At 41.0% G+C, this 576716-nt stretch overlaps 9 protein-coding genes, 1 long non-coding RNA gene, 3 other non-coding genes and 1 pseudogene across 57 annotated transcripts; 8 read left to right on the forward strand and 6 right to left on the reverse strand.

Moving 5' to 3' along the window:
• Window positions 1-299: 299 nt before the first annotated feature.
• On the reverse strand, window positions 300-255638 carry LOC118208925 (protein CEPU-1-like). Of its 7 annotated transcripts, none has more exons than XM_035383914.1 (11): window positions 69150-69223; window positions 68452-68542; window positions 29570-29802; window positions 14749-14874; window positions 9054-9185; window positions 8497-8617; window positions 7961-8112; window positions 6682-6717; window positions 2644-2691; window positions 2200-2253; window positions 1731-1957 (listed from the first exon to the last, which is right to left on the reverse strand). In XM_035383914.1, exons 2-11 carry the CDS (start codon window positions 68496-68498, stop codon window positions 1806-1808), a joined length of 1101 nt encoding a protein of 366 aa, XP_035239805.1. In that variant the 5' UTR covers window positions 68499-68542; window positions 69150-69223; the 3' UTR covers window positions 1731-1805. The 7 variants fall into 7 exon arrangements, with proteins under 7 accessions (XP_035239804.1, XP_035239809.1, XP_035239807.1 ...); XM_035383912.1 differs by lacking the exon at window positions 69150-69223 and adding an exon at window positions 255409-255638 and having other exon boundaries at window positions 1735-1957; XM_035383915.1 differs by lacking the exon at window positions 69150-69223 and adding an exon at window positions 255409-255632 and having other exon boundaries at window positions 1863-2035.
• A 22873-nt stretch (window positions 255639-278511) lies between these two features.
• LOC118208951 (heat shock cognate 70 kDa protein) lies at window positions 278512-282229 on the reverse strand. Its single transcript, XM_035383964.1, has 8 exons — window positions 282020-282229; window positions 281518-281723; window positions 281187-281339; window positions 280514-281069; window positions 280149-280351; window positions 279726-279924; window positions 279387-279619; window positions 278512-279084 (listed from the first exon to the last, which is right to left on the reverse strand). Exons 1-8 carry the CDS (start codon window positions 282222-282224, stop codon window positions 278887-278889), a joined length of 1953 nt encoding a protein of 650 aa, XP_035239855.1. The 5' UTR covers window positions 282225-282229; the 3' UTR covers window positions 278512-278886.
• Window positions 282230-284696: 2467 nt separating this feature from the next.
• On the forward strand, window positions 284697-289807 carry LOC118208953 (annotated as a pseudogene).
• On the forward strand, window positions 286253-286349 carry LOC118210462. The gene has a single exon (XR_004761859.1). It is a non-coding gene; the product is annotated as a small nucleolar RNA SNORD14 (small nucleolar RNA).
• LOC118210463 lies at window positions 286716-286812 on the forward strand. The gene has a single exon (XR_004761860.1). It is a non-coding gene; the product is annotated as a small nucleolar RNA SNORD14 (small nucleolar RNA).
• Window positions 288400-288496, forward strand: LOC118210464. The gene has a single exon (XR_004761861.1). It is a non-coding gene; the product is annotated as a small nucleolar RNA SNORD14 (small nucleolar RNA).
• A 1202-nt stretch (window positions 289808-291009) lies between the features above and the next one.
• zpr1 (ZPR1 zinc finger) lies at window positions 291010-299150 on the forward strand. Its single transcript, XM_035383744.1, has 14 exons — window positions 291010-291264; window positions 291714-291875; window positions 293614-293704; window positions 293905-293975; window positions 294076-294162; window positions 294760-294882; window positions 296128-296196; window positions 296328-296394; window positions 296588-296658; window positions 296778-296867; window positions 297411-297521; window positions 297909-297998; window positions 298129-298194; window positions 298597-299150. Exons 1-14 carry the CDS (start codon window positions 291142-291144, stop codon window positions 298708-298710), a joined length of 1335 nt encoding a protein of 444 aa, XP_035239635.1. The 5' UTR covers window positions 291010-291141; the 3' UTR covers window positions 298711-299150.
• An 8433-nt stretch (window positions 299151-307583) lies between these two features.
• LOC118209931 (zona pellucida-like domain-containing protein 1) lies at window positions 307584-313029 on the forward strand. Its single transcript, XM_035385660.1, has 10 exons — window positions 307584-307677; window positions 308165-308391; window positions 308766-308950; window positions 309317-309389; window positions 309909-310006; window positions 310211-310291; window positions 310499-310670; window positions 311769-311883; window positions 312108-312134; window positions 312809-313029. The coding sequence occupies exons 1-10, from the start codon at window positions 307584-307586 to the stop codon at window positions 313027-313029; spliced, it is 1293 nt and encodes a 430-aa protein (XP_035241551.1).
• Window positions 313030-317413: 4384 nt separating this feature from the next.
• Window positions 317414-446374, reverse strand: LOC118210279 (disks large homolog 2-like). 14 transcript variants are annotated; one of them, XM_035386317.1, is made up of 26 exons: window positions 445868-446374; window positions 417560-417655; window positions 414562-414720; window positions 411374-411430; window positions 366878-366931; window positions 363184-363234; window positions 361246-361370; window positions 358203-358372; window positions 356290-356426; window positions 355757-355901; window positions 355348-355510; window positions 353604-353663; window positions 351575-351730; window positions 342137-342293; window positions 340250-340352; window positions 339409-339453; window positions 328674-328785; window positions 326538-326714; window positions 326002-326077; window positions 322885-322930; window positions 321024-321074; window positions 320729-320830; window positions 320395-320567; window positions 319630-319739; window positions 319392-319483; window positions 317414-319291 (listed from the first exon to the last, which is right to left on the reverse strand). In XM_035386317.1, the coding sequence occupies exons 1-26, from the start codon at window positions 445895-445897 to the stop codon at window positions 319185-319187; spliced, it is 2754 nt and encodes a 917-aa protein (XP_035242208.1). In that variant the 5' UTR covers window positions 445898-446374; the 3' UTR covers window positions 317414-319184. The 14 variants fall into 14 exon arrangements, with proteins under 14 accessions (XP_035242208.1, XP_035242209.1, XP_035242206.1 ...); XM_035386318.1 differs by lacking the exon at window positions 445868-446374 and adding an exon at window positions 431522-431591; XM_035386315.1 differs by lacking the exon at window positions 445868-446374 and adding an exon at window positions 430668-431203.
• Window positions 446375-459360: 12986 nt separating this feature from the next.
• LOC118210242 lies at window positions 459361-463562 on the reverse strand. Its single transcript, XR_004761821.1, has 3 exons — window positions 463478-463562; window positions 461133-461215; window positions 459361-460144 (listed from the first exon to the last, which is right to left on the reverse strand). It is a non-coding gene; the product is annotated as an uncharacterized LOC118210242 (long non-coding RNA).
• On the forward strand, window positions 462214-464805 carry LOC118210241 (transmembrane protein 126A-like). The gene is made up of 5 exons (XM_035386265.1): window positions 462214-462455; window positions 462882-462993; window positions 463244-463437; window positions 463527-463641; window positions 464156-464805. The coding sequence occupies exons 2-5, from the start codon at window positions 462887-462889 to the stop codon at window positions 464358-464360; spliced, it is 621 nt and encodes a 206-aa protein (XP_035242156.1). The 5' UTR covers window positions 462214-462455; window positions 462882-462886; the 3' UTR covers window positions 464361-464805.
• A 2103-nt stretch (window positions 464806-466908) lies between these two features.
• sytl2b (synaptotagmin-like 2b) lies at window positions 466909-494854 on the reverse strand. Of its 4 annotated transcripts, XM_035386260.1 has the most exons (19): window positions 494706-494845; window positions 487001-487345; window positions 485170-485321; window positions 483692-483815; window positions 480957-481026; window positions 480098-480206; window positions 478074-478919; window positions 474787-477510; window positions 474118-474222; window positions 473382-473444; window positions 472618-472703; window positions 472019-472129; window positions 470914-471083; window positions 470191-470293; window positions 469791-469952; window positions 469324-469402; window positions 469063-469162; window positions 468101-468306; window positions 466909-467800 (listed from the first exon to the last, which is right to left on the reverse strand). In XM_035386260.1, the coding sequence occupies exons 2-19, from the start codon at window positions 487099-487101 to the stop codon at window positions 467652-467654; spliced, it is 5460 nt and encodes a 1819-aa protein (XP_035242151.1). In that variant the 5' UTR covers window positions 487102-487345; window positions 494706-494845; the 3' UTR covers window positions 466909-467651. The 4 variants fall into 4 exon arrangements, with proteins under 4 accessions (XP_035242151.1, XP_035242152.1, XP_035242154.1 ...); XM_035386261.1 differs by lacking the exon at window positions 472019-472129 and having other exon boundaries at window positions 494706-494846; XM_035386263.1 differs by lacking the exons at window positions 466909-467800; window positions 468101-468306; window positions 469063-469162; window positions 469324-469402 and having other exon boundaries at window positions 469795-469947; window positions 494706-494853.
• Window positions 494855-499916: 5062 nt separating this feature from the next.
• picalmb (phosphatidylinositol binding clathrin assembly protein b) lies at window positions 499917-538565 on the reverse strand. Of its 22 annotated transcripts, none has more exons than XM_035384923.1 (24): window positions 537899-538555; window positions 524351-524493; window positions 523318-523393; window positions 522304-522406; window positions 521910-522003; window positions 520841-520952; window positions 519382-519488; window positions 518951-518992; window positions 517758-517769; window positions 517465-517550; window positions 516489-516612; window positions 515466-515593; window positions 514990-515075; window positions 511968-512120; window positions 510106-510189; window positions 509672-509752; window positions 508172-508282; window positions 507043-507159; window positions 506682-506712; window positions 506475-506574; window positions 503986-504045; window positions 503519-503617; window positions 501716-501823; window positions 499917-500498 (listed from the first exon to the last, which is right to left on the reverse strand). In XM_035384923.1, the coding sequence occupies exons 1-23, from the start codon at window positions 538026-538028 to the stop codon at window positions 501731-501733; spliced, it is 2172 nt and encodes a 723-aa protein (XP_035240814.1). In that variant the 5' UTR covers window positions 538029-538555; the 3' UTR covers window positions 499917-500498; window positions 501716-501730. The 22 variants fall into 22 exon arrangements, with proteins under 22 accessions (XP_035240814.1, XP_035240812.1, XP_035240816.1 ...); XM_035384921.1 differs by having other exon boundaries at window positions 507043-507168; XM_035384925.1 differs by having other exon boundaries at window positions 507043-507138; window positions 537899-538552.
• A 7396-nt stretch (window positions 538566-545961) lies between these two features.
• On the forward strand, window positions 545962-554671 carry LOC118210088 (zona pellucida-like domain-containing protein 1). 2 transcript variants are annotated; one of them, XM_035385954.1, is made up of 11 exons: window positions 545962-546164; window positions 546682-546795; window positions 546974-547194; window positions 547693-547874; window positions 548605-548677; window positions 549466-549563; window positions 550184-550264; window positions 550664-550835; window positions 551463-551568; window positions 552373-552402; window positions 553549-554671. In XM_035385954.1, exons 2-11 carry the CDS (start codon window positions 546690-546692, stop codon window positions 553722-553724), a joined length of 1245 nt encoding a protein of 414 aa, XP_035241845.1. In that variant the 5' UTR covers window positions 545962-546164; window positions 546682-546689; the 3' UTR covers window positions 553725-554671. The 2 variants fall into 2 exon arrangements, with proteins under 2 accessions (XP_035241845.1, XP_035241844.1); XM_035385953.1 differs by having other exon boundaries at window positions 546729-546795.
• Window positions 554672-576716: the final 22045 nt, after the last annotated feature.

Below are 576716 nucleotides of genomic sequence, written 5' to 3' on the forward strand. Positions count from 1 at the left end.
CATTATCCAGCAAAAGAATGATGCCTAAAATCCTTTAAAATAAGATATGCATAAGTTAGCCAACAGAAAGAGCCACTCACAAAGTGAGCTGGTGAAATATACCCAGTAATCCATATGGTTAACTTATTATTTATTTCTCAAAAGTAGCAATCCAAACATTGTCTGCAATAGGCCGCAGCAACACAGCGGGCAGCTTAGCTTAAAGTTTAAGCTTTCAAATTTCAACCACACTTACACATCCCCACTGCTCACCCACCCCCCCCATCCTCCTTTCAAAATGAAAGAAATAAACATTAAAAAATAATTAAAAACATTAAGTTTGAGAACATTTAGAGATTGGAAATGACATGTACTGTAATGGTTGCCCCCATGCACATAATGTACAACAGTCTGTTGTGCCAGGAGAGAGACGTGAGAGGGAGAAAGCCAGAGAGAAAAAAATTATAAAAGCATGTGGATGTCCAGCTGCCCTCCAGATCGCCATTTTGTATCAAAACCTGAGCAGGAGCTGAAGACACATCACAAGGAGTAGACAGGCTGAGGTGTACGTTCCCACGGCACTGCTATTCCCATCCTGCACTGCTCCGGGCCCTGTCAAGGAGAGCAAATAACCACGTCAGGGCTACAGAAACAGTGCAGCTCCTTCTCCTGCTTGGCCTTATGTAAATAGGTAATGTGCTCCATTATAGAACTCTTCACCTTAGCAATAATCTCCAAAAAATCTTTAAAATTATGTATACAGATGGGTAACAAATTAAAGGAAAACCAGCATAGTGTTTTAGTAAAATGTTGGGCCACCACGAGCCGCAAGAACAGCTTCAATGCACCTTGGCATAGATTCTACAAGTCTCCGGAACTCTACTGGAGGGATGGAACACCATTCTTCCAAAAGATATTCCCTCATTTGGTGTTTTGGTATATATATATATATATATATATATACAATGCAATGTTTAAGGTACATTCACATCTAGCACTATAACTATAAGCGATACGAACAACTATAATGATACAAATTTTCCCAAGCCTACACACTGTAACACTATTGCTCCACAATGTTCCACTGTATCATTTTTTTTTGAAGATGGAGCATGACAATTTCACCCATTTCATACGACTGTACTCACTTTCTAAAATTAACAAAAGGCACAATCAGAATTTGGGTACATGAGCTGCTGCAAAAGACAGAGGCTGGGTGAGTCAAACACCCTTCTCAGAACTGTCCTCCTGTGTGTCACACGCCAACGTGACACCCCTGGGAGGGAGATGCGGCAGTGCCGGGGAGCCCCGTTGGTTGCCGCATGGAGAGAGGGAGAACGTACCCACACCAGCATGAAATGAAATAAACAAACACCATCATCCTTCCCCCTCATGGGTTCCAGGTGAAAACAATAAACTAAAATAAACTAAAATAATAAAATAATAAGCTTATCCTTGCTAATGAGCACTTGGCAGTATGTTTGAGGTAAGTCAATCATTTGTTTAATTTTATACACAATGCGTCATGGTTGCGTGTAAGGGCTGTGTGTGGTACATGCTCTATCTGGATGCTCTAGCTCTTCTATTCTGATTTGTTTTTTACTGCCACTAACTAGGTCACCACTAAGAAGATAAAGTCGTGATATCTCATTTGAAGATTTCAGTTTCCAAGTTAGACAATAGTGGATGCCCCAGGCACTAGCCTAGCTTTGTACATTCTTGTCAGACAAAAGACATCAAACAGCGAGACGGCTAATATAACTATAGCCTACTCAAAAGATTTAAGAGAGTATTGAAACTAACTAATGTCAAAATGTGATCACCTTTTAAACGAGATCACCCTTGCCAAACAAGGTGGGGCTCTCGTGATCTTCCTCAAGAAGTCTTCTCAATAAATTCCTCAATAAATTCAAACTAGATGCCATACGGTAGTTAAGGATTGTATGCGGGATGGTGGGATGTATGTCATGGAATGAAACTGTCAGTGAAAGATGAGACAAGGATTTTTCACTTTAGAACTCCTGTTTGATTGGCTGAAGGTGATTTATTGTTGTGCCTGCATGAGGAAAAAATGCTTAGGGAGCAATCAAAATTCATAATTATAGTTATCATGTTGGCTGCATTAATAGCCACCTTTATTGCGACATTGCTCATTATTGCTTATATGGTTATCCTTATAGATGGTTATAATTATAGTTATTATTCTAGGTGTGAAGGTACCTTCACTTTTTTCGTCACAATGGTTGGTGAGTTCCAGAGTAAATGTGCCAAACTCTGTTGATGAAAAAACAACTAAGTGGAATGATTAGAAAAAAGGATAGCACAGACATGAATCAATACACATTCTGTATGAACATATAAAAACATATTGCTATAAATGAATTCTGGAATAGATTCATTCTTCATTGACAGTGGATGGGTAGTACAGAGAAACTGTCAAAGTGACATAAATCTTGGAGTTATTGAAACCTTAAAGATAAAACCCCAAAAGTTGTAATGGGTCAGTGTTCTTACGCAACTAATTTTATTGTCTTCAGCTTGTCCGCATGACATGTCAGATTTGTATTGTTAGTATTGTTAATTACTGTTGGTTAGGTTTTTTTTTCTTTTCTAATTCCATTATTTGATTAGAGCATTAGATGTAATACCATAATCACAACAAACCTTTCAGTATTGGATAATATGTTGATGCCATGAGAAATGTTGTCTTTTCTAAAAGAGAGATGGTATTAAGGAAAGAATACACCAAATGCAACAGACTAGCAGGGAATCACTGTAAGCTGAATCACTCTATACACTTAATGAAAATGGCCTAGAACAGTAAGCCTGCCTAAGTAGTATTTACATGGCTGTGGTTATTCAAATGGGGCGACCCTGGCTCTGTTCTAATTCCTGAGTTATTACCTAAGACATGTCCAAGTGCTTCACAAGTGAAAGAGTAAAGAGTAGGGCCATTTGTTTCCAATACTAATAGAGCATCTTCTCCATGCTGAATGGTTTAGTACTGGCTCTTTAATGGTCATGTTTGGCAATTCAAACCAGCTGTTTTTTTATTCTTTCGAATGCACCTTGTTGAACCATTTCACATCATCATCATCCTCATCCTCATCATAATTATCATCATCATCTTTCCATAGGATGAAACCTTGCACACGATATGGAAAATCAGTCTTATTTGCAGAGTGTTGCATAGAAGCTAACCAGCACTGCACAGGGGATCAGCGACTGCAGTGCTGTGATTTGGTTGGAGACAAGACATTGGTATAATACAGCTAAGGCTTGCTGTGACATACAGGAGGAGACCTAAACTGAATCATGCATTAAACCTATAGCCAAAAAAGATCCTAAGGGCCGATTCATTTTGCTTGATCATTCCAATCTTGAAAACAGATGTTTAATGTTTTACTGAAACTAGTGGACTATAACTGAAGCTAGGGTTTTAGTTTTAATGGCATAAACGGACATGTAAATATTTTAATTTGACAAGCCGCTTATGACCACCACCCGCCTCGCTAACCAACGCCTGCTTATCAACAGTTAGACTGCGTATTGTGGTGTGTGTGAGAGAGTATGATGGTGTGCGTGAGAGAGTATGATGGTGTGCGTGAGAGAGTATAATGGTGTGTGTGAGAGGGTATGATGGTGTGCGTGAGAGAGTATGATGGTGTGCGTGAGAGAGTATAATGGTGTGTGTGAGAGAGTATGATGGTGTGCGTGAGAGAGTATAATGGTGTGTGTGAGAGAGTATAATGGTGTGCGTGAGAGAGTATAATGGTGTGTGTGAGAGAGTATAATGGTGTGCGTGAGAGAGTATGATGGTGTGCGTGAGAGAGTATGATAGTGTGCGTGAGAGAGTATGATGGTGTGTGTGAGAGAAAATATGACATATGGCCTAAATGGCCTCTCATACATATGTGCTGCATGTGTACATTTTTATTTTATTTTATTTTATTTTATTTTATTTTATTTTATTAATCATGGTTCAACCAAGTGAATGTACAGGTTTGGGAATGGGGTTAGCTGTAGTATCCAAGTAACAGGAGTAAATTAATCATTAGGATTACATATTTTTTTAAATGGAGCTGGCTGCATATGTTCAGTAGAATGGAGTATGCAGTACTGGAGACCTGAAAGGCATGCTTGGCTGAGGATGGAGCTGAGTGCTGTAGTACTCTCTATGGCCCATATGAAATCCAGGATTGACCATGTTAGTGCCAAGTGTCTGAATATAAATATTACCTTACTTTTTTTATCAGAAAGAACACCTGTCTGGTGAAGCACTATATGAAAATGTAACAGTACTGGGGATTATCACAGATCTTGTGCATCGCTGCTTTACACAATCTCTCAGAATCCCTGATAGACAGATTAATAAAGATCTGCTGAGCTTTCTCAAATCATTAGTAATACTACATACACATTTATAGCACACATACATCTTATTTTACCTTAATGGATGAATAGCAAGACTTGCTAATAATTAATTTTTTATTAACATAGACCCTGTTCTGAGATCAATACAAATCAGTCCATGTCCCTTTTGAATTAATACAATGTGAAAATTTTCATAATCTGACCTGGGGTTTACAAGGGGACTACAATTAATTGGCATTGATGGATTAGCAATAGGTATTTATCATGATCCGTAGAACTTCAGCATGCTGTTTCATTCCAATTTTGGGTATGTGTGGTAAAAAATGAGATACACACTGCCATGCAAAACTTAATTAACTAATCTACAGAACCCCCAACATTTTTAGCATGACATGCGACATAGCTCAGGAGGCTCAGGAGGTAAGACCGATTGTCTGGCAGTCGGAGGGTTGCCGGTTCAAACCCCGCCCTGGGCGTGTCGAAGTGTCCTTGAGCAAGACACCAAACCCCTAACTGCTCTGGCGAATGAGAGGCATCAATTGTAAAGCGCTTTGGATAAAAGCGCTATATAAATGCAGTCCATTTAATAATTAGTCACACACCCTCTGCTTAGTCTCTTCTTTAATTTTGGTTGTTAAAATTGTATTTTACTATCACTGTCATGAGCTGTATGAATGTCAACCCAGGCTAATTCAACTCACATTGTATTCATTTTACAGTGAAAGCTAGTTTTAATGTATCTTGTAATGTTGTATATATCATGAAATAAACATCAGAGAAATATATTTTCCTTCAGAATGACCTGGATTCAACGAGCATTTGTTGGCAGCTTCATAGACTTCATAAACACATCCATTCTTCTTTTATATACAGGTATATATGAGTCAGGAAATTATTTAGAACTTAGTTTGAATTAATATAGGCCAATGTCCCACGCAATTCTTGGAAATGGCTACTTTAATGAAACACACCTTACAATGTGAGGGCCATAGCATTATGCCATTGCTAAGGGTTTTAGTTTATTTTCCGGGCCAAGTGGTGTCACAATGAAAATGCAAACTGTACATCAAGGAGCCATCTGAAACATTTACACTGATGTTAGCAATACAAAGACATTTAACGTGCCCTGGATTTCTCCCACTACTCTCTGTGTTCCTTTTGGGACAGTTATGTAATTATTAGGAAGATGCTTCTCAACCCTGAAAATGGAAGTAATCACAGTTTCTCACAATCAAATCTGAGGCAATTAACCTCAAGAGAAGATGTTTAATGCCTTAACATGTTTAATGCTTTATGTTTTGTTTAATTTTAGATAAATAAATAAAAAACTTTCTATATATACAAACTTCTTTTAATTCCCTCAGAACAATTTGTCCTATTACATCAGGCCGGGTTAAATTCAGGATTTAAAGAAAATCTACACCACTTGCAGACACATACAGCTAAAAAGTGCATAGAGAAATGAAATAAAACTATCTACAAATTCTACGCATAAACACAGAACAAGACACATGACATGGTGTAACATGTATAAGATTTAAGAAAGTTTTAGAATGATTACTTATGTGCAGATTACAAAAACACACACAAGAAAATAATGTAGCGAGATGATGTCCCATGATGATAAAATTATGAAGAAATAAATAAGTAAAAGTCGCATTTGCCAGTATTAACCATTTTCACAAAGAACCACCATTTCAATTACTGATAATAGTGAAACATGATGTAGTGCAACAATTTGGCAAGATGACTACAGAAAGTTAATATTTGCATTCCTGATTATATGATTAACATGTTTCATGAATTTTAAATTCAACTAATTTGCTATGGTCAATATTAAAATTGTCATTTTAAGTTGATTATGCTTTAATTCTCAGTCCCAGACCTCATTATCATCGGAAAATCTCATTGTCACTTGCATTTACACCATTTATTTCCTTAGCACAAAACATGATTGAGGGTGACTTTTTAAATACATTACCCATTTGTGCTCGTCTGAATATTTGAGGGAGCAATTATATTAGTTAATGGTTCCCCCACTGAGATATGAACCAGAAACCTTTTTGGTTAACCGCTACACACAACTGAAGCCTGGGTATTTACTGGAAATCTTCAGAGGACTACTTATTTTATCTTTTTTTTCCAGAGATGTAAAGATGTTTATGTCTGGAACCAATTATATATAATTTAAATATTTTCACAGCCGGTGAGATCGTTTTTGACATTGGCAGCTGACGAGCTCTCTGTGAAAATGGCAACACGTCCCATGCATGCGGGTCACACAGGTGAGTACAGTAATTGAGAAGCGTATGCATGCACGGTACTGACCTTGCAACAGTGTCGAGCTAGTGGGCTCAATTACTTCTACACCAGAAGGATAAAGAAGAACAAAGCAGAGTGAAATGAAAATCAGAACGCGGGCGAAATCGCTGCGACCACCGCCATTCCGCACAGCATTAAGAATGAAGGCAAGCCATTGGGGAATTTAGCCATCGTGTTTCGTAGCGTGTCCTTCATTTCATTCCACCCTAGATGCATCACTTCATTCCATCTTATATGCATCAAAAATGGCAGTCAACGGCAGCCAAAAGCTTCATACTGTATGGAATAGCTCGCGATAATAACTTATGCGTGATAATAATAATATGATAACTTGTACGTATGACATAACTCCTATGTATGAGATAGTACCTCATATGTACAAGATAATAACTTGTACGCAGAAGATAACTCGTACATACAAGGAAGATTTTTAAAACAATCTAGCCTTTCAGAGCCTTCGCCAGTTAAGTTATGCATAGGCCCACAACTCAGCGCTGGCATTGGAGCAAGAACACACTTGTTTTTTTCTTGGAAAATCAGTCAAAACAGACTGTTATTGGCATATGTCAGGAGCATTATTAGCATATGCTAAAAGCCCCAGAGGCTTTAAGGTAAGCTTGTCAAAGCACTTGATTTACACCTATAGGCGATGTGCTGGTATCTGTTGCTACGTGTTTGTTCATTTTAGGAAATATGTTAATATATCATTTATGGGAAAGAAAGGCAAGTGGACCATTATAAAACTTCTGCTACTATAAGTGTTTTTTAGTAAATGATGCCAATATGGGTTGCTTTCATTAATTTGTTTTAGGCTCAAAAATCAATGCTGAGCTGTATGTATGACAAAACTGATGGAGACCCTGAAAGACAGGTAAAAAAAAAGCACAGTTAATTTTGTACATACAAGTAATTATCCCATACGTACCAGATATCTCATACTTACAATCTTATACGTATGAGATATGTTTTAGTATACGTAAGAGTTACTTTGGCATTCACCTTGCTTCTCAGGGCTTCTGTAGGATCAGCTCTGCATATTTCAGTTTCTCATTCATTTTTTAAAACAATTTTCCCCCTATTCACTCAATTTGAAACACCCAATCATTTTCATCATCAATGCTCATTTTGCTGCAATGAACTCTGCTATTGATAAGCTATTGAATATGGTAAATGAACTGTTGGTAAATTAATTAAATTAGCATTTATTTCAGTTTAGCCTACGGGGAAAATATCAGTGTTTCATTCAAAGTATATTCATGTTGAAAAAAAAATAGAAATAACTCACCATACACAACAATGCTTGTATTTGCACTGCCAAGTTTGTTGATGGAGACACAAGTGTAGTTTCCATAACCATCTTCTGAGATGTTGAAAAGGATCAACTTTGAATATTCTGCAGTGTTCTCGATCTCAATACCTTCAACCTCATCGGTGATCCTATGAAAACGATGTAATAAAGCAACAATGTGACTTGTCAATGTAGCATCTTATTCTCAACCTGGTGGTCAAGCATGTAAATGTAAATATCCTAAACATTACAAAAACGTTAAATGAAGCATTCAGTTCATATAATTACTGGCACACCTTTTGAATTCAATATGTTGATTCATTTTTTTTTTTTTAAACTTTATAATTTAACTCATATTTAATTAACGTTGTTACAAGCAACACACTTTTTCCATTAAAAATACACAGGGGTTATTTCATTATGATGGAATAAAAATAACCATTTAACTAGCTATAACTTTATTTATTAATTTATTTTTGGTTGAGGTATATATAGATCTACATAAATTTAGTAACATGGAACATTTCTGTAACCTTTTCTCCTCTTTGTACCACTCAAACTCGGCGGCAGGCTGAGAATCTGCCTCACACAGGAGGATGGCTCTCTGACCCAGAGCAACGCCGATGTCTTTACCTTCTGAAACAGCTGGTGGGTCTACACAAATACATCACCAGTACAGAACAACAACAAGTCAGAAATCTAACCAAAAACATAGGTTCAAAATGGCTGATTAAGAATAGAATTTCCATATGAAACACGTGATATGGAAAGAACTGATACTTCCGCCCAGTGATATGACTAATCCCAAGTGTTTTCATCCTATGGAATGCGCCAGGGTTCAAATGAAAATTTAAATAACCGAATGTGAATCAACATCGATAATCACATCGGTTTACATTCTAAGTACAAGGAGTTTACAAGGGTTTAAACCTGCTTCTGAAGAGGGTTTATGTACAATATTATCAGCAATAACGGTACAACTATCATTCCCTAAAATTCTGTTAAACAAAGTGAGACTAATTTAACCCAGGGCACCAGCATCATATATTAAGTGATATGTAAGTGATATTAAGGCTGAAGATTAGCTTACAGTTGACGATTAGTTCTGTGGTCTGCACATCTGTGGACACCTCATTGGACGCGGTGCACTCGTAACTTCCTGCTTTCTGCCGAGTGATCGCCGGGATTTCCAGATACTCGTCCTCTGAGACGGCAACCTGGTCTGAGGAGGAAAGGCAAGACGAGCGCGCACGTTGCTTCAGGCGGAACTCACGAAGAGATACAAACAAACACCATTTTTAACCTTTTCCCAACTCATGTTCACATCACCTTACTTCTTTTTGACAGTTGCCATAGAACAGTCAGAAAGCGCTTTCCAGTGAAGCTTAAGGTATCTTTATTTAGCTTTCCATCATTTTTTTCCCCCACAGGATGTGTCAGGAGTTAACACTAAAGTGTTGACAGGTGCTGCAGTCTGCAGTTAATAAAATGCTGAAAAAAGCCAGCTACATTTCCATAACTGGACTTCTACTTTATACTTGAAGCATGAAAAAGTAAGCCTTTTCAGGTGCTCAAAATATGCTAAAATGTATTAAGCCCATATTCTTTGTAGGTTGGGCAAAGTTTAGTTTTTCAGTAACCCCTAGCCAGTTGAATACCTTCAGTAAAGAAAACCCATTAGTCGTAACATAATACCTTATGTACAGTTTCCTTTGGATTACAAGTAATGGCAGATGAATTATTTACTTGCATGTAAATAATTCCAAAAAAATGAATGTTGGCATTGATACTTAATCACTTAAAATTGGTCTGGAACTTGTCTGCATTTGTGCTTAACTTGTTCTGCACAAGCAAACATTGCCAAGTGTAGCATTCATCAAAATGTAAGAAAATAATTTCCATTTTCATTCACTTCTTAGTAAAGGTAAAGGGCAAGTGATGTCCAGATCAGTATACTCATTGAAAAAACTGAACTAAATAAATAAATACAAAGGACCAGCATGACAAAGTATTATTTATTTCCAGAATTTATTTATTTTATTTTATAAATAAATAAATCCATAATTTGTCCCATGGCAGTATCAGAAGCAGAACTGATGCATAAAGCTCCCATGGTCTCCATGACGACAAGTCCAGTTTTGAGAAATGAAAATAAACTGAGTGTTCATGCAGATGGACTATGCTTCATAGCAGAAGAAGAAAAGAACATCTTGTCTTTCCTAATTGCTGTAATTGTTCTAAGGTATAATTAATTTCAGCTACACAACGCACCGTGCTCTGAATTACAGTGTTGGATGTGTATAATGTGGAGAAAGTACTCACAGAATACTATTTTAAAAAAGACCCTTTATGTGAGACACAAACAAGAACACAGTTCATTGACTAAGGTTCGACATACGATATATGAAAACAATGACTGGTGTTTGCTCAAAAAGGGTACCACTGGTGGTTGACAGATACATGGCTATTAATTGGGGAAATCTTAACCCCCACACTCCCCCCCCCCCCCCCCCCACAAAAAAAATAAAAATAAAAAAATAAATTTGAATAATATCCTATGCTCTGTCGTCAGTGTCGGAAATTCTATTATCGCCAATTTGTCTGAAGCCACAGCCAATTAGCAGGTGTTTTTATTTTATTTAATTCATTTATTATGCCCTGTATCCTACCCACCCCCATGCACCACAATTTAATTAACACATCTTCTAATTATAAAGTTATGCATATGATTTCACATAATTTTCAGTTCGGCCTCTGTAGAAATAAAAAAATATATAATGAATAAATCATGGGCTCGTTAATTAACGTCAATTAAGGCTTGTTAAGTGTTTCTGTGTCTGCGTGTCTCAGTTATTTGGGTAGAAATAATGAGATAACAATAAAACAACGGAATTATGACCAAATGACAGCTCATAAACAAAACTTCCAGAGATGAAACATTGGCTGCGTGGTTTATATTCCAGGTGTACCATCACTCAACACTCCTCAGATGGTTTCAAAAAGCCATAATGTACTTAGACCCCGTTCTACGCCTCCAGCCTCCGGAGACCTCATTAGTAGCAAAATGCCACACCGCTGTCATGGCCTTTTATTACTTTGGGCCCAATTAAAGTAATTTCGACGACTGCACAATGATGCCACGGCGTCCGCATAACCATCTGTTGCTTGGATCTCTTCTCTGACATGACAGAGCAGCGTTTTCCTACATTATACAGAATTTGCGCTTTAATGTCAAAAAAATAAAAAAAGGATTCAGTTAGGATTAGGATTCAGTTAAAATGGAGCATAGCCTTTTTGTTTTTACAGGAAACTGGAATAATTTAGTATTACCTCCATGTCCTCTAAAAACCCTCTTTTTTAATGTAGCCATGAGGACCACCATCCACCACCGGATTAAATACACACACCTCTTAATTTCCAGACAGAAGGTGGTGCTGCCGCTGATAGCATAGGTCTCCTCGAATTTTCAATTTTCATTACTTGAAAATGAGCAATTATCATTTGGCTCCAGCAGAACGGTATCAGCAGACTGCAGATAGACCCGGAAAAAACCTCTCTCGCCTCCTGACCGAGAGACGCCCCGAGCAGCTCGTGTACAACTTCTGTAGACGTTAAAATCAAAATCAAATAATTTTCCCACAATATGGCGAGGGAATTTTAGAGGTGAAATGTGGTTGAACAATTCAAGAGTGTTTGCTGTTTATGCAGCTACATCACATGCATGTCTTTTCTGTGGCAAACTCAGGTCCTTGGAATAAATAATGTAATAATATGAAACATTGAAATGAGATTAAATAATGTTAGGATAATTCTGTTTATCTAGGATCACCTACAGACCAACAGATACCATCCAGCTCTGCCCCAAGCCTGGACCAGAACATCCCAAGAGAACAGGAATGGACAAGATGTGTATGCAGGTTTTTGTTTGCACCAATCACCTTGACTAAATGAGCTGTATGCACCAACACTGGTTCATCACAGATTAGATCACAGTAAAACGTTTCATATCTCCACAGTTATAAACCTTTATATAATTTATATAACTGCAACACCTACAATTTTTGATCCCCACGCTGAAGTCAATAATCAAAGTATATCATCTTCATCAAATAATTGCAGTGAACACATTTTTTGTGATTATATGTGCAAATTAGTTTTTTATAAAGCTTGACCCAGCATTTTGTATCAAAGCATTAGTCATTCTACGATGATTATGTATGTGTACATTTGATAAACATTAAGGTAATTATTTAAGGTAAATTATTTATATTTGATAAGAACTAAGGTAAATATTTAAGTTGTATATGATGAACTTGAAGGTAATTATTTATGTGTATATATGATAAACATGAAGTTCACCATTTAAGTTATAGAAAAGGGGTAGGACCATATAAGTGTATACTTCTTCCTACTCCTTTACGGTTATGTAATATTTATTTATTTTGTTTATGGAGAATTTGCTTTACATGTTTACTGTTCATTTTATTGGTTATTCTTTTTTTGTGTGTGTTTGTTTTCTTACTTATTATTTGTTACATGTTCAAAAGAAAATCTATTCAATTCAATTCAATTCAGCTGCTGTACAGCGTGCCAGAGTAGAAAGAAACCCATTCACACCTGGGTATCAGCACCTGTTACGTATTGTCTGGCAGGGAAGAAAATGTCACAAAATGCCTGTATTTCTTTTATGAATCAATTTTTTTTTAATCCTAACAATGCCGTTATTTTAAGCCCAGCTATTTAGGAAAAGTCAAGGAAGGAGAAGGGCAATGGATTTGTGGTGTTGGAGAAATCTGCATTTTAAAGTGTAAATGCTTGATGGCGTCGGCTCTGGCCTTTCCAGTGTTGGTAAGCAGCAATGGTTCCTTATTTTGTGATGTGTGGGGAGACAAAACAGGCTTTGGGGGTCCTCACCTTCTATGCATTTTGGAAATCCACAAAAGACATGAATGACAGTAAAGTCAGTATTCTTATCATGGCAAGGGTTCAGCAAGAAAAGTCTCCAACTGTTTATGTAGTTTTTTTACACCTCTATAGAGCCATAATATCATTTAGTTACTAGTGTCATTTTGGAGTCTCCAAATGGCCAATTTCGAAACCCGCCTAGACACAGCTTAGAAAAAACAATAGAGAATACTCATTTTTTTGTGGTATTGTCATTTGAACCAGGATTTGTTCCAAAGGTTATGGCTGTGGTCCCATTGTTTTGCCAAGCCCACCAGGCACACCCACAATCATCAAAAAATAGGTGAGAAAAAATCCACTTTCACTGTGCTTGAGTTTCTGTTACTTTGTTTCAGCAATAGAGTAATTCTGGAGATTCATAGAGAAATTCTTGGAAGACGTACTCCGAAGGGCTACCTTTTAGAAGAGACCAGGATTATGCCTGTAGTCTAAAGGATTCAAGAATAGTCACCATTTTATTTTGGGTATGTCATTTTCCAGCTTGTGCTAAAAAATGGGGCGATACATCAACTGTTCTTAACTTTAACTTTCTCAAGTGCAGTGATTATTGGAATTCTGGTGGACATTCGACTTGCCAAACTTGTTCGACTTGCCCAAAGAAAAAAAAAAAAAAACTTACTTATGAGTCAGAATTAAGGGCAAATGTTGACTGAATCCAACATCAGTCTGAAATTGGCTGCTCTTGTACATTTTTAGGACTGCCTAGCTTTTACCTGAGTAATCACAGACAGAAGTAGTCTCTGTCTTATTAGATCCACCCGCAAACCATGAACTGCCCACTCTCCTTTTGCAAAAATGGGCAGAAGAAAATATTTCAAATTTGTACAAAGTGAAAATATGTGGATGGGACTTTGGTTCAAGGAGCAATCAAGGTTGAAAGAAAAAAATACCACCAAAGGCATTTTGAAATCTTCAGAAGTTTCAGAAGTTTTTGTGACTTGTGTTGAACCACACATACGTATGCTTCAGTCTCTCAATTACTTTGTTTTGTGTATGCTTTGTTCTGCAAGTTTGAGGATCTGAATTCCACCTGGAAGTTGTGCGGGGGGGGGGGGGGGGGGGGGGGGAGTGATGGAGGCTCATTACTGAAGGGGGAGTGCAAGCTGTGTCTCAGGGTGGCCTCTGCCGTATGCGCATGCAAAAACACAAGACCCATTAAAGCCTCTTTCACTTATCTTCTCAAAACAAGGTGGTCACATCCTTGTCAAATTAACATTTCAATCCCAGGATCCGTGTAACAATCAAAAGGGAAGTCAAAAAGGCCTCAGCGCAGAGACAAGCCGGGCCCTGTTTCGAAAAACAGCTTTCCATTGTTAGCTTCTTGCCAGCCAAGTGAAGCATTCATAAACAGACACAGTGACTAAAAGCAACACAAAGGAAGAAAAAAAGTGGAATGAAATCATGGACAGAAAACTGGCAGGTCCCCTTTCGTTTTGTGAGCAGAAACCACATGCTCTGGCAGATATGACAGCGCAGGAAAACATGACAATCTCTGGGAGCATTAATAACCGACAGCAGTGACATGCATGGTGTGCATCTAATTTAAATTGAAATATTGAGCTTGTAATTTATTGAAAAAATAATCACAATGGTTTGAATTAGTACAGCACATCTTATCACCTTTCTAGGTTGTCAAAGCTTAAGATCAAGGATCTCGGGGGGTGGACCAGGACTGTGCTTTTTTTTGGGGGGGGGGGGGGGGGCGGTGAGAAGAATTTCTTTTACATCAATATAAGACTGAACATGTATTTATGTCTATGTGTAATCAATGCAGAGGAATTACAAAAAAAGGACACAAGTAGAAAATATTTCTTGCTTACCGGCTGGTGACAGAAATCTCCAAGTGACCGTGGGTTCTGGCTTTCCATTTGCAGAGCACAAGAGAGTGACATTCGAACCTTCATTCACAGTTATGTTCTTTGCCAAATTTATGATTTTCGGTGACACTAAAAAAAAAACACACACACACACACAAAAGAGGCACATAGATTAGTCCCATTAGTTCCTCACTCATACATACCAAATACTAACTTTCCATGTATATCCCTAGCCTGGTTAACTGCCTGATCAAGACTACGATTATGGTTGTCCACGGCTATTTACAAGGCTAAATTTAAATGTATGCTGTTTTTTACAAGTCTTAAGTGAACGCTTACCTAATATTTGTGGACATACATTTCATTATAAATCAATGATACTTTAAAATGATATAGATTTACATGCAAACTTAACATTTAATTAGATAAAAACCAACTATTAATTTACATTATGAGAATTAATTTTATATGACAGTTCAGTCCTGTAACATGTGTATTGGCACTGGCTACACTGATTTGTCCACACAATGTCCTTTTTATAAATTATCCTCCCATTTAAGATTTCCCAGATTTATTCACACGCAGTTGACTATATATACTTGTACCACACACTCTTATCCTGAGTGGCTTAGACAGATTTTATTTCATTTTTTTTTTTTTTTCATACAATCCATTTATACAGCAGGATATTTACTGAAGCAGTGCAGGTTAAGTACGATTCTCAAAAGCACAATGGCAGTGCCTCAGCTGGGAATCAAGCCCTCGGCTGCAAATTGAACCTGCAACCTTTGCTTTACAAGCCCAGTTCCCAGGACCATTATGATGAAATTCTATCAGCGATGATATAAAACCATCATGAGCCATCCCTAAAGGGAAGGGAAAGGTATGTGTGAAGCATTTTAGTTTCAGCCTTGGAAATTCACTGTATTTTCACGTTTTTGGTGCTTTAGTAGTGAACGAGGTTTGGATGACCCAAAATTTCCTCATGTTGAATTATGATAATATTGAGATCCTGGTAGTAGCTCCCAAAACTCTTAGAGATAAATTCATCAATCAATCCATAATCTAAAAATGATTAGATTATAGATGGATGTAATGATTCATTTTCTCACTTGAGTCGTTCAATTTAGTCATTCGATTGACCAAGCGGCTCCTCCTACATCACATTCAGCTTCCAACCAACATGTGTTTAAACATGATAATTTGTCACATTGTGCAAAAGCATTTAAATTATGCAATGGCACAAGACATTGTAAAACAAAAAGTAAGCCCATTAGCTGCAGACTGCAAAAACTTGTGTTTCATGAGTAAACGAATGGGCATTACCCAAGGCTACTGAACAAAATGAACAATAATCACAACTCTTTCATTGCTCAAGAATAACAACTCTGAGTTCTTCTAATCGGGTACATTATCTAGTTGTTTGCCATCAGAACGATGGATTGCAATGGTTTAGCACTTGAGGGCCAAGTTAATCTATCACCCCAAAAACGGCTATCTCCACCTCATTGAACGAACGAGACGTGTCTGAATGAATCATTTGTGAATGTAAAGCCGGCTTTGAATGAGAATCACAACATTTTCAAGTCTTTGTTCACCGGTAGGGGGGGTTCCTATGTGCTCTGGGGAAGTTAGGATTCCTGAATCAAGTGAACGAATCAAAAGATTTGTTCTTTTCGCTGAACGAATTGTTCGCGAATGTCCAGCCTCTATTTCGCCCTGAGTTCAAAGACCACTCCAGGTCTGTTTCCTCACCCTGAGTCCACGGGATCACTCCAGCCCTGTCCCTCATTCTGTGGTCATGGACCACGTCAGCCCTGTTCCTCCCCTGCCCTTGCCTTGACACAGCCTGGAGCTGCAGATATATTACCTGGCTCCTCTAAACTGCACTATTCTGAACTATGCAATTTGGACTTTTATTATTCCTGTTAGCTATCACCTCAACAATAACCTGCTTAACCCATTTTATTTTCTGTGATAGATCCCTTATTGCATTTTTGCTGCATTCCATTCCACTGCTACTTTGCACCAGGCCAACCAGTGGAGGATGGGCTTCTCCTCTATAGCCGGGTTCCTCTTGATATTTCTTCCCATCAGGAAGTTATTTCTCAACACCGTTTAAGGGTTTTCTCCCCACTGGTGTTTTCTCTGTTTGCTCTTTTTGCTCTCTCTCTTGTCTTGCTACTCTGTAAAGCATCTTTGTGACAGTTAAAAAGCTGTAAAAAAAAAAACACTATACAAATAAAAATTGAATCGAACGACCGTCCTTTATCCTTTATTCACACTACACTGAAAATATAATGTTCAGTGATCATCAAACCTGCAAAATGAACACTTCTGTTAAATTGCAAGTCAAATTTATGAGCATATGTTGATTAGAATTAATCTCTCAGAAAATATATTTGTGATGGTCTGTACATGGCAGGGAAAAAACGTACTGGCTTAAACAAAAAACATGTGGCTTAGTGTCGCTTGCACAAAATGACTTAATTAAACTTGTCCACGTGCAGACTCCATGGAGAGCTAAGGGCAAAGGACCCTTTACATGTTCTTGCACATTCATGTATCATAAAAAAATATAAATCAGAGAGACAAATCTGCAGAGATTAACCTGCTGTGAAGACTGGAGATCACTTAATTATTTTTTCATGCTCTTTTACCAGCAGGATCTAACCCTAATGAACTGACAAAAAAACCACCCTAGTTTTCACTTGAAGTGGTTTATAGTTTATAGCCATGGTATATATGTATTGTGTTTTAAATATTTGAGATGTATATGTACATTTATTTACATTATTTATATTTTTAAATTCTTCAGGTGTATTCTTGCCTTACTTGACATTTGCGCATGTTATATCTGCTATGTCTGTCAAACGATTTTCTTCATATATTTCTACGTCAGGAATTCTTTTTTCGCTAAATTGACAAGATTGTGTTTTTTTTCTCTCACTAGACAGTTTGATAAAGGCCAGCTTTTAAAAAACAATATGGGAAATTGCCCTGGTGAGCTGGAGGAACACGTGTAGACAAAAGAAAAACAAAACATGCAGTTTTAAGACAGCACTGTTTACCCTTCCAGGCAGCCACAACTCTAGAAAGAGAACTGAGGGTAGGGAGAAATAATTCCTGTTCCCCAAAAATTCAAGCATAACACCTCTAATGAAAAAGCATTTCTTTCTGCATGTCAGCTACAAGGGGAGCGAGTATTTCTTCAGGTTCTTTCTCTTTGGCTGAGGTTTTCATTTTTGCAGCGATAGCCACAGCAAAGCTGAAAGACCATGAGGACTGTTACCCAGAACCTCAAACCTGCCACTGCCATCGCTGGCTAACGAGAGTTAGCAGAACCAGCTGGCGAAAATCCCCGTCCCTTCCACTGTCAACAGAAATGACTTTACCGCGTGCCCTGAAGACGGATAAAAGGGGAATGCGAAGCGGCTTTGTTCACTCAGTCAAGTGCTGAATCAACTGAGCTATTAAAAAAAAAACCTCATTAAAGCTTTGCATTTTCGCTATACATGCATTCGCTATCTCCAGGATTCACTTTCAGGTTTAATTTGTGTATCTTATTACTCTTTGGTGGATACTTTATTTCCAGCAATGTTCTGTTATTCAGAGTACAGGTACAGTAGCAGTAGCGATGCCAGGATTTTAATTTTGGATGGGCCCAAGTAATTTTTGGCTGAGCCCTTTAATTTCAGAAATTAGGCTAACTGTTTGCACACCGCGTGTCCTTTATTTCATTAATTTACAGTAGGTTTGCTGGCTCTATCATTCTAAATATGCACCTGTTTGCCATTATCGGTGCTGCTTATGTCATATACAGCTGACCAGCGTTCTAAACACCTGCATTCCACACAGCTGGGAGCTGACTTGTTATAGCAATATACAATGGCATGAAAAAGCATTTTCCCCCTTCCTGATTTCCTCTATTATTGCATATTTTCACAACGAATGCAGATGCTTCCATATAGGTGTACTGCATGATACAATTAAACAATTAACATCCTATCAAATTCTGCGACGTATAAAACTGCTAAGCAGGCCCAGTTGACCTTGATTTTGGATCAAGATAGCAAGAGGAAAAGATCTAAGTGACTTTGAAAGAGGGTTCATTACTAGGGCACGGATGGCTGGAGCTTCCATCAGAAAGACTGCTAAACTGGCTAGTGTTTCAATAGGAACAGTAGCTAAAGTGACATCTGCATTTAGATCTATGGGAAAGACATCAGTAAATTGAAAATGCTATGAAAAAGACATCAGCGTCGGAAATTGTGGTCGAAGGTGCACATTTGATGACCGTGATGCTTGTGCATTAATGCGATATGTAAGGAAAAATAGAAGAACTCTTCCTCAGGTACCTGAGAATGTCAACGCAGGATGTGATCAGACTGTCTCAGGAAGTACAGTCAACATCGACATCTACACAGAGAGGGATATTATAGTAGAGTTGCACTGCATAAATCCCTCACTACAAAGACGAGTTCAGTGGAGAAAAAACCATTGGCACTGGTTTACAGAGGTGTTGAAGATGAGTCACATGATCAGATGAGTCATCCTTTGTTGAAATATTTATATCATGCGTACATTGGCAGTGGCACTTTCAGATTATGAAAAGGGATACTGTCACCAACAGCAAGAATCCAAATCTTGTCATGCTGAGGTCACCAACTGTAAATAAAAAATAAAAAAACTCTCTGGAAACCAAACAGCAGAAGTACGTGAGTGTTGAAGGAATGCGTGTAGTCTTACCTGATGCTGCTGGAATGGGATTCATTTAATGTTATCTTGGTTATCTGACTCTAAATCGTGATCCAATTGGATGTTTTGCAGCTGAGTGCTGTCTCTTGCTGACTCCCTTGCTGACTCCCTCTGTCAGCACAATAAACAGTCTGTTTTCTTTTGAGGGCCAGATAAGAGGCAGACTTCTGTGAACTGCCCTACTATTCATAAATGCATTCCATTATGATTATGATGATTGTTGTTATAATAATAATAATAATAATTATTATTATTATTATTATTACACATTTTTCTTCGTGGCTTTCTCTTTCCACTTTCCATCCACAACTATGACATGTTATTTGTCACAGAATGCACACTGAAATCAGTCCATTAGACTCAGGCCCTCCTGGATCAATGCAAATTGAGAAGAAAAAAAGAAAAGAAGACTGGCACAGGAGTGTCCAAACAGCTTATCACTGGCACATGGTGACAGACGTCTGGCCCAATGAGGCTTCACCATGAAGCTTCACATGTTATGATGCTGCAGTGCTTTATATGAGGAGGCCAAATTGCAGAAGGGTCTAGCTTTGGAGAAACTGGGTCACTGGATACTAGCTATCTGTCTCTCTTTAGCCACTCTGAACACACTCACTGGAAATTGATTGCTTTGAAAACTCTTTGTCTTTCTCTCTTTCTCGCTCTGTGTGTGTGAGTGTCTGTGTTCATGTGCGTGTGTGTGCACGTGTCTGTTAACTATGTAGATAGAATTTCTGGTTGCCTTTTCATAGCAAATCTGCATATCATCCGTCTGTTGACTCCAGGTGCCAGAGTCAACAGTAGCGTCTGTTTCCTAGTAGACCTCTCTCCCAGCCAACCAATATTACCCCACAGATCAGTACTAAAGGCAAATTTAATTTATTTACTTACTGACTGACACATCAGATCCCCACAGCAACACCGCCACCACCAGATCCAACATGTGTATTTTTTTTCCCCCACCAAGCATTTTAATGGTATACAGTTCTATGGGGTGGTGCATCAGATTCGTCTCAAAATTATCACAGAAAACATGACGCATATTTGTGTCAGAATTATGAAGCAATCTGTTTTGTTTGATACTTGATATGATGGTACGTTTGACTCTTTTGACACAAATTCTATTGCAGAGCATCAGTAAACAACATAGACAAGACATCTTATCAATGGGAAAACTACCTCCAGGTTAGTTACGTGGTGACTACCTTCCACAGACAGGAAATGACAGAGCACCTACAATGGCCCAATGCCACATTTCTCTGCTGTGAAATTAAAAGTTTGTAAACTGCTCCAGAAAAAAAAACCTCAGTTCATTATATGTATATACACAGTATACTGCACAACAGTAGTTTACAAAATATTGATAAAAATGTAACCTATTATGGCACTACCAGGTGTAGTGTTAATATCTGAGGTGTGGCCTACACAATTATTAAAATATACATAACACAATATTTAGCCACCTGTTAATGTTTTAGTTATTCGTTGTACCCAAAACTGACTGCAGAAGCTTTGAGGTTTCAGCTTAATTCCAATTAGGTTTCCATTGCGTGGGTTTGGAGTTGGCAGCAGTGTAAAACTTTCAGTGAGCAAACACAGTAAGCAAGAAGTTAAAAAAAAAACAGCATAAGAACCAAAACAAATAAAAATATACGAACAATAATACAAACAATTACAATACAGACAAACAGTGATTTAGTCATTTCTTTGTTGTTCATTATTTTTAAGCAGATTAGAGAAGCAAATGCTTTTGACCTCCCCCGCAAAAAAAAAAGGGAAAAACGAACTAATTGTGTACTACTGTACTGGACTGAAACTACTGGGATGTTCAGAATTCAATAGAAGACTGTGGAGAAAATCAGTATACTGAAGACAAGCCACTCAACAGCCCTCATGTATTTGTGGTGGTGTAATAATTATTTCTCTTTCATTGCAAAACTGGGTGAGCACATCATGTTTTTTTCCATATTTTCTTCCCTCTCTTTTGTAATACAGTTTAATTGCACTGCCCATGGTGCAATGCACAATGTGCAGTTTGCACACTAATTAACTGCTGTCTTCAATGACCAGTTCTTCCTGTTGAGTTGCACCTGGACACAAGGAACACTGCTGCTGCAGCATGTCACCTCTACCAATGCACTAACCCAGGGACTGCTATCAACATAACAATCCATGTAGTACAAAAGACGGAGAGGCATACTGCTCACTGATACGCCCAGGGAGCCCTGGCAGTACACCCTCTCCCAAATAACCATTGACTTGTTGATTGTGCAGCTTGCCAATATTATCTGGAATACATTGTTTAGTATTCATACGTTCAAAACATTCTCTGTAATAATGGTGTATCTTTGCACAGACAATGCTCTTTTCATGAACACATCCGATTCCACAGCACACTGTACACACGTGCCTTCAATGCAAATACAATAGAGATTAGTTATTCCAGTCATCAAACTTTCTAAAACATCACCACACGGTAGATTATGTTAAATTGAATTTTAGCAGATTGTTTTCAGCACTTTCCCTCACTGTTGAATTTGAATTTTGGCAGCACAAAGGATTTCTATGTCAACAGGCCATATTGAATTTTAATAATTAGCACTGTTTGTTTCCTCTCTCTGGAAATGGTATTTTCATAAGAACTGAATTTGGTTTTGTTCATCCAGCGATAATTGAAAATGAGGTCATTCCTTTCATTTTTAGAGCAATCTGCTTTTGCTGCAGCAGACTGATCTAAAAACGGAAATAGCTCTATCTCATATATCTTATATATATATTTTTTTTTTTTCAAAAGTATGTGTACACCCGTTCTAATTAGTGGTTTCATGCTTTGTTGTTCACAGGAGCATAAAATCAAGAAAACACAGCCATGCAATCTCCATTGACAAACATTGGCAGTAGAATGGGTCGTACTGAAGAGCTCAGTGACATTCCTGAGTGACCATTGTTATAGGATGCCACCTTTCCAACAAGTCCGTTTGTCAAATTTCTACTCTGCTGGAGCTGCCCCTGTTAACTGTAAGTGCTGTTATTGTGAAGTGGAAACATATAGGAGAAACAACAGCTCAGCCGCAAAGCGGTAGGCCACACAGGCTCACAGATAGGGACTGGTGAGTGCTGAAGCGTGTAGCTTGTAAACATCATTTGCCAACTGAAGACTCACTGAAGACTCACCTCTTCAGGCTGCACCTCTCCCCATCCCTCCATACCTCCCTGTAATCTCTAAATTAACTATAAGCTTAGGGTTGTAACTAGGTAGCTGTTTCGTAGGTAACTTAGTTAATGCACGCGTCTTATCTACTGCTTGTATTTTTGCGTAGACTGCGTTGTTGCTGTTCTCGTTTGTGTTAGTATTAATCAGTTTATCCTTCAGGGTCCAAGTTGAACTATGCGGTTGTTCCCTGCACTTGGAACAGTACTTCTCTCTAGGGTTTTCGACACACTTGTTCCTGGTTATGGTTATACACGTTGTTGTACGTCGCTCTGGATAAGAGCGTCTGCCAAATGCCTGTAATGTAATGTAATGTAATGCCCTCGGTTGCAACACTCACTACAGAGTTCCAAACCACCTCTGGAAACAACGCCAGCAAAACTGTTTGTCAAGAGCTTCATAAAATGGGTTTCCATGGCTGAGGATCCGTACGCAAGCCTAAGATCACCATGCGCAATGGCAAGCGTCGGGTGGAGTGGTTTAAATCAAGCGCCCATTGGACTCTGGAGCAGCGGAAATGCGTTTTCTGGAGTGGGGAATCACACTTCACTATCTGGCAGTCTGACAGACGAACCTGGGTTTGGCAGCATGCACAGTGCCAACTGTACAGTACCGGATAGTGCCAACTGTAATGTTTGGCAGAGGAGGAATTATACTCTGGGGCAGTTTTCCATGGTTTGGGCTAGGCCCCTTAGTCCCACTGAAGGGAAATCTTAATGCTACAGCATACAATGACATTCTATAGAATTGTGCGCTTCCAATATATACAGAATGTGTATATATACAGATGGGTGATTAAAGGAAAAACCAACTTAAACTGTCTTAATAAGGTGTTGGGCCACCACAAGCAGCCAGAACAGCTTAGGTGTGCCTTGTCATAGATTATACCCCTCAGAACCCCTCAGGTCACCAAGTAATATAACTTATATTTCAAGGCTTATCGCTTGAACAGAAAAACAAGGACTGAAGGGAGGAGAGTTTTTTTCTAGCATAACTAGAAGAAGGTTGGCCTTTTCCTTTATCCTCCCCCCTGTCATCCTGCCACGGAGGAACCGGCTATGACGCCATGCTGCCCAGGACTCTGAAAGCAACTGATAGATAAAAATATAACAATTATTTCTGAGTTAAAGCTAGTTTAAGACTAAGAGGTCACTGTATGTTTTTTCAGTATTCATGCTATATGACTAGATACAGCCAATCATTTACTTTGTTCATTTTTATGTATTAAACATGTACCAGTTAGATAAGATATAGAATTAGGTAAAACACTTTTTGCTTATAAAAAAGCAGGGACAGCCTCTGTTTTCTTCAGTTCAGGCTTGTCCACCTTGTTGTTTGTAAGTGCCTATTTTGTATATGGATATACCTTGTCATGTCTTGTTATTCTAAGGGGAGAATTTTCTCTGCTCAATAAGAACAAGGTGAAGAATGACTCATCTCACCATATCACTTTTTTTCCACACCTCTATAGACCAGTGCCAGTGGTTTTTGCTCCACTCAAATGTGCATTTGTCTTTTTATTGAGGGGTTTATGCACTGCAGCCCTACTATAATATCCCTCTCTATGTAGTTGTCGACGAACTGTTCTTGTTGACACAGTCTGATCACGCCCTGCATTGACATTCTCAGTCACCTGAGGAAGAGTTGCTCTTCTGTTTTTCCATACATATCACACTAATGCACGAGCATCACGGTCATTGAATGTGGTTGTATCAGATGCCCTATCAAAAAAGAAGGGAGTGGGTTTATTATTCAGTATGCCTGGACAGCAGCCTTGCATGCAAAAGTGGTGGCCTTCGTAGTCCACGGGTTTAGTGTAGTGGTTAGTGTGACAGTCCCTCCTGCTGGAGAACTCAGTTAGCGAATCACCAGATCCATTCCAGTACTCTTTATTCCACTCACTTAAAAGAAAATGATGAAACAACACATCAAAATGCTTTGTATTATTCAATTCAATGCAAGAGATGGGGATTTGTGGAAAGGCGATCATAATTTATCTTGTTTTGTAAGTTCTGTTTGATCATTTTAATTTCAGCGATGTCTGACAAAACGTAAAAATGGGTCGTTTCCTAAACGTAACATATTTACATCTTGATGGGAGATCAGGCTCTGCCCTCAGAAGTCACTTCAATAAATAAAAGTCCTATATGCAGATTCCAGTGCCTTATTTCAGATGCCACACGTCTCCACAAGCTAACATTAAGTTTGTTCTGTCGACCTAGCCAGTGACAGCAGGCACCGTTAGCAAGCTAGCTAACGTTAAACTCGGTGAAAATGTCAAAAACAAAACTGTATAAATTATAAGTATAATGTATAATTTAAACAATTCAATTGTTCAGTTTCTTTGCCTTTGTGCTTCACTGTTGTTGTTTGCTCTTTATTTTAAGAAAAGTATTAGCAAAATCGTTAACTGCAATGCACGTCTTACCTGGCATGGAACAAGATTGCAATACATATCAGATTGTTATGCTATAATACTACTAACTATAAAAAATTAAGTAAACAGAAATGTGCATCGAGGAAAAAAAAATCCTTTACCTTAAACAGGGTAAACATTAAAATACTCTTTTCTGATATTTTAGCTGACATTTAAAAGCCGTTTGCAGATAATCTCAGCAAACTAAAAGCAGTTCAACTTTCAAGTGTTAATTTAATCTGAAAACCTACCATACTCAACGCTTGATTGGCACCCTTTGAAATAGGGGGCCGGTTGCACTGAATTAAATTAGGCTTTCAGATGAGATCTCTCCAAGATTAGAAGTACTTTACAGAATTAATTAGCACAAAAAACTTAAACAAAACGGATGAGTGAATGCTTTTCCATTTTGATTGCATTTCCCCCATAGGAAACTCATCTGGGAGCAGCAAGATACATTATAATCTTTCTTTATAAATTGTTAGTGGAATTATTAAATGCAAACATTGCTCAATGGTGGCATTAAAGCTATTTTAATCTTGTGTGATCCATGCCGGCATTTTCAATAAAACACAAGAAATGAATGCCTTGTGCTATGAAATGCAAGCTGTGGTAGTCGTTAAGCATCGCTTCTTAATTAGACCATTAGTTCAGTACATCACTGCAATTTGTTATTGTCTGGTGCCCATACTCTCCTATGCTAATTTGTGAGCCAAACCAGGTTACACAACCATGAAGAAATATTTTAGCAGAGACCAAACCCAACTGAATTCCTTAAGATCCCTTTTTTATCAGTGGCTATAATTCCATAATATCATTGAATAAAAACAAATATCACAACATTTTGTGAAGGATTCTCAATATGTTTAGAGGACCTAAAAAAACTGCTGTCAAATGAATTTTTAATACACTAGTAAAAACCTTTGCTTGTTCATCATATAACCAATATTATTTAGTTTAAAAAGCATATTAACACAAAATGATATCATATGTAGTGTGTTGCTCCAACATTTTATTTTCAAAATTGTTATTTATTTATTTTTGCCCTCCAATGTGAATTCTGGGAAAAAGACCACAGCTAAAACACATGAAATGGATCATGGGCATATTAATCATAAGAAAAAAATGTCAAATGCTGAAATGGTAATAGCAGAAAATGCCCACGTGTTGCTTGTTTGTTCATTTGTCAGAAGTTCAAGATTTAACAATATTGGCTGTGCTGTATCATAGTTAAAGTTAGTGGCAGAGCATACAGCACTCTAACTGTACGGTGAAGCCGGGGATGGGTGGGGGGATAGTTTAGGGGTTTGCCATTAGTATTGCTGGAAAGGAACAGTCATTTGACCTCATGAGTGTTGTGCCACTCCGCACCATGCTGAAACAGCCCTTCGTGTGAGTGCTTTTTAACGGCAAAAAAAAATGTGCTCGCATTTGATTAAAACCAACCAAAAAAGGTTTTAAATACATTTGCATGCATTTGAAGACATTAGGACCGAAATTGAACGGTCACTTAAATAGCCCGTGGCTAAAACGCACAAGGCCAGCAGAGAGAATGATTAGAATATGTCAACAGCGCGTTATTACCGGCTGGAATTTAATGCCCCGAGACTCCGGCACGGCGCTTAAGGAAAGCCAATGGACTGGAGATTCGGCGCCGCCGTCTCGCAGCCCCGCCCGACCCGAACCGTTAATTATCCTCTCTCTCCTCCGTCAGGGCGTTGGCTTTCCGCGCCAGCGCGTCGTCCGTTAAACCGCTCCGGGCACACCCCTGGCCCTCTCTCACGGAACGCGTGAAATCCGAAATCGTTTAAATGCAATAAGGCTAACTAACTTTTTTTTTCTTCTTAAAAGTAAGCTTCGATGGTCCGAGGCAAAAACGGACCGCGTCGGTGAAAGGGGTGCACCGTTTCGGAAAAATATTTTTTATTGTTAGGGTGTCAAAGAAAATGTTTGAACAATGCCCCAGGGCTTAATTATAATAACGATGAAATGGGATTACAGTCATTATTAGAAGACTATTGATGTTTTATAGCATATGCACAACACTAAATTAATACAGATTTAGTCGAGCCCTACAAATCAAGTCAGACAGGACCACGGCTTTCATTAAGTAAGTAGGTGGTACTGCACACACGTGACTACAGATCTCATTTGTGAAATGTTCATGTGATCATTCATGGGAAGAGGAACGCTTTTCATTTATTCTGAGACTGACCTTTATGTTAAGCATATCGGAGCTCTCTTGATCAACCCTTCTTTCTGAATATTTGTTGCCTAGGTAACAGGGCAGCCTTTGTCGGTGTTTGCGGAAGACCTGACCTGCTCTCCGCCAGCATTGCGGGGAGGTGTCGAAGGATAAAAAATCCAGGTGGAAAATATGTGTTGTGAGAGAAGATGCTGGGTGGCCTTGCAGCTCACAAACTGGTCTGCTAAGTGAAAACTTGTCAGTTGAAATCCAGAATGCGGAACTGCGGTTGTAAAATAAGAGCGTTAATCCAGTCGAATTTCAGGGAACACTTGTTCATTACACTTACAAACATATCCAGTCTGTGGTCCATTATTGCCAATTATCAAATCAAATTGCTTGCTTAATTAAATCATGTATGCAGTACAGTGGGTGGCAAAATTGATAATGTAGTGACATGATGCAGGGCTTGAATTACACAAGGCCATATGGCCACTGCTGTGGTGCCCTGAATTTCAGGCCTTAGCGCTCCTTTAAAAATAATTACCTGCACTGCCCTTTGTGACTTGCCTTAATATTTATATACCTGAGGTTTTATGGGGCCTTCTCTGCTTCTCTAGGGCGGTGTCTCACTGTTACCAATCGTTTTTAATTAGCTAACTTAATACGGCTGTACCCGAACCCAAATCCTGCATTTGGAAATGCGCAGGTAAAGTATGGTGCATGTCTTTTCTTCCCAAAGTAGACCAAATGAAATGAGATTGGCAGAGAAAGTGAGCATTAAGCAGGAAATGCACCAGAAGTAATTTGCTGATGGTAAAACATTTGCTCCTTTCACCTCTTTTTTGTGACTTTCGCTCATATGGATGGAATAAGTGCTTTTACAATGTGCTGTCTGGCCTTGACGTCTTCACTTGGAATTTGATTTAGGCCTCAATGCCTTCTGCTTTGGTATGTTGCCCTACAAATGACAAAATTCAAAGCCTGTTGACAGGCACTTAATGTTCAACCAAATATACAGCTCCCCCAGGGTAACTTCTAAGGGGCCGATTGGACATTTATTTATTTATTTAATTATTCATTTCCTCTAACAGTCATTGTAAACTTCCCAAGTGATCAAAAGTTTAACTCCCCCATGTAATGGTGCTCCACATCAAAAATTGAGTCCAAGTGTCATCTGGGAGGGATAGTAATTAACACTCCGGTGAAATCACTGAACAGGACAAAATGAATATATAGACAACTCCATCTAGAACAGTATGGGAAAATGATAGAATCTTAGGAGAACGAGAGTCATTTAAAACATCCGATCTCTTGACAAATGCATTATGCATATGATGTGCATTTAGGTGTTGTGCAATTAAATCTTTCTGAGGTCTAATTTAATCTCAGATCTCTCCCTCAGGCGTTCTCAGTGCACAATATGCCTGCATCCTGTGCGGTTCCCACTCAACACACCTGTGCTCAGTACCCGCACCCTCACCCCTCATCACTCACTTTCAAAAAATTACACTCATTAAAACTGTAACTTTTCTCCAGTAAACTTAAGCGTTAGACCAGCTTTCAATGCAAAAACCCAGACATAAAGCATATGGCGCTGACGGTAGTCTTTACCATTTTGGCTGTCAATATATGGTTGAGTCATATTCAATTCAAATGAGTTGCAGCAAAAAAAGGGAATTGAACCAGTCACAGTCTGTTTTCCAGAATGATAACATATGGCTCAATACAGCCTAAGTATACTAACTTGCATTGTATAAATACAAATTTCATGCAAATGAACCTATAAAATTTCAATTGAGAAAATGTAACTTATATTCCTAAGTTTCTGTAAGTTTGCCAAGACTAAGAAAAGAAACATTGTATGTTCCTGAATAAATGAATAAGCAATATAAGAAAAATGAGTGAAATAGCATTGCAATCACATAAATATGAATGAGTTAAGGGTAAACGAGGAGACCTTCTAATTGTCCTAGAGCAATTCTCAACCTTTTTTCTTACACAATACCCCTTTCCAAATGTGTCAACAGAAGACCTAAATGTACTTTGAGGGTTTGAATGAAGGTATTTGCATTTTAATGGCATTTATTTTGGATTTTGTGTTTAGGATTAGCAAAATCAGATTTAAATTCATTTGAACTTTTACATTTTTATGAAAAGGATTTCTTTTTCCCACACAGCACACCTGACCTGTGGCACGCCGGTTAGGGAACACTGTTCCAGAGAAGCAAAGGTGAAAGAAAGACTACGTTACCCAGGACAATAATGTGCACCGCTGTGGTTCTGGGCCTGGTTCGCGTCTGCACTGCGCACGTGTACAGGCCCTCATCAGACGTATCCATGTCCTCGATCTGTATGGTGAATTCCTCCTGGTTCAGTGCCAGCAGACTCACTCTGGGGTCGACTGACCACTTCTCTTCTCCGGCGTACAGGATGCTGGAGCGGTTCAGCCAGGCTGTGTGCGTCACAGAGTTGCCCTGCAAACACCTGGAATGAACACAGAAAACACACAAAAAAAGTCTCGTCTTTTTTCTTACACGGTAAATGAATGGTAAACGTTAGGATGTTGTAAATTCAATGGGAGCCCTTGCTATAACACAGAACACTTCTCAGCACTGGGTAAGGGTAACTGATAAGCATTCTGTCATTAAGATATGTGTTCACAGATGATTCTCATTTTGGCTGCTGTAGAACACAATCTGTTACTGAAACTGAATGGATGAGGAGCAGCAAAAGACAAATATATTTCACCTTCTTAACTGTTTCCTTATCTATCAAAGTAAAACAAAAATACACTACATGGCCAAAAGTGTGTGAACGCCTGTCATCCAACATCTCATCCCAAATTATGGGCATTAATATGGAGTTGGTCCACCCGTTGCTGCTATAACAACCTCCACTCTTCTTTATACTAGATGTTGGAGCATTGCTGCAGGGCTTTGCTTCCATTCAGCCAGAAGAGCATTTGTGTGTTTGGGCACTAATTGAGCAATTAGGCCTGGCTCACCAATAGATATGCTGGAAAGTAGGCTTTCTAATAGATTTCCAAAGGTGTTGGATGGGGTTGAGTTTAAGGCTCTGTGCAGGCAAGTCAAGTTCTTCCACACCGTTCTCACCAAAACCATTTCTATATGGACCTTGCTGTTTTCCCAGGGGCGCGAGGTTAGGTCTGAATAGTGTTCACTGTGTGAACTAAACTGTGTTCTTGGCTAGAAATAGCTGTACAAAATAAGCATTGTACCTTACTGAACCTGTGTTTAGCAGTTGTCTATGACCATGAAATTCACTTTTTGTACGTCGTTTGGATAAAAGCATCTGCCAAATAAATGTAATGTAATGGCGCTGTTATGCTGAAACAGGAAAGGGCCTTCCCCAAACTGTTGTGGAAGCACAGAATTGTCTAAAATGTGATTGAATGCTGTAACATTAAGATTTGCCATCACTGAAACTAAGGGGCCTAGTTCAAACTATGAAAAACAGCCCCAGACCACGGGCTGTCCAGATACTTTTTGTCATAGTGTGGTGTAAGCAAGCATATTTGAGTGATTAAAATGATCTGATATAATTACAAAGTTTGCTAAACTCTTAAACAACAATGCATAATGCTTGGAATTCCCCCATGATGTAATGATGAGCATTAATAGTGTGTTTGCTTCATCATTATAGAAGCTCTCCAAGACTGACTGCATAGCATGCGGTTCACAGCAAACAGGCCCACCCTCCCCTCCATCCAGACAAAGTGAACACAGTTCTTTTACATTAGCCACAGTAACATGCAGGACACACTGAATAGACTATATTTAATATCAGAATATTTAATGAACAACAATTCATAGCATCCTGAATACTGGATGCACAGCAATAGGAATATTGTAGCACAACTCTTACAGTAGGATTTTATTGTGATCTTTCAGAACAATATTTCAGGGAAGCTTTACAATTTTTACAGAAGCTTTAGTAATTTATAATTCAGCACCAGACAATATCGCAAGAAATTGTAGAGTATCTCTGAGATTTGTGATTAGTTTTAAAAACTGAATGGCTTTATGAACTGGGACCATTAAGCAAGATAAAATATATAGGCTTACATGCTGAAAATTCCGTTTCTCCTCCATAAATTCCCGTCCTCTCACAAGGGGGAAACAATTCTGCCCTTTCATTTGGGCTTTTATTGCAATGACGGTCGTGCCACTTTTTTTATCTTTCCCCACTGATGTCGCAGGAGCAAGACACCAAATATGGCAGCTGAGATTGATTGAAGGAGACACTGGGAATGCACCAACAAATTGCAAGAAGAGATATAAAGATATAACTTGGCTTTGTGAGGGCCAAAAAGAGATTTTCTGGATGCACAGGCAGTTTTATAGTGCTGTGCATTGTTGGAAAATTTAAAATGCATAAAAGGTGGACTGGGTGAAGGTTACATTTGGAGGTTAGTTTGGATTTAACTGTAATTTAAGAATTAGATTGACTGTAAGTAGAGCCCAGAGTCACTCTTACAAGTGTGCAAACACACAATCTGACTAGTGGTCAAAGGGGTCAGTTTCACATTTTCCACCAGTAAAGACAGTGGAAAGTTCCAAACTGTGTTGATTGGCAGCTTTACAATACTGACATTGTGAATACTAGAACAATCAGGCTAATATTTATATCAGCGGACAAAATACGTTAGAAAGAGGGACAGGCATAAATCTAAATAATTTTCCTTGTGCCCTCCTGCACCCATGTTGCACAGTGTTCTTGATGAAAAAAAGGTCCCAATTTCCATAGATACTCACAATAGTCTGAATTTAAAACATTACATTATATTCTGTAATGTCTATTTATTTACTGCTTACTAAGTAAGTAGTAAAGCTGAAGGTAAATTGAAGGTAAATTTAAGCAAATCATTTTTATAATGATCAACTAATAAATCAAATCATTGAAAAATATTAAAGGGGGGGGGGTCATTGTCTCTCCCACATTTCCAAAAAGTTAGACACCAAATAACTTGTCTATGATACTAATACTCAACTGTGCATAGGCTAGTGTTGCGGTACACCTAGCTATCAGTAAACTGCTGGTGAGATGTAAATGTTCGGAGCTTACTATTTTGGTGGGAGAAATAACATGACAGTACGACAGTCAGTGTAGCTTTAGCTAGAGAGCATGGGAAATGTGAAATATGTGCAGAACATATACAGTATGCCACAAATTTCACTTTGGCAGTAAAAGCATTCCAAACCAAATTTAGTAAGTAATATTGTATATACTTGAACAGTTTTTCTTTCACCGCATACTTTTTAAAACTCATACTTGAGTAATTTTAGGATTTTGTTTTTATTTAAATACATTTTTTTAATGGAACAATACTTATACCTGAATGCAGTCTTTTAAATACTCTACCCACCTCTGTTTCAAAGGAGAAGTGATTTGTTTTTAATTATAGCAGTGCATATATAAGCTCTAGTTAAACTATGCAACAGTAAGAGTCTGGAAGCCTAAAATGTGCAGGGAGTTAAATCTCTGCAAAACCAATGCTTTGATTGCATGATTTTTGTTGAAGCTCTTATTGCCTTACTATTTTTTTCTTTGATTCATTGTTAGGTCTTCAATGCTGATATGACAACAATACTGTATGTTTCTATTTTTATATTTGGATGACTTCTACAATAGATCCTGTCAAACACAGATTATTATAATTCTTTTCCAAAGCATTCCAATGAATCTAAGTACAAATCAGACAAACCATTTCCTCTGTTCCTCTTTTAGCAGCTACACAACCCTATCTCCCAATGGAGGGCACTAAGATTTATCTAGCCCTCTTTCCACCTAGTCTACTGTAAGCATATTAATAGCTCACATCTATTTCTCCACATTGTAAAGTGGCCATTTAAAAAAAAAAGGTATGTTCCACATGATATGGTTGCATTTGTTTCTCCCAAGGCAGAAACCCACAGTAATTACTTGGAAAATACCATCTAAGGTTCAGGAACATTCTAGGTTCACAGGCTTATAGTTCTCTTTCTGTTTGTATGGTGAGAAAAAAAATTATTATCAGATTTGACTCTTTTTTTCAGATAAAGATGAGGACTCATGCGGGCTTTTGCAATGTTCCAGGAAAAGTGCACTAAAATCAGATAAGATGAAGAAATTATTTCTATTTATGTTCACTGTGGTTTGGTCCTTCCTGGAGCACATCAATCATTAACAGCAATAGATTTTTTTTTTTAATGTACTGAATGTACTTTTGGGGAATAGGAAGAGCCACAGAGCACAACTGGATTACTATTGAAAACACATCTCTGGTATTGTTGTTGTTGTTGTTCCTGTACAGCACTGCATTATCAGTATATCTGTGGATTACAGAAAAAATTATAACTGTACACAACATGTTATTAAACTCGGCAATACCATTATATGTCCAAAATGATTATAACTATATTATAAGTATTACAGTATTATATACATGTACACTACATGGCCAAATGTATGTGGAATCCTGACGTCCAACATCACATCCAAAATTATTGGCATTAATATGGAGTTGGTCCAACCGTTGCTGCTATAACAACCTCCGCTATTCTGGGAAGGCTTTATACTAGAAGTTGGAGCATTGCTGCAGAGATTTCCATTCAGCCAGAAGAGAATTCGTGTGGCCGGGCACTGATTGGGCAATTAGGCCTGGCTCGCAGTTGGCTTTCCAATTGATCCCAAAGGTGTTGGATGGGGTTGAGGTCAGGGCTCTGTGCAGGCCAGTCAAGTTCTTCCACTTGTATGCTGTACAATTAAAATTTGCCTTCACTGGAACTAAGGGGCCGAGCTCAAACCATGAAAAACAGCCCCAAGGATTGTCCAGATACATTTGGTCATATAGTGTATATTATATATGTGCGGCAACACATCATCCTAATACATGTACAGCTGGTTAGATGTCAAAACATGATTAAGAATGTTTCATTTTTATAAATGGAAGGGAATTGGAATAGGAGGTACCACAGTCAATCATTGCTCCATCCGCCCTTAAGATACTGCTAATACTGAAGCTTTTGGACTATTAATCCAGCTAACAAGAAAACTGCAGCAGAGATTTACAGACTAGCTGTGTTCTCAGATGTATTGGGAGTGACTGACTGTGCTCAGAAGCCTATTCCCATGGCTGGTGGAAAGAATATAAAACTATTTTGCGACAAAAAGGATTCTGTTCTGCCAATGTGCAAATGTCTGTGGGATTTGTTGTGCCTTGCCAAATAAAATATACTTTTAATTATTAATTTGTGCAACACAGCGTATATCTAGTTTAGTGTAACTGCCAGCTTGTAATTTTGAAGCAAGCAATGAGTTCCACAAATTTTAAGTTAATAAAAATTTACAGTATATATTTTTAAAAGCTTTGTAATATAAAAAGGGTATAAATACCATAACTTAAAATGCATGCAATGCAACTGGAGTATAGTTCATGGTAGCTTGATGAATCCAGCAGGAGAGGTCTGAAATAAACTTACATAATAAGAAAAAAAAAATGAAGTAAAGATTCTCTATAAAAACAGTAGCTTGCAAGATGCCGGCTTCCCACTACAAAGCCCATGTGGAACTCCTTTGTAGAGAACGGGTGACTGGCAGACTCGCATTCAGCCAGGAGATACAGTATACTATGAATCTGCCTGTGTCATTCTAGAGAATGATGCCCCATATAAATACACTGCGTGGATTCTGTTTCAGTGAAAGGCTTTGGATTCCCTGTTTCAGCAGGTGGCCAGAACTGTGCAAGGGCTTCCTGTTTAAATTTGATTTCTGAAGTGTTCACAGGAACAGGAAAGAAGCTTCGACGTTACTTTTCCACACGGGGCTTCGGAGGCACGATGGCATCTCGGCAGAAGTTAATGATTAATGAACCCAGTCATACTGGCCTGAATTGATATCCCTAAAGTAAAAGTTGACATCTTTGATAAATTAATAAAAGTAAGCCTGTGTCCTGTCCTCACACAGTCAACAGAAAAGCTATTAGTGTTCAAAAACTGTATCCATGTTCTCCAAATATCCACATATTTCTTTAGAAGACTGCATAGCCTATATCTCAACAGTAGTCCTAAGAAATGTAAGTATAACATCTTCGAAATGGCAAAAATTAATTCAACAAGTTGAATATGTTAGCAAAACAAGTTTGGTATTATATCTGGGCTTTCCAAAACCCTTTCAAGCAGTTTTCCGAAGTACATCAAGGGAATTTAAAGTTTATCATACCCTGCACCCTGTTGCATAGGTAAAGTACTGTGCTTATGGCAGTGACACTGCATGTCCACATCCCCTAAAGGTTGGATTCTTGAGTAAGGCACATCATCTAATTTATCGTAAAATAGGACAGGGGTGGGCTATGTATAAAAATGGCTGTATTTCCTATGTGTATCACTGGATACAGATGCAAATATCCATAAATTAAAGCTGACAGTCTGCGCATTAACCACACATTCATTGCTTCATTTCAAATACAATGCACTGGAGTGCAGAGCCAATACAACGCAAAATTGTGTCACAGTCCAAATACTGATGGACTTCACTGTACACAGTGATGTGAAAAAAGCAGGCCCTCTTTCATTTGTATGGGTAATCCATCTACAGCTTTTCAAGCTTTGCAACTTTTTTTTAGACAGCAAGCAGACAAGGGACACAATGAAAGACTTGCCCGTGAACAGCACACCGTAGCTTCAAAACGAAGAGGCAGAGCAGGTGCAATCTTTGAAACGGGAACGCCTGGAGCAACGCACAACCTGCTCGGGAGCGTGCCTCTTCAGTCTCGGCGACCTGCACAAACATCTGCACGGGGGTATTCTATATGCACCACGGGGAAACGCCGAATGAAGGCAATTATGTCAGCCGCATCTTCCTAAATATATTCGCCTGAAACATATTGCTCCGCTCCTGCTTGTGTCATGGTTCACACGGAGTTCACTCCCATCTGTCGAAAACAGATGTTGCTACCCTTTATTTTATGCCTTCTTTTTTTTTGCGGAGGTATTCCGAGAGAAGGCGGTTATTAATTATTTGCAGAATCTCATGGAACGTTTTTTGCACAGCGGGGAACTCACACGATATTCCGCTGAATACGAGCATGAATATGTATGGGGGGAGTCCGGTGCCGCTAAAGGGACACGGGTGAGCGGGGGGAAAAAAAGAAAAGAAAAGAAAAGAAAAAAAACTTCCGCGAGATGTTGCAAACTTTCGCGTTCTCCTGAGAAAATATTACCTGTAAATAACAGCGCATATGTACTTCCGGGTCATTGTCACAGTGTCATAATTTCCTAGGGAACTGTAAACACGGAACAGCAGCTGTATTTTCATACAAATTCACAAGAATAACAATAATAAAATAAATAATGCATTCAATTTCATGCAATACTAGCTGAAATCCAAATGAACCTAACTAAAGAGAAAATACTTCAAACTATATACAGTAAGTTAACTTAAACAAGAACATCTGCTAAGAACTTAATTCATTAATCGCAATGAGGGTATATTATGGATACATGCAACAACAACAAAAAAACAAAAAACAATACGAAATAAATAATATCAATTTTGTGGGGGATATTACATGTTCAAGTAATGCTTTTAGTGAACAAACATGAAGCACAAATAAACATCCATTCAGAGAGAATGTTGACAGGTTCTTGATCCATTCAAGTACAGCACATACCCCACGGGTACAAAATCATATCTCTCTGAATTTCATTAGCACATTACTAAAATGTTGGAATGTGACCTTCAAATGTCTTAGGTTTAAGCAGTTCTGAATCCATACCACTGTCTAGCCTGTCGTGCTGTCAGACTACATTACCCACTCATCTGTAACCCAGATAAATGCTCCAAAGTGGTTTCTGAATATGTTACTATGGTGATATCCCAGGACTTGATCAGTGAGTCGGGCCAGGCAGCCTACACGCTGGTCCGTACATCTGAAAGACCTCCTGTGTTTCTACCAAATGAATGAAACCATAGAAGAAAGGCCTATTTCGTATAATCAGTGCTTTTCATGCTGTGCTTGTTATGATCTTTTTTTATTTATTTTTATTTTTACTTTTTTCCTGACATAGCTGTAATCTCATTCAATGGTCTCAACTCAGTTTCCAAGCAAGCATAGGCATTGACAATTATGCTGAAGCCATTTTCCTCAATGTGAACATATTCAAAAACAACTCAATAAAAACAAATCCAGAGGTATTTAGTATGGGGATGCAGAGAATCTAAAACTTTCGGGAAAGAAAAGGAATGTGAACACATTATGGATGGTTCATACTGTAGGCACGAAATTAATGTTGATGACAATTAACACAAAACCACATTCATTTTTATCAATTGATTTATTTTTTGTGGGTTAAACAAGCATGTCAATACTCTAAAAAACCATCGTAAATTTATGGTGGGACATTCTAGTAACAGAAAACTTGGCCAGGGGGTGCAAGCTGTATTTCAACGTGACATTTTGTACAAGTCTTATTGCAATTTTTTTGACTTCGATGTCCATATTTCCCACTTAAGGGAAAGTTATAAGACTTATATTACATTAAATTACAGAAATTTAGCAGATGCTCTTATCCAAAACATCTGCTAAATGCCTATCATGTAATACAGCTGGATATATACAGGAGCAGTGCGGGTTAATTACCTTGCTCAAGGGTACAATGGTATCGAATCTATGACCTTTAGCTCACAAGACCAGCTTTTTTGTAGTTGTCCATGACCATGAAATGCACTTTTGTATGTCGCTTTGGATAAAAGCCTCTTCCAAATAAATGTAATGTAAATGTAACGTAATGTCCCCATTATACTACACTGCTGCCCCAGTAAGCATATCTTAACGCATAAACATACAAAAATGATGGTCGGAAATACCCACAAACTCTTGCAGGAACACTGCGAATGAAGTCTGACATCCTGGCTGCAGCACAGTATTATTGGGGCAATGCAGAAGAGAACTGCACAGGGGTTAATTATGGAGCCAAAGAGGAAACACGGATCACACCGGCTCTTTTGGTGTAAATGAACAGAGTGCTCCCTTAAGCCTTTGTGCAAAGGGTGAATATGTTAGATGTGAGATCTGCGGGTGTCGGGTCTATAATATGCACAAGGGCAAATCAAAAATAAATTAGTTGGGTGTGTGTGGGGGGGGGGTGCCAAAGTTAAACATTCAGTCCTTGAACACAGGAATTGCTGAATTGGTAACTCTAGTGTGTGTCCTTTTTATTATCTGTCCCGCACTTCTATTACATCACAAGGGTGTCAGTGCTATGAAATAATGTCCCTGCTGTACTAAACTGCCAGCTTTGAGTTTCATTTTTGAAGTTAATGGAATCAATTTAATCTGAATGTACACACAAGAGTATCATAAAAATTAGTAACAACTCTAAATACATTTAAGGTGTAATTAAACTATGTGTAGTTAAATAAATTAATTAACAAGTAATGAATAAATGAAGAAGACAATTAAGAAAAGTCTATTAAAATAGTTTAACTATATAGTTTAAAGTAAGGTTTCCCAGAAAACTGCTCCAGAAAAAAACTTTTTTATGAGGACACATATCACTTGTTATGATACAGTTTAACAACTTTCCACTCAAATATGGTCCATTCCTACTTTCACAGAGAGCAACAATGTATTAATCAGCAACATTAAAAACACAAAAACATCTGTTTACACAGGGCCAACATGTAATTGTGTGTTAATTATGTATAATGATAGCATGAAAGTCACCTTGTTAAGACCAAAACAGAACATAGCGGAGGATATGGAAAGTAGGGTGGAAAAAGTCATAATTCAGCAATAAATCAACAATTCAGTGATCACTTGGATCCGCTCAGTTAAAAATAAATAAATAAATGAATAAAAAGATGAAGTGTGACCAATTTCATCTGCAGTGCAGTGGCTCTGATTAAAATCCGAGCTCTGAGGGCAAACAGGGCTAGTGCTTTGTGTAAATTAACTTGTGTTTCAGGGAGATGGTGGAAAGTAATGAAGCTATCCTTTTGGAAATTGTGCCATCAGGAGGTTTGTTGACCGAACCAAGAGACTACTGGGCCATGGTTCAATTGCTGAATGGAGGAGCTTAAAATTGAAAAACTTAAAAAGGGGTTGCACCCTATTAAAGCACGCTGGGTTCCTTCCGTTTCTGTTTAAAAAGTTTCCTCAGCTTTGCCGCAACTTGGTCCGACAGCAACATCAAACAAAAAACAAAAGAAAGCGAAGCAAATCTAAAGGGCGAAGCCAACGGGTGTGAGGTTCTGAATGCACCCCGGTCTGCTTCTACAGCCGCTGACCGAAGTCCCCATCATACTCCGGCCCGCGAAGGGTAAACGAGTCGAAAGCGAAGGATAAGCTGGCAGCTGGGTCTGGTGACCCCTGCATCCCGGTAAGTAACAGGCGCCGTTTCCTCTCCATCGATCAGAGACCAGCTGTGTGCGCGCGTGAGCTCTGACCCGAGTCACAGCTGACTGCCTCTCTCTCTCCCTCTCTCTCTCTCTCTCTCTCTCTTTTATGCTGTACGGTCTGCTGCAGTCTTTTAGCCCTCTTTCACCCTGCCAGCAGCCTCCTGGGGCTATTCAACTGGCTTCAGAAGTCAAATCAAAATACAGGGTAGAGATAATAACTGATGTCATCGCCAGGGTTGCTTAACTAGCGCCTGTACCTGGGGGGTGGCGGGGGGGGGGGGGGGATGGTTGTCATATGCAAGCCTATACAATGCTTGCATTTTATCATGTAATACCCAATAGTAATATGATCACTTACCCATATTCATGTTTACATTGTAGAGTTAACTGTGTTACGTGGAATTTATGAGTTGATGGGTCGCAAGGCAGGTATTTATTAATATTTCAATTCAGTACTGCAAAATGCTGAGTATTCCTCTGTATTTTAAATTTGATTATATATCCATGCACATTATTGGTTACGCAGTAGGCACATCTATTGCTCTTTAAAAAATATCTTTGTGCACCTGTTCCTCTGCTGATGAGATTGCAGTGAAAGTTTTAGCTTGAAGGAGGGTTTCTCGCTCTTGCTCTCACTCTCAATTTCCCAGAGCAGCTGTTATTGCTTAAACTGGAAAGAAGGCGCATGAAATGAGTCAATTATGTAAGCTGTGACTTAAGATACTTCAGAACATGCCAGATTTAACTGCAAGTCACTGAGAGGAAATTAAGAGCAGTCACACAATAATGGCACAAAACTCTCTCTCTTCATAGTTCAATCATAGATGGGTTACTAATTAGAGAGCCCAATCACCAGCCTTGCGTTCTTGCCTCAGTCACAAAAACGGTCCTGGACGATGGCTTGAACTGTTATCAGCTGGAACTGAAATCACTTAAAGCAGGCATTAATGTCTCAAAAATCAGCATCCTCCCGCTCACAGTGCGTTTAAAAGTGAAAATTATTCTCCTGCTTTTGGAAAAAAAGAAAGATTAGGTAAAAACGCTTTCTGGATTAATTAACCAGACACATTCATGGTGGGTCGGCAACTGCTACGGTGTACAGGGATTACATGGGCATTTTTACACTGACATTTTTGTGATAATATTGCTAACTGATGGGCAAAGCTAAAGCCTATCGTTCAACACTTGTTGATTTCCCAGAAGGATATATTTTGTTTATAATATATACTGTATTTGTTTAAGCATTGTGGGAAAAAAAACCCCACAATTTTCTTAATCAAAATACTGAACACCTGTCCCCACAGAAGCACTAAAAAAGTTCTGAGGCTGTGGAAAAGGTAAGTAAAAATAAGAACAGACCATTCAGCTAACAAGCTCATCTTCACCCTACAGCGTAGAAGAGTGGTAACCAACTCTTTTCTTGCATATCTACCGTCACATAGGTTTTTCATTTCTACCTTAATTTGGCACACTTGATTCTACTAATAAGCAGCTCAAAAGGATCTTTAACTGTTGAATGAGGTGTGCTTTGTTACGGTTGGTGTGAAAATCTACAAGATGGTAGATCTCCAGGAATAAGATAATTAACCAGAACTACTTAAATCCTGGACTTGAACTCCCCAAAAGACTCTGCCTTACTACTTGACCAGGCTAGCAGTTGCATGCATTGACAACTGTCTATAATAATAATAAAAAACAAAATAAATAATAGAAATCCTGATTTCAGTGTGGAATTGTAGTTTTCAGTTCCTTTTATGAATTTTACAGCCTCAACTAGCTCCTATCTCAGTCGCCTTTGAATGGAGTCTGAATAGAAAAAGCATTGGAAATCTATCCTCATAACTTAATAATAAATTAATGATGGAACAAATTTAGTGGTCCTTATTTGTATTTTTTTTTCAAGAGCTTCTAAATCCTTCATACAGTATGGTACCTGAACAATACTCCAAAGATGGTCTGACAAAACCATTTCAGGACATAATATAACCTCTTTTGATTTATCCAATACTTTTTTCTTTATATCCTGGCATACTATTGGCCTTTTAATTGCTACAGAACAATGCCTAGATCCTGACAGACTTTGGTAATCTATTATTACAAAGGCTACTTTAAACTGAATGCATTCTAATTATGCTAAAAATACATAAATAAATAAAAAATAAAAAAACACTTTTCCATATCAAGGGAACCTACGTTTGGCCTTTAAATTTTGACTATGCCAGTGATGACCACAAGATGGTGCATAATTGGCTGTAGCATCCCCAGAAAGCATGTCCCTGTCTTACTGTAATTCACCACAGCGATTCATGAGGTCAGTTGTGCTCGAACTGGCCACATGCATTCATTCTGGGAGGACGAATAACATGTTTAACGATATCTATTGTCTTCACATATCAGTTCCACTGTTTCTGACTGCTTACTTAAAATGAGTAAATGAGCGTCTAATATTTTAAAGTTAGATGTTTGTCTTGTCCTTGCATGTACTGCTGAATACCATTTTGTCTTTAAAACTGACTGTGCTAAATAAAAAAGTGATAGTGTTTCCATCCTTGAAAATATCCTGGGATATAAATCTCTTCACATATTTCCTTGTCTCTCTTTATTTTATACAGCCAGAGTGTGACTATCACTGCTTCTCTTTGATAGTGCATTCTCAACTTTTCTATCTAGAGGTGTGAGTGTGTGCGCGCGTGTGTGTGTGTGTGTGTGTGTGTGTGTGTGTGTGTGTGTGCGTGTGTGTATGCATGCATGCGTGTATCAAGGAGAGCCAAGAATAACACTGTATTTATTTTGGAGTATCATAAATTATGTTCAGAGCTAATCAACAATTTAATACAACAAATATATATGATTTTATATTACACATCACAGATTATTTATTATTTTAAATAGTTGTTAAATAATACATACATTTTGATTGCAAAGTTAAAAGAATGAAAGAAATGTGACTTGTTTTGGAGGGTATAGGGATTTTGCTATGCTGTACAACACCACTGCCATTGACACTTATTGAGAAATGCATGAAATTTAGGGTTATCCACTTTTTCCCCAGTATTTATTGGTGAAATTGTGGATGAAGCACTCTTGTGCTCCGCTAAAAGAGTATTCTCCCACGCTAGACCATCGTTTAGGCTTTTTATTATAACTGTCAATCTACTATTGTTTTGTGTACGTGCAGATAAATTGCTAACTGTGGAGAATACATTGAATCCATCTGTGTGCAGTCTACCTGATGGATACAGGGACAAGCTGCCGCTAAGATAATTTTTTGGTTGACACTGTTGCCTGTGTTTGCTTTCCTTCCCCCCCATGTTTTAGGAAAATGAATTGCTTTAATGAGGGACATTACTAACCACTAATTATGTGATTAGCCAGGTGATTGAGCTAATCCAGTGTCTATGGGGGCCCCCGTGAGGATATCGATTGCAATGTAAGTTTAAATCTCATTTGCGGGTCACAAGCTTTAGAAAAAATGGCGACCTTACTCATAATTAAAGAAAGGAGAGGTAATCAATTGAAAATTGATTGGCAGCAATGACAAACATTACTCCCACTTTCGAGAAGCTGTTTTTGTTTCCTCTTAAAGGTATCCCATTTATAAATGTATAATCAATACAAATTAACCAAAAGAAAATTATAAAGATATATGTGTATATAAGTTGACAAGCATGGTTCATTTCTGAGTTCCAGTGCTTAATTCTACAATCTCCTTCTCTCTGAACACTGGAAATGATGCCCAGGGCTCCACACAGCCGTCTAAGAGCTCGGGTTCGATCGTGCACTTCAGCACGGGGTCAAACAGCAGAGCCAAGGTGTGGACACTTCACTGAAAAAAAACAGGATAAAAAGATCTCAGCAACCTCTCTGAGGAATGCCTACGCACAGGGAGCAATCTGACAGTCGGAAGAGAAAGAAAGACTAAAACGGCAAGCGGAGTGACTTTGAGCGACATTGGGAAGAGTGTCTCCCCCCCTCCCACCACTCCCCCCCCCCCCCCCCCACCCCGCACCAGCCATTTCCATTTTCAATTATTACCGGCGCCCTTTAGCTACTGTAATTACGACAGCATCTCCGGCCATTAATTTCAATTAACCGATACATTTATTTATAACCGGATTGAAAAAAAAAAATAAACAGCGATATCACCCCCTGTCTCTGATCCTGGACGTAAACGGTGTGGAATCGCTCAGCGACGAGGAAAGCTTTTGTTTTAATTACCGCGCAGTTAGGACCGCCTGATACGCGGGTGACGGCGGGTCGGAGTGTCCCGGAGACAAGCTGGCACCTCGGCGCTGATAACGGTCGAACGGCGCTCGCGAGAGACAGTCTCCCAGGATCGATGCGGCGGGATAATTCGCCCATACGGTGGCACCTGACCTGCGCTGATGAGTTTCGATTTACATCCGTCTGCCCGAGGAGAGGCTGGGGACCGCTGCGGCTCGCGCGGCCTGTGCGTCTCGTGAAGGCGCTACGGCGCGGATAGCACGGACCGGGCGCCTCAGCGCGAGGGCTATAATTTAAACACGGGGAGAGTGGAGGAGGCCGAAGACTACTCCACTCCGGTGATCTATGCGCAGTTCAAAAGGGCATAGATTCATCAAACGGCAGTCACTGCAGGATGTCCTCGGGTTGCTTTCATTGCTCGTTGCTTGATGGCTCTTGATGATTAGATCTTTGCAGAACCAACTACAATTTCAAGCCCTAACAATTACATATCAAGGTCATACACCCGGGTTATGTCTCAACTTTTGTTGGAGAAAAAGGCCAACCATACCCATATAATTACGCAGTATGCATCGATTCAATTACTGCTACTGCTACTGCTACTACCGGGCACTGTCTCAAGCTTGCGTATTTGAATAATGAATGATTACAGACCGACATCAAAACAAAAAAACAAAAAAAAGTGCATTGGAGTTTTAATACATTGTGAACTTATAGAAAATTCACCAGGAATCATGTGACGGGTATCTGACGCGATCTGCTAAAAGGAGAACGAGGCATGTTCAAAGCTCGTCAAGCGAATGCAAAGCACCTTGTAATCCCTTAAACCTCTTACCTCCGTTCAACATTCATCTTTAATCCAACATTTGTACTCACACCAGAACATATTGATTGCGCTCTAATTTAATGTTGAAAGAATGTTATTGGAACATGTTTTTACTTTGCATACAATATAATCCAATGTGAGGTGCATGGCTTACAATTTAAATATGATATATTTTGTAAAGCTGGATATTTACTGAATCTTTAGCAGAGAACATAACTTGCTCAAAGGTACAACGGTAATGTTTCACAGAGAACGTGCGCTTGCAAGCCTCTGATTTAAGTCCATATCTTAAAACATTAGACCATTAAATAAAGACCGCTAAAAGGATTTGTAATCCTAAAGTGAACTAAAAAAATAAAATAAAATAAAAAAAGCCCTGGGCACAAGGAACGTTCCCAGAGATTAGCTGTGAAACATTTTTCCAACGATAAAAAAAAAATACTCCTACAGTACATGAAAATTGTACCCACAATGATACCCTGTATTTGACCCCAATTAAATGTTATTAAAACATTTTTGAATGAATCCAGTACTTGGAAGAACCGTGGAAGAATTTACCAAACATGCTACCTTATATTAACTAAAATGAAAAGTTACAGAAACATTTTGGGTGAATCCAGTACTTAACACACAGAGCTTTTGTCAGAAGTACTGTTTCCTTGGCAGGCGGAGACCTTGGTCAGCGGAGGCTCCGTCCTTGCTCCTCCTCCCCAGGGAAGATGGGGATTCAGGAGGTGCTAAACTTGCTTGGTCACTCATTTTCACACCACTGCGTAGCACGTCCCCACGTATTCCTCCTCCTTGAGCTTTGACACCAATAGACTGCCATAGTCTCTGAATGAAAAGAATGAATCTCAATCCTCATTCCGAATTCAGAAATGGAAAGGAAGTCGTCTAATCCTTCGTTGCATTATTGAGTCCATAATTGATGAAAAGCAACGATTTGAGACTGAAGTTCAACACACTGGTTAAGTGCATGAAAGATCATTTATCAAACACAGAAGCGGTGTCATTATTCCTTCTATGTCCAAGAAAGGAGTAAAAGCAGAAAAAGTCAGAAGAGACAGCCTTGCATTATGTGCCTCTAACCTCAGGAAGACACGCCGCTTTTCTTCCTTTTCAGAAATGAATCCCTTTCACTGTCTGAGGTGAAAAAGGCTTTATATATACACATGACTAATGCAGTACTACAGACTCCAAGGTTAAGGCTCATTCATAACTGATTATTCATATTTCTAACTCTCGTAATTACTTTCAGTGCTTCCATGAAAACGCAAGGGGACTGGGTGTTGTTGGCATGTTTGTGTGTGTGTGCGTGTGTGTGTGTGCGTATCTGGGTAACTCTAAGACACTGCTGTCATTCAAAGCGTGTCTGTAATAATATTATATCAAACGAGCTCACTGCAGTGGAGGCTAGCACTATCCAGGCTAGCAGCCATCTCGAGACCCCAAGTGCTCCCAGGTTCACAGCGGCTAGCCGGTTTTGTGTCAACAAATTCATTAAAATCATATATCCACAATGTTTCCCCGTGGCTAGGATTTATCTGCTCTACAATGAGCATATTTTGAGTGTAACTGGATTAAAAAGCGTAAATATTGTGCTTGTGCTATGTGAACTGAACCACAAAATACCTCACCACTAGTCATACTAATGCCTTGTTTATTAGTTTTCTTGTTTTTGCACTTTATAAATGGTGCATCCCATCAATGCGATATCCATTGTCAATTTGGAAGGTCCTTGCCTTTAAGAATGGCATACGACCAAAAATAATTGCATATGTGGTGAAGTAATACTGTATTACTTTGGATGGAATTGAATTCCTTCATAAAATGCCTCACTTGGAGAATGTACAGGGACAAACAACATCAATGAAAACTCTGTAGTACCATCTCCATATGGCAAAAGCTATGCTTTATCGCCCCAAAATAAAGCAGTTAAAGACAAAGGTACTGCCGCCATGGCAGATTCCTCATTCTGCTCCATAAAAAATTACAAACAGCCTACTAGCTAAGCAAACATGTTTTAATTAATGTATTGAAAATGTGCATTCAAACTGTATTTAAGTCCTCATCCCCAAGGCATCACTGTAGGCCATCTAATTGCAGTAATAAGCGGTAAGGATTGAAAAACCAATTCTGCAATTAAAGACCAACTGAAGAGTTTGTTCCCAAACTGAAAAGGGCCAGTGTGTGTGTGTGTGTGTGGCCAGTGCTCTGGTCTAGCACTAAAATACTTTATTTAACTAACCGGGTGTTGTAGTTCTGGTTTTCCAAGAATCAAATATATATGGGTTATGAGATTAGGTTGCAATGGGTTTCAATGTTTGGGAACTAAAATAAAATTTTTAAAAAAATTTAGCAATGAGAGTCCATTGTCTTAATATTACCCCAAAAAAAGTTATGCGAGGTTTGGAAATTGCATTGTTCACTTTATCCTAAAGCAATGACATTTCATCCTCTGAGCTTTGAGAGCTTCACATCATGAACAGACTGCAGCCAAAAAAAGAAAATTATCCAAGGCTTTCTTGTAATCAAATCTGAATTATACTGAAAATCAAACACTGGAAGACATGGTGGAGTGTTGTGTAAGAAACTAATGCATAATAGACACGATATATGCTTTTACATAATAGCATGTAGCATAATTTAGATCTAACTACCTTTGACTTCAATTTGTCTCCTCAATGGTAGCAGAGCAAATCAGTCATTCTGTGTAGCCTAGTGTTTGGGTGAATGTTTGAGTAACTTCCTGAAACAGGTCATATCAAATATTTTCTGCTATATTTTGTTGTTCACAGCGAATTTTCCATACTGTTGGATATAAACATTTACTTTTTTATTTTCTGTTTTTGTCAATACGTTTAGCTGTATGTAGAATAGGCATACAAATATGTATTTATATGCTGTACTATTTAATATTCTTCAGGATGTTGTCATTATTGATAAAAACTCATCTCAAATGTATTACTTAGCCATTCTGAAGGCAATTCAGAATGATTAAATAACTTAGTCATATCAGGACATCGTAAGATCGGCCTTGTAATTTCATAAAGGGTCCATAGCTTCGAAGTATCTATTGCAGTCTTGAGACTTGTCCCTGTGTTATATTAACTCACTCATTAGAATGGAAATTGTTATTCAATACAATTGGAATTGCCCGAGGATGGCTTTCTCTTTTACGGGAGAGGTAATCAAATAGACATTATACTGTATTATTCAACATACCTGTAGAAATCTCCCGGGCATGCTCAGACAGAATTATATACCATCTGCAAAGTGACTGTAAATAACTCAACTTCGAAGATACAAATCACTTTTTTTTTCATGCTACGTCCCTAAAGCACAGTCTGAGTATGTGTAAGTTTCAGTAATATTATTTCACCATAAAATTGCAATCATTCTGGAGCTGTAATTTATTGCAGGTTGGCACACATATGGTAGGCTAAAAAGTAAGACGGTGCTGCTGAAGGAAAATGACCCCCTAAATGCAAATGACAGAGATGATAAAACTGATGTGAATGGGCAATGAACTTCAGGCTAACAGTCTGGAGACCATTGCCACAGCATACTATGAACTGAGATTTCAGGCATTTATTTTTGTAGTATGTTATAAATTATTAAGACATTTAGAAGATTTCCAGAAATGGCATTCCCATCCCCAATGGGGCAACCAATCAGCTCATAGCCCTCCACAGCACGTTAAATAGTATTAAAATGTGAGTCCAATAACTGGTGTGTGTGTGTGTGTGTGTGTGTGTGTGCGTTGTGTGTGTTGTGTGCATGTGTGTGTGTGTTACAACTTGAAATGCACAGCTTGGACTGTTTTATTCCACTTATACCAAAATGTATGAAACTGCAAATGTATAATAATAATAATAGTACGATATTTTGGTATGTGTACATCTGCCAATAATAACAATAAATGCAGTTCATAATTTCTCAAAATTAAAAAAAAGAGATGTAGCCTCACCTGCGTGGGAGATGACAGATCAGTATCACAAAGAAAAAATACTGTACTCAACCCGCTAATGATTATGTCTCAACGCTGGCGTGACACCCCTGGACAGGAGATGTGGCAGTTCTGGAAAACACCGTTGGGTGCCACATAGAGAGAGAGAGTGCACCCACACAAACGCGAATGAAATAAACAGACAAACACTCAAACAAAAACGAAATAACGAAACGCACTCTCGGTGTGAGCTCCCGGTCTTGGCCTCGAACTGTGAAGAGCAGCACACCTTTAAGCACCTGGGCTGATTATCTAACGCAACCCAGGTGCGAGTGCTCTCCTCACGAGCTGGTGCAGCCAAAACCAATCCGCTTCTCCAGTGGACAGAATGCCACAGTTTATGTCTGTGAAAACATGGCAGCGCCCGGTGAAATTACTGAGAAATAGGGCAGAAAATTTTTTTATATCTACATTAGTTTTTTTTTTAAAGACGTGAACGGAAAAAAATAAGGTAGTCCGTCATTCGGATAAACCAAAAATAAAGTACCCATGATAATGAATTTTGGTGTTCCATTTTGCTGTCCAATCAACACTGCATGACAAAGTATCAAGTTCTGCGACATAAAATTCTAGAGGTGTGCAACATTGAAAAAAAGTGTCCGGCCGCACTTTTTCAGTTGAAAACACGTCTACTTTGTCATATGACACTTGTCAAAAGAGTTGGGGTGATGAATTATAAATCAGGCTTTACAAAGCGAGCTACTCAGCAGCTCTGTGAGATCACCTAAAAGCAAACTGAAGTTTCAGGTAACGTGAAGAACAGAAAACCTATCATAAAGCTCGCTCTCTACATAACCAACTTGAGAAGGACTAGAAAGATGCTTTTGTTCCTAAGAGGTAGTGTTTGGGATATTTGCTGGATTACCTAAGTAATTTTTCCCCTGCAATGAAATAGCATATTTTGAATTTTATGTTTTGATTACAAAGCCTTTTGTTGGTAAGTCCTTGCGTAAGTGCATAATGAACTTGGGGCCAGGAATTATACAGTTTGAATGCCCTTTATGGAGGGAAATTTACTAACTCTGTGTCAGGCATTCAAACTGCATAACGCCCAGCCCCTCGGTCATTATCCCCAGCAAATGAGTTTGCAAACAAGCCAGGTATTATGGTACTTAACATTACCTAACTTTAGCTGCCTACCATATGTAAAATGTATAGGACTTGCTGCAGCTGAGGAGGCAAATTTTAGAAGAATAGTGATAGCTAGCTGCTGTCTTTTAGTAAGTGGGACACCTACTAGCCCAAAATGAATAAGTCCGCATTATGGGTTACTCAAGGTAAACACAGTCTTTTCATTGTTCCATAAACATGATAAGTTCATCTTGACTTTCCCTTCCCCATGTTTTGCAGGCCTGCTTTTTTTCTGAAGAGATGATGTTGCTACATTCTCATTAACTTTAAAACTATTCATAAGCAATCTCCTCACATGAACAGCAACCACAATTAAGTGCAAGACACTATGGGGGCTTTCACATCAGGGACCCGGGCCCGGATCTGGGCACACTTGACCCCAAAGTCCAGTTCACTGTGTACCGTACCCGGGCACGGATCACTGAACCGCGCCCGGGTCCACTTGAAAAGGTGGTCTCGAGTACGGTTCATGTGTACTCGGGTACAGTTCCTATCAGGTGTGAAAACTACTGTACCAAAACACGGAAGTGGACTGCTATTTAGAATGTGACATCATAACTATTCCGGTCAACAACTGGTCTGCTTCTCACCTTATTGACGAACGCGAGTAGCAGTCGGCGAGTAGAGCTACAAAGGCATTTCTCAACGCCGCCTCTCTCCTCCGAAATCTGCACATGCGCGCAGCATGCGCCGATCCCATCCTCTGACCTGCAGGGCCATAGCTGATAAAGTAGGAAGGCAGGCGAGAGGGTCGTTCTTGACATTGTCTCCAAAATAGCAATAACGGCAGGCACAGTGCGAAGGTCGACTCCATTGTATGGGCTTGGGATCTTGCGATTGGCGTGCTTTTCTACACTGGAGCGACAACATAAACAAATGTTGCATAGTTGATGCCGCAGGTGTACTCGGGTACGGAACAACATCACTAATGTGAAAGCTGAGTGGTGGGGGAATGGAGGGGGGGGGCAATCGTACTCAGGCACGGTACGAAGCAATCGTACATAATATGAAAATGCCCTATGTCATGTCCTTGATATTTACAATGCCACCCACAATGTTTACCTTCATTGTGGAAAACAGTCCAGCAAATACATTGTGAAAAGTCCATCTTCTGGTCTTTTTAACGATAGTTTACTAACTTATTTCTATTTAATTAGAGCTTTCCTCTAAAATATTTATCAAAACTTGACTTTGGCACTGGAATTGTTTGTTCTCTAAGTAACAAAAAAAAGCTATATTTTCCTTCTTCTTGAATAGTTAGGCTAATTTTAGTACCTTTACTAAGTTAACTTGTCAATGTGTTTGTGGAGAAAAAGCTGGCATTTAACTGAGATGCAATGTTCAGGACAGATATGGAGTGAATCTAGGGCATCTGATAAATTATCTCCTATATAACTGCATTGACAATATTGTGCACTCTTGTCAAGGTCCACCATAAGACTTAATAAAAATAATACCATTGAGTTGTGATTCTGTTCAGCTAATTTTGTGTTGCTGGTTCCTGTCCAGTGTAAATCCTAACAAATAAGGTTTAATGTAGTCTCTTTATGTCTGTCCAGATCTAGCAAGTGTCAGGCCAATATGTGTGAGTGGGATTGATCTTACGCCCACAGGCACCCCCAGCTGAGCTGGCACATTGTGAATCCGAGAGTGAATGGTAAAGCAATCTGCCAGAAATTCCAACAGAAGCCAATGTGACAACCCCATCAAACCAGAGAAGTTTGCTTTTGCTGTAGAGAATTCTAACCCTATCTAAAAATCACAACGACAGCTAAACATACTCAGCTAAAGAGACTCACTTTATATGACTTTTGGGCCATCGGTGAGAGACTTAAAATGGGGGAAATTCCATTTTACGCATACACACACATGCACACACACACACTCACATGCACTCTCTCACACACACACACATAAATCTACATATTGTGGGGTGGAACAGTATGCCTTTCTACCAGCAGTCTAAACCCTGGTCCTGTAGAGCCACAGGGCCTCCTAGTTTTGTAGAATCAACAGCTTTAACTGATATTTTAAGTGCTGAGTAACAACAAAAAACAGCATACCCTGTGTCCCTACAGGACAAAGGATGTGTAGCCCAGCTTTATGCCTATGGGTGCTGCTAACCAGCACAAGAAGAATAAACTGCAATCAATGAACTGACTACATGCAATTACATCACTGTGGTGTCTAATTTCATTAATGCTTTGGAATAAAGATAGCAGCTAAAGGTACATAGCTTTTTTTTTACATTTTAATATTCTATTGCTCTGTCATTGAATTCTCTCACTTAAAAGACTTAAAAAAAACCTAAGTTTGCACCACTTACAGTATGACAAAAAAAGAGAAAAAAGAGTGAGATACAGACAGGAATCATACTGGGTACCTGTATAGCTAATAGAACAGCTTTCTTTTGTTTCTGTGATCCGGCACCATGGATTCGGTCGCTCCTTGGGGGCGCGTTCTCTCAAGGCAAGAGCCATTCAATTACAGGGGTCATAAACAGCACCCAATATCCCCACGCTGCAAGTAGGCATTACAAACACAAAAAGCTGAGAACAAACCCAAGGGCAAATGGGCTGCCCGAAGTGCGATGGATTCCACTGAAGCTTAAAAACTGTATCTTTGCACTGAGAAGTTTCAGGAAAAGAGAAAGAGAGGCAGCGCCTGGAGACATACTGTACACGCTCAGGCGCGCTACAGCCATTAACCATGGCTCGGAAATGATGCAACGGAGGATCAACAGAGAAAACGTCCTGGCTGATACTCATCACTGTAGGTCTTGCACCATTGTGATCAGATCTAATGGAGATCTCAGTCAAGCAACAAATGTAGACATATCAGCTGTGTGCTTTGCCCCTGCAGAGAATGTGCAACTCTTCATGAATGTTCAGTGAAAACCAGATGTAGGTTTAAAGCTTACTGTCTGACTTACTGTCTGTCTGAGAGGCTGCTTATTGTGAGAACCCCAGCACAGGAAGGTAAGGATAATAAAACACACACACACACACACACACACACACAAACACACAACACAAGCACGCCCACACACACACCTACCCATGGAACACATGCACACCCACACACGCAACACACACAGCCACACACACACACGCACATCCACACACACACATGCACCTCCACACACACAACACACACACGCCCACACACAGGCACAGATTTTGTGATCCCACCTGTGATCTCGACAGCATTTCCCAGGCATCAGGCCAGGGGAAAAAGATCCAGGACTGCTCTGCACACCCTCTAACACCTGCAGCCGGCATGTACAACACTGAAATCTAGGCACAAAGGCAACTGCAGTGTGGTCTAATGAGAAGAGCCACACTGTCCAAACCCTGCCGCAAAATCAGGGGAAGTAATAAATATTTCAGTGCGCCGAGGACAAGTGGTGAAATGGAGAATCCTCAAGTGGAGCAAACAAGTAACGGAAGTTTTGCCCTGGCCCACATTCGCAGCGTGAAACATGCAAAGGGTGGCTGGCAGCAGGCACGGATGATGCAGAGTAACCAATTGATTACTGTGTCTGTCTAACTGGTGGGTGGGTGGGTGGGGGGGTGGAGGGGTCCCAGGAGCCCTGCAAACATCCAGCACAGCCCCTTCACTGCAAAGTCTCTGCTGCAGGATGTTCTCTCTCTGGATCATTAACTCTGGACAGACACAACTCCTGCATATTAGAGGAATGCCACTGTTTATACATCAGCTCACGCCTCTGTCAAATCTGTGAGCGAATGGTCTGTATAGCGACTCATGCATTTTAATAACTACTATATACACAATTATAACTGACATATTAAAAACCATCAAATTAATGGCACTAGCTGACAGCGATAGATTTAAATGACCGCAGTGACAAATGTTTTAAAAAATCTATTAAATGCCCTGCGCTGAACCCATAGCAACGCTTTCAAAAAGCAAATAAACAAATAAATAAATAAATGACGAATCAACAGGAATAATTCAAAATAAATGAAGATTAATGATGTTAGAACACTGCCATCCACAGTATTAAGGATCGAATGTATTTATAAAAAAAGCTCTTCATTTTAAATGTGTGGATCTACAGCACACTGTAGAAAACCTTTCTATTGCTGAAATTCTGTAATATTCATCCTAGAGATGTAAAGGTGCACTTTGTAGTCTATTCTATCCCCCACAATGGAATAGACTACAAAGTACACCTTTATCAAAGGCTAACACATAGAAGCAACAGAAACATTTCTCACAGAGACCTTCCCAATTAAAAGAACACTGCTCGAGTGCATCTTCAGAAAACCTGTTTTCTTCCTGCCATGTGGGTATCTGTGAAGTGGTAATCCTTGATTGATTTATAGCTTGTCAAATCTCATTTTCCCAGAGACTTCAAAAGATGTCAGTACATGGAAAGCAAAAGGGCCCAATTTGCCCTGGAACACTACAAGGGTTCAGTTAAGCAAGCGCACGTGTAATCTGCAGTCGGGAGTAAATCTCCATAAGCCCAGCCCTGGGTTGACTGAGCAGAGGTTTCATGTGAAACATAATTGGTATAGTAATGTTGTCTCAAACGCCAAAACTAGATTGATTACTGCATGGCATACACATAAGGGGCGATATAGCTCAGGAGGTAAGACCGATTGTCTGGCAGTCGGAGGGTTGCCGGTTCAAACCCCGCCCTGGGCATGTCGAAGTGTCCTTGAGCAAGACACCTAACCCCTAACCTCTAACTGCTCTGGCGAATGAGAGGCATCAATTGTAAAGCGCTTTGGATAAAAGCGCTATATAAATGCAGTCCATTTACCATTTACCATTTACCCAAATGACTAAATTAAAATAAGAAATATACTGGCAGTATTGCCATCAAACAATAGCAAACTGCAATTTATACAATCAGAACTGGCCCTGGATGAAGGTACAGCACATCATATGCCTAAGGCCCTGTATTGATGAGAACGGTAGTCCATATTTTATTTCTCACAAATTGAATATTTCTTACACCAGTTCATTTTGTGGTCTGCAATAAAGATGTTTAACACACACACACACACACACACACACACACACACACACACACATATACATATACACACACACACATATATATATACATATCCATTATCTGTACCTGCTTATTTCTCTCAGGGTTGCGGGAGGTGATGGAGCCTATCCCAGGTTGCACTGGGTGAGAGGCAGGAACACACCTTTGCCAGTACATCATGGGGCACACACAGCATTTACTCACACACTCATACCAAGGGGCAATTTAGACTCTCCAATTAACCTAACCCATGCAGACACAGGATTAAAAATAAAATTAATTATTGGAAGTCTATCAAACCATTTTGAAAATGTGGGGTAGGAAGGAGGTGGAGGGGTATAGTAAATTGACTGAAATCATTTTTTTTTACAAGTTTCTTTTAAAACCACAGGTAGACAAACACCATTGGCCTGTACTGTAAGTAAAATAGGCACTAAAGCTGCAAGAAATATAGCAAATAAGAAGGCAACGCTCTGAATCCAGATCAGACAATTGGTATCCAGTGTGTTAATACATTGGTATTATAGGGGGAAATAAGGTTAATACCTTTTGCCATAATGAAACCAAACCCCCAGGGCGCCCACAGGCAATTTATTCTTAAATCAACCTCTATTGAAACTGCATTGCAGGTTGCCAGTTGTGAAAGAACTCAAATTTAAGTGGACATGCCTTAATTAGCCACCATACTGAATTAGTGCTAGTTTTTTTTACAACTGTGTCTTGACTGTGATGTTGAACTTTTAACTGATCAATGATTTCTCTAAATGAAGGTGTGGTATATTACATCTGTGCTTAGTCAAACATAATCTGGTAATATATCTAATCTCAAAATGGTTATCCATCTACACACAGGGAACTGCACAAGAGACCTCCATGAAGAAGAAAATAAAAAAAATTCTGTAATTACTGAGGACTCTCTTTGAATTGCAATTGTCACATATTAAGTCAAACTTGTGAGGTCAGGAAACATGGGTTTCTCTGCTTCTTTGAAGTGTAGATTTTTTTTACCATATTTATGAAGTGGAAATGGGTATAGTCTTTGTAAACATATCACCATGAGGTATTTTTTTTTTTTTTAATCTCTCTTTTTTTAAAGAGAGAAACTTAATCTGCATAATTATCTAAAAACTGTGCCTGCACAGCACTTAATGTTGTACAGGCACGGTTCTAATATGTTTTGAATAAAATAATTGACGTTTTTTGAAATTTTTTTTCAAACATTGCTTTGTAATCTATGCAGGCATGTTGCTTCATCTGTTCAAATCACTGACATGATGAAGCTACGATGTTTATTAAAGTATAAATGCTCAAAAAATTACCAGACCCTGTTAGGGCAAGTAGTGGCAGCAGAGACTTGGGATTCAAGATACTCTCTAGAAAGGTGATATAATTTGTATGTTCTTAAGTAAAGAATTCCATAATTAAAATGAAATCATTATTAAACATGAGTCCTCCAGACGATTTGTGTTCCAAAGATGATATCCATGAATGTTAAAGGAATTGCCTGGAGGGAATAAAGTGAGATACTTCCTGTTAACAGTTTCCTCCATTCTCAACATGGTATGCCTCTGTCCTTCCTGAAATGACTACTCTGTGTTCTGTAAGAACAGGTTTTAGGTCAGAGCTGGCATCCCAACAATTTTCAAGTAAAATTTCCAGGTGAGAGCCTGCTATCATCATTTAGCAGGTATTTTATATTACTGTCATTTGGCACAAGCTCTAATGCAGAGCAACTGTATGCACAAAGTGCATAGAACAGGAATTGAAGTGCAGTCGACCCCCAGAGGGGGAAGTATTGTCCTTAGAGAAGAGCATTAAAATGCAAAAATGACTCAGCTGAGAACTTATTAACTTCTCTGACAAGCATTAGCTGAAACGTTATACAAACAAAATTAAACATATTAAATATGACAAAAATATTAAATATGGTCAAATAGGCTCAGTATATAAAATGGGTTCAGAGCTGGATATTTTCACAGAGAAGCTACATTTCTTTAATAAAAAATGTAGCTGTATAATTATGTAATGCATAAAATATTAATTTGTCCTGAACAAATCATCTGCTAATAAGAAAATAATGGCTTTGTATAATGCTATAGAGAAAGCAAACATTTTTTTAGGTAGGGCACCCAAGTGTACACTGTGAAAACATTGCAGTGTTATGCCTTTAATTCACCTTATTAGGAATACCTCACAAAACCCTGGTATTTTCAAATAGTAAAATGAACCCTCGGCACTTGAGTAAGAACACAAGGAACAACGGCAACTCAAAAAATAGCTTTCAGAACCCCTTGACTGACAAAAAAGCACGGCTCGAGATTAGAGGAGAAACCACAGAAAATCCCTAACACCTGAACTGGCAAGCGAATCCCTCTCTAGTTGCTCTGAGAAGAGAGGAAATTATTCCAGCAAACAAAAAGCTCCCAATAAGCACAGGCCAAATGGCTTAATCACACATGAAAGTAAGCCATGTCACAAGGTAATGGTCTATATCTATATGTTTTACTATCTTTCTTTAGATGCAGTCAGTCAGCTGGGATGGCCCCAATTAGCTGCGTAATGACCTCAACTAAAACAGTCCTTTTCACTTAATGTCGAGCTTGGAATTACCTCTGTGACAACACAGGGCAGGCAACGTTTTAAATTTCATTCATGTTACACATGTTTTATTTCGGTCTGCTGATTTGTTTGACAACAACAGCAATATTTTATGGTAATAAAGTTTAACACCGTCATTTGGTGTTAAAATAAAGCCTTCCGATGATAGACAATGATTTCTATTTATTCATGGGTGTTGTCAGAAACATTCCTGTCAAACGGCTATAACCAAAGTGCAATCTTCCCTTCCCAGGTTTTCAACCAATCCTCCCCCCGCCCCCACTTCCAACCGCACCCCCCATGTCTACATTGCCCGCAGGAGGACCGGCAAAACTCAGCCACCTCCGCAAATACACGCCAAAGCTAATTAAGCACACGCAGCAGCTCGGACCATCCATTTGTATAATGGAGTCTTAACGCCCGTTTTTATAGCTCATAGAATGCAGTTGTAATTCTCTCACGCAGTATGCAGGCATGGCGCCTAACACCCCCCCACAGTCATTGATTACAACAGGCTCCTCGCCATATTTGCTCTCAGCGGGCGACATTAGCATGCTGTAAAAACTGCTAATGCCAGTGGCTCGTCACGCCGGGGGAATACAGATGAGCACTGCGGCTTCAGGTGCGTCGCTGTGGAATCAGTACAAACACATGCAAAAAAGATGTCATAGTTTTCTGTTTGAAAAATGCTACTTACATTTCCTCTGTCGTTCATTCGTTCATTCATTGTAAAACTACTTTATCATTCTTCCACTGTTTTTATGCACAGAGAATTCAGCTTGGTGTTACATTTGAATCAGATAGCTCTCTGTAATCTCTTCAATATTACAACTAGAGAATAGCATCCTTAAAAACTAGCACTCTGTCGAATTGGCCTGAGAGATAAGGAGTAATATGGGAGACTACAATTTTTAAGTAATTCCTCACCCTGACAGAACAGCAGGATACACCTGAACACTTCCCTTTGCTAAATTGGCCAATTCTCCCACAAAACTGACCTGCAGATACAAAGTGAAGATAAAGGTTACTTTAAAAACAAAAAAGTGAAGCTTAGACAAGATGTAGCACGCCTATTGCTTTGGGTAGCAAGCAGGACCATGTTCAGTACGATTTTTCAGTTTTATTGTCAATTTACAGTTATTCTCATCTTAAAAGCATTACTTTGACTACTGCCCCAGTCACTGCATCACTGTGCGTAGTCTTACAATACACCCACCAATTGCAGAGTGCATGCATTATAGTAAAACTAGACAAATCTATGCCCTCTGAGTATATATTAAAAGGACAAAAACATTTTTATTTTTATTTTTTTGCTGGGGGGTTAGGTGGGGGGTTAATATTCCGTCACTGTAAGCAGAAACATCCAATGTCCACAGACCAATATGCAAAGAAGAGGTGAACGTCTGAGAGGAATGACTGCGGGCGAGGTGAAGTTCAACTAATGACTTCTGGATCAGACATTCACAGAGTTCACGGAATACAGCAATTTCAGACCACAGCTTCTTCAACAGCAGGTCAGGGTGATATGATCTCTTCACTCTGTCTGATTATGTAAATGCCTTTCTTGATCTTTTGATAGAAAATTAATGAAAAATGGCTCTTTGTGGCAGAATATGCATCATTTTGAATATGCTTCATGTTTTCTGAGTTTGACCATATCCTACATGCCCGCAGTGTTATTCTTGATTGCGATTTTGAATTTGATATAAAGAGAGGCACAAGGGAAATAAATGGATATGTACAAAAGATAATATTCTCTGTGATGATAGAAAACCTGTATCAGACGTTTCATTTCATTTGTTTTTAAGTACCACTGGAGTAGACTCCATATAATGCAGACATTTCTACAAATACTTAGTGATCTTGTTATTTGCCTGCCATTCTGAATGGCAGATATTGTTTTTTGTTCTCTGCAAAAGCACCATCTGATCATCATTGGTTTGTTCGCTGCTGTTACTGTCCCTGTTTTGCCAGTATGTCAGGAATTCACTTTTCAACTTCACAGACAGGACAGCTTTTGCTTTCAAATTCAAAAACCATTCATTTTCCTTCATATCATTCAGTACATTAGCTACAGCAACAAAACCCACTTTTTATTTACAAGGACCTTGCTACTGCCACTCAAGCCATACTTTACAAAGAAACAAGCCATTATACAGAGACGGCATCATACCCAAGTTGACAGGTCCTTTTTAGCAGTTGGCGGGTCCAATTGTCTATTTGTCTGTCTTTTATAGCTTGTTTACTTTCAAGCTCAATGTAAGTAGCACACAACTGAAAGCTATGCCGCAGTCCTGATAACTACTTATGCCATTGTCCTAGTAGCCTACATGCTATTGGTGTATCATGAAGCTGTTAAATGAGAGTTTACTGTGAGCATATTCCTGAAGCAGACACGTGCATGTACGTGCAAGCACACACAGCCTTTTTAAGTGGCATGAGGCAGTAAGATGCCAACTTTATGCAAAATGTCATTATATCGTAAAATAGAAATGTGACTTAAAGACAAATAATCACACAACATGTCAGTTCTGAATGTGTTTTCCAAAAATGGTGATTGAATTATAGTTTTTAAAGAAAATTACCTCTATTTATTGTGTGCTAACCAAACGCAAAGCTTAGGCTATTACTATTGGTATACTGCACCTCTCTTTTGTTAAGAGAAATGCTATTTATTTATTTATTTTATTCAGAAGCTAAAGACAGGTATAATTAGAACACAGGCTTGAAACTCATCAAGCAACACAGTATTGCACCAATTTCCATTCATCTGTTTTCAGTTAGAATGCATGTGAGCTGTGCTTTCACTCAGTAGGGTCACTCGAACCCTCAAGCCAGAATGTGCATACATTCATACATCTCTCTCTCATTTTTTTTTTTTTGGGGGGGGGCGGGGGGCTTTGGAAAGCCACTAGCCACAGTGGCTGGTAAGCCAAAAAGTTAATCTGCATACGGGTAATAGCCCCAGGTTCCTTTGAATATAAGTTATATTTTCTTAATCCCCGTGTGGTCATTTGTCCTCTGCATTTGACCCAGCCTTGCCACTTACTGTAGGAGCAGTAGGCAGCCACAGTGCAGCTCCTGGGGACCGACTCCAGTACTGAGGCCAGTATCTTAGTCAAGGGCAATGGCGGGAGTATACCTAACCTGACAGACATGTCTTTTTAGTGTGGGAGGGGGAGGAAAGTGGCATAACACATAGAGAATATGCAAACTCCAAGCAGATAAGATCCAACCAGCTGGGACTCGAACCATGAAACTCCATCTTGCGGGGCAACAGAGCTAACCACTGCTGCCCACGGTACCGCCCACATTGACAGAAATGTTCAGCCAAATATCTGTGGAATACCCCCTGCAGTGGAAAAGCTGTTGTATTTAATCCAGACCACTGTGCTGAAATCTTGTTGGCAGATTTAGTCCAGTGTTTCCCACAGGTTGAGACTTACCGAGACTTATGTGTGGTAGTCGGCTCCCTATGTGTTATTGTTTGTATCAGGGGTGTAGGAGTGATTTTGAACTCGGGGGACGAGGGGGGGGGGGTGGGGGGGTGGGGGGGGGGTGCGGTACACCTGGCATGGTCCCCCAGGAAGATAAAAAAATAAATAAATAAAGCGTTTAAATGATTATTTCTGGTGACTTTCTGTCACTATTTCTGGTGACTTTCTGTCAACCGAATATACTCATTATTGTACTGGGGCCATTAGAGGGTCACATGGTTCTTGTAAACTGCTAATTCATGCAAAAACTTTTACGATAGTTGAGTTTAATTCTCAGTGTCTACCTTATTTTCCAGGCCAGTGCTATTCCATAGGAAACCTCAAGGTGAAAAAGAGCACAGCTCTATCTGTATTATTATCAAGAATTGATATGGTTCAGTTTACCAGTGATTTGTCGAAAAGCGGTGCAATCACTGTTTCAGCAAACATATCGTCCATGCAGTGATTTTATTACATAGCCAACAAACAACCCTAAAAAGGTAATAATTGCCTTAATATTGCTATTACTGATAAGTCAATAACAATAACAATTCCCCCATGAACTAAAATTATTTGATCATAAACTTAATGGTGCTGAGAGCTCCAGCAACTTACTTGTCTTTTAGGTTGTTTTCCAAAGAAACGTCTAATGTCTGGGCCCTTCCTTTTCACTTGCTGGATTATTTTAAGTCAAGTCATGCACTGACTGCAAACACAAGGATATGAGAACGATGAAGATTATGAAGAATTAAAATGGTGCTCTACATAATGTGCCACGTGGAGGATATCTGACAGATCCACCATGTATAAATAGCAGCTCCAAATGACTATGTAAATGATATTGCACATACATATTGATTTAACTGAAATATGGACCACTAAGTAACACAACCCTTACCTTCAGTGAGAAATCAGTAATATGAGTACAGGTAGCTATAAATAGCTAGCCAACTAAGTCAGCATTAGGTAGCACAAGAGCTAGCATAATAAACTATAATTAGCTGTGTTAATCATTCAAAACAACATAATAAAATCTTAGATGCGCTTATGTCAGGGAGGTACAGAAATGCCACATTGAATTACAACAATGAGTGGAGGAGCAAGCTAGCTAAATTAACCAAGTGGGTAGTTATTGCTGCCTTGAATGAGTGGACAGATTAAAAATAAATATATATATATATATATATATATATGAACAACATGAAACTCCAGTACTACATTGTCACCTTACGTTTACAACTTGTAAAACTATATTTTTACTCTGAAATTGGCATTAAGACATACAGTAAGCACAATTTTAATGTAACAAGAAGGATTATCTTTTAATGATTTTACAAGCTAGTAAAAATAGGTTGCACTTTAAAGTGTCTTAAATATAAAACAAATATGTACATTGACATGGAAAAGGCTTGAACAGATAGCATGATGAGTGCATGATGTCATCTTTCAAAATATCATCTAATGCTGCACAATCAACATGCATTCAATTACATGTTGCCCTTAATTTGAACTTGCATTGAAATGTAAGCAGATTTGTATAAGTAGGTAAATGGAAATGTATAAGTAATACATACAATGCTTCATGCTTATCTGCACTCTCCTGATAGAAAAGTGATAGAAAAGAAACAACTGGGGAGGGCATAAATTAATATATTTTGAGACTCTGTCTTAAAGGGTAGACAAATTATGAAGCAAAAGGCTAAACTACTCCCAGTAGGAGATGGTTCCCTCAATTGACCTTGAATACCTTTTATCCAATGTGCAATATTGTGCATTTTGTTCCATACAAAGTAAACTATGAAAAAAAAAAAACACAATGAAAATGTCTACATTAGCAAAGGATAATTACAAAGTACCCATGCTCCAGTGATTATCTCTTGTCCATGCAGACAATTATGAAATCTGTAACTAAGCAATTAGGTATTTGGTAATTACTAATTAAAGCAAGCCTGTGCACACTCACCATTGGTTACATTATACTGTACATAACTCCTGACTGAAGGCTGAAGGTACGTTGGGCTAGGTCTGTTTAGTGCTTGGATGGGAGACCTTGCAAAACTCATTTCCAGCTGGAAGTGGTGTTTGAGAGCTAAAAGAGGACTGTCTACCCCTACTGGCCCACAAACAAGAAAAATATTTTTCAAAGGCCATAGTGCAGTTGCCATTAAGCCTTTTAGCGATGAGAGCTGGGGGCCTCCCTGGTGTCCTGACACAACTGGCTTTTAATCTAGACATGTCTCCCTCCCTCTCCACCACCTGGGTGCTGAGCACTCTGGTGCTAAATGCCAATCTGTCATGAACACAAACATACAGGGCCACATTTACCAAGGAATTAGTCGCAACGTGAAAATATTCGGGAAATCCCTGCAGAGTGAGCAAGTCACGTTGGTGGAAGGAATAAACATGGATGAATCGGTGATGGGAGAAGACCACAGAGTTTCTGAAGGTAAAACTGTATTCACATATCATTACAGACCCCACTGAATGTGTATGCTGGACAATTGTTTAAACTGTTTAAATTCAGAACTGCATTTTCGTACTAACTGCTAGCTGATGGTATCGATAGAAGTCTCGTGTCCTTCCAATAAAACAAATGTAATTTCACACTATATCAGAAAATAAATGAGAAGTTTAGAAACATGTACGAAACATATTTTAAATCCTGTCGCCTTTCCAGTGTGTTTTGCACCGGAGGATGCAGCCCACAAGGGAAAGTGACTTAACTGTGGAGGACATGCACACAGCCTGACACCCTCCTCTGGCATCCTGTGAGCTACGGGATATAGGCTATGAGCAAAGACAAATTACCGCCTGCTTTCAGGAATTCTAAAAATCCTCACGCAGAAAGGGGAGACGCAACTAAATGTGTGCTTTAGGAAATCAGACGGAATAATTAATTGGCCTAATTTACGTTTTAGCATGTTCTCTCCAGGTAAATATATGCACAAACACATTTATCTGTGAGAAGTCGCAGAGTTATGCAATCCCCTGAAAAATACATCCAAATAGTGATTTTGACCAATTGCGACTGGTTAGTAAATCCGACATAGATATTGTGGCCTTGAAGCGACTACTTGTGCACCATTCTTTAGAAAATCTGGCCCACTGCGAGTGTGTGTGTACGTGTGTGAGTGAATGTGTGTGCGTGCGTGCATGTACAGTATGTGTGCATATGAAACAGATGAGGAGAAAAACTGTTTAAATGTTACACAGCTTTTCCCATGAATGACTGAAAAACTTGTTCAATGACCCTCTGTCTCTTTTAATAGAACTGGGCACTACAGATAAACTGACAAAAGTGCAGTGTTTCACAGTTTAACATTTCCTTGTTTAAGGTCAAAAATCCATTAGGATATTGCACAGCAAGCTACTATATTACTCATATCAGGCAAACTGGATCTTAATAACTAAAAGCCTGATTCTGATTCTGAGAAAATAACATCAAAGGCATATTACATGTGTGCCTTAAACATGCTTTTGAAAATGCGTAAAGTGTCACTTAAGCAGTGTTATAAAATGATGCACACGACTTTGCATCCTGGAATTTTTTTGTTTAAGCCCATGGGTCATTGCAGAAATTTTGGCTTGCCCCATTAACTTGGAATGCCTCTCATAGTCCTATTTTAAATGAGTGGCAGCCTAAAATAGTAGAAACTGTTCAGCATGCCAGAAAACAGAAATATTGCTTTAAATTCCACATATTGCTGTAGTTAGACTTCAGACTAGTGTAGAATTCGTCAATCTGGCATTTCCCCGAGCAAAATCTCAGGTCTTGACTGTGTGGCAGTTCTACTTGAATTTATTAATTTATATAAAAAGCAAAAAGTAACATATTTCATAATAATTTAATCTTTCTTCGGTGTCTGAAAATACATTATTCGGGTGAAATGGGGAGTGGTTACGAGCCTAAGCATATTACCTCTCCACCTGTCACTAAGACACCAGCTTAAGGTATGCAAGGAAACCATGAAGGACATAAAATAAACTGCAGATTGTAGAATGTATTGTAAATGGAAATATGTCCTCTCCATCAAACAAACAACTGAACGAAGTAAGAAAAAGCTGAAATCCTTATGCAGCAAAACATATCGGAAGTTTACAGTAGCACCATGATTGTACAGAAAACAAACACCATTTAGCAAAATTAAATATTGAGTTGCAATTGAAATTTAGCAAATTAAACTAAATGAGTAGTAATTAGAGAAAGATATTGGTAAACTTTTCTATGATAGACTATTAAAAGTTTCTCTCATTAAGTCATAATAAAGGAATAATGGAACAGTGTGATAATTAGTTATAGCTACTTTATACATATAATTAGGTTTTGCTATTTTTTCTCTTGCCAGTTGCTTTCTTTTTTCAAACTTCACAACTTTAAATATGGTATTGAACAATAAACTATGCATTACATTACATTACATTACAGGCATTTAGCAGACGCTCTTATCCAGAGCGACTTACACAACTTTTTTACATAGCATTTTACATCGTATCCATTTATACAGCTGGATATATACTGAAGCAATTTCGGTTAAGTACCTTGCTCAAGGGTACAACGGCAGTGTCCTACCCAGGAATCGAACCTACGACTCGGTTACAAGTCCAGTTCCTTACCCACTGTGCTACACTCCGTCCTATGCATCCTTCACCTGAAACTCAAAACATATGTCTTTACTCAGGTGTTGCTACTAGTCTTGGCTTTTAAAAGGGGGGAAAAGCCATATACAATCAATCAACATAGCCATACAAAAAAAGTTCCTGAGAAGTTTTTAGGTTGAACAAAAAATAAATAAATAAATAAATATTCTTACAGCTGGTATTAGTTGTCCAAATGCATACTCTTAGATCATGATTGAGCATAGGCAAAGATTACAATGACCTTACGGTAGATTGAATTGAAGATTAATTTATTATGAACTAGTCAACCTTGTTTCAGTTCAAGACTGGACTATCAAACCCCTGAGAGATTTTATCAACAGTAATAAATTATCAGATTCTCTCAGTTCACACTGAAACTTTGTGACTTGTATTTGCTGAGCCTGAGGCATTAGTGGTCTAGGCATACTGCATGCCGGAGAATACTGATTGGTAGTCCGACTGCTGCTTGCAATATTAAACAAACTACCCTAATGGCTGAGGATTCCTGTATAAATCATTGTTTTTTTAAATTTTGCATTTATTTATTTTTTTTACATTGCATCCATTTATACAGCGGGATATATACTGAACCAATGCAGGGTAAGTACCTTGCTCAAGCATACAATGGCAGTGTTCTACCTGGGAATTGAACCTGCGACCTTTAGGTTACAATACCAGCTCTTTACCCATTACACTACAAGGCCCACCCATTAGATTCATTCATTTGTTTGAGATGCTTAGAATATCCATGTATTCTGGCAAGCTAAAACAGACTAAGGAATAACATCCTAAAATATTTTGAATTTACAAAATCTGTGACAAACTAGTTTCTGAAGAGGTGCCAGGATACTGGGACATACTGTATAAGGTCAGAATAGTCACCTTAAACAAAACCAATAATAGACAATATAAGCAGCATTAGCTCAGCTTCACCTCCAAATCCCACATCACACAATCTTAATTACCACTTAGCATTTTTCATTCAGCCACTCACCAAACAGATGGGCATATCTATAGCCTAATCAAATTTCTCAGGTATGCAAATAAAGCACTGCTGTGATAATTGTACACGGCACTTGCCTATGCCTATACTCAGCGAATATGAGACAACACGCATGCATGTAGGCTACTTCTAGTGCAGTGCCTCAAACAAACTTTTTCAAAAGTCTGTTGTTTGGGAAATTCACATTTCCCTGCTCTCTTTGCCTTTAGCTGTTTGCCATCTACGATATGTCAGGTTTTAAATTCCATGGCAAAGGTCCTTTGCGGTGAGCTACAGGCATAAGTCATCCAGTGCGAAGAACAACCTCAGCCCTGCAGCACTGGCATGGCCCCCTGTTTGCACAGGGTGAACCAGCTCAGCTATAGCTCACATACCATTCTCCATCCTAAACTCAATGGAACCTCTAGGAAAGAGAAATAAAGCAAAAACCTGGCTACAATACAAATGTATACTTGGTGCAACTGACGCAAGGTCTTGCTTTACTTGGCTATATAAATCAGTTATTGCTCAGCTTGACACAATGTGTTCCGACAGCACGAAGAAATGTAGATGTGCAGCTGCCTTTTGGCTTGTACTCACAGTCGTTATTGACTGCAGTGGCTCTTTGTAGCAACAATTACCACAGCCCATTCAGATGCACTCTCAGAAGAAAGGCTTCCAAAAGCCTCCTCTGTGTCTCTATAGGCGAACTCTATCTAGTTCAAGTGCCTTGTCAGGCAAAATGGTTCAATCTGGGAGCTTTCTCACTATTTTCCACTTCAATTACTTATCACTAGTTTTAAAATCTCTCGTTAGGTCAGGATGCACAGCACTCAATAAAATATGTTTCTCCCTCAATTACAAATGCAAATGTATGAGTCAAAATGAGAAGAAAAACGACTACTTGTGTTGTTTGACACATGCGATACCATTGCACATGTTTAACAAATATTCTCACTCAATTTACTTTGCTGACATTAGCCAGACTCTTATCTAGGGCAACTTATAATGCTCACACAACTGTAAAGCTCACGCATTGTCTGCAGTAATTCCTTAAAGATGAAAACCATGGTCCCAAGAGAGTAGGCAAGTACAAGAAGTGTAGACTTGATTAACAGATTGTCAACTGATCCTGATGAACATAAAATTAAGTCACAGCAGCGAGAATGAAACTAACATAATTAGCATTAAACTACATGAGCAAAGAAGCGCAGGCTACGAGGAACAGAAGTTAAAACTAATCAGGTTTTATGGGGGTGGGTATTTATGGAGGTGGGTCTTCAGTCTGCATTGGAAGATGGCCAACACCTCTGCTGACCACTGTGGGATGAAAGTTTATTCCACCATCAAGGAGGCACAACAGACACTATAAGTGACCGATGTCATAGAAATTACAACTGTAAAAATATATAACAAATATATTATATTAATATTTTAGTCATTCACAAAAATTCAGATACATCATAGTTTTTTCTATATTCACTATTGCCTTAAAATAAATAAATAAATAAATAAATTAATTAATTCCTGTGCAGCAAAATATGGCACTGGCAGCAAAATGTAATGACATTTCAGCTCCTTCCTAAAACGCTACCAGAAAGGCACGATGCTATCATAAGGAAGTACTAGAAAAGAGCAGCTAACAGCTAACCGTCCGTCAGAAAGTACTTCTCTGTATTCACTGGGAAACAAACTGCAGACTTGAAAAACAAGTTTGTTTCAATGGGTATCAAAGCGAACCCGTGATTCAACACACACGCACAACATAAAATAAACAACTTCACAATCACGATGTTGACAATGTGATCACCCGCGCCTTACCTGAGAACAACCGTTTCACCTTGCCTGACGGTAATGTTGTCCATCATTGTGTTGTCAGATTGAGAATCCCCTTGGCTATGGACTGGTAATCCTGTGGGCAGAAGGAACAGCAATCTAAGCCACAGAAGGACCGTACGTTTCCAAGACATGGCAAAGACGTCGATATTATCCGTCTTCAGGGTATAATCGTTCCAAAGGTGTGGACAATTCCTTCGTTAGTGCAGGAGAAAAAAAAACAGCAACAAAAAAAAAAAAACTTCAGCGATATGCAAATGATGTTGTTTGTATAATATTTATTATTTGTGAAAATATATATTGCTATATTCTGCTGTCCGCTCTTGTGTGTATTTATAAAGTTTAAATGGTCACTTTCACTTGTCCTGCGCAAGTTCCCGTCCGGTGGAGTCCATTTCTTTGATGTCAATGCGTCCTGTATCTTCCCTTGTGTTCACCAGGATCCTATAGGCTATACATTAAGTTCTACTCTGCTGCATGCAGTATTACTGATGCATTAACAAACGGATTCTATTAATCAAGATGTGCGAAGACTGAGAATTAGTAACCAAATCCATTTACGTATTCGGGCTCAAAGTTAAGCGCGTGAATGTAACTTTAAGAACGGATTCCTTAAAGTTACTTCTGTCACAAAACGGAGCTAAAGTGGAGAAACTAAGTAATGGTAAAGAAGGGTAGGCTACCGAATGGCTTGCCTCCTTGTCTCAGTCTGTACAAAGTCACCGCAGACAGTCCGTTGTAGTAGCCTATGCTGCCCTCCCTCTCCATCTGTACCACAGATTGAAACAGCGTTGTCATGGCAGCAAGAATACGACTGTACAGCACTACCATAAGATTTAAGCCTCTTGTATTTTCAAGAAGACGCCTAATTACCTAGTTTGTGTCTCTTTTGGGTTGTTCGCAATTTAGTGAATGTTCAACAGTAGAACTTAGAACAATCGATAATCATCAATGGTCGATAAGTGTGGCAAATAAGGGAATCAACTTCCGATTTTTGACTGTGTGGTGCATGTTCTACTGAAAACGTGGCATCTTAATAATTGTATTATTTATGAATTAATTATAATTTTATCAAAGTGTAGCTGTCAACAAACACATTTAAAATAAGGTATATACAAATATATTATTTTCTCCTAGCCTGTTGGTTTATATGTGTGTGTGTGCGTGCATATGTGTGCATGAGAGAGAGAGCGTGTGTCCATGCTTATACAAGGGATTGTATGCATGTGGTATTTGCATGTTGGCACACGTGTACGCATGTTAAATGCAGGTTATAGAATATGTGTGTGGTCTAGGTGATGAGTTCAAAAGAATACTGTGAATATCTGGATAATCTGGAAATATTTCTGCGCAACGTCTGCTTTCCAAATTGGAGTAAAATGCAGTCATTCATTTCCAAAAATAGAAGCCACTGCTGAATTCATAATTGTAACCTTCTGCCTGTCTTGTGGCATTTCGATATTACAGAGACATCGGGATGGAATGTGCCCTTCCATCGTGAACAAGACACCATGGTGACAAGAGTCTGTTCAGCATGGACCTGAACCGCAATGAGTGCAAAGGAATAATTCAATCATTTATTACAGGAAATGTTCCATTTTCTGAGTTTTGAAAGAGCAGGCTTATTTTGAAACTAGCCATGTTCTTCAGGATATGGGAGGCGGTCAATGAATCTACACAATGAACAAAAATGAATCTCAGCTTTAATTCACAATGGTCAATTAAACTTGGTTGCCATTGTTTTACATTTTTCCCTATTCTTTGATTCAGGCGAGCACGCATGTATGGTTTTCACGCTTCATTTGGTTCAAAACACAGGCCTTCATAGAATAATGTGCCCAGGCATCACTCCTTTTCAGACAACCTTTTTTCATTTCATTGGTAAGGCCAGAGTTCAGGGCTCTAGAAATGAACACTTGTCACAGTACCTGTCGCTTATGTTCAATTTGCAATGTTAACATAAGAATTGCAGTTGTTCACACTGTCAGACGACCTGATATTTGAATGAGATATTGCATTCACACGACACAAATGGATTAAATACAATAACCATGTGAAGGGTTTTGGCAAGTGATTTAATCTACCTTTGACAGTCATGTGACGCATAATTGTACACGGGCTTCAAAGTGACTCAGCCTCCAGAAGAAAGGACAATGCTAACGCGTCTTTAATGAAGTTAAAATGCAGGCTTTGAGGTCTCCAGCACATTGTGACGAGAGGAATGAATTAGTGAATGAGAGAGCTGTGAAAAGCCTTTTTAAAGTCAATGGGATCATACGCCAGTTCACCTTGGCACTTTCAACGTTGCCGAGAGACCGGCTGTGAACTTGCCCGCTGTTATTTAAAAGCAGCCCTTCACCAACTGCTCAATGGATTGTTATTTCCCTAGACAATGGCACTTCAATAAACCCATATTGTGGCTCTGAGGGGTTTTACTGAACATTTTCATATGTGTGGCAGCCAAGGTTGTCACTTAATAAGCATATTCTTCTTCTTATTAGTGTTATTATTATTATTATTATTATTATTATTATTATTATACTGTGATTAGTAGTATTAGAAGTAGTAGAGAACATTTCTATAACATAAGAATGCTGACAGGGTAAACAGACCAAAAGTAAACACCAAAAATGAAAAGTAAATTTAGAAAAGTAGAAACAATACAAGGCAAGACCACAAAGTGTGAAAGCCACAAGATTTTAAAGGTAGGCAGGCCAGGGCGTCATGCAAGCCAAAATTCTGGGGGGGGCGGGGGAACACAATTAGTGCAGGGGGGATGGGGGTCCTTCCCCTGGAAAAAATAATAATAATGACGCAATTTTCTGCAATTTGACATATATATTCAATGACTTTGGGGGGATTATTTTAAAACTTCACTAAGTCAGTTTTTGTAGCTCAGTAATCTCCCGCTTTATATTAGGGTAGATACTGTATATTTATTTAGAGATTTTCATGTCTATTATTTGTGCTGTTATGGTTATTGAAAATGACACTCACTTATTCACTCACTTCTACACTAGCTTCTACACTGCTGCTACTTTTCTTGAAAAAGAGATAAATCTTGTCTGCTTCACCCAAAAATTTTAAGGAGCATAAATTCACATAAAAAGAATATATCCACAATGAAAACTAATTTAGAGAACATACTATCAACCTCCTGACTGAGGACAGGGCTGGGGCTTTCTGACGTTTTTTTTTTAAAGAATGACGAGATTTTCCTTTGCATCTTGACCTGGAGATATCAAATGGAATTCAGTGTTTTGCTAAATATAACTTGTGATAGTGGCAGTAAAAACTATCAGCTCACTGCCATAAGATTCACACAGCTCTCCTTTACCAATATTAAATAGGATGCTATGCTATCACAAGTCACGACTAGCTAGCGAGCCAGAAGGCTAAACAACCGGATTGAAGGATGGCTACTAACTTTAGCTGGTACTAGCCAACTATCTTGCACAGCAAACTATGCCTATATTTCTCAAATGCAATTAAGTGTGTATAACTAATTGCAGTTCATTTTCACACGTTTGAAAAAGGGATTGATGCTCTAGCAACCACTTCAGCAACACACCGTTTAAGCTGTAGCCTACATCTCCTCCAGCACTGATGCGCAACAGAGTGCTGTGTGCGTGCGTGCGTAGCCTACCTGCTGTTGCGACCGATTTCATCCTGCAACTTTTGGAAGAAACCAATACCATAGGGAAAGTGAGTATGTGACTTTTTGATCTATGATTAGAAGAATACATTTGACTCATAATATAAAATGATCATAACTACATATTATAAAAAAATAATAGTATGATAGCTTGAATGGGCATGACGCGTCTGAAGGTAGGCAATGGGACTTCAGTTGTGTGATCCTATGTTGCCAGTTAATTCGGTGGTTGCCAAATTTTTAGCATACAGTAATATCCCACAGCTTTATGTATTATCAGAAACCACTGATAACTAGGCTGCAGTAACCACACATAGAAGCAACAACAGCACAAATTAAAGTTTGACTATCTTAGAATGATTACAGGGCCAAAGTTAGGCAGTGCCTCATCATGAGTCGTCTTAAAGACAAATGTTGATTGAATCAAGGTCAGAGTAAGACTTGTACTCCTGCTATCATTCTATCTGGCCGACGTTTCAGAGGAAGACAAAGGGAGTCTTGGAGGTGGTCTTCACATTGCATACTTGTAAGAGTGAAAGGCTGCCTAGAATGAACAGAGTCAATGAGACAGATTGACGATGAGGTCTTATGGACTAGTTCATCGATGTGGACTAATTCAACATGTGAAAAAAGTATAAGAGGCCCCAGTCAGGGGCAGCGGAGGAGAAAAACCTCATTCAGGCCTGATCGACGGCAGTGGAGTGTGACTCCTGTAGCTTTTGATGAATTGAGTCAATTTTGTTTTGGAAGCCGTCTAGGGAATTTATTACAGAGATCGGAGGACTCAGAGACAAGAAGGTTATCGTTTGGCTGCAACAATTTGGGTTTGGTTGAGAAAAGGCTTGTGGGTTATCTTTACCATAATTAATAATGTCAAGATAATGGGAAGATTTAGTTCCAAAGACCTAATTATTATAACAAAGGAGATATGGTTCACCAGCTCACAGGCTAGAAAATATTGCCGAAGTAAGGTGTTCAAGGAGACGTCCACACATTTTCACAGACCATCCTTCAGATCGCATAGAGAGAAAAAGGGAAGTATGTGATTGAACGGGGTCACAGTGTTTGTGATGAGTAGTCAGCAATTTATAGTAAAGGAAAAACAAGTTGTGCTGAGATAGATTTATCAGTATTGATCAGTGAAAGTGAGTAGCAGTATTCATAAGGTTCGAGATTTGAGTTAATGGTTTATGGTTTCTGAGTGTGATAGGTGTTTTCCTTAGAGACTGGCTGGGGAAGAAAAAAAAACAACAACAGTCCATGGCCTGAAAATAACAGACTACCAGTGAAAATTAGTGAAATGTATATTAGTTGAACATGTAAGGTCAAGGATATGACTTGAGCTTCGGGAAGAGCAATCGATGTTCCTTGGAAAATGGAAACGAAAATGCACAAAATAAATCTGCAGTGTAAGCACAACCAGGGGAACCATCGTCTATGGTGAAAACTCTGAGAAGTCTAAGGGACTACAGATCACATCAGAGTGAACAATTCTGATAACTCAGAAACTCGAGGGGGCCTCAGATGGACGATAAACTCTAACAACCAGCAACGGCTGTGCATCTGTTCATTTAAATGCTAAACATTCACAGGGATAAACATTTTATGTAGGAAAAAGCATCTCAATGTCATCCCCATGTATAATATCTAGCCTGCCATGCTGGCCAGCAGCGTAGTTTATCAATGTAGTTGTGACCGAGGGTGCGACTTGACTAAAGGTTAAACATTGTTTAGCTTGTTTCTAAGCCTTGATAAAGTACATAAATACAAGTGTTGGTCAAATGTAAAGCCATGACCCAGCAGTCTTTTAACTGAGGGTGAACTAAGAAAAGCAAATTGAAACAATTCTGCGCATAGGAGTATTGGGTGGTATTTTCTCACTTTTTTAATTTCTCAAGGTATAGTTAGTGCTCTGTACCAACTCAATGGACTTATGCAATGTTACAAGTACTGTCCTACAGAGCACACAGAATTTAAAAAAATCTGATTCAGGTAATGATGCAAACCCCCTTAAAAATGCCTGGTGTACCTTGGGACTGTTTAGCTTGAGAGCTTATCAGGCACTGAATACTCCTGTCCTAACATAGTTCAGGGCTTTTTCAGCTTTAGGCTGGCTGAAAGACTGAAGCCAAGATCCAGATTTTTTTATTTTACCTCCAGCTAAAATCCATGGTAGAGTGTATGACAGGCCAGAGGATTGCTCCACATCTCAGGACTGATGTTGGGTACAAGCAATGGGAAGCCCACGGCACAGCTACCAGCAGCCCTCCCTGACAAACTACACTGGGGGTTCAGTGAAAGGAAATATAAGCTAGAACAATAAAAAATCCCTATGGCCCAGGTATGACATTTAAGTTTTGGATATGAGGCATCAGCTGTAGACCAGGAGAGCCAGTGGTGCACTATGGTGCAAGGATGAACCCCATGATCTCGGATAGTCTGGATCATGCCCGTGGCAACGGTGGCCAGTAGCTCCACTGGGGAACACGTAATTGCAGTTGTATCGCTCAAGGTATGAGAGGGTTCAGGGTCCACGTTTCATTGCTCTCTAGCGACTCCTGCTGGTCAATCGGGTATGACATGTCTTCCTCTCACTCCATTCTATGGAAGCTTGGTTGTGAGCTGCTGTGGGAAAATAAGCCGACTCGCAACACCACATTTTGGAGGAGAACGTGCATGCCTGCACTCTCCAGAATCAGCAGTGGGGACTGCGAAGAAGTAATGCTGCGGTTGCAAGCAGCATATTATTGGAAAAGTTCAGCCTCAAGTCGGGTACAAAAATGTATTTAAAAAAAGAAACAAAAATGCGTGACAGTATAATAACAAAAAACAATGCCTGTAGTCAACCCAACTCAAAAAAGAAAGTAACTAATCAATCAATAAACCAATCGATCAAATATTGCATTTTAGAAACAATTTGTCACAATACGCTTTGCAAAATACCCTGGTTTAAATCTCAGCAAAGCAACGCTGAGGCAGCAATGGTAAGGAAAATGTCCTTGGTCAGCATGTAGGAGGAAACCCTGGGAGGAACCAGACTTAAGAAACAGTATCTCCTTTGACCTGGAATTCATTCATCACATCACTCTCATGTGGGAGTGAATTAATCATCCTGATACTTCACATCTTATGGTAAATAGCGTGTGTACTACAATAATCAATAATTTTCATTATCATTGATTATTATCATTGATTTTTTGGGGGGTTCTTTTTGTGTTTTAAAGCGGATAGGTGCCCGGAACAGTTTGGGGACATTACAGCTACACCCTCTCCTCTTTTTGAAGGTGCCATGGAATTCTCAATGACCATAGCGAGTCTGGACCTTTAACCTCAAATAATATCATCCAAAGAATAGTGAATTGATGAACACAAGCAACAAGTAGCTTCAACAGAGCAACATTGCTGCCAGACGCAAGAATATTTTGAGCTGGCCATCCTCACAGCGTTTTCGGGCGAAGCACTATGGTTTCAAGTCAGCAGAACTGTCCTTCTCCAGCAGAAAGCCCAGGCTTTGGAGTTTTGATCAGCAAGGTCTCCTCTGTGAATCGCTCCTTATTTCATAATCAATAATTCATTGCATATCCTAAGCTAAACACATCACTCTCTGGGAATAACTGCAGGACAAAAACCTGGAAATGTCACTTCTTAGGTTCATACTCATCTCATTATTTGTGAAAACAGCTTGGTGAGGAGGGAGTACTGGTTTGAGATCGAAATAATAAATATATTTATAATATGAATTATATTTATAATGACTGCTAGCTATCTTCTGTATCTGATCTCACTCTACAGATGCTATAGAGAACCTGATGAAGGACATCCGCATGTTTGGGGCCTATGAATCATACACTGCCAGACATGCAAGTACATTGGCTGCTAACCAAGGGAATTCAGTCACTTATTCTTGTTCTTTCACTGGCAAAATAGCTTCAGACGTGGACTAATCTCGGGTGACATTTCCTGTTGTTGTTGTGGCTGATGTGGCGGAGGACGGCTTTGCCTTCCCTCTCAGAGGATGTGACAGCGTCCCTTTTGAGAGGGGTCACTGGAATCTAATGCATCGTTAGCACCAAAGGCAAGCGGAATTACAACAGAAATGAAATGTTTTCCCTCACCGGGTCTACAGATCTCCTCACCTCACACACCCTCATTTTTTCCTGTAGACTGAATTGCGCACAGCTACACACAACGTCTTTAGTTTAGGAAATTCCTTGAAACTCCCTTTGATTCTGTTGCACCTCTCCCTCTTGCACTTCCATTCTCCAAGGGCAAACTGAAGAGACTCTGGTATTTGTCACTGTCTCTACTGAAGAAGCTGCTCTTTCATCTCTTTGTTTTTCACCACCATCTCTTGCAGGCCAGTGCTGCATGGAAACACAGGCATGTCTACTCTGTTCCTGTATGTACGTGTGCATGAGAGAGAGGGGCAGTGAAAGAAAGAGCGAGAGCTTGTGTACATGCTTACACAGGGGATTGTATACATGCGGTATTTGCATGTAGGCGCATGAGTGCATGTTAACACAGGTTTATCTAAACCTGAATACAGCAGCAAATACTTGATTTCAAAATGTAAATTCCATGTAGTCTAGTCTTAATCAAGCTCAATTAAAATGGGCCAGGAGACATACATTTTTGGGGAAATAATATTATTAAGAAGAAGAAGAAGAAGAATATATCTAAGACTGGTCTTTATTTTTGAAGCCTTTCTTTAGTCTGTTTATTGGTCTGGAAAATTGTAGTTGTGTATGACTGTGTGGTGTTGACTCTACCGTTAAAGAGCACAACTGAACTGACATATGTACCTAGGAGCAGCTACAGGAGGCAGCTGGTGATGCAAACATCCCTGGTAAGAAAGAACAAATAACCTGATGGGCAAGAGAGGGGCAGTTTACAGCTAAAACATGCAGAAACAAAGCCAGGAGTCTAAAGCAGCTGTAGCTTCTCAACCCATTCAGACGTGCCATGCTAGGCTGGCATGACAAAGCACTGCTTTTCACATCATGTAGTTGTTGTATGTCTCTCTAAATATTTAAAATTGTGAAGAAATAACTATATATGTATACAGTTAATTGTGAACGTATACTATTAAAGCAAACACTACATGTACAGATGGGGATTATGTAAATTATTACTAAAAGTAAGTCCCAAGGGACCATTGTCTGTCTGACCTTGGAAATTATTAAGAGATGACATGCCATCATTAATGCTTAACTGCCAGAGTGGAATTCCCCAGTGCTCATCAATTTTACTCGTCTGTCTTAATGTCATTACTTGTGCAGGAATATCTTTTAATTGAAAATTCTGTATGACAGCCTTTTTTAATTAACATGCTGTGAGCCTTGCATGTACGCTGTGGCTTATATCCAGCCTTCGTATTTCGATGTAAATGAGACCAAGCGTTCAACAATTGTAACAGAAAATAATTCAGGCTAATGCTACAACATATTTTTGCACATAAGAACAATGGGGGAAACTGTACAAATATAGTCTACCTTAATTAGTACATGGTTTCTAAGCAATTAAATGATTAAAAGTAATCATTTAATTTTGTGGTATTTCTTACAGTAGCTACACTATCATTAAACTGCACAATCCAGTGTTTATTAGATTATTTATTAACATGTTTACTTATTTAATAATTTATACATTATTATTATTATTGCATTGTTATCATCAACTTTATATGTTTTAAAGTTTCTGAAACTAGTGCAAGATGAATAAAATAAAATGAAGTAAGGATATCAAAAAATGCTTCGCATTACCAAGAGATGATAAAAGGCGGGTCATCACAAGATTTTTCAGGGTCAATCCAGGCAGTGCTTTATAAAGGGTGGCCTATTTTTTAACCTGTCTGGTGTAATGGAAACTGGGCCGCCATTCGCGTCGCCTTTTCCCCCTCAGCGGTCCTCAGCCTCGCCGGGAACCGCTACATTGTACTCAACGGGGAGAGAATTTTTGCCAGCTTGTTTGGCAAAATGAAAATAAAAATGTAGGTGGCATCGAAAGGTTAACATCGCACTGTTCCGGCAAACACAGGGAGTGAATGATGTGGCTGGTGTGGCCAAGCTGCATGTTAGACTGCTTATTAGCAGACTGAGAAATCTGTATTCTGCATTGACTCACAGATCCCCATTACTTTTGAAAGGGGAACAGTACTGTACACTGTGACTACATGAGCAGAACATTCATCAGAAGATTCAGTCTCCTTTTACATACTTTTACAGTACAGGTTCTGTGTTGAGAATCAAACCCGTTGCAGACATATCGTGCATGTACAGTATTATCTGAGAAGGCATCACGCTATCATGGCATACACAGAGTTCCTAAACAGTCTTTATTTTGAGTTTCAGTTCCAAATGTTCCAACAATGTTGTTAGAAATTGATTTTGAAAGGACCTCCACCGCTGATCATGATCTTTTTCATTTAACATTGAGGATGTTTATCGATCATCTACCCTGTTTTACACTTCCTCAAGGACACCTGGCTTATCGGATTTTGCTTATCAGGCTACTTTTCCAGAAAGAAATAAATGCAGAGGTGGGGGTTGCTGGGATGCATACATGGCCGGTAATGTCCAAAAAAAAGCTCAAAAGAGGTCAAAAATATAGAAATGAAATGCATACATTTTTTTATGTTGTTCTGAATGAATAATAGTAAATAAAGTTTTTTATTTAACAGAAGAGGAAGCACTTATCTTGGTCATCAGTAACCTCTCATGCCACCCAGCACACACTGATACCTAGCCCCAGTCATTTTGAGTTACCGCACGCTGCCAAGGACATTACCGAGTGATCTTGACCATTGGCCATCTCAAAATGACCTCCTCTCCAGGGGACCTCCACTGTACATGGGAAGACAGTGTGGAAACCACACACCTCAGAGTGCTGCTCTCCTCTCAGTAACTGTTATAATTATTGCTTGTTATAATTATTGGCAGGATGTTATCTGGAAGCATATTAATGTACAAATCATGTTCAATAAAACCATTCTATCAATGTAAAGCAAAACCTGTACTTGCTTTAAGCCCCTAAATATACAAGTTAGATATTTTCATTATTATTTAAGTTACACATTAGAGAATAATGTTATTTATGTATTTATGTATTTACTTTAACTCAGGCAGCAACTCACACAATCATGAAGCCAAGGTCTCTTTGAGGCAATTATGTTTTCATGAGTACTGTGCGTGTGACCTTAGATGAGTGTTAGTAACATTTACTCTTGACCTTAATAATTTGATTCATGAGACAACTACAGACAAATTACATCCACCATTAATTATTCACTATCATGCTGTGGCACTACCAACAGTGCCTCTAATACATTCCTGTTCATTTCACAAATGAGCTGCTGTAGCATATAAATATATTAGGGGCGAAGGGAGATGCCACTTGCCATTTGTATTTGTATCTGTATTTGTATCAACTAAAAAATGATTTGTATTTGTATTCGTATAATAAACCAGAAGTGGGCATGGCTAAAAACTGGAATTATGTTCAGTTTAAACACAAGGAGTTCTATGCCTTTAAAATTAAAGCTGGGGATGTGCACTTCAACCACATGATTGATTATAGATCTATAATCGTGAAGTACAGAACCAAATCAATAAAAAAATATGTCTTTGTACCAAATAGTATGGCGCTCTCTGTATCTCCTGTAGTGCTGTGTGCTTTGTAATATAAAAATATCCATGGGTTATACCTGATTCCAGCACCAGGAGAGGTGGCATTGCTTTGATAGTATGCACAGCTGTATAACAGAAAGAGCAAAAAGGTCTTGGAAAAAAAACAACAACACAATAAGAGACAACAGAAGGCACACACACACTATATGTGCAAAGACATGCAGAGCGTGTCATCATTACTAAATGAAATGACCAAAAATGAATTTGTGTATGCACACATCACATGTCAAATTCAGTGGCAAGTCAGCATAATGTATCACTCCAGGCATACGGTGGGAGTGCTTTAAATTTAGTTTTGTGCAGAGAAAAGAAAGAACAGAAACAAATCCCGAGAGCAAAAAGCAAACGAGCGTGTGGTGAGGGATGCAGCCGATTGCGTTATGCACAGCTCTGTGAAATGCGCACAGTGGAATTAAAAGTAAGTGGATCTCATGCCAGCACCTCTTCCTTGGGGGTAGTTTAGAATTGCTGCAGCAGACAGCAGCTCTTATTCCACTTCAAGTTTCTAGAAGCAAATTATGCTAATGGAAAACACCATTTCTGACCATTAGGGCAGTATGGTTTAATACGGTTTATTTTTAGATGTGGAACTTTAACTATGCATATATTTGATGGAGCATTTTCACTCATGAGTGAGTTATTTGTCTGACATGTGTTGGCACACGTGTGAGAGAGATTTAATGTTGGCCAACATTCTGCTTAGTAACACAACTCTCACAGTGGCCAGTAAGATGTTTTTGGGATGAAGGTGATCCCTACAAGGTTTCAGCAGAAATCCACACAGCCTAGGAAATACTTGGCACCAAATTTATCAAACCTTGTGGAGGTTCTACACTAAAAAGTTAAATATAGCATAAAAGAAGAAAACTGCATACGGTCAAAAAATATCCTGATTCATTAAACGGCCACCTGCACACAATATTCTCACAATCAACTTCAAATTTTGTGTACGTGCATAAGCCTAGTATTCCACTCCATTAACTCCTGCAATTAACCATAAATGGCCAATGGAAGGCCCAATGTGAATATGATACGCATATAAATCAGTTCCAGTCATTCCAATTCATTGTCAGGGAAAATGTAAATTCAGACCACAAAACAAAAGACAAAGAACAGAAACTTCATGGAGTGTGAAATCCAGACACTCGTTATGGAGGTAGAGGCCAGATGGGCAACATTACTTGGCAGAAATAGATCTGGCATAACCAATAAAAAAAAAAAAATATGTGGAGTGCCAGCGTGTCACAGCAGCCGAATCATTTATGAAATTAAAATGGAGTGGCTGGTAATTAAAGTGAATCCAAATATCATAAGGTTACTACCATAGCCTGGAATTAATATTAATTGTTGCTACTGAGTTATGACACTCATCATAACTCAATAGCATAACTGTTTTTTTTGCTGACAAGAAGAAAGCAAGCCATGGTTTATCTGTATAAGCAAGATGGGATCCTGGGTGTTCCAAAAGGTCTTGGGGGACCAAGGTAGTCTGGGAATCCAGCAGGTGTGTTGGGGAGGCTGGGGTTTTTTGCACCCACACATTTCAGGATAAGACTGGGGACCCCCAGCTCTAAAACATGAAAAACACCTAATTAAGAAAAAATAACAGCTTGTTAAAATTCTGGGATTGTAGTTGAGGTTGGAATAAAAACCAGCAGTGGTCCCCCAGGACCGAGTTTGAGAACCACTGGTCTAGGGAGAAGTTTTAAATGTGTTACATAAAAATGTGTCATAATATTTTAAATAGTGGAAAATCCAATATGGCAGAAATTGACAGGGTGGGTACCTTGAACTCAGCAGGACTTAAGGAATCTAGAGAAATTACATTACAACCAGAAGCTGAAGTCCAAATTTGGCCTGTTGGTTGTGCTACAGAGGCTAATGCACTGACCCCAAATTTGGTGAGGGGATAAATTGGACTGTCCACTATTAGTTTGCCAAATTTCACAGAAATCCACCAAGCGGCTCTAGGGGCTGTCATAGACTCCCATGGTGGAAATAATAGCGAAAAAAACTAACAAATACAATAGGTGCCTACACACCTATGGTGCTTAGCCGCGTGAGCAATGTACTTAACCTACACTGCTTCCAGCTGTATAAATGGCTGCAATTTAAAAGTTGTGTAAGGCGCTCTGGATAAGAGTGTCTGCTAAATGCCTGTAATAATAATAATAATAATAATAATAATAGAAAACATATACAAAAAATAGGGGGAAAAATATATGGAAGTCTGAGGTAAATGGAAAGTTTTAAAGAGATATAAAGAGAGGTAAAGTGTGCAGCAATGAATGGGCCAATTCAAGACATTTCAGAAATATTTTTTTGCCTAAAGAGCTAGGAAAGAAGATGGGAGACTGATCAGGACACCTTGGCTGCCACAGGAAAAGTAGGAGGGAGTTGAGACAGACCTATGAGCAGAAAACGGGGGTGTAATGTGATTCAGCCTGTTGATGACATCCTCCCATGTGCACAGTACCTGGCCATAGCCTGACTCAACCTAGGAAATGACTTTGTTACTGTAACAAAAATCAAAATGTTTTCTGGGGACACAAACTCACAAAAGAGAAAGGACAATCAACATGACTGAAAACACACGCGCACACACACACAGACACACAGATACACCATGAAGAAACAGAACAGAATGTTCACAGGCAGGGGTAAAGCAAAAGAGAAGAAAAACTACAAAACTAGCACCCTCAGCTGGAAGAAACATTTGGAGGTGTTCTGATCTGCGAACACCAGCCAGGCTCGGAAACTACTTGACAGTACACAGGTGAGTACCCAAACATGTCTGTATGTGTGTGTGGGGAGAGCTAAGAAAGGGAATAAAACTGGAAGTAAGGACTCCCCACAAATCTCTGTGTGCGGTCCCAAAAAAAAAATTTTCCGGCTCATCAAGGCAGTATTTTAATGCTAATCTTCGTTTCTTTTTTTCCACATTACCCTTGTACACAGCTATATATTATCCAGGTAATTTCAAGTGAAGTATCTCACTTGATAGTCCAAGATGCCACATAGTGTCCCATCTGTTATTTTTCAGCATCATCCAAGGACGTATGCTGTTCAATTTAATTTATTTATTTCTCTGTTTTACACTGTGTCTGTCTGCATGTTATGGTGAGATTCATGTTAATTTGATATATGAGGACAGTGCCTGACCCTGGATTTAAAGCTTCAACTACCAGATTACAAGGAGGCAAAACTGTGAATGTTGATCCACACAAAAAAATGTATTCTTTTTGAGCCAACTGGAAACAACTATCAGTTTTTTCTCCTTGTTAAAATTTCATTTACAATATAAATCACAATATGAGTATGAATATAATAACATTAAAGAGTATAACACTATTTAATGTGTTTAAAGAGCATTTCTGGGCACCATCTTGGGTACCATATTGAGAATGTCCTGGGCTGGCATTAGTGCACTACTACTGCTGGCAATATGATCCACAGGAATTGTTGACTGTTTTAATGTTGCCCTTAAGGACACAAGCAGAAGCTTCAGTTCTCTGTTGAGGCACTTTACATTTACATTTTAACTGCCGTTGAGTGACTGTTGAGGACGGAACTGAGGTTCATGCTATGCGCAATGGAAAGCTATGGATACAGTTCTCTGCAAGAATTACAAACTTGATATTCAACTCAGTGTATTTTCAATACTCTCTCTCTCTCTCTTTCTCTCTCTCTCTCTCATTTTATTATGTTCCCTTTCCCTTATATTACCAATTTTATTACTCCTTTCTCCTTTTAGCTTGTTGTACTTACTGCACAGGTTTAACACTTTAGCATTTTTTCTCTTGTACCAATGCTTGATTCATCATGTTCTGTGTCTGTGTCTACTTGTGAATTCCACACTGGAACTCCATCATATATGGTATGCCTGGTTTCTTGCTTTTTTTTCCATAGTGCTTCAGTCGAATGACTTTCAGTGTTGTAGTGGCTAGGGAAAGGCCTTTTCAGCAAGGAAGGCTTCAGGCTTGAATTCTCAAGTGGGGACCAGCTGTTGTTCCCTTGGAGATGGTACCAGCCCTGAATTAATTAAAAAACAATGTATTTATTTATTTATTTATTTTATATTTTTACCAAAAAATAAAGCAGCCAAGTCAAGATGGGCACCTACTAAGCAAATGACGATGATGTGTGATGCCACAGCAGTCTCATATGACATTCCTCTTTAGATCTGTCCAGTTATTGACGGCTAAGACCTCAAATTCCCAAGGCAGAGTGCAAAGCCAAATAAGTGAAGTGAGAACATTCCCTTGGCCTGTTTGCATGCAATCGCTATGTAACAAATGCCATTCATATTATTAACCCATGGCTACCAGAGCATTACAGGACCCATGCACTACATACTGTACCAGTGCATGTGCTTTACATTTGGAGATCCACTTTCCTCCCTGATGTTTGCTAGTAACACTGAACTAACTTTTTGTCAAACCAGCCAACTGTGTCTGACGGATGAAAAAAATTTACCAGTCACTTGGACATATTACCACTTGACACAATTTTTTTTTCCCTCAATATGAAAATGAAAATCACTGAACCACACACGCGTGCTTTATAAAACATGTTTTAAGACAAAATATATTTCACAATGCGATGAAATGAACAAACTATAGTAATTACAATATTTGATATTTTTTATTTTAATGAAACCAGGGCTATCAAAGTCAGAGCTACATCTTTCATAAAACTTAGAACTCCTGAGGGATTAAACACGTATTCCTCGGGAGTGTTCTGACTTTTTTTGGAGCATATAGACAGCAGTCTTATCATTTACATTTTTTTTCCATCCTCCAGACACAGTGGCTGGTTTAACAAAAAGTTAGTTTCAGACTGATGGCAATTAAAGGGATTTTTTTCCTTTTCAGGACAGATGAACATCCCTCACCAAAAAACAAAACAGTGAAATATTGATGCATAACGATGTGGTTAAATTCAGATGATGAATCCAATATTTTATAGAACCAAATGGATTCAAAGCTACCTTTGTGACAGATCACATGCATAGCTGCAGATGGCATGAAATCCAGTTTCCTCATTATCACTACCGGCTCTATCTTCCGGAATCGATGCCGCACGGCGCGTGGGCGCACTCAATGGTGAGGTACACTTGGGTGTGACCGTTGGCATTTTCAGGACCAGAGACGAGGAGCGCTCTATGCAGCATGTGTGCCGCACCCGGACACAGGGCGGGGCTATACTGAACATACTATCAGTGGGTGTGGTGCACCCGGACACAGGGCGGGGCTATACTGAATATACTATCAGTGGGTGTGGTGCACCCGGACACAGGGCGGGGCTATACTGAACATACTATCAGTGGGTGTGGTGCAGCTGGAATTATTAATAGCCAATGAAATTACCCATTTTCATTCCCTTTAAGAGTTGTGCACATCGCGCAGGGCGTACTTCCACTTTCGGTAGTCTACGGCTGCAATGGAAGATGAGGATAATTATATGCTAATCAGATGTTTCTCACAAGACATTCTTTTGTGGGAAAAGTTGGGCTGTCACATTTAAAAAAAAAAAATGTCCAAACAAATCTCATTAATAAGAGAAATTGCATATTTTGAACAGATGACAGAACAAAATGAATTCTAACATGTTTTTGAGTGTCAATATCTTACACAAATTAACATTATGTAGAATGTTGAAATACGTATGTTAGCTGGCAGGAATTATAACAGAAAACTAATATTAGTTCAGGTTGAACTCGCCTTGCCACTGCTACGTTACCCAACGATGCCCAGATGATATGGGTCCACTCTACGGGGCTCAGCCTCTGTGGAAAAGCCATTAAAACCATTCCTTCTGCTGCCCAGAGAATAAGCACCCTGCTCTCACAGTTCACGTCTGTTGACAACTTAATACACTGCAGTATATACATACTGTACAGGGAGATGCCTATATTGGAAACTGTAATTTAAATTGTGAGATAGAGGGGGAGGGGGGGCTAGGTAACATAAATAAAGGTAAAATAAATTATTATCCACCATTATACTGCACACCAACAATTTACAACAACTCCTGTAAAATATGATAAATACACTGCACATTTGAGAGATTAAAAAAGCAGATCAGCTTTGAAAGGGAATCTCTCTCGTGGGAAAAGCAGGACTGAGGATAGTTTTGGGTGCCATGATAATAAAACCACTGCTCTAATGAGGTCAATATCACCTCCAATCAATAACAAACCTGTGAGCCGCTGACCTTTCTACCCTCCACAGGCCACACGGTGCTAATTGTGAGCTAATGCCGACCCATACCTCTCTTTTCCGACAACTGGTACCCTAATGGTGCCTGCTGGTGTTCTTGGGATGAATTCATGCAGTCGTAACCGAGGAACCTGGACCACCTTAATTATTTCCTGCCACTGGAGACTCCTGGTTCGAGTCAGCTAATAACTCAAACCTGCTATGCTCAGGCTACGTAATGCAGTTTGCTCCCTTGATGAACATCTTTAACAAATTAGCCAGTTGGGAGACAGGGGGAGAGTTACTATAAAACTGCTGCTTCACCTCCTGCATGCAAGCGCCAGAAGACTGGGTTCAACTCACACATGCCCTTAACTTCTACATATAAAAGTGAGATTTTATTGCAATTTTTTTCTTGACACACAGTTTGTCAAGTGTGGCAGCCACCAGAATTAACTCACTAAGCTGGTTTTTTGAAGAATATCACATATTTATTTGTAAATCAACGTTTGTGAAAAATGTGGCTTCAATACAAGCCTGTGTCATTGAATGTGGAGCAGATCAGCTTCAGTTCCACAACAGGAATCACTGACCAAGACACAATACACCTTGGGTGCATTCCAACTGCCTATTTTATACCTCCTTGCTTACCTTCCTTGCATCTAGTATGGAAGGCCAAACAGGTTAAATAAAATATGTCAAATTCACATCTGGAATCACACGTTGTCAACGTAGATGCATTCCAATCACTTATTGTATTTGTCCTTTGTCTCCAAGGTCCTTGACCGATCCAGAAATTGATCAAGGCGTACCATCTTTGAGAACATTCCAACCCGTTAAATTCCCCTTTAAGTAGCTAGAAGCTAGGAGGCTCCCAAATAATACAGAAACTAAAGTGCATCCTGTACGAAATATGCTTTTGAAATGCTTGAAGTATAATGATCAAACTATGAATCCATCTCTCCAGCCCTGCCATGTCTGTAACTGGCGTAGCTTCAAACAGATGCTTGAAAGAGCAAGGACATTTTAACTGCCTTATACACGAATCCTCAATTCCTTCGTCCCCGCGTCCTTTCCTTACTTCCTTTCCTTGCGTCCTCCAATGGGTGGAGCTAGGAGCAGGGAAAGGAAGCTAGGAGATAAAAAAGGCAAATTGAATGAACCGGCGTTGACAATGCATGATGCAAATTCATATATTTTTGACCCATTTGGCCTTCCATACCAGGAAAGGAGACAAGGAAAGGATAAAAAATAAGCGGTGGAATACACCCCCTGAGTTTGTAACTTTGTGAGAGACACTCAGTTCATACCCAAGCACTTTCCTCCACTATCCCATGCCCAAGTCTGCCATTTTAATAACCCTGATTGAATCAAGAAACTATAGCTCCCTTATATATCGAAACAGTTCAGATGCCAGAATATCTAATATCCAACAGGCAGAATTGACTGTCAGGATCAATACTGAGAAAAGCATCCCCAGACATGTTTGTCCCAGAAGGCCACAGGAACTTGAATAAATAAACAGCATTAGCAGGAGAGTTGAGTTAGTTCAGAGACTGCAGGGCCTGAGGCCCTTGGGAACTTTTCCTTGCACCCCCCCCCCCGCCCCTCCTCTCCTCCCAATTTACTTGCATCTCTGTAGGCTATGGCAGTAATTGATTTAAGGGTAATGGATATAAACTGCCGTAATAGATGTCAGTACATATTTTATGAGATTTTAAACAATATGCGCCGAAGATAACTAATTGCTTCGACTCATTTATTTGAATGGCCACTCAGCAGAAAATCCGGCCACAAAGTGTTCGAGGGTGAAGGCACGCTTGGGATTCAGTGATCCCTTAAATGCGCCCGCCCTACAAAAACGATGTGCCATTTTATGGCCCACAAATCATAGATGATTCTTTTTTCTTTTTTTCTCTCCCCGCTCCATAATACTCCGCCAGTTGGCTGTAAAATGTAGTATTTACCCTAGTTCTGCTACACAGACACTTAAAATGAATCACTAAATTAATAGGAAAGACTAAATGGTAACCCCCCCCTTCTGACTTACTGCACAATCAGAGGGAGCAGACTGTGACGGGCCGCGAATGAAAACAAATCCCTGATCCTTGAGCCGCGATGACTAATTCTCGAATTGTAACAAGAACGCCAACAGAAACGAATGCGTGCTACGACATCAGAGGTCTCGCCCTATACGGTAGCGGTTCAGAATGGGATGGAAACACTTTAGGATGCTTTCGCCCCTCTTTGCCCAAACAGCAAACAGGTCAATAACCCATCATCATAACGGCTTCACGCCTCGCTGGCTGCAAATTGACTGCCCGAAGGTCCATTTGAGGGATTAAGGAAAATGAATAATGTCATTTCGGCGGCGGAGACAAATTTGCTGAATCTTTCCCTCGCGTGGAAACTTAAGTGCGGATTTTTTTTTTTTTTTTTTTGAATGGACGCAACCTTCTGTCACGAGCTCGTCGCTGTGGCGGAATATAATCCTGTCGCCAGAGGCGGCGGGGAACGATGCCCAGATGATATGGGTCCACTCTACGGGGCTCAGCCTCTGTGGAAAAGCCATTAAAACCATTCCTTCTGCTGCCCGGAGAATAAGCACCCTGCTCTCACAGTTCACGCCTGTTGACAAGTTCACTTGTTATTCTCCACTGACTTTTCACCTCCCCTCCACGGGGTGCCAATCTCTCTCTGAAACACATAAACGGACTCACACACACGACACTGAAACAAGTGTGCGCGCGCACACACACACACACACACACACACACACACATGAGGGTATACTCCTATAACAGTCTCAAAAAAGTGCATACAAATACATTGCACAGAGCCAAGAGTGTCATGGCACACGTCATGATGCTTCCAACACACAGTGCTGAGATACATAGCAGTCACCATCTGTTTTGACCAAACATGTCTCATGCCCTCTTCAATAATGCAAGCAGTCACTACTGTATCGTAGGCCTGAAAATTAATCTGAAGGATTAGATATGCCTGCACATGGTATTGGTTGTTCTGTGCTGTGTTAACTATGCAGATGAATACTATAGTGAGAAAATCACAAGACTATGTGAATGAGAGCATTGATTTTTACAATGTTCATTTTTGATTGAGAACAATATCCAGGATGCCCAATATACAGTTCTGAAATGTGTTTAACCCTCAATCTGCACCCATGCAATTATGATTTTCAAATTATGTTTAATCAATGATACATTCCATGCATCAATCCAAATGAAGTGAATTTCAGTATTAATCAAAATTAAGATCTTAACACTATGCCATATTTGGATAATGTAAGTCCAGGCTTCAATTTGTTCTCTGGAGATATGGCATCCTAAACAGCTATAAGAAACCTTTTCTCAAAAGACCTGCCTTCCTGGCATCACTGACCTATCCTTTCCCTTGGTCACAGCCATAAAGGCTGAAATTCTGCCACTGATGTGTGACTCCTGAGGTGGAACGAACAGCACAGAGAGAACTTTACACAGACAATATGGTGAACTACACCAGCAGTGAGTAAGCAGTGTCCTGCTACATTCCTGATAAAGAGGCTGCCGAAAGACTATTTGCATCCTTACGTATTTCCTTTAAAACAGTCTCCAACTCTGAAGTTTCCACTTCTGAAGTACCAATATTGGCAATATAATTACCATCAGACATTAAGAGCATTCTTGGAAGGGAAGGGAATTGATAAAAGTGTCATGTGTAGCTACCATGACTCATCCATCAAAACAAATAGCACCGCAAGCGCTTAAGGGTTCAGACCTCCCACAACTCAACACCCTGGCTCCAGGAGGATCTCTGTGTGGATGGATGTACAGGAAGGGGTGACAGAAAGTGAGAAGTGTAAGTCGAACCAAAGTCTTTCATTTGAGGACAACCCCACAGAGGAATCTTTTAGCCTGTCCCAAGAGGAGGCTTCGCCGGATCCAGCCGACTGAACCGCCCCGGCTCCCGGAGAGCGGAATCTGGCCCCGACCGGTCCGGGGGCCACCGGGATGAATGCAATTCCAGCGGCAGGCCTCGTCTCTCAGCTCCGATGCCGCTCGTGGCAGCCCTTGATGGATGGGCGGAGCCGCTGTGCCGGGGTCTGTGACGGCTGTGTTCGGGTGATGGATTATGAAATGAGGCAGCTGCACACAAAGGCGCCGAGTTTCTAAGACTGCGCGGACCGGGGCCTGTTCCGATTGGCTGTCCCCTGATGCACGTGTTCCGTAAGAGAACGCATATAAATAAATAAATAAATAAATAAATAAATAAATAATTGGTGAAGTGTCATATTATTCTTCAAGTATCAGTTAAATAATAATCGAAGCTGGAGGGGCACATATTCGCAACCCAAAATAAGTTTGGGCCTTTATTAATATACTAAGCAAAAAAATAATATAAACAGATAAAAAGCAGACATTTTTTTCTGGTTTGCAGATTTTTAAAAAAAGAAGAAAAAAAAACACTGTGGTGTGATAAAGACTTGTAATCAAAGACCACAGTTTACAAAATTAAATTAAAACATTCAACAGAGAACTGAAAAGGAAGATCAAAGACATATGTTTATGTAAGCACATGTCTCCGATAGAGAGAGAGAGAGAGAGAGGGAGAGAGAGAGGGAGCACAGAAAATTATTACTATACTGAGCACCAGAGAGAGCTGGTCTCATTAAATTTGGACCAATAATAGCTTCCGGTCTTCAAAGCCCTCAGCACTCAGGAAGAGCTTACAAAGAAAGTGTCTGTTAGGAGATCCAGTGGAGAACACCAACAAGCACAAATTCTCCCATCACGATAATAAAAAGGCATAATTTAACAGTCTGCTTTTATTAGCTCTCTCTCTGAGCTCAGTTAACTTTACTCTGATGACTGAAGCTTAAAAATAAGCATGGGATTGGCATGTTAGGGATTAACTCAGTATAATATGGCCTCGGCGCTGAGACTGACTGGTTTTTCTTTTTATTTATTATTTATTCATTTTATATTTTTTTATGTTTGATTTTTTGGTGGGGGGGAAATAAAGAATGGAATATATTCATACTGCTTCTGGGTTCCCCACTCACCCCTTGCTCCAAGTTATCCACTTGAAATGACTCGACAGTCAATAACTTAAGGACAAGGCGCCGGAAACATTTTCCCTTGGGCGATTGTTTCGTTGTCCGTAATATCAAGGTTGACAGCCATGCTGCCATGCATTGATTCCATTACAGCGCATGAGAAGTTCACCAAATGAGGTCAGGTTGACTTCGTCGCAAAGAAAATGCATGCAATAAAAAAAGTGCCGCCCATGCGACAAGCCAACATGTGGTCACTGCAGCTAAGATGTGGCTGCTTAGATACCGTATCAAATGCGGTACTGACCTGGGTCAAATGCATATTTGTTATGGATGCAAATACTTTTCTACGCTTTACTGATCTTGTCTGTTGTATTGGAACCTATGAAATGCTCTCAAAAAATGCAAACTCCGCCTTCTGGTCATATTGGCAAGCTCAATTACACCAGGAAAGATTAATAAATCATAGAAAAGTATTTGAGCTGTGTCTCACCAGCTCACCAGGATCACAAAAGTACTGTTTCAACAATAATGGTTGTTTAGATGACATGTCACATGCCAGCCATAGGAACATTTTCAAACTTCCACCACTAGGTAGACCAGTATGGCTGCAACATAACATAGGATTCAGCTACAGCAGTATGATTGCATTAGCCATTATTCATGCAAAAACTACGAAACCACACAGGTCTTATTTTTATGTGGTATGTGTGATACATGAAAAGATATTCTTATGAAGAAGTAGATGTAAGCTTTGACTGCACAGCCAGGTCAGTAGTTTTCTGATTTTATTTAAAGATAAGTTGTCAAACTTCCATTTTCCTTCCACATTTAAAGCAAATACCAATGTTAATAATATATAAAAAAATACATAATGTATTGTATATATGCAACACATATTTAAAGAAACCATGATACCACGATGTTTGTGATTCACTATGTAGCCAGGAAGGCTGGCACAGGAGTAGAGAGGGCTGACTCTGCATTTACACGCACACTGCCTGCAGGTGTGTCGGCAGTCCAGACGCACTTCAGGACCATGGACAGTGTCAAGCCCATTCCCAGGCACAGGCTCTGGCTTCTTGCTAATTGTGGCAGCTGCTACCCACTGCCTTATCAATGTGTGAACATGAAAGGCTCAGCTCTCAGGTCTTTAAAGCAGGGTTACTCAGATCTGGCCCATGAGGCCAGCAGCACTGCTGGTTTTCTTTGGCACCTGGTAGTAAAATGATTGATTAATGTCACTGATTGTTCAGAGGTTCAACTAACATGGTGTCCCTGGTTTAAATCAGTCCTGATGAGAGGGGGAAAATGAAAATCAGTCAGCCTCAAGGGCTATTTTGCTTCTCTGGTTAATATATCTTTCTTTCATCCTGGTTGTTGTTTGTTTCATTTTGCACCGCCTAAAGATGACTGATGGTACCTCTTCCTCAATCAAACTGGCTGAAGAGACATATTTCACACTGATCTGTGGGATTTAAAAGTTATGCTTCCTTATTGCTTAGTGTTAAGAAGGTAAAGTGTACTCTTGTCTTTTTTTTTGCAGAATAAATGCTGGTGTGGGTATTGGTTTATATTCTGATTATTGGATTATATTGGATTAGATTATGTTACTTTGGCTTGGAATTTTGAAATCAGTCAGAGAACACTGATAACCATCCTGTAATATGGTAATGGTAATAGTAATAGGTAATAGTGATGCTATTTTCTGTTGCACCTTTTTTTCCATGGTCTTGTTCTTGCTCTTACACCCGGCACTCAGGAATGCTGGCACTCATATGTACAGAAATGCATGAATTATGCAACCGATGCATTTGGGTTTCCATATTTCAGATAAATTCCACATGGGTGCTAAAATTCAGAGACTGGTGTGCAAGGTTGTGGATACTGTGCAAGTATGTGGCTTCCAACAGTCATTTCCCCTTGAGCCTGGTTCCTTCAGAGGTTTCTCCCATCTGCTAGAGGGAGTTATTTCCTTGCCACTGTTGCTTTAGGCTTGCGGGGGTTTAGGCCAGGGTTGTCTGTGAAGCGTATTGTGACAATTGCTGTGACATACGCTATATAAATAAAATTTGATTGATTGATTGATGTAGAGGGGTGGGAAACCAAATAATACCACACAGGATTTACGCTGAAACAATGTGAGTTTAGGGTGACCTCAGAGCTCTCCATAAAATGGACAACACACACACACACACACACACACACACACACACACACACACGCACACACGCACACACGCACACACACACACACGCACACACGCACACACGCACACACACACACACACGCACACACACACGCACACACACACACACACACACGCGCACACACACACATACACACACACACACACACACGCACACACACACGCACATACACACACACACTAAGTGTTGCCATTATCCACACACAGTCCAGATGGAAACACAAACAGTTTAACAGAAATTGAGCAGCTGTCATCTGATTGTTCTGTTTTTGTTTTTCTGGCAGTTTAAAAAGTCTCCTGAAAATTGCAGAAATTGTCCATATTTATATTGAATGCAAATAAGCCACTTTTCTTTCACTTTTGCCTTTTTAATACCTAGCATTTGAAGGGAAAATGATCTCAACAACACAAGTAGAAATGGCCATGCAGTAAACAAGCTTTTAAATGAATCACTTATCGTTAAACTATTTTTTTTTCTAGAAGGTAATATAGCCTAACCCTTTACATTAACACAAACTATATACAAGAGAGTTTAGTTCTCATCATGGGAGATGTAAAAAATTATCTAATTATTAAACAGATTTTTGGGCGGGAGAGTTATTTTGTGAGTAGGAATAGTATCCAGTGGCCCAGATGCTACAGAACATAACTATCTTCAGAGGCAACATGGGGAGGAGAAACAGAATATAATATTTGCAGCAGAGAGTTATAATGTATTTGCAAGCATAGCACTGTAACATCCATCTAATGGGATCAACTGTAGCCTTATTGGTGCATCATTGGCCTACAATGCAGTGGTCATTCTGCTGACCAACAAGGAGCTATTACACCTCAGTTTGTATCAGAAAAAAGGCTTGCCTCATTTCTGATAAGAAGGTGGACGACTTGGGACAGGAGGAAACTGAAAGTGGAATTTTACAATAAACTGCAGATGAAGAGAGATTGCCAATACAGCCACTATTTCTCTTTAAGCATCTTAAGTCTTTCATCATAACTTTAATCTTTTATACCAGGACCCAATTTAGTTGCTCCTCTTTGAACCTTTTACAATTAATGTAGGATAAGTATAACTTACTTGGATTTATACTCAATATATCACTAAATATCCTAGGGATGGCGCCGAGTCCAAATGCCATATTCGGCAGTATTCGAATAATTAATTCTCGCTGAATGTTTTTTCTTCCCAAATTTGGCCAGTATTATTTGGATTTGGATCTGTTCTCCCAACTCTTTGATCTTGATTCACTCAGAAGTCAACACAACGTTTCTCAATCAGACAGACACACACACACACACACACACACACAAAATATTCTCTCAGTACAGAAATTAGGTCACTGACTTAGTACAGAAAACAGGAATTTTCTTCACAAAACCCCCTGCCAGACAATATAAAACAACAGGTGCTGTCTACTCCAGCACAAAAAAAAAAAAAAAAACATACAATCTAATTAAACTTCCCAAAAAAAGCATACAATCTAATTAAACTAATTTTGCACATACAATCACACAAAATTAATTCACTGTAATTGTGATGAAGTTGTTTATTGACACTGCTGTTATATAAATGATAGGCTTAGGTTTAGAATGCGAAGATAATGCAACCAACGTATTTTCTTTTTTTTCTTTTTTTTTCAGAAACTGAGATTTTGAATAAACTGAACAGAATAGCTAAACGAAAACTGTGTTATGAAATATGACTGATTTGTGTGCGCATGGTCCCAGAAAACCACCAAAGCTGTGCGTTGTCTGTGGAATTGATAAGAGGAGAGTGATAGTGAATAGGCTAAAAGCACACTCCCAAGAGAAGGGAGAGAGAAATGTGCTAAATTACCAAATAAATTACTTCTTTTTTTTAAAATATTGAACTTTGTATTTCTTTAACTACTTTTCCATTTTGTTTTTTGCCATGCACATTTTAGTGCTTTTCTCAGTGTTCCTGTAATATGCCTCGATACATTTTCCCTTAGCCTATATAACAAAACAGCTATAATTTAGAAATACAAACGTTGAAGAATTTTGTGATGTAAAAGAATGGAAAGCTCTTTCACACAATGCAATTTGGAAGCTATAAGTTACCTACTGGAAAGTGCCTAGAATCTGAAACTCTAACTGCTTGTTGAGTCCATCTTAAACCTGCTCGTTCCTAATGTGCATCATAATGAAAAGGAAACAACAGGACGTTCCTGTGCACAATAAAACACACATTTTAATGCATTCCTCAGCACACTTGAGAGATCCACTTATTATTTAACATTGTAAGAAGCAGGTGAAGTTAAGCTGTTTTGTCAAAAGCACAGACAGCACAAACGTAATAACACCCAAGGATAACATGAAATTTAGCAGGATAGCCAATGCCAGGGCAAGCCACATGTAGCTGTGTACTTTTTTATGCAGCAGTGTCTTGTGCAGTTAGAGCTAGCACTAATGTTGCTCAGACAGACACTATCATGAAATGCAATTGTACATAGTGGATAATAATCTAGTTTAGTGTTCCTTAAAATACAGGTTTAAACAGAAATTAGCTGTTATTATACTTCATGATAAATGGCAAGTCAACGTTAAATCACAAGTATGGACCTTTGAAAGCACCTCTATTGTAATGTCGATGTAGCTTTGGCTAAAAATGCTGAGTCATTCCAGTGCAATCATTAGAAAAGGCATTTTAACTTTCTGTTTAGCTGGTGCTCAGTGCTGAACAATGCATATTGGCCCTGTAAGGGAAACCCCAATCACAGAACACTCTCTATTATCACAGTCTTTGCACAAAGCCAATTTCACCTGTGTAATCAGGGTGTCTCTCTCTCTCTCTCTCTCTCTCTCCATATATACTAATATGTGTGTGTGTGTGTGTGTGTGTGAACTTGTAATACTACCTTTGCGGGGACCAAATGTCCCCACACGGATAGAAAGATGAGGAACATTATGCGTTATGGGGACCTTTTGCTGGTCCCCACAAGGTCAAGAGGCTGTTTGAGGGTTAGGATTTAGGATTAGGGTTAGGGTGTCAATTAGGTTAAGGTTAGGGTTAAGGTTAGGCATGTAGTGGTTGGGGTTAGGGTTAGGGCTAGAGATTACGGAATGAATGTAGTGAATAATGAAATAATGAATGCAATACGGGACTGTGTGTGTGTGTGTGCGCGCGTGTGCGTGTGTGTGCGTGTGAGCATGAGCATGTGTGTGTGTATATATATATGTTACAGTGCCATACCTGCAGCTATAGAATACCCTACCCATGTCTAACTGCTGTAGGCTTGGGCTTGGTTAGGAACTTGTATAGAAGACCTCCTGGGAGAACTAGGCTCCTGCTGGATAAGGTGTTGATGGACACAATTAGGCACAATGTCTGTGCGGTGTTGGAGGTATTATGCTGTAGCAGGTGCCATCCTCTGGATGAAACGTTCAACCAAAGCTTTAATGACTTAATCGTTAGCTTCACAATCTTGCATTACCGCTACCCACTTCACGTCCCTGGGTTTTCAGTGCATGTGAGAATCGTGCTATCGCACACTCAAAGTCAGTGACTCATATTAACCAATCATACGATTTTGCTCTCCACATAAAACCGTTGACATCGGTTCACATCATTAATAGCAGTTTGCCATCCTGTGAAGTCTCCCTGACACGACCTTTTTTCACCTCTCTGATTTTTTCCAAATTTGCGTTTAAGGATTCATTTCTGGCTGCACGGGACATTAAACCTCCATAATGACAGCATTATGCTTCTCTCATTCATGCTCTTTGTATGTTTTGCGCAGGATCAAATTGTGTCTGCATGCCACGGCTGTCTATTCCATCATGCCGCACTGTGCTAAATGTAGATGTTACGGCCCCTGCATCGCCATAATGCTATTCCAATGGGGAAACAGGAAATTCTCCTGCTGACATGCTAATTTGCCTCTGTTCTTTATATGTAAATGATATGCAAATGTGAATTTAATATAACCCAAAGCACTTTGTACCATGAGAGGAATTTTTTTTTAAAATAAAACAACATATGCATTCGTTTTCCTTCCTTTATGTTCAGAAAAAATTGCAAATCATGCAAAAGAGCAAAAGTTAATGTAAAAAAAAATATACGTTTTTTGCAAAAATGCAAATAAGTGGTCCCTTTGAACGAAGGCACAACAGAAAATAGACTGAGGAGACTGACAGCACCAGAATCATTTTTGTTGATGGATGTAAACACTATCAAGAAACACGTCGTTGGTCTGCTTGTGTAGAGCTGTTATGCCAATTTAATTTGATCTGATATTTAATACAGAAGCAAGAAATGGCATGAAATGCAACTACCACTAATCGCTAGGAGTTACATTGTTACTAACACCAGAGACATTTTAATTCAGTACTGCAAAATGCTAATTTGACAGAGAAGAAGCCTATGTATTACTGGCACTAGCACAAGTCTTGCATGCTTAGGGCAAGATCATTACCCACAACCTCATTTATACAGCCAATAAGGCTGCTGCAGAAATACACTGGAAAATTAGACACATAGTTATGGAAATGTTATGGAAATGATAATAAATAGTAAAAAAATCTCTACTTTTGTATGTGCAGCACAGTCCATGGGCCCATGAGTCTCAACCCCCCCCCCCCTCCATGGGTGGGGGTTCAATTCCCCACTGTGATGCAGTTCTGTCTCAGCCTTCAACCCTCCCTAACCCCCCTCCCCCCATCTGAATAAAGTGAAAAACACTTTTATCAAAGAACATATGCATACTCTCTATGTTCACAAGCCCAACATAGTTCATAAAATTTGCCCATAGTTATCTTGTCATTGATAAGACAAATCACACACTTCAATTGCAATCTCAACAAAGGGAATACCGCAGTTACTACTCCTTTATTAACCATGTGTTGCTGACTACCTGACAATTCACTATAACATAATCCCCTTTTTTCCTCACACTGGTTTTACAGAACTGTACCATGCATTTGCATCACTGCTACACTGACAACTGTACGCTGAATCAAGCTGGGTCATAGAGGCAACACACCCAAATGGGATCTTAACCGCAACTAGCCAATTACACATTCTAATAGACTGTATAACGAGAGATGAAATAAGCTTTATGTGGGGGCTACAAAGATATGTGCAGTTCTTTTGCATGTGTGGCAACAAATGCTAGCACTTCAATTCCAAAAATTGCAATGATTATGAAAATTGAGGCCTTGAAAATGATACAGCAATCTACATGGTTTCGTTAGCAGACAAATGCAAGTGAGAAGCCCTTGTAAGAACACTGATTTGCACATTCATATCATGGCTATTGGCTAACATGGCTAATTAGAGCAGAAGGGCTGTCGGTGGCTTCTGTGTGAAAAGGGTGCCTCGGTCTCAACAGGCAACGCACTGCTAGCTGAGCCAAACATCATGCAGAAAGTAGAAACAGGGGGCCCTCTGCTGTCCAAAGTGTGTAAGCACATGAGGTAAACACTAGTGACACAGCCATTCAGCTCTACATACATAAAGCCGTGTTATTTTTTTTAAAAAGACGCAACTGAAAGAGCGGATTAATCGGCATGACAACTACCCGGAAGGGCTCATAGATTGTTGCTACTTGCATGTGCGTATGTGCTTCCGTGAGTTTATCACTTCAGTTCTGCAATTCTTCGAGTCTGTCATGATGTTATTACTGACACTGAGAAAAAATAAAAACGCAAGGGTGCACAGGACGGCACACTGACGAACGGCAACCGTTCAAAGGCACTTGTGCGATATTGGCGTGTGACAAATGGCTGTTGATACCGTTTCTGACAAAGCCCCCGCCCCTCTGCCCTCGGGCACCTGCGATGGCCACTTGTGGAGCGGCAGCAGGTGGCAGCCGCAGCTGCGTGGCGTTATTTCACCTCGTTCCGCTCGGGTGCGAAGCGACCAGCGGCGCATCGGCGCACACGCTGATAAACATCCCGTCCTGCTTCTGACCGCTAAACAGAAAACGGCAATGCACGCGGTCGGCAATATCGACCGCACAAACAGCACCTTGGTTAATAAAGGACACCACGGGCCATATTTACTAAGGATTCATATTTACCTAGGTGCCGTGCAGCACCGGAGATTTGCGCTGGTGAAACGAGAAAAATGCGGCACCCCTAAAATGTGCGTTTTTGGGTTGATGCATATGCATTTTAGGTCGCTCTGGTGGTAGACCGCAGAAGTATGGGAGGAGAGAATGGAAATTCATGCATATGACCTGCTACAGGTGATTTATCACAGCTGGGGTAATTGCGTCTGTTTTTAACGTCTGCAAAAACGGGTGTTATCTTCCTTCTGACTCGAGATCAGAATGGTTATTCTTAAGAGGAGACGTTGTCTGCATGCTAGAGCAGGGCCCAGCACTATGAAATACCATGTAGCTGGGATTGTTAGCTAGGCAAAAGTGCACACGCAAGTCAATTAACCCCTGCAGGGTTGTTAGCCTGTTGTCAGTAGACTATTAACCAATTGATTGGGTTCGATCAACTCAGACCGGATCTTCGTACATTTATTTAACTCAGCTTTAACTTCAGGCAACGTAGTGACATGTGACATCGACTGATACACTTGTTTGGATCGAACAGACATTAGATGGGAGTCAGAAAATAATGCAGTCTTGCGATAGATTTTCACCGATATTTCTTGCGATATTTTCACCGGCCACAAAAAACATAAATGTGCTCAAAAAAAGAAAGAAAATAAAAGACTACTTGCATCACACAACATTGAATTGTATTGAATTGTATTGAATTGCCTTACTGTGTTAACTTTTAAAGCGATTAAGACTGTTAGGTGTACCAGCAGTGGAGTGGCACGACAATGTTGCTGCCCTGCCATGCGCGAGGCTTAAAGAGCAGCAGTGCATTTAAATGAGCTCGCTGTGCTCGTTTACATAACCAGCCTTTGTAAACACCCCTCTGAACTGAAAGCATGCGGTGACGCGTAATGCACTTTGCGGCATGCTCAGTAAATATGGCCCCGCGAGATTAACGTGTGCAAGGCACGGGTACGACTCAACTGTTCACCACATTCATTTACACAGAGGATCATCCCCCCCCACCCTATCATATGTCACCAATGGACAGCCAATTAGCTAGTTCCTGTCTCCTGGCCCACCACCTCCACGACAGCCAGTTAGTGAACTTCAACTTCCTTTTCAACCACATCTGGGCAGCCAACCAGAAAAAAAGAAAAGATCACCCCTTGTCTGCCACTTCTCACTGTCAGTTACCTCTGGGCCCACAGGTACCCCAGTCCTGCTGGGCTGTCTGCAGCCTCCAGTCTATTAAGTTGACCACAGCCTGTTGACTATCACTGGATGCAAGCTTTTTTCCCCCCCACCACTTCTCAGTCTTTTGTATGATATTGTAGCAATTGCAATAGGTGGTGGACATTTTTATTTCTCTTACAAAACAAGATTGATATACAGTAATGTTCTGGCCTTAAAAAGGACAACACAGACCACCATCTAACCAAACTGCTTTTACTGTCACTATTGAAAATAAAAATAAGTGAAGATTTTTAGCAGTCTTGACACCCAAGATGCTATTGCCTTTACAGTGTTTAACTCAAGTCTATGGAAATCCACTTCCTCTCAGGGAGACATGGCACGCACGCATGGCAGCACAGCACACAGCTCAGGATGCAGTTTGACAGGCACGGATGAGCGCACACAAACAGATCCAGATCCGCGGGGCACACATGCCAGAGCATCCCGCAGGTTCCCCCCGCCGAGTTCGCTCGAGGTGGAGAAGGAGCCGGGCCCGCGCACTTTTCTGTGCGGTAGGAAAATCAGCCAGATGCGCACAATACGGTCATACCCTGACTGGCATATGCAAGTGTAAATAGGTAGCAGTAAATGGCATGATTATGCAGATTTATTTACTTTTGATTATTTTATAAATGAAGGTGGAATCACTTCCTCGCTCTGTCTGTTTCATATATACGACTCAATTTTATATACGGTACAGTTAAGAGCAAGAGGGATGGCAACATCATTTTGGTTGTTCTGGCTCTCTACTGCAGCACATTGGATTTGAAATGAAACAATGAATATGAGTTCAACGTGCCAACTGCCAGCTTTTAATTAGTGGGTATCTACATCCATATCAAATTAACCATATAGGAATTGCAGCCCTTTGTGTACATAGTTCCCCCATTTTGGCAGACCAAAAGCAATTGGGCTGCTCAGCTGTTTGTTGGCCAGCTGTGTGTTGTTGTATGATTAGTTCAAGTACAAGAAAGCTAATAGGTTCTTGAGCTGATTCTAGGTGTGGAATTTGCACTTGGTGTCTGTTCTCTCAACATGAGGATCAAATGAGTGTCAATGCCAGTAAAGCAGCCCATCATGGGGTGTAAAAATCGGAATAAATTGATCAGAGGCACAGCCAAAGCATTGTGTGTGTAAAAATCAACTGTTCGGTTCATGGTAAAGAAACAAGAATGCTCTGGTGAGCTCAGCAATAGCAAACAACCTGGGTAGACCAGGGAAGACCACCATTGTGGATGACCGGAGACTATACCTTCACTCTGTCCCCTCACAGGTTCCGGGAAAAAACAAACTAAAACAGAAAGCTAAAATAACAAAGACAAAAAAAAGTAAAACGGTGTGACCAATTTCCTGTGCGCCACCTGTAGCTGGCCCACATTTCAGCCGGAGCCAGCTCCTCTAACATACCAGCTAAGGATTACTTTATTGGTCTTTCTTTCTTTCTCACTTGTTCGCTTGCTTGCTTGCTTGCTTGCTTGAACAAATCTCCAGAAATAAATCGAAATGAAAATCATAAGGTGTGAGCTCCCAGTCTTGGCCCCAAACTGTGGAGAGCAGCACATCTTTAAGCAACTGGGCTGATTAGCTAACGCAGCCCAGGTGCGTGTGCTCTCTCCACCAGCCGGCACAGCCGAGACCAATCCACCTCTCCGGCAGACCAAATGCTGCAGGTGTATCTTTATTTCTTTCTCTCTCTGTCTCCCACTCTCTCTCTCTAATTGGTTGTCATAACATTATTTATGTATAAACAGAAAGTGCAAATCAGTTATTGCTTACAAGCAATCCAAAACAGCCCTCTTTCATGACAATTACTTTCAGATGAGCCCATTCATACACATACTCACGCCCATGAAGTGCATGTACAGATAATACTGACCAAGGTTTGGTGCCTGAATTGTCTTTCACAGTCAACTCCCCCACTAATTTCACAGCCAGCAAGTCCTCCCTTGTAAACTAATGAAATGTATTCATCCATTTAATAACATTATACATGTAAAATATTAACTGCAGAGGCTGGGTGCACATGCCGCAATAGCAATTACAATTAAGTAATTAAATTAGTTGTGTGGATCCCACAAAAATCTGAATTCTTTCATCTGAATAAATTCTTACAAGGCATGGCATTGTAACATATCTCCATGGCTACTAATATCATGTTCAATAGCAGATACTATATATACTATTGTCCGTGAGTTTAATCAATTCATTTTTGAGTCATCTGTATCTTGTGGTTTGTTATTAGAGAGAGAGAGAGAGAGAGAGAGAGAGAGAGAGAGAATTGAGACTATACTCAACTGAATATCAAATTCCAAAAGTTTGTAAGTTCTTGAAAAGGACTGTAAGCATAACTTTCCATATCACATAGCATATTATTAAGCAGTTTGCTTTGGAACTACATTTTCCTTCCACATGTACAATTCAAATTTATTATTGGTGCAATGCCAATATGTAATTAATAATAATAACAACATTTAGTGAAAATATATTTCTTGTGTGGAAACAGCTGGTAAACAAAATAAAAACGGCTAATGTCAGAATATTTATGCAATTTGTTTTAGTAGAACAATCCTGCCACCAAGTGGTGAGAAGAAGGATGTTGCATTTCTTAACAAGGTATGAGCCTCACAGATTAACCAATGAAACTCCACCCAGAACGCTGAAACTTTTTAGGTTTTAGGTTCACTATACGTACACATAATGGATTATGCAGCCTTTCCAAATAAAGTGTTCAACTTAATTCACATTGAAAGTTGAAAAAAAGAACACCTTTTATTATCATGATAGTATTACTTGACTGTCTTTAGTTATAAATCCCCATCATCTAACTCTGGGTGGATTTCTGGCTTGATAATTATTTTAAATCCATTTTTTGCTTATTCTATAGCTTATTACTTAATAAAAATGTATTTGATGATAACACAGTGCATTCCTCATCACACAAGAACACTTCACATAACATATTTTAAAATCAGACAAATTGTTAATCATTCACATAGATTTTCTTGATGAAACAACATGAAGAAGTGTGGCCTTGTCAGATCTGAAAAAACTCCCTCCTCCCAATTGCCTGCACAAACATGGAAACGAACTGCAGTTCCCATGAGGCAGCACTGCACCAGCTGGCAAATACAGCCAACTAAAAAAGGTTGGCAGTAATCAGGGATTGCTGGTAGTCTTTAAATGAAAAAAGGCATCCACAGGGATGTTGGGAGAGGAAATGAAATGGGTGTAATGCTTTGGAGCATCAGCAAAAGCTTCAGGAATCTTTCATTTCCTTTTGCTCTGATTTGTCGACCAAGAACACAAGTGTAGTTCTTTACTTGTATAACGAATAGAGCTCATTTTAAAGCTTATACCCCCCCCCCCCTGTCTGTTTTGTCTCCATTTAAATGCTACCCAGCAAATGCAGCCAATTAAAAATTGTTTATTAATGTGGTTTAACACAGAAGGCACCAGAACATCCTCAGTCTATCATCCATATTGCATTCAAGCTAATATAGGGCCATCATAATTTCAAACGGTGCCATACATTTTAAAAGCAATTTTTTTGCCAGTTTTCACTCTGCAGTCTGCCACCCAAACTGTTTTGTAATTGCAGATGAGAAGCATACGTACTTCATGCACAGTTGACTGGCAAACACATCATATGAGACCCTTGTTGTCCTAACGATTCAAATGCCCAAATGCCCATTTCCCTCAGGGTATGCCAGCCAGTCAGCACTGGCATGATCAAGATTGAGGATTCTTAGGTCCAGTGTCTTAGCTGGATGAGCTGGGTCACCAGTCCAATGTAGTACAGACATTTTTGAGAAGATTTGTACACGTCTGGGTTGGCTCATTACAGTTGCTTATGCTGGTGCCTTTCAAATACTTTTAACAGGACTGTAAAATGAAATAGATTTTATGTTCAATCTTTGTTCTTTTTTTAAATTCTCATTACATTTTTCTGGTTAGACATTGACAGCATAAATCAACAGCGATGCTATTTAATAGTGTTTCTCAGCCCTTGTTGTTGGAATGCACCAATTGGGAAAAAAAGCAATCTCAATCCACTCCGAACTCAGCTGGGATGAATAGCAGCAGAGTGAGTTTTTCCCTGCCAAGGTCTATGCCTATTAGACTGCTTACAGTATATTAATTCCCTGTCACACATTTGCCATCCCAAACTGTAACTGTCACCACATGAAAACTGTGACCCCCCATCCAAAAAAAAAAGAAAAAAAGAAAACCCAACGTGAATAAATAAATAAATAAACATATAAGCTTATTAGCAATCGTGTATGCTTTCGTCTTTAATAAAAATCTTTCATCCATTAATATGAATGAGTCGTGTAAGGACTTTTTGAATATACTGCAATTGACCTCTTGCTTCAGAGTTAATCAGGTTCGGCACTAGCGGAAGAACGCGAAGGCGCATGCAATTGCCAGCCTGGTGTCGTGTTGATGGATGCTAATAGTTCTCACTTCACTGAACTCTGCTGACTGTGCCTCCAGTGTTTTCTTCATTAATACAGGCTGAGTGCAGTGGACAGGGAGCAAACCACTAATCATTCCTGAACTCTAGCAGTGCCCTTGCTGTTTCTCTGTGCAGTATGTGAATGTGCGTGTGCGTGTGTGTATGTGTGTGCATGTGTGAGCAGTGTGTGTGTGTGTGTGTGTGAGTGTGAATATGTATGAATGTGTGTGCATGTCTGTGAATTTAACCCTAAGACCCGGATCAGACAGCATGCGTTTTGCAGGCTGCAAAACGTGAGGCACACCGCACTGCCTTTTTTTGTTGTTGAAGCCTACAATTTTAAAAAGAGCAGCTTGCTGCGTCTTTTTTTTTCTTGTTGCAAGGCAACCACAGAATCACCTGTCATAAGCCTAACCGTTATTTTGCTGTGAAGTAAACTCACCAGTCTGTACATTTTATTAGCTAGCTAAAAATAGTTAGTGAAATAAACATCAAGTGAAGCACTTATCAGCTTCCATGCCTGGTGTTAGGGCTAGGGTTAGGGTTAGGGTTAGGTCTTATTTAGATCATGGTAATTGCGACTTGTGAAATCGTAAAGCTCCGGTTGTCCAGCCACTGCCACTACCGGTCCGTCCTCCATGATTGTTGTTTCCAACTGCAAACTTGTTGTTGTCATCACAGAAGGACCGCCTCTCAACTCATCCGATTGGACAATGGAAAAAAAACGACAATGACGCGGGGCGCATTTCTGCTCTGAGTTGAAGTTTTTTCAACTCGAGGCGTTCAGGGCGCTCCTGCAAAAACGCGAGGTGCACAGAGCGGAGAAAAGCGAGGCGCACCGCAACGCAAAAGCAGCGAGCAAAAACCTTCACTCTCCTTGACAACAATTACAAAAAGCCGCCCCCAGCTGCTAAAACGCGTCCTGTCTGATCCGGGTCTAACCCAACCATACCAAGGACTGATGTGCAACCAAAATAATCTGGTAGCCCCAGGTCATAATAGTATGGTGTGCATGATGTCTAATGCACTTACCTCAGTACTTATTGTTCAACATTTCTATCAGTCACTGATTACAGGAAAAACCTGAAAAGCTTGCGAGTACTATTTTAGGGAAACAATCAGAAATAAGGCTTAGGCTAATTGTTGTTCATTAAACCCAAAGAGTTGAATCACAACAAGGGATATAAGGGCACTCTACAAAACAAGTCCCATTGGATTGGCTTACAAAAAAAAAGTTTTAGACTGTTGGGCTGAGGACCCATGCACTCAGATCCCGGAACACTCTAGTAATACAAATTTAAATTTTGAATTATGCGGTATATTTTAGCTATATTTGATTTTCAATATGCAGTATACAACCATTGCAGTCGTCTGATGTATGAAAAACATTATAAACTTGTAAGAATATTAATAATATGATTTTGTTTATATTTTAACAGATTTCGTGGTTCAAAACCATTCTAGGTCACCAGTCAGAGTCAGAAGGTTACTGGTGTGAAATACAAATGTACCAGTACCCAGAATGCTAACCTTCTAATAACCAGTAATGCCACTTATGATGATTTTCTTGACTTAATATTAATTTATGGATATAAAAATATACATGAATATGATTTGAAATGATTTTTATTCTTCATTTTCTTTTAGCTTTTTCTTCAACTGAAGTCCATTCTAACTTGGTGGTGGTTAAACCAGGCTGTATCTTGTAGTAAAAAGCTGTCTTGTGGATTGAGGATTTTTAAAGGCCTCATTTTGTTCATCTTCCCTAAAAGCAATGATGTTCTCATAAATAGAAGCAGTTTATTCTTCCAGCAAGAGCGGTCAAACAGAAACATTTAGCTGCGCTGTCTGCTTTAAGACCGTTTACTACAACTAGCCTGCCATTAAAAAAAAAAAAAAATCTATGTAATACAAAGGCAAGAATACAGCTTGTATCATTTCTGTCTATACAACATGTGAACACAGACACAATTTTCTACTTCATAATTTAGTTGAAGTAATGGCTTTTCAGCACCATTTACAAAAAATGAGATGGTACTGATGTTAGAGCACCCTAACCGCCTTCAGTGAAATGCATCACTCTCTTAAAATACTCCTGACCGTTTTCAGTACGGTTGCCAGATTGTGGGGGTGTCAATGCTACAAACATGGGGATTTGTCTGAGTCTCGTCTCTGCTAGGCCTGGTCTGCCGAACAAATTGATTTCACATAACTGAGGACATCCACAAATACTCTAGGCTGAATTATATAGTACATCTGTTCCAGATGTTGATTATTTTGCTTATTTTCCTTTGTACAAAAAAAAGAAATGAATAAAATTAATAAATAAAAATACAAAAGAAAATGGTTCACAAAAAGGGAACAGTTGTCCAAAACATTTATTTTTTTCTTTTTTTTTAGTTTTAGCAAAAAAAACGAATTTTGTTCTTACAACTTTGACACAGTCTGACAGCCTCATAAAACTGAGAACATGTTCAGTTCCAATAGCTTCATTCAACACTGCAAGCACAAATATTTCCACAAACAACTACTGTCCTGAAAAAAAGACTATTGTGACTATCAGCATTCCTCTAAGGCAACTGTGCCGTTTAAGGTGGAGCTTTTTGTTGAAGTGGGGTAAACGAGTTTACATCCACTGAAATTGCATCTGAAGAATTATTCCTTACACAGAGACCCTAACCCATGCATAAAGAAATGAGCTCAACTGAGTGGTAGCCCTGGGCTAATACCTTCTCATGGCCAAGGAATGATCTATACTGTGACTGCATTATGTATAGCGCACAAGCAGGTAAGTAGAACTGTTTACTGAAGATTAATTCCCTGCTCATTTCTCTGTTAGCACTCATACAACACGTGCCTACAATTCACCCTTAATAAGGGTGTCCGCGAAAAGATGCTAAAAGCAATATCAATATCAATAATGACGGATCAATGGAATATTCTGCTCTAAATTCAGCATCAACTCTAGTGCATAGGATAAGGCTTGGAGACGATGCCGTTCCCTTTTTTCAGCAGATGGGTAAGAAGACAGTAATGTGTAAACCAAAAAACCAAAAAAGAGCAGCTCCATGATTTTAAAAGATGAAGATAATAAGGAAAGCCCATGCCCAGCTGCAGTATATGATAATATCAATGAAGTACTGATGAAATATCAGAATATTTCTTTGTTTCCTCGCGTGTCCCCTGAATGCATATGCATCCTTCGCAATATTCTAGAGAAGGCCACGGTCCACACTTTGGGGAGGTTTGAAGCCGGACACCCACCGCAAGCGTAGCGGCCGCGAGCGCACGACGCGCATACTACGCGCGTAAGTGAAATGTAGTTGAAGTACTGTTATTACAATGGCAGCGGGCGATGTCCTCTACACCAGATGCGAACGCGTCGCGAACCGGCTGCGAAACTTGTGCGACACTAGCGAACTGAAGCGTAGTTTTTCGCATCTGTTCTATTTTTCTGCTTGCCGCGCGTCATGATGACCTGTTTATACACAGAAATATGCTCTAAAATGCTAGGTATACATGCTCTGATTTATATTTCATCCTTATATTAGGCTATTGGGGGTGTGTCCCTAGTTCCCTACCATATATTTTATAACCAGCTAAAAAATACAAGCCTTTTCGTTTTTGTATTGTCCTTGCAGGGGGAAAAAAAAAACTGGAACCTGGGAAAAATGCAAACTTAGTTTAGCTATCTTATTTTGCGGAGGGGGTGGGGTAAATTTGAAAATACACCACAGAAAGACGTAGCCTATTGAATGATGTAGAAGTGAATGCACCGAGCAGCGGTTTGTTAGCTCGAGTGTTGAAAGGTAGTTTTTAACCAACCATTGCTCAGCCTACTTGACTTCTCCGATGTCTTGGTTCGCCGTGCTTTCAAAAAGGGCTTGTTAATAAAAATCTGATCATCCACAGAGCTTTAAAAAAATCAGATTTAGTGGTCTTGCCAATGAAAATGCACCTATTTTATAAATGAAGTTGTAAGTAAGCGTTTATTGCACTTGTACTTCAACGCTTCCGGTGTTCACGGCGTTGTGGTGTTCATATCGCTTCAAGTTGAAACTGTTACGCTATCTTTTTGACGATTAACTGATTTTACTAAATCTGATCATATAAATGTTTTGACGTGAATAACAAGACGACACGGGAATTCCCAATGGTTGATTATGGATTATTTATTATTATTATGATCATTACATATTCTTCATAAAGTTGGCACGCTTGTTAACCAAGCAAATAAATTAATACAGTTTGAGATTATTATGTAGGCTACGTTGCGATTTAAGCTTATGGTAATTCTTTAAAACGTTTACTTTCTCACGTACTGTATTTACATGAGTTAACAAAATACTACCAAATTAACAAACTGAAAAAGGTCTCTCACCAAGTATTCACTTAACCCATAATCAACAGTCGTGAACAAATGTGAAATACACGATGTAATCCCACTGCAGACTGCGAGAACTACTAGGAATATAGAGCTTTAAGCAAGCCTTTGCGCGACACAGACGGAACCCGTGTAGACACACGACGCGCCGCGCCGTGCTGCTTCGCCGTGCTGCTTGGGTGCCCGGCGTAAGAGACTATAAGAGGGGTTATGACTTTTACAACCCAGCAGACCTAGGTCAAATACATATTTGTTTTGGATTCAAATACTTTTCTATGCTTTACTGATCTTGTCCGGTGTATTGGAACCAATGAAATACTCTCAAAAAGTGCAAACCTTGCCTTCTGGTCATATTGGCAGGCTCAATTATACCAGGCAAAATCAATAGAGCACAGAAAAGTATTTGAATCCAAAACAGGTCTGCAACCCAGTGTTTAGGGACCCCACTGACCCTGCCGTTAGCTGTGGAGAGCAGGGTGGATAGGCTGAACTTTAAGCGACTCCACTGATAAATGTGGTCACAACATTGGGCGCCCCCCATCCTTCATTTTGTGAAGTAATACCAGAACACACTGCACAGGGAGACAGCTACAGCAGTGTAGCCAGATGCTTCCATTGTGCTGCAAATAGGGGCAAACAGGAGTGGTAAACACTCAATGAAACCTGGTCTGAATATATGCGGTAGTTGTAATCTACTTGTATTGCTCAAGTACAGGACCAGAAAAAGCAGGGTGGCATTAGGCTGAACACTGCTTCAGGCAACAGTTCCGCTGGATAGGCTGGGCATTAAGTGACTCCACTGACAAACATGGCCACCACATAGGGCACCGCCCATCCTTCATTTTGTGAAGTGGCACCAGGAAAGAATGTCCATGGAGACAGATACAGCCATGTTGAAAGAAGCTTCCATTATGCTGCAGATAGCAGTAAGCAGGAGTGGTAAACACTCAGCAAATCTGGGTCTGAATGCCGTATGCTACTGATGAAGAAGCTGTACTCTAGCTTGTATCGCTCAAGTACAGCCCCAGAAAAGGCACGGTAGCACTAGGCCAAGTGCTTCTTCAGGAAAGAGTTCTGCTGTCTGCTGGATTCTCGCTGTATGCTGTATGCAAATTCACTAAAACTGAAAGACACTTCATATTCCATATTCCAGTCATTCCATTAAAAAAAACAACATTATCAAAAAAAGGAAAGTATGTCATCGTACATCCACTACCATGCACCCCTAACATTTCAGGGCAGTGCACTTCATTTACTGTTGGTCTTCCAATTATTTTTCACTGCACCTGTTAGGCAAATACCACCTTATTCTTCATTGTGTTGCATAACAATAAAAAATGACCTTGTCACATCCTTCGGTAGTATATTAACTGAGAGAGACTCAAGATTTTTATGATTTAGAGTAAATAACAGAAGGCCTTAGATTTCACTTCTTTAAGCATTCATTTTCACATGCAGTATAACAAGAACAGCGACAAAACAAGGTCACAGCAAATACATTCAAAAATATATATATATTTTTTTCAATTAGCAGAGGTCAATGAACAGAAGGCCTGTTATGATTAAGTGCACTACAGACTGAATATTTTATTTAGAACTGGACTTACGCTCTTCTTCCTTGGCCTATACACTGGACGGAATCATTTTACTATGTTGCTATAGCTTGCTTATTACCTTACAAGATTAATTAATTTATTTGAAACACATTTACACATTTAAATAATTTGGATGTTTTCACAAAATTGTCAGAGTCAAAAATGTCACTGAGAGACGCTGCAGTTAAGCTAATGATATGCTAAAGCAACAGTTCACTATTCACTGGCAGCAAGCCCCTCCAAATGGTGCTAGCTCTATGCTCCTACAACTTGTGACAGATATTAATTTAAGGAAAAGCTTTTTTTCTTTTTTATTTGCTTTGTAGGTATGTAGATTGAAAACAACAGGCATGGCATGTTTCCACTGTATACAATAAATTATTTGCATTGACTTGGCAAACAAAATTAACAAATAAATAAAAAACATTTCCCCCACATTTGACAACATAACTATATAAAATATACATAAATCCATTGCACCTAAAGCAACCAACTGGACAGTTCAATATCATTTCAAATTAACCTAATGTAATTTGAGAGTTGTGGAGTGCATTTTAAAATTGTGAGTTGAGAGGGGAAAAGTCCGTTTTTATATATTTATTGATTGATTGATTAGTAATCATCAGTTACTCTAAATGCAGCCCAATGACCCAGCATCAGTAGGGTGCAGAGGAGCAGACAAGGCATTTTCAAAAGCAGAATCCTAAAATGCACTATCATCTCTGTCCTCCAGAGGCTGCTGTAGGTACACATATTAAGCCAACACGTTCTACACTCATTCATATTAGCAAAAAAACATTTTGATTCAAATGTCACAATAAACCAAATATTGCAATTAGTACCATTCAGGCCACTGTTAGTCAAAAGATATACTGTGCAAATGAATAATGTATAGGCTTAGGCTTTTGGAAATTGAAAACTTAACTTTGCAAGGCATTTAACATGCTGTTCATGTTTGCAAGAATCTACTATATAACTGAGAGCAACGCTCACTGAACACTTACTTTGTCTTATTATTCATGCCCACCTCCACACCGCTCCTCAAATAAATCGTTTCTACCCTCAACAACAGAAGTGCTTAAAGGACAATTTTGAGAGAGGAAAAAAGTCAAATAATTTTACCTTTCCAATATAATCTTGCAGAGTTTTATCACCCGGCTTCCAATTACCCTGAGTTCAACTGAATGTAAACCATGAAACTTTGCATTTTTGACTTCAAGATGTTCTGTTTGCGAGACTATCATGAACTCAACAGGTCACTGTTAACCTCTTCTATATTGCCTGCTTTTTTAGACACAAGCCTGAAAATAACATACCCAAAATAAAATAGTTATCATTCTACAGGCATAACCCTGGTCTCTTCTAAAAGGAAACCCTTGGAAGTTTGTTATCCAATAATTTTTTTTTTTGCCAGAATCACTCAAAATGTTTCTGAAAGAAAGTAAGGTCAAACACTGTGGAAGTGGATGTTTTTTTTATCACCTAAAAGAAGATTTTTTTTAATGGATGCAGATGCTTGTGGGTGTGCCTAGTGGATTTAGAAACTCAATGGAGCCATAGCTACAATACTGGACAAATACTGGTTCAAACATATGACAATACCACCAAAAATTTGCATTCTGAATAGTATTTTTCTAAGCTATGTCAGGGCAGGTTTAAAAAAAAAAAAACATTTTGAGACTCTACAAGGACACTTGGTAACCAAATGATATTATGGAGGCTCAGAGGTGTAAAATATTATATATTGTACACTAAATGAAAGTTGAAGATGTTTCCAATATGCAGTATATATTTACTGCAGTATATTAGCTCAATTTCCTCCTGCCAGGCGCCCTCCACATCCCCCCCTTGCTCTCCCTCCTGCTCTGGGTAGCAGCAGGGCTGGAAGATTGTAGAAAATAACTGCATTAGATCCACTGATTGATGTTTTCATGTAAATCACGTCCCACAATTTCACATGCCACATTTATTATTCAAAATCAGGCCAACTCATTATTTATAAGCGTACTGAATAATACAAAATATATATTTTGAGAATGTATTTAGATGCTCACCAATATAAAATGGGATCAAGTCTTTCACTGCGTATGCCATGTGCGGTGGAGTCAAAGCTGTTTTCACTGTCTTCATAAATATTCACTCAGAAGTGATTTCTTCCTCCAAATTTTGAGTCTTCTGTTTAGACTTCGGCATTCTAAAATAAATTTTGTTGTAAAACAACAATATTTTTAGGCATAAAGCCTCAAAAACTTTTCTTGCCAGTGCATAACATTTTCAGCATGCAAATGGTTTGTAGACACAGGAGAAACACTATGTGTCCTTTCATGCAAACCTAACAAAATATACCCTGTTAGAAATGTAATTTCATTGGATAAAATGCTTTTCAGTTGTCACTATACTATCTTGCCACTGGCTGGCTGTGTACTGGGCAGAACCTACAGTGTCCAGCTAAAGTCGTTGCTAGTGCACGGTGGGTCCCATTGGCTATATGAAGGTCTGCTTGGCAAGTACTCATCATAGAAGCTTGTGGGTGGACTCATCTTGTTTCAGAGAGTCTATCCGAACCGGAGGTAATAAATGTTATGGACAACAATAATGCCTCAGAAGAACTGGCGAGTAAACAATGGACATTCTTTCAATGCTTCTCAGAGTTAGCATGTCTTTTGGACTAAAAATGATTGTGGAATTTGTTCGCTGGATCCTTGCGGTGATGAAAACACAGACTTTACAGTTATTCATGTCATCTGTGGATTTCCAAAATGCACAGAAGATGAGGACCCCCAGGCTTGTTTTGACACCCCACGTTAGAAAATAAGAAACCGTTGTCGCTAAAACACTGGAACCGTAAAACTGTTTATAGAGATGGAACGGTGAGTTTTAACACTTTCAAATGGTATATTGTGTGACCAAATTCCACCATGAGAAACTGAATGAATGTAAATAACCCACTAAATTTAAGGGGTTAACCACAAAAGTGTAACAAGCTCATGAGCCAAAATGGTCTGAAAGTTATCTTCTGGTCCTACAACTTTCTATTGTTAAATATTGTTTAGGTACAGTACAAATGAAATGGTACCAATGGAATTAATGATCGAGCTGCATGTACAGAGGTGGTAGTAGAGGTAGGTGGCAGTTAAAACAACTCCCATTCTGCACCTGATTATTTCATGCATTATTTCGATTGGGTTCAGCTCTGCTGTCACATACTGCTGAGAAATGCCCACTTCATTATCACATTAAAAATATCTTTGTCATTTCTTTAAAATCACTTTGATAAGTAGATCTGGAACACACCTGGGCCAAATACGTATTTGTTTTGGATTCAAATACTTTTCTGTGTTCTATTGATCTTGCCTGGTGTAATTGAGCCGGCCAATATGACCAGGAGGCGGGGCTGGCACTTATTGAGAGAATTTCATTGGTTCCAATACACCAGACATGATCAGTAAAGCTTAGAATAGTATTTGGATCCAAGACAAACAGGTCTTTGGCCCAGTTCTGATCCGGACCCAGGTTCAGACGGGCATCTGGCCTTTAAAGCTGCCTCAGCGGACAGAGCCGTGATGGCGGCAGGGCAGCGGGGGGCTGAGAGATCACCGAGCGAGCGGCCGGACCCTGCAGCCGAGGAGCTCCCCGCGCCGCCGAAACTCAGCGGGAGCCGGACGGGAAATCTATTTATCGGATTCGCTCCCCAGGGCTCTGCTGCAGTGGGTCTGTCTGGGCCCTCGGATGCAGAGCAAAGGTAAGGGCTAACCAAGTCAACCGCGCAAGCCCAACCGACTAGCCAAATTATGCTAACCAGTACAGGACTGGAGAAAAATATAAACGCATCATTACACGACACAAAACAAATAAATACTTGAAAGTATGCTGTGCTTGTAATTCATTATAAAGATACAACATACTGCCAGCGGCATATTAATGCGTTAAAACATACCATGGCATATGTTTGAATACAATAACTTTTAAAGGGTACACTTACTGCAAATTGATTCATGAATGGTGGCCATTTTGTTAAAGAATAAAGATTCTTACAGGGTAATTTGTCAACTTTCAGTGATAACTTCTGTAAACTGTAGATGCACAAATAATATTTTTCCTTGACAATGAACAACTTGTGGAAGAACAGCTTAAATGGAAAATATATCATTCAAGCCACTCGATAAAGAATTTAGAGATTGTGTTCAAGCTTGATCATTTATTCATTTTTCAATTTTAATGTGGTCTCATCCTGACAATAAAAACACATTCCCACAGAAATGTTCTACTTATTTTATGTCTGACATAAAAAAGAATGAAAAAAACACCTTTAAAGGAAACTGATGACATTTTCATTTCTGTTGCCTGAGCCTTCAAAAAGCAATTTTCTTCACACAGGACTCTCATTGTTGCTGCAAGACGTAATTAGGGCAAAAGAGAATTCATAAGTGTTCGAATTTCAAGCTGAAGGACAAGAGGAAACTTTTATTTCACATGGAAAAGAAAGACGCAATATTGCCAATTGAGTTTTTTTCACAAGATTTAGAGGTAATTAGAGCTAACAAGTGACATTTTTCTATACATGTCACTCAATTAAAAATCTGGAGATTAAATAACAAATTTTTGACCCGATCATTATAATACAAGAAATGTATAAAATGGGCCAAATTGTAATTCTATAAAACCGTGAGGCCAACCACATGTGAACTCTGCTTATAAAAATAGACAAAGCAAGATTGTATGCAGAGGAGTGGGCACTGAATAGAAGACACAAGGAACAGCTTCACTGTATATACCACAAACCAGGGATGTCAAACTCCAGTCCTGGTGGGCTGCAGTGTCTGCAAGTATTTGAGACTTCCTTTCAATCGACAGCCAAATGAGGCCTTGAGACACTTGAGACACACAGCCACTCTGTGCTGAAACACACTGAAAACCAGCACACTGCAGCTCTCCAGGCCTGAAGTTTGACACCCCTGCCGTAGGAAATGCAGCTATCTATGAAGTCTATTGCTTGAAGGGAAGTGGGTATAATATGAATCTGTATCTGTGCCTGAGGATGTGGACGGCAGGCTGACATGTCTGCTCATGTTAGGGATAGTGTAGTAGAGGCATTCTAATACACAGGACACGCAATAGATACAATTATAATTTGGATTACGAGTAGGCCGATTGGAGATTCTAAATTGCTCACAGGTATCAGCGTGTGAGTGAATGGTGCGTGTGCCCTGCGATAGATTGGCGGCCTGTCCAGGGTGTATTCCTGCCTCTCGCCCAATGCATGCTGGGATAGGCTCCAGCATTCCCACGACCCTGCCCAGGGTATAAATAATGGATGGATGGATGGATGGATTCATCATTCAATTTGATTAATCATCATATAAAAATTTCTATAGAAATAGAAATGAGTAATACATTATGTGTATCTATATCTACAACTTTTTTATCTTGCTTTGAGTAGCAAGCAATTTTTTATTGTGTCATGGGATTATGAACTAACATTTGTCAACAGACACCCACACATATTTCCCACATGGAGCAGGACACACACTTGACATTAATACTTTATAATTATTATGTTTTGCAAGTTTCACAACCCAGCCTTGGCCAAACATAGAATCTATCATAATTTGGAATCTTTCCATTTAAGCTTATGATGGATTAAAGTTCAACGCCAAGTGCATTAAATTTAGCTCTGAATATATCTTAATATTGTAAATATCAAAGCACACATTTCAATAACCACAAGAATAACTGTTTTAAACATTCATGACTGTATAATATGCCTACTCAGTGACACTATGCCTCGTGTAATTCCATTTTGAAGTCTACATTATTTATTGTAGCTAGCTAGCTAATGCAATGGCTTTCTTGAAAATGTAACAGCACCTGGACCTGTTATCCAAACCATTTTCATTTGCCTGCCATCAGAGAATTATTTATTTATTATTAGTGCCAATTGAAAGCTGCATGGTCACAATTAAGGTTGTCTCAATAAAGACTGATATTATTCTGTGAGTGCATAAGGTGTCCAAACGGATTTACTATATTTAATTTTTACGAGTTTATTTATTTTTATTTAATTCTTCACCATGCTTATATAACTGGAACCATTGTGTTTCCGTAATGTAATTGTGGATAAAAAACATTGTATTCCAGGAATTGAGAGAAGCTGGCATGATGAATGTAGCCCTGTAACTGTTGCACAGATAATTACTTCCTGGGCCCTGAAAGGTTCTACAAAATCCAGTCTTTATGCTAGATATTTTTCAGAATGAATCTGAATGACTGATGCGAACACAGCAGGTAATGTAATGTGTACAGTTAAAACAATTCACAATGGTACCGGGGGAAGACTGCAGTCTTGTATAGCTTCAGCTTGATACCTGTTAGGTGCTGGCTGTTATTCTCTCATTTTAACACCATTTCTAATAAACTGTGCCCATACACTTCATGCTTTGTTCATTTCAACACAAGCTGACATACCCACAGTATGGAACTGCTGCACGCATAGACCTTCCATTAAACGGAGGTTAATATGCTGGGGATTCCTATTAAAAAACATTTAAATTATTACACATTCGGCTGGGGAGTTTCTGTCTATATCATTTGATAGTTCGTTCAGGATGGCCTTGAAACAGCCAGTGGTTTCTGCAGCAATGAAATAGAAAATCTTTACTATACCACCACTGTGAGAGCTATGAACTTACTCGAGATTAGTCAAACAATGGATACAGAAATGCACAATGGAATATAAAAATTAGATTAAAAAGCCTTTGCAGTAAAGCGTAATTTAAAATACTGCACACAGAGCAACCAGTCCCACAAGAAATATAAATAAAAGTATTTTTTTTTTACTACTGTAAAACATTTATTTAGTTTGTCTTCAATTAAAAATGTTTTTATACCTATCATATTAAGATAATTCCATTATAGACCTGTCTTCAGTGTATCTACAAAAATGTAATGATTACTCTGGAAGAAAGACTGGAAATGAAAAGTACCCCCCTCCCAAAAAAAAAAAAAAAAAAAACTGTATAATAAGCAATATGGTTTTCTGGGTAATCTTAAACAATGACTCTGTAAAATCAATTTACCTGTAGATAAAATACATATGTGTTTGTTTTTATTTTTTATTATTTCCATTTTTGCATATAAAAGTGAATGTAAAAACATAAAAATCCACAGGCAATTGTTTCTCTACAGGAACAGCTCATGTTACTATGAATGCTGATTACCACAGAAATTGGAGAAGCCTTCTAATCATTGGATTATTAGGCTGTTTGAACAGTGTCCCAGGGGCTGAAAGCATGGCGTTCGTAAACGACCGTCTGGAAGCAGTGTGTCGCATTTCATAGAAAAATGCTTTCCACTCTCCTGCCAACACTACCGGGGCCAAGGGATGGTCGGGGAAACTGGCAGAATGTGAAAGTCCCTCTGCACTACAAGCTGTTGTGCTAGACCTACAAAAAGGCAAACGTGAGCTTTCCATCCGGAACATTCTTCCATCAACTACGCTAACCGCACTTCACAATGAGCAGTTTGACACATGCAGGAAGCCCCTGTGACTCCTGTCGCAGAGCTGATGTCCTTTCATGAACACAACTTGAAAACGTGTTTATTGCAAACGTGGGCAAGTGTTATAAGCTTTTCTTTTTCTTTTTTTTTCAGGTTGGGATCCCATCAGGAAAAAAATTCTAAGAATCAATTCTGTGCAGGGAGGGTCACCTTTTGATAGAACATTATTCAGTTCCTGCAGTTCAAAGACAAAGCCACTGGGTGGCAATTTCCTAGGCCCACACACACACACACACACACACCTACACACACACACACACACACACACATTGACTACATTCATTCCGTAACCTCTAACCCTAACCCTAACCCCAACCATTACATGCCTAACCCTAACCTTAACCTAATTGTAACCCTAACCCTAAAACAGCCTCTTGAACTTGTGGGGACCAGCAAAAGGTCCCCACCTTACGTAATTTTCCTCATTTTTCTATCCTTGTGAGGAAATTTGGTTCTCACAAAGATATGTCCACACACACACACACAGGGTATTATTAAATATATTAGTATACCCACAATAAGTATACACTACAAAAGAGAGACACACTATGGTGCATTTTTTTTGAAAGTGTACTTTACTTAGTCCTGTGACTGATATTTCTGTGTTGGTACATTAACGCGTATATCACGGTTCCGTGGTCACATAAGTGACGAACCCGGGATTCTCCATGGCGATAGGGCTCAAATTCATTAAGAGCTCGGCATCACTGTGAATCTATCGCAAAGGATCCAGTGATAAAGGGTTGCTGACTCCTCAAAACATTGGCAACATTGTGTCAATGCATAAAAATGGATAGTTTGTCTTTGCACTCGGACAGGAAGGCTGTAATTTATTTTCCACTATGCTGAAAGTTGTAAAGAGGGAGAGACGGGGTCCAGCCCATTTATTTTGCTTTACAAAGACGGAAGGGTGACAGTTAAGGAAGCAGAGAGCCCAAAGAAACCGTATGTGCAGACACAATATCGATCATCATCGCAGAAAATAATTCATCGAGGTAGTCTGCTGCACATAAGAAATTCAGAAATCAGTCCAATTGATAATATGCAGCCATCTCAGATCATTTCTGGCGAAGCAGAATTAGTCATGATTAATCCTCCACAAATTATAATCATTTTTTATACCCAGAAAACTACTAATTTGATGACAGAGGCTTATATTCAGTCAAACCTTTCCCTTATAGGAACAATCTAAATAAAAACAATTGATCCATCCAGATGGTTTTCTTGCAAAATTATTGTACTCAGTTTTTATCTTCCAATGAGAGCTTCTGTTCAGGTCAAAAAACTACATGCACAAACAATATTAAAATTTACATAAAGTCATCCTGTTTCATCATGCAATACAGTAATGATGATATAATTTAATATGAAATAATATTTACAGATTAGGTTGCCAATTAATGCAAAACTACTTTCAAAATTCTAAAAACTATTTTTGACATTTTTGTAAAATTCCACAGCAACTCACACACCTTCTCAGAGGCTCTCGTGAGGAAATGAAACTCCACACCCGAGGGAAACCTTCGACTGCACTTTTGTAAACAGTGTTTACAAAACCTAGTGTGTATCAGTAGCTTGCTGTTAGCTAGTTAGTGTCAAGAGAAACGAGGTCATCCTGAATGTTTCATGCCTGTTTTAACACAACTAATGGCTGAAGTTTAAATGTAAGATGTCAGTTTCCTTTAGTGACCATGAGCTGTGCAAACTGTGGCTTGTCACCATAAGATTTTTTTTTATGAATAATTTTAATAACGTCTCATTTTAACCTTCAGAAATTTCACAAGGCAAACAGTATGTAAACAGCCAATATGTCTAATGTAATCAGCAACCAGCTAGACACATCTATAGTATAAGATGATACATATATATTTTTTAAATCTGAGAGAACACATTTATAGGTATTTCTGAAGAGCTACAGGTAATGAAATTTGATAAATTTGTTTGAAGATTAGATTTCAAAGTGCTTTCCCACAATGCATGTGTAATTAGGGGAATATCATCAATCTTGTGTTGTGAAGCTGTTGGAAGTAATGAGATTGCGGAGTAGTTTAATTCATTAAGCAGGCGTGACACTTGGAGACATTTATTATTACATAGAAATGTTCCCATTATTCAAAACCCTCTGACTTGCCTTTGATGCTGGCACAATTAATACGAGTTCAATCCAATAAAAACTTGTTTCCGTTTTTTCCTTCATTCTGCCTTGCATGGGCCACTTGGGATATTTACCATCACTCTGTTTGCATAATTATGAGACATTAATTAAGAAACAGCGTATAAATGGCAACAGTAGGCCTAACAGGGTTATTGATCGGATGACTTCTGCTAATTGTGTACTCCCACACTTCATTATGGCCATTATCGCAATCGCTTTTGACAATAACTAATATCATTTATAATCCTCCTAATGGAAACGCGTCCGGGCTTGTCGTAGGCACAAGTTTGCGTCAATTGCAATTTGTACACTTACAGATCAATTCTACAAACAGTTCTGTGCAGTAAAAACATTGGTAAATCAAACATAGGAAACATTACACTTATTGATTGTTAATTGATCTTCTGTGTTTTCTTGATGACCTCGCTAATTCCTTAGACTAACACTCATGTTCTCTACTTTTACAAGTTGCTCTGAATAAGAGTACAAGTCACAGTAATGGGTGTAAAGTATAAAAATATATATATATATCCAAAACACACATCGAATAGGATATAAAATTCCAACAATGACACAGGAAATGAGTTTGGCAACCAGGGCCCCATACCAGTTCTTTTGTTTTTGTTTGAAAAGGTTAAAAAATGTTTTTTTCAAAAGTCAGAGGCTTGTCTCATCATGAGTGTAACAAGGTGACCCAGAGTCAGGCCCTCCTGGTGGGTATTTTAGTTCACACTGGGGCCTTCTCCTAGTTTCCCAAAAAGCAGACGTAAATAATTCATGTGAATATTAGCCTCCAAGGGCAATGCCGTGTCCACGTCAGTCACAGCTTGCTGTAACTGCCAGGCAAGGACGCTTAGTATCCTGAACACATCTCTAAGGACACGTCTGTTCTGTGTTTCACACTCTACAGGACAGACTGTGGCAGCTCCAGCAACGTTAACACGTTACTTTAGTTACGTAAGGTTTGCTTCTCAGGTGAAATAAAACACTCAAAGTTTCCAGCCAATCCCATTTATTTATTTATTTGGCTGTTTGTTTGCACAGAAACTCAAAGTTAGCCTCACTTTCCAACCTTGTGGACTACGTTGACAATCAAGGTCAGATAAGTCTGCCAAACTTTTGCAAATGTGGTTTGTTAATAAATCAAAGGACAGTTATTAATAATCTTTCATTTGTACTTATGATTACAGTACACGGAGTCATCAAGGCACATACACATCTAGTTCCTATAAAAATCCTGCAGTCTAATAAAATTATCTTTCCAGACACTACAGAGATATGGGCAATGGAATGAAGAAAGTATGACATACAAAAATGTCAAATCACAGTGTCAAACGATACGCATTGACAAAAACTATAAAAACAGGCACAGGTTAAGTGTATTATAAGCATACTGGATATTTGAACAGGTGGAAAACACATAATAATGCAAGGCTACATTTAGTACGGTAACTGTTGTGCCACATCACTTTCATCACTGTACGAACTCGTTGTACTAACTGAACTCGCTGTACTAACTGAATTAACTGAACTCACTGTACTTATTGAATGGCACAGCCATAGTCCTCTCATTCAATTAACAGCACCAAAACACTAATACAGGCTTCTGAAACTTTGCAGGTCTAGAGAGGGAGGATTTAAAAACTTGTTTAACAAGCTGTTTTAAACATTAGCGTGAGTAAGAAAAAAATAAATAAAAGTGTGTCGTTCCCACAAAAGCTCAATGGCGTTTCGCAACTTAACAGCCAAATACCAGTCCTTTCCCCTCGATTAATGCACCACGTGAGCTTTTCGCACATTCTCGTCAAGCCGAAATTGCTAATGTGATGGAGCAGAGCGACGGACATTTTCATTCCACGGCTCGTAAATCTGCTCATTATAAAAATGGAGCTGCTCCTTTCAAACCTCATTTCACCCGGCGCTCCCCACATCCCATCTCTAAGGCAGATGTGACTCTGCTCGACTGGGTGGGGGGGGGGGGGGCGGGGGTGGGGGGGTTGGGGGGGCAGAGGGACTGCTCTATTCCATCTGCGTATGCGAGAGGGTTACTACTGTGAAGTAGTTCGTATGAACAGCACTCAGAGCTCTGGGCCCAGATTCAATCTAACTGCAACTGAATGTTGTCCTTAGCTTTGAATAATGCATATAAATCCAAGGTTTTTTTTTTTCTCTTTCTTTCTCACATGCTCACTCTATACATCACAGTTTCAGCAGTCATTGAAGTTCTGTTAGAATAACTCCTTTGATTCTATTCTGATTCTATTGACCACAATGAGTCACACTGTTGATATTGACACTCAAATTAATTAGCAAATAGTTGTTCTGAGTTTAGCTCTGTCAATAATCAAACAGCCTGCTGTCAGGGATATCCCTGTTTAAGGGCACATGCCTACCAGCAGGCTGTTCAGGTATTGACAGAGCTATACATAGACTCAATCCAGGCTAATTTGGAGATGGACTTGTTTTGTTAAGTATGAACAGACACCAAAATGGTATCAATATTTTGGTTACATTTATTTAGTAGCTGTTGTTGTTTTTTTAATGCTATTTTTCAACTTTAAGCAGCAGAATCTGCAGCCCACAAAGGTTTCTGCTTTGTTCCTACAAAGTTACCGGGGTCGAAAAACGTGTCTCGTCACCGTATAAATACATGGAAACCAACACTGAATTTTATATCACTCTAGTAATAGCTGGTCCAAGGTCACTGACTTGTATGGCCTGTTTTTCTTTAATGCTATATAAAAATGAAGTGAGCAGCTTGTGAAAAAAGTAAATTATTATGTGGAAAGAGCCAGAAGTGGGCACATAGCATCACAACACAGCAAAGCATCCCCACACCATCACACTACCACCACGTTTGACTGTTGGCAAAATGTTCTAACTGTGAAATGCTGCATTTACTTTACGCTAGACATAATGGTACTCATGTTGTCAAAAAAAGTTTTTACGTGTCTGTCCATAGAACATTATACCAAAGGGTTTGGGGATAATTCAGGTGTTTTTCTTTTTTTTCAAATTTGAGACGAGCATTGAAGTTTCTCTTGGTTAGCACTGGTTCTCTACCTGGCTACTCCCCCATGAATTACATTTTTGCTCACTCTCTTTCTTATTTTGAGTCATGAACACTGACCTTATCTGAGGCTAAAGAGGTCTGCAGTTTCATGGATGTTCTTCTGGGATCTTTTGTGATTTCCTGGATGACTTTCTTGCTGTGACATTGGAGAAATTTTGGCAGGCCGGTCACTCCTGGGACCATTGTTCCTAGTGTTCTCCATTCGGAGATAATGGCTTTCACTGTGGTTCGAAGGAGTCCCAGAGCCTTAAAAATGGCTTTGTAACCCTTACCAGACAGATGAATTTCAACAGCGTTTCTCTCATCTCATCTGGAATTTCCTTTGATTGTGGCATAGTGTGTTTGTAGAAACTTCGTTGTGAATATACTCTGACGGTAAGGTTCAATATGAGTGAGATTAAGATTCAGCAGGGCTAGCTGCAATCAAGTGTGGCTGTGTTCAATCAGCTGAATCTAATAATCAATTCAGTGAATTAGTTGATTGATTAACTAAGGGGGCAATTACTTTTTCACATAGGTGTTTGATACCTTTTTTATTAATTAAATGAAATATATATTTTTTTGCGTTAACGTAGTTTCCCTTTGTCTAATATTACTTTGTCTAAAGATCTGAAACCATTCAGTGTGACTAATATTCAATAATGTAGGAAATCAGGCAAATACTTTTTCACGGCACTGTGTATAAGACTAGCGGATTGTTTACAAAGGGAAAACCCACCTTCTCACCTTCAGTACAGGTGCCACAATTTTCAGGTTACATCTTTCTTGTTTCTTGGATTTTTCAGTCTATTAGAGCTTTAAGAATGGCTGCTTGAATTAAAAATGAAACTTTAGTCTGCTTTGATTAAATTGGATATGCCCTTAAACTGGCTAAGGGTGCATGACTGAGTCCTGAATTCAATCAACATCTGTCCTTGACTTTGACTTACAATTAAGGGCAGAGTTATTTCTTTTTTTCTTCTTCATTTTCTCCCTTCAGTTTAGCAAGGTAGTTTTAGTAACGCACTGTTTATGAAGAAAAAAATACATTTCTTTTAAGTGTTAGCCAAGATGAGTAAATTAATGACAGGGTAATGTTGAATATTTCATGAATGTGAAAAGCCTGCTGATATTTGCTTTGCAGGTACATGTACGTACATACCGTTGTACACTGCATTTCCAAAAGTATGTGGACATCTGAACATCACATACATATGTACTTGTTGAGCATCTCATTCCAAAACATGGACCCGCCTTTGATACTGTGACAGCCTCTGTCCTTCTGGGAAGGCTTTCCCGTAGATTTTGGAAAATGGCTGCTGGTGGGTTAGAGCTCTGACGTGCGCTCAAGATGACGAACGTTCGTGGAGAGCAACTCCCACTCCCCAGAGCCAGCTCTGAATACAGTCTACAAGAGCAATGGTTCCCTTTCCAATTATGCTACTGTACAATACCACCTGTATAACGGACCTAAAAAAAACACATTTTCTCATGGGGAAAAATGCATCTTTCAATTGGGTCTATCTGGAGTCATACCGGTAGAAACCATTTCAAGGCGTACGTACTGCTCTGGTGCAATTTAAAACTGTTCAGCTATTTAATGCATTACCACACAACATTCCCCATGTGCAACCAATCCCCTGGGATGGGTGAGGAATCCCTAGGGAACAGCAAGACTGCCAGCTGGATAGAGGTCTTGTTCTCACCCCCTGTGCCACCCACACTCTGTACCCCACTGTGTAAAGATTCAGTTAGGGGGTGTGTTTCTGGGATCTGTAATATACCTGCATTCCCAAAGAGGAAGACACGTGAAAGATTATATTCTGTCTATATTAAAAGGCATCAGGCAGACTAAGTCCTCTTGGGGAATACATTTTCATATTCAAGAGTGCTGACAAGTATCAGGTTTTCAGGTCACGGCTGATAGCAAATATATGATAGCTAACTTAGAAAATCCATTTTCTGAAAGGGTTTCTCAGACCACATTCTGTACAGCAGCACAGCTGTTTGTCTCGTGGGCACCTGAGGAGAGGACTTGTGTCCTCTGGGTAATGAGTCTGAATCTCTTTTGTGATGACATGGCAAAGTAAGTTCCATTAAATGGACCGCTCCAGCGATTCCTTGGAGAATACACTGCATCCTTCAATGATTGGGGTGTCTGATGCGATTTACTTCTTTTAGTTTATTTATTGCTTTGAGTGCGACATTTTTATATTTCCCCCAAAAAACAATAATTCTATTCTGCACTTGAAACACTTCATTCTCTTATGTTTATTTTGCCCTTATTTTGTATTCTTTAAAGACACACTACATCTTCATATCAATGTCATGTCTCTGCAGATGACTGTGATTTGATGATTTGAATGACTTATTTGGCTTGATTTTTTGGCTCTATCCCAGTCGTTTTAGCCATGCTATATGTTGGACATTGCCATTAGGTCAACTTTTTCCTAATTCTTTAAATTAGTTTTTCTTGTGACACTCACACTCAAAGACTCGTGTGCCCACAGAGATTGGTTTCCTGGCAAGCAGTCAGCAATTCTGTTAGTTGAAGCCTTTCTTTAAGTTACTGGACCGACTCACTGAGGTAATGGTGAGCTTGCTCTTAAGGGAAGACCAGATGTTATTTATCCTGTAATTTATCTTGTAAAAGTATCACGAACACACTTACCTGCAGTAAGTGCAAACCCCTCAATGCACTCACCACTAAATATATAATATTGAGTCCATTAGTAGCCAGGTCAGTCAATGATGACAAGACTTGTGAACTTGTGAATCAAGAAATCATAGTATATTTTATGGTATTTAAAAAGAATCACTGTACTCATTTTGAAAAAACCACATGCAGACACTCAGTAATAAATGCCACTTACTGAACTGCCTCATTGCATGTCTTTTGCAATATAATTATCTCTCTCTCTCACTCACACACACACACACACACACACACACATATACGCACATACTAAATAGAGTACCATTTCTATTGTCAGATGTAAGAAATTCGCATTCATGGACAAGACAGCTATTTTGAATAATAGCCACATATAGAGGGTGCTAATAACACACTTCACTAATACGGGGTATCAGAGGTTCTAGCTCACTGAACTCTATGGTGCATTTGTTATCACAATGAAGAAGCTTCGCGAGTTAGAGACACCTGGACTGGCAGAGTTGCATCACGTGTGACTGCACGGCACACTTGAGATGTGAACAATTTTCTCCCAACTTTAAACAGTAAACAGCGATATGAGTGCAATCAATGTATCTGTTTGCAAAACATGAACACACTTGTCACTAAGATTCTTCCACCTGGATTTGCTCTCCAGAATAGACATTTTATTTACAGCTTTGGCAGAGTTTGCCATGTTTTTCGGCATCAGTTACAACCAAAATAATGAAGTTAAGCAAAAAAAAAAAGGAAAACATACACAGCAATACATTTAAGCATTCCCTCTGGATGTGTCCCCACTGTTTTCAGTCGAAAGTGTATCATTTTCGTCAAGTGCCACTCATCGAAAGCATCGTGCGAATGCGAATGTATAAATGTGGCTTTAAGCAAGTCTCAAGCGTTCCACTGGAGGCAAAGTTATCAAGCCAACGACAGAAACAGCCAGCGGTTCGCTGGCATCACTTTTTTTCCTCATCAGTTGCTCATCTGCCCGCCTGCGGATCCAGAACGTTCTCAGACAGATGCCCGCTCATTTCCCACTTGTTTATCACAGATTATAGTTGGCGGGCTACTGTTGGGCCTTCGTTCATTTTTATCTTATTTATAGCCTAGAGTAAATGTATTTCTGAAGACAGAAACAGAAACAAATCGTTAATTATGTGAAAAAGATTTTTTATGTCCCCATCGAGACGGCTTTTAGCACAATAAGAAACATCCACGAGGACAGGCTGAGCTCCCTGGCAGGTGCAAATGCACAGAAGCTTCTAGATTTTAATATGTTAATTTGATGGTTCAATATAAAATTGGTTGACATGATGTTAACAATGCTCTTTATCAAATATTCTTTAATAAAAGTCATTTAAGAAAACATCCTTTTGAGTGGCTTTGAATCATATTGGTGTGAAAATCAGTGCACAATCCACACAAAAATATCATTTCATTCCAGCTCAAAAGTTTACTATACTACATCAGTAATCTGTTCATGTTTCCCTTTGAAACTCAGTATTGGTCTGAAAAATTCTGTATCAGTCAGGCTCCATATAATAAACAAACGTGCTGGTGTAGGGGAGGACTCCAGTTCGCTATCCCATTATTTTAAGGCAGAAACATGGCATCACTGACATGGGAGTTGCTCTCCATACACACATATGCAAACATTCCATCAACTGTTCATACATTTAGAGGTTCTTTTCCATTAATTTATTTATTTCCCATTAAATTGTTTATATTTTTTCAGCTTGAACAAAATGTAATCTTGGTGTCAAGATCCCATGTAAATCACAAACACTTGAAAGATGCTATCTCAAGATCTTATCTTAGCTTTGTGAATACAGACACTTTACAGTTTTTTTTGTAAGGATGAGCAATGAATGTGTTAGTGTGAGGGAAGCTTGAATAAACTCATCCACAGCCTTTGAGTCTCCAGGTTCCTATTCCCTCTGTTTCCTCTGGCTCTCTGTAGCGTGACGTGGTTCGGGCACATGTTGACCTCAGTCACGGAATTAACCCCAGTGCCATTTTGATTGGTCCGGATACAGTGAGAGCAGTTTAATCAGCTACACCATTAGCCCATTCCGTTGGGGGTGTGGGCGCAGGATCACGGACTGAAATGCTCCTGACTTTTTTTCCTCTTTTTTTTTTTTTTCATCCGAAGATATCGGCAGTCGATATGGCAATTGAGTTGTCCTGCGCCTCTGGCTCATTTCAAGCACTGATAAGCATACATCAAAAAAGCCCGGCTAATGACTTTTTCTCAAACTCGAAAATGACCTTGAGCTGAGGCTACTCCCACACCTCCAGACACAGTGCTCTCAGGCCTCTTTCATTACTATAATCTAGGAAGAGGGCAGAGTCACACTCAATGCTCGAACGCCTAAAGCAGGACTTCTGAATCAGGAGAATGTCTATTTGCATTCATGAGGGAATTGCATACCAATTCACATGTATTCTTTAAAGCCTAATAGCACACAGCCTTCCCTCCATTCAAGTGGGACATAATGTTGCAATCATTTCCTGGGATTATGAAAGGTCAGGATTTGTGATTTGGTTATTGGTTTTTAGTCGCCGTACTTTACTATTGAGATCGTTCTTTACGAGCCTAAATGGAGCCTTTATCAGTGCAAAATAAAAGCTTTATGGTCAATTTTACCTGAGTTAAGATACTTTATAATTTAGTTTGTACCATTCTGTACTCTCTCTCTCTCTCTGACACACACACACAGTATTTGTACAGTGACAATTTGTGTTGTCTTGTCTCTGTAGTAAAGCGCATTGGATTTGAAATGAAACAATGAATATGAGGTTAAAGTGCAGACGGTCAGCTTTAATTTGAGGTTATTTACATCCATACTGGGTGATCCGTGTAGAAAGTACAGCCCATTTTTGTACACAGGAATTCATTGTTTCAATTCAGTCCAATGTTCTGGCATACAGAGCGAAAGTATATAAGTATATATCAGTGGCAACTGTTAGGTGTGAAAACAAGGAAAGACAGAAATATGAAATATTTGTGCAACAATTGCCTGGGGGGGCTGGCAGGGGGGCATGACCACCAAAGGAGGGGGGTCTGTGGGGACATGACCCCCCGAAGAATATGTTTGCGAAAATCACCCCTAAAATAACCTGTAAAAGTTGATAAAAATAAAGTTTTAATTAATCACTTATAAGATTAATTAGTGCTTCGTATGCATGAGTAACTTGGCATTTTCGCACTTTGAAAACTATTTTAAACATTACACACTACTTACTAAGGTATAATGAACAGGTCATAATGACTCTCTTCAATAAACATTACCCATTTGAATAACCTGCAAATTGATCCATTGGTAAGCAGTGCATATATTCTAATGACTGTGAACGTTTGCTAAGAGTAACAAGTTTACTTACTTATTTTTCTGGTCAAATGAGGTGTTGATTGAACCTTCCACAGTGGTAATAACATAATTGTGTTTCTGTACGCTCACATATTTGGCTGTGCACTGTTATTGTAAGTCACGCACCCTGCCTTCTAAATTATTAAACTGTAACGGTGGTGTTACAGTAGCAATTTAAAATATGCGCAAACACAAGGCTCATGTGGGCTACCTGATGAGATCACAGGTAGGAAAAGATCAACAGGGATGAAGTGAATAGAATTGCTCTTCCAGCCAATGAAAACACATTAATGGAAAACATTTCCAACGGTACATTCCCATATGTGCCTGGAGCAGAACGGTTAATATTGTTGGAGATCAGATATATCTGGGTAATTACCACCAAAAGCACTTCTGTTTAACTGCTGATACCCTTGTGTTCAGTATTCAGAGTGCTGGGTGTTAAAACGAGGGTGTTTACTGGTCAAAACCGCTGGACAAGGCCAACACAAACCACAATGGGCCATCGATGCCATTAGTTTATTGGCGGACGAGTCGGTCCTTGTCAGGAATCTGGAATTCAAGGATCCCTACTGTGACTGCTTTTGGTAGGTGGAAGAAGGCCCTTGAGTGTAAGACACATTTCATATCATTGTGGTGGTATTTTTCATAGCCTACATATTACTGGTGATGCTTTGTCCGTGCCTTTGGTTGTCTTGCTGAAAATGAGTAGGCCAGCCAGTGCATGTCATTGCTACGAGTATATCCCCAAGCCACCGCACTGTTGCTCGATTGTGTCACAATATAGCTGGGTGATATCATTTCATTTTTAATGCCAGGCTACTGTGTAAGTTATCTCAGTTGATTTGTTAGTCCAAACCATGCTACTTCTCAGTCAACATGAATAATGCTGAAGTTTCCATCCGTTTATGTTCAAGTCAATAGTGGAATGTGATTTATAAAGCCAGCATTTCAATTACCTCCTTGCTACCCTACATCTTGTAAATGGACTGCATTTATATAGGATATATTTTATCCAAAGCACTTTACAATTGATGCCTCTCATTCACCCATTCACACACACACTCACACACCAACGGTGAAAGGCTGCCATGCAAGGTACCAATCAGCTCGTTGGGAGCAATTAGGGGTTCGGTATCTTGCTCAGGGACACATCGACACGCCCAGGGCGGATAGAACCGGCAACCCTCTGACTGCCAGACAAACGCTCTTACCTCCTGAGCTATGTCACCCCCTACATCTTGTGAATGCTTGGAGTTGAACAGAGTATTTGCTTGTGCTGCTGGGAGCGTTTTGATAGTTGCATCTCTTCCAAGGGGATTTCCACTTGTCATTTCCCTATATCAAAGCAATTCTAACATGGTTATTTTGTCATGGTGCTGGATGTCTTATTCAGCGCTGCCTACTGTGTTTTTCATCATCCAGAGGCTTGCTTTTCTAAACTGGAAGAGTGGTGAAGGGGTCAAAAGCAACGTGCATGTCACAGAATGACTGCTGCACAACTAAAAAATAACTGTTCACTTTGAACAAGTATATTTTTATTTTCGGAAGCACGGTCACAAATAGGATTTGAGACAGGCTGCTAACCTGTTTTCAATGTTTGTACGGTGGGAGAAAAAGTACAAAATGAAATGGTTTTTTTTTGTTTGTTTTTTTGTTTTGTTCAAACCGGATCAGGAACTTAGAATGGGGGCGGAACAAAATGACAGAAACATTTAAATTCTGATTTTGATTGGAACGAATGAGTAGAATTTAAAAAAATCTGTTTCCAAGCCCTGCATTTAACAGAAGGAAAAATTAATTGTGAAAGCTCAAATACAGCTGTTTTGGTTTGCCAGGTACACTACAAAAACGGGAAGTTGCGCTTTTTGTGCCACTGTTGGCAATAGTTGTTCACAGCTGGTGGAAGGGTTGCTCCGCCTCAATTCCTCAATCCTCAATCACAAACACCTTCACCAGCATCTTACCAGTGGGAAACACTGCATTATTTTCAATGGCAGTATGTCATATGGTGCTGTTGGCTTGTTATTTCAGTGTTTGGGCTCTTTTGGGTTGGGGCTAAAATTTAGCAGGATCTTGCCAGGCTGGTTGGAGTCGAGCCATAAAGAAGTCGGACTTAGGCAAACTCGGGCCTATTTTGTAATCCGATGCAAATGGTTAAGCTTGGTTTTAAGTTTAAAACAACACATTTTTTAATATGCTGAGAAAAGGACTTACCAGCAAGGGAAAGCTTATCTTATGCGTCACTTATTCTAGCGCTGTTGATTTGGAGTTGTCCTTGAGAGGCTGCATCCCTGTGCACCCCATTTCACGAGTGCTAAAGGTCGGACTGTCTAAAAAGCACGGCTCTCCTGCTCGTCCGGGAGAAAGCAAACCGGCCACCCTCAACCCCTACCTAGCAATTTCACAGTCTCTTGAAGGGCAGGCACCGGGTAGTTTGTCTGCCAGCTGCGTTGAAGTGGAGGACGGACAGACGGGCAAAAATCCCGCTAAGTGCCTCACAGCTGCCTACTCAAAACAACGGCTCATCACGACGTCAGAAGAGGGTCAGCCCCTCACGTGCGAGGCAAGAGGTCCGGCACCACCGTTACAGCGGATAGTCTTAGAGGAAACATCATTAACGCTGACGAATCGAACGCAGCGACTTTCAGCACATTCTACTTTTCCTTCACGGTAATCAGTTTCCATGACAATCGCTTATTTTGAACGCATATTTCACTCGCTGCTTCAGTCATTAATCCCAGCCCACCTGGATTACCTGGAATTGCCACTTGTGGACGTGACATCGCGCACATGTTTCAAGGCAGTTCTGTTTCCACTTCAGCATCACAACACCAGCTGTTTACAAAGGCGTGTATTTCTGAAGAAGAATGGCGGCAACAAATGAAAGATGAACAAACCTTTGTGCCATGTGACATTGTTCAGAGCGTTCGTGAATCGAGGAGGACAAAGGGCCAGAAAGGTGTGTAATGTTGGGGTAGATGTCACGTTCACACCAGGAATCGCCAGCTCTCACTTACCTGGAGGAAATAAAAAAGAAGACAAAAAAGATTGCAGATTAAGGTTCAGACATCTTAGTTTTGATTTATAATCACTACATCTAATGCTGCAGTTCTGTCATAGAAACCCAAACCCTCCCTTTCCCGATGAAAGAAGAGATTGAGAGGAACATGTTGACAACTGTGGAAAATATTTGAGTATCGATCAAAAGCATGTAAGGGCTTCAGGTCAGAAAGACTCAAACATTCCCAGACAGTTGAAGGCAGCCAAAGTGAACATGCTGAACTCTTGTTGAGTGGGCCTTGTCAGGGCACTAAGAAATTAATGTAATGCACCATATTATAAGTCCTCAGAAACCATGCTAACTTCTGCTATACCAACTTGCCCTTTTGCCTTGTTTTTAGCCATTTACTGTGGCACCTTTGTGTGATTCCATTTGAATACAGTATGATTTCACACAATTTCCCATGGTTTTGAATCTGTTACACACCCTGCCTGTGTCTATAATACTGTTCATCCAGTTTTATTGCATACACTATTCCTTTATGTTCTCTGGATGAGAGCATCTACTAGCATTAAGTGAACAAAAAGGTCCCTTTGTGATTATTAAAGAAAGAAGGGACAGGCTCACAAAGCCTCATGCCACACATGTCCAGTCTTTTGTTTTTGTCTTCTCCTTTCAAACACTGGCTGAATTTTCTGATTTTCACAAAACCATGTTTGAAATTCTCTTTGCTGGTGCACTGCTCTGATATTTCCATCTAATAAAGCTCCACTCACCCTCAGAATTGGATTTCAGTGGTAGGTGTTCTGTGAGCTGAATTTTGGGCAGGTATTTAAACCCTTCGCGCAGGCCCCCTAGTGGCCAGGACACCAGCGAGATTGCTCAACTCAGACATTCAATGCTTCTGCGGCCAAACAAATAACAGTGCAGTAATAAATGCAAATAACAGACTCCATGTGTTAACATTATTTGTATACAATACATGACAAGCACGCCAAATAAGGAGTTTCTAAGTGCCACTGTTTTTTGTTTGTCCATTTACAAGTAACCCCTGCCCAATTTCATCTGCAACTAACATGACACATTGGACAATAGCATCTATCTGGGAGTTCATAAAAATATTCTTTTAACACTAAAAATTTATGTTCTGTCATAGCAACAAGATAAAGCTGACAATGGCCCAAAGGTATGCTAATATTGGTGAAAAATGCCACACAATAAATAGCAAAATACACAAATCTTACCATTGGTTTTACACATACAGATGTCCCTTTCAAGATTCAGTAGTCATTTATTGTCATGAAAATTCAGTTTGATAAATAAACACACAAATATAAAGCAGGGGTAGGCATTTACATCGGGCACATGCAAAACCATCACTCACTTTTTACGTGTAACTCTTTACAGTTCATTCTAGTTTGATTAATAACTCCTTTATCCAGCTGAGGACAGTATAAGCTTCCCACCGATGTATGGTATGTCTCATTGGAAATGTATAACAATGATTGAGAGCTCCATGCAATAGCATGAATTGTTGCTGCAATGTAACATTCCAGCAGTAATATACAAGCACTCGTTGAGGCGTAGGTTTTTGAAAGATTTTACAGATATTTCCAACTCTAAAGAATATTCGCACCATGCAGACATGGATTTGGTGAGTGGGTCAGAAGAGGAAGCATGAAGTCTAACGAGGAGATATACAAACATGGCAAAGATGTACGTATTACTACTTGTAACATTTGAATGATTTACATTGTCATATTTTTGATATTGTCATATTCACATTGGGTGTAAGAGAGAGACAACTGTTTGCCTCTACTAATAATGCCATTAGGGGCTAACAAATACAGTAGGTGTTACAGGGCATTGTAGGTACAGGACATTGTTAGCTTACCCTGGGCAGTGTTAGCATAATGGCTCATAATGGCCTGTTTTCTTAGAATTCATACCACTCACAATGAAACTAAGTGTCTTCCGAGAGGTCTGCGCTATTCACTAATGCAGGCATTTCACATACTCTAGTGTACGTGTATGCGAAATGCCTGAATCAGATGGCTCAGTCTTATGTAATGTTTTATTGTACATAATGTCGGGTATTAGTATCTCCATGGGCTATACTCGTTGCTTAGGGCATGTGAAATACTCCTTCCAATTTACTATGTGCGGATGTGTGCTTAGATGAACGTAAAATTTCCCTTGGAGTGATCATAAATAGTAACATTTGTAAAATGTTGTTCCATTCCCGTGCAAAAAAAGAACATACTCTTGAGTACATAAAAAGTAATGATTACATATTTAGGACCACAGTGTGTCATAATGCTTTAGCATTATTATTTAATATGATGTCAATGTTTCATTTTAAACCTTCATAAGGGGAAAATTGATATACTTTATGGACAAACCCCATTTTATTCATTTTTTGAAAGATTTTTGGACCTCTAGATACAGTATCTTGGATGCCTATACTGATGGAAAGATTGTAACTTGAAAATGATGCAAAAGTGAGTTTCATAAGTCAAAATGGTTGTGAAATATATTATTATGCTATGATTTACAGAAATACACAATTTAGACATTTTGAACAGATTTAGAGACACTAAGGGACTCCAGGGTACACTGCTTACATTTTTGCTTCACAGGTCTTAGTAGTTCCGCATATCACCCTCAGATTTTGTACACCTGTGGTCAATGAGTTTATGATTCAGGACAGTTGTAGTTTTACCTGTTTTATATAGCTGATCTCACAATATTTCATCTTAAACCAAAGAACAAATTCATTTTTGCATTTTTGCAAAGATAATTGCATTTGTGGCAATTTATGTGAAGTTAGTATTGTAAATGGTGCAAATGTCTTGCTTCACTTAAGCTGTTTTCTTAAGTCTCTGTGCTGTTTACATCTGGAGTTATGAAAACTTACATAGAACACTACCTGAATGGGTGAAGATTGGCCAGAACTTGGCATGTGTGCAAAGGAGTTAAAGTGCAGTGCTTGCTGGCCTCAAAACAGTTATACTAAAGGGAGTTGGAGGATGAAGAGTTAGCTAATAAACCTTAATGAACCTGACTGAGTGGCAAACACTGAGATTCATAATAAAGTGTGAAGTTGCTGCCTCAGTGAAATGAGATTACTTGTATTTTTTATTTCTTTTTTTCTTCTGTAAGACATGCTAACATGCATGCGTGTGCATAAGTATAACATCCTATATAAGGGACCGTAAAGCACAAATCATCTGTAATTTCATCAAATATCCACATCTTGAGTGAAAATATTTGGATTATGTCAGCTAGAAAATGGTTATATGCCATGCTCACTGCAATTAAATCTTCCACAAAGGAACCCCCCCCCCCTACCGTCACACAGGGGCTTGACTGTTTTAAAATGCATTTGCGCAGAATATACAAGCCAAGGAATAGCTGGAGGCCTGTACTGGGAAGTGGTTTACATTTACTATAGTGAAGAACATTTATCTCCTGGAAATCAGTCAGATAAACAGGCGAAAAACATGGTACAAGTGCCGATCCTCCACATTCTTCTGGCACACACACACACACACACACACGCACACACATGCACGCGCATTCCTTCTGTGTTAAGTGTTAAGTGGTGTGCTGTTTTGAGCAGATGGTTCTCCATATGGACAGAATGCAGCGTGCCCTTTGAATTAATATTTGGACAGAAAAGTACATTAGAGCATTAAAAAAACTGTCCATTTAATTCTGCACTGCTGTTCATCAGCAAGAATGCCACTGCTCAGTGTGTATGTATGTAAATATGTGTGTCCCTACAGTGCATGAGATATGTACAGTAAAACATAGGGGAAGAGATGAAACAGTTTTGACTCAAGAATCAAAATGAGTGGCTTACCCCCACAATTTCCAGACAGGACTGACCCAGTTAAAGCAAGCAGAAGTTCTTTGAATAAACAGAATTCCAAAAATAACTCAAAGTCACACATATTTATTTGGCGCAGACAAGAGTTTGCGTTGAGGTAGCAGGGAACAGGTTTCAAAGCGATGTTTGAAGTGAACGACATTGTCCCCGGAATCACATGGGAAGAACAATCCCTGTGATTCCATGCTTTTAAAGTCTAGCGAAAAACAGCAAAGGACCAGAGGCAATCTGCGAGCCCTGCCAATCAAAAGGACCGCGCTTGTTTGCCGGGGTGATGTCTGGGACTGGATGTCAATGCTTTGGCGTTGCCCACCTGTGATGTTCACAGCAAGCTACTTCTAACACAGCCCTTCAATGGCGGCCCCGGACCGGGGATAGCACACGTCACTACACCTTTCCAGGACCGAGCCTCACGCTCTTGCGATCATTTTAAATCTACCTGTTCCCCTGTGGGACTGCTGATCTGAGATGAGTGTGATGTACTGTAAAAAAAGCAGCAATAAGCGCACAGAGTACGTAAAATAAGAGTGGAATTATCGAAGGAGCGTGTCTTGTGTTGTCAGGTTCACCGCATCGTGGCTGCAAGCAGCCCACAAAGCCAGGAGAGTACTCCCATTGCCCACACGCTGAAGAATGAGTACAAGGACAGATCTGCACTGCGTCACCTCCTTACACAGGAGATGTCCTCTTATAGGAATACAGGAGACTGCAGCGTGCTGCTGCTGCTCTCTCTCTCTCTCTCTCTCTCTCTCACTCATACTCTCCTTCTTTGTCTCTCTCTCTCTCTCTCTCACTTGCTCACACACACACACACAAATTCACTTCCTTACACGCGCACACACTCTCATGCACAAATGCACTGGCATTCTCTGAAACGCACATGCACTTGCACACAGACTGAATTGCCTGCTCAGGCTCACCCATGCTGAGAGACGTCTTCCAGCTTATCCCCTATATGTTGACTGTAACTGTTCAGATATCCGTACCGCAGACTGATCTCTATTCCGCTCTGCACCACCATAAACTCACCGCACTACCCGTTCCACCTCGTTTCAGTACGTGTACGTTCACTCTTTATTTTTAAGCCCTTTTTTTGGCATGTCCGGGATGACAAATCATATTTTTAAGCTTGCCTTATCGCTGCAACATCCTCCATCAACTCAGAAGATGACTGACAAGTATGGGCATCCTCTGAACAGCTATTGCTATTGTTTTCGCTCAATTTCACTATTTTCACTGAGTGCAAAAGGGGTGCACTTCATGCACAGCTGAGAGAGACAGGCTGTAGGAAGCCATTTGACCAGAGTGGCCACTAATCGCTCTCTGAAATGAGTCATCTTACCCCTTTAGAGACACAGTTACACCAGACCAAATTTTCAGGAGCAGGTCTTCAAGGATAATGTTTTAGCATGCATTTATCCACATGCAGCTATTGCATCTGTGCCATTCAATTTCTAAATTGCAACTTTTGAGAATAGGGCTATATTTTTGAGATAATGTCCATATAAATTATGTCATTTATATTAAGACAGTCATAATAGACTAAATTATCACCCATTAATATATAATTACCACTAACTGTTTGAGATCATTTGATGTTACGTTAAATTAAGTTAAATCACATTTGCTAATGCAGAGTTCATCATTACAATTAAAATGTAATTTTACCAAATAGATTTGAACGCTAGCAAACTGTACTGACTATTTTGGTGTATATATATATATATATATATATATTGTTCCGATTGTACATGCCTGCCAGAATGAAATCTGGCCTTTTCATTTCATGATGGGAGTGCAGTCTTTTGAATGTCAAGCCTTTTTTCCATGAACAGAAGCACTCAAAGCAAAGTCTAAAAGAACTACTACTGGCATATTTATTTATTTATTATTTTATAATTTTTTGCATTTCAAGAAGTTACAAGCATTAACAGTATACAGAACAAAAAGACCTTTTGTCTGCTGGAGTTTGAAGGCATGGGGTTTGCAGGTTTTAATTAAATAGGAATTCCATTTATACCTTTTTATTCATTTTCTGTAAATTGTAATTGTTACATTTCACAAATTATTTTATTATGATATATTATTAATTATTAGACAATTGAGACCCTTTGAGTAGTTTACTCGTACTGTTTTATCTGAAATCCACCGATACAGTTTAATGTTCATTGAAGCTGTTCAGCTGAAGTACCTTGCTCAGGGGTACTACTGCAATGCCCCATTTGGGATTTGAACCCGCAATCACAGTCACAAGTGCCTTTCTTCATTCGCCATGTTACACAGCCTCCCTCAGCAGTTATGAGGTCTCTGAGTGTTGACATTCATTCTGTTTCTTGCACCAGAGTACTTCAGTTATTTTTCCCGCTCTGTACTGAATGTAATGTTTCAAATAGCCCAGCAGCAAAAAGGGGTCTTAAATGAGATGAGTCTATTAATGAGCCCACTGGGAAAATAGTCTGCCATAGGTGCTCAGGCAATAATAGCTAGGCAGGTGTTTTTGTGCTTGCAGATTCTAGGAAGGACTGTTCATTTCAACTTTACAGCCATTTTGTATTCCATTCTGCCACAAATCTTGAAGGTCAATATGTTTTTTTAACTAGCAAATTAATAATGAAGTGGTGCTTTTTTTCTGTGAGAAGAGGGGTGGCTGTGGCTACAAGCCTGTGGTTTGGGATGAGATTCCAACGGAGTGTTTGCTACTATAGCTAGCTAGCCGCTGCAATGGCCCAGATACAATGAAGCAAAAAGACAAGCTGACAGGGTCATCATTCAAGAACTAAAGTTATCGTAACCATGGAATTGCTTTTCCTCGGTGGCATCAGCTAAAGTTGCCAAGGGGATGCAAGCCAAGGGGAGCTGGCTGGCTTTTGCTGATGGATCGGTAAGTAATGTTACCTCTAGCTATGCAGCTAGGGTTGCCAGATGCCAAATTATTTGTATATGTCCGGTTCCTAGTCCCGACTGGACAATCTAGCCTAATACCCGGTCTGAGTAATTGATGGGAGAAATTCACCGAGTGTCTAATGAATTTGCATGTCTGTGACTTGGTTGGGTACTCTGAGATGAGTGGGCAGGGAAGAAGATGGAGGAGACTTATTTGATTGTAAACAGAGGCATTTATTCATAATTAATCTAGATGTGAGGGCTAAAATAGCCAAATTTTTTGCTCGCATGCTTGTTATTTATTGCTGCCCAATAGTTAATAACATTGCCTCAAGTGTCTGACAGAAGACATACCAGTGTCCTAATGGAATGTCCTTCTCAAGAGATCCGAATTGCATTCTTAGGAAGTGTTTTTCAATATTTTATGCAACAAATATTACATTCTCTCACTCTAGATATTTGAAGTTATAGCAAAACCATGTTAAATCCACCAGACAGGTAAAATGTGTCCCTGGCTTTATCTATTCAGAGGGGATTGATGTACCTGGCACAGCTGTTGAACACAGCAGGCCTCACTTCATAGTAAACACTGTGGCTGCATTGTTCAGTGCATTGCCTTACTCACTTGCTTATAGGCATTAGCCTACCTAAAAAAACAAGCAGATTTACACACACACACACCCACACGCACACACACATTTTAATTCTTTATTTAGGTCCACATTTATAAAATATATCATAAGGGCCCAAATATATTTCAGTTGCTGTCTGATGTCCTTCACTTGAGTAGCAGAAAGCATACTAGTAGGGACAAAGCAAACAAAATTCAGGTTATACATTTGCATCTCAATTTCACAGAAAGGAAGCATTATGGGTACAAGAAACATCTTCTCCTTCATATACCACGACTGCATATAATGGAGGAAACTGAGCAATATTTTGCTAGTCGCTTTGCTCTCCATTTTGCCAGCCCCATTATCCTAAGATCTCTGACCACAAGCCTGTGGACATGGCCAAGGCTTCCAAATATAAAAACTAGAAGTTGACACTTAAACCCTAGTTCTGTTATGGCTTGTAATAATGGCTGGTATTTCACCTGTTTAGTAAGAAATGCTTCTTCTAGACTTGCATCGAAGGCACAGCCTACTTCCAGTAGGAACACCTCTCTGCGGTCCTTTGGTTTGTTTGCACTTACATTTGAAAATTGATAGAGGTTATTATTACATCGAAAATCTGTGGTTTTACAGTGGAGTTTATATGCAACACAGCAGTTGGATGGAGAATGGATGATACATCTTTAGATATAATATTAACAATTCGATCATGTCTGGCTATGAACAGCCCTTTATAGAAGAAACAACCATTTAGTATATGGTGTGATATTGATTCGCCAACCTGTTGATGTCCATGATGTAAACAGTAAGGGTGGTGGCTATTAGGATACCAAATGGATAAATTGAGTTTGGTTGGTAACACTTGGAGGCGTGCTTTTACAGTGAAGATGAGGATTTCCTCATCAATCGCTGCGTTTTTTAAAACTGTATTTTTTAAAACACACACACACACATACACACACACGCAGTGAGCTCCATAACGTTTAGGACAAAAACATATTTTTTTCTTTATTTGGCTGTTTTTCATAATTTTAGATCTGTAATCAAACAATTCACATGGGGTTAAAGTGCACACTCAGCTTTTATTAAAGGGTATTTTTCATTCAGTTTCGTTTCATCATGTAGAAATTAAGTGCACATTTTATGCATTAAAATTACTAACAGTCATCATTCATCACCTCATACACCTGGGATATGCACAAAAGCAAAGGTCTGCACGTGTCATGAATCCCATATTGGTTTTTCATGGGAACATTTTAAAGAACAAAACTAAGAATAATTTAAGAAAGGTTTTGTGAACGAATTTGCAGTGGGCAGAGTTTATCACAAAAATGCTAATAATCCAAAACTGTTCAAAAGTTAGGACAATTGGTGGGATCAAGACTTCAGCCCTGAAGGCATAGCCCAGTCCAACCCCATGGTGGTGCCATATAAATATTAATAAATATTCAAAGATTCACTGCTGCATCAGACATCAGTTTTTGTATGTAATACAACATTATTTTTAACATTGAAATAAACTTTATACACACAGGTGACTTTATTGTGTTTTCCAGCCTTAATTATAATTAACATCAATTTGATTTATATCATATTAATTATATAATTTCATACGAGGACAAAATTCTATTTAAAAACTACTTCCTGTTCAATGACATTGCTTAGTTTCCATCGTTATCAGGTGCTTCCAGTGATGAATAGCATGGAGAAATTAAAAATTCACACAAAACATGGTCTGGGTCTCAGGAGGTTAACGGCTTCAGATCTTTAGCCAAAATGTAATATTAGACAAAGAGAACCTGAGCAAACACAAAACACATTTTTTAAAATTATTTAATTTATTTAATGAGAAAAGTTATCAAAACTCATATCACCTATGTGAAAAGTAATTGCGCCATTGCACGACCTCTAGCTGCAATAACAGCAACCAAATGCTTCCAATAAGTTGATATCAGTTTTTTACATCGCTGTGGAGATATTTTAGCCCACTGTTCTCTGCAGAACTGCTTTAATTTGGACAAATTGGTAGGTTTTTGAGCATGAAGCGCTCGTCTCAGTTCCTGCCACAGCATCTCTATTGGATTCAAGTCAGGACTTTGACTAGGCCTTTGCAAAACTTTCAGATGTACGCTTGCTTTTGTGTTTTGGATCATTGTCTTGCTGCATAACCCAATTACGCTTAATCTCACAGACAGATGCCTGCATGATCTCCTTAAGAATTTACTAGTACAGAGAAAAATTAATGGTTCCTTCAATAAAGGCAAGTCGTCCAGGTGCCTAGGCAGCAAAGCATCCTCACACCATCACACCACCACCATGTTTGACTGTTGGTATGATGTTCTTATTGTGAAGTGCTGTATTCGCTTTACGCCAGACATAATGGGATCCATGTCGTTCCACTTTTGACTCATCTGTCCATAGAACATTATCTCAAAAGGCTTGGGGATCATCTGGGTGCTTTTTTTTACAAATGTGAGATGAGCATTGATGCTTCTCTTGGTTAGCAGTGGTTTCCACCATGCTACTCTCCCACGAATTTCATTTTTACTCAGTTTCTTTCTTAGCGTAGAATCATGAGCACTGATCTTAGCTGAGACAAGAGAGGCCTGCAGTTCTTTGGATGTTCTTTTGGAATCTTCTGTGACTTCCTGGGTAAGTTGTCGTTGCACCCTTGGATCAATTTTGGCTGGCCAGCCACTCCTGGGAGGATTCACCGCAGTTCCAAATGTTCTTCATTTGCAGATAAGGCTGTCACTGTGGTTCAGAGTCGCAGGGTCTTAGAAATGGCTTTGTAACCCTTTCCAGACTGTTCTATTTTAACAATATTTTTCTCATCTATTCTGGATTTTCTTGATCAGGGCGTAATGTACTAGTAGAAACTTTGTGGTGACTACTTCATTCTGATGTTAAGGTTCAATATGAGTGAGGTTTACATTCTACAGGCTGTACACTGTATAGTGTAAAACCCCCCACCCAATATCACCACCAGTTCCGCCACTTACAATATGTAGCCTAACCCTTCAACAAATATTTAATTTGTTCAAACTTTATATTTTTTTTATCAGGCATTTCATTTTTTATAGCCTACATCTCAATGCATTGTGGTGGACCCTTTAAGACCAGACCTTTACATTCTAAATGCAGATAAATATAGGGAGATGGCATGTTCAGTTGATGGTGGCATTAAAGTCTGAATGAATGCAGTCACACAAAGCCATCAACTAAGCCCTTTTGTGAGCCAGGAATAATACCCTTTAATAAAAGCCCGGAACGTGCACTTTAACCCTCACAAACTGTTTGATTAAATAATCAAAAATTATGGAGTCCAGAGCCAAATCAAGAAAAAAATATGTCTATCTCACAAGTGTTACGGAGCTTGCGTTATATATAACCGCACTGTACCTTAGCGCCTCCATACTGTTCGTATCAACCCGGAGAATAGTGTTTCAGCTGGGCGAATGCACCATTGAACACAATGCATCAGAAATGCTCCCTCCTGTTTCTCATTGTCTGTCCTCTCCACTGCATGCATGTCTCATCAGCAGGATGCCAATGCAACAGGCATAGCCCTTAACTGAAATAAATAGGATTTCATTCCTCAGAATGAAGCATTAGCATAACCGAAAAAGAAAATTACACAGGCGGATAATTTTCATGCTAAGCTGTGATTTTTCATTATATTACCAAAAAAAATTGTAATAAAAATGACACTTTATATATAGTCCATTTCCACAACTGAGGGCAAATTCTTGTGATCTACAGAATTTAAATATAAAATGGCCTGCGCACATGATCCTGGTCGTACACTTACAAACAGAAGCTGCTGGAACAGAGCAGCTGTAACATTCCTCAAAATGCTAATATAACAACCTGGATATTAGCTTTCTCCCTATTGCGAAATGAAATCAGCTAATAAAAACAAATGCTGAACATTGATTTGAAAGAGGTGTGGAGCAATGACAATACTGCTTGTGAATGTTTATCAGGAAAGAAAATTATATTTAAAAAAATATTTCCCACTCTGAAATACTTGACAGATTGTTTTAATGAGTGAAACTCCCATGTAGATATTCTTTCTAAAGCCTACCTTGAAAATATAACATGTGCTCTCGATATTTTTAAAAGTGTGGCCTTTCTATCCATCCATCCATCCATTTTCTATACCAGCTTATTCCCAGTCAGGGTTGTGGGAGGTGCTGGAGCCTATCCCAGCATGCATTGGGGCGGCAGGAATACACCCTGGACAGCTCACCAGTCCATCAAAGCCTTTTTATTTGCACATTTTAATTAAATAGAAGGCAGAAGGAAAGTTCAGTAGATTACCAATTACAGTGACTTGTTGTACATTATATAAAACCTGAAATCTATTCCCAAAAAAGCGTAGTACCAATGTAAGGTAATAAAATATTGCAATGCATTAGCATAATCTCAGCTGGTTAAATTCAGTTTGTGAGGAAGTTAATGTAGTCTCTTTAATGCCATGGACCATGCTATGATGTGATATTGCAGCATTATAGTGCAAGCTTAAATAACACAGGGAATTGAAATTTTTGTAATGCAATGTGCTGACTAATTTTGAAACAATAAATACTATACACCTATATAGTGAACATTCTTATGTCCTTTCATATGATCAAATAAAAATGTGTTGGTGAAAATGAAATACAGCACTGAGTTCACCAAGATTTAAAACAGTTATTCAAAAAAAATCTACAAAAAGCATCCCCCACAAAGCAATTTTCCAGATGAATGCACTGTTATGTTGTTTGCTGGAAAAGAAAATATTTGCTTATCAGATGCACGTTCTAGCACTTGAACACACAGGAAATGAATGATGCCAGGTTTCTCAAGCTACGTTTATCTTGACTGTGCTAGCGCAGGCCCACAGGCCCTCTGCGTCGCTGCGGCGTCACCAAGCAAAGGAGAATTCAGGGTTTCCCCCAGAAAAGTTGTTAGGCCCGGTGGCAAGTATCTTTTGACGGGGGCTGGCGGCCCTGCCCGTGCGGGTGGCCAAGTGTCTTTTTTGATGGGGGCCCGGCGCGGGCCGGCGACAGACTGATGGCAGCTTTAAGGTAGGGCCCTATAGTTTCTGTGATAACAGAATCACAGACGGAATCGCGGAATTGAGAATTTAAAAAAGCTATAACACAGATTCCATTGGGCCCTACATTAAGTCAGTGCTAAAAGCTGACCGGAGATTTGAAAATATCACTATGTAATGTGAATGTTGTCATAAATAAGTCATTTATAGAACCACATGTTAAAAAATCAACTATTTACAGCATAGCATAGTCTTACAAAGAATATGACAACAATATACAGACTGGGAATGCTGTGCTTTCAACAACAACAAAAGAAATTAAATTAAATTAAAATAAATAATATCAAAGTTTTTGCACTCTACAAAAAAACTTGAAAAAAGTTCTGATTGGCTACTGATTCTTACAGCCTTGGAATGCTGGGCACATTTCAACAACAACAAAATAAATTAAAATAAATAATAATTAAAATAAAGGATAAGTTTTTGCACTCTACAAAAAACTTGTATTCAAGTCCTGATTGGCTACTGAATCTTAGAACAAGCCTTGGAATGCTGGGCGCATTTAAATAGGGATCGGAATCGCGAACCGGTTCCAAGTTGTCCTATTCATTGGAATCGTATGGCTCCGAGCTTATCAATTCCGGTTATCGAAGCTAGCATGTTTTTAGGACAGCTGCGCATTGCAAAACAAATTTGATCCGGGCTGCCAGCCTTGATACATTCTGTTGCGATAAAGATTCTAAGACAACTCAGCAATTTCTCTGGATTAACGGATTATTTATTAGCCTGAAATTCGATCGTATTACTAAATGGCTACACACGTCATGTAACGTGCAAGTAGTTGGCTATCTCCCTGGATATGAAGTAAATGTTTTTACCAATAAATAATAATAATAATAATAATAATAATAAATGTGATTTTATCCATGGAAATAGCTATACAAAAGGGCTAAATAAATGTCGTGTTTGCGATTGCCGTAGTAGATGTCAGAAGGAAATGTCACTGACAAAAAAAAAGTTTGCTCTCTTTGCTGGGCACATTTCAACAACAACAAAATATCTATGTATCTGTGTTACTGACTGTTGGGCTAGCTAGCTAAGTTAGCTAAATGACCACGTTGTCGTGCACATCAATGTCATCAAGCTAATGTTATTAATAAACAAGTGAAGTCGTTATTTCGATGGCGATTAATATGTAATGTTACAATGTATCGAACGTTACATTCATGCTACTAGTTTAACGTTACCTCCACACTGCTTAAGTTAATATAAAAAGAATGTACTTACAGGCGAGATGAAGTGATAACACAGTTTGTAACGAGGTTAGTTAGCCTCCTAAAGAAATGGTGCCTTGCTAGGTACTGTTAGCTTGTGATAGTTGGAAGCATCAAGTGTTGAACGTCACTCTATGCACAACGAGGGTAAAGAACAGACCTGCTGTTTTCCTATAGTGCGTTCACGTTTTAACCAACAGATGTCGCTGGTGAGCTTTCCAACCGAGCCGCCCCACTGTAACTGTAGTTTAAAAAACATCTTAAAAATACATAATTTTTTTTTTTTTTAATCCCCGATGCTTAGGCCCAGCGGGGGGTCAATTTAGGCCCGGCGGGCCGCTGGTCTTGCAATACACTGGAAACCCTGAGGATTTGCCCACCTGGTCTTCAGCCCGTCCAACCCCGCACACACCGAAACGCTTCTGAACACCCTTCACCGGCTACTGCAGCAAAGGGTCGGCCGGTCGCATTCGATTAAAATCACTCACAGTAACATCCCAAGCTGCAAATGGTACTGTACTGCGCCGTCCGATGTTCACCCAGTGATCACAGCCCACGCGCCAGACAGACCTCTTTGTTCAGCATCCTCTTCCCTACTGGTTGTGCCATCTCTTCAAGCTCCGGGCAGCCGCTCCTCAGAATTGCGGAACTGTTCCACGATTTTCGCTGTGGTTTCCTGTTACCTTATGTTACCTTTTGTGATATCGGGATTTTCCAACCTGCTATAATGCTTTTTTCTATAATGTTTAGACTTAAAGTTTTAGTACATAATCTGTACTTTGTAGTAATAAGTGGCTTTTTCTGTCTGAACTACTGGCACCAGATGAGATCAGAAACCATTCGGTGGACTGGACAGACTGCACAACTGGACACTCCGGCATTGTGATGTACATAATGGTGTATGTATGAGTGTGTGTGTGTGTGTGTGAATGTACATATACGTGTCCAATGGGGAGACATATTCTTTGTGGGCCTGGAGTATTTGTGATAATGTAATCGGCAGGAAAAAGAAGAATCAGAAGAAGAAGAAAAAATGCAAAATACCCCAAGTTTGGGATTTTATTGTATGGATGTGTGTAGTTGTTTGTGAATTCTATCTGTTGACATGAGGTGAGAAATATGAGGTACAGAAATTAATGTTTTTTTAAGGGCTGAGAATCTGTGGTCCCTGAGGTTATTTCTGTAGGAAAAACCCTGAAAAGTGGCAAACTCCATGTGCAGTACAGGTATGGGGCATGCTGCCTCGTCAAGAGGTAACTTGGCGGGATGGCATGCCTGCCATCTCAATTATATCTGTGCATTCTGTCAGTCAGCATTTTAAATCTCATGGTCTAAGCCGAATCCATTAACAAAAATGCTTCCTTCTCATGCTGTCTAACTCAAAATGAGTATTGCACAATCCTGTAACAGTGCTAGAAAAACATTCAAACCAATGACATGCTTCATAAATATTCCAGCTGCACTATTTCATGAAACAAAATGTGCATGCTAGCTGGAGAGCCAAATTATGAATGAAAATTTTCATGCTCAATCTTCTCGTCTTCTTTTTGACGAATATGGAATTTTTCTGTTTGTACGTGAGCAGGTTGTCATCAACCCCATCGATTCAAACAGGACTGGAAGCCGACTTCTCTAAAATTGCACAGTTTATTTTAATTTACAGCCAGGTATCAGTGCAATTAATTATGTCACACAATGAAAAGGCAGACTCTAAAATGGATAACCGCTTTAGAACAGAATGCATTTAAATGGGTTTTAATTTAGTCTTTTTTCATCTATTGGTATTATTTTTTAATATGCTCTAACTAGCTTGATTATTATATTAAAAGCCCAGATAAATCTTTAATTAAAACAGAGCTCAAATCCCTCACTAATTATGTGCTATCGATCATATTCTCGAGAAGACTGAGCAATTATCTGTGAAAAAAGTCATATTTCAGCTGTGGAGGCCTGTGAAATTATTTCCCACAAACTATGCTGACTGACGGGAAAAATGGCTTGATGTAAAGATATGACCAGAGCTTATCCCTCAACAGGCAATAAAAGAAGTGATCTAAATGCAAAATACTACAACATTTCCACTCTCTATTTTCTCTCCAGAAAGCAAACTGCATTCTGGTACAAATCTGGCATAAAGATCTGGTTGGTTGAAAAAAAGAAAAAGAAAACATAAACCTCAGTTGTGGAACTGTAAACAACATGCACAGCATGCAGTATAGCAACTGAACAACTTCTGTGGCCAAATGTGAGTATCATTCTCTTTGTATCAAATGTACTTTGAACAATATACAACAAAGGTATTCACACATCAATTATTTAGCAGAGGCAATAGCATTGCCAAAAGTTTCAGTCTGTGTTTCCAGGAACGCTAATGTTTTTGGATGAAATATTTTGATCATGTGCTATTTCTAGCCTGGAGCAGGCAGGATATGGAAAGCAAGACCAACCCCCATTAAACCCTTCAGCAATGCATATTTTAGTGCAGTTATGACATTGTAATCCGTTACATTATTCTGATAACATCTGGCATGATCTTAGTTCTAGCCCAGAGTTTCACAGTTTATGCAATAACTGATCCCTGCTTATGAACCTTTTTCACAGAATTAGCTGGCACATTAGTTTCTCATGGGGAGTTTGAAATGATACTCATAACAAAAATGGCATTTATAATACATACTGTCACTGACGACTCAGAGGTTGCTTGTAGTTCTCAATAATTTGGATTTAGCTAAAATGGGCACCTCAAGAACCTACAATCTGATGATTTAATAGGTATGCAGAACAGATTGATTATCCTTACGTGATTAAGTTCATTTTAGTAAATCATGAAGGGGCTGAGGACAGACTAGAATTTGTAGAAAATGGAGAAATGGAGAACTTAGATTTGGTGGTGGTGGTCATGGTGAGTAAAATTCATGGATTGCGTAGGGATAAAGTATGTGTAGCTTCAACATTGATATTCGTAGTAATGCTATATCCTGTGAAGAGGGACTTATATTTTCTGTAGCTGCATAACAGGCAAGTGATGGGCTTCAAGGAAGGGAAAGGCACAAATCTGTTTTGATTGGTTCCTCACCAAAGCACTTATAACAGCAAATATCATTTCACATTTCATTCTCAGGTTTTCATATCCTCCAACCTTCTCCACATTCTTGAACCATACCAAAGCAGAAAGGGTATGATTACCAAAGGTAACGATTCCCAAATCAGTTTACAGGCCATTACTGCACTTTGATCCCTGATCTTAGAATGTGCGTTTTCACCCTACATTGCTCTGAATAAGTGTCCGTCAATGGCAGTAAAGATATTTTAAAAGCCAAATGCACTTTAATTGAGGATCTTATCAATTCAATAAATAAAAATGTGCACAAGTGCCCACTGGTGTTGAAAGGCTAGGAAGAACATTTTTCAATTAATTGCCTGGAATTAAATGCATAAAACTGTAACGCTACGGATTAACTGATGGAAGTCCCTGTGGACTAGAGACTGGAAGTGGCTTTACCTTGGTGTTGTTTGGATTAACTCCTTCATCCGCTCTGAATTGCTGTTCCTCAGCTTTAGGCTCTGGGAATATTGGTGGACGGCAAGCTCTCCTCCAAAACGAAGGAGACCTAGGCTTTTTCCCTCACGTGTCGCACTACGCTCCGTAGACCCGCCCTTAGGCCGATTCCCCAGCTGTGATCTGCAGACGTGTGTTTTGCCTGATTCACATGCTATGCTCTGAGGATCCACACTTAAGCTGATTCGCATGCTGCACTTTGTGGAGCCGCCCGTGCTTAGGCTGATTCCCCTGGCAGCCCTTTTGCTCCATTAGCCATCTGGTCCCGTCTCTCTAATTCTGATCTTCTGTACCTCCTCTGTTTTACCCTCCCCTCCTGGGACATCCGTCCCGCCCTTCCCAAAAGGCTCCCTCTCCAGGCTTTTCAGCTTGGTGCCTAATCTGCTCCCTCCCACTCGTCCTCCAATGCCCCCCCCCCCCCCACCTCAAGGCTTCCAAGAGTAGACAGGTGGCTAGCGTTGTGCCACACGTCTTATGAGCACAGCCCCTCTGCTCTCTATTCGAAACATCTGCACATGAACACCAGAGCAACATTGCCTGCTAATGCTGCCTCTGAGCCTGTCCCTAAACCCTCTGCTGTTAGGAGTGAGCACAGGCCACACCACAGGCCTGTCCCTAAACCCCCTTCTGTTAGGAGGGAGCACAGGCCACACCAAAGGCCTGTCCCTAAACCCCCTTCTGTTAGGAGTGAGCACAGGCCATGCCACAGGTCTGTCCCTAAACCCCCTACTGTTAGGAGTGAGCACAGGCCATGCCACAGGCCTGTCCCTAAACCCCCTACTGTTAGGAGTGAGCACAGGCCATGCCACAGGCCTGTACCTAAACCCACTACTGTTAGGAGTGAGCACAGGTCATGCCACAGGCCTGTCCCTAAACCCCCTACTGTTAGGAGTGAGCACAGGCCATGCCACAGGCCTGTCCCTAAACCCCCTGCACAGGCCACACCAAAGGCCTGTCCCCTGTCCCTTCTCTTAGAAGTCAGCACAGGCCACACCAAAGCAACATTATGACTGCAGCTCTCACACTTTTGCAACTGAGGCTTTATATGTGCATTTTAAATAAAAATAAATAAAAAAACTAAGTAAGAAAAGCCTTCTTCCACTAAGCTCAATGAGACCATGGCAAATCGAACAGGACCTACAGATTTAATTGGAAAATTACAGTGGGAAACCAGATTTACTGTGAATTTACCATGCTCTGCAAGGATGGCCATGCATGCGCTCATAAAAAATATTGGCTAATTAGCAGGAAGGCTGAGATCGGCACTATTGACTTCATATGATTAGACGCTAGTTTCTGGCATTACTGATGATTCCCCTGCATCTGTGTTCCTATTTCCTCATGGGAAATGTATGCTCCCTCTCTCCTCCTAGACAGAGGAAAAACCTAGATAAAATGGCATTTTACAAGTCAGCTTTTACAATAACTCTGTGTCACTTTGGAACATGTGTGACCGTTCCAGTCACTGGTAAGACTGTGATTATACCACACCTGATTATACCCCTTTATGTACAATGCACCAGGGTTCCTCCATGCATCTCAGAAAAGCCTTCCAGGCAAAGTTTCAAACAGAGAACTTCACAGATAAAGAGACTCCCCATAGAACTTTGCACATTGTCTAAAGTGCAAGCCAAAATTACTTAACGTGCATGCATGTATGCGTGCCTGTGCGAATGAGAGATAGGAGAGGCAGTATGCTGTAAGTCATCATCTGTTATGAAGAAGGATGATAAATTTGTTTGGGCAGCTAATGACTGTGGGGTGGCATCAGATCTGGGTAGTGAAGCACACTAGACATCAGACTACTGTAGATTGATTAGTATTAGGTCTTACATAGTATTTCAAGTGTTACAAAATGGAATGAAACGGAATATATATATATATATATATATATATATATATATAGTAGGCCAAGATTGTACATTTATTGGCGTAATTAAAACTTTATAATCAAATGAGCAAATGTATAATTTTCAAACATTCTGTCTGTGTTGAATTGGAAAGAGAAGTTTCAGGTGTCAGCCTTAAAGCTCCAGCCATCTGTGCCCAAAAATGATGAACCCTCTTTCCGTTACTTCAAGTTTTCCTCCTACCATCTCGACCCAAAATCGATATCAACTGGGCCTGCACAGAATTTTTATACATGCCACAGAGCATGATCGGATGTTAATTGCTTAATTTTATCATGCAGTAGACCTATATGAAAGCATCTGCGTTTATTATGTTTCGCCATTCATTTAATCAGGTTTTTCCTTTAATTTGTCACCTGTCTATACACACACACACACACACACACACACAAACACGAATGCCTGCACGCACATGCACACACACACACACACACACAAACACACATTTTTAAGGTCCACAAAGTGATATGGAAAAAGACATATTATTTGCTCAAAAGTACTTTTTTTTGTCTGAACAATTATTTCTCTTTCCCATAGCTAGAATTACTTAAGCCGTGCTAATATGAAAAAATTTCAAGGCATTTCTACCTGTAATTGTGGAAGCCGTCAAAACTGCCTGCGGAAATCATGCATAATCTATACTCCACGCTGTTTGCGATATTATTGTACATGTTACTTGAATGCAAATCAAAATTCATAAAGGCATTTACAAGCAGTAATAATTTACATATCTTTGATGAAGAACGACTAGTCAGTTCTCAGAAGAACGGAATCTTGAAAATGCAGCATAATTTCAAGACCCTACTGAGGGAGCTTTTGAAAAATAGGTCAATGACTACATTTTATGAGGTTGTTCATTAGTATTGCATTAGACTAAATGGCACCATACATGAAACAGCAATATGGCTTTTAGGGGTGAAAGTATTTGCGACACAAATGTTTGTGATTCATTTAGTTTCACATATTAAATTGCTTTCGAAATTAATATATAGTACTTGTACATATTTTGTCTGCATTCATTTGTAAGAAATAAGCAATTTCAAACTCTTTATTTCTTCAAAGGTAATAACTTGTTTTCAGAGGTGCATTTCAGCAGAAAAAATGTATGTGAGCATACATTGACAGCAAACAGCTGGACAGTCACAGTAAATTATTAGATTACATTCCAACAAAATGAAAGGAAAGGTGGGGGGATGGGGTGGGGTCATCACCACAGAAAAAATATGGAATGCATGAGGCTCATTAAATTTGAACCCAGGACAGTTCTTCCTCTCGAAAACTGAAGAAAGACAACTGGCTGCCTGAGGTTCATGGTTTTCTTGTCTTCTTTTTGTTGAAACTGTTGATGCCATGGCTCTTATGTCACAACTCAGGAGATGCAGAACCATTTCCTGACAGGAGTACAATGCCCCCCCTACATCTAACTCTTTTGTATGCAAAGTTCCGCAGTGTGAGTGCAATTATTGCAGTAAGAGACACAAGACAGCCACCTGTGGGTTTCAGTTTCTTCTGCTTCTGTCTTATGTTTGTATGGGAGTTAATGGGAAATGAAAATCCATTGGGTAAAGCAAATATTCGAGGGAAGATGACACGCATCTGAGGTATATCACCCTATTTGTACAATGAAACTTTTATTATGATCAATAGTACTACTGAACACCAAAGCAAAACACTGCCTTTGACCATGCAAATATATAGCCTATATTTTTTAAATCATTAGATAGAAAGGTTGCACTAAGAACTGTGTGATTGAGTCTATTTGTTTTTAAACCATGTTCAATTTTATTAATGTGCAGTGCCGTGGAAAAGTATTTGGCCCCTCCATGATTTCCTCTATCATTGCATATTTCTCACATTGGATGGTTTCAGATCTTTAGAAAAATGTAATATTAGACGAAGGGAACCTGAGTAAACACAAAACACATTTTTAAAATGCATTCATTTGTTTCATGAATAAAGTTATCAAATACCCATATCACCCACGTGAAAATATAATTGCCCCCCTTAAACCGAATAACTGGTTGCATCACCTTTAATAGCAATAACTGCAACCAAAAGCTTTCTATAATTTTTGAAAGCCCAATGTTTTCAACAGAATAATCAATCTACCCTCACTGGGCTAGTTTCTACAGGGAGCACAGCTTTATTACAAAGGAATAAGGTGATTTTTAATGACGTATTTGCATGCTGAGAAATTTATTTTGAAACCAAAATCACAGTAGGTGATAATATTTTCATGATCTATAAGATACTAAACGAATCTTAAGAAACCAGATTAATTCATTGCACCTCATTTCACACCTAGGTGTCATATCAGCAGGCAAAAAGCTTGCAATCAGTTGCCAAATGTAACAACACCCTCAGTGAATCATTCAGTCAGGAATGGCAAATGTTATAGCACTTGTGAGTCAGTCGGGGAGTTAGGGATGAGTCAATTGCTAAAGAAACCTGACTACCTTCGGGCTGCTTTCTCCAGTGACTGTTAGTAAAAAAAGAAAAAAAAATATTGCTTAAGGGTACTGTTACCATCAAGGTAAAAGCAAAACCATAACAATTATGAACAACTAGGACAAGCTGTTCTTTATTTTCTCCTTCTTTCAGTTACTGATGCTGTGCTTTAACTCACAACAGAAAACTGAAATTCAGGATTTTTAAAAATCTGCAGGTGAAGAAAAAAAGAGGAGTCTGTCTCTAATCTGTCCCTGCACCCCACCCCCCAAATACATATACACACACACAATTGCTTTGAAACCTCACTCATATTGAACCTTACTATCACGCTGAAGTAGGCACCACAAAATTTCTACAAGTACACTATACTGCGATCAAAGGAAATTCCAGAAGAGAAAAGTAACAAAGGTGTTAAAATATATCATGTCTTGGAAGGGTTACATAGCCATTTCTAAAGCTCTGGGACTACACATAACCCCAGTGAGAGCCATTATCTCCGAATGGAAAACACTTGGAACAGTGGTGAGTCTTCTCAGGAGTGGTTGGCCTACCAAAATTTCTCCAAGGACGCAACAAGAACTTATCCAGGATCACAAAATATCCCAGAAGAACATGCAAAGAACTGCAGGCCTCTCTAGCCTCAGCTATGATCAGTGTCCATGACTACTCAATAAGAAAGAGACTGGGCAAAGATATTCATATTCAAAAGGATTCACGGAAGAGTAGCAAGGTGGGAGCCACTGTTAACCAAGAGGAACATCAATGCTCGTCTTACATTTGCAAAAAAAAGCACCTGGATGATCCCCAATTCAAAAGTGGAACTTTTTGAATAACATGGGTCCCATTATGTCTGGTGTAAAGCAAACAGCATTTCACAGTAAGAACATCATGCCAACATTCAAACATGGTGATGGCAGTGTGATGGTGTGTGGATGCTTTGCTGCCTCGGGACCTGGACAACTTGCCTTTATTGAAGGAACCATAAATTCTGCTCTGTACCAGTAAATTCTTAAGGAGAACATGCAGTCATATGTCGGTGAGCTGACAAATAATTGTGTTATGCAGCAAGACTATGATCCAAAACACAAAAGCAAGAGCACATCTGAAAAGTTTTTAGTGGCCTAGTTGTAGTCCTGACTTGAACCCAGTAGAGATGCTGTGGCAGGACCTGAAGTTCATGCTGAAAAACCTACCAATTTGTCTGAATTAAAGCAGCTTTGCAGAGAAGAGTACTGTAAGCACACAGTGATGTGAAAGAGTGAATTATAGGAAGTGTTTGATTGTAGTTATTGCAGCTAAAGCTGGTGCAACCAGCTATTAAGTTGAAGGGGGCAATTACATTTTCACATGGGTGATATGTGTGTTTGATAACTTTTTTCATTAAATAAATGAAACAATAATTAAAAAAAAAATGTGTTTTGTGTTTACTCAGGTTCCCTTTGTCAAATAATATGTTCTGTCTAAAGATCTGAACCATTCAGGGTGACAAATATGCAATAATAGAGAAAATCAGCCAATACGTTTTCACGGCACAGTATGTCACTGCAGTTGTACTGCCTATAGTTATAAGTACAGTTTATTCACTGCCTCCAGTTATAGATCCCGATGTGCTAGTGTGATTGTAGTGCCTTCAGATTACCGATAAAGTTGTTTTTCTGCTATTATACTGGCTTCAGTTACTGTTTTAATTGCACCCCTACAATTTTGAGTGGAGGAAAACGCACGCTGTGCAAAATACCTGCTGCCTTTTGAAAGGTGTCTATTGTGTACAAAAGACAAATAATCAAGTGAAGTGGAGTCCCAGTAGGAACAGACAGGATAGCACAACATCATTATTTTCATTTTCTAAAAAAAAGTCTTTGAAAAAATCTTTAACTGTTTCAGATTTACAGCAAACCGTCTGTCAGTCACAGTGCATGAGTAGATTGCATTCAAGCAAAATAAAGGGAAGGGTCGGGGGGCGGGGTTCACCACCACAGAGAAGTCTGGAGTTGGTAATGCTCATACAATTTTGAACCCAGGACGGTTCTTCCTCTCGAACAAGTGAAGAGGGAAAACTGGCCGGCTGAGGTTCACGGTTTTCTTCTCTTCTTTTTTCTGAACCCACGGATGCCTGTGCTTTTGTTTCACGGCTCATGTCACAGCTCATGAAACACAAAACCATTTCTGGAAAGGTGTACAATGCCCCCACGCATCTAACTCTTTGTAGGCAAAGTTGCACAGTTTGAGTGGAATGATTGCAGCTGGAGACACCAGCCACCTGCGACTTTCAGTTTCATCTGCTTCTGTTTTACAACCGACTAGATCACCTTACTTCCCATTGACAGGGTATGTCACGCTTCTCATTAGATGCCTTGTGAACCAACTACAAAATTCACAAGACATCCACAGAGAACATATGATTGTGTGGAGTTTCAAAATATTATTGTACTTAGAATACTTCTCAATCATTTTCATTTACATTGTGGTGTTGTGCATTACAAAAAATACCCTGTAGACTATGCTATAATGTATTCAAATAGTAATGTGAATAATGCATGGAAATTAGCATCAATCACTAAGTTACAATAGGCATTAGAGTGCCTTAAAACAATGGTGACTTGAAAACAAAGAAATTTTGCTCAAATACTATACTCAAGGCACTTCACAAGACAGCTTTTAACAACAATGTGAACAATCTTGTTTTTCATATCCATAAATGAAGCATACTCGGCAAGCAAATTCTTTCTTTTAAATAGTGGAATTACATGACAGTTCATTACAGCTATTAAAATGTGACAGCAATGCAACAGTGTATAATAATAAGGAACCATTTATAAATGTATTCTTTATTTTTTTCAGCCATCATCACAGCACACAGCTGCTGGAACTCAATGCAGCTTGTTTTTAGGCCAGGTGCAGGATAAAAGTACATGTGAAGATTGAAGGAAATGGATACCCGCACACTGGATTACAGCTCCCAATACTTTATTGACTAAAATGCAACACTTCAACCCAACAGGGTGTTCATCAGGCAAATCACTTTTGCCTGATGAACACCCTGTTGGGTTGAAGTGTTGCATTTTAGTCAATAAAGTATTGGGAGCTGTAATCCAGTGTGCAGGTATCCATTTCCTTCAATCTTCACATGTACTTTTATCCTGCACCTGGCCTAAAAACAAGCTGGATGTGCAGACAGTTACTCTATTGTACTCCATACACAGCTGGCATGGGTTAATTGGACAGTAGGAGTTGGAATCAAGCTTCATATCAGTGGAATATGTGGGATTGTTCAAAAAAACACAACAAGAATAACCTGTATTCTACCAGAATGGAGTAATCTAACTAACCCCATTGCACAGATGCCAAATTTGGGCAATAATCGCTTATTTATGGGGGGGTTATATTTAAAGCTTTAAGTCCAGATGTGAGCATCACAGAGACTTGGAAATGGCTTAAACGAAGCAGGATACGTGTACCATTTGCATGACTAGTAATTATCTTGGTGAAAGTTGATGAAGTTCTTCTTTAGTTTGAAATTAAATACTGAGAGATCACGTATATGTAACAGGTAAAACTACACGTCCTGGATCATAAACTTGTTGAACACAAGTGTACAAAATACATATGTGGAACTACAAAAGATCTCTGAAGCAAAAAGTAAGCAGTGTATGCTGGTGTCCTTTAGCGTCTCCAAATCTCAGTTTAGTAATCTCAGGACACCAGCATCCTGGCCACTAGGGGGCTTGCATGAAGAGGTCTGAACATTACATTTTTGCTGAAAGTACTCAATGTAATTGGCCTAAATCATATATTCACCATGGAAACAAAATACAGTACACTTTTCACCAATAACTTATAATATAAATATAACCATAATGACTATATAATATATAGGACATTTCCACAGCAATGCACAATAGCGGAGAACACCAGTGGTGCTCTCGGGAACACAAAAATTCCATATCACCAAGAAGGCAGAGAGGCTCATTTATAATCAATAAGTGTAATGTTAACCTAACAAACTAAAATTTGTATTGTAACAAAAGAAAGTACCTGAAAGCACAACTATACTTATAACATTATCTAAAACAAAAATCCAAATAAAGAAAAATACTATCATTATACAATCACAAGTAGACAAGAGGCATGACCTTGCACTATTAATGAATAATTAAAAATGTGGGGAAATCAACTGTTTTTGGTATGAAGGCGAGGCCAAAAATAGTGGGTTGCTGAAATGCACATAATTCAGAAAGGAATACTAAAAGTACTGTTCTAATGAGAACCTGATACCCACTGCTTTAATTAATGGTTAACTCTAAGCTAAGGGTTATCGTTAAGATTACAGTATAGTAACATGTTTTACAAATAAGGTGATTACCGCAATGTTAGTAAAGACTAATTATATTCTATAAACTGGTTTGGGTTTGTGATTTTTTGTATGCCTTTTCCCTTTGTCTTCAATTTGAAAAGGCTGATCATTCATTTCCACTTACCAACATTTCAGAGTTCTAAATTGCCTCCATTTCCTCAAGATGCCTTCATAACTTAATGGTATATATTGGCAGTTAAGTGGTGTAATAGAATCGAAAGATTTTCAGATGTTCAAAAAAAAAAACATGCAAGTAAAGTTAGGACAGAAATCCTAACTTGAATATCATACAACATCTGTATTTGGCATCATATCCTCATTTAGAATTTTGCTGCTTTGTTCATGTGAAAATTCAGCAGCATGCCGATGTCAGTACGACTGCACTGCTGATGCCATCGGTGAAGCAAGAGCATGCACAAGAGGAGACGAGACTGAGTCATTATTTGCACCTTAGCATCCGGTCTCAGCAAGATCCCAGAGAGAAATGGAGGGGAGAAGATGTGCGAACAATACAACTGAAACAACTCCAAATGAGTCGAAGCCACAGTTTATCATTGACCAATAACTGCCACGGTTTAATTATCAGGAGGAAAAATGCTGAAGATTCTATTGGCTCCACTGAAGTACTTCTAAAATGAATAAAACGTGGGTTTTAATAGCTCAACAGAGATTTAATTACGGGATTAGGGGAGAAGATCTTTGGGAAAATGCCTACTGAGTGTCGGCTACATAAGTAAGCAACTGCAATATCTCCCTATAATGCAAGGACAGACACAGAGAGCCATTGGCTAACTGGCATTTTAAAAAGTTTGCTGTTAAACCTCAGGATTGTTACACAAAAATGTATTAGGTGCATATATTTGGATATACCTAATCCACCTATGAGTGACATCACTGCTGTAAATTTTATATTTAAATTTACATAATATAAATTATTCAGTTAAGTTTCCCAACATGTTGAAACACAATGGACTCGATGGTTGGTCTTCTTGGCTTGGTACACGCATGCACAGTGTTATGCTTTCTTAGTGTTAATTATGAAGACAATTGGCAACCAATAACAAATTCTCACATTTAATAGAACGGGCCTAGCTCTTCCTCTAAATGTTCACCTTCTCACCCTACAGTTTTGAATCAATCTTCCCCAAAGCAGAATGAGTCAGCATTAGAATCTGCAGCTCTGTCCTGAAGGTTTAAAGTATAAATCCAATTTTCTTTTTGTCTTGTATGAAATTTAAATTTTAAAAAAATGTATTTACTTCTGTACTGCATATATATCTCAGAGATAAAGGAAAATATAAGAAACGAATAGGAGAAATCAAAAGGAAAGAGGAGAGAGGGAGAAAGGTAGAATTGAGAACAAGAGGATGAGGGAGGAAGACAAGGAGAGGGCAGGGGGAGGCAGGAAGGGAGGAGGAACAGAGGGAGAGAGGAAAGAGTGAAAGGTGGGGGAGAGATAGGGGGAATGGAAAGAAAAAGAAACAGAGGGAGAAGATAACACAATGAAGACGAAAAGAGATTGCGACACAAACTCCAGGATTCAGGTGTCATTAACACATCATTGGCTCCGGCTCAGATTCAGACATAGCCAATCAGCCCCCGCTATGTGGCTAATGATCAAAGACAGCACAAAGAACCTTTATGTCTGCGCCGAGCACGCTAAAGGCAGGCGAAATAGCCAGACAGTCGCTAGGCACTCAGCACCTCTCTCTTTAAGGGCAGACTTGTGCTACGACTACAGATGTCTCGGAAATACTCTTCCACACAGGTGCTCCTTTAGAAGAAATGGGCATTAGCTTTCAACTTTTATTGTGGTCCTCGAAGCTTCTACCTCCTTCTCTGTAATTTAAAATTTGTTGCCATGGATTCAGACGAAAGGGAGTTTAAAGGAACAGCACAAACTCTGACGGCAGACGCGGGTGTTCCTCTGAAGCCCGCCGCCGGGCGGCGTGAACAGTTTTGCCCTCAGACACTGTCAGCGCTCGGTTAATAGGAGCCAGTACAGCCAGGTTTTGAAGAGTCGGCTTAATCTGTGTGTCAGACACGTACCAAAGTAAATGGACTTCTAGGGAGAATTTAGAAGAACAACAGAAGGAAAATCCGCCCACCCAGTAAAGAGACTGAAGAATCGGTGAATCTCAGAAGGTCTCTACAAAAGAAAACGCAACCGCCACAAGAATGCCGACAGCCAAAAAAAAAAAAAAAAAAAGAAAAGAAGAAAAAACAAACTTTTCAGAAGTGAGCTGCGCAATTAATCTTATTTTCCTTTTTGGTGTGAACAAATGCCTAAATCATCTTAAGATTGTAAGCAAACTGATTTATTTTCCTCCAATTAAAAGAAAAATTGTCAAAAAAATTAACTATTACCGCTACATGGAACCGTACAAAGTATGGTGAGAAATCAATGTAATGCATGCAGGGTCAAAGGGTCAGTTAACACATTTTTAATATAATTATACTTTAGAAGGAAAGCAAACTGCCACTATAAACTATTGCTTCAAACTACTGTTAATACCCCACGATACAAACTGGGAGTTATTTACTCCCCCTGATTCAGACTAATGATCATAAAATTGATCATTGCTATTTTCATTATGGCTGCACTGTAATTAATTAGAATTCATTGACTCTATGAGAGGGCAAACAATTAGACTCGGCCAGCTGCATTCGAAGGAGTAGATGATTAAGACTGCTATTCCACAGATGCACAACTGAGAAGTCTGAAAGTACACTGCGGAGACCGAAACAAAAACAAACCACAGTTAAAAGCTTTAAAATTTATGTAGATAATTGCCTAAAATGAGACCACTTAGATCCTCAAATAATCAAATTTCAAACAAATGTAATGCTTTCCAGCTGCAAAGAACTTTGTGTGTGATTAATTTGTTGGGATTTTGGATATAGGACACAGTAGTGGTAGTGATCAAAATCAGTAGACAAAACACCCATCAGACAAAACACAAAATTATGAAGTGAAGCAGTGTCATAGTCGTAGACTCTCAGCTTCCGTGTTTTGGCAGGCTTTAGTCCATTTGAAGTGGATTACATTAGTCATAAGTGTTTCTCTACTGCAACATTTCCACTGGCACGTAAGGGTGGAGAGAAGAATGAAAAACATAGCAGTCAGACATTTCAGCAGTACTTTAACACATTCCCATTTCGAATCCCAGCTGAGTATACTTGAGTGTGTCCAGTGAGCACACAGCTGAGTATACTTGAGTGTGTCCAGTGAGCACACAGCTGAGTATACTTGAGTGTGTCCAGTGAGCACACAGCTGAGTATACTTGAGTGTGTCCAGTGAGCACACAGCTGAGTGTATTTGAGTGTGTCCACTCAGCACACAGCTGAGTATACTTGAGTGTGTCCAGTGAGCACACAGCCATATTTACCAATGTTGATTCATATTATAAATGAAAACAATTGTGTTTATGAAGACGGTGTGAAGACTATAACAAAGGATTGACTACACAGTACCATGCTAAGAGCTAGTAAGTGGCTATATAAATGATCTTTTCCAAATTAAAATAAGTTTTTGTTTTATATAATGACAGATATGTTGGAGCAGTAACACCTAAGCACCCTAAATAGATGTTTTAATAGGTATGAAACAAAAACTTATGTAAGCTCTGTAGGCCTACAGCTGGGTCTGTACATCCATCATTCACTTTTTTGACACAGTAAAGGCCCCTGGCTTTTCAGCCAGCATTTTGGCTGTTTCTGGGAACAGAAGTGCTTTTTAGCTGTAATTCAAATGACGGTGAGTGGACGGTGTCCTTCCATTCACGTTTCACACATTGTGTGGTTCCTCAAGGCAATGCTGTGCAAGGCCACATAGACTCGCACGGTTTTTATAAAAATACTTTAATATAAAAATGTCTGCTTGATTGTAAAATCTAGGAGTGTCAGAGGTGTGTTGTAAAAAATTATATGTTTTCAGTTGTACCAGGTTGCAGTAAGCCTTTCTGCAGTGTGTTGCACAAAATCTCCTTCCCGCACCACCCGCCACCCCCCCCCCACTTCACTACCCCACTTAAATTCAAATGACTTTTCCCCTTACTGTTTAAATGCTGCAATACAACACTGATGAAGAGCATATTGTTGCAACGACGGTCCCGCTGGTGCTAGGGGTATTGATAAAAGTGAAAATGACAGCAAAGCCCCACTGCATTTCGCACAATACTTGGAACTATAATTGGACTGAAGGTCGGTCTTGAATACTGAAAAACGAATTCTGTTGTCATTAATGGGTACGACTCTTTTGGAATTCATTCAGTTACATTCAGTTCAGTTATTTCTTGAACATTCAGTTCAAGAAATACTCACTTGGTCTTTACTCATAAAAGAAACATAATAACACCAACATAACTATTCATAACAATCACTACATATATATATCTAATGAATCATTTTGTTGGTGTCATTATGTTACCTTTATGACGAAAGACAAAGTACTAAAAATCCTAGTCATCAACTGGAATTTCATGTCATCCCGTGGGTTTTCACAGAATATTCAGCAGGCAAATCCTTTCCTTCTAATCCTGCTTTGCGTCAAGCATGAGGACTAGCACGTGGAAGCAAGGCAGGCTTCCACACCCATTTCACTTCAGTCTCTTCTGCTATTCTGCTCCTGCCCTCAGTGGCGTTTGCTCCCGAGAGCGGCCCGCCTTTATGGCGCAGTAACTCTGGCAATCAGATTGGCCAAATTTTTAAAAAAAAAGGTCAGTTATAATTGCACAGCCCTTATAAGGCGTCACCCCTCAATGTCAAAGCCACAGACCGTCGCTCGGTGTTATCCATGAGTGGATTTCCTACATGGATGCGCTTCGTATTGCTTGGCTGTGGCCTGGGTATGTCGCTGAAATTGTGAAGTACGGACCACGTGTCTGACTCGAGGTTGATTGGTGTTACATCCATATTTTGTCACTTAAATGTAAATGTAATTTTACATAATAATGCCGACTGCTACTTTGACAACAGCTCTGTATTTTAAAGTCTGTCTTACATAAAAATAAATAAAGCCTGCTACCAGTTATAGACAAGGGGCAATTTTTTGATTAAAAAATGCCAACATATCCTTTCCTTCACACACTGTTTGTACACAACACATCTGTTCACAGAATTTTCAAGAAACATTTTTTTTATGGTGCATTAATTTTTTTTTAAGACTAGCATATAATTTGTGTTAGGGAAGAGCATTCATGTCCATGAGCAGTTAATTTTTTTTTTTTTTTGCAATAAATGTTTTGCAGGAGTGAGCTCTACAAAGAGAAAAAGTAACAACATTGACTAAACTTTAATTTCATCAGCGCCAAACCTAAAAGTATTTGACACGTTTTTAAAATTTATTTATTTATTACCATTCCCATTTGGAAAACTTCAAAGCTTGTAATATAATAATGTTTCATTAAAATAATAAATACAGCAAAATCTCTGGTGAAATTCTACGTTCATGTAAATGTTTTCACACTGGCGGACAACTGTGACAAGGTTAAATCACGATTTTAAAAACGGGCTCAAATCCACAGGTTGACTGAAAATATAGACAAACCTTGAAAATCAAAAAAAACGTATGTCCACGCTTAAACGTAAGAAAGCCTTCCTCTGTCACGACGGGTCACTTTGTTCACTGCAGAACATGAACGCTGCAGTTAAGTCATTTAGTAGCGCTGGCTCTAATTTAATACATTCTTCAACGGGGGGACCCTGGCTCAAACCTCATTTACGGAGGGGGGTGCTGGAAGAGGCAGGGGCAAACGGAAACACTAAAAGTTCACCGAAGCATTATCCACCCTGCTCCAGACATAATAACATGCTCCACACTGGTGGCCACGCACAGACTGCTGTGAAACCTCTGACACTGGATATTACATGTTTAGGACAATTGTTCCGCGGGGTCATGTGTGTAATGATGAGAGGGCAGAAGGCATCGGCCGCGTACATGAAAAATATTTTCATTTTCTGAAATCACGTGGCACTCTCTGAAAAAGGTACATTTCTATCAGATATATACAGATGGGTGACAAATTAAAGGAGAAACCAGCATAAAGTATTTTAGCGAGGCGTTGGGCCACCATGAGACCATAGAACAGCTTCACCGTGTCTTGGCAAAGGTTCTACAAGTCTCTGGAACTCTACAGGAGGGAAGGAACTCATTCTTCCAAAAGATATTCCCACATTTGGAGTTTTGATGATGATGGTGGAGAAATCTCCCACAGGTGTTCAATTGGGTTGAGATCTGGTGACTGGAAAGGCCATACCGTATGATTCACATGATTTTCATACACATCAAACAATTCAGTGGCCTCTCGTGCCCTGTGGATGGGGGCATTGTCATCCTGCTCTTCATTCTACTGCAAGACAACGATCCAAAACACACTGCTAAAGCAGCCAAGCGGTTTTTGACTTAGCCAGTCATTCACCTGATTTGAATCCAATTGAACATGTATTTCACATTTTGAGCAGAAATCTTTAGGCAACTAGCCCCCAAAACACATAGAAGCTGAAGATGGCTGCTGCACAGGCCTAGCAGAGCATGACTAGAGAAGACACTCCACACTCAGGGTTGTCTCTCAAGCAGTCATTGAATGCAAATGATATGCTACAAAGTATTAAACATGACTACTTTCATTTAAATAACATTAATATGTCCCAGGCATTTGGTGCCCCGAAATGTCTATATAAAAAGTTATGTAACATCTTCATGGTGAATAAAAAGTGTATTGAAATACCTTAAATACCTTACCTTAAAAATAAAAGTAGAGAATCTGCACTTAAAATACCTTTTAATAAAAGTGGAGAATCTGCACTATAACCACATGTGATTTTTTTTTTTTTTTAATTACACATCTAAAATTGTGGAGTACACAGCCAAATCCAGAAAGAAATGTCTTTGTCCAAAAAGTTATGGAGCTCACAATGTGTGTGTGTGTGTGTGTGTGTGTGTGTGTGTGTATGTGTGTGTAAATCTGCTTGTTTTGTTCAGCAGTGCATTTCAGTAACTGAGTAAGGCGATGCACAATGCAGCCCCAATATTTACTATAAAGTGAGGCCTGCTGTGTTCGGCAGCTGTGCCAGGTACAGCAATCCCCTCTGGATAGACAAAGCCAGGGAAAAGTTTTAACTGCCTGGTGGTTTTAGCATGGTTTTGCTATAACTTCAAATGTCTAGAGTTAGAGAATGTAATATTTGCTGCATAAATAATGGTGTAAAACAATGAAAAACACTTCCTAAAAATGCAATTCATTTCTCTTGAGAAAGACATTCCATTAGGGCACTGGTATGTCTTCAGGCACTGTCAGACACTTGAGGCAATGTTATTAACTATTGGGCAGCAGTAAATAACAAGCATGCGAGAAAAAGATCCGGCTATTTTAGCTCTCACATCTAGATTAGTGGATGTGACAGTTTATTCATATGTAGGTAAATACAAGTCACATGAGTCAGGTAGTGTGTCTTGAATTCCCATATTCTATTCAAGACACTTTACATCAGTTACTAATTACACAATACATGCCATTCTTCTAAATTTCAATACACTGAATTACACAAACACACAGTGAATACTTTGTTAGAGCACTCCAAAGTTTGAGCAAATTAATAAAAAATAATCTCTGTATTATTTTGTTTATTATTGGCATGGCCATAGGAAAATGTTGACAGTTGCAATTTCTTTTAGACCCAGCTATGTATTCATTTGATAAATGTTCTTGCTTCTATGTAGACTGTCTGAATTTCCACTGTTTTTTCATGAATGTCAAGGATTAAAGACCTTGCCAAGGTAAGACGGAACAACAACAACAACAGCATTTGTATACTACATGCCTGGCAAAGTTATTACTCCACACAAACATTCAGCAAAAAAGATCCTTACAAGATTCTGTTTTTCTTTCTTTACAAAGAGTAATATATACTGTGTGTGTGAGTGTGCGTGTGGGTGTGTGCGCGTGTGTAATGATTAGCTTTTCATCACAGTGGCAGCAAAAGCATATCCTACTTTATATTCCTATACTGTATTACCAAACACAAATAAGAAACCTTGCTCGCAGTCCTGGCTCTGACAAGAACAAACAACATATTTTATGGGCAAAAATGCATTAACTTAAAATGATTTAAAAATGTCAAGCAAATGGGGAATAGGGTGATGATCATGAGGAATAAAGCAAGCTGTTCTCCGATATCTGTAGGGTCCAGTTATGCTAAAATACCCTCTCCCCAGCTGGGTGTTTTCACAGATGCCAAATCTCCCAGACTGATCTTAAAGGCAGAAAAGTAAAGAACAGTGAATTAGATTTCTGCAATCACAGTAAAAGGCTTTATTTTTTTTTTTATCAGGGGTATTCTGGAGGCAAATATTTCCTGTGTTGACACATGGATACCAAGTCAAGTTCATATGAGGCAAGTGGCTTAATCCCCTGCCTAACACCCCAGTCTTTAGTCATCTCCATTTAAATCCACCTTAGCATTCTTGCATTGGCAGGGGAGGAATGCTCCCCCATAACCACCCCTCCCCCACCCACATTTACTCTTAATTATCATTCATAAATTACGATTATGTATATGTATCACCATAGACTATCACTGAGCACCAGATTACTATGGAGTCAGCAGTGGTTATATAAGTTTGGGTGTTTATAACTATGGGGTCCGGTCAGGAGAGCAGGTGGGAACGCTTACTCAAGTTACCCATTTACTCATCAGCAGATTCTTAAATGCTTAGAACAATTTGGAAAACATGTGACAGTGTTTGCCACATCAAAACACAGAAAACATCAATAGCTGTAGCAAAGGAGCAGAGACTTTTACAGATGGACTTTGATTATTTCAAAGTTGCCTTACTTTATTTAGCGCTGCAAACAAAGAAAAGAACAGAGAGAAAATGGTGGCCCTGGCTCAATCAGACGAGAAGACAGGGCACAGCCAACGCAGCGACCCATGTGATATTTTACACCAATTGCAAGCATCTCTGCATTTTCGTCAGTGTGCGAGCAGTTTGGTTAGTTCAACCAGCAAAGAGGTGCACACCGCAGTGGCTGAAGTCAACGTGGAGTTTTGTTTTCTCCACAAACGTGCAATTTTCATCATTTAATTCATTCAAACTAGTCAAACTCACAGCTTTACATCACATAAGTGGAAAAAAATGTAGAATTCAAAATCAAAGACTAACAGTTGCCATAACCCATTCCCATGACCCTAAACATAAACCTAATCTTGCCCCAACCCTTACCACTTACCATTTTCCTACCCCTAATCCTAATTCGAACCCTAAAACCAATTTCTAGCCCCATAACACATCTGAAATATCATATATTTCTATTAAAATGGACGCAACCAAAATAGAAGTATCTTTCTGAAAACATATCCAAATATATTAAGCTGTAGTGTAACATCCTAAAAGCAAAAAAATTTGATAATCCAAAAACAAAGACTAACCCATGTCCCATACCTTTTCGCAAGATCCTGAACACAACCATAATCTTGCTTCAACCCTAACACTTAACATTGTTTTAACCTTTACACTAGCCTAACCCTTATTTGAACACTAAAATTGAAAAATTAAATTTCATTAAGTATAACTGTTATCAGAAAAACACAAGATAAAACATACAATCACCTTTTTACACATGGTTGTGTTCTTCTCTTGGCATAAATTAAATACAGATTTTGCTGTGATTAGAGTTACTTGAAATGAAGCACTTGAATCCAATGTTTGAGAATTTTTCATTTGGTTAATAAATATATTTCCTTCTAAAGCAATTGCCTACTCTATGTTCAGTAGTGTGTAGTACTGGTTATGAGTCTAGGCTATTATAACTCTATGGTCAGTAGTGTGTAGTGGTTATGAGCCAAGACTATTATAACTATGGGGACAGCAGTGTGTAGTACTGATTATGAGTCTGGGCTATTATAACTATAAGGTCAGTTGTGTGTAGTAGTGATTAAGAGACTAGACTCAGCCTAAATATTTTTAATGTTGAAACGCATAAGTACTTGGTCACCTTGTCTCGTCACATTCAGAAATGTGCGTAGGTTGTGGCTGCATCCTTAAGTACTGCACAAAACACAAATTTATCCATGGAAAAAAGGTAATGGTAGTCAAGTGGAAATATCTGAATTGCCTCAAGTACCTACAGTAGAAGCAAATAAATCAACTCTTCAGAGCCTTTCCCAGAGAAGACACAATATATTGTGTGTGCATGTAAACTGTACATACGTGCTGTTCACCAGTCGATTAAGATAGATGTTTTGCACAAATCTGAGCATAAAGAAGGCACAAAAAATTGTCTTTATCTGGAAGGGCTGGATAATAGATTGAGATAGAAGCTGGCCAATTTTAAAGGCAAGAGGAAGGTGTCTGACTCATCAACATCACCAGTCGCCACGGAAACTAATATATGTACATGAGAAATGCGAGGTGGCCAGTGAGAGCAAGGCCTAGACTGCTGGATTCAGAAAAAGTCCTCGTCCTACGATGTCTGATGTACCCACTCATCATCGACATCCAGACATCATCATCGTAGTTCAACAATTAATGAATCTCTCTGTTTTGTTTTTTCTATGTGTTTGTGCATATTTTTCTGCATATTTAACACTATATTTAGACCACAGACCTGAGAGCATCCTACATCTTTAGTCTCGGACTATACACCAAGATAAGCCACTGAGCAAAAAAGTTTATTGTACAGAATGAAACAAACAACCTTGTATCATTATTTTTTTAAGGCATACTATGCATGATTTTTTATTTGAAAATATTATAAAATAACCATGCGATGGCATATCTATGATGCACCGTCAATCTCAGTCTTTACACACTTTAGCTAAATTTGTGCACCTTATACCTGTATTTGTTATTCTAAAATGTGTTCCGGATGTTTCTGGGCATGGTGCTCTTTCCTATGTGGGGAGGGGTGGGCGTGGCCTGTGATTTGTGATCAGATTCCAACGAAGTATTTGTTGCTAGTTTGGTGCAATGTAAGAAGCCAAGAAGTCTAGATACAGCAAAGCAAAAAGACAAGCCAGCAGGGCTCGTTCAAAATCTAGAGTCAACCTTGGAATGACTTTTCTTCGGTGGCGTCAGTTGAAGTTCGCCAATGGGATGAAAAGCCACGTGGAGTTGGCCTGTTTTCAGCTGGACCTGTAAGTAACGCTATGGTTGGCGGTAAGGGGTGCACTCAGCGTAAAGATTGTTATAACTGCCTAACTACTGTTGCCATCTATATGGCATTCATGTTACTAAAAATTCTATTTTAAATATCTCTGACCACCTCACCTCTTAACTCGACATTTCACTTGTAGTGCTCGAGGGTGTGTGTTCAATGGAGGTGTGGGTGGGGTTGAGGACGAAGGAGGTGTGAGTGGGGTTTACAAACACAGTTTACAAGGACTGCAAAATCCTACATAGTATACCTTGAATTTAATCCCTATCCAGACGCAAAGGGATAGGTTTTTGTGGTTTCTCTTGAAGACAGTCCTCTGGGCTTCCAGTTTCCCCTAGCAAGGGTTTTCTAAGAAGAAGGGGGGACGGCTGTGGAGGCAACATGCGCTTAGGGGGCCCATCGAGAACACTAGGGGGAGATGGGCAGGGGGCCAGGCAGAACCCTCCCCCTCTCCCTGCCCGGTAGCAGGGGCTTCAGAAAACTCAGCCAGGCCATTCACAGAGATGGTAGGACAGTGCAGTCACACACCATTAGGAGCAGCTGCCAAGCTGGCTTTCGGCTGAGGAGGTTTTTCCTTCCCGAGAGGGAATCTGAGCGCTCTGAAGCAAGACTGCCCCCGCCCCCTCGTTTCCCGCCACTTGGTTCCTCCATGTTTTTGGAGGAAAGATTCCGAGGGATGGCAGACACCCCCTTTCATTTCCCCCTCACACCCATTAGCACAGGGTACGGACACCAAATGGCCCATAACCGGGCAATTACCTCCTGTGGAAGTGACAGACTGCAGAAACACATGCCAAGGTACAGCACAAAGGTCTGCTCATGTACAAACATGGATGAGCATCTTGGCATATGTATGAACCTCTGATCATAGATGCTCAAAGCTGGATAAAAAAAGGCAGTAATTATGGCACAAAAGGAAGGTTGTAAATACCATGAGGTAGATGAAAAATATAAACCAGAATGCTGGAATTGCTGGTCTCCAGAAGCTGAGGTATTTCGGTTCCTTACATGCAGCCTCTGTTAAGATAATTACACAAATATCCCCATGCTTGAGATCAAATGTAGCCTCCTGCATACACATATTCTTGCACAATGAACTTTAAGAGGCACCTGGGTTTTGTCTTCACCTTCTGGGAAGTGTGGCAGAAGCTCAATGCTCCATTGAGCTGAACAACATGCACTGTGCTAAACTTCATATCTGGGCACTAAGCTGGAACACTGTTTATGACAATAATGCAAATTAGCATTTACAGTAGTCGGTGTCTTTTGGAATGTGGTACTGGCCAGAAGTGATGGGTAGGACAAATGGGAAATGATGTGCTGCGTGAAATGCTTCTCAGCGATATATTTCATATAACACTATGGTATTAAATATACAAAATTATATAGTGTTATGTGAAATATATTGCAGAGAAGCAATTCATGCAACACACCGTTTCCAATTGCTCCTACACACTGTATAAAATTAACTTATTGACTTGGGCTGAATATCAGGTGTGAATAATTGAACTCATTTTAATTGAAATTTAAATGGCTGGCTATTAAAACACTGAAACTAAACAGATGGCTGAGGGTATTTGCATAAGAGCAACATATTCTGACACAGAAGGTTAAAGATCCAATTTCCAAGAAACTGAAATGGTGGGCGACCTTTCGGGCAGCCAAAAGGACATTGCATCCTCAACGTACTGATTGCCAACGCATGTATAAGGGGAAAAAGACAGGTTAAATAAATTCCCACACTGGTTTTCCATCTCACTTAGTCCGAGGTCTATATTCATTAAAAAAATAAAGAAATAAAAACATGATCCCAGCACTGAACACCTGAGTCTACGGGGGTGGGGGTGGGGGTAGGGGTAGGGGTAAGGGCGGGGGGGGGCGGGGGACATAAATTCACAATACGTCGTTCCATGTGGAAATAATGAAAGCGCTAATGGCGCTGTTGCCGGGGGGGGAGGCCCAGGGTTAAATACGTGCAGCTATGCTGCAGGCTGCCCATATGATGCAGCGGTCTGGGACAGGGGTAGAACACGAATATCTCTCAGATCAGCGCAGTTCATTTCTCACACCCTGACCTTTGGTGCTGGCCTCTTTAGCAGCACAGAGGAACAGCTGTTCTCGCTCTCCACTCCTTTTTTTTGAAGGCTCAGTTTAGTCATTTCTTTTTTCTTTTTTTTTTTAGAATGTGTTTGCAAGAACAGTAGCAACACATGAAAGGCAAAGCACTCATCAAGCTAAATATAGAAATCGGAGAACATTTGTCAGATATTACAGACTGCATGGAAGTATAAATGCATAAAGTTATGATGCAGCGCGTATACCTCTTTGACAGGGGCACTGTGGGAAAAACTTTTTTTTTTTTCAATTACAAGCAGTACATTTTTAGTCATTAAAAATTAAGCAACATAAGTAGTATGATACCAAATACTGACATAATTGTTATACTGGGATACATTTCACCAAGCTGTTCGCTTCCTTAATTAATAAATACTGACCATGGTTCAATTTAAGTCAGACCAAAACATTTTAAAAAATTCACATGAATGTAGACGTACATCTTTAATAGCTCAGGTTCTTATAGAAGTAAAGTAAAAAAAACTGGGTTAAGGATGGAAAAGTGTTGATGGATCATTTGTTGCCCCAGATTTGAAGTGTCAGCTATAGTGTCATGCCAAACACAAACACTGGCGCAGAACACGACACGGAGAGACATTTACACTGCCCTCGAGTTCAGCTCATTACTCATTTTGTCCTGCAGCCCTCGTCTGACAGCGGAGAAGCTTGAGAGATGTGGGATTTATATGGAGGTCACAAAGGTCCATGGAGATGCCTTTTTCAACAACACACAGCCACTGCAACAGAACTCCACTTTACATAGGAACACACCCGCGATACTTGCTATCCACAGCGTATACGGACGGACAGATGATTAACGGGGCACAGAAGATGGATACTTCACCACACGCACTCCACACATTGTGTACGTTGAAATATACGGATCAGCTGTTAAACCGGCCCAAACACAAGCGGTTACCAGAAACTGAGCAGCTGCGTATGTGACGGACGCGTGAAGGGAGGGATGCCGTCCCCACGAGACGCAGGAACGGGAGGACCGCAGAGGACCGCGAATGGGACGCTCAAAACGAATTCTGCATCTCCCCACGCCGTGGCACTCATTTACTCATTCGCTCTTCCCCGCTTCCAGCTCGGGGCGCGGCCAATCAGCTCCCGGTACGTGATTAATGACATAATGCGACGCGGGTCACGTTCGCGAACCCCATTTGTAACCTCCCCCCCCCCGACTTCGAACGAAATGTTCTCCACGCGCGGGCTGCAAAAATTGCATCCGCGGGCCCGTCCCACGCCTTCCGGTGTTCCCCCTGTTCCCGAGCTCGGAGGAGAGAGCGAGCCGCAGTCGGGCCCGGAGCGGGGGCCGCTGCCAGGGGCGCCGTTATAAAACCTCGATGCGGTGAGCTGGAGAAGAGGCAGCCAGATGCAGGCGAATTGGTTTTTTTGCGGGAGTGGGAGTGGGGGGAGAGGGGGGCCCGGCCCTCTGGGAGCGTGGCTCATTCTCTTCTTTTATATCGCAGTCCACTGGGCTGGGATGGGATTGAGGGGCCGGGGAGCCCAGGAGATTGGCCCCCCGCGAGAGAGAGAGAGAGAGAGAGAGAGAGGAAGAGCGGAGCTCTCGCACCTACCGTAGCGCTCGCTGATAAAGGCACGTGTAAGAGCCTCTCGCAGGACGGAGATAAGAGCCTGCGGGGCCTCGCCGTGACAACGCTCCCCGCTTTCTGACACGCCTGATCAGAAACCCCGCGGGGCGCGGCGTGGGGAGAGCCTGCATATTCTTCCTCAAAAAAGCCTTCTGAACATCAGAGACTCCTTCTCGGGGAATGACGCCCCCCCCCCCCCCCCCCTTTCTCCGTCGCCAATTGATGTTTTAATTTTGGCCCGCGCGCACTGGGCTGACGAAATGGCTATATTTATGCACTGTATAATCCTGAAAAAAAGGCTGTTTGTTTTCTTTTTTTCTAAATGATCTGACCATAAAGAGCTATGGAATCTATTGAACCTGAAGACGGCGCACGTTAAAGAAAATGCTGAATTGCGTTCTTAGACGTGCGATAAATAAAGGTTTTTGCCGATTGCTCCTGTCCAATATCCAGATGGATGTTGGATCTCTGATTTCCCATTGCTCTCGATATCAAAGCCATTCATTTCATGCGCGTGCAATTCTTTCGTCCAGAGAATCTTAACTCAGCCAACATTTTATGCAAGTGAAGTATGGATGTTTCGTAAGATTTCAGATGGATAGCCAATAAAACGACTCAGTTCATGTTTCTTGCTATGGGGTGCTATGTGGTGCAATCTTGGTAAAGATTTTTCCTGCATCTTCTGGGTTACAGGCCCAATTATTTAGCCATTTAACCACCCCCTGTCTGGAATATTGCACTTCTCATCTATCTGCCAACACTGATTTCTCTTCCTTTTTTGGTTCAACATTGCTGAAAAATATCTAACACAATCTGCAGTTCTGATTGAACAGTGGTATAAAGCACACACTCCTTTGTTAATTATCAGCTGGAACAATAGGCAATTTATAAAAATGTAAAAAAGAAAAGACATTTCTACATTGTCTCACATGTGTGCCAATAAATTAGTACTGCTATGGATTCATAGCGACATAAGACTTACTGGTTAGAAAGCTATTGTAGGACCTAAAAAGTGATGAGGTCCAACTTGTTCTCTATATCAATTTGCCAGCAACAACTCATCCAGGAAGTCACAAAAGATCCCAGAAGAATATTGTATAATATAATAGGAACTTTCCAGTGACAACTTCACTCTGATGGTAAGGTTCAATATGAGTGCCATTTAGATTCAAGAGGGCTGGTAGCAATCAAGCTTGACTGTGTTCAATCAGCTGAATCTAATCATCAATGATATTTGGTTAATTGGTTGATTGAGTAAGGGGGCAATAATAATAGCTTTTTCACAAGGGGGATACGGACGTTTGATAACTTGTTTCATGTAATAAATGAAATAATTTTTTAAACGTGTCTTGTGTTTACTCAGTATCCCTTTGTCTGATATTACATTTTGTCTGAAGATCTGAAACCATTCAGTGTATAATATATGCAGTAATAGGGGAAATCAGGAAGGGGAAAATACTTTTTTCACGGCACTGTAATCAATCTATAAATCATTAAATCTTTCTCATAAGCAGTCAGCTGAAAGCCTTCATAAAGCAAATTTCATCCACATCAGATACCATTCACAGAATCATTGATCTCTAAACTCAAAGAATGAATGAATGAATGAATGAATGAATGAATGAATACATGAATACATGAATGAATGAGGACTGAGAGCTAACATCACCTTGTCTGCTTCTGAGACATGACATTGTCCAAAAATGTTAAAGCATATATAGGTGAACAGACTACACTTCAGTCATTCGAGTACTGCCCCCATTGGACCTGGCCTGTCTGCAGTGGCACATATATTTCATGACAGCCCCATCAATCTTTACGTTCCCTGAGCTTCAGGGCTGATTGAAACCACGCGCCTGACCGAACCACTGAATAAACAGCACCAAATGTAAAAAAAACACATTTTTTCAACTGTTTTTAAAAACAAAATTCAGCCAAAACAATATGCATAAAATATTTAAGAATACATAAACTTAATTTACAGATACTATTGAAATAATAATGTAATATTCATGACACAGTGATTAGATTTTCTGTCTCGTACAGTGATTTTCGGACTCTTTTGCTATTTGTTTTTAGACTGAAATGATATATTCTGTGAAACTTGTTCTCTACATCGATTTGCCAGTGCTATTTTCCAGGACGCATTCCAACAGGATGCATACAACTGCCAAAATAAAATACATAAATGAAAGTAACCACAGCAGCAAGAATGTTTAAAAAGTGGTTCATTTGCATCAGTGGTCATAAGAATCATAGTCATCCTTTCCATTACAGGCATTTAGCAGACGTTCTTATCCAGGGCAATTTACATATACATTGCACCCATTTATACAGCTAGATATATACTGAAGCAATGCACGTTAAGTACCTTGCTCAATGGTACAATGACAGTGTCCCACCGGGGAATCGAACCTGCAACCTTACCCAGTATATTACACTGCCGCCTACCATTCCGGTCCAATGTTTTAGTGAGTGGTAGTAATTCAGAGGTAATTAATACTGCATTCTGTTTTGTGAATTTAAACATATTACATGTTGCTACTGGCTACTAATGCATGTGAAAAGCATGACATAGTGTTTTTTCTCTGCTCCGTCTTTCTCTCTTGATTATGCCTCTGCCATGATTATATTTGGATTGTCTGTACAGAGCAACTACCCTGTTGAAGGTTGCTAATGCACTTATGCACTACTTCTGGAATATGAACAGATGTTTTTGATAAGAACCTCTGCTTTCTGGATTTACTTTAAATAGCTCAGTTTTTCGTTTTATTTCACAGTATCTATGCATTAAAACATATGTGGACTTAAATATATTTCCACTCCCCGTTCATGCCACATCATCACAATTGACAATTGATTTTCTTAGAGCTAATTAACTCCATAATGTTTGGGACAAAGACATTTACATTCTCTGCCTTTATTAAAGTGTATTTTTATATATTTTGGTTTCACCGTGTAGAAATTACAGCACTTTGTATATACAGTCCCCCCATTTCAGGGCACCACAAGTGGCTTCTCAGGGGGTTTCTGATTGGTCTGGTCTGTCCAATTGCTTCCTTCGTGCAGGTATAAGGGTGCTTTCAGTATTAGTCTTAATTCTAGGTTTGTGATTGCCTTTGGAGTCTGTTATTGGCCTTTGGCAACATGAGGACCAGAGCTGGGCCAATGAAAATCAAGGAAACCATTATGAGGCTGAGAAATAAAAAAATAAAAAAAACAGTCAGAAACACAGGCCAAACCTTAGGCTTAACAAAATCAATTGCTTCGAACATCATTAAGATGAAAGAGAGCACTGGCGAGCTCAGTGATTGCAAAGGGTCTGGTGGGCCAAGTAAGATCCCTACAAAGAATTCTCATCATAATGAAGAAAACCCCACTTGTCCAACAGATCAGAAACACTCTTAAGGAGGCAGGCGTGGATGTGTCAGTGACTACTGTCTGCAGAAGACTTCTCAAACTGAACTGCAGAGGGTACACTGCAAGATGAAAACCACTAGTTAGCTACAAACAGGATGGCCAGGTTATAGTTTGCTAAGAAGTACCTAAAAGAGCCTGCAGAGCTCTGGAAAAAGGTGGACAGATGTGACCGAGATTCACTTGTATCAGAGCAATGGCAAGAGCGAAGTGTAGAGGCCAAAAGGAAATGGCCAAGATCCAAAGTGCCTCCATCATCTGTGAAACATGGTGGTGGGGGTGTTATGGCTTGGGCATGTATGGCTCCCACAGGTAGTGGTTCACTTGCCTTCCTTTATGATGTAACTGCTAATAGCAGCAGCAGAATGAATTGGACAGCGCTTCATCCTACAGCAAGACAAAGATCCCATTACTAAAGCAACAAAAAGTGGAAAATTCTTGGCTGGCCAAGTCAAAACATGCATTTCAAATGCTGAAGAGAAAAGGCAAATAGCCCTTGAAACAAACAGGAGCTGAAGACGGCTGCAGTACAGGCCCGACAGAGTATAACCACAGAAGATAGTCAGTACCTGGTGATGTCTATTGGTCACAGACTTCAAGCAGTCATTTCATGAAAATAATATTCAACAAAGTAGTAAATATGTCTACTATCATTTACATAACATCTCAACAAAAACACATTTTCAACATACAAAAATGCTAAGTTACTCATGCATACAAAGCAATGTCTGTAAGTCATTAATTAAAACAAGCAAAATCTAAGCCAGCCATTAAAAGTATTGATATCAAAATGAAGCCAAGTTACGACAAGCATGCTACCAATTTCCCTAGCCTACCGCTGCAATGGAATACAAGGATAATGATATACTAATCAGATTTCTCACACTGCTACGATGATCTTTTGCGAGAGTCTTTTGAGAGTACATATTTCATTAAATGTGGCATCCTATAACAATGTATATACGAGTGCATGCGTGCTGTATATTATTTTTACTGTACAAATAAAACCAAATATTGGTTCATGTTGTTGAATAAAAAATGATAACCCCACCCTAAAAGTTGCATAAGCGATGATGCGTTTCCCTCAAACAATAATGATCACATGCCGATGGAAGCAGCTAATTTTTAACATTGTATTTAAGCAAACAAACGCTATATTCTGGCAAGTTAGTGATTTATATGTTGTTATTTGATTATACTGTAGCATTTATGGAATTATGCATGACATATTAACTGTCAAAATGTTTTCTGAAAGATTGCCAAAACAGTTTTGATCTGCCTAAATGTGGACAGAACTGTGGTCTCAGCAGGTTGAAATGAAACAGAATGCAGTTTTTTAAGTGACTGTTTTTGAGTGTGTGTGTGTGTGTGTGTGTGTAATACCCACCAAGAGGCATTCAATAACATCAAAATATTCAACCATTTCTTTTATATATTCAATATCAGTCAAGCACCCATATCTCCCTGGATACAGCAAAAACAAGCACCAAAACAATTTGTTGTCTATAACGCACAAATGTATGTTAATTCATCATGCAATTTTATGAAATTAGCAGAAGACATTTTTACATTACATTACAGACATTTAGCAGACGATCTTATCCAGAGCGACTTACACAACTTTTACATAGCATTTACATTGCATCCATTTATACAGCTGGATATATACTGAAGCAATTCAGGTTAAGTACCTTGCTCAAGGGTACAATGGCTGTGTCTTATCCAGGAATCGAACCTATGACCTTTCGGTTACAAGCCCAGTTCCTTACCCACTGTGCTACACTGCCACCCAACATTTAATATGACTGTGTGTTAAAGGACTGGCTGTGGTGGGCTATACACAGGACATGATGGATTGGCAGAGGTAAATTCTATGTAGTGATATTTATATGCATATGCAACAAAGTACATGACTACTTTCATTTACATAACACTTGTATTTCCCAAACATTGTGTTACCATGAAATGGTATGCATAAAAAGTGCTGTAATTTCTACACGGTGAAACCAAAATTTATTTAAAAAAACACCCTTAACTAAAAGCTGAAAATATGCACTTTAACCATGTGTGAATTGTTTGATTACATATCTAAAATTGTGGAGTACAATTATGGAACTCGCTTGATCTCAACTTTTTTTCTTATACAATCACACCATTTTGCAGTAATTATACATTGCCAATTGTATCCAACATTGTAGCCAACAAACACTGTTTTCCTACTGGAAAGCAAAGCATAGTGCTGCATGTTATGGAAACTGAATTAAGGAAAAGCTATTACAAGTGACTAAAAATTAAAAAATTAAACATGACTAAGTATATGCACAATCAAATTATCCCCTCAATAGCCTTTGCCAAGGTGAAAAGCCAATTTAATCTCGTGCACAATTTGAAGAGGCTCTCAAAATAAATTAGACCAATTTTAATTGAAAAGTGTTGTGCTAAGCAAACAAAAAAGCATTTACACACCCAGAGTAAGACAAGCAAGATTGCCAACCAGGAGAAGCTTGGGAGAATTTACTGGCCTGCCTTATACAAAAGGCCTGGATAAAGATACAGACACCTGTACGTGATTCTCTCGCAATAAATCACAAACAATTCAATTCAAGATCCGTCAAGGCTCAATTCATTCTCATCACCTGGTTTTACGCCGCTTCATACTTTTTTAGGCCTCTCCCTTTCTCGTTTTTGCCAGACACAGGCATATAAATTGAGGAAAGAAGCATCAAAACAATCACGGTAAAAATAAATACTAATGATAAATGTTCCCGCTTCACTACACGGCCATCAGGCTTAAACATATTGGTCGAAGATAAGGGCTATAATTCTCACTGTCAACAAGCCTTAGAGGGGACCACAGCTGTTACGTATGGACATGTCAGTTGTTCTAAATAATGTGTTGTGACTTGGAAAATGTCACTTATAATTTGGTTAAATTGAGGGTTGAAGGGAAGTTTTAGTTTGTCCAGACAACGTTTGGATTTCCATAAATAGTTAGATGAACTTCAGCAGCACAGTGAGTATTATAACTTGTGAAGAGAAAAAAAACGTTCACATTCTGCCTGCATCTTTAATGTTTTTATATTAATAATATTATTCTAATATTATAAATCACTATAAGTGTAATACTTCACAACAAAATAAATCAAATCTCTGTCTCAAGTTTATAATTAATTATGCAGATGGTGTTTTTATATCTTTATTGAGTGATTTCCCTGTCTGTTGATGAAATTTTCACTGCCATACATTGCAATAAACATACCATTAAGGTGAGAACTATAGATGCAAAACAAATCAAAGACTACATGTAAGCACTGAAGCGATACTTCTACAATCATGAACTAAAAACACATCTTTGAATTATTCCATTATGTCTGCTTAAAGTAGATAAATTGATATAAAACATGCAGTTTCAAAAGCAAGGAAGTTTAACTCGGTTAAACTTGCATGGCGGGGAAAAGGCAAGTAAAATAACAATCAAAACGAAACTTGGCCATCTTGCATTTTTATGTGTCGGCTTCCAGCCAAGGCCAGCCAAATCATATTTCAGATGCTTGGAACAGACAGGTTGTTCCATTGCCTGGAAAATGTCCTTCGGGGAAAAAAAAAAAAAAAAAAAACATTTAAAAATGTTTATGATGAACATCAGAGTAAGTCACATAAATGTACACTAGATTAAAGTGTGTACGTATGTGTACGTGTGTACTATATGCATATATTTGTGTGGTGAGTGCATGGGTATATATATATATATATATATATATATATATATATATATATATATATATATATTTGCATTTGCATGCATGTATATGAATCATTGTGAATACATGTACTCACTTTGTGTACGTTTCAGTGCATGCGCGTAGTACCAGAATCCTGGCTAACCATAACACCCTTAAATAAGCCTATTCAAGCCATTACTGCTCAGCTCTACGACTCATGCAGCCCGCCCCTCAGAGCCTCTGTGTGTTTACTTCATTTAAAATGTAAACCTTCACTCAGTCTGCTGTGGATTTCCAACTATATTACAGCTGAGATACTATATTTGTCTTGCCGCACTGCTAAGAAGAATTGAAAACCATACAGCAATCATTTGTGTCTCTCTGATGAACGATTGTTTCTAAGAGCCAGTGAAGGGTCACATCGCTCAATGTGGACACAGGTGAACCATTAGATGAGTCATTAGACTACCATAAATGCTATGGGGGCTACAGTAGGACCAAAATAGTGAAGCTACAGGCTAGGCTGGAGGACATAAAATACAGGAGGCACAGACATGTTCTTCAGGAGCCACAGAAAAACAGCATGCAGTGACCTGAAGTGAATTTTTGGTAAAAGGAAGCAGGGCTGTAGAGTACTGTGCATCCTTGTATTTTCATTTTTGAACTTGGAAATAGTATAGTTATGTGTATTAAGTTATTTAAATAAATAAATTAAAATTAAATAATAATTCACAACAAAGTATTACATTTTAAAACAACTCTGAATTTACTTTGAATTCCATTTTAAACCTACTCTGAATTTATCTAGAATTTATCCCTTTTGGAATCGTGAGTTTAGTTTAATTAATAATTATGGTTCCTCTGTGTACATCTGCAGTTGCTTTGATTTAGAAATGCAATGCAGCAGTTCAGCCCAGTCCAGCGCTCACTGCAGTTTGTTTCAGGACGCCGTTTTGGACACCGCACGACCGACTTTCACACAGAACATGTGCAACAAACATCGCACACCTCTATCTATCACTCTCACAAAACACCTTCTGCACATCCCCTGGGCAAAACGAGGATGGCGGTGCGGTCCTCATGGATCAAACCCAATCACAGGAGGGACATTTTAACAGAGGGAATGTAGCAACAGCTACATTTGGCGAGAATGATAATGCGCAAAGTCAGGAGGGCTTCCGGGCTCTCTCTGGGGGACTCGGGCCTTTTTACCTGTGCCAGCTGTTATGACAGATTAGCCAGCGCTAGGCTAAATCACGGGCTAATGGGACAGTTATGGACCAACTCCAGTCATAAATCTGGTACAAAACATGGCTCCTGCGTTGCATCACCTTCTCCCCGGTACTTCAGAGCTATTGTAGCAATGACACCTTTTTTTTCAGAGGGAGAGCAAGGGGCGTGGCACAAATTTATGGCAGAGATCTCAACCGACAGGATGTAGCCTCTTCGCTACACCATGGTGCTTTGATTGCAGGGTAGCTTAAATTCTCCGGTTTCCGGGAAGAATGTTGACTGGATGCCAGAGGAAAAAACACTTCAACAGGACTTGACCTGAAAAGATATTGAGTGTCTGCAGGGTCTACAAATCTGAGTGGCTACACACAGCGGGGCCCATGCAAAATAGCAGTAGGCCGGATTGGAACTCTGGTGCGCTTTAAACAACCAATGTTTTACAATGTTTTCAAAATCTAGCCTTGAGCTCAGCAGTCAAGTTGATTCAATCAAAGCGAGAGCAATGGACACAGCTGACTTTGTTCAACAAATCTCTCCTAGTCCCACCCCTGGAATCAATCAACAACTGCCCTCAAGTTTGATTACTTACTTAATTACAAATACAGATTAAAACTCCCAATGCAAACACGCAGCTGTTATTTATTCTGGTGATGGCACAACTCTGTCTTCATGGAAAATAATATGCAATGGTTTGGTAGCAGCTGCTACGCCCTGATCAGTACGTGTAACTTGCTGAATAGACGTGAGCTTGGTTGCATCAGTCCTGGGAACATTAAATTCTCAAAGGAAGAAGTGTTGGTGGGCCTAAGGGCCACTCTTCCCTCTGCAGCAAAATAAAAATTCAGTTTCCAGCAATGACCTTTCAGAACAGATGTTAAACTAAGCTCTTGACTGACTGTGGTCATTAAAAAATCCCCTGGAAGAACAGGGGTGTTGACCGTAATGCCCTAGACAAATTCACACATCAACTGCATCTATGTTTGGCCAACTAATAATCCGCTACATCAATCTCACTGAACACATCATACTAAAATAAAATAATGAACACATTGATTTTTTTATTTATTTTCACGTACCTCATCAAACTTGATCTGTCTACTTGAGAGGATGCTGTCAGGGTAAAGTAATTCGATCATGCTTAATCAGTGCCAGATTTCTTAATCAGAAGCTTAGTATCTCTATCGAAAATAAGCGCTTTTAAAAAATATATTGAAAGACTGTGGAAGACTTATTTTGATTTAAATTACAGAGATGGAAAGAAGTACAGAACAACAGAAATTGCGGGCATTCAGGCTGAAGCACAGGTTCAAACATGTAATTCAACCCTCCAGAATGTCAGAATATACTATACATAAGTACTTTGTACAGTACACCAGGGCCTTGGCATCCCCTGTAATATTCTGTGGATATCTCGATAGCTATGGGGATTGAGTTGATAAAATCACTAGCTAGATCAACAGCTATGGAAGTTACACCACTGGAGTACAATAGGGGTCAATATCTTCTTTAACATGGGAATGTGGCCAGAATTCTGGTCTCAACAGAGCGAATTTAAACAGAGTGCTCAGATCAGTATTATTTATTTTTTATGTGAGGGTTTATTTTTTTTTGTTTTTGTTTTAAAGAACAATGGAAGGACCCCTGCCCAAAATATGCTATGAATTCTGTATTATTATGAGTGTCTGTGTATGTGTGTGTGTGTGTGTGTGTGTGATGCCCACCATCGGTATCAGTCCAAGAGTTATTCAATAACCGAATAATGTTCAAACCATTTCCTTTAAATATTCACCAATATCAGTCACCAGCCAAGGACCCATATCTCTGTGGATACAACAAAAACAAGCACCAAATGTGTTGTTTATAATGCACAGATTTAAGTTAATTCATCATCCAATTTTACAAAATCAGCAGAAGACGTTTAAAACGACAGTGTGTTAAAGGACTGGCTGTGGTCGGTGAAAAATAGTGATGGATTGGCAGAGCTAAATTCTGGGCACTAATATTTATTCCAATCCACGACCGCCACTGAAGTTAAAGGCTTGATTCATCTGCTCAGGGAAAGGATGAGCTAACAGTCTGGGGATTTTAGTGTTATGTCCGTCTGTGTGTATGTGTCTCTGCATACAAATGTGTATATGTAAAATGTGCCTCATTCGGTATTCTGATGGATAGAAGGTTAGTTACATGTGTCTTGTTATACAGATAGAAACAGTATATTTATGGATATAGATACAGTTATGTATGTATGCATGCATGTATGGTATATATGTAGTACAGGCCTGGCAGAGCATCACCAGAGAAGATACTCAGCACCCGGTGATGTCTATGGGTCACTGACTTCAAGCAAATGATTGCATGCAAAGGATATGCGACAAAGTACTAAACATGAGTGCTTACATTTACATAGCATGAATATGTCCCTAAAATGATGGTTCCCTGAAATGGGGGTGGGGGGTGGGGGTACACATAAATGTGCTGTAATTTCTACGTGTATAGAAACACCCCTAAACAAAATCTGAGAACTATAAACACACTTGAATTGATTGATTACAAATCTAAAATTGTGGAGTATAGAGTTAAACAGCCCACTGTATGTATGTCTGTGTGTATGTATGTATGTATGTCTGTGTATGTATGTATGTCTGTGTGTATGTCTGTGTGTATGTATGTATGTATGTATGTCTGTGTGTATGTATGTCTGTGTGTATGTCTGTGTATGTATGTATGTGTGTATGTATGTCTGTATGTCTGTGTGCGTGTATGTCTGTGTGTATGTATGTGTGTATGTCTGTGTGTATGTATGTATGTATGTATGTATGTATGTATGTCTATGTGTATGTATGTCTGTGTGTATGTATGTCTGTGTATGTATGTATGTGTGTATGTATGTATGTATGTATGTATGTCTGTGTGTATGTATGTGTGTATGTATGTATGTGTGTATGTATGTATGTATGTATGTATGTATGTCTCTGTGTATGTATGTATGCATGTATGTATGTGTGTATGTATGTATGTATGTCTGTGTGTATGTATGTATGTATGTATGTATGCATGTATGCATGTATGTATGTATGTGTGTGTGTCTGTGTGTTTGTATGTATGTATGTATGTGTGTGTGTATGTATGCATGTATGTATGTATGTGTGTGTGTCTGTGTGTTTGTATGTATGTATGTATGTGTGTGTGTATGTATGTATGTATGTATGTATGCATGTATGTATGTATGTGTGTCTGTGTGTATGTTTGTATGTATGTACAAGCTTAATGGCTGAAGAGCATCCTGCCAGTGCTTATACTGGGGCTTCACAGCTCTTTAATAAGTAATAAGCATGCAGCAGCAGATAATTCCACACAAAATCAGACAAATGACTCATTAGGGTTAATTTGTGGATGTTGTTCAACATACACTTCTGAGGGAAAATCATTTTTTACTGATGTCACAGTGAATTGCTTGCACACCAATTATAATCAATATCACTCCACCTAATATAATACAAATAATCAAGGGGTCACTCACACAAAAATGTCAAAACATGAAAAAATTATAAACGTAGAATAGAAACTAGTGCTTTGTAAAAGTATCTCCCCCTTCTTGATTTCCTCTATTCTTACATATTTTTCACACTGAATGGTTTAAGACCTTTCAGACAAAATGTATTATTAAAGAAAGGGAACCTAAATAACCACCTTTAGCAGCAATTACATTACATTACAAGCATTTTGCAGACGCTCTTATCCAGAGCGACTTACACAACTTTTACATAGCATTGTATCCATTTATACAGCTGGATGTACTGTATACTGAAGCAATGCAGGTAAAGTACCTTGCTCAAGGGTACAACGACAGTGTCCTATCTAGGAATCGAACCTATGACCTTTCGGGTATAAGCCCAGTTCCTTACCCACTGTGCTACACTGCTGCACTGTGCAACCACTCCCGGCACTCCTGGGAAGATTCGCCACTGTATCAAGTGTTCTCCATTTGGACATAATGAATCTCACTGTGGTTCAGTAAAATTCCAGAGCTTTAGACAGGGCTTTGTAACCCCGTCCTGACTGATATATCTCACCAAATTCTGATCTTATCGCTTCTGGAATTTATTTTGATTATTGGTATAGTGTTCTTGCAGACACTTTGTGGTGACTAATTCACTCTTGTCTGATGAGGTTCAATATGAGTGAGGTTTACATTCAACAGGGCTGGCTGCAATCAAGCCTGATTAGCAGTTAAATTAGGCTAACTCATTGATTGAGTAACTAAGGCAGCAATTACTTTTTCACGAGTGATATGAGTATTGATATCGTTTTTTATAAAATTAAAATAAAAAAATGTTTTAAAAAAGTATATATACTGTTACACCTCTGTCTTATTCCCCATTTGATGTTTGTACATTTTGTTAGGTGTAAGTCTTGTTGGGTAACTTTGTGTTTCATGTCAGGTCCCCCTTGCAAAAGAGATTTCAATCTCAATGGGGTTTTCCTGGTTAAATAATGGTTGAATAAAATAAATAAATAAAAATGCATTTTGTGTTTACTCAGTATCCCTTTGACTGATAGTACATTTTGTCTAAAGATCTGAACCATTCAGTGTGACAAATATGCAATAAAATCGGAGCAGGAAGGGGCAAATCCTTTTTCATGGCACTGTAATTTGATATAATAGTGCAGCATTTACACAGCTCTAAATTGTAATTACATAATACTTACACATATAAGAGTACAGCACCATGGGTCCATTTAAACTAATATAAAGCCAAAGAGCAGTGAAAATAACCATATAACATATAACAGACATTGCGTTTTAAATGCACTGAGCAGAAAGGGTGGCAGAAACACTGGAAAAGCATGGCCACCCCTCACACGGAAACCTTTGCTAAGTAAAGTCCTCACATCGCAAGCACTTTCATCATCGTCATTGTAAAATGCTTGGCAATCATAATTATACTAATTCATTGCATTTATATAGCACTTTTCCGAACTTCCGAATGCTCAAAGTGCTTTACAGTGACAAAGGGGAACTCACCTCACCCACCACCATCTATGCAGATGCACAGTAATGTGTCTTCATTTGTTCGTAGTGTTATGTGTCAAGGCGAAATAAGATTACCAGTCGTCGCAAATGGAGAGCATCGAAGCACCTCTAAATTTGACCTTTTTTTTTGGCCAGAAAAAATAAAATAAAAAAGCACCTCACAGAAAAAGCAAAAGGTCAACATGAATGGCTCTGAGGGGCTTTTGTAAGACCTAATTATAACACTGTATAATTATGATACATTCATCAGTCTCCAGCTGCAGTGTGAATGTCACTGTCACAAAGCAGCTTTACTTTTTTGAAGACAATAAAGACATTAAAGATTAATACAAGACATGAATTAGTTCTATTGAAAAACCCATAGCTTCTGTTGATTAAACGTGTAACTGCATGCATTTGTTTGCATATAATATTTTATCTGAACAGAAGCTATTACAGCTATCCAACCTAAACTAGTTTACTATCCAAGTAAACTGAATAAACATAAACATACTGTATATTTCTCCAAGTGTCAGTGTAGAGACCGAAGAGTACGTGCATCCACAATTTTACATAATGTTGATAAAGCTTGCAGTTTTGCATTGCAAATAAAAATGATTTTATTACTTGCCTACAGGCAGCTGAGGAGAGCAGGCTATACCTGGTGGTATTGAGCATTATGTGAATACAATGTTCACTTTTATTTATTTATTTAACCTTTACGTTATTATTAAACTGCAATCTTAAAGTACCAGTCCTGGTGGTGTGGCAATAACTATGCCTGTCTACTTTCTTCTTTCCTTTTCTTACAGCACTAAATAAACGAAAGTGACTCATCATGGACGTCCAAGTCACAGAACTGTCTCTGGTCAAAGTCCTACTTTACCGAACCATTGTTGTTTTCTGTATTTCGTGCTGCATCGTTATCACTGCCGTATTTTCCAAATCAGACCATGAAAATCTGAATCTGCACTCTCCCCTGTCGTAGTGTCACTATATAAACACGCTGAAGCCGCAACGTGAAAAGGTATACACGCTTTGTATATGCCGCTGTGTTCGGATGTTTGAGCAGGAGGTGGCACACTTAGCCTCATGGTCTAGCACCGGTATCTAATGTAACCTCCTCCTTTTCTTACTTATATAGAGTTGTGGATAAAAGGCAGTGAAAGTGAGCGTATGTACATCGTACTTACAGTTTGACAGTGTTACCTAACCCAAGCTCCCTTATTTGTCACAGGCTGATGTCTCTAACAGTAGGCCTAAAACGTACCAAATGTAAACATGTGAATTGACACTTTTTCTTTGAAATTAGGTTTGATATGTCACTCAAAATGACTGTATCAGACAACATTGCTCACAGTCTCCAGGCTTACAACCCAAAGCAACCCATGCCTCTGGAAATCTGGAATTTGGAGTATGAAAACAAAATGTTGTGACCATAAATGTTAATTCCACCAAAATTGAAAAATTTGACATTTTAAAACTACAATTGACTAAGCTACAGTCCTCGAGCATAAAAGGAAGCCACATAAATGAGCAGACATTTGTTTTAGTGGTTTTATTATTTTAACGATCACCAAAAAGTTACATTTAAGATGAAGGGCTTAAGTTCCTGAAATTCCTATACATCTGAATAATCATTCTTTTCAAATGCTAGACACATTCATTTCTTGATCAGCCTTCAATCCAATGCACTGTACAGTGGCAATCCACGGCAGCCTGGTTGCTGTCTACTATTAATTCATAATTACCAGACAGACAGGTTGAGGATTGAGGAGCTGCAAATGACCGCTATTAAACTGAGATGCCTTTCCACTGCAGTTTCATTCGCTGCCCGAGATGTTAAAGATAATGTCGAGGACTCTGGTGCAAACAGCAAACTCTCTCCTGGCAACACACAAGGCAAGCAGCCGGGAAGTCAACAGGGGTCTTCAGAAGGACAAACGGGCTCAAATCCGAAACCATGCACTCTCAGATTTCATTAAAGTATGAGGTGATAAGGTGTAACCGGATTGGTCTCGGCTGCGCCGGCTGGTGGAGAGAGCACACGCACCTGGGTTGCGTTAACTAATCAGCCCAGGTGCTTAAAGGTGCGCTGCTCTTCACAGTTCGAGGCCGAGACCGGGAGCTCCTAGCGAGAGCGCGTTTCTTTATTTAGTTTTTGTTCGCGTGTTTGTCAGAGCGCAAAACGAAAGTGAAAAGGAGGAGGAGGAGCTGGGCCGCTGAAAGGCGAGCCAGCTACGACGGGGGAACTGAAACGTTACCGCTCAGTTTCGCTTTCTTTTGTCTCTGTTATTTCCGTTTGTTGTTTTAGTTTATTGTTTTTTGCCTGGAACCCACGAGGGGGAAGGGTGAAGGTGCTCGTTTATTTCATTTCATGTTCGTGAGGGTGCGCCCTCTCTCTCTCTCTCTCCATGCGGCAACCAATGGTGTTTCCCCAAACTGCCACATCTCCCTCCCAGGGGTGTCACACTGGCGTGTGACACATGGTCAATGCTCCATTTTGAGATTCACCAGGGTCTTAATAAGAGCTCTCCTAGCTCTCCTGTAAGAAGGACGCAACATGGACGCAAGAGAAAAGGTGAAGAAAATAAATCAAAGGCAACTCCTGTGCCATTTGGAGCATCAAACGTACACTCTTTTAGCAGTTTTCAGCAGCAATGTGCTTTATAACGTTTCGTGTGACAGTGCCAGTCAATCATCTTAGCTGAAGGGACCATGGGCCTGCACTCGCCACATTACAGTTTTATTTTATTTTTTTCTTGAAAGCGAAAGCAGATTCTTGCATCATCAAGCAGCATTCACTTGTGACAAACCAACCAACCAACAAACCAACCACAGTACTGAGTCCATATACAAAAGTTTTAGAAAAAATTAACTTGTTGCGCTCTTCTCTACAATGACGTAATACCAGTGTAACACACACACACACACACACACACACATACAAAACTCCAAAATTAAAATAAAATAAATCTAAAAGAAAAACTGAGTATATTAAATTAATGGAGGAGAGGCATCAATTGAAAAGCAGTGGCAATGATGCAAGGCAAATAATGAGCTTGCTTTCAGAGTTATACAGCATTTACAGCTGTAGTAGACTGTACAGTATATTAACAGCTCTAAATACCTACCTTAGCTAAAATTAATGACGCTTATCAAAATGCATCAGGATTTACACAGTAAGGTCACATGCAGTTTAAATATGCAAACATTTCAGTTTTCATTAAGGAACAGAAGATGGCCCAATGACAAGTGTGGGTTTGCTTAATTGATTAATTACATGGACACCAAATGGGGACGATGATATAAACAGGTTACCCTTTCTAATTATGACAATATGGCTATCAAGCCGAAACAAATATAATTTTAGAGTGACACCCTCAGTCTAATTGGACTAATTGGAGAAAATTGTGGCATGCACTTGTACTAAGGGCTTACATTATTAGACGTTTTATGAAGATGGAATCACGTCAGCCACTTGAGACAGAAAGGATGGGGATGTCAATTCAATTTGAAAGGCAAACTTTCAGCTCTAAACCTGAAGCCCATAATACTAGGCATTACTGTGCAGATCTTTATTTTAAATGATGGTCCTAGAATGATTTATTTTCCGTACAGAGTATGCACAGTTTAATTGGGTTCAGTAACTTCATTGAATATGAATTAGATCGAGTCTTGCTGATCAAATAAACTCACTACTTAGACTTTCAAATGGAACATCACTGAATGGATGTAGCACAAGACTGCACAGAAAAGAATATATGTTTTTCTATATACTCCTTCTCATAAGAACTGATTTTGTGAAGATTATACCAAACACACTACAAGAACGAGATTCAACTCATACCTGATTCAACTCATATTGACAGATGTATTGTCCTACTAAGTACAAGTGACCAAAATATACACTACAGTCATTGCACCTCCCAGCCATAAAAGTACAGGGGCCTTTCAAGCATATTTTAAATGGCTGCTTCTAAAATACAAAGCAGAGACCTCTGTTCCACTCACACACTCCAGCCAAACTACAGGACAATGGAGAAGCACTTCACACCTTTTGCTATGAGTATTGAGGGAAGGTGATAAACAAAAGGAAATACTGTTTCCAACCAGACCTGGGTCAAATACGTATTTGTTTTGGATTCAAATACTTTTCTGCACTCTATTGATCTTGCCTGGTGTAACTGAGCCTGCCAATATGACCAGAAGGCGGGGTTTGCACTTTTTGAGAGTATCTCATTGGTTCCAATACACCAGACAAGATAAGCAAAGCATAGAAAAAGTATTTAAATCCAAAACAAATACGTATTTGACCCAGGTCTGTTTCCATCTTTAACCTCCTTTGCTAAAACAGTAAATATTGCATTCTAAATGCTTCATGTTGGCATTGAAGGTTATCAAATAAGTAGCCATCAAGAGATTCCAGTTGAGCAGAACCTTCTGAGATAACAGTGCCACTTGCTCAACAATTCCCCAGTGCATTATCATGATTTACATGCAATATCATGTTTACCTGAAAGTAACAATTACTCATGTAAATATATCTCCATCCTCTTCACATGCTTCAAACAGGCTGTTTATTTATTTATGAAGAAATGTTGGCTACATCTAGCCCATCGCATTGAAATAACTCATCAATAAGTGGATCAATCACTTAAATCTGTCTAACCCTTCAGTGTGCCTGTGGTGGAGATTTGTGTGTAACGTCACATAGAACGTCATCTTTAGCTTTACAGTGACACGATGCCTTCCCAGTTATCTTCTCGTTCTCTCCCCTCACATTTGACATCTTAGAAGATGACTGTCCAAAAGGTTGTGTCTTTATTTGGTCAAGGGATGCTCTAGAATGATGAACTGCGGCACTCCCTGTTCTTTTATATATCTCCTTTCTCCGTTCCTAATCCCATCTCCTGGAGAACAGCCAGGAGTGTGAGAAATCACAGCCACTGAGGCACAGGCTGTGGGTGATGACTTTCCGTTCTTCTCTTCTGTCATTTCTTTTAATGTTCAGGAAAAAAAGGTTACAGTGACAAACAGAAATTCTATTAATGGTACATCAAACCAATATGAGAAATGTAAAATAATTAAATGAATCACAATTGCTCATGTGAAATCATTTGTTAATTTGGTAATGCATTTATGATTTTATGTACATCTGAAGAATCACAGTAAATCAAACCTATCCAAGATGAATAATTGAAAAAGTACTTTTTTGTAAACACAAAATAATAGCAAAGTCTTTATTACACAGTGACAACTTTTTCTCATAAATATGGCTGTCAAAGAAATAGAATCAGACTGATGCTAAATTAACAACAAAATCAAAGCAAATTACTATCTAAATAATGCAATGGGAACAGTTGCCTTTGTGTTGTTGTTGTTGTTTTGTTGTTCAATATAGTTTGGGCTCTAATGAGCATGTCAGTGAGTGGCTAAACTGATCCAAACTACAAGTAGATTAATTTTCCTCCTGCCAATTGATTTATTTGCTTAAAAAAGGGTCTCACTATCTTATTCATTTTACATATATTTTAATCATGACTATGTGATGGTGTGCTAGGTAATGATAACCACAGCTTCACAGGGGACTGTGACAAAGTGGATTTATTTAAAAGGAAGAGACAATCAGTTTACAAGTTCGATTTTCAAAGCTATAAAATCTGTATTTCTATCACCTGTTATTAAAAATTGTGATGCTCCTTGTTTTTTATCTACATGTACTGAAAATGTAACTGACATTTTTCACATTGAGTACCAGTAACATGGCCTGGATTCAGTCAATCAATATCTGCCCTTAATTTTGACACAAAAATGCATGTACTGTAAGCTTTAGTCGACTGAATCTAGGCTAATGCCCCTGTCTCAGAGTAGTCTGTGATTAACATATCTAAGAGAGGAACAAATAAATAAATAGGTTCTGGGTTTGAATCCCAGCCAGGGGCTTTTTGTGTGGAGACTGCATGTTCTCCCCGTGTCCACACGAGTACCTCCAGGTACTCCAGTTTCCTTCCTCAGTCTAAAGTCATGCAGGTAGACTAATTGTAAAGTCCAAATTGCCCTTAGGTATGAGTGTGTGAGTGAATGGTGAGTGACTGGTGTATGTGCCCTAATAGATAGATTGGCGACCTGTCCAGGGTGTATTCCTGACTTTCACCCAGTGCACGCTGGGATAGGCTCCCAGCGTGCATTGGGCGATAAATAACTTTCCCTTATGATGAACTTTTTTGTTGATTTATGAAGAGAAGATGGAACATTGACAGACAGGATATTTCTGGTCTTATTTTATGATAAAACAAAAATAATCTGCCTCTTAAAAACAGCACCTGTCCATACAACACTCAACTCTAAAAGCAACCTTCAATGCAGTCAGTGGTGTTTAAATAACTCAAATCTGTGTCACGTCACAGTAAATTGCTCATTCAAATGTAAGCTGGTTCAACATGCTGATGTCCAAATCCTCTCAGTAAAATCAGGAATTTGATACTCCCCAAGTTAGTAAGCCACACCTCTGGGCCCGCTACTAATCAAAAGTCCTACGTCTGTCTTATAAACCGCCATTAACAGCTCTCATGACATTTGCAATCTAGAGAATCTTTGACACATGGTTATGAAGAGCCAATAGGTAAGATAAACCTGTTCCACGCTAAAGCATGTGCAGTATTTAGGAGTACCTATCAAAACGGACTGCTGACAAAGCTGTGTCATTTCTGAGCAAAAAACAGTTCTTATTATTGGCCATGAGGTTTCTCACAAGGACAATTTCAGGATTAGAAAATCGGTGAACGATATGAAATCCACAGCATAATAGAACAAATTAGAAATGTTTAAGCAAAGTTCCTTCCCGACTGACAAGAATAATTCAATTTTAATGAAAATGGATCATGGATTTTAAGATTTAATTTCATTAAACACGTAAAAGCCTCCGGCTTGTACAAACCAGCTTATTTGCGAGTTGAACCAATTTGTTGTTGATAAATCATCTGGTCCCCTGAAAACACATTTCTTTTCTATAGAAGCCCAGAAGCATTTACCTATTTAGTAAACAATATTCAGGTTTGTTAGTGATTCAACAACTATAATCAATCTTGTTTTTTTTGCATATTATTTATTATTTTTACTTTTTCACTACTTTCTCACACTTTATTGCTCTAAACTACATTGCTTATGAGATAAAAGTTAGTTGTACATTACATTCTCAAGGGAATTTCCTTCATGTCAAGAGCAGGCAGACAGAGAAGAACAGACAGAGAGGAAGTATATATTATAAATAGCAACGTTTTCTTCCAACTTTGAAGTGTCTACTGAATAAATAACACATTTAAGTGAAGAGCTTGGTCCTGGTTTCTGAAGTTATCTAGCTTGGTGTGAGCCTCTACCAGCACTGATGCTAAAAGTATTCTTATTTGCAGTTTCATTGGGCCTCATTCACAAAACTTTGCTTAAGTTCTTCTTAATTTTGTTCATAAAGGCATACTATGCAGGATTTTTACCTTGAAAATATTATTTTTAAAAAACCATGCTAAGGCATATCTATGATGCACTGGAAATCTCTGCCTTTACGCACTTTAACTTTAATGCGTTCGGGATGTTTCTGGGTGTTGTGTTTTTTTCTGTGTGGGGACGGGTGGTCGTGGCTACGGAGCCTGTGGTTTGGGACCAGATTTCAGCGAACTGTTTATTGCTAGGTAGCTGCTGCAATGGCGGTAGAAGCCCAGATACAGCAAAGAAAAAAGACAAGCCGTCAGGGCTAGTTCAAGAAACATTTAGCGATAATGTTCTATGGACAGATAGCCAAGTTAAAACTGGAAGTTTTTGGACGACACTGATCCCATGATGTCTGGTGAAAAGCAAATGCAGCATTTCAAGGTAAAAACATCACACCAACTGTCAAACATGTATCTCAACATTAAGGTACATTATACCAAACATGCTGGGTCACATTTCAGTCCAAACTTAATGAAGCATTGTTCCAAATTGCTTCATTACGTTTGGACGACACTGGTCCCATGATGTCTGGTGAAAAGCAATGCAGCATTTCAAGGTAAAAACATCACACCAACTGTCAAACATGTATCTCAACATTAAGGTACATTATACCAAACATGCTGGGTCACATTTCAGTCCAGACGTAATGAAGCATTGTTCCAAATTGCTTCATTACGTTTGGACGACACTGGTCCCATGATCTCTGGTGTAAAGCAAATGCAAAAATCAAAATTTCACGGTAAAAACATCACTCCGTCAACAGTCAAACATGACGGTGGCAGTGTGACGGGGTAGAGATGCTTTGCTGCCTCAGGACCAGGATGACTTGCCATTTTCGAAGGAACCATGAATTTCGTTCTGTATGTGAATTCTCTTCCCTAGACTCTGCAGGTGACATTAGCCTTCTGTTACACAGCAGGATTATTCAGTGAATCTCAAAATACCCAGTGGGGATGGCAATGCCGTTTTATTTTTTATCACACACTTTGAAATACACCTCCTTGCTTCCCTTGATTTTCCCCTTCGTTCTTTGATCACCTAATTAAACACAAGAGAGACGTATCCGTTGCAAGGGAGACTCAACTGCTATTATTTACTGGCCGGGAGGTCTCAAGCAGTATGTGTTTTAGTTGCATTGCATAGAAAAGGAGGCCACGTGGTGCTAAAACATATTAACCTCGTTTTACAGCAGGGGAAAGAAATCTCTCAAGGAATATTTACCTTAAAATGAAGGATGTGAAAGCTGAACATCAAATAAGTCTGTGGATCAGTTTGCATCCAGATTATGAGGAGTGCCTTGTATCTCATGAAATGAGTGACAGCTAGTCAGCCAGCTTTTCTTATTACCAGACTAATTTTTTCCACATCTAAAAACAGTATTTATGGGACAACTACTAAGAAATAAATACAATTAATATATATAATTAATAATGTGTTCCTGTGCTTTTCTGAAGTTCAGCTGATATCATAATACATTTGAAAAATTATTGTTTCATTTTCATATTTATAAGGCCTGAGCTACAAACAGAAATGCATTCATAGAAATTCCTTTTTTATATAAACCAGGTCATCCAGGCCTGAAGCCTCGCATACGTCTAGCTGCAGCTGTCATTCACAACATGACGAATGTTTCTTTGCCATGCGGCAAACACAGAGGTGATGGTGCCAGCCCCACTTCCTTTATCCCACACTGACATGGTGGACATCCAAACAGCAATGACCATGCTTGTGCCTACCTTTTCCTGTGTCTCTTTCGCTGTTGTGTTTCTGGTTTTGTCAATCTGCGTTGTGAAATGCTGTTGTGTTTTCAGAGTGGTTTAGTTTTTTCTGAGATTTTTCGTTGCATTTTCTAAACCGATAATTTGTTTTGTGCAATACAGGTGTGTTTTGCACTTCCTGACCACCAGGGGAAAATCAGTGCATAGTTAATTCATCCCTGACTCGCTCTTGAGTTATATCATCATACAATTTTCCCCTGAAGAAGGGTGGATTGCTGCTATGGCTGACTATATATTATCCATCAAGCTCCATGGCTACCTAAAAATAGATATGTCCAGATGTTTAATTATTTCTGTGTAACCCACAGGGAGTGACTCAACACAGGGAGTGACTCAAAAATACCTCCTGACTTGCAGCACTACAGTAGGAGCTAAAACACAAAAACAAAGAACGGACAGCAACAATGACTGGCATTATTTTTTTTCAGCCCGCTTAAGGATTATATACGTATTTACCTTTACGTTTTTGCATTTACTTGCGTCTAACAAGAAAATACAAAATGTACCCCATTACTCACGATATAGAAGTATTGATAAAAAACTAAACTACAATATAGAAAACGACGCTACAAAATAAAATAAGCCAATTTCCATCCCAAGCATTATGATATGTTACCAACCATTATCACGTCATCTGGGCTCTGAGTAGTAATCCCCACCCCCCTCGCCCCCATTATTTTTACTCAAACCCTCTCTGATGTGGATTACATGAAATGCGCAGCAGCCAAATTCATGTGGGTGGGTGGATGATGCATTATCCTCATTGGGCCTTTTTCCATGCCACTGTGCCTGAAAGCAACCAGTCTGGGGGCCAGGGTCATTTACAACCACATCAGTCACAGTGCATATTCAATTTCCATCCACCAGTGGCAGCTGGGTGAACAGCAATCCCATTCTTTCAGCCTCTTTTTTTCTAATAAATATCAAGGAAATCTATAAAATATGAAATCCGCGAAAATACGAAAATATATTCTTTTAGTGGTCCCCACACATTATTGTACATTTTGCACATTTCTGAAAATGTAGATGCTAAAACTCTTTAAATAAAAATGAATATAAATCTTTATATAAATTCTAAGGCTTAAGTTGTGTATTCCAAATTTAACTTAGACATGGTTTTTGCATCCGTCTGTGGAAAAACATGACCAGACACAACTGAATTATTAAAGGTGCACTATGTAAGTTCGGAAAAATGAGTGAGAGAGCGAGGATTTCTCTCAACCCCCCCCCCCCCCCCATTTTATTCATGGAACACTCGGTTTTCTCTAGAACAGTGACTTTTCTTTGAAGTTCTTTCTGTGGATAAACTATGTGAGAGAAGATGAGCCATTTTCATAAGATGTCAGAAGTAAATTCATAGATCTGAAGGCCATATTAGTGAATTTACATTAAATGTTACACAACATGACATTGAACACTACTATGTTCTAAGGATGTTTTCGCCAATCTAAAAAAACACATTTTCATCAATATGACAATAAATGACTGTTGTTTATACATTCTTTATAACATAAAAGTGATGTTGCCTGACCCATACAGAAAAAAGGCCTTTTGCTGACCTCATCAAGTCTTGTTGGATCTTGTTTGACCAGTACACACAAAAGAAAGCCTTTTTCTGGTCTCACTCCAAGTCCTGCCGAACAATGCTGACCGTGATCCGTGTGCTATCAGGCTACAGAAATACAGCCCTAATTGGGAGAGCACAGGCTGCTCCCCAGCCACACTGGGCTCTTGTGGGACACGAGTCTGTTTGCAAAGGCGATGGACGGAAATCAGCATGAAGGGGTCGTGCGCGTGCGTCTGCATGTGTATGTGAGTCCTTGTATACTAATCGCACATGTTTACTTGTGTGTTTTACTGTGCACGTGCTTATGTGCATCTGTGTTCGTGTGCATATGCATGTCTCTGAGCATGTAGGCATATATGTTTGTGTGCATGTGTGCATGTGTGTACATGTGCATGTGTTTGTGCGCGTGTGTGTGTGTGAGAGTGTGTGTACAGTAGGTGTGCGTGCGTGTGTGCGCGCTTGTGCACGTATACAGTGTGTGCGCGTGTGAATGTGCGTACGTGTACATGTGTTCGTGTGTGTGCGCATACAGTGCGTGTGCATGTGGAGAATCATTACTTTTTAAATTACGTTACAATGAGACTCATAATCCGGCCTCAGTGAGTGCAGAAGCGAAGCGGGAGAGCGGCCGCCGTGCTGGCGCTGCGGCGCCTCCCTCTCACAAAGCCCGCCTCGGCGGGAGGTGTAATTTCAGGCGCGGGGGATGCTTTCATCCGCTGCCACTATCAAAGCAGACAAACTGAAGTCATTTGCAATGGAATCAATGGTAATCAGGGCGTCTCGCGCGTCGTTCGCTCGCCAGAGGTCCGTACAGCGCGGCTCCCGAGCTCGCCGCCCGGGTAACGGCTGACTGGGCCTGCGGCGCTCTCCCCTAACACAATCACGGGGACGAGTCCCACTTATGGATTTCTCTGCGACTCTGATTATCATACAGCCACGATGGGAGCCTCGATTTAAAGCGCCCTCTAATTCATGCACGTAGCACTCGAGGATTAAACCGGCCTGTCCCCCTCTCATTTAAACGCGGTATGCCTGCCACTCGCCCCCACAGGGTCAGAGTCCTGACCCCTGAAACAAAATGGCCGAAAAACACAATGGCCATTTGCCTGAGATTATCACACAGGATAATAAGAACATCATTAATTTGGGGTCTGCAATTCAAGGATTCTTAATGAATCACGGTTGTGTGAAGGTTGTCACCGTGATGAATCATCAGCAAGAATTTTGGTTAGATTTAACCAAAGCAAATGTGATTAAAAAAAATATACACATTATATTAGTCATTTTGTTAAAGCAATTGTTTAGGACTACACATGACTTCATGAGTAACAACATCCATATGTCTTTCCTTGTGTATGTGTGTGTGCGTGTGTGTGTGTGAGTGTGTATGTGTCAAATTATACAGTGGAGCCTAAAACACAGAGCACATCATTGGTACTGTTCATTAGTAGGCTATGTTTATCATAACAGTTTCTTGTCTACACAGCAAAATGTACAATCAACTCTGATAACTATAATAAAGTACTCATGGTCCCTACTGGGGACATGTAAACTCTGATTGATTGTGTCAATGTTAATTCATATCCTTCGAATTCTCAAAGGCGTGTCCTATCACTACTACGCCAGTTTGGTTCAGCGCTCCCTTCTGAAGCCCTACTCTCTCAGCTGCCAGTCATTTCCCCTCTTCAGGCCACCGGCTGAGCTGCTCATTGGCTGTGCCAAGGGGGAGTGCACTTCACGTGCAGCTGGTGCGGGCGCACAGCGGGAGCTCAATCACCCGAAAAGGGACACCAGTGCTCCACAAGGAGAGGGACATTACCTCCAACTGAAGCCCAGGCCAGAACGGTCTGGATGACCCAGCTGATAGCTCCGTGTTACAGCTCGATACTTTGACTGAGCCATGTGGTCAAATGACATCACTCTGGAAGAGAGCGCCTGATAAATGTGTAATACATACGAATACTACATACGCAGTTAGATTCAGGGGTGTCGGGTGAAATTTCCAGGACCATCCATCCATCCGTCCATTATCTATACCTGCTTTTCCTGAGCAGGGTCGCGGGGGGGGGGTGCTGGAGTCTATCCCGGTGTGCACTGGACGAGAGGCAGGAATACACCCTGGACAGGCCGCCAATTTATCGCAGAGCTTTCCAGGACCAAAAGATTATATTACTGCCAGGCCCAGGACAATAATACTTACCATCCCACCCCCCCTCCCTCCCTCCCTCTCCTCCAGTGGCAAGGATGTACCCTGTTGTCCCCCTTGATGGCAGCCCCAAGTAGATGCATCAAATATTGACTTTATTTTAATTAATCTCCACTATTGATTGAAGCAGGAGTAGGGGACCAGCAGTTTTGTCTTGGTTTGCAACATGCACCAGGATTTAGTAGCGAGGAAGCTTATTCAAATAAAAGGTTCTGTGTATTCTTTCATTGGCAGAAAATATTTCATGTACAAGCTGAAAGTGGAATGGTACTGAAGGAAATATTGGTGTCATAACAGCAGATGTTTTTCTATTTAATCAAGGTTATTTTGACATGACACGTCAGCCAGAGTTCGCTAACCGTCAGTTTGTATGGGAGACCTGATCCTTTTTTCCCGTTCTCATGTTACCGAGAAAGCGTAAGTAGCGATGGCTCGCTTGAGCTATTTTAGAATGGACATGAGGAATGCGGAGTGCTTATTCTACGTGCACATGAATAAAGAGCTTTTGGTTTTGCCAGGATCGAAACCTCAGAGTGGCTCGTTCTCCCAGAAATGTTGGAGTCGTGACTCACACTGCAATTCACCTCAGCATTACCAGCATCTGGTCTGAGGATTCGGCTGACGCAGCCAGCTTAAATAAAGGTAGGGGGCCTCTTAAATCCCCAGATGTACCCGTTCATTGAAAGGTCATGATTCAGCATGACGATGACAGACAGCTGACGCAATCCATCTGAAATGACAGGGTGAACGCAAGAGGAAAAAAAAAATCGAAAATCCCAATGAAATATCTAAATCTAATTTGTACTGTGTAATCCCTATGGTGAAAGGTGGGTACAGCGCAATAACAATATTTAATGAAGCTGTTGTAGTCCACAAACTTGTCTGAAATATGATTTGGTTGTAAAAACCCTGATAAAATTCTTAATATGTGCAAATAAAAGGACGTCAGGACCCATAGTTGAAACTGGTCCTCTTGCTTGTCTGGTGTTAACATGGGGATTATATGAAAAGTAGGAAGAACAACAAGATGGCAGCCCAAAAAAACATATGCTCTTTCAAAATACAGCAGTATTTTTCTAAATACTTTCTAACCCTAAAGACACATATATACTGCAGCAAGCCTTTCACTGAAATGTGTATACCGTACGTACACTTGCAAACCGGCAGGAGACGGACACGGTCAGAACAGACTGCAAAACAGTCTTTGCAAACTCTGCAAAGCAAATAGACGAGGCTAACATCTGTGAGGCCCGAGGAATGTGACTCGTATATAAATGAGCCCGGGCTGGAAGTGGCACAGCTGCCGCCGTCCAGCGATGCACGGGTTTTAAAAAAAGGGACCGCTTCTGTCTGTGGGCTTTCGTTCCCAAAAAAGAAAACACATTTTGGGACAAGTCTTAAAATAAGAAAATGCTAATTGCAAATAGGTTTGAGTGAGATTATTATTATTTTTATTATTATTATTATTATTATTATTATTATTATTATTATTATTATTAATAATAATAATAATAATAATAATAATAATAATAATAGAGATAAAATATTTGCTATTCTGATCAAGCATATTTTGCGGAAGGTAAGCCATGCTGCCTAGTGTTTCAACCTTCTATTTCAGTAAATATGAAACCCAGTGCACATGACTAATTCCAATAACGGTTTGCTTTGCGTCGTACCCAAGGCGCCAGGCTTAAGCCTGTGTACATTGTGACTATAGACACTCGATGCTTGAGAAAACCCTGCGAGCAACAGACGCGGAGTGTCCTGCTAGCATTCCTATTGCCAAGCAACTACGAAGGTAATTTAAGCTCTGTCTCGGTCTCTTCTTTTCCTTCTCTTCTCTCTCCCATCTCTCTTCCCCAATCCCTCCCTCTCTCTCTGCCTCCCTCCCTCCATCACTCGTTAACCACTCAGGCAGTTCTAATTAGTTTCAAGCATTGTTTTTTGTAAAATAAAAAAAGAACTCATTATCATAATGTAGGGATGTGTCTTTGACCCCTGGCAGTGCACTGCCTCTCTGTACCATTTTTCAGGGAAAAAATAATCACATCTGCAGTCGTTTCTTTGAAAAGACACCAGGAGACATTTCATCAGAGGATAAACGAAACCGTATAGATCTCACAAAGCCGATCGGCGCGAAAAGGGAGGAACTTCGCCATGGCGATCCTCAGATCCTCGTTTGAAACGCGCTCAGGATATTAGTCATGTGACCCGCAGCTCCATCATTAAAATATAAAATGCGACGGCTGTGATTGTACGTGCTGGCATCCCTCTCAGCAGGCTCCATGCATCGTAGCTGTAATGGATAAGGAAAACAGCTCATCCCAGACCCAAAACCTACTGTATCTAGACCACTGACAAGTCAGTCAGACTTGTGAGAAGGATATTATATATCATTATATCAGAATTAGATTTTGAATGGGTTTTCTGCCCAGAGCAATCTTTTTATTGCCCTCTTCATAAATTATGAACAAGCATGTATGATATATATGCATTTTGAACATGAATTATGTACAATTTGTATTTATATATAGAATAAAAAAATAAAATGTAAAACAACAGTGTGTGAATTTAATTAACTGAATTAACGGGCTGCCTGTCAAGTGTAGGGCTTTGTCCTCAGCTCTCTCAAAATTTAAGCACAAGAAAAACTGAGTTGGCATCATCGCAAATATTTTGCGTGTGTCTGCATGCGTGTGCGTGCGTGAGAGAAAGATAGCGAGAGAGAGAGGCAGAGGAGAGAGAGAGAAAGAAAGAGAGAGAGAGAGATTTATTATAATTTTTAGGGGAAAAACACCTTCACAATCAAACTGCTGGCAAGAATTCTTCAGGTCTTTTTTATTTTTATAAATCTGGGTCACTGGTGTATAATTTATCTAAAGGCACACACACTTCGCACATGAAAATGGATGTACAGTACTGTGTAGGTATGTGGGCGATTTGTTTTCTTGATTTCACTTACAACCAGTGTTCTGTCCCAATAGGTCAAATGCAAAATGAACTCAAAACAGCATCACAAGTAGTTGATTCATCTTGTCTACTGAAATATAACCATCAGATCCTTATCTGATGCCTGACCTAAGACGAATATCTCTGCACACAAAACAACTGGAATAAATTTGCTTAAACTTATTGGCATCAGTGAAGCTTATTGTCGACACAATGGATCGATATAAGGCAACGCACACAGTACATGTTCCAGAGAGACGATGCATTTCATGTGTCAGTGATGCTGTAAAGTAAGTGAAAATTGCATGCTCAAAAAAGCGGCCTGATTAGAATCAGCTCAACCACATCTATTAATTTTTAATGCGCTGTGCTTACTGGCCAAACTAGCAAGCACAGCTATACAGGCACTCAGTAGCTGTCTAGACTCATGCGATCCCATGGTTCATACATATAAATGAACAGCACTACTCATGGCCTTAAGATATTCAGTAATCTCAAAATGAAAATTAAAAAATAAATAAAGTCAGTTGTGTATTAATGTCACTACAGTGAGCAACTACAGCTATCCAAATTGGCACAAGCCTGAATCTTTATGGAATCCAGAGGGATGGAAATCTAGGTTGAGAGATGTTTTGATAATAAAAGGACTAGTTTAGCTCTGGTTGGCTCCAATTTAGTTCAAGTTTTATCCGGATATGGCCTAGCCTGGCTAATGTCCTAGCCGGCTAGAAAACTTTCACTTTTCAAACAAATGTAGCCAGGTTTCCACAGAAGGTTCACTTTCTCTCAGTCTGGATTTCCACCCCTCCAGACATCTACATTCCATCTAGATTCAGGCTTGTGCTCACAGGGAGAGGGGTAGCTGTAATGAAGAAAGAATAGGCCTAACCCTGTCACAGAACCCCAGCCTCTGACTGCACAGCATCAATTTATTCTGAACCACAGGGTTTCATTCACCTAGTCAGTATATGGTGGCAAAAATCTAACATGACTTCCCTGGGTTGGTGATATCCATTGAGAGTGAATGGAACTAAACTGTACTCCTCCAGAGTGGTCTTCAGCAGGAGCTGGGAACAAAAGAAGCGGTCTTCTTGGAAGCCCACAAAATAAAAAAAACCCACAATAATGAAAAGGAAATACATATTTCAATGCAATATCCCCATACTGTATATTATGCATAGCAAACTAGACATGTGAAACTGCTAAATTGCACAGTTCTTACCAGCCACAAATAAATGTGATAATTTCAAATGATTGAAATTATTTATGTCCAATGCAATATAATTGTTTTGTTTTATTTATTTATTCTTTGAAATGAGCCTTCTCATGTGTGTAGTGTTTTCTGTATTTGTATATGAAAATGGTTTGCAGCACTGAAGAATATCCAAAAAAAGTAGCTAAACTAAAAAAGTTCTTATTTTCATTTGCTCGCTTTTTTTATTTTCATTGTGGATTACAGTATTAATATATGTACTGGCACACTACTACCAAACTATCAGGGAGCAGTGTGCCAGATATTGAACTATCAGGGATTCGCTCCTCACCTTCTGCAAAGACAATTCATTCATAGCGGCTGTTCTCGTTTTGCTCGAACAGGAACTCATAAAAGCTGAAAGTCTCAGGACAGTACAGTCAGGGGATTCGGCCCCTGCCAAGTGCCCGAATCTCACTGAGGAAGGTCCGCTCCTCCCATCCCTCTGGGGCTCCGATGCTCATTCACAGGGCTGGCTTTTTCCACAGTCTTGGCAGTCGGGTTATTACTGTTCACAAATAACACATTGATCACTTTAAACCTCCACTTTGCAACATTCGGGAACACACCCACCTCCGCAAATGTCAAAGAAATTTCCAGATTCATCCATCAAAATCCTTGGCGCTAATGTTCATCAGTCATTAGTTGGGCACATGACATGCTGTTGTTGTTTTCTTTTTTTTCCTTTCTTTTTCTTTTTTTCGAGGACGGTGTTGCCAAGAAACAGAATACACAAGACGGCTTCAGTGACTGCATCTTTTCTTTTAGCGATGGCAGCTTTCCCGCATTTGTCTGCAGGGGGTGACAGATAGATTCAGTGTGTGAGGTTAGGCACCGACGGCTCTCTCCCCAGTGAATTGGTTTTTCGGGACCCGCGAGCTTGTTAGTATGCACCGCGGGGAAAAAAAAACGCGGAAACGCTTTATTTAATATCGCGCCGGACGGGCCAACCGTATCCGTCCAGATGCACGTCGGCAGCCCCGAATGAGCCCACGGCCGAGAAAAGGGAGGGAAAAAGCAGATTTGCGTTTAACAAGTTTGACTTGCCTGAGGGGGGGGGGGGGGGGGGGGACCACGGCAACAACAATTTCAGACCGCTAACTGAGCAACGGCTAATTTGCGACGTGGACTTTGTATGCATCGAGCACAGCTCCTGGAGCTTGAGAACTGCTACCGTAGATTTATGTGGGGTGAAATAGGGCCCGTTACACTAAACAGAGCTAGAACTTGGAAAAAACAAATTAAAAGACACCTTAAAATGACTAGTTCTCATTTACGTAACTGTCCAACGTGACCTCTTTTTAATCTCTTGCTTACTCCTAACTGACACACCGCTCAACAAAAAAAAAAAAAAAAAAGAGTTATCCACAGAAACACTGTCTACGATTGAGCCAGCCTGGATGTGTAAGTTTACTCAGGAAAAATAAATGATTTTTTTTTAACTTACATTTCACTTCTTGCCCCTGGGGTCCTCTCACATTGACTGTTGACTGGGCTATTACAAAACCACCAGATCTTGTAAGCTGCGACTTACATTTTATTTCTGCTGGTGTTGCACTGCAACAACATGTTGTCAACAGATTTTTACAGCAATTTCTACTGTAGAGTAACACAGGGTTGAGATCGGATCAGAAGTGGTTTAGCAGAAAATGAAGGCAATAACAATGCCAGCGATACACCTTTTTTTCTGTTTTTTTTTACATTTTCTCTTTATTCTTCTAACAGGGGGAAATAAATTTAAGGCAGCCAGCTGTCAGAGCAAGCTCAAAGTAGCTTATATAAGTTTGCTCCTCAGCACCCATCATAAAACAAAGCAGGCAGTCTAGCAGTCGCATTTTATTTGAACTTTTACATTTCTTTTTTTAAAACCTCATTTCCTGAAGCAAATATTAAGATACCGTCCCTCGTAAAAAAAAAACAAAAAAAAAAAAAAACATTTGGGCTGCTGAAGTGAGAGAGGCAGAGGTCTCTGTTCCACCCGCTCCCGATGCTATCTGCGCTGTTCTCATTACGGGGAACAAAGGCGCAGGGGAATTGCTTCCGTTTCGGCGTTTATATTTACCGGCCCCCGACTCAAGGTCGCGTCCGCGAGATTGCCGCCGCGTCTGGGACATGCAAATTCATGGCGTGGGTGACACGGATCCACCAAATAAGCCACTCGGGAAGATTAGTTTTAACTCCGGGGTCCACATTATTTAGACTTACACTGTTTTCTTGGGGTTTTTTTGTCACTCCATTACTTACATGCTTGACTGGGAATCTCAGACCTGTGGTGACATTTCAGGCTAGTCACCCTTGAAAATGGCCTTGCGGGCAAATCACAGAGGATTTTATTTTATTTATTTATTTATTTAGCTATGTTCTCAGTTCAAATGGTAATTAAACTCCCCCGCGTGTTCGACCTAGCCGTCGACCGAGGGAGGAGACTGCTGACCACCCGGACCTTGACTGGCTTTGTCACTGTTCTTTCTCCTTTTCCTGCGAATCTCCACTTCTGCTCATGTTCATGGATGCATGCCCATCCCTTGAAACAGGTTCAATAATCCATTAATTATCACGCTTATTTAATTAAACCCTTTAAGTAAGCATTTGACCTTTTCTGGCATTTGATAATGTGTCAGACCGCACTAGCAGCCTGAAGCTAATCCGGCTATCGTCCGAAACCTACGGAGAGCTTTCACTGGGTTTCTGCTGGTGGGCTGCTGACTCCACAAGTTGCAGTGTTGACTCTTCTGTGCCACACTGAACGCAGTAAACTTAATCAATAAACTTTTTTTGGTTAAGGTGCAGAACGTTAGACCAGGTTCCTGAAGATTTTAATTCCGAGGTCCCCTAAAATAACCACCCTGTGGCCAAAGACCACCACTAAAGTAAACTGTTGACACCACACAAACATTCACTATAGTCAGCAACACCAAGCCAATTCAACCATTAGTGCATGCAGTTTAGTTTAAAATGGGATAAGATGCACTATGGCCCTACACCCAGTGACCACTTTATCAGGTACACGTATCTACAGGTTCACTTTTCTCACGTGGCACCCCCTTTTGCCTCCAGAACAGCTTGAATTCTTCACGGCATGGATTCCTCAAGGTGATGGAAACATATCATAGGGAGTTTGGTCCATGCTGACTAGACAGCATCATGCAGTTCCTGCAGATTTTTTTTGGCACCACAATGTAGCCTCATCTTCCTGTTCTTATCTGACAGGAGAGGAACCGGCGTGGTCTTCTGCCGCTGGGTCCCATCCGCTTCAAGGGGCAACATGTGGCACGTTCCGAGATACCCTTCTGCACACCGCTGTAGCAAACAGCTGTTTCTGGCCTTTACTGTTAGCTCGACCAAGTCTGCTCGTTCTCCTCTGACCTCTCTCATTAACAAGGCGTTTTCACCCGATAAACTGCTGCTCGCTGGATGTTTTTGTTTTTTTGTTTATTACATCATTTTCTGTTAACTCTAGAGGCTGTCGTGCATGAAAACACAAGGAGGGCAGCTGCATTATTTATGAAATGTGGAAATATAAGAAAAATATTCCTTTAAGGAAAATACTGTATGTTTTCCAGTTTCATGAGGTGTTTGGGACTCCTTCATGAACTCTAGTTTGGGAACCCCTACATTACGCCAGTGAAGCTTGGATGGTGTGCTAGGGATAGCCTGCATGGTATAGTGCCAAACTGGATCTAAGCAAACCAAAGGCTGTTGGTCCTGTTCTCTACTGAGACACAGCTGGTATGCCCTTGAGTAAATTAGTAAAGCCAAAGGATTTCATTAGCAAATCCAGGTTTATAAACAGATATTTAAAAAGAACATCCCTGAGAAATAGCATCTTGAGAGCAAAAAAGAGGAAATGTGAGCATGTTCTCAAATTTCAGAAGCTACTGGTTATTTTAATGTTGCTTAGCATAGCCTTGAGAATATGATAGTCCTCTACTATTATGATATAAAGGGAAACATATCAGTTCAATCTTCCAGGAGACAGGAAATCTTTTGTCCTGTTCTTTTTTCTCCCCCATTGTTGCATCTGGAGGTTGTCTGCTGTAAAGATTTGCTGTGAAAACCTACCAAAACTGTCCAGCCAAATAATGATGGATAGTTTTTATAAACACAGCAATGGGCAGAACACCTGCTTGCAGGTGGAATCTTATGCTGTAAAGGGCCATGGGGATCTGGAGACCAGCACATGCCTAGAATCCAGAGGGAAATACCAATACTCCAACAAAAGGTCCCCACATGTACACGCACACACATACACATACACATAAACAGACAGACAGACACACACACACACGCAATGCACAAGCACACACACATGCACACACATACACATACACATAAACAGACAGACAGACACACACACACACGCAATGCACAAGCACACACACATGCACACACATACACATATACATACACACACATACGCACACACACACACACATGCACACACACAAAGAGAGAGTGGAGTATATTACTGTTTGTAAGGATGTTTTTTTCCTTACATAAAGGTGCTACATACAGGAGCTATTGACTATGAGCGATAAACGAGTAGCAAATGAACAACCCCATACAGTGAACACGAACAAGAATAACATGGAATCCCTGTACAAAGAGGACCTGGAACCTGCATCTTTGCCACCGCACCTCCAATGACAATATATATATATATATATATATATATATATATATAATGCCGGCAATGTATATAAGAATGTTTTTTTTTTTTTCTTGGTGTACCCCTTTTTTCCTTCTAAATTTGGAATGGCTAATCTGTAGTGACCCCCTGCACCACACACAGTAATGGAGGTTTCACTGCAGGTGAATCACAAAGCGAGAGACGACCCCCACTACAGCACAGGTGCAGCTCGTACCAGGACCGGCCAATCACAAAGCTCGAGATGACCCCCGTTATAACACAGCTGCAGCTCGTACTACGCCCGGCCAATCACAAAGCGAGAGACGACCCCCACTACAACACAGCTGCAGCTCGTACCAGGACCGGCCAATCACAAAGCTTGAGATGACCCCCGTTATAACACAGCTGCAGCTCGTACTACGCCCGGCCAATCACAAAGCTTCAGATGACCCCCGTTATAACACAGCTGCAGCTCATACTACGCCCGGCCAATCACAAAGCGAGAGACGACCCCCACTACAACACAGCTGCAGCTCGTACCAGGACCGGCCAATCACAGTGCCCGAGGTGAAGAGCCCGGAGAGAGACGGGCAGCCGAACCTCAGCAACCGCCCCCCTGAGAGCCCGCCTTTCAGAATATCGGTTTTCGCCCTTAAGTGTATGATTGCCGCTCGTCACTCTGGCACAATTGTGAGCGCTTCAGACGGTTTTAGACAGGCTCAGACTCCTCTCGGGATTCTGAAACCTCTAAAATCAACACTCTCCACTTAAAAGCTCGTCTGCGGAACAATAGCGGTGATAAGGATCCGTCATCCGTCCTATTTTACTTTTTTTCCTCCGTACCCCATGAAATCATTTCTGAGGTGTCCTTAGCCGGCTCGGAACGGTTAAAAAATTTATATGGTAGAAAAACAGGCCCACACCCGAAAAAAAAAAGGCAACACCCTTGTGCAGCACAAGCAAGCCGAAGGGGCCGTTTTCTGGATTCATCACCAGTTCACGGCGAAGTGACAAATCTTTTTTTTTAAAGATGTTCTCCATGCTAATCAATGAGCGTTCCATCAAACAACAAGACCAGCTCATTCTAATCAGGGATCATGCCCAGAAGACATTTTCAACACCCTGGCTAAGACTCTGCGTCGATGTCCGCGTACGCATAGAGCAAAACTGAACGGCCAAACTAAACGATGCTGCTCTCACTCGAATCGGAAACCTCCAAACCTTGTGTTCCTCTGAGCGCCGCACAGCCTCTGCTTTCATGTTTCGAGAACACAGCCCTGCTCAATTTGTGTCATTAAAGTACAGTCTAATGGAGTGTGTGGGGGGATAGCAGACAGCTCAGAGGCAGCGCGCGTGAGTGAGAATGCCAGGGGGAGACGCTCAGCATTGTTGCCGCTGCGCCTCAGCGATTCCTGACCTCGAGTCCGTCTCGCCGCCGCCGCCGCCCGGTTTTCGCGGAGCGCCGTGTGATGTACGCCTCCGGGACGTGCGGCCGGCGAAATTCCGCGTACGCTCTCTTTCCCGGGAAACGGCCCGAGCCCCGGTTCGAGCAGAATTAAATTTTTTCTTTTTTTTTTTTTTTTCGCATCCAAGCTTTACTTTTCCAGAAAGCAATTATCAGGTCCTGGCTGGTAATTTTCTCAGACCCGAGCACAGCTGGGCAGTTAACCGCGTAACCCCCCGTCAGAACGGCAAACACCGAAACAAATCTGTCAGCCGCAACCGCAGCCGTTTTGGCAGCCGCGGATTGATAAGGCCTGCATGTGTCCCGCGCTGTTGACTCGGGCACCGAAACAGAAGACACATCTCTGTTTGTCTGGGGAAATGGTGTTTGTTTTTACTGTTTGATGTGGTTCACGTGAAAAAAAAAAACAAGACAAACGCTGTGAATGTAAAAGGCTCTAGCTTACAGGGCGTAGGGGACTTATTTATTCACAGTGGTGCCTCGTCAAAGGCAGTAATACTCTTATCCAATATGCTTTGAGGTGAGGACTTCGTAAATTGCATCAATTAATCCACTCGCCTATATTAGGTGCAGACACATTTAAGGCAAAAGCTGCTTTAGTAGGGGGCAGGCAAAAAAACAAAAAAAAAAAAAACATGGGCTTAATTGAGATGAATGTTGTTTATTCTCCAGAGGGTCACAGTGGATCAAGAGAATTAAGCATTGTTTTAACACCGCGATCCCCTTTGATTAATTGCTGACCAATCATTGAAAAGTTATAAGTGGCAATCGAGGCACTCTAATTGATGTAATCTTTTACCGGGGTTATTCTCGTCTTCTTAAATGGAGAAGTGTTCGCATTAAGGTGGGCGCTCTTACAAAGACCGAATTGGCAGTTACTCAACGATGAAGTGGTTATGCGAGCAGAAGGCCCTCTGGGTTATTTCGCTCGGCGTCGCCCGCCACGCCACTCTCGCTACAATTACGAGCAAATCGCCATCAATCAGAGCTGAAGTGGAGGGTACTGTAAATGCTAAATGCGCACAGCTGCTTCCCATCGTGGACGAAGGCTTTCTACTGTAAAATAACCGATAAAAGAGGACGCCATTTCCTTACGACACCGTTTCGTACATTAATTAGTTAATTATTTTTCCACTACTCTAGCTAATTATGAGCAATTGACTTAATGCACTGCAAGCAATTTTGCTCTTAACGCGGACTGATTGTGTGCTCATATTCTCTTGATAAGTTCTGACGAATTAAATGCAAGAGGCATCTTAAAAAGAGAAAACGCCCTAATAAATCAGCAATCGGAATCGGCACTATTAATGGATTTCCTCATCAATTACATGATTTTTGTGAATATTTTGTCAAAACTATGTGAACCATTTTTAAGTTTCTAACTAAGTTCAACAATGAAAGAGTAGCCACTAAAATCAATATTATAAGTCTCCTTCCATAGCATCAGTGTTAAAGCATTTCTGTCCCCACAAAGGCCTTCTACAATCTGAAAGATTTTTCCTTTTTTCCATCCACTGGACAATCCAGGTTATGGAATGCAATTTATATTCACCACTGCTACAGCAAAGTCAGCCTTCATTTTCAGTCTTGCCCGATGCCCGCAATCTTTATCCCCCAAAATAACCTTTAAAGCAAACATCTTCAGTCGACTGCCATGCATATTTTTAAGGCTATTTCTCCATGCCACTGTATAAGATCCCCTTCTGCTGTCTGATTGACATCAATAGATAAGTAATGCCAAAACTTCTCAAATGCTCTCACATATGTGTGTGTGTGTGTGTGTGTGTGCATGCATGCGTGTGTGCGTGTGTGTGTGTGTCTGTGTGTTTGTGCTGTAATGGTAATCTCAGTCTCTGGATTTAAGTCCATATGTGCAAACCCAAGAATATGAAGGATCTTTAATAATTCTACAAGGAGGAACCATTCAGGATCCCACCAAAATGTGTCCTCCAACCTTATTGGGATGTTATACTATCCCACCTAGTTACAGCTTTGTGTGGCGCCATGCCCCATGCCTATACAGCACAGAGTTTGCCACTTTTCAGGGTTCCCCACAGAAATAACCACAATGACCACAGACTCTCAGCTCTTAAAAACATAAAGATCTGCACCTTCTGACCATTTCAACAGACAGAATTCACAAAGAACTTCATACACCCACACAATAAAGCCCCAAACTTAAGGGCTTTTGTATTTTTTCCTTCATCTGATTACATCACAAATGCTCCAGGCCCACATAGAATACATCTCCCCATTGGACATTTAGGTACATCAGCCAATAAAAACAGAAAAAGGCTCATTGTCATTATTTTTGCTATGGAAGACTATGCCAAATACTAATCACTGAGGTGCCAATAATTGTTAGTTTTTCTGTTTTGTTTTTTAAATAAATAAATGTATCATTTGAAAACATGTGCCATTTTAGTTGACTATATTGAAACATTATTAAAGTTACAAGTGAGAAAATTACAATATATCTATGTAATGCTGGCATTCATTCTTTATTTCCTTTAAATAATTTGTGCATCGTCATCAAGGGTGCCAATCATTTTGAACCTGACTGCAGTAATATGAACATAGCCATTAAATATCACATTTGCACATTCTTGCTGGTTTATTGTTTCTAGGTTTTGTTCCCCAATTGATATATTACTTTCTAACTTCTATAGTCCTTGCTCTACATAAAGAAATATTTAATGTAATATGTATCAACATATTTCCAGTAGCTCATGCAGTGAAATATAGAAAACCAGGTTATTGCTCTGACTTTAAACTCCCATTCCCAAATTAACTAGACTCATTGCAGTATATTGATAATTACAAGTGAAAAACATTCAGTTAATAAATAAGACAATCCAATTAAGCCTGTGAATTTTTAAAACTCCAGTATCAGGTACTTTGAAACAGGTTGGGTTCAAAATGATTAACCCCAGCAAGCCAAACATTTCCCAGGAGGAGCAACAAACAGAATCAGTAAGTAAGTAAGATTTCTGATGCTTTAAATAAAACTGCAATTATTATTTTATTGTTTTGGACAAATGCTTACAGTGAGAATTGAAAGAAATCCTGTCTTGATATTCCAGATATTGAAGAAGAGGGAATTCAGGGTTAATCTTCTCGGCCAATCCTGTTTCCTATCTCCAAGGACCCGGCTCCATCACACCCTCTGTTAAGACCATGGTCCAGCAGGCACCATAATAGGCCTCCTATCTCCCAAAGAGGCAGCGAGAACGTCTTGGACCCAAAGCAATTCTGTGGCATAGCACAACTGGCTGACAAGGTCTATGAACTGTCATCCCAACCAGCTGGAACCAGTCTTTGGAGGGAGGCGGAGAGCATTGAAATGTTTACATTTGACAATGAACGTTAAACTTGAAAAAGGGATTGGAGGAAGACTGATTTTACAGTGCCTAAATAAAAAAAGCACTCATGTCAATGGACAGTGACTCCTGCATATGATTCACACATATATTTCCATAAACAGCATGAATTGCAATTCAGGATGAGGTTTAGAGTTCTGGTGGAACTAAACCGAGGCAAGAAAAAGAGAACACTTTAAAACATGCATGTGGTATAATCCGTGTGATTGAGCCAAGCCTGGTGTAAAAGAGAGATTTGGCATTTATTACAACGCTAGAATGTCAAAACTAGTCAACAATACACGAGAAATAAAGTTCGATTGATTTGAGCCATGAAATCAATGGAAGCCCTCTATTCCTCTAAGATAAGAAACCTTCACTGATAATCCTAGCCTCGTTTTACATAATCTACAGCTGAGCTAGGATTATGGAAATCTATATATTTCCATACCACACGTCATCCACTGCACAGCCCAAAATAAGTTGCCATGGAGCTGAGCTTACTGATAAGGGAGAGACATTTCCCTACAATATTCCCAAATTCCCACAAAACTGGCTCTCCACAGCTGGCCACTTAACCATCCCCTGCACGTGACTGGCTACATAATACTTTGATTCCCCAGGTTGTCACTGCAAAAGAGAACTGAATTTTCAGTTGACTTATCCGGCAAACTGAAAGTAAAGTTCATTTTCAAATGACGAGCAATCACTTGCAGACACTGAACTTGCTGGTACATCGTTGTACTGTGACGAGTGGCTCAGGTAAGATGGACGCTGTCCATCTTGCTCCTGCTCCTGCTCCTGCTGCCAAACTGGAGGGAAGGGGGGGGGGGGGGGGGGAGTGCTCTGGTGGGAACATCTTCAGGGCAAAGCCCAGCACTGCTGTAACAAGCTCCATATATGACAGTGTTCAGTCCCACTTCCCTGTCATTTATTTTCATTTTGATATGATGCAGTAAAAAATAGCACACCGCGCCCCAACACTGCCTTGACCTTCCCCTTAATAGCAGCCTCTCGCAGCTCGAAGTCTGGGTACGCGCAGTCAGGTTAGCCCCGTGATTTATCAAATCGTAACCTTCTGCCGCTGATGAGGTGAGATCACCAAGGAGGGGGAAAATGAGCTTTTAGCGAAGATCTCCCTGATGTCCTGTAATCCAGGGAAGATTGGCTAAAGATACAAGGGTGGGGTGAGCGATAGAGACGCAGCCAGCGCAGCACCGTGCCGCCGCTACCCTCGTTATTTTACCAGCTGTGCCGTGGCGTGGCTTCTTCTGTCCGCATAATTGCGCTTTTGGAACAACGCGATGTTTTTGGCGAAACATTTAACACGCAGGACCTCAATAACAAAATTAAAACGATAATGATGCCACTTCAAAATCGTCTCAGTCCCTTTTTTTTTTTTTTTTGCGACGCGCCTGACATCTGGACGTTTGACAGATGCGAGGCTCTTGGAGGCGTTCCCCCTCGCTGGGGGGGGGGGGGCGGTTCGAAAAGCAGCTGCGCGGCGTCCTCCGAAGCCATCAATTCCCCCCCCCCCCCCCCCCCGCGCGCCCCGGCCCTCATAAATCGCCGCGTATTGGAGACATGTCGACGCTGAGCGCACCTGTGTCGAGCCGATGTAATCATTATCGCGTTCGCGCCGCGCTTGACCAGCGCCATTATCTCCTCAAACCGGTATCCGCAAAGCGACGCAAATGGCGCTAACACCGAGTACTCGTCCGCCATGTACTCGTTACCCCGTACAAAACGCCGTCGGTTATTTACGGCCGAAACGGATATCGGGTTCATTTTTACCCACCCCCGGTAACCGACGGATAAACCGTATTTACGGTCCATATGGAAATGATGTTAATCTCCCAGCTTCCAATAGCCAAGACGGCAATAATGCTGTTATTTATAGTCTGCACGCGCGAGCGGTTTATATCTCCTTACCTCAAATTTGTATGAGAAATAAAACAATTCAACCTAACCTTGCTGACACAGCGTGTCAACTTGTTGCCCGACCCTCCCCAACCCCCCACAACCCCCCCTCCCCCCCCAAACAATTTCCATGAAAGTCAGTGCAGACGTATGTTTATTACATTAGGTTTAACCTTCCCTTTTGTCTCGGCATCATCGACCGTGAGGCGGCTGACATTTGTGAAGGACCAGGTAATGACATTCGCCAAGCGTGTATAATGTGCCTCTGGAAGTTCCTTCCCGGTCCGTTCATTCCCGTTCACATCCTCAACAGGTCCCTTTAAAGTCCTCCTCCGCCTCCTGACAGAGCTGATCTCTGCGGCTCTGTGTTTGCACACGAATCAATGCGCACCTTCTTCTCCCGGCCTCCCGCCCCTCCTGGAGTGGCGTCAAATCCGAAAAGCCGCAAACAAGCCCTGTGGGTGAGGTCACGACAAAACGTACCAATGACACGGGTTATAGGAGAATGATGATTCAAGAACCCCAAAACAAATCCAGTCTTCCAGACCAGATCAGTGCCGCTGATGACTATGCTTGGCAGTTGGTGACAGTGTCACTCAGTCATCAGGGTATTCCCTGCCTATTCGCCCCCTCCAGTGCAGGGGTTCCCAAACTTTTTTTCTGATGCCACACACACACCTTGTGCCTAACAGCATCATTTATCTCTGACTATTCCGGCCATATAACATGGCCTCTAGTGCCTCACTGCTGTATTACAGTTGGGTTGTTGTGACGTTCAACATGTAGTAGTTATACATTCACATCTTTTAAACAGACAAAAAATGACAACAAAAAAAGTATTTCCCCCCAAAATTTTCAGGTGACCCCATCCTCAAATCCCTACATGGGGTCATGACCCACAGTTTTGGAAGCCCTGCTCTAGCGCCCCCTCTAGGTAGCCAGGCGTCTGTGATATGCCTGTACCAGCAGCACCAGTTGAGTAGTCCTGTATGGCAGCAGAGGACATGCTGGTGGATTCTGGTCTGAAAAGAACTGACGCATGACAGCAGGCATCAGTGCAGCACTAATGCATGCTTTCCAGAATTTACCCGGGAAGATAAAAGGAGCAGTCGCATTTGGATGTTCCAAAAACTGTTTGAAGGTTTGAAGCATTAGCTTTCTTACTCAAAGTTATTTAGATTTATTTGCTACATACATCTTTTAAAGAAAAAAATCACCTCAGGTTGTTAAATGCAAACATTGCTGCTTATGTCTACTGAAATAGTAACAGACGGCAAAAAAATGGCTTGTTTTTTCTTTTCAAAAACGTTAAGCTTTTTTTCTCACAATTATGTTGCGCTCAGTAAAACTTTCTTCTGATGGGAACTGCAGGGCTTAAATGACACAGTGGCCAAACAGCCAACGCCCTGGATGCCCTGCATTTTTGTTTTAGTGCCCTTTTTAAAATGAGTATCTGCACCTGGTAGTTTTACCTGCCATTAGAGTCTTATATGCCCGTCTTGCCATCTGGAGGAAAGAAGCTGCCCATCCCTGCTTGTGAAAGTAATTGAATAAACATTTACATAAATGTTCCTTTTAATGAATTGAGTTGTCAGCGTATGATCATTAGTGAGTGTACGGTTTCCTTTTGTTTGTTTCTAATTGTCATATCTTGTTATTACCAACAGCTTAAATCCATTATAAAGTAGGTTTACAGGGTGGCAGTTTAGTATAATGGGTAAGGAGCTGGTCTCGTAAACTAAAGGTCATAATAATGATAAATTGTTTAAATAGTCTAATTTCCAATACATGCATGGTGTCTAGGAGTCTTCTGTTGCTTGTTCCCTTGGATTATCTTTCAGAGGGGGAATGTTAGACTGGATTACATTCAGGGCTGCCTCACCCTATGCTGTGCCAAAATCCTAACTGCCCAAAGGTCTCAGCCCATTTTTCAATGGCGAATTCAAGCACACATCATTACACTTCATTCACCCTATCTTTGGCAAACTGTCTTTAATCTTACCCAGAATCTGGTTTTTACAAAGAGGCAATCCTGTATCAAAATGAGATCTGTGTCATCTGCACATGTCCTCGTAACGACAAGAAACCGAGGAGAGCCCATTTTTACCTCCACTTAGCCACTCAAAAGCACAACACACACGTGTTTTAGTAGTCCCAAAGAGATACAACAGCAGGGAAGGTTGTAACGTACACACACAATATTTAGTATATGATCAGCGCACATGTATATTTGGTTTAATACACAAGGCGTATATTGAAATAGCTGAAATGTTTACAAAATAAATAAACAGTATAATGTGAACTTCCATACATTTTTGACTGCGAACCATTTAATTTTTTTCATTGAGTTTGTTTCACTGGTTTTAGCACTAATTACGACTTCTGCTGCAGATTTGATACAAAACTGATGACGCATTTTGTCAAGCATTGTGAAAGAGGTTAGTAGATTTTTTTTATATAGCACTGTGGATCTCAATGCATTCTGCATTTCTGTTTTCCTGGGAGCCATTTTCTAACAGGACACTCACCACAGTTAGCTGCGACCGAATAACATGATAATGTTTTTATGCTTGTTACTAACCGTTTCCCCCTGATAGTCCATCAGCTGTATGGAACTTAATGAGTGAGTCACTGCTAAGCGCTTGCCATTGTTGTTCCGGATATCTAAGCACTATCGTGACTGAACCAACCGCACCGTTCTTATTTTTTGATCGTTACATAAAATAAAATACGTTAACATGAAAATGACACTGGATTTACTTCCAGAGTTTTGAGCAGTGTTGTGCCAGGCCTTTTCCCCTTTCTCTTGCTGATGTAATCGGCGGAGGGTAAGGCACACCCGCTTTAAAAGCAGCGCTGAAGACCACTTGATTTAAGAGCGGTAAGCCGCCCGCGCTCCTTCACATCTGGGATCCCCGCTAAGCGTCCTCGCTCTCCTGATGTCAGAGGAGCCTGCGCGCGTAGATCGCAGCGGAACGCCGAGCTTCAGCTCAACAGCACGCAACCCCCATTCGCGGGGATTGGGCTGAAAATAGAACAGCACCTGATAACTTCCCAAAAAGCCGTCTGCTACCAAATTATTGATGTGAAATTCCAAGGGTGCCAGAATCCAGAATCCCCATGTGCCCAATTCCTCAGGAGTGCTTTAATTCACCTGTCATGCTGTAAGAATACTGCGGCGGCCTACATTCTGTTGCCTATTCATTACGCCACCCACGGGCTAATTTTTTTAAGTTGGATTGATAATTGAGTCAACATTCTGTGAATTAAAAAAATGCATGTATATACTATAACCATTTTGAAATCATTTTAAAAAATCAATATTGAATCAAAATATGTTCCAAAAATGCTGGCATGTCATCAATGTTTATGCAAGCATGTTGTGTGTAAATTGATTGATTGGTTGTTTCCAATATGAATGGAAATAAGATGGGGAAATTGACACTACTAGAAAAATTCAATCAACAGTCTGATAGCTGAAGGATGCAGTTATCTGAAAGAACAGAGAGGTGGCAAGCCAAGGTTAAATGAAAAATACTTGAATAAATATGTACCCTGTCACCGGGATGTACCACTCCACCTTGTGGGCTACCTGCCAAGTCCGCAACAAATCCTATTAGCAAGCTAATCAAGTTCACAAAAGATGCAACAATCAATCCACACATACAGGAAAAGGGAATTGCCTTCGCATTACTGGCATTTGTGCACGTGAGAAAATGTTTAGCAGAAGTACCTACTGTGCTGTTGTGGACGTGGGGCAAAATGTTGCTCCTACAGCTTTTAACGGGGGTATTATCGGAACCGTGGAGGGCATTGATCTGCGGGTACGTTAACTGAGGTGACAAAAGTTGCCACGGCGCTATTGTTAGCGATTTGCGACTGCGGCGTGTGGAAGCAGGCCGTAATTTCTGTCGGGACACCCTGCCCCATCTCTTACCAGATTAATCACGATGTAACCTTGCGCTGGCGTCGCGTGAACACAATCAAGGAGCGCGCGCGGAAAGATTTACCGCTGCCCCCGCTGGCAACAGTCATGTTTTAAATAAGGACGATATTGTGCAATCTGCGGTTCCATCAGCTCGAATGACACTATCTCCGTGAAGCAGTTGCTGCTTCGCTGCGGTGGTGTCGCAGACGTTTTAATACCCAAGCTCTGATGGGACGGGGGAAAAGTATGCATCTGCTCATAAATATGCCTCCCGTGTGAGCGTGTGCGTGCTTGTGTTTTGTGTGTGTGTGTGTGTGTGTGTGTGCGCGTGTGCATGTGTGTGTGAGTGTTTGTGTGTGCGTGTTTGTGTGTGTGTATGTGTGGTGTAGTCGATTACTATTTGGACAATGGCACATTTTTTGCTGGCATGTGCTGTACTCCAGCGCAATTTCAATAAAATAATCCGCATGTGCACGCAGACATGCACGCACGCAAAATATTTGTGATGAGGCCAACTCAGTTTTTCTTGTGCTTAAATTTAGTGAGAGCTGAGGACAAAGCCCTGTGCTGGACAGGCAGCCCGTTAATTCAGAGCTGCTATGGATGGCCAGGTTTAGAGACCTACCGCAACCATGCTAATTATGTTTTTTGTTTCTTTTTTTATTTCGTTGATGTAAACCAGTACGCATAACAATTAATTACATGGTGTCGCATCTTGCGTCAGGAGATTGGCAGGATTTTTTCTTTTTTTGCATGACCCCACACTGACAATCATTAAAACTCAGCTCTAAAAATACAAGACAGCAATCTGAAAGATTGACACACAGTCAGATTTTTTTTTACTTGCATACATTTTTTTTAAAACTCTTTTCTTCTTGTCTGTTTGACTGTGCTATAGATGTGCCAATTATATGTCCACTGCAAATGCAACGTCTCCATGAAGAATTATGTAGGACATTAGACCCTCATCTTTTCTGCACACGTTCACTACGACGGGAATTATTCTCAGATAACAGATAGGCTAAATAGCGAAGAGAAATTTTCATAATTAACCAATGGTGGTGTATTACAATGATGTTAATAAAATCCCAAACCTAGTATTGTGGGGAACAGAGAAACTCGGCCCGCTTGAAAGGGTGGAGTGTTTATTTCACGCTGGCTCAGCACTCTCTCCCAGCACCTGTGGTCCTTCAACTCATGCACGAGAACATGTTCTATATTCAAGATTACACAGCAGAAACTAAAATACACCAGCAATCCTCCCTGACACCGCTGACTGCTTGTAAATTTGCTTTATCGGGCGTTTAACTGCTCGCCTATAACGACGCGCTCACCACGCGTCAATTCAGCTGTGAAAAGAGTGCCAGTCCACAGCAAGCACGATCGCCAGCAGCGGTGCCCTCACCGGCTGGCACGGGGTGCACGGTGTCAGGGGGCATCAGACATGCTCACCTCCATCAGCCTGGAACTGCGTGTGTGCTATCAGGGTTTTCACACGTGTGTGACCGCAAACACGCACACATATGACCGGCAAAATCGTGGAAAAACATGCATTCACATACTGAGCGCACACACAGAACCATACATAAAAACTTGCAGGCATAAATGTTCTTTCATCGTGCTCTCGTAACGGAGAATAATGAGCACCTTTAAATGAATATAAAAGAACTATTAATAGTGTATACTTTCAGAAGCTGTAGGAATATAGGAATAAGAACCATTCAATACATCTCTGTCAATAACTCATAAGCACATTGGCAGCAATTATGTTATGGAAAATTCATGTTATGGATCTTTGTCTGCAGAGTGCTCTTGTTCCCCAAGCAAAATAATATGGTTTGATCATGAAAATGACTAGTTGTACATAGATCTTTAGGGGCACACCCTTTTCAATTATCATTTGTCTTTAAATAATACATTTACCCACACTCAAATGTTGAAGCCAAAACAACATGCTGTTCAGCCAACTACACACATCAATTGTGGCAAGATGGGCAAAAGATGTTGATTTTTGGGTGAATTTTGCATTTAAGTTTGACTCATGAGTAAAATCAAGTTTTACAGTCAGTCTAGTTCATTCTTTGTTTTTTGTACATAAGCAATTTGGCAAATAAAACCAAACGCAGCCATTGTATCTCCAAATTGCACCTGCCAAACTGAAGTTAGCAAAAAAAGGCTATGTTAATATGCAATGTATGCATTTTACACACTCACGCATACATTGCATACACTCACGCATGCTGAAAGGCCATTGTCTACTATTACACTCCTGTAGGAAGCCTACTATCCTGATTCTCCATGGTGGGTGGGTTTAAATCCTGGCACATAAAATACTGAACAATAACAATTTTGCATATTTTAAAGAGAGAGTTCTTTTTTATCCTGTTTTTTTTTTTTTTTTTTAAACTCCCAGGGACACGTACCTATTTTAGCGGAGAATTAAAAAAAAGAAGTTGAGGGGGGAAAAGTGCTTACTCGTAAAGCACAGCAGATTAAATTAGCCGCTTCGAGTCGGCCCATCTCTGTCCCATAAAAGGGTTAGACTCCCACTGCAGGGAAAAGCCCTGGTTTGTGAAGCTAATTTCACAGCTGACAAAGGAAAGCTCGTTATTTGTCGATATGGAGGAACTTTAACCCCAGATGCCAACACATTTTCAAATGTGCCAGAGTGAATGATTGCCCTGTGACAAATTTGGCAGGAATACTGTTTCAATCTCAGTCCCTCTCTCTCTCTCTCGCTCTCTCTCGCATGCAAACTAATAGACAACTCTGTTTGCGGTAATGTTTTAAGGCAACCATCCAGTAGAGATGATAATGCAGCTAAAATGTGCAAAAAGAGAGAACAAAAATTTGCCTGCCAAAGCAGATGACTGCTACAGATTTCACAGTGGTTTAGTTTAATGTTCTTTATTGGATTTCCACAACGATGATCAAACATCTATTGTGCAGGCCTATTTTAAAGAGGACAACATCTAAAAGAGTTCTAAAAAAAACTGAATAAAAGCACAGGAAGTACTTTCCATTAAAGCCATTAGAAATTTGGAATGTGCTGGAGAGATGTAATTTTAAATAAACATATAATGATTTTGAGCTCATGTAATTGTACAGAAAAACAAATGGTATTGCAAAATGCACTTGTCTAGACTGCACTTCCCAGAATACATAAATAAATACACATGAAAGGGACTCTTCGGAGACCATATCCTCTTGAGACCAGCAGAAAAAGTTTTTTTGACGTAATACGAGTGTCTCGGACAACAAAAACATGTTGAAGTGAAAATATTTTCAAAAACATTATTTACTGTATTTTGACTGAATGTCCCTTGTAGGGTAGGTTTGAGCATAGTAATAATATATGGTTCCTGAGATGAAGAGAAGAGACTCATGTTCCCTACAAGGGTCTAAATGAATTTCCAGGTCTTAGGGGGGATATGGGAAGGGCTTTTTATCCAAATACACTATACAACCAAAATTATCTGGACACCCCTTAGTCTAGGGCTGTTTTTCATTGTTTGGGCTGGGCCCCTTAGGTCGAGAGAAGGCTAATCTTAATGCTACTGCATACAGTCACATTCTAGACAACTCTGTGCTTCAGCAATAGTTAGGAGAATTCTCTTTCCTGTTTCGGCATGACAGTGCCCCAGGGCACACAGCGAGGTCCATATAGAAATGTTTTTTGTCGAGAACAGTGTGGAAGAACTTGACTGGCCTTGCACAGAGCCCTGACCTCAACCACATCCAACCACCTTTGGGATCAGTTGGAAAGCCAACTGTGAGCCGGGCCTAATTGCCCTATCAGTGACCGACCTCACTAATGCACTTCTGGCTGAATGGAGGTAAATGCCTGTAGCAATGCTCCACCATCTAGTATAAAGTCCTCCCAGAAGAGTGGAGGTTATTATAGCAGCAAAGTGTGGACAAACGCGTATATGGCCAAAAGTATGTGGACACCTGCCATCCTACATCTCCTCGAAGGTGTCCACATACTTTTAGCCATATAGTGTACGTTTAGGGGATGAGAGGGAATTTCATGGCTGATATGTTTTCACGTGTGCATGAGTGTGTGCACATGTGCATGTGTGTGCGCGCGTGTGCATTAAAATTAAGGGTTAGCAAAAGGTTTGGATTAGGGTTGATTTCGGTTTAAGGTTTGGATTAGGGTTGAATTAGGTTTAAGGTTCGGATTAGGGTTGAGTTTGGTTTAAGGCTTGGGTTAGTGTTGGGTTTAAGTTAGGAACAAATCTTTCTTTCCCAAGTTGCCCCTTACGAGGGCAAAGTGAAATGTTCACACTGCCCATTCAGCATACTGCAGCTTTTACAGTTCCAGGAAACTGAAATCCGTGAGTTCTTAGCTGATGTGCTGTTTTAATACATTTTTTGGCCAAGAAATAAAAGAAAAAAATGATTCTTGCAAAAGAAAAAAAAACCTAGAAAAGCCTGTGCCAAAACTGGCTCGCTTTCCCCCTTGTCTAAACGTCAGGTTTTCAGTGTGTGGGGTTAACTGGGTGTTAGTTACGTAACAAAAAGCTTTCGTTCCTTTCTTTCGTTTTGTCTGGTAGTGCAAGGTTGCTGCTCTAACCGGCTCTAACCTAGCATATATGACATGTTTTACAGATATGAATGTAAATGAGCACAGGACACACGCCCACCCTGTCCTTGTCTGCTGAACAGGTCACGATAATCTAATGGTGTTTATTACAATTGAATGGTTATAATTGGATTAAAGGCTTGAAAGAAATATTAAGAAGACGATCATTTGTCAGCTCTGGGGAATATAACCACAATTTGAATCCGGTTGCCTGGACCTTTCAGTAGAAAGAATTTGGTCCCTCTTGTGTTGAACTTGTATGTGTGTTTATTTTGTCCTCCTGGGAATTTTTGTGTTTATTTTCATGATTCAGTGTTTTTCTACCCTACATTTGTCCTCTGGTGTCCAGTTAGCATTTGCTTGAAGGCCCCTATATTTTAGTGCCTCAAGTCCATGGTGAAGGAAATTAGCTGCAAGGAGTGTGCCTGTGTTCCTATGATTTTTATGTTACAATGTTAGTTTTAATGTTACATACGTGTTGAGTATTTTAACTTATTGGACCTGTGTTTTGTACTTTTTCCAATGACCTTCGGTATGTACTTATTGTATGTTGCTTTGGATAAAGGCGTCTGCCAAATAAATGGAATGTAATGGAATGTAATGTGTAATCGTATTCCCTGTCTCCAGGGTTGGGGTTAAGGTTGGTTGGGGTCGTGGTTAAGGAATGGAGTTTGGGCTGTGGTTAAATATAGGAGGGTTAAGTGTAGTGTTGTTGCTAGGGTTAGGAGATATAAGATAGATAAGGTTGTTTATGTGAGGTTTTTTTTTATTTTTTTTTATTTCACCTTTATTTCACCAGGCAAGTCATTAAGAACAAATTCTTATTTACAAGGGCGGCCTGCCAAGCGACAAAAGCCACTTAAGGGAAGGGGAGGTGGGATAGAGGTGTGAACCAGCAGATTGGGCAGGTCACCCTCCATGCTGGGCTGGGAATTTCACCCATTCTACCTCCATACTACAGGATAAAGAGTTAGAGCATGAACAGGCGGGAGGCCTACAGCTACTCTATGGTATCTCTCATTAGGAGGGATGGAGGGATGGAGGGAAGGTATGACTGAGTGAGCGAGCAAGTCTGTATGTGTGTGTGTGTGTGTGAGAGTGAGTGAGTGAGTGAGTGAGTGAGTGAGTGAATCTTTCAACCTTACCACTATTTTGTATCACTTCCACGGTATAATACAGAATCAGTTTAGGCTCATTGTATTGGCAATTAGTGTCTTGAACATGTTTTGCATGACAAAGCCACTGTAAATTGGTGGAAGAATAACAATCTCAGTCTAACACTTAACACTAAAAAAAGAAAAACACACTAATCAGCAAATTAGCATAAACCTGGAAAAGTCTGAAATGGGGATCACTCAAATTGTAAACTTCAAATAAACCCTCCCCTTCTTTCCAAGTCAGCTCAGGTTAAGTTTTTTGACATCAAATTACATCAGTCCTCCATTACAAAACCCACCACAAGCACTTTTCAGACAGAATACAATGTTGTACACATTGTTTCTTTTATTTACACATTGAATTTATTTAATTACAAAACTGTACTTCCCAGGGAGGGGAATAAAAGAACAGAGAATTCCAGGAAGCTCTTTTGCCGCTACCATTTCTATAAACTACAATTTTAACCTTTAGACCTTTGGAATTACAAGCACTTTGCAATTCTACTATCTCTTGCCTTTCTACTACTGCACTGTGAAATACAACAGCACAGGATCGCTAATGCTATTTCAGGCCCACAACGGAGGCGAGGCTCGCTAACAGGATCCAGAGCTGCTGATTGGCTTAATTTATAGACGTCAAAAGTGTCCCCACTCTGACCCAACGTTTTGAAATTGTATTGTTGAATGACTGGACGTGTCAGGAATTTTTTTTTTTTTTTTTTTTAATTGCTCAAGGCGATGTATGACTCAAGGCATATATTTTCCCTCATTTTCTTTCCCGTTATTCCTATAAATACCATCACTGAATTTACTGTATGTCAACTCTCTACCACCTTCATTCCCTTAGCACTCTATCTCTCTCATCATTTGTTCACCAAAAACAATATGGTAATGGGTGTCCTCCACCAAGGGAGATGTTGGTATAACATAAGCACCATAAACAACATCACATCATGGATTACTTTGTAGTGCAGCAGTGAATCAAAATGAAGAAAAGAATTAGGTTCAATAAATACAAAATTAGCTGATATGAACTGCCATTTTCAGAGTGATCTACTGAGATATAAAAACAGTAAAATTTCCGAAACTTGCAAAGTGCATTTCGACGATACTTTACTGCAAAGATTTTTTTTTAAAACAAGACTAGGGTTTGCATGTATAAAAACGAATAATATGTAATATATGATTTTTTGCACCACACATGCATACACACACACACACACACAGACACACACACACACACGCACGCACACACACCTCCTGCTCATGCAAGGTCACAGTATCTGCAGGGAAAAAAGCTTTGCTACTTTCTACTTCCTTGCAAGCACCACACAGGCTTAGACAGCTTATGCCAAATCCCCTCAAGAACCCCGTCCCAATCAGACATGCAAAAGGGCAGCCAATCAGTGGTCTTCCAGAATTAAGAGCCATAATTAGGTCTAACAAAAATACTACAACTGGAGTCGGCCTAGGAGTGAAATATGAAAAAACTCATATAATTTGCCTATATTGTCCATTCACAACAAAGTATAAACATTTCCAGTTGATCAACAGCTGAAAAGTGTTTGTACTAAAATGAACACTGATGTTTAGTTTATATTACTGCACAACTTCCAGGACATGCGATCCATAGCGTTTACACTGTCCTGGCAGTTAAAGCATGCGGATGGCTATCATATATCAGTCCACTATCTTACACACAGACAGCTTTACAGTGTGCATGCCATTTGATGGGATCCTGCTTAGGTTTTATAACACTCTAGCTTACCTTGAAATAGCTGGGTCAATTTACTGCGGGGCTGAGAGAGGGGGCCAGCAATTTTTGCCCAGTGCCATACCTACAAAGGCTCTCATCGCCTCAATGTATTTGGCTAAAATGTTCTCTGAAGGAAAAATGTTGCTGAAAAACTATTTGAGAGCTTATTTTTTTGAAAACACTCATGTATACTCTTTCAATCGTATAATAGACCTCAGCTGAACTGAGAAGAGACAGATTTATCGACAGACAAGATGAAAGTCCAGACTCCAGCCTTTGAAGGACCAGGTGTCACAGCACCTGAACCTCACCTGGACCTTTGTGTCTCCTCGAGCTAGAGGTCTGAGAGAGGGGGACAGGGAGTTTGTTCCACCCCTGGGGAGCTAGGGTGGAGAAGCTCTGTGGTAGGGATGAGCGAGAACCCTTTATCCGAATGGCAGGGGGTGCAAGTCGTCCTGTTGCTGCAGAGCGGAGTGGTCGAGCGGCCGTATAGAATTGAATCATGTCCTGTAAGTAGGCGGGGGCCATCCTGTTCGCTGCAGTCTAGGCGAGGGTCAGGACTCAGTCCGCCGACGGCACACTGTGAGCACCACCAGAAAGCCTCTCCAAAACCCGCATCCACAAGAAAATCTTAACAGCATCAAGCCCTGCATTGTGAATGTGTGTCACCAAATCCCTGACCAGGGAAAGCACATGGTGTTGAAATCATACTTTACCCATCTCCACAGCTGGCCATCTCAAGCACTAATCCTCCCATTAGCAACCACACCCAACTCTGGATCTGGACATTCTCATCATTCATGCGTCTAGTTTCTACTCCACATTCTGCTGGTCTGCACTTTAAACCACTACACACTGTCATCTAGTCCTTAAACGTTCCTTCACTTCACAGTGATCAGTTTTTTTCTTCATTTGTTCGACCTCAGGGATGAATATATGAAGATATAACAGTGAGTTGGTCTGTTCGGAGTGCCAGGCAACACAAGATTGACATTTTTGGCATGGACCACACTTAAATCTTTCATCACAGCAGTTACTAGACAGAGACTGAGAGCAGAACAGTCTTCACGGTGGGGAGTATCTCGGCAAGACTTCATCACTGTCCTCCACAGTACTCTGATCCAAATTAATTATCAAGTGCTCTAACGGTTATTTATTTATTTCCTGCTCACAGCACCTTGCTGCTGGCCTATCGGGCATGAGCGTTCCACTGTGGTCAGCACAACATAAACCCACCCATCGTCTGACACAGACTGAAGACCCAAATTCTTCAGACTGCACCATGGCTCCCCTGACTCTCTTTCACCACCCTTTCTCTATTTTTGATTTTTTTATTACAGATATAGCTATGTAAAGGCTATCTGAGTTGATCTGTATAGTGGCATATGCTTGGTTTACAAAGTTAATTATTGATTTGTTCAGTTAACTTTACATGTATTGATTTTAAATGGGCCTTGTGGACCTTGGCAATACAGAACATTTGTATTCCTGAAACTACCATTGATGTTCTGTAAATCGCTACCAATAATTGTGACTTCTAAAGTGACTTATGTAATATAATTAATTCTACTGTAACTTCATTACCATATAATGAGGATATGAGATGATGCCTACACACCACATAACATGATCTGTAACAGTAATTAACGTATGTCTTCAATCCAAATTACAGTTGCGTGGTTCATAAAGGCAGTTAGCATATAATTAAACATTAACAATGCAGTTACTAATAAGTAGGTCTTATGTCAAGGGGTACATATTATTGGACATTTTGTCTTTATTGATATTGGTGTCACTGAAATAATAATAAATAGTGAGGAAATGGCAAGAAAGTTGCAATACATTTGTGACTATGATTATTTTTATTAATGTATTATTACATACATTAATTCCTCCCTGGCCACAATTCATCCTAGTCTAACAAATATGTATCTACAAATAATATGCAAAACACATTTCTGAAAAATCGAACAATTAAGTATTGCATCGTATCAATTTAATTTTTATTATGGTTTATTTCATAAATTAATTCATCCCTGGCCACAATTCATCCTAGTCCGACAAACACGTGTCTACTAATATTATGAAAACACATTTCTGAAAAATGAAACAATTAAGTATTGCATCGTATCATAATGCTGAATGTATTCTTAGAACTCATCCTTGCCACTTGTGCAATATTGAGACATTTGCAAGAACGTGTCAGTCATACCCTTGTAAAATATGCTTAATATGAAATGACTAAGACTGATTTGACATATTAATAGAGTGATTTTTCCTTATTTAGATATTTTATCCTTCCCACTCCCATTTAATCTGTTTTGTACTGCTGACGATCTCAAACAAATATTATATTACAAGCAGATACAGTATATTAACACGTTCTATATATACATAGCAAATACAAATGAGTTGATAAAAGATGACAGTCAGATGAAGCAGCTTTTCTTTGTGTAAAGACAGAACAGAATTCTGACCTTGCCAGTCTCAAGCAAGGCCTGGAGCTTCACAGCGAGGGCACAGTTGGCTATAGCCAGAAATCTGACGGCTAGCAACCTGAGACCAGGGTTTATATCCACGAAGCTAGAAAGCTAAGCTAAGCCAAACGATGTCGAACAGAGTTCCAGAAGCGCTACAAAGGGAGGGAGTGCTTTAGCCAGCAGAGAGCTCCCAGCTTTGGTCTGTCTGTACCGGCTGTGTAAGAGGAGCAGACCCCCAGCACACCCACGGTGCGGCTCACAACCCAACGAATAGAACAGCGGAGGAAAAGAAACAGCAATCTTCTGCATGATTCGGAAGCTCTCCAAAATGGATGGAGGACGTACAGCCGTAGGGCAGGCCCCAGAATACCACTGGGCATTAGAGGAAAAAAACACTAGAAAAAAAAGAAGTTTGTATCACAAAAAAAAAAAACGAATTAAAAAAAGTGCCATCGGATTTTTCCAGGTTTGGCTCAAAGCGAACAAGCAAGAGCCCTCCTACAGTACTGATCTGAAGCGAGGAGGCCAGGAACACCTTTGCGGGAGAGTTGGTTTGACCAGCGTTCTGTGTGAAATGACGGCAGTCTTCCCCCAACTGACACCCCCGCCTCCATCCCCACACCCACCTTCGGCATGGTTACAGGCATCCCCAGTGGCGCGTGTCCCCGAGCCATGAAGAGGCTCGTTCTTTGATCACGATTAATAATCAGTCCCGGTACATCGTTCCATGCATCACTTATTTGCCTTCAAGTTCTCCCACTTACCCACAGCAGTCAGACGCAGCAGGAGCACGGGATCTTTTTTTTCTGTGACGGATAAATTATGGATCTTATCTGTAATCGGGGGGGGGGGGGGGGGGAGGAGGGGGGCTCGTCCTTTTTCGCACAGAAACACAGGCACGCTCGCACTCGCACCTCAAAGGCAGGCTCCAGGACTCTCACCGGGGGGAAAATGGCAGGGAAGGGAAAGATGTTTAAAAAACCGGAGAGGAGATTTATCCGCTGACGGCGGCAGTATCTGCACAAGGTCCTGCGGTCTCTTCCCGTGTGTCAGACGCTATTAAGCCAGCGGTTCATCCCACCCAAACTCCCGTTGCAAAATTCAGAGCAAAGCAAATGTGTGGGGACTGACAGAGTGACAGGTTAGCACAGCGTTCGCCTGATGAGACTGCACAAGCAGCGACCCGTTTATTGAGTGTTTGCTAGTCGCACAGAGCTTTCGTAAAAGGCAAAGCAGTCTAAATCTATTATACACAGGTGGAAAGGAAACCATAACTTAAAAATTCAATTGCAACAGCTTTAAGAAATATGGAAATACAATTGAATTAACAAAACTGGGGATTTGAGAAACAACAAACATTTTGAAAACGTTTTTTTTTTTTTTTGAAAACAAAAAGTTCCCTTGAACTGTCGCTCATTGAAATAGGTGATGAAAAAAAATATTTAACAATAAATTCTTAATATAAGGGCAATTAAGAATGTCTAGCAGTGTTTTGTAACTTCACCTTTTTCTTTCTTTTTTTTCTTTTTTTTTTAGAAATTATGGACCTCTAACATACAGACGAGATGTCAGTTTATGTTAAAAGATACCATTGACAAATGTTAGTATTTGTCTGAACACTTTACCTGAAATAATCTTTTTAACCTCTCATTAGACCCTTTAAATAGTTTTTTTTTGTACACTCGATCAACATATTTTTGGCCTGAAAGCATCCCATCATTTGCTATGGTGCAGTACACACATCTGCATATACTGACATATGCTGAGTCATATGGCATTTCTGTCAAGATCAGGCACTGTTTTATGAATAAAACTGTTTATATGAACAAAATTGCAAAACTTTTTTTTTTTCAATTAATTCCAGGTATCAAGTTCATTTTTATGACATTAATTATGACTAGGAACAAACATCTGTGTACATTTACAACGAGCTCCATAATGCTGAGGACAAAGACATGGTTTTGTATCTATATCTATAGAATCTATTCTGTATTCTGAAAAGTATCTATAGAAACCTCATGCACTCTCACATTTTGACTCTTTGCAACACGACCATACACTACCATTTATGTAGCGTAGGAGCATGACTTTGTGAAGTACACACATACCAAATGTGAATAAAGTTTTTAAAAATGGAAATTTTTTACTTATGGGAAATTCTGTTTGATCCATGAAAGCAAAATACTTTTTTGTAAATGAGAAATTCAAAGTTTCTTATGTGTGGCTGATTACCTATAGAAAGTAACATGGTGGGTTGGGTGTTAAATGGTGACTTTGTGTCAAGGAAGGCTATTGTATTGAATGTTAATGAATGTGGGCTTATAGTCACAGTACGTTCGGGACTGTAGGCTATGTTTGCGAGGGATATTTATCACACCTATGGTGCTATACTCAATATGTAGTGCCATGTTATAGAAAATATGATTTCAACATTTGATACATTGCCATACAACCTAATAGCCTACTTGTTTTAGAATGATGTTTTGAATTGTATATGGTAATAATTTCCAGTGAAGGTTACATGCATTATAATACCAAGTATTAATGTTTGAATTTGTAGAAAGCCTGAAAAGACAGGAAATTAAATTGCTCAGCCCCAATGCTAACATCAGCCTGCTTTCCATAAAGGTATAACAGTACAGATCTTTGACAACTGCTACAGCCTTGCATATGTTTACTGTACTTCAAGCAACATGTACTCACCACTGGGCAGATTGCTTATTGATTCAAACTTTCTCTCAAAGAGACTAATTCTTACTCTCAGAGTAGTGTTCTGTACAGCGTATTGGAAATTTCAGACAGGCATTTGAATAAAACACCCTAAACCCTGATTATAGCATTACCTTATCTTGAAAATGTGATGAGCCTTTAGCTTAGTTATAAGCCAAAACAATGCCTTTTACGGATGTAGTTATTTGGCCACGTTCATTTATATTTTCAGGTTTCAGCAGAATACCGAATCAAGCATCAAGAACTTGGCAGAAACTAAAATGGATGTTCAAACCCAAATAAACAAATAAATAAAGAATCTAAATAAAGAATAGCTCTAATGTATCGCTGTGTGGCTGTGATCAGAGGACTCATACTGTAAAACTGGATTTCTGCCATGGTTATACATATACATGCTTTGAAATCATCACCCAGTAAGGTCAACAAACGCAGCTAAATTTGGAAGTTGGTAGGTATGTCTGAGAATTTCGAGAGTCACACTTGTGGAGTATCCACTTCATATTTCAAACTGTGTGAGTGGGAACCTTCTGTACGGTGCAACACAGAAAGTGGTACAACTCCATATAGTCTCACCAAAAAACTGAAATGTATAACATTTCCACTTCGTAAAAACAGAAATAGATAAACATTATAAATACACTAAAGAAAAACTGATCTATAATTGGAATGAGGGTTGGAAGTTTGGGATTTCAAAAGATGACAACACCAGGAGGCGAAATAGCCTGTGGTACACTACATGGTCAGAAGTATGTGGACACCTGACATCCTAAATCTCATCCAAACTTATGGGCATTAATATGGAGCCGGTCCATCCTTTGCTGCTATAACAATCTCCACTCTTCTGGGAAGGCTTTATACGAGATGTTTGAACATTTCTGCAGGGATTTGCTTCCATTCCGCCAGAAGAGCATTAGTGAGGTTGGGCACTGATTAGGCGATTAGGCCTGGCTCACAGTCGACCCTCCAAAAGATCACAAAGGTGTTGGATGTGGTTGAGGTCAGGGCTCTGTGCAGGCCAGTCAAGTTCTTCCACAGCGTTCTTTGCAAAGACATTTCTATATGGACCTCGCTATGTGCCTGGGGGCACTGTCATGCTGAAACAGGAAACAGCCTTCTCCAAACTGTAGGGGAAGCACAGAATGTCTAGAATATGATTGTATGCTGTAGCATTAAGATTTGGCTTCACTGTAACTATGGGGCCAAGCCCAAACCAAGAAAAACAGCCCCAGATCAAGGGGTTTCCAGATACTTTTGGTCATATTGTGTACTTCATAATGAAAGTCAAATACTACACCATGTGTAAATGCTAATGCATTCATTTTGGCAGATGCAGTCTGCAATTTGCTTTAGTACTTAAAATTCATATCAGGTGTCATTCTGTCAGAGAGGGGGAAAAAAATGTTTTGCTTTAATCTTCGTTCATGTAGTTTGCATGTAATAAGGCACATCAAGCCAAAAGCTGAATGGGTCTTTTCAGCCTGAGAGGTTTCAATGACCCATACTACTGTTCTCAGGAGGGCTAGCCCCGCTGAGTCAGTTCTGTCCCTTTCCTCTGGCTTACAGACATTTCTGTGGCAAGGTCTTAGCCTGAGCTATCAATTGTTTCACTAGCATATTTCATATAGTGGAATGCTACACCCCAGAGAATGTCTTGGGTGAGTTAGCGATGTTTCCCATCTTCTTCATCCAGAAGTTACAGTAATTCTCCAATGCATGGATACACCAAGAGAAACAGCAACACAATTTTAAAAAAATTTATTTTTAGCTACCCTTGTTCCCATTGCACAATGAATGCATTCACTCTTCTAGAGAAGAAAACACTATTCCACTCACTGGGATATTACACTGAATTCCCTCTGCAACTGCCAGGTATACACAAATCAGTGTAGAGATAGAGTAAACTTTCTGTTACAGTGCATCTGAATCATTCCATGTGAAAGGTGGTATTTGACCAAAACAGAAAATATGTGTCAATGCCTTGAATTCTCCCTTATATATACGGTCATCAGCAATCAAGTATTCTGTAGTGCAAGTGAGAATCGTAATTGTAAACTGAAAATCTTACTCATATGTATGAGGCATTCTTAGCATCATGAGCACAAATTTGAGCTTTTTGTCCAGGATGATAAAATCCTACTACTATGTGAATGAATGAATGATTGAACAAATGAGGAAAAAAAGCTCTTAATGCCCTATGCATATTTATTTTAGCCTAGCCATACACATCCTTCTACACTTATGTTACATAATTATTTTAGAATAAATTTTATGTGTACCTGAATATATGTATGGCAAAACTGCAGAGAATGGCCACGATTGACTAGTATCCCATTTTCAGTACTGTACTATTTATAGTACGCATGCTCTGCTATTTATTTATTGAGTAGCCTTTGTTGATACGCAATGCATTTCAGATTGAAGCTGGGAAGTCAACACTCAAAAACTATTTGTTTGATCCACAACATTGCATAAGAATGTGCCCCCAGTGTAACATTTCTGTCTAAGAGTAAAATTGACTTTGGGACTCTTGATGATCAAATATGAAATATTAACATCATTCTGCATATTATCATCTATTAATTTTTAAACACTCTCAATTTAGGCAAATGCAATCAAGGTCTCAGGCCTCAATGTGGATCACACAAAGGAAAACAATGAAGATGAGCGTGTACAAATTCCTTGTATGTTCCGCAAGCAAAGCAGCCATTCTTGTGGCCGTTTTTTACAAACGGATGGAAACAAAGAGAGAGTGACATTGACCAAGTGAATAAATAAATAATATTCTTACAGAAGTCAAGTTCAAACTCAGCATGGTGCTTTGGGAAAGACACACATTACCTTTCCCACACAAAGGATCAATACCATAGTACACACTGCAGCTGAGAACAGGCTTTACTCTAAAAACAAATTATTTATCTTCTAAAGAAGGTAACAAAGCTTTCTCTGAAAATATTTTTCACACAGAACTGCTCAGCGAAAGATCATCGATTCAGTAAATCCATGAATGGCTTCATACTACTTTGTATGGGGTTATTGTGGTATGTATTAACCATCAGTGACAGTACAAGAAATCCGCTGCATTGCAATATAGAATTATGTCAGTCTAACCATTTGCATCAGTCCCTATGTGCATATCCCAGCGTGCACTGGGCGAGAGGCAGGAATACACCCTGGACAGGCCGCCAATCTATCACAGGGCACACACACCATGCACTCACACACTCATACCCATGGGCAATTTAGAGTCTCCAATTAGCCTACCTGCATGTCTTTGGACTGTGGGAGGAAACCGGAGTACCCGGAGGAAACCCACACGAACACAGGAAGAACATGTAAACTCCACACAGAAAGGCCCAGGCCGAGATTTGAACCCAGGACATTCTTGCTGTGAGGCGTTGCTACCTACCCGTTTGTCTGTATGTTTGTTTGTTTGTTTGTCTGTTTATTTATTTACTAACGATAACGGCCTGTCAGCCACAGTGCGCCATTTTTATAACTAAGGGTATTTTAACTGCATCTCTATTCTGTTTCACATTTTCAGTACCTTCCACTCTGGATGCTATGCAATTTCTGTTAAATATACCACCACAATAACCACGCCTTCTTTCTAGACAAATATCATTATTTTTAGTAACTTTGTTGGACAAGCTATATATTAAAAGTACTGAACATCCTCGACTGTCAAGAAAATCACGTTTTTAAAATACTGAGAAAACAGCTGACACAAAACCATAAGGAATGTTTAAGATTAATGAGAAATATTCCATTTTATATTGACTGAGAGGAACCATTAAGATGGCTACTCAGGCGTTGAACATTTAATTACAAGGATCCGCTAAGCTTTAATGACATCCAGTTAGTAGCACAGAATCCACAATGAGGCAACGCTGAGATTTTCAAACAATTTGACAAAAAATAAAAAATAAAAAATAAAAATTGGGACAAACTTATTCTTGCAGCAAAGCATCATTTTTCATTTAGATTTGGTTGCCTAAACATACATCACACTTCAAAAATAATAAAATAAAAAAACTGAAGAACATGAACTCAACAAAACAGAACAATGTTTGAGCACAGCTGTTGAGCATGAATTAATAATTGTCTCAAGAATATGCTTTATAAGACAAAACGGCTCCTGTGCCTGTAATAATCTTCATCAAAAATATATCAATCTGTAGCTGTTCGTCAAGGGGTTTATCAATATTGGCTAAATCTTAGCTACCCTGGGATCCCATTGCAGACAGCAGCCCAGTGCGATGGCTGCATACAGTCACTAGGTTCTGCTAGTCACTGTATGAGACGGAAGAGACGAAAATGTAGGGAGTTATGTTTAATACGCATATCTCATCGTACAGTTATTCTCTGGAGTCTCAGTGCCAGTAAAAAAAAAAAATACAGTTCTCAAGTTCAGCCCTTTATCTCGAAACCCCAAGTTGAAAAAGGGAGTGTTAACTTTCTTTCCCCGAACTCTCCCGCTGCTGAGATTTTTTTCTGAGCGGTGCAGACGGTTTTCCATAAATAGATCGCCTTGCGCAGACTATCACAATTGGTCTTGCGCGTTGACAGTCTTCCTTTCACATTACAGTGTGACTGTTCCGCGCGGCACCTCGCCCGGTGCCTTAATGAGAAAGAACAACCTCGCTCCGCAGACATCGATTTAAAATAAAAATCTACATGTATTTATCAGACCTGGTTGGAAATGAAGGGAATTACTGAGCCGAGCATTTTCTTTTTAAATCTTAGAGAAGGTCAGCGAGTGGGGGGGAAAGAAAAAATCTATTTGAGATTAGAATATGAGTAAAATTTATACCTACTTAACTGAGGCTTAAAGAGAGACTAGACATAATTAACCTACCTGATTGAAAGTAATATCTATCAGCAGGGTTCTGGGTTCCTCCCAAAGGGAGGACAATGGCACCGTATCAAAAGAACAATCCTGGAAGTGGAGCCCTGCCGAGCTTATAACATTTATTTGAGGTTTTATTTATTTGAACATTTATTTTTTTTAAATGTTCCCTCATAGCACACCGTGAACCAGTTGGTAGCTTTGAATGAGCAACTGTTTTAAGCCCGTAACCGCAGCTCACAGACCTGTCAATGGCAGTAACAGTTTTGAGTACCCCCCACCATAGCTTTCAGTTAAGCACTTAGACTCACAATACACTTCTGCTCCTTAAGTGTGTGTTTCATGCCTTCTCGGTAATTGCTCTGTTATGCCTAGAACACCCACAGAACCACGGTGGAGTCTTTTGAAAGCAGGATCCCCGGCAAAACTGATTTCAGTAGGACAAAAAACTATATGAAATATAATAAATCCAAATTTATTTGGTTTGTTGGCACATGTTTTACATACACGTTCTGGGAGTATGACAGAAGATGGGATGTGCATGTGTTATTTAACAGTTTTTGTGAGCTAGACATGCTATGTTCTCCAAAATACCAGCTACAATGAGCGGCACTGGCCTGTTTTCAACCCGTAGAACGATTTTGCTCTCCATGGTAAAGCGCAACATTCGGATCAGTTATGTGGTTACAAATACCGCACAGTAGCTCCATCAATTAGGCACAACACCAAGCCTTACTCCTCTATTACTACATGTTTGGCCAGCAGAAAACAGGGAATGCATTTGTGAAATACAGGATCAGTGAGGAACTTTATATCTACTCGCAGGCTAGCTCAGTGCTCATTCAGCCGGCTCTTTAACGTCTTTAGCTGCTTCATTCTTCTCTTATTTGCTTAGCTATTTGGCGTGTCCTTCCCAGTCGAAGCATCTGAGGCGGTTAGCACTTTCTCGCTGCTGCTAATAATGTTGGGAGGATGACTTGGGTCACTGATTTAGCGCGAGCGAAAGAGGCTCAGGGTGGCTGGCTTGTCAGATGGCTTAGTGCGGGAGGATGAAAAGGTGTTTGCCCTTATCCTCTTCAGCAAAGACAGGGGCCAGTGAGCCTAACACAGGAATAACTGCTTTTGTGTGTGTTTTTTTTCAGCGCACAGCACTTGCTATTTTTCTCTTTCTTCTTCTCCAGGTTGTGAATACCTGCTTGCATATCTGTCCTGGCTCAAGAAGAAACAAATTCTAAAAATCCAGCCAGGAGGTATCCTGTGTCTCATTTTCACACTGCATCTAAATATACTGAGGTCTAAGGATCATCCATTGTTCTGCAATGGGGTCAAAGATCAACCTCCAATTTTAGGGCATTTTACTTAAGTTACATAACCATGGTCATATTAAACTGTTTGTTGTTTCTGGAACCAGTTCTCAGTTCAGTCATTAGGAAAAAGGGACCAGGAACACTCTTAGCAGTGTTAATTCTTGCCTTCCTGCTGATGCGATTCCGTGGTGCCCATGTGACCAGCTAAGGAAATATAACCTGAGCCCCATAATGCCTTTTAAGAGCCCACTATCCAATTACAAGAATATGCCCGTCCTCCCAAAAGGAGCAAGAGGAGAGCTAAATGCTAATTGCTTTTGCACTCACACCTACGCTGGCCCTCAGTCTCATAACGTGTTGGGGGCTGCTCGTTGTGCGAATTAGAACAGGGTTGGAGATGATGACGCAGAGAATCCCAGTCCTAACTGACATCTCCCCGGTTACTCTTCCAACAGCGATGCGGACGAGCTGACACATGAAACTTAATTGCAAGATCTTAGGCTTTTATCAAGTCTTTAAAACTATGCCTCTTGGCCCCAGATATCCATCTCCTGAGTTTGTAGCTGACGACAGTGGACGGCACGGACAGAGAGCTCTCTGGGTTCAGCTAATACCAGCAGCGAGGGCACAGTCTAGTAGGCTGCCTTGTTTTTTTTGTCTTGAAAAGCAGAGTCATACTCGGAGAGATACTGAAAGCCGAAGGTTTTATCGCATCCTCCATGCGTTGCTTGTCATGTGAGCAACCACAGGCTTCGCCTTGCTGCATAAGGATGCATTTTTCTTTCTTGAGTTTATTTCCCTAAACTATAATTTTATCCCCCCTAGCCCCCCCCCCCCGCCCCCACAAGTCATTCTATCACATTTAAAAAACACTTATAAAATATAAAGCATGCTAGAATATGAGAAAAATTATCTTCGTAGGCAACAAACACTAAATGTGTTCAGCTTCGACCATCAACGCGCAGGCAAGTAAACGCACGCTGAAAGTGAGATCGACTTAAGTCACCTAAAAACACAGCAGTCATTGGTCAGGTTCTGTACTTCAGACCTCAGCTTGACTGCACACCTCAGTGCCTGATTTAAAAACCAAATTTATCATTAAATTGAATTTAAATTAAATCACATTTCATTAAATTAAAATGAACAGGCTTACATTCGATTCGCCTCAAATTAAAACGTAACTCAAATCAAAACAGTCAAATTAATGAACGCTTTAGCCTCGAGGTTAATGAACAGGCACGGCCCAGAAAGCGCATCTCCGGTAGCCGATGTGAAATGTGCAAATGTTCACCGGTTTCTGCTCATGACAAACGCCTGTTCAAATAATTGTGCTCGATAATCCATAAAAAGCTGAGGCGGGATGAATTCGGCTGAACTCTCCGCCACCTCTCCCACCTCCGCCCCTCCCCCGGGGGACTGGAAATTGCTTTAGACCCAGCGGAAAAAAAAATATTCAGCGAGACGGGTTTCGCATTTTACTTAACGCGCATTCCTCGTCAATAACCCTGTTTATCGATGTCAAAAGAGGAGAGTCTGCCTCTTCGGCCGCAGCCCGCGGCGCACGCTAGGGAAACGGCTCGGAAGAGAGAGGCGGCAGTGTCACGGCTTCCTGCGAGTCAGCGATGGAAACACAGTTATTGAGGTTTAATCGGAGCCCTTTCGCTATAACGCGCACAGACTGTTTACCAATCCTGTGTTCCTGCTGGTCTATCAGCGGTCTCCAATTTTCTCCTTCTCGGTTACAGTCTAAACATTTTTTAGAAGCCAGTGATCATCTGTTGAAGATTTTAAAAGCACAGCTAGATTTCTCACCACGATATTTCCCCCCCTCCCCCCCAGGGAGAAAAGCGAGACCAAAGGGTAGTTTACGACCGAGCATCTCACCTCCAAACGTAATGCTCTACAACGGCAGAATGACTCCAAGCTGATGAATATTTTATCGCTAATCTTTTCAAATGCATTCCTGGAATACGCTTTTTGAAATTATCGCCCTGGGAGTGCATCGGGGGGTCTATGCGGTCACGGTTACGCTTTAAGTTTTGCTGAAACCGCCTCCGTTCGATAGCGCCAGGCCGTCTTAAAGTAAGCGGTGAGGAGCGTGTCCAATGGGAAGGGGGGGGGGGGGGGGGGGAGACTTCATAGGTTAGAAAGTAAGCTGCTTACACACATGGAATGGCATGGTGGCCCTCCTGACAGCATTCAAATGTGACATTGATTCAGAACGAAGGGGGTTTAATGAAAAGGGAGGAAGCCTGCTTTTTCACGGACGTCTCTAATAGGTGCCCTTTCTCCAATTTGTGCTAAAATTAAGTCGTCCAGAATAACTACCCGCCGATTCATTACACCGCCGGTTCCGATCTCAAAAAAGCGGTTCCTTTGAGGCGGCGCGTCACTGTCAAAGGGACCGGCGACGCCGCTGTTTCGGCGTGAGCGTGGCTCTTACCGCACGCGTGTGTATTAACATGGACAGGACGCGGGAGGACCGCGTGTTGAATATTCATAGGGCCGCCTGCCTGTATGCAGAACTCGGTTCGGAGAGACAGCTGACGGCTCCCACAAGGCCCCGCAGTCTAACCCCCCCCCCCCCCCGCCCGTTTTGTACTATTTTAATCAGCGAATCACGTGCCTCGGCTGCGATAAGTGACAGCGTCGAATGAGATTTCTGAGCTCTCCTCCGTGCGCCGGCAGACTGATGACCTGCCAGGTACATATTAATCACAGACGGAGCAATTAGGGGCCCCGTCCGCCCGCCTCCGAAAGGGCTGGGAGGGGCCGACCCGCCCATCTGCTCAATCCTTCCCGCTCTGACGCTCGCCCTGTCCCGCAGGCCCTCACCCCGGGTCGAGCTGCGCGGGACCAGCGCTGTGACTGAACATGCGCGCGTGTGGGTCGGAGAGGTAAAGACGCACAGATCACCCGCTCCGCTGCTCCAGGATCAGGCCCTGAGCACAAGGCAGCAGGAGAGTTAAGAGCGGCAGCAAAGACTGCATGCTAACCCATTCACATGCATGCGCACAATGTTTTCTAACACACAGGACGTGATGTTAAAATCCAAAGTGCCACATTTCACACGTAGCAGTTAATTACCTGAAGGTTTATAATAGCAAGTACACACCTTAGTTTACTTGACCAGTTTCTCAATAAACAGTGTACGATTTTGCATATTTACCTTGTTATATGCAATTTCGCCAGTGCATAAACATGGTGAAATTGCAAAAAGATTGAATTAGAGGCACGGTATTCAGTCATCATCTACTTCACGAATGTAAATCCGTCCATGGTTAGCGCTGCCTGTGTAGCTGCTGCTGTCTGCTGTCACAGCGTAATAATAATATGTGTGCACAATGTACTCCATATGACAAATAAACCGCGGGCTTGTGAAGATGCTATCTCATTGAGACAGCCACAGACAGAATACAGTCTTTTATGAATATGAATGAATGGAAACACGCTGGATAGGCATCCGTATTTATGTTAATAATGGTAAAGAATGTAATGGAGGACATGCTGAAGTCAAGCTAATAATTAATATCCATATGTTAAACGTGTATGCTTTCTCCTTTCCCCTCTGTTTTCCTCTTAACTGCAGAGACTGAATGTTTAAAAAAAGGATATTAAAATAAAAATGGCAATGTTCCAAGTCCAACAGCGGCAGTCTCCATTATGGCTCAAAATGATCGACGTGGCTAATCTCCTACTGTACCTGCCATGCCCGAAGGCAAAATAATACAGTGAAACCGAGAAATCATCCACAGTGACACCCGTGCGGGAGTGTCAGCCCGCTGCATGCTGGGATAGACCGAGGCACAGTCTGGAGAGGGGAGCCTTTCCGCGGGCGACCGAAGCGGTCCGCCGCGACGCGCCACGGCTCGTCCTCTCCCGGCAGGGGTCGGGCGGGCTTAAGCCGGCATGGCTAACTGCATTAGTTCCTCCCAACAGCACAGCGACTAGCGGCTGTCATCGGCCAGAGCCTCTCCTCCAATCAGCTTTCTCCCTCGCAGGGCTGCACTAACAGTAAGGCGCACAACAGACAAAGTACTCACAGGCTCACAGATGTTTTTTTATTTTCGTTGTTTTTAAGACAACGCGACACCAAAGTTCCTCAGCCGGCAGATGAACGGTGACACACAGGAGTGGAGGTGGCGGGGACGCGCACAATGAGACGGTACAGCGTGGGCGATGTGTTGTGTAAGAGGAAACGCTGCACCAGCGGCAGGTTGAGGAAAGGATGCAAGCAAGATTCACTGCGCAAGACGAGATGGACAGAAAGATGGGCTTTAAATAGAGGAGACCGTACGGTGGGGAGCCTGAGGGACTGATATTGGACAGATAGAAACAGAAATGTTCTATTTCTCTTAGCCTGTCCAATTTGGAAGAAGGTCTATACCAGCATTAATCATAAAAAGTATTATTATTATTATTATTATTATTATTATTATTATTATTATTATTATTATTAATATTAATATTAATAATAATAATAATAATAATTAGACAGGGCCGTGTCATTAAACTCATAGTACTTAATACAGCACTAAAAAAAAAATTGAGCAAAAGTTATGTAAATTTTCCAAATGTAGGTGTAGCTAGGCTGACTGCTTAGTGGCAACAGTAACAGTTCCAGCCCAGAACAGCAGGGCAGAGAGCCAGTCACTGGTGAGAGCAGTAGTATTCTCGGGGCTTAGGCATGATGAATTAGCAAGCAGGATTAATTCTGGAGGAAGACAGCAGATGTCAGATTTCACTGGCCTATAATTCATCCTTTCTTCTCAAGAACTCCTGGGGTAAAGAAAAAAAAGAAGAAGACAGCACTCCCCAAAAACCTTCAGCAGATTTAAGAGGACGTGGACCTCATCCTCGACGTACTGGAATAAGGCCATATGCTGCTTGTTGCAGAGAAATCAAGACGGCTATAAACCAGCATGACGTTGCACCTCCCGCCTTTCAGATACCAGCATTGGAGAATGAACAAGAACCCTGTCAGCCTGGGGTACTTCTGCAATATCTGAATTAGTTACGCGTTCAACATGATTCTTCACCACAGAAACGTGCAAAAATTGTATCCAAATGGCAATCAGCCAATCAATCAGTCAACCACTAAACAAATGGATGAATAAATAAATAAATAAATACAAGGGGTGGGTGGTATAAAAAGTATATCAGTAGAAATATAGGTAAAAATTTATATGTGCCAAGATATTTATTTGGTTATATCATCTATACCCGTAGAAAATGGATTTTGACGGTTAGAGTTTCCGCGCAAAGATTTTGGTCAGAATACAGGACTCAACAGTAATGAATGCCCGCTGGCCGAGGGCTACGACTATTGGTTCAGGCCAGTTGATTGATTTGTCACTTGCCCAACTGGGCCAGTACTCTCAGTAAGTCAAGTGTGGTAAAAAAAAGAAATACAATATAACCATCCTGAAACTATGCTACAGCTTGATCTTTTCTGTACTGACACTAGATTACAAATAACAAATTCATATTCAATGGCTGGATTCTGCTTTTACAGAGAAAAAAGCCAAACACAGGGGGAAAAAATATGCTGAATTCTATGAACACAGATATTCCAAGGTCTTTGATACAAAAGGGCGATGACCCAGACTTGAACCACAACAAAATAATTAAGCCTGTTTCTTTGACCCAACTGTCTTTCGGCCTGACATTTGTGTTGTTTATCGATCAGAATATTTACACAGTTGCTGGTAGCATTGTGAGATTCAGAGAAAGCGAATGAAAAGTTGAAAACAAGATGTCATGCTCTGGCAAACTCTTTATATTATTAGCCTGTGTGGCAGGAATTCATTTCGATCGGAATGCCAAAACATTGTATCTTTATTCATCCAGATTCTATCACAAGTGTCACAATAAAATTAAGGATGGCATACTTTTATTGTCTTATTATTGTGAGTTGGCATATCATAGCAAAATAATTATTTTCATCAGAACGCAGTGGATTGGTGTAAAAAAAATACAGATTTTGAAATGCTCCACGGTCCAGAGATTCCATTGGCAGCATTCCATTGGCTAGCGTGACCACTGTGTCCTCTCGCTACTGAAACTTGCCTATCAATCAACTAACATTACAGCTTTATCATTCATTCATTCTCGTACCAACACTTGCATACGCCTAATTAACCTAAACTTGATCATTCATAAATATCTGTACCGACTAAAGTCTCAATTGTTTTGAGATATTTACTCGTAAGATAAAACAGCCATTTACTGAAGTAACATTGAAACGATTATTATGTCTGCTGTAATTGTTTTTCCCTCAGTTAAACTGCAAGTGTCTCACCTCGAAATTCAGAACTCTCAGGCAAAGAAGTCATCCACAATTTCACGGGGGCGACTGGCAGATTCATGTTTTATAAAGGACTTTTAAACCAGCACTGCAGAATGGCGTTTTGACACTTTTTCAAGCAAATAGTAAGTATAATCTCCTCTAAAAAGTGATTATATTTATTTTGGCAGCTGGACCAATGTAAATATACCAGGGGCAAGCAGAACGCCAACAAAAAAATCCTTAATGTCGAGCCCAGGAAAATACAGTGTTCACACCGATTGCAACACTGCTTGCTAACCCTTGCGGTTGTTACTTCAGGCAATGTGACTGAGTCTCCAATAAAAACACATGGGTGTATTCTTCCCCAAGCAGTCACTAGCCATGAGTCTTCTATTCCTTTTAAAGCATGCTCTGTTGAAATTAGGAGGAACAAATATATACCAGGATATATATTGTTACCTTTGAAAATTCAAAATATATCTGTGCACACATGCATACGTACATACATACATACATAGATACATGAATATAGGCAACAGGCAATAGTCTACCAGAGAGACCAATGCCTACTCTGCCATTAAGTTACAGGTGTACACTTTGGCAGAATATCTGTAATCGAAGATCAGAATAGCACATACCACATTCCTACCCTGCAATATACCTAGAACGATACATTCTCAAACCACAACCACTATCAAACCAAAAAGATTAATCTCAAAAGGTGGCCAGTGTAAAGCCATAGATTCAAGCAACGGAAGGAGATATTTTAACATCCCATGGGATCTGTGCCACGGAGGAAAATGAAGGAATTCCAGTACACAGACGTTCCAACACAGGAATTCCAAAACAGAAAAAAGACATTTCTGACCACTGCATCACAGTACACATTAGTGTATTTACAGTCATCTTAAACTACTTTCACGACATCCAAGCGTTCTATGTTAAGAATTTTAGTGCTATAAAAGCATGAGTACTGGTGTGACCGTGTGTGGTGTGATGCAGCATCAGACAGGGCTGCTCTCAGCACAAGCGTCTTCTCAGACCCCAGACCTCACTGCCTGCCCTGCACAGACAGCGGTGTGACCGAGCAGCCTAATAATGTATAAAACTACCTTTAGCGTGAAAAAGTACTTTAGCCCAATCATTAACAGAGTACTGTGCAGCACTGCGCTTACACGTGTAAGTGCTGCAGCACCCTGGACAGCGCTGGCCTAACTCAGAGGAAGCATTGCTGCATGGTCCTGACGCACAGGAGTACTGCAGCATCGCTGAGAGCGCTGGCCTTACTTAATGCGGTCCTGCAACACCACGGACAGCGCCGTCCTCACTCACTAGTGTCTTGCAGCACCATGGACAGTACTCTCCTCACTCACAATTGCACTGCAGCACCACGGACAGCTCTCTCCTTGCAGCCATTACAGCAGCTGCACCTCATCAATAATGTGAGCAACTGCAGTGCGTGACCCGACCAGTGGCGCTGCGTAAAGGCTCCTCTGGGAGAGGGTGTTCTGGGCTAAGCTGTGCAGATGTGGGTTTTTCAGATTCTAGCAGTTTCGAACAGGGGCAGCACGTGGCTATCCTTTCCAGATTTTTTGCAGCCGCTCTGCCTATAGAAGCACATTTCCACAGGCCCCCAAGCCATTTCCTCTGGGGAACTCACTCAGATTTGATTGTTTATTTATGTATTTATTTATTTGTATTTCATGTAAAACTGCGCTTATTTATACCAGCAAGGGGAAAGAATGTAAAACTGTAAAACTTAAGTATTTCAGTCTCTTTTATTATCTACACTTGCCATATGGACTGACCGGCTCCGTTGTTACATTGTCAAAATATGCATGTCAAATTTTCTGGTTAATTGCCAGAACTGTCTAGGCATAATAAGAGGATAGTGTCATGGTTTCCTGTACCAAAAAAGATACCCAAAGGATCAAATCCTAAATCAGAAAAAAGGGTCCTAGACTGATCTATCCACGACTTTGGCCGGAACTACTTGGGACGCGGCGCCCATGCTAGTAGATTACAGCTGCCACACAAGCCCCGGAGCGAGCACAAAGTGCCCGCTATGCCTAGCGTACCTGACCGGCAAGCCTCGCTCCCGCTACACAAACTCTGCGTCTGGTGTAATCCCGGCCTTAAGCGACCTGTGAAATTTCATAAAATATCCTCATCTGCACAGGCCCTCCAGAGCCTTCCATCAAAAAGGGCACGGCCAGAAGCTCATGGCCCAGAGTGTCGGAGAGGTAGGGTTTGAAAGAGAGTAGCTCCGGTAAGCTCAGCTAAAGTGCAAGCCAGTCTGTGCCTTAAGCAATTACAACCAATGAGCATGACAAAGGACAAGGGGTTGTGACCATTTACACGAGTAAAAGAGTACTTTCTGGCAGTCTGAAATGCTTAGAGAAAAAAAATGCAATTGGAAAATCTTCTCTTTTTTTTACGAAAACTAGGCACAATTTTTTAAAAAAAGACATTTAAAAAATGCAAACGTCACTGTGTGTGTGTGTGTGTGCTCATGTTTATGCATGTGCGTGTGTGTCTTTCTGTCTGTCTGTATGTGTGCATGCGTGCATGTGTGTATATGAGAGGTTGTTTAGGCCATAAATTATACTTCCTCTCTCACGCACCATCATACTCTCACAAACACCATTATACTCTCTCACAAACACCATTATACTCTCTCACAAACACCATCATACTATCTCACACACACCATTATACTCTCTCACAAACACCATTATACTCTCTCACACACACCATTATACTCTCTCACAAACACCATTATACTCCCTCACAAACACCATTATACTCTCTCACACACACCATTATACTCTCTCACAAACACCATTATACTCCCTCACAAACACCATTATACTCTCTCACAAACACCATCATACTATCTCACACACACCATTATACTCTCTCACAAACACCATCATACTCTTTCACACACACCATCATACTCTCTCACAAACACCATTATACTCCCTCACAAACACCATTATACTCTCTCACAAACACCATCATACTCTCTCACACACACCATTATACTGTTTCACACACACCAGGGCCTGCCCCCACTCAGCAGACCCTCCAGCTTTCAAATTGACAGGGAGCATCTAAATCAAGTTAGTTTTAATACCACTTTAAATTCAACTAGCTTTGTTAATACAATAGCAAGGTGTATGGTTCTGGAGAAGTGCCAAAACATGTCAGAAGAGGCCAGTGGTGGCTACATCCTAACCAGCCAGCTACCATTCTAGCTATTGACTAGCCAGTGCTGGTAATAGAGGCCGTTGGTGGACATAATTACATAATTACATAATTACATAATTACAAAAAACAATTACATTGAAAAACCTGTAAAATCGCAGGTTTCAAGGCTTAAAGCACCTCCAGCATCCCACTACACATTTCTGTTTCACCTTCTTGAAACAGTGCTAAAAGCATCTCAGTTAAAATATTCCCGTTTCATTCCTGCACGTTTTTCAATGTAATTGTTTTACTTGATTTGTCTAGTAAAGAATACAATGGATGACAACTTTGCAAGCAATGTCAGGTTTATGTGAGATAGAAAACAGGTTGAGAACAGATTTGTATTTCATTTACCCAATTACTACTGCTATAAATTTCGGATAAACATTGTTATTGCTGCTGTTTCGACAGGTCACTGCCAGCGTGGTTTTTCCTATAGCATAATGGTAGTGAATTGCAATACTATCACATTTACCACACACTTGTTTTGTGAGTTGTTATTGGTGTTTGTGCTCTCAGAATTTTTGTTTTTATTCGCTTTCATTCCTGCAAGTTTTTCAATGTTATTGTTTTACATGATTTTTCTCATAAAGAACACAATGGGTGACAACTTCACGAGCAATGTCAGATTTAAAACTGGTTTTCCATCACATATAAACTGGAGATTGAGGTGCCACTGAGAGGGGGCGGGCCTTGTCTGTGTGAAGGCTTTAAGCCAATCAGGAACTGATCATTTAAACTGCCTTCCGTTTCAATCAAACTATCATCCTTTTTTCAATGAAACTCTCATATACATACTAGTATTCTCTCACACATTCCACTGTAGTCTCTCACACATACAATCATTCTCTCTCACACATACTACTATTCTCGATGATGGTGTGTGTGAGACAGTATAATGGTGTGTGTGAGAGAGAGAGTATAATGGTGTGTGAGAGTATAATGGTAGAGAATATAATTATGTATGTGAGAGGGTATAGTGCTGTGTGAGAGAGTACGATGGTGTGTGTGAGAGGGTATGATGGTGTGTGTGAGAGAGTATGATGGTGTGTGTGAGAGAGTATAATGGTGTGTGTGAGAGTAAGTATGATTCATGGCTTAAACAGCCTCTCATATGTGCACACACTGTGTATGTACTGCATACATACAGAAGCACGGAGTTGGCCTCTCCAGCTCTGAGAATCTGTCCTTGCAGGCCCATGGTTCTGTGGCTCTGCACCAGAGACACAAGACATTCCTCTTTCAAGGAATCAAGAAAGAGGTGAACAGCTTGCAGAACAGACACGAGCAAGAGGTGCCTCTGCATTCGTTCCCACTCTATTCTCAGCTTTTCCTTTCACAGGGTGCATGTCACATGCACACTCCCCCTGACAAGTCTAATAACAGAGCTTGAAGTTTGCTCTTTTTTTTTCTTTTACCTTGATTGCACTATGGGAACTGAAATGGTGGCCACATTTTTACTGTTTTTACTGGCTCGGCACTGCCAGGTACTACCTGCCTCGCAACACAGCACATACACCGATACACGAGGGGAAGCGAATCCTGAAAGTTTTTAAACAAAACAAATCAGATCAGAAAACACAATTTAGTACAACTGTTGTTTCTGTAAAGATTAAAGCAATGCAAAGAGGCTATACAATTCCAGCCAAGAACAAAAGCCTTTGAAGTAAAGCGAGCTTGCACAAAAATACATCATAAACAAAGAACACGGTTATGAATCCTTACGCCCACTCTTCGGAAACATCATTTCAAAATAGCAGTCGTATTGCTCAGCTCAAATTGAACGATGCGTTGAAGTGACAATCAGAGTATGGATATGCAGGTCGTCACAAGGCAAGTTACAACTGAGTGCCGTGTCAATATTTTGAGCGCAGCCCTAGCATTTACACTACCGGGTTTCTAGCATGCTGGAGAAAGGTTTAAAATACTAAGTCTTCGGTATTGATGTGCCTCGACAGAGCTAAAGATTTAGAAATTCTGTACCGTTCGTCAGTTCCACAGTCCCCGAGCCAGTCACGAGCAGGCTGGTTCTCTGGGGCCAGGTAATACCGCCACAGTCGCACGAATAAAGATTCTGAGCCCGTGCTGGCCCAGCGTTTTACACCCTTCCTCCCGTCCGGACTCCTGGGCCATTTCCGCTACGCTGTTAAATGCACACAGTGGCAGTTAACCGCCGTGTACAGCCAACAAATTCAGAACGGCGTAATGCATTTCCCTGTCCTGTTCTCAATTCGACCCGGCGGATTTTTGGGCGAGCAGCACGCTAAATGTTTATTGGCTGATTAATTAAAAGATACTGACATGTTGCCTGCACAGATGGGGCCAGGTAGAAGGCAAATCATTTAACAAAAACAGGAAAAAACCTTCAGGTAAGAAGTGAACATCTATTAAAGCAATATACAAAATACAAAAAATAAATGAGTACATTATAACTGAACAGGTAGCCCGCAAAGTCACAAATGCCTTATGCTTTATGTATTAATTCTTACTGAATATAAGCAATGCTTGCACAGCCATCACATTGCACATGCAGCATAAGTGCAATAAAAGTGCATTTCATTATTTGTCCACGTACTTGTAGTCCATATGTATTTTTTAAATAAAATTAGTAAATAAGAGAACGGCATCAACATTTCAGATCAAGACTACCACAACCACGCTAAAGTGATAAGCGACTAGCCAGCCCCCATATTTATCACTTGGAAAATAGGAAACCCCTCCGTCCATTTCATACAAAGGGACAGAGCGGTAATCTCACATCTGGCCAGCAACAAATATCAATGATTCACAGATATCAGCCGTATCTAATAACATGGTAACATGCGCAGTGAGGCGCTAGGGAAGTGTCACATTCAGAAGAATGAGGCCAAACCTCATTCCGTCCAATGAGGCTGAATCTTCCCGAGCTGAATAAGCACTACTTTAAAGAAGAAGGGGACCGGCCTTTCTTCGAAGCCTGTTAATGATACTGGAAGAACGGCCATTACTGTTCTACAGCGCAATCAGTGGACGTCGACCGTTTCCACAGAAAATGAGAGATTTCCACAGGGGGGAATGATGATCTTGCGCAATGATGTCAAGCTCAGGCTGATATGCTATTTATGTTTAGAATCCGAGTTATCTCTTTTTTTCTACCTTCTGTAGATATATGGTCATCTTTCAAATAACCATGACAACCGTGCTAAAATGACACTATGAAAGGGTAGAAATTACATTTTTAATTATATTTTCTCCTTTTTTATATGGCCCCAGAGTTCCACAATAAGTGCTACTCACAATTTTTATCCCCATTTTGACAGCACGTTGTTTTCCATTTTCATCTTTCCCTGCCAAATGTGAAATATATCATTTGTTATATGTTTTTCAAGCAATTGGAAACAAATTTGATCATGAATTTTTTAAGACCTCTTTGGAGACTTTTCAAAAGGAATCAATTGAAATGACAGCTCGTATATGAATGTTTCACAATCCAACTCATCCAACCCCCCGCCCCCCCCGCTCCCCACTTCCTTCAGCCCTCCAAATGAGTGATGGATGCATGGATCATTGAGCCAAGATTATGCTACGATATGGGACCAAAGTGAGGCAAGATTATGCTACGATTTGGGACCAATGCTGTACTGGTCCAGTGATTTTTAGGCACTACAAAGGCAAAAACAAAAAAGACCAGCTGCAGCCTAGCATGCCACTGCACAAAGACTGAGCTTCTGTAGCATCAAACCTCCCATAGTTCATTCTGCCAGTCATTTTGACTAGAAGCATTAACTTTACCAGCCCAGTACAGTTGTGACAGCAGAATTCAGGTAACTACATTCTGTCTCCAGTTCCCCTCCCCCTGACTTAACTTCTGTCTCCTCATGTTCCACTGTTGTGTCACATTCCCTGGAATTATCACTTCCACTTTTAATCGCTTTTGCAACTTCGGCTTTTTTAACTTGTGACAGCGTTGGTAGGCTAAATAGCAAACATGTCAGTCGTTCAGTTCAACACTTCTGTGTTCCAGAATCCTCTACTAAAAGTTGCACCCACTTCTGCGAGCCCTGTACTTAATCTTGAGCACATGACCATCTGGCCTGTCAACTACAACTTCAGCAGTCATCTTCCAGGTGCCCAAATTCATCAATTGTTTGGCAATCCACACAGATATGTCACTAACAATACCAATAGCGACCACGATGTGTTTATCAGAGCAAAACACTACAATGATGCCACTGCAGGTGTGGGTGAAGAGGAAAACAGGGACCCATAAACAGCAAGTGCTGTTTACCAGACCTGCCAACAGAGTAAAATAATATCCTACTGCTACATGGAATACCGATGCATTTAAAGTGTTTTGCACATCTCGGAACTTGTCTATAAACCACACAACCAAGATTACAAACGATTAGCATACGGAAGACAGCAGTGAGCACAATTTAAATTATGATTTAATGCAGGTTCTGATCACTGCAAATATAACCAATCGGAAAAAGTGGATGACTCAATGATATGCAATTTTTTAAAAACACGCACATGGGAAATTCAAGCACGAGGAGCAAATCCAACAACCAGCCAACTACACAAGGAGTACTTACCCCATACTGGCAATTTGCACATTCAAGAAAATGACTTTTTTCACATTTTGTTTTGCGAGCACAATTAATCACGGGCAATTTGAGAATAGCTGTAGCAGATACAGGTCCACTGCAGCCATACAGGATAAGCCGTCAATGCATCGAAACAAAATAACAGGAAAAAACTCATGGAATACTACAACTATTCAGTCAACCAGCTTAAACATTTCTGAAGGCTGAAGTCAGCATGCTATTCCGGGCTTTGACATGAACTGCAGCTCAGTCACGAAATTACAAAAAGCACACCAAGTACATGCAAAAATGTATATTTGTCTTGTCAGACAAATTCTGCAAGTGCCAAGGTAAGGGTATCTTTTGATAAGCAGGTTTTCACACAAAGAACATAGGACATAAAAAAGAGTAAAACAACTGACAATAAAGATTACATTTAATGACTAAATTTAGAGCACTGAATGTATTTACTTGTATCACATTCACAGGTGCCCCAGTTTTTCACATATATGCCACAGCTGCAAACAGCTGGTTTTATTTTCCTAACAATATTTTTTAAAGACACAGAGAGGAATGCTTGGTGTAAACCCAACAAGCCCAACTCCTTACAGAAAAAAAACTATTTCACTTGTTCTTGGTGAAGATTTCATTGCTGCATCATCTGTGCCTCAAACATGCTCAGTGTCAACACTGTGCTGTTATTTCCTCTCGTCCACCTGCTGTAATTATATGGTAACTGAATGATTAACTGACTGCTACAATTAAGTGAATCATGACTGTTTTGACACACTGCTTGAAATGGAGGCTCCATCAACCCCTTTGTGATGGAGGACTGAAATGCCTTATCTTTTAAAGAGCATCACTGAATCAAGAAACTTGGAAGTGAGATCCGGTGAATAAATAAAATACAAAAAGTTGGCCGCTTTTCAGAAGACCGTGTTCATCTCGTGATTTCTGCTCTCACGAGGTACGGAAGATCCGTGGAATATGACGGGCTTAGGGATGGGAGGGATGTTTCAAAGGCCATCTGGTGTGAGCTTCTCCTCTTCCTGCGGAGGCTGCCTAACCGCTGTAAACTGCATCCTCGACCCGCACAATCGGATGCCAAGAAACATGTTGCTCTGACTTTCACTTTAATGAACGATAATTCCTGCCTTCGCCCCGAAGTAGGGAGGGCATGAAAAAGCTGCAGCCTCTAAAAAACGGACCTCGGGGGCACCGCATTCAGGCAACACAGCTCCCGGACCAGTTCCATTGCTGCCCTCTGGTGATATGGGTGAAAACGAGTCCGCATAAACTGTCCAGCATAAACCACTTGTGCAGTGGCTTTATGACCGTGCCCTAGTCTCGAACTCAAAAGCATTTCAGCGGAGGCTGATCTGCCAGACTTGACTTCACTTGATTAGTTTTTTTAGGTTGACCACCGCCACTAAAAAGCTCTGTCAGGCGGCTGACTTGTTGCAGTTTAACGTGATCCAATTTACAATTTTGTCCGCTCCTTGGCGCAATTCTTTAACGCTGTAAACGACAAGGGGTTAAAACGTGCAAGTACCGGATGAGATGCAAGACTGAGCACACATTTCCCTCACGTGTCTTATCATCAAGTGGCAATATATTACTGAACCACGAAAGAACAGAAGGCTGCGTAAGGAAGATGTTTATTTATTTATATATTATGGCTTTCATCACAGACTGCATACCACCGTAAATCAATGTAATTTTCTTTTCATTTTAGAATAATGATTTGATGTTTTCTCCCGTTCTCTGTTTTAATACACGTCCCCGCGCAATGTTGAAAAATGCTCAACGATCCAGCTACAGCACGTCATGTCATTATAATTATACCTACTGCGGTTGTAAAAGGCTCAAAAAAAGCATTGTTCAAATAAGGGGTAATGCTATAATCTAAAAAAAATGTAATAAAATTTTAATTACAGGATTATATTGTGTGATATTATGGAAAATCATCGCCAATATTTGACGGCATACAACAAACACACAATACAATACTTTGATAAACTTTAATAAAAGGGGAGGTAAACAATATCAAGGTCCTGGACAATCCGTTAGGAGCGAAAAACAACTACCCGCGCATTTCACAGCTGCGTTGCATTGCCCTCTACCAACTCGAGGTCAATGGACACCCACTTGCTAATTCTTATTTAAGAAAGGTTTAATGGATTATTAGCCGGTGACTAGCAACTATACACGATACAATATTGACGATGTCGGTCCTTTCATTTTAAGTTTAGAACAGCTGGACACATTTCAGCAAGGACAGACAATCCACTAACTAACTTTTTGTTATGACAGGCAGTTTTAAAATGCGTGAATTGCTCTTCTGTTCGGGGTTTCTGCAGAAAAAACGCAGTTCTGCACCATACATAAACCCTACAGCTCAGAGAGCTTGTGTATCGGCAAAAAAATAAATAATAATAAATAAATAAATAAACAAATCTGATAAACAATTGTTTATAGTTACGTCATGAAAATCAAGTACCAGGCACAGCCCGGTTAGCCTATTCGTCCCAATCCCTAGACAATACAGATGTGCATACATAGGCTACAAACAGGCTACAGACGTTTAAAGAAATGTGGGGGAGATGTCAGCCCTTGTATTGCATTTTAAGAGACGCATTCAAACCACGGGCTTTGGCTAGCGTCCTTGAGTCGCAGTAAACGAATCACTTTGTTTATCTATCACTCCTAGAAAAGCACTTCAAACATTACGCAACAGAATTAGCGCGCGCTTAAAGTAGCGCAAGGCTAATAGTCACGTCACGTTTAAGGTAATTTCCCTTCATCCACAGAACTAATAAAGACATGAGTTTCCACAGGTAATGCACATTTCCCGTATTCCAAGCATCACAGAGAAAACTATTTTTATAAAACATACCTTGTTGAAGCAGCAGAATAGCCATCCCGATCAGGATAACCCAGCACACCGGACTGTTCATGTCGATTCTATTGGTAGTTTGTCTCGAGCGAACGGGCTGTTTTGAAAACGCAGGTGGTGAATTTAAAATCCACAGTAAAGTACTACCGCGAAGCGCGCAGTTCCAATGATAAGTCCCAGTCTTCCCCGATGGAGAGAGGCAGTAGGAAAGTAGCAAGAATCCCTCTCTCAAAAGCGCCGGCTATTGGTTGCGTTTGATGATAGACTGACTAACGATAGGCTGGTTCGCAAGGCATTCAAAGAAGCTTTTGTCCAAAATAACACTGTGGCTTCATTATGGTAGATTCACCTAACCGTTTTTCATCACTCCTCTAAAGAAAATCAAAATTGATTCAGTTGAATGAAGAATTCATCTATTTGATTTTACCTCCAATAACTTATTTTCTCCCTGGTGGACGGAGGAGTTTTGAATTTCAGTTTGTTCAACGGAAATAACGGTTTGCCCCATACACCATAACACTACTGTAGACAGGACACTATGGCCTTGGCTTTGCCTGCTAACTTTTCCACCACTAGAAGTAGGCCTATGTCTTTCTGACTGTAAAACAGATAACTGGATAATTTATGGCCCAGGCTGGATGAACATGTAAAGCTTATTTAGCAAAGAAGTGATCTGACTTAAAGGTATGACACTTAATGAGAGCCTTTCAGTGTGGCTGAGGTATTCACTTCACCTGCTTCCTTGCACAAACAGCTTAATGGAAGGGGCATTAACCTTTCATGTGCTTGAAAGGTATTGTGGTGAAGGACCTCTTTTCTGCTTCAAAATCACATTCAGTGTATTAAGAACATTAAAGCGGCAGTTCCATTCTCTGCTTGGGAGTTATGGTAGTACCACTCCTGGTCCTGAAGAGTCTCGGGGTCTGCTGTCATTTGTTTTCACTTTAAAATCAGCCACCCATTCAAACCCAGTACTGGGTTTGTGTAATCAACTGCTTTAGTCGATCAATAAAATGCTGAGTAACAACGAAATTCATTACATCTGTGGGTTGAGGACCCTTGGTGCTGCATAAGTTTTCGTTTCGTATCTAAGGGCGACATCTAAGACTTTTTATCGCCTGGTAAAAGTGACCCAATTCTAATTTTTTGCTCACGTGGCACAGATCGGATATGTACAATGATCATGCAAACATTAAAAAAGCACATCGAACTGGTATTTTCAGATCCGTTTTGGGCCACAGCCGCAAGCAGTGTCTGATCCATAACTGCAGCATCTGGGTGATTTAGCAAAAACTGCTGTCGCACGTCACCAAGGTGAGTATTAAGTGTTCTTGGTTGGGCCAGCCCCCACTATGGACGGTGCTATATAAATGCAATCAATTTCTCCACGAACATAATTTATTAGAATTCATTAGATTCCAGAGGTATTACACGTTGTTGGGCGCTAACCAAAAAAAAGTGTTTTAAAATGAAGAGGCAATGAAGCATGTATACACAAAATCTGTTAGAGTAGCGTAATTCAACTCTGAGCTCTAAGCGAAACAAAATAACACGGAGGTCTTTATAAAAGCCAACAGACGTTGTCACGGAGATTAATGCCCAAATGAGCACTGACCTCAGCACCATAAATCTGGGTGACAGGAGCCGTTCAGATAAAAAGGTACAGAATTCAGAAGTCAGACAGCTCCCCAGTCCTGGAACCGGTTGCCTTCTTTGTCTGATTTAGGATCGGCGTTCCTCTCTTCCTCTCAGTCTGGCATTTTCACTGTACATCTGAAAATACACTCTTCTTACTTTGTTCTTAGCTAATTCTTCTTGGCGCTTTCAGAAATGTAACTATAGTCTCTCTATCTCTCTCTGTCTCTCTCTCACTGTCTCTTCCTCTCTCTCTCACTATCTCTCTATCTCTCTCTCTCCTTCCCTCCCTCCCTCTCTCCCTCCCTTGCTTAGAAAATATAGGCCAAGGCTATGATTTTATCTGACTGCAAAGTGCATAATCTTTTTCTTTTTATACCATATGGGAATAAAGCGTTGTTGTCAAAATAAGTTCAGCCATTACCGATGCAGATTAAAAGAGTTTATCAGTTTAACAAAAAGCAACAGTGCATTCTGGTTAGATTCAACTAGATAAACTTACCACAAATTCTGCTTTTACCCAGTCTATAATTTCAAATGTAATTAAAATTGGATAGGTTTACTAATGGTCATAATCAGTTTATACTACATATACTCAGTTTACATCTGTCTGTAATATGGTATCAACACCATTTGTTTTTGTCACAGGGAGCATTTTTGTTTTCTGGTTGGCAGATTGATCAAAACAATGTGAGAACTAGCACATGGTCATTAAGCAATGTGTAATGGGATCAGTCTATACAAAAAGTGTCTCTGATATGACTGTACTGTGAAATTCTACACTGTAACACCATTATTTGTTTTATTTATTTTATTTTATTTACTATTGTAATACCACATAATCCTTAAAAAGGTGTTGGAACAAATCTGGCCCTAGGTGCACATGCTACCTGTGGATCAACCATTTGTGGTGGTGTTCAGAATTTAGCTTAACATTTCAGCATTTCAGCATACAAATCAGCATTTTTGGGAAGCCAGTGTGTGAAATTATATAATACAATAATGGAGTACAACTGGTGATTCCAAATGCGAGGGAAACTGTTTTTGGTTGTCGGTTGTAGCTGTGTAAAAGCTGCCAAGCTAAAAAAACAGAACAATATTTAGACATTACAAAATGTTATGAAGGGCATAACTGGAAGACTAGCTATTGTTTTAAAAACACCCTCCTCTTCACTGTTTTGAGATACAACACGACACCATTTTATGCCAGCGAAAGGGCAGCATGGCTTTGTTAATTAAGTTTTCCCTTTTGATCCTTTTTTATATAAAGGCAAACAATAAGTTTTTTTTTTTTTTTTGGGGGGGGGGGGGTGTATCTTTATTGTTATCAAAGACAAAATGTCTGACACATTGTGAAATGGCTAATTATTTGCGTTGTTCCGTCTCTTCACTATACTAATGCAAGCCAAATCATTTTTTCTCTCTCAAAAGGGATTGCAGCCAAAATAATGACTCCCTCTCTAGCTGACCATGCACACTTAAATTACAGCGGAGAGACCGATGTTTCCCTCCAGTGTGGCTCTGTTAGCCTACGCTTATATTTTAGTGAAGTGAAATAAAAGTCCTGGTCCCGGGTGCTAATTTAGAAAACTTTACACACTACTTTACACAATATCACATTCAGTTAGCAGCTGCTTTTATCCAGAGCAATTTTAAAATATATGATAAAAATACATGCATTTGCATTTCTGATCGTCTTGAATGTACACAGCTGGATAACTACTGGACTAATCAATGACAGGAAAGAACTGCAACTGTGATATAACAGATGGGAATTGAACCTGCAACCTTCAGGTCAAAAGGCACGCTGTCAAATTTCCACCTCCGCACCGGTGTGCTACTGTGGCAGTAATTAAATCCATTTGAGGCCGGCGAATTGCTAGTTGCTATACGGAGGCTTCGTCTATTTTTGTCGGTGAATAAGAAAGCTCTCCGAGGTGCAAATGAAATTGCAAGTGAGCTGGAAAGAGACTCAGCGGGATTAACTCCTTTATGCTGGCTAATCCATTAAACGTCACTGCATTTTGTTGATTAGCGTGTTCTGGTGCAATCTGTGATTAAGCAAAAAAAAAAAAAAAATGTGGTTAATGTGACATAAATTTGAGCGGGTATCGCTTTGTTAATACTGAGTGCTTATAATCAGGTGCACAAGGTTCATATGTGTGGCAAAATGTTTTAAGCGGGAGGGAGAGGAGGGTGTGGCTAGTTTCTTTGGACACACTGGATATATCTAACACATACATATTCCCTATAAACACCATTTACTTGATGGTGTAACCATGTTTCCTACAAGCCCATTTTCCTCCATGTTTGTACAGATATACATTTTTAAGAAGCCGTGTCTGCAGGTGACTGTATTTCAGGGAACAGCCCCAAAAGTAACATTGTGTGCAATTTGGATAAATAAATTGCTAAATTAGTAAGACAGCTGCTTGTGACGTGTTCCACAAATGTAATTTAGATCAGCCACCTTCTTTTTCATCAGGCCTTTTTTCTTTAGTTCTTTTGTGTGCAAATTCCACATGCATTCTGCAAGTTTAAAGATGAGACTGTTGAGATGGACTGCCTTTGACTTAAAGGCATCATTGTAATGATGCATGCCATGAATACTGTACATTGAGAAATGCTCTTTTGGAAATTGAGTCTAACAAAAGTCACTTTGTTGTTCTTGTGTTGTTGTTTTTTTCTTCTATTTTTTATGTTTTGTCTTTTTCTCATGATCCAATTTCTTGAAATTCTACCCAGCATCCTTTCTACCCAGCATCCAAAAAAAAAAAAAAAAAAAACTCCCATGGAAGGCTGTGAACAAGGAACCTTGGATGAAAGCACCCCTGTCTGAATACCAAAACAAACAAGTCCCAGTCAGACATAAAGTGCGTTCGAGAAAATTTATTTATTTTTCTTTCAATTTACATCAAAACAAGAGATGCATCTTAGAAGTTAATTTAATTTTAATGCTAATCCGAAATTAGAATTAATCAGTTCAATGAATTGCACTTGTATGCACAGCCGGAATGCTGACATAGTGTCACAGAAATCAAATGAATAAATTAAAGACATCACAGGCATATCTTTGAACGGCTTCACAAGAAAATAAGAAAAGGTGGTAAAAAAGGAAATCAGTCAACTGTGCTGTTCAGCATGGACCTCAAGACACTTTAAATACTGCATTTGGTTGAATTTTAAGGTGTAAATCTGACTGGGCTAGTAGTATGTTGTTATGAATTAAAAGATGCAACAATTTTTGTTATTTAAAATATTTAAAAGCTTTTATTTGAAAGCTGATTAACCTTCAAAGCTTCAGCGCAGTTCTAAAAAAAATTCTGTTCTAAAAAAGATCCTTCCACGAATCAAAGATTTTGGGAAAGGTATTTGGGGTTGTGTTTGGATGTTTGGTGGTGGAAAACATGGTGGACCCTAAGCACAACATAATTGTGGATTTCCTCAACAGACAGGCTGAAGGAACTTTTTTATAAAATACATGGATGACAGGGTGGCCTAACTGTTCGCTTCCTTAGTTTCTTTGTGTACCTGGGGTACACAAAGTAAGGACCTTTGTGTGTGCTGGTTTTTTTTACAGCTGAAATAACAATGTCTTCATTGTCAAAAGAGCAGGCAATTTATATGTAGTCTGCAAAGTGGGCTGTACTACATACAGCAGATTGATTGTGTTGATCAACTGGTTGATTGATTGACAGCCAACCGCACCCGAGTTACAGCTGCTGAAACTGTGGACATCTGGTTCCCTCGTCTTGATTTTATCAGAGAAAAACCGTGGAAGCTCGCCCAATTAATGTTCCCTCGTTCTGAGTATATCAAAGAGAAAAATCGTGGAAGCTCACAAATTAATGTTCTGAGCGAGCTGCGTTCTTTATGGAATTGTCCAGAATACCAACACGGATAAACAGGGTTTCTCAGAAGCAAGCCTGAAAGCCCTGCTGCAAACCCCTGCATTTCCACTTGAGAAGCAAGATGAGAGATTTGCCACTTCTGACATTTATTTGAATTGGGCTTCAGGACGATAATTAGCTGGTGTTTGGAAAATTACATATTAAGAAAAGTGACAGACAAATGAAGACAAATGAAGGCGTTGAAGGACTCGGTTATCATTCTGATTGTATGAGGCAGGGGAGCAGACGCACTGGGTTGTCGGGATGTGTTTTGCTTTTGAAATAGCAACTATTCAATGTCACATTATATTGCCACACATATGATTCATCTGTCTTACAAATAGCATCCATCAGACCTGCTTTCCTTTATCCATTCTCATTCTGTCAACCTTGAAGATTACAAATATGCAGAACCGGTATAAATTAAGTAACTATATAAAGGATTCTTTTTTGGAGATGAATGTTCAGCCACATAGATCTAAGTCATATAAATATATATATTTTTTAAAGCTGAGTAACAATTTCCTATTACTTTTGAAAAAGAAAGTGGGTATGAGAACCTGTTCCAAGAAGTTGAAATATGTTTCTGTGTCCTTGACCCATGGTTGCAATGGCCTTTATCTACTGTAATTACTGTCAAGTTTGATCAGTATACAAAAATACACTTCCCCCATAAATCAAATGCTGCTGCTACTTCTTTGAAGTTCACCATCTGAGCTGCTCAGACATTGTACCAGAGGATTTCCCTTCATTCATAATGTAGGAGTCCAACTGATCAGAAAAGACACCCTTACATTACAGGCATTTAGCAGATGCTATTATCCACAGCGACTTACACAACTTTTTACATTACATTGAATCCTATACAGCTGGATATATACTAAAGCAAATGGACCCTTGAGCAGGTTTACAACGGCAGTGTCCTACCTGGGAATCGAACCTGTGACCTTTCGGTTACAAGACCAGCTCCTTATTATACTACACTGCCACCCTAGTACTACACCCTGGTATTATAAGATGGGGAACATCCTGTCAATTAAAACCCTGCCTCCCTGGTGATGCTGTGGAGAATCATGTCACCAGAGCGAGCACAAGTGCTTTCAGGATTTAACATCAGACCTTGGTAGGCATCACACTGGAACTGAGAAGAACCACTCAGCGACCCCACTTAGTCATTATTTTCGAATAAATATGTCCTAGCCAATGTTTGTCATTACAATCATTATACCATGTTCTTGATACATGGGTTGGAATCATATGTGATTTTTCTGCAGAGTATGAATCCTCTGGCTCATTTAAATATTCTGTGGTCTGCCTCAAACCAACATTGTTAATGCAATGACAGCTAAGAAACAAATCGATAAAGATATATTTCTCTCTTATCTCTATTCAAGAAGTCAAACACTGTATTTGTTTGACCTTAATGGACAATATGAACATGTATTTCATTTGGTTAGTTACCAATACATACTGTGCTATGGTGTTCGCTGATACACTAACAACAAACAAACAAATGACAACAATTAAATGTGGAATGCAGTATTGAATGAAATGAGTGTCTTGTTGCACATTTAATGTGCTCCTTTTGGTACATCGGCGCCCTCTGTTGATCACCAAGATGTTTTACAAGCAACTGAGGAGGCCAGCCCTGGGCAGGATTTCCAGTCTGGTAAAATGATACATTTACTTACTGTGGAACTCATTGCACATACTACACTGCATGTAGACTTCATTGATTCCATGTACCTTGCTGTCAGAAATGAAAGCAACGAAACACCATTTGTGGTGCCAACGTTATGTAAATGAAAAATACTAAACAAGTAAAATTTAAGTACTGAATGACTAAGACTGACTACAGCTAAAGAGTAAAACTGTTTTCCTATGTGAATTATGAGGGTATTGGACTTCAAATTGAATGGCTTATCCCTTATAAATGTCCTCCAATGTGTACATAACATTCTAATGAACTGATCACTATCTGCTCGGAACAGATTAATTATAAGAGGTGCTGCATGGGCAGATTGAACAGCTCAGCATGAGCCAAACAGACCCTGATTGATTCGAACACAAACTTCACTTAAAGGTTGAGATCGTATCTGCTGATGGTGCATTATGTGGTGCATAATTTTGATCTCTGTTACTTTCTGTATATAGGAGTCAGTGATACACCAATATACTCATCCAAATATTCATAGAAAGGATCTCACTCCATTGCAAAACAAGGTATTGGTCAAGCACTCCCATTGGCTGACTGTAAAGTGCCTTTTCATGAAAAGTAACGAGTGAATGACAGCACATTTGCCAGGCTTCAGTTCAGCCTGGTGTAAGTGTACCTTCAGGACCAAAAAAGCACTCCAGCCACACACCAGCAATAGCAACAGCTCACTGTCCTCGTGTAGCCATAGAATTTTTAACTTGCTGTGGCATACACTAAAACAAATGTGTATTTTCAAGATGATTCCTAGATAGCTTAGCTATCTCTTATGCCAAAATACCAAGCAAAATTGGACCACATAACATTCTTTACAACACAGTGACCTTTTACAGCTGTGCAATTCTGTTAGTACTATGCAAATATTGTATGTGCATATTACACAAAATGTTTCTATTTAAAAAAATGAAAATAATAACTTAATGACCAAGGACTCTTCAGCACACAGATAAAAAAAATATTTCCCATGCGCCATTTAAACGACAAATTTTAAATTGGGCATAGATTTGTTTCGTAAGAAAAAAATACAAATGTGATTGCTTTGTTTATTAAATTGACAGAAACAGCATAACATGTTTGTGTTAAAAGCTAAGTTGCCTCCTCCAAAGAGAAAAGGATCTTGTTGAAAGGGGAAAAGTGACTGGGAGCTGAACATCTTGACTCACTGTATTCATGTAACGAGCCAGTTTTCCCATAACCATTGATTTGTGGAACATTTTATGTAAATGGCCTTGTTAATGACATCACAGACAAGGTCTTTTGTCAAACTATGAATTTTCCTGGCAAAGAGGATTCTAACAGTAAACAGGGCATTTGCATGCATTTCCATTTCAAATGCTGTCTACACACTTCACCATGATGCATGATGGGCTAAAATTTTCTTCCCAAAACAATATTTTGTGGAATTGTGTCCGGCAAGGCCCACCGCCATAACTACCACTTGCTTATGCATCACTAAATAAAGAAATAAACAAGAAAATGGACCCTCAGAGGCAGAACAGCAGCAGTCAAAAGCTAAGCTTTATATGTTGTGTTCCATGTGAAGTGTCAGGTGCTATGCCATCAATGTTTTTTTTTTTGTTTTTTTTTTTTTAAGCTGCAGGCAGTGAGAAATGGCAGGATTAGATAATGCACGGAAAGGCCTCACTGTATGAGTGTGTGTGTATGTGTGGAAGGAGGGGGGGTGAACTATGCCTGCCTTGGTGCACCTCATTCCTCCTACACTCTCCAGTGTAAGTAATTTACAGCTGTTCATTTTACCCCCCCACCCCCACACACACACACTCCCATTGTCCTCTGTGCAGCGACAGTGATAGAGGGGCAATTTTAAGTTTGAGCTGCAGGCTGTCAGTCTCAACTGCAGCTGTGCTTCTTCCATTATGACAGCCCCATTACAATAAGCTCTAGAAAACCTAACCTGGTGACACGATGGCCCAGGGCATTGTTGAGAAAGAAGTGAAGTCCTGACTGGAGCGAAATCCTCATGACAATAATTTTATTTTTTGTAGACATTTACCTGGTTTATTATTCAACAGTGAATTCATTTTTAATGATTCTGAACTTCCCAGCTGCTTGTGAAGAAGAAAAATGTGCGTGCGAAATGACACGTATGACAGAGCTTTGTTTTTGCCACAACTCAGAAAGAGATAAGTGAGATGCTTTCATGTGAATTATTTGTTTGTGATTCACTCTTCCCAATTTCAGACATTGACTTCCAGTATTACTCAGTCAGCACATCAATCAAAGCAGTTCCCTGGTGGAAATTCCTGCTACCAGCAAAAGATGTAATCTAGCAGGAACCAGCTTCTGCTCCAGCTGGATACCATCTGGGAATTTGGTGATGGTTCCGTACCAAAGTGGCCCGCCAGCTGGACACTGTCTTGCTAGCATGGTCGCTATCTCAGCCATCTTGTTCCCAGCCTGACAATCTCCAAACCAGCTTCAAACCAGCTGGACCTGCTTTTAAAATCAGACCGGAATTTCCACTAGGGTTGATTTAAATCTCCTCACAGGGTTTCTTTGGTCTGCATTACATTGCAGGCATTTAGCTGACGCTCTTATCCAGAGCGACTTAGACAACTTTTTACGTAGAATTTACATTGCATCCATTTTATACAGCTGGACTGAATATACTGAAGCAATGCAGGTTTAGTACCTTGCTCAAGGGTACGACAGCAGTGTCCTACCCAGGAATTGAACCTGTGACCGTTTAGGTTACAAGACCAGTTCCTACCCATTATACTACACTGCCACCCCGCCATTATACTACACCGGCCTGTACGGGTTGCAGATTTGAAATGTAAAACAAAGCCCCGCAGGGCCTGTGGCTGCCTGGGACCATCATGTGTGTTGACCCCGCCCTTTCTCTGCAGCTCCTTTGGTAGCCTGCAATTCAACTGAGTTTCGATAAGTTCCTCTGCAGCTACTGCACTTGGATACATAAAACGGCATTTGATGTGACGAAGCAGTGATTCATTCAATTCAGTATTAATCATTCAATAGTAACTAGTAATAGTAATTCGATTGAGAGACTAATCAATTTGTTTGGAAGGAGCAACCTTTCAGTGAAAAATGATTGTACTCCAATATTTACCTGGTGCAGTACTGTCATAATGATTTAAAATTTTACCTGTGCATTCATTCAACCATTTTTTGACATAAAGGACTAGATAATTGAGAAACTTTGGCAGGTAGAGTACTATTTTTTATTTTTCATTTTACTATATTGAACTTAAAAAAAAAGTGTCACAAAGGCACATATAGTATCCAGCATGCAGCTCATTGTATGAACCAATAAGTATTTCTTGTTTAATAAACACAAAACAAAAGATACTCTGTGACCTTTTTTACCCCATGTTAGACTTCAAATGTATTGCCTGGCTATGGCACAGTTTTAATTCATCAGTCCAAACATTAAAAAAGGTTCTAGTATCTGTTCAGTCTACATTCCACTAAACTAAGAAACACTGTGTTAACAAAAGTTACATATAGACACACAAATTGTCCAGACACCTTGAATCATAAGTGCAATTTTTTTCTGAAATTGCTACTCAAGGAGAAGAATAAAGTACATTTTGATTACATTTCCTCCATGCCTAGAGGTGTTAGGTCCTTTGTAGATACCCTTGGGCGGTTGCAGAAAAAGGAGCATTTATCAAAAATGAAATAGTCTGTATATCAAGCCACTTCAAATACAAATTGTGTGGCCTGTATCTGAAAGCACCTTCCTTTGAAGGACCTATTAGAAAGTTACTGAGGAACACATATCTATGCTGCTTAGACTCAACAGGCATGCAATCAGGAAGTCCAGGCTATGCAGAGGGTACCGGAGGGGATAATTAAAGAGATTACCTTATAAGCAGGCTAATTGCTAATTGCGGGCTAACAGACACATTTGCACTTTAACTGTTATTCCCTCAATTGACAGAAATAACCTACCGATATAATGTAAAAAATAAATAAATGAATAAAAAAGACTCAATTACACATCCACACCAAGTCAGAAGTACAAATAGGGAGACCAATTCAAAATTATTTTACGTTTGTTATTCACGTAATTTCTGCATTAGAATACAATCTGTTAATTCAGCAGAGAACTGGTTAAATCAATAGCCTAATTACAATTATTCAATTATGCAGATATAAGTGAAAAATGTTCATCCATCTCCTTTTTAATTAAAGTGGTAATAGTCTACAAACTGAAAATAATCCACCACACAATACTAACAAATAAACACAACATCTTGCTAAACAAAGTATTACTTCACATCCAGCGAAAGCACTCAAACTACCCTTCCACTAAGAAATGTATGATTTACCCACCTTGGGTTTAAATTTTGCTGACAGAACATGACAAATCACATGTTTGTAAAGCTGCGTGTCCGTGGCTACACAGAGCATCAGCATTATAATTCATACATTTAATCTCAGAATGCAGATGCATGATCTGCGGAAGTGTATAATTCTGAGGGAAATACTCCAGGGTCTGTCAGATCAAATCTATATCCAAATAGTTTTATTTATTTATTATTTAATACAATGAATGTCAACGGACAAAATAAACTAGTTTGGTGCTAGCTGTCCATAAACTATTCAAATTTAAAGTCAATGTTACTAATGCTACTACTACTAATACCCCTACTATATTTGCTACTACATCTACTACTACTACTACTACAGAGATGGGCAAAATACATCAAAATGTATCTTGTTACAAAATGCAAAATGCTAACTACAAAACAAGGACAAGGCCCATCTCTTCAGTTGAATGTAGGGTAAGCTGATGAATCCTCTTCTTTTCCATTGCCTTGAAAAATGGGTGCATTGCTGTTGCCAACATGTGAGCTCCCCACTCCCAGTAGCAGGAGATCTGACTCTGTGAATGGTCTATAGCTATTGCTATGGGCCACAGAATTTTACAGTACTCTTCACAGTAGTCAAGTAGTCAAGCTCAACCTCTCTGAATAGAGGGAACTGAAGTGTTGCCAATTGGGGAAGTTTGTTTCGCAAATTGGTTTGTTGGTCCAAGCTGTGAAACAATAAATTCCATCGTGTTGGACAAGGAGTTATCAACATCTGGTTTATCACTTCAGGAAGAATCTGTTGTCTTCAGTTTCCTCAACACATTCCACAACGTGGAAGATTTTCCCACAGCAGTGTTGTTCAGGCGATAGAGTGTGGGAAAATCCCTCATTGCTTACTCTGCATCTGTGGTAATGACTAAGCTGAGGCTGTGGGTGGCACATCGAACATGAGGTGGCAGAATGATGCCATCTTCTTCAGACATGTCTTCATTTGATGTATTTATGCCAATGAAGGACAGGCCATCTCCCTTTGTTTCATCATCCTCTTCCTGTGCAGCAACAGAGATGGTGAATTCTTTAAATGCTTTTACAACATTAGATCCGTTGTCTGTTACTGTGGCAACAATGTTTTCATTCTTCAAGCCAAATTCTGTGTGAATTTCTTCAAGAAGTTCAACAATGCGACTGTATGTGTGGGGACATGGAAAGTGCCTGTATCCAAGTGCAACAGATTCTCTTTTGATTGAATCTGGCTTTATCCAGTGAGTCATAACACCCATGTAGCTGGCCTTGCTTGTGGACCAGGTATCAGTGGTCGTGCAAATGTACTGACTTTTCTCTAATATCTCTTTCAGGTCACTTTTTCACATGGAAATCATCCTTGATTCTTTAGCGGAGTCCTCCCGGACATCACAGTCACATTTGGGTTAAATCTATGAATTAGATCAATGAATTTGCTTTGTTCTACAGTTGCCAAAGTGTGGATTCCTTAAACCACATATCATGTTATAAGATTGTCAAATTTTGCTTGTGTTACTGGGAAATTTTCGAACAGATGGGTCTGCCTGTATGTGGTCTTTAGAGTCCACAAACTCTGCTTTGTGGACTCTAAAGTTCTCAAGACTCTCTGGGTGGACTTTCTGAAAATGTGTTTTAAAATTGGATGTTGTTGTCACAGAACCAGATGTAATTATTTTTATGGTGCACAGTGCATTCAGCCTGAATGTTTTTATTTTCAGATAGTGAAAGAATTTACCAACCAGCATTGCACTTGTCTGTGTAGTTCCATCTGTGATTGAAGATGTTGCCGCTGGGTCTGATGGTTTATTTTCACTCATGATGTTTGCCTGGCCACCTAAAATGACATTGAGACTTTAACACAGCGGGCTTACTTTTAAAAATAATTCAATTGTGTATGTTTTAAAAAAAAAAAAAATCAATTCAGCCTGAACATGATTTGAAGTTTCAAGTTAAAGTGCACTGACAAATATTTTAGGTATTATTTGATTTTAATAAAATTGTTATGGTATTGCATTATAGTAGCTATCTATGTGTGGTGACTTTATAGCATTAAGGAGGGGATTGCATCACTGAACCTGCGCATGTCACCACCGCTGCAAAATGCAAACCTCTCATCCTCAACCTCGACACTGCATCATTAGCTATTGGTTAGCTGGTTATGTTTTTAATACTATCGTAAATTATGCCTCGACTGAGGGAAATGACGCTACATTTTGGACTATAAATAACTCTTATATTCCTAGCGCTACATGCTCTTAAAAACTTGGGACATGCCACATAATGTAATGTTATTTAAAAAATCAGATGACCTTAGATGGAAGAAGACACATGCACTCAGTGTACTCAGCTGAACTCTTGCCGGGCGAACTGGATAAATTTCGGGATTGGCTCGGCACTTCCTCGAGGAACAGGAACATGCACAACGTGCAAAACAAAAACAACAAACAAACAAACAAACAAAAAATATGCGCAACATGCAACTAAGATGTCAAAAGTACATTCTGTGTTTCTCCCCCTATAATTGGAACCAGAAATGCATGCGCCCAGTGTATTTCTGTTTTTTTTTTTTTTTTTCCCCGACAGAATCACTTAAGAAACCAAATATCCTACCTGGTTATGAAGCTATAACTGTATCTTGTTACTAATTACATTTATATTTTTTTACGGCCTGTCAAATACAAGTGACAAAATACCTCAAAATTAATTGTAATGTGTATTTCAAATACATGTAACAGAAATACTGCTAATCCCTGACTACTACTACTAATACTACTACGACTAAAATATTTCCATTAAAGAAGGAAGGCTCTGTTTATGCCTTTTAGGTGGACAACCTGCCGTAGTGTCATGTCATAAACATGAAATGGGGCTATATCAGTGGTGTACCTTGTTGTGGTGTGCTTTAAGGCCCAGAGTCCCCTCCTGACTAAGCCCGATTTAGGCATTTAAAAGCCCATAGTGTTAGCCAGTGAGGGAGGATTTCAATCAGCAGGAAGCCCTCAAAAGTGCCAAACTCTCTGTGCTGTATAGAGAGTTAACTTGGCAGGATGGCATACCTGTCATCCCAATAAATCTCTTCCTTTGCACCCCCTGACCACTGCCGCATCCAGTAGTGCATCCCCAGTGTTGGTGCTATTGGCATCAATAAAATGTCACAGTGAAATCTGAAATTCCAGAGAGCTATAGAGCTATTTTGTTTTTTCTATTTTGCTTTTCTATTGTCTGTCAATGTCAGCAAGTGTAGTTAATATTAAAAAGTATGAAGCCATTTGAGCTGACCCTATAGAATGTAAATCTAGCTTTTCCATTTTGTACAAGTTCAGTGTATTGAAATGTTCTGTGTATCTAAATTATTAGGTGATAATGAAAAGTGTTTCCTTTTCCATCTGTGCTAATGCCTGTCTTGTCTGCTAGCAATGTGCCAGCATAAAAGTTAAATGTACCCTGCTGTCATATTTGCAAACACCCACTTAACAGAAGCAATGACACACATAAGTAAGCCACTCAGTTACTAGACTTTTTTATTCTAGATCTGAAATACCAGAAATAACCATTGATGTTTTTAGGAATAAAATGGTGAAGGGGGTAATTTTTACCCATTTGTAAGACAAGCTCTTCACTTTGCACAAAAGCACAGAGTGGGATTTCAATGACAAATAAATGAAGTGTTGTAGTTTCATTTGTATTTTCACAGAACAATGGAGAGTACAAAATGCTCGTTCTTTAAATCCAGGAAAATTGAAGTAATGTCGGCTTGTTGGAAATCATTGGATGTCTTTTATTAGATTCTTTAAATGGGTAACTATTGATTTAAGTACTTATTATTTTTTTCTGTATTCTTATTTTTTTACTGTCCAAATAACAGATCTCAAGTCCTCTAGTGTTGCCACTTGGCCCTTTGCTGCTTTATATTCGCACACCCACAGATCAATGTTTGTTGTGAACATCTACATCCAAAAGTGTGTCATATGCGTTAGGGTTAGGGTCATTTTAAGCATGAAACCGTGTTGTTTTACATGGGTCATTGTAGTGATGAAGAGGAGATCCAGCTTCCACCAGCAACTCTCTGTACCAGAAAAGAAAAAAAAAAAAAAAAAAACACTTGTGAGAAAATATAAAATAAAATAAACTTTTTAAGCTCCAGTAGAGGCTCCAATTTAACGCATCACCTCCTCTCCACTAAGGAGAATTCAAGTCTGGATTCTCAATTGAAAGCACATAATCGTGAGTATTACTTAAACCTGCAAGCTCTAAATATTTCAGTTCTTTCAGCAGATTCCCAAATGACAAGACTGGTTCCTTCTGACTGGCTGCCGTTCTGCCAGGCCTTTGTCAGTTTGTCCTTCACACCTTTACTCTTAATAGTTGCCGGAAATCTGCCTATGTTGGCGCCATTGGAACCTGGTGTATCTTAGTAGACATGGAGTCACACAGGTCTTTTAGAGAAGGTCAATTACAGTAGGTTATTATTCTCACAATCATTTAACCAGCATACAATCTCAAGTGTTTATCTGAAGAAGTTGGCCGCTGCATGGGACACAAAAAAGTAGCATCTTGATGGAAAATCGTGATGATGCATCTCAAGACAAAATGCTTGGCCAGGGGACAGCTATTTTGACGTGGACTTTAAAAGTTCAAATTTGAAGTGAGCATGGTATTAAACTTGAGTTGCTCTTATAATATATTCAGCTATTTACATGGATGAACTATAATCTGTGCAATTTGTCCTAAGTAACTTTGAAACCTTTAGATGCTGGTTTGTGTTTTGACCACAGCTGACTATCGTCCGGATTCTAAAAGCATTGGACACATTTCATCTCATCCTGCCAGATGTAGTGTGGGTTTGAGTCAGCTGACACTGAAGGGCATAACCGTTTGATTCCAAGTGAATGCCCTCGTCTGACTGCCAGTCTGCAGACACACAACAGGTGCAGCTTCACATTTCGGATTCTGAGCACGCTCAGTTCTGTCAGTCTGCGTGCGTGCAGGATGTACAGCTTCATGGGAGGAGGGCTATTCTGTGCCCGAGTGGGGAATGTGCTCCTTATCATTTCCATGGTGACAGATTACTGGATGCAGTACTGCCAGTCAAGCAGCTACATGCATCCGGGCCTGTGGCGGTACTGCTCTTCAGTAGGTGCTTCACCCATACAGAAAGCATCGGTAAGAACAGGAGCAGTAGGTGTGTAGTGAATTATCAATGCTGAAAATGCCACCATCTTAGCCATACTGCTAGTGAGCTAGCGATGACCTGTCAGCCTGCAGACAATCTTTTGAATGTGCTTGTGTGTGTGTGTGTGTGTGTAAACAATGAAAGGATTGGGCTTTCTGCTGCTTGTATTACCCCTTTTCCCTACCCCAATATATTCTGTGCTAGTGAAGGATCCCTCTCCCTATCCCGCCAGGAAAACTATTACTGTGTGTGTTAGCCAATCACTGGGGTTGAGCACTTTATGGTTGACGGCTGGTGTTTGTCGGATGAAGAGCCATTAGACTCGAAACATTACTTTCTGGTTTTAATAAATTCACTATACTCGGGAGCATATGCAGTATAGAGTATGGAATCTTTCTTTCGACTGCTGGTGTTTAAAATGGGTTTCAAAGAAAGGGAAAAGAGCAATGCCAGACCAGAAAGTGCTTAGCTCTGGTAATGTATAATATGTGGCCCTGCTCCCAGGCTAGCCTATTTAATCTTCCAGCTGCGCTTTGTCCTTATCTGTTAGCCCACAACTAACCGCAAATTTATTTGCAGTATTCATAACATACTGTGGGAGGCAGATAAAATGTTGCTTACCTAAATTTATCGGTTCAAATTTAAGGCCAGATGGCAAATATGCAGCAACAGTCTCTTGCATAAACTGATTTTAGAATGAGCGGAAGAAGAGATTGCCTTGGTTTTCAATTTGACCGGTTTCCATTTTCAATTTTTATAGAGGTTAGGGCATTTTGTTTGCTCAATTATCAATCTGAATTGAATAACTTGGAGGCATTCAGTCAACTGCCTGAATTTCAATTAATAACTTAAAGCAGTGTTATTCCATATAATATTTGGGAGTCATTCTATTATGTACGTAAATTAATAATAGAAGCTGTTCAAATTTTAAGCAAGCTCATGCTCTACTGGAAACACATAGCATACACGGTATCTGCCATATTTATGCATTCAGTTGCATATTTATGCATGCAGTTATTGTATGGCTACAGCATGCTTGACTTTGCAAACTGTTTCTTCAGTGTTCCAGACTTAAGATGTTTCACATGTTTAATGAACAAGCATTTGCAAAAAATAAAAAATAAAAATATTTTCCATTTTTACAGCCAGATCTTATAGCAGTGATCTCAGTTCAACTCGAGCATATATGAATTCCACCCATGCCTTCATCATCCTATCTGTCATGGCATGCTTTGTTGGCATCATCATTGGCATCATCACTGCCATTCATTACTCCTCTTTCTACAGGTTTCACAAAACCGTTTCTGCAGGCATATTGCTTTTCTTCTCATGTGAGCGTTTTATTTTTCTTTTCATCCCCCCATAACTCCTCACCTGTGGTTCATCTCCCCAGGTCCATAAATATTGACTCATTAATTGTTTTGCAATGAAAAAGTAACACTTGCATTAAATTACAAAGTTAAGGGCAAATATTGATTTGTTTCAGCCACCGATTGTGGACTGAGCATTAAAGTTGTGTAAAGTATGTGAGAGCTATTTATCTGGTGTTTTCTGAATAATAATTTTGCTATTAACCATCTAAGGTGTATGGATGCAAAGAGGCCTCATATTTCCAAATCAGATTTTCTAAGCCCCTTTGTCCTTTTTATCGTTCTAAAAAAGAGAACTTTCTTATTAAAATTCCCTGAGTGTATGCTGTGTTTACAATCTGAATATTAAATATAGACTGAATTTCCATCCTCAGTTTTATAAAAACAATCTACAGTAACAGAGGTAAAAATAACTTTGTGTTGTGTTGTGTCGCATAATGATTTCTGGAAAAGGTAGATTGTCTGGGTGCTGGCATGTGTGTGTTTACATTTGTATATTACCGTATGAAGAATCATGCCTATGTACTCAAAAATGTATTAATAAGCTACATAAGCTGTTTCAATTGCTTTTGAAAATCAAGACATTTTTTGAGAATCTAAATGATCTGTTTAGCCAGAATGAAAAGAGAGAAACTCAAAGCTAAAGAAAAAACAGATGATAAAACAGACAAAAATGCAACTTGTCAGTTAAAGTTTATTACAATAATTTGTGAATCAGAGAAATAATGTGGAGTTCTTTATTTTTCCCTAAGCTTGAAATCATTTGGCCTCCAGGCACCCTCTGGTGTTCATATGTGAAACTGTTACAGATCTCTTCACTTTTTAAACAGCACAAACTTCCTTGTTTAATACTCAGTCACACAATACATGCATGGAAATTATTTGATATCTAAATTATATGTAACCATTAAGCACACACTCTTATCCAGTGTGACTTACAAAAGTATATCAGAAAAGGTTTAAGCAAAGAGCAGGGGTACCTAGGTATGAGTGTTGCAATGATAATAATAGTCATCACATAAACCAACAGCATAAGGTTAAGTTACATGCAAGTATTATTAGGCCTGAGTAAATGTTCACATTTGGGGTTTATTAAACCACGTTAAAGTGTGTACAGGCGTGTTTTTAGTCTGGCAGTAGAGGCTGTCCTGACTGTAGTGGCAAGCACGTGCACAGATAGACCTCAAGGGGGGCTTGAGCCCCTGCCCTTTTGCCCTCTCACTTTGCTTTTCTTTAGTAATGCCACGGACAGTAGGCTAGTCCGTTTGTTTAGCCGGTTGCTTCAAATGGGTGGTAGTGGCACGCTGCTAATTTTAAAAATGCAAAAAAAAAAAAAAAAAAAAAAATGCAGTAGCCTGCTTTTGCATGTTATTGATTACTCAGAACTTAAAAAGGGAAATAGGATTTGGCGTCACCGGTATTATGGGCAAATACACCTAAATGAAAGGCAAAATACAATGGGAAATTGGAGATTTATATTTATAGACGTAACACATGTAATAAATTAGTCTGTTTAGTGTGTGTGTGTGTGTCTGTGTGTCTGTGTGTATGTGTGTGTGCTTGCGCGCCTGTGTGTGTGAGTGAATGCGTACCGTATTAGCAAGTTTGTGGCCATGCTGAGTGGTTTATCCTCTCTTGTGATGCACAAAACATGTTACTAAATCATGCTGCTGTAACTGTACTGTATTTCTCAAATATACTCAGAATAACAAAATGACACAAGACATGAAAATAGATGGAAGTTATGAAATCCTCAAATCAGGCATTTCAGAGTGGCACAGCTTATCTAATCTTATTTAAAGTTACACTTGTAGTTTTTTGCCTTAAAATATTATAAAATTTATTTTGACGGCACAAAGTAATGGCTAAATGATATTGAATCACGTTCTCATAATATATGTAGGCAGCTTGCAATGCAACGTCTCCATCACCATTCAATTATAGCCTAATCATTTTGTGCTCTGGGTCAGAACAGTGCACTTTCATTAACTTGCTTTCATTTTGAAAAAAACAGAAGTTTACAAAATGTAAACAAAGACAAAAAAGAACATTGGTCTACTTTTTAATATAAGTTGTATTCACAGTGAGCCAAATAGGTAAAACTGCTTCCAGGTCACTATGCATGTCAGTAAATGTTATACTATGCCGCTGTTTTGGTCCGGTTAATGGTGAACATGCAAGTAGTTAATTTTGCTCATCTGCTGGTTGCAGTGCAATGCCAAGAAAAGAGAGATTGAGGAAATGTGTTTATAATATTGCATGTGCTTTGTGACAGTGTTTTGTGTTTAGTTATCCCTGTTCCTGGAATAAAGGTAAAAAACATTGAAGACTAAACTGTATGTGATGTCTGTGTGAGATGCTGTTGTAGTGTTGTTGGGGATATTATCTGTAGAACATGAAAATGTCTGGATAAGTTTATTGGGTCCAAAAATGAATGACGTATTACTTTAAGGAAATATGTTTCAGAAGACCCAAAACAGGGCCCATATTATGAACATAGTGTGTGATTATGAACAATTATGAACGTGGTGTCGTGTGGCAATATCAGGATAAAAATAGTGGGGATGGTGCATGGGGGGTGGAGGTTGCCCTTTTTTTTCAATTGAGCCCCTGCCCCCCAAAATGTCTGTGCACGGCCCTGTGTAGTGGGGAGCTCATTGTATTTGGGGGCTGGGGGGGTGCAGGTTATGCTAAATGCTTGAGGTGTACCTGTACCTAAATACAGAAAGGAACACAACAAAACATCAGTTCAGTGAGTTATCATGATATCTATGGTGGCCATGAAGCAATATGGTTCCTATGACTATGCCATAGCTGTTTCAAAACAGGATGGCCAGTTAAGCTTATCATTTGCTTCATGAGATTGCATAAACATGAAATGAACATGAAACAGATCTTGTGCCTCTTGCAAATTCAGGCCTTTTGTCTGGCCGACAAGTCCAAGTCCTGGGAATTACATCATTGATGTCCTCCCTGGACTGCTGGATTTCTAACCAAGAATAAATACATACTTTCCTCTTGAAGTGCTCACAGATTGTACTTGAATACGGCATCCATTGTCTCATTTCCTGACGGCCCTGGAGAGAAAGACATGCGCAATATTACAAAAAGGATTTCATGAAAATAAAATTATCCCAGACTCTTATCTGTGTTTCCTATGATGCAGACTTTTCTACACTGTAATGAACAGTGAAATAAATATAAAAGGAAGATATTCAAACACACAGTGCCCCCCCCCCCCCCCCCAATTATTCACACCTTTGGTAAAGATTAGCAAGAAGTACAAGATGAACAATACAGGTAATGAGCTACATTGTATTCTCAAATTAAATGAAAAATTATATGCTTTCGTGCTGATTCTCAGAGAAAAATATTTTGTTGATTTTGACGATTTATGTTTGATGATTAATTATGATCTGAATGAGGGAAAACTGGATTTGGACTGCATTTGTCCACGCCCAATCTGAATCACATCCAGAAGTAGCCTGTGCCAGATTCCATCAGAGTCAAATTCGAAAGCAATCTTTCCAAGCATGCATCCTCTCGTATTACCGACTGTCAACTGACATTCAACATCCCATAATAAGACTGCTGGAGACATGAGACGCCCTATTGCAGAGTTGGTCGCCTGGTCAAATGGAATGCGGGAGAAATGTGATCTTGGCCTTGCGCACTGAATCGCATAGAAAGCATGAACAAACAATTGCATACGTTGGATGTTTGGAAATGCGCCATGTCACCTGTACATTACAAGTGCATTCAAGATCTCGGTTGCTGAGTGTAGACCTTCATCTCTCATTATGTCATAAGCAGACAATGCTCTGATGAATGGAGGTGAAGGGATTGTAGGCAATCGACCCTGTAATGATCATCTGTGATGATCACCGTAACACTTTATATATGAGCAAATACACCCCACTAAATTTCTTTTTGTTTGTTTTGTATTTCGAGGATGAGGGAGGGGGGTTGCTGTGAGTGATTAGCTGTCTGGTTGAGTGCAGAGGAAAGAGCCACAGGCCTGCTGAATTGGTGCTTTATCTAACACGGGGGCACCGGACTGTTAAGTCGCAGTCTGGGAATACTTTCGGGGACGGGTAATCCTCATTTCGTCTCAAAACGCTCGTGCGACTTCGAGAAAGTGGCGTTTAAAGGCTGCAGCGCAACAGGACTCCATCTGCTGTCGTCATGCTCATTACTTTTCATCGCAAAGTACACAACGCACAGATCATAAACATAACGATAAAACTATTACTGCATAGACGGCATGTCCTTTTTCAATTGGAAAAAAAGATATCAGGATAGAGCCATTAAAAGTGACAGGACAAAAAATGCATTGGGATTCACTTTAAATTCTCAGGGGTTCTGTGCAAATTACAACCCAGAAGACATTATCTTTCTCCCTCCCACAGTATCATGTTCCACTCACCTGTCACTGCCATTTGTCTGGGGTTCCTAAGGGACAGCAGCACTAATTGGAAGAAGCCAAATACGGAACTTAAAACAAAGCACGTAAACGTTAAAAATAACCTCCATCAGAAAGCACCTGTCACCTATCAGTCATAGCCAAGCCTAGAATATGCCTTGAACAAGCCCACACAAGTAAAAGCTACTATCTTTTCAGAGAAAGGGTTGACAGGACACTGTCTGCATGACATGATAAATTGTGAAAACAGGAAATGAGCTGTAAAATATTGTTCCCCATTTTGAAAAATGCAATATTAACTGAAAACGAAGACAAGATCTAATTACTGGAATTCCGATAAAATAAAAACCAGCATTGGCAGTGCGATTCCAGGATAGGAGACCAAATCATTGGTATTTGGGCATCAAAGCTGTTAATGCCGACCAATCAAATCCTGTTTTGTGCTGTCGGACACTTCTCAGTTTCCAGGTGTGTAATAAACTTACATTAAGTTACATTGCATTGACAGACACTTTTATCCAAAGCAATGTACAATAAGTGCATAAGTACTCTGAACAGTTAAATTTACACAAGGGAGCATGTTCACAACATTTCTTTATTAGGTAGCTTTAAAAACATGTTAACAGTGCAAATGCAAATGCCAGAAAACATGGCAAATTTACAGTAATATGAATTTAAAAATAGACAGGCCAATACAGTACTGTAGCAGAACAACTTGACAAACAAGAATAAATAATTTAACAAAGAAGAAGTGCCCAGGTTTTAGCAGTGCGACACGTTATAATTTATATTATACCAACGTAACACAATTTAGGAATTGTTATCAAATAACTCAATATTCAAGCTTTCTGAAAGTATTCCGATACATGCCATTTCAGTGGAAATTAAATAAAATACTCTTTAACTGGACTGCCAGCAGTAAACCGTCAAGAAGCAGGACCATGCAGAAGCTTAATCCACTTCCTCGATAGTTGGTCCAGAGGAGCCTCCTCCTCCAGGCGCCGCCCCCGCTCCTGGGAAGCCACCGGGCATCCCGTCGGGCATCCCGCCTGGCATGCCGCCAGCACTCTGGTACAGCTTGGTGATGATGGGGCTGCACACCTTCTCCAGCTCCTTCTGCTGGTGCTCAAACTCATCTTTTTCGGCCGTCTACAGAAAGAGATGACAGGAAATGAAACAAATCTACAATCTACAATACTGAACTTAAAACTAATCTGTACTGGCAGACTGTCTATAAACTATAACTCTTAAAGTACTGTACAGTACAGTAACAGAATTTCAAAGCATTCAAAGTTCAATATTTCAATACCAACCGGATCATCTGGTTTGAATACTCAACACTTAACTACTATTTGTAGGATCAATGATTTACATTTCAGAATTACATTAAAAAAAAACCTCTAATTAACACGTTGTTAAAACAAAATACAATAAGAACATAAAATGGTCACCTGATTCTTGTCCAGCCAGCTGATGACTTCGTTGCATTTGTCCAGGATCTTCTGCTTGTCCTCATCGCTGATCTTGCCCTGCAGTTTCTCATCCTCCACAGTTGACTTCATGTTGAAGGCATACGACTCCAGGCTGTTCTTAACAGAGACTTTGTCACGTTGTTGGTCGTCTTCTGCTTTGTACTTCTCAGCCTCCTGGACCATACGCTCGATGTCCTCCTTGCTGAGTCGACCTGATTAAGCAGAAGGTAAGAAGATCCTGTTTAGGCATTCTAACTTCCCAGACAACCGGATGACTGTTTGAACCCCCCACCACCCCATAAAGGCTCAGTCCTGTACCTTTGTCATTGGTGATGGTGATCTTGTTCTCCTTGCCAGTGCTCTTGTCGGCAGCAGAGACATTCATGATGCCGTTGGCATCAATGTCAAAAGTGACTTCAATCTGAGGAACGCCGCGGGGTGCCGGGGGAATGCCAGTCAGCTCAAACTTGCCCAGCAAGTTGTTGTCCTTGGTCATGGCTCTCTCACCTTCATAAACCTGCAGCAAGAATTATGGGTAAGGACATTTCACAAAAATGCATTTTTCCTGAAGCACTTGGACTGCTAGAATTTACATTTGAAAAAATAAAGGCAGTGATATAAAAGGAAAAGTGTGCGTTCGCTCAGACATCCAAGGATGTCTTGCAACCTCTGGTGGAAACTACGAATGATTTGGGAATCATCTTCATCACAGCGAACAATTCAATTTGCTCTCCCTCTCACCTGAATGAGCACACCAGGCTGGTTGTCGGAGTAGGTGGTGAAGGTCTGGGTCTGCTTCGTTGGAATGGTGGTGTTGCGCTTGATCAGGACGGTCATCACCCCGCCGGCTGTCTCAATGCCCAGGGACAGAGGAGTCACATCCAGCAGCAAGAGGTCCTGGACATTCTCAGACTTGTCACCGGACAGAATGGCAGCCTGGACAGCTGGAACGAGCAAGAGATACGATTTGTCAACAAATCAGCACACCACAATATTCGCTCAGTTTCCAGACAGCCAAGAAAGGAACTAGAATGTTCCTAATGCAAATATAACTGTTTATGGGAGCAGATTAGGCTATGGGCCATGGAATATGTTGAGACCATTACCTGCACCATAGGCTACAGCCTCATCGGGGTTGATGCTCTTGTTCAGCTCCTTGCCATTGAAGAAGTCCTGCAGCAGCTTCTGGATCTTGGGAATGCGGGTGGAGCCGCCCACCAGGACAATGTCGTGGATCTGGGCTTTGTCCATCTTGGCGTCGCGGAGGGACTTCTCCACTGGGTCCAGGGTGCCGCGGAACAGGTCGGCGTTCAGCTCCTCGAAGCGAGCCCTGGTGATGGAGGTGTAGAAGTCGATCCCCTCGTACAGGGAGTCGATCTCGATGCTGGCCTGGGTGCTGGAGGACAGGGTGCGCTTGGCCCTTTCACAGGCGGTGCGGAGACGGCGAACAGCTCTCTTGTTGTCGCTGATGTCCTTCTTGTACTTTCGCTTGAACTCGGTGATGAAATGGTTGACCATGCGGTTATCGAAGTCCTCTCCTCCCAGATGGGTGTCTCCAGCAGTGGACTTCACTTCAAAGATTCCATCTTCGATAGTCAGGATGGAGACGTCAAAGGTGCCACCACCGAGATCAAAGATCAGGACGTTTCTTTCTGAACCGACCTAGAACATAAAGTGTTTTAACGGTAAACTTGCTATCCACAGAAAGACCAGTCAGTAACAGCAAGAATACAGATGATCAGAAAACATTATTGCATTAAATTAATTGAATGAAATTACCTTTTTGTCCAAGCCATATGCAATTGCAGCAGCTGTTGGCTCGTTGATGATACGCAGCACATTAAGACCAGAGATAGTTCCAGCATCTTTGGTAGCCTGACGCTGGGAGTCATTGAAGTAGGCGGGCACCGTGATCACAGCATTGGTAACTGTCTGCAGTAGACAAGTCAGAATGGTCCCTAAGTCTAGCACACAACCGTACACATACTTTAACTACTTTGTACAATTAAGCAACTGTTACGTGACAGTTGTAGGTTATGATACTTAAAAAATAAACAAATTCATTTATTAAATTAAATAAACTTATGGATAAACTTGGAAGTCCGCTCACTTTTCCAAGGTAGGCCTCAGCAATCTCCTTCATTTTCACGAGCACCATGGATGAAATCTCTTCAGGGTAAAAAGTCTTTGTCTCGCCTTTGTATTCAACTTGGACTTTGGGACGGCTAGAATCGTTGATAACCGTGAATGGCCAGTGTTTCATATCTGACTGAACAACTCCATCATCAAACCTGCGACCAATCAGCCTCTTAGCATCTGAAAGGGCAAAATGAAAGAGTAAAGCAGTGGCAAACATTAAAATACAAAAAATTAAATTGATGCTTTCATTGATTAACTTTTGTTTACATAACAAGCACTCCTATAATTGATACAAGACACCTCTAATATTTCAGCCCTAAAATGATAGTGAAAGCAAATCTCCCAGCAACAAGTCATTATTAATACAAATACATATTGGACTTTGAAGCAGTTAGTACTAATGGTAGTGGGGAGAGTCCAGCCTCAAGACATTACAGAGCACAAATGAATTGTGCGACTGAAATTGAACTTACCGAACACCGTGTTTGTAGGGTTCATTGCAACTTGATTCTTTGCTGCATCCCCAATCAATCGCTCAGTATCAGTGAATGCTACGTAACTGGGGGTGGTCCTGTTACCCTGGTCATTGGCAATGATCTCAACTTTTCCATGTTGGAAAACTCCTACACAAGAGTAGGTGGTCCCAAGGTCGATGCCGACAGCTGGCCCCTTTGACATGTTTTCTAAAATATAAAAATATACAAAATTAGACCCTGGGGCAAATGATGGCGTATGAATCAATTAAAGACTGGCCTGATATTGACTGAAACACAGCTGATAACGTTACTCTAGAAGAACAAAATGTGACGATATAATGGAAGGGATCCCCTACCTAACTAGCTCATGGATACCACGTTTTCAAAAATTAGGTTTAGTTAGCACAGTCAAACTAACCAGAAACAAAATATTTCGTCAAACTACAATACATACTCCTGGTGAGTTAATTTCAAACACATTATTTAATGGAATAATAAAGAGGAAAATCGCGAGCACCACCTTAAACTCCAAGTTGACCGGTATAACACTCGACAACCGCTAACGTCATTAGCCACAGCGTGAGGGTGCAGCTTTTCTGTACGTGCTGGTTCGAGAATTTGCTAGAACATGGAATTCATTGTTTAACGGTAGCCTTTTATCTAATCCCCTTAGCCAAGGAATGGTGTAGTGTCGCCAGTTAGTTTGTTCCATGACAGCAAATCCCTATCAATTAAATGATGCTCTCAAGTGTAGAGGGTAAACGTAATTACCTATGTTTTACTCTCCCTCAGGAGCATCATATGTCTGACTACTACTGTAATGTATGTAGGGCTACTGAACGCTGGTTATGCATCGTCTTGGTTCGATCATAAACTTGCATATTTAACAGCCAGTCTGGGCAAAAAACTAGTACAGTATATTCTCATCGTTCTCAACATAACATTGCTCCCTACCTGACACAGATGAATGAAGTCCCAGATATGTCAATGCATGTTCCAGATAATTTTCCTACATGTGAACGCGCATCTGCCTAATTTACTTATTTAAATTCATTCGCTAATTGTAGCAAGCGAATATTAGAACGAGCAAGGTAGTTAACCAGTGTAACCAAGACGATGTAAAACACAGCAGTAGATTGAACCCTCGTAGCATTTAGCTACAGAGCATCAAAGTAATTAAACTAGATATTAAACGTTCGTTAACCGACGAACAGTGGCAGCAAAATCGAATAATAAAGTCAACAAACATCAGAAAACAAGTGTGGCCATTTCGTGTCTAACCATATCTACTATGTACTTATTTATGAGAATGAAGGATTCAAGCTATGCTGAGTGGATACTCACTTTCAAATACTAACCTAACTAAGATGTATCACGGCTCTCCCTGCAGGTGGAACTTTTCCCTTGGCGTCTACCAACAATGCAGTGAGTGAGTGTGGTGGAACGGGAGATAGAACGCTAATGAATGGTCGAGAACAGTCTAGAACACATCTAACTATACAACCAATTACACGACAGAAAATATTTTCACTGACAGCCAAGAGAAACCAATAGAACCTCACAATTCGACCGCCAAGGATGGTCTTACACTGTTGACCACTCCTCTCGAGTAAATACTATATGGATAAAAGACAATCGTGCAACAATAGCTTTTTAAAGACTTAAAATGTATAATGCTCCCATTATTCGTCCAATGCTTTTATACAAATAAATTGCATATTTTCGGGGTTTGTGTTTACGGCTGATAGCACGTTCATTGGTAATAAACATATTTTAATAACGTTTATTTTTTTAAATTATATTATGTATTATTTATTTCCATAACGATTTAGCCAGAATTGCTTTATTACAATCTGTTGCACGGGCCACCGTGGCAAAATACATATGCATGCAAAAAATTATTTGCATCAAACTGTGTCAAACCATTATCTTTTAAGAGGACTGTGTCTTACGTAAGTCTTTGGCAGGCAATACAGCGGCAGACTTTACATGATGCCCAGATGAACAGCCAGTGGCTGTTCTGACGGTTTCAGAAAGCTTTTTTACCGGTAGGCTGGAACCAGGGCTTTGTATAAGCAATATCTGAAACCCAATGAAGGAAAATATGCACATGGGAGACATTTGCACACCTTGGAAGGTTGGAGAGCAGCTGATCAGCAGCATGCTGTGAATCATCTGAATACAGAATACCACGATAACGTGGATACTCTTAAATAGCCAAACATATCGCATAAAGCTTTATCTCCTAAAAATCCAAAATAACAACAGAAATGAGCGCTATTCAAGATGATATATTGGAACTTCCGGTATAAGAACACCTCCCCCACCCCCACCGGGATAGTGAAAAGAGGTCGATAGCAAGGGCTGCCAGTTCAGCGGTTTAATCCAAACAAACCCAAATGTAACAGAGTGCCTACTTGTGGGGCAGGAGGCAAACTGACACGTTCTACCCACAAACTGCATTCGTAACAGAAACGTGTTTTCTGAGTCAACACAGCACAATATAGTTTTATGAAAATGAATAACTAATACTTGTTGTATTGTGTGCATTTCAAAAGTGTCTATTTTCTGATAAGATGGAAGTTTGGTCATTTCCCAAGAGTAACACTGTTTATGGAACTGTTAACAACCGGCTTTTATTTATCGTTATGTGTAAGGTCGGGTGTGTGCGCGCCTTCGGGGAAATGACGTCATTTGACTGAATTTCACAAGACCTGGCAACCCTGGGTAATACTTAAGCGAGCAGCCGCATTTTTCTCTCTCTTTCACTGCGCGACGCGGAAACAGCAAGCAGCCAAGTAAAGACCATCAGCACTCCACCTCATACAAGTAAGTTTTGTAATCTAGCTAACAATAGCTTAATAAACAACAGTTTTCTGTTCTTTGTTTTAAAATATCATTGAGACAGGGATTTAAATAGGCTAACTTTATCTAGCCGACAGACGCGCCCTTTTTAATCTTTGTACGAAAGCCTTTGTTACCGCCAGTCAGAATCCCAGTAAAAGTAACTTGGCAAATTAACACGGTTGACATTTTCAGGTACTTCAGAAGAAGGGCGGCTATTTTCTTACAAAAAGTTGGGTGACTCTCTAACTAGCTACTTTCAGTATTGTGTTAACGTCACTACAGGAAATGGAGAAACCGAAGATTTCGTTTTAGCAGGATTTCTAGCGAGATTGATAATTACTTGGCTTTGTTTGAGCTAAGGAGCAAAGCATATTTTGATGATTTAACATTAAATCTAATTCCATATGTGGTAAAATTGAGGTGGTAAACGTCGTCACCCAAGATTCGCTAACATCCACTATTATCCTGGTTTCTCTTTCACTAGGCCAGGATTTGACAGTGGCTAGCTCGTAGCAGCCGGCAATAGCGCGTGTTCTACGCGAAGTGCTATATTTCCGCTTAGCTTCTTCAGAATCGTACCAACATATTTGCTAAGCACATATATACAAGGTGAATTGCAATTCGCTGCATCACACTTATACCAAATATTTTGAGCATATGTAACAAAATGACTTGCGGAAGCATCTGAGAGCACGTGCTGGTCATGAGTTTTTGCCGACTTCCGTGACCTTTGATCAGACTGTTGCGCAGGACAAGCTTTCATAAGTACAGTTGGTTTAAAGTTTGTTAATTTGATAAATGTTGCCATATTTAGAAAAGGTCATTTTTGTGGTTTTATAAAGATGTCCGTTTTATTGTGTGCTCACCAGGCGTGTTTAATGCAATTTAGCACGTGTAACCTTTTATTCCATATTAATCCGCGGTAACGTTAACGAGAATGGTTGACCAATACCTGTAATTTTTCAAGAACGGGCTTTTTATTTTGAGTTTCGGGCCGTTTTTGTAGCTAACAAATACTGTTATATCTCCTTTGCCACAGTAACCATGTCTAAGGGTATAGCAGTTGGGATTGATCTGGGGACGACCTACTCTTGCGTAGGAGTTTTCCAACATGGCAAAGTCGAGATCATTGCCAACGACCAGGGGAACAGGACTACACCCAGTTACGTAGCCTTCACTGATACTGAGAGATTGATTGGCGATGCAGCGAAGAATCAAGTTGCCATGAACCCCACAAACACGGTCTTTGGTAAGTTAATTTACTGTCGTTAACTTCATTTTTTTGGTTCTTAAAGTATTCTCTGCATTTAGGGACAGAAGTGTGGACCTGTAATTCTTTAATTTGTACTTGTAGAAACAAGTAATTGAGGTTATACTGGTTGCTCACTGTGATGAAATTGATTCCTAAGTCATTCGTAGTTTCCACCAGAGGTCTCAGGACCAAAGATGGTTCAAGTACCTTCCTTGGATGTCTGAGTGAGCCCAGTTGCATTTTTGCACCAATGCAGTTTATAACTTAGAAATTTGGATTTTTAAAATAATTAATTTATTTTACAGATGCCAAGCGATTAATTGGCAGAAGATTTGACGATCCTGTGGTTCACGCCGACATGAAGCACTGGCCATTCCAAGTCGTTAATGACAGTGGACGGCCTAAATTGCAAGTGGATTATAAAGGCGAGACCAAGTCTTTCTACCCTGAGGAGGTCTCTTCAATGGTTTTGGTGAAGATGAAGGAAATTGCTGAAGCCTATCTTGGAAAAGTAAGTTGAACACCAGCAAACACTAGGATTCAGATAAATGAGTGTATACATCCTACATCCATAATCATGAAATATTGAATTGTTCGCTGTGATGAAGATGATTCCCAAATCATTCGTAGTTTCCACCAGAGGTTGCAAGACCAAAGATGGCCTATGTACCTTCCTTGGATGTCTGAGCGAACGCACACAACTGCCTTTATTTTTTCAAATGTAAATTCTAGCTGTCAGTGCCTCAAATGCATTTTTGTGAAATGTCCTTACCCATAATGCTTGCTGCAGGTTTATGAAGGTGAGACAGCCATGACCAAGGACAACAACTTGCTGGGCAAGTTTGAGCTGACTGGCATTCCCCCGGCATTAACATACATGTTTCTCTCTTTCCAGACCGTGTCCAATGCTGTTGTAACTGTACCAGCTTACTTCAACGATTCTCAGCGGCAAGCTACAAAGGATGCCGGGACCATTTCTGGGCTAAATGTACTAAGAATTATAAACGAGCCCACTGCTGCTGCCATTGCCTATGGCTTGGACAAAAAGGTAATTGGTTTTTCTTTGGTCAGATTTCCCATAATCATGAAATATAACTGGTGTTGCAGTTTGGCAGATTAATGTATAAGCATTTGGATATTTCCATCAAGGCAGTAAAAATAATTGAATTGAGTTTTTGCTTCAGAATTGGTGAGGTGGATTTTTTTTTCTCGAAAATGAAAATGCAGTGTCTTGTGTTTCTGGACTGCACATTAAAATGCGTTCTGCGCATTTTACGTTCTAGGTTGGAGCAGAAAGAAACGTCCTGATCTTTGATCTTGGTGGTGGCACCTTTGATGTCTCCATCCTGACTATCGAAGATGGAATCTTTGAAGTGAAGTCCACTGCTGGAGACACCCATCTGGGAGGAGAGGACTTCGATAACCGCATGGTCAACCATTTCATTGCCGAGTTCAAGCGCAAGCACAAGAAGGACATCAGCGACAACAAGAGAGCTGTTCGCCGTCTCCGCACCGCCTGTGAAAGGGCCAAGCGCACCCTGTCCTCCAGCACCCAGGCCAGCATCGAGATCGACTCCCTGTACGAGGGGATCGACTTCTACACCTCCATCACCAGGGCTCGCTTCGAGGAGCTGAACGCCGACCTGTTCCGCGGCACACTGGACCCAGTGGAGAAGTCCCTCCGCGACGCCAAGCTGGACAAAGCCCAGATCCACGACATTGTCCTGGTGGGCGGCTCCACCCGCATTCCCAAGATCCAGAAGCTGCTGCAGGACTTCTTCAATGGCAAGGAGCTGAACAAGAGCATCAACCCCGATGAGGCTGTAGCCTATGGTGCAGGTAATGGTCTCAACATATTCCATGGTCCATAGCCTAATCTGCTCCCATACTGTCCTATTTGCATTATAATGATTGGAATTACCATTCACAGCTTCCGTCAGAGCTTGAACAATTGTAGAACATTCTAGTTCCTTTCTTGGCTGTCTGGAAACTGAGCGAATATTGTGGTGTGCTGATTTGTTGACAAATCGTATCTCTTGCTCGTTCCAGCTGTCCAGGCTGCCATTCTGTCCGGTGACAAGTCTGAGAATGTCCAGGACCTCTTGCTGCTGGATGTGACTCCTCTGTCCCTGGGCATTGAGACAGCCGGCGGGGTGATGACCGTCCTGATCAAGCGCAACACCACCATTCCAACGAAGCAGACCCAGACCTTCACCACCTACTCCGACAACCAGCCTGGTGTGCTCATTCAGGTGAGAGGGAGAGCAAATTGAATTGTTCGCTGTGATGAAGATGATTCCCAAATCATTCGTAGTTTCCACCAGAGGTTGCAAGACCAAAGATGGCCTATGTACCTTCCTTGGATGTCTGAGCGAACGCACACTACTGCCTTTATTTTTTCAAATGTAAATTCTAGCTGTCAGTGCCTCAAATGCATTTTTGTGAAATGTCCTTACCCATAATGCTTGCTGCAGGTTTATGAAGGTGAGAGAGCCATGACCAAGGACAACAACTTGCTGGGCAAGTTTGAGCTGACTGGCATTCCCCCGGCACCCCGCGGCGTTCCTCAGATTGAAGTCACTTTTGACATTGATGCCAACGGCATCATGAATGTCTCTGCTGCCGACAAGAGCACTGGCAAGGAGAACAAGATCACCATCACCAATGACAAAGGTACATGGGTGAGCCGTTGTGAGGGGGGTGGGGGGATTCTGGAATTTGACTTGATGTCTTAAGCAAATTGAATTTCTAATTGGGAATTTTCACCCCTTTCTTAATCAGGTCGTCTCAGCAAGGAGGACATTGAGCGTATGGTCCAGGAGGCTGAGAAGTACAAGGCAGAAGACGATCAGCAGCGTGACAAGGTCTCTGTTAAGAACAGCCTGGAGTCGTATGCCTTCAACATGAAGGCAACTGTGGAGGATGAGAAACTGCAGGGCAAGATCAGTGATGAGGACAAGCAGAAGATCCTGGAGAAATGCAACGAAGTCATCAGCTGGCTGGACAAGAACCAGGTAGACTATTTTTAAACCAGCTTAAACCTGTATGTATGGATGGTTTTTTTTTTTTTTTGGCCTTCCCTTTTGTTATGTTAAAGGTACTTTACATGCTGCATTCTACATTTGTCTGGGAAAGGTCTTGAAACAAACCTGTTCATAAAATGCAAGTAAATCCAAGTGCTGATCAATGTTCAGAATATAGAGCTCATCTGCTTTGTGTTTGAACGTTGAAGTGCGATGCGTGAATCTTAAGTTTGACGTTGTCTTTGTTTTGTAGACTGCTGAAAAAGAGGAGTTTGAGCACCAGCAGAAGGAGCTGGAGAAGATCTGCAACCCCATCATCACCAAGCTGTATGAGAGTGCTGGTGGCATGCCCGGGGGGATGCCAGGTGGAATGCCTGGTGGCTTTCCGGGGGCTGGTGCTGCCCCTTCAGGTGGTGGGTCCTCCGGACCGACCATCGAGGAAGTGGATTAAACAAGTCGCGTGGAAAAAGTGTGAAACCCCAGTGGCCCAATCTGTCACGTGAGGCTGGCTGTCGGCAGAACTCAAAATGGCTTGCGTTTGCTTGCATAATTTAAATTTGTGTGCAATAAACCTATTTGGTTCTAGCTGAAGCCAGCCTTACTGTTTGAGTCCTGGTGCATAAAGAAAAATAAATAAATTAATAAATAAAACTTGTGGTTTCATTTCTGTGGAGTCTGATTGTGAAGATCAAGTTAGTGGTTTTGTTCAAAGCATTCCATGTACAACATTAACACCAGTTCTCAGAAATTCAAATTCCTTCTAGTCAGTTACACAATCCATCCCTTGCTAACAGTGAATGGCTTATTTTTGGTTATAAAATTTACGTGGTATAGCACTGGGTACCTGGTGTACAGTCAGCATTTGCATTTTGAGAACAAACTAAAATTTGGTAAGCAATATCCAGATTTTTATTAAGCAAAGAAATTGAGCTGTCAGTGGGGGCATGTTCTCAGTGTTTCACAATACTAATTATTTTAACTGAAAATTCTCAAACTGCTATTCAAATATTAAACTTCCTTTTAGACTTGTCTAGTAAAATCATGATCTTTAGAGGTTGGATAATTAATTTGCAGGGCTAGCTAGCCTAATTGTTGGTCATGTAAGGAAATGGAACGGCATTAGTGAAATTGAACCATCTGGGAAGGCGATTTACGGTGCAAATGTCACAATTCAATAGGCACACGAGAACCACCAAGAGCGGCTAGTATTACATTTCATACTAAATGCAGTTATTTATGGTATGCTATAATTCCTACAGTAAAACTATATGAAATGAATTGCATGTAGTAGCTGGACACTTAAAGTTCCCCATAATCTTGAGGATTCTGGTAGAATTTTCAATATAGTTTAAAAGAAGGGATAGTTTGCATTAAATTACCAATATGGGGCCATTTTGAAATGCTAACAGAAAACGTAAAAGACTTAATCACCTGACAAAGTACCCATTTGTTTAAGGTAATGGAAAATAATTAGCTAAATAATACAAATTATAGTACATTTTTTATTTTCAATACCACTTTTCAATATATGCACAATGCAGTTACAAAATGGTGTCGTCAAAATATAGCAGGACTGGCTGTGCTGAGGGATTCAACCATCAATCCTGAACGATGTGGCCGCAAAATTATACTGCAGTAGAAGAGGGGGTCTCATTTTTGGGAAAACGTTCCATTGTTCTCGTTTCCTCTCATCCTTCCCTTCCTTGTTTACCGGCGATGTGTTCAGAAGAAATTATGGTAAAGAGGCAAGGCAAGGTAAGATCATGACAGAACATTCACAGCCCCAGTTCCCCGAATCCCGATGAGCCTCTTCCCTGAGTATATTGTAGAATGACGTAATGGAAAGTGGACGTTCAGTTTCCGGTTCAGGCCAGGCAGACAACGTGCAGGAAGACGGAAGCGTCTAGAAAGTACTAGCGAGTACTGTTCAGGCGGCGTGGCGTTTGTTGAAATACTACTGGTTATTGTTTTCTATTATTTATCCCTTTGGTTAAGTCATGTCATTAATAGAAGAGGACGATGTACGAGGTGGAAGGGGTGTTTTTAAAGACATAAGCGCAGAAGACGATGACATGCAACCAACTATTATCGAGAGTCTGTGCATGAACTGTTATGAAAATGTAAATTGCCTTTATGATTGCTTGTACTAGGATAACGTTTATTATTGCTTTTTAGCTTTGCTGTCTTCCGCGATTAGCTAACTGTAGCTGTTTTAACCTAAACAATTTGGTGAATGAACGTTTATTTGGGTTTCGACACGAGCTCGTTAGCTAACTGGCTGCCGATTAACTTCAGTGACAGCAGTGGTAACTTGACATGTCGCTTAGCCCAATAATATTTTGTTCGCTGCACTTGTCGTATTGCTAATCTGTAGCACAGATACAATTGTGGGTCTAACTTGGTACATATCTATTGTTAATGTGATAACGAAAGCTAACATCTTATGTCCAACGTATGTATGGTAGTTAGCTATTTTATTACTCGAAGTGTCTTTGAGCTTGGCAGGTGTGACTAGAGTGGACAACAACGTATAATGCATCTGATGTGTAGCAATATGGGTTTTATGTAGGGAAGCACCCGTTTGTTGCTGACGAAGATTCCCTTCTTCAAAGAGATCATCATAAGCTCATTCACATGCGCCCACTGCAACTGGTCCAACACAGAGATTCAATCAGCAGGTCGAATCCAGGACCAGGGAGTGACATACACCCTCCGTGTTAGATCGAAACAGGTAAGTTAGGCCAAGGACGTTTATGAACCTATACGACCGCACACTGCTGCATGCTTTGATGATTTGGCCACAGTCCCGTGTAAATGCCTTTCTCTTGATTTTCTTCCTGTATACATCATTGGCTAAGAGATTGCAGACAGCAACAGGGCTATGGGGGTATCATTGTCTGAAATATAAAAATAATAAATATATTCAGGGGATCCACACATAAATGTAACCGACCCACTAATAAATAGCCAATCCACAAGAAAATGTAGCTGGCACACATTTGTGTATCGCCTGTCGTTTGCATTTATTTGTGGATTTACATTTCTCTCTGGATTTTTGAGACAATCCTTGCTGAAATAGGATTTTTTCACTGAGTCTAATCCAGCCAATCAGATTTTTAGATATTCATTCGCTAACACCCACATTACAATGACCAGTCACTGCACATATACACTTCAGGATTGTGTTGTATACATAGACATGCATATTTAACTAGGCAGGCAAGCACGCCTTCAGCTAACCTAAGCTTGTGAAGTCCCGGAAGTAAGCCTGTAGTGTGCATGATGAGGGCAAAACATTGGAGCTCCCATTAAAGTAAATGGAGAATATCAAACTTCTGAAGGCAAAATAAAACGTCCCTGATGGTGTTTTGAACCTTGATTAACGACCCTGTGTACGCTGTATGGTCGTTTAGTGCCAAGACAACCATTCCATTGGGAAGATTGCAGTAATGGCTATCTCTTTGTTCATCAAATGAAGCCTACAAACCTTGAACCAAAGGTTTGGTTACAGCAGTTTTCGCAGGCGAGCGGTTGTCTTGGTGCTACACGACACAATCCTGAAGTGTATACGTGCTGTTATTGGTTGGAGTAATGTTGCCATTAGCAAAAGGGTGTCTTAAAATCCGATTGGCAGGACTAGAAAAAAAACTTGTAGATTTTTTGCAAATCGTCCCACCTGGATTGTCTCAAAATACCACAAATAAATGCAAGCAACAGACAATGCACAGATGTGAACCAGTGGCATTTATTTGTGGATCGAGTACATGTATTTGTGGATTGGCTACATTTATCCCTTGATCAGTAACATTTATTTGTGGATCCACTGTATTTATTTGTGGATGTCTTGTATTTATCTGTGCATCAGCTACATTTATTTGTGGATCCATTGCATGTTTTTGTGGATCAGTTACATTTATTTGTGGATCGGTTGCATTTATTTATCTTTGATACAATAATACCCCCATACAGGATGTTCAAGTGCTAATTGTCGATTTATAGCTTTTAACCAGTACCTTCATTAATATAAACAATGAGCCAGTAATTCAGATCACTTTGAGCTTCTTTAATGGCAGACACTGCTGTGATCGAAGGACTGATCCTACAAATGTTTTGTAGAAGGGACACAGGAGTTCCAGGGGAACTGACACACTTTTATTATGGCCTCTAGGGGGCAATGGCACCATACAGAACCATTGTTAGGGTATGCGTTACATTACATTACATTTAGCAGACACTCTTATCCAGAGGGACTTACGCAACTTTTTACATAGCATTTGCGTTGCATTTATACAGCTGGATATATACTGAAGCAATACAGGTTAAGTACCTTGCTCAAGGGTACAAGGAATCAAACCTGTGACCTTTAGGTTACAAGACCAGCTCCTAACCAATTATACTTCTCTGCCGCCTGCAACCTGCAGACTAAAGTCAGGATGCATACTATGCATACTTCCCTTTTGTTTTTTCAGGACTTGAACCGAGAAGTAGTGAAGGCAGACAGCGCAACTACAAGAATCCCAGAACTGGATTTTGAAATTCCTGCCTACACACAAAAGGGGTGTAAGTTACTTAAGTAATTTAATTTAAAACATACAGGATGGTAGATCTCCAGGAACGGGATTGGGCTAAGTAGGCTGGGCTGAAGGTTTTCTTGAGCAAGGAGTGACACATGATTTTCAAAAAAGTGGCGGGAAAAAATCACAATCTAACTTCCCTTTGCAGTCACTAACCTCTCCATCTCCCTTTCTTCCAAACTTCAGCGCTGTCCACTATCGAAGGCCTCATTGAGAGGGCAGCTACAGGCTTGGAGCAGGAGCAGCCCACACGGAAGGTTCTAGAGACTCAATACAATACAAATGAATACCTATTACTCAGCCTGTTTAGATGAATAAATGTTGCTTTGCTGATTAAGTGTTCATATCTCCCCACAGGCAACCGTGCCAGAAGTTGCTGAAAAAATTGACAAATTCATCGAAAAGCTGAAGAAGCTAAAGGATGTTGAACAAGAATTTACTGTGGTCAGTGCAGCTGAAGAAGAGTAGTTTCCATAAAGTCGTTTTGGATATCTACATCCAGTATCCCTTTGAGTACAGTCAAGCTAATCAAGAAGAAGGTCTTTGCTACCAGCCAGACACTGCCTAGATCATATTGAGCCGCATTGAAAATCATGTCAGCTGTTTGGAAACATTGGAAGAGCTACAGAACAGTGCTCATATTTAACACAATTTAACTTGTATCTGTTAAAATGTTTAGTTTTGAGAATTCAAGTATTTATTTTTAAGGAGAGCATGTTGTCGTCTTGCTTCTTAAAATTTTTTTTTTAATAAATAGGTTACTTTATTCAGACAGAGGGAAAGCAAGAAAGGGTTACAGAAAGAGAAGGGATCACAGTACCGAAAGTGCCATGGTGGGGAATTGAACAGTGCATTGAATTGTGGGGAACTATTTCATTGATTTAGAATTTTATACTAAAAAGTATTATTTGTAATTCACTAAAACGGAATATCATTGGAAGTGGATGAACACTTCAGCAAGGCGCTATTTAATTTTTTTTTGCTCGTAATCGATTCATAGTGTTGGTGCTTTTCCACCCCCCACCCCTCACCCCTCATCAGGTGATTGATGACCCGTCTGGGAACAGTTTTGTGGAGAACCCGTTCGTCCCTCAAAAAGATGAGGCCCTCTCTGTTACACACTATAAGAGGACACCTGAACAGGACGCCCAGCTAGGACTAAAGGTAAGGGATCCAGTCAGCACAACATACTCCCTCACTGTCCTGGGTGAGTTAGAAGTTAGATCTAAAGTGTTTTTCCATGTTATCACACCCTCTGAAATAGCGGTGTTTAGTCTTATCTGATAAGGGCCAGTGTGGGTGCAGGTTTTTGTTTTATCGCAGCACTTTGACATCTGATTCAACTAATTAACCAATCATGGTCTTCAGCCAAGACCTTGATAAGTGGAATCGGGTGTCTTAATGATGCGCTAAAACAAAAAACTGCTCCCATATGCCGGCTCTTTTCGGATGAGATTTGACACTCCTTTGCAAACCCATTCTTAAATATTGGAGCGTCACAGTAGATTTGGATTTCACAAAAGATATCAAATTTCAAAGGGAAAGTGTATCACTAGTGGTGATGTCAGTCTGTTATACCTTTATGAATTTAATGGATTTATACCAATGTAGTTGCTTGCATGTATATATATATATATATGTATATTTAGAAAAGCATTTTTAACATGCATTTATGGACAAGACAGTCCTGTTTATATAAATAAAAAAATTAAAAAGAACAACGACAAGCGGTTCTTATGTGACATCTTTTGAGACGTCACAAGGAAGCCTTTGAAATTAAGTGGCTGAATGCACACATTTCTTTTTTGTTTTTTTTGAACGCCACAAACACTAAGATGCGGACGGCAGCTGCGGTAGTGAGTGATGGCTCGCTCTCATACGGCTGTCATTCGGCACAGCCGCCACCTGCGCAAAGCGGTTGTAAATCTGGTGGCTGTCACTGCAGAAGTGCAGATCATCTCATTTTCACATCCCGGTCTTTCAAACACAAGTCCGTCTCCACTTTTTTTTTCTTCTGTTTTTAAAAATTTTTTATGGGCTTTTCAGCTTAATTTTTTTAATGTTTGTTTTTCTTAATTTTTATGGCTTTTCTCTAGATTGTTTCGAAAAACCCTTTCACCTGAGAGATGTGCGACAAGGGTCGCGTGGTTGGACTCGAACCGCCGACGTCGCGGCTCGTAATGAGCACGTGGACAGTGCTCTACTGACTATGCCACGAGACACCCCGCTCCCTCTCCACCTTTTAACTGGCTTTTTCAATTAAGTCCAGGCTGAATATGTTCATGTGGACTGGCCCAGAACCTGTTCATTGCACTGTGCTGCCATAGATGTATTCCTCCTCCTTTTCCCTTAAAGGGATGCGCAGAATTTCCCTCATGTGCTGATGCAGAATTACGCATCATTTTGCAGGCTGACGATGGTGCAGAAGAGGACACTGAGGAAAAAGCTGGCAGTGACATTGACGCCTTAAGAAACGAGGTCAGGTTGTGAACGTTTACGCAAGTATTTAGATACTGTAATGATAAGACTCAGACGTGGCTGTGTTTCCCGTTCTGAAATGCTTTCCTCTGTCCTCAAGCGACTGCTTTTCCTCCCTTTGTCTGCTTCAGGTCCTGATGTTTAACACCAACTGTCCGGAATGCAATGCACCTGCGTCCACAAACATGAAGCTTGTCCGTATCCTTTTGTGTGTGGGGGGGGGGGGGGGGGGGGGGGGGTAAAGGTGGAGTTGGAGGAGGAGGAGGAGTTTTGTCGTATTGATGGAATCAAACTGCCTTTCACTTTGTTTAGAAATGAACAGTGACGCTGGAAGATATCTCCAGTGATATTTCCAGATATTTCCATATTTATCTCCTTGATCATTCTCCAGAAATACCTCACTTCAAAGAAGTTATAATCATGGCGACCAACTGCGACAGCTGTGGACACAGGACAAACGAGGTAATCTACTTGTTATTGTCACGTTTGCCTCACGTATAGTGAAGCAAATGAATAACAGAGATGAACTTCAGTGTTACTGCTACCATTGAAGTTGGAACATGGCAATCTCTTTTTTGAAGGTAAAATCGGGTGGAGCTACAGAAGAGCTGGGAACCAAAATAACCCTTCATGTCACAGACCCCTCGGATATGTCCCGCGACCTGCTGAAGGTAAACCTTACCACATTAATTTATTATACATAACTGGTTGTAGACTGCCTTTGAGTGTAAGTTGACATGTTAATGTAGAAAACTGATAGATCAATCCAGGCAATAGCTTCTTAATATGCTTACAGGAATATGATCACTGATATATTTCATGAATCATGATATTATTCACTATTTAACAATTCAATATACAAAAAGTATTTAACATTTTTTGTTTTAACATTATACCTATTACAGAATACTATTTTTGAATCAACTGTGGGGAAAAATGACAATTAAAGGAATTGGCACAGCAAAAGAATAAACCTAAACATCGTATGGTGAAAATGGTAAAATGGTGATTGGAATGGAATTTGAAATTCCTTCTTTGAACGAAGGCATCACTGATAGCATTATTATACAATAGATTCAGTTTTTATGCCTCCGTCAGATTGGAGTAGGACGTGTAACTGTGACGCATGTAATCATCGTAAGGACTATTCAAGAGGAAGTGCAGGAAGGGGGTGGGGCCTTGGTGTGTAATGGCCGTCTTTGTGTCGAGTTCAGTCAGAGACCTGTCACATCATGATCCCCGAGCTGGAGTTCGAGCTGGGCATGGGCGCTGTCGCAGGGAAGTTCACCACCCTAGAGGGCCTCCTCAAAGACATCAAAGACCTGGTGAGTGGTGAGCTCCTGAGCACCTGACCATTAGCTAGCAGAGGCTATCTGGACTAAACCAGATCTTCTGCTCTGCGATGATGAAAATTATGTCTCATCCTTTGAAGCTGAAAGCACAGATTCTAAAGACTAACTAGATAGGCAGCACTACAAAAAGGTTTTCTCCAATCCTGTCCCCAATTTGAACTGCCTAGTTGAAAATGTATATCAGCACTCTTTGCTGCAACTTCTGATAGATTCAGCAGAGCTTAGACAAGCAACCACTTAACAACAGTATTTTGCTTACAGGAATTTTTATGTACTTTCATTATACATATTGATTTTAGGCTATTTTGGAATAAAAAATTTTGATGTTTATTTTTCTTCATTTTTATGGCTTTTCTCTAGATTGTTTCAAAAAACCCTTTCACCTGTGGAGACAGTGCAACCCCAGGAAGAGCTGAGAAAATAGAACTCTTCGGAAAGAAGATTGACCAGGTGATGGGTGGTTGTATTATGAGCAAAATGAAGGAAACTCACTAAGTATGTTTGCTGTCGTGCAAAAAAGTGTCATGTTTGCATGACATCTGTAAATATATTTATCTGTAAACATCTGTGAATATTTCAGATTATGGCTGGCGAAATGGATGTTCACGTCATTCTAGATGACCCAGCAGGGAACAGCTACCTGCAGGTAAAATCCTCTTATTTAACCCAGCATTAAAGGAGCATTAAATGTGTGTATTTTTATCAAAAATGTATAAAGGCAACTATATGTGCCATATTGTAGACTGCACACTCGGAAGAAAAGTAAGAAAAGACCTTACTGCTTTTGTAGCTGTGTTTAATGACAAGCTCAGATGCAAACAATACATTTATATATCGCACCATTTCTGTTCTTCACCAGCTGGTGCAGAAGAAAGTCCAGTTTCAGCATTAAACGATGAAAATATTGTACAGGTGATGGCAGGGAGTGCTTCCTTTAAGAGACCCTCACTAGCATGCGCTACCGTAGAATGCGTTATTGAACAGAAACGCGGTTCCGGAGGATGCGGAGGAAAGGGTTATTTCTCTTAAGACGCTTTCCCCTCGGCAGAACGTGTACGCTCCGGACCCGGACCCGGAGATGACGGTGGAGAAGTACGAGAGAACCTTCGAGCAGAAAGAAGATCTGGGCCTGAACGACATGCAAACCGAGAACTACCAGTAGCCCCGGGGTCACCGCCGGAGGAGCGCGGACATCGCGCTGGATAAAGTGTGTCATCTCTACGCCTAATACATCGCTCACGGTAATCATCTGCAGCTGGAATGAATGACTTTGGGATTTTGGGATACAGAGGTTTTTTTTTTTGGTTTTTTTTTCCCCCTGCTCTATAATTTGTAATCAAATGGATAATCGTGAACATACATGAGGCTATGTATAAGAACGATGAGAAATTTAGCATACGCTATGTGTAAATATGTATTTTTTCCCCCACTCTGTACATATAACGGTAAAGGTCTGTTGGACTGCGGTGAATAAATTTTATGTTCGCGCGTATATGAAATCATTTTCATTCCATTTAACGAGAGAAGACTAAAGATTGTATCGTTTTTTGTTTGACATTAAAGAAAGGATATGTCAAAATAAAAGTTATTTTTCTCCCCAGATTTTCTGCATGGCATTTTGTTACTCAAGCTCTGAAAGGAACACATACACATTTCCTGGTGTTTTGGTTGGTAAAAGTGCTAGAGAGGGTTGAGGTGGAAGACCCCATGTTCGGTCTTAAGATGTGTTCCTGGAATTTCCTGAATGGTCTGCGCCAACCAAAAACCCCACATCCGCAAATTAGCAACTAAATAACTGACAAAGATGCACCACCAATTACCAGGCAAAAGCAAACCAAGTTGTGACCTGCTGATATAACCAACTAAAACTAGAGATGGACAGAAATTAGAAAGTACAAAATAATAACAAGAAAATCAACACTAAACACACTACAAACAGATTTTTCAAAATATATAATGGTACAGTATATACAGTGCCTTCCAAAAGTATGGGAACTGTAGAGTGAAGTATATTATTTTTGCAATATACTTAAGGCATTTGGATTTGAAATCAAGGAATATTGATGAGACCAAAGTGCAGACAATAAGCTTTTATTTAATTATATTTTATATGCATGTGTAATCTTACAGTAATGGCTGTTTTTGTGTTGTCACAAAAAACCACTCAGCCATCACTGATGGAAAAAGATGTAGCCACCATTTGGCACATCCTAGGTGTTCAGAAACCATGATGTCAAGTTTTCAAAGTTCCATTTGAGAAGTCCATTTTTGGTTTTAAAATTTTTTCCTCCGTTTGCAAATTGTTACAAAAGATGCAATACCATCTATGAGCTTGAACTTTATTTATTTAAATTTAATACTTAATACTAATAGTGTAGTAAATTGTGGAACATGCAGATATGTCTGTCTATCATTGTGTATTTAGAGATATGGATAACGTGCGCGTGACTTCATCTTAAGGATAGTACATGGGAATAATGAGAGGAAACACAATATGTGCCTTTGAATACAATAGTCACAAAAGAGCGAGAGGGCTTGCTTATACTTGCTTTGTTCAGTAACAAAGCATGATTTTGTATTCTCTGATGTAATGGCACTGGATCGGCTGCATCAGGTTATTTATTTATGTAACCTATCTGTTTATTTATTTATTTAATGAGAGCCTTTGGCTACAATCTGAGATGGTCATTAGTGATACCACATGTGGCTGCCAGGTTTTTTCAGTGTTTCAAAGCTGAGGGAGATGTTTGTTTCTGTGCAATCTGCTTTTTGTGCAATGTGTTGTCATTCTAATTGATAGTTTTTCTGTTTTATTATAGTAAATGATACACTATTGTAACATGAACAGGTCTGAAAAAAGAGATCTGTAAAGTGTTCATGTTGAACCAATCAATTTATAGATATACTTTTTGTTTGGTTTCATGGTTACTCAAATACTGTGTATACACAAACAGTCAGCAAGTGAAATGCATGTTCAGTTGGATTCGGGTTGGGTGATTGACGTTGCCAGTCATGGTCACACTTTTTAGCCGTGAAAAACTGCTTGGCTGCTTTAGCAATGTGTTTGGGGTCATGGTCCTGCCGCAAGGTCAAGTGCTGTCCAATGAGTTTTAAGGCATTCGGTTTGATCTGAGCCGGTACGACGTGTTCTTCAGAATTCATCCCGCTGCTGCCATCAGCAGTCACATCATCAGTAAAAACAAGTTAGCCAGTTCCAGTGGCAGCCATACATGCTCAAATCATAACACAACCTCCATCATCTTTCACAGATGAGGTGGTATGCTTTCGATCATGATCAATTCTATTCTTTCTCCACATTTTTGTCTTTAAATCACTTTGGCATAGATTAATACTCATTGGTCTGTCCATAAGATTTTGTTCCAGAACTGTAGTTTTTTTTTTAATGTACGTTTTAGTAAAACTTTCCCTTGAGGCTTACCAAGTGGCTTTCATCTTTCGGTGAACTCTCTGATGTTATACTGGTGTAGTCTTTATTTTACTTTATTTTTGACACATCTGTACCTACACCAGGAGATGTGTTCTTGATCTGTTTGACTAGGAGTGTTTCACCACAATTGAAAATATTCTTTGGTCATCCACTACAGTGGTCTTCCATGGTCTACCAGGTCAATTGCTATGGTTGAGCCCACCAATGCATTCTTGCTTCTTAGCAAAAAGGTTATTTTGACGCACTCAATGAATTGGCTACGTATGATACATTTTCTTCAGATTTTTCAGCCTCAGGATGGCCTTTTTTTACTGGCAATGACACTTTGTTGGCACCCATGTTGAGTAACAGACTCCAAATTCAAAAGCTACACCTTCAATCAATTAGTTCTTCATCTGTTTTACAGTTGAAAAGGGGTTTTTCATCACACTTGAAAATATTCTTTGGTCATCCACTAAAGTGGCCTTTTGTGGTCTACCAGATCATTTGCTATTGCTGAGCTCACCAATGCATTCATGCTTCTCCCCAAAAAGGTCATTTTGACACATCCAATGTTTTGGCTATGTCTGATCGATTTTTTATTTCTGATTTTTCAGCCTCATGATGGCCTGCTTTACAGGCAATGACACTTTGTTGGCACCCATGTTGCGAGACCATGACAACAGACTCCAAACGCAAATGCTACACTTTGAGTCAAATATAGACCTTTTGCTAGTTTCCTGGTTGTGCATGAACAAATGATACAACAACACACAGCTGGCCAAGAAACATATGAGCAGCCAAGTACCTTTGGCCCCAGAAATGAAGGGAAATGAACTACTATATGTATAAAAAGGCCTGTCGTTCCAGCTTAGATCATCTGATATGAACGTAAAAACTCTCAAATTACAGCTGACCGTCTGCACTGTAAACAACATATTCATTGTTTTATTTCAAATCCAGGGTTATGGAGTACAGAGCCAAAACAACGAAACGTTTATTGCTGTGCAAGTGCTTAGACGGCACCATAAATAGTGTTTGTTTCTGACAAAAAAAGTTTTTTCTTCGTGACCTGCTTTGGAGAAATATGGCCTTAGAGTATGGCACCTGCAGCTAATAAGATATGCCTTCTTCCTGTGCTACTTAAGGGGTTACTTAATCCCGACACAAACACATTACATAATGGATTCATTGCTTCCTGTGATCAGAGTACACAGACATAAGAGGTGTAAGGAAACATAAAAAAGGTTTCATAAACGGAAACCTTTAGGAATAAGAACACAGGATATTATGAAGTCCCAAATAAGGAAACTGTGGACAAAGAAAATGGTGTGTCAAATGCATTTGTACATTGTATATATCCACATAAATACCCTCAGTGAGCATGACACGTCAGGGTGTGGCCGGTCAGGCTATTTTTAGCATAGCTTTTCTAGCCCCTTGACACAGTGGGTTGAAAGAACTGAACTCTAAAGGCCGTGTGTATCTACATGTAAAGCTCTGGCTGTGGAGGCACGTTTCATGAGCCTGAATCAAACGCAAGGCACTGCCTTCACCTGCCAATCATCAGGCCTTCAAGCCATGCAGGGTAACTGACTCTACCCTGTCAAATCTTTATTTTTTCCTCGTGTCACACTTTTTCCATCCCCACTTTGCAATGAAAATGAATGCAACAGGCTCAGCCTATTCTCAGTTTTGTATAACAGAAAATTGACTTTTGGGGTGTGTAAAGTGTAATTGTAAAAGCACAAGCTGACAGTCGACATGATCAGCTGTAAAAATGAATGTGGGGAAGGGCCAGTGAAACTGAAGCTCTGGAGTTGTGTCCTACATGGTGGTGTTTTACCAACTGCAAAAGTATGAACTGAAGAAAGCTCAATTATCAAGGCTTGTGTTTGCTGATTGTCTGCTCCACCTCTACAATAAACACTAATAGACTAGAATATGTGGTAACATTAACATTCTGGTTGGTTTAAGTGGCCACAATTAATATTAACATTGCCGTATGTTGAATCACACACACACAGGATCAATACAAAACAAGCAGCCTCTCTTGGGTAGATAATAGGCTACTTGAAGTTAGGAAAGTCCACCTGAGAAGCACATAAACATAAAACAAATGCCTTTTATTTTATTATATTGTTTCTTGATCTTTTAGGTCTACATCTTCTGTTTTATAAGACCTAGATTCACCCCATTCAACCCCTTGGTCATTGTTTTACAGTGAGCCCCCGCTGTGCTGGTCACACAGAGAACACCGTGTCCGTCTTCACCAGTCCTTATGACGTCCCTCAATGACTCCTAATTCCTTTAATCAGATGCACACTACACCCAAATGGATTTGATATTCTGAGGGGACGCTTCCAAATGTCATCCATTGATGTATACTCATATTGTGTTGCTTTCGTGAGAATAGCTCTTCATTAGCTGTAACACAATGTTTGTCTGGGCCTTCCCTTTATTACACGGCATCTTTAAGGCAACGGAGGTGTGACTTGACTCGTTTGATAAAAAAATACCCTTTCAATTATGCTTCATATTTCGTTGGTACCCCGGGGGCTACAAACCCTTTGTGGTGAAAGGAGGCCTCCCCAAACCCCTCTGTCTGTGAAAAGAGACACGCCCATTCAGACAAAGCTAGTGTCCTTTGAGCGACACCTGACACCAATAAAGAGGTTTGATTTTCCTGTGAACCCAGGATACTGGACGCAAAAATGTTCTGCATGTGGACAATCTTGGAAAACAAACCAATGAAAAAGAAAGTCTTAATTCCTGTGTGGCTATTCAGTGACAGAATTAATGCCAGTTTTTGATGACCCTTGATGAACAGATATCTTGTTTCATAAGGGTAGAAAGAGGCTTGGAATTTTCATTGTTGCTGTTTTGCAGTGGTTTCTTACAGCTTGACTTGAGTCATCCGCATATCTGATGAAACGTACTGATTTCTTCGAAAGTGAGCTCCAGGATTAGATGAATCTAAATGTATTACTAATTTAGGTTTTCATTCTTAAATTCTCTTTGTATTGACAGTATATCACTTGAGCGTTGAACAGTGGGTGGTTTTGTTCTCACATTAATAATTAATTTTATAGGCTAAAACCGAAAGGCATTTATTTATTGCCTTTAAGGACTTCATTTTATTCTAAACAGGAAAAAAGACTTCCAACTCTACGGGAACACATGTAAGTAGCATAGAATATTTCTGCTGCAGAATAAAATCGTTCTTCCCTGGGCGGTGCTGTCACCAGTTATGACCCTCCGTGTGAGGCTGTCGGTATGGCGTGGTTATGGTTTGATTCAGTATGACTGGGGTGGTTAGAGTTTGATTTAGACCATGGTGCGTCACCATATCGAAAGGGACTTAAAAAAGAAAGAAAGCTCAGATTGTGCCATAGTTGTCATGAGAACAGGCTATTCAGCACACTGAGCCTCCTCATGTTGACATTTGTCTAGACCAGGGGTGCACAACTTTGGTCCTGCAGGGTCGATCTGGTGCTGGTTTTTGTTCCAACCGATTACCATAGATATAGTTTTCTGTCGGCTCTATAAACTACACTGCTTCACTCCTGTGCTTGAGCACAGTGAAATCTCTAGGATGCACTTGCAGTCTGCGGCTGTAGCTGGTGATCATACACGTCAGATCCAGATATGATTGGGCCAATTCAATAAATGTTGGGAAATGTTGGCACAAAATCCTGAAATGGATTGGCCCTTGTTTTGCACCCCTGGTCTAGAGTATCCCACATTGCGCCCTGTCTTGATTCTACTTCTGCAGTGATTACTGCCAAGCTATTTCCTCAATTAACGAATACATGCAGGCTTTGAAAAGGACTAATGGCTCAAGCACAATGATGTTCATTTCAGTTTTCTTGAAAGAGAAAATATTCTGGAGTTATGCACTTTCAGGAAGATATTGAGAACATGCTTTTTAGATCGGACAGGCATTAGTTGGGGGGACATTGGAACACCGAATACCTATAAAACATAAAGCTGTGGTCTAAATGTTAATGTTTTTGTCTTTGAAACTCATTGTAAAGCAACAATCAGAGACTCTTGTCTTGACCCAAACTTCCCCCTTATTTTACTCCACTATTTGAGTCAGAATTATTTTCACTGAGACATATCATGGAACCAGCAATAGCTGAATTATTTTACATTCAAATGTTGTCTTTCAGAACAAAGCATTTTATTATCCTCCAGGGATTTTGTATTTTAGATGGGACTTCAGGAGCCTAATTAAATGAAATGGGCTTTACCAAATGAGAACTACTCCTCCAGTCCATTGAGTACCTGTGGTGTGCCTGTACATTAGTAATACATTGAAGTACAATAATAGTGCATTGTGGTGCAATAACCTGCAGCTGACCTCCTGGACTGCCAAGCGAAAAGAAGTGGCTTTTGTTTGCATACATTTCCCAGCATGCAAGCTTGCACTCTCCCTGACTGACAAAGGATGTTGCATCAGGGGCGTGAGCAAATTTGGGCACAAAGAACAATGTGGCAATTAAATCACAAAGTAAGAAGTGATATGGATGTGTTCATGTTACACATGTACCTCCTGTACCACTTTCAAATTGCGTGTACCTCCATCCAGCATTTAAATTGCACTTGTATCGTTGTCTTGATATTGTAGCTTGTTGTGATGCGTCCTAGTTTGACTTAATATTACTGACCTAGCCTATGCTTTATGCTATGGATATCTAACCTAAAACTGTTAGCCCCAATGCAGTCTTCGGTTGCCCAGCAGGGCCTGTAATTACCTGGATGTCAGGGAAGGCCTGTTCATGCCACCATGTACCGTGCTCCTGTTGAATGGCTTACACTGAACAGGTGTGGGCTTGGTTAATACTAGGAAGGGAAAGGAAAATTAAGTTGCTGCTTCAACTGCTGTTGGTGAGCTCTTAGGGGCCGAGTGCCGGAATGGGGAAACTGTTCTGGAGGAGATGCCGTTTTTTTGGACAAGACGTTAAACACTTATCGCAAAGAGTAGGGTGTTTCCAAGAGTCCTGGCTAAATTCTCAACCATTTAATAAACCCCCTGATTTTATTGGCTAAAAATAGTTCTCTCCCTCTCCATCTCAGCTGATGTGTGGTGAGCATTTTGGTACGAAATGGCAGCCATGCATCACCCAGGGGGGTGCTACACATTGGTTGTGGGTGAAGGGTGTTTCCCTATCATTACTGCTTTGAGTTGTTGACTGGTGAGAAAGTGCCAAATAAATGCAAGGAATTGAAGGCCTGTGATTCTATGCTGAGCCATACACCCTTCAAAAAAAAAATTACACCAGTGGTGGTTACAGGGGGAATGATATCCAGTGAGGAATAAAAAGATATTTTATTGATCCTCTCGGGCTCTGTATCCCACCGTCACTGCATTCTCAGGATGCCCAGTTACACAAGCTAATCAAGTCTTCTGTTCCAAACCCAAGCCTTGGACTCGCTCCAGATACGGTCAGCAAGACATGATATCAGAGTCGGATAACGAGCAACAAAATCGGAATCAGAATCAGACTGAAGCATGACAGAGGGACGGTCCAAAAAAACAACTGATCTAACTAATACCACCACCATCACCAATGGTTATATTTAACAGTGTTTATATATTTATTAATTTACTATGTCCAGTACATCATCCATTACATGCACACATGCAGAAGATATCACACCACTGCATGCTAATGCCAAATAAATAAATAAAATAATCCGAACGGCAAACATTTTTTAGGTGTTCCTGTTGCTCTTCGGGAGTTTCCACTTTCATAACCCTCCTCTTTTTTGTTTTACCTGCTTCCTTTCACACCCTTTCACCAGTAATGAGGCCAGTATATATAGCAGGTGTCCATAAAGAGAGTAAAGGATAAAGACCTTGACAAGTGGAGGAGATACTTAACCTGGGTGTAGTGCTGCACTCCTATTCTTTGGTGTCTGAATTTCACCAAGGTAATGCATTTTTTTTCCTTTACTATCAATACAACATAACAAAAATATATATGATGGTTCAGCTGTAAAATGTGCTTTTAAGCAAAGATATATAAATAAGCATAGACTCTGTTTTCATCTTTCCATCATTGCTTTTGTTAATACTTCAGAAGGCATAACATACCGTGTAAAATGATAATTTATACTGGGGACTAATTACTTTTCTGTTTGATCCTCTGGTTACTTTTTTTTAGTATTATGTTTTAATTTGCTATTGATTTATAATAGAGCTATTGTTTGGTAAGTCGATATATATACATATATATGATATTAATTGATTGCCTGTTTTTCATGAATAATAATATTGCTATTTTTGTTAAAAATAAATAACATTTTTTGCATTGCTTTGCTAAACTCTATTGATGCATGATGTGAGCTTTTAATTGATACTGAGAAAATTCTAGCTAGTGCCATTGTGGATTACTATGATAAAAGTACAGTGGTTAAATGAGGGTATGAGGAAATTTTATTTAAAAATTTTAAATTTGAAGTTTAAGACAAACTTTTTATTTTTTAAATTAATTTTGAGGTAAACATTTTCATAGCAAAAGGAAAGTCATCCAGTGAGTGATTGAGTGAACGATCGCCTGTATTGTGACACCGGGTCCTGTGTTTCCAGATCCAGGACAATGTGGCTGGTTGTGCTAGTGTATCACTTTGGCCTGATTCTCAGCAGTGAGGCTCAGAGTCCGTGCTTCATCAGCCCTACATTCAGAGAGCCAGGTCAGTGAGGCCTCTGCTGAAACCCTTCTCACTTACATTAATGTGCTCTCCCTCCCACTCGCTTTCTCACCTTTCACTTAGAACCCCATAGGGAATTTAGAGTGGCTTCAGGACTGACTGTCCACCTTAGCGTTGGTCTGCTATTCCTTTCATCTTCACACCACCCTGTTTCCATTGTGAGAAATCAGCTGCCTTAACCACACCCTGAGCATTCATATTTATATTCACACTGATTTAGTGAGGAACATGGCGAGCATTGTTGGGCTGAATGGTCTGTTCACATAATGTTATGTTGTACGGTATGTACTCTCAAAAATATTCAAGTGAAAAAATAAACACTGGTTGAATGCTTTCAGCTCTATCCATCCATCCATTATCTATACCCACTTATTCCTGTTCAGGGGGTGCTGGACAGCTTTATCTAATACAAATTTATTTAAAACTGTAAATGTTGTAGAATAAGTGTAAAACAAATTGTGTCTCCCAGCCAACTCTGACATCACGGTTACATGTGGAACTGAAACAATGAAGTTGAGCATCTTGATGTGTCCGATCTACTTTCGTGGCTACAATGAGTCACTGATGGCCCTGAACGCTCAGTTCAGCAGACGAGAGTGCTATGGGACCCCTGACTGGACAGTTGACCCACCCGTCCTGAAATTCAATTTCAGCATTTCTGAAAATTCCATCACCGCCTGCTCCAACAAGTTAAAGGTACCCGAGACTTGGATTATGTCAACATTTCTACTTTACTTACAGATGAAAGCCATTTTTACAATTTAGCTATCTCCCAAATTAACTCAGCATGCTGTATTTTTATTAAAAACAGGCCTGTGCCCACAGACATTACGCTCAGTCTACATAGTCTCAAAGATTTCCAGATATTTCATATGCAAACATGTATCTTTGACAAAAACAAGTAATACCTTAAAGAGAACCCGAGGAAACACTGCTTGGATATGATACACACATTGTAAAGACCTGAAGTGTCACTGTACCAGTTGAAGTTAAAGACAGTATAATCTTTGTCTTCTGCACTGTGGAGATCCCTGCCAGTTACTGATGTTGGTCCTCTTCTTGTGCTACAGATCACTGAGGAGGTGGGTTCAGGGCTCTTCTCTGACTATTCCAGCGTTCAGTTTGTTAACATCTCTGGGATGATCAACTCCCTGGATCCCAGCGCGGGCACCATTACCTACCGTCAGGAGATGATGTACATATTCTCTTGTCGGTACCCTCTGCAGTACCTGGTCAACAACACACGGATGGGTGTGTGAGTACCTTTTTGCTGCTTCTATGTGTGCTCTGTGTGCATTATTCGCCATTATTTTTATTTTACATTCAAATTCACTTAACCGTTAAAGGGCATATTTCAAACTTGCTCCTAGACTCCGTCAATGAAAGCTCTCTGTTCTGTTCTAGGAAGATCAGTCACAGGGAGCTTGATAAACCAATTTCCCATAGACACAGATAACAGTTGGAAATTGCCTTGGTTATTGTTTGTTAGGTGATGTTGTTCACAAGATGGTGATGACTGATTGATGTGTACCTGGCTGATAAGATCTAAGAGGCCCACACGCCTAGTCCCCAGTGTCGTTTGCTCTGTGTCTAATACTCGTGGTTTCATACTTGTAAACAGATCTGGGGTGAGCCTGGCAGTCAAGGACAATAACGGGAGTTTCATCAGCACGCTGAGTATGTCTTTGTTTGAGGTAAAGGAACTCTCCGGCTTATTCATCCTGCTATATGACCTTGTGTAGATGTTTATTACAAGAACCTTAGCGTGTAATACAGTATTAGATTAAATCTGAAGGATTTTTGCTATTATTATGGAATATTATGGAATTATATTAAATAAAGATGTGAAATGACAGAAGGTAGTATGTTGTATAGGAGGTAGTATGATGGTACAGGATTAACGGAGACAGCACCTAATGTTGGCAGGGAATTACTGAGATCACACTGGAGGATTTACATTAAATCCATCACTGAATGAATTAGAGTCAGCAGCCGAGGAGATGAAGAGTTCATTAGCCAGCCGATGCTGAACTCAGTGGATCAGAGACAGTGCATGTAGCTAAGAGAGTGTTAATGAAAAGCAGAGCAGTGCACACAGCGATAAGAAAAAGCAGGGGTTCAGAAACAAGCTGCAATGCAGATTCCTGGGTGGGGATTCAGCAGTGGGATAGCATGAGGGAACTTCCCTCACATCTTCTCTCTTGGTTCCTCAGGACGTCGCCTACACCAGAAGGCTGATAATGCCAAATGGTGGAGTTCAGCTCAAGACACGGATCTTTGTGGAAGTAAAGGCGACAAACCTCACAGAAAGGTATCGTATCAATGTCCTCTCAAATCGCAAACCGTGACAACACCAATAGAACCTTTTCTCAGAGACCACTAAAAACCATACACAAACCTGGACAAACTGTGAAATTACAAGCACATAGGAAGAATCTCAGATGATGAGAGCTGAGCTCTATGTTAATCCCTCTTCCAGGCCTTGTGAGTTGCTAACAGAGCTTTTGTTCTAAAGGTTCAACGTGCTGCTTGACCGGTGTTACGCCACAACAAGCCCGCTTCCCGGCAACAGTTCCCACTATGACCTCTTTGTCGGGTAAGTCAGTTGGTCATGTCACTCATTTTATTTTTATGTGAGGAAGAGACCATGTCCCACCTCAGAAGTTAATGACAAAAGTTGAGTGAATGCAAACCAAAGTCATGGGTAAACATTGGCTTGAATATAGGTAAAGAGTAAGCTTTGCATTTAAGACGTTCCTCCAGCTCGAGGTATGAAAGCCCGCCTCGTGGCCTTTCCTCCCAGGTGCACGAAGGACGGGCAGACGGTGATGGGGACCAACGGGCAGGCGCAGTTCGCTCGCTTCTCCTTCGAGGCCTTCCGCTTCGTGCAGCACAAGAACGTGACCGTCTCCACCTTCTACCTCCACTGCGCCACCAGGCTGTGTGACCGAGCCGTCTGCAGCGTCTTACGCCCGGTAAAAGCCCGCCGCACGCCGCTCCAACCGTCCATTTTAGGACCGTGTGCTTTAGGGCAGCGGTTCCCAACCTCGGTCCTGGAGTACCCCTGTGTATGCTGGTTTTCGTTCCAACCACAATTGCAATGCCAGAATTCTAACAAGTTGTTCATCTTCCTTAATTAGGTGCTTTTCATGTTTAGAGGGATTATTAACCCACTTAAGCCACATCATGTCAAAAATAGCCATGAACAATAAAGTTCTCATGTTAATATTGTGCTTTATTGCAACAAAAATTACATGGAAGTGGTAACAAACTTCTTGGACCAATTGAAAGACCGAGATTAATCCATAGACCCCTGAACATGTAGCGGAACGTTTAATTTCCTCAAATTTATTGACACAATGCAGGTTTGGCTTGTTATCATTTGCTTTGTTTTTGAATTCTTCATTATCTTCCAGATGGTTAGTTTTAGCGGCCAGGTGTCCACACTTATATGACCAATTCTAAGCCTATCGTCTCTCCTCAGACTTTAATTTGATCCGTTTAAAATAATTTACCTTTTAATGTAATTTTTTTTTGCAATGTAGCACAATAAGCACAGTATGAACATGGAAATTTAATTCTTCGTGGAATGCTTAGCTATTTCTGATATAATGTGGTTGAATAGGGTAAATAATCCCTCTAAACATGAAGATCACCTAATTAAGAAAAATTAACAACTAGTTATAATTCTAGAATTGCATTTGTGGTTGGAACGAAAACCAGTATAGCAGTTACTGGTTTTAGCATGTATGTGTATGGTTTCTAGAAGGAATTTAGAAAACTATAAAATGAATTAATGGAACAATGGAATTAGAATTGGAACCAAAATTGATTCAACCAAATCTCATCTTTAAAAAAGAACTAAAACTTTTTTGCTCGATACCGATGCTCGATAACATGATGTTGATCCTCACACCCTTGCCGTGATAAGGTATATGAATCAACAGAAAAATGCACGTACATTATTTGCTGAAAAATCAATTCTAGTGTTGTGGTTGCACAAAACATTTTTATTTTTTTTTGTCAGACATTTTGTACCTATTTGATTTTGATTGAGTTATTTCTGTGCACAGAACTGTACAGAAAATGGCAACAGGAGAAAAAGAGAGGTTGAGACAGCGCAGGGAACGTCAGTCAGCGACGTGGCCACAGTCACGTCCGGTCCCATCATCACCAAAGTGGACAACGGTGAGAGAGCACTACCAAAGACAATGCCTCGTGCTTTCATCTCCTAAAATTACTACACTAAAATAATGTTCTTTACCTCTAATATACCTCACTTCCTAAAACAGTTCATTAATTTGTGTCAGAGTAAACTGAATTATAAATGTTATTCAGTACATTGGCTGTATATTGTTTTCACTGAGACATAAATCAACCATAATTAATTGGATCTTTTTTTCTTCGTGTAGGTGGTCTTACAGCCCCAGCTTCTCAAAGTAAGATACTTTTCCTGATTGCAAGCACATTGGCCTATCATATGCATACAAGTTGCTCAGAGGCAGGGATGCACAACAGGGGTACTACATGTACTTGTGTGTGTATATATATATATTCCATATATACACAAGTACATGTAGTACAACACAATACAATAAGTTTGTATATAGCATTCGTCATGAGAACATTTCAAGGTACTTCACACAAAAACGAAAATAATTGAAATCAGCTAAAAGCCCAAACAAATAGGACACAAATATGAGGAAAAAAGGTGAAGCCTGGCACATGAAGTTCAACTCCGGGTCTATAACACTCAAAACAAGAATGTATCACAGATATCTGAAGAATATTGATAGCTAAGCCGATACTGGTTAAAGTAATGCCGTAGATACCTGTGGGGCGTTTAAGATCAGGCTTGATGCTTTCTTACTGTAGCAGTAGGCAACGCTCTGTTCTCACCATGAAACATTCTGCACAGCTCCTTGCTCATTTGACATTAAAAGTGTTTATACAAGTGCTAGCGAGTACATACACCAGAGCATCACACAAGTAGAGGTAGATGCCCCTGTGTGATTCTTAATGGCTGCCTGGCATTGATGAAAGAGAGAAACGTGCCTGTTGTGCATTGAGGCGTGCGGCTCACGGTGATGTCCCTGATGTCCCTCCCGTCCAGCAGCCTTGCAGACGGCCGAGGAGAGCGGCCCCCTCATGGGCGTGGCTGTCACTGCGGGGGTGGTGTGCGTGCTCTTCCTCGCCCTGATGGTGTACGTAGTCTTCCGCCTCCACTCGCGAAAGAAATCGGAGAAGACAGCGGCGTTGGCGGTGAGCACCATGGGCAGGACTGACCACAGCTTGCCGGGCCGTGAGACAGGGTTGGCTGGTTGGGACATGTGACTCAGATTGAAGAACCTTCATTTTTTTATTCTTTTTCATTTACTCCAGAAGCTGCCATCGAGGCAGTCGCACGGCAACAGAGTACAATAATATGGCAGGGACATATTTAAACATCAGCGCTTTTGCTGCATGGTAGAATGAATAGATTTGTTTCCTCCTGTACTAAGGCACTTAAGTTCTTGTTGTTATTCAGGGCTACTGTACTGCATTCTTTTTTACTGGCTAAGGATCCTTTCCAGAGCTGGAGATCTGGGCTTTATTGGTGGAAATAATGTCCGTGGGAATGTGTAGGGGAAGCGCGTACCAATGGCCAAAGTTTTCTAGAGACGATCGCTTGTGTTTTTAGATCTGTATAGACACAGTTGATATGAGCAGATTCTCAGACACAAGAACTTGGTTTTGTGGGTCTTTTACAGTGCTGTACCATAAATGTACAATATGAATACAACAACTTATACAATATGTTGGCGTAGTTCAAAAACAATTGCATTTCTTGTCATTTTTCACATCTGCATGTATATACAGTATAACTGCATGAATAATATATTTTTAATAAAACATATTTGTTATTTTTACCAGTATGGTGAATTAAAGCCATTTTGAGACTGAAGACTGGGCTTCTGGAGACTTGTAAAAGGAGGGGATCTCAAAAAGGTGAAGTTATAGTATAAATGTTAGGAAACAGGCCCAGCTGGTAACTCAAAGGTTCTGGGCACAAGTAACAGGTGGGACCCTGGGAACCTGAATTGATTTAGAAAATATCCAACTGCAAATTGATAAACATGTAAATTATGCAAACATGCAAACACAAAAAAATTAAATAAAATCAAATAAATACAATTTATTATTATTATTATTATTATTATTATTATTATTATTAATAATAATAATAATAATAATAATAATAATAATAATAATAATAATAATTTATTTTCATTTACTTGGGAAAATCCCAGATTGGAAGATATATTCTATGTGCACAGCTAATGACATATGCATAATGTACCCTGTAGCATAAAGTAATATATAGTAGTTTTAGAAACATCAGATCTGTCTATTCATCTTTATTTATATCTGTTTACTTTCTCATTTGGTGAATGGGAACCATTTTACGACTGCCACTCAAACTCATGAATTAGTATTTATTAACTGCGCAGAATTATGCAATTGATCATGTTCCAAGACACGTGGTGAAGCCCACTCTGGAAAAGATCATTTCTCAGAAGTACAGATGAGACTCCGGTGAGACAGCTTGTTTCAGAAACTGTCCAGACCGAAGAAGAAATGAGGATTCTAACTTATTGATTGTCGTTTCCTTGCATGCCGTCAGCCGTCAATAATAACAATAAGAAGAAAATAAGGGAATTTTTTTTTTAAAAGGCGCAAAATGACCTCACTGCCGCAGAATGGATCAGGATTGCTACGTGTTCAGCTTGCTTGCTGTTCACCCCTCACCACATCTGGCAGGCCAGCATCGCCAGTTAGCACAAACAAAGGACAACAGAGACAAACACACACAAATCAAATGGCTTAAAAAAAAAAAAAAAAAATTTGACAGGATACCAGCCCAAAAACCACTGATAACATTACATTTGGTAATAGGCTGATTGGCAGCCCCCAAACAAAAGGCAAGAAAGCCTCTATATAGGCTGCAACGCATGTGTAATGAATCCAGGTATCTTCAATCCGCTAACACTGACTCTAGGGGAAATACACTAGGAAAAACACAATTGACCAAAAGGGGGCACCAGAAGAACGTAACAAGGTGTTTTACTGTTTCTAAACACACCCTGAATTGATGTCATCGGGGGTAAGGGTGTGTGCTCTATCATTTGTGTGATTAAGAGGCTCCTGAACTGACGTGCTAGTGTGTTTAATCTACGCGCATGTGTCAGCAGGTGTGTGGAGCAGAAGAGGTTTTCCCATCTAAGCCAGAGAGAAACGGAACAGAGAAAAGCTTCAGAGGAGAAGGGGAAGGGGTAATTATAGGGGTAAACTGAAGCTAGCAGTATAGTAAATGAAATAAGAACAGTTTCAGCAGTGAAGGGTTTTTCAGAGGTTCTACAGTGGACCTGATGTACTCAGGCAAGGATAATATCTGTTGTTACTTAGGCTGCTAACATACTTGAATTTTCTTGCGCTACGTGTATGTGAAGCGATTGCATACTGGGCTGCATTGTTCACATACTCATCTGCTTACTTTTTGTCTGACTGGAAGTTTAAATGGTTTATCCACTAGGGGGCAGATCATGGCATCTCTTGAAATGATTCTGCCATCCTTCCTGGTTTCCCAGAATCAGTCACATCAATTGGCATAAACTCTATACTGCCCCCGCGGTTTACGTGGGTATTGCACCTTGCAGACAAGTGGTGTTTATTTTTGAGAACGTGCACAAAGGACGCTGTGAATACTACATACAAGTCACAGGGTGGTGTGCCAACACCTTAAGAAGTGTCTTTGAATAGGTGCACGTTGTTCTTCTGATTACTACAGCATACATGTACATGAGAATAAGGGCAGGCTAGCTCACATTTCATGCTGGGGGTGGAGAGATGGGGGGGGGGAGTGGGTGTGCATACAGGTATGAAAGGAAATTGTATTCCTGTCATAAACATATCTGAATCTGAGAACTGAAGGATGAAAACATGTACAGTAATCATACCCTACCTGGCATATATTTCCCCCACTATGTGAAATGAGTGAGAAGCAGTACAGTGCCATGTGAAAACCATGATTTTTTCCATTTGGTGATACACCGGAAAAATAAAACTGATAAAATGTATAATTTTATTGGAGATTTACTTTTTGGTGATTTCTTTCAAGGGGAAAGTACTGAATTCAGCCAATAAGCACGGAGTACTAAAACGTAGTTCGGTGGTGTAGTTTGTATTTTAGTGCCAACTCTGAAGTGCAAAACTTTGGCTTCAATCCCCAATCTGATTTGTGAAGAATCCAGACATGCCTGAGCGAACCCACTGAGTCACAGGTCCCAGCACAATAATGCTGTTCCTTCTCCAGCGGTTTTTCATTTTACGTCATTTACTAAAAATCATTTCTTCCTTCAATATATTTTTTTTTCATTCTTTTTATAAATATGATAATAGTGTAGGAACACAAAAAGAACAGGTCATGCCTAGAGAGAGGAAAGAGAGAAAGAGAGAGCACAAGAGTGAGAGAGAGAGAGAGAGAGAGAGAGAGAGAGAGAGAGAGAGAGAGAAAGAATGACCCAAAACAGACAGGATGTGCTATGCTAAGTAGCTGGGGACTAACAGTTTTTAGACAGAGCACAAGGACAAGAAAGCAGAAGATGTAACTGAAGACAGGAATGAGAGCATGCTGTACTTCAGACAGAACACCTGTGAAAACTCGGTCATGCACACCTGTGAACCAAAACAGAAGAAGAAGGAGGAGGAGGAAAAAGCCACAGTTATTCCTTGTTTGTTTCAAGTCGCACCAAACCTTTAATTTACATTCTCAGATGAATGCTGAATACAGTGTATAGTTCATCAAGTTGTCATGGTTTCCTCTTTCCCAGTTCTTCATTCATGTTGCCTGGTTTTGATGGAATTTTGCCTTTGATCTCCCATGTGATGCGCTCAATGGCAGTTCCTTCACAAAGGGCTCAATGTTCATCGATGCATGATTTCCCTATTGACCGATTCGTACTAAATGTGTTTATACACTAATCAAAGTGGAGCAAGGGGAACGACTGCAGGTTTACATACCGAATATCATAATGGCTTAATTTGGCCAAGCACAGTCAAGAAAACAGAGAGAACAGATTGGCAGGAAAAAAAAAAACAAGTACAGTTAAAAAAAAGGAAAAAGAGTACAAACCGCTGCTGTAAAATAAAAAAAAATACAAAAAAAATAAAAAAAATAAAAGAAAACGTGATCAAACATGTTGTATGATTTCACCACAGCAAGTGAGAAATTTAGAGAGGCATGCCAAGATAGATGTATGCACAATCCGTTACACCATTCCTATGTAAGAAACACCTATTTTTAAAAAGTAAAATTCAAAAATTCAAAAAGAACACTTTTTTTTCAGTCCTGCACAATGCCAAAGCATGACACACCACTCTGTCTGGGTAAACGTCAAATACTCCATTGATACTCTTCCGTGCAGATATACATTTAAATGTTGGCCATGTTATTAAAAAGTAGCAAAATTCACTTTCACTTGATGTCTGGAAACCCTCTCCTCCTTTAAGGCAAGTGGTGACCAATATGTCAAAGGATACAGTTGCTTTAATAACATCAGAATGCTAAGTGAATGTGTATTTACTGAGATTATGCTACGGCATGTTAATCCAAATAATCAAACCTTAAGGGAGATTGAATGGACTGCATCACATCTAAAAGACATCAACAATCTACAGCTCTACCAACATCTCAACATTTTGTTTATTCAGTGGCAGAAGTTTTAACATGTAGGCATTCAGTAGTTGTGTTAGTAATCACTATCAATGGGAGCCAAACATGAAAAAGGGTTTGACATACATTACATACATACATACATACATACATACATACACACATTCATACATACATACCTGTACATACATACATACTTACATATAATACATACATGCATACATACATACTGTACATACATACCAAGCAATAAATAAATATATCATATACATATATATGTTTACATCAATTCACAGATGAATTTTCACATATAAACTCTATACATATACAATTAAAAAGGGAATAATAAATAAGGTTCTCTGTACATTTACAACTTCAGGAGCTGACAACACCAGGCTGGCCGTCTCCATGGCCGCCTCTTCCTGCTAGGCCTGCTAAACCACGCACCTTCGGTGTTGTTTGAGGTAAACATTAGCACTTTTTTTTTGTAAACACTTTCAACAAAAAGTGCAGCGAAACAGATTCTGCATCACGACACTGCTTAACCCTTACAACTTCTCAGCCTTTTGGAAGAATGTTCAAGGAAAAAAAACTATATATTTACATTGGGATTATAATCATTTTAAAAATCTGTAGCCATCTTGAGCGGGGAAATGTAATTGTTTGTTTTATGCTTCGGAACGAAGATAAACATATTGGTCACCACCGTGCACCCCTACACATAAACACTCTCTATGTTTAGCCTCTTTTTAAAAATCTGTTAACGCTAAGGTTAGCCCTCAATCTAATTGCAATGCACTTTGTCCTTAACTGGGGCAGGCTGAATGTCATTACGAAGCAAATGGTTTTTTCTGAAATAAATGTAGTGAGTAAAGAAAAATGGAACAGTAGTTTAATGCCATTATTGCCATTCGTAAGGACAAAGCACATTGTGTTTATATTGATTTGTGTCTAAATCTACAATTGCACACTGCTCTAAGCAAATTTGCCCTTTAGATTTCATTTGTTTAAAAAGTTATTTCATCATTACAAATATTGTATGTGCCATTGTGCTCCCTATCAATATACATAGCAAAATATAGTATCAGATTTATAATACCCAGTGGCACATTAATTTAATGTCTGAAATTACATATCCTCTACGTCATAACTTTTTTAAGACACTAAAATGTACTCTTTTAATTCAATCATCTTAAAAACATATTTAAATCTTATTGACAAAATGAAATAAAGAAACAAAACAAAAGAAATGCTAAGTGCCCAGAGTTGAAGTATGTGTATAGATGACAGAGTCACTAAGTCAAACACTAATGTAAAATGAAAGTTCAAAAATTGAGGACACAGCACTAGTAGAAGTATACTGGGAAAAATAAATAAATTGATATTTGTTCTTTGTTTTGGTATGGCGATCATTGCTGAACTGTCCAATCATCTTTGATGCTATTTCCAAGTATTGTGAAAACAATACAATCAAACTGACATAATGTCTCCGTTTTTTCATTAAACAATACAAAAAATAGAAATAAAAATAGAAACAAACTGAACAAACTCATTCTGATGCCTGAAGGTTACTAACACTTTGCGGTGTACATTCAAGAACAATCATATTCCAAAAAAAAGAAGAAAATGTGTGAGCCTTGTAACAATAATAATAATAATAATAATAATAATGATAATAATAATAATAATAATATGCATATGTTACAAATTATTCCTATGTTGCAGTCCCCATGGTCTTCAGTGTAAAGGATGTGTGTTATATAATTTTGATGTGTTCTTATAATTTTTCCTTTGATGAAATCCAGATGTACGGGCCAGACTGTTCCTCTATCACCAGCTTACACTGCGTATAAATGTCCTCTAGAGAGTCCCCCTGCACCACAGCTAAAAAGAGATGGAAACTGTATTAATGACCTCTGCTCCTCCATAACGCACAATGCAAAATGCGCCCAACATTACTGTAAGTAAGATTTATGTTTGTTACCTGTGAAGTACTCTCCAAAGTCCTGCTCCAGCTTCATAGCCCGGTCATATGTTTTCTTGGCCTGGTCCTCTGTTAGTCTCTTATTCATGTCCCTGAAGTAGAAATATTACGGTGTGTGAGACTCCATTACCCAGCATTAACCATGTGTCCCAGATTAGTAGAATCAAACAAGTGATAGCCACATGACAACCAACCTGCCTGACTTGTAAAAGGAATTGCGCAATATATTTACACTTACATTAGCGATTCGATCGACCTGGGCTTTATGAAAATGGCAATGGGGTAGAGTTGTGCTACTTGTAATCGTTTGATGGCATTCCCTGACACATCCAATATGCAGTGCTTTCCCTGCCAGAGAGAGAAATGGGAAAGAGTTTAGTTTAGAACATTTTGAATCTTCTTGAACTTTCTAACCAACCTTCCTTCATGCAAATGTAGGGACTTGAAGAACACACATCTGCAATCCTGAGACAGAACTAATTGTATACTTGTCTATACTAGTAGATCACATTAAAAAATCCCCACTCCAAGTCCAAATGTTGCTATAATTTCTGTAATGATATTGTAATTAGACATAGCCTCAGGTGAGCATGCATTTACTCACACAGAAACACTTAATAGGTCAAAGGTGTATCACAGCTAGCAAAATTTTATTAGGACCTGGTATTCATAGGGATTTAACAAGAGCCAACAAGACAAGACAATTACAATTACTTTAAGGTGTCATTTCAGGTTGTGAAAGCTGACCTCCAGTGAGTTGTGATGTTGTCCGTCAGTCTCTGACAAACCCCACAGTGTTTACATAACCAATTTAGAGTCAACAATTCTGAATTCCCGAAGGCTTTGTTTTCGTTAATTACAGTGGACAATTTGGCAGAAGCTGAAACTGCGCCATTTTGAATCCACTATTTGGACTTTCTGGATCATTTTTTCATTGGTTGAGACAAAACTGCCTTTTCCCTCTGAAGCTGCCTGAGCCAATGAGGACCAGGCTGGCTCTCACCCGTTCAGCCACGTATTTGACGGACTGGACGCTGGTCCCGTACAAGTTGTCATTGTACTGCCCAGCCTCTATGAACTTGTGTTCTTGTATGTCCCTCTCCATCTGTTCTCTGGAGCAGACAAAGTGATAGTCCCGCCCATCCATCTCATACTCCCGCTTGGGCCTGGTTGTGTCTTCAACAACAAACAGAGCAAAGGTACATGAGTATATTGGTCTTCTTTGATCAAACAGAATTTACTGTCATCTTTTTAAAAATTATAGCAAATTTCAACTTATATTGCTAATATTGAGAAGGATTCACAGAAGACATGGTGCAGAGCTCTCCACTACTCACGTGGCACGCACGATCCAAACTTCTCTGGGAACTCTGATATTAGGTCATCATTAATTCGGTCCTTCATTGGTCCCAGAATGATCACTGGCCTGGTGTAGCTTACTGTTCGGAAAACACATGCGTTTCATTCATATAGCTGAGCTCAATAGCTGACATTGGGGGCAATTCAATTCCATAAATAATATTCACATATAAAAACTCTGTCAAATGTTGACAGATGCAATTTAACCCCAGTGTGGGTTTTTCTGAAGACCACTTAAACACATCAGCAGTTACACAGCAGATGAGAACTTACTCTCTTGTCGTATGACAGGCTCGTATGATAGCACAAGGTCCTCTGGACTCCCTGGCAATACAGAAAATCACATTTTTAAAGGAATGCAGAGAGGCCTCTGTGTGAAAATGGCATTTGATGCATGACAGAGGCAGTGAATGAAAGAGGTGTCGATGAGATTAAGACTGGATTAATTCCTGTCCTTCAAATTATACTCAACTTCGGTCAGTTGATTTATGGTGCTGGTATCGCTAGCTTTCATGCATTTGGCATTAAATGACATCACATGTTCAGTCAACAGAAAAGGAATGGGTAAATGTGTTAGCTTGAAACACAAACTGTGGTGAGTACTGAACCCTAACGTCTCAGTCCCAAGTTATTTAACTGCAATGTCAAAACTAAAAGTCACAAAAAAGAAAGAGTAAACATGCATGGTGGCCATGTTAACTAACAGATAAATGGACTGTCATTTAAACCCATGTGAGGCCTCAAACATGTAACTTCAGTTGTTTTTAGAAAAAGAATTTTGTGAAAATAAAGTTTCTATATTCTGAGAACACAGAGGTTTAAGACATACTTAATTGTCTTACTTATCAGAGACATGTTCAGTGTGTGTTGACTTAAAATTGAAAGTTTTCAAAGACTTGATCTGAATACAGTTAGAATAAATCCCTTTACCCTCTTCCAAAGACAACTGTATTTATACATCATAGCCTCAGAAGTTTGGCTTGGTTTTGCTCTATATTCAGAAGATAACTGGAACAGGAATATAACTGGGACTGCTGGGTGTCTGTAGATAATGTAGCAATCTAACTTTGAAGCCCCAGTATTCTCATTTATGAAGCAGAAAAGACATGATAAATGTGGAAATTGCTCTGGGCTACTTTTTTTGCAGAATATAGTATAACCCAGTGCATTATGGGGTACATCCTCCTCATATTCTTCTGTTTCCAGCTTGAATGGCAGAATGGAAAGAGTAGAGGCATTACTGCATGAATATGTGAACACGGGGGAATGGTTATTTGACAGGAACAGTGGCCCTTGAGGACAGCTAATGTTTGGGATGATGTACGCTAGTTGCTTTAGTACCCTTTACTGGCCCTATCTTTGGAAAATCAATGTAATATTCTTCTGAAAAATATTCAGTGTTAAAAAAAAATGGCCATTTGAATCTTGCAGTTATCTGGCTTGAGATGTAAAGTACAGTGAAGGAAGAAATAAACTTCGTTCACCAATCTGTGTCAGAAGAAACATATGACATGAAATATAGTGACACGTCTCTTTTGAAGAACTCTGAGATTCACCTGGATTCACCTGGACTTGGATGACTGAACAGAAAATAGCCACCTGAAGAACAGTATGTTCAACATAGGCCGAAATATGTCCCGAAAATACACCATGACCCACATTTTGTTTTATAATTAAAGTCCATTTTGGGACAGATGACTGTCTCCTTGGATGCCTGTCAATCTCCACAGCTATCCAGATTTGCAGAAGGAAAGACCTAACCCTCTGGAGTTTCTGAATAACATTTCACAGATCATGTTAGCATTAACAGAACATGAAAACAATGTGACTAAGAACTGTCTATTGGCATGGCTTTCTTTTTGCTATTATGCAATAGACTGTACATCAGAGGTCCCAAACTATGACTTTAGAGCCTGTCAGCTGGTCTTTCTTTGCACCTGTAAATCAGCAATCAGATCGGGATCTGGGTCCTGTGCTGTACAGAGGAGACACACTGGAGACGTACATGACTCCAGGTAAGAGACTCAGAATATCTACAGTATTTCAGTGCAGACAGATACTACTGCTATTATGTCAGTGAAGACGAATGTTCTAGAAAATGAATTTGTCACCTCGTGTTACCTCAAGGACTTACTCAGTATCTTTGTTCCAAAATCTTCATCACCTAATCCAGGAATGTCCTGCACAGCAATATCCCAAGAAAGAGAGGGAAGACAGAGAGCGCGGGGGGGGGGGGGGGGGGGCGATTGGGGAGAGAGAGAGAAAGAGAGAAGAGAGAGAGAGAGAAAGAGGGAGAGAAGAGAAAGGTGAGGTCAGGCATGTTCTTCTGGGGTATGGAGCTTGGCCTGCCACACACACACTCAGCTGTCACACCTAAACTCACCTATATCTACACCTATCCTATCCAACAGCCCCATTATTATAAATGACCAGTGTTGCCAAAAGATTTTATATTTAAAAAATATACAAGATCACCATCCTCCACTTCTAAGCACAAATAAAAAGACACAAGAACTGTGACAATTACATATACAGATATACAGTAGAATTATCAAATGAAAATAGAGAAATAAAAAATAAAACAAAAAGTAGGTCCTGTATGTGTGTGTGTGTGTGTGTGTGTGTGTGTGAAGGTGTACTTACATTCAATGTCACTGCAATCCTGCACACCCAGCTCTCTACTCTTGTGGAATGGGAATTTTGGTGAAAAGATGCTGTTTATGAGCTTGTGAGTGAATGACTGTGAGAGGAATAGAAGCGTGGGGCAGACAGGTGTGTCTGATGGTTGGCACACTCACACCAGGAAAGAAGTGACACATGCAGGAAAATAAAAACACCACGCTCACATGAGCACAAATGTGTCGCTCACACTGGCAACCGCACCATGCTCACGCGGGCTAAAACAATCTGCTGTAATAGCGGCAGAAGCAGCAGTGGCCGCCAGCCTGTCACATTTTAGCTCTGGCAGTTTAGCTCTGCAGGAAAATCACCTGTCTGTTGCACTAAGCTCAAAACATAAGCACCAACTGCTGTTGGTTTTGATTCTTGATCAAAGACGGAAATACATTTCAAATGTGAAATTCAAATGCATGAATGAATTAATGAACAAATAAAATATTGAATGCACGAACAAACTAATGAATGAATGAATGAATGAATGAATGAATAACCCCAAAATGCATATGATTATAAGCTCTCATGCACTGAAGAGATTTTGGAATTTTTTAATAGTCATAAGGTCTTCAACAGGTCTATCTTGACGCTACTGTTCTCGGAGCCACCGCTAATGCATATACATGATTGCAGTACACTTGCAGCTCTCAAGGACCCACAGTACCACACAACACAGAGGGGGTGTGGGCACACGGACTGTTATAATGCAGATTTGCTGTATGCAGAGCAGCGAAGGAAACATAAGAATCGTGTTGTGAAAAAAGGGGGTGGAGACAGGACGTGTACAAACAGACAGGCCTGGCATCAGTCAAACTGAACCATGCAGGCGACAGAGCCACAGCAGGGAGTAGAGGGTAGTGTGAACTGAGAAAGGGGGTGTTACTGATGATATTTTTAGATGCTGCATCATTGCATGAATATTCAGGAACGTGCGATTCATGTGCAATCAGGTCAGTGTGAAACAGTGAATTTATTCAGCAGTGCAGATTCAGCACAGTTCAGAAGTCTTAACTTGCTGTGTACATTGTGACCAAAGCTCTCAGATCTGTACAACTGCAAAAAAGTTGTCCCCATGCCCACGTGGGTTTCCTCCGGGTACTCAGGTTTCCTCCCACAGTCCAAAGACATGCAGGTAGGCTAATTGGAGACTCTAAATTGCCCATAGGTGTGAATGGTGAGTGAATGGTGTGTGTGCCCTGCAATATATTGGTGGCCTGTCCAGGGTGTATTCCTGCCTCTCACCCAATCCACACTGGGATAGGTTCCAGCACCCCCCGTGAACCTGCCCAGGATAAGCGGGTAGAGATAATAGTTGGATGGATGAATATTTAATCTAAATACGTGAGTCGTCCTGGCTAAACTAGATAACACTGGACTAGACAACACAAGGGAATCACTGTTGTCCAGATTAAAATTAAGATTATTAAATATTAATTTCTGGAAAGAAGAACAATTTTAATTAATTTTCAAATTATTTATTTTATTTCCTAATTAAGTGATTAGGAAAGTCATAGGAAAACAGATGTTGTACCCAAATGCAATGCAAGGATTGGTCATTTGAATATAGGATAATACAGCTGTGATATAGATTTCATGGGTATGCTAAAATGTACAGTGTCAAACTTATATTTGATCAGATCTGGAGTCGAAATAACACTGAACAGTTTACAGTCTGGTATTAAGAGAAGCTACCATCATTTCAACAGATATTCATTTCTTCCCACTGGAGAAGCTGTGCAGTTGCCATGGATACCAAGGAGCCCATTTATACTTATTTGTGTGTGCATCAAATAATTCCTTAATTGTCTAAGTAGAGCTGCCACTGGTAATGATTGCATGCTTAAATTAAATTTTCTTTGTGATAGATAATTTGACTGTCGAAGGCTATGAAAATCTGTCTATTACAACAAATTTTAAAAAACTGCTGACTTTCATCCATCCCATTGAGTGGTCCCAATCAACCACTATTCTCCCTGTATTTGAACCTTCAGAAACAGTAGATAAGAAATTCTGCTTCTTGACACATTTCACTACAATAAAACTGCTTTAAAACATTGCATTTAAAACATGCTATCTCTAAACGTTCAGTCATTTCAACTGTTGCTGTTTATTTTACTGTTATACAAAGTCTACATTTGATGAAATGACCTCAATTAGAATACTAGATTTAACACTGAATGCTTTATTCTGTTAATGTGGAAATCAATGTTTTCATTTTTTTTGGCTTTAATAAAGACACTGCTGTTTCTGCCATTGTAATCCAGTGTAGAGTTGCCGTCTCAAATTGGAGCCACTTACATACAATCCTGATTTAGAAGACGATTGGCTTATTAGCAAACACATTCTTAGCTGTACATAACTCACATCAGAGTCAACCTTGGCAGTACTGTAAAGTGATCAGGTTGACGTGTGATGGGGTCACAAGGCCAAACATGCTTCATGACATTTTGAAGCATGCTTGTAAAGACACTGGATAATAATCCTGTCTGTCCCACTCTAATTCTCCCTGCTCTAATTTAGCTTGGTGAAACCATTCAGAAACGTATTTTGTTTGTAATCCACCCAGTGGTTTGCTTACCCCCTTGGAATCAAGAGTTCCTAGTTTGGCGTTGAACTTGACCGTCTTTAGACGTGCTCGCTCCTTCCTCTCCACTCTGGCAAACGAAAAGGTAACCAACCAGTCTAGTCAATGCTGTGACCCCCCCAAATCAGCCACAACAATCATTCCACTTCTCTTCCCTATTTATAGCACAAGTCTTGTAAAATTGTATTTACACCATTATCTACACCTTGGCACTTCACACCTCACTCAATGACGTCAATTGATTTGACTTCATATTTCTATCAATTCTACTTTTGTCTGTATCCAATTTCCACCTGAACTGTGTCAGATGTACAGCATGTTCATGTAATTACATTTGACCACACATCATTATTCATTCTTAGTTTCATTCAAATTGTCTATCAGTTCCAGATTTTGCACATAAACAAGCTAATGGACAAGTGTACCGTATGCATTTGAAAAGACAACTGAGCATAAGAAGAGGTGGAAAGAAGAGCAAAAGGCTGCTGGGACTGAGTGGACTGTCCCCATGGTAACCCGGGATGGCGTACCTGCGCTTGCTGGGGATGACCCCCATCTCCTCGCTGTCCCCGTCCGGCGTCACCATGCGCGCCTGCCACCACTCATCGTCCGAGGCGTTGATGACGTGCAGGATGTCTCCGTACCTGAAGCTCAGACCTTGGCTGGGCAGCCCGCTGTCCTTGGCTCGCTCGTACTCAAACAGTGCCCTAGGATCACCAATATATCAACCAATCAATCAATCAATCTGTCAATCAATCAATCATCCAAACAAGCAGTCAGGTGGCCAGTTAGCTGATTAGTCAAATAAGTACTTAATCACTGAAGCAGTAAGTCATCAATCAATCAATCAATCAGTCAAATGAGCAGTTAGTAATTCAATCAAACAATTAACCAACCAACGACTCAAATATGCAATAAATCAAGTGAATCAAACAATCAACCAACTAATCAATCCAGCCATCAAAATTGCATTTAGTTTTATTGTATTTTTATAACTGTGAACAGAACACACATTTAGTTCTATACAGAAATTGTAAAACCCAGGGAGAAACCTAAAATTGTTAACATAAAATATTAAATACATTTTTAAAATATTAATGCAATAAAAATACACATATAAATGAGAAAAAAAACTTTCAAACATACTTCTCCACAAGTTTCAACAAGATGGCTATCAAAGTTAATATTAATAAATCAGCTCTCACTCTGCAGCAGCATATTGCCTTATTGATATACGCCCAGTTACCACCAGCAAAATGACTGGGCTGAAGCACTATGACCATGGGAAAGACACATGTTGGCATGGCAACCACATGCTGTTGATACATTTCAGACAAACATGAACAGGGAGCGCAGGCTCAGACACACATGCACATACATGCACACTTACATTCCACTGACCATTTGTCAGAAAATGTGTTTATGCTTATTTAAATCTTTCATTACAAGTAAAAGATTTAAACTTACATAAAATGATTTTTGGATAAAGCAGTCAAGACCAGTTAATAGAATTTACTTGCCCTAGCACCTGTTCCCTGATTTTTTCCACTTTCTCCTCCACCCCTAGGGGAGTTTTATGTAAACAAAATACAGAGCAGCGAAGCAACAACAGGTGTCTTCGATGGTACATTCTGATGGCACATTCAACATTCACACACACACACACACACAAATACAATTGAACAACAATTTTGGCTTTAAAAAAGCAATTTTCTAGATAATGTGGTCATAAAAGAACAGAAGGCTGTGGGATGGATTTTGAATAGTGCTGCCATGGAAACCTGGGAATACTGACGCCAAGGAGGCTATTATTATGAATGTTTAAAACAGAATGAGGCATTGTCCTGACAGGTGTAATAAACACGCATTAGAATTGAATAACTTTAAGGTTCCGGGGGAAAGTTCAGGTGAAGTTGCATGCATTGGGAAACTGACTCAAACATTTAATTAAAGCAATGGAAAACTTCATGAATATTTTCCAAAATTAAGTTTCTTAATTTGATTTTAAAGAGGATTCTTCAAAAATGCACATGGCACACAAAAGGCTATTTACATACCCAAAGTCCAAAATTACAAGCATTACTGACCCACACAGACAAGAATGCAGTAGAATAGTGTAACGGACTGATTAATAAAATCAGCTGTGACACACACTAGATTCTGCACCGGAAACTTGATTTGATGCTGGATAGACTGCCATTTTAGCTCTGAGGTATATGGCTTCTAGTTGTATGGGGAGTTCCAGAATATTCCAGGATGTAAGAACCCAGCATTGCCATGGTGATGAGCGATAAGCATAACTGCACTGAAGCAATGGTGTGTGAGATCATAGTCCAGCCAGCAAGAAAGAGAAAAAGAAAAACGTCTGATGAGATCCCCATTTTAACTGAATGCGAACTTATAAGTCTCCATTAACAGTTACAAAATTTATATCCATTTTTATTCACAAGAAAAAGAGAAAATTATTTTAGACTGAAGATTTCAGCACCTGAAGCAACAAAATTTGCAAACCCACTATGTATACCTATACCTGCATAAGAATGCTTTATTCCAATGGAGACAAAGACACAATGAAAAATAACAAAGACAACACAAACAGCCTGGATGTATATGGAAAGCTTTTTCACTCTGACTGTAAGCGACCAATAAGGAAAGCCCCACAGTACCTGACATAGAGCGAGCGCTTCTGATTGGTCCGCAGGGAGCCGCATGAGCTGAGGCTGTGGTTCATCATTTGTTCCCTCAGGTCATGGATTTTGGCCTCAAAGCGGCTGTATTCTGCAACAGACAAACCAGACCGCGGTCAAAACAACAGAATGTGGTACAAATCTGAGTGGAACCTCCTGAGTAGGCATTTAAGTAGGGTACTGTGTCACATGCTTAGCATTTGCTTTGCAGATGCCCTTACTAAAAGAAGGTTATCTTGTTGATATATTAATTAATATGTGACAATACAGAATTTACAAGAAACACTATTTCAAGTATTTCCAAATGCTCTAAGGATGGACAAGGTGTAGTAAACGTGTCCACATTCATTCATTAAATTCTTCTTTTTTAAACTCAAAGGAGGTGACAATCCAAATGGGGTCAGTATTCACTGAAAAAAATTCAGGGTTATCCACCTGTTCAAGGATGTAAAAAGAGTGCCTCATCCAGGAATCAAACCCGCGCCCACTGGGTAACAAGCCCAGAGTCTCGGCCACTCTGCCACTCATCCCAAAGTAGAACCCAAGCCAGTTGCTCCCAGGCAGCAAGCCAGCAACCGTAACAGTTCTCTGAATCGCTGTGTACTCGGTACCATCTGTACAGCAAACAAAAAACTTTCCCCAGACTTTCCCTTCGAAGCACGGCGAGCACCAGGGTTGCCCTGTGAGCAGATAGCGTCCTCGCGGCTCAGCCACGGCGTGGCGTGAGCACATCGGTACGCGGATAAAACGGCCTCACTGCACAGCACACAGGTGGAAATGCTCCTCCCTACACACTGTCCTCTCACTTCCCCAGAGGGATGATGGATGTGGTCAAATGATAAAGACGTTTGGCAGGGGTGGCTCCAGAAACATATCCACCTGTTGATTATCTGCAAGGACTACCCCTGCGGTTTCCCACCCGAAGGCAATTGTCACTGAATGTCATTTAAAGAAAGGATATGTTTGTGGGCTAATCATCATTCATACATGTCAAATTAAAAGTGTGTGTGTGTGTGTGTGTGTGTGTGTGTGTGTTTGCGTGCGTGTGCATGTGTGTGTGTGATTGTGTGTATATGCCTGTGTGTGTGTGTGTGTGCGTGTGTGTGTGTGTACGGTCTCATTACAGTGCTATTACAAGAAATCTATAATTGGGGTTTGCCATTATTTTATTGGTCAAACTGCAGTGTAAAAAATAAGTTTGATGTGTATGTTGCCTGTGGAAACAAAGTTGTATTACTGCTGAAAGACCAGAAAATATAGATTATTCTACACTAAAGAGGAGTCATTAAAACTAATGAATTCTACATTAACTCAACACAACAATTGCAGCAAAAATTGAAGTTAACGTGTCAGTAATTTTATGTGAATGCTTTTCATTTTTCATTTAAAAGAATTCAAAAGGTGCGTCGACCAATAGAGGCATGCTAGATAAGAACAGCAAATTATTTCCATGTGCTGATTTAAATATTTGTTTACCTTCTGAATGCAAGACAGGATCAGTTTCATCATCATCAGAGAGGTTCAACCCAAGAATGAACACTCGCAAAATGCAGACAGAATACTATGAAAATCAAAAATCAAAAACCCTAGATTGGAAGAAAACTAATCCTACAACACTAAGTTTGCAGCTGAAACAGTATAAATGACAGAAGAAACACATTTAAAATGAGGAAAATGAAAATGGGGAAAATGAAAATTAGGACAGCAAAAAAACTGCGAAGGGCTGTCATTTTAGATAAATATTGTATTATTTTTTCAACAGTGTGACTCACGCCTCTGAAACGGATTGTATTATTTGTGTGCGTGTGCATGTCTGAGCATAAACCTACTTCATTACAGTCATACCTGTTTGTGCCAGCACTGACAGGAAAGCTGATTATGCAGAAGAATTCAGTATCCGTCCCTTAGGAGTGAAACACTATGCCACTTCACTGTAAAGACAATGCTGTCTGCACCAACCATCTCTGGGTAATGACCAGGGATCAACTGCCTCCACGTGAAATGAATTGTGCTATGCTTGCACAATATATTATTCTATTTAGGTTATATTTTGGTTTTGCTTATGTTAGCTTAGGCACTTGATCTACAGTGGCAAAACATAGAGTATTCGCTATAAAAGTTTCTGTGTTTTCAATTACTTTTTTTTTTCTTGAGACAGTATATTATTGTATGAAATGTATGGATAATGTACATTTGTGTGCAGTATTTTAGGTTTCTTGAAGGAAGACAGGTGATAGAAAGGAGGAAAAAAAAGTATCGACAGGCCTATAAAGTCCCATAAATGCAGTCGGTCTGAGTCATGCAGTTATCAAACTCAGCTTAGTAACCAGCACTATTTACATTGACCTGCAGAGATGGAACATTTGAAAAAAAGACAAATTTTAAGTTTACTACATCAGGACAGATCTTCATGGAAACCCACAGAAAGAAATGCAATCTTTAAACTATAATAAAGCACATACACTGAGAAACAATGAGCCCCACAGGTTGATGTCAGATCTCACTGGCAAACTTACCTTGACAGCACTGTGCAGCGCTTTGAAGTCCTATGCAGCTGTCAGCATCTGTAAAACCACTACTCCAGAGGCTGCTATAAACCTGCCGTGGCCACAGAAGAACCTGCCGGAACAGCGCATTTCTGCACGCGCTCACTGAGCAGCGTGTGAGAGGAATCTCAGCCGTGTCCTTCCCGAACTCCGGCAGCGAGCTCCGCTCACGGTTCTGATGAACACGCCCCTCCCCCTCCCCCCTCCCCCCTCCCCACCGAGAGCTGACTGCCAGCAGCCCACAACCTGCGCAGTGATTGGTCCCCGATAAACGAAGCTCACGGTGGAGCGTGCTGCATACTCCCCTCCCTACCGCACTAAGCAAACCCCAGCCAACCGGTGAGACCCCCCCCCTGCCTTCAGGGTGCAAAATGACCAGGGAAACGTCAACTGCTCATCGATTGTTCTTTGAGATCGGAGACTGAAACTCTGCAGGGACGGTAACTGATCTGTGTGCACTCATTTCTTGACATATCTGCAGTTAATGGCACCCAGTAACAGTGATTGATAGGCTGATATTGGCCATAAAAGAGAGAGAGAGAGAGAGAGAGAGTGAGAGAGAGAGATTGAACAGAGAAGATATCAACACTCCACATGCAGGAGCCATGTGATTTTCCACATAATCCAATGAGACAGGATAATAAATAAAAACTCTAAGCACTGTTGCATAAAAGTCTTCTCAGTAATTTAATCGTCTCATTCCATACTTGTAATACCTTAGCTACAATCAGTCAGTTATTTTCTCCAGTACTTCATGGCAGGATTAATCCAGTACATGTTGGGATATTGAATCACCCTTTTTCTACTTCATAGTTTTCATCACAGGATTATATGCAAAGCTCAGAATTCAATTCTTCATAACAAATTACAGTTCCCTGCAGCCCTAATACCAGAACAAATCCAGAGTCCTTTGTGATGCTAACTCCTAAGGCTATAGCGTAGCCCTGCCAACCCTGTCGCCGGATGGAGAGTTTTTGCTTTTGGCTCCTTAGGAACCCCTAATCGACAAAGTGGATTGACAATTACATTAAAGTAACACCCTGGAAGTACTCAATTCAACATTCAGCCTCTCGATACTCCAACCCAAAATCTGAAACGTCCATCAAGCCGTGCAGTTAAGCACAAATGAAGCAAAACCAAGAAACATCTCTGGTGCTCCAGAACTAGGGATGCCTGTTCTTCCTATATTTGCTTAAGAATACCTTTAACACCGTTGGGCCGACAACTGAAGTATGAACTTTGATCTGAATTATGAAATCAGCCTACCTTCATGTTGTGTCACTCCATTTACTGTAACTGACAATCCGCATCAAGCAAAGTAAGAGTTGGTTGCCAGTGGAGACGAGCTCAACGTTCCTATTAATATCGCTGACACTAAAACATAATACCGCGATTTGTTGTGAGACCAAGGGAAGGAATGTGACGGGAAGTAAAATTTTTCAGCAAATTATAAAAGGGATTAATCAACCAATAAATTCTTAATAAGTCCGGACCTGTGAAGTTGGCGCTAGGGTTCCTGAGATGTCCCAACAGAACTCAAAAACGACTGGAATTCTGTTCCACAAGTGTCACCTGACCAAGGTCACCGAGAGTGACATCTGCTCAGGTACATCTCTATAATTTCATAGAACAAAGCACAAACGTAAACATTGTTATGTGTGTAATATCTCTTCAGATGTGGCCTTTCTATTTCACCGTGTGCAGTTTGCGCAGGAGGCTTTAGTGATTAAGGGACTAAACCTTTAACTGCAAGATCTGCAAGTTCAAATCTCCACTAGGGATTCTTGTACATGACCCCACACAATTAGCCCAAATTTCTTCAGGAAGTACTTGGAAATATGCATGTTATTAAATTAAAAATGTTAACTTTGTTAGAAAGTTCCATACATAATAAGGCCATCTGTTAAGAAAATATATTTCCCCAGGGTAGGTGGTCCTGGAGTGTTAAATATGTTTATGGAATTTGTTCCATCCAAACTTGATTGCACAGCTTTGTTGATTATTAGGATTCTATATCTGAACATCAGTCTCAATAAGAGCGAAACGCTCCAGCTGTTTAATCATACTTAAACCAATTATGTAGTGAGGTGCTCATAAAACAGGGGCGGGGCTGCCTTACCCTGCATTACACAAGCCAAAACGTTCAGCGGATTCATTTCAGAGTTCGTTCTTTCTGTTCAGCAAGGCAGGGACCGGTACAGAGAGGAAAGAGGACGAAGCATCTAAAGGCCTACGGAGCATCTCAACTCAAGAACAAACAACAGGTGGATTTCTAACACGGTCTATACTCAGGAAAATAATGGCTTTGCTTATAAGTAAATTATTCAAATTTCACTAAATTCCCACCATCCAGATAGGTAAATTTTACAGACTGAGACACAATTATATCACAACAAGACAGTCTGTCTCAGAACAGAGTACTGGGAGTTTTAGTTTTCATGGCAGTCCGAAGTATGGAAAGGAAATGAGACAATTCCATAAAATATTTTACAACTGGAGGAGCAACATTCACTAAGATTACAAAGTCATTACGACCGACAGCGGATTAGAAATTCAACAGACAGAGCAATGCCAAAGAAATGACCCCCTCTGAATTGACTCCCTCTGAAATTATTCTTTCTGAAATGACTCCATTTGAAGTGACCCCCTCCGAAATGACTCCCTCTGAAAGATCAGAAGGACAGAACACTGACAGAGGGGAGGTCAGGGCCGAGGGCTGAAGGGCCTCAGCATTGGTTTCCATGCGATTGTGGTGGCGAAGGGCAAGTATTCGTGATCCAAGCAGGTATCATCACCTCTACATCATGAACCTATGAACTTGTTGTACGTCGCTCTGGATAAGAGCGTCTGCTAAATGCCTATAATGTAATGTAATGTAATGTATCAGCTGCTCAGCCTGCCTTCTGAATGGCCATTTTGTTTCTGTTCCTGTAGTTCTGTTCTTCACTATACACTCCCATTTATTTCCCCCGGTCATTTTGTTCATACCCTCTGGAGAACGTCCACTGTGAAATTCTATGTGACAACCTGACTGTAAACGGCACCATACTAAATAAGTACTGATTGATCTATTTTTTAAAAAGGCAATCTTGACCAATGTCATTTTAATATGATCTATCTCAATTCTTCTGCTTCACAAGTAAGTTCAAGGACCCACAATCTCCACGCCTGTATTTTCTGTTTATTAATGAACCCCATAAACTGTATTCCTGCCTGAGAGGAGGAGGGCAAGGAGAGCAATAAATCATCCAAACGACTGCAGTTATCAATGGATTCCTTATTAATACAATCTCAGCAATGTTCACTGTGATTAATCTCCCACAATTCCAGAGTCCCTCATTAAAGCCAATGTTCCCCAATCCAATCTAAGACAGACAGAGGACATATACAGTATGCTTGCCAACATTTTGTGAGGCTCAGAATTCTGTAGGGTACAGCTTCTCTGAACATGCAAGGAGGTAATTTATAATAACAAAGCCCATATTTGCCCCTGGAGTAACCACCTGGACAGATTAAAATGCAAACACATTCCACAGCACCGTTTTATATATTCTTTATAAATGAGACCCATAGGGTTCACAAAGGAAATGGAAATCTGGACATTTTCAGGACGAGTAAATGTGCCTTTATTATGAAAGCCATTCCTTTATTCACAATAAAGGGCATAATCCTCCTCTATAAGTATATGTGCATTTAAATCATTAGGCCATGTCTAAAACCAATTATTATAAGTCTAAAAACAAGCAGTTATATTTCATCTTTTTTTCACACATTTGTGAGTGCCACTGCCTTCCATACCCATGTTTTTACTTGTAGCTTATAACTGCAATTTAAAGATTAAAAAACACAATTAACTTTTGGCTGCAAACCACTCTGCTAGTTTTCTTTTTTCGCAAGAAGCACATCTGCACCCCAGCTCTGTTTAGCCACCCTGACTGAGATCTATATCAGTCATTTCCCCTGCCAAACAGAGTCCAGCTGGCAGTCCACAGTAGGAAACAGATGGGAGGTTTTCCTCTCCAGAGTAATTCAGAGTAATCCTGCAGAGTTTGGGCATGCATCTCAGAGTTCTCCGTCATGGCTTCTGTGATGTATACTGAGGGTGAATGTGAAAGCATCATATTTGTTATTTGTTTCAGAGGTCATCGGGGAGAGAGACTACACTACCCGAACGTGAACCAGACAGTAAAACCGAGAATGCAATAAACTCAGCGATGCCCTACCGGCACCTTCCCATCAATCACTCTTTCCCAAAACTATCAGCACATATCCCCAGAGTAAAAAAAAAGAAAGAAACAGGCCACTAAGTCCCAATTCTAATCTTGCTGACCAATTATGATGAATCACTGCCTATTTGAAAATAAGTACATACAGCGTAATACCATCGTGTTATAAATGATACGTATAGCGCCATTGCATTTCTGAGAATATGTTGTCCATTTTGAGAAACCGGACAGAAATGCTTCAGTTGGAGAGTGAAATTAAACCAAAGCCCCAACACGTGTGGAATGTACGAGGTGTGGCTTATATATGCTGTGTACCACCTATTGTTTTTATGACCCAGATACACGTTGGTCTGTTTAATTTCCTTGTTCTAGCCCATTTAAAAAAGGCTTTTAATCCATGGAGAGTGCTTTGGCCTTTCTCCTTGGTACTGCACTTTTTAAAGTTTATCCACCTTCCACATGCGGGGTCTTCTTCAAGGACTGTTGCTCAGTGTTTGTCTACCTGCCTGACCAATGAGCGACTGTTGTTCCTAGAGCCATGCAACACTTCTTTTTCAGTTATTCGAACCCCAACCGAGGATGTTTCTATTCTGTAAAATACTATGTTCATAAATTGTTGTTGAAGTATGTACTTGCTGTTACTTCCATTCGTATATATAGGTTTTCATTTTTCTGAATTTTTCAGAAGGGTCAGTAATTGAAGGAGGAACAATGATGTATTATTGGTTAAACTAGGGACAAGTTAGAATATTTTACATACATATTATAATATTATATATATATATATATATATATATATATATATATATAATATATAGAAGATTCAAACATTCATCCAAGTGCACACTTATTGGCAACGTGGCAAATTTGTGTCGCAATTTTTATTGCCACATTTATTTGGCACCATGAATTTCTTTTAATGTTGACTGTCGTTAAAGCTGGAGTACACAACAAGGATTTTGTGTCAACTAACGCTGAATTATTTATTCAGCTGAGTAAAAATATTTAAGGTACGCTTGCAGTCTGTGGCTGGAGGTAATGCTTATTCAGCTGAATCATCTTGATTTTACAACTGTATAAGCACCACCTCCAGCCACAGACAGCAAGCGTACCTTAAACATTTTTACTGTGCTGAAGCACAGGAGTGAACCAGCGTAGTCCATAGAGCTGTCAGAAAACTACAACTAAGGTAACTGGTTGGTACAAAAAGTAGCACGCAGACTAGCCCTCCAGGACCAGAGCTGTGCGCCCCTGAGTAGAATATTAGAAGAATCTACAATGTTCAGTGACAGCTGAGAATGTCCTGACCAGAATAGCCTATTCGCTGAAAATGCAGGAAACTAATCTTCTGAACAAACTCTGCCCAACTGTAAATGCCTCAGTGAGCTGAATAAAGCCTCCAAAGAGGTTCCGAGTGTTTGCAGGACGAGGATGATAATTCTGTGATTATGGCTGATTAGAGTAGTGGTTCTCAAGCTGGTCCAGGGGGAACCCCGTGTATACTGGTTTTCATTCCAAACAATCTCTTTCTCAGTCAAGGTTGCTGAACATGTGTTTCAGTTCTTTTGTCATTTTTTAATGACATTTGCAAGATCTTTGAAGTCATCATTATCTACCAAATAGTTAGTATTAGTGGCCATTTATCCACATTTTCATCAGTAATGAGTCTGCTAATTCACCTGTTTTTCATTTGATCGGTTATTTTATTAAATGTTTGTTCCTCTCTTTATGTAATTGTTTGCACTGTGAATATGGGACTTTTATTATTCTTCACAACATGCATAGCTGTTTCTGACATAATGCGACTAAAAGAGGGTAAATCATCCCTCCAGACATGAAAAGCCTAATTAATAAAAATGAACAGCTTGTCAAAATTCTGGGATTGAAATTGTGCCTGGAACAAAAACCAGCACACACAGGGGTCCCCTGGGACCGACCTTGAGAACCACTGGATTAGAGGCACATGGTGGGCAGGGAAAGTTCCAGAAAAGTTACGTAACGGAGGTACAGTACATTTCCAGCCATAGCCTTCACCACCAGCCACAAGCCAGTGAGAGACACCGCCAACATGCTGACCTACAGATAACTGACCCCAGCCAAGGGCAACCAATCAGACTCCTGGTCTCTCTCTAGGGAGTTATGTCACCTTGTGCAGGTGACACCTACACGTGTTCACACGGTACTGAGATTCTCAACTGCATGTGCAAACACAGCGCTTCCTGTTTCTCTGACCTCGAAGGACAATGGCCGTGGTTTGAGGAAGACAGCAACAGGTCAGGGGTCAGAACAGAACACATAGCGCTTCTCTCTTAAGCACCAATAACATGTCTCCATAACATGTGCATGCTCTGTGCTTTTTATGTCTTTTGTGCAGGTTATTCAGTGCATCCAAGTTCAGCTTTGGACCACATAGAGGTACAGCTGAGTCCTTACAAGCTGTGGGAATGTGACCAATGTTGCCCAATTACTCTCACACAAAACCTGATTATTAGTATGTTTACATGCAGTACAATATGCAGCCAATGCATTTCACAAGAAGTTTTTTGTTCACAATAGTTTTCTAAATCAATTTTTGATTTTATTTTAATGTGTTCATTTTTATTTTTTTAATCTGGCTCCAGCCAATGTAACAACTTGATAAAATTTTGAATAAAGGAACAGTAGAAAACTGCACATTCAAGTTGCCATGACGCTGTTAACAAGCTTCCTAGCTCTGGCAAGCACTGAGTCATCATCAAATATTCATCCTTTATAAAGAGTTTATTTTTCATGAAAGGCATGATATAATTCTTGCAGAAAGGTTACTGCATAGCAACACATATGCTTAATGAACCTGACATCCAAATTATTTCCAACCAAAAAAAAAATGTTACGACATTATTTACGAGACTTCCTGAAGCCACTTGTTAAGCAATCAATCGTGGCACCTTAGGAATCTCAAATAATGATTCAATTATCAGAGACATGAATCATCTTATCCAAGACGGCCCAGTTGGAATGCAACTGATTGAACTAATCATCTCTAATTAAAATATAGTTGATTTTTCTGTTTCAGTTCCTGGCTTTGAGAAGAAAAAAAAAACCTGCACCCATACCAGCCCTGCTTTAAGAAGGTCATCCTGCCAGGTTTAGGAACTTGTACCGTCACAACAACCAGCTCTGCAGTCACTGTAATTGAATAACTGTCACATTCCTTTGAATGCTTGCCAGTGATCACTACAGAGCAGCAGACTCTTACCTACAGCCTACACCCTGAGGACAATAAATGAACTGCAGGTCGAATGCTCCCAAGGTCACATGTGCAAGAAATTCACGTGGCCTTAGTTTTTGGGGACTGAATAATTACAACCTTAATAATGAAGCAGTCAACAGCAAGAAACTGTGAGGGAACAAGGAGAAGAAATCACAACTATGTAGGCTCAACTTGACTGTAGGCATTACCTCTTACTCAATCTTTAATTTTATGTTGCCACTGTCATTCCTGCTGACCACTGATATCATCTAAACCTGAACTTCAGTTGCTAACTATGCTAAATAAGATCCATAGAACTGGCAGACATCCATCATTTCACCATTGGTGATCTACATTACAGATGTACCTTTGGTAATCCATGTGTGCATGCCCTGTGCAACCTCTCTGTAGGCCCACATGCACAGTAGTACAGCAAACTTTGTTCTCAGAAAACAATTACACCCAGGAGAAATGCTTGGCTGGGTGGACCAAGCATTCTTCAGTCTGTCTCAAGGGAACTATCCATTTACTGAGGGCTAAGCTTGTCCAACAGCTATGGACCCCACTGAAACTCAGATAAACCCAGGACCTTCTGGATAAATGGGTTCAGTGATATGGCAGTGTATGGAAACTGTTCACAGTGCCCTTCAGAAGCCCTCTGTCTGTCCCTGTTGAATCACAACTGGGACCCAGGTGCCGATCTCACGAACCTGGTGCCGATGGAGCATCCCGTCTGTGGCAGCACAAAGCAAGCTCTGACGGGTGAAGAGAGAGAACAGTTATCAGAACCTGCTTCTATCCACCGTTACTGGGCTGGTCAAGCACCTGCACACAATGGCAAACAGCTAGCGCGAACGCTATCCATGCTCCCTCCACATTTCTCTGACCCCGGCCCAAACAATGATTCGTCCGGGTCGTGTCCGAGTCACAGGCAATGCAGATCCAGCATGGGGTACGACATCTGATCTGGACAGGACCACTGTCCTTATCAGTGTCCCAGGCAAAAATAAAAGGCGTCAGATGCAGCATCTCTAGGCCTATTTATTTTATGCTCATCTTCCAGGCACTGTAGCACACTTCTCAACAGACCCCATGCCCCACATTCCCACAGGTAATTCAACACCACCCACACCCCCCCAACCGGCCCCTACACCCAACGCTGCTGTGTGCAAACACACCCACTCACACCGCCAAAGGAGGAAGGACTCAGCCATCTCTCCACAGCGACTCAATTTTACTGCGGAGTTGCACCAGTGTTATAAAACTGCCAATGGAAAACAAGGAAATGTACCCAAAAGGGTGAATAACAAACGAAGACGGAGGAAGCCATTTTGGAAACGCGCCAATTGAGTTTATCGATTTTCTGTAGTTGAGAAAGCTACGACCCAAGTCTTCTGCAGGAGACACAGACTCAAAATCCACTTGAGTTCACCTGAGTGCACCAGAGTCATTTCGCTCAGCGCTCACTTCATTTTAACGGCAGCGGTCAGCGTTTGAGCGAGCCGATCGACGGGAAACGACGGCGTGCCCGTTTCCCAGGGAGACACCCACCTTCCGGGCGGTACTGGGCGATGATGGTCACCGTCTGGCCCGCCCCCTTCAGGGCGGAGGCCGCCTGCTCGTGTGTAGCACCCCGCAGGTCGATGCCGTTCACCTGCAGAGGAGCGCAGACACATGGAGACACACAAGCCTTAGAGCACGCACGCACACACACACACACACAGACCGGAACGTGACGATACAGCGGCTTCATTTAACTTCCCTTCTGTTATGTAATGAAGGGCAGATGGAGAGAGTGAGAGAGCATGAGAGAGACAGCAAGAGAGTGAGAGAGCATGAGAGAGACAGCAAGAGTGTGAGAGAGACAGCATGAGTGTGAGAGAAACAGCAAGAGAGAGTGTGAGAGAGAGAGAGCAAGAGAGAGACAGCAAGAGTGTGAGAAAGACAGCATGAGAGAGACAGCATGAGAGAGCATGAGAGAGACAGCATGAGTGTGAGAGAGACAGCAAGAGAGAGAGAGAGAGAGCAAGAGGGATCCATAGACACAAATGCCCTTAAAAGGACATGCTATGTAAACAATGAACAAGGCACTTCACAAGCGAACAAGCGATTGAACAAGCGAAGAAGCAAATCTAGTGAAAGGATCACCCTGCGTGAGTGAAAACATCACCAGGACAACCAGGGAAATCAGTTTATATGTACACACTTAAAAGCAAGGCCCCTTTCAAACTGAGGACAGTCTTTCAGACAGAAATGCCCATTAGGCATTGTCCTGTGTCCAGGTAAGACCGGGGTAGGGTCTCTGTGTACGTGCGTGTCTGGCAGCCATGTACCTGAGTGAGTTTGGGAGAGGTGAAAGGACACCCCACCCCCCCCACACCGCCACGGCAGTTGGTTATAATTAGACACCGAATCAGGCCAGCGAGGTGCCCTCCCCATCACTCACAATCAGCGCCCGGCTCTGCTGGTCCCCCCGGCAACGCGCCGCAACCGCGGCGACCCGCCGTTTGATTTCTGCTTTTAATCAAAGCTGAATTTAAGGGGGGGGGGGGCAGCGGGGAGGGGAGGGAGAAATCTCGCTACAAATGGGTCCTGAGGAGACGAGGATGCAATGAATTAATGATCAAAACCACAATGCAGCTCAGGGAAGTAAGGGCTTGAAGGAAACAAAGCATTCAACACGCTCCGATACTTCCCATCTTTCAACGAGACTGACCGTACAAGGGCAGCCGTTTATTTCTCTCACAGTGGTGCGACAGCACAACCTAGTGGCCAGCTGATGCTCTGCATTGATCATGGTGATGTGAATGTAGGTTATGTGTATCTTGCGAATGGCATATTTGATTCTTCAGTTCTATGTGCGACAGTGATGATAAATGGATGCCACCTGGTTGATTTGTGAAAAGGCACTGACATATCAAAATAATCTTGCATTTTACTTGCATTCTAATATTTCTGAGAGAGAGAACAAGAGAGAGAGCAAGAGTGAAAGCAAAAGAGAGAGAGAGGGCAAGAGTGAGGGTGAGCAGATGAGTTGAAGGATGGTAAATGGTAAATGGACTGCAAATATAGCGCCTTTATCCAAAGCGCTTCACACACACACTCACACACCAACGGTGAAAGGCTGCCATGCAAGGTACCAATCAGCTCATTGGGAGCAATTAGGGGTTAGGTGTCTTGCTCAGGGACACTTCGACATGCCCAGGGCGGGGGATCGAACCGGCAACCCTCCGACTGCCAGACAATCGCTCTTACCTCCCGAGCTATGTCGGAGTGTAGAATGGAGGGGTAAGTGGGCGGGGGGCACTCACAGACAGGATCTGGAATGGAGGGGTAAGTGGGGGGGGGGCACTCACAGACAGGATCTGGAATGGAGGGGTAAGTGAGGGACACTCACAGACAGGATCTGGAATGGAGGGGTAAGTGGGGGGCACTCACAGACAGGATCTGGTCTCCTCTCCGCAGCTCCCCGCTCAGGTCCGCCGGCCCCCCCGCCAGGATGAAGGAGACGAAGATGCCCTCGCCATCCTCGCCCCCCACGATGTTGAAGCCCAGGCCCGTGGTGCCCTTGTGCAGGACGATCTTGCGCGGCTCCCTGTACAGATAGTTCAGGTAGAACATGTAGTCAGACGCGTCGGTCGGGCTGAGCATCGCGGCTCCCGAGGACGAGAGAGAGAGGGAGCGCTCGCAGTCCTCTAACGGCAGGTATCCAACGGGGGGCTGCTCTACTTTAGCGCTCCACGCGTCCTATTTCTCGCTCGTCTCATCCGCAGACAGGAAGTCAAATGGCTGAGTCTGGTTCCTGCCACGGAGTCTGCACAAGGAGAGAGAGGACACGCCCCGTACGGAAGAGAAACCACACCCCTTCATCAAAAATAACCCTCATTCCTTATGGAAAATATGCCACGCCCCTTATGGAGAAGAAACCACACCCCTTCATCAAAAATAACCCTCATTCCTTATTGAACATATGCCATGCCCCTTATGGAAATATAAGCCCGCCCTTTATGTGAAATAAACCACGCCCTTTATGGAATGTGTGAGAAGCCTTTTTCGAGAAGGTACTGAAGTTTTCTCGTTAGTTTTTTTTAGGAAATGGAAATAGGAGCTGTTTTGTGAGTGTAACTACATTCTGCTGAGTGAATAAGCATGTGAAATGTCAAGACAAAGAACAATATTAAAACTGCAATACACTTAATTTCATAACAAAAAGAGTTGCTAGGTTGACATATTGAAATTGAAATTTCCACTATTCTCAGGATAACCTCAGCTCATGTGACGTAGAAGCAGTGTAAAATAAAATAAATTATGTACACATGCTATAATTATAACCATAATAGTAAACTCCAGTTGCAAGGCTGTTACAAACAGGGGTGGTCTGAAATTGAAATGGTTAAAAACCCTCTGAATAGTTTTTAGGACTGCTTGGAAAATAAGCTTTCGTGAACAGGTCCAAACTGCTAACATATACAGTTCTACTCAGTGGAAAACAATGTGATAAAACAGGGAGACCACATGTGGTATAAAACATATGGGAATTGAAGGTGTCAAAAATAATTTTGTCCTTTCGATGCTAAAATTACAAAGTGTTTGAATCAGGTCTTGTACTTCCTGCCAAAATTCAAATGTTGCATATACAGCATGTATATTTATTTCACCACTAGATGGTAGTATAATTCCAAGAAAATCCTTAATCTCACATGTTCATGGCCAATACTGAATCCCAGACTCTCTTATTGTGTTGATATTCAAAATATATATTTATATAAAAAATAAAATAAACTTCACTGGCACACATGAACACAAATACATGGCACTAAGGCTTTCTGCTGAAAATCTTTACAACCCCCCCTGCCCCCCCAGTTGTGAAAGCCCTTTGAAAGCCAAATAAATACATCTTCAATTTCCTATACAAAAATGATTGCCCCTACTTTAAAATTGTATTTCACTGTACCAGGTACAACTACTCTCATTCAGAAATAACCAGAGAAAACAAGTGCAATACACTTTCAGAACAGTTAAAGTAATTACCAGTGTCAGTGGGTGCTCCATTCTGTTCAAGAAATAGCCTTTTAAAGAAGCAACACGGCAGTCTCTGAAGTTACAATCAGTCATATTCAAATTTGCAGACACACACACACCCACACACACACAAGCGCACACACATACACACAATAATCTGACATATTTAAATTCCATTATGAAAATGAGTGGCCCCACAACTGTAGCAACTGTTCACAGGCTTGTTATCAAGACAATTATCACGTAATAAGACATAATGGTGTTTTTGGAACAGACATAAATCAGTAAATCCCATGTGCATACACGGTAATGCACTTTCTCAAATGTGCTGTTGTCGGCATACTGAGTCAAGCTCTGCCTTGCGATCCTGCACAGACATTGCGCTTCATCCTCTGCACTTGCATTGGCAGGAACAACGTCACACATCACAGCAACTGACCGTGAGGCATGCACATTGCGGCATCGCCGCGTAACCTCAAATGATGTCACACACTGCCCCCCCCCCCCCTTATGTGTTGCCTACATACACGGACATGCTGCAAGGACACAGGGACATGCCAGATAGGAAACAGGGACACACGATCCAGAGATGCGAAAAGCATCGACCTACTACTCTCCATCCATCAAACTCTGTTGTGAGTCTCTGGGAGACTGAGTGCTGCTCTTCCTCCGGCCTGTGACATGCGCCAATCATGTTGGAATGCCCGCCCGCCCGTGGACAGAGAGGACTTGTGATTCGTTAAGGGGTGGGAACGGGGTACCGCCCACCGCTGCCTGTTTCTGTCTGAAGCCTTTTCTGTACGAGAGTGGACCGGTGCCATATGAGGCGTTTAAATAACACAGAGCAGAGCGGCCTCATTTAACCCCGCCAAGTATAATCTGTCAGCGCGAATGAAGAGGCCTGGCAGGGCCCGGCTCCGCCCTGCCAAGAGCTGCCAATCACTCCCCGGATGCTGAAGGTTAATGGGGGAGTCTGAGAAGCTGTCAGGCTACAGGCTGGAGACAGAGAGAGATAATGACAGACACAACGAGTGATAGAGAAACAGAGAGAGAGAGAGAGAGGAAGTTTCAGCACCGCAGAAACCAACCCAGCGGAGCCCAGTCTAACAGAGCACCACCCAGCGGAACCCAACCCAGCAGAACCCAGCCCAACAGAGCCCCACCCCATGCAACCCAACCCAGCGGACCCACTGTCATTGTCCATCCAGTTCACAAAACCCCCACCCCATCCCCTATGTGAAGGTCCAGTTCCTCCCTCACATACTGCGGACTCACTCCGCCCTCCTGCCCCGCCCCTTCCACCGTCTGGTGGCTGCTGATAGGACGATGGCCTTCTGTATCTGTCAAGGTCCAGAGGAATTCCACATTGTGCCAAAATAAAGCAGAGATTGAATACGCCTGAATAGAGCCAATCGCTACATCGCCTCCATCTGGCCTTTCAGCTAGGCAACAAGCAGTCTAAATGGCTTACACAATGCAATAACGGGAACCAACCACAACCAAATGCGATAACGGCAACCAATCACAACCACATGCAATAATGGGAACCAATCACAACTATGGGAATGCGATACGTGGGTATAATCGTGACGCCTAATGGGAAATTGGGGGAAAAAATCAAAATCATTTTCATTTGAAATTTAGAATGTTGAAATTTCAGAGCCCTCCCTAATGCCCTCGACAGGCCCAATCTGGAGAAGCCTGGCGGCCCAGATTCCAAACAGACGCCATTTAAGATGCAAGACAATGCACTGTCCTCAGCGCTCCTTTCTTTGATGTCAGTTTGCATTTGCTTCTCCCTGATCCATTCTGTGTTGGCAAACATTAAAAAATAAATTAAATTATGAAAATACATTAAAGGGGTTTTTCCCCCTTGCTATGTTTCTTATTAATATAACAATGCTTCCGGTAATATATTTTGCTCTGAACGCACAGAAAACATAGTCACTTCGTTATCAGGGTCCTGAATCTACACACACACACACGTACACACACACCCACACACACGTGTACACACACACGTGTACACACACACACACACTACATTGCTACATCAGTACAATGCATTATACTGAACATTACCCACCACATTACATTATCAAGAGGAGATTATGAGGAGACTCACCATAACTACGCAATAATTAGTCTACTTCTTTCCTACCTCAGCTGTCTTCTAATTATAAATTCACATAATTATCACCTACGCTCTAAGGATGTGAAATTTTTTTAAGTCCCTCATCCCTCTATTGAATTTGGAAAGTGGGACCTCAGTTATTCTGGACCTTATGGTTGGAACAGTAAACAATAAATAAATAAATATATCGAGATTTTGATGGCTTATTTTAAACATGTAAATCATGACTCTGTGGCTGAAGCATGCTCCTTATAAACCTTTAATTACTGTTATACTCATGTCTCATTCCCCATTAGATGTTGGTAGCATGTCTGTCAGTTGTGTCTTGTTGGGTAACTGTGTTTTACACCAGTTCCCCTTGTAAAAGATACACAGCACACGCACACACACACACTCACACACTTCATAGCCCATTTCCCTAGAGGACCAGGCTGCACCCAGCTCCCGCCCATCAGGCCCCCCAGCATCCAGGGTACAGGCTGATGGGGCGAAGTGCCTGCCCCTAATGTAAATGTACATGCTGATGCATGAAATAAAAACTGAAATAGGTCTTCAGCTTTAGATGAGTGTAATGAGCCTGACCCTTTCCAAAAGCGAGCAACCCACTGGTCCTCTGGCAGGCCTGCTAATGACCCCAGTGCGGGATGCAAGGTCTGGTGCAGCCTCCTTCCAGTACATTCTATACCATCCTGTTACAGCGTAAGGCACAGGCCTAATGGTGCCATTTCTACTAGAAGCAGTGACAGTTATGGGACTGGATTCAGAAACTGACATGATTGGTTAAAGATTATATTACCTATATGTTTAATATAAATCTATAGTCAATCTATGTTTTACCTGTCAAGGATGCATAACTTTGATTGACATGCCTGAAAAATGTATTGTAAAATTATCCTATGCGTTTATGACTTTGCTATGAACTCACCCTGCAGATAAAATTCAGGCTACATGTGAACTGAGCATTTTTGCGAATGATGTACCTTAGCCGCACACTCCCTTCCTGATGATCCATTTATGCCTTATCACGCCGTCTGGATAATCCAGCCCTCATTGTCTTGGGCTTTATGTTGACGCAAATTACTGTTATGGCTTTTTGTTCAGAGCACCTGCGCCACAGCAGACAACAAAAATGGATTCTGGACGCACTTTGTACTCCTTTCAGCACGGCTGTGTCTAGCCGTAAGAGCCCCTGGTACCTCAGATGGTGTCATTTAATCAGAAACTGTGTCGTCAGTTTAATTTGCAGTCGCGCAAGCAGGACTGCCATGAGTGGGTGGTGACAAAAGAGAATGAAAATCCACTCGAGAAAAAAAAAGAAGAAAAAACAGCTTGTGCGTTTTCTGTGTAAACAACCCACTTCGGCTGGAGATTTCATTAGAGGTACCTAACCGCTATTACCGCTGAAGATACTGAAAATGTGAGCCCTGATGTAGCCGTTAGCATTGATTATGAAATGGCATACATTGTACAACCACCCTGCAATTATGTCTAAGTCTATCCTGTTAAAAGAGTAAAAAACAAGAGGATATTACCTTCAGCAAGCAGAATCTATTTACGGAAGCTGGATGAGCTCTTCCAAAATTAAATGTTAAAATCAAACCCACTTTTAATGACTGCTCTCTTCACCTGACAAATGAAACATGATGAAGTATTTAACATTTTTTTTTGGACATACTGTAACAAACTGTGTAAAGACCGTCTTGGTCAGCGCTCAGTATATTCAACCACAACACTTATGCTTTGCCTATCACAGTGTGTGGGTTCAGTTGCTCTGTGTAGATTCAAATCAGTGTCGAGCTCCCCCGAGCTCCTCTTGACCCGCACCTGACCCAAACACAGCCCAGTGGGCAGAGAGAGTCCTCTCAGCACTCGCACGCCCAATCCGTAGACCGCTGTACTGCTAAAGCTGCATTTGAAGAACAAAGAAGCAGAGATATGAATAATGCTGAAGAAGGACAGCCGTGGGCAGTGGTGTGAAGCTGCGGGTGAACACGGCGTTGGGTTCTACACTTCACACGACGGGGTTCACATGACCCACTTCTTTTGCCGGAGCTCTTTGCGCATTTGATTCACTCTTTCACCGTTCAACACCCACACACTTTCCCATCAAAAGGGGACAAAAGGCCATCACTGGGGTTTGGTAGGGATTTGTGTGTCCTGCAGCTGACTCTCACGCAAAGCCCCTTAGCTGTGATATAATAGCCTAACCATATATCACGGCCTGAAGTGAGCTATTGCTTTTATAAAATGGTCACCAAGTATGGCAATATGAATAGACACACTCCAATTTAAACAATTTTAATGTTATTTTTTTTTCCTCTCAGACACGGAGTGATGCTGAATTGTGCAAAGGAATTAGACATCATAGCCATGGTATATGGTTAAAATACTACGGCTATGAACAAATCAGATTGCTTGATTTGAACTACCCGTTTTATAATTTCCAGTAATTGGACAGCCCGTTTTCATCCAATCTAGGCCTTTTACTTCCAGTCCAGGTTTTTTTCCCTTCCAGTCCAGGTTTTTTTTCTTCCAGTCCAGTTTTTTTTCCCTCCCAGTCCAGGTTTTTCTTACTTCCAGTCCAGTTTTTTTTTTCTTCCAGTCCAGGTTTTTTTCTTTCAGTCCATTTTTTTTTTCTTGCAGTCCAGGTTTTTTTTCTTCCAGTCCAGTTTTTTTTCTTTCAGTATAGGTTTTTTTTTCTTCCAATCCAGTTTTCTTTTCTTCCAGTCCAGGTTTTTTTTCTTCCAGTCCAGTTTCTTTTCTTCCTGTCCAGATTGTTCTTTTTTTTTTCTTTTTTTTTTTTTTACCTTGCAACAAGTTATTTCTCAGTAAAGGGACACCTCGGCCTTTTAACAGTTCTAAAATCAATGAGCTACAAAATCGGAATTCTAAAGCAGTTTAAGGGGAGGCACCACCGTCAAAAACGATGATTTTGATTTTGATTAATTTTCCTGTTGAACTCCATGGAAAAAATATTCAGGAGAAACAATGCTTGTAGTATCTACTGCATATTTGTCAGCAGCACGGTGGTTTGAAGCTCATTTGATACCTTGGACCATTGATGACTTAAAGCCATTTAGCCAACAAATGTGTTCCATACTGTATCAGCATAATTTACAGTTGAATCTAGTCCCACCCCCCAATTCCCATAGAGATCCATTCAAATGCAAAGAGTTTTTGTATCGCTTGTAGGACAACCTGAAAATAAGATATCCAGACTCTGATGATGTTGATAGGTCACAGACATCAGGAAGTCATGGCATGCAAATGATATGCAACCAAATACAAAACATGACTCTTTCATTTGACATTATGTTACTTTGTCTACTGTATAAGTGAATTTCCCTATTTCTAGCTTTTCCCCAAACAGTTCACTGCAGCAAAAGTAAACGAGCAAATTATGGCACAGGAGGTCTCAGGAGTGCATTTGTTTAATTCTTGCTAATTTTCTGACCAATGCTTTGTTGTTAAGACCATTAAAAGCTTAATATTTTGCCATTTTGGGCTTGGCCCTTTTTTTTGCCCAGGAGTGTATATATATATATATATATATATATATATATATATAATTCCTACTTGGATCACCTGATATGAAGGTACTCCTCTCTTCTATCCTCAAATTAAGGACGCTTGACCTCATATTCTGTCATATTAACTGTATCGTATGAGCTTTTACCTCTACCTCTAGATGTGTGAACACTGCATAGTACTGACATGAGAACATAGCAAAACTGGCGAGCACCAAAGAAAACATAAATGTAAAAAAAACCAAAAAACTGGAAAATAAGACATCCTCATGAGAGGAGCCAAATAAAAAAAATGAGTAGCACAGGATTTAAGCACTTTAAAATGTATGTAATGTTGCTGTCCATTATTTTGACTTGACTTAATTGTAAATACTCCTGTTCAGTGGGTCTCTTAATTAAAGTGCAATGGTGTGTTCACTGAAAGTGTTTGCTTACAGAGTCACAAATTCTCTCTCTAACCCTTGTGCCATAAATTCAGGCTGAGGCCCTGTACGTCCTGTGACTCAGACATAATATTGAAGCTACACTGCACTTAGTCCATCAGATAGCACTTCAGGAACAAGGCTGCAGCTTAAGTAGATTATCAAGAGGTGTGTGTGTGTGTATGTGTGTACATACGTGTGTGTGTGTGAGAGAGTGCGTGCGTGTGTGTTTGTATACGTGTGTGTGCATTAAAAAGCCAAAAACAAAACTCTGATTACACTAATAAGCAGACAAATGAACTGCACAGACAAATGGTAATTGTGATATACTGCAAAGAAAAAAGGAATACTAATTTAAATAATAAATCTTCACAAATTCAGACAAATCAAGGACAAAATATACCTTTTTGAGAACACTACAGTAAAAGGGGTAGTTCACTAGTAGTTTTTTCTTTGGCAATTATTGACATTTTGAAAAAAGAAAACACCTTGTTAGTACCTCTAATGCAGATTGTACTGTTTTGTTATGCATATATGAACAAATTAATGTTATAGGCACAACACAGTGGTTATATGTGACTTATCTTATATATTAACATAAAATATAAACAATTATATTTGGAAAGATAATCAGGTAAAACACAAATTTACAAACTCTGAAGGCATACCATCACAGTCAGGCTGCTGTGGAGTTATTTGAAGTAAATGAAACAACTGAAACAATGTCAAATCACCCCAGAAAGTGAACTATCCCTTTAAAACATCTGATGAAGGAGACTCACTCAGACTGTTCTCTGAATAATGAAGTGTTTATTGCTTGTCTAGAAAGTACTGTTCTGGAATATAAATATTTTAGATTCCCATGGCAACCAATTAAGAAATCAACATCTCATTATTCAAAGTCTCGTATGTTCGCGTTTGATGAGGAACAGACAATCAGATTCATCGTACAGCTATGAATGAGCACAACGGAGAGAATCATTTTTGGCTCTTCCACAAAGACGAAACCAGCTGTGGGATTGGACAACAGTGAAAGAATCTCACAAAATGTAGTTCTCCTGCCAATATATCTGCAACCATTGTCCCATTTGCATACATATGAAAACTAGACCACAACATTATGGCTGGGCACCATTGCTTTGGACTGGGTTTTGTCAAAGACAATGAACACATGACCGCTTATACGAAAAAGATATTAAACTAAAACACACCCAACAAGGAAAATGTGCGCATCCCTTTTGTTCTTAAAGAACTTAACTCAATCCATTGCAAGATCACACCAAACTATAAGCCTCCACAGCAAACATGCCAATAGAAGGATTGCTGAGTAAAGTCATGTTGAATATGTATCCTTGCGAGAAGCCATTTCTGTTGCATCTGAAAATTCCCCATTCCCCTATTCCCCAGCATTTACATTTCAAATCAAAGTAGTACTACAGGAGTGATTGGGTGCCATATCTTTCACACACAGCACATACAGTACACTGTAAGTATATGTTGTATGTAAAAATAAATGCAAAAAGCCCAAAGCTAAGCATCACTGCAATAACCATGTCGACCAACTGAGGAACAGACATGGGTGATTCAAATGCATGAAGGTGTTTAAAAGCAGCACAGCAGATATAATGAGGAGTGAAATGCAGAGGCTAAGAAAGCAGGGAGGGCACACACACACACACACACACACACACACACATCCTCACACACACACACATCCGCACACACACACACACACACACACGCAGGGAGGAGAACCACAGGGTGTCAGTACCTGGTGATCTCGGTGTCAGGAAGCAGGCCTACGTGGACGTGAGGGAAGGGGACGGGGTGCAGGAAGCTTCTGTCACACTCTACAGGGGAATAGTGGCGGGGAGAGGGTGCTCTGTCACACAGTTTGTTCACAGTGCTGTAAACAGGCTCTGGAGGCCTAGGGATCAATACACAAGCAGAGAGAGTGAATGGGGTTAGTAGAGTTACCATGCACGGAGTGAGAAAGAGAGAGAGAGAGAGAGAGAGAGAAGGAAAGAGGGAGAGAGGGAGAGAAAGAGAATGTAGAGAGCACCTGGATTTAAAATGGGCTTCAGCTGAGTTTCTCACAAGTTATATACAGATAGGAGACAAATTAATGGCAAAACCTGAATAAATGGGTGGAGAAACATATCCAATTCAGATGCTTCCATACAGCTGTACTGCATGATACATTAAGCAATTAACATCCTATCATGTTCTGTGGAATGTATAAAAATGCTGAGCAGGCCCAGCTGACCTCGATTTTGGATCAAGATGGCAAGAGGAAAAGATCAAGTGACTTTGAAAGAGGGTTCATTACTGGGGTATGGATGGCAGAAGTATTAGTCACAAAGACTGCTCAACTGGCTAGTGTTTCAGTAGGGAGAGTCAGTAAAGTGACAAAGGTCTGCATTTAAGCCTATGGGGAAAAACATCAATATATCGGGTCGGAAATTGACTTGAAAGAGCACATTCAATGATCGTCGTGCTGTTGCATTAGTGCGATATGTACGGAAAAACAGAAGAGCAACTCTTCCTCAGGTGACTGAAAATGTTAATGCATCATTACAAAGACGAATGCACAGTTGAGGGTTCGGGTGGTGCAAAAACGATAGGCACTGGTCTACAGAGATGTGGAAAAAAGTGATATGGTCAGATGAGTCATCCTTCACCATATTCTCGACAAGTGAGCGAGTGCAAATGTGGCATACACCCAGAGAATGGTACAGGCCTGAATGCTGTACCCCTAAGTGACCAGGGCCTGATGGACACTCTTATCTAGAGCAACTTACACAACCGTCATCCCCTTAGAGGGAAGGGTCACTGCATATTAATACAAAGTCATTCTGAGTGATCATACAGAGCCCCTAAAGGGACATGGGTGAGAAAAAAATTGAACACCTATGGGACATTTTGGACCGAGGTGTTAGACAGTGCTCTCCAGCACCATCATCAAAACACCAAATCTTTTGGAAAAATAGTGTTCCATTCTTCCAGCAGAGATCCACAGACTTGTAGAATCTATGCCAAGGTGCATTGAAGCTGTTTTGGCAGCTTGTGGTGGCCCAACACCTTACTAAGACACTTCATGTTGGTTTTTCCTTTAATTTGTCACCCATCTTCATTTGCTTACAAGTAATGACTTAGTCCATGCTACAGAAATGGAAAACCACTGGACCACTGGGACATTGCGTATCGCAGCATGAAAGTGCTTCCAATTTAGTTAGACAATGAAGCACACAGCACCTTCCATAAGTGAAGGATATGTGAAAAGCTTGACCCTTACTTCTGAAGGTGGGAAGCTAAATGCTTACTTCCACACAAACTTTTAATAAGTGAACTTTCACGTTTTCAACTAATAATTACATCTCATTTGGATTTTGTCAACATTTTTTCGCTGATATTCCTTTTCCAAAAAAAGACCTAATGTATAAGTCTTAGATTTATTTCTCAAAGGTGAACGATGCAAACACAGAGAGGAAAAAGCCTTCAAAGTGTGAAAAATAATCAGATGTAACACAGTCAAAACGCACTCTAGCCCCAATTAAACTTTAAAAAAGACGCTTGCTTCGGCACGCATTGTTTTCTTGCCCTGACATGCTTTGACATTTGACAGAAACTGCAGCAGTGGCCTCTCAAGATAATTGCTTTAAACAGCAGAACCCTTAGGATTCGCTTTCATTAAGAAAATGTTTTCACCCCTCGAGGATCAAAGCATTGACCTTTTAAAATGGGAGAACCGGGTCTGAATGAAGACTTTGGTATGCTGCCGCTGCCGTTCGGAGTCTCACCTTAACTGGAAGTGCTGCGACTCAAACCGGTGACCCTCCCCCTCGTCTAATGAGGTGTTTCTAACAGAGCAAATGAAACAGAGGGGAAAAAGAACAACATAAAACCACGGTGATATGAAGCAGTGATTTCAGTTTTGCACAAAACGTTGGTTTTCGCCGCCGTATAGAATGCATATTGTGACAATTTATTTTAAAGTGTATTTTTTACATTCACACATTTTATGACAATACAGCCGAGAACAATACGTCATCTGTGAGTCAAGTGTCACAGCCCAAAACGGATGGGACAATTCCAGAAAACACAAATGTGACATTAGCTTTATTTTGTAAAAAAACAAAACTTTCCATTATGTTTCCTCCTCATTTATATAATATCATTAAAATGCAAAAGGACAAATTATGTCATATACCAGCAAGCTAGGATATATATTTTAAAAAACATTAATACAATGCTGTTATTCCCTACAGACAATCGTCACCTTACTGCAACACTGTAAAAGCACTGAGTCCCCTTGCCATTTGAATAACCTTAAGTTAGCGGTGAGCTCACGCTAATACAGTGCCGTGGGGCGCTAACGTTAATACGCAGAGACAGAGAGCGCTGAGCACAAACCCTGTAGTTCCGCGGGGAGCCAATTCTGAGCGCAACGGGAGATCAATTAAGAGGACGCCTCTTTTAAAATGAATATCCAGCTGTCTGAGCCTTTGATACCGGAGTCTATTCCCAGCAGAGTGGTTTGGGTGTGTTTTCCTCAGGGAGAAAATACTCCCTGGTATACAACAAAACTGGATGGAGATGGTTTGTAGACTCTCAATCCGAATGAACATTCTATCTTTTTTGATAGAATGTCACTGTGTTGCTGGACAGGAATACAGACAGGAATACAGATAATGTGTTAAATGTATGTTTTTTATAACATTGTATGCTTTGTCAATACGAAATGTACTGTTCTGTCATGCCAATAAAGCAAATTGAATTGAATTGAATTGAGAGAGAGAGAGAGAGAGAGAGATAAACAGAGAGAGAGATAATAGGACTATATTTGTCTGAACACCATATGTCTAGATTTATATTTATGTCTTCCATTCTTTTCTGCGCTTTGGCAATATAAGAAACTGTATATCTTGTCATTCCAATAAAGCATTTTGAATTTCAATTTGAGAGATAATGGTAATGGGAAAGTGAGTGAAAGAGTGGAGTCTCATACTGTTTAAAATAAGTTTGTTATCTTCATCATCAATATCATTACCGTTGTTGCGACTGTTTTATTGTTGTTGAATCACATTACTGATCGTGCAGGTATTATGCATGCACTTTGGCTGGATGATACCTAACATTCGTCATGTGGAGAAAGCTGAATTTCAATATGAAGTTAAGAGAGAGAGAACAATCTGTTAGTGAGAGAGAGCAATAGAATTATGATGAGAAACATTGGAGGATGAAAAAGTGAGACCAGTAAAAACTGCTTCATTTTGTTGGAAGGCTTGGATTTAAGAACTATGGCACTTCATCAATTAACACTTTTAAGGACTGTGAACTCCTCCTGAAGGTATTTTGCTATTTCTGCAGTTCTGCTTATCATTGACAGGAGAATTATATTTAAATAAAATATTCAAGCTTATGAACACTGCTGCCAAGGCCTAAGCAGTGGAACAGCAACACCATGCAGAGTCACATGACTTGTAGCTCTGACATTTTGCTCGGCATTTGGACACACAGACAAAATGGTAGATTTGTAATTACCGTAAGAATGAAAAACCCTCCAACCTGTTGACGTCCTCTTCCCCCAGCATGTGTTTGGGAAAGGGCGAGTACCTTCCAGGAGAGATAGGAGGAAGACCAGTCTTGTACTCCAGAGATTCAGTGCCGAGGGAAGAGATATGCTTTTCAAGAACTGGAGAGAATGCTGCAGGCGCAAAAGAACAAGGTCAACCAGGCTGTTCTTGCCTTCGGATGTAATGTTTATCATGTAATGATGTCATGTCCAGATGTAATTTATTACAACAGACAGTTGTAATCATACAGTATATACACTTTTATATAGGTATTTTCAGATGTTAGAATACTATTTAACAGTTAAGCAGACACAGCTATGGATCGTCATTCGAATGCAAAGAAGGATTGATCACGTGCAAAAATATAATACACTTACAGTGTGTGATATCGGGAGGCCCATAGGGGTCACTCAAGTAAACATTGGTGGGCTTGCCCACCTTCAGATAAACTACATCAGATGTGTTTTTCAATATGGCTACCGCTTCTTCGTGAGAAACTTCTTCCAACGTGTAGTGGTTCACCTGTGGTGGGAAAGTCAGAAGAGATACAGTTCCCTCTAGTGGCAAAAACATGTGAAATATGATGATAAAAAAGATAATAAGCATTTAGAAATTAAACAGCTAGTACGAAGTTGGTCGAGAAACAGATGTCAGAATAATGTGCTAATACAATAAATAACTGCTTGTTCAGTTAATTGTCCCGGGATCAAAGGAATAGATTAACTAAAAAAGTAATTAATAATGTTGAAATAATCCAATAAGAAAATCATGTTAATACATTGCTTGTGGGATACAAGGAGATAATTCCATTTGCTAAAGGTGAGCGTTTTTAGTGATCGATTTTGTTTCAAAAGCGAAAAGCATTGATGCGGTCATGCTCCTGATTGGCTCAGTAGGGTCACCTGCTCACCATGAGCAGCCTGTCGCCGACCTGCAGCCGTCCGTCCTTCTGTGCCGCACCCCCATCTATTATTTTGGTGACGTAGATGCTGTTGTCCCCCGGGATGTGCTGGTTACCCACTCCACCGGCAATGCTGAACCCCAACCCTGTGTAGAGACGGGAGGGGGTAGTAGAACAACCAGATTCACTAGGTTCCGTTTCGGAAATCGGGAACTCCTCGGATAGTAGCAGAATAAGATGCGATTCCGTGCAAACACTTAACAACACAGCAAAAATGGATTTGTCAGAAGCTATTTTGATACCATTGGTGACTTGTTTGCTAAAATAGTGAACAGACGGCAGAAAAGCCAAACAAGTTGCTATTTTTTGTGGTTATTGAAAAGCGGAACTGTGACAAGGGGTTTATTAATAATGTCTTTGATGGGGTCTATGGTGAAACAAGAACAACTTTCCTGGGCAGTGCAGGAAACAAACAATAACCACTTTGACCAAAACCAACAGTGATTGAAGTATTTAAGAAGATGGAGAATTTGAAGAAGCGGGTAAAAATATAAGGAAGAAACACAAAGTAACCCTATTTCAGGACTTCAATATGTGATTTTGTGAAGATGTAATTGAATTCTGTGTAAAGAGTACAGAGGTCAGTGTTGTGGGTCTAATGTTTTCAGTCAGTGTCAATATATCTATGGGAAACAACTAACTGAAACTGTAGGAGGAAGAGGAGGAGGGGGAAGAGGAAGACGAAGATGAAGAAGAGGAACAACAACAACAGCAACAACAACAACTACAAAAACAAAAACAAAAACAATAACAACAACATCGACAGCAATAATAATAATTAAACTCTGTGATGAAACATACAGACAGAGGCTGTAAGCCTCCTGAAGCTTGGATGTCAACATTTCTGCTGCTTTTACACGAACACTGGAAAAGGTCAAACAATTGTTTCTCGGAAATTCAATTAGAAGCATTTTAAGACTGTGGGGAGAGAAGTCGGGGGTTTATTGAGTGAAAGGAGCTCTTGCTGACATGGAATTGCTTTGGCTGCAAAGAAATGAGCACAGCCTTCTGAAAAATACAGAAATAAATATTTAACCCCCATTAGGAATCTGTGGGCAGTAAATGCAAGCCTTGTGCTCAGAGTGCAGGGAGCGTTGAAGAAGTCTGAAGAAGAAGAAAAACAGCAACCCTGGACGTGCACTTTTTAGGATGCACAGTGTGCTTGCCTTTTTTAACCTCTGCATTTTTTTTATTTTAATTTTATTTTATTGCATTTTAGGGGTTTAATGAAGGGGAAATCTACAAAGATTGCAGCAAACCACCAAGAGTCGTGTGAAAAAAAATGCCTGTGCAAGTCATTGATTTCGCATGGCATTTGCTGAAAGACATAATGCAAGCACACACAAAAGGAAGGTCTCCATGTGTGGTCATGCAATGCCATCGTATTTATTCCTTCTGCATAATTCATTAAGTACAGTGTGTACACATTGAAATGTGCTCCAGGGGGTGGGGCAAGCAGGTGGAGGAGCTGCAGACGGGGGCGGGGTGAGCAGGAGGAGGAGCTACAGACAGAGGCGAGGAGGGGGAGGAGCTACAGACAGAGATAAGCAGGGGGCGGTGTGCAGACAGGGACAGGGCCAAGCAGGGGGAGGAGCTGCAGACAGGGGCGGGGGCAGAGCAGGGGGAGGTGCTGCAGACAGGGGTGGGTGCAGAGCAGGGGGAGGAGCTGCAGACAGGGGTGGGAGCAGAGCAGGGGGAGGTGCTGCAGACAGGGGTGGGGGCAGAGCAGGGGGAGGAGCTGCAGACAGGGGCAGGGGCAGAGCAGGGAGCAGAGCAGCAGACAGGGACAAGGGTGAGCAGGGGGGAGGAGCAACAGATGGGGCAGGGGGGGGGTGGGCTAAAGATAGGGCTGGGGACGCCACCTTTGGGGCCTTTGATGAGCTTGATCTCGCTGACAGTCTCCAGGACCGGCCTCCTGCGGCGCACGTACAGCTGCACGATGGAGCCCGCCACCTTCAGGGCCTCCACGGCCCGGCTGTGCGACACCTCCGACACGTCCACCTCGTTCACCCGCAGGATGCAGTCGTTGACCCTGGAGACAGGCAGGGAGGAGGGGTCACCCGGAGGGCCTAGACCCCATGCATCAACTAGCACAAGACTCGGTCGTTTGGCTGTTTTATGAATTCCGTAACGTTGTGAACCCTGCTTTAACACCAGAGAGCCAAAAGAAAGAGTGAGAAAGAGCAAGAGAGAGAGAGAGTGAGAAAGAGCACGGGAGGGAGAGAATGGCTGTCAGAGCTTTTTAATTAACATCCTTTGAGGGTGGTATCATTTCATGGTGTGAAAGGTACAAAAAGAACATTTAAAAAAGAGGACAAACTTTAAGATTCAGGTTAAACTTTAGAGAACAGGGTATTCTACCTTATTAATTATCAGAGAATATGTAGTGCAGTGTCAATGATAGTGTAGTGGGAACAGGAAGGAGTACCGTAGTATGGTCTGGAGACAGAGCAAGAGAGACAGAGATAGGGACAGAGATAGAGACAGTGAGAGAGACACAGAGAGATAGAGATAGAGGCTATGCACTAATGAGCTCTCAAACGTCAATACTGCAGTGACATTTGCACTGATTTGCTCAAGGACAGTGCTGTTAGATTGTGCTGTGCTCAGAGAATGACAGAGATTAAACTGCGGAGCATCTGTGGCAATCTGATGCACAGTTTCGCCCGGAAACAAAGCATATCAAAATGCAAGCCTCTTTTGTTCAACCTAAGTCTAAAAGCTCAACCCCTTAATTGTACATGTGGTCTACACAACTTTCAAAATCCAGAAATTGCTGTGCCGCTTACATTACATTGCATTCTTTCTTGTATTCGTCTTGTCGATGTGACATTGCACACACCACACTACAAGATCTTTCATATCGGACATCCCAAAACTCTGCCAGCGGTGACTGTTTATTTTCTTTCAGCTCATTTTTGTTGAAAAGCAGAAGAATAGGACAAAATGCAATATACTGTAAGGAGGAGATAATGGTTGGGGACAACAATTGTCTGTGCGTTGCCAGGAAGGATGTATTTGTGCTATTGTTTTGTTACAAGTTCCTAATAACCATTTGTATGACATGACAATCATTAAATTCAGATTCTGAAATTTGAAGCCATGTTGATTTTTAGTAATCCACTTTCCGGTTTCTCCTCCCACTCTCATTGGCTATTGCTCATCACCGTTATGACAACTCATCAAGCAGGGCTCACACCACAAGACACAGTGTGCTGACAAATTCAAACATGCTGGAACATATCAGGGCATCTGGGACTGCTCAAAATCATGGTTGGAAGAGTCTTAGAACAGCTCATACTTAATGACTGTTGACTCGAACCTAGGTTTTTGGTCCCAGAGCTCAAAACTTTGTCCGGGATGAAAAATATAATTCCTTCAGTATAGCCAATGGGAGCCACCGTACGCCAGCATGGACAGTATACATTCTGCCCAGTACACAGCCAGCCAATGGCAAGCTATTATAGCAATGACTAAAAAGCATTTTAGCCAATTAAATGATATTTCTAACGGTGTTTATTTTGGTAGGCTTGCATGAAAGGACACGCATAGTTTCTCCTGCAAAAACAAACCATGACTTGTTCAGTACACAAGCTCAAAACATTACACACCGGCAAGAAAAATTCTTGATGACTTATGCCTAAAAAGGTTGCTGTTTTACAACAATCATTTATTTTGCAATGCCTAAGTCTGAACAGAAGACTCAAAATTTGGAGACTCAAAATCCTGCCTCAAAAGTAGCTTTTGGTTATTGGATTATTTAATTAAATCAGCTATTCATCATTTTAGATTGCCTAAACCTAGACCAAAAACCTATTAGCTCTTAAGGTTTAACACTAAGACTATGACGTAATTATGCAGTGTCTCCTTGTCCATGAAACTGGACTGCTGGAAAAGGTAACAACCAAGCAAGCCTGCACAGTCTAAAGCAATGTGTAAACAGGGGCATCCAAAATGGAATTATAAAGGCAGGCAGTGCAGGAGATTAAACTGTCCTTCTTTATAATTGTCTTTCACTGACAGTAGAATCAGAGTCATCAATACACTCCTGAAGGATTTCTATGAAAATAAAATTACTTTGTTAGATAGCCATCTTCCATCAAGTCATAGCATTGTTGTTTGTTGTCCTCCTGTTAGAGCAGCACAATTTAATTTTTTTGTTACCGGTGAGCCCAGGCACAATGTATTTATCTTTCTTCTCATTCTTAGTGCCTTAGAAAATCTTTTCTGACTAAACCTTATTTGAGCAGACACACACTCGCACACACACACACACACGCACACACACACACACACACACACACATGCATGCACACACACCGCCTCTTCTGTGTCTGGAGGCACCAGCCTCTAATGCTATGTACCAGGACATGGGTCAACGGGTGGTATGTTATTGCTTTCAACAGAGTGCACCTTGATATCAACAGAAGGTCGACCATGTCTGTGACTGTCAGGTGTCTAAATACAGGCATTTAGCAGACAAACTTATTCAGAGCAACTTACACAACCTTTTACATAGCATTTGCATTGTATCCATTATTACAGCTGGATATATACTGAAGCAATGCAGCTTAAGTACCTTCCTGAAGGGTACAATGGCCGTGTCCTATCTGGGAATCAAACCTCTGACCTTCAGGTTACAAGACCAGCTCCTTACCCATTACACTACACTTCCGCCAATTTAAGCCTAAACTATACCTGTACCTCTAAAGCCCGCAACATAACACCCTCAGTCAGCACAAAACAAAGGATTTAACAGAACCCGAGGACAGATTTGTGAAAAATGAATCTCTGCTGAACCTTCAGGGAGATCCAGTAGCCGGAGCTTCAACCACCATGGGGCTGGGAGTTTTAAGGACCCCCTGAATACGCAGAAACAGGAGTCGGCACCGAGAGGGGACACACCTGAGCCGGCCGTCCTCAGCAGCAGCCCCGCCCGGGATGATCTTGGTGATGAATATTCCGGGATCATCCCCAATGTGGGGGTTATCCATTCCTCCGGCGATGCTGAACCCCAGACCTGAATTACCCTGGAAACCAAATCCACATTGTGCAAATGACATTAGTCTTTTGAAGCCATCACTGTAGAAATGCTTGAACTTGATTAGGTTGACATACAACTTCTATAATGTTCAGTTTTTTCTTGTATGCACAGGCTCAGCTGGTACTGCCATTTTGAAGTGATGGCTAAAACCAAATCACTGCTTGGAATAAAATGCCCTCTGAATTGAATGTGGCCTGAGCTAAAATGCTATCAATGTTATATGTACATGTTTACAGTGGAAGTATTATTTCTTACTCATATATGAATCACCTCCTTTAAGTTTGATGATTAGAGTCCTGGATTCAATTAACATTCAATTGCTTGCTTTCCCTTTCTTTGTATGCAATGTCGAGTGTATTTTTGTGGTCACCCAGCTTGTTGTGTGATCACAAAATTCTGTTTATTAAGACAACAATGGAGCACTTGCATTTAATTTCACTGTATCCAAGTAAAGGAGAGAAGATGATTGAATCCACACCAGAGGCCACCTTTCTGAGTTGTGTTTTAATGGCATAATGCAATGCAATAGGCCCCAGCATAGAAGCACAGCACCAAGAGCAAACTACCCCAGTGTATACTGTAGGTCAATCAGGCTAAATGTGCTAATCTCTCTCCTTAGTCCAGACAACAAGATAATGAGGCTGCAGTTCTAAACTCCACAGTACTGCTCAATAAATGATAGACTATATCCAAATTGTTTCATTTCCATCCGTGTGTATTCCATTTCTGTTGTCAACAGCTGTCAATATGCCACTGTGGGTATGGAGACCCACTTATCAGTTAGAGCTTCCCCAATGCCCCGACAGCCTGTCTCTCAGATTCAGAATTCCAAAATGGAATGCTCTCATTATAGCCATGCTCCCATGAAATATTTCTAATTGGATACTGTTTACAATACAGAGGCAGGGCGTACTGGGCTGGTCAAGCAGGTCAAACGACTTCAAAAGATAATGAAACAGCATTTTTTCTTCCTCCCTTAGGTTTATTCTCCCTGTAAGTCTCGGAATGGAATCAATGTGGAAATAAGTGGGCACTGCTGCTGAGATGCACCGCGTTTTTATCTGCCTCCTAAAGAGACATTCATTCCGGCAATTTCCTAATCAGATTCTCTCAGCGGTAATCACGGAGATTGCTTATATTCCGGGTAGGCGACTGTATAAGTCAAGGGCGTTGCTGAATGACACAGCAAACTTAAATAAAAAAAGTAACTAATGAAATTTTAAAAAAGGCAAAAAGAAACATGGCCATATTAAAATAACGACATTGCGGCGGCGATATACGAGATAATGACATTAGAAATATGACATAAATCCCGTATTGATGTCTGTCCCGGCAATCGTTAGCCGGGGCTAGTGTTTCAGGGGGGAGAGTATCGACCGCCCGTTCTTTTAGCTCGGATAAATGTCTGCGCCTTTTTTCCTCCCTGGAGCGTCCTGCTTTCCAGGGGGCTCTCAAATGAAGCCGAAACGCCAGAGGTCGGAGGCCATGAAGTTTTAATACGGTGCCATCACCCGCTTCTGTCCTCTGCTGAGCAGTGAAGAAGAAGAAGAGCCCACATATTGAGCTGCCTGGTACTGCACCAGGGCACAAACTGAGTTAGCTGTAACACGCCCAGACTCTGTGAAAGCACCGCACGCATTAAAGAGAGAACAGCAGCATTAATACTAGTTGTTGTCTATTGGATTATTGACTGTGGATGGGGCATAGTGTTATATGTGCAGTAGCTCAGGGTACGGTCACATACTAAATGTATAATAACTTTATCTGTCCGGTTTTGAGAACCCTTTTTCAATACTCACACGTTCCAGGGTAATTTCTTCAAATTCATATTCAATTTCGGTCCCATTGACCTAAAATCAAACAGAAAACACACACAATCTCATATGAAGCAGAGTAATTAAGGTTTTTTTTATGAATGTTGTTATTGTATTGTATATCTTGTCTTGTTCCAAACATAAAAAAAGGGGGAAAAGGCTTTAAATTAGAATTAATAACCGCAAGAATTAAGTTATCGACATATAAGCGAGAGATGCTTTGCTATGCAGTACACATTGGATCCATATAAATAAATATCACTATATATAGCAGCACATTGTATGAAAAGTGCCTACAGCACCTTCACAAACTTGCACAAAACAAAGATGAAAAATGTTACACTTCTGTTTTCATAATTGGATTTTGCCACAGTGAACCTTCAGTCCTACGATTCAGCAGTTTCTTCATATATTTTAAAGCAACCAAATATTTTAAACAAGGTTTACCTTTTTGAATACATCATTCAAAACCTAGGAAAAACTGTCCTTTTTTTTGTCCTCCCAATCTTGATATCAGAACAGTCACTTAACTGAATGGGAAACGCACTTAAGGAAAAGTAAGAGAAGGAGTGATTCCTGTTTCCAAGGTTGGACACAGAAATAGCCACGGATAACGCTCGAGGAATGGCAATGAGCTTCTGAATTGTGCATTTGCCACATAAATAACTGACAACACTATAGCATCTGAAGTCTTTTGAAATGAGGTTTAGAATAGCAGTCTGAAAGTGCGTTCTGTAGCAGAATGGTACATGCAATTCCACATTCTCCCAACCACAAAATGGGTGGACACAACACAAAAACAGTTTCAGTAAAATGGTAAAATATATATGCATGTAAATACCATGAAATTAAAGCCGATTGTGGTGTGTGTGCGTGTGTGTGTATGGACATGTATTACTATCTTTGTGAGAACTAAATGTCCCCACAAGGATAGAAAGATGAGGAAAATGATGCAAGGTGGGGACCTTTTGCTGGTCCCCACATGTTCAAGAAGCTGTTTCAGGGTTAGGACTTAGGGTTAGCGATAGGGTTACAAATAGGTTAAGGTTAGGGTTAAGGTTAGGCATGTAGTGGTTGGGGTTAGGGTTAGGGTTAGGGTTAGAGGTTACGGAATGAATGTAGTCAATGAAAAGTCCTTACAAGTATAGCAATAAATTCTTGTATGTGTGTGTGTGTGTGTGCGTGCGTGTGTGTTAGAGAGAGAGTTCATGCGTAAGTTTAAAAAAAAAAAAAAGAAACCCTCAAAGGCATTTGAATGAAATTCCAGCTGAGTAAATCTAGAACCTGTACAATTCAGGCGATATAACATTGCCCTGGATAAGACCATCTTCTGAGCACGTCAATAATGTAGAGAAAATAGAGTGCTGACCCTGCTATCTCCCAAAAACAACGGCGTCACTAATAGCCTCCAGCCGCCAGCTGACACTGTGGTGAGTCACGGTACCGGATCGTTTCCTTCGCCTCCCAGGTTTCCGCCATGTCTCAAGTCTCCAGTCCCTGACATGTCACTCAGCAGCGATTCAATCACCGAGATTAACAGGCTAATCAATGTTTTCACGGAGGAGTTCCAAACAGGGGCTTTCCGGTTATTATCGCACGTCCTGCTGACTCTTTCAACCGTTAATGAGACAGTCAGACGGAGGTCTGCGATACAGCTACGGGAAAACAGAAGTTGAGAATCGCAATAAAAATGCTTTCAATGTCAACGTTATGAATAAATATAGGACAACAGGAGCAGCATTGCCCTGGAAATTGTGCTTGTTTAGTTCATGTGGAACATGTTGGCAAAGTTTAATTGTAACTAGGCAAAATTTTATTTTTTTATACTGTGACAGTTAACGGAGCATTTCAGGTGATGTGGTACAGTTGCAGATGAACATCACTTTGATCAAAAGTGTGAGTGCAGTAGCCTTTACATGACTTCGAGATGCAGCACATTGACTACAAAAGCAAACAAAGAAACAACGATAGTGGCAAATGAAAACCATGAAAATGAGGGAACATTAGCTGATTTCCATTGTCAGACTTGGAACCTCTTACCCAGTATAACTGCTGTTTAACCCAGTCAGTATCTGAGGCTGGGGGGGCATGTGTTAAAATCTGAGTTGTCCCATTGGCCAGCATTGTAGAGCTTCAAAGGTGTCCAGTGCATTCTATTAATGATCTTAAGTTGAATATGTCTAGTGCACTTTTCCTCAGACCACTTCTTTGAGCATTTTAAAGGTGCAGTATGTAAGTTTGAACTTCAAATCAACACACTATTATAAATGTTACATTCTTCTTATTGCTCTTCAACCTCAATCACACATAATGCCATGAGAAAAGCTTAGTGTTAGTTTTCTTAGTGGAATTGAAAGAGCAGCGATTTACAGCTTTTTTCACTCTTCAGGTTAAAGACCTTTGTAAGTCTAGGATTTGACATTAACCACACTGTTGACTTATGTGGGTATAATGTGCGTTTCACAAGACTACTTTTCATTGGCCATTTCATCCGCAGTCTTGTGGATAATTGGGATGAAACTGCATTTCTTATCTGATGTGTGATACTCCGTCAACTCTGTTCAGTGCAACACTCACTTAATCTCTCTAGCATCATCCGGATGCGATGGCAAATATAGATTTCTCATACATTAGGCCTACTGAAAAGCTAAGAGAGAGAGAAATTCAATCTTTCCAGCACAACGTCCTGTATGGTAGGAAATAAACATAATTATGAGATTGAAATGTTCTCAAACGTTATCACATCATAAGAGTGCCTCAATCCACAATTCCGATCAAAGCTCTCTAATTATTCGGAACAGTGCTTTGTCTGACGGAACTGGATACACGTCAACAGTTTCCAGCAGGGTTAAAGAAAAACAGAAAGGAAAGAAGACAAGCTACAGCGATGTGAACTATAATATCATTTCAAGAACAAAACACACTGACACAGTACAGTATATTGAGCATAGAGTGACCTGTAGCTATCACTCCAACACGAGTAGCCTTCAGATGTACCGACGTTCACACACCACTTTGTATTAGTGTCTCTATCACCTTGTTTGAATGTCTAGTTTTACCTGTTTCTACTAAAACCAATAATTTTAGATATAGTTTCAACCTCTCAGGAGGCAATCACATATTGTAATGCATACCATAAATATGAGCATATGTCACCATTACTAGCATGACTTTGTTAAGTAACTCAAAGACTAAACCAACTGAAACAAATGCACTTGAAGCATGAAACACTCATTCATAATGAATGAAAGAGAAAAGTGCTGATGCAAACCTAAATAAGACTTTTGGGCTATTTTGGTAAATAATTAAAGTTTTATTTGTGTGGTGTCATTTATTAATGATTAACTATCATGCCTAGAATCCCTTAGAAAAGCACTGGACCACACACTGGTCCTGTCTGCTATTGTGCTTAATACTGCTTCTTGTTCCCTCTCGCTTAATCTGATCAGAAGTACAGTGTTTCCAGCTCCTGGTCTTGGGAACCCATCTATGCATTTGGGTTTTAGTCCCGGCTGACCTCAATTGATCAGTGTTAGCTGAATATATACTGGCTGGCATGTGTCCTTAAAAAAAGTCTTATTCTTTTTCTTCGGATTCAATTTGTGAGTATGCAACCACTAAACTATCTTCGGGAGCTGAGTTTGTGAATGTGAAAAGCAAAGAATTCTCTCATACTTACATACGGTACAGAGTCCAGTGTATCCGCATTGACAATCATAGGGGCAGGACCTGCCTGAAAAGATAAGAGATGGAAATAAGAACACACACACACACGCGTGCGCGCGCGCACACACACACACAAACTGGCACTCAGCTTCCTATAATGATTTCTGTGAAGAGTCTCAAGACAAAATAAACACACTGAAAAATGTAATGTTTTTTACTTCATATTTTTCCAGTTGGGAATATAATAGATTAATTTGTAAGTAACTTAATGTTTTATTCAAACTTTGGCATTTGTAAAGCTTTTAAATTCCAATTCATGAATTTGTGTATTTAAAAAAAAAATTGATGCAGTGGTTCTTAGATGGAAAAAAGCACTCTCTTAAAGAGCTATCTAATCTATTAAAGAGCTGTCATGGATGTGGCTTTTCTGCAATGCTAATTACTCTGTGCAATCACAAGCAATTATCATTTAACATTTTTATTTAGTTTTAAACCTTGTATTAAATGCTCAAATACAGTCACGTTCCCTCTCTTTGTCAATCAGTTTGAGATAACACAGACTTGAGTACTGCCAGCCAGCACCTTTTCTCTATTTTCTAGCCAAGGCAGGGGGGCGGTGTAGCATAATGGTTAGAGAAATGGGTTTACTGCTCCAAGGTGGTAAGCCTGATTTCCAGCTAGTCCAGTTATACCATTGAACAAGGTTATTAACCTGAATTATTTCAGTAAATATCCAGGCATAACAACTGGTAGTATATAAAAAGAACATAAATTGTGTAAGTTCCTATGGATATCAGCTGCTGCTAATTGCCTAAATGTAGCAGAGTATTAAAACTGAAGCAAACTGCAGCCATCTCAGCAACCAGAGGATGTGCTCAATATTGCCAAACGAGCCCCACTGGAACTCCGTGTCTTAGCAGGATTAGTCACTTCACAGCCCAGAACAAGAGCATCTCATTAGAGCTTGAACAAACATAATCTGGAAAAGGTTAGCGATGAGTGAGCACCAGGGAGTTTGAGGAAGTCAAGTGAAGCTGAACAGAAGCAAAGCAAAGGTTTGAAAAGTACTTTGTTGTGTATAATTTAAGGGAGAAAGCAGAAATACAGCCATTACCAGGTAACACTTTTCACAGCAGCACACTTTTTTATATTTTAATAGAGCCTTTATGACGGTATTAGACATCAGTACAAATATAAATTGGTGATGTGCCATCCAGTATTATGGTAACACTTACGCTTTAAATGATAAATTCAATCAATTCTTAGCCTATGTAAGCTGTGATTCTGTAGCCTTGTGTGGATCTTACTCATCCTGGTAACCCTGGTACAAATTCATAGAATGCTTAGAAAACAATATACACGTGGAAAAAGCACCATTTCCTGCATAATATCTGAAGGAGGTTCTTCTGTCAGCTGGGCTGGCAAGAGTAGTGTGATTTTCTGCTTCTTCAAATCAGTCAGAATGGAATAGATTGTCTCCCTGTGTCAATAAACACACAGCTTATCAGAGAGCAACCAGAGCACCTGCTCTGAAAACACCAGCTCAGAGGGGAACTAGCCCCCCCCACCACCCCGGCAGATTCGGGTCGCACCCCGGCTATCTCGTCGCTCCGCAGCGTGGACCAGGTGGCGCCCGCTGATCGGTCGCCGTCTCTTCAACCGCATCTGGGCCAATCACACGCAATCATGGCCTCCAGGAGCTCCGCCCAAACTGATCTGGCAAATGCATGCTGCACACCCGAGTCAGCTAATAATGCTGTTTGAACTGCAAGGCAGGCAAACTCAAAGCAGCGTGATGTCATGTTTCAGGAACAAGGCTTGTAATGTAGAGGAGGCTAAAAATCCAAGCACTGCCATTGGACACTGTCTCAAGCATAGTCCTTAACCTGAATCTCTTCAGTGAAAAATCAGTGTAAAAAGTATGAGATTTGCAAAAGGGGTAGTCCATTTTCTCAGGTTTTGATATGATTGCAGTTTTTTTATTATTATTATTATTATTATAATTATTATTATTATTATTATTATCTGCATTACATCAGGACATGATGAAGTGTTGTCTTTCCATTAATTCAGTCAGACAATGGACACATTTCACTTATGTGCCTCCACAAATATGCACTTTTTCAGTCCTGAGATCCAACATATTCACCACAAGCACAGGCACCATTGAAGTAACGTGAACCCAATCTAACTGCTGGATAAGCGCCTAAGCACCTAACAAACTTTGTAATTGAAGACCGGCCTTCGAGGCCAATTAGCTTCGCAACAAACGAGGTGACATTTCACACAGGCTAGCAATCATTCTACACGGAACGGGAAGAAGAAAAAAAAACGCGCAGAAACCCCCCTGGACAAAGCCAGAGTGTTCTGAGCAGACAGGGCCGCTGAATTGCCTTTCAGCCCAGCTAACAAGCCTGCAGCGAGGGACAGGGGAGGCACACAAACGAACACGTCAGGCCCGATTCAGCGGGGACGGGGGTCGGCCCGCTTCTCCGCCGAGCGCGTTAGCATGCAGCCGGCGCGCCGAGCACAAAAGGACGACTGTTGGAGAGACAGAGGCGGATTACTGGCAGCCGGGACGGAGGTCGATGGCAGCCACTGAAATGCTACCTGCTCACGGGGGGGAGGGGGGGGGGGGTTGATAACTGCATTAACGGATGCAGCGGCGTGAGCGTGACAGCCTCGCGTTAGCTGAATGAGATGTGTGTTCAGTTGCGGGGGGGGGGGGGGGGGGGGGGAGCTTGAAGACAGTAACGCTAAAGTCAATAACATCAGCGATCAGACGGCATTATCGTAGAAGAACCCTTCCCTCTCCTCCAAGCAGAACAAAACACGCTGCCGCAGGAACCAAATTTCCAGACGGTGCAAAACCTTACTCTGGTACACGCATGAAAAATACTAAAGCATCCTCTTTATTTATACCCAGTACTTAACAAATCGTGGCAGCTATTTTTTGAATAACTGTCCAGTACTTTTGTCAAGTGTACTGTAGGTATTCAAAATGTTTTTTATAGAACTGAGAAAAAGCAGGAGAGGTTTCTATCTGTGTCCATTGTATCTGCATTTCATTTGAGACTATAAATTTGAAACGTAAGTGCTGCTCGGTAGAGTACTCTAAATTGGACACATTTTTGTTAACCAGCAACAACAAACAAACATCTATTATTGTCTGTTGGAGATCAATAGGTGAGGACCAATGAATTGACAACACACAAAATGGCCTCATAGACAGTAGACCAGGAACACATCTCCAGTTTCAAACAGTCTACAACATTGCCATACCCTTCAGCAGTGATAGGCATTTCTCTAAAGACAGGCCAGGCCAGACACATACAATGGCGTGAAAAAGGTGTTTCATTCGGACACAATTTTAGTTTGATGGTCATCGCTGTGACCAAACTGTTACGTAGCTTATTTCTTTGCAACCGATCAAGAACAATTCAGTGAGACAAATTAGAGGAATAGAGGAAATCATGAAGGGGGCAAATACTTTTTTCACTGCACTGTACTGTACTGTAAAGTATTTGTGTTGTTTTTGACAAAAGCCTCTGGTACAATAGTACCCACAGGCGGCACATGGTGATCTAATTAATGATAGGTAAACCTAGCATAGAAGAAATTCTGAAAACAGGCTGAATGGGAGCCTGAAATGCATGATGTATTATGTATATTTAAAAAAAAAAACAATCAGTCAGCAGTGAGATTGTGATTTTCATCCAGACGTACTGTACAAATCGTACACAAAGTAAAATGGCTTCTAAGGCAGCTTCGTCAAAAAAAAAAAAGAAAAGCTTTGCAGACCATCTAACCAAACAATTTCCCTGAGTGTTATTTTCATACAGAACAGCCCATTGTGAGTTTGAAATTGAAGGAAAAACTCTCAGTAGCTCTCTGAAGAACATTGCACCTCCACAGGAGCACAGATTAGTGCCACTGATGTGCCTTTCAGCTCAACACTTGTGTATCTTTGCCATTGCCTGCACAGCACACTTTCAACAATTTGATTTAGGACAGAGCTACCCAACCCTCTTCCTGGAGATGTACCATCCTGGAGGTTTTCACTCTAATCTTAACAAAGCACACCTCATTTAACAGCTAGAGATCTTGTGAAGTTGCTAATAAGTAGATCAGGTGTGCCAAATTAAGATTGACATGAAAACCTACAGGGTGGTAGAACAGGGTGAGACTGCCCAGATTTAGGAACAGCATTGTTTTTTTTTTAAATCACACAACTATTTTCCTATATATTTATTTATTTACTTAAATAAATATAGATACGTATATACATATATACTTGCTTTGAAGACCACTTTAAGAAATGTTTATTTAAAAAAAGATGTCATTTATACACACAACTCTAAAAATAATAATAAAATCAGGGCATGACTTAAAATACTGTCGTTAGCGTTAGTTAGCATATTTGTGCAGCGCGTGCTAGTGTACTTGCATCAATCTCCCACAGGGTAAGAAAGGAGGATCAGGCAGCAGCTGAGAGTGTCTCGCTCTCCACACACAGGGGCACTGTCTGATGTGAGTGGACCTGACAGCCCAGAAACCTAACTGGGGATTATCTGTCTGCTCCATGTGACACTCAAGGAGCTAGGCTTGCTACTCATACATTCCAGGGTCAAAACCTTGGTTTGGCATTAATGTTGCAGCATCGTGTTGTGGTAGTTATCAACAATTGTGTCATGAATTGTTTCAGTTAACATAGAGCTGCGTAAATGAATAATCAGTAAAAGAAAAATACAAATGCTATGTGTAAAGCCATCAAGATAAGAGCATTTTCCTGCTTAGCAAAAATGTCAAATTTACAGTACACCACCATATGATACACTGCGTGTATTCTACCAGAAACACAGATAGGTTCTATTTAAAGCTATGGCCTACACACCATCCAGTATGGTCATGTGTGAGACTAAACACATCCTGCAAGGTGCATATGTTTCCATGTGGATTTAAGGAAGTACCTCTGGAGCAGAACATGTGACTACAGTGGGTGCTTGGTAGAGGTCTTAACTGAGTTTTTGATGAGGTCATCTTCATGACTCCTTCGTGATTTTCTAGCATAAACTGACGGTATTCACTCTGTAAAAATGGACAATGCCTGAAGTTCCTCTATGGTGCTCACTATGTCACTGTGTTCTCATGTCGTTGTGTTTTACTTTTATTCCTGTAATAAAAATGTTATGGGAACGTCTAGGAAAAGAATAAAACCCAGAACAGCCTTATGAGTCAAGCTGCGATATTAAGTCCACTGTTTCCACCTGGGTGATTGAATGTGCTGAGTACAGCTCATTAGAGTCAATGTGATGGAGCGCTCAGTAACCATCACAAGCCTGTCTCACCGCAAGCACGTCCACTGAGCAGCAAGTCCTCTTTTTGGGAAATAATGTCTTTACCCACCTCTCTACTCTCAGCAACTTCATCAAAAATGTCTTCTGTGCACAGCTTCATTACAGAGTGTTTAACCTTAACCAGGATTCTTTTTTTTTTTGTTACTGCTCAGGTGAATTGTGCTTTAAGTTGGAACTAGGCTGGTACCTTACATGCAATCACATTTGTCACAATAAACACTGCTTCCCAAACTAGAGCTGTAGGTCTGCTGGTTTTCTTGTTCTTACTCAGCACAAACAATTAACTTAAAGCAAATGAGTACATGGTTAATTCACCTCTCCTGGTTTCTTGGGTCTAAATTTCTCTAAATTTTTACGGTGAAAATGAAAACCAGCAGACCCAGAGAAACTAATTTTACATTTCAAGTGGTCAGTAATTCCCCAGCACATTTTGGCCAGTCGTACATTTTGACACGGTAGACGCCTACCGTGTCAAATACCGTGTGTAATACCGTATCCTTTATTAAATCGGGGCCTGAGTACTAGCTCTTTGATTAAACTGATTGGCTAGCTCATATGTGCTTTTGCATGAATATTAAAATAGTAATTTATTTCAAGTCCTGATATTGCTGGGGCTTTCGTGCAGTACATTCAACAAAAGCATCCATTGAAAGTGGAGAGGCAGCTCAGGGTCTCGAAGTGAATCCTGACAGTGCCAGTGCTGATTGGCTGGCAGGCCTGCAGACCTGAGTATTATTGCCCGTGATAGAGTGCTTACCAGGCTCATCATGCAAGAGCAATTCTGATTGGTCAAGTGCCTGCAGTCAGCCTGTGGCAGCTGGGTGGGGGCTGTCGATGCCCATTTCAATTGACGGATTTGAAAATTGTTAGTCCGTACCCTCCTGAAATAATGGAGGAACCAGAAACATGAGTGTACACGTTTTTTTTCATATGGGTGCCTTTTTTGTTCAATTTTAATCAAGTGGAAAGTCAAAATCTTGTCAATAATATCCTATAATAACTGCTGTAGATCTAACGGCAGAGCAGTAATAAGGTTTATCAACTTCATACCACAAATCGTGCTAATGCACGTTTGTAAGTCAGAGACGGCCGCTCATATATGCCTCAGTACTGGATCTCAGCACATAAAAATACTTCTTATTATTTACCCGACATTATTTTCATTCAATACAGAGGATGAAAGGAAAATATCTTTTGTAATTTAGTTAAAAACAATCATTTCACTGATGTCAGTATCTGACATTGAGACAATGCGGTATACACATTGAGTGGATTTCGCCCACTCATGCCAGAAATGAAAGCAGGGAAATACTGAACTGTCTCTGCCTCAAAAGTTATTAAACCCAGTTAGCAGATATCTATGGTAAATGGTAAAAAAATGTCCTGATGAAAAAAGACAGCTTAAATTGTTCTACGTTAAAGAAAAAGAACAGGAACAATTATACTGATTTACCTCAATTAAAGCTTGGGCAATGATGATGAAAATAATGCTGATAGTGAGAATGATGATTGCTATTGTGATGTGTTCATTTTCCTCTCATTTTGTAAGAAAATGTGAAATAGCATGTTTTCGAGGAATTAGGTTTAGCAACTGCCTACAGTAACAAGGACTTCACCACAACAGAACTCTACATTTACCTTTTCGTGCATTTATTCAGTTCACTTTTTTGGACTGCACTTTGTTCAGTCCTAGTTTACCATAGTCAATAATTTAGTGCGGCATCTAGGTATAGTGCAAGACGTGACCATCAATATTTTAGAGGCATTTCTTCACATATAAATAGTCATCATCAAAATTTCTCCCACTCACCGAGAAGGCCATAGACCAGGGGTGCCCAATCCTGTTCCTGGAGATCTACCATCCTGTAGGTTTTTAATTTCAACCCCAATGGCAAACCTAATTCTATTAATTAGCAGCTGAATCTCTGGCTGTTGAATGAGGTGTGCTTTGTTCGGGTTGGAGCGAAAACCTACAAGACAGTAGATCTCTATGAACAGGATTGGGCATCCCTGCCTTAGACCAATAACCAATAGCAGAGCTCAAGAGAACAGTCGTGTGCATGTTGTAGTCAAGGGGTTTAATTCAGACACAGTATTAGTTTCACGGTTCACTGTCACCCAACTGTTGTGTAGCTCATTTCTTTGTCACCCATCAAGAACCACATTCAAACATCTGCGATCAGAATGCACCTGTTCTGTGCAGCACCACATTGACACCTTTGTCAACTTTATCGCCAAAACACGAGGACCACAACACCGATCTTCATGTGACAACCAGCTTCCTCGTGTCAATAACCACGCGTAACCGGACATGAAGTGCCCCACACAAATGAACACAGTCGTGCTCCATTCACACGTTTCTCCTCTTCACAAAGCCATAGCTCGGAGTTGTGAATTTGCATGTACTGTTTCAAATGTCACGCTAATTAACAACACTCTCGACGCCTCTCGCCATCCCTGCCTCGTCTTTCCTGCCTGCTTTGATAAACAGTGCCCTTGAGAGGTGCTGCAGTCACTACGGCAACAAGCAGAGGCAAAACAGCAGCGGGGGGTTTGGGAGCAGCAGAGATTGGGCTGAAGGTGCGAGGGAGGGAGGTGCGCGGCTCGCAGCTCGGCTGAGTAACGGACTCGGGGGGGGGGGGGGGGGGGGGGGGGGGGGGGGGCGATGCTTTTATGTGGCAGGACTGGCCTGTCTTCCCTCAAACAGATACACGTCTGTGTTCAATCAGCTAAACTCTGGCCCGGATTCAATCTGCATTTGTCTAGAACTTTGGCCCGGATTCAATTGAAATTCGCCCTTGCTTAGAACTCATAAATAAATGGAGGGCAAAGGCAACTAAAAGTACAACGAGGACACACGTTGACCCAGACCGACGCTGAGCGCGAGTGTCGATCGAACCCGGGCCGCGGGATAAATCTGTCCCCACGTCTGCGCTGGCAGCTGAACGGACGCCTGAGCTCTGAGGGGATGCTACGGCAACAGCGGAGTCCGAGTGAGAGAGAGTCCACTGGGGAAGGGGGTACGCTTCTGTACTGTCTACCTAGTACTGTACCATCAGTTCACTTATTTAAAAAAATAGTAATAATAAAAACATTTGTATTGCTCAAATTTAGAATGGTCATCCGATACAATAAGATACCAGACTCCAGGGCATGTCACTGCCCTGAACATTACAGCCTTATGAGAACATATAACCCTGCAGCCCATTTAAATATACTGCAGCTTGCATTGGGTAATGTAAGCAGAGCATGTATGCATAAAAACTGCTGCATTTCAAAATGAAAACAATGAACTTAAACCCCTGCTTTCCCCCCAAAATGGAGTCTGATATAACATCTGCACTGTGCGGGCTGGGTTTAAAGCTTTTAAAGACGAAAAGTAAAAACAATATTAACAATAATAATGCCACAGCCAGACATTCATCAATACATCCCAGTTTAATGAACAGATTCTAAAATCAATGATGATTTATATGCATGTGAGATATTTACACATTAGCTTTGCGTTACTGTTTTTTCCGTATCTAAATACCAGGAAAGATGCCAACAATATTAATGAATCAACGCAGCTCTGGACATCGTTACTGCCATCAGCACTGAGATACTGTGACACTGATGAATCATCGCTGTACACATCAAGAACCAGCGAGTGAAATTAGCTTCATTCATCAAACCTGACCGTACGTGCTTGGAGCATTTGCAGATATACATTTATCTTTTTAAAGAAGATGACACATTTGAGTCCTTGAGTTACTTTGTGCAGTGTTCTTCATGGAAGAATGGAAGACTTCATTAACCCCAAGATACAGGGAAATACGCGTCACTGATTCAAACCAGCCAAAGGGTGTTTCTGTGAACAATCACATCTTTTGATTGGTCCAAGAGTCTTTAACTAAGAGCACTTGTGTGATGGTTTGTCTAGACTCTCTCTCACATCCCTTCCTTGTATTTGCTGTATGCACTTATGGATTTTTTTGTTTTGAAGACCCCTCTATAACAAGGGATTTTTAACCTGAACAAAATTCTAAAAAAAGAGAAAATTAGTTGCTATCATAAATTAACTATCAACTGAGGTAATATGTTATATGGAGTGCATGGTAATATTTTTAACAAAATTCTTTTAAAAAATGGCTATTTGAGGCAGAAGAATAAAAAAGATCTTTCAGAGTAAGGAAGATACTTTATAAATGTAGTCTTGCAACTCCTGTTTTGTTACCACATTTTTTCCCTCTCCGGTGACCAATAACTAGAAACACTGTTTGCCACTGAGGAAAGTGATACAGGCATCTCTGCTCCTTCATAACCAGCCCATCCCAAAGCTTTGCCTTTTTATCACACCATGTGCAGGCTAACTCAAGTTCCTTCTCCTTCAGCCAAAGTATCTGCAGTTTACACTGGTCAAGCATGGTCCCTAAGTCTCTAAGCAGCATAGGAAGGGTTTGCTGTGAGTGAAAGGTTAACTTCCAAAATAAACCAGCATGGAAAACACATGCAAAACTTCACTCTTCCTCTAAAAGCCCCATCCTAACACAGCAAAACAGCACCTTCAGAGCACACAAAACCAGGGTAGTGTGCTGGTGAATCCACAAAAACTGGCTCTTAAATCCATTGACCAGATTGCCCTAATAATACATCTTATTGGCCATACAATCCGTGGTCCCATGCATCCCTGGTCCACCTTCATTCACCTGGCAGTCACTACAAATAAGAAGCATCCAGTAGCTGAACAAGTTCTGGTTAGCCAACTTGCCAATGGAAGTGGTGGTGGCTTTGAATTCAGGGATCAAAAACAAACCCGCTATCAAATAATTGTTTAATTAAAGAACACCACAACCAACACATAACTAGTGGAATATGTAAGCTAGCAGTAATAAGGATAATACAACCGTCCGAATCGCTTCTCTCTGCGGACGGGCTCCCGTTGGGGCAGCCCCGGTTACCTGGTAGGGGTCCTGCCAGCCGCCCTCGTGGCAGGCGCACTCGGGCCACCAGTCGCAGCTGGCGCTCTTGCCGCGCGCGGAGGCCCCGCCGGAGCTCCTCCAGGTGCCCTCGGAGTGGGAGGGGGCGAGGGGGGCGAGCCTGGCGCGCTGGCGGGGGAGCGTGGCCCCGGAGGAGCGCGGCAGCGTCCGGGAGCCGTAGCCCAGGCCGAGGCCGTAGCCGTAGCCGCGGGGAGCGTCCCTCCAGGCGCAGGGGCACGGGCCGTCGTCCAACAGCAGCTCCACGCTCCGGCTCTCCGGCACCCGGCAACAGCCCCGCCGCTCGCTCAGGTAGGCGCTCATCCCGCCCCAACGCTCCACCCTTTCCACCGCCTCCCGCAAAGCCGAAACTCTCTCTCTTTCACTCACTTTCACTCACTTCCAGTGTTTATCTCTCTCTCTCTCTGTCTTACTTTCTTTCCGCCTCTCTTCTTCTTCTCTCTGCTGGTCTCTGTCTCTCTCACACACGTCCGAGCTGTCCCAATCCCGGCTTCTTTATGTCTTTTTTGTCTCCTCCTCGGAGAGAGAGAGAGGGCAGAAGGCAGCTGAGAGGATCCCTTCAGCTCCGTCCCCCCCCCCCCCACCACCCTGTCCCCCCCCGCCCCCCCGGTCCGCGGCGAGCGCCCCAGCCAGCCGGCGTCGGCAGCGAGACTGAGCAGTGGAGAGAGAGAGAGAGAGAGAGAGAGAGAGGAGAGGCAGCGTGGCTCTGCGTTTCGGCCGCTAGCTCTTTTGTCCACAGATGACTCAACTCGCTCCGGCGATTTGACAGCGTACCTCCGGCTCCAGGCAGAAGCAATCTATGCGCCGCGGATCCAATCGCAAGAGCCCGCGATACAAATCACCGGCGGTGGTAAACAACAGAGAGAGCTGCCAAGAGCCGGCAGCCTCTCACACCATATTCAATTATCAATTATATTTCCCCTTCCTGGAGCTTGCCGGCATCCAGCTGGGTTTGCCTGCAGTGCCTGCATCTCAGACTTCTTTTACCACATTTGCATGTTCGCTCTATTTATTAAAGAGGGAAATGTGTTTACTTCTTATTTATAGTTGTGCATAAATGTCTACAGGCTAGATTTTTCTTGTTTAAGTTCTGCGCGTTCTCTGTGCAACTCAATAGGTGAGTCTTCAAAATGGCAAGCCATGTGCGATGAAAACATGTGTCTGACCGCAGGACTAATTTCATCCGAGAGATGAGAAGCGTGCAATTCACAATCTAATCAGTTAGAGCAAAGGACAATTTTATCACCGGTGACGTCAACACTAAATGGCACAAAATAGGCCCGCTCAATTCACTCAATTGCCTAATGAAATTGTATGCTCTATTTTTATCCAACTGTCAGGGTTTACTGAAGCAAAAGGCCTTTGGGTTGAGTAATTGAAAAAAATACATAATAATAATTTTTTTCAGCTTGAGTAATACCAGGCTGAAATATTGTCTTTTCTGGACTACATGTTTTCATCAGCTACTGTACAACTCCCCCTGCTGGCCATACGACTGTGATGGAAGCTGTCAAGTGTTTCAGGGTTTTCTCTATATAACACATTAGTATTTATACATGCTATATAATAATATACCATTAAGCTACCATTATGCTCCCGGCAAGTTACAGCTTGGTAGGGCGGCATGCACCATACCTATACGGCACCAAGGGTTTTTTTCAGGGTTCCCTACAAAAATAATCACAATGACCACAGACAGACAATCAAGCCTTAAAAACATAAATTTATGAACCTTCTGACCCCATTTCAACAGACATAATTCACAAACTGCTTCATATGTCCACACAATAAAGCCCCAAACTTAAGGGATTTTTCCTCCTTCTTTTTCTTGCCTAATTACATCATCACAAATGGTACAGGCCCACAAAGAATATGTTTCCCCATTGGACTTTTAGGTACAATGGGGAGACGTGCAATGCTACCCAATGTTTCCTAAATTGTTTCAAGTAACTTGGCCCTGTGTTTTTATCTTACTATCTGAAGAAAATGTGGTCATTCAAACTTTGTGTGACATCAAAAAAAAAGCCTCATGCAAGACATTTAAATGAATGTATGAAACTGCTGGAGAATACCTACAGAAAGCATATTCCTCCTGAGAGAATATGTTTATACTTGGTTGTCAAGTTCATTTTACAAAAAAAAGGTCTTGTATATTTGCAACTTAAAATAAAAACTTCATTATCCCATTGGGGACATTCTCCTAGCAGCATGTAACATTCACATTAACAAACAGGAAACATACAATCAATCATGCTACAGAAAGGCTGGGTGTATAAATACATAAATAGAGATAAATATTTGACTTATCAAGGCATATTAAATCAATCTTGACTCTTGCAAACCTATCCACACACATGTTTGCCCCATTAATGCACTGTACTAATGTATGGTGCTTATACACACAGGGCCAAGTTACTTGAAACATTTTAGGAAATTTGGAATACAGCTTGTTTAATTTGTGTGAGGTAAGATAGCCGATATTGTTTCTTGTAACTTGGCGTAATTTTGATATTAATACTTTTAATAGCAGGCCTAGATTTTTGCCAGTTTGAATTAATGACTTACAGACAGTGCTTTGTGAGTAACTTGCCATTTCTGTATGTTGAAAACGTGTTTTTCATCATTATCATACTCTTGCCATAAGATCATTCAAACCACGCACACAGCATGCATTACATTACATCTTAGGCATCCAGATGATGCTCTTATCCAGAATAAGACTTCATTGGTACAAGTGGATATTTACTGAAGCAATTCAGGTTAAGTACCTCATTCAGGAGAACATCAGCAGTACCACACGTACGCACTGCAAGTTTCCTAACCATTACTCTGCACTGTCAATGGTCAAATGCCTATTTAAGGTGACTGCTTGAAAGTTTACCGTTTCCGAAGAAGCACTTTCAATTCAGCAAATAACCACCATACAATCTGCACAGTGTAAACCATTTGAAGTTTAGCAATGGAGATGTACGATGTGCTCAGGGAGGAACGTTATAAATAAGACCTTGTGCTTCCTGTAGTCTGATATTTTTTCAGCCTGAAATTTTCAGCTCTCCAGCAGGAAGATACTTATGCAGCCTCATCATTTAGTAACTTTAACCTGAATCTCAGATAATTACTTCATTGCTTCAAATATAGCACTGGTCAATTCTGGAATATGAGCTTGTTCTCTAAGTTGCTTTGTCGATGGAATTGTCCAGTATATGGCATTCATTAAATTTCCTGTATAACAACAAAATCATTGTGCTTGGCCATTGCTTTAGCATAGAAGTTAGCTCGTACGCATTCGGAAAGAACAGAGACATGTTGGGCTTCAGTAGAGCCGCAAGCCAGCAAACTGGAAAGTATGGCCGTTGGAATAACCCATGATGACCTGTGGTTGTTTTGCTTTGTTACTATGACAGTACGTGTTGTGTATGAATGTTGTACGTGCAGATTAAGATGGGGTTGATGTGAAACCTCCCAGCATGTTCATTTTGATGATCTTGTTATAACGCTGCCCATACTTTTGAATGTTTCATTTGTACACCACACCTCATGTGAACTGTTTCTCCTCTTAGTTAATTTAATTCTCTGAATGGTGTTAACATTGAAGTAGTCAGAATACAGTATGTTTCTGCAGCAACGGAAATTACAGTCAGTGTTTAGTCCTGGCCTTATTTGCAAAAGATATATCATAAATTGCTTTTATTTTTAGCATTTTATCATGCAAGATGTTTGCCAAGGTGTTGCATGCTTGCTGATTGGTGCTGATTTTCTGATTGACGGTAACTCATCAGCACTCGCCGAATGACAATGAGCCTTGGAGAGCGGCCACATGAGGAGTATCTATGGCAACCGTTTAATAATTTAAAAGAGCACATTCATAATGAGGCAAAACGTTTGTCACAAAAAGCACAAATTGCCCTGCCCTCTTCATTAGGCTGAATCACAAATCTGAAGGATGTTTTTTAACTGTAATCCAAAGGCGCCAATCTCATCAGCGCAAGCACCAACACCGCAATCCTCGCCGATAAATACGAGTGGAATAGGTGTTGCTTTTGAAACTTGTCTCAAAGTTCTCACAGATCTTGGTCTTGGTCATGACAGAGTTAGAATTTTCCTCGGTGAGTGTTTTGCTTTCAACACTTATTAAAAGTGTTCATCATGTAGGAATAAAGCCTTTGTCCGCCTCACAGTGATATACTCTTACATATCAGACCCGTTGTATTTTGGTCTCTCTTGAGTCTTGTGCTCAAAAAATGTATGCTCTTTTTTCACCTTTTGATTTGGTCGTGGAAATAGAGGCTTTGACAGTCCACAACGAGCTTAAGGGCATGGTGAGCACGCTTGCAATACAGAAGAGGACCACAGGGTGGCAACCACTGCTAACCAAGTTGGTTTCGGCATCACCAAAACAGTGAAAAATTGTTAGAAATAAAGTAATAAAATTACACAAACCTGTTTCACAGATCAATACAAAGACACTGTACTGCAGGACAAATCCCAGGTAGCAAGAGGTCAGTATTTATGTTTGTGTGTGTGCGTGTGTGTGTGTGTGCGCAACGTGGGTGTGTGTGGGTACGCATTTGTGTGTTGTGTTGTGTCTACTTATTTTGTCCTAAAAATAAAAAGCAGTATCTGAAAACTCTATACTGCCTAAAGCTGTGAGAGAGTGAGGCATGGGATCTAAAAAATGGCTGGTTTACAAGCTCTTTTCTCCATGGAGGGCAACGCCTCTCAAAAGACACTAAAAACTCCAAGCTTTAGGCTATGACATCAGAGAAAGGAAATGAAGGGAATGTTCTCTCAGGACTTTGCTTTTACAAGAACTGAAACTGAAGACTTTCACAGCTGAGTCCTGCCAAGAAATTTTTTGTTCACAGTTCCAGCGCCCAAGAAAACCTGTGACATCACAGTTTTTGTTTTTTGACGGCAAATTTTGCGTTGTATATCTGATTTCGCATTGCTACAGATTGCCTACGTTACAAAACTGAAGACAAAATCAGCTTATCTGTGGGTAGACTGTTTCAGAGCGTAAAATGCAAACTGGAAGACGATTTAAGGAGAGAAAGGAGAAGAGACAGCATGTCTTGCGGTGGTTGTAATGACTGAGTTTTTGAGAGAGGAAAAGGTTCAGGCTGAAATTAACTCATGAATACCAATATGAGCACCGCAGGGCTTCCCGTCCTGGTGTCAGGGCCCAAGGCCCACGTCCTTGCTCCAGCACAAGACCCCTCAATGACATCACAACCCACATCCCTGCTCCAGCACAGCACCCCTCAATGACATCACAGCCCACATCCCTGCTCCAGTACAGCACCCCTCAATGACATCACAGCCCACATCCCTGCTCCAGTACAGCACCCCTCAATGACATCACAGCCCACATCCCTGCTCCAGTACAGCACCCCTCAATGACATCACAGCCCACATCCTTGCTCCAGCACAGCACCCCTCAATGACATCACAACCCACATCCCTGCTCCAGCACAGCACCCCTCAATGACATCACAGCCCACATCCCTGCTCCAGTACAGCACCCCTCAATGACATCACAGCCCACATCCCTGCTCCAGTACAGCACCCCTCAATGACATCACAGCCCACATCCCTGCTCCAGCACAGCACCCCTCAATGACATCACAGCCCACATCCCTGCTCCAGCACAGCACCCCTCAATGACATCACAGCCCACATCCCTACTCCAGCACAGCACCCCTCAATGACATCACACCCTACGCTTCATTTCCCATATGCTAGCTGCCAGTGTCTTCCATCGTTAACTATCTGTCCTCTGACGCCCTCTGCTTAAGTACGACAGCGTGCGTATACACGCGTATGTGTGCCTGTGTATGTGCTTTTGCGCATGTGTCTATGTCCATGTGTACTTTTTGTGCTTCCGTGTGTGTGTGTGTGTGTGTGTATTTACTGTATGTGGGGATGATAAGGGATGTCCCTTTATATAATCATGATTCTGCCAGCAGTATGATATACAACACCATAATGCTTTTATACACTGGCACATAACCAGACTCCCACTGAACAGAGTGCTATGCGAAACAACACCACTAGTCATAATTCTGACTCTATTGAAGGTGGCTCACAACCCCTCACATGAAACATGAAATATGTGGACAGCAACTCAGTTCCGTACTTCTGCTGACAGCGGACAGACTACTACAGCAAACATTAGTAACGTGCGAAGAACAAATTCCTCTTCCAAACAGGATTTTTTGACTTTATGTCAGCAGAGCTGCCAGCAACTTTTTTGACCGATTGCTCAATAATGACAAAATAGACCACGGTGCCATTCTGCAACGCCGGAGTCACACATGGACCCCTGCTGAGATCAGTGAAAAGCAGACTAAGGCTTTATTTTAAAATAAAACAAATAAAGAGTACAATGAATTGTATTAGGAATCATTAATATTACATTTCCCATGCCTATAATGCATCTGACAATACCCTATTTGTTCTGATATACTATGCAGTTTCAATTCAGCTTTATATCGACTTATCCATTACACTACCATTATACTACAGCAATGTACAGTACATGATGACACTGATTTATACAAATGCAGTTTGTTTTGAATGTGCTATAGTACAGAGAAGTTCTTTATCTACAGTGCTATTCAGGGTCATATTTCATACTGTAAATATATAACTCTATAAGCATGAAATATGACCCACCATAGCTTGGGGAATGGCATATCTAATTCCTGTTTTATATACAGTATATTTGAGCAGGTGCATTCATCAAATGAATACAATTTTAGCATAAATATAGGTAATGACTGTCGCATCACTTACCACTATATCTGAGGAGAGGCGTCTGAACATCCCCACAAGACAACAAATAAACTGACACGCTTAAACATTTCCACTGCATTCATTCATTCTGCCATACTGTACTGGGCTCAGAATCAGCCAATCCCAGTTCATCTCTCAGAATCACCCCCAGCAGTGTCTCCTCTCGTGGTTCACGCCCCGGTCGTGCTGTACCTGAAAGCAGTTGAGGTTCCCGCGGCGGCTCTTCAGGACGCGCTCCGACAGGCTCCGCCTCCACTCGCACACGGTCCCCAGCGAGGGCCACCTGAGGGGGAGGAAGCCGTCGCCGTCCGCCGCCCAGCACCCCGGCCTGCCCGCGGGCGGCCGCTGGCACGTCGACGGGGGCTTCGCGCGCTCCGGGCGGGCCGGGTGGAGCAGGTTGGGCATGCTCGCCCTGCGGTACATCTTACTCAACGCCGTCACCTTGTTCAGCAGCACCGACCCCATTTTCGCCGTGCCGGGGACTTTCAGCCGCAAATACGGATAAAAGCGATCAATGATAGGTGGATTTCAAACCAGATCCCAGGCGACCCAACGAAAGCTGTGCTACTCAGTTTCTTGCCGCTCGATTCTTATTTATTTCTTCAACTTTTGCTTTGCACAGCTCCTGAAGCAAGTTTTCCTTCTAAACTAGACCTTCTTTCATTCACATTAGGCAGTTTGGATCCTAAAGCAAACCAGTGTCCCTGCAATGAGACGACGCACACGGAACCATCGAGCGTTCCCTGGAAAAGTCCTCGAAGCGGAGCTGTGTGAGAGCAGCCCTCGGTCCCGGCTCCCGTCCTCTCCCTGCCGGCTCCTGACCCGCGTTGGCCCGGGCCTCCGGCTGCGCATCGTCCGCGTCGGACACGCCCGCGAAAACGAGAGCCCGGGTGACAGAAACTCAATATGTCCCACGCCATGCCCGCGGGGGAGGGAATCAGATTTGATTAGTCAGAGCCCCGATTCACGTGTAAACCACAGAATCCCATAATTAATGCCGGGGGGGGGAGGCTGGCTCAGTGGGACAGGCCAAAAGTCAGATTGCAGTCAATCAATTGCTTGCAGTGCTGTACTGCATCAGCCCCTGCAAAGCACTGCTCTGCTCACTGTCCATAATGTGACACTAGCCCCTTTAGAACCAATAATAATCATGCTTCAGCACAACCCTGAATTATGGAGAACTGAACTCTACAAGAGGAAGCCGTTACTGTACCTTATCATTTTGAAGCAAGCTGATATTAAGCTGGAAGATAGAAATTAAACACTCAGCATCTGATGCCTCTGCAGCTGTTCTCTTTCAACCCCTCCACCCCCACCCCACCCCCCAGCCACCCCAAAGTGATTCATTTAAACACAATCCATCATCTCAGCACACAGATGAGTTTATGTTACCATGCCCCCACCCCCGACTCCCATGCACTTTATATGTCATTGGAGCTGCCCAACCTTAGCCAGTGTGTCCTCTCCATCAAACTTCATTTTTTGTCGCTGGTGTTTGGTGGGCTGCTGGGCACACACTCGAGAGGCTAGCAAGCGCCCATCGTCCCCAGTTCTTTGCGTAAGAGAGGATTATCCCGCTCTGCACTGACGCAGATAAGCGCGCGGCCAAAACTCTATGCTAACAGTCGGGATTGAGACGTGGGACTGCCTGCCAGGAACATGTCCCTGTAATGGAAGAGAGCCATGCAGTGCTCCCTTGCCTCTGTAACAAACACGGCCCTCTGTACTTTGAGCAAGGCTTGCCATTCCATCGTAATGTTAACATGAGGCTCTGAGCTTTACTACTCAACAGACCTTCACAGGCTTTATTCCTACAGGTTACAGCAACTGCAGGGGGGGTTAATGGATGCTGGCAGACGTGTGAAGTGAAATTCAAACAGCAAGTCTGAAACCTTTCACAGAGTCAAAAGGCTTTCACAGAGTAACGGGTCTTTCATGAAGCCAGTATAAAGTTTTCACAGAATAACACAACTTTCAAAGCACCAGCATACAGTACAGTACCGTGAAAAAATATTTGCCTCCATCCTGATTTCCTCTGTTATTGCATATTTGTCACACTGAATGGTTTCAGGAAAGTAAACACAAAACACATTTTTTTATTATTAATTAATTTATTTAATGAAAAAGTTATCAAACACCCAATATCACCCAAGTAAAAAACTCATTTCCCCCGTAGTCACTCAATCACCCAATTAACCAAATTTAATTGATAATTAGATTCAGCTGATTGAACACAGCCAAGCTTGATTTCAGCAACCTTGTTTAAAAAGTTGTTGAAATATATAATTCTGAAAATTGTTACAAAGCCACTTCTAAGGCTCTGGGACTTCAACCAGAGTGAGAGCCATTATCTCCAATTGAAGAACACTTGGAACAGTGGTGAATGTTCCCAGGAGTGGCTGGCCTGCCAAATAACATCCAAAAAACGGCAGGCCTCTATAACCTCAGCTAAGGTCAGTGTTCATGACTCCACAATAAGAAAAACACTCCGCAAAAATAGGATTCATGGGAGAGTAGAAAGAAGAAAAACACTGCTAACCAACAGAAACATCAATGCTCATCTCACATTTGCAAAAACAGGACCTGGATGATCGCCTTTCGGGATACTGTTCTATGGACAGATGAGTCAACACAGGCCTCATTATGTCTGGTGTAAAGCAAATACACCATTTCACAGTAAGAACATCACACCAACTGTCCAACATACAAACACGGTGGTGGTACTGTGATGGTGTGGGGATGCTTTTCTGCCACAGGACCTGGATGGATTGCCATTATTAAAGGAACCATCAATTCTGCTCTGTACCAGAAAAATCTTAAAGAGAATGTCCAATTAATTGTTTGTGAGCTGAAGCTGAAGCGTAATTGGGTTTTGCAGCAAGACAAAGATCCAAAACACAGAAGCAAGTCCACATCTGAATAGCTGAAAGCAACAAGATGAAAGTTCTGTAGTGACCTAATCAAAGTCCTGACTTGACCTGAAATGAGCAGTTCATGCTCAAATACCTACCAATTTTTGTCTGAGTTAAAGCAGTTCTGCAAGGAAAAGTGGGCTAAAAGTCCTCCACAGCAATGTGAAACATTGATAGCATATTGTAGGATGCGTTCGGTTGCAGGTATTTTTCAAGGCACAGTGTGTGCCATACAGCTTTCAGAAACCCAACAAAAATCCCCTTGAAAAGCGTTTTATCTACTCACTCATTTGACAGGCCTCCAACAAGCCTTTATATCCAAAGTTATCAGCAATCGCCTACAATTTCATCTCCAAAGCACTTATGCTCTTGACAGAAAGTATCCTGTAGCCAGGCCATTTAGACTCTCCTGTCCGATGCTGCTCCTCAGGTAGTTCTTGATTAATTTGAATTAAAAAAATGATTCTTTCATTTAAACAGGGTTCTGCTGTTGCTACTGTGACAGGCAATGTCATAACAACCACAGTATCCTACACACCTCACCAAAGATTACTGGATGATGTACAATAAGCATTTTCCCAAATTTCCCCGAAGTGTGTGCTCACAAACTCAGTTTTAAAATCTGTCCTGAACGGCAGCAGTTGAGCTGTTGATATCCACATGGTCAGACAGACTCTTTGACACGGTTGAGTTGTGGGTTTGGGCTTTTGCTTTTTTTAAAAGCCATCCAACTCTGACAACTTGTCTACCTTTCCATCCCGGTCCATTTTCTCTTTTCTCTACTGAGATCCACTTTTTGTGTCTAGGCTATAATGCATTTTTATACATTCAGTTGTAGCTAGGACTCCTCTTTGCTCTCTTCCTCAGCTAGTGTGATGACCTTACAATTTGACTGCCAAAACTATAGCTAACTGTTATGACAAATAGACACTCAACATTAGACAACAGCATACACAGACATATTTCCCAGCAATCTTTGCATATCAGAAAATAACATTAGTATCAAACGAACGACCACTAATTATGCAATTTAATAGTTTAAACAATATGTTTTCAATAAATTGGGCATGTAGGTTAAGTTTGACATGATCACAGACAATTGCACAACAAACGCCTATTAACCATGATCATGATCACGTTTTCTTATTGAATGATATAAGAAGCAGATGACACTATTATAATTTATATATATATGTTATTCTCTGATGTTTAACAAGTGACTCATATGTATGGGTCCATGTGGGACTGTGTTTTTTTTTCCATGTAAAGCTAGTTATTTGCAAAGTTTGGGGGGGGGGGAGAGACAGTTTATTTATTTGATAAAACAGAAAGATCATTCTCCACAAGCCGAAAATACGTAGTTATAGTAGGGTTCAAAAGATTTACTTTTAAATGTGGTGCATTTCACTAATGCTGCTGCTTGAATTATAGCTGTAGAGAACCTATCCGGTGCTATTTTATTTAGTTGGCCTGAAGTGCATTGAGCATCTTCTTTATCGACGTACATAGTATCAACAAACACTGTACCACCAGAAAATAAATACATAAATAAATAAATGTGCCTTTTGAGGTGTACTAGGGGTAAACATACGCCTGCTGCTATACAATGTTTATGTGTGCTTCTAAAAAGAGTTCATTAAAGACTATCATGTAGAGCCAATGAAGGTGTTGCAATGATCCATTCCACTTATGATCAATTACGGAGCATTGCAATTACGTTTAATAAGAAAATATCATTAACACTGTGACTTACATAACTCACATTTTTACATGTTTTCCAATTAAAGAGGTGGAAATGAACTGATGCAATTAAGGTTCAAGCTCACAACATTATAGACCCCATCAAGGATTCAAGCCCATAACCTTACAGTAAGCAGTCGCTGCCAGACAGCGGCCCGCTGCAATGCGCCGAGAGGCCCCTAGATACGCGACCCTTCCTCTCACCGACGAGCTCTCCTGGCGATTGAGATGTGGGGCGATATTGATTTGACGGGAGTTGAGAGCCCTGACCCCCCCCCCCCCCCCCTCCCCCCCCCCCGCAAACACTCTTCATCTTGAGCCTGGCAGACCTGCTGCGTCCTCGAGGAGCGCTTACCGACCCGCTGGATATATTGGAATTCTACCTCCCCCATTATCTGTCAGGGCCCTTAGCGCCGCGATGCCGCGGCAATCTCGTTTCTATCAGAGTCGCGGGTTACCGTGAGCTCGGAGACGGCCGCCCGAACGCAGCGCGCCGCGCCGGAGAGAAACCGCTTCACACGCCAACGAGGGGCCACATCGACACGCAGACAAATTCCATCAGGGAGCCGGGGGGATTTCGGCCGCCGAGATCTCCCATAACCCCCCGCGCAAGCAATCCCATTACCCGTCCTCATATCTACCTTAGGATTCAATTTGCAAGGTCTTCAAAGGGGCCGGGCTAACCAGTAATAACGTTCCCACAACTGGTATAAAAATACTGAGGTGCTCTAAGGCAAACACGCCGGTGATTGTAGACCCTGATGGATTTCAAGTCGGGTATTTTGTGACCGGTGATTTGTGAATGCTGTCCTACAGCAAGAAAATACAACTCTGGAGAAAAGTTATATGTTGCCTACACTATAAAAAAAAAGAGTTACCTTTACTATAAAACTCAAATGGCTGTGTGGCCACTTCTCGAGACTTAAAGTAAATTACTACCTCAGCTACAATGACCCCCAAATAGCGCTAAATATTTTATTAACCCCATATTTTAGAGTATATATGTTTTTAATTGCACAAATGCTTCACTAATCACCCAAACTACTGAGCACAAGAGGGAAAATAAAAGGCATGCTTTACGGCAGAGTTCTTTCCGCACACATGTGCACACAGTAATGTTTTCTGGGGCCCAAATAATGTTGAAACCTTTAGCCAGTTTTTACCTCCCTTTTTCCTCATGTATGACTCAAAAACCTTTTATCATCCAGTACGTCTGTAAACATGGTCATGCTGTATTGCAAGGCAGCACAATATGCAGAAGTAAAATGAAGATGGGCTTGTATTATCTGTTGCTAGGCAATCTAAATGTAAATAACAAGGACAACTGTATTTGCTCTGTTTGTAATGGAACCCATAGTGAAGTAAATGAGGATTTGGCACACACATCCAAAAAGAAATTAAAAATAGAGGCATGATCTAGTAGATAAAATATTTACAAAAGAAGAATGCAACGCAAGGGAAATTGCTGTTGTGAAGTGCACCTTTAGGGCAATTTAAGAATGCAGACTATAGGATTTTGTGGTGAGGAAATGCCTTGCCTCGCTCTAGAAGGTGTCAGAGGCAGCTGTGCATGCAGACAGGAGATCAGAACTGCTGGATCTGCGCAGTTATACTCTGCGTGAGTATATCTAACACAGCTGTGCAGGTATAGAGTATATCTAACACAGCTGTGCAGGTGTAGAGTATATCTAACACAGCTGTGCAGGTGTTGAGTATATCTAACACAGCTGTGCAGGTGTAGAGTATATCTAACACAGCTGTGCAGGTATAGAGTATATCTAACACAGCTGTGCAGGTGTAGAGTATATCTAACACAGCTGTGCAGGTGTTGAGTATATCTAACACAGCTGTGCAGGTGTTGAGTATATCTAACACAGCTGTGCAGGTGTAGAGTATATCTAACACAGCTGTGCAGGTGTAGAGTATATCTAACACAGCTGTGCAGGTGTTGAGTATATCTAACACAGCTGTGCAGGTGTAGAGTATATCTAACACAGCTGTGCAGGTGTAGAGTATATCTAACACAGCTGTGCAGGTGTAGAGTATATCTAAAGCTGAAGAAACTTCTGTACCTTCAGTTATCCAACTTTTTGGTAAAAAAAGAAGAAATGATTCTCTTTTTAAACCAACTTAATCTTCCATTCTCATCTTCAGTCTGAAAAGCCTCACTTCTCATTGATTGCATGGTGTCTATTGACTCCTGTCTCTCCAGAGAGCAGCTAGAGTGTGAACTGTGTCTAATGCAGTGACTCCACTGAGTGATCTCTACTGTGGGCCAAGTGCCATTTTTTGACAATCTGTCTCCTTTCACATTCTCTTCACCTGCCACTGTTCCCTTTCGACCAGTAGACACTTCCTCTGATCTGTCTGTGGTTTGAGAGACATCTACCTTCCCGTCTACCTCACCATCAACTTGCAACTCTCTGTTCCCTGTCCTTTAGATCTATGAGGGGTGGAAGTCACACAAACGATGAATTAAACACTGAACCGATTAAATTGCAATTAAATGAAACTTTGAATGATATAAAATGGAATCAAATAAAAAATTAGCTTCAAATAAAATTTTATATTTCATCACATACAATGCAATTAAATTAAATATTGCATCAAATAAAATGCAGTTAAATTAAATATTGTATTTGACATTTATTTATTCACTAGTAGTTCAATCAATTCGATGCCCTGCAATTCCTAGCGCCACTACTTTTATCAGTTCACTGTTGCTTTCACTACCACATTTATCAATTCGATGCAGATTTTCACACCATTTTTATCAATTCAATGACAGTTTCACATTTTCCCCAAGTGTCAATCAAATATCCCACCAACAGACGTAGCCTACGTCTACGCACTCGACAATCAACAAAAAATGTGAAACTACAACTGAATTGCTTAAAATGGTGTGAAAAGCTGCATCGAATTGATACACGTGGTTGTGAAAGCAACAGTAAACTGATAAAAGTGGTGGCCATAGGAAATGCAGTGCATTGAATTGATTAAACTATTAGTGAATAAACAAATGTCAAGATAAATAAATATTTTAAATTTTAATTGCATTTTATTTGATGCAATATTTAATTTAATAAAATTTTTCTTTGATGGAATATTTAATTTCATTGTGTTTTATTCGATGCAATTTTTAATTTAATTGAAATTTAATCGGTTCAGCGTTTAATTCATCATTTTCGTTACTTCCATCCCTCATATTAGATTAGCACAGACCACGTCCTCAGGCAAAGCGAGCACCTTTGCCCTTTGAGAGGAGAATAACTGCCTGCATACCAATGTTCTCCACGGTCTCGTCTGCGCGTTCCGCTGCTGAGAAATGCACACTGGAACGTTAAAATCCTAGGCTGCTTTCAATAAAACTTCTGCAGACTGCTCTCTGCCTTCTCCTCCCTGTTCCAGCCGAACCGCCCCCTCCGCCCCCTCCGCCCCCTCCGCCCCCTCCGCCCACGTCCACCTACGCTCGCTGCTGACACATTTCTGCCTTTCTCCTCCACTAAGGTTGCCACGGTTCCCACACCTGTCCTTCTCTTCCCCCGGGCAACCCTGAATCATCAAGGCCAACCCTCAGACAACATTCAAACTTTAGACGTGATTAGCAGCAACCCCCCCACACACACACACACACACACACGCACACACATACACACACCAACTCTGATCTGATGGAGACATCTCCTTCCTCCACTAATTTCTGCCAGCTGCTCCCATCCTATCAACACTACAGGCCCCAGCTTTCTCCAGCCCTCCTCCTTTTAATCTTCTTCCACATCAGATTTATTGGACTCCAGCTTTCCATGCAGATAAACAGATAGGCAGATAGGGTATTGATATTGGCCCCCAGAATTTACATATACAGTGCCTGATACATCTGCCCCGATGTGTTTCCGTGTTATGCAGATGCCACTGCCTGAACATGGCCTCATGCTGAACCCCTGCAGAGTCTGCTATACCACAATTTTGACATAAATCATCCGACCTGACCTCGCCCATCTCTGGAGAAAGCTTTTTGTTTTTTTCTTCTGACATTTGTCATTTTCATTTCATGTGATAACAGACAAGAATGCCACTTTATTGTTTGGTCTGACAAACTGATTGGTTAATTGCTCCATCTCTTAATTATTCAATTGTCTATAAATATACCCTTCCGAGGGTTTTTGTGCTAGGCAGCAACACGTAGGCGTAGTGCTCCACTTCTGTTCCAGATTTTGCCTTTTTACATATGCCACTGAAATAATGGCTTTCACGCCACCTCAAAATAGCAGAGTACTTTTTTTTCTAGTTGAAACAATCTTAACTTTAAAATGTAATAGCTATGAGCCCTGTACAGTAGGCTATATCACCTTATTGCGATGTGTGATTGTGCGTTTATGAAAACGGCAGAATCAGTGAGAACGCAGCTAGCTTCTGACGCATGGGGACGCACCAGACCCTTAAGGGGCCAGTATATTCAGTACAAAACCAAACTTTTTGTTCCAAAAAACCCTTATCGAACAAGAAACGAACAACAAAACGCGGTGTGTGTAAGCCCCCGGCGCAAACTGTTCACAGGTAGTTTGTGCAGTTTACAGACCTCCCCCTGTTACCGACCGGGGGCAGTGTTCAACCTTATTTTCCTGTTCATCTCATCACTGCACTGGGATGTAGCAGATCGGGTCTAGATGTGATATGGGTGATTTTGTCCTATTCAACAGGTTCACTACGACGGAAGAATTAAATCGTACGTCACCACAATACTGACCTTGCCCCTGCTGCTTCTGCCATGTTTCATCACCAGCCCTGTTCCAGCTCCTGGCACCAGCGTTTCCCCACCCAGGCTACTGCCTCTCCCTTCCTGGGCCGCCCGCCTCCCCACCCTGCCTCTCCCTCGGCTCATCCGGCCCGCAGGATCTCCTCTGCCCCGCCCACATTCACGCCGCCCGCCTCCTCCCACCGCGGAGCGGATAAGCGCGGGCCGGATCCACTCCGAGACCACGGGCGCTGGCGGAAAACTCCGGGCCCTACGCCACGCCGCTCACGCACGCCGTCCTGTCCTTTCCCCCGCGCGTCGGCCTTGTAGTGCGCGCTCCTCCCACACCGGCGCTATATGCGTCCGCTAACCTAGCGAGGCCCCCGAACCGCCAGCGCGGGTCGGGCGGGGGCGAGCGTCCCACTCTGATCGGGAGTGAAGAGGCACTCAGCCTCATCCCTGACCTTCCGAAGACTGCCACCGCAGGTATTGGCTGTGATACGTTCCATTAAGTCGTTGCAACGCACGCCGTCAGCCTTATCTCTTTGACAGTATCTGTAATCAGTGTTGTAACAGGTATTAGTCACCGCTCCCGGGAGCTTCTGCGCGACGTGGCTTGCTCTTGCCTTCCGACACGTCTGCGTTACTAAATGTCGCCCGAACTCCGCGCTTGCTTAATTATGATTTCTGAACTGCTCCGCTAGTCTTGAATGCGTTTTTAAAAACCTTTTGGCTCTTTGACATACGCCAACAGTTTCATCCATTAGTTTGATTACTTTGGCACGTGCTATGCCAAAACATTTACCGGGGAGTATAAATCAGCTGTATTTAATTGTTTTATTAATGTGGATCCTTCAGTTTTCCAAACAGAAAAAAAAAGAGTTTGACTCGCTAATGCTATGCTAACTACTCTCCGCGAACACTGACATTTTGAGGAGGGGGAGGGGGAGGGATTCCTTAGATAAATCAAGATTAAATAAATCTTTCTCCCTAAAACCAATTTTAAGACTCTCATCACAGAGCAATAAGCCTGATGCAGCCAAAAGGGAAAAAAAAGGAAAAATAAACAAATAAATTATTACAAACTTTTGCAGCCTCAGGTTTAATAAGATATGGCTTTTTAGAGTTTATAATGTAGACTGGTGAGCCATTCTTTAGGGAAATTATATGGTACACATTGGTGCAGAGTAAGCATAATAAATCATCTCTGTTTTTAAGGCTGGTGTTCAACACTTCTCTGGATAATATCCAGCTCACAACTTAATGTTTTCATACCTACAGCATTATGGCAGTCCATTATCCGAAAACGTCCTGAGACTACATTTCGGCAAAACTAACCGGCAACCTGAGAATACCTTACTTCATATAAACACCCTGCTGTTAGTAATATCCTGCAGATATCTGATGGCTTTTCAAACTTAACAGCTACCCACCATTATATTATTCACCATGACAACATGCATTTAATGAGATCACAGGTCAAAATGGCACAACAAATACAGAAAATATAAAAATGAAAATAAATAAACAGAGCAACGAATAAAGGTTACTTTTCCCTTCCAGTTTAAGGAATACACTGTGCAAGCTGCCAGTTACAGTGTACAGTATGCAAGGCCCCTCCCCTTTAACAAATCAGCATATAGACCCCAATTAATATAGAACTGAAAACACATTCAGTCTAATACAGATGGCAGTTTACATCAGGATTTCTGCACTTGTGAATTTCAAATCAAGTCCATAAAACTAAGAGTTGATTTTCCATGGTTCACATACTACTTATTTTAGGCTGTCTTGATTTCTTTCCATTCAACACTATTTCAGACAAATGATTTTGCCAGATAAATAAAGATCAAATATTTATACCCAGATGGTTCTGAACATTAAGTGGCAGTGAATGCAGTGTTTGACTGCAATGTCAAATGAAAAGCCACATTAAATCTGTATTTGACAGTGGTGCATGTGTATTTGTGTATGATTTTCAAGACCTAATGACCTATTAATATCTTCCTCCTTTGTGCTGATATACTGGCAATAGTGACTATGCGTTGCATACAATTAATTGGTGAGATATCACGTTTGAATTATAATTCCCAATTACCCACATTTCTGCAGAGTCAAGGAGCTGCCAAATAAGTATCCTACACATGCCACAGAGGATTCTGGGATATCACAACCCTGTTATCCATGTCTCATCTCATTTACTATTATTAACACAAAGCAAAGCCCAGGGATCAAGCCACTTCTAAGGCATGGAGTAGCCTGGACACTGCCACCATCTGGTAAGTAGCAGGGATAGTCGGGAGGCAGTGTGCTGTAGTACAACGGGTAAGGAACTGGTCTTGTAACCTAAAGGTCACAGGTTCGATTCCCAGCTTGGACACTGTCGTTGTACCTTTGAGCAAGGTACATAACCTGCCTTCCTGTATATCCAGTAGTATAAATGGAAGCAATGTTAAAAAGTTGTGTAAGTCGCTCTGGATAAGAGCGTCTCCTAAATGCCTGTAATGTAATGTAGATGCTGTAATGTAGAACTGTGCAGCTAATACGCTGTAGAATACATTACAAATATAATATTTTTCAAAAGAAAATAACTGCAGACCCCCTAGCGGCACAGAAACCATGCATAAGGGTATGCTCTTAATGGCATTAACCGCTTTACTATGACATAGGTGAAACCCCGGGGAATGTTCTGGACAGACCAGCATTGGCATTGACCGGCGCGGTGGGAGAATCTGGAGTCAATGAGAGATGCTGAGTTCCTTTCAGTGAGCCCTGCACCCCAAGCATACCCAACTCTTTAGGGGCATATGTTGCAAAAGAATGGCAATACAGTGCATTTCAATAATGTCCTGCAGACAGCCACAGACACGAAACGAGTGGTTTTCCAGCCAGGAGGAAAATATATATTTTCTGGGACCATTACAGGAAACAAAAATGCTATTTATAATTCCTACCTCTGAATCACAAACAAACAGATCTATCCCAAGGGCAGGTGTGTATGTGTGTGTCGGCAGGGGGGGATGAGGGGTTGGGGCAGTGTAATCAAATAATGGAAGAAAGCAGTTCCTTTTCGAGTTTCATTTTATCGCTCCGATAGTTTTTCCATCTAAACAGTTCGTTCCCGAACTGCAGGGGTCCATGAAATGCAGGGGTCCATAGCAGAATTTTAAGAAGTGCCAAAGCATGAGACCAAGTAGGAGAGCATCCACCCAGCGATGAGAGTGTATTTTGCACTGCATAATTGTATCTTTGCTAAATTGGGCACTGAGAGTAATTAATCTGCCAGAGATAACAGTCACAGTCAACAGACAGAAAAATAGAGCTCCCAACAACAGAAGCGAATCAATCATGAAAAGTTTCATTTCGGCTCGAGAGAAACACTTCTAGTGATTTTTTTTCCCTGAAACCTTTCCTTTTCACGTATTCAGTACGGATTAGCTCTGACCTCAGCTACACCTGAGCAAACTTGAGCTTACCCTTTCAAAATGAATGAGCCTCCTAATTAGAGTGCCTCCCAGCTGTGCAGATTCCGGAGGGAGGGGAGGGGGGGTAATGCCATTTCTGACCCTGATCAACTTTCAGCCCCCCCCCCCCCCCCTTCTGTTCACACTTGGTTGCACCGCAGCGAGATTCTAAGTGAGCCGGATCCAAACCAACAGGTGTCCTAATCCGAACTCTGCTGTCGCTCGCTCGTTAACAGAATGACTGTTACGAACAGAGAAGGTGGGCGGGAAACTGCTCCAACTGCGCATGAATTTGATTCTCGAGTGTAGTGACTGCACAGCACAACTGGTGATCGACCTGTGAAAAGCAGCCTATTCCCTTCAGCGGAGAACACATACCACGTGACAAGATGGTCCCATGAATTTAAAAAAATTTACCATGAGAAACACCATAATCGCGACCTCCTTAGATATTCCGAGCGTTAAACGGCAGCCTTAATCATCTGCGGCAGTGTCAAGACCTCGCAGAAAAAAAAAAAAACCCGATGGGGAAATAGCCAGCGTCAGCACTAAAACAAAGTTGGTGTTTACTTTTGCTTAAAGGCACAGCTTTTTTGTCATTAGGGCTTTTCTCCTTGGGGGTACAGGACTCGGCTGTGTGTGCCTTTCCTGGATGAGGGAGATAAATGACCGTGTGTGGGCGCTTCACAGTCAGCCAGAGCCAATAAGCACGGGCCTAACTCTCCGCTCGGCTCCGAGCCACCTATCCTCTCTCCTGTTTCATGTGGGAAGCGCAGATTTACGCACAGGTAAACCATCACTGCGTGAACGAGCTACAGGTGGGCGCTGCATCTGCAGTGGGTGGTGGCTGATGGGATGGCCCCCTCTACCAACCCCTGGCCACCTTAAAAAAATACTTCAAGGCGCTATGCAAATGGCATCTACTAGTATTGAGAGCACTACTTATGAGATTACAACTTTGTTTGGAAAAGAAATTAAAACTCTTGGAGGAGGTGGTCACAGAACAGATGATGTCGCCGTTATTTGGGTTTGCCACATCCCACCACATCTACACCAAAATCTGCACCCTCCCCCTTCAGCCGCCCACCCGACCCTCAAAACACAATATTTACTGCGCTAACCTTCTCATGTATAGTACTCCACCAAAGGAGTGGAGTACTGATGAGAAATTGGGGCTGTTATGATTAGAATTCTGATTCCGATGATGTTGAAGATTATTACTATTATTTATCTTTAATACGGTGATTAACTGGAATTAAGTTCCACGTGTGTTTAAATGTCCTAGATATGGAATTTTCAGGTGGGAGGAAAAAAGTTTTCAAAAATGTGTGATCATTCCACTGGCCATGATGAATACGGTGAGTGTTGTGATGTTTGCATTGAAACTCGCTATTTATCATGAATATGCTCAGAGGGAACCCTTGTGCAGGGGAAAACTCCTACCACTGGATGTGTGCTGAGATCAGGAGAACTGCTTCGAGGGGAGCACCGGCAGAGGCCCTGCTGGGACCCTCCCCTAAAAGCCTCCGGTTACAAGCACCCCCCCCCCCCCCCAACACTCCCACCTCCCACCCCCTGCCCCGCTGCAGCGCACAGTCATCCCTCATGTGCAGTGAATTAGAGCCAGGGCTTTTCCTTCTGAAGTCCTCCCTGCTGAACAGAGAGAGTGTGAGAGAGAGAGAGAGGGGGAGAGAGAGAGAGAGAGAGAGAGAGGGAGAGAGAGAGAGAGAGAGAGAGAGAGAGAGAGAGAGAGAGAGCATGAGAGAGAGAGAGAGAGAGAGGTGCAAATGCCATCTGGGACTGGCAGCTGAAGCCATGTGCGGGCACCGTGCAACCTGTTGATGCCGCGTGCGAAAGCCTCACACCCCCGCGCAACCAAACGCCGCTGTTCGTGGAACGCCTCGGCCGGTACGGCTAACCGCGAAAACCCGCCCGCCGGATCTTAAAGGAACCGGACTGAACTCTGACGGAAACACGCCGCGGGACAGAACCGCTTGGTTTATCTTGGTTTTCTTTGCTCGTCTTTTCCACCCCACGTACAGTAATAAAATAAGCCTATATCCTACACTCTGTATATGTAGCCAGACTTCTGTTTAGATATAGATCTGCAGGGTTCTTAACTGAACATTCTAATGCTGATGTCACAATCACTGCTGGTCAATTGAAAGTATGAGAGTTCTAGAACACTGACTCATAGTTTTGAAAAACATTTTTTTTTTTTTTTCTAAACCTACTCTTTACAGGGTTAAGTGGCTTCAGCATCATACGCCCCGCGAAGCAGAGAGAGCAATCCCACATTAACGAACACCGGCACCACGTAGCTCCCAGTGAGTAAGCAGCGGTAGCACGCACATCTGACAGCTTGTCCTGAGAACTTGAACGCACAGGCTATTACCCTTGCAAATGATGCCGCACAACAAAGGCTTTTCAAAGGGAATACATGTGTTTTATTATGTATTCATTACTAACGCACAGGACACAACCTAGCTGAACAGTCCCGTTCACTCAATGTCTCTCACTGTTACCTATGAACAAAAACCTCACAAATCACTTAAGACAGCGTGCTGTCAAATGCTTATATTCTTATAGAAACATGTTGCTGTGTTCAAAGTGAAATAAGAGCAATCTGTGCTGTTGGGGAAATTCCAATAACCAATACACCGAGAACTGAACACACACACACACACACACACACACGCACGCAAGCGCACACACACACACACACACACACACACACACACACACCTACCTTTTGCATTTTAGCCTTCCTCGCATTATTTACTAGCCTTCTCCCAAGCTTCTTGGCATACCAGATAGAGGCAAACATAGCTGTGGCAGAGAGAGCTCACGGAAGGTTGTGTCGGAGCCGAAGAATGAGAACTGGTAAGCGCGTTCCAGCATAGGTTAGAGCTCCACTCTCTTCAGTGTAATCCAAGGCAGCAATCGCAAGGAGAAGAGAGTCTCTAGGAGTGGGACTCAGGTCTTGTTCGTGCTCTCTCTCTCTCTCTCTCTCTCTCTCTGTCTCTCTCTCTCACACGCACACACACACTCACTCACTCCCTTTTGCCCTCTCTCCTTCTCTTCTTTGCTCTCACCCTCCCTCGTGCTCTCTCACACACACTCCCTCTTGCTCTTTTTCGTTCCTTCACACCCCCTCTCTCTTTCCCTCGCTCTGCCTCTGTCCCACACTCCCTCCCCTCCTACTCTCTCTCTCTCTCTCTCTCTCTCTCTCTGTCTCTCTCAGATGGGAGGAGGGAGAGAGTGAGTATATTTACATATCACCAGCATGTTCACACCCATCCCACACTCAGCCTGTTGCAGTGGGCATCTGTGTGTGTGTGTGTGTGTGTGTGTGTGTGTTTCCAGCGCTATGGCCACCTGATCATCGCTGTTGATCAGTGGCCAAGTAGCCCACAAAGCATATTTACTGTTCCCAGCCATTTGACTGACAGCTGTCAAAGCAGATAATCCCACCCCCATTGGCCCTCGGAGTCTTTGGGGAATGGTCAGAATGACTCATGGGAGGAGAATGCAGGGATGGTAACGTTGCTCACAGTGGCCTGTTTGTTGCGGATTCTCTCAAAGTGATAACTTTTCTCATTTTCTATTTTTCCGGCAAGACCCCCACCAATCAATCATTCGTCGGTCAACAGGGGAGAATAGTTTTTGAGATTATACATTTTCAGGAACTCTAACACACTAACAACACAATACACGCACACACACAGACACACACACACACAGTCTCACACTCATTTACACAGACACGTTGCCCTCTGTTGACCATGAAAATTTAATTGCCTACTGTGTCTACCATTTGCCATTAAATAATTATAGGTTAACTGCTAAAAATATCAGTAAAACTATCAGTTTTAAATTATTATTATTATTATTATTATTATTATTATTATTATTAGTATTATTATTATTATTATTATTATTATTATTAATGAAGCAGGAATATTTCCTTTATGCTTGGCCTGTTTTTGTGATCTTGCGCTGTAGTGCTGAAATAGTGCTGTACAAATACAGATATTATTATAAAAATAACAATTCTGCACAGCACAATGCATCGTTTAATTAAAATGACAAACCTTTGTAGCATATGAATACATTCCTCCCACTTTCTTATCTATACAGAACAGTACAACCTTTTAAGGACTATGTTTTTTATTTTTTATTTATCCATGTCAATTATCTCAACTAACATACAGGCTGAAGGAAAAATATGCATAAAATATAGCAAGTTACCTGCTAGCTGACACTGTTCATAATATATATCAATAATAAAAATGTTTTTTAAAAATTGTAAATAAGAATCTTTAATTAAAAACTCTATTTTATTTATTTTTTTATTTCACTGTATTTATGCCAAACCACGTTGATTTAGGAAGATACAATATTTGTAAATGTTAAGAATCGTGTGCAAAAGGTAGCTATTCAATAGTGTTGTTCATTTAACAGAAACCCTTGTAGGAAACTAGAATTAGCCGCTATTGCCATAAAACTTCCATCACTAATATACAAAAAAAAAAAAAAACTAACATCAGGTTACTAAGCAACAGGGCTCTCTGAATCAAAACAAATGTTTAATTAAAAAAAAATATTGCATGCAGAGAAGAAACAAAGCAAATGTCTAAACCAAGTTTATTTTCATATTTTCAATGTGGATTTTGAAACCAGGTTTTATTCCAGATTGGTACTGCATCCAAACTCTGTTTTATAGCCCTTTAAATGTGTTGTTAGCCCAAGAAATAGAGACAAATTTGAATCACTGTCCAAGCCCGGTAATTAATTTTCCATTGTTTGAGTTTACTGTCATGTCAGTCGTGATTAAGTTATATAATGCGCCATACTGACAGCAGGAGAGTTTTTAAAAAGAAACTTTTTTAAATTAGTGTTTTGTAAAGGCACACACAAACTAAAGAGGAAGAGAACATCATCTAGCATCTAAATGATACTATTTTATTCTAGAGATTATGCTCCTAATTTTATGCTTTTTGCTTACGATGTTGATCGCTGTTATGTTTGACGCATTTCAGGATTCACTGTTTAAAAACTGTGTTTTTATGCTGCTGTACCCTGCCTTGTCGAACTGTAATAAATAAATGAAGCTAAATGAAACTTGAAACTTGATACTCGGAAGTTAAAGAAGCATTAACGAAGTTAACATATTGATCAGGAACTCGCACTGGAGAAAAATGGCGAGTGAAAGGGAAGGGAGGGGGAAATAAAAGTGCAGACGTGTTCCTGTGAGCGGCTCAGAGGCCCGAGACTCGACGCAGTGACTGCGGGGACCGGGGGAAGCAGGAAAGCTCATTAGAATGGCGTCGGCAGTCCTTCACACTTCACAGGGGGCTTATTAACGGGGGCTTCATTAGCATGCGCTAATCTACACCCAAAATCGATGGCATAACAAGCACGTCACGAAATCAGACGCGCCATAAATAATTCAACGAAACGGGAGACGATGTCCCCGACAGGTGCCTGGAAACAGAACGGGCCGTGCCTCGCGCCGACGGGAACACGCTGGTGCTAGCGCTAGCGCGCGCCGCCGCTGTTGCCGGGGGGGGCATCGTAGCCGGACGTCTGCGCGGTCTGGCTTTTTCGACCCGTGCGACTGGAACAGGCGCTAACTCTGCAGTAGCCGGAGTAATCCTGCCTGACCTGAAACGTTCTCTTTGGTGGGACGAGGAAAAAAAATACGTCAGCGATAGCGGCGAGGCTGCACTTGGCGGTGAGCGTCCTTACAAAGCGTGCCAGTCGGAAGCCCTGGTTTGAGTGGGGAGAAAAGCAAAAATAGCTCGCACCGCTACGGCGAACCTGCGTCGGCTCTGTTCAGCGTGCATGCTGCATAAGGGGCTCCCAGGGGACACGCTCGAGTCCCTGCATCTGCTGGGAATCAAAGGAGCACCACGGGTCTGGCGTGAGACCGGGCGAAAAGTACGAGCAGAACTCATTAAAGACAATCTCAGCATTTTGCACAAGGTTAAAGCAGGGGACACATCTGAGAGAAATCTACGGCATTAATACAGCAGCCATTCATGTGGTCTGCAGTGGACTGGTAGCACTTGACTGGTAAGAAGTACAGTCCCCATATGGATCCATTACAGATCCATTTCTGACTCTGCCATTACATTGAGCGGTATAATATGGGAAATCACAAGGTTCGCTGTCTTCATAGAATACGTTTAAAAATGAGGAGCATCCACTGAAGGTCTAGGTGGGTCCTCTAAATCAGCAGTGTTCTTACCTAAAAGGAAAATGTGAAAGAGCTTAGATTGCCTTTTCGCTGCCACTGTTATTAACATCATCAGGATCAGGTATACTTCAGCACTCAGCCCTGAATATGAATCATGAAGACCAACCTTCTCGCATCATTTCCACACCGCACTGAATTCTGGGTAACCTCTGGATGATTTTGCCCTTAAGCTCTATTGACAGCATAATCTTTCCTCATGGTAGATTTCATGTATTTACTTATTTTTTACTCCAGGTTTTGGAGCACCTAACGAGGAGCAGTTAAAATTTAAGACAAATATTAACGGGGTAGTAGATTATTTTTTTCTTAGTTGGCACTGTTAAATGACCATATGCAGAAAGACTGCTTTAGGACTCAAAGAGGAAAAGTAGAGGATGAGGTAAAAATGGTTAACAGGAGGAAGGATGGTGGATGGCTACCCCGGGCTTCTCTGGTCCTGAACCCCATTAGCCCTCCACACCCTAACCAGCCTCCCTGCCCTGCTCCATTAGCATCCCAGCACACCTTTGAGGGGAACTTCAGAAAAAAACAAAGAAGAAGAATAACGCCTCTTTCGCAGCTACTTCTGAAAGGCTCTGAGGCTTGGAGCGGATCGTTAAAGTTTAGTCTGAATCATTGTCATATTTGAATAATCACGTTCGGACATGCCAGCGCGTCCGCATCCACTATCTGTGACCGTCTGCGACAGTGTTTCTCGTGTACAATAACACTCAGAACACAAAGGCACCAAGCTGACTAAAGCCTCCGACCGCATGCATGGCCCAGCGTGTGTCACACTTACCTCACTGATTGAATCAAAGTTTACCTCAGCGTAAAGAATCGCACAAAATCACAGGCTTGGCCTGAAATGGTCACTGAAATGTTTTACTGAAAGCGGAGGACACGGCTCAGTTCTGGCTACAGTGGATTGAAGGTTTGCTTGCATTCAATGCAGAAGTTGAATTCAGTGATGACTGAACACCACAGTAACTACATGTCTAAAGCAGGAGATCATCAACGGGTGATAATGTGAAAATCATGTATAAACTGACTCACCGTAAGTTAACTTATTCACAAATGTTAAAATAACAGGCCACTGCTAAAATAAAATGAAAATTTTAAAAGTCCTGTAATCATAATGCAGCAATGTATTCTGAAATAGACCTGTAAAGCTTTAATGCATTTACTCTTTTAATCAGGGTATTCTATTCAATTTATTCAATATTTAAAGTAGAAGTTTACTTCTATTTTATAACTTCTCTAAGGGGACTATCAATTGAGCAACAGGTCAGGCAAGCTAGATTTGATTTATTCTCTCATAAAAATACATTTGGACACTAAAATGTATCTTGTGCAGACAGAGGCCCAGCTATAGTATTGCCAGGCCAGACATGAAGATTATACGAGGTTCTGTCTCCTTAATAGTCATCACAACTTTCAATTTCCCCAATGCACAACAGAGAGCATTGCTGATTATATGAGTGCCCTTCCATCATTTGGCTTTGAATTAGGGATCAGGCCTGCAGCTAAATGACTCTTTGTAATGATGCAGCGGTACAGAATGATGGTCCTGTCAGGGGTTTTCAGATGAAAAAGTGGAGGCAAACTCTGGCCGTGCAGCGACTGGACACATTGATCTCATTACGGCTAATTGCCCTGGCTGCACAAAGTCACGATATTTCTGGGAAATTAAATCAGCATCCCTGAAATCCTTTTTAAAAAATAATAATATAAACAAAAAACAGCGCACGGGCATACGAGAACAATTTGAATATGAGAAATTAGATCTACTGGGCTTTAGTCATATTTTTTTTCTGATTTATTGCTTGTTGCCTTCGCCCCGTGATGGTTTGTGGCTTCTGTGCATTTTTTTTGTTTCGTTAAAATAAAAACTCGCTGTTTTCCTCTACATGCTAGCACATGCGCGAAAGAGACTAGCCTACAGAGACTCGCCCACCTTAACGGAAACACGGGGAAAAAAAAACCGGCACGCCCAGCGAAGGACAGGAGCCCCCGGAGGCGTGCTCGTCTAACGAAGGACGCGGCGCATCTGCATTCACTGAGGCACGCTCGGCGTGTCCAATTCACGCCGTCAATTACTTGCCCGACGCACCTTCGGTCTGTCATTGACCTCTCAACCCGCCCCACCGTCGCCGTCCAATTATCTCCTAACGGGTCCCTGTCAACGGTCGCCGCATTTCCATAATGGCCCCTAAATTCGAATGCCAGATTCGCTAATCCCCGCGGAGAACTTACTCACGGATGTTTACTCGATACGACATAGTGTCGGCCGTCAGGGGAGAAAACGTCGAGCGCAGCTACGTCGAGGACGGAGGGGGAATCTGAGGGAGGCCCACGCAGCGTAAAGAGGGAGTTTACGGGAGCGCCTGTAGGGCGCGGTGTCACCCGTCAGCAACCGACAGGACAGGCTCCGATGTCCAGGTTAAGTCTGGTATAATGGGTAAGGAAGTACCCATTGTAACCTAAAGGTCAGAGGTTCAGTTCCCGGGTAGAACACTGCCGTTGTACCCTTGAGCACTTAAGTACTTAACCTGCATTGCTTCAGTATATAGTCTACTGTATTTATGGATGCAGTGTAAATGCTATGTAAAAGTTGTGTAAGTCGCTCTGGATAAGAGAATCTGCTAAATGCCTGTAATGCAATGTTAAAAAACCGGAAGCTGCACATAGCAGCTCCAGAACAACACGCGGCGGAAGGTGGCGGAGGAGAGGAGAGAGAGGGAGAGAAGGAGGGGAGGGCGAGCGCTGAGCTGAAGGTCGCGCGCTCGCAGCGGGGGCACGGGGGGTTCAAAGTGCCCCCGCCCTGTGTCTGGCGGGGGCTGCAGAGCTTTGTTTGAAGCCGGCTTTGGTCTCCAGCCCCCACCCGGTCGCACATCTGAGAGAGGGAGAGTTATTAACTCAGACCCAGTCTAATGAAGGAGATTCTGCGTAAAAAAAAATCCAGAGCACATGTTGCCGGAAGCATGGTCCTCTCAACTAGCAAAGAAAATCTTAAAATTAAAATTTCTTTGATTATTAACCGCTAAAACATTTAACTTTAAATTAGTATTTGTCGTGAATATCGATGCTTAGAAATGACGTAAGTGCAAACTGAGGAGAGGATAAAATGCATTGTCTTTCCTACACTTCTATTTCTCATTCACAGGCCTGTCCTGCTGTCCGCAGGTTCCAGGAGGCTGAAACCCTCCAATTAAATGCAAATGGCCCCTTTCCACTGAGAGAGGCCGCTTGTGTTTTCTCTCTTCCACTGCCTTTAATGGAAGCAGGCAGCGAAGGAAGGTCAGAGCAAAGGTTGTGGAAATGCCGCTCTCCGTGGTGCTGAATCCTTACAGTAGCTGACAGGCCTGTGCCGCTGCGGCTGGTGAACAGAGCGACGATGCCACGACCAGAAATAGGTCCGGTGATTACCAGGAAGCTTTAACAGCCGTCACAATTTAATGTTTTATTTATTTATTTTTTAAATTTTATTTCATTTTTTATTTTTTTTTTACAAGTCAAAATTTTTGACACCACTGATTTTCAGCTCAGCTCAGGGGTAATGAGGCATTGATTACAGCTGATTAGACCTGAAGAACACAGAGGGAACTAACGCAAACACCGGGAAACTGACTGCCGAGAAAAAAATAAAAATAATTACAACGGCAGCTCTCACATCAAAACCCTCGTACGCAGAAAATCCTTCTCTCTGCATTGATTCAGTACAACTGCATAACATATTTAACTGCAGTGAGCCCTTTCAAGTAAACAGTGCTAAGGATATTATTATTCATGTGGTAGTTTCTACAAGGCCATTCCTTGTAACATGGAGTTCTCATTGAAAAACAGCTAAATGAACGTGTGTCTACTCCAGCAGGTCCTCACCTGTGTTCACATGCCACTCATAATAAGAGTATTCTCACAGAATAGAACGTCCTTAAAGTCACTGTTCTTCCACAGGAATAACAAGGGACATTACCAGATAATCAATAGCTAAATTAAACATTATAAAAAGAAGACAACTCAAGAAAGAAGACAAGTTCTTGAAATGAGATGGAAAAGGTGCCTATGTGTATTGCAACCACACCGTAGATACTCATGGTAGTCTTATATAATAACTGAGGTGTCAATAACATGAGCAGGAATCACCCAGGAAAACAGACATTGATGGTAATGCAATTAGCAGTTTTCATCTTAACGTTCACAAAGCCAACATACACAGGTCGCATACCTTTACTATGTTATTGTACAGTAGTTACTTAATGCTATAGACAACTGTCTACTGTCTGAAGTGTCACACAAATATAGATGCATATATGCACATCAATAATGAAGTAATTGAGAGCTCATGAATGAGAGTTAGCATTAAGGGCATTTTTGAAATAAAAAAACGACTTACCAAATTTACAGTTCAAAAAGCACAGCAATCAAGGGCTCTAGCATTTAAAATACCACAGGCTTATCTATGAGGCCTGCTGATTTACTAGTCATTGCATTTTACATTTCACATTTAATTGTTCTTATCCACAGCAACTTTCACCGTTTACATTCTCCATGTGTACACTGTTTACGGGACATGATCAATTCAGCTTCAGAACCTTGGTCAATTGCACAATGGCAGGATCACAACCTCAGAATTGCACACCATCTAAAATCCAGTACAACACTTAATTTAATTCAACAGGTACACCATTAGACACAGTGCTCAGCACTCTGATACTTTTAAACACAGAATAACACATGCAGTATAAAGATTACAATGTAATACTGACTAACAACAGAATATATCAGCTACAGCACTATAGCATGTTCACAGGACTAACCCCTAGATTCCAATATGGAAATGATTCACATAAACTCTTTCTTCGACAATTTAGGCTTTCAGAGTCATAGTGTCCGGGCAGAAGAGGCATTTACTATCAGATCTGGCAGACTGTAATCCAAAGTGTTGAGTTCTGTAATGTCTCAAAAGCCTTGAAAGTGGGTCTTAATCTGTGAGAGTCGAGACATGAGGAGATTGCATTTCAAATGACCAATCAGCAGAAAGCCGGGATATGTTTACCTCACAAATTATGCAATAAATATATAAATAAATACGAACTCTCTTCCTGCTTTGGTATTCCGATCGTTCCTGAAGCTAGTTAAGGTGACCTTCCGAACATCTGTTGTTTAGAGCAAAGATGTTATACGTACATACTGTAAATGCATCAGACGAATGCACACTTTTCGGTATTCCAGAGAGAACTGTTCATCCATGTTCCTTGAAATGTTGCCAATTTACAAAGAGCTGAGGATTACTAAAATTTCACAAGAGTACTATTTTATTATCCAGGAAATGAAAAGAAAGATCAAACTTCAAAAGTAGCAACTGTTTAGCCTTCAGAAAAACTGTGCGGATAAAAAGCTTGATTAGGATGAAAACGGAAAAAAAGCTCTTATCCTTCATGAATATTCAGTTTTTCACTTGAGGAAACTGACTTTGATTCCACATTTTTCTTTGGCTTTGATTACCCTTGGCTGTCCTTCAAAAGAAATTGTGCTTACAAACTATTGCAATTCAAGATGAATTTGATGATGTCTAAGAATTATTATGCATACAGTACCATTTCCAACACTTTCCCAACTGGTGTGTGCCACACTGAATCACATTGTTGCTTATTCTCATTATTCCAACAGATGATATTCAATTATGTACTTAATGCTTGGCCAGCCCTTTTGACACTGAACACTGAAGACTGATAGATAAATGTTAACTCAGTAGCCAGAGCAATGCCCATTCTCTCTGTACACCCCCACCAAGCCAATCGATCAGCCAGACAACCAATACAGGTGGGACTGTAAGGATTTCAAAGTTTCAGTTCCATGTTTTATCTACAGTACAATATATAATGTAGCCAAATGCCACTGATTCATCCAGTAAATTACCAGAAGGATCAAATATAACCCACATAGCTGTGGCAGATGTTCAGTTATTTTCTTTCTACATAAGTATTATTGGCACCTATACAGAAGACTGCACATAAAGTCTTCAAATATGTTTGTGCCAAACAGTGAGTGTTAAGAAATGATATTTCTCCTCTGTGATTAGATTATGCATGCACAAACTAATAATACTTTTCTAAAAGAATACTGAAAACCCTGTTAAAACCCTCTGCACTAAAATGATTAAGCTTTTTTTTTTTTTTTACTAGATCAGGGAGTATGGCTTCGATGAAGAGAGCAAACTGATATGAAATTAACAGAAAATAAACACAGCAATTTTGTTTTCAAAAAATACATTCTATTTCAGCTTATTTACTGATATTCTTCTTCTCGCATTTATTAAATGACTCTATCCTTTTTAAACACCTGAAGGAAAGGCATCAGCTTCAGAAGCTTTGAATGGCATATATTAATTATTCATACAATGCCGTTAATCCACATTGAAACTATTAGCTGCAGTATTCATTTGTAACAAGTCAAGTGCAACGTATGTTCCTCAACATTACTGTATTATTAGAGCCTGGATAATTAACCTAAAACCAATTTAAACTAAAGCAGAGAGGATTTAATCCTCAAAATCGTCTTTCAAAGAATGTTACAGCAAGTATCACAAATATGTCATTTTTCATATCAGAACAGACCAAAGACTATTTTCCAAAATGACACACAAGAGGAAACTCACAGACAGGTGATACAGCCTTTCAGTCTGATGAGATCGCGAGTGAATATTTAACATAGAACTTGTGGGACTTTACCAAAACTCGTATTGTTGATGTACTTATTAACACTTATTCATATGTCTGTTGACAAATTGATTTTTAATGATGTATATTTACATATTATCAAGAGTTTGGCACAGCCTACCCCTGTCCCATCCCTCACCTTCCCTCTCCTCAGCCAGCACAGTGGTGTGGGCAGTGTGGAGGAGATGTTTGCTCATGGGCTGCTGGTGGAGCACAGCAGATTGTGCCACACCGGGAGGAGATAGAACGTTGGGTAATCGTGATGGGGGGGGGGGAGATGCTACTGCGTTCTCCGGGGAGCCTGATCATCATTAAATCTCTCATCATCAGACAATCTGGAGCCGTGCTTACCTTTTCCTGTTCACTCCTTAGCACTCTCACAACACTCCCATCCCCACATTCCCACCATCTCTCTCTCTCTGTCTCTCTCTCTCACACACATATTTCTTCTCTCTCCATCTTTTTTCCCCTCCATTCTCTCTCACCCCCTCTCCCTCCCTCTCCCCACATTCTCTCTCTCTCTCTCTCTCTCTCTTCATGGGAATGAAGAGTAAAATATATTTAGACAATGACTTTTTTTTAAAAATCTGCGATTTGAGGTATTCACTTGACTGAATATTTTTATTTTATTTAAAATATAATAAATTGTAAAAACCATTGCATGGTTGCCTTCTTGGCTCATTTCAGCTGAATTAACAGTAATTCTAACCCCATATTTGGACCATTAAAAAAACCCCATAAATTATTACTTACTGTGTGGCCTTGCATGCCCCTACACACCTTAACATCTTAAACTGTTCAGAACACCCAGCCTTGTTTAGCCCTGGTAGCAATACTCCATGCATACATTTTCCAAGGTAGATTTTCATAAAAAAAATATCATAGAACATAAGTTGCCTATGACTCCATCCTCTAACTGCAATCAAGGAAACACAATAGTTTATAACTCTGATAAACACCGATGCCTGCCACTCATCACAGGGACTGCAGAGAAAAAGATGGCTCTCTGGCATGAAAATTATAGCACTGCGTTAAAGCTATTGAGGCATGACATCGCAAGTCATCACAGCTGAACAAAGTATGCCCTGCTATTCCACACAGTGCCTCACGGGTCACAATGCAGGGTCGTTATTACATTTTTAGCACCATGGGAAATTTGGGCAACTCTTCAATTCAAGCAGGTTCAGAATTTATAACACTGTGATACTGCATGTTACATAATGCACCATGAATATTATGCACACAAGTGAATAAATATTATAAGCCACTTATACGTAACTAGACATATGGCATGTGATGTTTTATTCCAGTTACTGTTAGCTGGTTTATATTTTTAATGTTATCAGGCCGGAAACCTTGAAAGTATGTATGTCAGAAATCCAGGTATTTGTATCAAAACACAGCACAAATCTGATATGTTCAGCTATTTCACACAATTTTACCACAACTGTTAAACCCCTCCTTAAAACACATCAAACCGACAACCTCCCTGTGGCCGGCGGTGTGCAAAAGAGCGGCTCGCATTCGCGAGGAAGGACACTTTTGAAAATAACGGTTAAAAACTTGCCATGTAGTTAGCGGCGGTCAGGCTCGGGTAAGTAAGGTCACAGCGGGTAACAGAGTGCTGCGGATAAAGACAGGAGAGAAAAGGCGTGAGACTTCAGCGGCCGGCCGCAGAGGAGAAACACAGGGCTGAAACAAGAAAGGGGAGGAGAGGAGAAGCGGCGGCCGCGATGGCCACGCCGGCGAGGAGGAGGAGGAGGAGGAGGAGGAGGACAGACGGACGTGCGTGGGGGAGTGCGCGGGGCTCGCGGGTCTGCGAATGAGAAGCGGGCGGGGGCTTGTAGGGCTCTCACGCCGCACGCAGAGCGGCGGGCCGAGCGCGCGGTGAGTGACACTCGACCGGCCGGACGGCTAATGAAGCCTTTGTGCGGCTCGCCCTCCGCGCGGCGCACCGCGGAGAGGCGCGCGGGAGGGAGAATACATTACGGCGGCCTGGCCGGCACTCTGCCGGCACTCTGCCGCTCTGCATTATACATTATTTATTAAGCCGTTTCAAAAAACACATCTAAGAAGTGCGGGGATTTTATTAATATGCTTTTACGGCTAATGAGGGCCCGACAAAGAGCCCAGAGGTTTCTAAAGGTACAAAAGCACCACGGATGCTCCTTTATAACGCCGTGACTCATTTGTATGCCAGCCAGAACCGAAAGCAAAACAAAGAGAGAAGCTGAAAGAAACTATGAGGGAGGCAGGACCCTCCACCCCATCCAGCAGGGGAGAGTCACTGAGCATGTGCGGGTGTCACCAGGGAAAAGTCAGCAAGCACTGAGCATGTGCAGGAGTCATCAAGGAAGAGTCAGAGCATGTGCAGGTGTCATCAGGGAAGAGTCACTGAGCATGTGCCGGTGTGATAACATCAGGGAAGAGTCACAGAGCATGTGCAGGAGTCATCACATCAGGGAAGAGTCACTGAGCATGTGCAGGTGTCATCAGGGAAGAGTCACGGAGCATGTGCAGATGTCATCACATCAGGGAAGAGTCACTGAACATGTGCAGGTGTCATCAGGGAAGAGTCACTGAGCATTTGCAGGTGTCATCAGGGAAGAGTCACTGAACATGTGCAGGTGTCATCAGGGAAGAGTCACTGAACATGTGCAGGTGTCATCAGGGAAGAGTCACTGAGCATGTGCAGGTTTCATCAGGGAAGAGTCACTGAGCATGTGCAGGTGTCACCGCGACGAGTCACTGAGCGTGTGCAGGTGTCACATGGACAGGAAGTGCAGCCAAGCAGAATGAGAAATGATGGAGATGCATAGGCTCACTGAGGAATGTTTTACTCATCAGACTATCACCACCTTACAACAAATAAACTAAGAGCTCTGCAATGATCTATGAAGGCAACCTGAACATAGAGATTGTGCCTAAAGGATTCACGTGAGTAGAAATAACTTAAATCACACTATCATACAGTATGTACAATAAGAAGCCTTTGAGTGAAAGAGGTACACTAAAAAATACCAGATTAAAATTTTGGGGTTTTGCTTGCAAAAAAAAGTGAAAACATACGCTTTCCCTCTACACAAGTTAAACTATCATAGCACTGACCCTGGCATCGATTACTGTCCCTGGAAATATCAGATGGCGCTATGATATCGCCGGTGCAATTGATTAGGAGACAGAACCACCACTCAGCAGTCTAATATTCATGAAGGCAAAAGTCGTCCGATAAGTATTTCCTAACACGCTCATACAGAGCAGAATCACAGTGTCATCAGTCCTTGCTCCATCTCCACAATGCGATGGGTGACATGAGTAAAATTCAACTGACAAGCACAGTGAAACAGCAAAAACCTTGTACGTGCGATCCAACATTGCACAGCAGGAGGCCGCAGTACTGAAGGCGCTGGGCGATGTTAAAATGTACGGAGTACCCGCCACCCGCCACCCGAAGATGTGTTTTGTTGCATTTAACATTAAATGTGCGCCTCTTCTTGAACATTATTGCTCGGGGCGCACCTAGACACACCAAACAGATTGCTTTCCTTAGTTCTCAGTGCAGCGAAAAAGCATCGCCGACTTTGCTGTGAGCGCCATCTAGTGATTATGTGCCTCGTTGCAGCCGAGGAATCAAAAACATTACAAATGAAGATAATAAAGAACAGATTTGTTCATCTGTGGTTCTGATATTGGCATACTGCACTGTGTAACAGCTTCAAAGAAGCCTGTCAAGAGCTAACTGATGCAGTAGTATCTTGTACGCAGATATAAATGTATAAAAAGCTAACCATTAAATCGAAGTGAGTTCTTTATGTGAGCTCTGAAGCTATGTCTAAAGACATCCAATTGTAACAATATTGGTGGCTTCAAATGAATAGGTGTGGTTGAGCGCCTGGGAAAAAACATCAAAGAAGATTTTTCCTAATTCTGTGAGGCCAGTTAAACAGAACTAAAGTTTCCTCTCCAGCTAAGAGCCTGAGAGCCCAGAGATGATTTACATCGGGATCACTGTCCAAAGTCTTAAAGTCTTTAGTCCAAAGTTTTTAGTAAAAAATATAGACACACCAAAGAGAAACCAATGTCCACAATCCAAATATTTCTCATGGGGTTCTGTACTTGAAGTAGTAGGCTGAAAAATGAAACTCCATGTCAGTACTGTAGGGCTAAAGTATAAATGTAATTAATACTGTAATAAATAATTTGACAGCATAGTCATGTGACAACCAGGATGCTCTTCAATACAGAATTCCCAGAAGTTGTTTATTAGTTTTAATGACAAGTAACTGAAGTGACAATGTTTCCGTATTCTTATGCAACACATTATTTAAATGTGAGCCGTGCTCAGTTCAGATTTTCGGTTACGCCATTTATTTCCTCGCACACGTCAGCCATTTATTTGCACGCCAGCTGGTTTCCCACGTCTGACCATCTGAGGATGAGTCTCATGTGAAAGCACCCTTTCAGTACTGACCCAGGGCAGCCGCAGACACTCAGCCCTGCCTGAACACACAAAATACGCTAGGATATCACCTTTCCCCCTACGGAACGCACCCGTGCGTTAAGCCTGATGAGGTCATGCACGTGAACGACTGAAGAGAGGCTGGGGGAGAGCTCGAAAGCGAATGGCATCGCAGAAACAAAAAAAGAAAGGGATGGAGCGAGCGGAAGCGCTTGGGAGAGGAGGAGAGGAAGCAGGAAGTAGGAAGGGAGGAAGCGAGGGGCCTGAGCAGCGCAGGCCCGCGCGTAGCCGCTCACCTTTAGCGGCGAGATGTGCGAGTGGGACACGTATCCGTGCATGCTGTCCCCTTCCGGAGCGTTCTCCGTCACGTGCAGGAGCTCCGGGGGCTGGACCTCATGCGTGAGGCGCGGGTAGCCATGGTCGTGCGGAAGCATGTCTTCTTCCTGATAATGGTACTGGGGAAACAATGGCGGCGCGGAAGGAAGTCAGTCGGAGGCCATGTTGTTTTATCGGTCATTCAGCTATGTTAACAGGTTCTCCGAAATATAGGGAACATCCCTCAGTCCAAACGATTTAACTCACAAACTTTTTCTCAGTGAAAAAAAAAAAAAAAAACTAATCTGTGATCCAGCCTTACAACAGAGACATAATCTAATCTGTGAACTAAGTTGATGTACAAGTTCTTTTTATGATATTGTTTTTTTTTTTCTTCTTTTTAACATTCTCAGCTTTTTTTGTTTCTGCAAAACAGGATTCAGATGTCATGTAAAGGTTCAAATTCTGCAGAAGACGAGGGCTCAGTTGGGTATGGATGTGCCAACTGTGGCCAGTAGCTCCACAGGGCGATGCACATTAGGGGTCCATGTTTCATTGCTCTCTGGCACCCTCCAGAGCCACATATGAAAGCTCTTCCACCGATTTCACTCTGTGAGAGTTCAGCTGTAGTCTGCGGTTTGAGAAGAAGCAGACCGCTCGCACCACATTTTTCAGAGATCTGCGGATGTCCTCATTCTCCTAAATCAACAGTGGGGTTTGTGCATGAGTAGAGATGTGGTTACAGATAGCTGGACATTCCAAATTATGGTGGAAAATGTTCAACCCATGTTGGAAATCTAATTAATATATATATATATAAAAATCAATTAATTAATTCAAATTCTCTAGTAGACTACAAGTCATGATTTCAGTATTTCCATCTAGTTTTGTCAGAGTGAGTTGTTGTTGCTGTCATTTGGGGTCATATATATCAGTGATGAAGGGGTTGCCTTCTCAACTGGCAAAGACTTATTTTATAATGTATTGGATGCAACAGAAGCTGAGATATAAAAAAAATATCAATCAGGTCTGTGCCAGGGTCTTGTTCAAAGCACTCAGTATTACCTTTCCATCACACACAATTCTCCACGTACAGGGAGTCCTCTGGAGTGAAACATTGCTTATTATGGTGCAGATATTTATATTTCTATTATATTATATCGAGTGTTGATATTTAGGGTAGCACATTTGTGTTTTGGATACAAGCAGCAGTTTTCAAAAACAGAAGACAGTGTTGGAGCTTGATGTGGTGCACCTCATTGGTGACACTATTAGCAAGCGTACCCGTGACGTATCAATCTTTCCCTGAGAGAATGAATGCATGAAAAACGTTTTAGATCAAGGCAAGGCACCCACTCTTCCTTGTTCTGTACTCATTTTGTTCTAATTTAAAGCTTTCTATGGGAGTAGGTACAATCTCCTCTACTATGTCCCGAGGAGGCTGTTACCTTCTGTTATGTGCTCCCCTACTTCCCCATCCAGTAGTCCAGTTTTCATGGCTTTGTTAGTCTATTTTTTGCTGTGGTTATTTTAAGGAAAGCCCAGGACCCGGTGACCCATTGCGTGGTTAGCCCAGGAGCCCACCTTCCTTTCGTTCTTTCGGCCGGATCCCTGGGACTCATTGTTTCCTATGTTAACAGTTGTCTTTTTGCATTTTGTGAGGAAATAAATCTTAGTTTGTCCTCGAGTCTGGTCTGGTAAATATGTTACATGCCTCCTTATTAAGCGAGTCAGGTTTGAGGATGTAACCCCTTCTCATTGGCCGTTGGGCTGTACGGTCATGACTGTTGCCGTGTGCTCTTTGATCTGTCACCCCCTAGTGTGGGAAACACAACCAAACACAACTCAGCCCTGACGTGTGAGGATTCACATCCGGCCTGCACCCTCCAGCTAAGAGTTCATCGGCCTTTCTGAAGGCACTGAGAAGGCTGGGCACAGTTCATGCTGAAAACGATGATTGCATTTCTACAGATAACAATAACAAATATAACATGTTATATAAGTGTTGCTTTTCCACACTAGCCGTGCAATTCTGTTTAATTTAAGTTTGTAACAAAATACAGGCTTTTCAAATGGTAGAGCTTGAAGTAGCATGCCCTGGAAAACCAATGGGTTTCACTGCAGTGACATAACATGCAGGTCTTCAAATACAAGCAGACATTCAGTTATAGAGAAAATAAAAATAAATGAGAAAATAAAAATCAGGGAGGCACATTTCTTTTTAGTTTCGTGAAGGCAAGACATCATTTAATTCTTTATCTGTGTGATTTCATGCTCTTCCAAATAAATACGGAACTACTCGTGTCAACTTTAAGAGTTAATTTTGTTTAAAATTATGATTATTCTTTTTTGCATTAATATTTGTTTTATCCATTATGATTCAGAGTGGCAATTTCGGGAGTTTAGACAAGTAACTGAATTTAATGTGTGTTTTTCTACATCACTTTGAGAATAAAATTGTTCATTTAGTGAAGGCTCATGACACTCTTCAACTCAATGAGCATATTTTATTATTTCAAAATAACAAAGTTGATTTCAATAGCATTTCATCTCTAGGAAAACATTGTAAAATTAAAAATATGATTTAAAGAGGGCTAAACATTATTTAGAGAATAATGTCCGTACGTGCGTGTGTACATTTCTGTGTACATGTTCGAGCATGCCTGTGTGTGAGTGTGTGTGCGTGCGTGTGTATGTGTGCATATGTGTGTGAGTGTGCGTTTGTGTGTGCATATGTGTATTTGTCTGCGTGCATATGTGTGTGTGTGTGTGATTGTGTGCATGTGTGCTTGAGTGTGTATGTGTTTGTCTGCATATATACTTGTGTGTGTGCATAAGTGTGTTTGTCTGCATGTATGCTTGTGTGTGTGTGTGTGTGTGTGTGTGTTTGTGTTCGTGTCTGTGGGTGTGTATGAGTGTGTGTGTGTGTGTGTGTGTGTATGTGTGTGGGTTGTGTGAGAGGGGCGGGGCCATGCTTACCCAGGGTGAGCTCATTAGGGCAGGATGCATGCATCCCGGGTGCATACATACTGGCTGGGGTGGGTGTGGGCAGCCCTGCACCGCGGCCGGCCTGTTCTGCAGACAGAGGGAGGGAGAGGGTCCTCAGCTCTCATTCAGCAGGGAATCTATTCCACTGCAGCAAGCCCTGACAATCCCCATCACAACACTGAGCTCCACAGCCAGGGACACTGGGGAGTCCTCAGACTCTCACACACAGACACATACACACTGACACACACACAGACACACCAACACAGACATAGACACACACACACACAGATACACACACAGACGTGCACACAGACACATACACACCGACACAGACAAAGACACACACATACACAGATACACGCTGACACACAGACACGTGCACACGGACACAAACCCACACACTCACTCACACACACAGACTCAAACACATACATACACGCAAACACATACACAGACAGACACACACATACACACACTCACTCATTCACACACATACTCACACACGAGCACACACACACAGATAATCACAGACACACTGAGTTATACACACACACATACTCACTCAAACTCTCACACACACGCACACACATACACGCACACGCATGTTTGCATGTGCACATACACGCACACATCGTCAATGCATAATCAAATCAGATAAACAACAAACGAAAAAGTAGCACACAAGAAGAAAAGCTGTCTTCTCCTGAATGTAAACTTTGAGAGTTAGTCAATCCCACTGAACACAAAAACAAAACAAAAAACAAAAGCCATAGAGTGAGTTCAGATGAGTTCAATGAAAACAGATATACCACAAGAGGGCAGTCTTTCTGTAATAGGGACGGCAGTACATCGAGCAACACTGAGCAACGATGAGCATTAACTTCATATAAATAATTACTATCAAATAGCACACATTCATCTATCAAACAACAGAATTACACCCAGCGACCCAATGGAGAATCACAAGGGAGGAAGGCAGATAGATATGCTGTATGACTGACTGATAATATGTGATAACAGAGCAAATTCATCTTATTTATGTGCACATCATTTTTTCACACCCCCCTTCAGGTTTGGATCATTTTAAAAGTGAATTTGAGAAATATTCCACCCTGACTCTAGTACGACCACAGAAGATTTCTTTCCCATAAAAGCCAAACTACTTGGTCGTGCTCCTGAACCTCACATAATGTGACCGTAACCCCACAACTTCTTCCAAATAATTCCCACACAATTCCCAAGCAATTAACTTAGTTAATGAGAACCACAAAAGAACATGAAATGGCATATACCCAGTCCTAATCCCCTCATTTACAGTGTAGTTATACTTTTGGAGAACTTCTACAAATCCGTAATACAGCATTGTCTAAACAGATGAGCTATTAAATTGTTGTGCAGCCTGCACTGTTAATTAAGACATCAACTGAGTCATAACATGGAACCATCGTGAGCAATGTCTAATTTGACAGACTGTTCTTCCAGCTGTCATCTCATGCTGCACAAACAAAGCTTGGCAGGTCTGTCACTCAGTTAAGACTTCTGATACTTCCCATCAGCGAAAGGGCTCTGATAAACTTGCATCTGGTGAGTCCAGCACTCTCAAAAGAAAGTGTTCCCAAAGGCCCCTCTCATTCCATACAGGGACATTATCTAGATCAAGTGTTCTTTGTCAGGCAAAATGGTTCAATCTGAGAGTTCACACTTTTCACACCTACAGTATCATAGAAGGTTCCACAAAAAACGAAAAAGGGTTCACCTATGGATACAAGCCAAAGATCCCTTTTCTTCTTTGAGAGTGTGGGGGTCAGAGAGTTCCAGGAATCTCAGTGAAATGGAAAAAAGGGTTTCCCTTAAAGCACATATTGCCGATGTTTCAATATTTCATAAATGAAACATTTTACACTGTCAAATAAAATGTGCCTATCCTTTTCAGTACAGTAAATATAAATATGTATACTATACACAGCTACTTTATGTAGTTTGGGCATTTTCATATATAGCAACATAATCAAGTAAAATGTGCCACACTCTAGGGGGCGCCATCGTAGACCTCGGCTACCAACAGAGAACAGACTCCGCAAATAGGCTTTGGCCAAATGCGTCAACGTCGAGCATAATGGCAGGTTTGCACACATGCTACTGAACTAACACATCATCGACATGTGCAGTCTTGCGCAAATGTCTCCAAAAAGTGGGATTTTCAGAAATTTAATTTGCCAACACAACACTACGGTTTAGGCAGTCGGGTTTTGAACTAAAAGAGACAAGAGAGAAGACCGAGAAAGAGACACAGACGGTAGATAATAAAACACAGAAATAGAAAATAGCATCGTCTCAGTGTGAGGGTGAGCGAAAGAGCAGGCTCCATCTCACGCCCTGTTTCCCCGGGTAACGTTCCTCTCTCAGGGGGCACAAAGAAGAGGCCACCGCAGACAGTGAGAACTCAATGATAGTAATCACCGCCCGCGGTATTACAGGTTATCCCTCCCCTCACCCCATTCACAGCTATTCTCAAGCCCTTGCGCTAATTTAGCCTAATTCAGGCACGCTCAGAGATCCGTACAGTGCGATAACCCCGCTTTCCCTTCAGCTTTAAAAGGGATTCATGAAAAAAAAACTGCTGAAAAAATCTATACCAGATAAAGGAAATGTTGAGATAATTGCTTGGAAAAGTATAGATACACAGAAACAAGGAAGACATGTATTTCTATTGTGACAGATAAAAATGTATTTATATAATTTTAAAAAATAAAAAAAAAGATTCTCAGGAGCACACAAAATGGTGTGTACGTTTGTTTGTTGGGTTTCTTGTTTTGTAAGATGTAATAACTTCACATTGTATTTGTACTCATGAGTCACTGAATCAGTGACTGCAGGCTAAACAGAATAGCAGGAGGGCTAGCAGTAAGCGTAGGAGGTCCACGGCTCTTAATGATGATATTGCTAGCCTGTGCGCACCGGGCTCGTTTTGGGGAGGAGCTAAAGCAGCAGCAATGACGTCACCATCTCTGACCAGCTTACACCAGTGCTACTCTTGGCAGAGTATAAAAAGCCACATTTTTCATGCCACTGAACTCCCCACCATAGTCATCCAATGTAGTGGTTTTCAAACTCACTCCTGGGCATTCATAGTACATACTGCTTTTTGTTACACCTGATTGCTTGATAAATTATGGTTGTTGAAAATCTTGGTTCTACTATACTGTATATTTTTAACACTTTAACCTCATTTAACACAATGCATGTATGGTTGCTTCCATTGGCTTTGTGTTAGAACTATTCCTCAAATGGGTTAGTTTCAGTGACCATGTGACTGCACTTCCAACAATTAGGATCCCACTAATTCCACCTCAATCAGACTCAATCAATTGAAAATGGAATCTCTCTCTAAAAGAAGCATTTCTCAAAGCGGAGAAAGCTCATTGCAGAGAAAACATTAATTGATCCGACTGAGGACGACGTCCAAGGATGTGACCTTGAAACATTAAGCATCTACACAGTAAGCATCATTAGCTCAGACATCATGAGGCCTTTAGAGGGTAGATCACCCCACAATAGACATTAAAAGTGTCTAATTAATAAAAATGATCGCCTTGTTACATTCATGCGGGGCTTAGCAGAGGCACGAACCCTTAAACTACATTTAAGTTCAGAAACATACAGAGGAACATAGAATACAAGTGTACAAGCCTTGTAACAAAACTGCCACATACCTCGAATACATTAGAGCTTTCCCACGGATACACAGACATTCTAAGTGCATGCTAAAAGCATCGTTCCAGTCATAGCCCTCCTACCTTGCACCCAAACACGAGGGACAGGGTTCGGTTGGAGCAGGCCGCCTTCCAGTGGCAGAGCATTGGGGAGAAGCAGCTATCCATGGCCGACGATGGAAGACAGCACTTCCACAGTAAAAGAGAAGCTCCGGAGAGATTCACCACCCACAGCCAGAGCTGCGCTTCAACCTGGGACCCAGCCCAGGCTGCCGTGGGCTCACTAACAGAACCACTATGCTCTGTTCCCACATCTCACTCGCTCTCCATCTTCCTCTGCTCATTCTCTCTCTCTCTCTCTCTCTCTCTCTCTCTCTCTCTCTCACACACAGTCTCTCTCTCCATCTTCCTCTGCTCATTCTCTCTCTCTCTCTCTCACTCGCTCTCACACTCTCTCTCTCTCCATCTTCCTCTGCTCATTCTCTCTCAATATCTCTTGCTCATTTTCTCTGACACAAACTCTCTCTCCATCTTCCTCTGCTCATTCTCTCTCTCTCTCATTCGCTCTCACACTATCTCTCTCTCTCCATCTTCCTCTGCTCATTCTCTTTCTCTCAGTATCTCTCACTCTCTTTCTCATACACTCTCTCTCCATCTTCCTCTGCTCATTCTCTCTCTCACACACACACTCTCCCTCTACTCTTTCTGCCCTGTTCTCACTCACCCCTCACCACTCCATCTCTCTCACTCTCACCCCTCGCCTCCCTCTCTTTCATGCTCCCTTCTTTCTCTGTTCACTGGAGTTGACCTTTCTCTGTATCTTACACATGTTCACGGTCTGTCTTTCACTCTTTCTCTCTCCCCTTCCATCTATTTAGCTCTTCCGCTCTGCTGATATTTCACTGCCCTTAAATCCCAAGTCTTACCGCTCCATCTGTTCTTAATCAAGAACAGCTGGGAAAATATGAGATTATGTGATGTTCAAATTGCACTTGACCAAAAAAAAAGACTATTATAAATGAAATAAAAGATACACTGCTGCAAGTGGGTTATATTAGCATGCAAATGCGGTGATCACCCACTGAGTACCCTCTTTCTGAGTTGAGCCATTAAATTTGATGCAAAACCTCTCAGATTATATCTCTCTTCACTCTGTGACTAACACAGTTCTAGGGTACAGAAGATGATAGTGTGTGTGTGCGTGCGTGTGTGTGTGTGAGTGTGTAAGTGTGCGTGTACATGTGTACGTGTGTGTGTGTGTGCATGCATGCATAGGGATCATGTTTTGGCTTGTGATCATGTCTGTGTGGATTTACAGGCTTGTAGAGCATATTTTTGAAAATGTACCACCACTGACTCAATGCGGTTTCATAAAAGTTGACTGCACAACTTGTAGCTAGTTTTGCACACAGTATTCAAGAGAGGGATATGTACATTAACTTCATCGACCTTGAAAAGACCTTTGATACAATCGATCATGGCATCTGCAGGTAGCTGTTCAGTAAGCTTGGTGTTCCTGCTATGTTTTTCACTGTTCTCAAGCAATGCACGTTATAACACAATTCTTGCCATTTATTAAACAATTTGCAGGCAATATAGGACGAGGAGACATTTTACAGTGGAATCGAGCAAAAAGCCAGGCCTGAACCCCCAAAAAAGCAAGCAATTGAGGTAAACAAACAAAAAAAACACTCAAATGATGGTGAGAAAAAATTGCCCAATGGGAAAAAATCTCGGGAGGAACCCGGGCATAGAGGGGATCCCGTCCTCTGCTGGCCAGCCTGGAGTAATAGATAAGATAGAATGAACTGCAACAGAAATGTAAAGAGGGACCTATCTGAGCAAATGATAAAAGAAAGTGGCCATGTTACAGTCAGAGGACGATTTGTGCTCTGAGAGTTTCACTGAAGCTATTCAACAGCACACACACAAAAAAACACTTGTAAGAGAATGCTAGAACAACTACAGGTTTGACACTTGCAGCCTGATAAAAGCCATTCTTTGTTGAACTGTGTCGCACATACACTACACATGCTCTTTTGATCACTGAGAAGAAAAAAATCGTCTCTGCACCCGTTTCTAAGCCTATTGTCACACAGCAGTCTAAAGAGTAGTGCTGTATGGATCAGCTATGCATTATCATACCCCTCCTTCATTCTGAGCAGGCAAGGCATCTGTAAATAACTTCATGAGTAATTTGGATTTAAATCAGACATCAGTCAACAGAACTAAAACAGGGAAAAATGACTGATAAGGGTCCAAATAATACTGTCAAACAAATGTAATGATCACACAGATGAAGGAGGATGAGCAAATCCAGAATCTGTCAGTCATTCAATTATTAATTCATGGGAATGAGACTGAAGGCTCAAATTGCCAAAGATGCTGGATTTCCCAAGAGCATGTGCCACTGCCTACACACTGACAGGCCGAGGAGTGCCATTTATATAGGATGCTATATGGTGAATGCGAAATGTATTTGTTCAAATGCCAGGTTAAGCCAATTTTGGTATTGCAAAAAAGTCTCAAATAAAAAGGGGAGCTAATTCTATTTTATTTTTTACTCTCTTTTTTCCTCCATTTGAGCTGATATCGGTTCCTTGCATTCTGTTCCTTTTCTTGCCATAATCCTCAGTTATCCACATCCCGCTTACTTGCGTTCCACGCAGAAATCAGAGAACTGATTTGCATATGTGATTTGGTGTAATGCACTTTCGCTCAAGAAGAATTTCATAAATGAAAAAAACTGCAAGAGAGCATTTCCCAACAACAACGGTGGGGAGGGACTTTTACAAACCTACAGGACACGGCCGCAATTAACCGGAACAAAGACCTCCAGCAGAATTCACAGTGAATCACAAAGCATCTTTTCCTTCTCCATGAGCTGCATTAATGCATAATCAGTCCAGCCCAAGTGTTGCTTCCATCATTTCTACTGCTGTAACATTTTCACGCTGCCACATTCACCATTTTTCTATTTTCAGTTGCCAAAATGTTGATTGTCTGTCTCTTTGTCGCCAAGCTGTAAATACAAAATTAGTTGGATTTCCATTTCCATTTTTTCGTTTATTTTATGATCATATTGTTCTGCAGCCATTATTGTGTATGTGCGTGTGTGTGTACGTGTGCATGTGCGTGTGCGTGTGTTCAGAATCAATTGGAAAGCAAAGCTAGCTCAGCAGGTCTTATCTACGCGATAATGTAGTCCTCATTTTCCACTGATGCGTGATTCTGGCTAAAAGCTGACACTTCTTTACAGAACCCCATTTACTGAAACAACCCCATGTACTCTCCAACTCTCATTCAGCAACGTCGTAGTGATAAAATTCTGTGAGGGGCCACCAGGACGGATTCATGAGAGAAGGCATTATAGTTTAAAAGCAAGTGACATCATAAAGGATGTTGCTGTAAGTAGCAATTAACATGTGTCAAGCCATCCTGATATGGCATATCCAGCTAAGGAACACCCCTATGACCTGATATTGAATTACTAACAGTGCTCTGCTGTAGCTAGGGGTCCCATGGGTGGCACATGGATGCTAATGCCAAAATACTCCGCAGCAGGGGTGTCAAACTGAATCCCAAGGGGGTCGCAGTGTCTGTCGGTTTCGGTAGTTTCCTTTCAATCAGTTGCCAATTAAGGCCTTGCGAACAAGGTGTTCAGATTCCTGAGCCAATCAATGACTTATAAATCAATAAATAAAATGTGCCGAGAACACCCCAGAAACCAGCAGACACTGTGGGCCTTAAGTTTGACACCTGTGCTCTACAAGGTCATGTTTCACAAAGAACAAAATAGCTGAAGTATGTGACATCCTAATGTAAGTGATTGGTATCTATTCGCAAGGTAATATGGAGGCTTTTGACATTCTCAGCGTTCTGATACTCGTCTCTTAAGAGAAACCCTTGAGGACGGTACTTCATAAACCATTTCTGACAGTAACGGTCACTTATTTCAAATCGCAGAACTCAAACTTGAATCCCGAGATGGTCCTTTTTGTCACGGCTGTTATCTTCTCTCGCAACCCCTCTCTCCGCATAATACCTAAAGATGCTTTCTGCATACAAACCCAAATGCACAGAATGTTGTTCAGCACATCGGACAGAAAGTGATAACAGGAGCCATTGGGAACTTTTAATGAACCTGCATTTATTTATACAGTAGCATGGAAATTTGTAATTATTTTTAACTGTAGGTGGTAGAACCAAGCCAATTTACTCTACTATGAGAGTATTGCCCAGGTGGCATAGTTTTTTTTTTTTTTATAAATTAAATTTTCAAAGTCCTTTTAATCACCCAAATTTACTAAACCATAATCTTTTCCACTGTCAAAGTGGGACTATAATTTTCAAATATGTGGTGTCACATGGTTCAAACAAATCCCATGCCCATGTTGAGATATTGTTGGTTCCTAATTGGTGCCAGTCTGATAATCTATTTCCAGTTTAACTGTGGTTTTGCTGAACACACATTTCAAAGGGCAATTTACTATGTAGTGTGTTTTAGAACAATTTAACAGTTTAACTGAAAATCAAGCACTTACACCAGACAGCGTTAGCTACTGACATCTTAACAGTAAATAAATAATCCCCGGTGTTCTCTATATAACTACAAAACACTTCATTGTGCACAATAGCTTTTGTTTAAGAAGCAATCCCATCAGTAATCCCATGCCCTAGTGTTTATATAGTTGCATTCCCTTATACTCAATATGCCGTTCATCTGCCTACCACTGTTCATTCTGGTATACCATTAAAGTTAGTGAGGATCAGGGGAGATCTTTACCAGAGACAGGCTCTCACCATTACATATGTTTGCTCTGCTTCTGTGTTCAGATGTAATAACGCATCTACAGTGAAGTTTCTGTTCCGAGCCAAAACTGGCTTTTGCAATTGGCGGTCGAATAAACCCAGTAGTAAGTATTTACGTGTGGGCAGGATAACGACAGCGGTTCGATTTGGCAGAGTTCCCAATATTCCTCTCGCGCGATGTGTTGGCGTTTATTCCTCGTTGACGAATGCCGCTCCGGGCAAAAACAACAGAGAAGTTAATAAAATATGAGAAGAGAAAGAAATGACTGCTGTCCTAAAACGGAACGTCCATATGCAAATGACGCCGCGCAGTCTCAGCGGTTTGTTCCCACGCAAGATATTTGGGCCTTTTTCATCTCAAATATAATTGCGTCTTTGTTCAGTGTAGAACGCTAAGCTTTGTGAGCAAATTCGAATTTTTATTCACACAAACTCAAATGAATACTTCATATTACGTCATCATTACCTGATTTTATTCAATCCAGGACTCGCACTTTTCAAATTCTAAAATCAGAAGTTTCAAAAGACAAAAGAATTTGCTTGGATAATCCATGCATAAATTGTTTTCAAAATCGCTCTGCTATTTCGGTCCCTGAGAACTCAAACATTATTTCTGAATGCTATGCCTGTCATTACAGACTGAGGAAGTGTGTCTTTTTAAGTTATTCAATCATGTATTGAATCTTCCCTGGAGAGGAAGCTTTGGAAATTGTTCATACTGAAGTATATTCAGGTCACTGAATGCCAGTACTGTGCTGAAAACATAAAAAGAAAAGAAATGAATGCAGATTTCACAAGAATCTTTCTATACGACCTTTCTGATAGCATCATTAATATCTGTGGGCGATATAACTTTAAAAAACAGATCACGAGCATCGATTCCCATAGGCATCCCCAGTCCACTCACTGTCAACCAGAAGCCTATGAAAAAAGCGAAAATTAATGTGGAGTTTAATTGCTCTTATTCAAGAATTAATTAGAACAGAAGAAAGGGGGGGGGGGGGGGGGGGGGGATCTGTGCTACTCGGGCTCAATGACAACTGAAGTTTTGGAGGAATTTATGTGCCCCAATCTGAGATCTCTATGAACATCACCTGGCGAATGGTGCCACATTCACGTTCGCTGGCCTTCATAATTAAAAGATTCAAGATTCCAGGGGGCTTGAATCATGCATTAGAACATTAGGGCTGAAGGCTGTCCAGATATGAAACAAAGTGATTTCTTCCTGTTTCATTTAATAGACAGGCTCCCCATTTCTTTCTGCAGCGTTTGTGGCTTTTATAGCACTAAGAAGATAGTTCATCTCCCTGGATTTAATAGCATAATTAACATATTTGTTCACTGTTGCTGAACAAACAAAGTGCCATATTGTATGCCCGTCAAATATTTACCTGTTTCATAAACTTTAAAATAAGTGTAGCGTGTGAGTTCAGTGATTACCAAAAGTTGCACACAAAAAAATGTCCAGCATTAAATTCTGACACTCAGAGTACATTTTACTACAATGCAGTGATTTTAATTGCCCTTGAATTTATATAAAATCTGAGATTTAAATTACCAATCTTTCTGCGATGAAAAAGTTTGTGAAGAAAAAAAATCAAGCACTTAAAGAAGTTAAGAATGTTTGATGAATCCAATCCACAGCATCAGCCTTACATACATTAAGCATTATTCATTTTTATTTTAATGTTTATGAATCAATAATCAAGGATTCATAATCAGTCCTAATGTTAATGAATCCACAAGAATGGAGACATCCTCTCTCACACACACCCATGGCTGACTGGAAATCAGTCCAGCTGTAGCTTGCTGCCTTCACCAACGGTTATTTGGCAAGTACAGACTTTGCCCTCATTGCAGAGGACAGATATGGGCATGCTTACAGAGGTTTGACTCTCTGACAACCAGCTTCTGTCTTAATATAAGTCTTCATTTTCTGCTGTTACCTTCACAAGATGAATAAAATGCCAACTGTACAACACACCTGACACAAGTGTGTTCCTATTCAATTATTACTTGACCAGTGACCACATCTGTCCATCTGACCATATCTGACCTCAGTGCCACAGGTGGATTTGTGCCAGCCATGGTTTCTTGGGATTACAGTAAAATTAGTTCCTTCCAACCACAAACCCAGAGGCCACAGGTCGCCAATGACAGCGCAAAGTCTCCTGTAGTGCTATGTGTCTGACAGAGTGAATAATCCACCACCTCGCAGACAGTTCGCAAATGAGATGCAAGTGTTCCTTATGTGGGACGTGAGATTCATTTTTACCAATCTGTGCCCTTCTCGTGCCTCCGAGCTCAAGCTAAGGAGGGCTGGATTTGGTAACATCAGGGAAAACTAAGCAGGTGCTGGAAATGGTGCTGGACTAATATAGCAGTGCTCTTCAGTATGCATCTTTCAGAGAAGAGCCAACTGCTGTCTTCAACCACTCTAGCCATTAAAGGTCTGTGGAACTTATCAGAAAGATCAGGGTTAACTGTAGCCATTGAAGGTCTGAGGAACTTATTTGGAAGATTACAGCTTTTCCTGGTGTCCTGACCATATTTGGTTCTCAGGCATGTGTAAGTATCGCTCAATTGCAGGAAAAAAGTGTATGTTAATTTGCACACTTGCAGCTACACGAGAGAGTGCATACAAGCTGCAGGATGTTCTGCCAAACTTGACCATTACACACTACGGGATAATGCTTTGCACACCCAAATATACAACATTTCAACAATGTGTTGTTAACAAAAACAGCCTTATTGGGCGGCTCCTTAATCTGAATGTTCTTCAGTTCACAATCATAGCCAAGCTTCTAGTTTAAGTAAAGGCTATGCCATCAGCCAGAACTGCTCTCCTGTAGTAGATTCTGTTTGGCTTGCACTGTGGATAATAGCACATAAGATGAGTTCAGTTGTGGTGATCACTGTTGAGGGGAGGGTGGCTGGTAAGAAAATGATACAGCTGACAATTAAAAAAAAAATAATGGTACAAGGAAAACAGCATGCTTTCAAAAAAAGAGGAATTTACCAATGCTGCTACTCCTGAAAGCACACAGTACTGTTTGCACACTGCACACCTGTTAAATTGCCCGTTTGCGCTGTTGAAAAGGTGACAGACGGAAACAGTGTACGTGTGGTGTAAATTTATTTTGATTTTCAACCTCTTTTAACCTTGCACTGATGCTTAAGTTTAAAACATGGAAATACATGGCAGAGATGGGAATTAAAGTAGTTGGAATTTCATAGGAAATGTTTTGAAGGGCAGCAATAGATTTTAATTAAGGAGCCATACAGCTGTGTCCATCTTAATGTATATTTATACATATTAGGGGCACCTGAGAAGATTAATTAGAATATTCTGTGTGCATATGACAGCTCCGTCTTGCTATGTGTTCACCCTCATCCTCATTGGATTCATGCCTGATCTCCCATAGGGCCCATGCGACCATGTGGCCTCTGCTACGTGCCAGCTGATTCAGATCTTCACTGAAAGAAAGAATGTATTTACCGCCAGGAAAGGACACAAAATCTCTCCCGATCCCAGATATACGCTACATCACGGCAACTTTGCAGATTGCAGTCAGAAAGTATTTTGCAAAAAAATAAATTTAAAAAAAGCTATTGGTAAAAAAAAAAATGCTATAATAATAAAACTGAGTGACTATACACGTTTCCTGAAAAGGTGAAACTTAAGTGAACAATTATACGTCCTTATTAATTTGCCTCAGCTTTTGACAATCTTTCGATGGAGTGTAGTTCTGAAAAGCAGCGACACAATAGAACACACGCTGCTAAAATATTCCCGGATCGAGTCGAATCGATTTATCATGAAACAATCTTTTAAAATTGTGCAATTCAGCAGATTAAAAAGTGTAACTTCAGCCATTAAGGTTGGAAAAGTGATTAGTGATACAGCCTACATCGACTGGAGGGGGGTGACATAGGCTAGGCTACAGTACATGATTTCCAGTCTGCTTGGCTGTGAGCGGACTGCTCTCGGCATTACCGCGAATATTGTAATTGCTCCACATCCCTCTTTCGGCCATCTGTGAACCTCCTCTCTGGTGGAAAGAGGTCTCGCGTCTGACCGCAGGATGGACCCAGGCAGCAGCACTCGATTAACCCTGACGACCGAAAGAAAAGGAAAGCTTTCGCCTCCACTTCGCGCGCCCCACTTGAGGAAACAGTTTGAGCGGCTGCTATCTCAACAAAGGACATATAACGGGCTGCGACTTGAATTAATATCCGATTAACGAGCCTGTTTCTAGCCCAGCCACTTCTAAAAACTCAAATCAATAATTTCTCATTTACACCTCGGTAAATGCACGTGGAGATACACTTGCGATAAGCCGTTTGTAGGCTACTGGACGAAAATGCTATTCTGTTCTGTGACAGTGATTATATTCTATACCACAGCAATATTTGTGAAATCAACGAGAGCGCAGCACTTGATCTTTAACACGGATTAAATATGACATTTACTTATCGGGCTTTAAGGCTGACAATTTCACGCTCTGTCACACACGCACACACACTCACGCGCGCGCACACACACACACACACACACCGCCTCGACTTACCTTTACGTTGGTCCTCAGTGCACAGTAGCATGCAAAAAACATTGCCAAGAGCAAGCAGCATAGGGGCCGCGATCAGCGATGAGCTTCTTTGGGGGGAAATAATAGCAAATTGATCCCTGAGCAAGTATTTCCAGTGTTCGAGGCGAGCCTTTTCTATGGCAGTATCCAGTGGTGTAGATATCTGTTTTGGTGACTTTTAGCACGCGACATGGTCAAAAGGCACAGAGTGCACGCAGTGCTTCACTGCTGCGCTGAGCATATTGCACCTGACGATTTCAACAGGCAGATAATTCAGTCGCCGAGTAGAAACGAGATTCTTCCCTCCATCTCTACTGTGGCAGTCATTTCACTCCTGGAAGACGAAGATTTTTTTTAATCTTTTTTTTTTTTGGTGGAGGGGGGTGGGGGGAGATTGAGGAATTAAAATTTTAACGCGTTTCCCTGCATAATCACGTCACGCGTCGTTTAACATATTCTGAATCAATCGTAAAGGGAATACGGAGGAACTCTCGCGCTTTAAGGAGCTATGGGGTAATTTCAACGTGCCATATGCCCCTTAAAAGCAAAGGCTTATTATGCGACTGTTATGTAATATCCCTCTCCAGTTTGAGTCAGCTGTAGACAATACAGGCTATCCAGTAGGCTACAACTAACGGATAAATGGCACGTGTTGTAGCCTATGTACACTTTATTTATGCTAATCATTTTTCTTTTTGCAATGAATAAAATATTTATCAGAATATTTGTTGCCACACTGCAGCAAAACAAGAAGTGAATGACACTTGCCGATCAAAACGCACATCTCTCACTCTCACTCATACCGCAACAGATGACCCAAGATGTGATTTCATTACCTGAGCTTTACTTCCTCTTTGATTTGACATGCCATACCACAGTTTTCGCGCATAGGCCAACTCTCGTGTATTTCAACAGCACGCGCCATGCCCGACTGGCCAGCCGATCAGAGGTAGCCTTTCCCGAAACATTGGATGCTGTGTCAGCAGGGATTATTACACGAGCTCTGTAATAAACCAAAACCCCTGTGTTGGGTTTCCAGAGAAGAATGTATCATCCTTAAACCAATAATGCAGCACTGGGTGAACTTGCAGGGAAGTGATTCATTTGATTTGACAAAATAGGCTACAGAAAAGTTTGAACTGTACAGTCAGTATATAATTAAATAATCTTGCCTAATCATGATGAGTAATGAGAAATTCAGGGAATGAATCTTGCATCCTAAAATATTATCTGTTACATAGACAGCAACTGTAAAATTATTTGACTTTTCTCTTTATGTTGTAGTTCAAATATATTTGATAACATGGACTTATTCAATAGTTAACGTCAATAGGCAGGCACCATGTTGTTAGAGGCAAATACCACAGTCACTGTCCCTAATCATTTTTTGTATTCCATCCTTCCTCAATGTTCCTTTTATCACATTACATGGAAATACAATCATTTGCACCCAAGAAGATTTCGGTGAGGATCAATATCTTTATGGAATACTGATACACACAATGTAGGGATTTGAGAGAGAGCAGTGTTATGTAAGCATGAAGCGTAATGCAGTGGGAGGTATCGAAGGTACTTTACAGAATATATTTTTGGTGCAAGCCTCCCTGTTACCATGGTAACACGGTGGTTAGCGGCTTTACAGTGTAAATGAGAAAGCTACACAGGAGACCAGCTACAGTAGGCGGAGTGGGAGAGAGAGGAGGAACAGGGAGGTGGGCGACGTGGGCGGGAGGGAGTGTGGAGGAAGTGTGCGGGTCAGTGTTCCATGAGGAGAAGCAGGGGGCTATGTGCATGATGGCACTACAATGGTGCTAAGAGGGATATCATCATCACCATGTCATCCATAAAGTTTTACATTTTTGATTATACAGTGCCCTCAAAAAGTGTGGTGGTAGAAGAGGGAAATTAGTTATTTTTGCTATAAACTTCAGTCATCAGAATTTGAGATCAAAAGATGAATATGAGAAAAAGTTGTTGACAATCACCTTTTATTTTGTGGTGTTTACATGCATATACCTGTATGTATTACCGTTTTACCTAAACAATTTTTGTTTATTTTGAGTCCCCCCACCTTCATTTTCACCTATGAAAAACAAAGTTAACAACAAATTAACTTAAAAGTAAATCAAAGCAATTAAGTCAATGATTTAGATGCGTAACCTGAAATGCAATGGTGGCATTAAGTCTGTGACACGGTGACATCACCAACTGTTTGGTATCTTCTTTGGAAATGCCTGTCCAGGCCTCAGGGGGTTTCTGTCTTCAGTCTCCTCTTCAGAAAGTGAAACGCATGCTCGATTGGATTTAAATCAGGTGCCTGACATGGCCAGACCAAAGCTTTCCCTCTTTTTCCCATTGATGAATGCTTTGGTTGTGTAGGCAGTTGGTTTGGGGTCGTTGTCTTGCTGCATAGTGAAACCTCGCCAATGAGTTTGGAGGAATTTGTTTGTACGTAGCCCGACAAAATCAGTTTGTTCACTTTCATATTCATCCTAATGCTGCTGCCATCCTCTGTTACAGCATCACAAAAAATGAGTGAGCCCGTTCCAGAAGCAGCCATACTTGCCCAAGCCATGTCACTGTCTCCCCCATATTTCACAGATGAAGGGGGTGCTTTGGGTCATGAGCTGTTCGTTCCTTTCCCCTCACCTTCGGCTTTCCATCGCTTTGGTGAAGGTCTATTTTGGTCTCATCCATAAAACTTTATTCCCGAGACTCTTTTGGCTTGGCTCTGTATTTATCTATTTATTTATTTTGACAAATTCAAATTCTGTCCTTTTGATTCTTGTTGTTGATGAAAGGTATGCATCTTGCAGTGTAACCAATATAATTATGGTGTAAACCATGGTTTTTCTTCACAGCTCTTAGGATATGACTGTCATCATTTGCAGTTGTCTTCTTTGGCCAGTGGTTTCTTTCTTTTTCAAGACATCGTCAAGACTTCCCAAACTTCATATACCCGGTTTCTGCGTTATTCTTCTTCATGAATTCTTCTGTTCTCTCAATTTACAGATTAGTTGTTTTTCAGCCATAGTAAGTCCTCTGGACATCATGATGGTGTATGAATTCTGATTCCCAATGACATTTCCACTGATGAAAACAAAAGCTAAAACCAGGACTAGACACTCACTGCTCTGTTATTTGTGAACATTTCATGCAAAATAAATCACCTGAACAACAGTTAACAGCTGGCAGTCATACATTAATTTAATTTTGCACAGCTGAAAATGGAGGGACTCAACAGCTGTTTCTGTAAATTGGCAAAATGTATATGCATGTAAATACCATGCATATACATATACAAGCTGATTATCTGAACTTTTGTCTCATATTCATATTTTGTTCTCAGATCTTAATGCCTTAAGTACATAGCAAAAAATTTCACTCTATCGTACCTTTGTAGGGCTCTGTATAGACAAATTACCTCTTTAGGTTCAACAAAAAAAAAAAAAACCTTTAGGTACAGAAGAATTTAGTTAAAATATTTGAATAATAAACCAAAGTACAAACTTTAAAAAAAACAACAATAATTTTTTTACCTACAATAATGCAAAATGATTACTTTTACGCAAATTTCCTCAAAATTGCTTCCTTTGGTTTTAAAATACAATTAAATTAATGAATGGAAGTATATCCAATCGTTTAGCAAAGTGGAAGGTAGAGGTTTGGGATGGAGGTGGAGAGGTAATTAAATTGTGAAATGAGTGAAATCCTATCTACCTTAAGTTTTTATTTTTTTAAATCCCAGGTAGCCTAATGCCTTTAGCCTGTAGTGTAGTGCAAGTGACATAGGCACTAAGGTTGTAAGAAATATGGTAAAGAAGAAGGAGTTAGGCTTAGATGTGTGTAAATATTTTGGCAAGAACGTTATTTCTTCCTGGGAATAATCTTCTTGCCACAATATATTTACTTGGATTAGCACATCTAAGCCTAATGCCTTCAATATTCTTGCAGCTTTAGCGCCTATTTTACTTACACTACAAGCCAATGGTATTAGGCTACCTGTGGTTTAAAAAAAACTTAAGGTAGATATGATTTTACTCAATTAACACTTCACTTTCCTCCCACCCCTAATTTACCAAATGACTGGATGGACTTCCAAGATTTTGTTGAATTTTAATTAGAATTTGTTGTAATTAAAATCAAGTCAAAGAAGGCAATTTTGAGGAAAGTCGTGTTTATTTTTAAGTGAAACTCATCTGTTTGTGCTATTGTAGGTACAATTTGAAAAAAAAATCATTATACTTTGGTTTGTTATTCAAAAATGTACAGGTGGTCTAATGACTTTGGCTCATGCTGCATGACAAAAAGTATTTGATGCTCTTTGGTCTGGAGTTGTTTTTCATGATTTGGGCTTGGCCCCTTACTTCCAGTAAAGGAAAATCTTAATGCTACAGCATGCAATCGCATTCTACTCAATTCTGTGTTTCCCCAACAGTTTAGGGAAGGCCCTTTCCTGATTCAGCATGACAATGTCCCCAGCCACACAGCGAGGTCCATATAGATATGGTTTCCTTAAGAATGGTGCGGAAGAACTTGACAAGCCTGCACAGAGCCCTGACCTTAACCCCATCCAATACCTTTGGAACCAATTGGAAAGCCAACTATGAGCCAGACCTAATTGCCCAATCAGTGCCTGACCTCACTAATGCTCTCACGACTGAATGGAAACAAATCCCTGCAGCAATGCTCCAACATCTAGTATAACGCCTTCCCAGAAAAGTGAAGGTTGTTATAGCAGTAAGGGTGGACCGACTCCATATTAATGCCAATAATTTTGGATGAGATGTTGGATTTTAGGTGTCCACATTATATATATATATATATATATATATATATATATATATATTAGGGCTGTCAAATTAATGCATTCATTTTGATTAATTAATTAATTATAAAATAACGTGTTAAAAAAAATAATGCAAATTAACGCATATAATATTATTTATTGTTTATGTTAATTAATTGATGTACCGATGTTACTGTGAGTTGCTGCATGTTGAATAACACTACCTATATTGCCAAATAACCCAACCGTCGCATTTTGCCACACTGTCAGCCATTTTGGGGTTCAGACACTCTGACAAACCGACCCTTCAGCTGGAGCGGTCGGTGTGGCTCTGATCCTCTGAGAGCAGTGCTAATTTCTAAACGACGAGAGAGCACTCAGGGTGCCACTGACACCACCGGAGTGAATTTACTAACGCACCCCACTGACACCGTGTGTCACATAATTCCAACCGGTGGTGTGTTAGTTGCACGTGTAAATAGTATGTTAAATAGTTAAACAAGCACGAAACCGTGCAGACCCACGGCACACCTGTACAAACTGTCATGAGTAAATCTTGGCTAACTATATAGCTAGCTAGCTATGGCATGTCCTCACCTCTGTAATGGTATTTGTTGTCCTCCGTGTGTCCATACATCTGTATCGGTGGTACGCGCTAAGTAGGTTAACTAAAGTAGGCGAAACGCTAACATGTTAGGGTTAGCTAAAGTAACGTTAGGCGATAAAGCTGTGCTTAAAAATCTTGTGCCGTTCGAAGTGGTGATTTTGGGAGAAGCACCTGCGCATGTGTCTTACTAAACGAAGCACCACCTGTGCATGCGTCCCACAAAACGTCCCTCTCAGGTCTTCTGTGAGTGAGTGAGCGAGTGAGTGACCACAATTTGCCATGCATAGCCCACGGCGGCAGTTCCTGCGTGCCGTGGGGAAAAGACTGTTATGACCAAATTGGTGCTTAAGTGATAAGCTTAGGTAATTTTTTTTTTTTTTTTTTTTTTAAGAGATAGGCTTATGTTCAATAATAAAAAGACTGATTGGAAAAAATGATTGGAAATAAAACAATTTATTGATTTCTAATGCCCCCTTTTGATATTTCTATTCAATCCTTTACTCATGTTCCACAATAATGTAATGTTTTTGAGTTGAAATATCTTCATTTGGGGGCTTTTCCAAGCAAATATTGATACATGTGATTAATTGCAATTAATTTGATTAATTAATCAGCACATCATGTAATTAATTTTATTTAAAATTTTATTCGATTGACAGCCCTAATATCTGTATATATATATATATATATATATATATATATATATATATGAGTGTACAAATACTGTAGGTGGAGGAGTCTGTACTATCTCCTGCTAGTAGTCTGTGATATATTTCTTAAATTTGGATAGAAATATGCTCTAAAATCTGTAGGATTTAGAATCCAGCTCGCATTGGAGGTTTCAGGACTAAATCCAGCAGATTAGTAAGCATGCAGGGGAGAAGAGGCTGTGGTAGACGTGGGTTGAAACTGGCAAGTGTGGGAGGAGAGGAGATGCAGGAACGTGCACACAGTTTGAGACAGGCAAAGTACATGCCATTAAGTCTTGAAATCATTCCAGTATTACTGCAGTGTGCAATGAGAGCAAGCTCACTCTATATTTGGAGCTTGTCGTAGCTGGTTCTTTGCATGACCTTCCTGAAATCTGGAAAGGATCATGACTTGCTTTTGAATGACTCAAAAGCAAGTCCCTATGGCCACTGGTTATAGCTTCTGCTTCAGCTGTGCAGTCAGCCAAACATGACAAGCAGCCAGCAGTAGCATAATACAATAGCCTCCTCCTGCTAGTTGCCAAGGTTCCTCAGGTAAACACCATATTCAACTCAATAAAAGGGCAGGTAGTCAGTTGGAGATACACCTCTGTTTCTTTCCCCTCTAATGTGTGGCCCATGGGGTGTAATACAGTCACTAGATATCTGGAGAGTGCATTGGAGGAGATTATTTGTTAAAGCGATCTTGGGCAGGCAACTAAAAGCAAACAGACTTAAAGAGATTTAATGCCAATCATTCTTTGAAATGAGGCCGTGGTGCTACGCTCCAGGGTCCGTGAGCTCGGCGACATCGTTGCTTAATGCTCACATCTGTTTTCATTTGAGAGATCAGCGAGGCCCACTTAAGCAACAAGTAAGCAGCATAAAAGTCACACAGTTTTTGAACAGTACCGGTTTTTGAGCCGTACTATTTGTTCAGCAAATATGCGCACAGTGCGATAGATCCAGCAGTTATCAAATTTTGCCAAAAGAAAGTCTCCGCGACCTAATTTTCCATACTCAGAAGTAATGCGCCGCAAAGACCCAATGCGGCACGAACCCTTTTAATGTCCTGATCTGAGGATCAGGGCCGTGAGGGGCTGCCAAAACACCCCTCCTCTGACTCCACAGTGAAATCTGGAACGAGAAACACCACAAGTGCGGGCGAGGCAGTAATTTACATGACCAAATGCTTCCTTTCACAGCCTGTCAGGATCCCTGGCCAGCATGGGCATTAATCCCCAGGACGGCTGTCTAGCCTGCCAAGTAGACTCTTCACTCTGAAACCAGGCCCGTCTCTGCCGTGGCCCACGAGTCATAGCAACCTGCTTCATGCAGCAGGAAAGTTAATCACTGCACCTGCCACGTACACTGGATAAGTTTTCAGTACTTAAAATGACATCGAACTGACAACTGAAAGGGAACTGAAACAACAAATTGAATGGCGGGGGGGGGGGGGGGGGGGGGGGGGGGGGTACATTGCCATATGGCAACCATAGGCATCATTTTCTTAGAAATGATCTGCTTTTTTTTCTAATCAAGACTGTTTTTCTGGATGTAATTGATATCATAATGAACACTGAATACTAATACATTTTGATAATTTGTGTGACGATATTTCACAGAAAAGCAACATTGTGCAGTGTGCAAATGTAAAAAAAAAAAATGTTTCTTGGAAAGAAAGTCCATCCATACACCCATTTTCTAAACCACTTATTCCTATTTGGGTGGTTGCAGAGGGAGCTGGAGGCTATCCCAGCATGCAGCGGAGTCAAGAATACACCTAGGACAGGTTGGCCAAACCATTGCAGGGCCGAAACCAATTTATTTTTGGATCTAATGTATATTATTATCAACTCTGAATACTTACCAACCTAAATAAGTGCCTTTTGATCACTTGTGTTTCAATATGTCTCATTAAAGCAAGGTTATACAACTGGCAAACTGTATGGGTATTTTATTGAATTCAAAATATGTATTTGGTCTTTTTTATTGACATCATTCCATAAAAGTTTTGGGAACTTCAGGCAAAATCATATTAACTTTTGCACAGTTTTAAATCAGTGACCAAGTTGTCAGTTGCCAGTCAGTACAACAGAGTACCTGAGAAACTCATTCTATGTTCTGAGATATGTCCACAAGCAGGGCCATAGCTAGTGGGGTGAAAGGTGCTGAGGATTCTAAGGTTCTCAAGCTCACAGCTTTGGATGACCCATAGCTAAAAAAAAATCAATCTGTTTTATAAAAAAAGGGGGGTTCAGAGCAATATTTTTCAGGGGAGCCGAGAATTCCTAGCTATGCCACTGTTCACAACTATGCAAAGAAAATTAAAATATAAAATAAAATCAACGTACGTTCACAGCTAAGCTTTCAGTAAGAGCCAATTGTCACCTACAGTGGAACAAAACAAAACAAAAACATTAGAAAAAATAATACATTTTTGTGAATTAATCTTATGTTATTCAGTGTGTGCATTCTAGGCCCTTGTGAAAAATGATCTCAATTGCTTATAGATTTTTGGATTATTAAAGAAATATATTACTTGTGCAGTTCAATGCCATTAACATACGTAGGAGTTTAATAGCAGACCCTTACATGGGATTTAATTACACAGCATTCTGTCTTACAAGCACACTAATGTCACACACAAATACCCTACCAATATACGCCTTATTATCATGTGACTTTACCTTATCCAGCCTTCTGAAGCTGCCCCCTAAAGTAACTGTTATCGTGATAACCCCACAGCATATCCCACCTCACATGAACACTGCCCTGAAACCACTCCTGACAGACTTCCTGTTGGCCGTCTGATGATTGTTATCTCACCTGACACTGCAGAAGGGAGATATACCAGAACTGAGCTACAATCGTCCGAAAATAGACCATCCTGGCCCTACACCATGTGGCTTGGTGATTTAACCCTCAACTTCAAGATTCATCAAGTACATATCTAAAATGCCACTCACCCCCAAGTATGAAGGCCATAGTGTGCTCTCCAATGCCTTTTCATGCAGTTAGTTTACAACAGAAGGTGTGTGAGGGGATATTATGGTGTTTAAGGGTGTCCTTGAGAAAAAAATATTGAATGGTGTAATGGAAAAACATGATAATCCACTTCCTTTTTTTTGCTGAATATTTTTACTGCATAAATTGTGCACATAGCATGTATGCTAATCCTTTAGCAGCAATGTCAAATCCATAACAGAGCCGGAGATATTTAAATATGAAAGTAATTTTTGTCATAATTTCCATGTAAGGAAAACATTTTAAATTAACAAAAAATTTACATTGCGTGGTTTAGACCCAGATTTAACCTGCAATCAGTCTCGTTCCAAACTACAAATAATGATCTTGTAGAACTGTTACATTTTGATCATCACTGATGTAACACTTTGCCAGTTTTGTGGTCAGTGAACTGAAACAAAAATAAATAAGAATAGAAAAAATAACCACACAAAGGCAAAGGGCAGATAGTAATGAGGCCAGAGGAACTTAAGCCATACGGAAATGAATTAAAGGCGGCCTGTAGCAAATATCTGATGAGCTCCCCCTGCATAGTCTGGTAGCAGAAGAACCTCTGTCCATATGCCGAGGTTACCTCACGTTCACAGCCTCCTTAATTTGTAGATTGGCACTAAGTAGACCCAGAGGCGCACAGTGATGCAGGGGAACACATCAAAGGGCTATTTTCTGCATTTCCTGAAGGAAAGATGGTAGTGTTGATGAAAGGTCACCTTAAAAACAAGGCATTTAGGACTCCAGAATTATAACCATCCGGGAAACAGAGTACTGCATTTCTCCAATGAGTAACTATATCCAGCTATGCAAATGCATAATGTAATTGATGCATTTTTCTTTTTGTTTTTGTTTTTTTGCAGAATGCTCAGAAGTCAACAGATAAACATATTTTGCATTGATTTAGTATTCAGCCGTACTAAGTAACACCAGCAGCACAGTGCCATTCTCGGCAGATAAGCGAAACGCGACACTACAGGAAAGCTAATGGATGCAATCCTCAAATTAGACACAATACTGTGCCAGCGGATTCATGAATGTTGCATGGGGAGTGGGGACCGCACATCAGACGCTCCTGTGCGAGTATCTTGGGCACTGTTTCTGGAGGATTCAACGACAGCAAGGCTTCAGGAAAACATCTGGCTCCACCAGTAGCCCAGTCATCCTCATAGTGATTATGAGTGATTATTTTCATGAGATATTATGAAAATGTAACAGCTGATACAGGAATCTGGGTAGACCTCTGGGGGAAAGAGTTATAAGAGACCTGTAGTCTCATGACCAGTTCCACTCGCCTGCACAGCAGCAAACCTGATGTAGGTACAACAGAATTCCATTTCAGGTGTTTCTCAGAGTTTCTCAGCTAAATCGCTGGTTATTGGTGCAGTGAAAAAAAAATAATAATAATAATGTTGTATCTTTATTGTGTTTAGATCATGAACACAACTTTGTTCTTTACGCAGGGAAAACAGAAAAGGTCAGAATCGGCTCTTACTGAAATAAAAAATAGGTGTAAATGAAATCCTAATCGTGCCAATGCCAACTCTAGTTGGGAGTATTAGAAGTTGTTACCCAAGGAGACAGGCCAAATGAGTTACATGGGCAATGCCCTATCAGGAACTTGCAGTCTACCAGCACCAGCTGCGCAGGATGCCCAGTTTCTGGCTAATAGCTGCACAGCCAGCTGGTGGACTGTAGAGAGAAAGCAGAACCTGGCATCTGTCATTTTCGCGGGGAGCAGAGGTGGAAACAACAATCCTAATGCACAGCGGTTTGAGCCACTTCAGGTCTTACCATGAGCAGGTTAGTGTGCCACTATCAGGCTGTTTCAACTCACTGCAGTTTCCTGATTTTCCAGTCAAATGCGGGCCTGTTAAAGCTGCTTTAGTGCTTAAGGAGTGTATTTTCTCAACCCTGGGACAGTACTTTGTCTCTAATCTCATGCCATCCACAATGTCAATAAAGGGCTCTTATGAAACACTTTGCCATGAAATGCTCTTCCTCAGCGACAATAAGATCACGTAAATATGAGGCAGGTGCACAGACCCTCCCTGAGCACAGTCATTTGATCTGGCTGTGGCGTTAATTGCTCTCCTCGAGCTCATTGTCATTTCCTGTTCACCGTCCCAGGTGATGTGCTCTCCGCCGCAGGCTTGTGGAAGCAGAGAAATCGCTTTGAATCGATCTCAGACTGCAGCTTCAGCAACAGACCTGGGTCAAATACGTATTCGTTTTGGATTCAAAGACTTTTCTACGCTTTACTGATCTTGTCGGGTGTATTGGAACCAATGAAATGCTCTCAAAAAGTGCAAACCCCTTCTGGTCATGTTGGCAGGCTCGATTACACCAGGCAAGATCAATAGAGCACAGAAAAGTATCTGAATCCAAAACAAATGCGTATTTAACCCAGGTCTGTTCAGCAATGCCACTAAACTAACTGAAGAGCTTGCTGGTGTTGTGCATTAGACAGCACAGTAGAAGAGCGCATGCACAAATGACAACAATGGAAAGCAAATGAATTTATTTTGGGTGGATGGCAGCACGGCTCAGATTCGGTCAAACCGCAATGCTCTTTGTCCTTGAATGTTGGCGAGGATTGTAAGGAAGTGGTCTCACCAGTCTCTGTCATTGACTCGACCTCTATAAATCAGAGTCTTTGGAAGAAATAAGCCTTTTGCTGGCACGGCAAACTGTAATATGATTGGACGCACTCAATCCAGGCACATGGAATTTCAGCTAATGGGCGTTGCAACCACAAAATCTTGTCACAGAATGTTACAAAAGACAGGTATGTTCTTGGTTTTTTGATTGGGAAAATGTGTCACTGACCAAATTGGGCTGGCTGGCCTATGGATAGCTGATCAGGCTATTTAGCTAGCTTCCAAACTAACTAGTTGACAGTGGCATGTAGCTAGCAAGCTAGCAGACTTAGCTCATATCAAGCAAAGATATTTGACGGTTTTCACTGCATACAGCAACACCAAGTTTATCTTCTGAGTGAAATGCTGATATTCCCTCACAAGCACAAATAATTATTTGCCAAGGTATTTGCTAGCTATATACCTGCCATTATTAGGCTAGTTGGTCTATATTGATGCAGTGCTAACCAGCTTGCTACACCGGCCTTTACACAAGCAAGGATGGTAAGACTGTTCATTCCATTCCTAAAATAAATGTTCAAATTTCCCTCACACAATCAAAAAATGCAGCTCCAGTATCTTCTATGTGCAAAGACTCATACTTGAGCAAGGACTGTTGAGAGGGCAGATTCAGTAAAGTATTTACTAAAGAAGTTGTGGCAGAAACCAAAGGGCTTACATAAGAACATCATTCATTACCCTTTTCCATGCTCCATCCGGAAATGCTGCTGCTTTTGTTCACGCCGTGGAGGAAGATTTCCATAAATCTTACACGGTTCTGACCCGGCAAATGGAGGTCTTATGTGGAAAATCGACTTACTGTGCTCCTGCCACACATGAGGCTGACGTGGGAAATTGCTGGAGCATTTACGGGTTAAGGTGCGTGTGTGAAAGGGGGCTACGTTCTGCTAGGAGAGTCTAGCCCTGTCTCTCCACTGATGGCGTTATATTTAGGCATTTCCTTTAAATTACACCGTTAAATAACTACGCAACACTGTTCATTTGCTTAGTGGACATCCTTGCCCAGGGGAATTTTTTCTCATTAAATTTAAGATATTTTCCCATATGTTCAGCTGTAAACAGCTGTGCCCAGCCTGGGATGTGAACCTGCAGCTTCTGATTTACAAGCCCTGCATGCTAGCAGTACACCAACTGCCTTTTTTTGTTTTGTTTGGTAGTTTGTTATGAATGAAGGTGACACATACAAAGTTAAGGAAGAAGTTTTTTTGTTGTTAAATCAAACCTATGCCTAAATTTCAGACAAAGCCCTCAAAGAAGCACACTGTGACTCGAATAGCCTAAATAAATGCTGCACACTGTCAGTCAGCAAGTATCTTCAGTAAACACAACCATACAGTAACCGCTAAATACCGCAATGGCAAAATGGCACATCAACAGCAGCACTAGTGCTTCATTAAAACATTTCATTAAACAGTATAGTAAACGTGATCAAATCTGCTTTCAAATGAACAACTTACTACTCAGTGGCAACCAATTTAAAGCATTCCACCTTAAGTGTACACATTAAAGGAGAACAAGAACATACAAAAAACATGAATATATTAAAATCTGACCTACATGTGGAAAACATTATGCAATGCCTAAGATTCCCAAGGAGGAAGAATACGTCACACTAAAGGAGCTTTTGCTCATTAGCATCAACATGCACAGCCTGAACGAGAGAGCAGCAGTTTCCCAAAAGCCATATGCTTTATGTCTCACTATCAGTACAAAATGGTGGGCGTTCTTACTTCCAGGTCATTGGAATGGCAATATATATTTTTAAAAGAAATTACATAAAACAGAAAGCAAGGCCAGAGTATCATTCCATAAAAATCTGAAAATGTATATATATATATATATATATATATATATATACGCAATTCTACACCACATAATCTAGTTGTGTATTTTGAAAGCCTTCCATTCCCTTTCTCTCTTCTTGCGTGACCACACTGCTATGCTTGTACTCTGCAATTCATAAATGAGAGATGAATGGAATTTTTTTAATTCCCCGCAGGTTTAGGGCTAATTTATGATTATTCAAGGTATACACATATGGCTGTTCTGAAACATTTAGACCTTTGTTTAGTTAAATATTAATATTTATAATATTGTTTACATTTTTTTCTCAATTTTCATATCAGATTCCAGTTTCCCAAGATGCACTGGGAAGCTGAACCTCCAAAAAGTTGAGTAAAATGTCACATGGCAATTAAAAACAAACTATTTAATTACTAAACTAAATAAATCACAATTTACAAATAAATTTAAATTACACAGTGAGAAACAAACCAGCTGCATGCGCACTTATGTATTCTGGCTAAGTACATGGAGCATGTAATTGCATGGCCTATTGAGAAATACAGGAAATAATAAGTTATTATAACTGTTCAGGCAAAACGGGTAGCACATACAGTATAACCTTGCTTGAAGCTTGATAAAAAAACAAGTGATTTTCTGAGGGCACATTTCCCAACTGAACATCATTCTCCAAAGACTCACTGATGAGAGAATGGGCTATGACCACTAACTGCCGCTCTATATTTGTTTGCTGAAATTAGTATTCAATGTATAAAATCAAGTTCCAACAATGAAATTAGCAAATGTAAAGGCCTACTAGGGTGGCTACAGAGTTTGGCAATGGAAAGTAATGTTATTTTCTCGACTTTACATGTGAGGTATAAAGTTTTGAAGTTAGTTAAGGAACCATGAAAATATCAGATAACTGAAAAGTATCCGATTTTTTTAAACAGCTTTTAGATATGAATACTGAACTGTAGTAAAGGTAATAAAATGTTACACAGTATACTAAAAATCTGATGCATCGTTTTCACTTATGAAATATGAGGCAGTAGCATAGATTACCAAGCAGGTGTACACACAACTTAAATTTATTGACTGTTTATTTATTGTTTTCATTATTATTTTACTTCAAGTCATTGTGAATGCCGCAGCACCGGTCACCTGAAGTTTCTGACGAGTCCTGACATGCATTTACGGCCACTGACGGGGGGGGGGGGGGCAACCCCATTCATCAATCTAGAGATCGCAGTGAAGGCAGAACCGATGACAGCATAAGCGAGGAATTAAAACATCACAAGGTTAAGAAGAAAAGCCAACCACGGACGGCACGCGACAGCCACTTCAGATAAGGGCACGAGCTCCTTAAAGGCGCGGGCGGCCAGCGAAGACGAGACCCGCAACAGCTGGCAGTTTACCGGCACCTTCCGCGAGCGGGAGAGAGCGAGGCACAGAGATATGACTGTAATGCGGAGGGAGATCCCCCCCCCTTCTTCTATCTCCTCTCTCCCTCTATCTCTCTCTCTCTCTCTCTCTCCCTCTCTCCTGTTCTTTCCTTCTTTCCGAATCTCTTTTTCTCTGTCACTCTTTCTCCCTCTGTGTCTGTTTTTTTGTTGGTGCTGGCGCTGTATTCTTACCTTGGTGGTGACGATACAAAGGCATTCCATTCTGGGGAAACTGGCTTATCCTCTGTCCGTATGCATCACCCCCCAACCACCCCCCCCCCCAAAAAAAAAAAATTTAGCGAGATAAAAAACAGGGAGAGAAAGAGGATTCCACGGCAGGGAGGCAGACAGAGAGCTGTTGGCAGGGGGCCAGTGCACAGTAATTGAAGTCCACCTTTTCCTCCCGGACGTTCAAGACGATCATGTCCCTGTGAGGGTCCCGAAGCCCCCTAGACATGGTCCAGGGCAAAGTTGCGCGCGGCGCTGGGAGCTGGGAGCCGCTGGCTCGGACGACTCCGCTCGGCACGCATCGCCGTCTCTAGGCAGCGACAGAGCAGAGCGCCGCACTGGAGCTGGCAGCGCAGACACTGGCTGAGCATAAGGAATGTGCTCTCCCGCGCTGGACTCGCTAGCAGCACTATGACTGGCAGCCTCACAAATATCAGTCTCTCTTTTTACCTGCTTTTCTGTGCGTGTGTGAGTGTGTGTGTGTGTGTGTGTGTGGAGGTGTGCGTGTGTGAGTGGTTGTGTGTGTGTGTGTGTGTGTGTGTGCGTGCGTGTTGGGGGGGGGGGGATGTGTGTGTGTGCGTGTGCGTGAGTGTGTGTGTGTGTGTGTGTGTGTAGGGGAGGTGGGGGATGCAGTGTACCTGTGGGGCAGTTTGGCGGCTGTGTGCATGTGTGTGTGTGTGTGTGCGTGTGTGTTTGTGGGAGGGTGTATGGGGGGGGCGGGGTGTGTGGGAATGTGTGTGTGTGTGTGTTTGTGGGGGGGTGTATGGGGTAAGCGGGGTGTGTGGGAATGTGTGTGTGTGTGTTTGTGGGGGGGTGTATGGGGGAGCGGGGTGTGTGGGAATGTGTGTGTGTGTCTGTGTGTGGGGGGGGTGTGGGAATGTGTGTGTGTGTGGAGGTGTGCATGTGTGAGGGGGGAGTGGTAATGTGTGTGTGTGCGTGTGGGGTGTGTGTGTGTTTGTGGGGGGGGGGGTGATATCTGTGGGCCAGTTTGGGGGCTGTGTGTGTGTGTGTGTGTGTGTGTGTGTGTAGGGGAGGTGGGGATGCAGTGTACCTGTGGGGCAGTTTGGGGGCTGTGTGCATGTGTGTGTGTGTTTGTGGGGGGGTGTATGGGGGGAGCAGGGTGTGTCTGTGTTTCTGGGGGGGTATGTGTGTGTCTCACCTTAGAAACCTCTGGGCAAGACCATATATCATTTCCATTTTCAATTAGTCACTATCAGCATTTACAACTACCATAATTCACCATAAAACCTTGAAAAAGATCAACCAAACCCCACCCGCACCCCCCACATGCACACACGCACACACACGAGAAACCCAGTTTGCAATGGAGTTTAGATTCATTTTATTACATGAATTAGTGAGAAAGCGCATTCTCTAACGATCTATTCTGGAGTCGCATTGTTTACCTTAGAAAATGGAGACAGAGATGAAAATACAACAGCTAATAAACTTTCACAAAAGATAGCTCAGGAGAGACTGTTGACTCTTAGGCGTGATAAAATTAATGATGCCTATTCGGTGTGGCAGCAAGCTCTGAGCACTGAAAGGACTTCGCCAAATAATTCAGAGGACCCACATTCTGGCTTTTTAATGGCCCTAGCAGTGAAATGCAGGAAGAACCCTGGAGCCCTTGGCTGTATCTCCCACCATAAAACACACTTTCCTGCATTCACTCCAACAAGCGCGGTGACGCAGGGACACGAGAGACGCACTGGCATCAGCGCTGACAATCTTCATATTCTGCGCTGTCATTCGCCAGCCGTGAGGGGCGGTCCGCGCCGGTGGGGGCGCAGTCGTCCTCATCACGCCAAGGAAATGGCGGCTTTAAATCAACCAGGGTTTTCCTGGGTCATCTGCGCCCTAGCGCCTGCCAACACCGCGCCAGGTGCCCGCGGGCTAGCTCACCGTTGTCAGTTTGAGCTATGTCTCTCCTTCAGTCTGCGCTAGCACTGCGCGCTAGCACTGCGCCAGCTGTGCGCTAGCTCTGCGCCGCAGTGTCGCGCGGGCTCTAAGGTGTAAAATATTCACTTTGCAGATGAGCGCTTCAGAGGACAGCACTTCCTCTGCCGATGCTGCAGTGGCTCAGGGGCAAAGCTTAGTTTTATAATGTTATATTTATGACAGTGTCCAAATGGGGGAACTGTTCCCTCTGCAGTTTGCATAGAAAATGTAAACACGATTTAATTAAGACACATTTAATATACATACAGTACAGGCCAAAAGTTTATTAGAAAGAGAAGGCCAAACAGGCCAAACATTAGGTAGAGAAGAATTCAGTAAATATATTCACATTTATTGAATAACAAACCAAAGTACAAACATTTGTACCTACAATAACACAAAAAAATGACTTTCCTTTGGCTTTAATTAAAATTAAATTAATTATTGAAAGTTCATCCAATAATTTTTCAAGGTGGGAGGTGGAATGGTGGGAGGGAGGTGGAGGTATAATTAAACAGAGTTAAATCTTATCGAGTTTTTAAAAGTTTTTTAAAACCCCAGGCAGCATAAAACCTTTAGCCTGCAGTGCAAGTAAAATAGGCACTAAAGTTGCAAGAAATATGGCAAAGAAGAAGAAGCTGGAATAGATGTGCAGTGCCAAGTAAACATATTGGGCCTCATTCACAAAACCTTTCTTAAATCTTTCTTACTTTTGTCCATTTGTTCTTATAAAAAAATCCAATATAGGACCCATGATGCATGTGCAGACCTTTGTTTTTGTGGTGTATGAGATGAAGGCTGACTGCAAATTTTATGCGCAATCCTGTTCATGTTATTAGCACAATGAAACAGCCATGAACAAATATAGATAAGAAAAAATGATGAATGGCGGAATGTTTGCGGAAACGTTCTTACACACAGTTTACGATCAAATATGATTGTACGCATGTTTCTTGAACGCATTGTGACAGAAGGTTATTCCCAGTGAGAAATTGTAAATAAGCTTCAGATTTCCAGGTGCAGTGTTTAGTACACACTAGGAAGGGTCCAGCTGATGGACAGTAACGTTAACAGGAAAAGACCAGGAAGATCTAGAGAAAGAAGACAAATATCTTGTGGTTTACGATGGTTTCTTTTGCCGGGCAACACAACTACAGGAATTAGCAATTTCTTGAGGTGAACAACCGTGCCACAGTATGTTTACTTGGCCGATCATATCTAAGCCTAAAACCTTCTTCTTTGCCATATTTCTTGCAGCTTTAGCACCTATTTTACTTATACTAAAAGCCCATGGTATTAGGCTACCTGTGGTTTTTTAAAAAAAGATAATCTTTCACTCAATTACCCCTCTACCTCCCTCCCATCCCTCTATTTGCAAAACTTTGAGGAAATGCTATTTTGAGGAACTTTTTTAAAGTAAAACCCATCTTGTGTAGGAAAAATGTTTATACTTTGGTTTATCATTCAATAAAAGTGCATATATTAACTAAATTCTTCTCTGCCTAAGTTTTTTTTTTTTTTTTTTTTTTTTTAAACACAGATGGCCTAATACTTTTGGAAATCTACCAAATGAAAGTATTTCAGTTGCTGACACTGCTTGACAAACTGTAACTGAAGTGATTCTTTGTTTAGATGTGATTTATGCTACCTGATGAAAAATATTTTTCCTCACAGTTGATGAAGATCATTCACATATTTATTCATGAAATCTTTCCTGGTGATTGAATGACACATCCATTGGGGATGATTATCGGCTAGAGACTCAGTTTTTACCCCTTATCTTCACTCTCCACAAGTTCACCTCAACTGATTTCCCCCCCTCCCCCCAACCCCCACCTAAAAAAAAGGTTGTTATTGACTTGAAAATAGCACCTGGGATACCGCAATGCAAGAAATGAGCACTTTGAACACTTTAAATAATATAAAACTTAAAATATAACATATTATATAACACAAAATATATACCTATATACCTATATATAACCAGACTTCAATATGTCATCATTATAGGCTACATACCAGAAGACGAGACAATTGCAAGACATATGTCGCACCATCACCAAAAAGCCAATTCCCAAAATAAAACCAAGAGACCAAACACCCTTCCTGGCACTAGACTTTCTTTATTGGTTTTCAGCTGCATGATAGCATCCCATGTGTGTAAAGTTTTGCTTTTATTACTTTGTATACTGCATGTTAATTTATTGGGTCAGCAAATGGTCAACCCAAGAAGAACAATCAAACTGGATGAATAAATGCAAATACACACGCTGTGTTTAGATTTATCATTTTGAAAAAGGCATTAATTCACAAAGCATGTTTTTCATGCAGAACATATCCAACTATCGTACCAGTCATTCCGTTGCCATGAGAACCATAAGTCAGCTAATAGGTTTGAAAGTTCTGCTCACTCAATGCCATCTGCTGTGTGAGAGGGCTGAGAGCAGTGCTTCATTTCTCAAACCATTTGATTTATGCTATTCATTCATTCATTCATTCATTTATTCATCCATTCATGTAAAAAGGATAGATACAATTTTCATTCCTGGTTGCTCACTGTATAGAAACATCCACGCCCACAGCATAAAGCAAAAAATAAAAATAAGTATAATAAGCCACTGATACATTGACTCATGCTTCTTTGAAGTTATATACCCATCCATATATGGCATCAAAAATATGTGGATACAGTCAGAGCTTCAGAAATAGATAGTCCCACCTGACACACCTCAGAAAGCAGCGCTTCTGCAGGGAAATCGCCATGGACACCCGACGAGGGCAGCGAGAAAGAACCATGTGATCTTATTCTCAGCCCACGTTCTACCGGTCATATTTTACCCGCTCAGCAATCTTATTTCCGTGCGCTTGGCTCATCTGATTCATGCTATATAAAGATTTTTCTCTTCACATACATTTTTATGGAACCACAGGGCAGAAAAGAACAGGTGGGTCATCGAATGCATCGCTGCGCTTACCCGACCCCCATTTTAGACCAAATGTATCCCTGAGTTTGCTTATTTACACACACTTTCCTGGGATGAGCATGTTGACAGCTGCCATCACCTTTACCCCATAGCCTGGTGGCTGGGCTGCATGGCGAAAATAGACTGCAGGTGCCCAGTTCACCAGAGGACAACCCTGGAGACTGAAACGCACCCTTCTTGGGCGATGCTATAATCAATCAGAAGAAAGGCACGTTTTCAACGTACAAAAACGCCAAGTTACTGACACATATAAAGCACTGTCCACATTCAGATGGTAAGATGAAAAAACAAAGGGCCAAGTTACTTCCAATAATTTAGGAAACATTGGGTAGCTTTGGAATACAGATTGTTTAATTTGTATGAGTTCAAATAGCCAATATTGTTTCTTGTGACTTGGCCTTTGATATTAATACTTCTAATGGGAGGCCTATATTTTGTAAGTTTGAATTAATGGCTTATAGACAGTGCTTTAAATATGTGAGTAGCTTGGAAAACATGTTTTTCTTCAGATATCATTTCTTTTTGTACTGTATTTGTTATGAGTAACTGATAATAGTGATGCATATAAATGTAGGCTACGAGAGAGACATGCGTATGGCCTAACCCAAAGCATAACTTGGCGGGAAGGCATCCCTGCTGTCCCAATCATGTGCCTCTTTGCAGGGCAGCCAGCCAATCAGCACTGGTACAATCTGGACCTTATTAAACCAGACCGTGGATTACCCCGAACAAAGAAGTCATGTCTGAACAGAACAAGGCCTCCAGCAGCCCCTCCTTTCTTTCCAGGACTTCAATGGACCATGACCCCCCCGTTATATAGTATGTCAAGAATTATCTATGTCCATATGTGGGAGATGCGGTTCTTGCCCACAACGAGAGAGAACCTTCCGTCAACACACAAGATGAAAAAAGCCCACTGAAATAACCCAGAGCAAAGAGAATGCACAGTGGACAATTCAGCTAGCTCACAACCTTCCAAAGCTTTGGAAGACCCAACACAGATATACAGTAATCAGCATCTATAAAAAAAATTCAGACTGCTTAAGTGTGCTGCATGTACTTATTTTGGCGAGGGCCATTACAAAGTGACCAGTGGCAGCCTGTGAGCCCAAGGGGGAAAGCAAAACGTATAGCCGTGAAAACCTGTGTTGCACCTGCACTGTGCTGTTTGACCATTTCAATAAGGGCTAGCCGTTAGCAGTTGATTCATTTTTACACCATTATGTTCAACGTGAGGACTCCTTACTTTGTTCCTTGATTACTTTGCACAGGAAGAACAGGCTATGGTGAACAGCTCGGTCTCTCAGGCTTTGATCGGTAATAGGACATAGTAACAGTGATAGCAGCTGAAACTGAAGTTTCCCAGTGGACTCGGAGTCTCAGCAAAATGACATGGCACACAAACTCGAAGTTCAAAATTTAGAGTGGTTTTGATTTCCGCCTTCATGCAAGAGCGACGGTGACACTGTCGGATGCCAGTCTCTCTCTCCCCTCTCTCTCTTTCTGTCGGTATTATTATTATCTCTATTAATAGTAGTATTATTTCTCCCTCTCTGTCTGTCTTATCCATTTCAGAGTGCATGATATCGAAGCAGCAGGAGGAGACAGCACAAGACAATGTGGGCGATTTGTGACAATTGCTGATGGTACCACCACCTCACTGAAAATAAGGAAAAAATCTAATTGCGCAGGTTGCATAACAGCCGCTCCGGGGCATCAGGCAACAGTGCAGCCCTTGTCTCAGAGCTACAGCACTCCTGGTTTTTGTCCCCACCAATGCCTTTACAATACATACAGTATACATTTACAAATGCTTGGAAAACTGCAGAAGCACTCACGTTTAAGTTACAATAAGTTAAGTGACTCATATGAACTAAAGGATCTCTTAACCAGCATGGATCCTCTTCAGAATACAAAGGGTTATTTAGACACGGTGGGCTCTATTTTCTAGCCGGCGCACGGTGTGTTGCGGGGTGTCGCACTGGTGAAACGGTATTTTCACCGTACATTTTGACACGCCTGAGCGGTTTGGTAATTTTGTGACTCGCCGTGCACCGAATTGGGAGAAGAGACGCTGCTGGGGGTGTGTCAGTCAATGGCGCAGTGCAATTTTGGAAGCTCATTGGCCATTCCAGTCTGTCATTCTCACCATTTGCCTCAAACATCTGATTAGTATATCATTATTCTCGTCTTTCAGCAGTGGTAGACTAGGAAAATATTCTGTAAGCCCAGCACAATGTGCACAGCTCTTAAAAGGGAATTAAAAGAGGTGATTTGATTGGCTATTACCAAATGCAGCCGCACCCACTGATATCATATTCAGTATAATCCAGCCCAGGCTCTAGGGGCACCATTGCACTTTCCGCTCTGCGCTGTTCGCCAGATCACAGGCCACGCCCAGTGCATCACACGCCACACCACTTACAGTGCCCATGACTCCCAGGCCACTGCAACATGCTTAACTTTACATTCCTCCAGTATTTAAACAGATTCATATACTGTAGGATCCAGGTCTCACACAGCTGTAAATGCTCTAGTTGGACTCTGCATATATCTAATGCCTCCACCAGCTACTGGCAGAGTTTCAGTGATTAAACCAATTACATCAAAATAAAAATGTTTGCGACAAAGAATCTATTTATGATACCCAGTGCTCACGCCAAGAACTCACCAGAGTAGCTGACATTCTGGTTTTCCAGATTATGAAAAAAGCCCATGTCTAAATTTAGCCATCAAGACAGCTGCTTCAGTTCCTGTGTGAAATATTTATGCTCTACCCACTGGGGGTGGAGTAACCAAATTCCTTTCCACATAAAAAAAATACATTCTTCCCGAAGTTATTCTCATAATCAGAATGCAAAATGACCCCCTGAACTTGATTTGGATCAACAGAACAGAACATCCAGTCCAGACTCGAAGACTGAAGGGGGCGACCTGCCCATGGGATGACCAAAGGACCACCACACTTGCACAGGTGGATGGATGGAGATGAAGGACCATAAAACCAGTGAACAAGGGCTTAGCTCATCTAGCCATATTATATTTTCTGCTATTTTGAAAAATTATCATTTTAGGAAGAAGCTACATTTGTTAGCAATGTTTAGCATGCCTTGCCTTCTAAATGAATTCTAAAATTCTGAATCACACAAAATGGCTCAAGTAGTTTTTTAAATGGGTTTGCTTCAAAGACCAATACATTATCTTTTTCACATATTTTATAGAACACTTAAATTCCAAGTCTTTATGAACCGCTAGGCCTATCAATACAATATCAACCCAGGAAGTGAGCTACAGGGGGACAGGTAAATTATTTGTTAAGAGTCAGGCACTGCATCCTATAACACATCTTATGGTGACACTAGATAGACATATTTAAATTTCATAAAAAAATTTTTTTTATTAATGCTGCCCCTCAAAATGAATGATCCTACCTTCTGACAAATCACATTGACAATATGAGTGCCCCTAAGCAGAATGAAGCTGGTAGGGACTCTAAGAATGAGTACGTTAATCTGTCTCAGCCTTAATTTAAATTGCAGTCTTCATTTTTGATTTGAGAGTGGGGCCAACACCCCGCAATCACGGCCTTTATCAAAGAACGAGCCAAATTATATATATTATATATATTCTTTAAAGGACAGCATGTAGCCTGGCTGTCTTGAAGGAAAGAAAGATTAAAAAAAAAAAACCTAGATCTACGATCTCATTGGTGCATTTTCATTTGTCAGCACGGTGTAATACTGAAGCAGTACCACACAGTCGCTTGTCCTCTCTGGAGAGGAACCATTTCGCTTCTCTGCCGGCGCTGCAGGGCATCTCCGTCCATAAATCAGCTGCATACACCCCACGTACTAGGACTGCGCCCAATCAACCACTTTCTCCAAGTTCAATTTCCATAATACTCATTCTACACTTTGAGAGCTATAAAATATTTTCAGCTTAAACCTTCAACACGTGGAAATAAATGATTTTTATGACATGTCCATTACCCAACACAGCTTATAAAGAGTTTGCAAAAGAAAAAGAGCCATAAAAAAATAATCTGACTGGGAAGTGAACATTTTTAAAAAATGCATTCTGACTTTGAGGTGTTTTTATGTACCATTAGAGATTTGAGGAATGCCATTAATATTTTATTGTGTGATTTTTTTATTATTTCTTGTAGACAGTGAAACTGTCTCATTGGTACACATAATATTGCTGCACAAAGAAAACCTTGAAAATAAATTTACTGCGCACATTTTATGTATGACCTATACAATGCACCAAATACTCTATCACCGAACCAACTATTCCAAGTCACACTTCTTTAGAGAGAGTGCATTTAAATTTGCGTAGGAGAGTTAACTGATGGCAACAGCCAATTGGTATTCACTACAGGCTCTTTAAGTTTACAGTTCAATGCACCCTCAGCAGCCCCAAAACACGACAGTTGACTTTCACTTCACTCCTTGTTTACTAATAGGATGCAAGCCACCACTTTGTTTCCTTACACATTTCCATTTATTTTTCTGGATTTCCAAATGATACCAAATGGATTACAAACTTAATTCAGAAAGTACATACATAAGTAAGGGAACAAATCAAGATATAATCATTTAAATGAATGAATGAATAAATAATTAACGAGAAAACAAACTTGCAAAGATATTGCTGTAATACTGTAAAGATGTTTGCAAAAGAGTGCTTAATTCAATTTTAAATAAAGATCTCTGTCAAAGAAAATTATGATCAAATCAACAATCAGGTGAGAAAATAGGCAAGCCTTTTTTCACTGTCACTTGGAATCTGAGGCCTTGGCTTCATTTCATTTTGTCCCTTCTCTGTCTTTCAGCTGATAACAAAATGGTGGACGTAAAACCCTCCAATGGGCAGAATAGTTCCTAGCGTTCAGATGCCTGGAGGTACCATTGTGCTGCAATGGCCCGATGAGACCCTGGATCAGCGGGAGAGACCCTATAGTGATAACTTAATCATTATATTTTATTATATTAGTGAATAACGAATAAAGACAGCACAAAGGGAAGGGTTCTGTGCCCCCTGGGTCTTTTTTATTAACATCATAAGAATGTATCTCAATCACTGTTCTCATTGTGATTCAATGCCAACGTTTCTTCATGGTCCCATTACCATGAAGGCCTATAGTGAACAAAGTATGCCTATTCCTGTCTTTTCCTAAGGTCATTGAAGCTACTGTAATATTATTGAATTCGCTTTCTTGTTATGCATTAGCATAGACTTTTTTATCCTGTTTTAATTTCATCTCAGTGTTGAGTTCAGTGTAGAGAAGTGGTATTCGTTTTTACCCTTAGAAAACCATAGGCTGGGTTTGTGCCCATCTTAAAATCGATATCTAATTCAGACCCAAGAAATCAGGCGGCGCGAGGTAACTGTGAAATCAACTGCATTCACTGATCAATGAGAGCTGCGTAATGCAACCACAAGTGACAGCTCTCTGGAGGCTTCCCAAGGATCCCAAAGAGGAGAAATATACCTCTTTTCCCTCCAATTTGGAACTGGCCTGTCGCTGTACCTGCACAAAGACCATTTTTATTTTGACCGTTTTAAGACAATTTCATTTTATTTCTATGGTGCATTTTATAGAGACACTGTCAAGAAGAAGCTTTACACTGAAAACAAACAAAAAAATCTGACAAAAATCAGGCCTGAACCCCCAAAAAGCAAGCAATTGAGGCAAAAATAAATGAAATAATAATTCTTCAGAGGGAAGAAAAATGCTCAAAGAAAGAACTCCCCAGTGCTGCACACACCTGCAATACGGCGGCCATTTTGCACGCTACGGGCGACACGGTGCCACAGGTGAGAGTCTGCGCTGATTGCGAGAGAGAGAGGCGCATCTCTCACTGAGGAGCTAATGCAGCGCCGCAGGGAGCACGCAGCGCCGCAGTGCCCCCGCCGAGCCGCATCGTTAAGCGCAGCCTCGTCCTCAGCCAGGCTTTTCAAAGCTAATTTATAGGCCCTGAAAGCTGGATAATAACGGGAGCCCTTGAATAGCGACTGTGGCACGCTCAAAGAGAAGGAGAGATGATTATCACAGGCGCTTCCTGCGTAAGAAAAAAAATAAAATGAAATAATAAAGGGGCGCATTAACTACGGGCAAGAAGCCAGGCAGGTGATGCCCGTCACAGAGTGGATAATGGAGGGACAGCAAGAGCCAATGAACTACAGGCCAGATGGGAAAAGAGAAAGGCACGCAGAGCAGCATTTCCTGTGTGCTGACAGTTTGGCAGACGTGCATACAACAGCTGTTAGCATATTTGTCTGCAATAACAGGCAACACCTGTTTGCTCAAACTTGCACATTAAAACACTGCAGGTAACCTGAAAGTTGTATTGCTAGAGTAAAAACGATACTCCCACAGACTTAATGGACCCCATAATGGACAGGTCGTGAAAGAAGCACAATTAATTCAGCCACTGCTTGCAGTGAACAGAAAATAAACGGTGATGCACTGACTTCCGGTCAGTCATTAATCAGAGAGAGCATTTTCAGATACCATCAAACTGAGTCAAAGTATTCCACCACAGCTGCGCAGCTGCAGAAATGGATTCTGCCAAGTACACTAGTAACCAATGTGTGCCGAGAGTCCATTCGCTTCACAGTTCTGAAATCCTGGACAGCTGAGTTGCTCTTCCTGCTACAGCAATGATTCAGTGTAGTAATAAACCCTACTTTTCTTATGCTATCTGGTCCTGATCATGTCAGTCCTCAATTTAGCCAGGCAGCACAAAACAGGATGTAGCATTACTTGGGGAGGGAGTGCTTCACCCCCTCATCATGCACCAGGGGCTGCTCCGGTCAGCTGCACACCCATAGTTAGCCAGCAGCAGCTATGCATGAAGTACAACGAGTCTCAGCTGACTGCAGAAGTGGCAGCTGCTCAGACATAATTGGAGGACAGAATGTGTTGCAGTGTCTTGAACTGGTGAAGCATAATGAGAACAGTCAATTGACCCTTCATAAAATGACACTTAGGAGTCAGGGAGCCTGCAATACCATAGTGCATTGCCGCATTGTGAAGAATCATTTTAAAATGCAAACAACGAAAAGCCAAGAAATATTGAAGCAGGAACTATATGTCAGATATCTAGTTTTTAGATCATCACCTTTGAGTTTAAAAAAAAAACATATCACTCAGCACTTTATTTTACTTAATTGGCCGCCCGTATCGCTCTCCTGTGTTACCACTGGTCCAGTCTTTTAGTTGTTTTTGAACATACCTCATTGTCCCAGCTCGACCCCGCAAATGCCCACCCCCTCCGTCAAACAACCAATCCAATAGGCACCAACATTCACGTTAACTTAACCAGACTAGTACTATGCAGGACAGATGATATGAAGTGATTATTTTGTGATTAGGTTGTTGTCACCTCGCCAACGATACACGCTGGTTCACCAAACTATCCAAAGTTACTAAACTTTATTCACCGCAACTCATTATGAGAGATAATATAGTTAAAAGACATTAGAAAGATATTATTTTGTGATCCAATTACAAAATGCAATGCATTAATCAACCCTATCATATAGTTTGACCTGCAATATAACATTGATTGACAGAATTGTCCACTGGGCTGCATTAAGTTTGAATGCAATCTGTGACATTTAATTGAAATCACTAATTGAAAATCTTGTCATATAGATAGTGGTTGTTGAGGCCTGATAGTTTAAATTTACATTTGTTAAAAGCAGTTCCAGTTTCAAGCAGAAACTAACGTGGTGCAATTTGGTTTTGTTTCACGGAAAATATTTTGTTTAAAGGTGGAGATTGCAACTGGCTGGATAGAGCAATTATTTGTCTACAAATATCACTTCTGTTGTTAGAAGCAGAAGTAAACTTCCATGTTTTTTAAGGAATATTCCATAGTTGAGCAGGATTACCTCACAACATATTCATGTTTGGTCTCTTTATAAAGGGACTAAAACCATGAATCTTTTGATAATATCATAGTGCTTAGCCTTACTTCCAATAACATAAGGCAACTTTAGCATGTACGCTTGTTAGCTTTCAGATAAGGCAGTCCTTCCCTGACCCCTTTCCCACACACACATCCACCCTTCCACACCCCCAATCAGCGCCACCAAAAAGGTACACGATTTGGCCATTTTAAAGAAATATCATGTTTTTAATTCAATGTAGTTTTTGGCATCCTGCAAAATATAAATACAAAGAACCCAACAGACAATATGTTCTCACTGGACACATTCAAGTGTCATTCAAATTACTGTCAATTTTCACAGGTACACACTGGCTCCCTCCCAGCTATGTCAAAGGTCAACTGCCCATCTCCCACGACACATTGACATGTGCTTATGTGAAATGTACTCAAAATGAAATTAGTTATTGGGTGAGAATTAAACATTTAAAAAAAACAAGGCAGATAAAAATGAAAACGTACCCACTCTTCATTCACAAAATATTTTTTTAAAAGTAAACATTTTTTTTTTTTTTTTTTAATTGCCAAATGTCGTTTCAGCTATATCTGAATTTTGGGAGGTCAAGCATGTTTCAATAGTCCACCTCAGTCCACTGTTCAATACACTGCATAACACAGAACTTACTTTTTTGTGTTCATAGAAAATCCATTGTTTAAAATAAATATATATTCATATTAAAGTTTAAAAAGATACACACCTATAGGGTAAAAGACACAATGCTTGGTTTAGCGTTTTTTGGAAATAAGTACAGTCAGGCTCTGCAGAGAAATACATGTTATAATTATGTAATAATAAACTACCTCCCACAGGCTTTGACTCCAGTGAGAGTTCAGTCTAAAGAGAAAAGCATGAGAAATCTGAAACATTAGCGGGTTATGAAATTAGGAGGGTGTTTAGTCCTCATGTGCTCAATGCAGGTCACACTCAAAACCAGATAAAGCATTTCAGAGGACTTTGATCAGGTTGTGTGGAGAAATTTGCTGCAGCTGTGTCTCTGTCTCATAAAGAAAACACTTTGCTCAAATATACACCATGGACCTAAATCTAATTACACTAATTTAGCCTTTTCTGATTTTCTTTAGCTGCTTATTTCCGTTCTTCTGTTATTTTCCCCTACCTGGTATGCAGCAGCTGCCTGCATACAGATTTACCAATTGTGTTTCCAAGGCAACCTCTCGGCGAATCTGGGGGGAGATTCGCATCCGCACAGACACGTACACCCACCCACACAGTGTGGATCAGCCGCTTCTCATCCACGCTTATGTAACGGGTGGGTGGAGTGGGCTCCAGTGTGCGGGACTCATCCCTGTAATCTCCTCTTCTCTCCCAGGAATTAGCCATTATTCCCAGGCTTCCTCTGAAAAGGATTTAAGGGTAGGAGGGTTGGCGAGGCACCTGGGCAGCCAGAACGGAACATCGTATTCATCATTCATGAGAAATTCAGGCTCCCAGATGAGGTGCTACAACCTTGCTTTGTGCACACATGTGCCACATGTGAATTTGAGGGCACGCGTGCAGAAGGCTGCTATGTATGAACTTCCACATATGGAGGGCATATTAAAACAGAAGGTCTAATCCAGTGACTGTATCACAGTGAAGGGTAAAATAATAAAAATACATGGTTTTAACTTTCACTGCCAGAAACTGTCTCTGTGGGATGCGGAGAATGACCTTCTCTGGAACCAAACCACATTTTGCAGAACATTGCCCTTAAAGGCAGACTATTCAGGATTTTTTACTTTAAAATATTGTAAACTAACCATGCTAAGGCATATGGACTGGCAATCTATGTCTTTACTTAGTTTCACAAAATTCCTGCACCTTTTACCTGTATTTGTTATTCTAAAATGTGGGGTCAATGTAATATTGCGTTACATTTTATTTTGCAGCGGCTTTATCCAAAACAATGCACAATAACTGCATACTGAAGGACTGGAGAACACAGGTCAGATAAGGCAGCTACAATTTGCATAAAGTACCAGTTATCCATAGCCATGAATACATATTATGTCCTATTTGAGAAAATAAAGAGGCTAATATTTGAATAGGATACAGATAAGTAATTCAGTTTACAATGACTTTTGTATTAGCTAGCAATAATGTATATCCTGCTAATGTTAATTATTCCACACATGATTCCATGTACACAGTTCTTCCTAAATGTCCAGAATAGCTCAATACTGAACGAGGAAAGCTGCACTACGGAGTACTGTACAATGTTCTCACACGTTAAGGGTTCACTCAAGGTAAAAGATAATTTAAACACTGCCTAATTACTGTCGCCATCTAGCCTATATGGAATCATTCATGTTTCTAAAAATGTGATTTTCAATATTTCTGACCACCTCTTTGCTTGTTGCGCTCGAGGGTGCTTCCTCAACGGAGGTGTGGGCGGGGTTGAGGGCAGAGGAGGAGACAAACACAGAATCTAGAAGGGCGACAAAAAACCTTCATAGTATGCCTTTTACTCATCATCAGTCAGTTTTTTTTCTCTTTTCTCTCCAATTTGTAATCTACACGCTACAGACCACACAATACTACAGGAAAGAGCTAGCACAATTCAGAGGACAAGTGTGTCTCATTCTGATAACAGCTAATTGTGGGTTTCGGGGATTTCACTGGGAGGACTGTAGCAGTACATTGACCAACATTGGTCAACTGAGTCCAAACCAAATCAAACATGTTGAGGATATTCTGGAACAACACATGAGACAGTTGTTTTCCAAACATGGATTGATTGCTTGTGGAACAGTGATATATTCCTACTGCATAATTCCAGATGTAGATAGACTATGCCATGGCACATAAAGGCCATACTAGTTACACGTGACAGCCAGACCGTATTAGGTAGTATTGTTTCCATTTTCTCAGTATCAATATGATTTTCTCCCTTTGAACACACTAACCTAGAATTATGTTACATAATTATATTACATTCTCTGCTCTCAGAGAAAGTGTTCCAAAGTATTGACCTGGGGACAGCCATATCGGCCATGCTAACCTAAAATATGTTGTGGATGTTACAAACTTGCATCAGCCTTTAATTGAAAATAAATTTTGCAAACGTTAAAAGGTAGGCTATGTTTTCGCAGCCTTGAAATTATATTATTCTCAACATGATTAACAATATCCAATCAGCATACTTTAAATTCCTAAATCAGGTCAGAAGTAACGCAGATGCGCTTTTAATGCGATCATGGTCATCTAGCACTACACAAATAGCTACGTATTTCTATTTCGAGCTTACTGTTTATTATTGAATTAATGCTCGCAGCATTAGTTTATTTTTTATTAGTTTATTGTGCGCTGTGCCGATAAATAAATCCGTATAAAACACGGATGTATAAGTATAATCACCAGTATACATCTTAATCTATCACTATTATATACAGATTTACTAGATCTGCATAGACCATGCACTGAATAAACCGAGGAGCACTTCCCACGTGTGACGCGTAGTTCAAAATGGCTGCGCCCATGCGACTTTGGTGGAAGTGTCTACAAGATTTAAAACCGACGTCTGGCTGCATAACACTTGGAAATTAACAAACGGTGTTGAACTAGGAAAGGACGTTTTGTCCCAAGTGCATCAATCCCCCAACTTCAAAATCTACACTTCGCACGTTTCCTCTCCAAGGTCATCTGCCGAGCAAGCTGGGTGTCAATAGGTAATATTTTGTTAATTTCCAGTCAACTGAAGTTGTATTATGAATAGCTTGCTAGCTATACGTCACAAAAAACACTTCTCACTAAGTATCTTAATTATTAATAATTATTTTAAATTTGCTATAGTTAACACGAACACAACCGTTTTAATAAAACATTATTATCCTGCCGTATCAGCGTGCCGGTAGCCTGTGATAGACACTAAACGCACAGGTTGCCATTTTTCCAGCCACCTGAACTATTAGACCTGGGGCAGTTCCATTGAATTTACAATCCTAGCGAATTATCTGTTTACTTTATTCAGCCGTCTTTGCTTATATTTATCAATGGTGTTTAATATTGAAGGGCACACAATACATTTAAATGAAATATTACTAAACCTGTATTCGTTAAAATAATTGTCAAATATTAACCTTTTTTTCCCCCAGATAAGATGTCAGAGATAAACGAGGCCCTGAATGATATGGAAAATGTGAAACCTAAATCTGCGATCATGAACGTACTTTTAACAAAATTTGAACGGCTTCCAGATACAGACAAGTATGTATTTGCATGATGTATCTTTTTAATTTTACGTTATACCGTGCATTTACACCACTGCATTTAATTTGTTTACTGGTAGGCCTATTAATTAAATTCATTGTGATTAATTTGGTTCCAAGATTAAGATTTAAACCCAATTCCGGCCCTCACGCTGCAGTGCTATTTTGTCTATAAATTTCCCTAATGTAGTTAACTTGCATTTTTTCATACTGAATTTAATGCGATTGTTAATTTGATCATCCTGCAGGAAATTATTTGCATACGGCCCCATATATCTGGGAATGAATGGGGCGTTCAGTGGATTGATCGCCAACAGTTTTTTCCGTCGAGTGCTTAAAGTCAGTCAAGGCTGGATCACGTCGAGTTTGCCAATGGCCGTACTGCCTTTCCTATCAACCGTAGCACTTTACCAAGCCACCATATCGCAGCCTCTGCTCTCCGGTGAGTGAAGTGCGACGGACAGAAAAAAGCCGTAGCCTACCTCTGAAATGCAGTTTCTAACCTGTCGCCATCTTTCATGCGCTGCACAGGGAATCTCGACTGTAAGGCCTGCGCGGAAGTTCGAGGTGCGCTCCTGGGTGTGGTCGTTGGCGGCCTCTACCCTGTTGCTTTAGCATTGCCTGTGAATGCTGGCCTGGCATCAAGGTAAGTGCAGTATGCTAGTGATATGTGCGCACGCATGATTATCAGTGCTGTTTGTCTGCCGGAACTAAACCCAAAGAAAACATTTGCGTTACATACATGCACCCCACTCTTGAATTTATTTTAGAAATTGCACAAGAAAATCGCTAGGACATTTTCTAAAACAGAGGTATCAAACAGTCATAGAGAGCTGCAGTGTCTGCTGGTTTTTGGTCTGTTTCAGCATGAGTGACTCATTTCAGTCATTGATTTTCTAGAGTCCACACACCCTGTTCTCAAGGTTGTAATTGGCTACTGATTGAAAGGAAACCACAAGAACCTGCAGACACCTCCAGGACTGGAGTAGCCTTAAACCTACATCTCAGATATTTCTTTTAGCCTTGGGTCTTAACATTTGCATCTTTACGTTCTTTTTTTTGCTTTAGTTTTAAACAGCATCGTTGTTCCATCAACAAGCTAAATAAGCACAGAAACTGTTTAGAGCTGCTGTTGTACGTCTCCTCTTTCTCTTCGACAGATACAACACAACACCAATGCCAGAGAAGGGAAAGGTTTTACAGTTCATGGTCAAAATCACCAAGCCCGTACTCAAGAAAATGTCCTTTGTAGTCGTGCTTCAAGCCATTTGCGGCTATTACTTGAGCTCCCTGCAGTACAGAATCTACAGGAAAGCAGTGGAACTACCTTCTTCCGACAGTGAAGATCAAGAAGCTATAGATTAAAACAAAGTGGGCTAATTTTTTAATGTCAACATTGAGTTTTTATTTTTTATTCTTTCAACTGTTGTTTTAAAAGATGTTATTAAATGTATGTGAGATGCCAGCATTATGCTTGTTGGTTTGTGCCTAATTTTCCAACCATGAGCTCAGTCTGAGCTCCATAGCCTAGACATGCTAGTGAGAGGCTAGGCTGTGTCATTTGCTCATTGTGTCTGGGAGTCTGCAGAGGCGAGATACAGTAGATCTGGTCCCAACAGGTTTGTGGTGCATTTTGGGTAGGTTTCTGCATCCCCTGATCACCAGTCGATGTGAGACATATGTCCCCACCTCCAGTCAGTACCAGCTCTTCTCCGGTAAGTCTTGTGACTTGTAGTTTAGGAAGTTGCCAACTTGTGTACATTTTCACAAATGAGAATAATAAATCAGATGTTCAGGAGCAGAAAATACAGTGGGTGCATTTACATGCACGCTAATCTCTGATTTTGACTGATTTTTTAAATGGTCATGTAAATGGCTTTATCTGATTATCTTTGTCGGTGTAAGGTCATAATCGGTGTATGCCAAACCTGATTAAGACACCTGGATTTGTTTGTTGCATCGAGAGATGTTACTCTCTTATGGATTTCTTTTGGCTTTTGAAACTGCACGTCAGGCGGAAGTCGAAGATCCCAGGTGAACACAAACATGACTGCCGTGTGCATGCTTTCCATTGAGCATACGCTGACTACAGATAGAATCATGTAAATGCGGATATTGGAGAGAACACATTACTCATGTGTATGCAATAATTAAATGTTGGCATAAACCGATTACTCCCAATAATCAGGGTATTGGTGTGCAAGTAAATGTAGCCACTGCTGCATCCAACCACAAGACTAGATGCTGCTTGAAATGAACTTGCATCTTCAGAGCAGAAAAAGGCAACATTTATTTGTTTGGAAATAAAAAAAATGATCTCTTCATTAAATTCTAATTAAAAACAATGTTTGGCCATCAGAGTGAAACTGGAGTAGAGACAAATACACACACATAGCTCCACATCTTAATTATGTGTAATGTGGTACAGCTGACATGACTTGGGGTGGAAGTGGGACTTTATCTTAATGTGTTCCCCTGGAGACAACAGATGCAACACCACTAGGGGGCACCAGACTTAAGTGATGTGTGTGGTATGTGAGACTTTGTGTAGAGGACTGAAGTGGCTGCTTCCAGATGGGGCTAGCTGGGCATTTCCTATGGCAGTTGTGCCAAGCCCTGCTCCTGGAGATCCACCATCCTGTTGGTTTTCATTTCAACCTTAATTTAGCACAGCCGATTCTAGTAATTATCAGCCCAGCAAGCTTTCTAGCTGTTGAATAGGGTTGTGCTGTTTGTGGGTTGAAGCGAAAACCTTCAGCACGGTAGATCTCTAGAAACAGTGTAAAGCAGCCCTGTATTACAGTGTCAGGATACCTGTGGAGTTAATTATACAAGAGAGAAAAAATAAGAGGAAATACAAAGAAAATGGGTCAAGGAGATAAGGTATACATTCAGCATGTTACAAGTGCTGAGCACTATACTCTGGCATAATTTAATATGGTATGTATTCAGTCAGTGACCTTAAATGGTGAACTTGGTGGTGAAAAAATATGCCTACTTTTATGAAAATCCATTGCAACTCTGCATTTGTTCCTTGATATTTTTACAGAAATGCATAATCTGGAAAACTTGCAATCTGACAGAAGGCTCACCACAGGATATTTGCTACAGGTTGTCTACTCAAAAACCTGTTGCAAATGTAACACACAAGCATCTTTGTTTTTTCCCTCTGTTCTGTAAAATCTTGGGTGACATAAAATGGCTGTAATCCTTCTACCATGAAAAATGCAGAGCACTGTGACTGATAAGATCACTTCCTGTCAGTAACTGCATCACGTGTCACTGCTCATGTCATCTTTATTAGTAGGTGTTCGTGCCTCCAGCTCACTTTGATGCAGCGCATACATACATACATAGCACATCAGTGCACAGCTGGTAAGAAAGTGGCTGTGATTACATGCTTGATTTAAACCCGCTATCTCAGCTCTGAAATTTTGTATGGTTGAGGAATTAATGCTGCCCCCTACAGGCAATAAATAAATCAATAAATAAGTAGAAGCAGAGAAGTGCCCGCCCTGACCTGCTTACAAACCTCAACCCCAAAGTACCTTGATACTGAATTCTATTTCTCTTTATAGTAAGTTTGGTTATGCATTAGCTTGTCTCAGCATTGCTGCATTAATACAAATGCAGCACAGCGTACTATAATTGTAGTACATATTTGATTTAAACATTGAAAAAAAGTAGTTGCAGTTAATTCCCTGATGATCTACACTAATAAATATTGCAATATTATTTTAAAAGAAATTGGGATGAATACACATTTTTTGAACAATTCCAATTAAAGTTTACAGTTTTACTCAGCTCAACTGGTTTCTGGGATTAGTTGCTGATTTTAAGATGAAAACAGAAACCAAAACCTGTGGCTCCCCCAGAGCAAGATTAAACACACCTGATATTCTACCGATTCAAAGTATATGAGAGAAAACATAATACAGAAACCCCAAAAACATTGGAACATTCATGTCATTATTAAAAAGAAAAATAGAACTCCAGTCCCCCTTTTGGTCCTATGCGATACCTGGCATACTAATTGCCTCACTGCTAGTTACTAATTCTAAGATGACACAGGTCATATGAAGACCTTATCAAGATGGTATTTTGCTATTTGCATTACAATCCAGCAGCACTGTATTCAAATAGATAAGGGCACAGACATTTCAAAGCCTAGACACAGTGATGAAACAGATTGTGGTAAAGAACATGTCAGAACATTGGCAGGTTGTTCTCCTCTGTGGTACTGAATGTTTCAAAACGTTCTGTACCACACTCTTTTTCATCACTGTTTAAGACTGAGTAACATAATTACTCACACCTTTATATAAAGTATGGAGCTTTATTCTAAATGCAAGCACAGTGCGAAGGGAATATACAGATAGTAAAATATGAAATACATGTGTACTGTATGTATAGTCTGATGTTAATAAGAAACTGGTTGAGCAATAAGCAATCTTAGAATTAGCAGAATTTCTTCACCAGAGTCCAGTTAAAAAAAAAAAAACAATGTCACTAAACACTAATAGCATAAAGTCTGTTTCCTTGTTTACTATAAGAAAAATCTAAAGGTTTAATTCTACATTATACACACTTCATTACGCACCTTTCTGTAAATTCTTAGGTCAAATAACTTTATCCCAAAATCATGTAACCATTCTCTCATTTCCCCATATTTTTTGCTACAGTTAACATCCTTAAAGGGAGCACATCCTCCACCCATTCGTTTGGTGAATCCATCATCCGTTCCCATAAATTTGCCTCATCTGCACTGGAGTCCATCCAGCCCACCACTGCCCCGTAACTTTTACCTGTAAAGAGAAGAAGCTGTCACTGTTCAGCTACTCACTCATGATCAGAATTGGCTTCAAAATTGCTTCAAAAATGATGGATGAATTAATTAATAAACGAAAGAACAAACAAATAAATACATTTGGATTTTCAGGTATTCCTGATATTTTTTTCGTGTACTGAGAAGAGAAGAAAAATGTTTTCTGCCAAAAAACATGAGCAAATTCTCTTTTCTCAGCCAATACGAGGTTAAAAACGAGAAAAGGAATAGTCCTTTGGCAGATGTGGGTTCAAAGGTCACACAGAGGTCGGCAGCTCACCGGTGCCCAGGCCCAGTCTCAGGCCGCCCACGATGTGGCTGGCGATGTGGTCATAGTCCCAGACCGTGAGCTCCACACAGGCCTCGGGCAGGTCCCCCGCCTTGAAGCCGTCGTAGACCATGGTGTGGTTAAACGACGGGCTCCGCGTCTTCTTCAGAACCCGTGTTTTCTGACAGCTCTTTCTGCTCGTGTCAGGAAGCACGAAGCTGCCGGGGAATGGGACAAGTCAGATAGGGCGACATTGTTAACACAGCCCCTAGAACATCTTCATAAAATCCCTAATCCTGTGCGACGGGAGATTCTAACTGGGGGCGTCGCCGGCTGCACCAACCAAGAAATATGATTGGTCTGCTGAGCCAAAGACCAAGGTCCCTAGCCAAGGGAAGGCATTGCACTCTATTTTTTGTTTGTTCAGGGTGACATTGCATTTTTTCGTGTACATTCAGTTGCTACCTCATGTCTTCTAACCTGTGCTACTTTCTCCCTCTCGAATCACCACAGCAGCAAGCTCAGCTAACTTATGAGCATCAGTTATACTAACTGCATCACTGGAACTACTGTAGTAGGTCTGCAGCAGGTTTCCACCACAGCCCTCACTGGCTGCTCTGCACAACTGAGCTGAAGTGTCCTTTGCCAATGGAGCTAACTGCAACCGTATTGCTCCTCCAGGGGTGACATCATAATCTGTAACTGACACTCATGTGCTAACTCGCATCTTTTTAACTTGAACAGAGATTTAATTCACAGTCTCAATTCTCCCAATTCACAGTGCCAAATGATTGCACAGACTTGAGGTACACAACTGACCAGAACAACTGCGATTGTGAAATGAGACTGGGACAATTCCAGCAATGCTGCAACCAATGTATCTATACTGCCCTGCAGGGCTGCTGGACACCGTTAAAACTGGCAAGGTTATGATTCGATATAGCTGCGTATTTGCTATCGGTCCTCATACGTACCACTTCACAAAAGGGTTAATGGATATGCCCCGGATAATAGGGAGGTCCTTACAGTCTTTCACCCAGATGTGGACTTCACCCGTGTTGGACGATTTGTTACCTGAAGCACAGAGAGACGAGTCGTACATAAGCAACATAAAAAGGTGTTTTCATGCAGACAGATCAAGTGTTAATAAAAACCAAAAGCCTAACTTGCTGTTCATTCTCTGGTGAATATAAACGGCAGCGATTGGTAACTCGGAAGAGGTTTGGCAGTTTTACCGTAGGCCATCTCAGGAAGGAAACGCAGAGCCAGTCTCAACTCCCCTCTGTACTCCGAGGCCTGGAAGGCAGACGGCACCTGTAACGGAAGAGGGTATAGGCAGCAGTCTCCTGAGTACCTCCATCAGAATGCACAAGCGCGAACCAGCTCTGTTTTCTGCTACATTTCAAACTTCAAACATTTCAGTTAAGATGGCAGGCTTAAGAGAGGTAATCATATCAGCATCATCAAAAGAAATACGATAAAGGCTTTAATTTGATTTGAGTATGGTTTTCACAAAAAAAATGATTACAGCAGCTATTTCAAGTACAGTTTGACATTGTACAAGTGCATTTTTTCACAGAATCACTGGCATGCACAAATGGTTTTGATCATGAGTAAATTTACTATTTTTTTACATAAAAAGACTTAAAAGAGGAATGAAATCAAAATTGCTGAGGATCTAACATCTCTCTGCATGTCTTACCCTCGGTTTCAAGGTTAAGACGTCCATATGGGTTTTTCCAAAGTCCCATTTGGACAAATCCATCTCTACCTCACCCAGGAAAATGTTACGCCCAAAAGTGTCATTGTGCCACACAGAGAGGTTGAGCATAAGATTTTTGAGGGTCTCCATGCGTACTCTGTACTGGATAGGAAAATAGGACAGTTATTAGTATGGGAATCGTATTCAGGTGTGATATACTGTAACAACTTCTGAGTGACAGTGTGGTCAAACAAGAGCCAATATATGGCAAAGCAGAGCTTTTGCGAGAGGCAGGCCCAACATCATGACAGCAGGTGATTACCTGCATTTACTAATTACTATTTCAGGCAGAACCTCGTACGTAGACAGAATTACTCTGGCATCCATGTGGTTCTCTTACCCGGAGAATCTCACTGAAATTCGGGTTCAGAGTCTTCTTCTTTACCGAGGTCTTCCTCTTACCCAACTTTGGTTGGTTAGGTAAGAGGTAGCTCTTCACATATCTAGAATCAGAAACATTTTCAAAGTGAAACAGTAAATTAGCAAGATTCCTATCTTCAGTAGGAATCTTATGCTTTGCACTTTGTGAAAGTTTACTAATGAACACATTCACCTGAAAGTAAGGTGTGTTGCAGTTATAAGTTTAGTGAGTAATACTGGCTGACAGCTACTGTATAACAATTTGGAATACACTAGAAAGAACAGCTTCTTGTCATTTTCAATTTTATCTTCAGGCTATCACAAAGGCCGTTATGTGACAAGCAGTGAATTATGAAGTCCTATAGCTGGATCTGAAGGCCTTTACTCCTGCCACTAATAATAGTGTTGGAGTCCTATAGATGGATATTAAGCTTTTAATGACTCCACTAATAATAGTGTTGGAGTCCTATAGATGGATATGGAGCTTTTAATGACTCCACTAATAATAGTGTTGGAGTCCTATAGATGGATGTGAAGCTTTTAATGACTCCACTAATAATAGTGTTGGAGTCATATAGATGAATCTGAAGCTTTTAATGACTCCACTAATAACAGTGTTGGAGTCCTATAGATGGATATGAAGCTTTTAATGGCTCCACTAATAACAGTGTTGGAGTCCTATAGCTGGATCTGCGGTGCTTACGGGTTGGAGCGGTTCTTCTCAGGGTCCACAGCCGCCAGATCTCGGCACTGCACCACGAGGATGTGGAACTCCTTCAACTTCTTCAGGTAGCCGATGGAGAACTGTATGGTCCCTCGCACCTCCACGCTGCCGAAGTCGCCGCTGTAGACACTCATCACACTGCCGCTGACCTGCCCGCGGGGACGAGAGGGGGTGAGTGGGGGAGCAACCCCGAAAACGGCTTCAGAGCCGCAACCAACCCACATCCACTGCAGGGTTAGTCTTAGAAAAAGAACACTTGCGTACTTTAGATTTTCAAACTTCTATTAATTTCCCCTGTGGTGTGGAAAAGGGTAGAATTGCTGACCTCTAACTGGCAGCCTCTCAACAAGAAGGTTTCTGTCTTTTAAATCAGAAAGCTTTGCAATGGATCAATGGTGCAATCACTCCTTCAGGGTAAATAAAGAGTGTATAGCACTGGTGTAAAATAAGTATGAACAGGGTATTGGACTCCAAACTAGAAGACTTCTGGCTGGGGCCTAAAGTTCAGTGATTGCAGGCTCAAGCCTGGGCTATGCCATTAGCCAACTGTGACAAGGAGACTACAGCTGGCCTAATTCTGTCAAGAGTAGGGTGGGTATAAGTTGGCCAGGGCTCCTCAGGTTGCAGGTGCATTAGTTCCTCCTAACAAAACAGCAGGTAGCACCAGGCTACCAGTCTCCACTAAAGAGAGATACACCTTCCACTTACCGGCACTGACTCTCATTGGGCTCTTTGTAACCTTCAGAGCAGTATATAATCACTGGCTGAACTGTGGGTACCTCGGAGTAGTGTGCTTTAGCTACAGCGCTCTCTGTACACATATGGGTAGCACAGCACCGATTTGATATTTGTTTCCACACTGAGAAAAATGTATATATATATATATATGGGATATAATGTCCAATAAAAACAGTCTGTTCTTTATTATTATTATGATTATGATGATGATTATGATGATGATTATTATTATTATTATTATTATTATTATTTGTCCATTTACCAGTCAACATGAGCATAAAGTGCAACTGTATAGCTGAGAAAGTGTTAGGAATCGTGGAGTTAGCGTGCTCGTGTGCAGACATACAGAAGACATGCCGGAGGAGCTGCTAAGGTTAGTGAGAGAGCTGCCAATCTTGGTCCGCCTGCCCGCGCGGACGCTGCTCTCCGAAGCGGAGTCGCTGTCTCTTGCGCTGCTCTACAAGACAGCACAGAAACAGCAGCGCACGGAGACGCACAGGTTATTCACACACATCACACCCTGGTTAAAACACAGCAGAGAGCAGTCACACACGACACACCTGGGGAACACACTGAACACAGACTGAAACAGGCTAAAGCAGCTCGGTCACATGCACACGATGCAGTGGAGGTCAGAGGTCATACAGTCAGGATATTGTAAAATCTCAGAGAGTCATGTGATACCATTTATCCCAGATAGCAATAGTTCACCAGCTGTGGGGTTGAACTGGGTCAGAGGATGACGAACAAAGAAAAAATATATAATTTAATTTATAGGCATCCCTGTCAAATATTACATGTAAAAGACACATTCATCTGAAGAATGTGAATTGCCATGGTTTACCTTCCTTCATTTACAACATTAGGCTTTAATGTTTCATGTTCAGATTAGTCTCCCATTCACTGATGTTTTGAGCAGGTATCTGTGATGTCATGTCCCTTTACCTCTTTCTGCAGGAAAGCGGGCACAGATTTGCTCATGCTCTTCATCTGGCTGAGGTCAGAGGGAGGAGACTGATGTATCACAGAGACTATGGGATGGAGAGGAGGCGGGGTTAGGGTAAGGGTCTACATACAGGTATAAATCATCCCGAAAGCAAAATCACTTCATTAAATGTTTTAATGAAATTAGCAGTATTTAATTAAATGACATTCACGGACAGGATGTCAAGGCATCTCTGTTTTTTTGGACGATGGCATCCTTTTGGCCTCATCATACTGTGGCCTCCGATGTGTATTAGAACAGTTTACTCACAAATCAGAACTATTGCTCATATGAATTTACTCCTGGTTCTGTTTGAAAGCTCAAATGTTTAAGTAACCACATCTGAACAACCTTATCTCAAAAATCAAACAATAAACATACCAATAAATTTATATTGCTAGATTTAAAAGTTGCTACTTTCCTTAAGTCTGTAAGAACTGCTGAGTGATGCTCAGCAAAGATACTAAAAGTGATAGACGATTGTATACTGAAAAAGAGGTGTTTTGAAAAATGAACAGAATAAATGAATAGTTCCATTAAAATAAATAAGTTTGAGAACAATAATGAAAAACTAATATATATAATATTACAATAAAGTCAAAATCAAAACCCATGAAATAAATAAAGGAACACAAAGATTTCATTAACTTGACTAAAATTGATCACAATGAAAGGGCTCTTCTGAATAAATTGAAAAATTCAAAGCAAAAGAACAGATATTTACCATCATCCATACTGAGCATTAATTCACCTCTGGAAGTGTTTTTACTCCTTCCTTCTTCCTCACCTTTGGGGAAGGGAAAAACATTACTCAAAAATGTATGTGGGTGAAATTCAACCATCTGAGCACTGGGAAACCAACATTTCATTAAATATGACAATACAATGCACTGTCCAAAATTATATAAGAATATTAAGTTTAATATAACAAGGTGTTAACCATACAATTTACCCTTTAAAACAGATACTACAAGAACCAAAGAATTGCACCTGATATCTTACTACATTCATTATATTTTTGTTAAAGTTGATGAACATACATTAATTAAATGTATGTTAATACAGTACAAGGATTATTTAAAGATAATAATATCATGTTACTGTATATGAAAAAAACACACACAAACAAAAATAAAATTAAAAAATATGATTATACTGTACGTTACACATATTGAATATAGTCCAATATCAAAATTCTCATTAAAGGTAGTGAATAGTAAGCGCAGGCTTGTCCGTTAAATCAATGAAGCACTTTGGAAAAACAGCACACACCCTAAGGTACGATGTGTTTCTGACATAATGCTTACATACAGAACACAGTACGGTTAGAACCAATTATCATTAACTATTAACCATTATTGGCCTATCACGTGAGAAGTGAATCATATCTGGTATCCGTGTATGCACAGAGTGAACCGAAACCTCTCTGCAGCGGGAGACCACAGAGACGTTTTGCTTACTTGTCGGCAATAGAGTCATGTCCTCGACACTTTTGGAGGCAGACACAGGCCTCAGTCTGGCTCGCTCCAAGGCCATCCTCACAGAGTTCGAGTCTTCGTCATCGCCTTCATAGAATAAAGAGAGTTTATGGAATTATGGAAATTAACAAAAATCAAAACTACCCCCTGCAATCAACAGACAGACCCCATGACAGTTATATTACGAAAAAGCAACATAAAAATGATATTTTCATTGAGTTTCACAGAAAAAGAGTGCTGTGTAAAACCCCAAAGATTTTTATACAACAATTTTTAGAAATAATTCACTTATTAGTTTATTTATTAATTTGAATGATGTATTGTTTTATGAATATATTGGATATATTCATAAAACACGATCAAATCAAGGATTTTAATTTTATTCACTAATTCTAGTTGCGTTGAAATTTTGCCCAAGAGATTTCTCTAACTTTCTCTGTTCAAAATACAAGCTTTCCAAGCCAAACAAACTTAAATGGATAACTTCTTTGATACGAATCAGTTAACCATGAGTCTGTTTTAACAGTTAAAAAAAACTTGATCATATAACCTTGATTACACAATTACATAATTTCCCCAAATAATCAAAAAAAGTGATTATATAGCAAATTAAATATAAAGCAATGGGAAAAAAATAAAAGCAGATCTTACAGGCCGAGCTTGTCCCAGAGTAAGACCAGGTTTCGCAGGTACTGCTCCTGTAGGAATCAAGGTCAAGGCCATCTGTTCCATGGTGGGACTGCCATGGGTACTGCCCCTCACTCCCCCTCCTGGCCTGGGGTTCCTCTGAGACCACTGGGGTGCTGGATCGAACAGGTCCACTCCCCACGCTCAACTCCACTTCTGGTGGGGAGCTGGCACTGGTCTCCGCCTCCTTCTCCTTCTTTGCAGCCGGCATGCTCTGGAACGTTTCCCCCTCTGGAATTCCAAGGTAGTGATGGTAGTCTTGGTAAGGTATGCAGGACCTGGCAAGGGGCTGTGGCCGCTCACCACCATTCGATGTCCCTGAAGGTCGTCTCTCTGGGGCCTCTCTGTGTGGGGGCTGTCTTTCACTCAGTTGCTCCTCCTGTGTGTTCCTGAGGTGCTCGGATGAAATGTCCTGCTGCTCTTCGCTAAGGTTCACCATCCCGGTGGTGTCTCCCAAGCTGGTCTTCCTGGGCTGCTGGGGGTTCCTCTGGGCTATTGAGGTCCTATGCTTGATGAGTGGAGCCTGGTCAGAGTGAAAGGATGAATCCTGCTCCTCCTTACCTGCAGGCCACTGCTGTGACTGAGTCCTTTTTGTTTCCATAGAGGGGCTGCTATCTGAAGATCTTGTCATGCTCATCTCATCTGATGATCCTGACTCTTGTCTGGGAAGAGGGGGTGGAGAGAGCCGTTTCTTCTCTTTGAGCTCACCCTTAGGAGATGAGATATCAATGGTGTACTTTTTCAGATTATAGTTCTCAGCTCTCTGGGCTGTAAAGTTAGCCATTTCCAGATCTTTGGACGGTAACCTGGGGTATGGCTTTTTATCACCAGTTGGGGATAGGCTCTCCTCTAGGTCATTCAGACTTGACTCTTGACCTTTCATTTGGGGGCTTTTTGGACTGAGTGTTATTTTTTCAGTGGGAGGCAACTGTGAAGTCTGCCCATTAGTTCCACCCCAGAAATCACGAAGGTTTTTAAACTGCAAGTTGCTTAGGCTCTGGCCCATCGATGTCTTCTCCATCTTTTGTTTCATTGAGGTGACTGTAAAATTAGGACCTTCTTTGAGTGGGGAAGCACTGTAATCATCATCAGTATCTACCATCCTAAGGTCAAATGCAGACTTTGAAGTCTTTTTGTTCAAACTTGCAGGGGGAGCAGAAAATTGGCTTTTTTTAGTGTCTGCTATCTCTTGTTTTGGTTTATCAGTTATCACTGTGGGTCCAGGTTTCTCACTTTCCCAGAAAGTTTTGAGGTGCCTGACCTTGTCTGCACTGTTGTCAAGTTGATTAGGCCCCTGTTTGACAGTGGTTGCAGAAGAGGATTGCTCCACTAATGATGATACATGTTTGGACAGTGGGGCCATCCCAGAAGGCACCTCCCCTTTCTGGGGTAATTTCTGCAAAACAGTTTTCCCTTCTACTGAGGAGACAGGAATTTCCATATCTTCACCAATGACAATGCATTTAGCAATGTACTTCTCTTCTTCTAAACTCTCAACCAGGTGACTGCTCTCAAGGGGCAGAACTTCATCCACACACCTTGGAGCAAGAACAACTTCTGGTTCTCTATGGTCATTCTGTGCTCTTTTGAGAGGGTCCTCTTGTGTGAGAGAAAGAACTGACTGCACACGTGGTTCACAAACACCATCCTCCTTGTCTATAGACTTTCCCTTAGTATGAATCCCTTGAGCAAGAGAATGAGAGACACACATTCCATAAACCTCTTTCTCATTTTTAGTGTCTAAATATGTTTCTCCTGCCCTTGGTGGGACCTTCTGCTCTGCCTTACAGAGGTCTACTTTAGACTCTATCTTTGTTCTGTCAGTTTGACTAACAGGCTCGATTTCCTTATGTTTGGAGGTTGCACTAGACCTGCTGGTCGGTATTTTAGGGCTACTGTTGTTGCTCTCCCAGAATGACTTCAAGTTAGTGATTCTTTGAGGTGACCGCTCATTTCTCGGCTCACTCTGTTTAACCTCTTGCTGTGTTGTCTTGTGGACTGGACTGCGCAAGATGGCTTTGGCCTCCCTGTCATGCACCTCCTTTGTTTCTATTGCATTTACTTTATTTTGGCTCTGGGGTCGGACAGTGGACATTCGTGGCACTGGCTGATAGGCTAACTCTGTGTTGAGGGAGGAGTTTGCAAACTGAGTTTGTTGCAGAAGGATGGGGTCCTCTATTGCAGATTCAGGGCATGTTCTTTCTTGTTCAGTCAGAGACTGATTTTTATCACTGTATTCTACACAGATGATGCCCGTTTCTTCTACCATTGCATTTCTTTCCAGTTGTGCCCTCCTTAGATGTGACACCTGTATGTCTGCAGTTGGGGACCCATCAGAAATCAATGCTTGGTTGACTGTGGTGAAATCACCTTTGGGCATGACTGGTTGGTCCCTGTCTTCCACCATCTTATGCTTTGTCATATCATCTTCAGGTGCCCCTGGTTGATCTTTGGTCTCCACTTCTTGTTCACAGACGTGCTCTTCTTGACTGTCAGAGCTTCTGCTGAACCACTCCAGGACCTTGGTAATGGAGTCACCCTTGGCGAACTCTGGGCTTTGTAATTCCAGCACGGGTGAGGCTTCGTGGCTCCTCATCCGAGCATAAACTGGCTTACTTTTCTCATCCATGAAGGATGGGAGGCAGGAGACCTGGGGAGGTGTTGATTCAGCCTGCGTCTTATTCTGACCTGTAAAAATACACACATGAATCATTTTTATCATGTATCACACATTAATAGGTGTTACTGAAATGTACAAAGACTATACTACAAAAACAAAATATCAAAACATACACTTGCTTAATCCCCAAATTCCCTGAGATTATGAACAGAAGCATATTCCTTGGAATCCCAATTCAGCAATAGCCTCCAGAACATTTGAATAATATACATATATGTACCTGGCAGGTATAATATGTATATTATATAGAGTTAGTGAGAGTTTAGTAAACTAAGACAATCATAAAAAAACTATTAGTCAATAGTCGTATTGAGCATTAGTGTCCAAGAATGTACATGTGTGGTCTCTTAATTGTGCGTTTCTAAATTAATTAACAGAAACCATTCAAAATCTCTATGGTGGAGTCCATAACTCTTAATTGTTTTCAACTGTTAGTAAATCTGCTGAGATGGAAGCAGGATTATTTTGGCTGGCTGATCTGACCAGGTATAGGATCACGTGAATTTGATTTCAGCATGCATTCAGAGATTTGATTTAATTGGACCAGAGCTTTCAGCGTCACCGGTCTTACCGACAGGGTCGTGGGGCAGATGTACATCTTCCCATCTCGTGGGCGCCATCTCTCCTGTAGCCAGTGGCTCACCTGTACCTGCCTCTTCCCTGCCACCTGCCCGCCCGTGACGCTGCGCCTCAAAGCCGGGAGAGGGCGTGCGATCGCGGGGGGGAAACTTTGTATGGGTCATCCAGCCAAACTTTGACTCCTTCAGAGTTCTGGAAGCATCCGAGGGACAACCCTCTTCCTCTGGTGGCTGATCACAGACTGTGCTGCACGGGGCAAGGCTGAGACCACTGCTGCCATCATTCTTCTTGCAGTTGGTGCCTGGCTCCACCTCCCCTCTTTCCTCATCCAATGGCGCGGGGTGGTCCAGACTGACCAGGTCTTGGTCCCCATACTCCCGACCCTCCCACAGGTTTGGCCCCCCGGCGGCATCCCTCGGGACGAAACCTGCTTGCTCGCCGTACAGTGTGCCATCTAAATTCTTGTCTTCTGCCCCCTTCTCCGTGGGCTTTCCCTCCGGGGCAACGTCAGCGGGCAAAGAGGGTTGGTCACCCGGCAGCTCCAGCCGCCTGCCTGCACCTTCATTGGGCAGCCCAGAGTCATTAGAGCTCCAGCTGGTGCTATGTTTAAGTATTCCTCGGGGCGGGACCGATTTGCTGCGTGAGCCAATCCTCCAGTCCCCCCACTTGGGGAATAGACTATCATTGTCAAGCAGAGAGTCCAGGGGTTTGAAAAGGATTGTTCTCTTTTTTGGTACAGGAGCATGTTCAGTGTCTATTTCTTGTATTTCACCAGGACCTTTTAAGCTGAGGTCATCAGTTGGACCAGATACATCACTCTTGAGTGGTGAGAAAGATTCTGCAAAACAATGGGAACTATGAGTGGTGGATCAATTGAGTGCCTATGTGAAAACAGCTGCAAACTATGACAAGCGTGTGACAGAATAGCACAGGAAATGCAGAAGAGACATGCAATCATTTCCTGATTGATATTAACAACTGACAACCCCAAATTGATGTTTGTGAAGCAGGTAAGAAGAGGTGGGTTTCACTGCATCTAGCAGTATTTGAATTTTTTCTTGTCACATAAACTTCATATACTGCTAGTCTGGCAAGCAAAACCAAGCTGTTTTTCACAGCACAGTTTTAATTTAAATCTGATCGCTATGTTGTTTTTCACTTCTGAGTCTGTGAATACAATGTTGGAATGCCACTGTCCTTGAAGAAAACTGTTTTTCAGTTGTCAGGTGTTCTGGGTGTAGTGTTGCACAGTCATGCAGGAAAGCTTACTGCCTTAGCGCATAGCTACATGCCTTCTTCTTTACTTTATACAATCTGTTTGGTACTTCAGGGGCCATGGTTGCATAATCACTGGGGGGATGTCCTGAGTAGACCTCACTTACATGAGTTATTCAAAAACAATTCCCTAAGCTAAAAGAATTTGGATAAGACTGCATGTATACAGGATCACACAACATGCCATGCAGGTTTAAGATACCAGTACAGGACATGCACATGACACACATGGAGTAAAGGCAAGGACTGCAACCACAGACAGGAAAAAAGCAAACATGTATGGCTCTTGGTGGGATTGGTTAACCAGACTTACTTTTGATTGCAAGGAACAAAGTTGTCCTTCAATTCATCAAATCATTTAAAAAGACAATACACATTGTGTTATCAAACTCTGACCTTCAGACTGGGTCATATCAGAAACCTCAACTCTCAGGAAACAGCTTGAAATAATATTTATTTAAAGTATCTCACAAACCTTTCTAAAATGGTGTGTATACACAGAAATTACATTCCAATGTTACTTATATACTACTAGCATGATTACAACCGTGTGTTCTTTAAATGACGTTTTGGATGTAGTTACTTCAAGAAAGAATTTCCAAACAATTCATCAAAAGTCACCAGCGGTAAATTTGGACTGCCCTGCAGACTTGAATGCCCGCCCCCTCAATGAAATGCGACAGTTCCCTCCTAGAGATTGCACTCTCAGAAGCACACGCGAGCGCCTGTGCACGCTCTCACCCCCCGCGGTCGTCTCGTGCAGCTCCGCGGCTCCGCTGGTTAGCTGGCTGGCTGTCTCCCCAGGGGTCTCCGACAACACCAGCGAGGCCCTGTTGAACGGGTTGTGTCTCTGCGGCAAACAAACACGGGAAAATCGAGAAAAACGCACAACAGAAAAGAAACACAACTCACCAAATGCTCATGTCTACATTTATTAATGAATGAAAATAAAAGGGAGGACATATAGATAAGTATGGACATAGATTCGAGAACAATGAAGCTGGAAAGAAAAATACAACAGGACCTCTAAATATTGATGAGTTAGGAAATGAGTTAAGGGAAGGACTGAGCTAAGGATTGAATGTCAGTACGCTAAACTGCCAATTAACCAGTAAGTGGCATTAGCAACTATGTCTTTTCAAGCTCCTCATAATACAACGCATAGATTATCTTTGTTTTCAACACCGACGCGGAAAAGTAAACATTAATTGGAAATGACTCACTGTTTACATTCATATGATTAAAAACTGGCAATACACCTCTCCCTCTATAACTGCGTGTTAGGTCCATCTACAATACTGAGAGCCAGCTAAAGAGCAGGCTTCTCTGGGAGTTGCATAACGAAACAAAGAAAAAAGCAACGGTATCCTATTGTGTAAAATAACACATTTTAATGTGTTGCTAACACATTGATATGTGCATTTGTTAATTAGCCCTGCTAGAAGCATGGTTAATTATTAGAGCCGAGCCATATGCTCAGGTCTATTTTCTCCTTGCAGTGTCCCTTCATGGATGCTGCGCGGTTTCTGACAGGTAGAATCACCCCCTTGCTTTGCCCTTCATTGGGCTGCATTTCTTAGCACAGCGAGGCTGTACAGACCTTGGTAGAAGAGCGCAAAGCCACCCTCGGTCTCTCCTGCTTTAGGTCCCGGGAGGCATGGTCACTTTCCCTATAGGCGAAGACAAAAGATGGCCGTTCGCAGCACTGCCACAGACAAATATGATTCTGTAAACATCATAAACACTCCAGGTTGTACAAGACATTCACAGGAAACAGCTAGCATCTTAAACCGACTCAGTTTTGATACCGCGTCTGTTATATGTCAGGGTGCCAATAAAGAAATCCTGTAACTTCAAACCATTAAACCTATAAGGTGTATTTAATGGAGGGGGAGGGGAGCTGTCCCTTTCGCCATTTGATGAAACATTATTCATGCATGCACAAATCATTATTAATGCATGCACATTATTCATGTATGCAAAATCCCTCTGCTGAGAATTTCTGCTCTTCAAATTTTCCAATGTGACTTCCAATTTTGCTTTAAAAACAAAGGTTTTTCATACTGAAAAAAGAACCCTTTTTAAGCAGAAGTCTGTGTGTGATTGATTTCCACTTTGATGGAACTTAATGGTGTTTTTCACCAGCGAGGAGCTCATGGGAGCTGACCCCAGAAGCAGCTTACTGACAAACTTGTGAGGGGCACAAGACTCCTCGTTGCTCTCTGACTGGGTCCTGCTGAGAAAACGCCCCCGCTCCATCCCCCTGCCCTTTCCAAATCCCACACAGGAACCTTCCAGAGCAGTAAGACAGAAACAAAGTGAACTGCTGATGCCTTCATTCAGAACGGACTCAACATCAAAGATTCAATGGGTTTTTTTTTTTTTTTTGCTTTTTGTTTTGAAATAAATGTGGGACCCAATGTGGGGCTGACCATATCCGATTCTCAACCCAATTAGGAATGGTCAATCATCTGTAAACTGCATACATGCACAAACCCCACCGCTGATTGGGAAGTACACAGGCATCCACAGTTCTCCTCCAAAACAAACGGTGTTGCCAGCTGCTTCTTTTCGCAGCACAGATTAAAGCTAAGCCAGCACAGACTGGAGCCGGAGGAAGACCATTTGCATGTGGCTTTAGCGCACGCAGGCATAGTCAGCGGTGACACGGGCCGGATTTGGCACGCGGCTGTGAGGTCGATCCTCGCACCACGGCCTGGTGCCTTAACCGCACGAGCCATCCAGCAGCCGGATTCGGCGGTATTCGTTAAATGGTTCCTGCAATTGCTCAGGAGGCTGAGAGAAAGTGTGCCATTAAAGACTCCGTAGATTAAGACGGGACTTTGCCCCGCTGTTTATACACAAAAATAACCATAACAACCCAGACGTGACCAACAGATATTTATAGCAGCGCCATAAATGTTTTCAGGGCAAGGAGACTGGCGACAGTACGCACTCATGGCCAAAAACTTCCTGTCTTCCTGTTCCCAAGATCCAAGTGATGTTTACAGCAGTCCAGTAGCAAACAATAGTTTCACACAGTATTAACAAGATTATGTGCCAACATTAAAATAAAAAATCATTTTAAAAAACATGGAGTGAAATCCATTTCAGTCCATTTCACATTAAACAATATGTGGACAGCTGTTCCATGGTGGCCATTAGCTTCTTCTCTTGAAATTTCTCTGTTTGTCCCTAACAGATCCCTCACATTTACGACAGTCTAAGCTGGAATTGCTGGGATATTCCAAATGCCTGTGTGTATTTACTTATACAGAATCCAGCCTATAACTAACTGTGGCAACAGAGAGAACAAAGAATCTGTTTGAACGGAGGGAGTTCTCCAGCCTTGAATATTTGTTTTATTGTTTAGAGAGGAAGATATTTTAGTGCACAAGCACATGCAGTAAAATTCCAACATCCAGCAAGTATATAAAACAACATAAAAGTATATAAAACTGAACATCAGATACTAGTGTACTTATATTTTCATGCCTCAGTATATGGATGTTCCAGTCAGTCATAAAAGGACAACAGTATCAAACATCTTAAATTACCAGGGGTAAATTGTACATTTGGAGTTTGCAACTGCAAACTGGGATTTGTTGTTCACGCAAGCGTTTTTTAAATTACAGAAAAACGCTTTGTGTAAAATATCACGGGTTTTCACTTCAATTAAAAGTTAAATTCTTCATATGTTCTTTGATGTACGTGAAAGCAGGCGTATGTGAAAGGAGTGTGTACTTATGGCCGTACTGTACACGAGCAGCGATGGGTCGGGTAAATTCTGGCGAGGCCACGCGGCTTCCTGGTTCATCGAGGCCCGCCTGGCTCCGGTGAGAAACACCTCTGTTTGTTCTGCGTGAGTCACAGCGCTCTTAAGGGTGTCATGAGACGGACACACCTCAAAGACACATACTTCAACAGGACAGGCCGGGGCGCTGGGCAGCGCACGACATGTTTGTCTGAGGCCCTGCGTATTCTATCTACCGATCTTCCCCTTTGCAGATATACCCGTCCTGCCTCGCCTTCATATCCTGCCGTGCTCGCCGCAGCTTTTAAAAAACAAACAGACTAAACGATTCCGCACAGTTCGGAACATACTGTTACACTCTTAGCTTTCGTTTAAGTGCTTGTTTTAAGGTGAATGAGCATCAGATAATAATGTAAACATACAGGAAAAAAAAAACATTAAAATCCTCTTACCTCTCCTCTTCTCTCACCTCCTTTTGAATTCTACGTGTTTTGTTGTTGAAAATATACATTAAATTATGCTATGGCACGTGTAGGAGCATTAGCATGTATTAATTCGGGTTGAAAGAGGTCAAAGGTCACCTGTCCTTCTTCGGCTGCTTTGGTGGCTCTTGATTTTCTCCCAAACGTTCCGGGGGGCGTAACTTCTCTTTATTCCCATTACTGAGTGCTCTGGTCCTTGCTGCCCATGACTGGGTCAGGCTCACTGTGGACAGAGAGCACACAAGAGAGAACATGAGCTACAATTAGCCATACAGTCCAACACTGAAATAAAACTCATTACTTCTGCAGAGTCTCTCCCCATTTCTCCTGAAATTGCTCCTAAAGATCTAAAATTTGTTTTGGCCTTTATACAAGGTGCAATACTTGTAACAACAGTGCAAGAAATTAAGGAATTTTTATTCATAACATGATAATTTAAAAAATCCGGTTTCAGCAGAATGTGTCAGTAGACAAATCTGATCATTATACAGCTTTCTTCCCAGCTGTTTCTGTGTCTCTGTTACCATAGTGTTTTCATTGCTAATGTTTCCAGTACAGGATCTGTACAGGACCAATATCTTCTAAATGCTTACCCTGAAATCTGCTTCAGGATTTGATTTGCTGTTCACAGGTGTACATAGACAAATAATCTCACAGCATGAGCATTTTGCATGTATGTGTATAACCCTAACGTGAACGGTAATAATAGCTAATACTGATAAGGTACTGGAACAGAAAGGATCGATGCCAGACTTAAAAGTGGCCCAGATTCATTGGGGCTCCTCTCAAATTTCTATCAATATAATCAGTTTCTGTGACAATAGCGCTGGCTTGCTGGGTGCTATTGTGGAGCGAGCAGCCTGACTGAGTGTGTGGTTTCACACTACCGTGACACACAAAAGGCTCATTTTGGCAGGAATCTCACAGACACCTTTATCCAAAATTATTTCCCACAAATAAATCCTCAATTTAATTTTGCTTTTCAAAGTAGCGATAGGGGTCATAATGACTTCGACCCTTTGAAATGGCACAATATGACTTCACAGTGACTGAGCCTAAAAATACTACTCAGACTCATAAATATGCTACTTACATCTACCTCAGAAATATGTTACTAAGAATGACTTGCCAAGGAGGTCATTCTGGGACTGAGCCTTAGCAACTGTAATTTTCTAGCGGTAAACTATTCTGTCCCGCAGGCGTGCTGCAGAATAGCATAAGCAGATCTGTGTCAAAAGTAAAGCCCTCAAGTAAAATATCAATAGAAGAAGGAAGTCGGTAAATGTGCCACAACAAAATGTCAATAACCTGCCTCCAAATCTGGGCTTTCTGTGCCCTCGAACTACAAAAATGAAAATCAACTTTCCCTTTATCATATGTCCTAAAGTAATAAGATTAGGATTGGTGGAATTTTTGCTGGAGGTGAAATGAAACTCATTAGTTTAGCTGAGTACGCTTTAAGCAGTTAAAAGAAAAACAGTAGACGCTCAGAATGTATGGGAAAGTGCTTTTTACACACTGGCATTAGAGGCCTAAAGCACAGCGTGTGACAGACATGCACTGTGTCCCGCACTCACGCAGGGTCATTTGGTCCTTCTGGTTCATGGACGCCCTGATGATGTCAGAGCCATGGATGCGGTCCAGGTGCCTCTGCGATTTGGCCTCGTAGAACCACTCCCCTGACAGGTACTTGAGCTTCCCACCTTCAGCCGGAATCTTCTGCAGCTGCCTGAAGACAGAGAGAGATGGGAAGAGACTGCATTTATTTAAAAGTTGAACTGGTATTACTACCGATCCCTACTTATTTTATGAATCCTTTCCTTAAAGTCCGCTCTCACGTTTATCCTTCAAAATGGAATACAGTGAATATATAACCACATACAAGTGATTAAATGAATAGCTTTACACTGGACCCTCACATTTTCAATATTTCCAAAAATAATATATGGAATTAAAAATAGAAATGAACACTTAGAATCAATTAACTTCCAACTAAAAAGACACCATATATTATTGTCTTTCTGATATACATTTCACAGTTCATACAATTAGTGGTTGGATAGCTCATGTATAATTTGAATTACTCAGCAACAGCTAATTGTGTTACATCTAAAGGTAGCATGCTGATAAAAGTATGTCTGAATTTAGTTTTATTAAGTTATGAGGGCTCCTCTTCTCTTTTGCTTTCCCTCCTCTCATGTGAAACAATGGCGGTGGTCATGTGAGAGGGCGCAGGAACATCGCTGCACACGCTCAGACTTAATCCCGTTAGCACAAGGCTGACTGAGGCCATGCCTCTGATCTCTGGGAACCGGCCGGAAGGGAGACCTCACCGCCAGTCTCCAAAACGCCACACTCCTACAGCTCCTACAAGTGCACAGCCTGGCTCTGTGTGTAATGATTCACCACAAGGACTTTGTATTGTATTCAGACAGACGCACGCTGTTTTCACAGTTACACTCCAGCTAGCGGCTAGCATAACTGGAACTGGCCTTGAAGGTGCGCTATGCATCTTTTCTGGCAAATACAATGCGAATATAACATAATGGGGGGGGGGGGGGGGGGGGGGGGGCCATTGCTTTTTTTTTCTTTCAAACGTGGAGTTGCCTGTTCAGCTCTAAATGATCTTGTTTTTTGTTCCCCCAGAAGAGGTAGGCCCAGGTTAGGGTTTATAACATTACTGACAGCCAGAGCTGACATTTTGCCGCTTGTTGGCTTAAAAGTGCACATAAGGGATTCGAATCAGGCAGCACGGCTGCCCTTCAGAAAGGAAAACAAGAGCTCCCCTGAATCACAACTTCAGAGGTTCCCACACCACATATTATATTTGTCAATAATATTTGTCATATGAAAATAAGCATGATGAATTCTTCAATTTGCTTTTGCAAAATGCTGTTACACAGCTTTCATTTTATGCAATTACCCACTTTCATTTGTCTGGCTATTTAAAGAGGCAATTTCCTCTGCTAAACTGCTCAGTGAATGTGCCCTGTCTGGAAATTTAACCTGCAATCTGACTGCAACCAGCCTTTGGTCCCTTTAAACTTCTGCATCACATTACCTCATTGAAATGATTATGGCTATTATTATGATGAAAATCGATTGTAATATCCCCCCCATTTGATCCTGCATTCAGATGACAATGGTGAAAACTGGAAAATATTGTGCAAAAGGCCTGAAAGAATAATATTATGATTATTTTGTCTAACATTGCATTCTTACAATGATGGCAGGAAGACTGGGCTGCATTCTTTAGTCAAATCTTTCAGTTCTGATGATGACAGTAAAGGTTTTACAGGACCTTTCCCCTCTCGTTCTGTAACGTAATGTCTTACTGTAACTCTCAACCCCTCAGATGACAGTGAAGACCGGACGGGGAAGCATTCAGAGGGAGCTCCCGAAACTCACTTGACTCGGTCTTCCTCGGCTTTCTTCAGCTCGGCGTCCCTCTTCAGAACCGTCACGATCATCTCCTGCTCCTCCTCCGTCAGGTAGCTCAGGTCAATCATGGTGCCCCTCCCTCCCTCTCGGGCTCCCCTGCAGGGCCTGCACTTCGCTCGCAGTTAAAGAGCCCTTAAGGTGAGCGTTGTGATTGGATATGCTGTCGTTGCCGTAGGAACTCAAGGCCTCGAGGCCCTTTGCGGAGGTCCTACTCCTATGCTTCCGGTTCGTTCGTCCACGCTGGGCCTTGTGCTGTTCTGCTCATTGTTCTCCTCCACCCAGAACGATCAGTGTGCAACAACAAAACAGCACCTGTAATAGACACAAACCCAGATTCATGGCTTCTAACTGTACTGCAAACACACAGAACTCACACAACATACAACAGAGTCAAGACAGTTACATATACTGTGTACACAAACTAGGGCTGGGCAATATATCGATCTTATATCGATATTGTGATACGAGACTACATATCGTCTGGGATTTTGTATATCGTAATATTGTGATATGGCATAAGTGCTGTCTTTTCCTGGTTTTAAAGGCAGCATTACAGTAAAGTGATGTCATTTTCTGATCTTACCTGACTGTTCTACTATTTGCCTTTACCCATTTAGTTATTACATAGGCATTACTGATGATTATTTATCAAAAATCTAATTGTGTAATTTTGTGAAAGTACCAATAGTCATCCCCACAATATCATCACAATATCGATATCAAGGTATTTGGTCAAAAATATTGTGATATTTGATTTTGTTCATATCGCCCAGCCCTCACAAACACTCACTCACTCTCTCACTCTCTCACTCTCCCACTCTCCCACTCTCCCACTCTCCCACTCTCTCACTCTCTCACTCTCTCACTCTCTCACTCTCTCATTCTCTCACTCATTAGATGGATTACAGCAGGCCGTGTAATGCTGAATAGCTGAATCTGTTTTTGTCCTTTCTGAGTGGTTTATGTGGTCCATCATGAAACAGAATACAATTTACACTCTTTCAAGAGGTTGAAAAAACTTCTTTGCAATCCACAAGAAGCAAGATTCAGTCAATTGGTCAAGCGTTTTAAAAGTAGATTAGAAATGTACTTTTAATAGTCAGCTGAACTAGTTTTGCTATACTTGGTACAGTCTTGGTCCATCCTCTGTGCAGACCGCTATATAAAAACATGGATATAAACCCCTCTGTCACCATGCGTATCCATGACTTAGCATGTCTCCATTTGTAGACAGAAGTTACATTGGGATATCCCTCTTTCTATCAACCCGTGACTGACTGACTGACTGTCTGATCTTTTTTAATGCCTTTGGGCCATAGTGAGTTCCTGCAGCTTGCTATCAATGGGTATAATCAGGCAATTTCTCCAAAACCCCTCCAACAGAAACCAGTTGGCACACCAGCGGAGGCAGGGTCGTCGCTGATCACATGAAGCATGTGACCGTTGAGTTTGCGGATTCTCCCAGGACATGAGGCCCAAGGTGAAAAGATTCGACTGGGCCCCTCACACAGAAAGCTCTTTTAGTTTCCCAATCTAATCATGCTGACTTCACTTAGTGTCAGGCAAGTACACCAATTAAGCCCACTTCCATTTTTAGATTTGAATCAAGAAGAAAAAAAACAAAAACATTTTGTGCCGTATAATGTCTTGATCAATTCAACTCATTCAGCTCACTGTATCCATGGCAGATTTTATTTTCAACCAATCAGCTTTATCATTATTGAATGTTGGACGATCATGGGCACATAACTCCTGGTGGATATTTTAAAAGCTACACAAAAACTTTGAAGATCTCTGAAGAGGACCTCTTTTTTTAAGCCTGTTTTTTTTTTTTTTGTTTGTTTTCTTTGGTAAATTCCATTTTTAAATGTTAATTTAATAGACAAATATTTTAATATTCGTCACAACAGATTATATATAGAACAATGATTGGGTTTCTAAGTTAGCATGCAGTCACTTTAGCATTTAAATCTTTTTATATATTTTAATGTACCAGTTTTATAGTTATATTTTTATATATTTTAATGTACCAGTTTTATAGTTAAATTAGTATTAAATGTTCATACACATGCACATTTTTAGGACAAACAGAGTTTATATAGATATCCCTCTTCTCTGGCCATATCAGCATTATAAGAAAAGAAGATAAAAGTATAAACTTTTAAACTATGATTGATGAACATTATTGAGGCATTCACGCTGCAGGAAGTGAAGCTCTCCTCACAGTGCTGAGCAATGTGACACGGGTTATTTTTCACCTCCTGCCAAAATTCCACTCCATGCAAATATTGACCTTCCAAAAAGCCATCTCAATCTCTGGCTGCTGAGTGTATTTACCGAAGACGATAGCACAGTTTACCAGCACTGTTGACCGAAAAAAGGTGGAACCCAGTTCTAATACTAATACTTGCTTAGCCAAACACATTTCAGCTGACAAATACATAAATAATTTTAGATTTTATTTAAAATCACATTTGGGCCATAGGAAACTGGTCCACGGAGTAATATGGATAAGATTAATCAGACGACTTCAGGAAATCTTGTTACCAGGGTTTCACTTCATTTCACAGCTGATGCGATCATCTTGTTCACCATGAGCTTGGCCAATCGAAAAGGTGTGCCATGTCATGTGCCACGGCCATGCCAGTGTCAACAGGGGCCAGGAGTCCCACAGTCAATGTGCAGTACACTACTGAGTCACCAGGGAGTTAAAGTTCCATTCGCCCGTGTTTCCGCCCAATCGCTGTGACTTAACAACCCCTCCGGCCATTTGGGAGCTGGCGGTCAGCCTGGATCAACTACGAGTCCCACAGTTCTACAGGGCCGTACCTGTGCAGCCCAGTGGAGTGACTGGCGTGGGTCACGGATGTGCTTCCCAATGTGCACTCTCCCGAATGGGTACGGGATGCGCTATTAGGCATTGCACCGAATTGTACAGAAAGGTAAAATACGCAACAAACGTTCTTTAGAAAGTACAACAGACGCAACACAGATCTTTCTCTCTCTTCTTTTAAACACCACGTCAATCAAGTGTAGGAGGAGACTGCTTCAGAAATACGAAATATTCGACGGGAGGTAAAACAAGGAAAATCTAACAGTAACAGAATGGCAAAACGTGTAACCATAGCAACACATTACAGAAGGTATGCCTTCATGTCTGAAATCAGATAAAACCCTTGCCTTACATGGCCTGGTGTGGAATGAGCTTAGGGGAGACTTCAAAGGCACTTTACAGGAATTAGCTCCCCAGTAAAACTTGTGAATTCACGGCTGAATTGTCCGCACACATACTGTACACACCAAGAGAGGGAAACAAAAAATTTCCCATAAGAATGAAATGCTTTGTAACGTTTCAGACTTCTTATTTACATAGTGTACATTATTAAACCGGAGGACGGTTCAATAGTAAATATGCAACTACAACTCTTGACCTAACTCTTTGCTGAGTGCCATAATTACCCGCAGCCTCAGACTGTATGCTACGGGCTAATGTTGAAACAGATGGGCTTCAACCAAAGCCACTCTTGGGAAGACAGAGTAGGAGCTTTATTCTTTACATTTCCTATTGTACATAGCACGTAATGTTATAAATATGCATTCTGAATGGCTTCTAATCGGAATGCGACTTCTTATGTCTTTTCCGCATCACTGCGCTACCACAAGGGCTACTGCACTGTAGAGCAGGAATGATACGCTAATTCCGGCACTTTCTATGCAATGTACGGCGGGCTTCACTGGTCCAGACTACGGAACATGATCCCGCTCGAGGGAAATGCATCTCTGGCCATCCCAGAAAAGGGCACCCGCTACGGAAACCCTCTGATCCGAAACTAATTTACCCGCCAAGACATTCCGCCAGCCAGTAAGAGTACACGAGGACAGACGAGTACAATAAGTCGCTACAAAACATGGAAACAAAAGCAGCAGCTAATCACCATGCTATTCAAACTAAGGAGGACTGTCCTGCCGATGTATTTCTTCCATATGGTAAGCTATCTGAGTATGAGCTTTCCTGCAGGCCATTGCCCATAGTCAGTTATATAGTTACATAATGGGTATAATATTTCCATTATTGCAAGCTCATTAACACAGGCAGGTTCTATAAAATATAGTCTATACATTAAAAAGTAAACACAAACTGTTAAATAATCACCCTAAAAACAGAATTTAGTCTCTGGAGTTTTAAAAATTTGTTGTGTATTCTTTCTTCCCCCCCCTCTATTAATTCTGACCTGACTTTATTTTTCATTTTGTTCCCCTTCATTTTCAATTTGCTTTCATCATCACCACACTGTATTCTGGATAAATTGTGAGAGCAGTTGCAAGTTACAGGGAACAACTGCCCTGTACTGAAATAGAATAAAGCACACCATAAATGCCAAAGTACTTACAGCTCTTATTGGCATCATATGAGACACATTAACATTATGACTACGTCTGAGCACTTCTGCTTGTCAGCATTCTGCACAATTGCACCAAATGGTTTTGATACTTTCAACCCTACACTCTGAGCTTTTTTAAATCCCCTGTTTTTTTTTTCTTTCCAATTTGGAATTGCCATTTGTACCTCTTGAGTTGCAACCATGTCACAGTTACCTGTGCCCACACAATGAAGCCTCTGCAGTCTGAGCATATGTCATTGCCTGTGACCCACAGATTATTTTATAGCTTACAGTCCACACAGTACTACAGGAGAGAGCCAGCACCGACTGGTAGAGAGGCACATATCAAACAAAAACAACTGGAAGCCTGCAAACGCCCTGCATTCACGAGCTCACACTGCTTGCTGTTCAAACCTGAACCCTTATCAGACCAGGGAGAAAACATCACTACATAAAAACACACTGACATTCTTAAAGTGGAAGAATTGAAATGTCTCATTTCTTTTTAATTATTTTTATACTAAGATTAGTGTCATTTGTTTTAGACCAGCTGAGCACCATCTTGGGTGACAGAATCTGAGCACACATTTTGACATCATTTCCAAAAACGGCCTACTCCTGAAACAACAGCTGAAGCAGGGAGCTAAGTCATATTCTAACAGGAGGCCCCCCTTTTCACCAGGGCTACTGGCCCAAGACATTTAATTACAGACATTTAATTTAATTGTGCGGCCACAATTTCCAGGGGATTTATGCAGTGTACAGGTAAAATATACCAGTCAAATGTTAGCGTGCTACATTATGAGGGATTACAAGACTGTTTAGGATTTGTTCCTCTCTGCTACATTCCCCAAAAGCAAATATATGCTCTATTCAATTATCCATGCATTAATTCAATACAAAAGAACAAACATTTACCACTGATGCTTTGGTGAATCCCATTAGCGAGGTACCTAACCGGTTAAATCACCTTATCTAGTTACCTAGCACCTGTTACATCCTGTTATTTAGGAACATAACACATGTCGGTTACATTTATTTAGGGTCTATTATCTATTGGATTTAATTAATTCAACACCTACTATCTGTCAGATTTACTTATTTATGTGCCTAATGCCCACATAATCCCCTTATTTAGTTCCCCAAAATGGTTAGGTCCACAGATTTTGGTGCTCTAATGTCTCTAATGTAATATCTCTAATGTAGGTACATAAAAGCCAATAAGGACAGCTCATGAAAATAATTCTATTTGAAGTGATATGTTAGAAGGGTTCTGCAAACACATGGGAAATCTAACTGAGGACATTATGGGAGGAAATGTGCAAAAGCCATTGGCTGTGTGTTCTGTAATTCCTACATGGGTGCACCTAATAAGCTACTGAAAACCATGCCAAACTGATCCACTGAAATCTCATAAACTAAATAAATAAACAGCCTCAGATCTGGATTCAGTTAATTGCCCTTAATACTGACTTTTGAATAAATGCCAGTGTAATTTGCTTCTACCAAATCAGTTTGGCAAGTTCACTTTGGTTATTGCTGCTCTCACCAATGAAGAAGACCACTTGCATGTTGGCTCAATGCCAAGGTTAAATAATGACTGAATTCCCTGAGGAACACTGAACAGTACTCCCAAACACACCCTGTCTTTGGTTGGACAGACGAGGACACAAGCACCTAGCTACTTTATCATTTTTTAAATTTTTTTTATTTTCTTAGTCTGTGTAGGTTCATGCTAACACAAACATTTCTATCCAGCAGTGTTACAGGGAAATACGGAAAATTTGGAATGTTAAATGCTGACCTCTCACAAAGAAGAGGTCAGCATTTAGAATGTGCCAGAATGCCGTGACACAGGGCCCAGGCAATACGTGTGGAACCCCACCCAAATCTTCTGAACTGGGTCGCTGTTCAAAAGAAAAGCTAACTGTGCAATACCCAGATGATACGTGGTTAAAAAAAAAGTATCATATTGTCTCTTTTTACCATTTAAATAGGAAGACATAGTCAAAGCGACTTTTAGAATCAGATACTTATGCCTATCGTTCTGACCAGCTAAATGCCCTTAAATCATAAATTTCTGTTGAACATTAGATAAATAAAGAATGCCAATCATCATGGCAGATTGAGCAACAGCTGCCATATCTGTTTAAATGCTTGCATGCCCATTTCACAAACCCTCCTCAAAGAGCATGGATTGCTACTCAAGATTAAAAGTACAAATGGATTCAAATATTTCCATGATTTCATAGTTTAGGTCAACAATTATTTACCAAATTACCATTTTTAGAAGACATTTTAGAAGAGAAAAATGGGGAAGAGGAATAACGGGGACAAAGTCATCCTTTCAATACTTTGGTGTTATTGCCAGTAGCCTAAACAATATGAGTGATTGGGTTACGATAACCAGGAAATGCTATATGACATAAATTCTTGATAGCCTTGTATGAAGTGTTAAATAACGTAAACTAAGCATATCTCTACATCCAAATCTGGCCAAGATCAAGTTCCCAAGTAAGTGGACCACTTGCCGCAAGAAACTTGACATCAAATCTCAAGGTCGGGCACGTTACATTATAGCCAAGCTAACGAACAAGTACAGTATACAGCCAAAGCCCTCAAACAGAAATATTTTATGTGCAACATACAAACAAATAGACAAACAAAAGAAACAATCAAATAAACTATTCAATACATAAAGAAACATTACAAATACACTGGATACACAATATGAAATAAATAAATAGTTTCGGGAGCTATATGATAACAAGTCTGTCCCACAGAAGGGATCAAGATATCGCTCAGTGAACTAACAGAGACGAACATTGATGCAGTTTTAATAAGCAAGCCCTATAATGGACAGACTATAACAGCAGAATTTGCGTTTAGTATTACAAAAAAACACTCCAAAAAACATTTTTGTCAGTAATTTACTACTGAGTGTTAGAAAAGTAACTAATGTCCATCTAGTCATCTAAATAGAAGTTATTTACAGTAGCAACTGCATCAACGTTTATATTTCAATCACACGTTTTAATTTTGCGCCCAAAACTGTCCCTTATAACTTTGAGACGTTCTCTATACGTCCCGTCATATTCAGCGATCATGGATAACTGCTTTAGATGGCTAGCATGACAGCTACAGTCGGTGATATTTTTCAGTCACGTAGGCTATATTTCGACAGCATATTAAAAGTTCGGAATGCATTTAGCAAGTAAGCTACAGTCGCAAACGGAGCGTTTTAGACTTAGAATTATTCATGACTACGACAGGGCAAAAGTTTACTCTACCTTCGTCCGGTTCCTGGTTTGCTCATCTCCCAAAACAGAAGCGTGGAAATTAATCCGTGGCAGTGGATTAAACCCTCTTGAGTTTGACTGCGGGTGACATCAGAAGAGGGAGGTTTATATGAACCCACCCTGTCAGTGAAACCTGTTCCATTTGGAATTGGACAATGTGAAAGCGGTACATATGACAGGCTGTTGTTATACCTACACATTTTAAATGTACGTTTAAAAAAGAAGAAGAAAAAAGAAAAACAAAACAAAATATGTACATCCATCTTATCAAATATTGCTCAACGTGTCGAATGTTGCTTAAGATTTCAGTGTCTGCCTTCCGACTTTTTGCTGTCACTTTTGTCCTTCAAGATTTTCCCAGGTATATTAGTCAAGCCTAAACGGACAAACTTAATACAATCGAACGTTTAATTAAAAAATATAATAATGATATTTGCCTATGATACGTTATCCTCTGTAATTAATATTTTGAGGGTTCTGTAATAATTTGCAGTCTGCCACCTACAGGACAGTGCCGAATAGTGCGGCAGTGCAATATAATGGGTAAGGAGTTGGTCTTGTAACCTGAAGGTTATAGGTTAGATTCCCCGGTAGGGCACTGCCGTTGTGCCCTTGAGCAAGGTACTTAACCAGCATTGCTTCAGTATATATCCAGCTGTAGAAATTGATGTAATGTAAATGCTATGTAAAAAAAAAAGTTTTCACTCTGGATGAGAGTGTCTGCTAAATGCTTGTAATGTAATTAGTATACAATCTCTGTTGTGGCTGGCTTTGCCATTTTGAGTTGTAGTGTATTACACTCATTACATTACATTACATTACATTACATTCATTTGGCAGACGCTTTTATCCAAAGCGACGTACAAGAAGTGCATTTTCATGATCGTAGACAACTGCTGAACACGGGTTCAGTAAGGTACAATTACTTATTTTGTACAGCTATTTCTAGCTGAGAACAATGAACACTATCCTGGTCTAACATCTGCAAAGCCAAACTAGGCAGAAGATTAAGCTAGAGTATTAGGACAAATACAATTTACCAAGAAGTGCAGGGATGGGGCAACATGTAACAAGTGACAAGGAAAAAAGGGTAGTTTTTTTTATTTTTTATTTTTTATTTTTTATTTTTTTTTTAATATGTATATATATATATATATATATATATATATATATACACAGCATGGTGGTGGTTATTCTAGGTATAGTCTGAAGAGATGAGTCTTCAGGCCACGGCGGAAGATGGATAGTGAGGGGGAGGTTCGGAGAGGGACGGGGAGTTCGTTCCACCACTGGGGAGCTAGGGTGGAGAAGCTCTGTGATCCCTTTGGGCGGGTGGGAGGGGTAACAAGACGCCCTGCTGCTGCAGAGCGGAGTGGTCGAGCAGGCACATAGAATTGAGTCATGTCCTGCAAGTAGATGGGGGCTGTCCTGTTGGCGGCAGTGTAGGCAAGGGTCAGGGCTTTGAATCGGATCCTGGCAGCGACCGGTAGCCAGTGAAGTGATCGCAGCAGAGGAGTGACGTGGGAGAATTTGGGGAGGTTGTAGATGAGCCGGGCAGCGGCATTCTGAATCATCTGTAGTGGCTGTATGGCACAAGCTGGCAGGTTTGCAAGGAGAGAGTTGCAGTAATCAAGGCGAGAGGTCACCGTAGCCTGGACGAGCAGCTGGGTGGAGTGCGTCGTCAGGTATGGTCGAATCCTCCTGATGTTGTATAGGAGGAATCTGCAGGACCTTGATGTTGCCTTGATGTGCTCCTTGAAGTCCAGTTGGTCATCCAGGACCACCCCCAAGCTCTTGGCAGAGTGAGAGGCAGTCACTGTGGTGCCATCAACCGTGATTGAGAGTACACTCAGTCTAGAATACTTCAAATGATTCCCAGTCACGGTATAATCTTTTTACAATATACTGACTGTTGATTCATTTGCACTTGATTATTATAAGTGGGCCTATGGGATTTCCTGGTGACATCACACTTTTGGATTCCTGAGACAAGCACTGATGCTGACAACTTCTTAGATTGCAATGAAATGTACAGTATAAAACGTGACCACTTAGACATGTTTGTTTTTGTCATTTCCTCTGCGTTGAGGTACATGTAATTGTAATCAGCATTATATCATAAATAATAAATGGCATGCATTTTCAAACTGCCTCAACTGCTGGGTATATGCAGAATTCCCCTATTTCTGTTATCCATTGTCCATCCTCAGATGACCACAAAACAAGTATAAATACTAATGGCTGCACACCAAGCAGAAGACTGAAGTGGTTCATTAACCGAGCTGATTATTGATATATATTGCACATTTTAGGTGCTCCCTTGTGATGCTAAAATGCAACCATCAAACATGCCTACATGGCTGTTCATTAAACAGGCATCCTTTTTACCCAGGTCACCCAAATCAGCTAGCGATTTAATAAAAATTTTTTTAAAAATTACCACATTTACATGATTTTCTAAGCGCCTGAGCAATGGCAACTTCAACACTCCAAGATGTGGGTGACACGTGCTTAATGTTGCATATTAATGTTACATTTGGGTATGGGCAACATTTAACAAAGCAAATGTCATTCTATTTTTTAATTTTTTTATTCATGCATTGATACATCTCTTCTCAATTAAACAGTAAGTTGATATAGCAAGGCTATAACAAATGATTAATTCACAAAGAAATCAATGCCGCCTCTCAAAAGAATGCAAGAGGAAAAGAAAAAAAATATAAATATAAATATATATATATAAATATAATATATATATATATTATTCCTTTGAATAATTCTTAGTCTACCTAGTAGTTATACCCTTTGAATAAAGCCAGTGGATTAATTTTCAGTAGAGTCTAGGAGACGGGTGGCTGGGAAGACAAAAAGTAAAATTTATGGAAGTTACACGAGTGGCTATGCTTTGCTGCATACAGTATTTTATCACAAAAAAATAAAAAAAATATTGAGGCAAGAGAAACCGGGATGTTATCTGGAGAAATGGTTTTTAAATTTATGCTAGAAGTTGGCAAGTGACTCAGCAGTCTGTCTGTTAGTACCTCACTCACCCACTAGGGGGATACAAGAATCAAGAATAATGTGATAAAGATGAGCGTGCTGCCGGTAGAAGACCAAACAAGCAAGGCTGCAAAGCAATACAAAAATGCACAGCCTTTGCTTAAAATGCACGCACACACACACGCACTTTAAAGCCTAGATCAAATCTTGAGAGCATGTGTGACCATCTGGGCTGTCAATCTGAATTTCAGCAAATTGCTATGAATCTCACCCACTGCTTCAAGACAAGATTTGTATTTTTGTTCATTTCCACAGAAATATACATCTCGGTACAAAAATGTTAATTCAAACTAATCACTAAACTTTCCACTGTCTGACTTTATTTCACGAAAAAAAAATATATGATGCTAAACTTCACAATATGCATACTTACCAAGCAATGGATTCAATCTCTTTCCATGACAAACACAGGTGACAGCAAGCACTGTAAGGGGCGTTTTCATATTAGGTACGATTGCTCCGTACCGTGCCCGAGTACGATTGCCCCCCATCTCCACTCCACTGCCTTCCTACTTTATCAGCTATGGCCGTGCGGTTCAGAGGATGAGATCGGAGCGTGCTGTGCGCATACGCAGATTTCGGAGGAGACAGGCGGCCATAGCTGATAAAGTAGGAAGGCAGGCGAGAGGGTCGTTCTTGACATTGTCTCCAAAATAGCAATAACAGCAGGCACAGTGCGAAGGTCGACTCCATCGTCTGGGCTTGGCCCAGCGATTGGCACGCTTTTCTACACTGGAGCGACAACATAAACAAATGTTGAGTAGTTGATGACGAACAACATTACTAATGTGAAAGCCGAGAGGGGGGGGGGCAATCGTACTCAGGCACTGTACAAAGCAATCGTACCTAATATGAAAATGCCCTTAATTACATAATTTCAAAATGACTTGCACAAAGAAGCAGGTCATAGAGCTAAGGGCACGAGCCAGGCGTAGGCCTAAAGATAATGCCTCAGTGGGAACCTCTTGGCAGCTAGTTGAAAATACTGTAAGCATTTGGTTGGTATCAGAGGTATGTTTAACGGTGTCTGACATGGTGTCTGGTATGCCTCCCCACCCCCATCCAGAGGGGTAGCCCCATCACCTGCTGCTCTCAGAGTGAAGTACGCCAGGCGACCTTGCTGCTGTGGTAGTGGCACCGCTGAGCCAGCAGGGGGCACTCCCCCCTCTGGAACTGGCAGGAAACCCACTGTGCCGTGTGGTGAGCGTTCTGGTGCAGAAAGTCCTCCAGGCAAACCCCCCCCCCCCCCCCCCAAAAAAAAAAGAAAAGAGGAAACCGACTCTGTGGATGCTGCACTTTATTTGAAAACCGATCAATTTTTGCTTACATTTTTTAAATATATAAACAAAAATGGAAACTGCCTGCAACAATGCAGCAAAAGAAGAAGGAAAAGCCAAATCAAAACGATGAGAACTGCCTTCACCATTCCGCCTCAGCTGACACGGGCCGGCTGTATTTACACATAGCACCGATCAACAGTGCCCCCCCTCTCCCCCCTCCCCCCCGCCCCACACAGACCCCGCCCCCCCGTGCTGCTAATTCACAAAGACACTAGTGACCCCCTGATCTACACCCACACACCCCGCCCACTGGAAAAATAAACGTTTAAAATAAATAAACAAAAACAAACAGACCTCTCCTCCTCCTCCTCCAATTAGGTGGAGAGATCGCGGGAAAGACGCTTCGGAGAACAATGGGCGGTCCCCCCCCCCCACGATCGGATCGGAAAAGGCAGCCGCGTCGTTTCCGTAAACGTAAAAATGACGCCGTCGCGAGCGCAAATTCACGTGCGTCCGTCCCAACGAAACGCTTCCGGATCACAGACGTGGTGTTCTGCTACTGGGGTTAATGCTCCCTTGCAAAAAAAAAAAGAAACATAAAATAAAAGCCCTAGGCACAGAGTCCACTATGTGGGTTAATAAACTGGATACTGCCCCTGTTTCCCCTTACAGATGCAGGGCCGCCAGGTTCTGAGCTAAAAGTAATTGCACATGACGACTGGTTCAGAGAATATTTAGTGCTCTATCGATCAGTTTACAGGTGGTTTTATTTATTTATTTTTTATTATTTTTTTAATATTTACTTTTAAAATTCAGTAATTCTTAATTTACAATCCCATATCCATCACGCACAGGTGTTCAAAAGCATTTTTAACCCTGTCTTGAATCATCATAAATAAATACAAACAATACACGAGGAATGTCTACTGCAAACATAACACATGGTTAAAAAAATGGCAAATAAAAACGGTTATAAACCTGTGGTTAGCATTGCTAGTGGGCGATAAAACGTATGACCGGTGATCAAATCAAGAGTCGACCGCTTTCCTCTCTCAAAACGCCACCACCTGACACCTAAGCAACCATCATGCTGTCAAAATCAGCTACAACGTTTTCGCTATCCGGTACAGTTAGCCAAGTCTCTCGGACCCCATTGTCTAGCTTTACACACGTAAAATGGGATAAGGGCTCCCTCTAGTGGTCATAACAGTAGTTCACGCCGTTAACCTGTTTTAACAAATTACAAAAACAGATGCTGAGAGCAACCACGCCCTCTCCTCGCCTCGGGTTCCTTCGAGTGTCCTCATTGGTGTTGACATCCTTGCTGGGAGAGCGAATCAGCAAAGTGGATCTTGCTTAAAGGAGAAGGTTTTTATTTTTGCTGATCGGGAACGTGGGTCCACTGGAAGCAGGCAGGGGGCCCTTCAGATTACATGAACTGCATCTGGAGCAAAAAAAAAAAAAAACGCACAAGCAGAACAACAAAAAATTAGCCAATCGTAAACTGGAACCATTGGAACAGGAACATCGATTTAGCATTTTTACTTTTGCTGGGAAAAAGTTGTTTTAAGCACACACAAAAAAATATTTTATTCAGCGCAGAACAAAGGAACGCAACTTCGGCAAGCTTCTCCGGATAAAGAATTTCAAAATGGCTCATCCCTTCGTGAATTAGCGCCACATTGGTGGGGGAACATGGAGCTCAAATCTGCCCCGCAAAGCAGCGATGAACGGTTGCCAAGACGCACAACTCTGCTATCAGTAATTACATCACAATGGCTCCCTTTGTTCTGCTGACAGAGCAAAAAAAGGCAAGACGACATGGTGTTCACATTGTAATGCCAAGCGCACGATCGATAAAGCACATTCAAAGATAACGACGGAACAACAAAGAAAGCTTGTCCCGGTTTGCAGGAAGATGTGCGTCTCTTGTTATTGGTGAGGTCATACCCGTATCTGCCACGGGTAGGAACATCACCGTCTTCAAAATTAATTCTAAATGAAACCAGTTTCTAATTTTACAAAAACACAAAAGTGGATACTGCTATGCAAGTATGCAAGTATCCATTTAAATCTATTTGACCTGGAAAATGAAATTCCCTATTTAAAATTTATTGGCTGATAATTCAGCAGACAAGCATTAAGTCGTCAAATTTTCAAAAATGGCAAAATGTGAAATGAACATGGCTGACTAGATGGAGGATGGACAGTCAAATCACACCAGGACACAGGTTTGAAGTTTGATGGCAGTGAACACCAGCAGTCTCTCAGGAGACCGAGGCAGCTTAAGCAAAATCGTGTGACCCTGAATATGATGTTCTCTGGTATACTACAATGATCTGCACCAAAGTGAAGAGACCAAGGAGGAAGGGAAGGAGGAGGAGGAGGAGGAAGAAGATGGGGTTCTGAACATGAATACAGCAGCCAGAGCTGACAGAGCCTTTCAAAGAACATGAGAAAGACAGAGTGCACCAGCATGCATAGCTACGACAGTCACAGAAAATCCCTGTGTGCACGTGCATGTACAGACACAGGCAGGCACGCATGCACGCACACACACGTGTTCATATGCACACACAAATGCGCGCATGCCCACACCTATGCAGCCGTGCATGCTAGCATCCGCGTGCTTGTGAGCGTGCTCGTGAGCGTGTGCAGTACCTAATGACTGACGCTCTACAAGAAATCCTTGAGAGAGAGCTGAGCAAAGGGGTCCTGACCCGGAGCTCTGAGGGGGCTCTGACTGGAGGGGCTAGAGGCTGCCGAGGGCTGGGACACACACAGGGAGAGAAGCAGAGAAGTGAGGACCGGCCACATACGCACGCACGCATTCACACACACACATATGCACACGCACACACACACATATGCACACGCACACGCACACACACACGCACACGCACACGCACACACATATGCACACGCACGCACACTCACACACACTCACAGAAAGGACCAGCCACATACGCACGCACGCATTCACACACACACATATGCACACGCACGTGCACGCACGCACACACACACACACACACACACACATGCACACGCACGCACACTCACACACACTCACAGAAAGGACCAGCCACATACGCACGCACGCATTCACACACACACACACACATATGCACACGCACACACACACACATATGCACACGCACACTCACAGTGAGGACCGGCCACAGACACACTCGCACACAGAGAGGACCGGCCACATGCACACACACACTCACAGAGAGGACCAGCCACATACACACACGCACACACACACAGTCGCAGTGAGGACCGGCCACAGACACACTCACACACACACTCTCCCACACTCACACACACAGAGGAGGGTGAGTAAGGGAAGAGAGGGAAAAGCCATGGTTTAGAGGCTGAGACTGAGCTCAGGGAGGAGAAAGCATCTCACAGGTACCAGCAGCGATACGCTACACAATTAAATAAAACATGCTTCACAATGCAGCACTCAGGTAAAACAGGATAAATACTCTAAGCACAGGGGAGTACTCAAGACATACTCTATAAACACAGAGCAGTAAACAGGATATATACTCTATCAACAGACAAGTAATAGGATATACACTAAAAAAACAACACAGAAGTAATAGCATATATATCCTAAAACATACATTAACCTATATCCTGTTACTCTAAAAATGCAAAGGAGTAACAGAATATAGCCTAGACTGTAAACATAGATGAGTAACAGGATATATACTGTAAACACAGATGAGTAACAGGATATATACTGTAAACATAGATGAGTAACAGGATATATACTGTAAACACAGAAGAGTAACAGGATATATACTGTAAACACAGACGAATCACAGGATATATTACTGTAAACACAGAAGAGTAACAGGATATATACTGTAAACACAGAAGAACTCCAGTAACACCTCAGTTTATATCTATGCAAACAGCTCAGTTTCTGAACAAAAACCTCCAACCAAAAACAGTGGAAACAAACCCTGGTATATTTTGATCTAATGTACTCTAGCTGCTTGCATCTCAGCCATCCGAAATGCAAGGAAAATACAGCGCACGGCTTCATTAACAGGTGTTTTTAAGTAGGAAGCGCAAAAAGCTAATGTGCTAGCAGTTCATCTTAAGTTAAGTATCATTTGAAACAATTTCATATTTTACACATTCGCACATTTCCTAAAGTTTACATTTACATTCTTTAATGAGACAAGAAGGGAACACAGCAGTTATGATACAGTTAAAACGGATACAACTTTGGAATTATTTGCCAGTGGATTATTCAAATAACTGGGAGAGACTATTTGTTCAAGTAGATAATTGGTCCAGATAATTGGCTAATTAAAAAACACAAATGACAACAGGGATTGTGTGTAGCTCAACTCTCACCACAGCCCACCCACGCACACGCACACAGACACACAGACACACAGACACAGACACAGACACAGACACACGTACACACACACACACCTGTGCTCCAGAGACTGAGCTGAAGGGGTTGGGAGCTCTCATGACGGGCTGTGTGTAAACCATGGTGGGCTGTGTCATCATAGAGCCCATCTGTGGAGCCTGCAACAGTTACACACACACACACACACACACGGTAAGCTCATTAAACAGGCCACAGGTCAACACTAACAAAAGAAAAGACTGCAAAACTCTTCAGTGACTGTAACCAAAGCATACTTCTTGTATCGCATATGTTTACGTGGAAAACTTTGCAATGGAAGTTACTAAATTCGGCTGAACACGGTTAAGCAACCTCCCAGGCCACGCAGTGTGTTAAAACAACCAACACAAAAATACACTGCCATGTTATTATCTATAATAATATACAGACTCCTTCATTTTTTATTAAATGCAGTATTTACAGTCTAGTGGCCAAAAGCCATGCAAACGAGACTCCGCCTTGAATAGCTGTTAACAAAATCACTCACCATGGCGTATCCCATCATCCCCGTGGGCGTGGTGGCGGGGAAGGCCATGACAGAGGGGGCCTGAGAGGGAACAAAAATGTGACGAATGAGGAATTTAATTTCACAAGAAAACACAGTGGATGCATGACACATTATTCAGTATCTATAAAACCCATGGCTCTGTGTTTCCTTTGAACTCTTCAAATGCAGATAACCTTAAAGGAGACTTTCAGCCACATTCAGTTTAAATGTTGTCCTTTGTCCTTATTGTAGTATGAAGGCAAAGGTAAAAATGTCCACCCCCCCCCCAGTACAATAGTTTTTATAATATGCATTTTGCTCTTCAACTTCCTGTTCAGATTACTGAAACTACAATCCTACAATGCATTCCTTTCTCTCCCGCCCAAAACAATGCATTGCAGTGGGAATAAAAAAGGTAAAGTGTGAATACTTTTAAATTTATTTGCTTAAACTTTATTTAACCAGGTGAGTCTCATTATTTATTTAACCAGGTGAGTCTCGAAGGTAAAATCGCCTTTGCAAGAGAGACCTGGCAAGTTCGGCAGCAGTGCCGGTTACTCAGAGAATAACTGTTTACACAAAAACACGATGTGTTAGTAAAGTCAGAGTAAATATTAGAATATAAAATGGAAAGTTGGAAGGCGTGGGAAAAAATCTCAGAAACAATTGTATTCTTCCATAAAATTACTGTTCATAATAGGCTGATTTTCAGAGTTTTTGAGTTTTCCTTTCTCCATCATAATCCGTGGTACTGTAGGAGATGGAGATGTTAAGGACTTTGGACTGAATCAGCTGTATCAGCTGTAAAATAGATTTGTAAACAAAGGTAAAACCAATGCTTTCACTTTTGGGTATATGCTGAGGTCCAATTTACCAGAAAATAATTTGCAGGGATCGGCAAGTTGCCTTGCATTCGTAATGAACCTTAATGCTCCGTGATAAACAGTGTACATTAAGTGCAGATGTTGATGTCTGCACATAGATAATGTCACAGCAGTCTAAAAGAACTGAAGGAAGTGTAGCTTGATCCAGCTTCTAGCGGGAAGTGAAAAACAATGCACATTTCTTTTCCTGTTGAGGCAGACATTCATTTTGGGAAATGACAGAAGTCTCCTGTGAGCGGAAGACTCAGTAGGACTACTGGACGAAACCTGATCCGGCACTTCAAATGCCTTTTAGTTTCTATAATATTAAGGTCTGCTTAGTTACACTAAAGGGCTTTAGGTGTGCTACACTAAGGGTTTTAGTGTCTCCGAGACCTCATTGGCTCTCGGAGACACTAAAACACTTTGATTGATGCGAATTGGACCAATAATTATTAAGATAAGAACAAAGCAACTCCACTACCTGTGTTCGGAATAACATATCTCATGGTGCTACGAACACTGCAAACTTTGTTAAGTACAAAAAATGTTTCTTGGGCAGGCCGCCCAAATGAAGTCAATAACACTGAATGATGTATACAAAATACATCAGCATACAGAACAGACACTACTCACGGACAGACTGTTTACCTCTGTTTAAGTTAACACGTTGGATGTTAAATACTTGAAGAGTTGCATTTATGGTGAGAAAGGATTCTCAACTGAATACTCAATGTCAGGCAGCATCTTGTTTATAGTGACTGGCAGTCCACGTGTTCATAAGAAAACTTTTCCCCCCATAAAGATATAAATGTATTCAATACAACGCCACTTATTTGTAAACATTTGGTATATTTCATACAGCCAGGAAGTATTTATGACATTAATATTCACACTAAGAATTGTGGGAAAATCAACAGGGTAAAACATCAACACATGGCATTTTGCCAAATGGCTACAACAGTGCAACCCTAATGGAGTTCAGGTTGGCGACAAGCCATTCTGTCTATAGAAGGTAGCTCAATTACACAGCCTGACAGACACCTGATTAGAATATTTTACCATGATATTCAACGCTCTGGTGTAAAATGATGGTGAATAAACAACCCATTGAATGACCCCAGTATCAGGAGTTAAAACTATCTTGCCTTAATAGTGCATGTTTAAAAAGCGGTGTATTATCCAATGTAAAAGTATCGGAAGCACTTTGTATTACACAATGTAAATGGAAGCACTGCAGTGTATTGATTTGCATCCAATTATGGAAAACAGTATCCAGAGTCTCATTTAGTCAGGTTCTTATGCCGAGGGCAGTTTTATGCAAAGAAAACAATCACACACAACTATGACAGATTAAAAAACGGATAAATACGTATAAATTGTATTCTAGTCTGCAAATACAAGACAGCCCTGTGGTACAAATCCATAGTTACGCATAAGTATAATAAATGCAATTTTCTAAAGGTAAATTTAATAAATCCTCCCTTTATCATAATAATGGGGCGAGATTAAAGGTGAATTATTCATTGGCAGACTGTGCATGTTTTTGGGGTCAATATTTAATCCTAATTATTATTATTAGAAGAAAAATAAACAAAAGAAAAAAAAAAAACTCCAGAAACTCACCATGGTGGCAGGGTTCCAGGTTGTAGTCGGGCCAACCTTGGGTTGCCAGTTATTCCCTCCTGTTAACCTCTTCTCTCCAGGCTGAGTCCAATGGATGTCACTGTCCATTAAAAATGAGTGGCAGAGATGTTTAAACCGGTGCCCACGGCACATCTACCAGTATGACTGTGCTGCACATTCTTATCATGCACTCATTAATGCTCTTACTTTTTCGTTGTGCCGTTTCCAATTCCCAGACCTGAAAGGAAAAGTGACAAGAGAAATTACACCAAAACCCTAGGAAATCACCCAACTTGTATTGAGATAGTAGTTGATTAAATGCTATCTCAAAGCTCTCATCTGTCTGTTGCAACTTCCATAAGAACAAGCCATTGAGCTCATCTAGGTGTTACACCTCCCTGCTGCTCAGCGAGCATCCAGCACTGCCTCAAGCCAGGCCTGGAACACCACACAGGCCTCCGCTTCTACCGCCTGACCAGGCCAGCCGCTCCGCTAGCTGCATTAAGCATGCAAAACGGCGTCCGGGTTAAACAGTAGATCCCCCCCCAGGGGGAAGCGGCGTACGTACTGCCCACGAGGTTGGCCAGGGAAGAGTCCAGGTCGTCCGACACCAACTTCCCCGGGTGCTGAGCGCCGGGGGCCACGCCCTGGCCGAGGGACGTCACTGTGGGTTTCAGGATGCCCCCTAAAACGTCTTAAAGGAAGGGACCGGGGGGACAGAGGGGATGGAGAGAAAGAAACGGGGGTGGGGGGGGGGTAAAGAGGAGAAGAGCCGAGAGGAGAGGAAGGAAAATGGCATTTAATGGGGCGGTACGGGGGGGGCCAGCAGGCTGTATGGAAACGGAGACCGTGGGCGCGGCCTGTTTTTCGAAGGACGTGTGAAGTGTCCACTCACCCGGTCATGCACGCCATGCAAAGCCAATGGCCAAAGAGCGTTTACGGCGCGATGTGAGGAAGAGGAGAACAAACACGTTAACGGGAGGCGATGAGCAATGGGTCATACAGCCAATCATCCAGCGATCTATACAACAACTATACACTGAATTACTGCATTCAGACAGCCATGGAGAGCTACTTTTGCACATGTCAGTGAATCGACTGCAATGTCCTTTTCTGAATGACCACACACTCAGATTACGTCTGCAAACTTGACTTTAGTTGTGCAAAAAAAAGTAGTATGTCTAAGGTGAGACATTGTTCCTGGAGATCAAACGTCCTGTAGGTTTTTACTCCAACCCAAACAAAGCACACCTCATTCAATAGATACAGCGCTATGTTTGTTCGCTGCTGAGATTCATTAAAACATACTAAGCTGGAAGATAATGTAGAAGACAACTGTGATGCTACATGAAGAACACAAACACATCTTTCTTTACAAATCAGTGCAGTTTGTGTGAAAGGCCATTGAACAGTGAGTGCAAGTATGGTACTGAGAAGCCTGTTCAGACTCCATTATACACAGTACACCATCCTGTGGCCTTTCACAGAAGGTTCTGTTGAAGTCAAATGGAGCACAAGCATGGACGCTGGTCTGGAGGCAAATCCCCAAACATGCGTCTCAGCCTCGGTTAGCCCTTCACCTCCCACATTGATAAAAGTTTTGGCTTGCTGCTGGAGGGAAGGATTTGCCCTCAGACCAGACCGTGAAAGCAGTGGTTGCTCGGCGACGGCGTGAGGTGGGCGAGGGCGCCTCTCACCGGCCGAGTCCGCGGCGTTGGCGGAGGCCGACTGAACGCCGAACACCGACTCGAAGTCGACGTTGAGGCCCGCTGAGGTCTGTGGTTGAGGGGCTTGGGACGAAGTGAACCCTGCGGGAGAAGACCAACGAGGTTTAGATTTGGGGGGGGGGGGGTTGAGGCAGGACCACTGGCAGCTAGCTGGTTTCAGTAAGGGCTTGCTGTAAGTCCCTTCACCTTCTGAGAACGTCTGCTAAGGCGCTGCCTTCGAAAGCATGGCAGCGCAAGGCAAAAAAAAGTTTATTCAGTACAGGAAAGATGCACCCCGACACCCAAGGGAACGTTTTCAGAATATCCCACCATCACCACCAATAAACTCGGACGTTCCCAAAACAATGCAATCATAAAACACCAAAATAAGCATATGCACCCAAACAAACATCCCACTATTTATGTACTGTGTGACCTTGAACAAAATAAATAAATAAAAGTATGGGTTCAAAATGAGCTTGCAGTCAGTGAAACTGAATTGTACACTTTTCAAAACATCATAAACCAAAGAGCTTTTCAAATTCATTGGGCAAAAATAAAAAGTGAACTTTTCCAAGGTCACATGGTGGATCTAAGCAAAGGCCTTAGATTCAGACTTCTCACAGTACATAACAAGTGGTGCTACAGCAACTACAACAACACAGCACAGGCAAGCAGGTCCCCATTCTCTGTGAATGCTACAGGTCCCCCATTCTCTGTGAATCCTGCAGGTCCCCATTCCCTGTGAATGCTACAGGTCCCCCATTCTCTGTGAATCCTGCAGGTCCCCATTCCCTGTGAATGCTACAGGTCTCCCATTCTCTGTGAATGCTGCAGGTCCCCATTCCCTGTGAATGCTACAGGTCCCCCATTCTCTGTGAATCCTGCAGGTCCCCATTCCCTGTGAATGCTACAGGTCTCCCATTCTCTGTGAATGCTGCAGGTCGCCATTCTCTGTGAATGCTGCAGGTCCCCATTCCCTGCGAATGCTGCATCCCACCCAGTGACATCCACCTGCACTGCAGTAGCTGTGATAGGGAGAGCGAGGTTTCAAAAACCATAACATCAGTGGAGTGACCGTGTGTCACTGGCGCATTGCTGATCTGAACCAGTAACACGTCCATGGCCATTCCAGGGCTCTATATTGCTTCCATTTTAGCACCAGTTGTTCCTGAAAACTACTGTGTGCTAACTGGAAAAATCATTTAGGGGCACATCTACCAATTGGGATGCAGTCATGTGCTCCCAAATCTTTCAACTTAAGGAGCGCATGTGCTCCTTGTATAAAGATGTTATGGTAGAGCCCCGCCTCCACACAGTGGAGCAGTCTTATTGGCCGGGGCGAGCAGCTCCACTACGCCTCGCTCTCCCCTCAGGAGCCGTTCCCGCCCGCGTCTCTAGGGGCACCGGCGACAAGGGTTAGGAAGCGTGCGCGCCGCGCCGCGGGGGCGCGGACCGGCTGAAGGGCGCGGCCGAACCCGAGGCACCTACCTCCAAATAGGCCAGCTACAGCGGAGGGCTCGGGGTGGAAGAGAGGGGCGTTAGGGTAAGACGCCGGGCCGCAGAAGGAGTCTGACAGGCCGAGGCAGGGGAGGGGGGGGGGGGGGGAGGGGAGAGAAAAGGGGGTTTCAGTGTGATGCAAGAAGGAAATACAAAAAAAAATCAGTTCAGAATAAGACAGCACCAATACAAAGCTTTGGTCTAAGGGAGTGAGTGGATTATAAGGGACAGAATTACAAGGGGATTAAATGTGAGTAAACAAAAAGGAACTAGAAGGAAAATTAAGAGCCAAAGAGTGCTGGGAGGGGGGGTGGGGTAGGGGGGAGGAGGAGGAGGAATGCTTTCCAGAAGAGCACTTAACACTGGATCCCTATGTTTCCTGGCTCTACAGAAAACATAGGCTGGATGGATCATCATCGTAGTACCTGAGACAAACTGCTCTATCCGAACTCTCTGTTCATAATTGGTTGCAACGGAAGAGCTTGAATCAATAAAGGGATTGTAATGATCTAGAGAATCAAAAATATTGACATGAATGAGCAACTCATATCTACTTAAAACTAGAAAAAAGAACAGTCAAATTAAATAATCAATGTCTACTTACAGTATATAAAAGTTTCTAATAGGAAAATATGATAAATGGAGGTTAAACTGTACACAAAGTATGGATTCCGAATGCCTTTATAAAGCAAGCATAATGCCTTCATTAAGTTTAAGAAGATGCTATGCTTTTTTCCAGGGTGGCTTTTTCAGATGACATACAATTCATCTGTTTTATCGGTTAATTTTATGACAGATTCTACTGTCATAACATTTACCAATAAAAGTATGACAGTTTTGTCATTTGACATAAGCTGACATCATCCGTTACGCCATCCTGTGACAGCCGTTATGTCATGTGACTGACAGTGCTATTTCAGCCTTATTTCAAAGGATTCAAGTAAAGCGTTACCAAATTATCAAAGCTAACAGGACATGAATTAAGACAGACCTTCAACCAAACTTCAGGTACGCATACTTAACCCCCCCCCCCCCCATATTCAGCAACACAGTCAGTACACCCACTCACCACAATGGAACTTAAAGGCATACTATGCAGGATTGTTTTAAGCTTTGCTGTGGTCCTGTTTACAATCAAAGAATTCTCCTCCTCCATCTTCAACCCCGTCCACTCAGCCCGAGTAGGCTCCTGCATAGTCTGCCTTTAAGTGTACAAATTTTATGTTGACATCTGAGTTATGATAGTGCCAAAGAGTCATGCTTGATCATGTCCAACAAAGGCAAGATGCTACTTGCCTCACTCCACTAACATTGGGGAGGAATGCGTTTTTAATGGAGGACTTGCAGATGCTATGCTATGCTAATGTAGGCATCTGTGGAGGACGTAGGGACGCATACTTTGTGTAAAGTGAGACTGAACCCAGAGGTTTTAGAGACCCACTACATAATGTCCGTCAATCCCGTAGCCACAGTGAAGCTGGCCAGGCTTTCTCCCTCATTCTTGCCAAAACAAATGTTTTTATATGACATCAAAATATGTGAACAAAACCCAATTTCCACATTTTGTTCGTCGGGAAATATCAGATACTGACAGGTGAGCTGTCAGATGAAGACAACCACCAGACCTGGGTTTAAAAAGTATTTGTTTTGAATTTAAATACTTTTCCGTTGAACAGATGGGTGGGGTTTACACTTCTGGGATTATTTAATTTGTTCCAATGTACAAGGCAAGCTTAGTCAAATTCAGAAAAGTATGAATCCAAAACAAATACTACTTGAACCCGGGTCTGACAGCCTCCCAAAGGACGGTCACATGACACAGGACAGAGAGAAAGCCTTTTCCATGTGTTCCAAGTCGAAAGCAGACTATGTCTGAAGCATAAAATGTCACTGCGTTGAGGCCTGCTAATTTCTTAAAGACATTCTCCTTTCAGGGAACGCGGTTATTAAAACTCTTAGCCACAGCATCAACTCAGTGAAAAATACCCAGAGTACACGTCAATCCTTCGAATAAGGGGTGAGTGAGGTTGGGACTTACAACCTGATCTCCACAGGTTGCCTAGCAACACCTGTGAAGTGCATGAGAAGGCATAATGTGAGACAAAGCCTACTGATTCAACATTAAGTGTGAGGGAGCAGGAGGACTTACATGACAAACTACAGACAACTACTGACCCACTGGACCCAACACAGTAAGAGACCGGACACCGACACTTATTACGATGGCGGGGAGATGGACAGAATGAAAGAGGGAAGAGAGAGAGAAGTAAAAAGCGCTTTCTTTTACCGCCAAACATTTCATGGCTTGGCGTCCTAGAGGAAAAACTAACAGCGTCTGAAGACACGACAGGTAGATGAGCGGCATCGACAACGGGTTTGGTTAGGAAAGGGTTTAAGTTTGGAATGGAGTCGTCGACAGCCTCGGCAGACGTGAAAGGATCTACGCAGGTGGGAAGGAGGGGGGAGTGGAGAGGAGACACAAGAGAACAGGCTCACGTTAGAGTAAGATGTGACGCAGAAACAGCTGAGCATGCAGTTCACTGAACACACAACAAAGGCACTCGACGCAGACTCACCGATAAAGACCGGGGGAAATGAAACGTACAGGGTAAAAAAAAAATATCATTCTGCAGAGATCTACGGTGTCCAATAAGAGGAGCCCTCTGACACTGAGAACAGTGAAGACCGTTACCGCGGACTGGGGCTACAGTGAAAATGGGGTGGTGCAGGGGTAAAAGAACTGGGCCAGTGACTCAAGGGTTTAACTCAAGGTGGGGCAACTGCACCCTTGAAACTTACTTTATACATGTACACAAACACACACTGTATGACTACAATGATAAAACGAAAATCTATATCCTTAAAATAAGACTGATACAAAAGTAGACACCTAAAGAGGTCCTGGGAACAGAGAGTAAGTAAAAACATAAACAGGGTTCCCCAAACGTACTCGTCCCCCACACGCATCTTTTGGCCCTGTAAAATGAACAATGGACTTGGACTCATCAGATCTGTGAGTCTTCATTTCTTACACTACACAGAAATCCATGAGGCCTCAAAGTTCTCATTTGCAAAGACTTGGGGGAGTTTAACTGACAGATTTGAAATGAAAAAGCAGAGGTGACACCGATGAGACAATGTTTAACCAAGGTTTTGCATTAATAGATAATAAATTTGCCAATTGCTAGGAGACAGAAACCTTATTACCATTTATTCCATAACTCAAGAAGCCCTTTTCAAAAAAGCTCCAAGGATATCATACAATTAATACAAATATCCAGGGAAAAAATGTACACCATCATTAATCAGGGCGATTTCTAATTACGCTCTACCTCACCTGACCTTAAAGGCATTAAGGCCATTAGCACTCAAAAGCGGGTGGAGTGAAAAATTCAATACCTCAGCGTTTGGATGCGATCACTTGCTACAGCAAACACAGTGTCGCACCACATCATTTTACACCTAATTACGCTTTACTTTTATAAAAAGGAATGACCCAGTGTCGAGCGGCGATAGTCCTCGAGTCATTCATGATATTACGCTCGCCTAAACAACCGCACGCCTCCCTTTCTAATGTGTGCTCGTAACATTTCGAGAACTGACGCGTACACGGACTCGCCCCCCCACACTGTGTCCAAACCTCCATCTCCGCTCCGCAGGGCGGTGTGTTCTAATCCTGTGTTTCTCTGGGTGGTCGAACGGCACGGTCCGGCTTCGCCGTGGGACCGTCTGTCCTGACGCAGCGGGAAGGCTACCGAAGGCTAATCTCTCAATCCCCGCCGGGGACATCGGTAACATCTAAGCCGTCGAGCCGGACGACCGAATTAAGGGTCGTTTATCAAATCGGCAGAAGAGCGCTTTTACGGCTTCGCCGATGCGTCTGATGAAACGATAGTTCGCGGGGAAACGTAAAAAGGTAATATAGCGCCTCTGAGGAGGACGGGCGCGCGAGGGTAATGAATGACCCCCCGAGCTTAAATTATTTACGCGACGGAACCCCTCGCAGAGAGCCGCCGGCCAAATTTACGGCTCCGTAAGTCGTCCGCTGATTTATCGGTTTCGCGGAGATGCGTTTTTTTTCTATTGTTAAACGCGGGCGACTGAGGCGAGGCGTTTCGTTCGACGGCTGAGCGGAGGGAAACCCAACGGGGATGACTAAGAGCCTCAGGCCAACGCCCAGAGCCGTAATCACTCAGCTACGCGCTGTGCCCCTGCTGCGGGCCCCGCCCTCCGTCATTTACAAACGCTCAGCTACGCGCTGTATGATGCTCTCATCTCACTTCCAGAGGGGCTGACGATACATCATTTATATCATCATACGAGCAAAGAAATACAGACGTGTGTTAAACTAAGCTGTTCCATTTATCCTAGCCACAAACCAGGACCCAGCTGAATGTATTGAACCCTTTCCATTTATGAAGTAACATTTTCAAAACATAGCAGAATACGTTTGGTACAAACCTAAAACGCCCCCTTTTCTATCTAATGTCGGTAAAAGTGCTTGTTGCCTTTCCGTCCACGGTGTACCATTAACAGAACCATAACTAGAGCCCACCGGCAATTTACAGGCCCCAGTTTCCCCCAGCCCAGATTAGTCTTTATGTAGTTATAGCCTCTTTCCCCTCTGTGGTGTAATACAGCTCACCACTTCCTCCTGTGCCATTTACGCTGCATTTATTTAGCCAATACCTTCCCACAAGGGCGCATTAGCACTGCATGTCTCACAGAGCCGGCTTCACTTTGAGGCTGGCGCCGTATTTAACGAGCTAGCGAGACGTTTAAACAAACTGGAGGCAGGGAATACAAACATGTACACATACATGTGGACAAATGTGCTTCCGGTTCATCTCAATATTACGCATACAGATGTGAACTTTAATAACGCTAGAAAAAGGAGACACCATTTAAAGGATAGGCATTATTTTTGAACAGGACTGCCATTAAAAGCTCCATATAAAATGGCGTCGGGTCTTGACATCCCACCGTGAGTATATACATGTGATCAGAATCTACAGAGTAATATTTTGAGTAAAAAAAGGGCTATTTTTGAATGAAAGGGTGAACAAGGTCAGACAACATAAAACATGCATTGTGTGATATTATATCAACAAGGTGGCTTCCTACATTTTACAGTGTCCAAATTACAACCATTTTAAATAGCAAAAAATACAAACGCAATGCACTGCGGTGCCTTTGAGGGTCAGTTATATAAAGGACGACCACATGAATGCAAGCAGGCACAGTAGAAGTATGGCACACAGGACCGGGCCTTGTAAAGAGCGGGTCCGTCAGAGAGAAGCGCGGCCTACCTCCCCACGTGGAGGCCGCGGGCAGCCCCGTGGAGGGCTGGAACGCCGGCTGCAGGTCCAGCAGGTCGCTCTGCATCTTGGAAGAGCTGCAGAACAAAAAACACCGTTACCCCAGCAACCCCCTAACAGACGCACGCAAGCTTTCTCATAAAACAAGTTCATTTAAACAAGTTACTGTGAAAGAAGCTCAACGATTATTTGAAGTCAGGTTTCCCCATTTGCTTATGGCAAAGTCCAATAAAGGCTGGTGTCTGAATTTAAGGACCAATAAAAACGGTGCAGCAATTTCCAAAAAAAAACTGTAACATACGAGGACTTCAAAGGACCTCTGCCAAAATGCAGAAGCTATTTACAAGACCTTTACATGTTCAGATCTGAGGGTTTTCCAGGATATGATGCAATGGACTTTGGCTCATGTGGGAAGCCTGGATTGATGGGAGGAAGGGGAACATGGAGCAGAGAGGGCGAGTAATGACCTGTTTGAGGTGCTCGGTGTGGAGAACAGGTCGATGGCGGGGGCCGTGCTGATGCTGCCCCCGCTGGTGGAGACGGGCGATGAGGCAGTGGTGGCAGGCTTCTTGGAGAGCTCCTTCAGCCTCTGTTCCTAGGTGGAAGGGGCCATATTCAGGAACACAAAGAGAACCTGCCGACTCCCCCTCAACCATAACCCTAACCCAAACACCAACACACCCTATGCACTCACCCACACACCCACAGTCTCACCATACCCCACATAAGAGCCCTCATTTTAAGCCTCCATCTCAGTCTCACCCAGCATCTCACTGATGCCTTCACTCCTATCGCTCCTAATTCGAACAAAGACCTATGTAGAAAGGAGTACATTTATTTTATGTCACCCATACATTGACCAATAAAAATAAAATTGGTACTATGTTGGTTTAAGGTCCCCATGATGTACTCGAAGAGGCACGAGATGGAAAACTTTGCACATGGATAACTTACATGTGTAGAATACACACAACCTTTCAGAAAGTAACATCACCACATTACCGTACCGATGCACATATACACAACATAGAAAATAGCTCAACAATGCAGTGGAACATCTGAGCACTTCCTTTGACTTGCAAGAATATTTTTTCAAAAACATTACGGTAAAGCAGGAAAATGCTGCTCTCACAAAAACACACAGGGCCATTTCAGACTCAAGACTGGATTCAACAAGCACTTGTCCTTAGCTTTGACTTACTAACAAACACTTCACAAACCTCTCCACAAACGGGCCCTGAGTTCGTCACTCTCAGTAAAACCTGTCAAACAGTTTTCCAGGAGCAAACAGCTCGTTTATCTGTGAGTAAAGATTAAGGACAGCGTTGATTGGACGGAGGCCTTGATGTGACACGGACGGGGAAGTGGAGTGGACAGGCTCCAGAGCGGGACGTCACACTGCGAGCGGCCCGGCGAGGCGGGGCAGGGAGGGGAGGGGAGGGGAGGGGAGGGGATGGGACGGCTAAGCGCCGAAGGCGTCGGTACGGTACCTTGAGCGCTTTGAGCCGAGCCTGCTCCTCCTCCAGGGCCGCCTGCTTTTCCCGCTCGTCCACTTTGGTGAAGGATATGCCGGTGCTCGCCAGCGACGACACCGCGTTGGACAGGGTGCTGGCCCTGGGCGCGACAGACAGGAAGAGAGACGGAGGGTTTCAGACGGCTCAACGGCTCGGAGCGCGGTGGAAAACCAGCCGCCCTCGCGATCGCAGCGCGGGCCGCCGGCAGCGGTTAGCGAGCGCCCGCCGCCGCTCGGGCGTCGTTCAGCGCTGCCGCTCCGGAGTGGAAAAGCCCCGAGCTCCATAAACCGCACGCGCGGGCTCACTTAACGATCTCGGGTTCGTTCAAACTGCCTTAATTAAAAAAAGAAACCGCGCAGGAGCGTTAATGCGCGTCTATCAAAGCACCGAAGGAGAAAATCTGCACGTTCATCACGATCAAACTTTAACTCGTTTATGTAAACTTCCAAAGGAATGGGGGAAAAATCCTAATGAACTGTTCAAACATTTCACCTGAAAGGAACTTTCAGAAAGAATGTTTCAGTATAACGTTAATTATATTAATAGATTAACTATAGCAAATGTAACCTTCAATCTCATTCAAAGGTCTTACTGATTGAATAAAATGGAAGAAATGCAGGGGGTTCCATTCACTCAAACTGAGACGGACAGAACCAGACTTAGGTCAAATACGTATTGGTTTTGGATTCAAATACTTTTCTGTGCTCTGTTGATCTTGCCTGGTGCAACTGAGCCTGCCAATAGGACCAAAACGTGGGTTTTGCACTTTCTGAGAGTATGTCATAGGTTCCAATACACCAGACAAGCTCAGTCAGTAAAGTGTAGAAAAGCATTTGAAGCCAAAAAAAATATGTACTTGACCCAGGTCTGAACCGAACAATGCAGCTCAACTGAACATTACGGTTTTCTGACTCCTGTCCTGAACCTGAACGTTACCCTGCGGATAGCTCACCTGCTTGCCGCCGTGGAGTCCTTGACTTTTTTCCCTTCTAAGGACGCCAGGTGCTGCTCCAGCGCGTCCAGTAGACTGCTCGGGGCCTGCCAGAACACACACAGCCCCCCGTCAGCACAGGCTTCCCCCCAGCACCGCTCACAGACCACCACAGGAACACAGCGTGCAGAGGAACCGAGCACTTTCCTCAGTACTCTCACACACACACACACGCACGCACACGCACACACACACACACACACACACACACATGCATGTAAACACGGAGAGGAAGAGTGAGGGAAGATACTTACGCAAACCGTGAACTGAAGACGCAAAGAGAAGAAAAAGATACAGAACATAAAGGTGGTGACAGTCAGATTCGGTAGCGATGGCGTATATCTCCAGATACACATCTAAATCCCTACCAATGAGTTCTGACTAGGATTAAAAACCTCAGTATGACAATGCCGCTTTGTTTAGCCCTAATGAGGCCCAGGACTTGATTAGCAAGAACTTCTGAACACAAAGCAGAACATACAGTCCCTGAATGTAGATGTTCGTAAACATCATTATACACATTTATTGTTCCTGCCCCTTCTCTGAAGACAGGCTACTGCGGAACAGAATAAGCTGCAAAGCAAGTTATCCAAGCCATGATCCTGAATCAACACCTTTATTTGCTGTACATTGTGAGGAGAAGTCAGAAGTGAGAAGAGAGGAGAAATCCCCTGACTGCATGCGTCGGGATCCCCTGTGCTCTCTGCAGTGTGGAATCACAGAAGCTAGGGAGGTGCTGAGTGAGCTCTCCTATTCAACAAGACCAAGGCTGGATCCAATCAGCATTCGTCCTTAAGTTTCACATGATTAAATCCAAGAGTTTTTTTTTTTTTTTTTTAAATTTCTTTCTTTCTCCCGGTGGAGGTCATTCACATACGTCTTTTGCAGAGTTCAGCCATCAACAAAATTGGCATGCCAAACAGAGTACGCAAATGAGAAAAAATCTGACACTTTCATTTGTTTGCAGGTCAAACTTAAGGACAAATGGCGACTGAATTCAGACACAAGAAGACTGAAAATGCTAAAGCTCAAGTCAAAGAAGCCCTACTTGAGTGGAGATTTACAGTATCGCAGTCATGCCATTGTGTCCCTGTGCTGTGGACACCAGAGTTCTGGTGAAGGCAGGAGTCCGCAAACTCGCCGACGGCGATCGTTAGCATCGATCCGACCCTAATCGGCACGGCAATTTGGCCGCCGCCAATTACAGCGCATAAAGATTTTCCCAATGCATTAAAAGGCCGGTGCGAGCGAACATTAGGGAGTGAGAGAGCAGAGCCCATGGTTTTCACCAGAACCCTTTGAGTGAGACAGTGAGGATTTGGGAGTGCGACACCTCCATTTCTAATGGCAGAGAATACGGTGTGCATCTATGTGAAAGCTCAAGGTGAAAGAGCACGCCACCCTACCTGTCCTCTCCTCCATTACAGGCGGAATGACAGAATCTTACCTGAGACAGGTCCGGTATGTCTCCACGGTCAATGCCTACTTGCTGCAGACAGAAAAGGCGAGAACAGGTTTGGGGGAAAAGCAGGGTAGGGAAAAATACCAAAGCATCTTGTTATTTCTACATCTTTGTACTCGGTACATGATGTCCTGCCACTGTTACCTTTAAAATGTCTCCACACTATTGTTGGAGATGACAGACTGAATGTGTCCCAGATCTTTTGGGGAATGTGCCTTTCATTTTTTTTTTTTTCATAGTTTAACAGGTCGCCCCAACAGGTCATCTGTAATCTAACTATCCTCCAGCGATGCGATGAGATATGCGGAGACAGCAGACTCCACTAACTGGTTTTAACTAAGATAATGTTCGAGGGCAATCGGTAAATGATAAGACGAACATTCCTTCCAGGCGGTGAGGGGACGGCGGAGGCTCACCTCTGCGACTTTGAGGAACTCAGAGATTCTCGTCATGCGAGTGAGGAACTTCTTGTAGATGTCGAGGCCCTCTTTGCATTGATTCTTCTTCATGTCAAAGTACTTTTCTGTGGGGAGAAACATCAGTCCTGAACTGTGACCGGTGACTAAACCTGTCACTGCTTTGGAGCTTCATGTCAGATTTATCAGTACAGTGCTCTCCCTGAGCTGACAGACTTTAGCAACTTAAAAATGTAAATGCCTGTGTGTGTGTGTGTGTGTGTGTGCATGTCTGTGTGTGCATGCGCGCGTGTGTGTGTGTGTGTGTGTGCGCACATGTGAGTGTGTGTGTGTGTGTGCATGTCTGTGTGTGCATGCGCGCGCGTGTGTGTGTGTGCGCACATGTGAGTGTGTGTGTGTGTGTGTGCATGTCTGTGTGTGCATGTGTGTGTGCGCACATGTGAGTGTGTGTGTGCACATGTGCACGTGTGTGTGTGTGTGCATGCGAGGCTCTGTGTGTGTGTGTGCATGTGAGTGTGTGTGTGTGTGTGTGCACATGTGAGTGTGTGTGTGTGTGTGTGCACATGTGAGTGTGTGTGTGTGCGAGGCTCTGTGTGTGTGTGTGTGTGTGTGCACGCGTGTGTGCACATGTGCGTGTGTGTGTGTGTGTGTGTGTGTGTGCACGCGTGCGTGTACGTGCGCATGCGAGTGTGTGGGGGGGAACGGAGGGGACAGACACGAGAATAGACATGAATATACTGAGCACAGGAATGGCACCAGAACATCAGCAAAACATGGACAATATCAAAACTTCTGAGACCCTATAACCATTTCCAGAGCTGTAATAAGCCCAGCACTTCTGTCTTACTACCCATCTCCCACACACTGCTAACGGAAAGCAAAGCTGAGCCGTAGCTTCTCTGTGTGCACCCACTGCTCTGTGACACGGTGACCTTGCAGCCCAGCTCCTCCCTCCATTCTCTTGGTCTCATCATGCGTGTTATCAAATTCTGAACCTCTCGGAGAAAATCCAGACTCCACAATACCGCCGGAAATATTTCACTGAAACCGAAACTTTACACCGCGGCTGGGCTTGCAGACTGCACACGCTGCACAATCTCCCTGGGATGGACAAGCGTATTGACCAGGACTACCAGGAAACTATACAATAAGAAGAACAGTTCAAATCTTAAATAATGAAGATAAAAAATACCATTGATTTAAACCATACATAAAGATGTTACTGTTGTTTTTTGCCTTTACTAAAGCATCTACGAATCAAACGCTATGATAAAAAAACACTGAGTGTTAAATACCCTCATTAAGAAAAAGGGATCTGAGAGTAATGTGGAATATGCACCCTGGCAACAAGAGGCCAGGAATAAATCAACAACAGGCCATCCAAAAGAAGAGCGCTTCTTTCCCCTGAACACTCTACATGGAGTATCAGCCGCGTAGCCTGCGGAGATCTCGCACTTGCCTAAAAGGTTGATGATCCCTTCGTTGTACGCGGCAAACAGCCGGATCGCGTCTTTGAACAGAAGCATGAAGGCGGCGTTGATGACGCCGTTCGTGAGCTCGTTGGCATTGACCTGGGAAGGGAGGAGAGACGGAACACACTGAGTCGGAGTGTACACACAGTGCACCCTCCACATAATCTCACACGAGCCTTGCTTCCTAGCCATAGCAAAATGCACACATCATGCATATATAACAGTGAACGAACTGGCCTTGTACTTCAGAGGCTTATAGTAGGGTTGTCCAACCCTGCTCCTGGAGATCTACCATCCTGTAAGGTTTTCATTTCAACCCTAATTTGGCATACCTGATTCTACCAATTAGCAGCTCAACGAAATCTCCAGCTGTTGAATGAGATGTGCTTTGTTAGGGTTAGAGTGAAAACCTACAGGATGGTAGATCTCCAGGAACAGGGTTGGGCAGCTCAAGCTTAACATAACAATAGAGTAAGTCAATAATCATAGGGCTGGTACAGCTCATTGAAATAAATGCGATATCTGTTCTCAACTTTTAACTATTTCACAGTTACATGTCTTATGGTCAGTATTATGCTAATTATATGCACATCATATAAAGAAAATAATGTATAACATTATATTGAACATAAAAAGTTCAATTTAACCGTAACAAGAAAACACTATTTACGCAACATGAATGCTTGCCTTATTCACTGCAGGTCTGAACTGATGCACTACACACCCAGCTGTATTATATTCTACATGCCATACTATATTCTACATGCATATTGTTAGTAATGGGTACATTTATAAACTGTGTAATGCACTTTGAATAGAGGCATGTGGTACAAGAAAATGCAAAACAATGCCTTCCAGCAGAGATACTTTGTCACCGAGGCAAATGTTACAAAGGAAGTAAAATAGTAAAGCAAAAAATTTCACACTGAAATAGATTGTTGGCTGAACAAGTGTGATGCATCACAGATCAGCATTTTCACATCTCCCCACGGAGGCCTCAGACCCTGCTTTACTCAGGGGGGTGGGGAAGAGAACCGCAGGCAGCCGAACGCTCACGTTGAAATCGAGCAGAGCGTCCATCTGGTTCTGGATTATAGGGATGGTCTTCAGCAGCTTCTCCGTGTTCATGGTCCTCATGACCCCGTCCGACCTGCAAGAGACAACGCAGCACTGCTTAAGAAAGCATTTCAAAGGCAGCCTCGCAACGAAGAACAACACAGGATGGAGAGGGAGGGGGAGAGAGAGTACCGCAACAATTTCAAGCCTTTTAAAGATGCAAAATCCCTCAGTCATTGACAGAGGTGCAACAGAAAAGAGGTACTTGTATTTGAAGGAACATTTTTCTTTTGAAAACTTTTTTCCTGGGAGTGGTCAGAGCACTCTCGGCAACAAAGAAAAGGAAGAAGTCGTGGGCTGCCCCAGCTGACGAGGAGCTGAGAAGACCTCTTACCCTCGTTTGACTTTCGTGAAGTCGAAGGCGACCTGTCTGTACGAGACGGCTTTCTCGTTCAGGTACCGGCTGTACCTCCGGATGAACGTCGACATGTCGTAGCCTGCGGGGGGAACAAGTTGGCGGAGCGGAAGGTTAGCTTGAGGTAGATCCTCTCCGTGCACAGGCGGGGCGCTGTCTGCTCATGCCGCGCGGGAGCCGTTCGTACCGCTCGCTTTCTGGGAATTTCTCAGAACTTCTCAGAAGCGCTCGCAATACCAGAAAAACAGAGAAAGCGGGAACTATAGCCCCAAAAATAAAAACAAGCCCGTAATTAGAGGCTGGCATGCTGCAATGACCTCAGTGAAATGAAAAACCTGTCGAACTGCCTAGAACCGTGCATGGAACAGGTGGGAACAGAGGCTAGCGAAAGAGACTCTCGTGGCATTGTTTCCACATATCGTTAGCCTGCGTTTCTTCGCTCTAGTTTGTATATTCTGGAGTCTGCACTTCCAAGAGAGACGGCGAGTGCAGGAACTATACACCCCCGCCCCCAAGGGAATTACTGCAGTTTGCCCCATGCACGTTGCACACGTTTGCATTGTCTTTTGCTCTAGATAAGGGCGTCTGCAATGAGGTAACCAAGTATAATTCTCAAAAAATGACAAGGACCAGGAACACACGGGCAGGCAGACAGAACAGAACATTTCCAGAGAAGAACCATAAATTCAGCCCATCTCAGTTTATCGTTCACATCCATATGTATAGAAATACGTTATATGTACAAAAAACGAAAAACACAACAGCAATGACAAAATAAATGAACCTTTAAAAATAAAAATGAAGAAAACTAAGAGAGTAGGAGAGGTAGAGTGCTCTTTTCAGTTAGGTCTCTCTAGATAGCCACATTGCTGAGGCATCCGTCATGGAGCACAATCTGGACTCTGATTGGACAGAACTGAGGCATGCCCGTGAGCCCCAGGCGGACGCATAATGAGGAGAAACAAAAAGCAGAGAAAAGATGACCTCGCTTACCTTGCAACCCGCTTTTGTCCAGGAAATTACTGAGGTTGAACAGCGTGTTCCTCGAGGCCAAGTACTGGACAAAGCGCTGTGAGAGAGAGACGGGCGACGTCGCAGAGTGAGGAGAACTGAATAAAACGGCACCATTTGGACCTCGTTTAGGGACAGACCAGGGGTCAAATACGTATTTGTTTTGGATTCAAATTCTTTTCTACGCTTTACTGATCCTGTCTGGTGTACCGGAACCAATGAAATACTTTCAGAAAGTGCAAACCCTGCCTTCTGGTCATGTTGGCTGGCTCAATTACACCAGGCAAGATCAACAGAGCACAGAGAAGTATTTGAATCCAGAACCTCGTGTCGGACGCACTTTCTTCCTCAGCCTCAGACCGTGTGGAGATCCGCGGCGCAAGCTACTCGCAGCCAGCAGGCTGAGAAGGCATTATTCTCCTCGCTTGAATTGCAGCACATGGCAAATCTCATTAAATCTCGTTAAATACATCCATAAAATCCATAAGACATTTAATAAAGACATTAGACATGCTGCTTGTGGGAAAACAGTTACCAGAGAACAAGGCAAGGAGAAAAAAAAGGCATGATTCTGGTAGAGAAAGAAAGAGCGCTGTTGAACAGGCAACAGGGCATGCTTTCAGAGAGCGGTGGTGGTTTACCCCATGACTCCTGGACAAATTCTATAACACTGCCTGCTCAACCCAAGGTCCCCCAAACCAAAGGTGGGCTCAACAGTTCCTTCAAGAGGCACTGGGAGCACTACAGTGGTCAGGTCTGTGCGGTAGCCTGCAAGGTTACTGACATTCTAAACTTGTAGTCAAGCTGGGCGATGACAGAGAAGCAACAATCAAGTTTCGCTTTTGTAAAATCGGCAATCGGAACCGGCCATAAAAACGCATGATCACCATGATCAGGTGCACCCCTATATTTTCGTAATTCCAGTTCTAGTGAATACTAATGAAAGAAAAATCATCAATTTAAGTGAATATTTTAAGCCTACCCCCCTTATATCTGCAGGAAGAGGAGAGCTCACCTCGTTTCCATAGACCATCAGGTGGTGCGTGGTGATGAGGGACTTGAACACAACCACCCAGCTGGTGCCGGTGGTCCTCTCGAACAGGGTGTCGGCCAGCTGGGGAATGTTCACGTTCATCTCGTTGGTGCACTGGATCAGGTCTGGGGGGGGGGGGGGGGGGGAGGAATGGGGAACAGGAGGGTTACTATCTCAGCCCAAAGTCACAGGCCGCATGAGACAGGCCTGTGTCCGTCCATGTCAAAACTGGCCCAAAATGATGATACTGAAACTAAAGGGGCATATTGAAGAAAGAAAACTGCATAGGCTACTTAAATTAAGCTTAAAAGATCTTGGACCAGGCACTCACAGGTTTAGCCCACACCAAGTAATAACTACCTGGTTTCTTGGGAAAGACTCCTACTGAATTTATGAGGTCCTAATCTGATCGGATCAGAAAGTGATGTCATGGTCCTTTCTTTTCCTGATTTCTGTCATAAGTGAAGGGTGTGGAACCTTTCGGAGTGGTTTCATAAACGTAATGCTTTCAGTTCCCCGAGGAAACGGTCCCACTGTGACGCATATGCAGAGTGTCTCAATGGCCCACTGTAAGCCTTACTGCACCAATAGCAGGTGTGAAAACACCAGCCAGTGAGGCTCATTGCCATTTCTAATATATGTAGCAGGGCAGTGCGATGAAACATATTGACGGTTATCAAAGGTTTTTCAGCATGATAAACAATCAGTGCCCACCATGTGGTGCATTGGCTCTTTTACATATTTTTTCTTTGATCATACCTAACGTGGTTATAAACTTCAGAGGCCATGTGAAATGCTTCTGGGGGAAAAAAAAAAACATCACCACTGATATCTATTGGATGTTGACAAGACAGCCAATTAGCAGCAAGGTCAGAAAGCGTCCATGTGATTGACAAAAATAAATAACATGATTACAAGAAGGCTGTGCGTCCCTGCTGCCAAGTTATTGCGCCCAAAAATATGCAATAATTATTATGATGCATCACCCGCCCCTCATTCGAAGCAGACACTTTATTCCAGATTTTAAACCACAAGGACAAAAATTACAGGGGCTCTCGAGTCAATACTTACACACTTTTTTGTGAGGGATGTACAAACCCAGTTACCAAGTTGTATGGAAAATGTGTACCTTCCCACTGCGGAGAGAAACTGAGAACAAAGTTTTCAGAGAAAAAACTGGTGTGGTAACCCGTCCACGAGTCCCGCGCTGGCATACGTTTAACGCGCCTGCGGTACTCGGGACCCGGATGACGTTCCGAACAGCACGCTAAAGACAGAGGTCAGCTGTGCGCGGCTCTTTTCGCTGGCTGACTCCAATCTGAGAGCTCAGCTCGTTTCAGTTCCGCTCGGCTACGCCCAGCCTCTCCGCTGCACGCGCTCACAGCGCTGTCCCCGCAGCACAGAGGGCCTGGTACCGAGCCACGCGACAAAGGGAGCTTTCAGGTCAACAGACTGTTTACAAACAGCAGGGCCAGTGTCTCGCTTGTGAATTCAAGCCGTCCAGTCCACACAGGAGGGCAGCTCAGTAGGCCAGTCTGGTGCTCCCTCCAAAAACCTGTCGGCTGTCAAAACAGTGTCTGGTAATTAGACCTCGGAAGTCACAACGAGCTCCTTTGTGAGACTCCTGTATACACAACATCTTCAGCTACAGTCAGAGAAAAGGAACGCACGAGCCAGAACAGCATTTAGATGGCCTTTTTACGGGCTACTCCTTTAGCGTGGTAGCTTATGACTGGATGAAAGCACACATTTCAATCAAGAAAGCTTTACTGGATTTAACTCCATGCATGTATATTTAATGAATTTAATGAGGAGAATAAGATGGCATTTAGGAGGGAAGGGTCCTGGTGAAAAATAAGATTAGACCAGCGATTAAAACAATACTAATTGTATAAGGGTCTGTTAGGTCAGTTTGTTTTCAGACTGTTTTTTTCTGTTCCAAATTCCCCTTTGGGCAGGAACCTTTTCAGCCATTCACTGAAGGTCAAACCTGAGAGAAGATGAGGTAACTATTTTAAAGTATCCTGTGATCGCTCCATCTTCCTGCCATAGGGAAGTGACACGCTGTGGAATCCCCGCCCGATTCCGCAGGTCAAAATTCACCAGAAGGCAGATATAGCCGGACTTCTTTAGTGCCAGCTCGACACTTCGAATGAAGCGTTCACAGCTGCAAAGGAACACAGACCATACATGGTCAGAAAAAGCTGAACAGACAAAAATATGTCCTGTGGCTGCTTTGCTAAGAACAAGAGGTGATTTCCCAAGAGGATGATGTCATAGCTGCTAATATACAAGCAGCCAGCATGTGACAGTGATGGCACACATGCCTATAGCCTATAGGCTGAAAGACCCGCTTGCGTCATCAGTCAGGATATTCGAATGTTCTTCTCAGAACTATGCTACTGTTCACATGATAAAGATACAGACGTCTCAAAGTATCTCAGCCAAATGAACAGGTAACTAAAACCATTTTAAAAATGACAAACTGCTTAGGAATTTAATATTTGCCTGGTTTAAAGTTTTTTTTTTTCTTTGACGTCAACCCATACCACTGCATTCCGCAGCCAATGACTGAATGTGGATTCTAGTGCACTCCTTTCCAGGTCCAGCAGTATGCTATTAAATATAACAGCCATTCTTTATGCCTCATTTGAACCCCTGTATACTTATGCATGAGCTATAATTTGCTATTGGGCATACAGGGTGCATGCTTATGGCCTCTCCTCTACATGCCTTCATATTAGGCAGAAGGAATGGATTCATTACCAATATCTTTCTCGAACTCAGGGCGCCTGAACATATAGCAGTCGATCAATAAATAAATCAATCAATAACCGAATAAACAAACGAACAAACAAATTGTTCGGACCGAATCATTCCAGGGCGCGGGTGCTGCCCACAGACCGAGAAGGTCTGGGTAAGCTTTCCGGACAAGCCCCCGGCTGTCCGACCCGCGTGGCCCGCACAGGAAGCCGTTAAGTCGGCCGTGGGATGCTCTCCACTTCCTCTGCTTCGCAAGGGGAGACCCCATCGACTCCCGTCCGCCCCCCTCGCCACGCCGACACGGGATACCCGCATCGGCGGCTGCAGCGGCGCTCCGAACGGAAGCCTCTACGCCGCCACCCGGGTGAGCGCACAGCCGCCACGCCGCTTCTCCTCCAAACGCCCCCGAAACTCAACCTTTAGTCAACGCACGCCAGCATCACTCATTCGCACACGTGCGTTTGAATGCTGAAAATTTTAGTTCTATATAAAAGTAATATTCCAGCGGTGCACATCACACCGCATCGCATTGGACGGAAGTATACTGTATACCAGATATCAATGAGAAATACGTAGCCATGTCTGTATGACAATACAGTGACCGATGTAATTGCACAGACAAGTCAAGTCAATTTCACAGTCAAGTCTCCCATATGATGTAGCAGTTAGGGTTCATTCATATTCAGTGCTGTACATCTGCATCCTGCTCAAGAAGTAGCCTTTGGTTTAGTAGTAGACAATTTAATTGAAGAATCTTAATTGTACTATCTTCTATTCCATACTATTAAAAAAAAAGTTTTTCTATGCCATACTACAGCATGTGGTTTATGCCAATATTCTGAACATTGGATTTGATTAGAGCAGAAGGGTTGAATACTACTGTGAGGAGGGTAACCCAAGACGTTATGTCATGTTACGTTATGTTAAAGAGAACCATAAATAAGTAACTGAACAATATTAACGCTTTCGTGTCCGGATATTGTCATTGTTCTGACACAATGGAACCATAGCAACAACACACAGGTGGAAAAACCATAACCAAAACACAGCAATTAATTTGACCCTTTTCTAAACATCCACTATAGACAGCTCAATGAGGCTTGAAGGAACGATGTAGGCTTGAAACTAATGTTTCTCATAACGCCCATTCTTACTGACACTGTACAGCAGCTGTGGGCTTACTGTGGTCATTGATCTCTATAGTGGCACATGCTGCCTTCATACTGCTTTTCTATAAACTTTTTAGAATTGACAACTCGCCCGTGTGCTTACTGTACATGTAGACAGACAAGCCGCACCCGACACCAAACCTGCTGACTACATCCGCGCCAATAACTGCCCCAAAAAACACACAAACACGTTCAAAGTACTCCAAAGGTTGTAAAAGCAAGGCTGTAAAAATAACAAGCAAATACAGCAGCAGCAGCTGTGTCCTGATCCTGCACATGTATTCAAACAACGGCAGACACATCTTATTAAAGCTTTTCTAGGTCTCAGTGATAAAATCCACAGGCACGTTGTTTCTGGGTCCAGAAGGCACAATAACACATCTGTGTTCAGCTTCCTACAGTATATAAATCATCCAAAAAAAAGGAAGAAAAAGAAACATTACCAGCTAGTGCATAGCTAATGTTAAGCTAAATTCTAAAGCTCTCCAAGTAGCCTACATTGTTAACTAAGACTACCCCTGAAATTACATTAAAGCTACAACAAACACTAAAAAATTTTCTCCCACTGGAAAACTTTTGGAGACAGGCAAGCCAAGAAAATAAATAAATAAATATCAGAAGAGATGACACTATGCATGCAACACTAATCTTGCCAGGGCATGGTTATGTTGTAGAAACACATCCGTGCTAAAGTTTCTCTTTAAGAAAACCACACTTTGGCCACTATTCTGAGGTCTACATGCAGGCTAATTTACCTCAATGCCGAGTAGCAAACTAAAACCCTGTCAATAAAATAAAAATTATAACACAGCATTTTCAGGAATCTGATCATTCAAAAAAAACCTGCGGTGAAGATGTCACTCAACATTTATAACCTCCCTTAGTGGCATGCACAAAAGGTTTTATTGAGGGGGGTGCAATAACAAACGACCTTTGACTTTTTGGGTGCACCAAACAAGAACAGGGTGAGCCTAGAGCACCTGAAACACAGCTTGCCGTCAACAGGGCTTCCTCCCTTTTCTGATTTGCTCTGTAGTACGCCCTTCTCGGCATCTTTCATTCTGTCTGCAACAGCCTTACACAAACCTGTTTGGATGTTTTCTGCCATCCGTGTACTACACAATGTTTAATTCCGTTAATACAGAAATGAATTAACGGAACGCCCAGAAGCTTCGTGCTTGGCTGCAACTTTTTTCACAGGATATTAGCTGGCCGACTTACACCCCAGCACCTTGTGAATGTGTACACGCGGAGACCGTGTTTAACAGTTGTCAACGGAATAAGGGGTTTAACGGCTTTGTATTTTCAGATTAGAAGCATAAGAAAGCAATCTTATTTCGATTTTTTTTTTATATTCACACGGTCTTAGCAAGGGTTTGGCTTCTGCAGTAAGGTGTTTACATGGGCTGGATCGTAACTGGAACGCTTGACTTTTGACGGGAATAATGACGAGCGCGTAAACTTTGTCACAGTTACATAAGGCGCGAAGGCAGAGGACAGTGACAGTAAATGGTAAATGGACTGCATTTATATAGCGCTTTACAAGTGATGCCTCTCATTCACACGCACACACACACCAACGGTGAAAGGCTGCCATGCAAGGTACCAATCAGCTCGTTGGGAGCAATTAAGGGTTAGGTGTCTTGCTCAGAGACACTTCGACACGCCCAGGGCGGGGGATCGAACCGGCAACCCTCCAACTGCCAGACAACCGCTCTCACCTCCTGAGCTATGTCGCCCCCAAAGATACTCAAGTGTAAGCATGGCCGCAGCTGTGCAGAGAGCGAGAGAGAGCACGACTGCAGTCGGAGCGGTGGCCAGCCACGGCTCTGCGATATGGCTGGTGCGGGGACAGGATGTGACTCATCACCGCCGTGCGTGTCGAAGTCGAGGCTCCCTGCGATTCTGCGGAGCGCTGTGGCTTCCTGGAAAGCGCAGGGGTGCCGTAACATCCTGTAAGTGAGTCTCAGAGCCTTGAGCTGGTCACTGCTCTGACTGCTGTCATGCTCTCTCTCGCTCTGTGTACTCTCTCTCTGCACATTTGCGGTCACGCTTACACTTGAGTATCTTTCCCCGCAATGTCCGGCCCGTTGAACATGGCCTACTTCCCTTACTGGCCAGAGGTCACACTAATTTAAGGACAGCGCACACAAGCTTAGAACCTCATGATAGGGTTCACTCTGTAACCTTTTTGTTCCGTTTATGGGGTGGGGGGTGGGGGGGGGGGATGGGGCTTCCTGCTGTTGATGTAAACTTTGCTCCTTCAGCTCAGTGATGACCGCAAGTGGGGCCGACAGTCCTGTGTTCACTAGTGAGACTGGGGAGCCTAAGAGAGCCTGTGCAATAGAGCCCATGGCTGCTCTAACCCCATTTTAATAGGGTCACTCCCCGCAACTCAATGAGGCTGCAAATAGCTGTGCCCAAAAGCACAAACAAATATAAATAGGCCAATGAATCCACAAATTCTACACAAATTCCAATATATACAAAATGAGAAGTGATTAACTTATAAATTGTGCAAGCAGCTGATTTTATTAAACAATTTTTACCTGTTTAACTGTTTACCAATCATGAATTTATTGATAGGCATAAAAGCTCAACCCTTAATAAAACTTGCAATTCTGCAACCATACCCACAAATGGAATGATTTGGCAAAGCATGACGCAGAGTACTAAAATATATTCATTACATTCTGTAGGATGAGAGTGCTTCCGTATTTAGACACTGATGTTTGGAGTCAGATACCAACATAGTCAATTTTCTTTCATTTAAACTCATTTAAACCGAGTCCTCCTTGTATTGTTCTGATAACCTGCACAATTCTTCTCCTAATAATTCATGAGCTTGCTCCCTACACTGTTAACAGTTCCTCGGCTTGAACCGTTTTAAATTGATTGCACACCAATTGACTTTTATTTAAAATCTGTTTCTCGAGTTCAATCACTTTTATGTTGCGCCGTCATGCGTCGTAAATCAGCTTTTATGAGCGCGCCCGCTAAATGGCACGATAATGTCCGCGGGCGTCACGTGACTCTCAAACACCGTCAAAATGGCTCGGGCCAGTTGCGCATCGCAAATTTGAACATTTTCACACGGAGAAAAGCCATTTCCCATTTAAACTGGCTGACATTTAACGCAGCGCTGAGAGGATACTCCATTAGCCACAGAGTCGCGCTTCTTATTTTGTAAATATCCTGCTCTGCATTTAAGGAGAAGTAAACCAATTTCGTTTTCTTACTTCAAATGTGACGGAAGTAATGTAAAGATTACAGCACGTGCGAACTCACACAAATAAAAAACACAGTGGAAATATATGCAGGTTTTTTTTTCTTGGTGATTGGATACTGGAGTCCCATCATACAAAGCCCATGTCGATTAATGACCTTTTCCTTTGATTCAGATTTGCACAGCAGTATAACAAATTTAATTGCCTACAGCTTTGAACAGGCTGGTGATTACAGCTTCTGGGCGTCAATAATGACAAAATGATTCCTGGTAATACTGGCCACAATCCTAAAGCAAAGGAATGCAATATCTATTATTATTATTATTATGATGATTATTATTATGGGAATAATAGTCTGTATGCTCTAGACAGGTTTAGCACATTTTCCCCTCTTTCTGTCAATCCCTGCATCACTTAAACATGAAGCAACACACACACAAGAGCCACCATCGAGCAGCAGTGTTCAGTATGGACGACATACTATCCCAACGTGTTCCTTTAATGTGCGCCTAGATGTGAATTACGCCTCAGCACTGTGCCACAATATTGTCCTCTGTGCTACAGCGAAACACCCAGAAACAAGTGCCTCCCTTATCTTGCAAGAGCCTCCCCGCTGAATTACTCAAGCCTACACAGACCCAGATTCATGCACCGATTCTGAGCACGATGCTCTACGAGACAACGGTCCACTCACCAGGATCCCGGCTACGCAGTTTAGCGCTCACACTTTCAAAGGAAGGACGAGCACACATTACCCAAACATAACAAGACCAGGTCAAAACCTAGTATATGGCTGGACCGGCCGACCAATGGTGTAACTTCATCACTCAGTCACTCAGTCACAGACATTCGCGTTTATAGGGCTGGCCCCGCTGTTGCGGTCCAGCCAAAAAAAGAGCTGCACAGCATGGCAACAAGCACGGCAGACGTGGAGACCTGCCTAACGGGCGGTCACGTTTGCATATCATGGCTGTACTTCTCGGCTGCAGGGATTCCCTCTGTCCCTGTCATTCACCACCTCCATGTCATTTTACTCAGCAGACTATACGCCAAAGCACTGCACAGACCATGCAGCCACCTGATTGGACAGAGAGATCACTGGTGTGCAGTGGAGTGAGAGGAAGATAGTACGAGGGCACGCCCAAAAAGGCTGCTGATTAACGGTCCATACAATCAAAATGAAAATCGCACACTTCCCATCTGTTTTTTTATTTTTTATTTTTTTTTAAGTCACTGACATTCTTTGGCAGTTTGCCTTCGTCAGGGTATAGTAATGCAGTGAATTAATGCCACCAACTGCAACCCTCCTTCCTCAGGCAAGCCACTGGCAATTAAGTGCAGCACTGGCACTTTCTCAGGGTTCAATTCAGGAGAGCGGGCTGCATCGCTGCACTATAAACGAGTGCTTTAGTCAGACACCCCACCCAACAGCCGTGTGCTGCCCACTTTTAAATGTGGGGTACATCTGCCACTAATGAAACAAGATGACTGCCTTTGCTCGGTTGTCTGCAGTGTCGTCATAGCTGTACTGAAAGACAATAACCACTAAAGGTCAGGTTCGAGAAAATGAGGCTTCATCATGTCACTGTAAACACCTAAAATTAGCTCAGTTAGCTAAATAACTCTTCAAGGTGTGAGATCACAAATAAGTGATTAGAATGTTCTTAACTGAACATTCTAAAACTGATGTAACAATTACTACTGGTAACTGAGAGCAATGGTGATGTAGAATACCAACTTGGAATTTTGAATGAAACATTCCAAAAAACCTACTCAAATGACTAGGCTAAGAGATGCCAATTGCTGCATGTGCTATGCCAAACATAAAAAAAAACAAAGTTTGACTACAGTGTAAAAACCATAACAGAGTCATGCATTTGTTTTGTTTTTTCTCGAATCTCGCTGATACACCCATTATGATACAGGCACAGAAGTAGGCTAAATTTTTTAAATGGCTTTTGAAATGGCAAAGCCATTTTTTGGAAATGGCTTTGCCATGCAACAAGCACTGAACTCACTACTTCAAACTTCACAAAAGCCACACCGTGCGGTACGGCGGTTAGCAAACTGGGCTTGTGAACTCAACAGCGGTAAGTTCATATCCTGGTACAGCACTGGTGGTGCATCCTTAGCAAATTGCTGAACCACAATTTTTTTTATTTAAACATTTATTTTACCAGGAAGTCCCATTGAGATCAAAATCTCTTTTACAAGAGAGACCTGGCCAAGGTAGCAGCCGTATAACGTCACAGCATGTTAAAATGGAACATATACAACATGATATACAAAAATCCACAATTAATACAGAAGAACGGCTATTCAAATCTCAGGAAAAACAACCACATGTCTCTGTCACTGCATTCTTTATGATGCATTTAGCCTATATTCAAAGGATATAAATGTGTCTAATATTAGAACTTTTTGCAGATTGTTCCATGCCCAAGGTGCATAGTAGGAAAATGCAGTTTTCCCCAGATCTGTCAAAACCCGGGGAACATTAAAAAGCACCCACTTGGAGGAGCGTAGCTGGTAACTACATCAGAGGAACTGCATCAGTAGATACAGTGACCTTAATGGCTAATACATAAAAGTTTAAGGTGTGCTAAGCAGCTCTGCATAAGTACATCTGATTTCATTGTAAATGCATACTGCAAAGTAGGACAAAGTAAAGTTTACAAATCTGTAAACGTACAAATATACGAAGGAAAACATACAGGCATACTTCTCATTAAAAGAAACAGTAAAAGGGAACAGACTACCCAGATGTTCGTTAGCATTTGTGGCCCGAATGAAAGGGTTCAGAAATGCAGATTGCATCTGGGCCAGTAATGATCCCTGACATGAATGTTCCATGCAAACACGTCTACAAAAGGCAGGTCTGACAAGTGATCAAGATATCTTTAAAAAAATCTTTGTCTCTGTGCCACTGCCGCGTCATTCATACGAGAGAGGGTCTGTGAAATATGAGCACTGCTCTGTCCTGTCAGCCACGACTCTTATCCGTTTAACCTTTGGTTAGAACGTTTCTTCAAAATTCTGTCAGTGTTCTAGAACCCCTCTCCTTTCAATTACTAGTAGTAACCGTTACATCAGCATTAGAACGTTTCCTTGAGAACATTCTAATCACATAGTTGTGATCTTACATCTTAAACGCTTAAATCAAACAGACATGGTGCACTTCCTCATTTTGAACCACAAAATAAAGCAGCTGTTGGTGGAAGCAGTCACATGGGTCCCATGCAAAAATACCAAGATTTACTGATTGTTATGAAGAGGCAGGGGCTGAAAAAATTGTTGGTCAATGCACATGGTTCTCCAGGTCAAGATGGGGGCAGTCACACAGTGAAATGTTCAGTGTTAAATTAACTCTTGCAGAGTTCATGAGTCCACTATGGCCAGAGAGGACTTAAACTCTGTTAAGAGTTGGATCAACACCAGACGTGTTACTGTGTTCATTCAGAGCAGGACATATATTTTTTGTGAATTAAATCCTTTGCTACTTCATAAAAAAGGTGCCATATAGAAACTTGTTGTTATTAAAAAATTACTTTGGGAACCTTTGCAATTTACTTTCCTATTTAAAGTGGAACAGGAAAAGCTGTATTTACACTGTCAATCTTCAACCTCTTTGAAACATTCATATAATCGGAGATAGAGATATGGCACTTGACATAGACAAACATGATTCTTCTATTAAAGCCAAACACAGCACAGCAAGGTCTGATGCCATTTAAAAATGTTCATTTAATTCTGAAATAACTGATTAGCACTCCTCACAACAAAATGAATTTTCATGAATAACAATAGTGCCCGAAAGTAAAGATTTGGTAAACTGCCATCAGGAAAAGCTGCAATTTGCCAACAATAGTCCATTTAGCAAAATGCACATTGCAGAATTACTACAAATTGGACTGCACATCTTACAGTTTGTTGCAAAAGGGTCAGCATTTAGAATCAAGCAATGACTAACATCCTACCCATAGTTCATGCCAGTCGTTCTTAGCTCACATGGCTTGAAACTTTAATGCATCCGGAAACCCTACACAAAAATTAAAATTAAAAAAAAAATAATTAAAAACTCTCCTCACAAACTAAACATCCGCTCTTGATGTCAACATGATGCACTCAATGCACAGAAGATGGCAGTCTGTGTGACAAGCTAAGCTTAACATTGCTGTCCAGTTGTAGGCATGCAATTGTGAAAAGAACTACAAAACACAGGTACATAAGCTAAGAAAGTTATGCAGACTCGGTCCAACAAGTGGGTAGCAGACATTAATTCTCAAATATGTGTTGGGTCTCTAGAAAAAAAAAAGGATTTGATAACATTGCTCTGAGTTATGCATGATGCAGTATCACAGCTACAGGTCAAGTCGAAGGGTTAGAGCAGAGCACGTACACATTACCTCACATTTTGAGGGAACACCATTCAAAAGCTAACCCCCCATTTCTTGATTGACAATACAAGAACTGTCACTCATCTCCAACTACTAAGGAACACTGTGCTCTCTACCAACAGTGTGTGAGAAATTCAAAACTCAATTTAAGCGCAGGCTGCTTGGTAAGAGGGCTTTGCAGCCATGCAGTTGTGTGCCCAGTTTCATTCTGTCTAGTAGCTATAAGGTATTTGAGAAAAAAAAACAAAAAACAAATGAAGATCAACAGTTTTACAATTTCACAACCGTGGTAAACACAACGGCCTGGTGCGCAGCTCTGAGAACATCAGCAGAAACTCAGAGCACCTGGCCGAGGCCTAAAATAGAGCCCTATTCCGAGCCTCGCTGAGACGTGTTAATACGCCGTACCGCGCAAAGGCCCCGCGTACACACGTGCTGCTGGTTGTTTGGCAAAGCCCTGAAAAGGCACGGTTCGGACTTAGAGGAGCGTCTCAATTTTTTTTTAGCTGCGAACCTTAATGTGTTCCATCACCATCAAACATGGCATCTGACAGTCGGGTGAAATAAACCTCTCTCTGTTCAGGCACTCTATTAGGTGAACCAAACCTTTCTCCATCCAGACATCTGACAAGATTCAGTCTGTTCATACTTTAAAAAGAGACGTGAGGCACTGTTGAGTCTAGCCACAATGTACTTTTTTCGAGACTAATTTAAGAAAGTTTCATTTCCCCTCATACAAGTTTCAACTGTCTGTGTGTGTGTGTTGTAAATACTTTAATATTTAATTTCCCACTATGTACATCACTAAGCAAAATGTATACCACAAATCCTACATGGCACAGAACTCATTCTGACTGCATCAACTAGGGTATGGAATTAATACCAGCTACCAATGAAATACCGGTAAAGTTTTGATTGTGGCTGATAAGATTTTCTACTCTTGCAGTCATTTTGGCAGGTAACCAACCAGATTGTGTTATATTGTAAAAGGTAATGTAGCTGATAAAATGTTCAAAAATGGCTGGTGATTTTTAGAATCCACAAGCCCCTCCGGCCAGTGGATGAAAAAGTTAATTTCACGCCCTGGCACCAACACCACAAACTTACACACTAGGTACCAACACTAGCAGCAACTTTGGTTTCTGTTAGCACTAATGTACAAGGCCATTGTTTGGCTTTGTATTGGCTGCACTTTCCTCCAGAAAATAATGCATACTTTTTCCCCTTTCCCTGGGCTGCAATAACATCGGATTGTTCATTCTTGATGGGAACAAGGTTGATCCAAGAAGGAGATAATCCGGTTGTACATCTACGGCACTTTACATTTTTATTGTGATGTTATTGATATCCGTCAGATCAATATCGCCAGAACTTGCTGTTCCATAATGTGACCTACAGAATCCTCTCATATTAACCATTTCCCAGTATAGCTTGCCCTCGACTGAAATAAACGGCTGCGGTATATCTAATTCAGTAGTAATCCAAAAATAAAATAAATTCACTATGTCATATGTGTATAATCATCAAGTATTTAACACTGCTTCGAAATCACCGTCAAACTGAAACTGAACTACGTGATCGATCAAGAAATGCATATTTCCGTTTTCAACTTGAGACACAAATGAGTCTGGGTGTCAATCGAATCTGCACTGACATTCAGAGGAAACAATGATTGCAGAATTTGTTTGAGTTCGAATGGTAGATTTCACTGGTGTTTTCTAAATAACCTAGCCTAGTAATCAAATCTTGCGTGTGCCCGTCGACACGCACTGACCAAACAAGGGCGTCAATGCAGAATCGTTTGTTATGGTTGATAACATGCCATATTGCTATATCTGGATTTTACTTAGGCCTCACTTCGCCCTGGCTGGTCCCATCCACGTCCTCAATATAACTCGCCACTGTACCGCACAGCGGAAAACTAATAATAGATACCGTTACCATGTAGCAAACCATCGACAAAGAGATACTTACAATCCAAATGTTTCTTTTTTGGACCCATGATTTCGTGCGTGGTCGCCTTGCATACTGTTTTGGATATCGCAGACCCAGTTACACTATGCTGAGCTGCAGTTATCCTATCAGTTATGCTCTGCCCAGACATCTTCGCTTTCTTGTGCAATGAGTGAAATGCAGAATATATCCTTCCACTTCAGACAGAATGTTGCTGGCAGTCTCCTCTTTGTGCTTCCACCGTTTCACGACCCGACACGAAATAAAGAAATCGGGGAAGAGAGAGGGGGGATACGAACAGCGGACGTGCTCGCGGAAAAGAAAAGAACCAAATAAAAGGGAAAAGGCAATTGTATCCACAACCTTAGTCCAGGGAAGCACCACCGTGGTGTAGATGCAGATTCTCACTGAACGTCTGACTTACTCGGTAGACACATATCCACCTCTTCCTCTTTTTAAAGGTCCTTTCCTTCTTCCTCACCCTGTACCACACGCTCTCACTCCCCCTCTCTCGCTCTCTTTCTGTCTCTTTCTCCTCTCTTGTTTCGCCTCCCCCTGCTGGGTTTAAATGGACCGGAGGCTTGGAGGAAAATGGCGGCCCTGTTTCCTCCGCTGACCTGAAGGTTTGTGAGATATCTGGCTAGGCTAGCATGCGCCGGGTAGGGCTCCTCTAAGCGCTGATCCAGGATCAGATAACGCATCCCTAATCCTCACGCCCAGAAATTCTGTAAAAACGAGGCTGATCTAGGATCAGTAAACGGTAAGTCGTCGCTATTGAGGTCCTAAAAACGTTCTAATTTAATATTAACTTCGATTCATTTATCAGAGTCAATATGGCAGACAGGAAGTTAGCTGCAACTTTAAGGTACAGTGAAGGGATGGATGCACGGCAGATGAATCCGACCTGCCGTGCTTTGCATTTCTAAATAAGAATGAACATTTTTTGAAAATGAAAATTTCAGTTCTTTTTGGGTTTCCATGAATCTTGAAGCCTTACTAATTAAAATTGATTAGACTGATTTCTTACATTGCATATATATATATACACACACACACACACACACACACACACACATATATATATATATATATATATATATATATATATATATATATATATATATATACTCTTTGCTGTTCAATAAGTATAAAGTATCAAAGTAGATGTAAATGCAATATGACTGAACGATCATATATTTTCAGGCAGCTTCTACATGTATTTATTTTTGGCTGGACCGCAACAGCGGGGCCAGTCCTACAAACGCGAATGTCTATGACTGAGTGATGAAGTTACACCATTGGTCGGCTGAGTTATGAAGTTACACCATTGGTCGGCCGGATCAAGTGTGTTAGGTCCAGCCATATACTAGGTTTCCTGGTCTTGTTTCCTTTAAAATGTTCATTTAAGTGGTTAAAGGCCATTAGACAAGTACATCGCCCTGGTGACCATTAATGCATCAGACATGGCATTTGGATCTGTTTCTTTTCTTTTTCAACATGCTTTGTTTGTGTGTGTGTCTGTGTATGTGTGTGTGTGAATGATGAGGGCTTTACCCTCATGAATCTGGTAGAAAATAACAGTCATGTTTAAGGTATTCCTGAAGACTTACTTGGAAGCTGTGTTTGTGTTTATTAATTAATTACTTAATTAATTAATTCTTTTTCCTCCTTATTTGAAACTATTAAACAGCGTATGTTACTACAGTTACTACAAGCTGAACATAACTTTCCCTTTTTGCCAAGGCCTCATTCATGGAAAAGAGGAAGTTTTGGCCTCCTGGATAGCATGTCCAGCAAAGCACACTCAGTTCCCAGTGCGCTAACACCCTACACGATCTAGAATCAAATCCTGGCCATTCCAGTACTGTCTGTGCCCAGGAGTCCCATGAGGGGTAATGCAATTAGCCACAGGGTCAATGGAGGGAGCGGGTGTGTGTAGCACTTCAGCTATACACATGAGATCATTATATGATGAGCTGTCTGCTGCCCAGCTAGTAGTAGGCAACAACTATGGCCTCCCAACTATGATTATAGCCTTATGGGGGCAGCTGTGAAGTGCTCTTTTAAATCGTTTGGTTTCGTGTGCAGATTCCTCTTAGTTGATTCTGGTTCCTGATTCTATATTTGTATTTTTTATGTTCTTCTGAAACACCCCGGTACATTCCCTCGAAGAGTGTCGTAAGTGTTCCAGTTCTAGTTTTCATAAACAGTTTCTATTTAATATTAAGCCATAAAGAAAGCAGTGAGGCTGGGTCTCCAGGAACATTTTGTTCCAGCTTCATTTTATATTGTTGTTAGGTTGCCACCTAGTGAAATGTAGTTGTTATTGCAGTGCTGTGAATGGTATTAGGTATTTGCTCACAATACCATCAATGGATCTTCGGCTATGCTGTGTTGTGAATTCTTCTCAGGCATTGGTAATAATCTAAAGCTAGTATCATTACCTATAAATCCATAACAAATTTAGTAATATACTTATAAATCAAAATAACTAACCAGTTTCTTGCTGGGAAAAACCTATCCAATATTCTGTATTCTCTTCTTGGAGCAAAGTTGTTTACTGACTGAATAATGAGCTTTTAGAAAATGCACAGATTTTTTCATCTCAGTGTGATGAAAGTATTTTTTTCCAGTGTCACCTATATGCATCTATATAATTATTTCTGTATTATCTGTGTGAATTTAAAGGTAAATCCCACTGGGGGAAAACATGATATCAAATGCAGAGGATAGGTTATTAAGAATAGTGCCTGTTTCAGAATAGCTTAATACCAGTTACTTTTAAAACCACACTCCTAGAAATCACGAACAGTCAACGTCACTTTTAAAACCACACTCCTAGAAATCAAGAACAGTCAACATCACTTTTAAAAAGGGAGACTGATGCCGGAGAGGCAACGATCTCAAATGTGCATTGAACATTCTTTATAACCAAAAGCCTCAGCTTTTATAGCAAATAACAAAAAAACTTTTTAAGAGTAACCAAATGAGAAATATTCTTAAGTCAACAACAACAAGAACAATACTACTACTACTACTTCTACTACTACTACTACTACTACTACTACTAATAATAATAATAATAATAATAATAATAACAACATACTAATAATAATAATACAAGGAAAGAGAGCTGCAGAGGTTATTCATGGTATTTGATTTTACCCTATTTTATTGGGGCTCTCTTTATGACAAAAAGGAAATAGCACACTTTAAAATACAGAAGACATGTTGAGCTCCACAGCGAGGTTTAAAAGAGTCCTAAATTGCAACAATAAGGTTCACCAAAAATCTGATTAGTTAGTTGCATTAATTTGCTATAAAACAATGACAAGAATGTTTTTACTTGCTTAACTCTAGTTACAGCGACTACCTTGATTATATAACTTTTAAAAATCTGTACAAAGTTGACCATAAAGCAGCACTTATAAGGTGCCATTTTTAACACACCTCCATGTTTAGTTAAGGACAACACATTTTGTGTTACTTTCAATACAGTCTGTGTTAAAATGTCTCCTTTTGTAACACAAATGTAGTAACACTGGCACACAATTTGGTGAAAGAAACACAATGTAGTACCACAAAAAGTGTGTTGCATCCTGTAGTTTTATTCCCACCATGCACTGATTTGCGCACCTTTTCTTTCACAAATACCATGACCTTCTGTGTTCACTAGGGGGCAGTCTTGTAGCCACTTTTCAAATGCAAATGTAATAAAATATACAGATAGGAATTTTACATCCAGCAGCAAATTGTGAAATACATGTCTATTTTTATAACTAAATGAGCCTTGTCAGGTTTCAGCTTTCACTCATGACATACATTTTATAAAAGCTGTGTTGAGTGTGAACTTTTAGTGCACACTTTATAATGTGTATAATATCACCTAGAGTTTCATTTTCTGGATGCTTTAAATACAGTATGCCAAATGCAGCACTTAGTAGAACTTAATAGACTAAATGCAAAACGTCTGGACACCATGGGCTTTAGAAATCATCTTTTGTTTCACTCAGCAGAATGTATGTCTCTTCACCACAAATGTGAAAATACTGTAACGTGTTTGAGACATGGTGTGTGGTGCTTCTAATAATATTGCAGTTTCTCTCTTCCCCCTTCCCGAAAACATTTGGTGTGCACACCATTTTTCCGATCCATTTAAAAATAGATGCTTGCAAAAAAAAGAGTTTGTACTTGCAGGTTGTATCAAGCTGATCTGAATGTAGAAAAATCTCCCAGGGATATTTTCCCAACACGCTTTTTACCAGTCAATAGCTACTGTTTTATCTCTGATGCTTTGAGATAGGGGGCTGGCATTCAGCAAGTATTTATGGAAAGCGAGAACAAAACAAACAAACAAAAAAACAAACAAACTGGATTTCCCTTTTGAATGTGTTGTCGATGAGGTGGATTGAGTAAACAGCGTGCTGCTCCGTGCTGAATACTGTACTCTCCGTGCGAGGGGCTCGAGTTTCACGCGTGAACAATGAGGCACCCTGTCGACGCCTCCTTTCCCTCGCCTTGGCGGCTTCGCCTCAAAGGCCCCCCTCTCGCATGTCACAGCCAAAGCCTGCGAATCCGCCACCGGCCCGGCGATGTGGGGCCTCCACGCCTCCGCGTTCGCGCGGAGAGGGGTGCGATGCCATCACGTTAGACTTCCCCTCCTCTGCCCGAGAGGGACGCTGTCAGGAGCCCGGCGTGGATGGCAGTGGCATGTTCAAAAGTGTGCAATACTAAGTTCGTTTATTTATTTATTTATTTATTTGTTTTATTTTATTTACAGGGTGAGTTTTTCTAGAGGCAGTTTGACTGTGTGAGGATTGTTTTGAACAATGAGGATCATTACCCGCAGAGGTGTGGGTACTCCTCTCAGTTCTCTCAACTGTACAACAGTATTTTTTGCACACCGCAGGCCGTGAAGTATGAAGCTAGCTGTAATGAAATATATTTGGAGGGGTTTTTTTTTTCTGGTGGTGCACAATTCATTTTCTACTAGAGTATCTGCCATTGCTCACTTGGACATTTCACCTGAAATAAAGTACTATTTTAATAAAGGAAAACTTTTTGCAGTTTTATTTGAGGCCATGTATTTATATAAAAACAGAACACACCTGTATTTCACTGAAATTCAGACTCTAATTTTGATTTGTGTATACAGTGCTATGAAAAAGTATTTCCCCCCTTCCTGATATCTTCTATTACTGCATATGTGTCACACTGAATGGTTTTGATATCTTTAGACAAAATGAAATATTAGACAATGGGAACCTGAATAAACACAAAACACATTGTTAAAATTATTATTTTATTTATTTATTGAAATTATTAAAAAAACCCATTCCACCCGTGTGAAAATAACTGCCCCTTAAACTTAATGATTGGTTGCACCACCTTTAGCAGCGATAACTATAACAATAATTTATCAGATATCAGCCTTTTACCCCGCTGTGGAAGAATTTATCCTACTCTGCTTTAATGCAGACAAATTGGTAGAGTAGGTTTTCGGGCATGAACTACTTGTTCCAGGTCCTGCCGCAGCATCTCTATTGGGTTCAAGTCAGGACTTTGACTAGGCCACTGCTTAACTTTAATTTTGTTTATTTTCAGCCATTCAGATGTGGACTTGCTTTTGTATTTTGGATCATTGTCGTGCTGCATAACCCAATTGCGCTTCAGCTTCAGTTCACGGGCAGATGACCAGACATTCTCCTTAAGAATTTTTTTGGTACAGAGCATAATTCATGGTTCTTACAATAATGGCAAGTTGTCCAGGTCACGAGGCATCAAACCATTCCTTCACCATCACACTACCACCACCATGTTTGACAAAATTTCCACTGTTGACTCGTCTGTCCATAGAACATTATCTCAAAAGGCTTGGGAATCGTCCAGGTACTTTTTTGCAAATGTGAGAGGAGCACTGGTGTTTCTCTTGATTTGCATTGTTTTTCGCCTGGCTACTCTCCCATTTTTCCGTCTTTCTTATTGTGGAGCCATGAACACTGAGGCTAGAGAGACTGAGGCTGGAGAGGCCTGCAGTTCATTGGTTGTTCTTCTGGAATCTTTTGTGATTTTCAGGATAAGAAGTCAATGAGATGTTGGAGAAATGTTGACAGGCCCCTCCTGGGAAGATTCACCACTGTTCCCAATGTTCTCCATTTGGAGATAATGGCTCTCACTGTGGTTCGTGGAGTCCCAGATCCTTAAAAATGGCTTTGTAACCCTTTCCAAACTGATATATTTCAACATTTTTTTTCTCATCTTTCCTGGAATTTTCTTTGATTGTGGCGTAGTGGGCTTGTAGAATCTTTGTGGTGACTACTTTATTCTGAAGGTAGGGTTCAATATAAGTGAGGTTTACATTCAACGGGGCTGGATAAAATCAAGCCTGGCTGTCAACTAAATCTAATTATCAACTCAATTTGGTTAATTGGTTGATTGAGTAACTAAGGGGGCAAATACTCTTTTACATGGGTGATATGGGTGTTTTATAGCTTTTTTTCATTGAATAAATGAAATAATTTTAAAAATATGTCCAGGGTGTATTCCTGCCTCTCGTCCAATGCATGATGGGATAGGCTCCAGCACACAACCACCCCCTATCTCATCTTCTTTTATCATATTTACACCAACCAGCCACAGATGGCCATCTAATGCTGATGTTGAATGCACTGGATTAAAGTTCCAGTACTTAAGCAGAAAAACAAATGTTGAGTGTCTGTCAGGTGTGTTTAAATGAACCCGAATGCCTTTGCATTAAGAGAGCAAACTTCATGGACAGCTGGTGCAAGCAGATTTCAGATCTTCCTAAACAGAACATTTTCGTGAGAAGATTATCACTGAAAGAGAGTTTGATGTTAACACCTTGGTCAGCAGTAGCAGACTGCGCAAGAAAGGAATCAACCCACATTGTCTGACTGCGCTAATAACCTGTTGACTAGCCTGACACATGGGAGGAGACATGAATAAACAAATAAAACTTCTAGCATACAAAGGGCATATTATATATGAGAAAATACAATGCAGCCACTGTGAACTGGCACAGATATTTCATGGCCTCCCATTACACGCGGACTGTATATTTTCATTATGTATGTTGCGTATTGTTCATTCCACCAAAAGAAGAAAACAAATCATGTTCATTTGTTGGTTCTGTCATGGAGCGTAGGACAAAGTCTATCTGCGGGGAAGTGATGACCTCTTGATCGGACTGTGAATAGGTACTATACTCATAACAAGATCACGTACTGTAGCACAAAAGAAAACCTTGTGTTAAAATGAGGCAGCAAGATTAAAATGTTATATCTCAAAAATTATTCATGCTGATAAACACCTTGCGGAGGTACATAAAACCATGCACAGCATTCCACAATGAAATATAATTCATTAATTATATGATATATTAGAGATGATGTGATCATTAAAACACTTGATGTGTAATATTTAACCTGCTTGTGTGGGCAGTGTCACTTTAATGAAGTCAAAGCCACTGAAGCATTAAACCAAGGTACTCATTTTTAATTTTCAAACACAGTTAAATATTACTATCTAAAGAGACAGTCCTGTGGTGCTTTTTTCCCCTCTTGGGAAGTAGTGCTGATCAGAATTTTGTAGCTCAAAGCAGATTATCCACATTACCTTGCAACTTCCGCTGGTTGCTGGAAAGTGTGCCCGATCTTTCCTTTGTAACGAGTCAATCGGCCTTTTTGTTGGGGCTATTTTTTCCCCTTTTAATGAAGCCTGAGTCAGAAAGTCAAGCGATCAGTGGGTCAGTGTGTGTGTTCCGCGCGGCTCTGTTTCGCGGGAGAAGGGACGGGAGATTCGCTGATGGAGGCGTTTGACAGCGATTGTGGAACGCGTCCGGGCGGCCTCGTCCGCAGCTCCGGCGCGGCGGCGGGGAGAATGGCCCGCTGTGAGGGGTGCCTCATTCCGCCCCTGTGTGCGCTGAAAAGATAATTCCCCAAATTGATCTCCCGCAGAGTGGAAACATTTAACAGTGGAAGGTGGAGGAGCGGGGATATGAGTGGGAACCTTCAAAAACACTGCTCATGTTTCCACGCCAGTGAAAAGGGTTCCAACAATGCACTCAGAACTGCAGGATTTTTCCCATGTTCTCCCGAACAGCCCTTTTTTTGTTGAAGTGTTCAAATAATGAATCCCAATTTTTTTTCTCTTCCTCTCTTTTTCTGGGAGACCCATGTTGTGTGTGTTCAGTGGAGATGGAGCTCACTCGATCGCATGCAGAGGCCAGAAACACATGGAGCTGAGTAACTGCCTTAAAGGGACCAAGGTAAGCGCCTTGTCCGTACGGAATTCCATTTCAGAATTCAAATGCCAAACCCCAGCTGATAATAACCATTCCCATGGCTGGGTTGTGTCTCAGTGAATTAATCCCAGTTCTGAGCAGGTATATCTTTTTATTATTGTGTTCTACATGCTGCGGATCAAAAACAGGCATTTATTTCGAGGAAAAACATTATCGATGATGTGATTGGCATTACTATTCTTTGTGTACTCACTGTGTTTCTGTTATGGGACATAGAGTTGGACAGGGATTTGTGCATTATTCATTGACTTTTCTTGATAAATATTTTGTAACTCAATGGTGTGGCCAATACGATACAGTTTGTTGAACAAAATGTTTGGCAAAGATATGGGCAATTAATGTTTCAGATTGAAATTTTCTGAAATTGTCTCGGTGATTAAATGATTTTTAATGTTGTCATTCATGCATCACTTTGGGAATGAAAAATGTTAATTTGGTGTTTTGGCGGGGTTGTTTTTTAGGTGTTGTATTTCTTTTATAGGTGCTGAAATGGAACTAAAATGTTTGATAACTCTGCTTGTATGTAAGACCCTTTTCGTTAAAGCCCAGTTCAATGGCTACAACTGCGATGCTAACCTACACAGCAGATTCCCCGGTGAGGAAAAATAAAATTGATTGTTTTTCTCAGCTTATTCACACGTATAATTGTTTTCCCTCTCAATAATGAACCGCTCCACTCTTAGAAACTAAACCAAGTGTGGAAAGTTTACCATAAAACACAAAGATTCCGTGCCAAGTAATAAAACGCGGTGTCGTTTCCCCTTTTGCTGCAGCGGAGCGCGATATCACCGTGAGCTGCGGTGTGCAGTCCATCACGCTCAAGGTGAACTTCTGCCCCGTACTCTTTTCCGGGTACGTAGACACCGACCTGGCGCTCAACGGCCGGCACGGGGACTCGCAGTGCCGCGGTGTCCTGAACAACAACTCCTTCCCCACCGCGATCCTCTTCAGCATCAGCCTCAGCACGATGGAGACGTGCGGTACCTCCCTGTCGGTGAGAGACGCGCGCGCCTGACAGCCAGCTCTTCACGGTTAATGCTTCCGTGTATGTCTGCCCCGGGGTGTTTTTCTTTGCTCTTTTTAATCTTGGCTGGTTCGGTATTTAAGGATGAACTGATGCGCTCTACAGGGACCTTCTCCCTTCCTAACTGGTAAATCTCAGATGAGAACAACATTTATATGGGGTGTGAATCTAATTAACATGACAATAAGAACACAAGGTAATGTATGTGCATGTATTAACAACACCAACAATTAGGTTGCGTTCTACTAGCCACAGCGTCTGTTTAGAAATGGATGGTGACATAACAGATTATGTGATGTTAATTGTCATGAGGCCCACATGTTTAAGAATGTTTATGTAGTGTTCATAAATATATTATAGAGTTACTAGGAAGATAGATAGATAGATAGATAGATAGATATTTTATTGACTTCTGACAAATGCATGGTTAAAACTGATTTGTATTCAAACGTAACACCTTGATCGCAGGTGTCCACATCTCAGGGGGCCAACGCCTATGGGAACCTGTCGCTGGTGCAGATTGGAAACGTATCCGGTTACATCGATACCCCGGACCCTCCCACCATCATAAGCTACCTCCCCGGCCTGCTGTACAAATTCAGCTGCAGCTACCCCCTGGAGTACCTGGTGAACAATACCCAGCTTGCCTCGTGAGTTTGGTGCCCAGGGCTCCACTCCTAAATCACAGCATCTCCGTAGAGCTTTCTGCTGCCTCAGGGGGTACATTAACTCCAACTTGGTCGCTGCAACAGAGGTGATTCATAAAAGCTTCATGTATCGAGCCAAATGCTTTTTGAAAATGTGTATCCATCCTCTGTTGTTCAGTAGGTGCTGCTGGCTCTCTGTTTGAATTAACAGTGTTCCAGGGGAAAAGAGCATATGTCCTTCATTGGTTTAAATAGCAAAAGGGCCTTTCAGAATGCATAAGCACAGTCAGTGCTTAATGCTTGTGATACTAACAACCAGACCTCACTGAGGAAATGGGTAAGTGAAAGGGAAGTGCACAAAGGATACTGTTTTTTTTACATTTTAAACACAGAGATTGGACTGGCAAAACAACATCAACTGAGAAAGCAGCTTTTTTCCCTCTGAATGACCTGATGTTAAACATCACATTTTAAAAGAGGTTCAACTGGGTCTGAAAAGACAAGAGGGAGTCATCATACAGATGTCAGTATTAATATGAATATCGTTATGCTATTATATCAATGCATGCTGAATTGTGTATATTCCAAATGTAGCTAGCTTGCACACATTACAAAGGCCCTGTATAATTAATTATTGGATTTTATTTCCTTCTGATCACCTAAACCTGAACTGTGATTCATAAATCATATCGATGAAACGCATCAACTGTAATTGTATTGGCTTCTCCTTCAGCTCAGCGGCAGCGATATCAGTGAAGGACAGCAACGGCACCTTTATAAGCACACTGAATTTGCTTCTTTATGGCGTAAGTAACCAACTCAGCGTAGCTCCATTATACTGCTGCAATGTATCTCACGTTGTAAATGACAAAAGTTTACTTATGAACACCTGCTGGTTTCTGTTGTTTGAGGATCGGGAAGATCTTAGAATAGAAATGCGACACAAATACGGCAATGTTGAATAGAATAAAAATGTTTCTGAAAACTTCTTTGTTAACTTTTTCCATGGCAAGAAATAATGTGATAAGAGATGATATGCATCAAACATTTATACATATAATCAGATAGTTGTGATTTGACATGAGATTAGAAGAATTTATTTCATGTAAATAGTATGTGGATGAGAACTGCTACTCAGAGGTAATTTAGTATGGATATTGTATGTAAGCTTCCTGCTTCTGTTCCTCTATTCTAGAAATAAATTAGGAGACACTGTACATTTAAATATGTCCTACTGCTATCCAGCAGTATACAGCAAAAATAACTATCCTAAGAGAAAAAAATAACCTCTTAGAAAGCACTCATCTCCTAGAAGGCAGAAACTTGTATCGATCAGGTGTAAACATAGCTCATAGGTAGATATGCAGTATTCAGGTCAGTGCACCACTGTGTATTTTTGGAGGGCAAATATCACTGCAGCTATGACCTAATATATCTCCACATAACAATATCACATCAGTCATGCCATGATTGTAACCAGAATTCCTCTCACAAGTTTTTCCCTTCTGCCAAATGAATTCCAGTGATGAGGGAAAGTAGATACCGAGGGACATTTACAAGCTAATTTCAAGTCTCAAAATGGCTGTTCTCCTAGGACTCCACCTACGCCTCTCAGCTGTCTGTTCCTGTGACAGGTCTCCCTTTAAAGACCCGGGTTTTCGCGGCAGTGAAAGCCAGCAACCTGGACAAGAGGTAACAGATTAGCGTTTCAATTAACTCCACAATCCGTGCCCTGCCAGACAGCTCAACTTTTCAGACAATGAGAGTTGAAGAAAAACTGCAACAAATCCTGCTGTGCAGCAGTATTCACAGTAAAGAAAATACCCTGCCCTACAAACTGGATCACAAGTGCTATCTTCTGAATGTTACACACACAACCCCATTGGTTCTCATGTCATTAAATAAAAATGAAAAAAATGCAGTTTACTGTAAGTATTGAGAAAATAGTGACTTTTTTCTCTTAAATGTATTATTTAGTGTTAATTGCAAAATGCACTCAGGCCTAATGTTATAGAGATGTAATTACTATTCAGTGTTACATTGTTAATGGGTTTAATTTTTCAATGCAGATTACTTAATTAATAAGTAAGTTTAAGCACCAATGGAATACACCCAACTGCACATAGGGTCTCTTCCCATGTTTCCAGAGAACAGCCCTAAATGCACTTGCTCAAAAGAATGAAATCGCTTACGCAGGATGACCGACGATCTCTGACGTGACTCCACGTCAGATCCAGGCCCTCATTCTGAACGAGAGACAGTCTGATCTCTGGCACTTTAATAGCCATAACAGCTGCTCTGTCCCCCAATAGATGGAACGTGCTTATGGATTACTGTTACACCACCCCTTCTGGGAACCCCAGCGATGAACTGCGCTATGACCTTTTCTTCAGGTAAGTCGCTTTTCAAATCATGTCCAAGAGGAGTGGTAGATGCACTGATACTGATACTGTTAGTAATCTTGTGGGAAATGACATTAAACTGTAAAAAGTTCCTATTAGCAAGCCCACGTGTAATGAACACTGAATATATGTGATGATAATGAACCAGAGATGAATGACTAAACAGCGAAGTAACAACACATAAGTATATGTCAGGCACATGCAAGGAATGTGTGGATTAAAGTGTTATGCAGTTGAATTCATAATTGGCTAGGGAACGTGGTGAAACCTTTCTCAAGGAAGTGCTGATGCCTTGGGATATGTGACATGGAGGTGTCAGAATTAACATCGAAAGTAAAAGAGTGGAGTTTTGTTGTCTTCGTTGTGTGTTTGCGCGTTGGCTTTAAAAAGCTGCTACAAAGACCCGCAGACGACGGTCGTCGAAAACGCCAAGAGCCAGACGGGCCGCTTCTCCTTCGAGGTGTTCCGCTTCGTCAAGCACAAGAACCAGAAGATGTCCGCCGTCTTCCTGCACTGCGTCACCAAGCTGTGCCGCGCCGACGACTGCCCCCTGCTGATGCCCGTAAAGCTCTCCGCGCGCCGACCCTTCCCCTTCGCCGCGCCCTCGGCTCTCCCCTTACACAGATCAGAGAGGGAGAACGGAGAGAGAGCTAAACAATGCACGATTGGCCACGGCAGAACATTTCTCGCTTGGATATATCCAACTCCTTCCACTTAGATTCTGGTTTCTAGAATCCCTGAATATATTATTGTGAATTCTCTTCTCAATAACAAGTAGCAACTGTAAAATTAACTAGTGTAATATTTTAGAGAACAGCGCTGTCTTTCTTATTCTTCTGTATTACCTCATATTGTACATTGTTATACCTCTGAAATTTGGTGTTGACAATTTGTCACCAGCTGTAGACAAATTTGGGAAAAGGAATGATTTACGAAAGGTACACATTCTAGCCAAGTTATCAGAGCAAACTAGTTACATGTCATTTCTGTGTGCCATTAATGACAGCAAGTTTGCTTTGGCCTCTGGGTAAACCTCAGCACTTGCTTCTACACATTTCCTTCCAAAAAAAGCGACCTTTGGAGAGCAATCTGTTGGCTTCATAATATGTAGAATTTCCAACACTGCTAATGTAAACAGTTTAAGTAAAATTATGTAAATGTGGTTTAAATGTATTTATATGCCTTACAGATCTGTGGCAGTCGGAAGAAACGCGAGGCGTCGGACTCCAAAAGCCAATCCAGTGCCAGCTCTGGAAACGCAGTGGTCACGGCTGGGCCCATCATCACCAGGAGTGGTAGGTACAGCAACCCCCTCATGGGCCTAAACTCCTGCCCAAACCACAGGCCGGAACACTGAGAGATTACAGATTTACCCCGTTCCCCACCCCCACAGCTCATTCCTGCTTTCCTGGCACGCTGCCTACCCCGTCATATTAACGCCACACTCCAATTTCAAAAAAAGAGAAGAAGCTAAGTCATCGTTTTCCATTTGTATGGAAATTGTTCTTGCGTGACCTCTGCCACCACTGCAGATAAAAAAACTATTGAATAGCACAACGAGGGTTAGTATCATAGATTTATCTGCATAGTGTACATGCAGTGCCGTCAGCTTCTGGCCTTAGTATGCGTATGCTTCAGAAGCGTACACGCATTAGCATGCACACTCACAGTTAAAAAAATATTTACATTGATTTCTGTAAGTCCCAGTAAAGTAATACTTAAGCTTTGTTTAAGCACACATCTAGCTTCCCTCTAAATATTTTCAGCATAATAATACCCTCTGGAGCATCCAGGGATGTTGCTCCTGAGAAAAAAGGTTTATACCTTTGTTATTCAGAGGACAAAAGATGTAAGAGCGTGCTAAGAGTGTGCTTCAGTACACACTACATTAATAGAAGCACTGCAAACCCCAGGGTATTCTGCAATTACTCATTGAAAATTTTAAGTGAACTGCGGTCCAATTAAATTGTGAGTTAATCATGCATCGATACCATTTGCATTTCACGTTCACACTGTGAGTTTCAACAATGCTATTTAAATTCAATTTTACTGCTTTGTTTGTGCAATCGGCAAAGATTCCCTTGATTTGTACTTTACAGAAGAAACCTCGAGCAACAATTCACAGCTAGGTAAGGCTATTCACTGTGTCCTCCACAAATTAATTTGCCATTGACAGCCAAGTAACTATTGGGCAGTGACTAGATTCTTCAAATGTGATTGATAGAAGGGGGGGGGGGGGGAGTTAATCTATGAGCATATCCATACCTTAATCTCAATAAGGAGAAGGAATCCAAAGTTAACACTAAAATCATTCTGAGGTAGAATAGAGTGAGTGTGTGTGGGGGAGTGTGTTTGTGTGCAAAAGTTTGTGTGTGTGTGCGTGTGTGTGGGTGCATGTGTGAGTGCGTTTGTGTGAGTGTGTGTGTGCATGCGTGTGTGTGAGTGTGTGTGTGCATGTGTGTGTGTGTGCGTGTGTGAGTGCGTTTCTGTGTTTCTGTGTATGTGTGTGTGTGTGTGAGTGTGTGTGCGTGCATGTGTGCGTGTGTGTGAGTGTGTGTGTGCGTGTGGGTGCGTTTCTGTGTATGTGTGTGTGAGTGTGTGCGTGTGTGAGTGCGTTTCTGTGTTTCTGTGTATGTGTGAGTGTGTGTGTGTGTGTGTGAGTGTGTGCGTGTGTGTGTGTGTGAGTGTGTGTGAGTGTGCATGTGAGTGTGTGTGTGAGTGTGTGTGTGTGTGTGTGTGAGTATGTGTGTGTGTGTGTGTGAGTGTGTGTGTGTGTGTGTGTGTGTGTGAGTGTGTGTGTGAGTGTGTGTGTGTGTGTGTGTGTGCGTGTGTGTGCGTGTGTGTGTGTGTGTGTGTGTGTGAGTGTGTGTGTGTGTGTGTGTGTGAGTGTGTGTGAGTGTGTGTGTGTGCGTGTGTGAGTGCGTTTCTGTGTTTCTGTGTATGTGTGTGTGTGTGTGTGTGAGTGCGTGAGTGTGCGTGTGTGTGTGTGTGTGTGTGTGTGTATGTGTGTGTGTGTGTGTGTGTGAGTGTGTGTGTGTGTTTCTGTGTGTGTGTGTGTGTGTGTGAGTGTGTGTGTGTGTTTCTGTGTGTGTGTGTGTGTGTGTGTGTGTGTGTGTGTGTGAGTGTGTGTGAGTGTGTGTGCGTGTGTGTGTGTGTGAGTGTGTGTGCGTGTGTGTGTGTGTGAGTGTGTGCGTGTGTGTGTGTGTGAGTGTGTGTGTGTGTGCGTGTGTGTGCGAGCAGTCCTAATGACTTCCTTATTTGTGTGCGCGCCGCAGTGTCGTTAGACAGCCAGGCCTACGCCCTGGACGCGGTGAGCAGCGCGCTGGTCTGTGGGGTGCTCACGCTGGGAGCCCTGGCGCTCTGCCTCTTCGTCTTCTCCGTCGCTCTGCTCAAGCTGAGGACGCCCAGCCTCGCCGCCCTCACGGAGGTCACCGGCCCGGGCTTCAAATGACCCGTCGTTTCCCAGCGGCCTGGCGCGCGCGTCCGCACTTTTCTGTTTCGTGAAGCCTTGTGACAGAATGAAGTTAGAGGGCGTGTCATGTGGTTCAGAACCACGCTGTCATTACATCCCAGAAGAACCGGTGCAGCCAAGGTTTCCCACAAAACAATGCAGACGTAAAATGGATTCCGCGGGTAGATGCAATTTCGAGTCTTGTCGTAATAAGGATCATATCATACTATATGGATAGTCTCTGTGTTGTAATTTTTATGTTGTGAGCCTATTATTGCCGAGGGTCTAACCCAAGGACGGAACAGAATTCTTCACTGCATTTTATGCTGCTGTTTTCACCGCTAGTATCAATATTTTACATTTTGCAACCCAGGCGAGCAGGTAAGATGCAGCATAAAAGTAATACCCCAGATATACCCCAGGTCTGTCTTTTGCAGGGTATACAGAGAGAAAACAAAATTAGACCTCAGCTGAATTGATGTAATATTCAATTTTGTATATCTTTCACTGCTGTACGTCCATTGGAGTACACTACTATGTATGCATATCTGGACCTACTGTAGCATTTACTGTATCACTTATGTATATATTTATCATTATTTTTTTTAGCATGCATATCTTTATTTTCAGTGGCTATTTTTCATTGTGGGAGATGTTGTTTATGCTATGCAATCACCATTTTAGTGATTACAATGTGTATTATACTTACAATGTTTATTTTGGTTATTGCTGTTTGCAATGTGTTAACTGTAGTGTTTAATTTGGTCATAAGTGTGCATTTATTATGTCAGAAGGCTGAGTGATTAAATTGTTTGTATTGTTTTGATAGACATCACAAGACTACAGCTATAAATCTATAAGAAGCAAAGTCTGATTGTCAAAAGACGCATGCAAATTCAGGTGAAACTGTCGTCAGCTTACAATATGCTTCAGATCCAAGGGCCGTATTTTTGGGAATATACTGAAATCCTTTATTTCATGGCAATGACATTAAAACTAAAAAACGGAATGGACCCACGTGTGGAGTCTCTTTCAGTCCCTCTTAGGCTAAGCATTCCACAGAAGACTACGAGTTTGGGTGGCTTTAATGTGGCCTTGCCTGTGAAATAGTCTTTTAGCTTATCACTAACATTGAATGCTTTAGCTATTAATAATTTGGCTTATTTTTTTTAACTTACTGTACACCAGTTTCACACATGTTGCATACATGTGGATATGTGATTTGGAAGACTTGCTTTATTTGTATACTGTTTCAGTTACCACATTTGTTTTTAAAGAGCATCATTTCTTAACGCTACACACCACAAACAGGCTTCCAGGATATCTTCTTCATCACCTCCATCTGTTGCTCTCTGCTTTTGCAACATGTTCGTGTTTACCAGCCATTTTGATCCAAGTCAAAGGTTGGTTTGTGAGCGGCTGGTTTGTGAGCAGTTTTCATGCTTAATAGTTTTCAATCTGATCTCAAGATGTACACAAACCTCACCCTGCAAACAGTATTTTTGCCAAGGATGTGGCCTCTCTCATGTACTTTTAATAGATTATTTTATGCTATTATAAAACATATAGCAGGAGCACTGATGTTTTAACTGAGACTGCAAAATAGGGTTATACAATTAATGAAGGCAGTGTAGATATTTCTACAGCATTAACCCAGCTTCTGTTATACAGTGTACTTTGCTTTTTCCGTTGGAATTGAGATTTTGCAGGTCACCTTTGTCGGGCAGTTAAATAGCCGTGATCTATAAACAGGATAAGGCGGGGCGCAATGATACGCCCCACGAAACTGCATTAGAAGCCCTCATCTCAGATTTGAATTCTGGCACCAGACCGTTCACCGTTAACTGAAACCTTAGAGAACCCGTACGCCGCTTTGGCTTTTCAGCGCATGCATTCGAGGATAGCGCAGATGGCTGAGCGTGAATGTGTGAAAGTAGCACTCAGGTAATTTTACCTGGGTCGGCATCTTTGTTTTTTTCTTTCCAGCCGAGGAAAGATCAAAACTCCATGCAGTTTCATCTCCAGCCTTTTGTTCAACAAATCAAGGCAACAGGATGGGATTTCGGGTTTTCTGTTGAAAGATCGTAATGCTGAGAGACTGCAGGCATTGATAGGGATGTGGGGGGTTGATGGGGAGTGCAGCGGGTGACATTCCCCTGCGACCCCCCCCCCCCCATCCCCCCTCCCCCCTCCTCTCCAGGAGCCTTCAAAGCAGAGCTCTTGTATGAAATATGCAGACTTTTTTTATTCAGTGCTGCTGTCAGGGACATGCAGCCATTACTGTCACATGCAGAGGCGATGCAGCACACCCAGCTCCCAGCTTTGAAGGAGGCATTCAGCACCCCGCACCGAACACTCTGCATAAAGTGCGCTGGATGATCAAAGTCAACACGAACGTCCCAATATCAAAGTTTAAATATCGCCAGAGGCTGAATAATTTAAATTGAAAATAACTACACAGGCAGAACTTCTTAATTACCCGAACTTACTGTTAATCATCACTGGCCTGTCTGACGTACAAGTCTGAGGCATTACTTAGTCAAATACAAAAGGGCTTTGCTGGTTTCACCCGCTGAAATTGGAATAAGACCCTAAGAACGTTTCCCCACAAGGTGTCAGTATTTCCCACTATTTCATTTAGCCAGAATGCATTCATGTTGTCTGATTTATAGGGTGTGTTCAGTCAGAACACCGCTGCGGGCTGATGGAGTCAACAGTCATTATTTATAGATGCAGATGCAGAATTCTAAATAATGATCTACGAGATCCATACCGGGATTGTGGGTAAAGTTTATACTGATAAAGTGAATTAGCCTACATGCCACGTGCCACATCACAGTACCTTTTTGAAATCCAGAAATGTTTCTTAAAGCACACAATCCTAAAGCACACAAAACTTGAATATGCATGACTGTAGAATGCAAACCATCTTAAATCGATGGTATAACTGACAGAAAAATCAGTATAGCTCAACTCAAAAAATTGAGGCATGAACTGCTGTGTTCCAACATATTTGCAACAAAGAGAAAATGCTTCTCTGAAAATCCATAGGTTCTGTGACAGAAGGTTCAATTTCCTGTCTCATACCATGCATACATTTCCTGCCAGTTGCAAAAGCTGGTTTCATGGTCTACATTGCGTTACTGTGGTAGTTTGTACACCACAATCCCAGCAAGGTAAACTCACTAAAGAGCGAACAAGCTTCTTAATATGTATGCGTAATATTTATGTATCCAGGGTTCTAAAATGTGTGGGAATAAGACATGATGTATTGAGTCTAAAGTAATATTCACATAATCACAACCTTGGGCTGCTTCCAGCCATCAGTAAATTGATTCTCCAATCAATTTATTGCCTGAGCGCAATATCCATGCTGTTGCATATGCCTACCACATGAAAATGTTTTCTGTTGATCAGTGAGGTGAACACTAGCTTCAGTGCAGAACTGTTGCTCAAATTCACCTCAGACTGAAAGCAGGCCTGTGCTAATGTAATAATTTGTGCTTAAACCACATATATACGACCCCTTCCTCAAATCAGCACCATTTCTGTAAGCTCCACCATAAATCTGAATAAGTAAGCACAGCTTATGAAAGATGTTCAGTTTCCATTAAAGAAAAAAACCACTTCATATTTTCCATCATAAATCTTGAGTGGTCACACAGTTTCAAGAAACCCTACAGTTTCCTCTTCAAGCGCATTCAATTTGTTCAGTATCTCGTATTTTTTCTTTCACTTATTTTCTTTCTTTATTATCTTTTGAGAATAACATCTGCTAACTGTACATGTAAGGTAGGGTTGATTACAAATGCATTGAGCACAGCATCTATAGAAGAATATTCTGTAAATACTATCCATTCAATAACAAGACACAAAGCATTTTGTCATCATGAACCTGATTGATACATGTTAAAAATCAGAAATCATGCATCAGACAGTACTGTTGAAGATATTTTGAACTACTCCTTTTTCCCTTTTGAAGAGATATCATCGTAGAGATATGATTATGAAAACATGAATACTGCGTAGGAAGGTAGGCATTTGATGGACAATGTCTGTTCTTTAGAAACCTCTAGAGGGCAGACTGGTCTTTCCTCAGTTTACACGCACCAACTTATCCCTTAGGTTTAGAGCAGAGTAAATAACTAGGACTGAAGTGCACCAAGCAGACATAATTTGCTCACTCAGAACTGATTACTAATACCAATTTAAGCCTGACGTGAGGACTGAAGTTCATATTGAGAGCAGGAATAAAAAATAATAATAATAAAATTCTGAGGCGTGCTAACTCCTCTGTTAGACTGAAGCGTAGCGTGTGTCCTGATATTTTTACAGCTGCAGTATGCGCAGCTGCCTTAAATCATGCAGCCTTTTAATCCGCCAGTTATCTCATTAATAGTTTATTCAATGAATCAGCCATTCAAGACTATCATAAGGTTAGCACTTAGCATAATGGGATTTCTATGTTATATAGCATTATAAAACAGAAGTGTCTTCATTTCACATAGCAACTACATTTAAGGCAACTGCTATCATGCCTCAAATTTATCAGTATAATATTCAAGCAGCACACATTCTTCTGCCTGAATATTTTCACTAAACGCAGAACACCAAGCTGGTGCCTGGCTTATAGCTATATCCTGAAAGGTCTATTGTTACAGCCCCTCCACGAGCCGGATAAGACGTGCCTGTGCTTGCCGTTAACTGCCGTTCGTTTATTCAGTTTTCAGGTGAAAACTGAGCACAGCATGCTTACACCTGTTTGGGTCATTATACCCCTGAAGCAGGGGAACAAACTCTGAGAGACTGTATTGACTGAGATTTAATGAATAATTAATGCTGTACATTCCAATCAATTCTACGTAAACACGTCTTCAGAATACCGTTTCTTTTAGAAATGGTATCTTGAATATTTTACTAGCGCTTATTTGGTTAGATGACCTCTTGGTGCTGAATATTTCTGTAAAGTAGAACGAGTTAAGGAAGCACTGAATCGCTACCTGCATGTCTTAGACTAATGTTATTACTTGCTGAAGACTGTCATTTTTGTATGAAAGGAAAATGCCTGCATTTCTCTGTGACTTAATTAATCACTGCCATTTCAAGACATTAAACCGATTCCTTATGGCATGTCACTACATTTATTGTCTGTGTAACAGCAGCACTGATAATATGAATAATTGCCAATTTACTGGAGCGACCAGGCATGAATTTTTAAAGCTTTAAACAAGTCAGGTCTTCTTGTTTCTCACGGGCAGGGCAACCAGATCATTTTCAATACATTTTGACCTGAATATAGCCACAGTCACAAATGAATGACAAGAGCCAGAAATGTTTTTGTTTCAGTTTAGACACAGTTCCCAGTTTAGATGTCATTTCCTCACTCTTGTCATTTTTATGACTGTAACATTATACAGTAATGTTACACTTTATGCTGTAAAAAAGTGAACTGAAGGTATGCTTTTGCATTACATTACATTATAGAAATTTAGCAGACGCTCTTATCCAGGACGACTTACATAACTTTTTACGTAGCATTTACATGGCATCCATTTATACAGTAGGACATATACTGAAGCAATGCAGGTTAAGTACCTTGCTCAAGGGTACAACGGCAATGTCCTACCTGGGAATGTGTCGAACCTGTGACCTTTGAGTTACAAGATTAGCTCCGTACCCATTATTCTACACTGCCGCCCAGGTGCCTTGAGGTATCACTTTTTTGGAGCATTTTGGCTAGCATAATTACCAGGCTAACACTTCTATGCTATCAGCCTACCTTTACTATTACATCAGGACAGTCAGTAGAGAACGGGCCCATCCACTGTAGCTATGATCCTCCTGAGGTTTCCTCCCGTTGGGGAGCTTGTTCCCGCCACAGTGTGAGTGGTTTTCTTCTCACTGGGAAGTTTTTATCTCACTTGCTCATTTTTGGGGGGTTCAGGCCTGGTTTTTGCCCAGTTTTTCTATTTTCTGTTTTCACTGTGAAGTGTCTTTGTGACATTGTCTCAGTAAAAAATTCCATACAAATTGAATTGAATTGATGTGAATTGAATTGTATTGACAGGCTGGGAAACACCTCTGTTCAGGATATGTTGCAGGGGCATTGAAAAAAAAGACAAATAAATAAATACGCCTTTTGTCAATACACCTTATCACAATTTTAGGACTGTTCCATGATCACAACATCCTCCTTCTCTTCAGAAGGTCCACACTGACAAGCGCACCCTCTGAAGGCTGCGCTGCCAATCAAATGCTTATTTTTCCAAGCCTGAAAACCATCCGCTGTACTGCTGAAGCTGTACCACAGGACTGCAGAAGCGACAGGCTGACCCCTGGCACATGGAGAGGAGCCTGGGGGTGTCCAGATGACTGAAACCTTAACCCCATGGGCATTGTCACAGACCAAGCCTTAGATCACACCGCTGCGCTCTACACAAGTGCTTTGGCTGGGTATGTCACTCAACAGCCTTATACTGTAACGTAAATTTTCTGAGTCGCTCTGAGTCACTATGTACACTCACTCGAGTCTCATTTCCAAACAGGTGAGCACTTGAAAAAGGAGGGAGGCCTCTTCACTTAGGCTGAAGAACATCACACAGGATATTCATAAAAATGCTTTCAATATTTCCATTTTATGAGAAGAAAAAGATACATATAACTATAAATACACATATAACTACTTGCCTTCAGTAGCTGTATTTTCAACAGATAACATTCTCAGTGTGTTCAAACTTTTTTTGCATTTTGTTAAAACACCACATTGGCATTTTTAATTTCTTGGGACGAATTAATTGGGACGGAATGCAGAATTTAAATCTCAAAAATATGTTCTCCCCCTCTCTGCTAAAATGGAACAGACCGAGTCAGTCTATTTATTGGGGTGTATTCAGGAGACTGACAGAGCATGCACTCCCACCCAAACAGGCCGTCACAAAAACAAGGGCCAGAAAACTAGGATCAATACCAAACAATAGGCACAGTAATCCATCGTATAAAGGTTTGGATGTTCTTCCTTGTTAACAGCAACCATTAAACCAACCATTAAAATGTGCAGTTGAGTTCATGCATTCACAGACCACTCATGTAGTCATTGGAGGGTTTACCCCTTGAATCACTGAGTTTAGCCGAACACATCTAATACAGCGTATAATAGACTAAGCAACACTGAGAAAACATGTTGGTAGTGTCCTGCACCATTTCATGGACCCCCTCCATCTGCCTCGCACCCCACCTCTCCCACCCCCACTTGCCAACAATGCTTCCCTTGGTGAAGGAACATTATTACCACTAAGCTTTTGTGTCTGACAAGATTAATTTAATTCCATTGAAACCGTCACAATGCACATTACATAAGAAATGCTGAAGTTACAATTAGAAAGAATAAAATCACTTTAACATTTTGCTAATAATGATTTTGGCTTCCTCCAATTATGTGCTAGCATGTGCTGTACAGGCATTTAATTAACAGTTAAATGTCTGAATAGTTCGCCAACACATTTTGACATCATTCAAACAGCTATTCAGGGAATTTAAAGTATGAAAAGCATGTGAAATATGTCATATCACATTTCTGGATGAAGGCAAATTTTTTAGCAAACCTTCGACAGAAAAATCTCAGCATTGTCAAATGAACATCATCCTGTATCCCTTCTTCCCTAAAGCTTTTCTGTGTTTACATGGGGAAGGTCACAAATTTTACTTAATTTAGCAGCATCTCCTTACAAGATTTCTCTGTTTTAATAATAGAAATAAGTAATAATATATATTATTTAATGAGAAATTCAGAGAATTATTGCAGGAAATGCCTAGTTTGTGCTTGGAAGTAAGAGTACACCTAACCACAGCTAAATCACCAGCATTAGTAAGGACATTAAAGGCTTGCGAGTCAATTATTGACTCAAGCCTAATTTGCTTGCCTTTGCTTACATATTCCTTAATAGTTTTAATATGTATTGCAGTGTGTATTTGTTTTTTTTTTTATGAAACAAGATAACTGTCTTACCATTTTTACCATTTGTTAACTTGTTAAGAACCAGCACTAGTTAAAATGGCACATGTGTTCTTTAAGCAATGACAGCACAGCCCTGCAGAGTTAGCAATTCGCAAGGACTGCACTGTTGCTTTCGGCCTCCAATTCATTTAAAATCTATAGGATGCAGGAAAGACATTTAATATGTACTGTGCCTGCACCGCAGATGTGTTGTGGGAAAATAATGTCAGTTAAATGTGCCTGGTCACTTAAATCTTAATGTGTTTCGAGGGGTGGGGAAATCTGCCTCTTGTGCAGGAGATATACATACCAATGCAAATAGAAATGTAAAATGGCTTTTTGATAGGGGGACTGCACGCACTCAGCAAAGGTGAAATAGAATTTAGAATTGCTCTTTGAGGAAGTGAACCCTAACCACTGGCCAGGTACCTGTGCAAAGCAATTATAAATATGTCCTTATTAAGCAAGGGAAATAAACACTTTCGCTAAGATTTCGTTTAGAAAATGCTTACGAACAGTGAACTATGGCCAGAAGGTTAATTAAAATAAAAAGTCAATTTGAGGCTCAGATTTGATACGCATAATCAGTGCTCATTTTAAGACAAATCCTCAACCGTAATAACACTAGCAGCCCTAGAACCCCTGCATATAATTATTATTATAAGATAAGGCTACCCAGCGAAATGTCGTTTCTATGTATTCTTTCCAGCTTTGTGAGAATGACGATCATAATTAACAAACAGAGAGCTCGCTGCATGCCTCTCCAACATCTGAAAGCCTTGAAGTGGTTCTGACCAACTCGGAGAACACTGCGCAGGGGGATCGTGGCTGTGCAGTATCTGAAGAGTCCTTCCTCATTAGCTACTAGGCCCTGTGCCATACTAATCCTCCACAAGGCTCTCTACCACCAGGCCTCTGAAGCTCATCCGGAACGCCGCTGCTCGACCAGTCTACGACCTTCCCAAATGCTTCCGTTCCTCCGTCCCGCCCCGCCACTCCACGCCGCCCTCTGCTTAATGACCGCGTGCTGGAACCAATCGAAGGAGACTGACGACAGCTGGTTGCCCGTGGACATCTGGCACGCCGTCGGGAAGGAGAGCGGGCGCGGCGGTTGACTGGAAAGACGCCGATGGGCCGGTGCCAGCCGCGTCGCACCGCCGCATGCGCCGAGTCATAATTCGCTAATGACATAACGAGAGCGCGTGCCTGAGAACTCTTCCCCGTAGGGCGCAGCTAGCAGCGTACAGTCACGAGATTTATTTTCTGTTTGCGTTCGACCCGTTCTGTTGAAATCACATGCATGCAAACGAGACTATTTTCGACAATGTTCTTACTCGAAATAAAAGGACGGAAGGGAGAGGGGGTAATGTGATAAATATGTGTTCTTAATTTGTCTACAACTTATCGATTTGTGCAAAGCAAAAAGTCAAGGAGGTGCAGTAAATGCTCTGTTTTAATTACAGCTGTTGTAATTGCATTCGTGGCAAAGGAGATCGGATGTTTCTGAAAACAAATGAGGTTTTGCAAATGGCTTTTTAATGCTTCTTTTAATGTGTTTATTGCTTTTCTCTCCTCTTAATAAACAAGAGCTTTATAAGTCATTTTATTTATTTTTTTTAAAGATCCAGGTGGATAAAAGCTTTGCGTAATCTTTTTTTCTCTCTAAACTTTACGCTGGCTTTAGGGACATCTGATTACGAAAAACAAATTTAAGGACAGACACAAGCAGTAATGTCAGACAACCATTAGAATTAAATATCTCGCTGATCCACTGGCCCAGAGCAATTGAAACCATTAATCCTGAACTATATGCTGCTGTTTCAAAACCCTTTTCATATTGTTCCAATAAAATTGCGTTGTCTCACAAAATATTTAATGTTGGAACAGAAATGCTTATTTGCTTGTAGTTTTTATTTTTATTTTTTACCCGTAGGTTGTTTTCATGTAGAGCACAAGTAACAGGGAGAGAACTAAATAAAAGCCTAAATCTGTAAGATCCTAAATAAAAGCCCCAAGTGACATGAAGTTAGTTATTGTTTATAAGGCTGTGTGAAAGAAACCCGAATATCCGAGCTTCCTCAGCCCCCTCCGTGCTCCTTAGATGTGGTGAGTCAGATGTTTACGGGGATAGCTTGCCTCGTGAGCAATGTGCGAGGAATATAGATAGCAAAGAGTATCTGCTTTTATCACACGACTCCCTGCTTTTCACAGCTATCAGAAACATTTTGCTGCATCGAGCAAAACCCTGAGAGTAACTACCTAAACAAAGCATTGCAACAACAAAAAAATGACTAATAATAAATGATATCAATAAGTCGCAGAAAGGTCAAATTACCCCTAAACAAACATCCTTGGAGATCCTGTGGTGCAATGAGACCCCTGAAACATTGTAGAAAAACAGAGCTATTGATTTCCAGTTCCCAACCTCCTTTTCTCCATTCTCAACACACCTCACTTCTGAGCATTTCTTCACATTTCTTTTCGAATCAAACAGCAGGCACAGACACACTGTAGACCAGTAATGCTGCATACCTGTGCAAGTTTTACACATTAAGATGAGTGAGTGTACCATAACTGCTGTTTTGCCGCATTCTTAAAAAAAACGTGTACCATATGAATAAATCAATCTTTATTTTTATAACATCTTTTACAAGCAAGTGTTACACAGTTATGCGCTGTGTATAATTTCTGGAGGAAATCAAAACACAGAAAAAGCCCCTTTGAGCCAAATGTGAACGCAGCCAGGGAAAAAAAAAACTGAGAAGCAGTTCCCTTGGCCCTTAAAATGTGATAAAGCTGAACTCTTGGAAAAATTGCGGGAAAGTGACAGAATCAGCATAGCACAGCACACATGTTTCACAGACACAGGAAATGTGCAGGCTGATGAGGAATATTAGTGGGGTGTGTGTTATGGGACTGGATGGAATTTCACAACAGAGTACAACGCCTTTAAAAAAAACCGTTGGAACAACATTTCAGATTTATGTTGTGTGTACCATTTACAGTGAGACTCAGACAGTACAGGCAATTTGATTGGCCACCATTAACCCCTTACATCGCACCAGCCTGTATTCTGGCTGCAGTGGGTTTATTTGCATTCGTTCTGTTTTATTAATTATTTTATTTATTTACTGTGAATTGTTTTTAACCAATCGAGTCACACAATACAGAACTTGAAAGTATTAAAACTCACGGTTCTATATCTAGTATTTTACAATGCCAGTGTTTTAGCGACAATGGTTCCTTATTTTGGTACATGCGGGGTGGCAAAACAAGCTTGGCGTTCCTCACCTTCTTTGTGTTTTGTAAATGGGATTTGCGACAACACACATCACAATAAAGTCGGTTTGCTGGTCATGAAAAAAACCAGGAAACAAAGTCCATAGTCATTTTTAGCCCCTGAAATGCGCTAACTCAGAGATACTTCGATGAAATGTCCATTGTTTCCGCAGAAATTGTCTGGAGGAATTATCATTGTTGTCCATTTTGCTATTGCATACATGCCAAAAATGATGTCTGGTATGTGCAGATTGTAAGGGAAAATGTACCAAGGCATGTTACTGGCACACTGAGAAATGTGCTAAAATGTGAAAAACACAAGAAAACACAAAATGGAGAAAAAGATAAACAAAGACCGAAAGACAATTTAGTAAATTTGTAAAATTTCAGCAGTTGCCGTTTATTTCGTCTCAATTTCAGTAAAAAACTGAAAATGTATTGATGGCATTATCACCGCAGAAATCTAAACCTCATCATTTCTATATCTTATTCATCCCCACCATGAAGTCTTTATCAACTTCATCACACAATTGCAATTAATTAATTTTGTGTATCAAAGTGTCGGCCATTCAGCTGATCAGCAGTGTGCCAGAGGAGAGAGCGACACATTCGCACCTGGTCAAGTACCAAGTCGTGCTGCCTAATGTCTGGCGTCGAATATTTGCGAAGAAAATGGCACAAACAACCTGTTCTGATTCAATTTATAAGAATTTCAAAAACAGAGTAATTTTAAGCCCAATATATTTAGGAAATGTCATGGAAGGAGGAGGGTAGCTATTTCATTTACAGTGGTGGAGTAATTTTGAAGTCTAAATGCCCAATGGCGTCTCCTTTGGCCTTTCTAGTGTTAAAGTATTTGCTGTCCCATTCCAGGAAAGATCTTTTACGGCATTGCTAAAAGACCGTTTGCTCAAGAATGACAGCATTTTCAAAGTAACAACTTGACATTTTTGGTGATGACTTAATTGCGAAGGTGAAAGGCACATTTTCAACACAATTCAAACACAATTCAACGGAACAAATGGTCCTCCGGGACGCTTATGCTCTAGGAGGGGTCAGTTGTGTCTCTTACCATAAAGTAAACAAAAAAAGACACAATCAGTGATTTATCATCATTTTAAAATTAAGACAAACAGCAACAACCATTGAATACAAAATCTAAGAAGAAATTGTTATTCAAAATATCGCAGTGTCTGCAGACATCCTTGCCAGTCTCAAAGATGCCTCAAAAAAACAATTTCCTACACATCAATAATTGTTCATTTCAATAATTTAAATAACTGTTTATTTACCCTATTCGATAAACATGGAACTAGATGCTGACAGGAGAGACTGCAAGCAATTTATCTGGAATAATAGCAAAAGCAAATAGCCTTCTACAGACCAATCTGGTGCATGCTTATCATAAATGCATGTGACCAGGTGGCTGTTTCTTTTCCATTAATCATTTGGTAGAGAACTGCATTGCTCGTGTGCAATCATGAAATGGCTAGCAGTGTGCAAAGAAGTTATTGACCGTGTTACATTTGTAAGATGTTACATTTATACCGACGCTCCCCTATATCCTAAGTGAAACTAACATGGATGACATTAATCTATCGACTGCGCCTGAAACTCTCTGACTATTGTTATATTTCACAGTCTGACCAGGAAGTTGTATTAATAACTGGTTCTAAAAGTACATTTTACTCAAATATGCACAAAAATGGCATGGGTAACAAGAATAGCCTGTCCTTGATAACAGCTTGTCACTAAAATGTATTTTCCTCTCTTTCACATTGAAATAAGAGCAGTGGTAATTTGACCACAAACAATTCTAGTTTGTTTGTGAGTCCCGTGGTCGACTCGTTAGCAGTTACATATGGATTTCAGTGCTCATACCTGCCACCTGATGGTGATTGTGCAAACAACAAGTAGTTCCTGTGGAAATACAAAAAATATTTATGCAAATTTTTATGCCTCTGCCGGGAAGATCTGTCAGGGCGGCAGCGCCAAATGAAACCCTAAACCACAGCATTTAGAGAAATTCTGACTCTTGGAAAACAAACTCCCAAAGGGTTAACTTTCAGAAGAGACCAGAATTATGCCTGTAATCAAAAGCGTTCACTAATAGTCAAACTATTTTATTTTTGGGTATGTCATTTTCAGGCTTGTGTGAAACAAGAACAGGTCAAAACCTAGTATATGGCTGGACCTAACACACTTCACCGACCAATGGTGTAACTTCATAACTCGGCCGACCAATGGTGTAACTTCATCAGTCACTCAGTCACAGACATTCGCATTCATAGGGCTGCCCCTGCTGTTGCGGTCCAGCCAAAAAAAGGGGCCGACACATAAGGGGTTAATAACTGCTATAAGTGTCATGACATTTAAAACAGCCATATACAAATTTGTATACAAATTACATGCAGCTGCATTTCTCTAAGAAAGCATGTTTTCCTATGAACGAAGATGACTGTAGGAGTTTTTCTTCTCTGACGGTTATGGCACATTTTCCTCGGTACGTGATGATCTAGATTTAGAAATAAAGCTGGTAAATTAATTGTCTCGAGGCAGTGCTGAGTGGCAGGGTTCGTGAAGCTGTCCAGAGAACCGTGAGGATCTATGATTTACAGACCTCCGGTGACACCTCAACAGTAAGGATAATTACTGTGGTCTGGGCCTTCGGACTGAGTTTAGTCCAAATTATTGTGGGTACAGTCACTCAAGAATTATTGCTTCTGATTCAGAGCCAAAAAGGAGAAGCTAGCTAGCACTCGCAGGGATTTGTGTGTTTTAATCAGAGGTGCAAAGTCCAGGGGTCAGAAAGTCCTGCCATGTGTTTCTTCCCCCCATGAACTCAATCTAGTTGATTTCTCTAATTACCTCTACCACCTGTTCGAAGAATTGTGCTAATTAGAAAATCCAGGTGATTAGATCTAAATACTGGTGGGAGTGAGGGCGAATAGGATCAGGGAATTTCGTATTTCTTTATTTCATATTTATTATACTTATTTATACGTTTCAAAAATTCTGAACTGTTCAGAGAAAAATGAAACACAAAATACATGTAATGCCTGTATTGTACAAAGCATGCAGAAATAGTGAAGAGTGTTGATTTTTCTTTTGTTTGACCAAACATTAGAATGAGCAAGATGCATGATATAAGTGACTTAGCATGGTATGATTGATGGTGCCAGACCTGGTGGTTCCAGCATCTCAGAAACAGCCACCCTCCTGGGATTTTCATGCACTGCAGTTGTTGCAATGAACAGAAAACATCCAGTGATCAGCAGTTCTGTGGGCCAAAAACATCTTGTTAATGAGAAAAGTCAGAGAAGAATGGATAGACTTGTTCCAGCTTACAGAAAGGCCACAAACGCTCAAATTACACCTTTTTTTACAACAGTCGTGTGCAGAAGGGCATCTCTGAACGCACAACACGTCAAACCTTGAAGTGGGTGGATCAGCATCAGAAGACCACACCTCTCAGCTAAGGACTGGATGATTGAAAACTGGAAGAAATATTGCCTGGTCTGGCGAATCTCAAATTCTGCTGTGACATACAGATGGTAGGGACTGAATTTGGCGTAAGCAGCATGAATCCGTAGATGCATCCTGTCTTTCTGTCAATGGTGCAGGCTGCTGGTGGTGGTGTAATGGTGTGGGGAATGTTTTCTTGGCACAAATTAAGCCCCTTAGTACCAATTGAGTATCATTTGAATGCCACAGGATACCCAAGCATTGTTGCTGAGCATGTGCATCCCTTTATGACCACAGTCTACTCTTTTTCAAATGGATACTTCCAGCAGGATAATGCGCCATGTCACAAAGCACACATCATCTCAAGCTGCTTCCATGAACATGACAGAGACTTCAGTTTACTCCTGCATAGTCCCTAGATCTCAATCCAGTAGAGCACCTTTGGTGGGTGGAAGAGGTGGTTAATGTGAATGTGTGACTGAAAAACCTGCAGGAACTGTGTGATGCTGTTAAGTGAGCATGGACTAAAATCCCTAAGGAATGTTTCCAGCAACTTGTTGAATCCATGCCACAAAGAATTCAGGCTGTTCTGGAGGCAAAATGGAGGTTACTACCTGGTATTAGATAGGTGCAACTAATAAAGTGGCCAGTGAGTGTATATAATAATCATAATAATAATAGCAATAACCATAATACTAATATTGGTGTTTGAATGCAGTTTCATAATAAATATTGATTCATGTTTTGTGTTTAATATTGATGTTCTGAAAATTACAATAAAGCATTTTAAACATTAATATTGATTAATGTGAAATCATTTGATATTGATGTTCCAAGAGTTAAAGTAAACATGTAACACTTTAATTTAGGGCAGAGACTCTGGCTTCAAATGTGATATCATGATTGCGATATTACTTAGCATGTGAAAATGTCAAAATATAGTGAGTTTCATGTCTTGATGGAATAAATTCAATATATAAATGAGTTTCCAAGCAATGAAAGCGTAAAGTGATTTGGGTTGTACAGTGTACTGGTCAACTAATGCCAAATTATTCATAATAGTAATACCAAAATTGTGTGAATATATACATATCCTATGAAGAATATAATATAATTGTAGAATATAACTGTAATAGTCATTTTCGAATTGCTTGTGCACTAAGGAGCCTATGCATCTAATAAGTAATGCATTTTTATTTTTAGAATTTCATTCCTAATTTGCTCCAGTTTGCAATGTCCACAGGCCTGTCCTTTCATTAAGTCCTACGCCATTTTGGGAAAGTGAAGACTGACAGTGAAGCGCTTCCAGTCGCATGCACCTGAAAGCCCAGAGTCATGGCCTTGCTGAGGCAAGGTAACCCCGCAGACTGAAATCCTCCCTCCCTGGTTCCACCACTGCCACCACGGTGCAGGCCTGGGACACTGCAGTCAGGATTCAGTACTAAATTTAGGATCCACGGTGACATCATCACGCCAGAGACTAGGGCTGTATGCGGAAGTGCCATCAAAGGGCCCAAACCGCATTGAATTTCATCCAGAGGGCGCCGTATCGATTTATCAATTAGCATCCCTGTGATGCTGGTCACCTCGGCTTTGCTGGGGGCAGCGAACCGGCCATCTGTGTGCGGTCTGCGACGAGAGGCTCGGGTGCCAGAGGCCGTCTGTTCTGTGAGCATCTGTCTGCTGCTCTCGAGCGATATGTGAAAAGAAAAACTCCACTTGTTCCTTTAGTGACTCCCCTTCAGATGGATGGAGCTGAGATCGTTGAGCGAGGAAGGCTTCGCCTGTCAGTTAGCGCTACCACGCTCGGCAGAAGAACGCACAGTCAGAACAAATGTCTCTAAGAACACGTACATTTACATGCTGACATCTTTTTTTTTTACAGTATGGGAGAAAAGTTTCACAGGCTTTAGAGAAGACCCTGCAGGCACAGCCCCCACATCCTGCAGAGGGCGGGGCATGTGGCCACACAGTCTGGAACAGTGTCTATAGCCACACAGACCCCCCCCCCCCCGAGCCTGGAGGCTCTGTCTCAGGTTACAGAAGCTGATGGTCTCCAGGGCTGTCCACTGAACATCACCATCGCCACAGCAGTTGTGTTGGGGTCTGTTGCATCTGGGACAAACACCACCCAAGCTGTTGGTGTATTAGGTGTCTCTTTAACGTGACACGGTGTTTGCCTTCTGTATAATAATGACTCACACCACACCCCACCACACCACCTCCACCACCTCCCACCCACTGACCTGGAACACAATGTTCCCTTATTCCCTCATACCCCCACCCATTTCCTTTCAGGGAGTACGTACCAGTGTCCTGCGCAGTGGCTAAAATGAGGACTGCTGCTACCTCCCCTCGTGCAAACAATGGGCCTGGAGCTGCAGCGCTGGAGGATGACTGGAGCTTCAGGAAATGTATTCAGACACATTCACGGGTCCAAGCGAAATCAATAGTCGTGAAACAGTTCATTAAACAAAATTAAATATATATGCGCCTCGTCTTTTTAAATCCGACGCGTCCCCCATTATGGCATCAGATTGGATTTATACCATAGGCTGGCTTCCATTACCGCCCCTGTTCCTTTTCCTCATTACAGCTATGATTTAATTAACTGGCCGGTGAAACGAAAGGAAAAAAAAGGGGGCATTTAATTACGATTTCCTCTCTAATGTTGTCGTGGACAGATGTGAAATTATGGGCGCCAATCTGTTTGGTTCAACTTTTATTTCTGTCGCAAACGGAACCGGTAAATCCTCGGCGAGGTCCCTGCCGGCGCGCGCCCCAGGAGGGCTGCGCCTGTGCGGCTTCTCAGCCTCGCGAAATCTGCGCCGCGACGCCGACCGCGGCTCCGAAACAGGCGCCGGCAGGCACTCGCGACACCTCTCCGCCACCACACACAAACGGGTCATTGTCAACCCAACTGTCTTTTCTTTTTTCTTTTTTTGAAAGCACAAAATGGACTCTTTTTTCCCCCCATCGCACCACTCCATTTACCCATTTCCAGGCTCGGAATCTGAGTGCCCGTACCGAATAATCCTTCAGACAAACCAATTCGGCAGTAGCAGATTTTTTTTTTTTTTTTTTTGCAACAATACAGAATTATCCCATTCACTGGAGTGCTGGCAATGCTCTCACAGCTGATCTGTTTGCATTCACTGTTTTTATTTTTTATATATATGTTTTTTTTTTATTTGTAAAAACGCAGCTAGCAGCTCCACTCCCGGCCCCTTACTGTTTAACGAGAAGCAGTAAAATTAGATAAAGCCATGACTGAGTTCTCTCTGCGCCGTGGAAGGAGTCACGTGCGTTTTATTTTTCCCTGAAAGTAAATGCCATTTGGTCAATGACGGCGCCTGTTGAGTCGAGGGTACCACGTCCAGCATTGCGTTTCGGGGTATCGGGGGCATTGCGGAATAACCTTTTATGCCAGAACGCGGTGTGCAGTCGCACACTCGATGTTCCTCTGCTGAGAATATACCAGCGTGACCAGATGTCTAAATTCCTAACCTTGTTAGTTACTCCACCATTAGTCTCTGCTGTCATGTGGGGTAAGGAATTGACATTGAGTAATGGCCGGCTAGGTCCTCTCTGGAAAATGTGCCATGATACGATTGCTTGATTATTTTGCGGTGCACAGCGACCTGTAATTCAAAATAAAAGTTTCAGTACAGAGTAGAGAGTGATGAAGTAGCCAGAATACCCCCACCCCCCAGATCAGAAAAAAAGTGTTTTGCATAAACAACGAAGGACTTCACAGAGACAAGCGATTGCTTAATTATCGTGGCAGATGAACCAATCGTAGTGCAGTTTCTTCGCCTTTTCATGGTTCTGTAGAGACACCCCCCACGTTAGCCTTAGCATGCTCTCTTGAGTGAAAATGCTGACGTCAGATTTCACTGTTGGGTGAAATGTTACATCTTCCACTTCCCCAAGGATTCACAAGTTGCCTGTATCATTAAACATTCTCACACAGCGCAAACAGCTAAAAGAATGATTAGAAAATAGTAATCTACAAATGATCAGTGAATGGGTTTGTATCCTGATATCAAATTTGTTACGCAATACACAAACAATATAACACGTATTCTGTACTTTTATTCTTCTTTAAGCTAATCTAGCTCTACTTTCTAATATATTTATCCATTTATCTCATATTGACACGCTCTAATCGCAAGGGCACCCCTTTTTAAAGTTTGATACTTCCTTCCAAAATACAGTAATACTCTTGAAACTGGTGAGGTGTCAAGATAAGAACTACATAAAAACCTAATGACCATGAGACATAAGCATTGAGACATAAATATTGCATAAACTTGTATGCTAATTGACATAGACTGTAAATGGGTAGGCTATATACTTATATCATTAATATTATCACCATGACATTCTAATATGGATTCTTCCTCACATAATGAAACCTATGATATATAAATCTTGGTAATTTCACCTATGATCATCCTTCACATAGGCATATCAGAACACAATCACTGTGTCAACCAATTGTACTTAATATGGGCTGTCTGCAGGAGCAAGATATCCCGTATAAAAAAAGAAAAAGGTATTTCTATGACAGACTCAGATCCTCATTCAAATGAGAAATTAATTGCGGTTTCACAGTACAGACGGCTGAGGCAACTTTTGTTCTCTCGAGACTAAAAGTGAGTGAGATTGACATTCCCAGTGTTGCAGCACTGTATATTTTACAATCGTTGCATTAATGTATATCCAGGTAACTAAAATTAAGCAAAATGATTACATTTATTACATTATTATACTATAAAGAAGTATTACAGAAGAAGTAAAAAGAAAAGTAATTAAAGCGATATCATTAGTGTCATTCATGTTATTTTGGTGCCAAAAATCAAATGAATATCCTGAATATAACTATTATACATTCTCTTTCTCTCTCTCTCTCTCTCTCTCACTATCTCTCTCTTTCTCTCTCTCTCTCTCTCTAAGCTGGTGTTAATCTGCTCTCAAAATCTTTCCGTTGTCTTTGGCAGTTTCAGGTGGCAGCTGCCCTCATCCTGGGAGGTCCACCGCAGGGGGGGGCAGCGATCAGCAGGTGGGGGTCTGACACAGCAGCCTCTTCCCAAAGTCCCCTACGGTCTGCGTCTTCCTAACTGACACGCTGCACTGTGCCTCAGACTGTGGTTCAGGTGGAATGCAGTTTTTGTGTGTGTGCGTGTGTGTGCGTGTACGTGTGTTTGTGTGTTTGTGAGTGTGTATGTGTGTATGTGTGTGTGTGCGTGTGTGTATGTGTGTTTGTGTGTGTGCGTGTGTGTGCGTGTGTACGTGTGTTTGTGAGTGTGTATGTGTGTTTGTGTGTTTGTGAGTGTATATGTGTGTGTGTGTGTGTGCGTGTGTACGTGTGTTTGTGTGTTTGTGAGTGTGTATGTGTGTATGTGCGTGTGTGTGTGTGCACGTGCGTGCGTATATGCGTTTGTGTGTGTGTGTGTGTGTTTAGTTTAGCCCTCAGTTTAGCCTCTTTGTTACCCCTGAGCCTTGATGGATATAGATGATACAAGAATAAAAAAAGGCTAAGTGTCGTGAAAGCTGCTTTGTATTTGAAAATCCCCAAAACAAAGCTTCTGTTTTCTGCCATGTTTCCTGATTCCAGGAGCACCAACCTAAATCCATGAATAGAAGACGAAAATCCCCTTCATGTGATAGATCTGTATCAGCGTGTGTGTATGTGTGCGCATGTGTGTGTGTGTGTGTGTGTGGGTGTGTGTGTGTGTGTGTTGCATCATATGGTGCATGCAAAATAATCTCCCTCTAAACTGTTGAAACGTAGCAACCATGATGAAAGTCTGCGCTTTTCCCTTTTATCTAAAAACAGATGAACAGATGTGAGATATCTTTTATATAGTCACAAAAAACATTATGTGGAATAATCTTATCTTATCATTGGTGAGCTCACCAAAATAAAGTCATGATATGCAAAGTAGATGCTTGAAACATATGTTTTTTGATGTTGGATCTGTAAAGATCCACACCCAATCAAAAGAATTTCAAATAACATAAACAATTCTGGTTAGTTTTAATAAGCAAATACTGCATAAAATATGTATCTAATCAAATGCAACATTACTAATACTCCAATTTTTGTAGCTAAAATAATTTTTGATGTATTTTCATAATAAGGGACAGCAAAGGCTAAATGTAATGATGTCAGAAAGAGATTGGCTTTCACGATCGATGTGTCTCCTTGTGATTCTCTCTATCCCATCGCTGCATTTTTCAACATGAAAAACGCTATAAGGTCACTAATGCACAGGAAACCAGATTTCTTCATCATCAAGATATATTTCTCCCACTCTGCAAGAATGTACCAGAGCAATCTTCCATTAGAGCCATCATTACAGTGTTGCAGGTTATCATTTATGTAGCGCTCTTATGATTAATTCCAGTCGCACAGTAACCGTGAAACAAACAGAACTGTGACCTCTTCATTCGTAGATCATCCCTGGGCATTTAGATATATTTCCCAACACTGAAGCAAAGGGAAATCGGGGGAATCTTCTGTTCAGGTTTTCATTGTTGCTGCCAATACTCATTTTTACTTTTTTCTCTTGCGCTGAGAATAAATTCAGAGACAAGATGTGACCTTTTCAATCATGTTCTGTCCTGTGCTTAATGCACAGTGTACGTCTCTCTCTCTCTCTCCTCCCCCCCTCTCTCCCTCTCTCAGAGCTCCTTCCTTCTCCATATAATTGCAGCCTCCACCTCCCGATATTTCTGTCCATCTCGTTCCCGTCGCTGCAAGCCCACCTTCTAAGTCCCTGCCTTGGCATGGGTTGCTTGCTTTTAGTCTCGCGTTCTTATTCTTTGCCTTTCATTTGTTAGTTAAAACATGCAAAAGGAAAAATAGAATGTGTGACAACAAGTACCATGGTGACCATCAATGCAGCAGACAGCCCTATCCATAATATTGTGTAAGGTTAAAAATAACTCAGTTGTTATATTTTTCTCAATTTGTGGTGCAATTAAGCATGGTTTTTTCGAAAGAATAATTTCCCATTGCTATCATTGTGAATGCAAATGTCAAACACATTTATTATATATTGCATAGATGCAAACAAAATTCTACAAAGATGTAAAAAGCCAATGACGTAAATCATTTTCAAACAAAAATGAAGTATTTGATGTCAACTATAAATTGCACTCATAACTGTTCACCTTTTTTGCCCTGTATACAAAACGATTATTGAATCAGCAATCAGTCCTTATAGATGAGATTTCTTGTGACGATACACTGAATATGATTATGCAGACAGGGGGGAGAAAGATCACGCAGTGTCTATGTAGCTTCGGCGGCTAACGGAGCACTTTAGCTCAGACCAGTCTTCAGTCAGAAATGATCCTTTTACTCAGATAGATATGGCTAATTAACCTTAGAAAATGCCAGGTAGCTGCAATTACAGTCACGACAGTAATCGGTCTCGTACCTTTTGATTTTCTCTGCCTTCAAGATAAACAGAACGGCTTTGCACAAATCTTTTATTGCGCTTTTACCGATGATAATATAATGCAGAAGAGGTGGATGCTTAAGCGGCTGAGTCCATCCAATTTCATCCGTATCTGCCCCCGAGCTGCACACGCACTCTCCACCGCGCGTAAACAGGAAGCTCATCTGCACGAGCATAAAAGAGGTCACTTCTGAGTATGTGTTTGCAGGAATGGTCTAAGTAAGTTGTCAAGGATAAGTGCTTCATTCAGTCCGTAAAGGACACAATAGAATAAAGTAAAGTGTTTTGTCAGAGTTTTTGCTCTTCGGTGGAATACTTTCCACTTTCCATAGTTCGTGCTGTGGTAAAACGTTTACTATGATTATAGTAAAAAAAAAAAAAAAAAAAAAAGTGGTGCACATTATGGTATGTTGATAGTTGTAACTGGTATTACGACTATCGATATACAAAAAGTTATGTTTTACTAGACTTTTTATGAATTCACTCCTATGGGTGTCTTGGAGCACTTTGCAAATGAAATGTGTAATTTAGCCAAACAATATTCAGTCTTGAGGGCTATGCTAACAGTTTTTTTTTTAAGTGACTGTTTGAAGAAATGTGCTCGAGCAACCCAGTGCAACTGCACAAAAAGCTAGTTGCGCAGTACTTGCCTCTTATTATAGCTGCAAGCTGAGTGGCAAGGTCATTTCCCTGAAACTGCATACACCGGCAATCCGAAAAATCATAGACGTCATTCTGCTGACCCCACCCCTGCCCTGCTTTTGTTTTTTCACCACAAGGCAT

The sequence above is a fragment of the Anguilla anguilla genome, chromosome 12, assembly GCF_013347855.1.
Source record: "Anguilla anguilla isolate fAngAng1 chromosome 12, fAngAng1.pri, whole genome shotgun sequence".
Classification (NCBI taxonomy): Eukaryota; Metazoa; Chordata; class Actinopteri; order Anguilliformes; family Anguillidae; genus Anguilla; species Anguilla anguilla.

Bases quoted from the DNA above. Each gene is read 5' to 3' on its own strand.
- LOC118210279 (XM_035386314.1), bottom strand. From the start codon at position 421,452: ATGGATAGCTGCTTCTCCCCAATGCTCTGCCACTGGAAGGCGGCCTGC. The intron at 411,431-414,561 runs GTGAGCGGCTAC...CTTTATCCGCAG, and splicing joins CGCACATCTCGCCGCTAAAG to CACTCTGTTACCCGCTGTGA. The intron at 319,484-319,629 runs GTAAGTGTAAAT...TTTCTACTTCAG, and splicing joins AGGTCGATCGAATCGCTAAT to GGACATGAATAAGAGACTAA.
- picalmb (XM_035384921.1), bottom strand. From the start codon at position 538,028: ATGTCTGGGCAGAGCATAACTGATAGGATAACTGCAGCTCAGCATAGT. The intron at 522,407-523,317 runs GTAAGCGAGGTC...TTCCCCCCGCAG, and splicing joins GGACAAAAGCGGGTTGCAAG to GCTACGACATGTCGACGTTC. The intron at 515,594-516,488 runs GTACCGTACCGA...CCTTCCACCTAG, and splicing joins CTCGGCTCAAAGCGCTCAAG to GAACAGAGGCTGAAGGAGCT.
- LOC118208951 (XM_035383964.1), bottom strand. From the start codon at position 282,224: ATGTCAAAGGGGCCAGCTGTCGGCATCGACCTTGGGACCACCTACTCT. The intron at 279,620-279,725 runs GTACAGGACTGA...CTGCTTAATCAG, and splicing joins CACCATCACCAATGACAAAG to GTCGACTCAGCAAGGAGGAC. The intron at 279,085-279,386 runs GTGACCATTTTA...CTCTTTCTGTAG, and splicing joins GCTGGCTGGACAAGAATCAG to ACGGCCGAAAAAGATGAGTT.
- zpr1 (XM_035383744.1), top strand. From the start codon at position 291,142: ATGTCATTAATAGAAGAGGACGATGTACGAGGTGGAAGGGGTGTTTTT. The intron at 294,883-296,127 runs GTAAGGGATCCA...ATCATTTTGCAG, and splicing joins ACGCCCAGCTAGGACTAAAG to GCTGACGATGGTGCAGAAGA. The intron at 296,868-297,410 runs GTAAACCTTACC...TGTCGAGTTCAG, and splicing joins TGTCCCGCGACCTGCTGAAG to TCAGAGACCTGTCACATCAT.
- LOC118210241 (XM_035386265.1), top strand. From the start codon at position 462,887: ATGTCAGAGATAAACGAGGCCCTGAATGATATGGAAAATGTGAAACCT. The intron at 462,994-463,243 runs GTATGTATTTGC...ATCATCCTGCAG, and splicing joins CGGCTTCCAGATACAGACAA to GAAATTATTTGCATACGGCC. The intron at 463,642-464,155 runs GTAAGTGCAGTA...TCTCTTCGACAG, and splicing joins AATGCTGGCCTGGCATCAAG to ATACAACACAACACCAATGC.
- LOC118210088 (XM_035385953.1), top strand. From the start codon at position 546,072: ATGTTGTGTGTGTTCAGTGGAGATGGAGCTCACTCGATCGCATGCAGA. The intron at 548,678-549,465 runs GTAAGTAACCAA...CTGTTCTCCTAG, and splicing joins TGAATTTGCTTCTTTATGGC to GACTCCACCTACGCCTCTCA. The intron at 552,403-553,548 runs GTAAGGCTATTC...TGCGCGCCGCAG, and splicing joins GAGCAACAATTCACAGCTAG to TGTCGTTAGACAGCCAGGCC.
- sytl2b (XM_035386260.1), bottom strand. From the start codon at position 487,101: ATGATTGACCTGAGCTACCTGACGGAGGAGGAGCAGGAGATGATCGTG. The intron at 483,816-485,169 runs GTGAGTGCGGGA...CTCTGTCCACAG, and splicing joins GAAGGACCAAATGACCCTGC to TGAGCCTGACCCAGTCATGG. The intron at 472,704-473,381 runs GTAAATATCTGT...TCCATCCCATAG, and splicing joins AATGCTCAGTATGGATGATG to TCTCTGTGATACATCAGTCT.
- LOC118208925 (XM_035383912.1), bottom strand. From the start codon at position 255,469: ATGAACAGTCCGGTGTGCTGGGTTATCCTGATCGGGATGGCTATTCTG. The intron at 68,543-255,408 runs GTATGTTTTATA...TTCTGCCCACAG, and splicing joins TATTCTGCTGCTTCAACAAG to GATTACCAGTCCATAGCCAA. The intron at 1,958-2,199 runs GTACCTTCACAC...TTTCACTGACAG, and splicing joins TTGTGACGAAAAAAGTGAAG to TTTCATTCCATGACATACAT.
- LOC118209931 (XM_035385660.1), top strand. From the start codon at position 307,584: ATGTGGCTGGTTGTGCTAGTGTATCACTTTGGCCTGATTCTCAGCAGT. The intron at 308,392-308,765 runs GTACCCGAGACT...CTTGTGCTACAG, and splicing joins CCTGCTCCAACAAGTTAAAG to ATCACTGAGGAGGTGGGTTC. The intron at 310,671-311,768 runs GTAAAAGCCCGC...TTCTGTGCACAG, and splicing joins TCTGCAGCGTCTTACGCCCG to AACTGTACAGAAAATGGCAA.